At 42.2% G+C, this 576,716-nt stretch overlaps 2 protein-coding genes and 1 long non-coding RNA gene across 14 annotated transcripts; 2 read left to right on the forward strand and 1 right to left on the reverse strand.

Moving 5' to 3' along the window:
* Nucleotides 1-22,620: 22,620 nt before the first annotated feature.
* Nucleotides 22,621-277,854, reverse strand: BEGAIN (brain enriched guanylate kinase associated). 7 transcript variants are annotated; one of them, XM_043516804.1, is made up of 10 exons: nucleotides 277,652-277,854; nucleotides 269,716-269,963; nucleotides 212,925-212,953; nucleotides 148,647-148,736; nucleotides 124,650-124,811; nucleotides 121,418-121,471; nucleotides 113,315-113,381; nucleotides 32,478-32,585; nucleotides 27,578-27,661; nucleotides 22,672-24,719 (listed from the first exon to the last, which is right to left on the reverse strand). In XM_043516804.1, the coding sequence occupies exons 3-10, from the start codon at nucleotides 212,936-212,938 to the stop codon at nucleotides 23,349-23,351; spliced, it is 1,950 nt and encodes a 649-aa protein (XP_043372739.1). In that variant the 5' UTR covers nucleotides 212,939-212,953; nucleotides 269,716-269,963; nucleotides 277,652-277,854; the 3' UTR covers nucleotides 22,672-23,348. The 7 variants fall into 7 exon arrangements, with proteins under 7 accessions (XP_043372742.1, XP_043372739.1, XP_043372738.1 ...); XM_043516803.1 differs by having other exon boundaries at nucleotides 269,432-269,963; XM_038404268.2 differs by lacking the exon at nucleotides 269,716-269,963.
* Nucleotides 277,855-467,796: 189,942 nt separating this feature from the next.
* Nucleotides 467,797-490,479, forward strand: LOC122460664. 2 transcript variants are annotated; one of them, XR_006282116.1, is made up of 4 exons: nucleotides 467,797-467,922; nucleotides 484,549-484,649; nucleotides 485,055-485,177; nucleotides 490,144-490,479. It is a non-coding gene; the product is annotated as an uncharacterized LOC122460664 (long non-coding RNA). The 2 variants fall into 2 exon arrangements; XR_006282117.1 differs by having other exon boundaries at nucleotides 484,549-484,614.
* Nucleotides 490,480-524,385: 33,906 nt separating this feature from the next.
* Nucleotides 524,386-545,730, forward strand: DLK1 (delta like non-canonical Notch ligand 1). Of its 5 annotated transcripts, XM_043516748.1 has the most exons (6): nucleotides 526,463-526,994; nucleotides 527,329-527,392; nucleotides 527,877-528,007; nucleotides 532,584-532,691; nucleotides 533,616-533,757; nucleotides 544,787-545,730. In XM_043516748.1, exons 1-6 carry the CDS (start codon nucleotides 526,949-526,951, stop codon nucleotides 545,529-545,531), a joined length of 1,236 nt encoding a protein of 411 aa, XP_043372683.1. In that variant the 5' UTR covers nucleotides 526,463-526,948; the 3' UTR covers nucleotides 545,532-545,730. The 5 variants fall into 5 exon arrangements, with proteins under 5 accessions (XP_038260150.1, XP_043372686.1, XP_038260152.1 ...); XM_038404222.2 differs by lacking the exons at nucleotides 526,463-526,994; nucleotides 532,584-532,691 and adding an exon at nucleotides 524,386-525,279; XM_043516751.1 differs by lacking the exons at nucleotides 526,463-526,994; nucleotides 532,584-532,691; nucleotides 533,616-533,757; nucleotides 544,787-545,730 and adding exons at nucleotides 525,056-525,279; nucleotides 532,328-532,572.
* The last annotated feature ends 30,986 nt before the right edge of the window (nucleotides 545,731-576,716 follow it).

A 576,716-nucleotide genomic window follows, 5' to 3' on the forward strand; every position in this document is an offset into this window, starting at 1 on the left:
TATATAATAATATATTAATAAAATATATTAATTTCATTTAATAGGAAGCTGTAAGAAAAAACAGGCAGGAAGAAAATAAAGTGCCCATATACAGGACTGGCTTGAACCAGAGGGCCAAAGGCTGTGAGCACAAAAGAACAAAAAGCTGTGACAGTTTAAAAAATCTCTCTCCTCAAGAAAGTGGGTAGCTGTTCAGGGGCTGAGACACAGGTGTCTGCTGGGGTGTCTGAAGAAGGTAGGCCTGCCTAGGCTACCTCAGGGCATTGTAAGCCATTAGGTAAGATGGACATGTGTGTAGACTGTTCATTTTAAAATCCTTTTTCTCTAAATGCATTGTTCTTTGTGTTAAAATAAATGGTACTTTTGGTTTCAGAAGGCTGTCTGGTCACTAGTTACCACTGGTCACAGACTCCCAAAGGCGAGAACCCCAGGTCTCCAACTCAGTCAGACCTGCCAGCTGGAAAGCATGGTTGATACACAGGGTGCTTTAGCCCAGGGCCTGGTTTAAGACAGTGATTTTTAAACTTTTTTTCCGGGGACGCATTTCAAGAAATTGCTGATGCCCGCGACCCAAAAGAGTTGGGGCTGAGGGGTTTGGGGTATGGGAGGAGCTCAGGGCTGGGGCAGAGGGTTGGGGTGCGGGGGTGAGGGCTGTGGGGTGGGACTGGGAATGAGGGGTTCAGGGTGTGAGCGGGGCTGCTGGGCAGGGGTTTGGGGTGCAGGAGGGGGTCAGGGCTCTAGGATGGGGGTGCAGGCTCTGAGGTGGGGCCAGGGATGAGGGATTTGGGGTCCAGGAAGGGATTCCAGGTTTTGCAGGGCAGGGGGTTGGGGCAGGGGATTGGGGTATGGGGTTGGGGAACGGACTTATCTCTTGCCACTCCCAGTCAGTGGCGCAGCTGGGGTGTAGAGGGAAGCTTCCCACCTGTCTTGGCACTGCGGACCACACTGCACTCCAGAAGTGGCCAACAGCAGGTCTGGCTCCTAGGTGGAGGTACATAAGTGGCTCTGCACAACTCTCGCCTGCAGGCACCGTTCCCCGGAGGGGGCAGTGTGCGAACCCCTGTGGGCCCCCCCGCCTTGGAGCTGGACCCACTGCTGGCCACTTCCAGAGCGTAGCACGGTGTCGGAAAAGGTAGGCACTAGCCTGCCTTAGCTGGGCAGCACCACCGATGGGACTTTTAACATCCTGGTCAGCGGTGCTGACCAGAGCAGAGTGACTCAACGCCTTAAAGGCCATGACCTAGTAGTGGGTCATGACCCACGGTTTGAAAAATACTGGTCTAAGAGTGGAAGGCTCATGGAATTCCACCCAAGAGATCAGATTGATCAGGAAGAGGATAACAGTGACCCTATTCAAGATCAGGACCCTATTGTGTCAAGCACTGTATAATTGCATTGTATGAGACAATCCCTTCCTTGATGAGCTTACAACAATAAATAAACTAAAGATGCAAGAATTATCCCCCTTTTACAGAGAGGGAACTGAGAAGCAGAGAGATGTGACTTGTCCGAGGTCACAGAGGAAGTCTGTAGCAGACAGTGGGAATTAAACCCACATCTTCTGGGTCTCAAATCTCATTTCTTAATCACAAGATCATCCTTCCTCTTTGTAGAATAGGAGAAATTCAAACCTCAATGGAGAGTGCTCTTAGACATTATAAGTAAATATATTCTGAAACATGTATTTGTCAGGTTCAAAGTTCTGGTGTCCCTGGCAATAGCTGCCTGTATTAGTAATAGCTAAAGTAAAAGAAGCAATGCAGCTTCCTGCTGTCTGTTTACTGGCCCAGGGAGTGTTAACAAAGCTATCAACTGGCACAACAATAATACAAACCCCAAAACTCAAGGTCTGGGCAGGTGAATGTTTTTTTGAGGTCACCTTTAATAAGCAAACAGCAGTAAAGCAGATAGATGAGCTTACCAAGAGCGCAAACAAGAAATCAAGTTTATTTGGCACTATCTGCAATGCTAACAAATGCATTTCATCCGTAGCAGTCACTGAGTTAGGAAGCCAAAGTAGTTCAGGGTCTTTCTGAATGTGATTTCATGTAAGTTATTGTGTTTCCACACCATAGGCGATGGCTTTATGGACACTGAGATCACAGTAATGAGCTATCTACAGATAGATTCTTTCAGTTAGACTGTTCCTCCAGGAGTAACGATGGCTCTTCTCTCTTGCTATAAGGATTCAGTCTTTGGGATTTTTTTCCCTTCCAGTGACAAATGTCAGGTCATTGCAGGAGAGACTGACAGACTCTAACCTTAGCAAAAGCCACAATGTTGTTGCTTTTGTTACATTATTTTTTCCTCCCAATACAGAATTGTATTTTTAAGAAAAGGCAAACAAAGGAACACAGGTATTTGTGTTGCTAAAAGCTCTTTTCCAGAGACATTTCTTTAATGTGGTTTAAAGGGCAGGGTGACACAATAAATATTGTGACTAGAATGTCTTATTATAGTGATGTTGTGCTGGTGCAACTATAGTCCTGGGTCTGCTTCTATGCCATTATCAACTACTATAACTTGTCAGAAAAAATCAGGCTGGCTCAAAATAATAATCCACATGGTCTCAGGTTGGGAGCAATTATTTTTGTTCTCAAAGCAAACTTTGAAATAAAATCAGCTGTTTTATATTATGAGCACAAAGTTTGTAGAAATGTTAGTAATTTAGATGCTTTTATGCGTTGGTGCATTTTTGTGAATTCTTGTTCTTCTAGTTCCCAATCTAGTCCTCCTTAATCTAAGATGTCCATGGGGATGTAGAACTGGAAGGAGCCTCCTGGGTTATCGGTTCCAGTTCTCTGCTATTGAAATAACCTCATCGTATTATCCTATTCATGAATGTATCAAGTCCATCTTAAAATCAGTTAGGTGTAGTGGGGGCAAACAACCTGTCAGAAGGCTGTTCCAGAACTTCTTCCCATGATGGTTAGTAATACATATAGTACATTATCATAAAGGCTCTCTAAGAAAGACTTCTGTATGGCAGTGTAAGAGGAAGGATGGTCCAGTATTTATAGTACTAGCCTGGAGGACTTGGGTTTGATTCTCTGCTTCTCCAAATGCTTCCTGTTTGACCTTGGGTAAGTCACTTGGTCTGTTCCCCATCTGTAAAATAGTCATAGCAGCACTGCGCTATTTCACAGGATTGTTGAGAAGATAAATACGTTAGAGATTGTGAGGTGCTCAGATACTGTGATGGTGAGGGGCTATATTTAGGTAGAACAACCAAAGCACAGTCCAGTGAGTCATGTGCCCTGATTTGGCTCCCATCCATTAAAGATTGCTTCTGCATTAGTGGGTATATCACTAGTTCTCTATCAAGAATGCCCCTATCTCATTCACCATCAGGTCAGGGAGTCTCCTCCAGATATGAGATCTAGATGGTGGCTGGAACCTTTACAGATGGTGTCCCCATCTCAACCTATGGCAGAAAGCTTATTTACTGAATAGTATGAGCTAAAGTAGTACCATACCAGCCTCCCTGCCACAGCCACCAACCTGGCACAACTTAAATCTTCTTGCGCAACATTCCAGTCAGTTGGTGTGCATTCTGTGAGGCTCTCTTACACATTGCCTCTGAATTTAGCCCAGTGCCTGATCCAGAGGGCTCTTTGAGTATGTTTAGACTGCAATGTAAGCCTAGGGTTAGTAGAACTCAAGTTAGCAGACTCTGGGTTTGTTAACCTACGCTTGAGAGTCTACATTCATTGGTAACCCTGGGTCCAGCATCTAAAATGCATTATGCAGGCTTGAGTCCAACCACCTATATCCCAGACTTCCTAGTGTCTCCCCAAAATGTGGCCACTTGAGTCCTTTGTTCATGGTGCAGTGTGAGAAAATTTGACTGTCCAGAGGACAATGAAAAGTTGACCCCCATGGGATTCTTTTGGTAGATTCTCAGAGCACAAGTCCACTGGGGCTGTGTCCACATTACAAAGCAATAGGGCTTGAACCCTGGGTTCTGGCTTGACCCAGGCTCAGACCCTCCACCCCCATGGGATTCTGGGACCCTGGGTCTGAGCCCTAGATTAGTTCAATTTGTGCATAGTTCGAACCCTGGCCTTTGTGACTTCCCCTCTGGTGTTATCTGGACCAGTGATCTGCTAGGCCACTCCAATCCTTGACTCTGGGAGCCAACCTTACCCTGCTCTGCTGTGAGAACCCCCACTCCTGGGCTGTTCATGCACAGCCTCTGGCATGTAAGCTGCTCCCAGCTACTTGTAAGCAAATGACACTAGCCAATATCTCTGGTCCCAGATACAACCCTAGGAACTTCCATTTTGCAGTGTCCAGTTATGCCTGCTGGACGCTGCTAGCTTAAATGAGTTCGCCAATTTAACAAAGAAATTGATATGTACCAGGCTTGTTATCCCAAGAGAAGCCTCTGACATACTTCAAACCAAATACACTGCTTCAGGTAGAACAAACAAACAAATTTATTAACTATAAAGATAGATTAAGTAATTATAAGTCAAAGCATAACAAGTCAGATTTGGTCAAATGAAATAAAAGCAAAACACATTTTAAGCTGATCTTAACACTTTCAGTGCCCTTACATACTTAGATGCTTCTCACCACAGGCTGGCTGGTTGCCCTTCAGCCAGGCTCTCCCCTTTGATCGGTGCTTCAGTTGCTTGGCAGTGGGTTCTGCTGATGTAGGTGGAAGAGAGAGGAAGAACATGGCAAATGTCTCTTTCTTTTATTATGTCCTTTCCTCTCTCTTGGCTTTGCCCCCCCTGCTTCAGAGTCAGGTGAGCATTACTGAATCTCTACAAGCAAGGTTGAACAAATCCCCTGGTGTGGCCTCATGCAGGTGAGTCACTGCATTATAGCTCCCTTGCTGGACAATGGCTGTTAATGGGTTGTTTGACACCCTGCCTGGGTGTTGGTTACTTTCATAGAATATCAGTGTTGGAAGGGACCTCAGGAGGTCGTCTAGTCCAACCCCTTGCTCAAAGCAGGACCAATCCCCAACTAAATCATCCCAGCCAGGGCTTTGTCAAGCCTGACCTTAAAAACCTCAAAGGAAGGAGATTCCACCACCTTCCTAGGTAACGCATTCCAGTGCTTCACCACCCTCCTAGTGAAAAAGTTTTTCCTAATATCCAGCCTAAACCTCCCCCACTGCAACTTGAGACTATTACTCCTCGTTCTGTCATCTGCTACCACTAAGAACAGTCTAGATCCATCTTCTTTGGAACTCCCTTTCAAGTAGTTGAAAGCAGCTATCAAATCCCCCCTCATTCTTCTCTTCCGCAGACTAAATCCCAGTTCCCTCAGCCTCTCCTCAAAAGTCATGTGTTCCAGTCCCCTAATCATTTTTGTTGCCCTCCACTGGACGTTTTCCAATTTTTTCACATCCTTTTTGTAGTGTGGGGCCCAAAACTGGACACAGTACTCCAGATGAGGCCTTACCAATATCGAATAGAGGGGAATGATCACGTCCCTCGATCTGCTGGCAATGCCCCTACTTATACAGCCCAAAATGCCATTGGCCTTCTTGGCAACAAGGGCACACTGTTGACTCATATCCAGCCTCTCGTCCACTGTAACCCCAAGGTCTTTTTCTGCAGAACTGCTGCCTAGCCATTCGGTCCTTAGTCTGTAGTGGTGCATTGGATTCTTCCATCCTAAGTGCAGGACTCTGCACTTGTCCTTGTTGAACCTCATCAGATTTCTTTTGGCCCAATCCTCTAATTTGTCTAGGTCCCTCTGTATCCTATCCGTATCCTCCAGCGTATCTACCTCTCCTCCCTGGTTCGTGTCATCTGCAAATTTGCTGAGGGTGCAATCCACACCATCCTCCAGATCGTTAATGAAGATATTGAACAAAACCGGGCCCAGGATCGACCCTTGGGGCACTCCACTTGATACTGGCTGACAACTAGACATGGAGCCATTGATCACTACCCATTGAGCCCGACAATCTAGCCAGCTTTCTATCCACCTTATAGTCCATTCATCCAGCCCATACTTCTTTAACTTGCTGGCAAGGATACTGTGGGAGACCGTATCAAAAGCTTTCCTAAAGTCAAGGAATAACACATGCTTTCCCCTTATCCACAGAGCCAGTTATCTCGTCACAGAAGGCAATTAGATTAGTCAGGCATGACTTGCCCTTGGTGAATCCATGCTGACTGTTCCTGATCACTTTCCTCTCCTCTAAGTGCTTCAGAATTGATTCCTTGAGGACCTGCTCCATGATCTTTCCAGGGACTGAAGTGAGGCTGACTGGCCTGTAGTTCCCCGGATCCTCCTCCTTCCCTTTTTTTAAAGATGGGCACTACATTAGCCTTTTTCCAGTCATCTGGGACCTACCCCGATTGCCATGAGTTTTCAAAGATAATGGCCAATGGCTCTGCAGTCACATCCGCCAACTCCTTTAGCATTCTCGGATGCAGCACATCTGGCCCCATGGACTTGTACTCGTCCAGCTTTTCTAAATAGTCCCAAACCACTTCTTTCTCCACAGAGGGCTGGTCACCTCCTCCCCATGCTGTGCTGCCCAGTGAGTAGTCTGGGAGCTGACCTTGTTCGTGAAGGCAGAGGCAAAAAAAGCATTGAGTACATTAGCTTTTTCCACATCCTCTGTTACTAGGTTGCCTCCCTCATTCAGTAAGAGGCCCACACTTTCCTTTACTTTCTTCTTGTTGCTAACATACCTGAAGAAACCTTTCTTGTTACTCTTAACATCTCTTATTAGCTGCAATTCCAAGTGTGATTTGGCCTTCCTGATTTCACTCCTGCATGCCTGAGCAATATTTTTATACTCTTCCCTGGTCATTTGTCCAATCTTCTTCTTGTAATCTTCTTTTTTGTGTTTAAGATCAGCAAGGATTTCACTGTTAAGCCAAGCTGGTCATCTGCCATATTTACTGTTCTTTCTACACATCGGGATGGTTTGTCCCTGTAACCTCAATAAGGATTCTTTAAAATAAGCCAGCTCTCCTGGACTCCATTCCCCCTCATGTTGTTGTCCCAGGGGATCCTGCCCATCAGTTCCCTGAGGGAGTCAAAGTCTGCTTTTCTGAAGTCCAGGGTCCGTATTCTGCTGCTCTCCTTTCTTCCTTGTCTCAGGATCCTGAACTCGACCATCTCATGGTCACTGCCTCCCAGGTTCCCATCCACTTTTGCTTCCCCTACTAATTCTTCCCAGTTTGTGAGAAGCAGGTCAAGAAGAGCTCTTCCCCTAGTTGGTTCCTCCAACACTTGCACCAGGAAATTGTCCCCTACACTTTCCAAAAACTTCCTGGATTGTCTGTGCACCGCTGTATTGCTCTCCCAGAAAATATCAGAGTGATTGAAGTCTCCCATGAGAACCAGAGCCTATGATCTAGTAACTTCCGTTAGTTGCCGGAAGAAAGCCTCGTCCACCTCATCCCCCTGGTCCGGTGGTCTATAAAAGACTCCCACCATGACATCACCCTTGTTGCTTACACTTCTAAACTTAATCCAGAGACTCTCAGGTTTTTCTGCAGTTTCATACCGGAGCTCTGAGCAGTCATACTGCTCTCTTACTGCTTTCCTTGCTGTTGCTTCTGGGGAGCTAATATCTGGCTGATTCCCGCAACTTACAGTGTGTTTTTGTGACCATACTACACAATTCTCATAACTTCCTATGCATTAATGAATCACATATATGGATAGAGAAATGACTTTCAGCAGATCATAACCTTTCCCTTGATGCCTTACAAGGCATGCTTTAGATGTAAGATCACGATTATATGAAAATGAGGAATATGGGGGTTACAGCACACTCCCTCAAGGTATAGAATGTCAGCCTCCCACTGTATTGTAGACATACAAAATACGCCACAAGGGTGTGTTGGTGTGGCATAACAGGTAGCTGGGGGGTGGTGGGGGCTGATGACAACCATTGCTGAGGAGAGTAATTAGTCTAGGACCTACTGCTGTTTCTATTTTTAAATCCTAGAACTGTCATTGTTAAGCTGGGTTTAGTAGTTGGGAAAAATATCATTGCAGCTCTGTAGTTCAGATGCATCTGCTCAGATGTGTAAATTACAAGGAAAAAAGCTAGTTGAATGGATGAGATTAGATATGAATTCATTAATGTTAGTTTATTTTTTAAAACCAGAAGAACCATATGTATGATGATGAGTATAGTACGGTATTAACTATAGCTAATTAGGCCTAAAGCCACACACACTGAATAATGAGGATAAAACAAAATATTGAATAGCTGCTCATTTATTGAGCAGTGTCCATCCTGTGCGTTGAATGAGGTAGGGATCCTGTGGAAAATAATATTTGATTGTGTAATTAAAGACTGTATCATAAGGCTACTCACAAAGGAGCCAAGTTAAGGTTGCACAAGCAACCTTAATTCTTATAGATATAACTGGGTTTTTCCAAAAAAATAAGGGGAGAACAAAACCCCCCAAAGACTAAAAGAACAGAAAAATGAAGGGAGAGAAAAGAAGGTGGGGCAGGGTGGCTAAAGGAGAGTGATATCTCAGTTACCATCCGCTAAGAGTTAATCAAAGATTTCTAAAAAGTCAGTCCAAATCTGTTCAAATTTGTCTGAAGTCCCGCTTCTCTAAAACATGACTTGCTCTTCAGCTGCCAGGTCAGCCAAATTGCTGTGCCAAGCTTGCATCATGGAAAGCAGTCTGCTCTTCCATCTGCAATATGAGTCGTTTGGCTACAAATGCTGCTTTAGAGAACCAAGCTTTCCATGAGGTAGAGAGTTTCCAAGCTGATGGGATATATTCCAAAACAGTTCTGGGAAGTAATTTTTAAGGAGGTATCCATTATCATATTAACCCTCCCACCTGCTTCTACCCAGCCACCTGCAGTTTGAGACAGTGCAATGGTATGTCCAGCGATTCTCAGCTTTCTGCCTCTTACACAGCAATTTTTTTCCTAGATTTTCTTTCCTTTTGTTATTTTATTTTTTCTTTAGTCTCAGTTGTGTTTGGAAGAGGTGTTAACCCCCACCCCCCATAAAACCCCTATTTTGGGGGCATTACCATTCTGAATTATGCTGAAGACCCCAGGGTTTAAGCCCTGCCAGACCTGCTACAGGTCTATTCCCTGTAGTGACAGGCATTAGAGCTGCCTTCACTGCCTCAGAGACACCCATGTCTTGTCTAACTGTAAGGTGAGTACAGGGTTTAAAGGCTGGTCTCAGAAAGACAGAGGCTAGACTGAAGAACCTTCTAAAGGAGTGTTCATTAGCCCTAGTGGTGTCCGATTCCCTCTCCCCACCCACCCTCATACATCGGCCTCAACATCCCAGGCTGCCCCCCATGGCAGAACCTCTGGCGGCTAGGACTTCTAAAAAGAAGAAGCCTCTTTCTCCTTTTGGAGAGCCTAAGAAGAGGGGGCGGTCATCCCATAAATCCACTTTAAGGAGACCTCCTGTCCAACAAGGGGAACATTTGAGGCTCCATCTGTGCATGGTACTGAGCCAGTACTACTGCACACGAAGCACTGTGTTGACAAGTCTTCTGGCTAACAGCACAGGGAGGAGCCTGCCTCGGCACCAACTGACAATTCCAGGCACTGAGAGATGCACAGACCTCCTTTGCAAGCCCCGTACTGTCATCTCCCTTTCACCAGGGATTCAAGGTTAGAGAAGCTCTACAAGCCTCGCTGGTACCATATTCACCATGTTGGTACTGCCAAGCCTCGGTCCTGACTCAGTCTTCTGGATACCATAGCCCTCCAGATTTCTTTTCCTGGAGGACTTCTTAATATTGGAGTGTAATAGAGCTGGACTCACCTGACGGCACCTCCTGCTCGTTGTCCTTGGGAATTAGCTCGTCAACCTCTGGAGCGCTGTCTGGTGATTTGCCTTACCGCCGGCCCCAGTCCCTCCCAGGACCTGATGCCTTCTCCCACTGGGGTGCTGCCCCCTGGCAGTAAACCCCAACAATCCCTGAGGGTCTCCCCTCCCTGGGGAACCCCCACCCACTATCTCCACCTTGCCTCAGGCTTGGCTACTGCCAGTCATCGCTTAGCCCCGCTCTCCGGGGCAGACTGCAGTGTATCAGACACTCATCACTGGTAGGGGGGTTTGGACCTGCTGCCTCTATCTACCCGTGGGCTGTCCCCTTGCAACACCAGTACCTAATAGGCCCTAATCTAGGCCTCGCAGCCTGGGGGTTTCCAGGACACAGCTCCCTGGCCTTTCCCCCTCAGCCCTGCTCCAATCTAGGTATTCCCTTAGGTCCCTGCAGCCAGGCCTTTCCTCTCTGAATGCAGAGAGATACTCTGGCTAAGCTTCACCCTAACAGCCCCTTCATAGGCCAAGCTGCAGCCATTTCCCCAATCAGCCTAGCTTTTCTTACCCTTAGCCCTGGCTGTCTCCCAGGGCTGGCTTTTAAGCTCCACAGGGCAGGAGCGGGTAACCACCCTGCTACATGGAGGTACTAGAGTCTATCCTTCAACTGCCTTATGTGAGGGCCCATTCCCTGGTATGGCCTAAATGGATTGAGCCCCATTTGGACCTCCAGTCTTCAGTATTAGTGCCTATCTCTGAAGTTTCCCCTCTTCTACCCAAGGGAAGATTCTTCTTCAGACTGAGGTCTTGGTACAGGGCTCCTTTTTAGCACCTCCCCACCACACTCCACTGAGCTAGTACTCTGAAGAAGCTCTTTCAGACACCACCAGATGTCCTACAGTTAGATTCTATCACTATCCATGGGGACCCTTTCCCTGTCCATCCACCCTGCAAATGCTTCTTATGCAACTAGGCACTGAACACTACCAGTCCTTCCCTTTGGACTCTCCAGGGCCCCAAAGGTCTTTACAAAGCTGCTCTCAGCAGTGGCATCCCATTTATGTCAAAGGGGAATAGCAGTATTATCTGCCCTGGTTGATTGACTCCTCAGGGTTGATCAACTCCAGTCAGCAATCTCTAGGGCTCTAGTCCTATTTCAGTCTCTGGATCAATGCACCAACCAAATCTACATTGACCCCAATCCAAAGATAGGCTTCATCAGACCCTTTCTCCCCAAGGAGAGCTTCTCCACTCTGTCCAAGCTAATCTCGACAATACAACTCTGCCTGCAAACAACTGCAAGGACTTGCCTACAGCTCATGGGTCATGTGTTGGCCTCCATAATTGTCACACTTCACATGGGATTGCACCTAAGGTGTCTACAGACATGGCTATGGTCTGTGTACACCCCAAACAGACAGTCTTTCAAACAAGTCACGGTACCTCAGAAGGTTCTGGACTCTCTGAAGTGGTGAAAGGACCTCTGACGGTCTGTGTGGGAACCCTGTTCTCACATTCCCCACCCTCTCAGACCCTCACAACAGATGCTTCTTTTCTGGGATGTGAGGCGGCTCACCTCCAAGGGCCAAAATGGTCTGTACAAGAGATCATGCTCCACATCAGTATTCTGGATCTGAGAGCAGTTTGTTATGCTTGCCAACACTTCCTTCACACCATACAGAGCCACTCCATCAGGGTGATGCTGGACAGTAGGGCTGCAATGTATTACATCAACTGATAGGATGGAGCAAGATCCCAGTCCTTATGAGTAGAGTAGCTAAAGCTGTGAAACTGGTGCATTTCCCATCAGATGGACATCTCAACTGTGTATCTTCTAGGCCTCCAGAATACAATCACAGATTCCCTGAGCAGACACTTCCTTCAGGACCATGAAAGGGAGCTCAGTTATTCTGTCTTCCACAGCATCTGCCTGACCTGAGGTTTCCCAGAAACAGACCTCTTTGCCATCCTAAACAATGTGAAATGCCGTCCTTTCTGCTCCAAGGGAGGACATGACCGTAACTCATTGGGAGATGCCCTGATAATGCTGTGGCGCCATACCCTGCTGTATGCTCACCCACCTCTATCTCTGATCCTCAAGAACTTACTCAAACTACATTAGGAATGAGCAAGGGTTATCCTCATAGTGCTGCCCTGGCCCAGACAAGTGTTGAACATTATTCACCTCTCTGTGACAGCACCTCTCCGTGACAGCACCTCTCCAACTTCCTCTCAAGAAGCATCTCCTGTCACAGAACTCGGGGACTTTGATCCATCCCAACCTCTCCTCCTTGAACCTCAGAGCAAGGTTCCTAGATGGTTCTTAATCATGGAGCTAACCTGTTTGGATGGGGTCCAATCAGTTCTCCTATCTAGCAAGAAACATAGTATGTGCAAAACTTACCTTCAGAAGTGGAAATGCTTCCACTCCTGGTTTTCTCTTCACTCTTCCCATGCCTCGGAGGTTTATCTTTCAAAAATCCTGGACTACCTGTTGGATTTAAAAATGCAAGCTCTGTCTTTAAGCTCAAGCCAGACATTTGGCCACCATTGCAGCGTTCCACTCACCTACTGAAAGCTTCTCAGTCTTTGCCCACCTTACTACAGCTAGATTCCTCAAGAGCTTACATAGTTGTTTTCCACCTGTACAGAACCTGGCCCTTCCGTGGGACCTCAGTTTGATTCTCGATGCCCTGAGGAACTGATGGCTACCTGCTCTCTCCTGCACCTCTCCCTCAGGACTTCATTCCTCATAGCCATCACTTCAGTTAGATGAATGGGAGAGCTTGGTGCTATTATGGCTGACCTACCATATACCATCTTTTGTAAAGACAAAGTTACTTTGCATCCCCATCTTTGCTTCCTCCTGTAGGTCTCTTTGGAATATCACATTAATCAAGTGATTCACCTGCCCGTGTTCTACCCAAAACCTCATGCTTCCAGAGAGGAAACCAGCCTCCGTTCTCTAGTTGTCAGAACTAGCTCTCACCTTCTACCATGAGAGGACTAAGACCTCACAGACCTCTCCTAGGCTATTTATGTCATTTGCAGAGAGAACAAAGGGTTAGCCTATTTCCACTCAGACTGTCAAAGTGGGCTCCAGGTGGCATCGTAGCCAGCTATGTATCCACTGGGATGCAGCCCCCTCTCAGATTTTACACAACATTCCACTAGAGCTCAGTCCACATCCATGGCTCTGCTGAAGGACAGTCATAACAGAAATTTGTAGGACTGAACTTGTTCTTCCATGTGTACCTTTGCCAAGCATTACACCATCTTACCTGCTTGCAGAGATCATACTGCCCTGGTCTTGCCTCCTCAGCACCCACCTCCTCATGGAGTTACTGCTAGGGAGTCTCTTACAGTGCAGCACCCATAGGGGCATATACTCGAGAAGGAGAGGTTATTTACTTACAGTAACTTGCATTCTTCAAGCTGTTTTGTCCCTCTGGGTTCTTCACTTCCATCCTCCTTCCCCTTGGCTGTGGTGGCTCTGTTTTGTGACCAAGAAGAAACTTAGTGGCAGCAGGCCTGGGCCTCCCTATAGGCCCTTGATTGGAAGCACATGCAGGCCCAGGCCAATGGACACTGCTTTGCATGCTGTGGTTGAGAGTGCACGCACGTGCGCACCTGCTACCATGCAGCACCCACAGGGACAAAACATCTTGAAGTCAAGTTACTGTCAGGTATGTAATGTTTCCTCAAGCAGGTGACAGGAAGAAAGACAACAATAAAATATCCCTTTGAAGAAATTGGAAACTGATCTCTGTCCAAGCTTTTGTTATCAAGAATTTAAAACTCTGCAAGGGTGATCTTTGTAACCAGTGTCAGAGTCAAGAAGGCATCCCAAGTTCTGTACTGATGCTTAAATTTTTAATACTGTCTTTATTTTGTAGAGAGGAACAGTTTCTTTTTGTCAATCAGTGTTGCTAGCAAATCTGAAGCTGTTATCTGCTGAAATGCATTTCGAGTAGCAGATAAAAGGAAATGGAAGAACCCTAAAGGCATTCTAAACCAAATGAGGGGGCAAGCTGAAGTAAAAGAGCTGTAATGCTCCCCTCTCACCTCAGGTCCATTAGGACAGTGAAATGCAAATGGAAATCATGAGAAGACAGCCTTTTATTACATCTCTTTGGATGCCATTTATCTGCTGCAGCTTAAAAATAATGCAACTTCTACTGTTCCTGTCAGTGATAAAGATAACTTTGCAATCCAGGTTTTGAGGCTGAAGCTAAGTAATTTAATCACAGATTATGCTTGGAATAGAGTTTACTGAAATGCTGTACCCAGGTTATTCACTCATATCAACAGCTGGCATCAATAGTGACAACACTCTACTACACAAGCTGGAGCACTGACTCCCAGTGGGCCTAATTCTCTTCTTCACCCTGGACCCTCTATACCATGTAGAGAGCAAGAGAGGGAGTGGATCTGGTCTCAGGAAAATACTCCTCTGTGTAAGGTAGTTCTCCAGCCACTGTAAAGCTACCAGAATGTCTCTACACTGGCTGCAGTGCCAGATCCAGCATAAGTGGCAGGGACGTGATGAGAGAAGGGGTGAGTCTTTGCACTTTGTCTATTCTCAGCTGGCACAGAGGACTGTTATAGTCACAACATAAAGTAGTATCCCCCCAGGGGTGCTCTAACTCATGCTGGGGACCAGGCAGGCCCTTTCAATGATACAGTTTGGCAGTTGCAAAGATAGTTTGGTGAGTACAGGAATAAAGGAAGGAGAATTGGGGACATTATCTGTATGACCGTAGCTAGTGGGCATGGACTCCTGGACCCTGCTGCAAGCTGGCCCCAGTTGTGGAGAAGGCCTGGCTCAGTCAGACAACTGTCTTAGGTTTCAGGGATTAATTTATAGCCAGTATTTCAGGAAGGCACTACCAGCTGGGAAATTATTAGATGCAGCTGTTTCGGCTCAAGACCTTAAAAGAAGAGTGTGGTCCTCTTAGTGGAGGGAAGCTGAGGGTTGTGCTGACCAGAAGACAGGGCAGGGTGTGCTGGAGAAACATAGGACTATGGGTTATACTTTTTGGTTTTCTATTTCTGCATTTCCTGCATGTAAAGCTGCAGGGAGGCCCAGCTTACAAGTGATGCAGATCCTCTGTATGACTGCCCTGTCCTCTCATTACTTCTGGCTTTCTGGTAATTTTATGCTGGGACCCTGAGGGAAAAGGTAAGGTCTCAGAAATTGCTGAGGGAATGGGAGAGAGTCTCCTTGATTCTTCTGCAGCAGGGGGAAGCCACATGCTTCCAGGTGGGAGGGTGGTTGAGACCAATTCCTACACTGCAGCTGGAGGCAACACCACATCAGGAAGGGATGGGGGTGTGATGTCTGCCAGGGAGAGAATTGTCCAGGTTGTTAGCTGCCAACAGGTTGCAGCTGAACCAGAGACAAACCTGGCTCTAGGGAGCATAGAGAAATGTGTCCCAGAGGAGAGCTCAGGGAAGGGGCAGGGAATCTCAGAAACCACTGAGGTGGGTAAGGATTCCTGTGACTCTGTAACACAGGGAAGCAGGATGCTTCCAAGTATGGGAGGGACTGAGACTAGCTCCTTTCCAGCAGAAGGCAACATGGCAGGAGAGGTGTCAGTGATTAAGGAAACTGTCCCAGTTGTTAGCTGGCAGAGTTTTGCAGCTGAACAAGAGATAGAGCCCTTCCAAGGGAGCGCAGAGAAATGTGTCTTAGGAGGAGGCCCAGAGGAGGAAACTGGGGAAGGAATAGTGGGGGTACAAAAATGCCTCCTCACGAGTCATTTAGGGCTGAATGCCCAGGACACTAGGAGGATGGCTGGGTCAGCATCTGTGTACTCAGGCACTCAGCCTGTGACTCAGGTTTTGAGAAGGAACTGTGTAACTGACGTCCTGGAGGGGAGCAGTAACACAGCTGACTTCTCAGGGTCAGAGAAAGAGGTGATGGAGGGTATCCCAATCCAGGTCCAATTTTTTCAGGATGCTATTTCTGAAAAGTTTTTGGAAATTAACTGTGTCTCTTTACATCAAGATGCAGCTCCAGCGCCTTGGACAGTAGAAGAGTTGAGACCAGGAAATTGCCAGGTGGTAGTTTGTGAGAACATAAATGACCCAACTGACAGAGAAGGGGGTGTTCTCCCCCAGGCTGTGAGAGACAGGGAGCAGTTACGGAAAAGCTGCTGGGAAAAGGTGCATCTGATCAAAGGGTAAAGACACCTCACCCAGAGAGCACAGATCACAGCCCTCTAGGGGGCAGGAAAGGGCTCAGTGCTGGGATGGGAGAGAGGAAAACACAGGGTAACCCCAAAAGGGGAGCTGGATTTTTTGCATATGTACAGTCCTGGGGTTGGAGACTACCCTGCAAAGGGGAAGGCAATGTGCAGGATCCCCCTGAACACCTATCTTGCCAGACCCTGAGGCATCAAAATTCCAGAAACATGATTAAATTAAGAGCCCACAGAGAGGGGAACACTGGAGGAAAAGAAAAGCCAGTGACTGATTACATGGGAGAGAGTCAAAGGAAACCATGGGTAATGAACAAACTAACTTCAAACAAGAGAGGTATGATGTTCTGTACCTCATGGGAACACCCTACATCTCCATGTTCATCCTTATAAAATGATTGGATGTTATCCAATGCAAAGTTTGTCATGTTGGGTGTCTTCAGAAGGCTTATGATGCATTGAGCATTGTTGTTATAGTGATGTTATAGAATTGTTGTTATAGTAATGTTATAGGTTGGAATTTCATGTATATAGTTATGAGGCTGAAAATGTGTCCTCATGGCTTAAAACAGGCCCAGAGCAGAGGGGCAGTTCACACCTCATCAGGGCATCTGTGTGACAAACCCAGCCTAGCTTCATAGGAACAAAGGACACTGGCCTAGGTAGCAACAAAGGATCTGTTGGACACTTGAGTGAATCACCCCCCTTCCTTTGGTCAGTAGGGACTACAATGATGTAATGCTCACCTGACCCTGAACAAAGCCAAGAGGAAGGAAGGAACATGATAAAAGGGAGAGACTGTTTACCCTGCTCTTCCTCTCTCTTCCACCTACATCTACAGACATCACCACCAAGCGACTGGAGCGCTGATCAAAGGGGAGAGCCTGGCTGAAGGGCAACCAGCCAGCCTGTGGTGCATCTAAGCTTGTAAGGGCACTGAAAGTGTTAAGATGAGCTTAGAATGCATTTTGCTTTTTATTTCATTTGACCAAATCCAACTTGTTATGCTTTGACTTGTAATCTCTATCTTTGTAGTTAATAAATCTGTTTGTTTATTCTACCTAAAGCAGCGTGTTAGGTTTGAAGCGTGTCAGAGGCTCCCCTTGGGATAACAAGCCTGGTACATATCAATTTCTTTGTTAAATTGATGAACTCATATAAGCTTGCAGTGTCCAGCGGGCATAACTGGACACTGAAAGATGGAGGTTCCCAGGGTTGTGTGTGGGACCGGAGATATTGACAAGTATCATTTGCTTCCAAATAGCTGGGAGCAGCTTACATGCCAGTGGCTGTGCGTGAAGAGCCCAGGAGTGGGGGCTCTCACAGCAGAGCAGGGTAAGGCTGGCTCCCAGAGTCAAGGATTGGAGTGGCCTAGCAGATCACTGGTCCAGATAACACCAGAGGGGAACGTCACAGGGATGGAAAGTTTTTTTTTTTTTTGATGTCATCAAAATTTAGGCAGGATGAGAAAATCATTTCCCACCAAGCTCTTCTAGTCTTCCAGCATAAAGGGAAGAGACTGTCCCTATAGCTATGCTTTTACCTCATCCAGCACACCGAGGCCTGGTTCCTGTTTGTGGCCTTCAGGCCCTGCCATAATATAAATGTTTGTTAATGACAATAATGAGGTAATTGGTGCAAAGAAATTTGAGTAATTTAAATCTGCACATGGCAAAGTAGTGGGCAATATATTGTAGGGATCAATCCAGCAATGATCCTCAGGAGATGGACCGGATGAGTAAATAAGTGACAATTTGAGACTCTGCTGGGGAGACTATTAGAGCTTGATGGGAAATGATTTTCTCATCCTGCATAAATTTTCATGACATCAAATAACTCACAGCAGTCTCAGATATATGCTCCAGCATATATACTTACAGAGGGTGAAACAGGACTTTAGCCTCTTGAGGGCTAATCCAAAACCCAATTAAATCAATATGAATCTTTTCATTGACTTCAGTGGGCTTTGGGATTGGGTCTTTGGAATCTACTGCAGAGGACTTGAATGGCCTGAAACAACAGAACTGGATAAGAAGGCTCACAACCAGACTAGTTCTGCTCTGCTGGCTGAATTACAACAGGGCTGGTGTGGCTCAGTGCCTGAGGCACTCCAACAATGAGTTCCATTATTAGTTTGCAATTTAGTCCATAGTAAGGGGCAGTACATTGTTACACTGCCCCGGGAGCAGCCAGGGAGGAAGACTGTCACTTGGAGAATCACAGGCTCCCTTCTGGTCTTCCTGCTGCTCCAGGGAGGGAGTCAACTGTGATGGGTCTATTGTAGGGTATGCCACCTGATGTCTTGGTGTAGCAATGCTGCTGGGTGCAATATGGAAGGTGGAGTCAAGGCTCCACCTACTCCCTGCCTCCTCTTTTCCCTTCCCACCAGCTCTGCAGAACCTGCTTCCTCCATGCACGGGAAGAAGTGGTATGGTGCACCTTTCACCCTTTCTACTTCCTTTTGCCAGTGGACAGGATGGACCACTATCCAACCCAATGATAGCTATAAAAATATAAAGAAAAAGAGGGAGACCTCTCTGCAACTATACTCATGGAAGATTTTCAGGATACACATTTTTAAAGTCATTAACATACAAGATGCAGTGGTTGCCATTAAAAAGTCAACAATTCCCAAGAGTTACTTACCACACAATGTAATCTGAAATTATCACAGTTTCCCTCTAAATTTAGAACTGGTGATGTCTCAATAAGGTTCCTGTATGGTAAAGATTGGCATGAGGGTCTACCCACTCCCTGCTCCTCCAAACCACCGGTTAATTTTAACAGGTGAATGGATGAGCTAGGCAGCCACTGTACCATGTCTGAATTTCCATCTACCATATGTTAGTTAACTGAAATCTTCTCACTATCATTTGACACATTTAGCATACTGTGCTTAAGTCCTTTAAGAACATTTATTCTTTTTGACAATCTCATTTAGCTGCATGGATTTTTATTTTCCCTATAATTCATTTGACATCTATGCCTTCATATTTGTAGTTAACCTTTTGGATACCAGTATAAATCTATTTATCTTACTGGAGTGTTTCTTATTTCTCAGGTGGATTTCTGTTTTCTTAATTCCTTTGAGCACATATTTTCTTGTAACTCACTTTTGGTTCATTCCAGTCCTCTGTGAGTCTTGTACTTATTAGTGTCCTGCCCCATTAACTGCTCTGGCTTCAATTTCCATTTGCCATGATGGCTTTTTTGCACGTCCTCTCTACTAAACTGTTGAACGCTCCAATTTGTCTTTGTTTCTCCACCAGTATTGCCTGTGGTGATTTGAAAGAATTAATCAAAGTGAAAAGCCTGATCTACATACATACAAGCTTGAATTCCCTGAACCTTTGCCATAAAAGAGTCTGTGCTGTTTGATGGCTTCCCACATTAGCAATTCTATTTCTTGTGGTAGAAAATTAGGTTCACTCCTAGCCTGGAAGGAGCCACTTTGGAGCAAATCCTCTGCTATTGGACTTCAACAGAGCTATGTATGTACACAATGTACACCAGCTGAGGAGCTGCCCCTTTGTGTCTCTGGATTCACATGATCTTGCGGTTGTAGCAGGAACACCATACCCAACAAAAATACCAGTCAAAATCAGCTTTGCAATAATAAAAGGATGAAAATAAGATGCTTCAGGAGTTATTCTTTTTTTAGAGACCATCCTGACTTGTAAGTGTCCTTGAGAGAGCGAGCACTACATGTGTTGTGGACCATGTTTATAGCAAACTAGTTCAATATCCATTTAAGTTCAATATGAGGAGATACACCATGACCTCACAAAGTACTAAGCATGCACCTCTCATAGCCTACTCTATTTTAGCTAGTGTTAAAAATACTTAGCCTTCTAAACCCTTAGTAGTTCTTAGGTCTACACTTTAGTCATATTCTTTGTGTAATGAGAAAGCACAGCATTGCTAATATCATAGTGCATCTGATGAACTGAGTAATTAATCTGTAGCAAAACCTAAGAAGAAAGGCTTTTGAAAGCAGCCTAAAGAAAGTTGTTCAGTTACCTTTAGTGACCTCTAACTGCATACACCAATGATCTGTTCATTGATAAGGGGTTGTCAGGTGATTTGATTCCAAGCTAAAATAAATAAGAAGTGAAAATATGCAAAAAACAAACAAAAAAATGAACATAAAGAAAAACCACCAACCAGGCATTTACTGGCATCCCAACCTTCTTACATCTTAGACCTGTCATGGATCAATTGCTAGAGAAGGGAACCTCTTAGTCAAAACTAGAGTTGGTAGAAAAATGAAAAAATAGTTTCATGAAAAAATGCAATTTTTGACAAGTTTCAAATCGACCCATTTTATATTAAAAAAGATACTGAATTTTTAATTTTGTTCTCAATTTTTTTATTTAAAATTTGATCACAATGGTTATCAACATTTACTCTTTACTAAAAATCTGGTTTTCAAGAAATGAAAAATGGCAGGAAACTTTTTGACAAAATTTTTGATACACATTTGATAAATTCAGCTGAAAATACCAGAATTTTGTTTTTGCAAAAATAAGAAAAATGTTGATAGTACTGACAATTTTGCATGAAAACATTTGTTTTAAGAAAAAAGGTTATTTTATAATGAAAAAAATATTTTGTTCAAAATACATTGCCCAAATCTATTCTACAGTCTTGCATACTAGCATGTATAAACTGTGATCAAATATGCTGGAGGCTCCTATAACACATTTGAATGAGGTATGCAAGAAAGCATTGATACCGCATTAGAGTGAAAGAATAATAAAATCTTTTAAACAAGCAGGCACATAAAAGTGTGCATAGTATAAACCTAATTGTCCATAAATTGCTAAGGGTAGTAGTTACATAAGTATCAAATGATGAATGATAGTAATGAGGAATTAATAAACTCCTGGCTTCTGATTCAGTGAACATGAAGATTTATTGGCCTGAGAATTAAATATTGACTTGACAAAATGTAGAGGTCAGTTTTTACCTCTTGCACTAAATCTTCATATTCACTGAACCAAAAAATCAATATATTGTCTCATTCAAATATGTTATGACCATTTTTAAAGACTGGCTGCAATCCTATATCTCTGCATGAGCTTGCAGTAAGAATTTTTTTCAGTTTCCATTAGCCTTTTAAGGTTAGAGGGTTAGAAAACTTATTATTCACCTTGGGCCTAAGTCTGTCATACTTATTCTGGTCACAGGATACATTATGTCATGAGCAATTCGGTGGACTTCATAGGTCTATTCTCAGAATAAGGTGCTACTCAATATGAGTAAAGATGGCAAGATGTGACAGCCCCCAACAGCAATATTCTTGACCTTCAAAGCACAATGGGAATTTAGTGCCAGATTTTCTAAAGAGCTCAGCAAATACTTAGGCACATGAATAAGGGGCAGTTTTAAAGAGCTGAGAACACAGAGAACAATGGGGGCTGTTGGTGCTACGTGATTGAAAACCTGGCCTTGAGCAACTCATCAGTTTTCAGCCAGCTGAGACAATATTTTCTTCTAGTATGTAATATGAATTACATCATTAGTTAAGTTACCCGAGAAGTAATTTAGCTTTCCACTCTTAGCGCATTGGGTATTGGGTCTGTATTACACTAAATAAAGGTCCTCTATTCAGGGGCATCATAAACGTGTGTGGGATTATAAACCATATGAGATGAAGTCCGTGGATATGACTGGGTGACTAAGGACTTATAGCCATATTCTACCACCCTTACTACAGCATCGAGTCATATCTTATTCCATGAGTACTTCCATTAAAGATGAAGGTGAAGTCCATGGGACCCACTTTCATGAATCCTTTTCCTCTTCTTGTTTCTTCTATCTCCCTTCTGCTACTCTATGAACAGTACATTGTTAAGTGGAGAACAATTCTTAGGGACAAATGCAAAAATTACGAGTGAAATCCTGGCTCCATTGAAGTCAATGGCAAAACTCCCATTGACTTCAATGAGCCAGGATTTTACTGTATGTCTTTAAATGTTTCTATCTTTGAAAAATACTGAACCACACAAGAAAAAAATAGTACCTTTAGGTTGCATCCAGTCATGGAACATGCCATCCCCAAAGGAATTGGTTTGAGAAAGTCGTAATTACTGAAGTAGGTGTTTGAAGGGGGGGGTTGGTTTTCACCACTAACTACGGTGCTCATTATCAGTGCACACTGCATTATCCATCAAATCCTATTTGTACAATTCAAAAGAATATTAAATATCAATATAAATATCAATATAAATATCAAATTCTCCTCCTCAGCATGTACATCCTCTCCCACAGCTGTTTTGTCTTGTCTTCTTTCAGGCCGTTTTCTGCTGCTTATAATGAAATCACCCTTGCTGCAGTCATCCCTATTTTGTGGAATAACTCATCTGTGCCTGAGATTTTCATTCTGATAATTAAAAAAGGAAAACAAAGAGAGAGCATCACAAAAGGAACTGGTGAGGCATACATTTATTGGATTTTATATTATCTGGAGATTTTCCTTCTTTAGGGTTAAATAGGGCCTGATTCTCTGATACTTGAAGGTGTTGAGTAACCCCAGCAGGGTGCTGGGTGCCCTCAACTCCCACTGAATTTAATGGGAACCCCTTTCAGGATTGATCCCACAGAGAACAATTGTGAATAATTGCATCCCCCAGGATATATTTTAAAGAGGACAAAATCAAAATATTTCCACTGGTGTCTTTTATTAAGTAATGCAAAATACAGTACTAATTATGACACTTCATGCATTTTAGACAATATAAATGCAAGCCTACAGAAAATATGTGACCAAGAAACCCTCAATTACTTTGAGGTAGTATACAAGGGAAAGTAGGAAAGCAGAAACACAATGGAATAAAAGAACAAAATAATTGTATTATTTTGTGTGTACATTTTTCACTCAAATAAATTTGTATGAAAGAACTTAGGGTTCATTTCTGTTCTCATTTAAAAATATACTTTTTTAAATTCACCATTCTCATACATTTCAGCTTCACTTGACACAGAGTTGATGGTATCTTATCGAGTGGGTTTGATTTTTGTCATCACAATGATGATTTTTACCCTCTTCCTCCAAGAGTACAGGCACTGACGGCCTCATGCACAAAAATAAATAAGAAACCTGCTTGAAGGAAAAAGGTTGTTGCTCAAATAGCTTAGATTAAGGATAATCTAATAAATACCATTTTGTTTATAAAAATATTTCAGGTTTATAAAAGGGGGGAAAGGATGGTCTTCCAGATGGAAAGGATGTTGTGTGAAAAATGCTGTGTAATGTTTTTGTACAGATTGTTGTTTTAAACATACAGTACCATTTTGAATATATAATTTATAATAATCCTGTTTCTTAGAACCCTGTCATTCAAAAGAAATATCAAACGTTGTTTGTTTTTTCTTATTGCAGTTTTGGAAGCTATTTAATTTAGAAGGGTTCCATATAACTGTGCTTTTGTAAGACTGTCCTTTCGACTCAAACCAGTACTCCCAGTCCGTTGAAACTGCTGTTTGCTGTGAAGACTTGAATGGCTTCCTTGCTCCTTGGAAGACTGATGGATCTCTGAAGCCTCCATTGAACTCTGATTGAGGGATTCTGCTGAGCTGTTTGGGCTTACATCAACATATTCTCTTTTCAACACTGGGCTACTCTCGATATTTTTGCTACTGCACAATTGCATTGTGATCCTGTCATTTTTTTGGTCTCTTGGTTCTTTTGTTTTGTAAGAGGGCAACTTGTCCTTTTTACAGCTAGTGCTGATGTCAATGTTCAGGCCACTGTCTGTTCTGAGGAAGCAAGAATCCACAAGTCTATTTTGACAGATATCTTCTCCCTCTGAGAAGCTATCTCCTTTGTAACCAGCATAGATGGGGCTTGTTCGGCTCTCTGTTTTTTTTACAGGGCTGCTATAGTACTGCTCCGAAAAGCTACAGGGTGATAATCTGCCAGCGTTCCTGTAAGAATATGCACCAATGTCCTCTACGCTCAGCTGCCTCCACCGCCCGGGTAAGTCTTCTTCTGAAAGATGGGTGCTCATGCAGTCATTACGCATTTTCTGAGTTGCCAATGCCTGTTGTGTCGTTATGGCTGAGAAATGAAAAGGCTCATTGGCATAAGGTGGCAGAGTCCTAGTAAAAGTGGGAGAGTTCTCATTGTTATCAGCAAGTTCCATTTGCTGTACAGACTTCGACTTGGCAAACCTAGGACTTCCCTGATGTTCATAACTAGAACATGACTTTCTTTCAAACATTTCATCTCTGTTGCCCAGGTAGATTGCTTGCTGGGAGGCAGTCAGAGTGCTGGCCTGGGCGTTCTCTTTTTCCTCAGAGGTAACACTGAAACTGGAGTAGGAGCTTGAGGTTGGTAAAGAGGTAACATATTCCGGGAAGGCTTCATGAGAGAAGCTAGAATGGAAGCCATCTTCTTCTACAGTGCTGTCGGTAGAGTTCTGGGACCTCAAAAACCCCACATCTTTTACTTGCATATCAACACTTTGTCTTCTCTCCCTCCTCCTCTCCTCAGGGCAATAAAGGGCGGTGTCACTGCAGTAGATGTCAGACTTATATTGGGGCCTTTGGCCAAGCTTCCCAACAGAATCTTGAAAAGAGTGATCCCTTGCAGATGTACTTGACAAATGTGAAGACAAGCTGTTTGGCTCTGGTTTCTCCAGTACCTTAGCGATGACGCAAGTTGGTATGTTGTCAGCAAATGATGTGTGACACAAGGGTACAGAAAGGCTACATCCATGCTTTTCCAGATGGAGGCTGACTCTCTCCTGAAAGTCAGATGGCAGCTGTAACATAGAGAAGTGGTAGGGGGAAGGAAAATAGGAAGAAAGTCATTAATGGTGTCTAGCTACGCTTATGGAACACAGGTGAATGAGTGGACCAGACAGTATTTATTTCAGTATGTACAAGGTGTAAATCATTGTAGCTCCATTGATGTCAATGAGCGGTGCCAGTTTATACCAACTAAGAATCTAGCCCTTGGATTCTTACTTGACCCCCAAACACTGAACCTTTTGAGATTCACCCATCACTATTACTTTTTTACAACCACGATCAAATACCAGAAATAAAATTCTTCTGCTCCTTTATATCAATTATACAGTGGTCACTCTTAAAAGCTTACCAGTTGCATTATATCACTACATAAGGTCATTACTAAATAAATAGCTGTATTTCCTACAGTAGCATAAAGAGTACTGCAAATATTGAAGTAAGCATCCCTATTACTCTATGGCAAAAAGTTTTTAAGGGTGAGCACTGTGGAGAATGATTCCACATTGTATAATATATGGTTCCTCATTTTCCAGCTTCACTTGTGAGCTTTTATACTTGGTTTAACCCAGAGACCTTAAAGCATTTAAAATTTGATGTGATGTGAAATGGCAAGCCTGTTAGTTTGGCGTAAGATGATCGTCCTTTTTAATCTATACACATTCCATGATATTTTAAGTTAATTCTCATGTTGTTAATTTAATCCATGTATCCTCCATTTGAAATAAGGTATGTAATATTGCTGTTACTCTGGCAGATAGAAATATTAGTAATAGTAATTACAGATGCAACAAAGATTGAAAGAACAAGTTGTAAAATAAGATCATGTAAATCACCATAAAGGTGTGGTTACTATTGCAAAAGAAACAGATCATTTATCATGAAACTACTATGCTGCGTAGGTGCCATTTTTGTGAGAGCATACTGCAATAATTACACTACTGTTTGATCTATTTTATGCATTATTTATATATTTATATGCTGAAGTATTTTAAGGAAAAAAAGAACTATTGACCCCTTTTTGGCTATCATTCACTGAGGCCGGAATTAGTAAAACGGTATTGATATCATGTTAGTGGTACGGCATACCACAGCTCACATTCTTGTGTCATCTAAAATTGCTTGTTCATGGATTTGTCAAGGTATTCAATGCTTTGCAATGAATCCACTTATTTCATCTTTTTAAAGAAATAATTGTTCCCCACAATATACTCAGAGTTGCTGAGTAATAAATGCTTGCAGTGATAAATGCAATATTTGCCTCTACAGCTGAATAGATGACAGAGCTTTTGGAAATTAGGGGGGAAAACCAAACAAAAACCCAACTAACCAACCAACAAAGCCTCCACCACAACACACCATCCTGGATACTTTTCAGTAAGTGTTGGGTATATGTGGGGCCCAATCCTGGAAATGCTTGGGACCATGTACAGTGCTTACCGCATTGTTCTCAGCTGCAATCATTTGCAGGATCAGGACATTGGATAATTTGGAAGCTCTGCCTCTGTTCCAGTAAATCATTGTCCTTATTGACCAGACAGCCTCAGTTACCAGATGTATATAATATCTCTCAGCATTATACTGATATTGAAATAGTCAGTACATTTAGTATTTAGTTTTGCTCTAGTCTATCAAAGAACTGCATAAATGAGGCAATTTGAGAGCTCTGTGCTAATGAAACTGCTAAAAGAAGTTGGCGTGTTAGTAGCAATAATGTCTGCCATACAAACATACATCTTGGAGGTGCTGCCCAGTGTAAGACTGTTCCAAAAGTTGGTCTAGAAAAATACCAATCTCCTGCATTGAGATACCCATCCATAAGAATGAAGAATAGACCGGTAAGTTCCTGATCCAGTGCCTGTTAAATCCCATTGATCTCAGTGAGAGTAGGATCAGGCTGACAGTGTCTCAGAGGTCATGAGATAATTTAAAACCCTGGGGTGAAATCCTGTCACCACTGAAGTCAATGACAGTCTCAATTGACTTTAGTGAGTGGGGCCAGGATTTCACCTTAGGTTGTGGACATGTGGCTAAATGTTCATATTTTTTTCCTTATGTTTTGCTATGATTTGTACCATGCTATGACGCAAATACAGCCCTAATCATGATTTTTTTAAACCATTTGCCTCAACTTGAAAGGGTCAGTATCTCAAACTTCTGCTGTTTGGAAAGTTTAGGGATAAGTCTAATTTAGCCAAAGTTTACACTCTGAAAATCAAAGAGGGTTTTCTGTTTGCCTTAGAAAAAAATATCCTTTCCCATTAGTTTGTTTTAAAATTGATTTTTGGAATATAGTTGCATGTGCTGGGAAATAGCTTCATGGGGAAAATTGATCTTGGAAAGACACCTTGATAGAAAGACACCTTGATGCCAGCAGGATCTCATTGTTTCTTTTATCATTTTACATTATAGTGGCCTGAACATTCTTAGAGCTTTGATTATGCTAACATTTTTCTTTTTGCACAAGATCAATGCAGGCCCATTCCAATCCATACCAGCGCTTTTGGAAAAGAATACATCATCAATTTCATCTGAAGCTTGGATTTTGTTAACAATTCCCTCAGCTGAAGTGGTGTTGGAACAGTTTGTATAGTGGGGGTGCTGAGAGCCATTGAACAAAACTGTAAATCCTGTATATGATGGAAATCACTTCAAGCCAGGGGGTGCTGCCATGCTTCCAGCACCCTTAGTTCCAGCACCTCTGCTCAGCTGTACAGAAAACCAACAGATATATACATCCCTTTCTGTTTCTTAAAGGAGAAAAAAATCAGAGCTTTAAAGGCAAACAGGTTTTGGGATTGATCACGCATGAATATTCTGTTTTCCAAGAAACATTATTTCTTTGCATATTCATTAAGTTTAATCACATTACCTCAGAAAGCTTATGTGCCCTGTCGTAATTCTTGCTGCCCTGGAGCAGCTGAGCAGCTAAATTGCAGTCCTTTCTATAGAGCTCCTAAAAAACAAAAAAAGTCTGATTTTTATGGCTTGCAACTAGCCTAAGGCTTTGATTCTTGTTCCCATTTCTGGACAAACTTTGTATGTTTTACTCTGGGAAAATGCAGAGCACATTTTCTTTTTCTAATTCATTAGGTTTCTGTTTTTCTTACATGCTCCTGAAATTTCCTGGTTATCAAAGGAAATGTTGGAGGGAAAAATGGACCAGAAAGAGAAATTTTAAACAGTATTACTTAACAAGTCTGCAATTAGTGTATTGGGTGAATACTTACCATGGGGAACTCAGCATTACGTAGTAAGCATGCCTGAGAGACTGAGTTCACCTATAACAAAGGTAAACTCTACAATGAAAAGGAAATTTGACTTAAGCATAAATATTCTCTACTAAATATCCCCTCAAATCACTTACATACCATTTTAGAGATACTTAGAATAGTCTCATCAGGTTGTAGAGGGGAATTCATCATAGATATTGTTTTAATGTTTTTTTTTTAATTTTTGTTGTCTCTTTCTTCCCTGTGTGAATTCCCCTTGGTACTTCCTGGTTCACTAAAGATATCCCAAAATGCCTCATTTGGTGACATCAAATACTATGGCTTGCAATGAGACTTAAGATATTTGCAATTTTGTTACATTCTGCACTACATTTAACGAACCAGGAAGTAGCAAGAGGATTTCACACTGAGGAGAAATAAATGGGTTAGTTATGTTCTTTCTATGCTGATTGGCTCCTTCAGCCTGTTTAGTGGGGGAATCCAGAACAGAAATCTGTGCTCAACTACATATTCAGTCTTGCTTTGTACTATTTTAGCACACATGACTATCCTCTTTTCAGAGTAGCAGCCGTGTTAGTCTGTATTCGCAAAAAGAAAAGGAGTACTTGTGGCACCTTAGAGACTAACAAATTTATTAGAGCATAAGCTTTCGTGAGCTACAGCTCACTTCATCGGATGCATTTGGTAGAAAAACACGAGGAGAGATTTATATACACACACAGAGAACATGAAACAATGGGTTTATCATACACACTGTAAGGAGAGTGATCACTTAAGATAAGCCATCACCAGCAGCAGGGGGGGGAAGGAGGAAAACCTTTCATGGTGACAAGCAAGGTAGGCTAATTCCAGCAGTTAACAAGAATATCAGAGGAACAGTGGGAGGTGGGTTGGGGTGGGGGGAGAAATACCATGGAGAAATAGTTTTACTTTGTGTAATGACTCATCCATTCCCAGTCTCTATTCAAGCCTAAGTTAATTGTATCCAGTTTGCAAATTAATTCCAATTCACCAGTCTCTCGTTGGAGTCTGTTTTTGAAGCTTTTTTGTTGAAGGATAGCCACTCTTAGGTCTGTAATCGAGTGACCAGAGAGATTGAAGTGTTCTCCAACTGGTTTTTGAATGTTATAATTCTTGACGTCTGATTTGTGTCCATTTATTCTTTTACGTGGAGACTGTCCAGTTTGGCCAATGTACATGGCAGAGGGGCATTGCTGGCACATGATGGCATATATCACATTGGTAGATGCGCAGGTGAACGAGCCTCTGATAGTGTGGCTGATGTGATTAGGCCCTATGATGGGCCTATGACAAGCCTACCTTGCTTGTCACCATGAAAGGTTTTCCTCCTTTCCCCCCCTGCTGCTGGTGATGGCTTATCTTAAGTGATCACTCTCCTTACAGTGTGTATGATAAACCCATTGTTTCATGTTCTCTGTGTGTGTATATAAATCTCTCCTCTGTTTTTTCCACCAAATGCATCCGATGAAGCGAGCTGTAGCTCACGAAAGCTTATGCTCTAATAAATTTGTTAGTCTCTAAGGTGCCACAAGTACTCCTTTTCTTTTTATGACTATCCTCTGATGCAGCATCTATAGGGCCACTGATATACAACTTATGCAATGTTCCACTTTGTTAAGGTGTGATTACTGATGAAGCTTATTTTCAGAAGTAAGCCTTATGGTTGTGCAAAGATGTGTCACAGAAAGGATTAAGAACCCTACAGACACCAGGCCATGCAAAACTTGTAAACATTTTATAATGTTTAGAGAGAAAACGCATTTGTGATTAAAATAGCTTCATTTTTTTTTCTGGGTGCTAATTCTGTAATTTCATTGCATGCAGACTTCTCCTTTCTATTTATTCTCTTAAAAAAAGTCAATTTTCTCTAAAAGAACAAAGGGGAAAAGTCTCTTTTCTGAATACCTCTTTTGAGAAAATATAGCTAATATGCAGAATCAGTTCCACAAGAAGGTCCTGGGATCACCTTGCTATGAATGTGGGAAAAGCCAAAGTAGATTTTCTTTGGTCCTGTTGGATCTACATTGGCAGACTCAAATGCTCTTAAACAATATTTGCAAACTATGATGCTTTATTTTATTTTATTTTATTTTATTTTATTTTATTTGGCTTTCTATATACCTCTCTCTCTCTCTCTGCCTCAAATATAAAGACTATATATATAAGTAAACAACAGTTACCAGGTAATTCTGTTTTTCATTGGATGTTAGTGACTCAGACCCTGACTCTGGAAAACAGATGCAAACAGTAGGAATCCAAACATTTAATTTAAAAACAAAATCTCTGTTGCATGTGCATATGGTTCTGGCATATTTTACGTACGTATCATACTTCCAGCATATTGCTGCACAATATAAAACCAAAGACAGCTACTTTAGATTCCTAATGGCACAATTTGGCACTCAAGAATGAAATCGTTCCTATGTCTTATCCCTTATTTCAAGACTGGCTGCTTTACTGTCTGTGAAGATATGGCCATAGAAAGTGTAGAACACATTTTTTGAGACTTTTTTTATATTAAACGTCTTCCAAAAAATGTATGAAAAATGTATGTAGAAAATTGCATTAGTTGAATGTAGTGGATTTACCTTATCCCCAACATGATGGGATACACTATCTGACTGGGATCAATCATCTCTTTGAATACAATATTAATCTGGATTCGAACCAGACAAGAGTGCAGCAAGTAGAGCAATAATCAATAAGTGGCATCGGAGGGTGTCTTGTATTCCATCACATATTTTCTGAATTTAAGGTATTGTTCACTAGTGATCCCCATAGTGTGGGGGGAAATATCATCCACTTAAGAAATGTCAGCAGGGCAAGGATACGCTTTTTGTCTCATAAGGTGCTCAACAGCTTCTCTAGTTAACAATTATGTATAATATGGAAGATCTATGTGGTAGTTCTTGAGCACAGTACACTGGACCAATTTCATCCCTCAGGTTCACCAATGCAACTCCATTACCAGAGGGCAGGATTTTGCCCACCGTGACTCCTCAGGTATGAGGAGATGAGTACAGGCCTCAGTCTTGGCTGGGGCCTATAGGCTCTGATGTAATTCAAATACTGAATAATAATAGTGATAACAACAACAACAGCTTCTTGGAGGATGCTCCATATTCTAGTTCAATCCAATATGACTATTTTTAAATCACCTCAATTGAAAACTGCAATTGGTTCACATGTGGGATCAAATCCTGCTCTCATGCAATCCCATGGATGTCAGTGGAGTTGCAAGGGTATAACTGTGGGCAAATGTTTACCCAATTTCATTTATACCAGTGTAAATCTGGAAAAATTCCATTGACTTCAGTGGAATTACACCACATTTACATCAGTATATTTGTAACCAGAATTAAGCCTATTGCACTTACAGGGTTCTTTTAGTTACAGGTATTAGAATAGTGGGAATAACAAATGTATTCCATTTTTCTGACACCCTTATTGCGGTACAAACTAAGGGCCAAATTTTGAACTTCTTGCTCCCATTAGTAAGATGTTACTTGTATGAGTGGTCCTATTAAACTTAATGGGGCTATTTGTGGAATAAGATACTCTCGAATATGACTAAGGGTTCATATATATGGGACCCTACAAGAATGTCCTAAAAAGACTAGAATGTCTTCTCTAGTATAAGTATTTTTCTTAATATCTCCATTTGGGGAGTGGGATTATAATGAACTAAAAACATGCAATCTGCCCCTTTCTGCCACATCCTTTGAAGTTTGTACAGGAGAACGATTTCATGAGCTTGTTTGCCAGTTTCAAAATGCATGATAATTTTCAGCAATATTTGATGAGATGCATGACAGTTGCAAAGGACATTTCATGTTTCATTTCATACAGAGATAGATACAACACTACACCATGAGCTAGCAGGGGAAAACCTAAATTCTGGGGCTAAGATGGGTCAATCCTGCAACCATTCCTTGTGCGAATAGCGCTTACTAATGCTAGGAGTCCCATTCCAATGAGTAAGGATTGGCTAATCTGATCCCTTTTGTGAGATGAAAAGATCAAATGAAAGGTAGCAACATTTAGGGCCATATATCGGGATCATAAGCATCTGTAGAATTCTCTTTGACGCTTATGTGCAATGCAGGACCTTCACCATACAGTACCTAGGGACATATGCTTCCATCAGTCTGCCCAGTGACCTCCACTGAATCTTACATAAAACCCAATAGCAGAATAACACCTTTTAAAAGTATTTAGAAAGCTGCATTATAGCTTTGTTTAAAATTAGTGTCCCTAAATCCTTATAATTTTTTGCATAGAGAAAAAAACCTGAAGGAACAGTCACAGCAACATGGTAATTGAATTGTAAGAAAAGCTAAAATTATACAGTGAAAGAAATTCCAAACATAGTAATGTTTCTGATCCTAGAATTGACAAGTCACATTTACTGTAAACAATAGGTAATGATTCTATAATTACATATAATTACATATAAAATGTATTGCCTAATTCACTTTCACACATAATCTTGAGAAATATCCATAATTAAATACTTACATTATCTTCTGATAACTTATCTATTGTCACCTTGGCTTCTATTAAATGATTATTGAGCGCTATTATTTCATGGCTTAAAGCCCTTTTTTCCTCTTCGTAATGTTGACCCTGTGTATAAAAAATAGATTGGTCAGTATTTTTTCCCCCTGTGATATAATTCCTGAAAAATACTCATAGCATGATGCCATTTTCAAAGCCAGAGGGATGCACAACATAAACCAAGTATGTTCCCTACCGGCTGCCAGTTAAACTGCTACTTTCACTCAGCACACTAGGTGATCTGCTGTGTAAATGTGAAGACCAAATGTATTCAGAAAAAAAAAATTTAGACAATAGGAAATAAATTGCAAAGACTACCTGAATTGATCATCCTCTACTATCCATAGGTTGCACTTGGGTTTCCAACCTGGAGAGGTGGATCAACCCTGGCTTTCATGCTAACAAATTCTCCAAAAAAAAAGTTCCAATCACACCATTTTCTTCCATTTTCACCAAGCAGGAGGAGCAAATAGTCACAGAAAATAACAGGACCATTTACTTTTCTGGGAGGTCCCAGAGATAGACAAATCTCTTTTGTTTGTTTCTAAAGTTCATTTCCAAGATGAGTGGTTTGCCTGATGAGCGGAGAGTGGAACATCTGGAGTAAGAGAAAAAAATTTGAAATGATTGGAACTTTTTTCTCCCCACTTTCTTTTCTGCCCACTGTGCTGATCAGATTGCAAGGATACCCATGATGTTTATAGCAACATTTTGTGATTGAAAACAAATCAGCACAAAAGATGAGGTGTAACTGGCCCATAACCTATTGTGTCACCTCTTAATACTTCAGCATTTCTTCTACTATGTAGAATAAAAATACTATCTTAATTCTATAGATGGGGCACACAGATTAAGTGACTTGCCCAAAGCCACATAGATTCTGTGGCAGAGATGGTAACCATGAACCCAGATTTCTGAGTCCCAGTCCAGTGGGCCTTTCACCCTTCCTCACTAAAGCCCTAGTCAAAGCCCACTCAAGGCAATATAGGTATGTCTTCACTGCATCAGGAGTGAGCCTGCCAGCCCGGGCCCACAGACTTGTGCTAACAGGGCTTGCACTAGTGTGCAAAAATAACTGTATAGACAGTGCTTTGACATTGCAGCTTAGGCTCTGAAGCACATCCCCCCGCCTCCAGACTTCAGAGCCAAAACTCCAGCCCGAGCCACAACATCTACACAGCTATTTTTAGCTCACTAGACTGAGTCCTGTTAGCACAAGACTGTGGAGCTGAGCTGGGAGACTTTCCATTGACTTCAGTAGACTATGGATCAGACTCTAACTCAGACAAAACTGACTTCAAGTGAGCTTCGCCTGTGTAAGGACTGCTAGGTTAGGCTCTTGAAGCAGTGGGGTGAGAGATTCCAATCACAGGAAGTTAGCTCTTTCGTTGTGATCCCTTCAGCATAGCTGCCTGAGAGAAACATGCAAGACAAACCTGAGATGTTGGGTTGGGGACACTGCTTCTTCATCAAAATACTGTTCACAGCAATTATCTAGTAAGATCTTTTTTAAAAATCCACACAGCAAATCAGAATACCAAGCAAGTTAACCACTGGCCTACTTCTTTTCTGCTTTGACTCCTCACTCTAGCAATGGGTCCAGCACCTGACTTTTCACTGTAGATTTCTTTTAAAAAGTTGTGAAGGATTTTTTCCAACAGGCAAACTGTACTAGATAGTTAAATTTCCCAAGTGCCATGTGTGTCAGTGTGACAGAATCAAGGAAAAGGCTTCCATCACTACAGGCTCAGAGTTGTCTGATAATTGACAGCAGTGGGAGTTAGGTGTCCTGAGGGCACCAAACAAATATCAAGGTTAATTATCTGGCTGTGGAGCAGGTGGCTATAAAAAGAGATTATAAAAGCAGAGAGTGGCGAACTTTACATACTAAGCAGCTCTTCAAAGAAAAGCACATTCTAAAATTATCGAAGGGAACTTGGTGCTTGTTTTAAAAAGTGTCAGGCTGACTGAAGCTCCCTTCTTGTCAACAGAAAGGGACAGGACCGGCAACGAGAGTCCAAGATTCTCCAGATTGTGTCGTCTTCTTCGGACTGTCCCATCACCCTGACCTGGAATGATCATTTATGGGTAAAAGGGTATTCAGTCTCCATGACCATTCTGGCCTTGGCCTCGCCGAGCAGACCACCAGTCAGACTAGCAACTAGTGCCAGTGTTGGTGATGGCTTGTACATATGCAGTGGAAAAGCCAAAGGATAAAAAGCTCCAACATCTTATTTTTCAAAAGAGACTAAGGCCTGTAGGAGCCTGAGTCCCACTGCCTTTCCATTAGTCGTAGGCTCCTAAGGGACAGATTTTAAAAGATATTTAGGTGCCTAGCTCAACGGAAGCGTGGTGCCTAGGTGCTTTTGTAAATCCCACTAGGTACCTTTACAGATCTGGCCCTTAGTCACTTTAGGGTTCGATTTTCAAAGGCATTCAGGTGTCTAAAGATGCATTAGGCATCTGGTGGAACTTGCAGATCTGACCAGAAAATCAATGGAAGTGAAGTGCCTAACCTGCTTAGGCATTTTTTAAAATCACAGTAGGTGCCTATCTGCATTTTTAGGCATTTAAATACCTTTGAAAATCTGGCCTTCGGCTCCTAAGTCACTTAGATGCTTTTGAAAATTTTACCCAAGGTCTATTGTATGCAGATTTAATTTTTAAGATATCCCAGTATATGATAGACACATTGCACTAAATACCGCTTGCAGCTGATGAATTCTCAACCAGTTGGGTTTCCATTTGCTCTCAGTCTCCCTGAATTCAGTAGTTCTTACTTCTGTGCAATAGAACTGAATTGGGCCCCACTATATTTTCCAATGTTGGAAGGTTTTGGACAAACTAGGATTTATATCCTATATCGATGGCTGCATATGAAAAGGACTGGCAGCAATACCTTCCACTACATTGAATAATACTGAATATGGTTGAATAACGGTTTCCATTTTAATTTAGTTACTGATAGCTTGTCACTCTGACATTTTCCAGCCTTGGTGTCTGCCCAAATGTGACTGGTTTATTAAAAAAGTTTCATAGACTTCTCATAATTAGAAATTACATTATTAATGTCAGCCGTCCTGAGGCAGAAAGATAGGGACAAATTCTCTGCTGGTGTCAGTTGGTGCAGCTCTATTGAAGTCAATGGTGTTTACACTAAAAAGGGATTTGGTCCATAATATCAACACAACACAGTGTCAGGGTTAGCAAAGAGGTGTGGGGTACGGTGTTTTAAGTATGCTGATGACACCAAATCCTGCATGTCTGACGTGGACAATGCAGTTCAGTGCCTCAGCCAGCATCTAGCTGTGATTGGGGCATGAATAAAAACAAGCTGGTTGAAGCTCAATCCCGACAAGACTGAAGTGATGCTGGTACCACTGGAAGAGATGGCGGAGGTATTATCAAAGCCTTTGACTGAGGGAGTATGTCCACTATTTGTTACGGCAAGTTGCAACTTAGTGGTGATTTCAGACCCCCAGCTGCTGTTCGATGATCATAGTGCACCAGTAATGCAATCAACTTTTTACCACTGAATCTAGTTAAGAGATTGTGACTTTTCTTTTCAGACGTGGACCTTGCCACTGGTATCCAGGCCCTTCATAGAATCATAAAATATTAGGGTTGGAAGAGACCTCAGGAGGTCATCTAGTCCAACCCCCTGCTCAAAGCAGGACCCACCCCAACTAACTCATCCCAGCCAGGGCGTTGTCAAGCCGGGTGTTAAAAACCTCTAAAGATTCCATCACCTCCCTAGGTAACCCATTCCAGTGCCTCACCACCTTCCTAGTGAAATAGTTTTTCCTAACATCCAACCTAGATCTCCCCCACTGTAACTTGAGATCATTGCTCCTTGTTCTGTCATCTGCCACCACTGAGAACAGCTGAGCTTCATCCTCTCAGGAACCTCCCTTCAGGTAATTAAAGGCTGCTATCAAATCCCCCCTCACTCTTCTCTTCTGCAGACTAAATAAATCCAGTTCCCTCAGCCTATCCTCATAAGTCAAGTGCCCCAGCCCCCTAATCATTTTCTTTGCCCTCCGCTGGACTCTCCAATTTGTCCACGTCCTTTCTGGACGCAATACTCCAGATGTGGCCTCCCCAGTGCCAAATAGAGGGGAATAATCACTTCCATCGATCTGCCGGCAATGCTCCTACTAATGCAGCTCAATATGCCATTAGCCTTCTTGGCAACAAGGGTGCACTGCTGACTCATATCCAGCTTCTTGTCCACTGTACTCTTAGGTCCTTTTCTGCAGAACTGCTGCTTAGCCAGTTGATCCCCAGCCTGTAGCAGTGCATGGGATTCTTCCATTCTAAGTGCAGAACTCTGCACTTGTCCTTGTTGAAGTTCATCAGATTTCTTTTGGCCCAATCCTCTAATTTGTCTAGACCCTAATTACTCTGGACCCTAATCCCTACTCTCCAGGGTATCTACCTCTTCCCCCAGCTTAGTGTCATCTGCAAACTTGCTGAGGGTGCAATCCATCCCATCATCCAGATCATTAATGAAGATATTGATCAAAACCAGCCCCAAGACTGACCTCTGGGGCACTCCGCTTGATACCGGCTGCCAACTTGACATTGAGCCATTGATCATTACCCATTGAGCCTGATGATCAGCCAGCTTTCTATCCACCTTATAGTCCAGTCATCCAATCCATACTCTTTCAACTTGCTGGCAAGAATACTTTAGGACACCATATCAAAATCTTTGCTAAAATCAAGGTATATCATGTCCACTGCTTTCCCCATATCCACAGAGCCAGTTATCTCACCATAGAAGGCAATCAGGTTGGTCAGGCATGACTTTCCCATGATGAATCCATGTTGACTGTTCCTTATCACCTTCCAGTGCTTCAAAATGGATTCCTTGAGGAACTGCACCATGATTTTTCCAGGGACAGAGGTGAGGCTGACTGGTCTGTAGTTCCCTTTTTTAAAGATGGGCACTATATTTGCCTTTTCCCAATTGTCTGGGACCTCCCCCGTTTGTCACGAGTTTTCCGAGATAATGGCCAATGGCTCTGCAATCACATTATCCAACTCCCTCAGTGCCCTCGGATGCAGCGCATCCAGCCCCATGGACTTGTGCATGTTCAGCTTTTCTAAATAGTCCTTAACCTGTTCTTTCATCACTGAGGGCTGCTCACCTCCTCCCCCTGCTGTGCTGCCCAGTGCAGCAGTCTGGTTGCTGATCTTGTCTGTGAAGACCAAGGCAAAAAAAGCATTGAGTACTTTAGCTTTTTCCACATCATCTGTCACTAGGTTGCCTCCCCCATTCATTAAGGGTCCCACACTTTCCCTGACCTTTTTCTTGTTGCTAACATACCTGTAGAAACCCTTCTTGTTACCCTTCATATCCCTTGCTAGCTGCAACTCCAATTGTGCTTTGGCCTTCCTGATTACATCCCTGCATGTTCGAGCAATATTTTTATATTCCTCCCTAGTCATCTGTCCAAATTTCCACTTCTTGTAAGTTTCCTTTTTGTGTTTAAGCTCACTGAAGATTTTTCTGTTAAGCCAGGCTGGTCTCCTGCCGTATTTGCTACTCTTTCTGCACATCGGGATGGTTTGTTCCTGCACCCTCAATAAGGCTTCTTTAAAATACAGTCAGCTCTCCTGGACTCCTTTCCCCCTCATAATAGCCTCCCGGGACTCTGCCCATCAGTTCTCTGAGGGAGTCAAAGTCTGCTTTTTTGAAGTCCAGGGTCCGTATTCTGCCTCTCTCCTTTCTTCCTTTTGTCAGGATCCTGAACTCGACCATCTCATGATCACTGCTGCCCAGGTTTCCACCCACTTTTATTTCTCCTACCAATTCTTCCCTGTTTGTGAGCAGCAGGTCAAGAAGAGCTCTGCTCCAGTTGGTTCCTCCAGCACTTGCACTAGGAAGTTGTCCCCAACAATCTCCAAAAACTTCTTAGATTGTCTGTGCACTGCTGTATTGCTCTCCCAGCAGATGTCAGGGTGATTGAAATCCCCCATGAGAACCAGGGCCTGTGATCTGGAAACTTCTGTTAGTTGTCCGAAGAAAGCCTCGTTTACCTCATCCTCCTGGTCTGGTGATCTATAGAAGATGCCCACCACGACACCACTCTTGTTGCTCTCGCCTCTAAACTTTGGGTTATTTACTCTAATCCAAAGACTCTCAACAGGCTTTTCTCCAGTTTCATACTGGAGCTCTGAGCAATCATACAGCTCTCTTACATACAGTGCAGCTCCTCCACCTTTTCTCCTCTGCCTGTCCCTCCTGAACAGTTTATACCCATCCATGAGAGTGCTCCAGCCATGTGAGTTATCCCACCAAATCTCTGTTATTCCAATCACATCATAGTTATGTCAAGAGTATCCTACTGAACTGCACTCTCATGGGTCCATTCCTTTAAATCATTTGGAGGCTCAGGCTGGTGCAGAATTCAGTGGATTGTTTCATGAGCGGGACCCTTCACTGGGAACATGACACCAGTGTTCTGGGACCTGCACTGGCTGTCTAGTGGTGTCTGGGTAGAAGTTATGGTGTTGGTTATGACCTATAAAGTCCTAAAATGGCCTAGGAATGGCCTCCCTGTGTCATAATGCCACTGCTGCCATCAGCAGGGGTGTTCAAATTGCATCCCTTTTATTAAAAAAGAGAAGGGGTAGCTGGCAAATCATTCTTGGTGAGGGTGCCAAGACTCTGGAACTTGCTTCTTCTTGGTCCAAAATAGAGAGAATTTGGTACCCCTGTTGGCATACTGCAAAAGACACCAATTCCATAGGGTTTTTGAAAGGGCTTTCCCTAACAATAAAGGGTGGAAATGAGTTTCTGATGGTGTCTGACTGGCTGAGTTCATCACATTGTATAATTAGCAAAGGTGCTAAAGTGCCTAGAGCTGTGGATAGGCATCTTATTTTTAAATAAAAAATAGTTTAAAATCCAAATAAATAAAAATCATTCATCAAAGTATGGAGCTGGTCAGTCTCCTGTCATGGCCTGGAGGTTCCCATTCTCAGCTCTTAATTCTTCTGCTCCTGACCAGCAGTTTCAGTCTTCTGATTTGGAGAGCTGAGGAGATGCCCTAGATAAGAATTGCTCTAGACAGGATTTCTATGGTTACAGCCTGAGACCCCAACTGTGAGAGTTCTAACTCATAGTCTTCCAAATCACCCATGGCCATAGACTCAGAGCTATGCCAGGAGCAGCATAGGACAGTGTTCTGGCCATGGGAACCTATGACCAGTAACGATGGGTCAGCAACCAGAGACTCACCCCAGCAAAGGGATAGCAGGCAGGGGAGCCGGAGCCCTCGCCACCAGAAATCAAGGGGCAAGAAGCAGCCAGAATTTGACCCCCTTAGAATCTGGCAGCCCAGCCAGAGCATCCTCAGCAGATGACAGGATGCAGCTAGATCCCCCTTCCAACCCAGAGCAAGCAGCAGGCAGTACGAGGGCTAGCAATCTGACCACAGTCCTCCAACCAGTGCAGGACAAGTAACAATTAAGGGCAGAGTCTCAAAGAGCAGCCTGAGTTATCAGGGCACCAACCCGAAGAGATTGCAGAGTCAGCCAGGAACACCGCATTTCCTGTGTCTCTAAAGCTTGTTTCATGGTGCAGCCATGTCAGACTTAAATTCTGCTATCTAGGACATTTGCTGTCACTTACATAAATGAGGCAGTGCATAATAATAAAACATGCAAATTTTCAAATTAAGGCATTGAGTCATTTGCATATAATCTCCAGATTTCTGGACCTTGAGCCTTAACAGGTATGAAAACACACTTTGTGAGGCAGAAGTACAACATACCACATTCTTGTTATAGTTTGATAGATTGTTACAATATATGGTGGGAATTTCAAAAATACTCACCTTTAGCCTAATTATACAGTGGGAGCAAAGATAGATCAGTTCTGAGAGTTTTTGAAAATCTCATCCACATTATTCCTAGGATATGAAGTGGCCAATTATTTATGTAAATGGAAAGCAAACCTTAATAGACATATAACTGTCAGTCATTGTGCAGCAGAGACCTTAGAATACAAAGGGACTGGAACCACTTCAGGTTATAAATAAGCGGGAACCTTCAGGTCAAAGCCTAGCTCACAGTATGTGCAAGGCAACCTCACAACTACCAGTGAGCATTAAATCTGGCTTCTAGCATCACTGTGCAGTGCATAAATGTTTGTGGCAAATAAAAAACCCCAAAACAGTGTTTGGGTTTGTTTACAGATTAATGAACCATTTATGTTTGGTGGGTTAGAATAAGGACCACCATATTTAGACTATCTGCTTCTGTTTTTTCACGTGCATAACTGTGAACAGGCATAAAGAATTTAAGGGATTAAGAATATAAATGAGTATCAAAAGCAGAACAAAATGACCTACTTAATACTCTAATTGTTTGTCAGTGGATCTGTGAAGGCTCATACTATTGTCCTTCAAGTGAAGTCAGCCAAAAAGTTATCTCTTTGATACTAACTTTTAGACCCACTTCAGTGCTTTGAAGGACAACGATTTCAGCTGTTGGAGGAATTCCTCCAATAAAGTTCTGTCATCCTCAGAGTCAAGATCACTTGCTGATTTCTTTGCCATCCATAGAGAGCTTTGAGGTGTGCACAGACCCTTTAAAATCAGTCTCATTGATGCAAATGAAAGGGCGGGCTTGTGGAAATGTCACATTCAGTTTGGCAGGTATGAAAATCCTGTTCTTGAGGTTCCCTTCAGGGGAACATGTTGCAAACCTCATTTGTGCAGGCATTCTATCATCTCTCAAAACTGAGCAGTGATTGATGATGTCCAAAGCTTGCTAAAACTTTAACTGCATAAAATGAGATGAAGAACGGCAACCGGTCAACAGCCCGCTCTTTAGCCTAGTGCTTAGGTAAACTGGGTCAATCTTTGTTGATTTCTTCTGAAATAGTTGTACATTTTCTTAAAAACAGCTTGGGGTTTGGGCAGTAAGATGTTAGAATGAGCTGGCCATCACCACATAACAATCTATGATTGGCTTTTCCAGAGGGTGACAGGTTGAACCCTGATAAATCTTGTTGTGTGTTTTTAATATTCAGTTACTTTTATAGTGCACATAGAGATGGTATTGGGTAACCATTGATTTACTTACACAGAATGAATCTTTGTAGGAGGAAATTTGCAGAGGCACAGATGACAGATAAGCATCTTACCTCTAATTGACTTTCAAGGGGAATTAAGCACCTAACTGCCTTTTGTCTTGAAAATCTCCGGCATAATTATTAATGGGGTAAAACACTTTGTTCTGCAAATAATTTGTAGTAATGTTTAGAAAGTGAAAAAAACAGTCTCTAGCAAGTAAGTACCAATCAATTCGCTTAGGGCCAGTTTCTAATACATTTACTTATACTTTGAAGTTAACGAGTCTTGCACTCTTAAGACACTTAGGCACTTTTGAAAATCTCACACTTTGGTGCCTTCAGAGCCTAAGTACAAGCATGGACTTCAGAGCCTAAGTACAAGGCGCATATTTTGAAAAATTTGGCTGATGAATACATGGAATAAGTTTGTGGCTGAACATGAGTGAGGGTCTAAATTGTGATGACGTCTAGCAGGTTGCCTGTGTTAGATCAGTTCAAAGGGAATGTTAATGGCATTGTCTTCACTTATCTATAAACCTATTGATTGCTATCACATTACATTATGTATAAAGAAAAGGAGTACTTGTGGCATCTTAGAGACTAACAAATTTATTTGAGCATAAGCTTTCATGAGCTACAGCTCACTTCATCGGATGCATTCAGACATTACATTATGTATATCCCTGTACTTAAATAACCCTAGATCAAAGTGTGAGTATATTCAGGTGTTAGAACTTCATGAATACTAATGAATGATACTCGAATTGCTTCACTTATCTATCCCTCTTATAATGTATTGGCAGGCAATTGCATTATGTACATCACTGTAAATAAATTACTTGTGAATGCCAGAAAATAGGACACTAACTTCAAAGCAAGGGTCGTTGTGTTCAACAATGGAAATTCACAGACTCAATCTGCAATTGCTATTCATCAAAGCCCATGTGGGTAAAGACACTGTTCAGATTCTAGATTATAGAGCAGGATCTATAAATATTGGTTTAAGGGAATTATCCTGCGTCTCTGGACTGATGGATTCTGAGAGGGTGGAATACTGAGCAAGTGGACAGAGATCCCCAAGGTTATTTTGGGTAGCCCTGAGAGACTTATGGAAAACTAGCAGATTGCTACATTTCTGCTATCATATTGGATTTATAAACGTTGAGTCACCTGTTAAGGTATTTTATCTGCGGTAGCCTCTCAATAACTTTCATTTCTTTTTCTTAGTTATAAACCTTTAGTTAGTTTACTAGAGAAATTGACTATCAGTGTTTTCTTTGGTGTCAGATCCGGAGTATCTATTGACCTGGGGCAAGTGACTGACCCTTTGGGGTTGGAAATAACCTAATGTGAGGTGATTTTTGGTTTTAATAAGCTTTCATCACAAAGCCCAGTTTGTCTAGGTAGTAAAGAGGGGTTGGAGAGCTTAAGGGGATTGTTTGTGTCTCCATGGTAAGACTAATAAAGTAATCCAAAAAGAAAAGGAGTACTTGTGGCACCTTAGAAACTAACAAATTTATTTGAGCATAAGCTTTTGTGAGCTACAGCTCACTTCATTGGATGCATTCAGTGGAAAATACAGTGGAGAGATTTATATACATAGAGAACATGAAACAATGGGTGTTACCATACACACTGTAACAAGAGTGATCACTTAAGGTGAGCTATTACCAGCAGGAAAGCGGGGGGGGGGGAGACCTTTTGTAGTGATAATCAAGGTGAGCCATTTCCAGCAGTTGACAAGAACGTCTGAGGAACAGTGGGGAGTGAAGGGGGGGGGAATAAACATGGGGAAATAGTTTTACTTTGTGTAATGACCCATCCACTCCCAGCCTCTATTCAAGCCTAAGTTAATTGTATCCAGTTTGCAAATTAATTCCAATTCACCAGTCTCTCGTTGGAGTCTGGTTTTGAAATTTTTTTTGTTGAAGAATGGCCATCTTTCAAGTCTGTAATCGAGTGACCAAAGAGATTGAAGTGTTCTCTGACCAGACTTTGAATGTTATAATTCTTGATGCCTGATTTGTGTCCATTTATTCTTTTACGTAGAGACTGTCCAGTTTGGCCAATGTACATGACAGAGGGGCATTGCTGGCACATGATGGCATGTATCACATTGGTAGATGTGCAGGTGAACGAGCCTCTGATAGTGTGGCTGATGTGATTAGGCCCTATGATGGTGTCTCCTGAATAAATATGTGGACACAGTTGGCAAGGGGCTTTGTTGCAAGGATAGGTTCCTGGGTTAGTGTTTTTGTTGTGTGGTGTATGGTTGCTGGTGAGTATTTGCTTCAGGTTGGGGAGCTGTCTGTAAGCAAGGACTGGCCTGTCTCCCAAGATCTGTGAGAGTGATGGGTGGTCCTTCAGGATAGGTTGTAGATCCTTGATGATGCGTTGGAGAGGTTTTAGTTGGGGACTGAAGGTGATGGCTTGTGGCGTTCTGTTGTTTTCTTTGTTGGGCCTGTCGTGTAGTTGGTAACTTCTGGGTACTCTTCTGGCTCTGTCAATTTGTTTCTTCACTTCAGCAGGTGGGTATTGTAGTTGTAAGAATGCTTGATAGAGATCTTATAGTTGTTTGTCTCTGTCTGAGGGGTTGGAGTAAAAGCAGTTGTATCGTAGAGCTTGGCTGTAGACAATGGACCATGTGGTGTGGTCTGGACGAAAGCTGGAGGCATGTAGGTAGGCATAGCGGTAAGTAGGTTTCCAGTATAGGGTGGTGTTTATGTGACCATCGCTTATTAGCACCGTAGTGTCCAGGAAGTGGATCTCTTGTGTGGACTGGTCCAGGCTGAGGTTGATGGTGGGATGGAAATTGTTGAAATCATGGTGGAGTTCCTCAAGGGCTTCTTTTCCATGGGTCCAGATGATGAAGATGTCATCGATGTAGCGCAGGTAGAATAGGGCTGTTAGGGGACGAGAGCTGAGGAAGTGTTGTTCTAAGTCAGCCATAAAAATGTTGGCATACTGTGGGGCCATAGCAGTGCCGCTGATTTAAAGGTATACATTGTCCTCAAATGTGAAATAGTTTTGGGTGAGGACAAAGTCACAAAGTTCAGCCACCAGGTTTGCCATGACATTTTCAGGGATACTGTTCCTGACAGCTTGTAGTCCATCTTTGCGTGGAATGTTGGTGTAGAGGGCTTCTACATCCATAGTGGCCAGGATGGTATTTTCAGGAAGATCACCGATGGATTGTAGTTTCCTCAGGAAGTCAGTAGTGTCTCAAAGATAGCTGGGAGTGCTGGTAGCTAGGGCCTGAGGAGGGAGTCTACATAGCCAGACAATCCTGCTGTCAGGGTGCCAATGCCTGAGATGATGGGGCGTCCAGGATTTCCAGGTTTATGGATCTTGGGTAGCAGATAGAATACCCCAGGTCGGGATTCTAGGGGTGTGTCTGTGCGGATTTGTTCTTGTGCTTTTTCAGGGAGTTTCTTGAGCAAATGGTGTAGTTTCTTTTGGTAACCCTCAGTGGGATCAGAGAGTAATGGCTTGTAGAAAGTGGTGTTGGAGAGCTGCCTAGCAGCCTCTTGTTCATATTCCAACCTTTTCATGATGATGACAGCACCTCCTTTGTCAGCCTTTTTGATTATGATGTCAGAGTTGTTTCTGAGGCTGTGGATGGCATTGTTCAGCACGGCTGAGGTTACGGGGCAAGTGATGCTGCTTTTCCACAATTTCAGCCTGTGCACGTTGGCAGATGCACTCTATGTAGAAGTCCAGTCTGTTGTTTTGACCTTCAGGAGGAGTCCACCAGGAATCCTTCTTTTTGTATTCTTGGTAGGAAGGTCTCTGTGGGTTAGTATGTTGTTCAGAGGTGTGTTGGAAATATTCCTTGAGTCGGAGACATCGAAAATAGGATTCTAGGTCACCACAGAACTGTATCAAGTTCATGGGGGTGGAGGGGCAGAAGGAGAGGCCCCGAGATAGGACAGATTCTTCTGCTGGGCTAAGAGTATAGTTGGATAGATTAACAATATTGCTGGGTGGGTTAAGGGAACCACTGTTGTGGCCCCTTGTGGCATGTAGTAGTTTAGATAGCTTAGTGTCCTTTTTCTTTTGTAGAGAAGCAAAGTGTGTGTTGTAAATGGCTTGTCTAGTTTTTGTAAAGTCCAGCCAAAGTAATCCATGAGCACACATTTGTTACTGGCTTGGTGAAATCTAATTATAGAATATACCAGCAGTTTGGAGTGTCTGCCATGTTTTCTGACAGTCTGACCTGAGATTGGCACTCTCGGGTAAGCCATGCCAGCGTGATATAAGTATTGGGCCCTTTCTGAGCAATGCTTCTATTTAGTGCATGATATTTAGATGCACTTACTTACAAATGGCAGCATTACTTTAATTAAATAATAAATATGGATCAACAAATTTCCAATTATGTTTTTTTAACGTTAAGTAATTTTTAGGAAGCACAGTTAAACAACAATAGAATTGTTTTACTTTGCCTCCATGGCTATGAATCACTAATATTTTTAGTGTAGTTGTACATTTGTAGGCGATAACTAAATGCCCCATTCCCACCCTCCACTCCTAAATATTTTCAAACTTCAGCAGTTACTCCATAGCTTCAGATGTCAAATAGTCTGCAGAAGTATATGAAGTATATTAAATTAACCTACTGTTCTTTCACCTCTAGAGACCTGGATTTGACCTTAAGTCCAGATCTTGAATATATTTACCACCTGTCAATGGGACTATTTAAGAACTATGCCTGGTGGCAAATGTCTGTAGAATCAAGCACTTGGTTAACAAAGGTAAATGGTTTGCCAGCTGGCATTAATAACCGCTCCCTTTTATATGCACTATCGGTCTGATCCTGGTCTCATTGAAGTTGTTTGCAAAACTCTTACTCACTTCATGGAAGTAGGACTAAGCCATAAATATAACAATGTTACTTAGAACTTAGTGCTTTCATCCTAAGACTTCAGACAAAAGTGAGGAAGTACCATTATCCCCATTTTACTGAAGCAGAAACTGCGATGCAGAGAGGTTCAGTGAATTCCCTCAGACCACACAGCGAGACTACACAGTGGCAGAGCTGGGACACTTAGCTCCCATTCCCTTTCCCTTCCCAGTGAACCATTCAAAAGCAACAACAACAAAACATCCATATTTGTATGGAAATTATGATCAATTTTTCAAGGAGTCCTAATCTGGTGTCATCTGAACCAGCCATTCATTGCAGATTGGATTGCACAGGGTCACCCATAGTCAGTCACTACCTGGGCCATTCAAACTTTTTGCCACTCCCACAGGGCATGTCACAATATAATTTCTGTGGAAGGAGGAATCTGGGATATCAATTTGGGAAATCAGTGGGACTTCGTATGTGATATTCAAAGGATCTTTATAGTATTTCCACAGTTCACTCACCAGCCCTTTTGTTGAAATAATCCTCAATCCAGCCATCTGTTTTTGATTGAAAAATATGGGCTCTCCTTCTCACTCTGCTGTGTATTATATTTTAGTGCAGTGATTGTAGCAACTAAAATAGCCTCCTCTTTGAATAGTTACTATTTTTGTATTTTAATTCTATATAAGGAGTCCTTTAAGTGGGATATAAGGTGACAGAGCAATAGCTTCATTTCCTGAAATACAGACTGAGCAAGGAAATCTGTGAATTTGTTGTAATAAATATGCCAACCTCCTGGAAGCATTTGCCAACATCTCACTGAACTGGGGGATGGATTAGTAGAGAGCTGGGAGTACATATATTAGTCATAAGAAGATTATAAAAGCAACATTACCTCAGACGAAATATATTGTAGATGCACTGCGTGAAATCCTGGCATGACAGAAGTCAATGGATATTTTACCACTGATTTTAATAGGCAGAGATTTCAGTATGGATCTGTGCAAAGTCAGGTCACAGGAATTTGTGTGAACTTTTTTTTCCTTTTTTGTTTGCATGGTTTTGCAATCGTTGAGTTATGCTTAGACTTTAAGGGATTGACTACACTGGGAAATCATATTGTGTTAGACCACAGCCTTAAGCAGTCATGGTAACTAACCCTGTGTCAAATACTCAATGTAAACAAGGACTCAAATGGCTATGATTAACCTGAATTCTTAAGAGGACAATGTTAAGCATGAGAACACTTGGTGTTGACAGGGACTGAATCATGTTTAATATTGTGCTACGTATCATAATTCTCAGGTTTGTGTTCTAACATGATGCAAATTTTCCAGTGTAGACAAGTCCCTAGAGTCATATAAAATCCTGCTTCATTCAGACTTTCAAAAGAAAACAAATAGCCAGTATTTTGTCTGGGTGGAAACCAGACAAAACCATTGAGTTTTATGTAATTTCTACTTGGAAACATAAATCAATCGAGAATCCCCCTAATCAAATGCCAAACTCTCTGGGCTTGGTATCTTATTGGGGCTCTTTCTTTGAGACTATAGGTGCAGAAAAAGACTCTGTCAGGTGGTAACAATTGTTAAAGTGCACTGGGATGAAAAAGTTTCTGATCACCTTGTCTAATATAAAACTGGACCTAATATAATTCCTACTAATATAGATTTAAAAAAATTCTTGGCAAGATCCTTAGCTCATATAATTTGACATAGCTCAATTAAAAATAATGGAAATACATCAGTTTACAGTAGCTGAGAATCGGGCCCCCATATTTAAAGTATGAATGCAAAATAAAGCTGGAAACAGCTTGGTGACATCTATCAAGTCTGGACATCAAACACGGCAGACAAAGGGAACAGAAGGAGTTTTCAGCAGCTCTTTTTAGATAAGCTCTGTATTTTTTCTGTGGTTTAAAAAGATATCATTTTAATATGTATGTTCATCTTGTGAAAACCAGATGTCCAAGGGTAACCAAAAGAGCTGTAGAAAACTCCCGCTAATCTCCATGTGTCTGATTTTAGCTCTGATCTTCCTGCTCTGATATACACCATCAAAGTGTACTTTCTGTTGCTATTATCATAAAAATGGCAGCCATGGGGATTACATAGCTGCCCATCTCATATTAATAGAGCTTTTGAAACATTTTCAGGGAATTTTAAACACCGTTTTGAAGTTTCTTTGTTCAGTTTACATATCCTGAATAAGTACAATTTTCTGTAGCTACCTAGAAGAAAGAACTAAAAATCACTGTACCTACTCACTATCCTACTTCATTAGGACAATGGGAGAGTCACTCATAATGATTTTAAGGTTAGCCCTTCTATGGGGATCCTCTCTTGCTTAAATTCAATATAATTTGTAGCAATACAAGTATGTCTTTACTCATTTTCCTTGTGGTCATTGATGCCTCTGCATGCTACATAATACACATAATGACCACTGAGACAAATCAACAGCATTCCTGCTATAGCCATAAAAAGCACTAAGCAGATGTAGTTCTTTCCAGGGGACAGAGATACACAAGCTCTGACAAAAAGTATAGTCCATGTTGCCTTCGTGTAATATGTACCCTGCAAGCTGCAAATGCTGGCAGAACTAGTATCACTTGCTTGATGGGGAATGTAAGTGGGATTCTTTTTTTGGCCTTCACTATTGGCTTTTGTGTGTGTTAAGAAAGAACGAAGTTCTGACAGAAGAACTGTTCCCTAAAGGCGACATTTTCAAAACCGTGTGTACATTTTTAGCATGTTTCCCATTAAAATCACGAGGACTGTAAAGGACCTAGAGAGAACTGCTCTGTAATGTTTTATGAACTTGATACATGACTTTACAATTGGGATAGTAACTGTATGGCTATATGGGGTCATTGGGATGTTTACTGTATGCATTTTTTGGTTTAGTTTAATGCAGGCAGTTGGCAACTAATGGCTACAGATAAAATAGCTCCCAGTAACCACTTCAAGGGTTAAGAGAGAAAAGCCAGAGCTATTAACTGTGAAGACTCTACTTCTTTGGCTCCAGCCACCTTACCAAGCTTGTTTTGCTGAGACTGGGAACCAAAAGATAAGGACAATAAAGAGTTAAAGACTCCCTCTGACCAGAGGTCAAGCAGTTTTTTGGGAGATATTCATGGGAAACATGAGGCACAAAGACCATGCTAGAGAATCTGGAGCCAGCAGGCTTTCCTAAGGGGGGGATGGTAAGTCTTAGGTAAGTAAGACTTGCATATTGACTATTTATTGTTAAAATCTTTTTTCTCTTATGCTATGCTTTGTTCCTACTACTAAGATTAAACAATACTTTGGGCTAAGGGGCTGCTGCTTAGAAGCTTCTGAAGGGAAGAACTGCAGGTGCAAATACAGTTGATCCAAAGGGTACAGTAGCCCAGGACTGGGTCTAAGAGTGGGAGAATTGTGGAATGCCAACCTGAGAAAGGTACAGACATAGGCCTGAGGGGATGTGCTGAGAGAGACTCTAGAGGAATCAGAGCAGCTGCTAGCCCTGTAACACGATAGGGACTTTTGACACGAAGACAGAATGATTTACCTGTAGGAGAACTAGGTGCAGCTATAATTGTGCAAAATAAGTACTCAATGTGTAAGAAACAAACCTTACAGTCCCAATGAGGTGGATTTATTTTTGCACAGAGAATAAATGTGGGTATATATGGAATAAACATGAGTTGAATTTATCCCTGATATAATGCCCTGGACTTCAAACAGCTAATGAGTGCAAGGGGAGTGTAGCTCCTCTGGGTCAGCGGAATTGCACCTAATTACTGTTAACTATGAATTTGGCCCCAAGACTACAATACACTATTCACTGTAATCACAAAAGCGAGAGATAAGTGCAATACCTAGAAGGAAAGAAAGGATGGGCCTCCTAGCCAATGTGCATCCTCATCTGTTCTGTGTTGACTATTCAGTGACACATTTTCAGTGTTCTGTGGAGATTTAATTTTCTCTTTTTTTTATAGACGCTGTTAATACAGCTCTCTCTTATTAAGGTGAAATCTAAAGGAAAACAGTAATCACTCAGTGAATTGTCTGTTGGTAGAGCTCTCTCACAAGCTCCACCCACCAGATTTATATTCATATATACAAAAGGGGGGGGCAATAAAGTAGTTCAGTTCAAACTTGTGCACCCTCTAATTCCCATCCAGGTGCACCGTAATCTCAGTCTGAGCACAGCACAACTTTGAAATGCTCTATTTGAATCAAGGGACAACCTAGCTAACTGGCAAAGACTTAAAAACAAACAGAGAAGGGAAAAGAAAAGAAAAGAAAAGAAAAGAAACAGGCAGGCCAAGGGCATATCTTGGAATCTAAACAAAACAAGAACAAAATCTAGTGGCGGAAATAAAACCTCTTTTTATTGTAATTCTTTAAGTTAACAATGATTCTATTCACGATGCTTCCCTGAAGGCCACACGCCTAGTGTGTGTTACTATTTTACGCATAATCAAAATATTGTTTAGATTTGTATATTTTACTGAGTATTCACTGCAGTAAGTCAGTTTATACCAGTTGAGGATCTAGCGCTGAATATTCCCCCACCCCATACACACAGAAATTGTAATAAAAATATGGAGAACTGAGAGACTGAAACCAACAAATAATGACAAAAGTATTTTTAATGAACATTGGAGTTATGTCAATTTATAAAAGGTAGCAATCTGACTCTTGGAATGTGAGATTCAGTATTGGTCATTTATACACTGACATTCAAAAAGCATTTTTTTACTTCTTTGTCTAATATTTTTATATGGGGTTGCAGCAAAATTGGTATCCAGAAAATCTGTGTATTTACAAGCACATTCAACCAGCAGAGGTCTACTTAAAGAATACACATCTTCACTGGCAATTGAAAAAACATAGTTAAATTGGTCTATTCATTTACTGGGTATTTGTCAAGTTACAAACAGCAAAGCAAGAACTTGTAGAGACCGGTACACAGAACATGACAGCCTCCTGATTGCGCTTTTTGATGTATCACTGTGTCATCTTGGCTTCCCTCTGCAATAATTCCCAGGACATTGATCCTTATTTCAACACCTCTTCATAATGCTAATAAAGCCTGGCTTTCAGAAATACCATTACAATTACGGCAAAGAGTAATTAGTAATTCATTATATTTGTTCTGCGGCATATCAGATATTTGTTTGAAGTGGTTTACTATTTTCAGACTGCCAAAGCCACAAGCAAGGCTGTATTCTGTGGAGACAAATTTACAGCATTAAAGATGTTAAAATATTCACTTTCTGGGAGGGTCAGAGAAAATAAGTTGTTAATCTGTCTGGTGCCAGAGGGTCCTACCTATTGCAGAAATGGAGTGTTTCCACTTAAAGACGACAGGGGCAAGAACTGTGTTTCAAGATGCAAACGGTCTTTGTTGTGATGGGGAGATGCCAGGGCAAACAGGTGAAGGGAGAGATGGCAGCCATATCTAAACTGGATGGGCTGAGATGAGATGTACTTGCTGTTTGTTTTTCTTTGGATTTTCAACAGTGTACCCATCCAATGCTCAATAGCTAAATATACTTACATGGCTATAGTCAAATGAATATAGTTCTCTGTGTGTGGATCTTTGAACAGAACTAAATAAGTTATAACTATTATGCTTTTTTCCTACTTTATGTTTAATAAAGTAAAAAACTGTGCACAGTTTAGCTTCACTTTAATGGATGGCATGGCTGGAAGATTCAGGGAGCTAGGGCTGAAGCTGGTTCTTCCAAAATGCCAAGAAAATAGGTCTCCAGGTCCACTATAGCTGGGCAGGAAATAATTTTCCCATTCTGCAAAAGTTTTTGAGATTTCAAAGGTTTTCCCATTCCACATCAGAACCTTTAAAAAATTTTGATGACATGCTGAATCAAGGACTTGAACCTGGTCTACCACATCCTAGGAGAATACCCTGACCATTGAACTATCAGCTATTCTGGGGTGTGGCTTCTCCCCCTCCCTTGTTTTATTAGAAAATTCCCAACCATTTCTACTATGCACCCTGCCAGGTATCTTGGGCATCTGCCCTTAGTATTATCTTCAGGGGGAAGGTCTGGTGGCCTGACAACCACTAATAGTTGTCTGCTAGGGCTGGGGGCTTCTGAAGATGAAAGGTGGTTTCATGCCCATCTACCAGCCAGCTAATTAGAGTCTTGTTTGAATAGAGCCAATTTAACTGAGCCCTGCAACTCACAGTTCCTTGTGTAGTACATGTCCTCTTTCTTATTATAAAATATGTTGTCATGGCAATGAACAGAAAAAGAAGGAGAGAGTGAGTACTACATCGGGCTACTGCAGGGTCTGCACATCCACATTTGCAGCTTTAACTATCTTTATAATGGCAGAATTACCAAAATTGTGGGGTTCAGATGCAGAGTTCCATCTGACAAGTTTGGGAGTCCTTGCAGCTGAGGTTTTGGCTTAAGACTTTGCTTATGTGGGGATGCGGAGAGAGATTTGGCAGTTTCTCTGAATAAAGAAGTGAATGAATTCGGAAGGAACTGTGAAATACTGAACTTTGGAACTTGCACTTCATTAATATTTATCATAGATCACATTAATATGCAAATATATTTTAATTAGATTCAGCTACAACAACAAGGGTCAACCTCCAATTCTAACTAAACAAACCCAAAACCAGAATATTTACTACACTTTGTTCTGCTGTGCGGCTGTTTGGATTCTCATTTCCCAGCCCCCTTTTGACATATATTTTTACTAGGAAGGTGGGCAGCAGGCAAATGAAGCTCTCCCCTGATTTTTCCTCTAACTGCTGCCTCAAAATAGACTGTTTAGCTGAATGCTCTCTTTGATGAGCAGAGATATTTATTGTTCAACAAGCACTTTTCTCTTGTGCTATGGCTGATGTCCATCTGCAGTAGATCCCATGCTGAAATTTCCTTCCCATCCATGGACTCTCTCTACATCCAAACTCAAAGGGCCACTGTTAGAAGAAGAAGGATGATCTTGTGGGTAAGGCATTGCATGGTACCTGGGAGATCTAAGTTGATATTCTTGATTCTGCCACAGACTTCCTGTGTGATCTTGGGCAAGTTAATCACTCTCTGCCTCAGTTCCTTGCATATAAGATGAGAATAATAGTGCTTCCTTTCTTCCACCATCTAGATTGTAACCTCTTCAAGGCAGGGACTAGCTGTTACTATGTATATGTGTACAGCATGCTAGCATGAAACTGCTAGATGCTGTTGCAATATTATTATCAAGTTGTTTATTTCTGCCTTTAGACAACACATAAATACACCTTCAGAAACCATCCTTTCTTGAAACAGGCTCATATGCATATGGCCATGCATATGTATAAACCTTTGCATGTGCCAATATCACACATGTATTTAATATAAATTTGAATATCCAGTGGAAAGATTTCAAATCTAGTTTATATATTAGCAGTGTGAATGGATGTAGAATCTCCAGGCTGCTTAGTACAGGGAACATGCTAGATGCATTTATGAGTTTTTTCTGTGTGAATTAGCCCCTCAAGTTTTTTGTTTTTTCAAATCTCAGTTATCTATTTTGAACAGCCTCACTTCAGATAGTACAGTTTAAGATCTCCCCCCATCAACTTAAGCTCCTTAGAATACATAGGAGAAATCCCCATAACCAGTTGTTTTTCAGTGGAGAGCAAGGAAAGTTCATTAAGGTAAACTGTTCCATGGAAACCTCCAAGCTCCACCCTTCCGCCAGACCCTTCTAAACATAGCAGCTTTTTTTTTTTTTTAGCAGTGCTCCCATTCAAACCTCCCATTGCCAAGTGTAATAATATTAAATAACTAATGTGGAATGTAAAAGTGAAAAAAGGGAAAAGCCTCATGTAAATTGCTTGAGTGTAGAGAAAATTTTGCTCTGAAGTCTGTTAATACATTACCCATGTCTCATTTTCCTCCTAATTCAGCTTTCCCCAGAGCTGTTTCAGATTTAGCTGGCTGTAATATTTTTCTATGGCTTTAATGCTGGCACTTAGCTGCTGCTGGGTGGATGGATTGATTAAACCAATCTCGCAGAAGACTGATGACATAGATTAGGTTGTCACATGGGGCTTTGCTGGATACAGAAATTCAGTAACATTGCAGCCACATTTCAGGGTCACTACTTTTGCTGAATGCTATTCTTGTATAAATGTGTTCTTCTTATACTAAAGGAAAGTTGCAGAATTGGATACTCGGTAGGTTAAGTCTTGCTACAAAGGAAATAGAGCATGTTTTCTGGCCTGAATACTGGAGCCCAAGTCCAGAGAAAACAAAATGCTATTTATGCATAGGTTTGCATTGCATGTGGAAGCCAATTTTCATATCTGCTCCTAAAATTATACAGATCAACACCTAGTTCTGTCTACTCTTTGGGCAGTTGACTGAATTTCTTATAAAAGCTTTTTATTTTGACAGAGCTATGTTTTAGGAATATCTTCCTTTCTGTGTTTTTCCCCCTTTCTTTTGCCACAATGACTTGTAACTGTGTTGAAATGGGGTGGAATGCAGATTTACCTGCATTTATTTGTGCATCTGACCATAAGAACACAAGAATGGCCATATTGGATCAGACCAAAGATCTATCTAGCCCAGTATCCTGTCTTCTGACAGTGGCCAATGCCAGGTGCTTCCAGAGGGAATGAACAGAACAGGTAGTCATCAAGTGATCCATTCCCTGTCGCTCATTCCCAGCTTCTGGCAAACAGAGGCTAGGGACACCATCCCTGATCATCCTGGCTAATAGTCATTGATGGACCTATCCTCTATGAATTTATCCAGTTCTTTTTTGAACCCTGTTATAGTCTTGGACTTCACAACATCCTCCGGCAAAGAGTTCCACAGGTTGACTGTATGTTGTGTGAAGAAATACTTCCTTTTGTTTGTTTTGAACCTGCTGCCTATTAATTTCATTTGGAGATCCTGAGTTCTTTTGTTATGAGAAGGAGTAAATAATACTTTCTTATTTACTTTCTCCACACCAGTCATGATTTTATAGACCTCTATCATATCCCCCCTTAGTTGGTCTCTTTTCCAAGGTGAAAAGTCTTATTAATCTCTCCTCATATGGAAGCTGTTTCATACCCCTAATCATTTTTGTTGCCCTTTTCTGTACCTTTTCCAATTCCAATATATCTTTTTTGAGATGGGGCGACCACATCTGCATGTAGTATTCAAGATGTGGGCATACCATGGATTTATATAGAGGCAATATGATATTTTCTGTCTTATTATCTATCCGTTTCCTAATGATCCCAACATTCTGTTAGCTTTTTTGACTGCCTCTACACATTGAGTAGATGTTTTCAGAGAACTATCCACAATGACTCCAAGATCTCTTTCTTGAATGGTAACAGCTAATTTAGACCCCATCATTTTATATGTATAGTTGGGATTATGTTTTCCAATGTGCATTACTTTGCATTTATCAACATTGAATTTCATCTGCCATTTTGTTGCCCAGTCATCCAGTTTTGTAAGATCCCTTTGTAACTCTTTGCAGTCCTGCTTTGGACTTAACTATCTTGAGTAATTTTGTATCATCTGAAAATTTTCCTACCTCACTGTTTACCCCTTTTCCCAGATCATTTACGAATATATTCAACAGTACTAGTCCCAGTAGAGACCCCTGTGGGACACCACTATTAAACGCTCTCCATTCTGAAAACTGACCATTTATTCCTCCCCACCCCGCCATGTTAGATTTAATTATGTTATGATCACTATTACCAAGCAGTTCAGCTATATTCACCTCTTGGACCAGAACCTGTGCTCCATTTAGGACTAAATGTAGAATTGTATCTCCTCTTGGGGGTTCCATAAATAGCTGCTCCAAAAAGCAGTCATTTGAGGTGTCCAGAAACTTTATTTCTGTATCTTGTTGTGATGAGGTAGTTGCCCCTCACTGGCAGAAAAGGGGTTAAAAGCAGCCCTAGGGAGGCTGCGCAAGGGGCAGCCAATCAGGATCAAGCAGGCCCATATAAAAAGGGAGATGCAAGGCAGAGGAGTTCAGTTCTCTGTTGGGAGTCCAGGGGGGAAGGACTGTGTCTCTGGAGGGTTGAGAGAACTGCCAGCACCCTGGATAGAGCAGTGCTGCTAGCAGGAACCGGGGGAATGAGAGACAACTTCTGGCTGGCTGTTGGGGTTTGCAGGCGGAGGCCCTGAGGAAGGGCAAAGAGGATGTTGGGGCCACGAGGAAGTGGCCAGACAATTTGCTGCAGTAGCCACTAAGGGAAATGGTTGAACAATGGACTGCAGGTCCCTGGGAAGGGGGGAGCACATTGTGTGGCATGGCCGGAGTGCTGTGTTGCTGAAAAGGATGCCACGGTCCTTGGAGAGACATGGGTCCTAGAGCAGGAGTGATGGCAGCAAGGCACTACCCGAAGAGGGCACACTAACATGTAGAGCTAATTCCCAAGACAGCCAGCAGGAGGTGCCACAATGGTGAGTGAACCCTGTTACAGCTGTCCTGAGGTGACATGTATGCAGTCAATATGGGTATAGTTGAAATCCCCCATTATTATTGAGTTTTTTATTTTAGTAGCCTCTCTAATCTCTCTGAGCATTTCACACTCAGTATCACTATCCTGGTCAGGTGGTCGGTAATATATCCTTACTGTTATATTTTTATTATTAAAGCACAGAATTACTATCCATGGAGATTCTTTAGTACAGTTTGGTTCATTTAAGATTTTTACTTCATTTGACTCTATGCTTTCTTTCACATATAGTGCCACTCCCCCATCAGCATGACCTGTTCTGTCCTTCCAATATATTTTGTACCCTGGTATTACTGTGTCCCAGTGATTATCCTCATTCCACCAAGTTTCTGTGACACCTATTATGTCAATAGCCTCATTTAATATGAGGCACTCAAGTTCACACATCTTACTATTTAGGCTTCTAGCATTTGTATGTAAGCAGAGTCTGAATGAGCTCTCCCCTTACATCTAGTGATGAGCTGTGGAAGAAGACTTCAGGAGCTGATCTCATTTGCATGGGCACACCCACCCTGTCTAGATGCTCAGCATGATGGGATTGCTTGCCCAAATGATCACTGGTGTTGGATCCCCAGTCTCCTTTGTTGTTAATAAAGTAGTTATAAAGGGTTGTTATCCTTGTTGTGTGGATCAAGGGCAGTAGGATTGTACTTGGCACATCCTGATTAAGGGACTCATCCTCAACTAAATGACACTCGCTAGGTAGGGGACATGGGTTCCAAAGCCCAGTGAGCTGAGAGAGGATGGGCCTTGTCTAAGGGTTACAGACACCATTTGGCCTGTCCCCTCATCACTATATAATAACAGAGCTAATTTAGACTCTATTGAGAGTCTTGTTACGCACCGCAGAGCTGAAATCACTGAAATCAAATACCGGCAGTATAGGTGCAGGAACTAGGTGTGCAGGGGGGTGCTGCAGCACCCCCAGGCCTCCACTTCCCAGACCAGAGCTTGGGTCCTGCTCTCCGGCCACTGCTCCTGGGGGCCCAGCTGCTGGCCCTGCAGCTGGGGCTCTGCTACTGGCCTTGCATGTGGGGTCCTGGCTGTGGGCCTCGTGTCTGGGTCTCTGCTACTGGCCCTGTGCCCGCCCTCAGCCTTTGCCCCCTTACTCCTGTCTGTGTCCCCCCTCCTGGAGACACGGCACTGCTTCCAGGCCCAGCGGGGTGGGGACAGGGATAAGGGAGCTGGCTTTCAGTACCCCCACTATTAAAAGGGTTCCAGCACCACTGCCCAGCAGGGCAGCTGGTGAAGGGGAATGGCGAGCGAGTGTCTTGGCAGTGGAGCAAGTAAGGTGCCTTCTTACCTCCCCCCTCCAGCGAGGGTGGGAGGTGAACTCTGCAGATGCACCTCTGGGTCTGTGCTGACCAAAGACAACAACTGTGAGTGGGGTTCAGAGAAGGGATGGGCATCTTAAAAGGACTTTTGGTTGCTGGATTTAAGAACCTGAGCGAACAGGACACTGCCCAACTTACTTGGGGGTGAGTCTTTTGCTCATGGCTTTTGAACCCTGTTTGTGGTGTTTTCACAAATTAATGCTGGGTTACTTCCGTCCTTTTATTAAGTTTCTTTTCTACACTCAGACTCTGCTTGCGAGAGGGGAAGTATTGCCTCTTAGAGACGCCCAGGAACCAATCCCTGTAACAAACTCCATTGCCTACTCTGTCCCCATATCTACTCTAGTGACACCATCAGAGGACCCAGCCACATGAGCCACACCATCAGGGGCTCAATTCACCTTCACATTCACAATGTGACATATGTCATCATGTGCCAGCAATGCCTCTCTGCCATGTACTTTGGCCAAACTGAACAGTCTCTACCTAAAAGAATAAATGGACACAAATCAGACATCAGGAATGGTAATATACAAAAGCCAGTAGGAGAACAAACTTCAGTCTCCCTTGATATTCTATAACAGATTTAAAAGTAGTCATACTTCAACAAATAAACTTCAAAAACAGACTTCAAAGAGAAACTGCAGAGCTACAATTCATTTGCAAATTTAACACCATTAATTTGGGCTTAAATAAGGACTGGGAGTGGCTGGGTCACTGCAAAAGCAATTTTCCCTCTCTTGGTATTGATACCTCCTCATCAGTTAGTGGGAGTGGACCACATCCACCCTGATTGAATTGGCCTGTCAACATTGGTTCTCCACTTGTAAGGTAACTCCCTTCTCTTCAGTATATTTATACCTGTATCTGTAATTTTTACTCCATGCATCTGAAGAAGTGGGTTTTTTTACCCATGAAAGCCTATGCCCAAATAAATCTGTTAGTCTATAAAGTGCCATCGGACTCCTCACGGTTTTTCCAGGGTGGGTGTGTAATTGTCCCAGGTTACTGAGTGGGGGCTCAAGCTGCTTTTGTGTTCTACTGTTGAAGAGTAGATATTGAAACCGGCCCTTGTTGCTGTCTGTTCCAAGGGGCAGAAGGTTTTCATGAAAATAAGTACTTTAAAAAATTGTTACTTTTTAGCTGTTTGCCATGTGAGTTTGATTTGATTAATAGCTGTACTTGAAAGGGAGCTGTTTTAGAATCAAACAATAGTATTATTGACAGTTTAAATCCAGAATTAAGGAAATAAAATCTCCTAGATCTATTATTTAGTTGGCAGATGTGACAGTGTCTTTGTAAGCTGGTGGGCTCTACCACAAACCCAGGAAAGTACCAGTACTACTCTTGCATGCATTTCAAAGCCTTACAGCAGGGCTCAATTTATTGTTTAAGCACAGAAACTTATAAGTTGCACAAACCCAAAGAGATTCCCTTGCACAGAGGCTATTCCCCTTGCCTCTCTCCTCCATGGAACGAGGACCTGCCCCATCTTTAAATCCTCCGCTGATGCATGTGTGGGGAAGGTAGCCTTTAACGTTTTCCTGTATGCTTTACCCTGCCATTTTCTCTCAGTAAAAAAGCCACTTATCTGTTTTAGATCTAGAGCTGGTCATTACCATTCTATTCTCCTCATTGCAGTGAGATGAATGGAACATGTGCCTGAGCCAGTATTATTGAATGGCATTTGAAAAACATCCTTTTTACAGAAAACTAATGGGTTCCAATGCACTGGTATGGGTGTGTTCACCTTGGAACCATTGTTGGGTGGTTATCAGCAGGGGAAGCAAAGAAAGCAGAGTGGGCAATTCAGCAGTGTATCTTCTAGAATAGCAGGTTTTAGAGTAGCAGCCGTGTAGTCTGTATTCGCAAAAAGAAAAGGAGTACCATTTCCACCAAATGCATCCGATGAAGTGAGCTGTAGCTCACGAAAGCTTATGCTCAAATAAATTTGTTAGTCTCTAAGGTGCCACAAGTACTCCTTTTCTTTTTTCTAGAATAGCAGTTCTCAACCAGGGATCCACAGCCCCCTGCGGATCCATGAGCCCTTTCAAGGGGGCTGCAGCGCCCCACGGGGCTGAAGCCCTGATCCCCAGTGCCCCCGGTGGGCTGAAGCCCCAATCCCTGGTGTCTCCCTGCATGACTGAAGCCAGGAAGCATGGGGCTAAATCCCCGAACCCTGGTGCTCCCCCTCCCTGCACCCTGAGGTACTTCCCTGCCTGCACACAGCCCCTAATACCTCTCTTCCTACACGCTGAGCTACCCCCTGCCTCTACACAGCTCCTAGCCACTTCCCTCCCTGCACCCTGAGCTACCCCCAGCCCACACACAGCCCCCGCTACCCCATCCCTGTACCCTGAGCTACACCCATGCCTGCACACAGCTCCTAGCTCATCCTCCCCTCTTCTTTCAAAATGGGAGGATTTAAAAAAGGTCTCAGGCAGCCCTTAGTTGGAACCAGCTGATCCTAACTGACCCCAGGCAACTCCCTCTCAGCTGATCCTAATTGATTCTCGGGTAACCCCTTCTCAGCTGTACCTGATTGACCTGCAGTTACCCCTCCTCAGTTGATAGGGAGGAGGGCCTTTTAACCTTATGGGACTGTTTTCTATCTTCCCCTCCCTTGCAGCTGTCTGTCCTGAGTTTATCACAATACCCATATGTCAATCCCACAGCCTGGCTGGCTTCAGGTCTTGATGTTTTCTGTCTTGGTCAGTATAAATGCTTTAGTGACATGTTTTATTAATTGAGGAAAGTTCATAGGCCTCAGGTTCCTCTGTCTCCATCTCAGCTCCCATTCAAACAAGAGGGGAAAGCCTTAAAATTTTCCTCCAGGACACTGGATAGGAAGATTTCCATGTTTCAATTATTTAATTAATTAAATTATTATTAATTATTATTATTTCAATTATTCAATTAATTGCCCTGTGTCCGATAACTCCTGCTGACATCAATGGAAGTGAGCCTGCAGTGGGAGGATATCCCATCCCCTCTCACATATGTTTCCCAAAGTGTCCTGAAATTACTTCAGATCCTGGGCCAAGGGTTTTAGAACGCTCCAGGATATAAAACAATGTTCGCCTTATCTACATTTTTAACTTGGCCCCTCTCATTCTGGTTGGAAATATATTTAACCAGCACAAAAACAGTTGCAGCACCAGTATTCATAGTGGTTTGGGTTAGAATAAAAACATTCTGTTTGTGACATCTGATGTAGGCCTTTTGATTTTTATCTTCATTTCATGGTTCACTAAGTGTATTAGTCACGTCCCTGCCTCGCTAATAAATGTATGCAACTTGCATTGGTCACATCATTGTTTCTTTGTGCTTGTTACCCAGCTGTGATGATGGATGGAAGTTTCTTCCAAACAGTTAAAAAAAAATGAGTTCAAAGAAACTAAAAGGGGAACAAAGAGAGAGACAGTAAATGTTCCTAGTGAAGAGCTGCTGGCAATTAACTGTGCATTTTGTATAATGTGTAGGAATAACCCTCTAATTTCTGGATTGGCTTCTAGACCTTGAGCCTACAGAATGAACTTTTTAAGGATGACCAGTGCTATGGTAAGAAGTGGAGTTTATGAGCCCATCCCTTTGGGAGTGTGCTCATGTTTTGGAGCACACAAAGGCAACACTGCAAAATGTCAAGTCTTATCTATGAGGTCTGCAGCTAGAAGATTCGAGGTGCTCCATGGAGTCAGTCCAATGATGCCCTATAGGCCATACCTGAGACCCAAGGATGAGCTATGTGGGTGGACCTTGGATTAGGTTAACCAATGTGTATCTAAGAAGGTCTATCTGAGACAATGTAGTGAGCCTTAAATGGATTGATTGGCAGTAGCCCTGATGATTCTTGAGGCTGAGACTCTTTTATCTCTCACAACAGAAAACAGTCCCAGAAAGTTATTCTGAGACAACCTGGTCTGATAAATCTCTCTCTTGCCTGCCCTTTTATTGAACAGTGGGAGCCTGATGGATCCATACACCTTCCTGTGTTGGACCATAACTGACAGAAAAAGAGAAATCGGTCTCCAGAAGGGAGTGTCACAAGAACTCTGCCTTTTCATTGCAATGAGTAGACTATATCTGCCTGACTTATGTGAAAAGCGAGATTCTCCCCCACACTCCAGCCCATGTACACCAGATAAAGGGGATGGAGTGTTATAGAGGAGATCAAAAAGCCCCAGATCTGTCTGACAGAAAATATCCCTAGTATAGAAACTGAGCAAGTTAGTGGCAAGCAGTTTCTGAAGACCTCGCAAATTCTGGCATGGGATTGATACAAGTCAGTCAGGCAGGGGGTAGATCTGAGTGGGAGTTGTCAGGATCACAGCACATACAGCTGCAGAAATTTCAGGTGAAATTATTGGGGCTTCTCAGTGCTGGAGCAGTAGTGTGCTAGGTGTACTGTGACATAGAGGCAAATACTATAGGTGATTCAGCAGCTAGGCCTTGCATGCACTAGCGCTGGTGGGTCCCAGTAACCACTCAAATGCATGGCTAAGAGAGAGGGTATTTTACTAAGGTTGGCAGGAAAAGGATAGGTTGCAAATACCCTTGGATACAAAGGCTTAAAAAGTTATAGTTCAACATGAACTGTAGCTGTTAGACTTCTGTAGGACGTTTGATTTTTGTACTTCACAGCACCTTGATTAAAAAAACTAGAATGATATAAAATTAACATGGCACCCGTTAAATGGATTAAAAACCAGCTAACTGATAGGTCTCAAAATTAATTGCAAACAAGGAATCGTCACGGGGTGGGTGTAATTCCAGTGGAGTCCTGCAGGGGTCAGTTCTTGGCCTTTTGCTATTTAACATTTTTATCAATGACCTGCAAGAAAACATAAAATCATCACTGAAAGTTTGAAGATGATACAAAAATTGGGGGAGGGGTAAATAATGAAGAGGCCTGGTCACTGATTCAGAGTTATCTGGATCTCTTGGTAAACTGGGCACAAGCTAACAATATGTGTTTTAATATGGTTAAATATAAACTTACAACAAAGAATGTAGGCCTACTAATAGGATGGGCAGGGGGACTCTTGGGAAGCAGTATTTTGAAAAAGATTTGGAGGTTGTGGTGGATAATCAGCTGAACATGAACTCCTAGTGTGACCCCATGGCCAAAATGGCTAATGTGATCCTAGGACGCATAAAAAGGGGAATCTCAAGTAGGAATTGAGAGATTAATTTACCTTTATATTTGGCACTGGTATGATCACTACTAGTCTAGTTCTTATGTCCACAATTCAAGAAGGATTTTCATAAATTGGAGAGGATTCAGAGAAGAGCCATGAGAATAAGAAAACAAGCCTTATGGTGATAGACTCAAAGAGGTTAGTCTGTTTAACTTAATTGCGAGATTACAGTCTATAAGGATCTACATGGGGAACAAATATTTAATAATGGTCTCCTCAATCTAGCAGAAAAAAGTATAACATGATCCAATGACTGGAAGTTGAAGATAGACAAATTCAGACTGAAAATAAGGCGTAAACTTTTAATGGTGAGCGTAATTAACCACTGGAACAATTTACCAAGGGTGAATTCATGGTGAATTCTCTATCACTGACCATTTTTAAAATCAAGACTGGATGTTTTTCTAAAATCTGCTCTAGGAATTCTTTTGGGGAATTTCTATGGCTTGTGTTATGCAGGAGGAGAGACTAAATGATCACAAGGGTCCCTCTGGCTTTGGAATCTATTAATCAATTCTTGTTTGGGCCCCGGGATTCTACTCAAGTCAGGGGTCTTCAGGCCCAGTGCCTCAGGTGCCCTCTTCAGTCCATTCTCTATTGTGGCAAAAAGGAGCTTCAAGGTTTCTGAGTCAGGCTCAGATAGTGTCTCTCACTGGGGCTTTTTGCACTCTCTCCACTGCTGCACCCCCAAAGCCTCAGGCAGACCTGCACCCAGCTGTTATGTCCAGCAACCACAACCAGTTCCACAGGCAGCTCTGCATACAGTTTCTGGGAGATCCTCTGTGTAGTTTCTGCCTTACTATCTGATTGCTGCTTTCCAACAGAGCTCAGCCTCTTCCTGGTTCAGGACCTTTCCCTTGCCTGGCCAGAGAAAGGGGAAGTGCAGTGGGGTGGTGCTGTTGGGACCTCTAGCAAAGGATGTTCATAAGGGACCTCTGATTAGCAAAACCACCACATTGTTGTTGTTGCCAATAGCCAGCCAGGGACCCTAATACTACCAGGATCTTGTAAGTCACCACTGTGAAGTGTATAATGTACTTTCAATATATGTCTCTGTGCAGCATAGGAGAGAGTATAGAAACCATATTTATAATAAGCTTTTCACTATCATTACCTAGGGAGGTGGTGGAATCTCCTTCCTTAGAAGTTTTTAAGGTCAGGCTTGCCAAAGCCCTGGCTGGGATGATTTAGTTGGAGATTGGCCCTGCTTTGAGCAGGGGGTTGGACTAGATGACCTCCTGAGGTCCCTTCCAACCCTGATATTCTATGATTCTGTGATCATTTTTATATTCATGAATTCTTTTTTAACCACAGTATGTGTTTAGTGACATCACTCTAAGGGTTAATTACTACTTTCAGCTGATTCATTTATTTCCAGACAGCTCTTCGGGGGAGGGTGGGGGGGAAGAATGTAACTTGCCAGGTATACACACTGTGTTAATTGAATTGTTGTTCATTTGTTCTCAATGTAATCTGTTGTTTCCTTTTTGTACAGTACATGCACTTCAATTACAAATGCTAAAATCATTTAACAGATTTTCTCTCTTCCTACAGAGGCGAGACTGCGTGTAGGCTGTAGTATATCCTCTGGCTTCCGGAAAATGCTGGTTAGATACAATAATCACCCCAGAGGCAAGTCCAGGCTGTTGAAAATAAAACCTTTTTAGAAAATTGCTTATTGAAATATGTAAGTAATGTAAGAGCTACTGAGGCCCTCTGAATCAATCATGGAAATGGTAGGAAAGCTTTGTCAAATTGGCTTGACAGAAAATCTTGCAGTTAAGAAATGCTTTGGTAGCTGTCTATGGTTTTACACTCAGTACAAAAGTGCACATAAACGCTGCTTAGTGTGAGCTATTCTAATGATGATGTTTTGGAGAAAATGATTGAATATAAAAAAGGCAAGTTTTTGAGCCAGTCAGTTGGTGTAAATTGCCACAGCTTCATTGGAGTCAATGAGCTATCCTGATATATAATAACTGGGGTCTGCCCTGCAAATGAAAACTCTACATTTTTCATAAAAGGGGCTGCCCAGATATTGATCATATAGCAAATCCTGCACAGTTTGTCACAGGAAAGGAAGCCTTTAGGGGTAGTGCTCTTGCTTACTGTTTGAAGTCCACCTTTTACCCTATAAGTGTCTGCACTTCACTGAGATGTGAAGTGATCCCTGTATGTTGCTTGAAATCAACTTTGTGGACAAAAGACATTATTCTAGTATCAAATTATTATTAATAAGTGAAGTGCTGTGTGTTCGTGTTCATGTTAGATGCCAGCTACAGGCTCCTAACTTATTATCCTTTTTTGAGATCCCACCTAGGAGTGCCAAGAGCTGAAGGAGGAGTGTCATAGCAGACACTTTGGAGCTTCTATATGTGCTTTTGTTTGCAGTATCTCCCGATTCCCTTCCATGGTATGGGTTGGCTATGTGCAGCTCTTGAGAAACCTAGAGCCTTGGTCTTAACCTCAGCCATACCCTGGTATCTAATCCAATCTGTCTGGCTTCATGTACCTCACCCATTAGCAGTATGTCATAGGTAGACTGCAGCATCTGTTATCCATCCTTTATCCCTCTGTATTGTGGGCTGGCTATATGCATCTCTTTGGAAACACAGAGACATTGAGCTCAGGGAAACCTTATTTTATCTTATCTAATCTAATCAATCTGGCTTCTCCTATCATCTTGGCATCTGTCCGCCTGCTATGGCTTCTTTTCCTCTGCCTCTTTGTACTTTCAAAATGGTCAGTCTTGGCGTGGGATGTGCCAGCTTGTGCAGCCTGGAACACTGCATTCTATTTTCATACCCAGAGGTTGTACCCAGTTTGCTGGTCCTTTTTCTGCCTTCTTGTAACTTAATTTCCTGTCTAAAGTGCTGAGACACCATTTGCTTTTCAGCCTTTCAGATCTCTGTATTGAAGTAAATGTGCTAGTGTGGAGGGGTGTTTAAGCACTGTAATGATTGTGACTTGTCATAAATAATAATTTCAAGGGTTTAGACAGTCATCGATTGTCAAATCTATTATTTTATTCTTCTGTCAGCTACATCTGAGAATCCTATCTTGTGTCCTGTTCTAGTCTGTCACTCTAAATAAGAGAGTGAATACATTCTACATGTGTGGATATATTTATCAGGTGAATGACAGGCTAATCTCCAGATGACCTAACAGTGTAGGATCAACAATGCACGTTGCTGCACAGGTGCCAAGGTTCAGGAGCAGCCATAGGTCTCACTATCAGGGCTATTGGGTTGTCAAGTGTGGTCTGGATCAAAACAAGTTTAATTATCACTCATACACTTGAAGTCCTGCAGTGTCTGGCTGCCCTGAGTTACATTATGCGACATAATGCAGCAGAATTTGCATCAAGTGGTTTGGGGCAATCAACAACATGTTCCTCTTTCCTTCTTACCTCATCTGCTATTGCTTTAGGTAAAAATAAGCTAATATAGATTTTTTTTTTGGTCATTGTGGGGTGGGAGGGAGTGTCACCCTAGGTAATCCATAGCCGATAGTATCCATATGCCTTCAGGGGTCTTGTTTGAGCTGCTTGCTGCAGTGAGGCTAGGCAATGCAGTGAGATGCCATGGGCATTTTCTTCCAGAAACATTTTCTTCTTTTGTCTGGTTTCTTTCAATGTGGGCATTGATTTCAAAACCCATACTTTCCAGTTGGTTGAAAACACCAGGATGATTTTGAAATAATGGCCTAGTTGTCGTAGGAAACACAATAGGAATGCAACTTGTGAACAAATCATGGAAGTCTGGGTTAGATTTAGGACCTCTTGACCCCTCTGGCACAGAAATCCACCTTTCATAGATATTTTGGAATGAAACATCTCACTTTTTAGAGATCTAGTAACAACAAGACGTTGGGCTTGTTTTTCACAATTTTTTTTTAAGGGCAGAAGGGACTGTTGTAATCGTCCAGCCTGAGCTTCTGCATAACATAGGTCATTGAATGTTACCCAATTACTCCTGTAGTGGAGGCACTCATCTTCCCTGACAATGCTGAGGATCCTTGTAATTTAGGAACTGATCTGACATTTCATCAGGTGGGTGTTACCACCCTGAAGGCTGATCCTATATCTGCATATTCAGGATGCAAATGCAATAAGCTGTGTTTCTCTGTGTGAGTAGCTGAAGATGGTCATCTGAACACCTTGAGCTCCTTGGGCTGGGTATGCTGTGAAAGCTGTGCACATAGCCTCTCTGTAGAATAGAACCCTTTGGTTGCTTGAGGGACCCCTCTCTGATCATCCTTTGGAAAAGCTTTCAGAGGTGCCAGAAGACAGACAGGTTGTCATGAAATAGGTCAGTATAGGCCCTAAATGAGGTCAACAATGGAGTGGGGAATGGGAGTGGAAGAGAGGGAAAAGAGGGGAAATGGAGCTGAAACATGATAGTTATGTAGAAAGGTGTCTAAATACATGTTAATTTTCACTATTCATCACCACTGAATGATCAGACTTGCTTCAGATTCAGAATTGAGAGCCTGAAAGCCTTCTCTGTAGGAACAAAAGCAGTTGAATAGTGCCGCAGTCTAAATGGTTCCTTCCACAGTTGGCTCTCTTTTGCTATTCGTTACATAAAGGGACCTATGATATCAGCCTGCTAGTATACAATCATAATCTATACTGACCTATTTAATTTGAGTTTTTACAAATCCCTAATTAGAATGGTAACCTCTGGGAACAGCCATTCCTAAGGCACTTTAGCAGCAATGCTCATCTACATCAAAGCTTGTGGCCCTTGCCAGCAGCCCATTAAATGTACATCAGAAAAAATAGCAGCTGATTTTTAATTTTGGATAATGATTAGAATCGTATTTGCATTACTAATTTAAGTAATGACATTTCAAGAGCATCTGAGCTCTACATTACAGAATTGTCTCAAAGAGCTGGAGCAGAGTCAGACCTGCAGGTTAAGAAGCTGTTTCAAGTGTTCTGTGAGTAGGAAAGGATAGATCAGACCAGCACAATACAAAGACCTTGATCAACTGCTAAAAGAGACCAGGCTTCATCCCTGTCAACACTTTAAATAGAACTGTGTTTTTTATAACCAGCTTGTGGCACCCATGTAACCCAGTTACAAGAAATGTGGTTGAGTTGTGGCCACACAGCAGACTGTTTTCACACCACCACCATATAGCTAGTTTGCCTTCTGCAACACTGAGAGCTTTTTTTCAAGCTATGGAAGTTTTGTGCTGCTTTTTCCTGTAGCTAGCCAAGTTTAAAAAAATGTGGTCAGAACGTTTAACAGTGAGAAGGCTCTTACCCTCTTTGCACTCTACTTGTCCATAATGCAAAAACAGCTGAAGAGATTTTGCTTAAACTTCTAAAAGCTTCCTCTCAGGTACAGCATAAACATGAAAAACTGCAGGTCCAAGAGTGAATGTTTCAAAAAGTTATGAGCAGGCAAAACAGGGGATAACAGTAGGATCAGTTTTGCAAACTTAACTTTAGAGGGGACTAGTAAGTACCTGCTATACAAACTAGTTGCACAGCACTTCTTTGAAAGAGAATTACTTAAAAAAAAATCTCCATTGTAAGTATTAAAATGTCACTGCCGAGATAGTGAGTAAACTAACTTATCAAGCCTGTTCTTTTGAAAATGAACAGGATTTTTCAAACATGCAGTAGAAATAAAAATTATACAAGATGATATATAAACACACACACGCCTATATACAGAATATATGTATGTGACATTGTGTTTAATCCCCACACACTGATGTGCTGCATTCACACTTGTTCTTTCAGTGGCCCTAATTCAGGAAAGCACTCAATCATGTACTTAAGTCTATCTTTATTGAGCAAAGCCCTTAGGCACAGGATTGAGACCCTGTCAGACGTAAGCATATGCCTAAAGTGAAGCATGTGCTTAAGTGTGTTGCTGGATAGCAAGGGACTGCTAAATTGGGGGTAGTGTGCATATAGCCCTGTGATGCTAGCATTAGTCCTACAGATATTTTTTAGCATTGGAGGTAATGAGAGCAGAGAGGCAGAAAAGTATGAAGGTGGTAGTGCAGGGGCACAGTAATGGGAAGAGAGGCTCTTGACTGACATTTTAAAATTTCACTTTGGCCCTTCACATCTTTTATCCACGCAGATCCCAAATGGAAAAATATAGGCACCTTTTAACCAAAAAGCAGGTAAGCCTGCTCACAGCGGAGATGGAAATCCAAACTGATCTAGCTCACCTTTGTACCACATTGATATATATGAATCCTCTCTCAATTGTAGCTCTCATGGAGGGCCAGGAACCCCATGGTTCTAGAAGAAGCCATAGCATCAGGGGAAGATCCACTGTCCGCCCCTTACATGAACGTGTGTGTCACAGTGGACATGATAGGCACACAAACCTGCTCACCAAGATACCAATGTTCAGATACCTGCCTAAGACCTGTAATATGAACTGATACTAAATGGCGGGAACTAATGTCATCTGTTGAGGGTGAGAAACCCCAGTGGGCCACTCTAGTCCCTTGGTCCGCCAGGGCTATCAGCTGGTGGCTCCTCCATGGAGCTGTGAGCACAGGGATGTATTTTGTGCAGTTCACTCCTGTCCCTGAAACCTGCCCTTTCTGCAGCATAAGGGAGACCCTGGTGCATGTTTACCTTGAGTGCGCCAGGTTGCAGCCACTTTTCCAGCTCTTCCTCGACTTCCTTTTATGTTTTTGGCTGCACTTCTCCCCCCATCTCCTTATATATGCACATCCTAGCCATGGTCCCACGACTTTGTGGGGCCCTCCTCGTCAACTTCCTCCTAGTGATGGCCAAGGTGGGCGTCTATAACACCAGGGAGAGGAGGTTGGCTGAGGGGGTTCTCTGCAACTTTGGAGTCTATTTCCGATCCTCTCTCCATTCACACATCCAGGCAGAGTTCCTCTGCGCAGCATCCACTGGCTCCCTTGACACTTTTGAGGAGCGGTGGGCAATGTCCGGGGTTCTCTGCTTGGTGCCCCTTCAGGTTCCCTATTTTTGACCTTTTGACCTTCACACCCATCCTTGTTGGGTTTTTTTCATTGTCCCCCATAATTTCTTGAATTTTCAGGCTCTGTAGATTATCCCCATAGGCTGGGGGAGGGTCCTTTAGCTGGCGGCCACCCACCTCCATGGAACCCAATAAGGCCTGTAATATGAAATGATGTAGCTCAGTATGGGATGTTGCTTTCTCCCTTTATCTTCTGTTCTTTTGACATCACTTAAGCAAGGAAGGCTCCAACTGTAGCTGTGTATCAGGGACAATATTTGAGTTTTACACAGGAATAGTTGCCAGCAACAAAGACTCTTTTTTAGGATCAAAGACTTCCGTGAGATTACAAAAACCAGCCGTGTCCTTTGAAAACCAGGGAGCATGTGAGAGCTGTAATGGGGTATACCAACCCCAAACTGAGCCAGCAAGGGTTAACAAGCTGCTGTAGACCTACTCAGCTGTGCCCTGCTACACTGGGACTTGCTGTCAGGTAATGAAGGAGCAGTTAAAAAAGGGGAAGGGAGCAGCTCTCTAGTTGGTAGATGGTTGAGTAGGGAGGAGAACAAACCTTTTATTCCTCCTTTCCTGGGGAAAGGATCAGCTTAGAAGATCTGCAGAGACTGCTTGCTGCCTGAGCCCCTCTGGAGAAAAGTAGGCCTGGCACTGGACTGTTGTTTTCTGCATGGGACTTTTTCTGTATTTTATTATAAAAAGACTATAGGGCTTCCTGGGAGAGCTCTGAGGAGCCTAATCAGCCTGTTACAAGGAACCCCTGCCCAGGGTAGGTGTGGGGAACTCCTTCAATAAACTTTGTGGACTCTTGTACTCTACTCAAGTCTCCCCTTAGTTTGTCTGGACCCTGAAGAACGTGGTCACACATCCATGGGAACCTGTTTCCTCATCAACAAAATTACCACTGTCCCAAACAGTCTGCAGTGGTATGGCACAGACAATAAAATACAATAACCTGTGGAAATGAAACACTGTTCTAAATAAAAAGGCTTTTATGAAGCGCTCTTGCACTGAGACCTCAAATAGAAAAACACAATGTATGTGAATGAGCAGGAAGGCGACAGCAAGGACAAAAATAGGAGTCTACTCTACCAAATTCAAGATTCTATTCTACCTGGCACCCAGATCTGAACTCAATTTCCATCAATATCACTCATGGAGAGGGTGGCATTTCTCAGGTCATTGTCCAGATAACTGCTTATATCTAGAGGAGGTTGATAAGCAATTTTGCCAAAGGTTTACAAATTGTTTCCATTTCACAAGGTCCTAGATCCATTTCCCATTTTGACAATTTCCATGACTTTTTAACTGTAAAGTTAACTCATACTTTTATTGAAGTCACTTGAACTTTGTTTCACAAACTGCCTTTCACTGAGAAAACACTGTTTTTAGTAAATAAAAAATTTCAATTAAAATAAGGGTAAAATTTTTGATAAAAAATAAAGCAGAAAAATTCCCCAGAAGCTGAACCCTTTAATAATGTCAAGATTCTTTTTATAAAGTTTTTTTTGGAAAAAGGTCACTTTTTATGACATCCCTCAAACAAATACCCGCTGCCCCATTTTTCAAAAGAATAGTTGAATAGGTATTTCCTTTAGACTGTTATACAGGCTTCTGCTTGAACGTATGGGAACTTGAGTGACATAGCCTTGGATTGCTGTGGAGGAAAAGGTTAATGCTTCTTAAACCTCTTTTCCAAAAACTGGTGCTTATATGAAATCAAGACAATTAAAATTCTCACTCTGCCTTTTGGAAAGCTTAAAATAATGCCAATAATGATCAAAAATGCAAACTCAGAAAAAATATAGATATAGTAGAGTGTTCCAGCCCTCCAGGTGCAGTATGGGTCTGATCCAAAGCTCACTGAACTTAATAGGAAAACTCCCACTGACCTTTTCTTTTATTGTTTATTTGTATTGCAATAGTACCTAGAAGCCTCAGTCATGGTCTTAGGACCCCATTGTCCTAGGACCTGTAAAAACACAGCAAAAGAAATGGTCTCTGCCCTAAAGAGCTTGCCATTGGTTTTGGATCCGGTTCTAAATCACTCATAATATGTATGTTGGAGGGAAGGTTACATGTAAATTACTCTTTCACTAAAATTAAAAACCTTTCAAATCCTCTTTTGCTGTTTTTGTTTACTGAATCTATGTGTCACTCCCTACACTCGGAACAGCTTTTCTGACACAGTCTATCTTCTTCCCCTTCAAATTCCTCCTTAAAACACACTTCTGCCAAAAAAATCGGTAAGCTCTTGTCCTTTCCAAAAAAAGCGCAAGCATTAACAAATCACACAGAACTCAAAATTAAAACAACATATGAATAAAAGCCATGTAACTTTTCATGAGACATGCTAAATCTGACCACTCAATTGCTTTGCTTTTCATTGCATCCCTACCCCCATGTTTCCGCAGCATGCTGTTTAGATTGTAAGCTCTTTGGGGCAGGGACTGTATCTTTTTTCCTGATGCTCTGGGCCTGATTTTCAGCACACACAATCAGGGCTAGATTTTCAAAAAAGATCAGCCCGCATATAGACCCCAAAATGTACAGCCATATTTTCCAAAGAGCTTAGCACACTGGTAATAAAGGACAGGGAGGAAGCAGAGTTGGGGTGAGGACTTTGGGGAAGGGGTTGGAATGGAGGTGGGGAAGGGATGTGTAGGGGCGGGCGGGGCCAGGGTCAGGGTGGGGTGTGTGTGTCAATGATGTGGCCCTCAGGCCAATGTACTAGTCCTCATGTGGCCCTCATGGTGATTTGCATTTGAGATCCCTGCACCAGACAATAAACTGGGGATCTCTGGAGCTGAGAGCCTGAGATGGACAAGCAGGCCCTGTAGTTATACCTCCTCCAAGGACACACACCAACCAGTGATTGTTATACATAGTCAGTTGGGATTATTTAGATCAGAAGTGGGCAAACTACGGCCCGCAGGCCATATCCGGCCCATAGGACCATCCTGCCTGGCCCCTGAGCTCCTGGCTGGGGAGGCTACCCCCGGTCCCTCCCCCGCTGTCCCCCGTTCCCTGCAGTCTCAGTGCACCATGCTGCCAGTGCTCTGGCCTGCGGTTCCTGCTGCTCTGAGTGGCATGGTAAGAGAGTGGGGAGAGGGGGGTTGGATAAGGAGCAGGGAGTGCCAGGGGGCAGTCAGGGGACAGGGAGCAGGGGGTGGTGGGATGGGGTGGAGGTTTGGGGGGGAGTCAGGGGATGGGGAACAGGGAGCGTTGGATAGGTGTGGGAATCCTGGGGTGGGGGGCTGTCAGGGGCGGCGGTGTGGATAGGGGTTAGGGCAGTCAGGGGACAGGGAGCAGGGGGTTGGATAGGAGTGGGACTCCTGGGGGGCCTCTCGGGGGGCGGGGGTGTGGATAGGGGTCGGGGCAGTCAGGGGACAGGGAACGGGGGGTTGGATAGGGGGTGGGGTCCCGGGGACGGATGGGGTAGGGATCCCAGATGGCAGTGGTCAGGGGACAAGGAGTGGTGGGGGGGTTGGATTAGTTGGCAGTTCTGAAGGGGGCAGTCAGGAGGTGGGAAATAGGAGGGGGCGGGGGCCAGGCTGTTTGGGGAGGCACAGCCTTCCCTACCCAGCCCTCCATGGGTTGCACAACTGTAGATATGGCCCTCAGGCCAAAAAGTTTGCCCACTCCTGATTTAGATGTTTAAAACGAGGCGTGAGCCGGAGTACTTTGTTGATTGTAGAATCATAGGGTTAGAAGGGATTGCAAGGGTCATTTAGTTTCTAGTCTATTCCTCTGCCAAGATGCAGGGTTGTTGTGTCTAAACAACAGAAGACAGATAGCTATCCAGCCTCCTTTCGAAAACCTTCAGTGAAAGTGAGCTTTCACAACCTCCCTAGGCAGTTTGTTCCATTAAGAAGTTTTAACTACTGACAAGCTCACCATTCCTTCTTTCTTATCACAGATGGTAAAGCAGAACCTTGGAGGCTTCTCCTTCATAGTGTAGGATTAGCTAAACCTGAATGAGACCTTTTTTTCCTCTCACCATATTCTGAGCTGGTTTGCTGAAGGTAATTTTTAGCTGGTTGTACCATATTAAAACAGTACTGGCTTTATAGCTTTATAGGAACTAATTAACAGGCAGTGTTTCATAAACATGCCACTGAAAGCAAATATTTATCCTTAACTTTGTTTCTTTGACAAAATTTTCTTTTATCCTGATTGTGGGGGGAGGAGGGAGATTCAGTTACTAACTGATTCCCTGCATCTCTTAATTAGGCTTCTGAAGGTTTAGATCAAAAGCATTCTGTTCCATAGTACAGTCTATAGGGATTCATCAAGATGAGATTAAATCTTCTACGGATAACTAGCAGCACTAGCTTTGAGGCTTGTAATGAAGGATGATCTCTTAAACTACCTGGAAAATTCCCTTAAGAGATGCTTCACAATCTGAGGATTAATTTGGACCGCATATTTCAAGCCCACTTGAATTCTTTAACCCTTTGCTCACCAGACGAGAAAATAACTTTCTGTTCAATTAAGGGGCCACATAATAACACACTTTAAAATTAGGCACTTCCCTCATTTGGAGGGCCTTTACAGTTCTTTTACAGCCTCTGTGGGCTTCAAGCTCACAGGAACTTATGTACAGTACAATCTGGTAGTTTAAGTAGGGTTGTGGGAATAGTGGTGGGAAAGACTGAACAAATAAAATGGAACTAGTTTGTTCATCAGTTAAATAGCACTTATCTTGCCTCATAAAGAAAACTGCAGCTTTTATTGCTCAGCAGAGAGCTTATGCCATTGTTAATGATGGATGCTTCAGCTGCTTCCTCTATCTACTGCGGATTGCATGGAAAACTTCAGTGTACTGTATTCTATTTACTACCTTCCTGATACCATCTAAATACTCACTGAGAGAGCAAAGGGTAAGGGCAATGTTTGGAAACAGGAATTTTAATATTTAAAATATGCTGATAGAAAAGGGACTGTGCATAAATGGCACATTCTTGCTCAGCAAGTCTGGCTCCTGTATGTCTTTTGAGCCAAAGGTCCCACTTAGGATAAGGGTTTCATTGTACCTGGTTTTGTACAAACTAAGATATGAGCCCTACTGTGAAAAGCTTATCAACTAAATGGATAATGCAGACAAACAATAGTGGACAACATATTACCAAAATATCAATGAAGTATCTTGTTAGTTACATTCCTCCCCAATCCCTCTGCCTATGTATCTCAGCAAAAATGCTGCCCTGGTTTTTAACTTGCCCTCCGCACACAAATAGATTCAGGGTCAATGTTGTGGGGGTGGAGAGAAAAGAAATGAAACCAAGAACTTTGGGCTGAAAACTTTAAATTTAAAACTTCCACTTCAGACATGCCAATATGGTACCTTCTGGAAACTGCAGTTCAAATGCCACAAGCTGCCATTCTTTTCCATGAATAGGGCTCCAAGGCTGGAGTATATCTCCCATGGTGCACTGTGATATCCCCTGCTGAGCTACTGCATTGCATCATGGGTCACCCTGGTCATGGTGCATCATGGGAGATGTAGGTCAGCTGGGGAACCCAGCCAATTGAGGAGAATGGGGGCATGACACACCCAAAGAATTCCACTGAGGCACAGTGGTGGGATTTTTTGATTCAAAAGTTTTTTTGGTTTTCAGCTGAAAATAAAAATCTGGTTGGCTTTGGGGTGTTTGATTTTTTTTTCTTAAAATGTTGAAACTTTCCTGGAAAGTGGATACCTTTTGCAAAAATTTTCCTTTTGTCAAAAGTTTGAAAAACACTTTAGACAGAATTTTTTTCACCAGCCCTACTAAAGGTCTCATGGTCTCTTCTGCCCTTCTGCAGTTTTTAGTACGGGGAAGCACAGATGCAGTTGCTAGGGAGTGGCTGAGGATGGGGAAAAGCAGTTCCCTGGATTGCTTCCTGTCATAACCTCTCCTGACCCTCTGCAAACCTTACTGGCACTTGCACCTTTTCTCTATCTCTGAAGGAGCTAGCATGGTTCCAAATTCCATTGTGAGGGCTACCATGGTCCATAGTAGGGACTAGCATGACCTCTGCTGTCCTTGCCAGCAGTTCCAGCCTCTCTTCCTCCCCATCCCCACTCCTCCCCATGTAGGGGTGGAGACTCCCATCTCAGCCCTTCTTAGCTTGTGGATCTTTTTCAGGCTTGTGCATTAACAGAATTTGTGAAATTCCCCTGGTATATTTTCTTATAGCAAATTCTTTTTTTTGAATGTAAGGTACTTTGGGGGTAAGGAACCTGAGCCAAATGAAGGGGTGAATGTGGTGGATGTAGCTATAGGTATGACTTCATTTTCTCTGTACTGGTTCCTTGCATTTCTAAGGAGTGTCTGCATGGAAATTTATCATGATGTAAGGCAGAGTTGGTGGAGCACATTAGAGGAGAGACATGCATGGTGCTCTCTCATACAGGTTTAAATTTCCTGTTCTTATTTTCCCATAAGAATGGCCATACTGGGTCAGACCAATAGTCCATCTAGCCCCGTATCCCATTTTTCAACAGAGGCCAGTGCCGATGCTTCAGAGGGAATTAACAGAATGGGGCAATTTTGAGTGATCTATCCCATGTCATCCACTCGCACCTTCAGGCAGTTGGACGTTTAGGGACACCAAGAGCATCAGGTTGCATCCCTGACCCTGTTGCCTAATAGCCACTGATGGACCTATCCTCCATGAATTTATCTAAGGCACTGGCTACGCTACAGCTTCAATCGGCATAACTTATGTCACTCCGAGGTGTGAATCAACCACCCCTCTGAGCAACGTAAGTTACACTGACATAAGTGCTGGTGTGGACAGTGCTATGTCAGTGGGAGAGCTGTCTCCTGTTGGCTTAGAGCAGCTACATTAGAGAGCTTACAGCGGCAACGCTCTAGTATAGCATGCCCTAATTCTTTTTTGAACCCAGTTATACTTTTGGCCTTCAAAAACAACCCTTGGAATCAAGTTGCACAGATTGATTTTGTGTTGTGTGAAGTATTTCCTTATGTTAATTTTAAACCTTCTGCCTATTAATTGCATTTGGTGAACCCCAGTTCTTGTGTTATGTGAAGGGGTAAGTAACACTTCCCTGTTCCTTTTTTCCACATCAGATTTTTATAGACCTCTATCATATCGCTCCTTAGTCATCTCTTTTCTAAGTAGAACAATCCTAGTCGTCTTAGGGCATGTTTTAGTGTCTCCTTGTATGGAAGACCAGGCCTTAGTCTCTCCTTGTATGGAAACTATTCCATACCCATAATCACTTTCATTGCCTTTGTCTGTATCTTTTCCAGTTCTAATCCCTCTTTTTGAAATGGGGCAATGAGAACTGCATGCAGTATTCAAAGTGTAGGCATACCATGGATTTACTTATTGGCATGATGATATTTCATTATCTGTCCTTTTCTTAATGGTTCCTAAGATTCTGTTAGGTTTTTTGACTGCTGCTGAGTGGATGTTTTCAGAGAACTATCCATGATGACTCCAAGATCTTTCTTGAGTGGTAACAGCTAACTTAGACCCCATTGTTTTGTATGTATAGCTGGGATTGTTTTTTCTGGTATGCATTACTTTATATTTATCAACATTGAATTTTATCTGTCATTTTGTTGCCCAGTCACCCAGTTTAGGAAGATCCCTTTGTAACTGTTTACAGTCTGCTTTGGACTTAACTATCTTGAATAATTTTGTATCATCTGAAGTGTCAGGAGATTAAGGTTGTGTGAGGAAAAGCAACCAATGAGAAGGGAGCAAATAGTATCTTCTACAGCTCCTGTTGCTTAGTTTTCCTGATTAATCCCCTTTGGCATGCAAGTTATCCAGCTTGCGCTTACTGGGCTAAACCTTTGTCCCATTGAAGTTGGGGAATTTTGGCATTGGCTTAAATGGGAACAGGATTTGGCTCAGTGGCACCAATTTACTGATACAACATGTATAATCATTTATACCGCACTGTAGATTTAACCCCAAAACTTTAAGTTCCCTATAACATTGGACAAATTATTAGAGTTCAGCAAATGTATAATAATACCTAACTGCAGAATCTCTATTAGGGTGATGATGGGGTGAGCCAGAAAGGACACACCTTGGCCTTCAGATCACAGGTTGGGTTTGCAGGGCTGGCAGTTAGAAAAAATACACCTTAGACTGAGAAAATTAGTCTAGAAACCACTTAAAGTTAGTGAAGATTAAGCCCCAAGATGTTATTTTTAAATGTTTTCCCCTTAGTTGAAAAATTGCAAATTTCATTTTGTAGGGAAGGTGTGAGGCTACCTCTGGCTTCAGAGGTCAAGACCAACTTGTTTAAACTCCACCTGGAAGCCAGCTGGCTGCCAGTGCAGGTCCTGGGAGCAAGGAGGGGTTGGTCCCAGAGTCATGTGCTTCATTGAAGAGTACAAAGAAGATATGTGTACACCAACTTCCATTCCTTTTTGATGGTTTTAATTTCCATTTTCACTTAATATTGGGCAAATGAACAAATGGCAATAAGAAACTTATAACTCATCTTGCCCTTTAGGGACTGGTGTATAAATTCATAGGCTCACTTCCCATGGTTGATAGTGCAGGCTGATCTAGCCAAGCTGATTTTCAGTGGAAGCTTCTTTTTAGGTTAGAAATCTTGCTGTGAGAGGAAAAAATAATGAAGCCTAAGCAATTAGGATGATATTCACCCCAGGGCAAAGAGCATGCACAAGGTACTACTTAGCACTTAAGCCCCTGAATTAATGACTTATAGGGGTATTAATGGTGCACAGGGCTTTGTTTGGACTCTCTCTATATAGTGGTGAATTATCCCCATTAAGTGTGTGAGTGCTTGCACTGCACTATAGAGCTCTTGAACCATATAACAGACATTTCCTGTACCAGAATAGCTGATAGCATCATCTCAGTTCCTTATGATCTGAAACTTTTTAGCAACAAGGAATGGATTAGTTGTGGAGTCTTGAAGTTCAGAGGTTTATAAGACTGTGCAATAATTCCGTTTAAAAAAACAACAACTTCCTTCTTTAATTTTTTTCTTAAACATTGGGTAAGCACGGTAGCTGAGAGATGATGGAGAATCAAAGGCTTTTAAAAATTAGCTGCACATCAAAAAGTGAAAAACCCCATGGGAATCAATTTACTACTGGGACTTTCCTCTTAGTATTTTAATATCTTAAGTAATGGAAGCTTCTTCCATTAACTTCTACTACAAAAGCCCCTTCTCACACGCAGTCACTTAAGGGTCTTGTAAAGTTTCACAGAAAATTTTTGCATGTGTTACTAAAATTCACCATAATCACTTTTTTGTCTTTCTCACTGTGTGAGCTAAAAAGTCAGTGCACAAACTAAGCTAATTCTCTGTTTAGGTTTGTATTAGCGGTGGATTGAAGGGATTTCAGACAATGAGTCCTATAATATTCTGTAAAAAGAAAAGGAGTACTTGTGGCACCTTAGAGACTAACAAATTTATTTGATCATAAGCTTTCGTGAGCTAGAGCTCACTTCATCGGATGCATTCAGTGGAAAATACAGTAGGGGGATTTTATATATACAGAGAACATGAAACAATGGGTGTTACCATACACACTTTAAGGAGAGTGATCAGGTAAGGCGAGCTATTACCAGCAGGAGAGCGGGGTGGGGAGGGGGAACCTTTTGTAGTGGTAATCAAGGTGGGACATTTCCAGCAGTTGACAAGAACGTCTGAGGAACAGCGGCAGGGGGAGGGGGAGAACATTGGCACCCTGACAGCAGGATTGTCTGGCTATGTAGACTCCCTTCTCAGGCCCTATGCTACCAGCACTCCCAGCTATCTTCGAGACATCACTGACTTCCTGAGGAAACTACAGTCCATTGGTGATCTTCCTGAAAACACCATCCCGGCCACTATGGATGTAGAAGCCCTCTACACCAACATTCCACACAAAGATGGACTACAAGCTGTCAGGAACAGTATCCCCGATAATGTCACGGCAAACCTGGTGGCTGAACTTTGTGACTTTGTCCTCACCCACAACTACTTCACATTTGGGGACAATGTATACCTTCAAATCAGCGACACTGCTATGGGTACCCACATACCCCACAGTATGCCAACATTTTTATGGCTGACTTAGAACAACGCTTCCTCAGCTCTCGTCCCCTAATGCCCCTACTCTACTTGCGCTAGATTGATGACATCTTCATCATCTGGACCCATGGAAAAGAAGCCCTTGAGGAATTCCACCATGATTTCAACAATTTCCATCCCACCATCAACCTCAGCCTGGACCAGTCCACACAAGAGATCCACTTCCTGGACACTACAGTGCTAATAAGCGATGGTCACATAAACACCTCCCTATACCGGAAACCTACTGACCACTGTTCCTACCTACATGCCTCTAGCTTTCATCCAGATCATACCACATGATCCATTGTCTACAGCCAAGCTCTACGATACAACTGCTTTTACTCCAACCCCTCAGACAGAGACAAACAACTACAAGATCTCTATCAAGCGTTCTTACAACTACAATACCCACCTGCTGAAGTGAAGAAACAAATTGACAGAGCCAGAAGAGTACCCAGAAGTTACCAACTACAGGACAGGCCCAACAAAGAAAACAACAGAATGCCACAAGCCATCACCTTCAGCCCCCAATGCATCATCAAGGATCTACAACCTATCCTGATGGTGTGGATTGCACTCTCAGCAAATTTGCGGATGATACTAAACTGGGAGGAGTGGTAGATACGCTGGAGGGGAGGGATAGGATACAGAAGGACCTAGACAAATTGGAGGATTGGGCCAAAAGAAATCTAATGAGGTTCAATAAGGATAAATGCAGGGTCCTGCACTTAGGATGGAAGAATCCAATGCACCGCTACAGACTAGGGACCGAATGGCTCGGCAGCAGTTCTGCGGAAAAGGACCTAGGGGTGACAGTGGACGAGAAGCTGGATATGAGTCAGCAGTGTGCCCTTGTTGCCAAGAAGGCCAATGGCATTTTGGGTTGTATAAGTAGGGGCATAGCGAGCAGATCGAGGGACGTGATCGTTCCCCTCTATTCGACACTGGTGAGGCCTCATCTGGAGTACTGTGTCCAGTTTTGGGCCCCACACTACAGGAAGGATGTGGATAAATTGGAAAGAGTACAACGAAGGGCAACGAAAATGATTAGGGGTCTAGAGCACATGACTTATGAGGAGAGGCTGAGGGAGCTGGGATTGTTTAGTCTGCAGAAGAGAAGAATGAGGGGGGATTTGATAGCTGCTTTCAACTACCTGAAAGGGGGTTTCAAAGAGGATGGCTCTAGACTGTTCTCAATGGTAGCAGATGACAGAACGAGGAGTAATGGTCTCAAGTTGCAATGGGGGAGGTTTAGATTGGATATTAGGAAAAACTTTTTCACTAAGAGGGTGGTGAAACACTGGAATGCGTTACCTAGGGAGGTGGTAGAATCTCCTTCCTTAGAGGTTTTTAAGGTCAGGCTTGACAAAGCCCTAGCTGGGATGATTTAACTGGGACTTGGTCCTGCTTTGAGCAGGGGGTTGGACTAGATGACCTTCTGGGGTCCCTTCCAACCCTGATATTCTATGATTCTATGATTCTATGAAGGATAACCCATCACCCTCACAGATCTTGGGAGACAGGCCAGTCCTTGCTTACAGACAGCTCCCCAACCTGAAGCAAATACTCACCAGCAACCATACACCACACAACAAAAACACTAACCCAGGAACCTATCCTTGCAACAAAGCCCCTTGCCAACTGTGTCCACATATCTATTCAGGAGACACCATCATAGGGCCTAATCATATCAGCCACACTATCAGAGGCTCGTTCACCTGCACATCTACCAATGTGATACATGCCATCATGTGCCAGCAATGCCCCTCTGTCATGTACATTGGCCAAACTGGACAGTCTCTATGTAAAAGAATAAATGGACACAAATCAGGTGTCAAGAATTATAACATTCAAAGACTGGTCAGACAACACTTCAATTTCTTTGGTCACTCAATTACAGACTTAAAAGATGGCCATTCTTCAACAAAAAAAATTTCAAAACCAGACTCCAACGAGAGACTGGTGAATTGGAATTAATTTGCAAACTGGATATAATTAACTTAGGCTTGAATAGAGACTGGGAGTGGATGGGTCATTACACAAAGTAAAACTATTTCCCCGTGTTTATCCCCCCTTCCCATGCTGTTCCTCAGGCGTTCTTGTCAACTGCTGGAAATGGCCCACCTTGATTATCACGGCCAAAGGTTTTTTCGCCCCTGATCTCCTGCTGGTAATAGCTCACCTTACCTGATCACTCTCCCCCATTGTTTCATGTTATCTGTGTATATAAATCTCCCCATTGTATTTTCCACAGAATGCATCCGATGAAGTGAGCTGTAGCTCACGAAAGCTTATGCTCAAATAAATTTGTTAGTCTCTAAGGTGCCACAACTCCTCCTTTTCTTTTTGTGGATACAGACTAACACGGCTGCTACTCTGAAACCTGTCATAATATTCTGTGCAACCAACCTCTTTCTTTATGAGCAAGACTAAGCACAAGGTTATTCAACTGAAGGTTGTAATTTCTGGAGAACTCCAGCCACAGAGCATTTTGTCATCTATAAAGGAAGACTGAAATATAAGCAAATATTTGGGTTGTGTGCATTTATTTTTTATTTTAAAATATATAAAATTAAATCTAATGAGGTCTTCTGGCCTTAAAGTCTATAGTCTGATTTCCTGTAAAACATAGGCTATAACATTTCAACCCTGTATTGAGCCCAATAACTTGTGTCTGACTCAAGCATATCTAAATTATAGGCAAAATGTGTTATGCATCTGTCAAGATGTTAGAGTGGCTCTTCATGTCCCATAGTATGTTCCAGGCAATATGTCCCTTTCCCGTTGAAGTCAATGGTGACAATGCTATTTACTTCAACAGAGCAGGATCGGGCCCTATGAGAATAACAATTTTGCTGATTTAGGTTCAGGCACTTACCTCCTCCATACCCACTTTTGTTTGCAATTGAATGCGCACCTATTTCCCTGGACCATGGTTAGTCTATTTGGAAGCTTCAGTTTTAGCAAGACTTAAAGCTTATATTCACTTGCATTTCCTGGAGTTGCATTTCCAATTATGTCTGTCCTCTCTCTTTCACCTACCCCTCTATATCTTTTCATGGAGGAAAAAATAAATTATGCACCTTTACAGTGTGTGAATTCCAGTTAGCTATATTTTTAAATTCCTTTACATGGTGCCACTCTTCATATAGTCAACTAATGTTCTCTTTCTGAGACCGATACGTGGGAGGTTAGTGGCAGGGGTCAGGAATCAGAGCTGAGGGTCAGAGCCAGATTACTGGAGTGAGGCAAGGCAGGAGAAGGGCTGGAACAAGCAGACACAGGAGATATTGCAGCTGGTGAACAACTCCTGCTGCTTTTTATATTTTATGGCAAAGCAGACTCATCTACTACATTAATAACTGCCACCTACTATATTTTTCAAACATTCATGTCACTACACACTCACCCTGCTCTAGGCCCTTAAAAATACAATAGACCTTTTTTTAAATTTTACCACACTTTCCAGATACTCTCACTAAACTTCATATAGTATATTCTGTCACCTTAAAGTATCTAAATTGCATAACAAGGATATCTTTCCTGGGAATACTCCCTGCATTCTCATATCAGGTGATCAACATTTTTTTTAACCTTACATATGTCTCATAACTAAGGCTAAGATTTTGTCATGCATATTTTTAGTAAAAATCACAGACAGGTCACAGGCAATAAAGAAAAATTCACAGAAGCCCTGTGACCTATCCAAGACTTTTACTAAAAATATGCATGACTATCCCTGGGGGCCTGGCTCTGAGCTGCGAGGCATCCCCACCACCCGTGGCTCCGAGCTGCAGGACACCCCCGCTGCCTGCTGCAGCCCGGGAGCATGGGGGCACCCGCTGGGAACTGCGGAGCACTCCTAGGGCACTCTTTCTCCAGACTGCAGCAGCTATGAGCTCAGGGTCCCACAATTCCTGGCCACTAAAGGCAATGGGGGGACCCTGCAGCTCCCAGCCACTGCAGACTCAGGTCATGGAGGTCTCTGGAAGTCATGGATTCCGTGACCTCTGTCACAAAATCATAGCCCTATTCATAACCCATCTTTGTGTCTATTCAATTAATATAAATTATTATGCCAACACAATGACTTTAGTTAAGTCTAAATATGAGCACTTCTCTGATCCTTTTATAGCTTTGGAGTAGTGCATCTTCCTCTATTTTAGGGCATACTTTGTAGAATCTTCTTCCTCTTTTCTCCTTAGTCCACAATTCTTGCCATTCGTTTTAAAATCCTTTTAAAACTAAACTTCTAAGTTCCTGTGTACTCAAAGGAATCTTTATATCAACTTCATTTTTTTAAAAAGCATGTTTCACTTCCTTATCCACCATTTCATTGCCAGGTAGCCCCAGTATGTGCTGGAATCCAGGCTAGTACTTTGATCACAGCCGAGCATACTAACTCTGTTGTCAAAAACCGTATTTCATTGATTAGAGCACTCCTTCTTTCTGAGGCACCCCTTTTAATTGTCAGCAGAACTGATAACGAATCCAAAAAGATATTCACTGTGGTAGGCTGTACATCCCTCCTCTAGTTCAATTCTAACATTATTTCCACCAATTCAGCTGTCATAATGGCTACGCAATTAGATATTCTTCTAACTCCCATATCAGGGATGCAAAAGCCTGCTCCCTCTCTACCTGTTTTTTCATCTTTAGATCTGTCAGTATATATTTGGCAATGGTGACTCTATTTACCATATATAAATCTTTTCTGTCATATAGGATGACTTTTTTCCCTTCATTTTATTGTACAATTCTAAATCCATGTCCAGAGAGACTATTTTCCAGGTATAATTTACTGTCCCATAACTATAAATTTTAATCTCTTCTAGTTCTTCCTCTTCAGTTAAGACTTTTTGTTAAAACCCAACCACATTTTAACCCTAAGAGCATGAGGGAGTTTATTGTGCCTGGCTATGTTTTGCTTGCTTAATTCCCAACATTCCTCAGATACCTGTCCAATATTCTTGTCTCCACTATTTCCTTTGACTTTAGCCCAGAATGTCAGATCTAACATTTATGCTCTTAAATTGATAGGCATTTCTCTGGAAGCTACCTGCATTACACTCAATGGTGTCATCAGAAATGCACCACATGGCATCTGTAGCACTTGAGCATGAATTGATTAAGCTCCAATCTTGATTCAGAACTAAAGGCTTGAGACCCATAATCTATGGCTGATCTCTCTAACGCTGTACGTGCTTTACTGCTGGGCTTAAGAGCTGGTTTGCTGACTCTGGCTACACTACCTGATTAGTAGGAAATCAGGCAGCCTATAGGTTAGCTGTGCTCATTAGGTTGCCTAGAGACTGGTTTTGCTGCAGGCCCTAATTCCTGACATTATTCTGTCAATGCACTAGTTCTGCTATTTATGGGAGGGATACAGTCAAGGCTGAATGTATTGCTATAGGCTTTCTGCACAGGGGAATACACTGGTAGAGTAAACTATACATTTGTTGACATCACTGAATTCAACACGGTTCAGATACCAGAGAAGAGCTCTGTGAAAGCTCAAAAGCTTGTATCTCTCACCAACAGAAGTTGGTCCTATAAAAGATATTGCCTCACCAACCTTATCTCTATAGATATGTTCCTAGACCGGGGTGGCCAACCTGTGGCTCCAGAGCCACATGAGGCTCTTCAGAAGTTAATATGCGGCTCCTTGTATAGGCACTGACTCTGGGGCTGGAGCTACAGGGGCCAACTTTCCAATGTGCTGGAGGGTGCTCACTGCTCAACCCCTGGCTCTGCCACAGGCCCTGCCCCCACTCCACCCCTTTCCGCCCCCTCCCCTGAGCTTGCCATACCCTCACTTCTCCCCCCTTCCCCCCAGAGCCTCCTGCACGTCATGAAACAGCTGATCAGGAGGTGTAGGGAGGAAGGGGGAGGCGCTGACTGGCATGGCTGCTGGTGGGTGGGAGACACTGGGAGAGAGTAGTGGGAGCTGCTGGAGGGCTGCTCACATATTACTGTGGCTCTTTGGCAATGTACATTGGTAAATTCTGGCTCCTTCTCAGGCTCAGGTTGGCCACCCCGCCCTAGACTTTCTTCCTCCTCCTGCCTAAGTTGGGAGCTACAGTGATGATTCATGCTTTGATCACTTCAGGGCTTCATTATCATAATTACTAATTTTACAGGCTTCCTAAAAGAGGTCAGTCCAGACTGCATCCTGTATACAATGTTGCCTTGAATGTTTCCTACTGATTATTAGCATTTCCAAGATATTTCTCTAGTCCTGCAGTTCTTGAATTGACTCTACCAATCCCTATAATAACTGTGTATGTATTTAAAAATCTCAGCACCCCCAAATTCACTATCATTTAGAATTTCTTATGTACTCGAATGAGTCCTGCTTTAATGTCTAATTATATTGGCCTTTGGTGATCCTTAACACTAGTGATTAAGTCTTTTTGGTCAAGAGCTTTTATCCCAAGACTCAAAATTCCTTCTTGTGTAGCACAGTCCTCCTGAGAAGCTTATGATTTAAATCCTCTGTTTAATTTGACTCTTATGTAAATATTTGTGCTGTTGAATTTTAATTCTTTGTACAGTACATTGCCTGAAAGACATTGTAGAGTGGTAATCTGAATAATTCTTTTGGCTTCTATAAAATTGCCATACACAAATGTTTTATATAAAATTCTAAGAGAACCTGTTATGATCATATTAAATAGTCGTGGTTTTTTCAACAAAATCATGTCAAAATTGACAGTAATTAAACACATTAGAACTACAAGATAACAAAAATTAGCACGTTCTCTTCCCCTTGGCACCTTTCTTTGGGATAGGATTGGGTTCAGATTATGGCTGACGCCCATGTCAGAAATTTTAGCAAACTCATGCCAACAGACCCTGACCACATTCTTCAATTTCACCATCATAGAACTGTAGAGCATATACAGCAGTTTATAACTTCATTCTGTTCCTGCCTCATTCCTACTGGCAATTCCCTGCCTTTCCAACTTTCCTTCAAATTCCCAATCTGTTGTGCATTTCCCCCACTTGAGACCAGCCTTCCTACTAACAAACTTAGTGTGGACATCTTTTCATGGCAAAACTATTGACTATTTCCTTTGTGGTCATCATTCCTCCATGTTGGAGGGTAATATGTGTGACGCTGGCAAACCAGGGGACAGCTCATGCCAAGGACTTTAGGCCTCAATTGAACACTGATAAATGCATAGCTGGAAACCAGCCTGTCTGACTTGTGTGCTAGTATTCTTAAGATAGGTACTGGACTTATATCAATGTGTTTATGTAACTCACATGCCTCCTGGGTGTGGTGTTCTGTCCCATCTAGTGGTGGGGGGAGGGACAGAAAGGGGGAGGGAAGAGAGAGAAGAAAAAAAAATCTGCTCTACAGTCTTAGCTAACAGCCAGTTGGCTTTGAGCTCATGCGGTAGAGGCTCATGCACTAAGATCCAGAGGTCTCCGGTTCGATCCTGCCCACTGATGACCAGGGTCTGTTGGCATTACATTTAGACTTTATGAAATGCTTGTAAATTGCTGCATGTGTGAATGTCACTTAAAACCTCTCTATCCCATACTATAAAGTAATACTTAAATGTTTGTTCTATAACTGTAAAATGTTTGTTCTGAAACTAAGTATCTCACCAAACAGGAAAAAACAAACAAACTTCACCTAATGCAACATACTGGATTCCTATAGAAAGTGTGATCTCCTGCCCATCAGGAAGGATTATTGAATCCAAATGGGCCTTTGTGGAACTAACACTTTGTTGATTGCTTTCACCAGAACCCTGCAGAGGTTATGTACCCACGCCCTCTTCCCATCACAGCTTGAATGCTGGGGGAAGAGAATAAAAATGTCTGTTAAAGAGAATGTATCATTCCTATGCTGTTGAACCCTGAGGGGCAAGGATTTCTAAGCATAAGCAGGGAGTCCCCAAGTGTTTAGCTTGGGTTAGCCCTAAAAAATAGATAGTTTGCTTATTATAAAAATTTCTATTATTATTTGGAATATAAGACTGTAACTCATTTCTGTGTGTGTTGCCTGCTTTAATCTTGTAAATAACTCCTTATTTCCTAGGTTTCAGAGTAGCAGCCGTGTTAGTCTGTGTTCACAAAAAGGAAAAGAGTTCTTGTGCATCCGATGAAGTGAGCTGTAGCTCATGAAAGCTTATGCTCAAATAAATTTGTTAGTCTCTAAGGTGCCACAAGAACTCCTTTCCTTATTTCCTAGTTAATAAAGCTTTGTTAGCTTGTTACAGGATTGGCTACTATCCTTGTCTTTAAGCTGTCTAGGTACAAATTGACCTGGGGTAAGTGACTGGTCCTTTGGGGCTGGGAGCAACCTGAATATAGTTGTATGCAGTATTGTTGTATCCATATTGGTCCCAGGATATTAGAGAAACAAGGTGGGTGAGGTACTATCTTTTATTGGACCAATTTCTGTTGATGAGACAAGCTTCTGAGTAGTTCAGAGGCACAGAAACTCTCTAAGGAGATCTTTGCAGGGATTGTCTCCTTCTGAGCTCCCTCCTGAAGGTTTACCCATGGGAGAGGATGATCCAGACTCCAGACCACTTGCAAATCAGAGCTCATCAGATTTTGCTTTACAAACCACAGAGCCTGACTATTTTCAGTTTCATGCTACTGAGTCACCTTCCAAGTTCTGCAGAGCCTTTGTACAATTAGAGTTAAGTCTGATCTCTCCTTTAATAATGGAACAAAGATTTTTATACTCCCAGATCTAGCTACAGTAGCTTTTTTTACTTTAAAAGCCCTGCTGGAATTACATACAGGAGGCAAAGAATGGGATTTTCCACCCTGCTAAGTTGAAAGTGACTTTTAGTAATGATACTCATGTACTCACAGTTCTGGGGCCCTATACTCTTACCCAGAGGTGAAAGTAAGCCAGTACGCCCTGGTACGGCATACTGGCAAGAGTCAGTGAGCCGTACTGGGACCGGCTTTCCCAGATGGCAATTTAAAGCCCTGAGGTAGCGGTGGCAGAGTCTGGTGGGGATTTAAAGGGCCCAGGAGCTCCAGCTGCCGCTACTGCCCTGGCCCTTTAAATCCCCTCCGGAGCCCTGCTGCCGAAGCCCTGGGATAACGGCGGTGGGGCTCTGGCCGGGATTTAAAAGGCCGGGGCAGTAGCAGCTGCCAGAGCCCCGGGGCCCTTTAAATCCCTGCCTGAGACCTGCTGCCCGAGCCCTAGGGTAGAGGCGGCGTAGCTCCGGAGGGGATTTAAAGGGCTGGGGTGATAACGGCGGCTGGAGCCCTGGGGCCCTTTAAATTCCTGACAGACCCAGGTCACAGCTACCCCAGGGCTTGGGCAGCAAGGCTTAAGCGGGGATTTAAAGGGCTCGGGGCTCTAGCAGACGCTACCACAGTGGAGGCCCAGGCCCTTTAAAGCTCTGCCAGAGCCCCAGTGTAGCCATAGCAGCCAGGAGGCCCCAGGGCTCCTCAGTGATTTAAAGGGCCCGGGGCTCCACTGTGGTAGCAGCAGCTGAAGCCCTGAGCCCTTTAAATCACCTCCAAGCCCTGGGGCTTCCAGCCACCTCTGCAGCTGGTAGCTCGGGGGTGATTTAAAGGGCCCGAGGCTTCCAGCTGCCACTACCACAGCTGGAGTCCCAGGCCCTTTAAATCAAGATTTAAAAGGCCTGGGGATTTAAGGCCCTGCCTCTTCTGGTTGAGGCTATGCCTCCCTGCTCAGGACTTCAGTGTACTAGTAAGTCCTTTAACTTACTTTCACCCCTGCTCTTACCACAGGGTACTACCCTGTAGCAACTCTTATTGAGGTCAGTAGGAGCTACTCATATCTCCAGAGATGGATAATTGCCCATTGTACAACCACAAATGTTTAGACAACTGTATAAAGAAAAAACTACTCCCCCTCACCATGAGCAGTATTGGCTCACAGAAAGAACAGCTCGTTATCTTCATATAGCTTCTGATTTAATAGTGCTTGACTGTCCAGTAAATACAAAAAACATATAGGAAAAGGAGAGACAGTTCTGTCCTTTGACGAAAGTTGGCATCCTCTGCCTGCACATTTTGATAATGATTCTTAGATTGTTTTTAATAATTACTCTAAAATATTTCCCAATTTAATTACATTGTTTAGGAGTAAAGTTACAATCAGTAACTTTGTATGTGTCTCTTACACTGATTTGTCTGTCTTTTCTTCTCAAACTATCAATCAATAACTGTATTTTGAACACATCTTGGATCCCACTAGATATTTAACTGAGTAGTTTTTTTGAATCATCTTAATATCCTGAAACTTCAAAGTAGACATGTGGGGTGGGATATTTCCAAAGACCTCAGTCAATGGTAAAACTCCCAGTGATATGAGGTCAACATTAAGCACTTTTGATAATCCTAATCCAGCTCTTCATAATAATACCTGACTCTTATATAGCACTTTTCATCAGTAGCTCTCAAAGTGCTTTTCAAAGTAGGTTAGTATCATTATCTCTATATTACAGATGGGAAAACTGAGGCAGGGATAGTGATGTGAATTGCCCATGGTCACCTAGAAGGCCAGGGGCAGAGCCAGGAATAGAATGCAGTTCTCCTGAATCTTAGTCCAATGTGCTTTCCACTAGGCCAAAACGTCCTCAGATAACCAAAGACCATTTTCTTAAAAACATAGAGGCACACGATTGTGTGCCTAAAACAAAGTGTGTATTTCAGACCTCCTTTTGAGAAAAAGCCCTTGGTGTCCAGTCTTGTAGTTCCTCATGGTAGCCATCTCATTAAGGGTTTACGTAAGTTATAACTGGGCTGGAATCTCAGATGGTGTAAATCAGGAAGTCAGTGAAGTTTCTTTTTGCGAATACAGACTAAAACGGCTGCTACTCTGAAACCAGTGAAGCTATGAGAAAAGGAGTACTTGTGGCACCTAAGAGACTAACAAATTTATTTGAGCATAAGCTTTCGTGAGCTACAGCTCACTTCATCGGATGTATGCAGTGGAAAATACAGTAGGGGGATTTTATATACACAGAGAACATGAAACAATGAGTGTTTCCATACACACTGTAAGGACAGTGATCAGGTAAGGTGAGCTATTACCAGCAGGAGAAAAAAAAAAAACTTTTGTAGTGATAATCAAGGTTGGCCATTTCCAGCAGTTGACAAGAACGTGTGAGGAACAGCGGCGGGGGGAGGGGGAAATAAACATGGGGCAGCTGAGATTCTATTCCCTAGTGTCTGCTGCACAGAACACACATTAACTATCTGATGCTTGAACCTCATTTCTCTTGCTTTGCACATCATGTTAGACTCCTGTTTGACAGAACACAATGCTTTGAGTTAGGAAGAGAATATGTATTAAAAATTTATCAGCTAGATCATGCAAAAAAAAAAAGCCTTACTCTTCTATTCTATGGAGTTAAAAATGCATCTGCACACATATAAAGCCACTCTCTACGGCCTGCTCTTTGTCCTTGCCTGTCTTTTGTTCCAATTAGCTCTTGTGTTTAGAATTTTTCAAACGCTGCAAGTCTTTAGGTTTTTACACTTTTGCGTTGGCAGTGTGCAAGGAAATGGATCCAATTAATTTGTTAGAGTCAAAGCTTCCAAGCTTTCCTCCTCCAAAAATGTAAGCTCATTCTTCACTTCCTTAGCACATTAAGATTTTGCTTCCTGCAATATACTTCAGTGCTTCAAAATATTAGTGATTTTTTTTAAGAGGATGTTCATAATGCTATGGCATTTTGTAACTTGTGTAGCATTGGGTGTTCATTACAATGGGGCAAATCCCTCCCTGGCACCAAGCATGGGTAGCTAGGTTTAATATGAGGAAGGCCAATGAGGCTTAGGGTTGCCAATTTTGTTGGATTTATTCCTGGAGATTTCATCACATGACAAACTTTAATTAAAGACTAATCTTTAATTCCTGGACACTCCAGACCAATCCCAGAGAATTGGCAACCCTAATGAGATTTTAGAGATAAACCACTTTCCTCCCAGCTCCAGACAGAACCATTTTGGGATTTTAACTAAATTTCTAGGCTGCAGTGATACTTGCAGCACCAGTGCACCTTACATGGGGGAGAATGGCCAGCAGATCCCTGAGGTCAGACACTCCTCTAATTCCACTCTGTGGCTATGAACAGGAAGACTTAGTGGAGCTGAGTTCCTTGCTGTACATGTGACACCTTGTATACCTTGTACTACCACTCGTGTCGGTATAACTTATGTCGCTTAGAGGTGTGAATAGGCCACACCCCCTGAGCAACGTAAATTACACCAACCTAAGCACTGGTATGGACAGCACTATGTCTGCGGGAGAGTTTCTCCTGCTGACATGGCTACCATCTCTCATGGACAGGAGAGCTCTCTCCTGTTGGCGGAGTATCTTCACCAGACTGGCTGCACTTCTAGTGTAGACTAGCCCTAAAACAGACCTTCTTAATGGAAAAATCTAATCCTGTCCCCCAACCTTGTGCAGCAGAGGAGCACTGGTTCTAGTGCAGTCAGAGTCCTGCAAGAAAGCAGGATACTAATCTGTTTTCAGACAATTCAATGAAGAGGTAGGTAATGTATCAAATCCTCCTTATTTCTATTCTCTTCATCCTTATAATTGCACTAAATTAGCTCAAAGGAGAGTAAATATAGAAAGTCAATATGTACATGAACTGTCACTAGTGGAAATAGTTAGCAAATCTACATCCCTCTTGCAGTCTGACCAATATATGCTGAGCTAATATCTATCTGTCACATTATCAATATGTATTATTTGCACCTCATACAGTAATATGCATTAAGCACATAATATCAGTATAAATGTGGTGTGTGTGTGGGTGTACATATATATATATATTTCTAGCACTTATATGGCCTGAATTGGCCTATGTCTTTCTATAATCCTGTTCACTTATGCTAAGCATCCCATAACACATTGCAAAGCTGAAGTCAACTTTGGTATTAGAAAATAAGAAACTTGTCAAAGTTAAAATACATTTAATGTTCTGCCCCAGTACAAGATGGGGAGGTACCGTCACAGACCAGCAACTGGAATGCATGTGTTCAAAACAAAGAGATAAGGCATACACCGGGGTCCAATAAAAAGAAGGCAGAAAGATAATTGGTTAAGTCTAGCCCCAGATGATGCATTCAGTACTTTGTTACTTATAAACAGGTTGGGTGTAAAAAGGCTAGATTTATGGATGTATTTCTGGAAGCACAACTCATGCATAAGGTGAATTTAACAATGCTGCATGAGACTGCTTCCTGGAAATTGATTTTTCCTGTACCACACTGTGGTCAAGCATCTGACTACAGAATTTACCAACAAGTCTTTTCTCGAGGGCTCCTGGCTCCTCTTTTCTTTTCCATATGGAGCATTTTCTAGCTCTTGCTTTTTCAGCTTTGGCTATTTATTCAGAGGTATGAATTCCTAGAAGCTGAGAAAGAAGTCTGTAGTAAGGGTTTCATCAAAACCTTATTTGAAGAGAGAAAACCAATTGCTTTTTTCATCAGCAGGTAAAACAAGTCTCATTCAGAGGAATATCCTGTCTCATAATGTTCTTTTTAAAAAATGGTACTTTCCACTGCTAAAATGATGGTGAGAACTGGTAGTAGAACAAAATAGGCAGTGGGGAGGCCTCTGACAGGGGACACTTCTCCAATTGTGAATGAGCAAGGGGCAGTGTTTATCTTTGGCCTAAGTGCCTTTGAGGTAGGTCTGTTGGTGCCTTTCATTTGGCTCTTACCATTGCAGGCACCGGCAGCAGGATATTCCTCATGCCCACTCCTCTCACACATGTCCAAAGAGGACACATGCAGGCAGTAGGAGAGAAGTGGATGAGCTGAGACACTCGGCCTAAGAGTGGAGCAGGGGATGTGCTTTTATCCTTAGCCTGGCTAAGGATCAAAAGTTCCTCCCCTGCTCCACTCTCACTGTGGAGCCATGGGAGCTGCATGGATGTGGCCCTCACACCTTGCACCAGTGGTGCCAGAAGGAGGCTGCAGCCAATATTCCAGCCCTAGACTGGAGTAATGCCTGCATCTGGTCCTAGTTGGAGTAGATGGTTTTTACCTCTCTTGCACTTCATCTGCATAAAGCTAGATTACTTGAGCTTTATGTGGAGGAAACAAATGTTACCATAAAACATTCAAGTGGCAATCCTTTCCTATGTCATTGTTCTAAAGAGACTGTTGCCTGTATTCTGGATAAAGCAGAAATCCCCTCTTCCCGTGACAATGTGTGTGTCATAAAAATAAAGGGAAGTGTAAACACCTTTAAAATCCCTCCTGGCTAGAGGAAAAACTCTTTCACCTGTAAAGGGTTAAGAAGCTAGGATAACCTTGCTGGCACCTGACCACAATGACCAATGAGGAGACAAGATACTGAAAAAAAAAAGCTGGAAGGGGGGAGAAACAAAGGTTCTCTCTATCTGTGTGATGCTTTTGCCAGGAACAGAACAGGAATGGAGTCTTAGAACTTGGTAAGTAATCTAGTTAGATATGCATTAGATTCTGTTTTGTTTAAATGGCTGATAAAATAAGTTGTGCTGAATGGAATGTATATTCCTGTTTTTGTGTCTTTTTGTAACTTAAGGTTTTGCCTAGAGGGATTCTCTATGTTTTGAATCTGATTACCCTGTAAGGTATTTACCATCCTGATTTTGCAGAGGTGATTCTTTTATTTTTTTCTTCAATTCAAATTCTTCTTTAAAGAACCTGATTACTTTTTCATTGTTCTTAAGATCCAAGGGTTTGGGTCTGTGCTCACCTATGCAAATTGGTGAGGATTTTTATCAAGCCTTCCCCAGGAAAGGGGGTATAGGATTTGGGAGGATTTTTGGGGGAAAGATGTTTCCAAGCAGGCTCTTTCCCTGTTAGACGCTTGGTGGTGGCAGCAATAAAGTCCAAGGGCAAAAGGTAAAATAGTTTGTACCTTGGGGAGATTTTAACCTAAGCTGGTAAAAGTAAGCTTAGGAGGTTTTTATGCAGGTCCCCACATCTGTACCCTAGAGTTCAGAGTGGGGAAGGAACCTTGACAGTGTGACTCTCCAATCCCAGGAGATTAGTATATATGCAATGGTGTCCCCTCCACTTCTTACTGTCCAACAACTCAGATGTCTAGGCTGCCCTATAAACATTTCTGAAATTCAACCAGTTCTTTCCTTCTCACTTAATTTGCTGGGGGAAAATTCCATTATTCCAAAGCAGAAAAAATCTGCGAAGTATACAAATGGTGCATTTCAGTTTCAGTACTGCCAGTTGGTCTGTGTATCCAGTGGCGTTCCCAGGATATTACACACCCAAGGTGGGTGAGGTAATATCTTTTACTGGATCAGCTTCTGTTGGTGAGAGAGACAAGCTTTTGAGCATCACATAGCTTTTCTTCAGATCTGGGAAACTAACTCAGAGTGACACAGCTAAATATGAAGTAGAACACCTTGTTTAGCATAAGTAGTTAACACAATTCAAGGGACCATTCTAGGTAAAGTGGCCTTTTAGCACCCCTCCAGTCAGGGGGAGGAAACTGGGGGAGTTTGTAAGTGGTTACAGATTTTTGTAATAAGCCATAAATCCAGTTTCTCTGTTCAGTCCATAATTTTTAGTGTCTAGCAAAGTGATAGAGTGCTGCAGCCTGACAGGTGGGTTGGCATGCTGATCACTGAAGCCTCAATTAGCTTCTCCAGTGACTGCCAACTGAGCAATGAGCTAATCAGTAGGAGAGGCTGGGGAGGTAGGGAACTAATTAGCCCTCAGCTGGCTAACCTGATAAAAGCCAGGAAGGAAGCATAATAAGCAGGGAGGACAAGGCTAGCTGAGTCTACCAAAAAAGCCCAGGCTAGAGAGATCTTTAGGCTAGGGCACTAGTAAAGAGGGACTGAGTGATGTAGGGATTTAAAACTGTGAGGCACTGGTGGAAGGGTTTGGCATAAAATGCAGACTGAGTCCTAAAAGAAAGTAGGTCTGAGCAGTTTCTGGGGTATCAGAGGATGGGGACTAAGCACTGCCACATCCCTGTCTGACTGGGATACTTAATGGGACTTTTTTAGGGGAGGTGGCTCAAGGGCCGGATTCCCCCTGTAACGTTTCTGAGATGAATTTAGCCAAGGGTGGTGTTAGTCAGTAGCTTGGTAGAGCTGAAGATCCTCTAAATGTTAGTTTGTGTGAGACTTCAGTATCTCCAGGATAGATTACTGTAGTGTGTTGCCTCCTGCAGTGGGAGAGACTCAAACTAGAAGAAAACCTTAGTTTGCCCTATCCCATGAGGGTATTTCCAGCAGAAGTGTTTGGGCATGTTGGGACCAGGATGAGGGTTTGAGGGCAAAACCCCAAAATGGATAATTGGGGCTATTGGTGCCTAGAAGTTTAGGCCTGCATTTTCAAAAATGTTTAATGCTGACTACCTTGATTTTTTTGGATGCCCAGTTTGATATATTCAGTCTTCAACAATGTTAATCAGCATAATTCCAGCTGGAGTTCTTCAGGCCTGAGATAGCTGAAGCATCCCAAATCTGCAGCAACCAACATCGGTGGCAACTTTTGAAGACTTAGACACTTGCTTCCCCTTCATTCCCACAAAATATGAAATCATCTCTGCTTCTAATTACCTTTAAAAATAGATAGACCCAGCAAACCTTGACCAGTTTTTTTTTAAATTTTATTTTTTAAAATGTCTCAAGAGTTTGTGGCCCTGATCATTGAGTCCATCTGAAGTGTGGTTGGCGTACAACCCTGGTGTGTTGATGGGAGGCAGGAAGGAACACATAGTGTAAAATCAACTATCTTCCTCCTCTTTCAATTGCTGTGTTGCCAGGAGCAGAGAGCCCCCAGCATAATTCAGAGCACCCTGAGACACACAGGAGGCTGCAAGCTCTGGGGATTCCTAGCAGCTTCAGCCAGACCACAGAATGCTCATGACACAAACCAGGGACTATGGGGAAAGGTAGGGTGTGGCTCTACATCCCCAAGAGAGCTCCTGTGTCATGGGAATTTCAACGGAACTGTCTAAACTGGATTTTAGACTACTTTGCACTGCTGGAGCAGAGTTCATTTAGCTCCATCTCTTTATTTTTGGAGATCTAATAAAACTGAAATCATCCTTCTGTCTGCTCATTAGTGATCAGATTAGGGGATTGATTGCACCTTATTTAAAGAAATTTAATAGTAAATTCATTTGATAACTTGGACATCTTTGATAGCATTTGATCTGCTCTCCTTATGTCTTGTGTAGGAATGATATTTTTACTTCATTTGATGTCACTTATTTTTGCATGCACTCATGTTTCTGTATACTTGCTCTGTGAAATTGAAAGAAAATCATTAGAATAACTAAATAGAAAATTATGCAAACTTTTTAAAAAGTAGTGTTTAAATATCAGGGCAGAACAAGTGTCAGTTGCATCGTGCCATATTAAGTTCAGTTAGTTCTGCAAAACGTAACATTAACTTTCGTGGCAAAACAACCAATAACTGCTAGTTAGATCACCTAATATTAGAGTAAGAGTTATACAACCCGCTATTGCATAAGATTCATTCTGTAAATAAACTTCAGTTTACATCTTGTATTGAGAGACCTGAGCTAAATTTCTTAGGGATTTTCATTGATTTTTTTTGGCCAGTACTTGGATAGCTTCTTTATAGTTAATGTATTAATTTGATGCTTGCACAACTGACTGACACCCACTAATGTATTTTTGATTTTAATAATCACATCATCCTTAATTGAATTTTATTTAGTCAGACAGAACATATTAAATCATGTCTTTTCTGATCCCCATCCTGCCAGATGGTGCTGTGCTACATTTACAAAGATAGAGTCAAAAATATTAACCCCTCCAGTAAACTGGTTTAAATTAATTAATTTTTAAGTCCTGCATTATATTGTGAGTTCTTTTAGGATGAATTTGGAATCACTACCATACATTTGTTTGAACTTGGGTTTTCATTCTGAAAATGGCTGTTGAACTTTGGGATGTACTTATTTATTTATCAAAATAAAGAGAATATTTTCACTTGAGTATGTCCTGCAATGATTAGGAAGTGCAGCATTGCTGCAAATAGGAAGGCAAAGATTTTGAGATTGCCATTACACAGCTGCTTGTGAAATCCATATACTTCATGACCACAAAATAATTAGGCAAGTTATTTTAGAGGTGATTCAGAAAGGGATGTAATTCTAGGAGGAGTTGGGATGAGTGGGGATAGTATGGAGATATGTTAGGGGGATTTAACCATTGTAGTTTTGAGTTGTAGAGTGTCTAGGTCGGGGTAGGCAAACTCTTTGGCCCGAGGGCCACATCTAGGTAGGTAAATTGTATAGTGGGCCCAGAATGATCATGAAATTGGGGGTTGGGGTGTGGGAGAGGGTGAGGGCTCCGGCTGGGGGTGTAGGCTCTGGGGTGGGGCCAGAAATTAGGAGTTCAGGGTGCAGGTGAGGGCTCCGGGCTCGGGCAGGGTGTTGTGTGACGGAGGGGGCTCTGTGCTGGAACCAAGCAGTTTGGAGGGCGGGAGGGCGATTAAGGCTGGGGCAAGGGGTTGGGGCGTGGGAGAAAGCCAGGGGTGCAGGCTCCAGTTGGCGTTTTACCTCAAGCAGCTCCTGGAAACAGCAGCATGTCCCCACTCTGGCTCCTATATGAAGGTATGGCCAGGTGGCTCTGCATGCTGCCCTGTTCACAGGCGCCACCCCTGCAGCTCCCATTGGCTGTGGTTCCAGGTCAAAGGGAGGTGTGGAGGTGGTGCTTGGGGCAGGGGCAGCGTGTAGAGCTCTCTGGCTGCCCCTACGCATAGGAGCTGGAGAGGGGACGTGCCACTGCTTCTGGGAGCCACACAGAGCCACAGCACATGCGGAGTGGGGCAAGCTCCCGACCCCATTCCCTGGTTGAAGCTCGAGGGCCATATTAAAAGATCTGATGGGCTGGATATGTCCCATAGGCTGTAATTTGCCCACCCCGGTCTATATCCTTAACAAAGAGAAACAAACGGCTGTGTGCATGAGCTTTCAATAACCATTGTATTAGGGAACCATACTGTAGCTTGAAAATGTTACTTGGATGATCTCGCGTGTAAACATTGGTAACCTCTTATTCAAAAGAGAATGCTAGCAATTTCAACAGAATTGCTCTCTGAAGGCCACTTTTTTAAACCCTTGCACAAGGGGTCAGTGCATTTCCCATTGTATAGGAATAATCTGTATTTAAGCATGTAAGTACATAGTTTTCCATACATCAGATGAGCTGTGCAAATTGTATGTAGCTTTAAAATCTGCTTTCCTTAATGTTATACAGCAGCATGGAGTTATTGAACTACTTGTCCAAATCTGTGTTCACTAGAGATTCAAGCTACAAAGTTGGAATTCTGATCTAGAGTCAAAACCCTATGGAGTATGGGCATGTTCAGGTATACCATACTTGAAAATCTTTATTAATAATAGGAGGACCTGGATGGAGTAGATTTGCTACAAGTTCACTTTCTATATCCCTAACACATACTATTTTGCAACATAAGGACATGGAAACAAAGAAGGAAATAATGCCTCAAATCTGAGTTACTGACACAATCTAATTGTGGGACAGGGTGAGTGAGGCAGTCTCTTACTGGACCAGCATCTGTTCGTGAGAGAGGCAAGCTGCAAGCTCAAAATCTTGTCTCTCTAACCAACAGACTTTGGTTCAATAAAAGTGATTACCTCACCCACCTTGACTCTAATATCCTGGGACTGACATCAATCTAATTGTGTCCATCAGAGTTAAATTATAGAATTTAATCTTAATAATAACCAGTATGCCATTTGTTTAAAAATGACCTTGGGCACAGTCTGATTTATGTTCTCCATATCTAAACAGTACAGCATTATTTAAAGGTAACTTGGAAGGGTCTTAGTGATTTATCTAAGGCTTTGGATCTCATGTTCTGACACTTTAGTGGAAGAATTACTTGCTCTTCACTTCATATGTAACTACATACTAGAAAAGGCCTGTAAAGGTTTGTTTCCTTGACTACCAAATGTCACAGATTCAAAAGTTAATTTGCATGGTGTATGGTTAAAAAAATTGTGTATAATTAACAATATATCACAGAAAGAAATGGTGTTATGGAAGTGCTAAGATGTAGCTTGTTAAGCAAGGAGCTTGAATAATATTGGGTCACTATTTGTTTGTCTTTATTCTGTAGATTCTGGTGTTATGTTCAGTATTTTTCCCATAGGGTGCAAGCCTGCTTGTATTGAAGTCAAATAGAAGCTTTGCCATTCAGGAGTAGGATCTGGTCCACGTAGTTTAGTTCAGTTAGAGAAATAATCCTAATTTAATGTTGCACGCTCTCATCAGGAAAATAGAAATGAAACATTTCATGTTAGGTCAGGTCTGCTTGAATTGAAACACTTTTGTTTTGTCACCTCTTCTCAGGCCACCCAGAATTTGGGTGTGCAAGACAAAGTAGGCCCTGTACCCTGTTTTCTCTACTTCCTGTGGGCCAGTTGTCTCTACCTCCTGGAGAAGGATATGTGGAAAGGTGATGTAGAACAAGCAGCAATTAAATGGTGAAAATAAGGAAACAAATGTGTGCACCCACTGAAAGTCCACTGGTGGTTTGTTGTTTTTTCTACACTCTTCTGTTTTTCCCCAGTCCTAGATTAAGACTGTGGCATTCTGTTAAAAGTTCCTTTCCTGTTTATAACTGTTTTGGCCTGTTCTTACAGGGCTATTTCTCTGCAGAACTAGCTGTTTCCAGCTTTAGTTATGTTTATAACTGGATGTAATTCTATTTTCTATCCTACCTAATTTTTATACCACACGTATCGCTGTGGTATCTGGGTGCCTTCCAATACTGCATTAAGCAACTTGACTACACATCTGGAATGTCTTTTTCCTATCTTTTATTGGAACAACTTCTGTTTGGTGAAAGACAAGATTGCCTCTCTCACCAGCAGAAGCTGGTCTAATAAACGATATTACCTCACTCATCTTGACTCATCCTGAGACCAACCCAGTGACAAAAGTACTGCAAATATCTTTCTTGTCTCCTCTCCAGAAGAAGCATGCGTCTTATTTTGATTTTTCTTTTTTTTCTTTTGCATGCAAACTATACCTACTGCCATGTGCCTATAGTACAGAAAGAAAGATCAAATTGTCTAACCTTGCCTTTAGCCACACCATCCAGATAAAACCATACATATAGTCTTCATCTGACATCACCTTCCCACCATTCTTACTCTGCTTGAAGAAAGATATACCCTAACTTTCATCGTATTAAGAATTTTTTCTTGAACCAGCTGGTCTACCTCCTGGTCTATGCTGCCACTGCTTCTAATTACAAACAAATTTTCTTAATTTCATTTTAATCTCCCTGCATATCAGTGAATTTTAAATGAACAGCCTGGATTTCTAGGGTAGAGCTGTGCTGGGTAATAATGTACTAAATGCATTTTAGCTGGAGGGACGAGAGATGTTGCTGATTCATGATAATCCTCTTCTGAGACTGTTTCAATGACACTAGCTTGAAAGAAAATATTTTTTTCCTGTAAAAGAGGCAAGTAACTAAGTCTATAGTGAATAGAGAGGATGCTGCTGAAGACAGTCACTGTAATAATAAAACTGACATGTCATAACAATGATTCTATATATGATTCTGAGTATACAAGATTCAATTATTAGAGATCCAATATTCAAGCTAACCTTTCTCCCTCTTTTTATACATGCTCCCTCAAGTCATTATCTTCTTCCTATCTCGATTAATTTCATACTCCCTCCTGTGCAGTCAAAATTACATTGTTTTGAACTCTGTAGCTGCTGGGCTGTCTGTTTCTGTGAGATGTTTCTTCTTTCATTTGAAAAATAGATTTTTGGAAACAACTGGTAGAAACCACTTCTAGAGACAGGGAACCAGACTAGATAGATTCCATTCAGGTGTGTTCTTTGTTAGGTTATGACAAACACTGCCTGTCTATTTTTCATCTGTATTTAAAAAAAATAGGGATAAAACTGGTGGAAAGCTGTCTCATCTCCAACTATGCCTGTCATCTATCAATATCCTAGAGACTATGTGGCCCAGTAGATAGGGCACTGGACTGGGACTCAGGAGACATGATTTATATTCCCAGTTCTGCCACTGGACTGCTGACCTTGGTCAAGTCACTTCACCTTCCTGAATCTTAGTTTCCACATCTGTAAACTGGGTTGCTGATTCTTGTCTTCCTTTGTGAAGCATTTGAGATGACAAGTGCTACATTAGAAATAGGTATTATTCTTAGGTTTTATTCTGGGATGAGGTGCACAAACATTTGCTGGTCCTAGTCAAGAACAATGGGAAAACATGCATACTCAGGGATATTTCTGAGCTCTAGGAGGGGTCAGCAGTTGCCCATTCAGTTGGTTATGATCCTTCAGCAGAGGCTGACCCTGGATGGTCACAATGGGCAAAAACACCTTTGCCTCCAGAACTCTCACTCCTGGAATCCCAAAAGACTCCGTTCGCTCCCCCATATAATTCAATGTGTACATCAAACTACTGGACATGGTGACTGTAAGACATCAAAGTCTTTAACATCAGCTATATTCATGTGGCAGCCATCACTTTAAATGTAAGCAACAGGTCCATGAATGAGAACAGAACCTGGATGATGAGTACTGGCTGAAGATAAAGCTAGATAAGACACAGGTGATCCTAGCAGGAAGAGGAAACCTAATATCACTTTCACTAAAGAGTATTTGCCCTCTTTCCTTTATCAAAATGTTATGCAGCCTAGAGGTCTTCCTGGACTCCTCACTAATAATGGATTCACAAATAATGACAATGGACCCTTGTTGATGTTTTTAAAGGAGCCTAAGCATGTTAGATGCCTAACCCCTAACATCCCCTTCATGGGATTTGGGCACATAACTCTCTAATGCTGCTTTTGGAAATTCCAGCTGAAATTACCTTCCACCTGCTGGCCAGGAGACAGGCCCTGTATTCTGACACAGACAGATATGGCCATGGAAATTCAGGTACCAGGATGAAATGGATGACTTGGAAAAACTCAGTAAAGAGGAACATATCCCAGGATACTTAAAAACAACTGTTACTAGAATATTCCCTGAAAATTGGAACCACCTGGTCATTTTACCTGGAAGCAGAGACAGTACAAAACCCAGGCAGATGCTTAGTAAATATAGAGCAATCACGAACTGGAAAAAGAAACTAGGAGACATACAGCATGTTGGAAAGCAAGGAGGACCTGCTCTGTAATCAGTGTTACAAAAAGGAAATTGAAAGTGAGATGTCTTCTGAGGGTGATGGGAGAGGTTCTGTACGACCTCAGGCTGTCAGAATTAGTGAAAGATTTCCTACTGGGGATGGGGAGAGAGAGAAAAGTTCTGACTTTGGGAGAAAGGAAGGAGACTTTAGAAGCAGCCTTCCATTGTGTTGTTTTCAGCCACTGAGTCAGAACTAGCAAGTGCTGCAATATGAAATGGCCATGTGGGATCAATCCATCTACAGTGTCCAGTTTTGGGCCCCACACTACAACAAGGATGTGGAAAAATTGGAAAACGTCCAGTGGAGGGCAACAAAAATGATTAGGGGACTGGAACACATGACTTATCAGGAGAGGCTGAGGGAACTGGGATTGCTTTGTCTGTGGAAGAGAAGAATGAGGGGGGATTTGATAACTGCTTTCAACTACCTGAAAGGGGGTTCCAAAGAGGATGGATCTAGACTGTTCTCAGTGGTAGCAGATGACAGAATGAGGAGTAATGGTCTCGGGTTGCAGTGGGGGAGGTTTAGTTTGGATATTAGGAAAAACTTTTTCACTACGAGGGTGGTGAAACACTGCAATGCGTTACCTCGGGAGGTGGTGGAATCTCCTTCCATAGATGTTTTTATGGTCAGGCTTGACAAAGCCCTGGTTGGGATGATTTAGTTGGGGATTGGCCCTGCCTTGAGCAGGGTGTTGGACTAGATGACCTCCTGAGGTCCCTTTCAACCCTGATATTCTATGATTCATCTATTGCCATTACTAGTGGAAAACTAACTCCTGTACACACACACACACACACACAGAATAAAAAAATACGAGTCTGTGCCTGCTCAAGTCATGTGCACAGAACAGCTGATGTGTACGCAAGTCACAGATTTGTGCATGTATATGCATTTACATGTCCACAATGCTGACAAGTGCATGCAGCTTGGGCCTGGGTAATTCGTGTGTGCAAAAATGCAATTTTGGGCCTAGGCTTTTAAAAGTTTGGTCTTGTGTGTGTTCATCTTTGGCAACCAGGGCCAGCTCCAGGCACCAGCTAAGGAAGCGCGTGACTAGGGCGGCAGGCGGTGCTTCGGTGGCTCACTGCCCGTCCTTTTTTTCTTTTTGGCTTCGGCAGTCCGGGCTGCGCTTTTTTGCTGGGGGCGGCAAAAAAGCTTGAGCCGGCCCTGTTGGCAACAGCTGAACACTTTGTCATGCTGATGAGGTTACTGAAAAAGATTTGGCAGAGAAAAATTGAATGCAGAGTGAATTTGTGGGGGGGAAAGAAGGTGTGTGTGAGCAATAGATAGATATGGGTTTGGGAGTAAAGAAAAGTGGCTCTAAGATAAAAAGAAAAGGTCTTAAAAACATCTAGGAAATTAGATTTTTCAATAGCTATTTTTATAAATTCCTTGGCATTTAGAGTAATTTCATTCCAAAAAGAAGCTTTTTAGGATTTTTTTTTCTTGGTTCTAGGAAACACACATTTTCTCTGAATTCTGCCCTGACTAACTATCCCTCTAAATGTCTCTGAAAATTCACAGCTGTCCTCACTGAATGTGAGAAAATGAGCCTGTCAGGTAGAGCTGACTCTAAATTTTCTTCTCTTTGGAATGCAAATCCTTTTAAAGTATATTTAGGTCACCTCCATTTCACTTTCATCAGGCATTCAGCAAAAAGAAAAAATGCAAGTGCTTCTTAGTGAAGAAAAAAGAGGTGCTCTAAATCACTCCAACTGCTCAAAGTCATCTTCAAAGTAGTCATTCTTTATGCAGGAGCAAAATCACATGCTGGGTTTTCAGAGTCCTTAGGTATAAGTGAGAAATAGCCTGACATTTCCTAGTTGTATCCATCTTCCACTTTTTTTATTTAAATACTAATGGCTGATTGGTAGCTGTCATGGGAAAATCAGGCACAGATTTTTATTCTAAAGTCAATGCGTTGGCTCACCCAGAGAGACAAGGTGGGTGAAGTAATACCTTTTTATTGGTTTATTGCCTTGATTCAATTGGTTTGTTAGACGTTTATGCAAAACCTGAGGTTTCCAACCAAATTCACCAACCCTTCCCCTGACTCTTCAGTTCCATTGCCCTATCTCTAACAAGCTGTTTTGGGGATTCTCTGGCAATTCTCAAAAACTGGGGGGGGGGGAGGGAATCATTTCAGGTCAAATGAAATGTTGAATGCCTTATCTTTGACTATTTTAAAATATTTAATTTAGTTTTTAAAAACTAAAAGGAAATGTTGAAATGAATTGTTTTGAACTGAAAATTGAAATGCTTTATTTAAAAAAAGTCAACTTTTTTTTAAAATTTTTTCTAACTTTTTTTTCATTTTTTCTCCCAACTGTGAAACCAGAGCGGTAACTAGGCATTTTGGCATTCTGGGTGAACAAGCATATTTGCACCCACTACCGTTTTTTTGAGTTAGGATATTATAGAGTAATAACACATTTATTTTTGTGTATTGGTACAGCAGGTAGACAATAAAAGCTACTGTATGATTCTTTTAGGTGCTACATTCATTTTCACACAATCCTTTAACATGCTTATAGCATCCTATATATCCTGTAAGTAAACTCATTGTTAGGTACTGAAAAATAACATGGACTGAAAATAATCATAACATAAATATGGATACTGCAATGACTTAATAGCATAAAACATATTCAGAAAGACAAGAGGTTGCATTTCTGTTTATAAAAGAAGCAATACTGGTGGTTTTCCATCACCCCACAGTGAGACTGTGGCTAGAATAAACAGCCATTTCTCTCAGTGACACAGTGGAGAATAAAAGGGGCTCAAGAGTAAACAAAGAATGAATCTACCATGGAGGAGGATTATCTAGCAATTGAATTCCCACCATAGCAGAAGCCATCCTTTCTCTGGCCTTTATATGATGGAGTCAGCCATTTTAGGGTGGGGGAGGTTATAAGATTTGCTTTTTACCTTTTGCATTGTGATTTTATTTTTCTAAGAAGAGTATTGATTATTGTTTGCTTCCTAGTACAATATTATGATTGGTTTATACCAGATCATTTCTCCTGCTGAATCCTGCCAAGGAAATTGTGATTTATGTCCCTTTTAAAGGTAAAGGATTATAGCAGCATGGCTTGTTTGTATAAGGCCAGTGTGGGAAGTATCATTCAGTTGCAGAAGCTATGTTGTGATAACTGATAAGAGGCATCACACATCCTGCATCTTGGCAAGAGGTTAGATTAGATGACTGTTTGGGGTCCCTTCTAACTCTATGGTTCTATGGCATTTAACTTCTGGCCAGGCAAGGCCCCTCACACCTAAGTGTGGAGACAGAAGAGAGTATATGGCTGTGGTGATTGTGAAATCAGATTATGTGGTGCTTCAGTGTGAGACAATGCCAATGCCATGGTGTAGCGGGGTGGTCACCCGCTCCAGGCTTGAAAGGGTTACAGCCAGCCCTGGGAGAGAGCTGGGGCTGTGAGCCAAAGGCTAGGCTGATGGGGAAGGCAGCCACTGTTGGGACCACGCCCCAATCGGGCCACAGCTGGCCTTATAAAAGGCTGTGAGCCAGGAGCTCAGGCAGCCTCTTTCTAGCTGTGGAGAGAGGAGGGACTGGCTGCGTGGGAGCTCACCAGGGTTCCTAGAGTGAAGCAGGGCTGGGGAAAGGCCAGAGGCGCTGTGGAGCTCCAGGCTGGAAAACTCCCAGCCTGCAGGCCTTGCTGAAGGCCTAAAGCAGGTACTGGGGTTGCAGAGGGGCAGCCTAAGCATAGGCAAAGGCAGCAGGTCCAAACCCTCCTTGCCGATGATGAGTGGGTACAGACTGCGGTCTGCCCCAGTGTGTGGGGGCTAGATGAGGACTGGCAATAGCCACTGAGGCAAGGTGGGGATTCCCCAGGGTGGGGAGACCCAGAGACTGCCAGGAGACTGCAGAGGGCAGAACCCTGAGGGAAGGGGCACTGGGGTCTGGGAGGGACACTGGGGCCTGAAGCAAGTGGGACACCAGCCTGCAGAGGGCACTCTGGAGGCTGGAGAGCTAATTCCCAGGATGACCAGCGGGAAGCACTGTGCTGGTGAGTTGCGTCTTGCTACACATGGTTGTAGTGAGTAGATGGACACATCACCGGCCCTGGTCTCATAGAGAAGGGTGTCAGGAACAGACTGGCTGGATCACAGCCTAGAATGCTACAAGGACCAGTCACAGTGGACATGCTTCTTTGCTAGTGCATATCTCACCAGCTGCCCCAATCCAGATTTGCACCTAGTGCAGATTTCCCTATTGGCCTCTTCATCTGTGCAGTCAATGGCCTGTATTTTTATCTGTCTGGGCACAACTGAAAATTGTCCGTAGTCCAAAAGTAGAGACTTTCTAAAAGAAAAGCCAAGGTGTGTTCAGCATCCTGGGCCAGTCTGTCCTGAAAGTGTCAATTCCCTGATGTGTGAGTGCACCTTGCTGGCCAGGGAATGGAGCATTATAACAATGGGTCAGAGGGAGGCTTCTTATTCTGTTCTCTGTAATAACAATTGAATCAGGCTGGGGCAGCAACAGATAAGGGTAGGTCACAGTAACAGGAAAACACAGGTCAAGACGGGAGCAGGGCATGTTTTACCCCTTCTGAGGGCTGACTAAAAGGGCATGTTTTACTTGTGCAGTGTTTACTTTCTTTGTTTCTGCTGTTGCTTCCCCTAACTGCAAATCACAAGTGGCCCAGGAGGTCTTCGTTTTTCTTGGCTGAACACTTTCTCCTAAGCATGGGAGGTCCCTCTGTCCTCCCTCCCCATTTTTGCCAAGCAGAGCAGGTGGCTCATCCAACCGGGGTAACTGTTACCCACTCTGCCCAGTCCTGTGCTGGGGCTTTGTCCTCTGCCACCATGTGGCAGCGCCTCACCCCTGGATGAACCCTGGCTCCTAACCCCTGCTATTTTGCTCTTTGGCTCCTCCCCTGCCTCTACCTCCAGCTGTTTGCCCCCTACCCCCATGCAGTCAGTTTCCACCCCCTGCTCAGACCCTACCCTACCTCATTTGCTCCCTTTGCACCCCTTTAACTTTTTAAATCCCCAGCGAGGGCAGCAGCTTCAGCAGATGTTGCTGAGCATGCTCATTGCGCAGTAGGAGTCAAGCAGCACTCAGCGCCCTGCCTGCCTGCCACCCTGCCCAGGGTTCTAGTGCTTGGAAGCCTGATCCGGCTGGGATCACTGGGCCTGTAATCTTGTGGGCAGAGGAGGCCCTGAGCATCCTGGGCTCCTGCCAGATGCTGCGGGGCCCAATCCTATGGGGGGCCCTGACACTGCTGGGCCTGATCCTGTGGGCTGCCCCATTTCGTGTCCCTGGCGGCTCAGTGCCCTGGTCAGCTGCCCTACTCGCCTTGCCCTAATTATGGCCCTGTATGAAACTGACACTAATTTGCAAAATGTTGCAGTATCACGGAATCTACTTTTTTGACACGAAACGTCTTCCAAAAACTTTTGCCCAACGAGACCTCTTTCTTTTCAGTGATATCTCCATGACAGACTCCTTGAGTTCTGGACATTGCTAAACTGTAGTCATATTTCATTCATCTGGAGGTTTCCCCTGTTGGAGTTGTTGGAGAATGAATTATGGACATGAGACTAGATAAGCCCAAGAACGTACAAGATTTGAATAAAGCCGAGTCTGGAACCCCAGAGCTCTGCTCCTCACTTGTAGACAGGAATCGGAATAACAATCAGTGGAGTGCTCAAGTGTCTTAACACATTTTGTGGCCTGACACTCATTTATGCTGATCTTTCTTTACAATAGGTATAAATGTAACTTCTCTCTATTTTACACTGCAAGAGTGGCCATAATATAAATGAGAATCAGGTCCTCATGGCATACTAGTACCTGAAACCCTAACCCCGGCCCCTGAAAATGACTAAAAACTTAAAAATTGGATAGAAGCAGACTGCAGTTCCCAGTGATGATTGAATCTGGCGATATTCTAAACCAATGTTTCCCAAACTAGGGACACCGCTTGTTCAGGGAAAGCCCCTGGCGGGCCAGGCCGGTTTGTTTACCTGGCGCGTCCACAGGTTCGGCTGATCGCGACTCCCACTGGCCGCAGTTCGCTGTGCCTGGCCAATGGGGGCTGCGAGAAGCGGCGGCCAGTACATCCCTCTGCCTGCACCACTTCCCGCAGCCCCCATTGGCCTGGAGCAGCGAACTGCCAGGGGCTTTCCCTGAACAAGCGGCATCCCAAGTTTGGGAAACATTCTTCTAAACAAAAAGAGCTCTATTATGCTTGTAGCTGTCCTCAGTGCTTCACACAGGTTCAACAGATATTCTAGGCTTCAGGGTGATGTTTGGGATTATTGCATGTTCTGTGTGGGTATTTGTGTGGAGGATGTGTGTGTGCTGGGAGATTTGTGTTGATTTGTGCTGGTGAACCAAGTAATCCACCTGTGCAATCTCCTTCATACAACCAGTGAAATTGTTGCATGCAAATCTGCTGTAGATTAAGGGTGGTGTTGGTTGCGTTTCCTCTGATATCCCAATGTGTGGCATAGATAGATACATGCCTTGCTATAGCTGTAGACCACATGGGTGTAATTTCTGAAGTCAAAATGGTGAAGAACTTAAAAATTGGACAGTAAAGACTGAAAATCCAAATGATTTGAACCTTGTGATATTGTTTGTATTTTACTTCTCTACAAGTTGATGATGACAGGAGCATGCAAATCTTCTCCATATCCAGATCTTAACTATGCTATAAACAGACTTTGTAGCAGCAGAAGCTGAAGTTCTTAGTCTGTTAGCTTCTGGTGTAACATGAATTTGGTATGGCAATGCTTATTTAGATCATACTAACATTGATTTTTATCTGAATAAGGACCGCATGTTTCAACCTTTAGCCACGTTCAGCAGGGATACTATGGATTACATTTTTGTTTTTGGACTTTCAATTGGGTAACAATACTTGGCTAGAGTCACAAGGTTAACATTTTTTAAAAAAATGTTTTATAGGTCAGTATTTAAAAGCAGGAATAGGTTAAGAGAAAAACAACTGATACACAAAGAAAAATCTGTGTTTTTTCTATTTAATGGAACTAATTTTTACACCACTTTCAACAGTAGGCACAAGTGAATTTAAAATTCCAGATTCCTCCAAAATAGGGCAGTTACTAGATCTTTTTTTTGCCTTGTCCACCTAATATTTTTCTTTCTTTTTTTTGGGGGGGGGGAGGAGGGTAGAGGCAAAAACATAGCAAATTTAGGCCCCAATCCTGCACCAGCAGAGAAGCATTCAGAGCCCTTTGTCTGAGCAGCATTCCTTTAACTTCAATGGGACTTCACCTGCAGACATCCTGTTGTAGGACTAGGACTGTAAAAGTATTGCCTCTGTTCCCCAGCCTCCTCCCTGTTCATTCCATTTGGATATGTTAACTGTTCAGTACCCAAATATGAACCAAAATACATAGGCAAAGGTAAAGCAGGGCTTGCATGAGTTTTTTTGCCTATTTTTTAAGTTTATTGGGATTTCTATAAAATATAAAACAGCACCATCCATCTAGAGGCTTTAAATGCTTTTGAAATACAGTGAAACACAAACTGACCTAGACAACAAAAATCCATCCCACTGCTTCCCCAACATAGAAAGTGGGGAGAGAGAGACCTCTGTGATCCTAGCCCACAGTAATAGCCAGTTCAGCTTTTAATTCATCCCACTCTTCCCAAAAGCTTGAAAATCAAATGATTTGGGCCATTTGAATCAAGCATGGCACACTATCTGCTATACTCCTCCTTGTTTTTATTAGTTTCCATTTGATTTTGTCTGGTTTTGCCAACAGGTTCTCCTGTCTCAATGTTCCAGAAGACAAAGCAACTCTGAGATTAAGTGCTCCATAAAGCCTTGGAGATCCTCTTCAGTTCCTGTGAATCAGTCTTCACTTCCTCTCATGCTGGAAGGAATAAAGAAAGGTGAGGTTCTCCACTGGGACCATGTCCTGTTCCACTCACTGCGAGATTCTCTTCTCATGCTTTAAAGCACAGATTCTCTTGTGGGTCTGAGAGCTCATGTTCATTCCAAAGTATCTGGTATGACCTAGAAAACTGTTGCTTTCTATGAGTGCCTGGAGTTACCTCTCTTTTTGTTTAACAGTTGGAATTTTGAAGTGTCATTATTTAGTTGTATTGTGGTCGCAATGACAATGTGCTAGATGCTGTCCGAATACAGCTGGAGACACAATCCCTGTTCCAAGGATCTTGCAATAAAAGAAGAAATGAGCATATCCTGGGTGGAGGACAAGGATATAATCAAATATATATAACCTAAAAACAAATCTGCTCACTGTCTCCATCATTGCCCCTCACTTTATCAATTATTTTCCAGTCACTAATGTCCTGATGTTTTAACAACTATGGACCACATCTTGCATCCTTTATTTGCACAAAATTCCTGGGATACGAATGGGTCCAAGGATATTTGGAGCCTGAAGGAGGAATCTTCAGATTTAAGGTTCTGTTTCCAATTTTCTGTTTAGGGCTGGGGGGGCTTTAAATTGTGCATTCCTGGATTCCCTCCCTATTTCACCCTCCAGTGTCTAACAATCCATTTCCTGTCCTCTTCTTTTTCTAAATCTGAAATTCCCCCATCTTCATCAGGCACATTGTCAAGCCCAGTTTGTTTTGCATAGCTCCAGTCTGCCTCTCCATTCAACTGTTATATGCTATTCTGTGCAATATGCCCCAGGCGCGGCACTAGCATCCTTAAAGGGCTGTGTCAGCGTTAAGTATGTATGTGCACGCATGAGGGATTGTTAAAGGACCAGAAAGGAAGGTGAGTTGGGAATGGATGGTTACAGGGTCAAAGTGAGGATGTGAAGGGTACAGGAAGGGTAAAGACCTGAAGACCTTTTGAGATCCAGGCACTGCAATAGAATTCCTCACAATACAATGTTTACAATTGTTGTTCCATGCATATCCCTCCTCAACATCACACCCACATTTCTCTTTAAAATCTTCCTAGAAATGAATATTATGTTAAAAGTGCATTAACAAATAAGCATAACCACTAATGAAATTACAGAGTATTTTTACAGCTCCAAGCAGAGTGTGACTGTGTATTCATGTGGTTTATTCATAATGCTCATAAACGCAGAGGCCCATACCTGGTGCAATAATTTCTCCCCTCTTAGTTACTAACTGGCCTATGGCAGTAGGACCAGTGTTGACACAGAAATGAATATACTGAGACTGACTGATAGTTATGACAGGATATGAAAAGACTCTCCAAGCTCAATTAAATCACTTGATAAAGCTGAATGAATGTACCAAAGAGCCATGAAAAATTTTTCAGTTTGGTCATTTGGATTGCCTCATTTAAATCTTTTTTTCTTAATTAAAACCTAAATATTACAAACCTAAGGAAAAAGAAGATATTGACCAGAATTCTTTAAAGCCAAGATTGTCCAGCAAGATCATCAACTGATATAAATTGACACATCTTCATTTAAGTTAATAGAACTATGCAGATATACACCAGCTACAGGGCTGGCTCATTACATTGATAAAGTCAATGCTCCCTGGTTTAGTATCCCCTTGTGTACAGCACAAGCTTAATTATACCAGTTATGCAGCCATTTGTCCTGTAGCTTAAGAACTATAAAAATATATTTAATTTTTAAAAAAAACTTACCATCCTGTAAAGTTTGTCTTCCAAGTCCTGATTAATTCTTTGTAAGGCTAGGTAATTGTTTTGTATCCTAAAACAAAGATGATATAATATAATTAGAAGTGTTTGCATATTTCTTTTTACCTGTATTTTTGCACCTCAGTATGAACTTGGACTCCCATTAATATTAAAGTATATTTACTTCTGCTGCCTATCAATGGTTATGAGTTTAATGACTGGAAGATAGCTAATGTAACGCCAAAGGGCTCTAGAGGTGATCCCCGGCAATTACAGACCAGTAAGTCTAATATCCGTACTGGGAAAATTAGTTGAAACAATAGTAAATAATAAAATTGTCAGACACCTAGAAGAACATAAATTGTGGGGCAAAAGTCAAAATGGTTTCTGTAAAGGGAAATCATGTCTTACTAATTTATTAGAGTTCTCTGAAGGGGTCAACAAACATGTGGACAAGGGGGATCCAGTGGACATAGTGTACTTAGATTTCCAGAAAGCCTTTGACAAGGTTCCTCACCAAAGGCTCTTACATAAATGAAGTTGTCATGGGATAAGAGAGGAGATCCTTTCATGGATTGAGAACTGGTTAAAAGGGAACAAAGGGTAGGAATAAATGTTAAATTTTCAGAATGGAGAGGGGTAACTAGTGGTGTTCCCCAAGGGTCAGTCCTAGGACCAATCCTATTCAACTTATTCATAAATGATCTGGAGAAAGGGGTAAACAGTGAGGTGGCAAAGTTTGCAGATGATACTAAACTGCTCAAGATAGTTAAGACCAAAGCGGACTGTGAAGAACTTCAAAAAGATCTTACAAAACTAAGAGATTGGGCAACAAATGGCAAATGAAATTTAATGTAGATAAATGTAAAGTAATGCGCATTGGAAAAAATAACCCCAACTATACATACAATATGATGGGAGCTAGTTTAGCTACAACTAATCAGGAAAGAGATCTTGGAGTCATCATGGATAGTTCTCTGAAGATGTCCACACACTGTGCAGCAGCAGTCAAAAAAACAGGATGTTAGGAATCATTAAAAAACGGATGGAGAATATCTTATTGCCCTTATATAAATCCATGGTATGCCCGCATCTTGAATACTGCGTACAGATGTGGTCTCCTCATCTCAAAAAAGATGTACCAGCATTAGAATAGGTTCAGAGAAGGGCAACTAAAATGATTATGGGTTTGGAACAGTCCCATATGAGGAGAGATTAAAGAGGTTAGGACTTTTCATCTTGGAAAAGAGGAGACCAAGGGGGATATGACAGAGGTATTTGAAATCATGAGTGGTGTGGAGAAAGAGAATAAGGAAAAGTTATTTACTAGTTCCCATAATATAAGAACTAGGGGCCACCAAATTAAATTAATGGGCAGCAGGTTTAAAACAAATAAAAGGAAGTTCTTCACACAGTGCACAGTCAACCTGTGGAACTCCTTGCCTGGGGAGGTTGTGAAGGCTAGGACTATAACAGAGTTTAAAAGAGAACTAGATAACCTCCATGAATTTAAGTCCATTAATGGCTATTAGCCAGGATGGGTAAGGAATGGTGTCCCTAGCTTCTGTTTGTCAGAGGGTGGAGCTGGATGGCAGGAGAGAGATCACTTGATTGTTATCTGTTGGGTTCACTCCCTCTGGGGCACCTGGCATTGGCCACTGTCAGCAGACAGGATGCTGGGCTGGATGGACCTTTGGTCTGACCCAGTATGGCCATTCTTACGTTAAAGCCCAAGGCTTTAGCAATATATTTACCATCCACTTCTTGAGAGAACCACTGTCATATTTTCTTACTCTATTTAGAGGCAAATTGTGCCAGAAGCCCCGAAAGCACAAGAGCCAGTGCCATTCCCAGGCATAAGTATGCATGGAGCACCAGAATGTGAGAACCTGAACAGAGGGTGAATCTGTACACCATGCTAAGGAATTTTGGTGGTAGAGCAGGGGGGAGAGGCATGGTCTGCAGATTATCAACTGCATGGATTCACAAACTTTTCAAATCTGAGCATTAAGTTGCCAATGGTCCCTATCTGCTTACAGAAGAGGCCATTGGCAACTTAATGTTCAGGTTTGAAAAGTTAATCTAAATGCCTCTCAAATCTCTGCATTGGACATCTCATGGGAAAAGACCTAAGGCCTTCTTCACTATGATGTCCTAGGCAATGGACCCTGCTAATAGTGAACTTGGATATAATGAACAACTGGGCCTAGGATGAGAAGTTTGAATCTGAATTCAGCTTCCCCAAAGTAGAGTGGGCCTAGAACCAATGGTTTTGGTTTGACTGATTATAGAGATAGGGAAAAGCTTTGAAATGAGGACTAAACTATGGATTCAAACTGCCCTAGAGTTGGGTGAGGGGATGGTCAGGCCTATCTCTGATTTACAATGAAATAGAGTGGCATTTCAAACCTATTTCCACTGCTTTGTGCTGTAAAGATTTTTCCTTCCAATTATATGGCAAAATTCCCCATTTAGAGACTGCACCAGCAGATCATAATTCTGGGATTGTGCTTTCCCTATGTGCCCAGAATTCTTTTGGGGTTGCAGGGTAGGGAGAATGGAATCTAGGTGTTAAAATCTGTGAGGAAAAATTTTGCCCCTAGTAAAGCCGTGGGGAAAAAGGAGGACTTCCCTATGGAGGAAATTCCCACCGGGGGGAGGGGATCAACTCAACGCCCTTGAGCGCTATTTTGAGAGCCTAAAGAGGGCTAAGGTGCTGTACAGAACTTTTGCTGGCCCACTACACAGAGGTGAACTTCACCCTAGAAAAGGGCTCTGTGGTAATGTCTGCCAAGTGGATGACCAAATTGGTGAGAGAGCGTGTACAACGAGCCCTTGTACAGGACTAGAGGTCAGTTCATGAAATCACCAGCTGAACTGATTACATCTCTTGATGTCATTGTACAAATTTCTAGGTGATTAAATGGCTTGGCTGGAGTTCACAGATCTCTGTATCTTCTCTATTCCTATCACATGCAGCAATTCATATTAAGCCTCTATATAGATATCTGCTTCTGCAGCCACCATATATGCTGTCACTGCTAGCCAGATTAAACATGACAAAGAAAAGTCTGAGGCTGTATTGCACCCTACCCACCTTCCTCCAGCAAAAGCAATAGGAGAGAGAGAACAAATGCTACAGGTATGTCTACATAGCAAAGAGAAATCTGTGGTTGGCCTGTGCCAGCCGACTCAGGTTTGGACTGTGGGGCTGTTTCATTGCTGTGTAGATTTCCAGGTTCAGGCTGGAGCCCAAGCCCTAGACCCTCCCACCCTGCAGGGTCCTAGAGTCCGGGCTCCATCCCAAGCCCAGAAGTCTACACAGCAATGAAACAGCTCAGCAATCCGAGCTTGAGTCAGCTGACATGAGGGCTGATGCTTGACCTAATGCTTCTCTAGCTTGTTAACTATCTATGCTGTTCCGATGGGGGCATACGATGGAGAGTAGCTGATCCCTGTGGCTTTGCTCCTAATTGAGCACAGGCCTGATTTTGCACTGTTTTGCTATTGACTTCAAAGAGCACAGGAGCACATTAACACAACTCTTCCTGTGACACATAGTAGTCTCCTGAGGGCTGTAATATTTTGGTCTAATTTTAGTTGTTGGGTTTAGTGTGGATGCTGGGTGGTGTTGGTGGCCTGTGATATACAGGAGGTCAGCATAGGGCCTGGTCTACACTAGGAATTGACACTTCTGAGCAATGCACTTAAACCAACCTTAACCCCCGCCCCCCGGGTAGGCAGTGTTAGGCAGACAGGAGAATTCTCCCATCGACCGAGCTGCTGTCTCTTGGGGAGGTGGATTGCCTACACTGACTGGAGGGTTTCTCCTGTTGGTGCAGAGTCTTCACTGGAGCGCTATAGAGGCACTGCTGTGGTCGCACCACTGTGCTGCAGTCGCGGTTTCTGTGTAGACAAGCCCTAGGCGATCTGGTGGTCCCTTCTAATATTAAACTCTTCACTCCAACAGTGCCCCCACTCCATGGGGTTCAGTAGGAATATACCATGGGCTACTGCTCCCTGCTTCTCCTACTCTAACTCCCTACTCCATTTCCATCCAGTTTTACTCTATCCACATGAGTTAGTGGACTGTAGCATATAAACCCTAGTTCTCTGAAGTACTCCTTTTCAAATCAAATTTTTAGAAAATTAACAAAGCTCGCTAAACAAGAGCCAAACCTCAACAAAACAGTGACAGCTGAGGTGTTTAATGCCAATTTTGTTCAGTCTTCACTAAAAAGATAAACTGTGACTCGATAATTAACACAATTAATGTTAATAACAAGGGGGAAGGAACACAAGCCAAAACAGGGAAAGAACAGGTTAAAGGATACTTTAGATAAGTGAGATGTATTCAAGTCCTCAAGACCTGATGAAATTCACCCAAGGGTATTTAAAGGAACTAGCTGAAACAATTTTAGAATCTTTAGTGACGATCTTTGAAAGCTCATGGAGGGTGCGTGAAATCCCTGAGGACTGGAGAAAGGTACTTAAGGGAACCAAGAGCATCTGGAGAAGTATAGACCAGTAAGCCTAACTTCGATACCTGGAAAGATACTGGAACAAATTATTAAACAATCATTTTGTCAAATCCTAGAGGATCATAGGGCTATAAATAAAAGCCAACATGGATTTGTCAAGAAGAAATCATACCAAACCACTTTAATTTCCTGCTTTTGCAGGATTACTAGCGAGTGGATGGGGGAAAGCAAGAGATGTGATACACTTTGATTTTAGTAAGGCTTTTGACAGGGGACACATGAGCTTCTCATAAGCAAATTAGGGAAATGTGGTTTAGATAAAATTACTATAAGGAAGGTGCATAACTGGTTGAAAGACCAGAGTAATTATCAAGGGTTCACTAGCAAACTGTGGAGATGTGTCTGGGGGTGGGAAAGGGGCTTGCAGAGGTCTGTCCTTCGTCTGGTACAATTCAATGCTTCTACTCATGACTTGAATAATGGAGTGGAGATTATGTTTATGAAATCTGTAGAAGACATCAAGCTGGAAAGGGTTGCAAGCACTTTGGAGGACAGGATTAGAATTCAAAACAACCAATGAGAACTTAGAGAACTAGTCTGAAATCAACATTATGAAACTGAATAAGGTGCAGAATACTGTACTTAGGAAGGAAAAATCAAATGCACAACTACAAAGAGGGGAATAATTGGCTAGGCAGTAGTACTTCTAAAAAGGATCTGGGATTACAGTGGATCACAAATTGCATATGAGTGAATATTGTGATGCAATTGTGAAAAAGGCTAATATGGGGTATATTAACAGAGTGTTGTTTATAAGACATGGGAGGTAATTATCTTGCTCTATTTTACACTGGTGAAGTCTCAGCTGGAATACTGTGTCCAGTTCTGGGAACCACACTTTAGAAAAGATGTAGACAAATTGGAGAGTTCAGAGGAAGAGATACAAAAATGATAAAGGTTTAGAAAGCCTGACCAATAAAGAAATGATAAAAACACTGGACATGTTTAGTCTTGAGAAAAGAAGATGGACTGGGGGAGAGGAGGAACCTAATAACAGTCTTCACATATGTTCCCTATGTCCACAGAAGGTAGGACAAGACGTGATTTGGAATCTTAATCTAAGGAGATTTTCCTAATATCTAAGATAAAACTTTCTATCTCTAAGGATAGTTGAATACTGGAATAAGCTTCTAAGGGAGGTTGTGGCATCCCCATCACTGGAGATTTTTAAGAAGAGGTCAGACAAATATCTGTCAGGGTAGTGTAGGTATACTGGTCCTGCCTCAGTGAAGAGGGCTGGACTAGATGACCTCTCAAGGTCTCTTCCAGCCTTTCATTTTTATGAAAATCCCCACAATATAGAAGGAGCTGAGCTTCAGAAAGTGTTTCTATTGAGAACTGTATGCAAAGGTAGTCAAAATAAAGTAGATAAACGCACGCACGCACAAAACCCAAACTGGAAAAATAAAAGACCCACGGGGCCAAAAGAAGTGTCAGTACTGTGAATGGGGAGGGGGAAATGGACCCAGAAATATATATATGGAAAAAAGCATTAAAGGTATGAAAGGAAAATAATATAATATTAAATAAAATCTTTTGGCAATACATTTAAAAATAAAGCAGGAGTGGGGAAAATTAATCTGAGCTGCAATGAACAAATGGTAACATAGCCCTACTTGTAGAAAAAGCATTCACCCAGATTGTCTGAATTTTGCAGTGCCTAAGACTTTTAAATTGGAAAATCTGGCAGCTTTGTAAATTTCAGTGGTAATTGGGTTGACTGAGCTGTGAATTGCCTTTTACAAAGAATGAATTATTTGATGTGACCCTGTTCATTTATTACTTTTTTTGGTGCCTTCTCTGTGTCCTGTAGTAAATTCAATTGTACGGCACCCTTGTGCTCTGTATGTGTGAGTATGTGCACCCATGCAGTGCAACTGCTCATATGTTTGAGGGTCTAACAAAAAATTCTGATCATCACTACCATTAAATATCTGTGGTCTAATGTAGCAGAAAATTCCTTCCCCTTGCAAGATAAAATTCACCCCTGTGCAGAGAGCTCATACAAAGCCTGTGCACTGAGACCTCAAAATGTTGGTTAAATGGAGCATAGGCCTTGTTCTGCTGGCTCTCTGTGCAGGAGGAAATTTCACCTAGATAGCAATTCTGCTTTGAAGAGTGACTGTACAAATGGCACCTTCTTATTCAACAGGTTTGTTCCTTGTCTGTTCTCTAAAGTTTTATCTACTTTCTTACAAATATAAGATGCTTTTTTTTTTTTCTCCTACTAGCACTGCAGAGGAACCAACACAGCTGTGAGGCTCCTGTTCAGGAACCCACTTAAATACATGCTGAAGTCCATCCCTCTATAGTGAAGCACTTAAACACATATGTTGAAGTGGATTTTACTCCTGGTGCAGCAACAGAATTCTATTCTAAATTCCAACTGGAGATGATGGGTTTTGCACAGTTGTTACTGAAGACATCATCTGAGAGTTGTACAGGTGTGGGCGTGGGCCTAATTTGACCAGCAGAACCTTTATTACTGGTTGGGGTACAAAAGAAGGAATGATTCCAGCAGGGCTCTTTAAGCTCAGTTTGAGTTTTCAGGACTGGTAGTCAAAATGCATGGTATTTTTGGGGTTTTTTTTTTTAAACTCTTAAATTGAGCATGCTCTTAAACACAACACAGGTTAGATATTGGGAAAACCTTTCTAACTATAAGGGTAGTTGAGCTCTGGAATAGGCTTTCAAGGGAGGTAATGGAGTTCCCATCATTGGAAACTTTTAGAAACAAGTTGGACAAACACCTCTCAGAGATGGTCAAGGTTTACTTGGTCCTGCCATGGCACAAGGGGCTGGACTTGATGACGTCTCGAGGTCCTTTCCAGCCCTACATTTCTATGATTCTGATATGGAAATCATTGCAAGGCACATGGAACCTCACAATGCCATTTCAGCCATTTTCAAAGCAGAACTATGATTTAAGAGTAGGAATTTCAAAATTGCTCGGCATTGGCCAAACTCGGCTCCCTCTGATGTCAATGGAAGTTTTACCATTGAATTCACTGGGAGCACTTTAGGTCAACATGGTGTGCTTAGAAAATCCTACTCCTTTACAGAATGGTAGGCCACCAAATCATCTAAACATGCCCTCCCTAAACAGGAGATCATTGTGTTTAAAACAAACAAAAAAGACAGTTTGTTTTGGCATTACAGTAGATTAAATTAAGGGTGTGGGAGGCTTTTGAAGCAATGGCTAATGGAGCTTCCAGCCTTCAGGGAGAATGCTGCTCAGAGCAGCAGTACGAGTTTAATGACTGAAATGTTTTTTAGTGTACAAGTGGGACCATGTTACTCTGTGCTTATCTAGTACAGTTGTACTAGTACTTTCTCTTCCTTTAGAAATGAACAACATGGGACATAAATTCTTGGTATTATAATATTGCTCTTACTGTTCTTTATACACTGATCTTCATATAGTTATTTTTACATGTTGCTGACACTCTTTTTGGATCATACTTTTGCTTAAAATGTTTGTTTCCAGTTTGGGGATTTCTAGGTGTTTATCTTGCCTTATTTTTTTATGTTTTTGCTATTCTCAATAGAAACAATTTGTATAGCTCACCTTGTAAAGTATTTTGGGCTTCCCACATAAGTCTTCAGAGGAGAAAGCACCTGCCTGGAACATAATTTTTTTTTGCATAAATTTTCTTCATAATAAAAAAAAGTACCAAGTAGAGTATTAGAAAAGCTCTTAGTCCTTTGATTTTAATACTTTCCATTGATAATGTTCTTTACAATAAATGAAACACTTTAGGGGCCTGATTTTCAGAGGTTCTGAACATCCACAGCATCCACTGAACCTGATCCATTGTGCACTGATGCCAACAGCAGTCATTCTATTAATTTCAACAGGCACTGGATTTAGCTCATTGACCTGTACTGAAGTACTAGGGCTCAGTGTGACATTATTCCCCATATTCATAGAAATATTGTTATGGATACGAATATGGCATAACTAAGATGATGGGTCATGCAAGGTATCACTGGAAAGGTTATGACTTACTGAATGTGATTATCCAATTTGTATACATGCATCATTTCTGTATCTGAAGTTAAAAATATTGACTATGTAATAATTACAACTGTGTTTGCATATTTCTGGTGGGCATTCCCCAGGTGAAAACAGCCTGGATGGGCCATTAGAAAGGATAATAGGACTTTGAAGACACTAATCTCCCTCCTTCCTGAGAAGTTTCCTGGGATGCTGCTATGACACTGCTGGGTCATGTGATCATGTCACCTGGTACAGGATACCATTTTGACATGCTGGTACTTTTTCATGGGAAGGGGGTAAGGGTCAAACTAGGAAATAAAGGATTCCTGCCATACACAAATCCTATTTACGTTTCAGCAGTCAGTTAATCTAGACTCTTCTCCACTGCCTCCGCGCCCTCCCACCCCCAAGAAGGAAGACTGCTGAAAACACCTGAAGAAACAAAGGAATTAAGATGGGGGAGACAAGGGCTGAGCACAGGGAAGAAAGGTCCCCCAGCCTGTGAATGGTATACCTGGAGATTTAAACTGCAAGCAGTGCAGTTTACCTTAAAGAAACTCTACAACTTGCATAAAACAACATTTAGGTGAGAAATTACTATTTGTAGCCAATTTCTTTAATGGATTCTATCTAGTTTGCATGTTTTGTTCTATTTGCTCAGTAATGTGCTTTGTTCTCTTTGCTATACCTTATAATCACTTAAAATTTACCTTTTGTAGTTAACCTTTTGTTTGTTCTAAAACCCACTGTGTGCAATTCATAACTGGAGGGGCAAAAAACTGTGCATATCTTCCTCCACATTGAGGGAGGGGGTGAATTTCATGAGCTTATAATGTATAGATCTCTATACAATGCAAGACAATATAATTTTGGGTTTACACTCCAGAGCAGTAGTGGGCAACCTGCTATCCATGGGCCACATGCAATCCATCAGGGTAATCCACTGGCAGGCCCCCAGACCGTCTGTTTAAAGTTGCATGGCCAACTGCAGCTCCCAGGGGACCCAGTTTGCCATTCCCAGCCAATGGGAGCTGTGGGAAGAGGTGTGGGCCGAAGGGATGGGCTGGCTGCCACTTCCCGCAGCTCCCATTGGCCAGGAATGGTGAACCACGGCCACTGGGAACTGCAGGTGGCCATGCAAATATAAACAGTCTGTCTGGTGACCTGCCAATGAATTACCCTGACGGGCCGCAGGTTGCCCACTACTGCTCCGAAGGTTATGCGCATAGGAGTGCGGGGCAATTCTCCAAGCTGAGTCCTCCCACACAGAGCTAATTGTAGACTGTGATTCTACAGCTGGGTGTCTCCCTACCTGTATGCATGTGTGTGCTGGAGGGAGGCTTGAGAGCCTGTCACAGCAGCACAGAGTAAAGGGAACCCAGGCTGGTGGGACAGGCAGGCTCAGTGGGAACCCAGCTGGTGGCCCAGAAGGGGGGTCCAACCCATCACACTCAGAACTTCTGAAAATCAGACCCTACCTATATAAACAACCTGTCTACAGACCTAATATTGCAGTTTTTTCTCTGGCAAAACTCCCACTGACTGCATGATTCATCTTTTTATAATGTTCATCGTTCCTTCTGAGATCCAAATGTGTATTATAAATAAGCAACCTGCTATCCATGGGCCGCATGTAATCCATCAGGGTAATCCACTGGCAGGCCCCCAGACCGTCTGTTTAAATTTGCATGGCCAACCGCAGCTCCCAGGGGACTCAGTTTGCCATTCCCAGCCAGAAGAAAGTAGGGAAGAAATTATATAGTCCTGATGGAAGGTTTATTGCACATTTTCTAAAAGGCAAAGTTGAAGTGGGTTTTATGGCAGAAGATGGTTACTATTCTTAAATACAGAGGCATGTCCCTATAAGTGTTCCAAGCATAGTGAACGAGTTACCTGTATGCGCTTTTAAAAGTTGCATCAAAAGGGAGCATCTCCGATTAATTTCAAGTCTGAATACACATTTTGTGGGTTTTTTATAACATGACTGAAATATCTGACTTACACTTTAAGCAGGATATGCCTGAAATAAAATATTATTTCAAATCTAGAAAGTCCCAAATATTCCCTGTTCTGTACCTGAGCCTTTCACTTGTCCTGCAAAATGTACTTCTTCAGGAAAAGTAATTTAATGTACAGTCAGAAGGAGAAAGGAAAAAAAAGTACTTGTGGCACCTTAGAGACTAACAAATTTATTAGAGCATAAGCTTTCGTGAGCTACAGCTCACTTCATCGGATGCATTTAAATGCATTTGTTTCACGTCATACTTTTTGGAAGTAAATGTAACATTTTACCATGCCATGATATGAAACTTCATAACATTTCATACACTGAACATAAACTTTTCTCAGCTTTGAAAAACAGGGCGTAATTTTGCTCTCACCAGTGTAAATGCAGAATAACTCAACTAATGTCAATGCAGTTACACTGAACTTACTAAAGAGAATATGAATATCCTTTGTGTTTATAATAGGTAGGGGTGTGTGTGTGTGTGTGTGTGTGTGTGTGTGTGTGTGTAATAACACATGCACCCACACAATGTATGTCATTAATTATATAAAGATTATATAATATACAATACACACTGTATGCACATACAAATATACACACATATATGTCTGTGTTACACATATATATCTATCAATATATGTATGTGTGGTATGTAACAAGTGTGTGTGTGTGTGTGTGTGTGTGTGTGTAATGTGTACTATAAATACATTTATATAATGAATGGAGTGCATATCTATACATTAAGTACAGTAGTTTGTATATTCCCAATGCAGTTTATTTATTAAAAAATACCTTCTCAATTTTTCGGTTACTTTTTCAAGTTCTTCCTGAGCACGTCTCAGTTCAATTTCAAGATATTGGCGTGTAGAATCAAATTCTGTTTCAAGCATTTCCAGTTTGTGGGTAGTGTAGGATAGGCGCTTCCGTAATTCTCCCTTCTGTTCTTGCAAAGTACTGGAAGAACAAACACTGCAGTTATAGCATTTAGAAGTTCTGGAAAACTCTTTAATGATCCACTATTTTCAAGTGGCCTCATTATCCATATTTCCAAAAAAATATGGCTTTTGTAGTAAGAGAGAGACCAGTACTTATTCATTTGTTTACTAATTTTTGTTATAATTTTATTTAAAATCATGTTGACAATCTGTCTCCATCCATCCTTTCTAGGACACCCATCACTGGTATCCAAATGCTATCACAGGACATTTTGTGGAAGTATCCTCAATAAAAATATAATACATTTTAGAATACATTAAAAACCAAGTTTTATGTGATGTCCTTCATTCTGAAATGATCTAAAACTACTTTATGTAATGCTATGTACAAACAGCTTCAATTCCCTATCTGTAAAATAATAATAATAATCTGGCTTTGTCTATTTAGATTATAAACTCTTCATGTCAGGGATTGTCTCTTACTTTGTCTGTACAGCAAAATGAGGTCCCGATAAAAAGTTGTTATGCCTAGCTGCAACTGTAATGTAATACTAATACAGACTCTGCTAGTACTTCATTGCTATGTTGGCTTTGAGTATGAGCTCAGGTCCTGATATGGTACTTGAATCCACTATGACATAGTGGCATGAGTGTTACCAAGTGAATCACATTGTCACTGTAATAAGGCAGCTTGCCCCTTTAAGAGCCCTTGGGCCAGCCAGTTCAATGGGCCCTGCCCTGCTATACCTACACTGGGTGATGGACGTAAGAGGAAGGAAGCCCAGCAGCATGAAACAAACTGGAGAAGAGCGCAGAAGGCAGGCAGAGGCCTGTGGAGGAAGCCTAGGAATGGGTCCTCAAGAAAGAGCAGGGAGTAACATAAAGGAGCTAAGGGGAGAGAGGGTAAGCCGCCCACGCAGGACAAAAGCTGAGCACAGAGGGTGGACAGAAAAGTGAGCCCTAACAGTCACCTGGCTTACTTTTGATAGATGCTAAATATAACATTTGATAAAATAAGGGCCAAATCCTGATTCCTTTGATATCAATGGCAAAACTACCATGGATGTCAAAGGAGCAAGGTTTTGAACGTAAACACAGCTTATGCCTGTACCTAAACCTAGAGTGCTGGGGCCTGAAAGAATGTCAAGGGGCTACATACCACTGGTTAAAGGCCACATATAGTATTACCAGTCTCAAGAGAACAGAATCACCCAAAATCACGAGAGTGGGGCCCAAACTTTTGATTTTAAAAGCTATCAAATCATGTTTTTTAGGCTGTCTTTTTGACTTCCCTCCAGTCCTCTGCTAATGTGTCTAAGATGATTTTAGGTTGAAAAGTCAACCTTAAAGGTATACAAAAATGTGTCTCCTGGTTGGTCAGATGGAGACTCCACTCACCCTCTTCTCACCTCTGAGGTAGGGGACCCGCCATCTGCTATCAATCCCACTCCAAGCTTATTTTCTTTGGGGAAAAAAATGGGCTGGCTTGAGACAAACTGACCTAATGAACTTGGGTCACACTCACACAGAGAATTTGTTAATGTGTAGGGTTGATGAGTTACGGATACACAGATTAAAGAACTTTTTAATTTATATCAATCACACATAAGTGATAACGTCTCAATAGAGAGACAAGATGAGTGAGGTAATTTGACTGGACCAACTTCTGCTGGTGAGAGAGACGAGCTTTTGAGCTTACACAGAACTCTTCTTCAAGTCAGGTTAAAAAAAAAAAGAAGGACTTGTGGCACCTTAGAGACTAACACGTTTATATGAGCATAAGCTTTCGTGAGCTACAGCTTGTTTAGCATAAGTAGTTCAGTCATATTTCATGGGACCATTCAAGATGAAGTGGCCCATTAACATCCTTACAGTCATGGGCGGGGAAGGAAAGGAGGCACTGGAAAGGCAGCTGTGGGAGGACTTGGAAGGTTGTTACTGGGTTATAGAGTGTTGTAATAGGTGATAAATCCAGTCTCTGTTCAGTCCATGATTTTTAGTGTCTAGCAAAGTTATGAATTTAAGATCCCAGGCTTGTCTTTTGAAAGTGTTGTGCAGGTTTCCTTGAGGATGGGGACTGATAGGTCAGATATGGAATGATTGCTTTGTGAATAGTAAAGGAGTACCTGTGGCACCTTAGAGACTAACAAATTTATTTGAGCATAAGCATATGCTTATACTCAGATAAATTTGTTAGTCTCTAAGATGCCACAAGTACTCTTTTTCTTTTTGTGAATACATACTAACATGACTGCTACTCTGAAATTTATGAATAGTGTTCACCCACAGGTGATATGGTGTTCAAGCACACTATGGTTTTGTTATGGGATTGGGTCAGCTTTTGCAAGAAGCAACAATTCCCTGAATCTCCCCCCTACTACTTCTCTGCCATCCACCCACCCCCAATCTCCACCCCTCCCTACTGCCCCTGACATCCCATGCAACCCATTCCCCTGTAACTCCTAAATTGCCTCCTGTTCCCCTATGCCAACCCTCTCTCACTTGTCCCATCCACCTTTCATAGTATCCATACTGCTCCTCACAGTCTATGTCCCATCAAGCTCCCTGAACCAAGTGGCAGCCATTTTGCCTGTGGGTGTGTCTTCAATCTCATTGAAAATAGTGGGGGGTGGCAGCCATCTTTATTAGGTGCAGCCTCACTTCCACAAACAGGTAGACAGTAGGGAACAATGGCCCCATTGACAGTAATAGGAGATGGTGGCCAAACTAAATCAAGGAAAATTCATGAGTTGGTGCCTTTCATCATATTTTCATGAGACAGGTAAAATCTATTCCAGAATTGCTAGAGACCAGATTAAATTGTGAGAGTTGGCAATACGGTACTTATTTGACTTGTCTTTAATACACTGGCTCTCATTGGTATCTCTTCTTTTTGTTACAAAAAGAACCTAGGTATATTAAAGGAAAAAGCTTTAAAATTCCTGCTTACTGTAACAGAGTAACCTAGACCTTGGAAATAGCCTAATGTTTTCCCAACACTGTTTCTATTTTTATTACTTTTTTTTTTTTTGCATGATTGCAGTTGTACTTGGCTTACCTCTAGTAGTTACACTATTTTAAAAATAATATATCTTAATTCAGGGAACAAATGCTTCTCTGCTTAACACAGTGATCTGGATTTCTATTTTTTCCCTTCTTCCTAAAGGATCAGTACCTTGAAGGAACTATAAACCAAATATAAGGCTGGATCCAAAGTGTATAGTGAATCTTTCCATGGACTCCAGGAACAGGTCCATAGTGGTTGCTTATAGGAAAGTATCTTTAGAATTATGCATACTGTTATAGTCGGCCTTATAATTATTACTATGATACATTATTCTATGAGCACGTTAGGAAGAAGAAAGGAGAAGAAGCAGGAATACTGTGTTAAATGGAGACCCATTTGTTGCTTATGGCCTCAGTTCAGCAAAGCATTCAAACGTGCTTAAATTTTTTGGCAGATGCTTTAGTCTCCAAGAAGTCAGCTTGAAGGGTATAAGTACTTGCGTGCTTTGCCAAATAGGGTGGTTTATTCACTTGCTTAAAGTTAAGTATATGCTTGAGTGCTTGGCTGACTTAGTACCATAGGCAATAACTATGTAAAATTGAATAGACAGTGATGATAGAACATATTTAAACTACTTTCAAGACCAGGGTTATTCTGTTTCAGTAAGCAGTGATTCTGAAACGTGGGGCTGTCCATACATTGAGAAAAGGAGAGGACCATTTCTAGAAACATAACCTAGTGACCACCTTTTTGACTAGAAACACCAAATTGTCCAACATTTACCTTCTAGTATCAACATTTAAAATGAATTAAAAATTAACAGCTCTTATTTAACATCCATTTTAACTCATTCTGATAGATAAACTGGATTGTTTTTTAAGATTTTTTTTATAAGAGTTAAAAAGTATACAAGAGAGTTTGCTTTAGTAACATGCAGTATATAATATATTACATTCAAGTTAAAAACTGATAGGGTCAAATGTGTGTGTGTGTAAAATATATATATAATTTAAAATAAAATCTATTAATAAAAACTTACAAAAAGTTTGAAAGCTGAGAAACATAGAAATAAAATTTGGGGGTGGGTGGGCAGAAAGAGAGGGAAGGGAAGAGAGAGAAAGAGAAGGAATGCTGAAAACCAGGAAACTCTGCCAAATGTTCACAAACAAATACACAAATAAAGCCCCAATTCAGGAAAGCACTTGAGCACGTGATTAAGTCTATCCTGATTCAGGACAACGTAATGTACATAACTTTAAGTAAAAAGAAAAGGAGTACTTGTGGCACCTTAGAGACTAACAAATTTATTAGAGCATAAGCTTTCGTGAGCTACAGCTCACTTCATCGGATGCATTTAAATGCATTTGTTTCACGTCATACTTTTTGGAAGTAAATGTAACATTTTACCATGCCATGATATGAAACTTCATAACATTTGATACACTGAACATAAACTTTTCTCAGCTTTGAAAAACAGGGCGTAATTTTGCTCTCACCAGTGTAAATGCAGAATAACTCAAACTTCAAAAACAGACTCCAACGAGAGACTGCTGAACTGGAATTAATTTGCAAACTGGATACAATTAACTTAGGCTTGAATAGAGACTGGGAATGGATGAGTCATTACACAAAGTAAAACTATTTCCCCATGGTATTTCTCCCCCCCACCGCACCCCCCACTGTTCCTCTGATATTCTTGTTAACTGCTGGAATTAGCCTACCTTGCTTGTCACCATGAAAGGTTTTCCTCCTTTCCCCCCCCCTGCTGCTGGTGATGGCTTATCTTAAGTGATCACTCTCCTTACAGTGTGTATGATAAACCCATTGTTTCATGTTCTCTGTCTGTGTATATAAATCTCTCTCCTCTGTTTTTTCCACCAAATGCATCCGATGAAGTGAGCTGTAGCTCACGAAAGCTTATGCTCTAATAAATTTGTTAGTCTCTAAGGTGCCACAAGTACTCCTTTTCTTTTTGCGAATACAGACTAACACGGCTGCTACTCTGATAACTTTAAGTGTGTGCTTATGTCCTATTGATTTCAATGGGATTTAAACACATGCTTAATTCTCTTGAATAGGGGATTTTTTCCTGAATTGGGGCCTAATAAATCTCCAGTATTGGGATTAATAATGAAAGCAGTGATGGATCCTAATGTGTGGTAACATGGAGAAGGATTGTCTATGGCTGTATATTTCTGCATGAATGAATCACCATACACACACCTTACCAGTTTCAAGTAAAGGCCGTTGCTTTTTTTTTTTTTTTTTTTTGGCTGATTACACACAGGCTTTACTTTGCTTCCGGTTGTCCATGGAAAAACACAGGAAGCAACGGTAAAACAACAAGAGACAGAAACAACGCTAGATAAGGGAAGAATATTTTCTTTCAGAAAGAAAATGTAATAGGTCAAGTTCAAAGCTGGCATAACTCCAAGAGAGTCAGTGGAGTTCAGGGATGAATTTGGCACAAATTTTCTTTTTCACAATTTTAAGAATACTTGACATGCTTTCCTGCATTCTACATATGGGGTGCAGCTCTGAAACCATTTCCCCTCGCTACTGAGCACTGGTAATCCCACACAGTTTACTGCTATAATTCTTTTTCTTTCTCTTGGTAGTATAATATTTTTGCTCTACAAATCTGGTGTCTATAAAAATAAATGTATCACTCTGATTTTTTTTGAATGGTAACCCATACAATGTTGGAAAGGGTTCACTCTGTTTTGATATAGCACTGTCAAGAAGGTATATGAGAGAGATTAATCAAAGGTGGATTTTTCAAGCAGTTATCGCAATTATGTTGCATTTTTTCTTTCCTCCTAAACAATGACCTTCCAAAAGCTAGTTCCATTTAATACAAAAGTGCCTTTCTTTTCCAGTTGTCATACACCAGTTCTGCAGAGGCATGATGACCATACCCTCTTAACACTAGAGAATCACTACATTTTAATTCAGGATTTACCTACTATTGCCAACATGCATTCACAGTTCTTCATTGCATGGCATATATTCTTTATTATAATTTAAAAACACAGGAAAATGATTTAGTGGGGAAAATAATTGAATGGACTTATCTCTTTCTCTTCCCCCCCCCCCTTACATGAAAGCGTCAGGACAAAGATTTAAAAAAAGAAAAGGCAGGAAAGGCATATTTGCTAACAACTTCAAAGACCATGACCACGTTTACGCTACAAAATTATGTTGCCCTAAGTTACCTCAGTATACAGCTGCTGAACTTATTAAATCACTTGTGTGTGTGAGCGTGTGTGCGCGCGCACTTGGCTCCTTGAGTTGGCAGCATGCTTCCTTACCAGGAACACTTGTATCAATGCAGAATGCTCTGCAGTGTGGGTAGGTATCCCACTGTGCAATTTGCCATATTCCAGTGCAACTTTTGGGAAGTTCTTGCAATGCCTGATGGGGCCAAAATGAGTTGCACAGGGGTGACTGGGAGCATGGGGTCAATTTCCCATAATACACTGTTCTCCATCCCATAATTTCATCTGCAGCCCATAATATTTCATGCTTTCTTTTCAAAGTCCCACAAACCCGCACATCCGTTTTCACTGTCCACCATCTCTGACAGGAGTACTGTTGTCATGAGTGTTGCAAGCACAGGGCACCGGATCCTGCAGTATTTGCAGAGCTATAAGAGGAACTGCAGGAAATATAATGACTCCTTGGAGGCTAGATTGCTGTGGTACATAGGAAGAAACAATACAAGGTTGTTGGTGGCATTCATGAAGCAACTGGAGATGGTGGAGCACTGGTTTTGGGCTCAAGAAACAAGCACTGACTGGTGGGATTGCATTGTCATACAGGTTTGGGATGACAAGCAGCGGCTGCAGAACTTTTGGATGCACAGGCCATATTCCTGGATCTGTATGTCAAACTTGCCCCAGCCCTCCCGTGCAGGGACACCAAAATGAGAGCTGCACTGATAGCTGAGAAGCGAGTGCTGATTGCACTGTGGAAACTTGTAATGCTAGAGTTGGGAATCAATTTGGAGTCGGAAATCCACCCCATGGGCTGTTGTCATTCACGTGTGCAGGGCCATTATCACCTCCTGCTACACAGGACTCTGACTCTGGCTATGTGCAGGACATAGTGGATGGTTTTGAAGTAATGAGGTTCCCAAACTAGGGTGGGGAGGAGTGATAGATGGCACACACATCCCTATTTTAGCACCAGACCACCTTGCCACAGAGTACATTAACAGAAAGGCTGCTTTTCTATGGTTATGCACATGCTGGTGGATCACTGGGGATGTTTTTACCAACATCATTGTGGGCTGGTTAACAAAGGTGCATGACGTGTCTTTAAGAACACAGGACTGTTCAGAAAGCTGCAAGCAGGGACTTTCTTTCCCAACTGGCAGATTACCATTGGGAATGTTGAAATGTCAGTAGTGATCTTGGGGGACCCAGCCTACCCCTTGTTCCCCTGGTTTATGAAGCCATACACCAGCCATCTCGACAGCACCAAGGAGCTCTTCAACTGCAGGCTCAGCAGGTGCAGAATGACAATTGAATATACCTTTGGTCATTTGAAGGGTCATTCCCTCACCCCCTTATGGGCCATACTCACCATGGCCGGTGCTGTGACTGACACCATGCTCTATCAGTCCCAAGCAGAAGTGAAAATGTAGTGCTTACATTTTGAGGAACAAGGGGAGTGAGATCAGCATCTTAAGTTTTGATTTCCAGTGTGAATACACTGACAATGGTACATCTGTGTGTTGTATCTGCAGCTGCTGCCATTGCCATTGTTTATTTAAAAGATTGGACCTCAGTGAGAAAAATATCCCAGTGGTTATAGTTGCCTGCTGTGTCCTGCATAATATATGTGAACCAAAAGGAAAAGTTTCTGCTGGGGTGCAGGGCAGAGATGGAGCGGCTGTCTGCTGAATTTGAACAGCCAGATACAAGGGCTATACGAAGAGCTCAACATGGAGCTATATGGCTCAGGGAAGCTTTGAAAGACCATTTTTATAGTGAGCCAAAGTATTGTGTGTTGCTGTAGTGTGCTCTACCTGGCCTTGCTCTTTTGTGGCCCAGAATAAATTGTGTAGGGATTGTTATGTATGTAGGAATCTAACATTGTCAATACACCTATTAATATTGTTTCTGAATGATGTTATGAGTTCTGTGACACCGTGCAGTAACAGGAAATTGATCACTGTCAGACCTGCTCCTCACCAGCCAGCATATGTTTTGAACTAATAAAGATGAATTATGTTCCAAAAAAAGTCTTTTATTCTGTAACATGAACCAGGCAAATAAAAAAGACACTTAGCACTTAATAAATTAAGGGAACAGAACTTACGAAGGGGAAAGAACAGTCTTTTTCATTTCAGGTACAAAAAACAAGCTGTGTCTTTCACAGTAATGTTTGAAAAGCTGTTATTTTCTTTAGTGTCCCCCTGGATGGAGGCAAGGCAGCTTACGTCAACCTAGCTGTGGAAGTGTCTTCACATAAATTGCACAAACCCCTTATGCCACATGGAATGTTCAGGGGGTGTATAGGGAGGTCCCAATGCAGAGTTTTATATGGGCTGCAGAGGAAGGTGAGCATGGGATTTTTGAACCTGCAGGTCTAACAGAGTCTGAAGCATCTCTTTTTGCTGTCTGAGAAGCGCAAGCATCTCCTGCTGAATGTCCCTCTCCTTTTCCTGAACCTTTCTCCTCTCCACCCTCTTTGTCCAGGCTTTCCTGCAAAGATGATCCTCCAGGCCCTGTGCTTGTTCTCTGATGCAACACTGGTTTTCAGGATCTCCTGGAACATGTCATCCTGAGTCCTTTTCTTTCTCCTCCTTATCTGGCTCAAGTGTTCTGCAGGTGTAGAGAGGGAGATCCTGACTGCCGCAATGGCAGCAGCTGCAGATACAACACACAGATGTACCATTGTCAGTGTATTCACACTGGAAATCAAAACTTAAGATGCTGATCTCACTCCCCTTGTTCCTCAAAATGTAAGCACTACATTTTCACTTCCGCTTGGGACTGATAGAGCACGGTGTCAGTCACAGCACTGGCCATGGTGAGTATGGCCCATAAGGGGGTGAGGGAAATGAGGGGGGAATAGCTTGCTAGCACGATTATAGTTGTATAGGGCAATGGAACTGAATACTGGCACCATTTTCCACCGGTGGTGGTGATTTTAGCTGATATCTCACTCCTGAGGGTAACAGCGGCAGAGAGAGCACAGCTGCTGCTGGTGTCCCAGTGCCGCCTGTGCTCATATGCTGCTAGCCTGTGTATGGCAATGGTGCCTGCTGAAATTATTGCTGAGTGGCTTGGGAAAGTGTCCTACCATGGAGGAAGATATAAGGCAGCCCGCCCCAGAAACCTTTGGCAGAGGATTGCAGAGTCCTTCCACGGAAAATCAAAAGATGTGTCCTGCTATTTTGAGGGTGCCATCCCTGTAATTTCAAAATAAACAGCACGCTTACCAGAGGTTCCTTTCCCTGCATCAGTCTCGCCAGTGCTCGACTGTCAGGACAGGCTGGATTGTGGTGGTGTCAAGAACAGGTCCTGGTTTGCTGCACAGCTGGATTTCCCAGTCACCTGTCCTCCATACTCCTCCTCTTTCTCCTCCACCCCCTCCTCCTTGCTGTTCATGGCAGGGGCCTGGGACTTTGGCTCCTCAGAAGAATCTATGGTGCTCTTGGAGCTGGTGGTAGTGTCTCTGCCAAGGATGGCACGAAGGTTTTTGTAAAAGTGGCGGGTCTGCGGTTCTGTACCAGATCGATTGTTGGCCTTCTGGTATTCTGGCCACAGCACCTTGGCTTTCACTCAGCACTGGTCCCTGTGGTAGCCTTTTTTCCTACATCCCCTGAGCAATCTGCTTATAGATGTCATCATTTCTATGGCTGGTTCGAGCTCTGTCTGCAAAGCCTCTTCTCCCTACAGGTCCAGGAGATCCAACACCCCCTGTTACTCTAGGCAGGAGCGTCTCTGGAGCATGTAGCAGGCATGGTCAGTTGGGCAGTTCCACTCAACAATGGAGAACTATTAGGTGTGCTTGCCAAGCCAGGCAACCAGGAAAAGGAATTTCAAAAATTTGCAGGGCTTTAAAGGGGAGGGAGGCTTCCTATCTACCTGGCCAGTGAAGTACATAATGGTGACCGAAGCGGTCAGTATGGGACATTGTGGGAAAGCTCCTGAAGGCCAGTAACAGTTGATGTAAGTAATGCAGTGTCTACACTGACACTGTGTCGATCTAATTACATCGACCCGGACTCTCTGCCACTCAAGGAGGTGATGGTATTAAGTTGGCATAGCAGGGCACTTACGTTGGAGGGAGCCAAATTTATGTGAAGACACTTCCACAGCTAGGTTGATGTAAGCTGCCTTTCATTGACCTAACCATGTAGTGCAGACCAGGCCTAAGTGGAAATATGTAGCCCCTTGTGCAGTACAGCTCAGAAAGGGTCTAATCCTGCATTTCCTCACTTCCCAAAACTCACATCCTCTTCAGTAATAAGTTTCAAAGGAGCAAGGAATGGCAGGATAGGACCCAAAATCCAACAAAGAAATAACTTTTGCATCAGTGGTTATTCTTTTCTTTTAATGATCTCTAAAGCACTTCTGCTGTGATAACTAATGATTTTTAAGCTATTATCCATTTTGATTAACTAAAATATCTCTCTAAAAATATGGACATTCAATAAGATTCTAAATATTTATCCTATCTTCAGGGAACCTCTCACTGCAGGATGTTTTCACTTTGCCTCATTAAAAATGTTTTTGCAGACCTTTCATCATGTTGTTCTCTGCAAATTGATCTGTTCCAAAATGTAATACATATTTTATTGGTTTGCTTATATGAATGAAAAGCAGACATGAAAAACTACTTTAGCACCGTCATGTGTGTCTATAAACAGTGTGACTACCCATACTTGCCAGTATTGGACCAGGACTTTTGGGTACCCTAGAGGAGACAATGAATCATAGAATATCTGGGTTGGAAGGGACCTCAGGAGGTCATCTAGTCTAACCCCCTGCTCAAAGCAGGACCAATCCCCAATTTTTGCCCCAGACCCCTAAATGGCCCCCTTAAGGATTGAACTCACAACCCTGGATTTAGCAGGCCAATGCTCAAACCACTGAGCTCTGCCATTCTCCTCTCCAATATCTGCCAAGTCATACTATTGCCTGGGGTTTCAGAGGTTAATTCCTAGCCAAGATCCTGAGGCAACTCAGGGACGCAATAACGACTGGGAGCTGACTGTGTAGAAGGGTATTTTACTCTAGAGGAGAAAGACGAGGGTTGTACAGACCATGGCAGAAAGCTCTGAGGGAATGCAGGAGCTGCTGTACGGTCTCTACTTGTCTAGTGGTTACATTTTTAAATGTTTTGCTTGCAGAGCTGAAGGGAAGGAAAACATTTTTGCAAAGCTAATGCCAATCTGGTTTAAGCCCACTCGGGGACATAAACTGGTAGCTCCTTCATAGGGACATGAACACAGGCATGGTGTTGGTGTGGTTCATGGAGTCCCAACATTTGCCTCTTCTGTGGCATGGGAAAGCCATGGTGCACATCTGCCTAGAGTTGAAGCCCGTTTTCCTGCACCTCCAGAATCTCATATTCTGGCTGCACTTTCCCCCACATCTCTGTATTTACGCACAGCATACCTGTGGCCCCACAACATTGCAAAACCCCCTTGTCAACTCCTGCTAGTGCTGACTGAGATGACTATCCATCAATTGAGGAGGAAAAGGCTAAACAGGGTGGGGAGGAGTACTGTGTGACTGTGGGGCCTGCTTCTGTTCCCCTATTGTTTCATGCATCTGTGGGCTAAAATACCAACCAGTCACAGGGGAACTGGATAGTGAGACACAAACTACCAACCAGCACAGGAAGACTGCAGACCAGCAAGGGGAAACTGAGGTACAGGAAATCCTGACTAATGAGAGGGAAAAGCAAATGCCTATAGTGCCTATCCTAATACAAATATTAAACAGCCCAAATGGGGGCAGTATAGCCATTCAAGCCTGAGGTGGTGAGGAGAAGGCAGAAAATCTCAGACTGGGATCAGAGATGTGCCAGTGCATTCTGGTTGTATTGGGAAAGGGGCATTCTGGCTGGGTCAGCAACACAATATTGTTGAGAACTTTACTCTGAAAGAAAACGCTCAAGATTTTTCCTAATGTTCTTCAGGTTATTAAAAAGGTCCCAAATGAAACAGCAATTGTATTGCTGTGTTGGGCAGGTTTTTTGGGAATAGAATATCCTATCTCACCAAGTATCAAATGATCAAGATGTTATTTTGGAAAGTAAGGGGAACACTTGCAAAAGGGGAATGCAAAAACCAAGCTGCATATCTGCACTTTTGTGAACAAACTGATTTGTGCACATGTTAAGTGGAGAGATGGGCCCAAACTGCAAAGTTTGGATCCACATCTGAACTTTGCCACATTCAGGAGGATTTAGATATGGGATTCGTTTCAGCCTATTCTAGAAACAGAGGACTACCCTGTATTTTAGATCTGGAACCCAATCCATACATCCCCAAAGATTTGAGGTGTTCAGATTAGGTTGTTTGGGCCCAAGTATAATTAACTGCATGCTCAAATTGGTATTTGAACAGGTAAATATCCAGTATGCCCCCTACCCCCTCAGACCTGAATGTTGGTTGAGCTCCTTACAAATTCAGTCCTTGATGATGGAGGGCCTTTTCCTACATATGACTTGTGACAATCAGGGTCCAAAAAAGAAAAGGAGTACTTGTGGCACCTTAGAGACTAACAAATTTATTTGAGCGTAAGCTTTCGTGAGCTACAGCTCACTTCATCGGATGCACCGTATCCTTCATCTGTAGCTCACGAAAGCTTATGCTCCAATAAATTTGTTAGTCTCTAAGGTGCCACAAGTACTCCTCTTCTTTTTTGCGAATACAGACTAACACAGCTGCTACTCTGAAACCTGTTATAATCAGGGTCCAGACACCCTGAGTGGAGAACAGGGGGTCTGAACTTCAAAGAATAAGCAATTTTATACAACCAGTTGATTCAATGTTCGTGTATATAAAAATAGGTCAAGTAAGTTCTTTTATGAAAGCTTGTCATGCTCTGAACTTGATGGTCATTATGAGATGTATACAGTGTTTATGTATTTATGTAGATATAAAACTGTGCTTATAATTTGTGCTGCAACAGTCAGCTCCACCTCACAACAGGGAGCTGATCAGAGAGGCAGGGAGGGGTTGCCTCCCCAACCAGCTCCAAGCCCCTAGCATTGTAAATACTCAGGAAGAGACAAACCACGGGCTGTTGGTGGTAATAGGAAAACATTAAGATATCCTGGCTAGAATTTCCCCACCCTAAATAACCATGAGTTGCCATGCCAGACAAAAATAAAATAAAAGGGAAAAAAGCCCATAAGAAGGAGACTAGAACCTGACCTTATTTGACATATTTTACACACAATAATACTGTATACATCCAGTTGATTCAATTGCTTATTCTTTGGGGTTCAGACTCCCTATTCTTTTCCTAGGGTGTCTGGACCCTAATTGTCATAGGCCCTTCTTTGTCCAGTCTAATAGGCCTATGTTTTTCAAAGGGTTTGAGCATCAGAGACCGTATTGTACATTTGCTGAATTACGTGCTGATTTTTCCATTCATGTATGGAAAGCTGCTGACAAGTGAGTGTTTGTGTGGGGGGAGGAGATGTATATGCTTTAGAATAAATGCTTGAGTGAGCTAGATTTGGATGTCAAGTTGCTTTTATAGCTCCCAGTCCCCATCCATACACACACACAAATGGAAGGGGTCCCTGATTGTATTTCCCAACTATACCTAAAGAGCTCAAGCTGGCGAACCAACAGCCATCAAACACTAATGGGTCATATGAAAGGGGAGACAGAAAGGCTCTTTATTTATTTATATCTATACATACTATAGAATTTATGGTCCTAAACACTATGAGCCAGATGTAAATGGCCCCACTTATGTGAGTTGAAGATCTGGACCAATATCTTACAATAGGACTACTGCAGCATTGGGGTGATTACTTTACTTTTGTTCTTTGTCCCCCAGGGTACAGACAACTAATGCAGAATGTCTCTTTCTGGGTTACAATTGTGTTAATTCTGCTAAATATACCTGTCTGAACTCTGCTGAAATCATGGACTAGCTCATACGAGGGCAGAACTGTTGCATCCCCTAACTTAAAATAGCTTGGAATCACGTTTTGACTGCATCTGCCTAACACTCTCTGGATTAAATGGGAATTATTCCTATCCCAGGGTACAGAGGCAATACAGGGGAGGGAGGGAAGGTGTGGAAGGGTGAAGGTGACTTGTGGGCTCACATGCCTCCCCAGATTTCAGCCAGGATTTGCTGGCCATATTCAAACACTTGGTGGGGCCAGGCCCCCTCCCTGCATAGTAGCTGCTGGAGTCAGTAGCTACGAGCTGTGCCTAATGGGGAGAGGCAGGAGCAACAGCTGGGAGCTGCAGGGAGGGCTGTGCATTCCAGGAGGGCAAACTGAGGGTAAGTGGAGGGGCTGTCATGGGGAGGGGGGGACATGACAGAAGCTGTTCTGGGGGTGGCTGAACCTTTAAATTGTGCCCCCTGAACTATCAGCAGATATGGGTCATCTCTGCTGTGGCAAGTATGTGAGTAAATATTCACGTTAGTGGAGAGAACATAAATTCTGAAAGCCTATAACTTCCCAATACATTGAATTCAATACGAATATCATATGAAAAGATGATATGAAGATGAATAGCTAACCTTAGATGTGCAAAAAATCCTTAGAGGATCAACTGCCAGCTGTTATGTGCGGTGAATGACATTATTCTCAGTAGAAAATGGTGTGTTTCTTGGCATATGTTCATAATGGCTATACAACGTCTCCTCTATTCCAGTGGTACCCAACCTTTTCTCTGCTGCGGCACACCTCACGTTCCAGAGGCTCTTCCCCCTGCCCCCAGCTGGCGGCTGCAATAGGGAAGGGGAGGGGCAGAGGAGCTGACCCCTGGCTCACACAGGAGGGGCGGGGGAGAAGAAAGGGAGATTGAGCTCTGATCGGTCGCTGTGCCTCTGGAGGAGGTGGGGCAGTATGGCAGATGGCCAATCAGAAGGCGGCTTTCCTCCCCTTGTTCTCACACGTACTTTTCAAAAAATTCCATGGCACCCCTGGTTCAGGCCTGCCAGCACACCAATGGTTGGGAATCACTGCTCTATTCTATATGTACTATCAGTAACCAAAGGCTCTTTTCGGGTCAAATTGAAACATAATGAATAAAATTACAGCTTTCAGGAATAGATTAAAGCTCCCAAGTTATTAAATGAAGTCTCTTCACCAGGCAGTCAGGTTTCCCTGAGGTGCTGAAAACTGCAGAGGACATGACTTACCCAAATAACAGTAAACAGTGGGGAATCCAAACCTCTATTTTGGGGAATATTCTATTCTGCCGAACATTGAGGAATCCAGGATGCAGCATAGCTGATGGGGAGGAAATAACTTATTGCTATAAATCATGATACCCATACTGTAACATAAGCAGCACCGCTAGCTATGCCAACCTCTGCAGTTTATATAATTCTCCTGCATAGAAAATCTCAGTCAGATCTCTGAAGAGTAATTTAATATTTCTGTTAACTTGATTTGTATCCGGAGTCTTCAAAATGCATTTGCAGCTTTTACTAGCAAGATAGCCAGTTTTGCTGAAGAGACACTTTTAAGGGATAAATAGCTGAGCGAGATGAGGCTGTATGTATGAGAAAGAAAGATAAATGTGCCACACACAAAAATCAGAAGGCTAGTGGCTTAAATCAAAAGTGACTAAAGACATCTAATTAGAGAGACAAAGTGGGTGAGGTAATATTTTTATTGGACCAGCTTCTGTTGAGAAAGGGACAAGCTTTCAAGCTTTCTTCTGAAGAAGAGCTCTGTGTAGCAAAGCTGCTCTCTTTTCCCTGTGTGACAGGGTGTACAAACACCACAGTAGAGTAAAAGGGTTAAGGAACAACTCTAGGCCCAAACAACCCCACCCCACGGCCCCTGCAGAGCATGCTCCAGGTGGAGGTGGGGCTTAAAAGGCACCCAGATAGCTCAGAAGGGGGCTGACCAGGCAGGGAGAAGGACCTTCCCTGGGAGCTTCTGAGGAAGGACACAGAAGCTGCTCCTCTAAGCCCTGGTCTACACTGGGGGAATCGATCTAAGTTACGCAACTTCAGCTACGTGAATAACGTAGCTGAAGTCAACGCAATTAGATCGACTTACCATGGTGTCTTTACCACGGTGAGTCAACTGCTGCTGCTTCCACATTGACTCTGCCTGCACCTCTCATGGTGCTGGAGTACAGGAGTCGACGGGAGAGTGCTTGGGGGTCGATTTATCATATCTAGACTAGATGCGATAAATCGATCCCCACTGGATCGATCGTTGCCCGCCGATCTGGCAGGTAGTGAAGACATACCCAAGAAGAGAGGAACTGCTCCGCTAGAAGCCAGACTGACTAAAGGCACTATGTTTGTTCTACATTATTTTGGTTACAGACTGAAAAAGCTTGAATTATAGAGTGGAGGGGTAAGAAGTGATCCAGGGAGGACTGTCTTAAGGTGCTCGTGGGTGCCTCACCTTGGCTACCTCCACAGAGCTCTGGGCCAAATCCTGATGGAGCAGGAGAGCCTAAGCTCCCATACCACTCTCTAACCACTAGCTGCCACTCCTGCCAAGTGCCAGCCATTGCACCTCAATAGAAGTTGATCCAATAAAATATATTACGTCACTCAATTTGTTGCTAATCTCCTGGGATCAACACAGCTACAACAACACTGCAAACAATAAGGAAGTCTTAGTCAGTATAGAGGAAGTCTAAACTATCATAATCTATACTTTCTCCCCCCCCAAGTTATCCTAATTAGATTCTCTTTCGAGTCTAGACTGACTTACTTATCTAGACTCAGCAATTTTTAGAGCAACGGACATATTTAAATAGACATTAGCAAAGGGTTGTAAGTAGAGTGGGTCAAACTTTCTATCAAATGTGAAACTTGATGGAAACTTTTTTCCATCAAAAATACTATTTTGTCAAAACTGAAATGTTTTGTGGAAACATTTAGATTTCAGTGGAGACATTGCTGAGCTCCAGGATGGAATTTCTTTAGGGAAGGTGTGAAGACACTGTTCTACTGCAGAGTAGCTAATAGCCTAGTGTACCTGGCTGAGAACTGGAAGACCCACGTTCAAGTCCCTGTCCTCCCTGATTAGGAGCAGGGCCTTTAACTTGATTTCCCACATTGCAAGTGAGAACCGTAACCACCAGGCTATTTGCTATTCTGAGATCTCTCTCTCTCTTGGTTTTTCATGAAAAATGTCAAAAGGTCTTGTTTATGTTCCACATTGGAATAAAACCATACTGTGAAACCTAGAAATTTCTCATGAAATGGAATTGTTTCCTAGTTACACATAGGTCTAATGGAGTTTGAGTAAAGGCATTTAATTTATATCACTTTTGAATTTGACTGTGTGTTTGGGGAAAACATAAGGGTGAACAGCTAGAAAAGATTCAAGAGAAGAACAAAATGCAGAGCAAAGAGGTAAGCCTGCTTCCTATCTCTTACTAACTACAGTGAATGCTGGAGTGCATACACTCTGTGAACATGCATTCAGATTGTGAGTGGTTGTTTGTTTTGCCCATTTGCAAATATTTGTGTAACTGGAGAATGACTACACTTCGTTCATGTGTGATATTGGGTTTTGTACAAAGGTATTCTCTTCTTGTTGTTTACTCTTCTCTATTCTCCTGTCTTAAAAGTTCCAATCATCCAATCAGGGAGAAAAAAATATCCATGTGACTTAGACGACCAATCACACACTGAGCATCACAACTGTTCACTTCAGTTATTTGCTAATATACCAAAGGCTGATATATGTTTGCATAAACTATTTAGTAAAAACGTGTGAAAAACAAAAATACATTTGCAGTCATAAGCATGATTCAGAAAAAGGTCAGATCATTTATTTGTAACAAATAGCTCAACTTGCCTAACAAAGACTGTTGCGAAGTTGCCTGTCAGTGTAGCAAGTCAGTTTAAATTGTGGTGTGAACATTAACTATTTTTTATATCCTGCAATGTCAGAGAAAGACCCAATGATCTGCCCTCTATTTTTCTAGGGAATTCAAGCTAGTAAGTCATGAATAATAATAAAAAAATATCAAAGGAATAAGAAATGGGGATAGCAAAATTAGAGGTAGACCAGTTTGGAAGCAAAGTGGAAGCTCTCTAGGCAGTTCATAAAGCATCCCTAAATCACACCAATCACCTTAACACAACTTCTGGGATGGGGGAGAGGGGGTGTCAATGATTGCTTTGGCTTGCAGTTAAGAATAAGTACTTCCTCCACTCCCTCAGGTTATTACTAAGGAAGACCTGCCACATCAGCTCTCATACATATAACACTATATTCTAATAATGTTAATGGTTCCTGCTTCTTCATCGACTTTCTTTTCTTTTTTATTCTTGATCCATCTAGAATAGCTTGACAGCCATATTCAAACACTATTATGGCTTTGCTAAGAGGAAGCTTATTTGATCACCCACACACTGCCCCATTTTGTTTTGTGCCTGTCTTAAACGTTCATTTTCAGTATCAGAAAGGTGCATGGCTGTCAGAATACAGCACATAGTAAGGATCAGTGAAGCGCCATGTACAGAGGCACATTGAACCTTTTTTTATCACTTCCTTTAAAAGGACAAGGAAGATCTATGGAAAGATGATGTGGCATAAGGAAAGAGAATCAGCTCCTGTCCTACTTCAGATAAAGCAGTCAGATTCAAAGAACTTGATAGATAGAGGGGTACAATCTCTCTCTTCACATTTGACAACTTCTTTCCCCTCTGTTTTTTCTCCTTCTTGTTCCTGCTTTCTTTCTTTTGGTTTAAAGCTCACCTGTATCTGGCTGTTTCTCTAGGGGCTGTTGGTTTCATGACAAAATGAGTGAGGTCATATCTTTTATTGGACCAGCTTCTGTTGGTAAGAGACAAGCTGTGGAGCTTACACAGAGCTCTTCTTCAGATCTGGGAAACATTCTCAGTGTCCAGACTCGAAGAAGAGCTCCGTGTAAGCTCAAAAGCTTGTCTCTGGCACCAACAGAAGTTGGTCCAATAAGATATTACCTGACCCACCTTGTCTCTCTAATAGCCTGGGACCAACACAGCTACAATGACACTGCATACAACAATGGAAGATATCAAATTTTGTTTCATGCCAGGCATTTACAGAGGGTTTGTGTTAATTGAATGAAACAACTATGTATATATTCTTCTGGCTCTGGGAGAAGACATCTTAGGTTGGTTCTGAAAGGAGGAGTTGAGCAATGTTTCTCCCTCCCCATAATCTGTATGTAGAGTGTATCTATATATTAACAACTGATTGTTAACTGATTGTCCTTTTTTTATGCACACTTGCACTCTGGTCACCTTTCATGGCGAAAGTCACACAAGCAATTTGTGTTGTACCCAAAATGTGAATATACAGGGGCCAACCTTTAGAAAGTAAATATCTGCCAACAGTAATGGGATCAGAGACAATACAACTGTTGCCTATAATGGGAAATAGCAGTGGCATTTCAAATACCTTGAGTGGTAACTCTTGGTAACTGCTGAAATTCTACTGGCAGCTGCTATAGGACTGTTCTTTGTCATTCTATATACTGTCTATCACATAATGGCTGTATTCTATAGTCAGAGCAGCATGCCGTGAGAAAGAGGATGAATAAAAGGGAATTTTGTGCAAGGTTTTTGGCAACACAATATATCTCCAGTGTCTAGATGCCAGCTGGGGACGCATCAATTAGAAGTAACAGAAGAGGAGAAGGACCTTGGAGTATTGGTTGATCATAGGATGACTATGAGCTGCCAATGTGATATGGCTGTGAAAAAAGCTAATGCGGTTTTGGGATGCATCAGGAGAGGCATTTCCAGTAGGGATAAGGAGGTTTTAGTACCGTTATACAAGACACTGGTGAGACCTCACCTAGAATACTGTGTGCAGTTCTGGCCTCCCATGTTTAAAAAGGATGAATTCAAACTGGAGCAGGTACAGAGAAGGGCTACTAGGATGATCCGAGGAATGGAAAACTTGTCTTATGAAAGGAGACTTAAGGAGCTTGGCTTGTTTAGCCTAATTAAAAGAAGGTTGAGGGGAGATATGATTGCTCTCTATAAATATATCAGAGGGATAAATACAGGAGAGGGAGAGGAATTATTTCAGCTCAGCACCAATGTGGACACAAGAACAAATGGGTATAAACTGGCCACCAGGAAGTTTAGACTTGAAATTAGATGAAGGTTTCTAACCATCAGAGGAGTGAAATTTTGGAATAGCCTTCCAAGGGAAGCAGTGGGGGCAAAAGATCTATCTGGTTTTAAGATTCTACTTGATAAGTTTATGGAGGAGATGGTATGATGGGATAATGTGATTTTGGTAAGTAATTGATCTTTAAATATTCAGGGTAAATAGGATTAATCCCCTGAGATGGGATATTAGATGGATGGGATCTGAGTTACCCAGGAAAGAATTTTCTGTAGTATCTGGCTGGTGACCTTACCCATATGCTCAGGGTTTAGCTGATTGCCATATTTGGGGTTGGGAAGGAATTTTCCTCCAGGGCAGATTGGAGAGGCCCTGGAGGTTTTTCGCCTTCCTCTGTAGCATGGGGCATGGGTGACTTGAGGGAGGCTTCTCTGCTCCTTAAAGTCTTTAAACCACGATTTGAGGACTTCAATAGCTCAGACATAGGTGAGGTTTTTTGTAGGAGAAGGTGGGTGAGATTCTGTGGCCTCCGCTGTGCAGGAGGTCGGACTAGATGATCAGAATGGACCCTTCTGACCTTAGTATCTATGAATCTATGAATCTATGAACACCAACGCTTGATTGGGTGAGTTAAAGAACATCATTAACCCTGAACAATCTATGTCCTGTAAATGTAATTCAGATTCCTTGGGAACTAATGTTGCTCTCAGTTACATGAGCACAATACTTACTGAGTGGAATGGGAGTATTGAGAGCTTTACCTGAGGGCAGAAATGGGCCCTAATGTTACGTGAATGAAATTTGTGTAGCTGAATATTTAAAAATATAAGTTCAGTTTTCTGACATTTGCAAATGATTTTCAGCTGGGTGATCAACTTGCTATTATGGCAAATCAGATATGTGCTGTCGTCATTAGCTCATTATTTTGATCCTCACCTCTTTGTTTTAGATGCTGCACTACACTATTTTAGGACTTGCAAATTGACAAGTTTCCTATTCTGCAAGAATCTAAATAAGTACACCTCTAGCAAGTCTGCCATTGCTCAGCATGTTGTGAAATCAGTTCAAACAACTGTTCTCCCAGTTCCAGTGTCATGACTTATTAGTTGAGCAGTGGGTGGTTTTATTCTACACACTCAGCTCAGCTGGCTTTTCAGCATAGGGCTAAATTCTGTCTTCTCCTTTGTGGGTACACTAGGGAGAAGGAGGATTAGGAAACCTCAGCCCCTGCCCCAAAACTCCTACACAGGGACTAATCAATAGCTCTCCCTTAGCAGTGAAGAGAGCCAGGCTAGGAGTAGGGGATTGTTGTACAGCATCAGAAGGGCTAACATCTGGCAGCAGATGCTCAGGTAAGCACATGCAGCATTGTTCATCAGCAGGTGTGAAAAGCACTGTACAACAAACTCCTGCATAGGGATTCTGTCTGCATCAGCCCTGCACAGGCAGTGGCTGCAAGAACTCATTTATGGATTAAAGTGGCTTAATTTTTTAACAGATTTTTATTAGAGACTGACTGAAATGGCCTGAATTTGCCTTTTGCAAAGAGATACTTATTACTTAAATGCAGCCTACAGTACTGTACCTAGTTCAAGGGCCACTTTTATGGTCTCTGAAGTGAGAAAGAGATTTTTCTTTATGAAGTGACTGAAGTGGGTTTTTTTTTTAACCATGGATGAACCAGGTTGGATAAAATTCAATCTGCCCACATTTTACATTTTCTGACAACTTTTATAGGCAGTATCTTTCATTTTCATACACCTGTGCACTTCCTGGTCCCACCCAGAAGCAGAACACCTAAAATACAACCAGAAAGCCAATTCTGGTGAGATTTCCAGATATGTTTTGAAGAACTAAGAATTTTGAACAATTTGCATATGGTTTGGGTGTATTTACCTTGGAAATCATAATTATTTTTAGGTTTTATCATCACAAAATTATTTTTGCATGGTTGGTTCATTTTGCAGTTCTTTCAGCTGCTCATGCAATAATATTAGCATAATCTTTTAATCTTACTCTGCTCCATTTAAAAGTTGCTAAACATTTTTGCAGGAACTAGTAATGCCTGATCCAAAATTCAGGATCTGAATACACTAAAACTTTGGAGTGTTTGAAATCCAGCTGTGATATTTTTTCCCTAAATGAAAGCTCATTTTTATTAGAAACTAAGGACTACAAATGGACAATGAATGAATTTCAGGTGTGCTTAGCAGGCACTACAAGAATAAAACCATTTAGCTGGTCATAAACCAAGACTACTATATACTATACCTTATACCATAGTAAAGTCCTCCAAACTCCATGATAGTAATCCATTTAAAAAAAAACACATGTAAGATCACACTGAATGGTTACACTATGGGTGAGCAAACTAGTTCTGATTAAAATGAATTCCCAAACATCAAGCCAAATTGAACCGCAAACTCTTTTTGTAAGGGTGGAAATATGTTGCTTAATTTTGGTTTCATTGGTCACTTCCTGGTTTCAGCCAGGACAGGAAGCAGAGATGCCAGGAAGCAAAGTTATTCTCATATCTGGACCATGGTAAAAATAGAAGTCATTTACAGTTATTTTAAGGATTAGAAAATATGTACTCTAATTTAAACCACTTTCCCAGTACATAACATGTTCACTGCTCATGGAAATCTACTTCTCTCCAAATGTTGAATGGCTCTTCCCCTTCTCAGTACACTCTGTAATATACAGTGTGCCAAGAAGTATCTGAAGAATCCTATATATATATATTCTTTCTTGTACTAAGATCTCCTTAAGGGTGAGAAACCACAACACTTCTCGGAGGAAACTCTGCATATTGCAACAAGACACCCTAAGGGCAAACCTACCATTATTTTGTTGTCTTATGAATTTTCCACTTTGAATATTTGTCCCAGTGAAAATTTTATAGGATGAGTGAACAGTATCACTTCTAGGTACCTGCAACTTTTAATGATGTTGGGTGGATACCAGCAAAAGGAACAAAGGAGAAATCCATGGAGATAGTAAGAGAAAATGAAAGACAAGTATGGGGAAAAAATGGAAAAAGTCGTTAGTTTAGTTTACTTTACACTACGTGCTACACAGGAACATCAAGCTAAAATTAATCATGACTGTTCCATGTAAGCCTGTCTCCAGCATATCCTTTCATCATCTATGCACCTATTGCTTTGAGAGAACCTGATTCATGGAGCCCAAGGAGAAAAAGAACAAAAGAGATCTAGAAATATATAAACATTGACAATTAAGAAAGGTAACCTGGTCAAATTACTGTTACATCAATAATGGATGAAATGTGTATGTATTTTCATAACCACACTGACTGAAAATCTAACAACTAATAGTAGTAACCTGAAAATACTACAGCTTTTATACATACTGGTAATAATTACTACAAGCTGTCATAAGGCAATCATCCAGAATACTATCAAATAGATTTGCTGCTACTTCCCTGATTCAGAAATATTGTATTGTTGGGGTGTGAGTAACTAAAGACTGATGTGAAGAATAGAAACGAACTATTGACATGAGAAAGTTAGAAAGAAAGCATAACTTAACAAAACATCACTTTTTAATTACCTGTCCCAGAGGGTAGGTGAAGATTTTGCGAGCCTGCCCTGGAGAATTCTAGGTTGCCATAGGCAGGATGGCACCCAGGAATTTCGTACCCTGCAGCATGAATAGAGGATAAACCGTGGCTAGGTATGGCTCATAAGACATCTGAGTGGAAATCTAGCTAGACAACCTGCTTACAAGCAAGTTACGACATAATTTAGATATTCAAGTAATGTATTGAAATTCACACTATATTACTTAAAGCAATACTAAATCTTACACACAAGATGTTGTTTCAACCCACATCTTTGTAGGTTATCTTACATGAGACCTGTTGTAGGTCACAAAAAAGATTTGTAGGACCAAACTCACCCTGGGTCTAAATGGGTGCATCCTCATTGACTTCACTAGAGCAGCACCCGCTCAGTAATTAGGTCTTATAGTTGCACTGTACCACATCAAGTTAAACAGATTTATATTTCGTATCAATTGGGCCAACAAAGTAACTTTTGTGCACTGTGGCAGTAGTACGTTTAATTAAATCTGGGCTGAGATTCAAGTTCTGCATTCCATGTACTGTGCACATCCAACAACAGCAGAAAAATAGCTGTAAAATGTTTGCTGAAAATGAAAAACACAAAAGCAAATAAACCTGAACAAGCAACATAAACCATGATTAACACCCAGCAGAAGCGGATTCAGAGCCAACAAAAGGATAACAGGTAGGCATATCATCAACAGGAACTCCTGTACAATATTTAATCACTGCCCAACATTAACATCAAGCAGTACTGGGAAGACTGGATATTTCCCAGTATTCTATTAAGTCCTTGTTTAGGCAAATTCCTACTCAAGTCAATGGGAGGTTTTCCTGAGTAATATCTGAGTAAGAACTAGAAGCTTTGGCCCTACAAGCTGAATCCAGATTGTTTTCCTGCATGCCTTAAAAATGCAGCCTAATGCTTCTTGGCATGGAAACAAAGACCGTAATTTTGTTCACCTAATTACTGTTCATATTTAACAACCAAGAATGTTTATATAGCTTGTAATGTATCTGATGGCTAATGACAACGTGTACAGGATATCCTACTTTCCAGTGTTCATAATTAATGAGTACTTAGTATTATAAGGAACAACCCATCAGCATGTGTTTGTATAGGCTTCTCTATATGTAGTGGGATGCATATTCAGAACAGGGTAAAAAGAAAAGGAGTACTTGTGGCACCTTAGCCACAAGTACTCCTTTTCTTTTTGCGAATACAGACTAACACGGCTGCTACTCTGAAACCTGTCAGAACAGGGTCTAATTGTTGCACCTGCATAACCCTGCATTGAGAATATCTGAACAGAACTGGAACAATCATGTAAAGGACAACCTTACTGATTGTTGCAGTTACGGTAAAGTGAAGTTGGCAACAGCTACATCTCAAAAGCAAGGGATACCTAGATGATGCACTTTGAATACCCTGATGAACAGCACTGTGTAAGTAGCTTTGTGCCAAATCCTGAGGATCTAAACCCTTCCTCAGATAACTCCAATGAGGGCCACAGCAAAATTTTGCTCAGTCAAGTCAGTGAAATCATTCCAGATTAACGTAGATATATCTGAGAACAGAATTTGGCCCAATGGGATGTTGCCAAAGCAAATAATATAATTAAAGAAAATAATCCCTCTGGATTATAATACCCATTAAAGATACTACTATAAAATTTACCCACATTGACTAATACCCTATGATAATAATAGTAATAATTAATACCCATTGTTTGAGTGTGTGGGTAGCAGAATGATGCCTTTACTTGGGAAAATAAGGGCCACAACCTGCCATTTAATTTAGAATTTAAATGTAAATTCCCCTTTTGAAATTGAATAATTGTGCAAAACATCTGTTAACCCCTATACAAAAATGCCAACTATGCATCACCATTTACAAGAATCTGATCGGAGAGTACTTTAAAAGAACCTTGAAAAATCTATATGTTCCATAGATGAGGGAATAATCTTACTGATGTTCTAATGTAACCAATGTACAGGACAGGTTTATATGCACCTCACAATTAACAACTGATAGCAAAACTACAGCGGTTTCTTCAATCTTGTGATGAGGTCTGGTCTACTTCCAATACTCTAGCATCTTAATGAATAATAACTCAAATGACGCCTTCCTGGAGTGTTAAGAATTAAATACCCTAGTGTAAATAAGAGAAGAGCTTATTATCATCTAGATATCATCATGCTTCAGCTGTTGATTAATCATTGAGAAGTTTATCATTTTAGAAGATCAGCTGAGGTTTCTTGTTTGAGATAAGTGTTGGGGTGCTATGGCTTAGCTACCAGTAACTCATTTCAGGCAAACTTTCCTGTTTCTCTGAAATCTTGTTGTGATTAGTTAGGGATAGATGATGCTTTAGGCACAGCCCTGAGCAGATGGTGATACATAAGCTGCTTTACCCCAGGACTGACTAGCACAGGTCTTGTACCTCAGAGACATCCCTCTGAGGCACAATCGAACCCTGCTCCCCTCTTGTTCTGAAAGGGGGAGGGGACTGAGGAGCAAGAGAGGAAATGGGGTAAATTACAGCAGCCTTTGAAAGGGTGTAATTTACATTCCTTCCCTCTCCTCGCTGCACATGGCTGGACATCTACTCTGGCCAGCAAGGGGGAACCACAGGAATGTCCCCTCTCCACCTCTTTGCTCAAAAAAGGAAGTATTCAAGACTTATGCACTGGTTCTGCACCAGACCCAAGATCAAGGTATGTCTGTCTTGGCTGAGCAGGATTGTATGTATGCTGGAGAGGGGGTTTATATACCTTGTTTCCCTGCTCGACTGAGTAGGAGATGGGCACAGTCTACCACTTACTTGACAGTAACAGGGTTTCTAAAAAGAGCAAAGCTCACCACCTCTGAGAAGCTTGTTTTCTCTCAGTTTGGCATCTGACATGGATCATGTGTGGGCAGACATCCATGAGGATGTAAAAATAAGGGACAGGCTGAGATTCAGTGGATTTTTCTCCATCACACTAACTTACAGGTTAAATAAACCTGAAAATTAAAAAAGGAGGCAAGGAAAAATGTCTAATTTCTACTGTACATTTGTGCTGAGTGCTTTTTTAGTGAGCTGTCAATCTTATGTTTGATAGTTTCTGTCCTTGCCTTCCTGCTGTGATTATCCAGCCCACTCTGTGCCTCTTAATTAATTAACATATGTGTAATTAATTATTTGATATATACCAACACTTATGGTACTTCTTTCCGTGCTCACCTTCTTATCAAGTGGTGATTGGGAAAAAAAAACCTGTAGAAGTATAAATTAACTTCCTGAATTTCAAAGAGGTCTCAGTGCAACCTCCATTTTGTATCTGCAGATCTATAGGTACATAACTGGAGACTGCATTTAAATAACTAGCGCCGTAATGTCTTCCAAAGGCAACAAAGAGAATTCAGTCAAAGATTTTTCCAAAACTAGTGAAACTTGTTAAAACCAATGAGTTTAATAAAAAAACAACCACCCAACAAACCCAAGCAAAAACCCCCACAAACGTTTTTCTAATGAAAGAGCAAGGCTTGTAAGCTTCACAACGGATCACACAAAAGCAATGGGCTGGATTCTCCAGTTCACAAAGTGAACTTAAACTAGCCAGAGATTCGGATTGGAGAATTCTCCCGGGGTAGGGAATCCCCTTGCCTGCCTCAACAGGTGGCGGAACTCAGTGAGGCTGGCGGTGAAAGGGGGACAGCCTCAGCAGTGAGGGAAGGAGACACTTGCTGTGGGACATAAGACAGCTCCTCTACACTCCCTTGAAGTCTCTGGCACCCATAGGGCAGGGGAGGAGTGTGGAATGGCTAGCATTACATAGCTCCCAGCATTACCTAGCTCCCAGGGGCCACGTGGAACTTCTTCTGGCTGTCAGTAACCATGGGAAAGGCTCCTTCTCCAATTAAGAGATGGGTTCTGGAATTTGTTATTGAACCACCCCAACAAAAAAGATGAAACTTATTTATAAAATGGATTTTTTGTCTGGTTTTCAAATCCTATGTGGGAGTGAGGTGCCATTGCAGGTCAGAGAACTCGAAGTCCATTAAAGGCTTTGAGCATATCATAAGGGCAGAGAGAACCACAGAAGTGGCAGCAGGAAGAGTGGCAGGGCCCTTCCCAGGCTGGAATTGTGCTTATCTCCCCGAGCTGTGGTACTGAAGAAGGTGAAGGAGGAATACAGGTTTATTCACTACTCGTCCTACCCTTGGGGCTTATTAGTAAATCACTATATAGACTCCCAACTGTGTTGGATGAGCTACTTCTCATCTTATACAGCGGTAGCCACAGTCAAGGTATGTGGCCCTGGGGTGATGTTAGCTAAATGCGACATCAAGTCTGCATTCAGGTTGCTTCCAGTGCATCTCAGAGACTGTAATTTGCTTGGGTTTCAGTTTGAAGGTGATTACTATTTTGATAAAGTCATGCCCATGGGGTGCACAGTGTCATGCACCGCTTACAAAAGAGACATCTCCATGTTGGAGTGGGCGATTGTATACAAGATTGGCATGAATCACATAGTGCACTATCTCAATTACTTATTATTTGCAGGAAAACTTGGGACAGATAATGGTGAGTACATGATTCAGGCATTTCTGAACCTAGCTGAGTGCCTCAGGGTTCCCCCCTCACCACTGAAAAAACAGAAGTTGTAACATACCTGGGCATTGAACTGGGCATAGTTTGTTCTGTTTCTAGGTTCCCTGCAGAGAAGATGGAATTGGTCAGGGCACTGATAGAGGCTCTTAAAGAGACAAAAGAAATTACACTGATGGAACTTCAGGTGGTCATGAGGCCACCTGAACTTTGTGTTCTGGGTAGTGGCTACTGGTTATATGTCACAATTTAGGGCAACTGCATCTATATTTCCCTTTAGGAGTTCAGCAAGGGTACCCACACCTAGGCTTCCAGTTCCACAGTCATTGCCTCTCTTGGGTGGAGTGTCTCACTCCATTTGGGCTGGGATATAGTCTGGCTGATCAGTTCCCTGCCTTCACTGTGTTACTTCTGGCAGAGACAGGCTGCTGAAACAGACTTGCTTGAAGCAGACTCTTTTCCCTCAGTACTTTGTGGGAAATCCACTTCACACATATTGTTCCAAAGAGTCATTTGGGGTTCCTCACACTTACATTAGACAAGTCCATAAGGCTGGCTTGGATATAGCAAGATCACTGTCAGATTGATGCATCACCTCCCCTACAGCAGTGGATGTAATTAGGGTGCTGATCGACATCCTAGGGAAACACACTGACTTATTGTCTAGACAGGTTTATTTTCTGGATAGCCCTTCTGCCATTACCTTTCATAAATTCATATGTCAACTATGCACATGGTAAACATTTTGCTAGCAATCCAGCACACATCCTTCAAAAATCCACAGAAAGTCATTTTAACCTATGGAACTGAGCTTTTACATGCCCCCCTTCCCCCCCCCACAGCTACCTCATTACCCCAAAACATTTGGGTGTAAACTTGAGACTTGGTTCTCCCACTCCCATCTTCCTCCCAGTTTCTAGGGAGTGTGTTTGTGGTATCCCTGTGGCCCCAGGGGGTTAGCTGCCTCCATGATGAATTGAGCCCTGTTCCACCCTAGGATACTACAAGCAGCGATTCTTTGGCACAAAGGAAGAAATATGTCTGGGCTGCCTCCCTGTGGAACAGCTCTCAACCATGCATGGATCCATGGTCCATATTATAAATAGACAGTCGGCTAACTTGGGTAATGAGACTGTCAAGGGCCTGCATTTTGCACTGACTTTGTTTTAACGTCCTTTTTCATGCAAGTGCCAGTCCCAGGAGTGGATAATGGTGTCTGCCGATGCTTCATCTTGATTTCAGATTGACAGATTCTGGGGGCTCACCCAGTTGTCAATAGGGATCTGCTGGTGATGGCCCCAACAAGTCTGTAACCCTGGCTTGTGACAGCTGAAGGACTAACTGTGGGCTTGCTAGCTCCTTGTAGTAGGCCTTCCGAGTCTGATTTGCCTGGCGTGCATTTGTCAAATGGAAGTGCTGTCATGTGCGGATGGAATGTGTGGGAAAGGAATGGGCAGGAATTGTGATACCAGGTGGCTGGTTAGGGGTGTGTGTGACCAAGCTAGTTGCTGGTGCCCCCTTTTGGCCAGTTCACAATGTGGTTAAAAGGATAAAATAAATGGTTCCCAGAAATAAAAAAACTGGGATTTTGCTGAGGGGCCTTAGGCTCATGAGATTGGGTGAGACCTCATGGCCCTTGTGGGTTTGGGTGAGACCTTGGAGCCCTCATGGGCTGAGGTCACCATCTTTCTGGCTGCGGGGAGGGTGGCAGGACTCAGAACAAGGTGGGTTCTGGGGGGTAGGCTGAGAAAAGCCTACCCTGAGTTATGGGTTATATGGTAGGCGCCCTGTTTCCCTTGCATGAGTTACAGGTTATACGATAGGAACCCTGTAACCCCCAACCTAGTTACGGGTTATATGGTAGGACCCTGTAACTTCCAATCTAGTTACGGGTTATATGGTAGGACCCTGTAACTCCCAACCTAGTTACAGGTTATATGGTAGAAGCCCTGTAACTCACACACTAGTTACAGGTTATATGCTAGGAGCCCTGTAACCCTTGTACTGGAACCACCTAAATGCTTGGTATGGGAGATTACAGGTGATGGACAGGTATTGCCCCTCTCCTGTATTTAAATTTAATAAAAGTTGCAGCCTGCCGCTTAAATTCATCCATGTGTCTGCATGGAAGCTGCTATGCCCGGGTATGGAACATTCATGCTGGGAGTGTGCTTGGGTGGGATTGGGACGGGGCGTGGTGGAACAGAGCTCCACTGTGCCTGCTCCCCAGGTGACCCTGTGCCTGCCCTTGGAGTTTAAGCCGGCAGGGAAAGTTGGACTAACTTCCACTGTGGCTGGGTAACCGATGATCAGACAGCTATAACTGGCTTCCTGCATCCTCCTGTGCTTGGATGCAGTGGAGAACTGGGGTATGACACGGTGTACAAACCCCGCATTGACAGGGAAGGGGCTAGGGAGGCGCTATGTGCTGAGGTCACCCCACCCCTCCAGTCCTGCCAATCGTGCTTGGTAGGGAGGAGGGCTTTAGAAAGAGGAAGCTTCAGTACACAAAATATGGAAACCCTGAGCAGGGAGTGGCTCCTGACACAGCAGGAGGAACCCTCATGCCAGGAACCACCCCAGCTCTGCGAGGAGTCCAGCAACCACAGGGGCAAGCCCGATGGGATAGGGCTGACTTGATTAACCAGCCATAAGGATGCCACCAAAGCTGCTGCCGAGGCACCCCTGAAGTAAGGCAGTGTCTTGGACTTCTTCTGCCTTTCTATTGACCCCAGGAGGGGCTTGATTTGCGCTGATCTGAACTTTTGCTTCCCCCCGACCCAGAAGCAAAGTAAGCAGCCCCACAAAGGCGAGGACACTATTATGACTAAGAGGTTGTGGCCTGTACTAGGCCAACCCTGTGGTGGAAAGTGGGTGCAATGAGGAGTCCCAGCCCAGCTGGGGAGGTGCCCCAGAGCAACTCTTTTTACAACGTGATGGAGAATGCAGGCAGTTGGTTGGCCCTGCTGAAGGGGAAAAGGGGGAGGCCACCTGGTACAGCAGCAGCAACTGATGATGAAGGAATTAGCCGTGCACCAGCAGGCAAAACAACAGAACCTGGTGCAATAAATGCAATTGTGCTTCAGCCCCAAGGGACACTTAGGGTTCAGAGGCCGTGAACTCTGCCCCCCCCGCATGCCCATCACTGTGAAGCTGGCTAAGATGGGCACCCTGATTGACTCTAAGGCACTTCTCACTGCTTTTGAGCAGAAGGCTTCCTCTGCAGGAGCCCTGGGCCACACTATTCGCACCCCAGCTGTTGGGATCCATTCAAGCCACATACTGTGAACTTGACTCGGCAGTGGTGCAGGATTATATGAGGGTCAAAGAGCCATCCTCAGATACTTAGATATATCTCAGGAGACCCACCATAGGCATTCCCAGGAGGAGACGTACTCACTGGGCACATGCCCTCGGGTGATAGCCCAGAAGTTAAAGGACCACGGCTGGCAGTAGCTGAGGCTGGAGAACCGGATGGGAGAATAGGTGGTGGAATTCATTCTCACTGAGCAAGATCTTGCCTGCTTCAGGTTGGGTGTTAAGGCATAGGACTGAGACCTTGAAGGAGGCAGTGGGTCTTATGGAGAATTATCTAGTTGCTGATAATCCTACTGAGGCACCCAAAGGCTGATCATTGGCAGACAAAGGAACTCACTGTGAGACAGTGATGTGTGGCATAAGACCCGACTCACCCCCACTAAGACCCAGATTCCTGGAAAGGAGGCTGGGTCCCCACAGCAGGACAGCAAGGAAGGGAGACAATCTGAGAAAGAATCCCCCTCCCTTAGCCCGATTGTCTCTGCCTAGTAGGGATCATGTTGAGACCCAAGCGAAGTCAGGCTGACAGAAGAGCCTCCCGCAGTGCCCGCCTCCAACATCTACGCTGTCGGGTGGGAAGTGTCTGTCCTGTGGATAGGCAGGTCATTGCTGCAGAGACTGCCCCAGCATGTAGTGTGACTAGGGGGAAGCATGGACTGCAGAGGCTAGGGCATGCAAGAAAAGCCCCACTAAAGTAGTGTTCCCAGTGTGAGTAGATGGAAAAGAGATGATAGGACTGGTGTTCTTGGGATTTAGCCAATGTTGGTGAGCTCCCAGTCCAAGTTATTGGCCCAATGGCAAGGGGGTTTTGAGGTACTGTGTCAGGTAGGCCCCGTAAATTATGAGGTATGGCACCCAGGGAAAAGGAGAGAAACCCAAATCTATCATGTCAACTTACTCAAGGCCTGGCATGGTAGGGAGGCCCTTTTTATCACTCCCCTTGCCACAGACCCTGAGTTAGGCCCTGAGATCCCAACAATGGTAAAGACCAGCTCTGTTGAGATTGGGGAGACACTACGGACAAGCCAACTCAAGACGCTCAGCTGAACCAGCTGATAGAAGCAGTGTTACAAACTGTGAAACGTGATACACTCATTTGACATACCATTATACTGAGATACAACCTGGACAAACAGTAAGAGAGACTGCTCGACCCTTACGGGAGGATGTGGGACACTGTCAAGACTGAACTCCAAACTACGCTGGTCCTGGGTGTTGTGGAAGAGTCACTCAGTGAGTGTTGAAGCCCCACAGTTCTTATCCCAAAACCTGATGGCATAATGAGATTTCGCATGAATTTCCATAAGGTCAATGCAATTTCCAAGTTTGATGTGTATTACATGCCTACAATAGATAAGCTACTGGAATGTCTCGGGGCAGCAAGGGACATATCTACATTTGATTTTACAAAAGGGTACTGGTAGATTCCTTTAATTCCAGAGTCCAGAGAGAAGACTGCATTCACCACACCATTCAGGCTGTATCACTTTTGAATGATGTGTTCAGGTTTAGTGCAGGTTTAGGTTTAATTTAGTGCAGGACTGGAAACCATGAAGCTACATACTTGGGATATATGGTGGGAGGTGGGCAGACAAGGTGCAGACATTGGCCAACTAGTTGATGCCCATGAGAAAGAAGCAAGATAGACAGTTCCTGGGTTTGGCTAGGTAACACAGTGCTTAATGCCAAACTTCGCAACTATTGCAGCCCCTCTTACTGACCACATGAAGGATGGAAGACAATGGAAGGTACAGTGGTCTGATGCTTGTAATAAGACCTTGTGAACATTAAAAGAGAGCTTATGTTGTGAACCAGTGCTCTGCAACCCTCACTTTTGAAAGAAGTCCATACTCCCCCAGACAGGCACATCAGATGTGGGGCTTGGGGCTGTACTCACAGACCTTCAGAGGAGAGGAACACCACATCTTGTATCTGTGTTGAAAATGATTGCTGTGTGAAAAGGCATACTCAGTAATAGAAAAGGAAATGGATGCGAGGATCATGCACTGGTATCTACCTCTACAATCACACAGGTTCTAGGTGTCCCACAGAGTCAGCAAGACCCATAAAAACGCCTGTTTCTTTTCTCAGAGTGCAGGCACTACAGCTGCCAAGGACAGCATGCCCACCACAGAACACAACTCCCTGGGGTTGTTTTTGAGGGACAGGGTATGTGATGGGGTATTTAAACCCAGCACTGACAGGGAAGGGGCTTGGGAGATTCCGTGGGCTGATGTAGAACTGCAAATCATGCATGGTAAGAAGGAGGGCTTTAAAAGGAGGAAGCTGCAGTATGCAAGGCAGAGAAGCCCTGAGAAAGGAGTGACTAGAGTGGCTCCTGAAACAGCAGGAGGAATCCGTAGGCCAGAAACCACCCCACTTTGTGAGGAGTCCAGCGAACCCAAGGGGCAAGCCACATAGAGAGGGACTGACTTGGCTACCCAGCCACAAGGACTCCAGCAAAGCTGCTACCCAGGCATCCCTGAAGTAAGGTGGTGCCTTGCAGTTGTTGACCCCAGGAGGGGCTTGGTTTATGTTGACCTATACTTTTTCTTTTCCCCCACCCAGAAGCAAAGTAAGCAGACCCACAAAGGCGAGGTCACTACCATGAGTAGGAGGCTGTGGCCTGTACTAGGCTAACCCTATGGTGGAAACTGGGCATAGCGAGGGGCCCAGCCCAGCTAGGGAGGCGCCCCAGAGGGACACTCTTTACATGGTGCCTTTGAGTTTTGCAATTCATATGAACCCAAAACTCTGAAAAATCTGACTGCCAGAAATCTATCTATATAGCTAAAATGCACTGGTAAGTTTTGCCAAACCTGGTGCAAAATTAAAGTGATATAGCATTAGCATCCATGGGGGAAGATATCCTACCCTAGGAATGCTAGGTCCATGCATTCTGTACTGCACACAGCTAGCAGTTTTCGTGCAGATATGCTTGCCAAAGCATATTAAGGAAATAAGCAAATTAATGTTCTAGTACACAATGGAGAAATATTAATTTTACTCTCTCTCTATTGCTTCTCAGTGCCTGTTTCTTGCTTTGCTAGTAAGTCCTGCATAATTGCTCATACACAAGTTAATGCAGAGAAATGGTCTCTGCTCCAAATGTGACAGATCTCAGCTTACATAACTCCCCCAAAGCGATATAATAACATCCTGTCTCAGATAATCAGTGTCAGTTATAGTCACTCTAATCCAATTCGAAAGTGCAAGGTTGAGAGATAATGAGTGATTATACAATTTATTTATTTGCCTGGCATATAAATATGAAAATGAATTTAGCAGCATTCCTGATTTACGTGGGAAATTGTGTGCTTTTCTAGTCTGCCAGTGATAACATATACATATGTTATCTGTCATGCATAAGAAATTATAATTGGGGGGGAGGAACGGAAAATGTTATCAGTTCAGTGACCATTTTTTTCTCCATAAAGGACTAGCTGCTAAAACAATATAACCAGCATGGCCTGCTTAAAAGTAATATTTTTATAGTTATAGTATACAGCCAGTGATATTTCCTGCATGAAAAATGTCCTCCTCTATAAATAGCCTGATTAAATGCAGATAAAACCTCCTGATTGCTATTTTGGAATATCTGACTGAATATCTGAATAGCTGACAATATCATTCATCTTTCTGAGCCTTCTCTTTTTTCATATCTTTATTGATTCTTAATGTCTTCAGGCTCTTCATACAACAGTTCCCTTAGCATCCTGCTCTGTGGGTGATGGAATGGAAACAAATTCTGATGTCAAGTGAGGTCTTACTCCATGCATAATACTGTAATAACCTGTTTTCACTTATTCTACAAGGCAAACTCTTGGCCTGGTACATTCAATATGTTACTTTGAATTTAGTCTCCAACCAAGCTGCCAGGAACCACATGAGTTACTTTGAGACCAATATAATGACAGGTTTCAGAGTAGCAGCCGTGTTAGTCTGTATTCGCAAAAAGAAAAGGAGTACTTGTGGCACCTTAGAGACTAACAAATTTATTAGAGCATAAGCTTTTGAATGCATCTGATGAAGTGAGCTGTAGCTCCCGAAAGCTTATGCTCTAATAAATTTGTTAGTCTCTAAGGTGCCACAAGTACTCCTTTTCTTTTTGAGGCCAATAGTCACTTTGCAAACAAGTCCAAGATATTTGCTCATTAACTATGCAAAATATATCAATTCACTCTCCTGCAAGAACAAATAGCTGCTTTGCTGTTTATTGAGGGTGGCAGATGACAGATCCTTTTATGACTGGGACAGACGCAGAAGAGCTGCTTTGCAACTAGCATATTTAAGTAATAATGTTTTGGAAGAGGAAAACACAATGGAAAAGAAAAAGAAATCTCAGTTTTTGCAGATGGGTAAAAGCTGAAGCAAAAGTGGAGGCTTCTGCTAAGCATAAATTTGGCTCATACACTTTTCTTCCAAAAACACTATTCCTGATATACAAGAAGAGATGTAAAGATTTTTACAAGCCACAGTGAGGATGATAGTGTTTCTCCTGCCTCCTGAGGGTTGGACATTTCACAGCTGTTGCTTTCTCGGACTTTCCAAGGCTTAGGTGAATAACTGTTTGAGCAGATGTACCCAAAGTGAATAATACTTGGCCTGATTTTGCCACCCTTGCTCTTGCTCTTACAAGGAATAGGGCAGTAAGGTACTAGTTACAAGGAGGAAAGATGTCAAAATCAGGCCGTATATTAGGGCAGGGTTAAACTGACTACTTTTTGAAGGGTGCCTTGAAATGAAGGGGCTGTGAATGGACACATACATTATTGGGAGACATCTGCTACTAGGATTATCCAAGCTCTGACATTGTTATTTATATACTTTTTATACAGCACTATTTATGTCCCGTAAGACAAGTTAAAGCATAATTTCTGCCATTTTTGCTTTAACTAATACTGGTCTGCTACTTTAAGTGCATTTATTCAATTTGATAAAGCATGTTAGATCTGTTTCCAAATTTTAATTCAAACTTGAATCTTAAAATGACTTAAACAGTAGATATGCCAAGTTGTGGACACCTAGGCCCAGATCCACAAAGGTTTCAATGGAATTTAGGAGACCAACTACCTTTCTGGATCTGGGCCCTAGTTTCGAGTGTTAATGTTTGTTCTGTTTTCTGGAGCTTTCTAAAAGCTATGAAAGTAGAATAGTTTAAGTTAAGATCAAAGGTCTTCTGAGGTGTTATGGGGAAAGTTACTGTGATGAATCTGCTGAGCTGTAATGAGTTGAGTTTAGGAAGGGGTTTGAGCAGATGATGGAGCAAAGATATGAGGTATCTGAAGGGAAAAGCTCAGACTTACAGATGGAAGCAGGGCTGGGGAATTTTGAGGGGAGACTGGGTGATCAGTGGAAGCATGTGACTAAAAGAACCAGGCAGAGGAAAAGACAGGCTAGTGAAGGAGAAATAGAGCTCAGGAACAGGTTTGCAGAGTTGGAAAATGAAGAAGAGGCTCAGCAGGTAGTTGCTGAAGGTGGAAGGCTAAGGAAGAAGAGAAGAGAGGCTAGTCCTATAGGAAAAGTGGAAGAGTCAAGGGAGACTACACCCAATATGAGCCCCAGGAGGATACAGGATGGGTTGAAGAGGATTATAAGGGAAAATAGGAATGGAAAGAACTTGCAGCCAGAGGGAACGGGGAGAGACTGGAGAATAGCACTGTCACCAGGAAAAGGCAGGTCTATGTGATAAGGGACTCTTTATTGAGAAGAATAGACAGGCCTGTAACTAGAGCTGATCCAGAGAATAGAAGGGTGTGCTGTCTTCCGGGTGCTAAGATACGGGATGTAGACCTGAGGTTGAAAAGGATCCTAAAGGGAGCAGGAAAGAATCCCCTAATTATCCTTCATGTGGGAACAAATGATACAGCTAGATTCTCGCTGGAAAGTATTAAAGGAGACTATACTAGGCTGGGGAAGACGCTTAGGGAAATTGAGGCTCAGGTGATCTTTAGCGGGATCCTTCCTGTTCCTAGAGAAGGGCAACAAAGGTGTGACAAGATTATGACTGTCAACAGATGGCTTAGGCAGTGGTGCTATAAGGAGGGCTTTGGGATGTATGGCCACTGGGAGGCATTCATGGACAGAGGACAGTTCTCTCGGGATGGACTCCATCTGAATAGGGAAGGAAATAGACTTCTAGGATCAAGGCTGGCACAACTGACAAAGAGAGCTTTAAACTAGGAATTTGGGGGAGATGGTTGGGAGATGTCCAGGTAATCTCCATGCCAGATTTTAGCATTGAGAGGGAAGAAAACGAAGTAAGAAAGGATACAGCTGTGTGTAGGAGAATGTATATAAGGAGCGAGGTCGGTGTGGATACTAGTCTAATAGGTTATACTGGTTGTAGAATGACTAGGTCTAATAGGGTACAAAATGTGAGCGAGGCCAAACAGCAAAAATTAAGATGTTTGTACACCAATGCAAGGAGCCTAAGTAACAAAACTTACTAGAGGAACTAGAGCTCTGGTGCAGGAAGTGAAACCAGATATTATAGGGATAACAGAAACATGGTGGAATAGTAGTCATGACTGGACTACAGGTATTGAAGGGTATGTGCTGTTTAGGAAAGACAGAAATAAAGGTAAAGGTGGTGGAGTAGCATTGTATATCAATGATGAGGTAGAATGTAAAGAAATAAGAAGCGATGCAATGGATAAGACAGAGTCCGTCTGGGCAAAAATTACATTGGGGAAGATAACTAGTAAAGCCTCTCCTACGATAGTGCTTGGGGTGTGCTATAGAGCTCCGGGATCTAATTTGGATATGGATAGAGCCCTTTTTAATGTTTTTAATAAAGTAAATACTAATGGAAACTGTGTGATCATGGGAGACTTTAACTTCCCAGATATAGACTGGAGGACCAGTGCTAATAATAATAATAGAGATCAGATTTTCCTAGATGCGATAGCTGATGGATTCCTTCATCAAGTAGTTGCTGAACCAACTAGAGGGGATGCCATTTTAGATTTAATTTTGGTGAGTACGCGAGGACCTCATAGAAGAAATGGTTGTAGGGGATAATCTTGGCTCAAGTGATCATGAGCTAATTCAGTTCAAACTGAACGGAAGGATTAACAAAAATAAATCTGCAACTAGAGTTTTTGATTTCAAAAGGGCTGACTTTCAAAAATTAAGGAAATTAATTAAGGAAGTGGATTGGACAGAAGAACTTATGGATCTAAAGGTAGAGGAGGCCTGGGATTACTTTAAATCAAAGCTGCAGAAGCTATCGGAAGCCTGTATCCCAAGAAAGGGGAAAAAATTCATAGGAAGGAGTTGTAGACCAAGCTGGATGAGCAAGCATCTCAGAGAGGTGATTAAGAAGAAGCAGAAAGCATAGAGGGAGTGGAAGATGGGAGGGATCAGCAAGGAAAGCTACCTAATTGAGGTCAGAACATGTAGGGATAAAGTGAGACAGGCTAAAAGTCGAGTAGAGTTGGACCTTGCAAAGGGAATTAAAATCAATAATAAAAGGTTCTATAGCCATATAAATAAGAAGAAAACTAAGAAAGAAGAAGTGGGGCCGCTAAACACTGAGGATGGAGTGGAGGTTAAAGATAATCTAGGCATGGCCCAATATCTAAACAAATACTTTGTCTCAGTCTTTAATAAGGCTAAAGAGGATCTTGGGGATAATGGTAGCATGACAAATGGGAATGAGGATATGGAGGTAGATATTACCATATCTGAGGTAGAAGCGAAACTCAAACAGCTTAATGGGACTAAATCAGGGGGCCCAGATAATCTTCATCCAAGAATATTAAAGGAATTGGCACCTGAAATTGCAAGCCCATTAGCAAGAATTTTTAATGAATCTGTAAACTCAGGAGTAGTACTAAATGATTGGAGAATTGCTAATATAGTTCCTATTTTTAAGAAATGAAAAAATGTGATCCGGGTAACTACAGGCCAGTTAGTTTGACATCTGTAGTATGTAAGGTCCTGGAAAAAATTTTGAAGGAGAAATTAATTAAGGACATTGAAGTCAATGGTAAATGGGACAAAATACAACATGGTTTTACAAAAGGTAGATCGTGCCAAACCAACCTAATCTCCTTTTTTGAAAAAGTAACAGATTTTTTAGATAAAGGAAATGCAGTGGATCTAATTTACCTAGATTTCAGTAAGGCATTTGATACCGTGCCACATGGGGAATTATTAGTTAAATTGGAGAAGATGGGGATCAATATGAACATCAAAAGGTGGATAAGGAATTGGTTAAAGGGGAGACTGCAACGGGTCCTACTGAAAGGCGAACTGTCAGGTTGGAGGGAGGTTACCAGTGGAGTTCCTCAGGGATCGGTTTTGGGACCAATCTTATTTAATCTTTTTATTACTGACTTGGCACAAAAAGTGGGAGTGTTCTAATAAAGTTTGCAGATGATACAAAGCTGGGAGATATTGCCAATTCAGAGAAGGATCGGGATATTATACAGGAGGATCTGGATGACCTTGTAAACTGGAGTAATAGTAATAGGATGAAATTTAATAGTGAGAAGTGTAAGGTTATGCATTTAGGGATTAATAACAAGAATTTTAGCTATAAGTTGGGGATGCATCAATTAGAAGTAACGGAAGAGGAGAAGGACCTTGGAGTATTGGTTGATCATAGGATGACTATGAGCTGCCAATGTGATATGGCTGTGAAAAAAGCTAATGCGGTTTTGGGATGCATCAGGAGAGGCATTTCCAGTAGGGATAAGGAGGTTTTAGTACCGTTATACAAGGCACTGGTGAGACCTCACCTAGAATACTGTGTGCAGTTCTGGTCTCCCATGTTTAAAAAGGATGAATTCAAACTGGAGCAGGTTCAGAGACGGGCTACTAGGATGATCTGAGGAATGAAAAACTTGTCTTATGAAAGGAGACTTAAGGAGCTTGGCTTGTTTAGCCTAACTAAAAGAAGGTTGAGGGGAGATATGATTGCTCTCTATAAATATATCAGAGGGATAAATACAGGAGAGGGAGAGGAATTATTTCAGCTCAGCACCAATGTGGACACAAGAACAAATGGGTATAAACTGGCCACCAGGAAGTTTAGACTTGAAATTAGACGAAGGTTTCTTACCATCAGAGGAGTGAAGTTTTGGAATAGCCTTCCAAGGGAAGCAGTGGGGGCAAAAGATCTATCTGGTTTTAAGATTCTACTCGATAAGTTTATGGAGGAGATGGTATGATGGGATAATGTGATTTTGGTAAGTAATTGATCTTTAAATATTCAGGGTAAATAGGACTAATCCCCTGAGATGGGATATTAGATGGATGGGATTTGAGTTACCCAGGAAAGAATTTTCTGTAGTATCTGGCTGGTGATCTTACCCATATGCTCAGGGTTTAGCTGATTGCCATATTTGGGGTCGGGAAGGAATTTTCCTCCAGGGCAGATTGGAAGAGGCCCTGGAGGTTTTTCGCCTTCCTCTGTAGCACGGGTCACGGGTCACTTAAGGGAGGCTTCTCTGCTCCTTGAAGTCTTTAAACCACGATTTGAGGACTTTAATAGCTCAGACATAGGTGAGGTTTTTTGTAGGAGTGGATGGGTGAGATTCTGTGGCCTGCGCTGTGCAGGAGGCCGGACTAGATGATCAGAATGGTCCCTTCTGACCATATTATCTATGAATCTATGAGTCAACAGCAGGCAATGTGGTAAATTTGCTAATGCTGAATCTGCTTGTTTCCTCCTGCGAGGAGGGTTCTGAGTTGTGAGGTACAGAGGATTCCAGGGAAGTTGCGAGAAGTGGTACTTAGCATTTTTCTAGTACTGTATATTGTTCATAGCACAGCGCCAACTAACTTCGGTTGCAGTTGTGAGCGCTCAGCACTTCTGCAGATCTGGTCCTAGATGTCTCACATTTTGCACCCAGAAAACAAAGACCATTCAGTTTAGTGACCTGCTGTGGAAGATTTTGGTTTAAAGGCTCAGCTTAAGTGGTTATGCTCAGCATCTTATAGGAACTCTGTGGCAGGGATAGAATCCAATTCTCCAGCACGGCAGTCAACTGCCTTAACTATCCTTTCTCTTCCTGCAGTGCCTTGCTCATTCACTACATACCTTCCAAGTGTCACTGTGTCTATGGCCTATCAGCAAGAATTCCTGGGCAGCAAGTTCCCTTCTGCCTGGAGCTCAATTGGAGTGTGTCTCCAAGCCCCAGTCAGACAACTGCTTCGTGTGAAGTCAACCAGTCCACTTCCAACAAGATTGTTTGAATATAGATTGTAGTTATGGACAGGTTTGGGTAGCCAAATCCAGAGTCTGCAAGAGGGGATTGGAGAAACTGGTGGTTCTGGTATAGGTTAATGAGGTCAGTGTCCAAAACTTAATAGACATGGGCTGTAGTCAGACAATGGTCAGAGAGAGCTCGGGTGAGAAAGAACCTTTGGGCACTATACTCGTTCATTACATCCATGGGGATGTACATCCATACCCACAAGGTAAGTCCAGGTAACGATACAGAACCATACAGTTACCACTCACATACAGGTGGCCTCGAATTTAGTCTACCCTGTGATAACTGGGTGAGACTGGCAGTTCTTCTGGGAACTGATGGGAATAGGATGAGGGGAAAGATCCCAGAGGGGAAAGAGGGAGACACAATGAGAAGATACCCCCAGGGTTGGTCAGCTTTGGTGGACACACTGACACAGGGGAAGGAATATCAATGTCCTCAGGAAATGATCCCATGTCACCAGTCAATGACCCTGCTCACGTCCTGCAGGGGCTTGAGCTAAAGACCAGCATACTCCACTCCCTGACACAGACCTGCTTTTTAAGCCAACCTGACTTCATCGCTGAGTAACAAAGTGATTTGACATTGAGTCAGGCCTACGAACATCTCACCTAGGTCAGTGATGAAGTACAAGACCCATGATTATTGAAACAATGGCCACACTTTAAATTACAAAGGAAAAAAATCTACCAGGTGGTGAAAGACCCACAGACAGGGCAAGTCTGGATGCAACTCCTTATTCCCCAAAAGTTTTGAAGGGAGGTGTTAAAGCTGACCCATGTGATACTCTGTGAGTATCCCCACAATGGCTACAATACATGAAGGACCATAACCCCTACTACTACTAACATACTACTTTGAAGTACTGCATCAAGCCAATAAAGACCATACAAATGTGGACTTCTTTTCACGAGACCGGGGGGCACTGTCAACCCAAGTAGACCTGGTGATTCAGAAACTGAGTGGGAGGGTGTGAGACACGGCCTAGAGGCCTCACATTGAACCAGGACTAGGCTAAGGAGGCCCACCTTTCAACAGGTGCAGGGCATGCTCCTAGTGGAGGAACAGTTTAAAAGAACACTGGGAGGCCAGGAATGAGCTGCATATGGCACTGGGAAGCAAGGTTGATGCTGAGAGCTGTGCCAGGAGTGGCAACAGCTTTGTAAAGGCTGCTCTAGCAGGAAAGACTTGATAGCTTTGCTAGCTGGAAACTCTAAATGAGATTGTTTGAACAGGACACTAAAAGTATGTTTCCTTCCCCTTCCTCACCAAACACATACATCTACACGGGGATAAAAGACCTGTGGCACAGCCACAGCTGGCCCAGGTGAGATGACTTGGGTTTGTGGGGCTAAAAAATTGTTGTATTGATGTTCGGACTTGGGCTGGAGCCTGAGCTCTGGGACCCCGCACCATTGAGGGTCACAGACCTTGAGCTCCAGCCCAAGCCTGAACATCTACACAGTGATTTATCAGCCCCAAACCCTGAGCCTCATGAGCCCAAGTCAGCTGGCCCAGGCCATACGTGGATCTTTTTATCCCTGTGTAGACATATCATAAGAGACCCAGGAGAATTTACTAAGCCAGTGACCACACCCCAAACTGAGGCATTCCAGACTGGAAGGAAGTGTCCCAGGGGAAAACATAATTTGGAGTAGTTCAATAACTGAGTCAGATGGGTGGAATGGATGGGCTTGGATCACGCTGCCACGCCTCCACTGGTAGTGACTGAACCTCTGGAGGAGCAATCAGAGCACATGGGATTGATTCAGGGGTCCTCTCTGAGATGTCTAGACTGGCAGAAACTGTAAATCCATGACCTGACCACTTGGCCAGTTGGTCATTGGACCTTCTGACCAAAACATCCAATCTCGATTTTAAAATTTCCACTAGTGGAAAATCCACCACAACTCTTGGATAGTTGTTCCAATAGTTAATTACCTTCACTTTTAACAATTTGCACCTTATTTTCAGTCTGAATTGTCTTGCTTCAAATTCTAGTCATTGGATATATTATACATGTGTCTGCTAGACTGAAGAGCAAATTATCTAATTTCTGTGCCCCATGTAGGTACTTATAGACTGTGATCAAGTCACCCCTAACTTTCTCTTTGGTAGATTGAGGGTGTGATCCAGCAAGGTACTTAGGTACCTAGGTCATGTTTTTAGGCACCACTGCGATCCACAAAACTCCTGGCTGGCTGCCTCCTCACCATGTAGGTGCCTACATTAATTAAGCACCTGCTTTTTTTCCTCTGGGCATTTGCACTCCAGCCTTTCTCTAGGCACCCAGCCACCTATCTCCAGCCTGAGTATGTGCACTGCTGCCTTGTGATAGGTATCCAGATGGCTATCTGCTGCCTAAAGCCCAGAACAATTCACAAACCAGGAAAGACAGGCATTCATCCGCTCAGTTGTGTACAGGGGCCTGATCCACAATGTGGTATCTGAGAATGCCTATGGGATCAGGCACCTCAGGTGAGCCTACATGAAACAACCAGTGAGGGGAGAGAGAAAAGAGAAGGAGGACCCCACCCCAATACCCTAACCAGTAGGTGAAAGGTTATTCACCCAGGATGTGGGAGACCACAGTTCAAGTCTTCTCCTGAGATGGAGAAGGGAGTTGAACAGTTATCAGTCACCTTATAGGTAAGTGCCCTAAACAGTAAATGATGGAATAGTCTGATGTGAGGCTCTGACATTCTCTCCTACTGAAATTCTTTCACTTTAATTAGACAATTACATATTAATTGAGCCAGTGAAAGAGTTAGAAGGACTCCGTAGCTTAGTGGTTAGGGCACTTACCTAAGAGGTAGCATGTTGACTGTTCATACCCATTCTCTCCCTGAGACAGCAGGGGGACTTAATCTGGGGGCCTCCCACATCCTAAGTGAGTATCACAACCACTAGGCTAAAGGTCATAAGGGAATTGCTCCTTCCTGCCCCTTTTGTTTTGTGCCTCACATGAAACATAGGTGGCTGAGTATCTGCTTTCCTGCAGTTCATGGATCGCTAGCAGAGCTAGGTGCCTCCCTGCAGCATGGACTTAGGTGCCTATCTCCAAAAGAGGGGGAGGCTTAGGAAACTTCTCTGGTTAGCATCTCCCATTGGCTAGTTTAGGCAGGTCCCCACCTAAGGTGCTGGCTTTGTAAATTACAGTCTAAGGCATCTACTTCTCCCCATTCATTGTATAGGGATCCTAACAACCTAACTCAAGTTTTGTAGTGCAGAGTTCCTGTGACCTTTGTATATCCCACGCTGAGCTCCTTGAGTCTTTCATGATAAGGTATGTGTGGCAGGGTGTGTAAACCCCACACTGGATAATCAAGGTCTAACAGGTGCCTGAGTACAATTAGGCCACTGGGAGGCACATGGAAGGGGTGGTAGGCATAATTAGTGATGAAACACAGCTGGGGAGAAGTTGGGACTTCTTAAAGGAAGGAGCAGAGGGTAATGGGGAAAAAGAAGGCCAGGAAGGTGATCCTAGAAAGCAGGTTTTGGTCCTTAAGCTAAAGGTAGAGAGATGCCTGGGAGGCCTGGTATTGGAATTGGAGGGTTTTGCACCAGGAGGCCACCTCAGAACAGTGAAGCCTGTGGCTGGAGGAAGGTTGATGTGAGCTAGTAGGAAGCTGGAAGAGGTGATGCCTAATAGGGAGTGACAGTAAAGTTCTAAGGGGTGTTTGGGCTAGAGTTTTAGGGACTGCCAGGAGAGATGTGTATCTAGTCAATGTCTGGAGCCCTGTGTGTGTTCCAGTTGGGAGTAGAAATTGGTGGTAACTAAGCATATTTTTTTTATGTAGCTTTGCTTATTGACAAAAAATGTACCAGATCTTTTCTCTGAATGCAGAAAGACTCAAATAGCAGGAAACAACTTATTTTGCGTCCAACATCAAGAGCACACTCTTCAGCCTGCATCCCTGACACACAAACTTCCCCCTAGGTTTCTTCTAGGGTCAGCTGCTGTGCTTTTAACTACTCTTTTGGTGTGCCTGTGCTCTCTCCTGTCTCTCCTCAGTTTCTTTGTGTTATTCCTGCACAAACACTCCTACCCAAAACAATACTCGGCAAAAACTCCTGGGTGGGTTCACACAGCCCTTTTGTCTTAGAGGCGGTTTATGCTTACAGTTATGTTAGGTGTGAACTCACTCTTCAATTATTAGTCTTAATCCTATAACAAGGTTTCACCCAACTCATAAGAGAGGGAGGAACTCTGCTGTCCTTCTCTTGGCCCTAGAAAGTGGAGATACCTGGAAGGTGCAGGACTGGAGAAAGCTCCTGCCACAAGGAAAGGCTAATGGTAGGCAAGAGTCCAGGTGGGCTAGCAGCAAGGCATGTGACAAGCAGACCTTACCTGCTGCTTCGAGAGTCACTGGAGAGGAACACATTGTCAAAGGTGGGCCTGGGTTCCCCTACCAGCTAATGGGAAGGTGGTGTGAAGTCCCCTAATGAGAGGGGATAAGGGAAATTCAGAGCCCAGAGAGAAGGGTGTAAGGACTTCAGGGGCCAGAAACCTGATGCAAGGCCTGAGAAAGTCCAACAAATAATTCTGTCCCCCTGGAAGGAGAGAGTTTTAAAGTGACCTGAAGGGCTAAATCATGAGAACAGGCAGACCACCACGGACCAGAGTGACCTTGACATGAGGTGCTGGACAGAAAAGAGCTGCTATGCTATGACTGGTCATGAGGGGTGCACCAGTAGAGAGTCCACCATTCTATAGCATGTTTTACAATCCTTTAATATTACTTTTGGCTCTTCTCTGAACTCTCTCCAACTTTTCAATATCCTTGAATTGTGGACACAGGAATTAGACACAGAGAGAATGTAACCTCCTTCTTACTCAAGATTTCTCTGTTCACACATCTAACCCTTTTGGGCACAGTATCACAGTGAAAACTCATGTTCAGCTGATTAATCAACATTGGCCACAAATCTCCTTGTCACTGCTTTCCAGGATAATCTCCTGTCCTGTAAGTATAGCCTACACTCCTTAGATTTAGCTCTAGCAAAATGCACATTGTTTGCTTGTACCCAGTGTGCCAAATGATCCAGATTGCTCTGTATCAGTGACCTCTGTCATCTTCATTTACTACTCTCCCCATCTTTATGTTATCCATAAACTTTCTCATTAATGAATTTTTGTCCCAGGTCACTGATTTAAAAAAAAAATTTGAATACCGTAATAGCCCTGCTTTGAATCTTGCTAGAGGTTATCATTAGGGTAACCAGGAACACCAGGTCGAAAATGGATCCTGGTGGCTCCGGTCAGCACCGCTGACTGTACTATTGACTGTCTGGTTGGTGCAGCAGGGCTGGCAGACTCCCTGCTAGCCTTGGTGCCGTGGCACAGCTCCCAGGATGCAGCTGGCATGTCCCCCCCAGCTCGTTTGCATAGGGGCAACCAGGGAGCTCTGCACCCTGATCCTGCCCCAAGCTCCACCTCCGCAGCCCCCATTAGCCGAGAACCGTGGCCAATAGGAGCTGCGGAGGCGGCACCTACAGATGGGGGAGGGCATGGAGCTGCCTGGCTGTGCCTCCATGTAGGAGCCAGAGGGGGGCCATACCACTGCTTCTGGGAGCTACTTGAGGTAAGCGCCACCTGGAGCCTGCACCTCTGACCCCTCCTGGGGCCCCAACCCTCTGCTCCAGCCCTGATTCCCCACCCTCCGAACCCCTTGGTCCCAGCCCAGAGCACCCTCCTGCACCCCAAACCCCCCATCACTCCCCCCTCCACTCCAACAGCCTGTCTCAGCCCTGATCCCCATTCAAACCCCTCAGTCCCAGCCCGGAGCACCCTCCTGTATCCCAAACCACTTATCCCCAGCCCCACCCCAGAGTCTGCTTCTCCAGCCAGAGCCCTCACACTCCAATCCCCTGCCCCAGCCCAGAGTCCCCTCCTGCACCTCAAACCTCTCAGCACCAGCCTGGAGCCCCCTCCTGACCTCAAATTTGAAACACAACTTGAAAATTAACTTTTTCCCCACAGGAAAAAATGATAACTTTGACAATTTTTTTTGACTGTTCAGACTCTGCAACCCCCCACTTTCCCTATGTGAGTTCTTAGTCCCAGCCAGACTGCATGGGACAAGGGAGAAGGAGCAATCAGTGATGGCTCCCACATTGCAGTCCTGAGTTGCAGTGAAGATACGGTGGTGTTAGTCATGAAAAGACCCCTCCCTACTATCCAGCCTCCTTAGGAAGAAACGGCACATTTGCTAGGCTTTCCAAAGGTAATCAACTCTGGGGTGTGTCAGACCAAAGAAGGAAGTGAGAAGAGAGTTCAGGGCCCTCTGAGAACGCTTTCTACATTTGTGCCCTTGAGTCAGCAAAAGTCCTCAATTATGTAGTTGTTATAGAGTAGTTTTTGCCATGCATTAAACATTAGTTTTCCAATAATCCAGTAGATTGCATTTCTGTTCTGGAAAGAGTATCTGGAGGCCGTGGGTTACCCTCTTCCCCAGTTTCTCAGACTTTGGTGGTGTGCTATATATGATGGATACAAATAATTCATATTTTTTGGCTTACAATAACCTGTGACCTCTTACGTTTGTTTAAAAGTGCTCCTATAAGATTGAGTGACCTAACTTTCATTTGTCCTCTCACGTTATGCCTAAACTATATAGGAAGGATCAGAGTTTTCCACTCTGCCTGAACAGCAACATCCTACAACAATGAATTCTGGCACAGAGTAAAATGTTACAATAGCCATTTTAGGAACCTCATTGTTATGACAGATGCTGCTGTCAAGGGGACTTCTTTGTGAGAAGCCAAACACCCTCTCTTGCCACTGAAGTCAGTGGGAGATGAAGGTGCTAAGCACCTTGTGGGATCAAGCTCCAAGTGAAACATCCTTTTGATTTACTCACATCACATTAGGGTCTTGATAGCTCAAGCTGGGAAAATTCCTTTGACAGAAGGCAAACCACTGCGAAATGTGATTGAAATGAAGGTGAATTAAAACCAGCATTTCTGAGACCACTGCTGATAATTCCAATCTTGCTGAGAAGTGACATCCATGTGTGGTACAGGTCTGTGTCCACTTGTCCTGTTCCTATGCGATCCATTTTAACTGTCAGAATCAAATTCGCAGCAAGGCAGAGCCTAGCTCCGAATCCAGTGCATACGTGTCTTGGCTTTGTCTAATTGCACCCTTCTGCTTCGTGGGTGAGCAATTTGGGGGAGGGTGCAAGAAACCCCCTCTGTTCTGTACCTTCCTTTTCCAATTAAGCTCCCATGCAGCAGCCAGCTACAACTAATTCCTGTACTCCCTTGAACATAGAGACTGCTCCCTCCAGGTACACCCTGGTGTGCAAAATGCTCTGTGCAGTCAGGGAGAATACAGGGTGAGAGCCCTCCCTCTACTATCCAACACTGACCACCATTCTGGGGAACTCTGGGAAGAATTCTGCGTTTAGGATCTATAAACTGGCCTTACGTTGGCCTGTGACCTAAAGGTGTAATTGAAGCGATAGGGTAAAATCCTGGCTCTAGGGAGGTCAGTGACAAAACTCCCATTGACTTCAATCTATCAGGATTTCACCCTTGACTTTTATTTCTTTCAGTCCCTGTGTGACTTTGAAACAGAGTTATAACCACTCTCAAAAGGTTTCCTGGCTTATATTTTTTGATAATTGGACAAACTGTCCTCTCAACACTAAAAGGATCACTTTTTTCAACTCTTATTCCCAACTAGAAACTGCTTTTTCTTCTCCCCCCCCCCCCCCATTTCTTGCTCCATCAACCCAGCCAGCATCCGTGAGGCCAATTCTGCAGGTTCCCAGCACACTCACCTCCTTCCTTTGTGATGTATTGAAAACTGTTTAAAATTAAAGCTATCACTTTAAGAGTAAGGGGGTTCCTGGTCCTGCTTACAGTCAAAGGCTCTGCAGGGAAATGTATGATCAAAGTCAGTCTACAGAGAGCCAGCATACAGTAAGGTGGTGGGGAGTTGTAGCTTTCTGTTTCAAAGAGTAGCCTGCTTTGTCTCTTTCTGCTTTGAAGTTCTTGTGTGGTGGTCTGAATTCTAAGAAATAAAGTAGTTACATCCAGCCTTTCAGATGGAATATTCTACATTTTTATCTAACTTCTGTTTGTATGCTAAGAACACAACATCAACCAGGCCCCATATTGCTAAAAGAAACATCTGAATTGTCACTGAGGTTGATGTCGTGCGGAGCATTGATATTTTTAGACAGGGAAAATAAAATGGAAAGGTTTTCAGCCCAAGCTCTTGTCTCAGAATCAGGCTGAGAAGGATTAGAGATAAAAGTCAAGGAGATGGAGGGAGGGGGACTAATTGATGGGAGAGGAAAACTAAATAACATCTAATGAAGTGTTCAGCTGATCATTAGCTTCACACAGTTCTAGTTTAAAGTGAGTTTCAAAGTTGAAGATCAATGCCTTGTGTTGTTGTAGGCAGCAGGAATAGCTCACAATATACAAGCCTGTGTTCTGTAAATCTTCTAAAATGCTGTGCTGTCATTTCAAGCATCACTAAATATTTCATTAAATTTTATGTAAATACACATAGAAATGAAATGTTGAGAAAGTTTATCCTCCTTATACTAGAAGGCTTTTTATTTCAGTGTGGTCTGTCTTGTCAATTTTTATGGCTAGGGTGAAAGCACTGATATAATTCTTCCTTTTTGCCTCCAATGTTCAACTTCAGGTTCTTTTCAGTACTTTTTTTAAAAGAAGACAGTAATTTGCTGCAGGAGTTCTTACCAAGCTGATGTCAGTCAGTTAACAATTAACACATAATACAATTAACCATATGTATTTCTCTGGGGATTGAATGGAGACAGCATAAGTGAATACATGGGTTTAAAACAAGCTGAGGTCTCACTAAGATCCTGTAAATACAAGGTTTCAGAGTAGCAGCCGTGTTAGTCTGTATTCGCAAAAAGAAAAGGAGTACTTGTGGCACCTTAGAGACTAAGAAATTTATTAGAGCATAAGCTTTCGTGAGCTGTAGCTCACGAAAGCTTATGCTCTAATAAATTTCTTAGTCTCTAAGGTGCCACAAGTACTCCTTTTCTTTTTACTGTAAGGAGAGTGATCACTTAAGATAAGCCATCACCAGCAGCAGGGGGGGGAAAGGAGGGAAACCTTTCATGGTGACAAGCAAGGTAGGCTAATTCCAGCAGTTAACAAGAATATCAGAGGAACAGTGGGGGGTGGGGTGGGAGGGAGAAATACCATGGGGAAATAGTTTTACTTTGTGTAATGACTCATCCATTCCCAGTCTCTATTCAAGCCTAAGTTAATTGTATCCAGTTTGCAAATTAATTCCAATTCAGCAGTCTCTCGTTGGAGTCTGTTTTTGAAGCTTTTTTGTTGAAGGATAGCCACTCTTAGGTCTGTGATCGAGTGACCAGAGAGATTGAAGTGTTCTCCAACTGGTTTTTGAATGTTATAATTGTTGACGTCTGATTTGTGTCCATTCATTCTTTTACGTAGAGACTGTCCAGTTTGGCCAATGTACATGGCAGAGGGGCATTGCTGGCACATGATGGCATATATCACATTGGTAGATGCGCAGGTGAACGAGCCTCTGATAGTGTGGCTGATGTGATTAGGCCCTGTGATGGTATCCCCTGAATAGATATGTGGACAGAGTTGGCAACGGGCTTTATTGCAAGGATAGCTTCCTGGGTTAGTGGTTCTGTTGTGTGGTGTGTGGTTGCTGGTGAGTATTTGCTTCAGATTGGGGGGCTGTCTGTAAGCAAGGACTGGCCTGTCTCCCAAGATCTGTGAGAGTGATGGGTCGTCCTTCAGGATAGGTTGTAGATCCTTGATGATGCGTTGGAGAGGTTTTAGTTGGGGGCTGAAGGTGATGGCTAGTGGCGTTCTGTTATTTTCTTTGTTGGGCCTGTCGTGTAGTAGGTGACTTCTGGGTACTCTTCTGGCTCTGTCAATCTGTTTCTTCACTTCAGCAGGTGGGTATTGTAGTTGTAGGAATGCATGATAGAGATCTTGTAGGTGTTTGTCTCTGTCTGAGGGGTTGGAGCAAATGCGGTTATATCGTAGCGCTTGGCTGTAGACAATGGATCGAGTGGTATGATCTGGATGAAAGCTAGAGGCATGTAGGTAGGAATAGCGGTCAGTAGGTTTCCGATATAGGGTGGTGTTTATGTGACCATCACTTATTAGCACCGTAGTGTCCAGGAAGTGGATCTCTTGTGTGGACTGGTCCAGGCTGAGGTTGATTGTGGGATGGAAATTGTTGAAATCATGGTGGAATTCCTCAAGAGCTTCTTTTCCATGGGTCCAGATGATGAAGATGTCATCAATGTAGCGCAAGTAGAGTAGGGGCATTAGGGGACGAGAGCTGAGGAAGCGTTGTTCTAAGTCAGCCATAAAAATGTTGGCGTACTGTGGGGCCATGTGGGTACCCATCGCAGTGCCGCTGATTTGAAGGTATACATTGTCCCCAAATGTGAAATAGTTATGGGTGAGGACAAAGTCACAAAGTTCAGCCACCAGGTTAGCCGTGACAGTATCGGGGATACTGTTCCTGACAGCTTGTAGTCCATCTTTGTGTGGAATGTTGGTGTAGAGGGCTTCTACATCCATAGTGGCTAGGATGGTGTTTTTAGGAAGATCACCAATGGACTGTAGTTTCCTCAGGAAGTCAGTGGTGTCTCGAAGATAGCTGGGAGTGCTGGTAACGAAGGGCCTGAGGAGGGAGTCTACATAGCCAGACAATCCTGCTGTCAGGGTGCCAATGCCTGAGATGATGGGGCGTCCAGGATTTCCAGGTTAATGGATCTTGGGTAGCAGATAGAATACCCCAGGTCGGGGTTCTAGGGGTGTGTCTGTGCGGATTTGTTCTTGTGCCTTTTCAGGGAATTTCTTGAGCAAATGCTGTAGTTTCTTTTGGTAACTCTCAGTGGGATCAGAGGGTAATGGCTTGTAGAAAGTGGTGTTGGAGAGCTGCCTAGTAGTCTCTTGTTCATACTCCGACCTATTCATGATGACGACAGCACCTCCTTTGTCAGCCTTTTTGATTATGATGTCAGAGTTGTTTCTGAGGCTGTGGATGGCACTGTGTTCTGCATGGCTGAGGTTATGGGGTAAGCGATGCTGCTTTTCCACAATTTCAGCTCGTGCACGTCGGCGGAAGCAGTCTATGTAGAAATCCAGGCTGCTGTTTCGACCTTCAGGAGGAGTCCACCCAGAATCCTTCTTTTTGTAGTGTTGGCAGGAAGGTCTCTGTGGGTTAATATGTTGGTCAGAGGTGTGTTGGAAATATTCCTTGAGTCTGAGACATCGAAAATAGGATTCTAGGTCACCACAGAACTGTATCATGTTCGTGGGGGTGGAGGGGCAAAAGGAGAGGCCCCGAGATAGGACAGATTCTTCTGCTGGGCTAAGAGTATAGTTGGATAGATTAACAATATTGCTAGGTGGGTTACGGGAACCATTGTTGTGGCCCCTTGTGGCATATAGTAGTTTAGATAGCTTAGTGTCCTTTTTCTTTTGTAGAGAAGCAAAGTGTGTGTTGTAAATGGCTTGTCTCGTTTTTGTAAAGTCCAGCCACGAGGAAGTTTGTGTGGAAGGTTGGTTCTTTATGAGAGTATCCAGTTTTGAGAGCTCATTCTTAATCTTTCCCTGTTTGCTGTAGAGGATGTTGATCAGGTGGTTCCGCAGTTTCTTTGAGAGTGTGTGGCACAAGCTGTCAGCATAGTCTGTGTGGTATGTAGATTGTAATGGATTTTTTACCTTCAGTCCTTTCGGTATGATGTCCATCTGTTTGCATTTGGAGAGGAAGATGATGTCTGTCTGTATCTGTGCGAGTTTTTTCATGAAGTTGACAGATTTCCACTCTATACGGCTAAATTCAGTGCCTTGCATAATGACAGGTTTCAGAGTAGCAGCCGTGTTAGTCTGTATTCGCAAAAAGAAAAGGAGTACTTGTGGCACCTACCTACATGCCTCTAGCTTTCATCCAGATCATACCACTCGATCCATTGTCTACAGCCAAGCGCTACGATATAACCGCATTTGCTCCAACACCTCAGACAGAGACAAACACCTACAAGATCTCTATCATGCATTCCTACAACCCACCTGCTGAAGTGAAGAAACAGATTGACAGAGCCAGAAGAGTACCCAGAAGTCACCTACTACAGGACAGGCCCAACAAAGAAAATAACAGAATGCCACTAGCCATCACCTTCAGCCCCCAACTAAAACCTCTCCTACGCATCATCAAGGATCTACAACCTATCCTGAAGGACGACCCATCACTCTCACAGATCTTGGGAGACAGGCCAGTCCTTGCTTACAGACAGCCCCCCAATCTGAAGCAAATACTCACCAGCAACCACACAACAGAACCACTAACCCAGGAACCTATCCTTGCAACAAAGCCTGTTGCCAACTCAGTCCACATATCTATTCAGGGGATACCATCATAGGGCCTAATCACATCAGCCACACTATCAGAGGCTCGTTCACCTGCGCATCTACCAATGTGATATATGCCATCATGTGCCAGCAATGCCCCTCTGCCATGTACATTGGCCAAACTGGACAGTCTCTACGTAAAAGAATGAATGGACACAAATCAGACGTCAAGAATTATAACATTCAAAAACCAGTTGGAGAACACTTCAATCTCTCTGGTCACTCGATCACAGACCTAAGAGTGTCTATCCTTCAACAAAAAATCTCCAAAAACAGACTCCAACGAGAGACTGCTGATTTGGAATTAATTTGCAAACTGGATACAATTAACTTAGGCTTGAATAGAGACTGGGAATGGATGAGTCATTACACAAAGTAAAACTATTTCCCCATGGTATTTCTCCCCCCCACCCCACCCCCCACTGTTCCTCTGATATTCTTGTTAACTGCTGGAATTAGCCTACCTTGCTTGTCACCATGAAAGGTTTCCCTCCTTTCCCCCCCCCTGCTGCTGGTGATGGCTTATCTTAAGTGATCACTCTCCTTACAGTGTGTATGATAAACCCATTGTTTCATGTTCTCTGTGTGTGTATATAAATCTCTCCTCTGTTTTTTCCACCAAATGCATCCGATGAAGTGAGCTGTAGCTCACGAAAGCTTATGCTCTAATAAATTTGTTAGTCTCTAAGGTGCCACAAGTACTCCTTTTCTTTTTGCGAATAAAAGGTTCATTCTGGGAAGCTAGGTGGCAATTTTACCAAGTGTTCCACTACTTTTCTGGTCATTTTGACTTGGCAAGGTAAACAAGGATTAAAAATCAAACAGGAAATGTACAAGAACATTTGTAATTACCCAGCCTTATTGAGCACAGTTGATAGGGCTGGAATGATTTTTTTTGTTTTGTTAAAGTCCATTCTGTTCAGGTGTGCCATAATACATCTCCCAAGATCCATATAAATGAATAAAAGAGCAAGACCTTTCTTCACTGTGTATGGGAACAATGTATCCTCAAACTCGTTTGCCTGTTGCAATGCCAATGATCATGTACATTGAAGAGCTCACTCTCTCAAGTGAATTTAGATGCTAGTGAAAGGTGCCAGATATCAGCTAAAATTGACAGTCCTCTTAGTTCAGAGAACAGCAGTGCAAAGCTTTTCAAAGCTCTATCCTTACCTGGAGGGGTGACTGCTTTTAGGAATGGGAAGACAGGTCATCACACATGTTCTGCAGCCCTTGGCCTCCGCTTAATTATGTGTGGGCACCTCCTGGGGATTCTGTTGTGCATGCACAGTCCTACAGTTGTCATCCTCTGGTGACGGGAGTGGGGCTTATTATAACTGTTTGGTTTAGGAAGGTTCAAAGCTGGATACAGGGACAGGCATGCTATATGGGTCAGGGAGACACCTGATGTCTATGAGCACTATGGGGAGAGGGAGCTGGAGGTAGCCTGTAATGGATACAGTATCAACAGCTACTGGAGGGGAGAAGTAGCCTGGAAGAAGCCCCTGGCGAAGACCATGAAAGCCATGGGAAATAGGAAGGGCCTGGAGAGCTGAGCTGCTGCTGGGAAGAGGAGAGGGCTCAGAGAAGGCAGCTGAAATGGGTGATAGTAGCCTCAGCATCCTAGATGAGTCCCTTGTGTGTGGGCAGTTGGTGAGAGAAAGGGTAGGAGGGGAACCCCAGTGAGAAGATCCCTATGGGGGACACAAACATTAAGGGAGGGGAGCCATGATCTGAAAAGGAAAAGCGGGCACAGATACCCAACCCTTCAACATTTCACTAGGTACTTTATGCTCGTCATATGCTATGGTGGTGTGTTCGCAGCACAGGGCACTTTAGACAGCCAGCGAGCTCCAGATGACTCCACGTGTGATGTGGAGAGTGAGCAGCAGGTGCACAGAGCTCTCATTCTCTCTACCTCCCTGCAAGGGATTCTACCAAAGGAACGCCCCTGCAACTGTAGGGTATCAGAACTAGCATTGTTCAATTCCTCTCAGCATGAGGGGCTATGAGCCATATCCTCAGCTGGTGTAAATGGCTCCATTGGAGCCCATGGTATTGTGCACCATTTAGAAATACAAAGGGGCCAGGTAGCCCCACCTCTGCCACTGATTTTGTGCAGAAGAAATCAACACAAAACATGGGGAAACAATTCAACTATGTGAGGTTGCATAGAAGTTCTTGGGGAGGAGCGCACGACAGGAAGAATTCATGGGAGGAAGTGAGCTTTAAGGAGAAATTTGAAAAAAGAGGGTGCTTGGAAAACCTGAAGTTTGATTCCCCCCTCGCCTCTTGCTTACACTGGTGTAAATGAGGAATACATCCTTTGTAACTGGGATTACAGCAGTAGATGAGGTAATTCAGGCCCATGAAGCGAAAGCCTGCCTCAAGCATAGGGGACAGCATAAAGCCAGGAAAACAGGAGCAATTGAAGGAGTTAAGGGAGCAAGAACAGTGATTTGGTGGGGGGGTCAGTTCATGCAGGGCTTTGCCGGTGTGTGTGAGAGCTTGAATGTGAAGAGAGGAGAGGCAAGAAGCCAACAGAAGGATTCTAGAAGGGATGTGTGAGGCATAATCAGAGCGAAGGAGTTCTCTACTGAGAATACTGACCTTTTCTATTTGGGATCCAGGAATTAGCTGCTCACTGGAAGTTAGAATATGTAGGATATACATATATCTCTTTGCTGGAAAATCAGCAATTCTGGTAGCTCTTACTCAAGGTTTTTGTACAGCATTTTTCATCTTCAGAACACACTAGAGATATTAACTCATTCATTCTCCCAATACCAATATGATGTAAGTTTAAAAAAAATCTTCTCCATATACAGATGGGGGAACCAAGGCAAAAATATTCCCTGACTTGGCAAGGCCACTGTCAGAGCCAGGATAAGAATGAAAGCTCAGATCCTCAATGGGAATTAGGCACCTAGATACTTTTAATTTCAAATGGCGTTGGGTGCCTAGTACCTTTGAGGATCTGGACCTAAAACTTCCTGCCCCCTAGTCCTGTATTCAGCCCTGGGACACTCCTTTTCCTAAGCATTCTTCTTTGTAATGCTTTGCAAGTAGGCCCAGCGGCCAGGCACAGTGAAGTTCTGTCTGTTTTAAAAAAGCATCTCATAGAAATTATTCCCCTTAGCCTGTAACACATCCTCTGTACCACAAGCCCAAGTGCTCACCCAAAGGACAGATGGGGAAATGGGTTCAATTTTTAGTGTGTGTGTTTAGTTATGGTTATTTAAAGTTTTAGTTTAATGAAGGACGTAGCAGCACAGAACAAACTCATATTGCATCTCCTATGAGATTTTACGCTTTGCTCTTGATAAGTACACAATATATTTACAGCACAGTGTTCAACTTGTATAACTTGAAGGTAGATGGGTTGGGTGAAGACCTTAGAGGGGCCTCAGGCATGGCCCTGCAAAAAAGCTTTTGAAAGTAATTCCCACTTGATTATAAATCAGTCCAATCCAAGGTAAAACTCCGATCTCCTGAAGTATTTTTGGGAGCCCCACAGATTGATTAATCTCTGATAATGTTGCTGTAGCAGAATCAAGACAGGAGGATTCAAACACAGAGAGAAATCATCCCGATCCTTCTTTACATTTGCTGTTGGAATTCTAACAAAGGAGATTTCATGGAACCTCTCTAGCACAACACTGGCATGGCCACAGTTTCCTTGGTCAATGGGAATGCCTGGGGGTTGGTGGGGTGTGCTCTGGCAGTCAAGGAGTGTAGTTATTTGTTCCCAGCAGTTTCACTGATTGCTAGGGTTTATTGACAAGACGTTCTTTCCAGTCAATGCCTGTTATTTTTAGACTGATCTTTGAATCTCAGTGGGCTTGTTTTTGATGGTACATTTCGTAATGCATGTGCACAAAGCTTGTAGTAATGCTATTGCAGGGTAAAGCACTTATGTCTCCATTTCACCTATTGTAAAGTGAATTTAGAATCAGGTTTTTCTGGATTATGGAAACTCTTCTCATTCTTGGAAAAAGGCAGTTTTGTCTTAAGGCATAGAGCAGATTGGATCCACAGTAAACTAAATCCAAATTAAGACTTGATCAAAGGAAAAGATTCTACCATCCTAGGCTTTCCTTGAAGGGGAGCATTGATTGATGTCATGGAGGGAGTTGAAATGAATAGTTGGGGGATTTTTTTTCTGAGATCCTCTCATACATTGACTTAGTGTCTTGTTTGTGTGTATTTTCTAAAGCATATTAGATGCCTAGACTTCCAGATTGGGCACTCTTCATAAACTGAAGTGCATCTTAAAAAATACAAGAGACAAAATAGGAGGAGGGTAAGAAGACACAGCTATGGAAGTCGTTGTTTGTGTTGCAACGCTTATTGCCTAAATAATGCATTTAGTTCAGTGTTGTTAAATCTTTGCACTTTGTACAGGCTGTCTTGTAACCCTGACTTGGCAGGTTTTTGCCTGTACATCTGGGTAACAATTACTTGAAGTAACATTGCATGCTGCTGTTGATGATTTTACATGGACTTTATACACTGATTGGTGTGGGAGATGTATTTTACAATATAAACTCCTTGAAGATCATCCCTGTTCTATAATGGTACGGTGATGAATATCCCTTCCCTTGGTAATGGTGGTGGAATGTTAGTGTTAGCAGAAGTGACAGAAGAAAAGGAGGAACATCACATATGTAGGAGAACAAGGGAGGATAATGTCATTGAGTTCCAAACAATAAACTATTCCATGCAACTGCATGTCATAGCAACTTCTCTCTCACTCTCAGTTCTGTCTAACCTATTTATCTAACATATGCCAGTTGTAATGCAACTATTGCTGTAGTATTTAAACACTAATACTGCATAACAGAATGACTAGGTCATATTATGTTTCCTGCAATTTAAACGCTTCCGATTTTCAAATTGGTACGAACTGAGAAAGGTCTGTTTGTTTAGCTAATTGAATGAAAATACAAAAAGCTCAACAACTATAAACCAAAGAGGGTAAAAATGAATTAGTAGAAGAGTAGCACAAAGTGCTGGAATAACAAAGTTTGAAGTGAAGTTTCACACAATGATTGATGTACTGGGGTTCCCGTTGAATAATTATATTCAATAAAGGTAATTTCATACAATTTAGACAATATTTAGTACAATACAATGAATTCAAGGGCACACCATGATGTGCTGCCACTTTTTTTTTTAATACAAGAGACTCCCACAAAAATGTTAACTGTAGATTATGATAAGGTGCTTATGGAGGTGCAGAGGAGAGGTGGGAGTTGGGACTCCAGTTGCTCTTCAGTAACGTTTTTATGACTCAACAATAAGCCATCTCTGGCAGGAATGACTTGCAGTATCCAGAGAGGGGATGACTCCATCTGAGCTGGGAAATCCCTCTGCATTTTTGTCTAAGAACCTTAAGCAGTGGCTTCTAGAAGCTCTCAACTACTTTTACTCCTCCACCCCACATCCAAGCAGCTGATCATCCTGGGTTTGATCCAAAATCCAGTGAAGTCGGAGAGGCTCCCAAAATACCCATTTTGGGGAGAGATGACACTCTGCTTAATTCTCATATGACTGAACTTTACCGCTCTATTCAGAATAACATGGAGATAAGATTGAAAGCTGCATTTCGATTTAAGAGGAAACATCCTGGAGAAAAGGCTTGTGTTGCAGCATACATTTTTGTCTTGTTCAGCCCCTTTTTGCCTTTGTATCCCTGAAGAGGATCTTCCCCTGTTGGCACTGGGTATAGGAAGGGGAAGCTCGTAGGCCCCAAGAGGACTTTCTGCCTATGATGCAGGAAGCAGAGCAGATGCCCTGCAACGGTGGAGAAGAAGAGGGTATGTATCTAGAGTGCTGCATAGTAGAGGAGGTACCAATTAGCCACAGAGGCATGTGCCTACCCTGGAGCAGACTGGCCCCACTGTCTCCTTAATTACAATGCCACTTGTGTAAGAGATCAACCTATGGTTGTAAGAAAGCTCCCAAAGTGTGCCTAAATGTACTGAGTTCAACTGTACTCTCCCTTTATAGGATCACCTCTGCTAAGCAACCCACTTTTTGATCTCTTGAGAGAACAGTTAGACAGATTTAACTAATTGCTTTTGTGTTTAGTTATTGGGGCCATATTCTGGTCTTAGTTTCACCCATACAACTTTATTGACTTTGGTGTGGTTATGGATGTCATCAAAACCAGAATTTGGTTCTTCATATTTATAAGATGAAACTGGAATTTTATTAAATACACATCTCAAGAACAAAATCCTTATCATAAAGACTAACCTTTATTTAAAATGAGTGAATGCACCAGCATGATTGGGCACAGAAATCTGCCTATTACTATGCACCAAATGGGTAATGAGACACACAACTGGCCATGTGCACAAGCAAATATTTGTGCATGCGTTTGTATTTGTGTGTTCAAATTTAGCAGTACACTTGTATCTGACAGTCCTGCCCATAATGTCTCAAAAGGTTTCTAAATGAAACTAGAAAAGCCCATCACAGTTTTCTAGATGGAAACACTTTATCTCTTTCTCAAGACCAGTTTTAATAAAATGAAATACAATTATACTTTTTGGTAACACTTTTTTATTGAACTGGATGTTTATCAGAAATTACTCAGGATGGAAACTTTTAGCACAAAAAATCATAAATATTTGTGTCCTAAATAGAATTCTATAACATAAATTGGATCAAATCTTTGGTTCATCCAAGGCTCTATCCTGTAACCTCAGGACACCCACTGAAGTCATTCGGAGCTGCAGTGCATAAAAGGCTCATGGGATTGGGTCTCTAGTTCAGTATCTAGATTCTGACTGTGGCCAAGAACAGAATTAGAGCTGGTCAAATAAATATATAATTATTTTTTGCAGGAATTTTTACAGAGGCTACAAACTTTCTCATGCCAAATTTCTGATTAGTTCTATACCTAGTCAAAAACACCTGCAAACTTTTTAAATTTTTTTCTTACTCTCAGGTTTTTCAGTTGAAAATGGAACTTCCAATGAAAAAAAAAATTCAAACTCAAAATATGGAAATTGTTGACCTGCTCTCATTAGACCCTTTAGAAGATGAGGTAAAACTTCAGTGATGCATCCAGAATAAATGTGCAAAGCTATATCATGGGGGTGCATGTCTGAGCCCAGCTGATGATCGTGTGTCATAATAACTCTGATAGTAGCAGCCTATGTGCAACTTTTGGGCTAGTCAAGGAGAACACATTTACTACTGTCCTCCAATCTTGAGCTATTTGTTTAGTTCCTCACTCAGTGTGGCTGCAGGGTTTATTCATTCTCCTTCTTGGTTCCATCTCTTTCAACTTCTTAACTGGCTGCACTGTTGATTACATGTACTTGTTGCTGATGTGTCTCCTGCTAGAGCAAAACACCACATGCACACAAGGAGCCAGCCTATTAAAAAACAAGGGTTGATGATAGCAGATCTGAACTGTACTCACTCCAATCATTCCATATTGGACTGCCCCAGAAAGACACTTCTCCCATCCCACCATTTAAGAGGTGGTGGGGCAGAGCTCCCTGCTAGTGCTGCAGAGCTAGACACCGGAATGCCGGCTGTGGCTCTGCACTCTGCTTTTGAAGTGGGCTTGGGGGATCTCTTTCAAAAAATGTATTTTTAAAGGAGCCTGGAGGAAGTTAGAAATGGAGGGATGTGTGTGTGATACATCTCTACTTGTGACCTCATCTTGGTATCCAGTGAGAATCCAGGAAGGTCTACCTTGAAGTCAGAAATTTTAGGATACAAGTAGGTGTCTTTACAGAAAACAGCTGAAGGTTGGGAGGGGCTGGGTATGTACACACATGGGAAGGGAGGTTGCAGTGTCACTCATCAGTGGGTCCTTAGAGCAGCAACCTTGTTCTTACAGGCTGGTCCTCTATGTATGCAGGGTTCTGTCTACCAGCAGTGACAGCAACTTGCGTGGAACTACCATATATATACTATACAATCAGTCTAGTTTTTAGGCTAATCCATGCCAGTGCAACTGCAGATACTGCTCTAATTCATATAAATGTGCAACGATATTTTTGTTTTAAATGCTGTGCCTAAAATGCTCCATTTTGAATCTGTTCCAGGCAAACTTACCAAGACTAATTTCCTAAAATGGCAACTAATATCTTCTTATTTTAGAATTAGCACTCAAACAGTATTGCTCTCTGGCTGAAGAGTCCCTTGAACCATCAGTACTCTTATATATTGGAGTACCATATCAAGAATGGTTTTTGATTTTTCTGTATATCTCACTCCTGTTCTTGAACATTTCTTGGAATTTTTAAGAAGTTCTCTATTGTATGCAACAATCAGAGTAAAACTTATTGTTTCTCAACTAAGTATATGTAAGAAGAGAATTCATAGCTCAAACCTACTTTGTCAGTGTATGGAGTGCAGAGAGCATTGTGATATTTCTCAGATATAACATCAGTATATGTTACATCAGTATAATGTGCCTCACTTAATGATGCAATGTAATAGCCTAAATGTTAGGTCATTGTACCATGAGTATTTAGATTCTTATGCCACACTCATGTATCTAAGATATTTACATGACCGCTATGACTGTAGCATGTGAGTGACTCCCAAACTTGAATGTATTTTTTCTCACAACATCCCTGTGAAGTAGGGAAGTGCTATTATCTTCATTTTATAGATAAAAAGAAAAGGAGTACTTGTGGCACCTTAGAGACTAACAAATTTATTAGAGCATAAGCTTTCGTGAGCTACAGCTCACTTCATCGGATGCATTTGGTGGAAAAAACAGAGGGGAGATTGATATACACACACAGAGAACATGAAACAATGGGTTTATCATACACACTGTAAGGAGAGTGATCACTTAAGATAAGCCATCACCAGCAGCAGGGGGGGAAGGAGGAAAACCTTTCATGGTGACAAGCAAGGTAGGCTATTTCCAGCACTTAACAAGAACATCTGAGGAACAGTGCGGGGTGGGGTGGGAGGGAGAAATAACATGGGGAAATAGTTTTACTTTGTGTAATGACTCATCCATTCCCAGTCTCTATTCAAGCCTAAGTTAATTGTATCCAGTTTGCAAATTAATTCCAATTCAGCAGTCTCTCGAGTCTGTTTTTGAAGCTTTTTTGTTGAAGGATAGCCACTCTTAGGTCTGTAATCGAGTGACCAGAGAGATTGAAGTGTTCTCCAACTGGTTTTTGAATGTTATAATTCTTGACGTCTGATTTGTGTCCATTCATTCTTTTACGTAGAGACTGTCCAGTTTGGCCAATGTACATGGCACATGATGGCATATATCACATTGGTAGATGCGCAGGTGAACGAGCCTCTGAATAGAATAGTGTGGCTGATGTGATTAGGCCCTATGATGGTGTCCCCTAAATAGATATGTGGACAGAGTTGGCAATGGGCTTTGTTGCAAGGATAGGTTCCTGGGTTAGTGGTTCTGTTGTGTGGTGTGTGGTTGCTGGTGAGTATTTGCTTCAGATTGGGGGGCTGTCTGTAAGCAAGGACTGGCCTGTCTCCCAAGATCTGTGAGAGTGATGGGTCGTCCTTCAGGATAGGTTGTAGATCCTTGATGATGCGTTGGAGAGGTTTTAGTTGGGGGCTGAAGGTGATGGCTAGTGGCGTTCTGTTATTTTCTTTGTTGGGCCTGTCGTGTAGTAGGTGACTTCTGGGTACTCTTCTGGCTCTGTCAATCTGTTTCTTCACTTCAGCAGGTGGGTATTGTAGTTGTAGGAATGCATGATAGAGATCTTGTAGGTGTTTGTCTCTGTCTGAGGGGTTGGAGCAAATGCGGTTATATCGTAGAGCTTGGCTGTAGACAATGGATCGTGTGGTATGATCTGGATGAAAGCTAGAGGCATGTAGGTAGGAATAGCGGTCAGTAGGTTTCGGATATAGAGTGGTGTTTATGTGACCATCGCTTATTAGCACCGTAGTGTCCAGGAAGTGGATCTCTTGTGTGGACTGGTCCAGGCTGAGGTTGATGGTGGGATGGAAATTGTTGAAATCATGGTGGAATTCCTCAAGGGCTTCTTTTCCATGGGTCCAGATGATGAAGATGTCATCAATGTAGCGCAAGTAGAGTAGGGGCATTAGGAGACGAGAGCTGAGGAAGTGTTGTTCTAAGTCAGCCATAAAAATGATGGCATACTGTGGGGCCATGCGGGTACCCATCGCAGTGCCGCTGACTTGAAGGTATACATTGTCCCCAAATGTGAAATAGTTATGGGTGAGGACAAAGTCACAAAGTTCAGCCACCAGGTTAGCCATGACATTATCGGGGCTACAAGCCGTCAGGAACAGTATCCCATCTTGGTGTGGAATGTTGGTGTAGAGGGCTTCTACATCCATAGTGGCTAGGATGGTGTTTTTAGGAAGATCACCAATGGACTGTAGTTTCCTCAGGAAGTCAGTGGTGTCTCGAAGATAGCTGGGAGTGCTGGTAACGTAGGGCCGGAGGAGGGAGTCTACATAGCCAGATAATCCTGCTGTCAGGGTGCCAATGCCTGAGATTATGGGGCGTCCAGGATTTCCAGGTTTATGGATCTTGGGTAGCAGATAGAATACCCCAAGTTCGGGTTCTAGGGGTGTGTCTGTGCGGATTTGTTCTTGTGCTTTTTCAGGGAGTTTCTTGAGCAAATGCTGTAGTTTCTTTTGGTAACTCTCAGTACGATCAGAGGGTAATGGCTTGTAGAAAGTGGTGTTGGAGAGCTGCCTAGTAGCCTCTTGTTCATACTCTGACCTATTCATGATGACGACAGCACCTCCTTTGTCAGCCTTTTTGATTATGATGTCAGAGTTGTTTCTGAGGCTGTGGATGGCACTGTGTTCTGCATGGCTGAGGTTATGGGGCAAGCGATGCTGCATTTCCACAATTTCAGCTCGTGCACGTCGGCGGAAGCAGTCTATGTAGAAGTCCAGGCTGCTGTTTCGACCTTCAGGAGGAGTCCACCCAGAATCCTTCTTTTTGTAGTGTTGGTAGGAAGGTCTCTGTGGGTTAATATGTTGGTCAGAGGTGTGTTGGAAATATTCCTTGAGTCGGAGACGTCGAAAATAGGATTCCAGGTCACCACAGAACTGTATCCTGTTCGTGGGGGTGGAGGGGCAAAAGGAGAGGCCCCGAGATAGGACAGATTCTTCTGCTGGGCTAAGAGTATAGTTGGATAGATTAACAATATTGCTGGGTGGGTTACGGGAACCACTGTTGTGGCCCCTTGTGGCATGTAGTAGTTTAGATAGCTTAGTGTCCTTTTTCTTTTGTAGAGAAGCAAAGTGTGTGTTGTAAATGGCTTGTCTAGTTTTTGTAAAGTCCAGCCACGAGGAAGTTTGTGTGGAAGGTTGGTTCTTTATGAGAGTATCCAGTTTTGAGAGCTCATTCTTAATCTTTCCCTGTTTGCTGTAGAGGATGTTGATCAGGTGGTTCCGCACTGTGCCTCAGTTCCCCAAATGACTTGTCTAAGGTCACACAGGAAGAAGGGGGTAGAGCCAGGAATTGAATCCATGTCTCCCACCGCCCAGATTAACACCCTAAATACTAGGTCATCCTTCCTCTCTGCCACCCATTGACCACCATAACTGTCTTCTCTTCTTAGCTGGCTGGCATCAGACTTCAGGGGAATTGCTTAGGTCCCCAGGACTGAATTCAAATTCTGCACCACAGCAGTGCATGATACGTGTCCCATAGCTGTGGTGCTGCAGCTAAGAGATTGCCCTCAGGTAGAATATAGGAGGGGACACGGAATCACACAAGTCAGACCAAAGCCATTTGTTCAAGGTCCCCATTGTCCACATCCATTTAAGTCAGGGGAATCATAAGTAGATCAGAAGAAGTGTTAAGAATTTGACATGTGACTATTTTTTTCAAATGGGCTCCATGCAAACTTCCTGCTGGGACAGGATGTTTTTAGCCCATCTAATGTTCTTCCACCCTCTCAAGGCTGCTAGGTAGGTCTTCCTCCTGTAAGCTGAGACAATGGTTCCGAGTGAGGAATTCCTCAGGGCAGGGAGTAACTGACCCTTGGGGTTCTCCACATTGCCAGCATCTCCATGGGGAGATCTGCCTGATATGATGTCAATCTGCCATGTTCATGATATAATGCATAGGTTAACCACTATTGTAAGTTGTTGTTGTTGTTGTTGTTGTTCCTCTCTTGCCCCAAAGAGAATAAACACACATAGTATTAGTCCCGCACCCCCTTCCTGGGGTTTAGCTTTGTTGAGAAATGAAACACAAACCTCAGCCTAATCTTTCATCCCTAGCTTGGCTGTTTCTAGAGGTTTCCCTGAAGACCTCCTTACCAAGCCCTCATTCCCATTGACCAAATCGCTCCTCCCACCTGTCTTATATGCAGGGTGGAGTTAATGAGCTATATGTGTCACAGTGAGTCAGCATTTTCTGCAGAATTTCAATGCCTTTTTAAAGGGTAGCATACTCCAACTGTGCAACCCCAGTGCGGCTGTAGTGCCCTGCTAAGGTAGGGCAGGGTTCTCCTACAGTGTTACACAATCTAAATCCTACCTGTCACCCTTTATTGAAGAAGGCATGATGATGAAAGTTGCATTTTATTAATATCTTAGTCTGCCCAGCAGTCCTTTATCATTGGCTCCTCTTGGAGCAGCCCATTTCATCTAGCTCCTTTCACTAACAATTATCCACTTTCCTAGGAACCAATCAATAGACTAGATAAACTTCAAAACTTGTCTTTTGTCCAAATTTTTAATCAATAACCCTGGCCTTTCAGCACCCTAGTGGCTGAGAAGTTAAGGTTTTGTTTAATCTGCACTTGCAAATTAAACCTTTGGATAGTATGTGGCTCTAACATGTTGAAATATCTTAAACCCTAAACACACACAAATCTAGAGACAGTTCACACAGCTGTTGCTGCTACTTGAGTGTGGGGTCAGGATCATTGTAGAGACAAGCCATGCGCTGCCAGACACACCAGCGATTAGAGAGGTATAAATACATCAGGTAGAGAGGAGTGTGGAAAAGGGATAGCTTGAGCAGGGCAATTCTAATTTTTTGAAGTGATTTGAAAGGAAAGTGTAATGTTATGAGAGTAGTTACATACATCATCTTCATCACATGCTATTTCTTCTATTCCCTGAATGGTTGACTATAAATTTAGTACACAGGAAGAGGCCAGAATAAAGCCTTAGGGCTTCAGCTGTTTTAGAGAGGGGGGGGTGCCTAATTCAGCACTGAAACAAACAGAAGTAACTTTATTGGCATTAGTAGAATAGTGCCCATTTACATCAGCAACTTGGCCCTTTGAAAAACTATGGAATAGTTATGACCTTTCCCATTAAACAGTTTGAGCCTAGTCCTATATTCCTTACAGCTGTGAATAGCCCTTACTCTTACAAGGGTTCCCTTTGGGTTCACAGGGACTACTCGCCTCCAGGGATGGATTAAGGAAGGGTGTGTGCACCTGGGCCTTGGCTGAGGGGGTGCCAGTAACCCACAACATTTGGAAACAAAGATCAATAGGGGAGGAGCCTATTGCCATAAGAGAGTGTTGGAGTCTGTCATGAGGACTGGGGAAAGGAGCCAGGAATGCCAAGAGCATTATTATTTACTCTTAGGCGAAGCTTTGTTTTGTGTGGGTCTGAGCTCTATTTACCAGCGTAATGTGGCATTGCTCATTTCAGTAAGGATTACTCTCATTAGTAAGGTTGGATTTTTATTTCTCTCCTTCAGATACAGTGGTAGCGAAGTTAGAACCAGAAACTCCTGAATTCTAATCTTGGGTCTGACCCAAACTCCCTGTATGATCCTGAGCAAGTCATTTAAAGCTTCTCTGTCTCAGTTTCCCTATCTTTAAAATGGAGGAAAATAAGTGCATGAGTCAAAGAGGAGTCTTGAGGCATGGCTGACGGGTTTTTAAAGTGCCGTAAAGGTGAAAGGTTCTAGATAAGTGCTAAACATTGTGTCTACCAAACAATCCAACAACATGCTGAGTAGAGAGGAAAGTGAAAGGTACTTTTACAGAGAAAAATCATCGATCTATCTTTGTCTCTTCCCCACGCTCCCACCCAATGCTCCAGGAAAGATACTCTAAAGTCATGCTGCATATTTATTTAAAATTGCAACTGCAATACTTCATGTAACATCTACACTTAAATATCATCTTACTTCTTACTTATTCTGCTACTACTCTGCATGCTGATCTAGCATCTTTCATCTGATGACTGTCAAAGCACTTTACCAGCATTGATTAGGTAAGCTTCCCATCACCCTTGTATTGTATGTAAGTATTATCTACACAGTAGGGGTGGATAAACTGAACACAACAGCTGACTGGGCTTTGGAATCCTTAATAACTTGACCTCGCTGTCTTTTGTTCATACACCTGAATCTGATATGTTGAAAAGTCAATAAGGAAAAAATGTACCACTGTTCTGTTAGTGCCCCATTTCAACAGAATAAACTACAAGAAGTATTTCAGTAATTCACTGTGGTAAATGTTCTCAGCAGCTCCCATACTTGAGCTATTTTGTGCCCCAGAATGAATATAATTATCTCACTAATTAGTTTTATTTTTAATAGTCCAAAGACAATGTTATACAATCTTTGACTAGTCATGGAATGAACCTTCACAAAAAGTTCTGTCCAACATTTCCCAGAAACAAATTTTTTTTCCTGTTACTTTTTTCCCCCCAGAAACCCCTGAATGGGATCAGGTGGTGATGGAGTGGGAAAGCAAGGAGATTCTCTCAACTCTTTTATATCCCTCGGTAATAGGTGGCTGGAGTCCTCTCAGCAATAATAGTTCCCATTGCTTCCTAATATCTTTCTGGGTAGCCATGCAAAATCAGGCAGGGTGAGACATAGTCTGAGTTGTACAAATAGGAAGCTAATGAACCACTTCCTCGGAGCTGGACTCCTTCCTCCCTCTCCAACAAGCCTCAGGATGCTTGTAAAGGTGTATAAGGTAAGAAGATTAGGAACAGTGCTGAGGAGTAATGGGAAGTGATGAGGGTAGTGAACGTTCACCTTTGAAGTTTGATTACAATGAATCCTAGTTAGAGTTCCATGAACTATCAGTGCTAGGCTTGCAAATTTCAACTCTAGTTTGTTTCAATGGCATTACAGTGGCACAGAACAGAAGTAATAAAGCAGTGAATCCAGACCCATTGTTCAAAAATATACTTCCCGCTTTTATTCACAGTTAGAAATATCTGGCAGTTTTGAGCTTTCAGAGTGCTAGGCTGTGCATAATGGCTCTGCTCTTCCTTTCAAACAATTCCTGTATGCACTATAGTACTATCAGGCAAGGCTCGCTCTTCTTCTTTTTGACTGCAAACGAGTTTTACGTCCATTTACGTGATTTAAACTACAAGTAGGAGCTTTGCTACTTCTAGTTAGCAGATGACCCAAATCCCATTGTATTTCCAGGTTGTAAATACAAGTTTTGAAGACATGCTCATGGCAAAGACTTTTGTTGGTTAATATGGCAATATGTTAAAATGTCAGATGCAGAATTAACAATTTAGAAAAAACACAATTATAGATATTTGCACTTTGACAGAGCTTTCCATTCAAAGATCTGCATGTGCTCTAAAAGCACTGATGGATTTAAGGCTCTTCAGTGCCCCAGTGAAGTTGGTAAATGTTTTCACCTGGAGAAACGTACATAATTTTTGTGACTTGCCTGAGGTTGTACAATTTTTTTTTGCCAGAACTTGGGAGTGAATCCCAATCACCTGACTGCTAGTATTTTGCTTTAACCACAAGACCATCTTAGTCTTTACAGTATAGAGTAAACAGTATAAAATACAAAATACTGTATTTTACAGTAACATTTACTGTAAAAATACAGTATAAAACATTGGTTCACATTTTCCAGTGTCCAGCTGAAGTCATCCTGTGGATCTTTAGCACCTATGAAAATCAGGCCCTAAGTGATTAAAGTTGGGCAAACTCAGTGGACATTTTGCTTATACTAGCGTCCTTTACGCTTTTTTGCTATTACATGATTGGTCTTAATTTCAGTAATTAAAGCATGACTGCAAGCCAATGCCCTAATGTGCCAGTGCTGAAGAAAACTGGCAGAGTAAGAATGGAAAGTGCAACCAATTGCTTTATGAGAAAGAGCTTCCCCAAGTAAATGGATGGCATCTCCTCTGTTTGCTGATTCTGCCTGATGGCTATAAGGTCTTCTGTCTTAATTTAACTAACCTCTAGATAAATCTGGTGACCAATAACAAAGAAATTAGTTAACTATGGTCTTGAGAGTGCATAAATTATTTAGCAAAGACTTGCCATACAAAACTCGGATTGGTTTGGGCATACTTTAGTGCGAGTTCCAATTCATACACATACTTAACAGGCAAGACTTTAAACCAAACAACCATTATAGATACAGATGACCGGATTACTATATAGAAACGAATACTTTTATTTTTGCATTTTTAGACTGTGATATCACACTGAATCCTCAGATGTGTAGTAACTTTTCTTTTAGATTAGGAAATAACTTGGTTTCTGGAGTCCTTTTCACCTTATGTTCTGCACAACTGTAGTTTGCTGATCTCAAATTAACTTTGTGTGGTCTGCACAAGCCAATAATTTGTTTGGGTTTTTTTTAGCTAATTTGTACATAATGAGCTAGAGATCCCATGACAAGTAGCTGTCATTCTAGGAAATAATGCGGAAGGCATCTGAAGATGTGGGAATGATGAATCATGATTCTACTATTTTGAATACAGCACGGTCAGGATACCAATATATAATAAAAGATAAATAAGGAGCAGGGATGCTTTCAATCCATATTGGCATCTGAGTCAGAAATGCTAGCTCTGCCTGTCATCATCATTATTAGCTCACAGCTGCAGGAACTACAAACAGAAAAATATTGGCAAATCTCATTTTTATATTATAGCGAGATTTAGGGATTATTTCATGGGATGGAGATGGAAATGCAAAGACTCAATAAGGTAGGTCAGGTCCACCCAGCATTTCCAGAAGTGCATTCAATGGAATTTTAACTACAAAACTATTGCCTAAGTCTATTTACAGTCACAATATCTACAATCTTACTTGAGGGTTTCCTTCTAGTCCCACCAATCAGTGATAATTTATTGTTGTCTGCCACGTGTTTCTGGACTATAAAACAATTAAGAAAAAAGGTTAGCTAAAAAAATTATTAAACACCTGTATAACAGATTTCAGTTTCTGAAGTAAAATGCTTCCAGAATGGAAATCTACAGCAATATACATACAGTTCCACTAAAAATGGATAGGCATCTTTTTTCTGATGAAAGCTCCAACACCAACACAGAAGATATGCCAGAGTTAAGGAGACACCTGTCCTGAGGAAGGCTTTCATTTTTATATTTAGATGGATAACATGCAGCTTTATAGTCTATGAAGGAAAACCTTTAGAAACTCCTGGAATGTAAAAACAATCTGTGTTTTCCTAACTAATTGTCTTGAGACTTTGCCAAGTTTACAAGTAGGCTATGGTAAAAGGCTAGCAAATGAGTCTATGGTTACAGAAACAGGAATATCAAACTGTAAAAGGATACATTCCTTTTACCCAGAATTGCTTGCAATATATAGAGTATGCAAAACACACTACTTCTTATGTGGGGCTGATCTAGATGAATGGCACTTAAGGAGGATACTGCTAATAAGTGCTGTAGCCTCATATGTATTTGCTTTCCCTGGAAAGGATATTGAGCTACAGTTTCTCTTGTGGGCATAGTGCAGGAGAGGATGGAGGGAATAGGGGTTTGGGAGCCAGCTGTAGCTCTAATACCCTAGGCTAGTCTGTACTGGCCCTAGCTTGGAGTTAGGGGTTTTTCTAAGTTACTTCAACTGCATATAGTCCCTAAATGGCCATACACCAACTAACAATTGAGGAGCCCTGCCCTACCTGCTGTCTTCCCCAACACATTCTCTAAGTGTGGTGTAGGAGCCAGCTCCACCACCTCTGCACCAAATGAGAGCTGTGCTTACTAGGAAGTTCCAGATCTGGCTCCTCTGCACCACCGGAGCTGTGCAAAGGAGTGTGATCAAAAACGAGAATCTGGTCCAAAACATCAAACTAATTCATCTCCTCCTCCCTCACAGACTAGCCATGACATTTGAGTTTAGCTGTTCCCTCCCCATTACATGGGAGCTGTGATAAAATGCTAAACAATATTATACTGACAGGTTTCGGAATAGCAGCCGTGTTAGTCTGTATTCGCAAAAAGAAAAGGAGTAGTTGTGGCACCTTAGAGACTAACAAATTTATTTGAGCATAAGCTTTCGTGAGCTACAGCTCACTTTTCACTTGAAGTGAGCTGTAGCTCACAAAAGCTTATGCTCAAATTTGTTAGTCTCTATGGTGCCACAAGTACTCCTTTTCTTTTTGTGAATATTATATTGTTCATCCAGTAGGTGGCACCACGTGCAACATACTTTACCTAAGCTGGTAGTAGCTAGAGTAACCAGGTACATTGGTACCTACACTGAGGTATCTTAAAGAGAACACACATTCATATGTCTCTGGGATGGAAGCTCTGTAACCAGTTCATATCTGGTAGATGACATGATATCAGAAATAAAGGTAACTTAACTGCCAGAGGAGCACAGAAAGAGAAGGAAAGCTACAACAAAGGTTGCAAGAAGAAGGGGGGGGAAAAGGGAACAAAGGTCTGCCATGTACATTGGTCAAACTGGACAGTCTCTACGTAAAAGAATAAATGGACACAAATCAGACGTCAAGAATTATAACATTCAAAAACCAATTGGAGAACGCTTCAATCTCTCTGGTCACTCGATTACAGACCTTAGGGTGGCTATTCTTTAACAAAAAAACTTCAAAAACAGACTCCAACGAGAGACTGCGGAATTGGAATTAATTTGCAAACTGGATACAATTAACTTAGGCTTGAATAGAGACTGGGAATGGATGAGTCATTACACAAAGTAAAACTATTTCCCCATGTTATTTCTCCCCCCCACCCCACCCCACCCCGCACTGTTCCTCAGATGTTCTTATTAAGTGCTGGAAATAGCCTACCTTGTTTGTCACCATGAAAGATTTTCCTCCCTCCCCCCCTGCTGCTGGTGATGGCTCTTCTTAAGTGATCACTCTCCTTACAGTGTGTATGATAAAACCCATTGCTTCATGTTCTCTGTGTGTGTATATAAATCTCCCCACTGTATTTTCCACCAAATGCATCCAATGAAGTGATCTGTAGCTCACAAAAGCTTATGCTCAAATAAATTTGTTAGTCTCCAAGGTGCCACAAGTACTGCTTTTCTTTTTGCTAATACAGACTAACAAGGCTGCTACTCTGAAAGGTTGCAGGATAGCTCTCCTCAATATGCCACTCTTCAATGCCCCAGAGAAGTTCAGCTTTCACAGACTTTCAGAATGAACACCTTGAAAGCAACATTTTTTGCAAGATTTCTCATTGCAACCAAACTCCATAAGGAAACTGGAGACATCCAGGTATGCTCTTTAGTTTATGCTATGGGGAAGCAGCCGGAGCATATCTTTAAATCTTTTACTTTTTTTTACTGAAGACCTCCAAAGATGACTCTGAAAGGGTTCTGGCTAGGTTTGATGCATACTTCATATCGCTGAGAAATGTGATTTATGAAAGGGCTTGTTTTCACCAGAGAATTCAACAAGCAGGGGAATATGAATCTTTTATTAAAGCTTTATATGCATTGTCTGAAAACTGATTTTTGTGCCTGAAAAAATGAAAATACTAGCAATACATTAGCCATATGGCTTGCAGATGATACTCTAAAACAGACTTACCCCTGCACATAGCTATTTAAATAGCAAAAAGCAGTCTGAGCTGGTGAAAAAGGAAAATTAAGAGCAACTTGCCCAACTTGAAAAATCAGAAACTTAGACACTGTAAACAGAGTAAATGCTAAAAGTAATTATCATAAGATCCTTGAGGCTAAGAGGGACAAATTCCAGGCTAACTACAAAAACTTTCAGACTAAATGCACAAGATATGGGAAGATTCACAGCCCAAGTAATGCATGTCCAACCAAAGGTACAATATGGTAATAAATGCGCAAAATATGGATATTTTGCAGCTGTTTGGGAGTTGACTCATTACAAGCAATCAAAAGGCATTGTTTCTGGGATCTATCACATGTGGTGATGGAGCCTGCCTGGACAATGAAACTGAATATTCACAGACTAGTAATTTCAAAATTTACTCAGGAACAGTGACAGTCCTCTCACAAGGGACTTACAATCACCATCAACCCCTCTGAGCTGAAGTCACCTGACAGCCCTGACTAGCCCTTGAGGTATTCTGAACTGCATGAGCCAGTTCACCACAGAAACAACTTAAAGACAAATCTTTGCATTCAGAGTTCAGCAAAACTCCTGAAGGGAAGACGACTCAGATTCTTTTCTAATGTTGGAACAATAGTACTCATCTCTAAAGTGGCTAGGCATAGAGTGAGTAGCCAAACTGGATAAAAAACCCCCTACCTAAGCTTACAAACACTTTTTCAACAGACATCACTCGGAGAACTTCTGGCTCTAGAATCTGGTGACTGTTTGTGTCACACTGGATGGAGGAAAAAGGATAGAGAACTCCAGCTGTTTTAAAGAAAAATAATTAATCGTAGAGATCATATGAGATTTGAGACAGACAGTGGAAAGTTCAACAGAAACAGTTGACATCGACAGTTTGTTCCTCAGAACGAACAGTCAACAGAGAACTTTACAAGTGGCTGATGCAGAACAAAAAGATGACTCAAAGATTTCAAGTCAGCCACAGCCAGTTGTAATGAATGGGCAGCCAAATGACCAAGTTGTTAGGCGTTTGGTTTATATAATTAGAAAACTAATATGTTTCAGAGATGCGTAACAGACTGAATCATACTGAACTTTAAATATACTCGGATACTTAAGTTTTACATTCCTACTATTTATAAAATTTTAAAGGGTGAGATGTAATGCTAAACTGTTTTGTACTATTCCACCATTAGGTGGAACAGTGTGCAACATGCTTTACCTGATCTGGTAATAGCTGGAGTGATGAGTACATTGTCTTAAAGAGAATACACCTTCATGTATGTCTCTGGGGCAGGAGCTCTGTAATCAGTCCATATCCAGTACATGACAGGAACACTACATCTTTCACATCAGGACGGATTCTGGTACTTCCCTGTTATAAGTTTGTCTGGTAGGAAGATAAAAAGGTTCCAAGGTGAATGGGTCAACAAAAAGGGGAACAACAAATTTCTCAAGTTGCAGAGCAACTGTGAGCTGAGAAAAGCTACGATGGGGCTGGGACAGCATAGGGGTGTGCTGCAAGAGAATTGACAAGAAGGTGGGAATATCTGTCTAGCTCAGTGGTTTTCAGCCTGTGTCCACTTCCATCTGAAAATTTTTAGGGGTGCTCAAATGAAAAAAGGTTGAAAACCATTGGTCTAAGTACCTGTGGCCCCCATTTCCATAGCCCATAAGCACCTCACAAACTTTGATCAATTTTTCCTCACAACACCCATATGTGAGATAGCAAAGTAGTATGATTCCTATTTTACAAATGGGAAAGGAAGGGACACAGAGATGAAGGACCAGATTTTTAAAGCTATTTAGGCTTCTGAAGATGCAGATGGGTGCTTTTGAAAATCCCACTAGGCATCTAGGTGTCCACTCCCATTGGGAGTTTGAAATCCCACTAGGAGCCTATTGGCATCTTTAAAAATGCCTTTGAAAAATCTACCCCTCAGCACTTTGCTGAAGATCACACAGGAAAGAACAGAATCCTGGTCTCCCGAGATCCAGCACCTTAACCACAGAACCACCCTTCTCTCTCAATGGTATTCAACCTGTCACTGTTGAAAGCGCTTGTGTTAAGGGAGTCTGTCTTCATAGTGAAGAACCTGCAGGTGATAAAATCCTTCAGGGGACCAGGAGCACAGAATACAGTTGAACTGCTGTACGGGAGGAAGGACTGAGAACAGGAGAGCTCATGCACTGCTTATGGCAGGGATTTCAAACTCCAAATTACCAGGAAGGCTGCATGAAGACTAATACATTGGCCCGAGGGCAGCATCACTGACACTGCCCCGCTGCCCCTGGCCCTGCCCGCACTCCATCCCTTCCATGAGGCCCTGCCCCCATTCCAACCCCTTCCCCAAATCCCCGCCCCTGCCCCATCTCTTCTCCACCTCCTCCCCTGAGCACACAGCTCCTCACTCCTCCCTCCTGGAAACTAAGTGCCACCAAACAGCTGTTTGGTAGTGGGAAGTGCCTGGAGGTAGGTAGGTGGAGCAGGAATGAGGCGCGTGGGGGGGGGGGGAAGGGAGCTTGGCAGCCACAGGAAATAGCTCTGCCCGCGTCCCGCGTGTTTGAGACCCTTGGCTTATGGTCTGCTGAGGACTGTGTTGGAATTTCAATCTATCACTTTGAGTGGGAGGGTTTCCTTGTCTTGCTTGCAGGTTAGGAGGCTCTGGAGCAAGGTGTGCTAGCAGAATCAGTCTGCAAAGAGTCATCTTAAAGAAAGGTAGAGTGAATTATGCCTCAGAGAGCAACCTGCATTATCATTTTCAATTCTAAGAAATAAAGTAGAGTTAGGTTGCAACCTTCCAGGAAGAGTATTTGTGCTGTGAACATAACAGTGCTATCTATGTGCTGAGGAGCTAAACTCTGCAGTGGCTCTGTACAGGAGTGTGGATGGAAGACAGTGGGAACACTACAGGATGGTGAGATTGGGGCCAAGTACAGCACAGAGCTTCTGGCCTAAACCTTGTATAGAAAGGAAGTAGACTAGAAATTATCATCACTTATCCCAAGGTGGGGGGCAAGGGCTTGGTCCAGCAATGTAACTCACGTCGGTGAATCTCTACATCTGTGTAAAGGCCCCACTGATTTCAAAAGGACTGCAAAGAGGTGCACCTATACATTGCAGGTTCTGGGCCTTGGATTTCATACATAGCGTTCTTGTGGGAAAATGTGGTTGTCCCAGCTTTTAATCTGTGGTCTCATTTCCCCCGAGTAAATCAATGTGAGAGATTGCCTCCATGGCTTGGATTATGATACCAGTGTTTCTCATTTTTATTCTCCTGCTTTCAGTGTGTCTGGGTCTCGCTTGCTCTTTCATATTTAGATTTGCCCTCATGTCAATGTAAATCAAAATGATAAAGTGCCATTGCTGCTAGCAGTCTGAGACTGTGAATCAAAACTGAATATGTAACTTATTTAAAATCAATGAAAATCTCCCCACTTTAATAACACTCTGGATTATAGCATCATAGAAATGTAGGGCTGCAAGGGACCTCAAGAAGTCATCTAGTGCACTGAGGCAGGGCCAAGTGTACCTAGACCATCCCTGACAGCTGTTTGTCTAACCTGTTCGTAAAAACCTCCAATGATGGGGGATTACACAATCTCCCCTTGAATCCTCTTCCAGTGCTTAACTAGCCTTATAGTTAACTTTCCACCCCCTGATATCTAACCTAAATCTCATTTGCTGAAGATTCAGCCTATTACTTCTCCTCCACCTTCAGTGGACATGAAGGGTAATTGATCATCATCCTCATTGTAACAGTCCTTAACATATTTGAAGACTATTAAGTGTGATTAGATACAGCAACTTCCTGTAATATCCTTTGCAAGACCTTATTGGATTGTGGGCTGGGATTGTAGGTAACATCTCTAGGGGGCAGAGGTGATAGATGTGAGATCTGAGTTCAAAAGACTATATGGAAAATGTGCCAGACCATTATGTGTTAAGGGACAGTAAGTGTTAAGTGGACTTTCTGGGGAATCTCTATGGAGAGGTTAATGCAAATTCTCCAACTTTGATTATGCAATATCCCAGCCTTTTGAAGCTCTACCTTGAGGAGAGGGCCATTGTCTGCTGATTACCTGTTACAGGAGGCCAAGATTCAAGGCCCGAGCAGTATAAAGATAAGATATGGGTGATCTGCACAGTCTCTGGTCTGGTTCTGGATCTAAGACAGAAGAATTTGTAACCATGGAGGAAACAGAGTTGGGGGTTTTGAAGGACTAAAGTCTACCACAGCCCTAGGCTGGAGTTGGAAATGATCTTGGGTAAACTGTCTAGCTTGCATGTAGGTTCTTTTATTATTTAAATGTTTTCTTTGTAATGCTTCTACCTTAAGTGAAAATCTGCTTGCTTAGAAGAACCTGTGTGGTAACTTATAACTATGAGGCTACATTGGTCATGGCCCTCAGAGAGAAAGCAAAGTGAAGGCAGTGGCCTTTTTAGGCAGCCTGGCTTGCTGAGGATATCACAATGTAAGGCAGGGAGCTGTGTAGCCATAAGATTTCTGGTCAGGCAGGAGACACACACAGATCTCCACCCCAGAGAAGTGACAGGTGGGAGCTGGAAACGTAAAGAGGATAGTGGACCACGGTGGGGAATACAGCTGCAGTTGCCCTGAAACAGTGACAATCAGGTTTCCCCCCCTCAATCTTTTCTTAAGACTAAATATGCCCAGTTTTTTAAACTTTCCTCATAGGCCAGGTTTTTTAAAACCTTTCATTATTTATTTTTGTTGCTCTCTTCTGGACTTCCTCCAGTTTGTCCACATCTTTCCTAAAGTATGGTGCCTAGAACTGGACACAGTATTCCAGCTGAGGCCTCACCAGTACTGAATACAGAAATACACTGTGTCTTACATACAACATTTCTGTTAATATACCCCAGAATATTAACCTTTTTAACAACTGCATCACATTGTTGACTCATACTCAATTTGTGATCCACTATAATCCCCAGATCCTTTTCAGCTGCACTACCACCTAGCCAGTTATTCCCCATTTAGTAGCTGTGCATTTTATTTTCCCCCCTAACTTTGAACCTTTATTTAATTTCATCTTGATTTCAGACCAATTCTCAAATTTGTCAAGCTCACTCTGAATTCTAATCTTGTCCTTCAGCATGCTATCAACCCCACCAAGCTTAGTGTCACCCACAGATTTTATTAGCATACTATTCCCTCCATTATCCAAGTCATTAATGAATATATTAAATAGTACTATACCCAGGACAGACTCCTGCTGGACTCCATTAGATACATCCTCCCAGTTTGACAGCCAACTGTTGATAACTACTCTGATATAGGTTTCATAGTAGCAGCCGTGTTAGTCTGTATTCGCAAAAAGAAAAGGAGTACTTGTGGCACCTTAGAGACTAACAAATTTATTAGAGCATAAGCTTTCGTGAGCTACAGCTCTCTTCATCGGATGCATTTGGTGGAAAATGCATTTTTCAGTTTTTCCACCAAATGCATCCGATGAAGTGAGCTGTAGCTCACGAAAGCTTATGCTCTAATAAATTTGTTAGTTTCTAAGGTGCCACAAGTACTCCTTTTCTTTTTACTCTGATATAGTCTTTCAACCAGTTTATGCATTCCATTTATGTTTTATATCCATCCACTTTGAAATCTAGCTCTCATCATGCAAAACAGTCCTTGCCTAAGTCCTCCACTACTGTTGCTTGCTATTGGGTACTCACTGTGCCTGGGTTCATGAATAATTTTATTTTTTGCTACTCCCACTTCTGGTCACTAGAGAATAACCCAGTGGGGTTGTAAAGCATTTATACTTGGGTTTGTCCACGTACATCTGTATGAAATCTTGGAATATGCTTTGTGTGTATGTGTATGCACTTGTTTTTTATTAAATTCATTGTGGAAAAACCCATGTTCTACCACTTCATTGCTACAGAACGAGAACCATATTTATACCACGAGTAATGCATCCTGATGGGCAGGTGTCCTGGTGGTTAGAAATTCTGTTTAGAGATACATGTGTAATGTCCTTTCTAGTGCATCTGAGTGCCTCTGAAGTTATATTTAAATGCTACCGCTGATGTAGCACTTTTTCGTCTTCCTCCTTACTTATTATCTATGTTAAGTGGCCTAGCAAATTGTGTACTTTATTGTAACTGCTCAATGTTCTCTATCTTGTAGGCCACTCTGGAATCTAAGCTTGGAAGCCATGTTAGTGTTGGCTATAGCCTAGAAAATCTAGCATCTACATGTTAAATGCTACATTAAGCATAAAGGTGTGTGTGTGGGGAGGGGGGGTTTCCTGCAGATTTGTCACTAAAACCCCATAAATAACATTTAGCCCTTCAAATTTCCCATACCTAAAGCTAATTTTTGAGAAGGAAGAAAGGACCAGGATTGCCATTCAGTACTTCATGACACCTAGCTTTTACAACATCTCTAAGAAGAGATAATCTCCTTGAGATAGAGACATCTGTCAAAACGGTGATAAACTCCATCATGAAGTAAAACATGCTCACCAATTTGCCTGTTTGAATCTCCTAAGAATGCCCCTAAATTAAGCTACTTCCTGACTCAGTTACTGCAATATGGTGGTTCCAAATGGAGGACTGCCAAATGATCATTTTTGATACATGGTAGATACCTTTGTGACCTATTTTCAGAGCTATCAGCGAAAACTTGAAGATAGCATAGCATTTGGGGACTTAAATGGCAAAATTTAAATGTTTCAAAATAAATTCCAAATTTTAAAGGTATAGTCTTTTGAGATCAGAATAGCAAGCCCAACTTATAGTTGATGAACTTCACAAATTCCACTTGTGGAGTGTCTTGTTCAAACTTGACCTTTATGCCACTTCACGTGGCAGTCAAAAAGGGCTCTTCAGCTAAATTCAGATCAATCAGTTTTCATTTGAGCTTTTCTCTTTAGATCACCAGCACTCCTAAGTGGTTTCCTGTCTGTCTATATACTAGCTGCCCCCGATTCCAAGTATATATCAACAGAGTACAAGTCCCATTTTGCACAAATCTGATGTACGCTGATTCTTGCTCAGCTATAGAGCTGTCAGTGGATCCATCAGCAAGTACAGTAGGAAACCTAAGAACCTTTGAAAATGCTTCTATAAAGAATTTCACACCATGAGTGTGATCTGAGATGAAGTGAAGTTGTATTTAAATGCTACCGCTGATGTAGCGCTTTCTCGTCTTCCTCCTTACTTATTATCTATGTTAAGTGGCCTAGCAAATTGTCTGTGTACAGTGATCTGAGATGAAGGCCATTTTTAAGCTGGTTTGCAGTAAGATTCTGTAGAACTAAAATCATGAGTGGTGTTAAACAAGTTGGGAAAACTTTTTGGTATCCTTATTTTTAGAGTAATCTAGTAACAAGAGCTTTGTCTGGCCAAAGTGACACACTTCACCTGAGCAGCAGAATGGTCACATACTTGCAGGGAATCAACTTTAAAGGTCCTATAGCCACTTAAAAGAGTGCTGCCCTTAGTGAAAAAAACATTTCATGCTTTGTTCAGTTTTACACACACTATTTCATCTTTCAGACATGAATTCTGGAAAGTGCGTCTATATCTGTTTCTGATTCCTTAGAGTACTCTCCTGCACTGTATACTGTACCCTTATTTGGCCTTGGGCCTTCAATATAACCTTAAATAATTTCAGTCCTGTTGGATTTTATTTTAACCCTTCCCTCCTCTTCCCCCCCCCAAAAATGGGAGTGGGTGCTGGGTTGCTGTATTCTGGACTTAAAAAAAAAAAGTCAGTCCATGTGGACATATTCAACTGTATTTTAACAGTTGGTCTGTAAATCATAGCTCAATTTGCAAATTGAATTGCCTAACCCTTGCCAGTGACAACTAGAACCATGTCTACACTGCTCCTCCACAGTTCAGATTTTGGGAGTGTGAACAGCGATGCAAAGCCAAGTGCTGCGTTGTAACTCCCTCATGTGGACATTGCGAGTGCAAATGAAAAAGTTCCTAGCTCACATTAATGGAGTCCGGTTTGAAGAGGATTAGTAACCTTTTTAGTTTGTGCTGGCAGCATCTGCTCATGGGAATTACAGCACAATACTCTGGTGAGCGCTGCTATTCACATGCCAACAGAGCGAACTGTGGGGGTAGCGTAGAGGTGCCTTTTAAATTTGCAAATGTCAATGCCTGTAACAAAGTAGTAGAGCCTCTCCCTCTTCTAATCAAATTGTTTTGTAGCAGCATCAAGTAATTACATCATAGTTAATAGTATATCAGCCTACTTTGTCTTGGTTAGCAAACTGGACTGTTACTGCCTTTGAACTGACTATGGGCCAGAGTTTGCAGTCTTTTCCTTAATAATGTTCAGTTGTGTACCTTGTTTCTTCCCACTCCTCTATCCTTAGGCATTATCTGTAAGGCTGTATCAAGGAGGCACACCCCTTTCCTCTGTGACTCACTGTAGTGCTCCACTTGATAGGAAATCAGCAGTACAATGCTCACCCCTGAATCAGTTCAGTTCTTCGTTCTACTCCGTCATTTCCTGTGGCCAACCTCCCCTGTTCTACCTGGTATCATTCAACCTCGCCCCATCCTGTCCTGTTCTCTCTGTCAACGTTTCTGCAGGACGCTTTTAATTGCCTTTCATCACTTCTGCTTGTTCCATGTTTCCGGGCAATAGGATTTTTCCCAGCCATAGAGCAACAAACTGCAACTGCTACTTCAGGGAATTAGAAGGGAATTAACCATTTGAACAATTTGTCAGTCATGGAGAATCCACGATCCTTGATGATTTTTAAATCCAGATTGGATGTGGTGTGTGTTCTTGGGTTTTTTTTCCCCCCTAAAAGCTGTGCTATAGAAATCATTTTGGGGAAGCTCTATGGCCCATGTTCTACAGGAGGTTGGGCTTGGATGATCAAAATCAGCCTTTTTGGCCTTGGAGTCTATGGGGAAAAAAACTGTCTGCAGCAGTGACAATGTAACAGCTTAATAAATTCTGTTCCTTCATCCCTGTGAGGCTTTCCCTGAGCTCTCAGCCTGTTTTAATGTCTGTCATGTCTCCTTGAGGATTCGGTTATAAGGGGGATAGTTGTGTCAGGGATGAGACTGAGAGAACTGAGTAGTTCAGAACTCCTGTGAGCAGGATTAAATGACAGCATTAGGAACACCAGTGGCTTCAGAAGCTTGTCTTCACTACGTCTCTCACTGTTGCTATTGCTGCTGGTGCTGCCCAATGGGAAAATTCTTATTTTTTTTAAAAAAATGAGGGGGTGGTGGGAGAAGGAGCAAACCATAGAGGAGGGCAAGGAGTGGCAGGCAGGCGTGTGCATTAGCATGTGAAGAGAGCTGTAACAAGTGCTGGGAATGCAGCATGGTCTAGTGGGCATGCATGCATGTGTGGTCAGTTTTTTTTTTTTTTTTACTCAACTACAATAACAGCACTCCCCCAGTGATCTAGGTGTCTTTGCCTATCTTTTAAAATTGCACTAATCAATAAGCAGATCCATCAGTTATCCCAGATTAGCTCAAATATCCAACTATGAATCACAGTATGAGAATTCAAGAGAGAGGTTCTATCACTGGCTCTGTAAGTGTGAACTTTGGGCAAATCAGTTCATCTCATTTTTGTCATCTTTAACATGAGGATCAGACCTGCTTCCATCACAGGGTTGTCAAGACTTTAGGCGGTTTACAGAAATGATTGACTTGAGTTCCTTTGATGAATTGTCACAGAAGTCCTATTACTTTTATAATTATTACAACTAACACTAAAAAGAGCGTAAACACCTCAATAGGGAACCAACCACTGCTCCATGCACTATGATTAAACTAATTACTTGTCATGATCTTGCTATACCACTGATGTGAATAGGAGGTGCAAAAAAGGAATTAGCAGGGGGAGTCATCTATTTAAAATTCCATATAGGGAGATACAATAAATCCTGCTTCTGCATTGTGTGGGTCTAGAACTGATTCCTGGTATGTCTGGATTGCCATTTTAAATTTAGGGATATAGTTTGATATCTTTACTCGGGTTGAACAGTACCCCACTGAACAAATAGTCCTATTGACCTCACTAGGATTACCTGGAGAGAAAAATAGCTTTTCCCACACGGAATAGTATCAAAAACTAAGTTAGGGTTGAAAACAGATAAAATAACTTTGTATTCTGAGGTGGTCATCTTCTATCCAAGGATCTGAAAGGACTTTTTAGACTCAACTTCACAACCATTTCCTTACAAAGTAGGAAAATATTATTACCTTATAATTTGAAGGAGGATGAATCTGTAGCTTACTAGGCAGTAGAACCCCCGAGTCCTGGCTCCCTGTCTTGGTCATACTGTCTATCAGTTTTGACCTCTGGATCTGTGTGCACAATCTTTTGAGTGCCACATTTTGGTGCACCAAAAAACATGGATGTGCAAGGCTGGAAGCATGAAAAAACCAACTAAGTAATGCTAAATACAATTGTATTTAATTTATGCTAAATTTTCTAGATCACCCAGAAAATCTGGCACTCGGCTCCCATATCAGTAACCTAGATAGAACAGAACATAATATACATTTCAAAACTCTACTTTGTTACAAACCACAGGTCTGAAACTTTCAGCTGTTCTTGGTTGACACATTTGAGCAATGAATCCAAAAACTATGCTTAAAAGGTTGTACTCGGTAGTAATTAATATTTTAAAGTGTCTGGATAAACATGCACACCCAACTACATAAATGCTGATCCCCAAGAGGTTTGTGATTAGTAGTTAGCCTTAATTCCTGCCTAATATATTGGTACCTCTAGCTATTGTAAACACTACTCTATACTGCTAAGAATTAGTCACAGCATGAAGATTTCATTTAGCAATTATTTTTCTAGCTGAAATGTTACAGAAAAATAACATGCTTCTACTTCTGTAGGAAGTTCTCCACATGCCAGACTAAATTCTGAAAATCTCTCACTCTTCCCTCCTCCTACCTCTGTGCAAAAGGACTCTGGAGCACCACTGCTAGTCAAGTGCTCTGGGCCAATAGAACACCGCAATAATTCCAAAGTGTGGTAGATCCCTGGGTCAGCAGTTGTCTGTCTTATGGAACAGACTGTACTGTTCCATTCCTCAAGGCCACTTCAGATGCATCGGGTTTGCTCAAATACAGTAGGACTTCTATAAGAACAGGTTTTAAAATCTTCAGATATTTGGCCCTGTGGCCTCTCAAGGGCTGCCGTTTGAGTGGGCCATATGAAGTGTGGAGTCCCTGTGCTTATTTCTGATACTTAAAAGGCTCATTTTTTAAATGGAGAACAGAATACAAGAATCTTTTTAACCTTTAGCTCTCACACTGTGGAAGCTCAGACAGATGAGCTCCAGATGAATGTGATTCTCTCTCTGTGTCCTGGTGTAAGCCCTACCTCATTCCTCCTGCTTTCTCAAGTCTTAGCTCTGTTGCAGTCACCCTAGTTCCAAAAAAGCCCAAGTGGCCTGAGGCTCTTATTCTCTTCACTTGCCTTATCTCAGCTGCTGTTCACATGGCCACCAGCCCCTCCCAGCTGTTGATGTGTATGAGACCTCCCTCTGCAGCTTACCACACAGTGGATGTGGCAGGAGCTGGTAGCAGAAGAGACAGAGCACATCAAGAGTTCAGTGTGCGCATGCCAGGCAGGATAGGAATGGCTCCCACCATGATACTGTACTTTTCCGCACATGCCAGCCATCAGAAACCCTCCCAGCTACAAACAGTACTGCCTTGTAGTCCTGTTGAAACCAAGGGCACTGGCCTTAAGGTGCTGAGCACCCTCCACCTGTGTGTGTAGGTGTGAGACTTTTACAGCTCCTGAAGGCAAGATCTTACAGGGCTTTGAGTTCATCAAACCTTTAAAGTGATAGTACTGTAGTATTTTAACGTTTCATTTTTCAAAATGCCAAAGGTGGATTTAGTTTGTGTTCAGGTGTGAGACAACTATGATTCGCATGAGCCAAGCAAAGTTCAGGTTGCAGCAGTGCAACTTACCCCCAAGTAGCTCTGCCAATGACCACCTATCTTGGCCTACTGTCCTATTCCTGAGCCTCTCTTAGACACAGAGTGCTTATGATGAGATATGCAATGGGAACAAATGTCTGCTTTGTAAAATACTACGTAAAGTGTAAACAAGCTATAAATATCAAGATGCTAGCATACAGACTGACCCTGTTCCCACTGAAGTCAATAGCAAAACACCCATTTACTTCAGTGGGGTGACATTGGGCTGCTACGGTTTGACTTTGTACCAGATCCATGCACAGAGTAACTAACTTCAGTGGAGTTCTATGTGAATAGCAGCTGCAACATCCATTCCCCAAATGTTTATATCCTTGTGTTAATATTTTCTAATCAGCTGCTAAGTATTTCTTGTCAGAGCAAAATTTTGCCCTTGTTGCATATATTTCTGAATTCATTCTTCTCCTAGGCTCCATAGCCTATTATTGCAAATAAAGCCAGAGCTGTGTGTGTTAAAAGCAGATACCAAGACCACTGGGGGAGGGGAGGAGGGAGAGGGAGTATTTGTAGAGATCCCTGTATCTGTGCACACAAGTACATAAAAAAATTATTTGCTTGCACTATTAACCAAATTGTGCATGAAAATATGGGTGTGCATATGTCACAGATGTTTGTTTCAATACAAAGTTTTGTTTAATACTGGGCCAAATCCCAAGGTTCTTACTCAGTCTTTACTCAGGCCAAACTCGCACTGACTTGAGGATTTCTGCCATTTACTTATATTCTGTTGTATATAAATAACCCCACTATATCACACGAGTGTCTTATCAAGCTGATAAATTTTACCACTTTGATTCCCATGAGACAACACTGCATAGAAATGTAAAATCAGCACCAACTTAATTAATAAATTATGCCAGGAACTTCCAAAACATGCATCTTGATCAAGTGTACTGTAAGAGTTGATCCTTCCCACTCTTTTCCAACTAAAATTCCAGCAAGGAATTGGTTTGTGCTTCCTGCCCAGAAGTCTCCAAATGCTAACTTCAAACTTCTGGGTTCTCTTACAACTGCGCACTACTGCCTTTTCCTAGCTGTTCCCAGAGTACTGCAACTTCCCTTCATTTGCTTAACAAACTCAGTAGACTTTTTAAAGTTAATAAATCTAAGATTTGTGCTTTATCAGTTAGCCCTGCTGTTCAAACTGCCTCAGTAGGTCCTGAGAAGGAATTTGGGTTTGCTAACTGAAAACAAATTGAGAGTCTAGTAGATATAACTGGACGTGAAAATAAGCCTTGTAAGAATACTTTAAGGATAATCAATAATTAAGCATTTCCATATGTCGGTTGATAAGGTTTGTGGATTGTATTTAGCAGACTGTATTTGATTAAAAATGGCTACAATTCATGCTCTCTTTTTTCTTTGTAACATTGTAACAAAAGCAATATCCCCCCAAAGCAGGCTTACACTCAGACATGAGATGGGGCTACTTATGTATTTATAAAAACCATCTCCCTTTGCTGAAAGCAGAGAGCTGTGCTCAGAAACTGTACAGTATAGTAACATTTGAAACACAGAAGAGACCAGATTTATCTGGGTAGTCAAGAAATGAAATGAACACCACTATTAAAGCATTACACAGAAACAAACGACAGTAATTAGATGCTTTGAATTCAAGCCTATATTTTCTTTAGATTTTTCATAAATTATTGATCCACCTTTCTCATTAAAACAGAATGAAATACTCTTGCAGTAAATGGACAAGTGACTACAACATTTATATAATATACTCTGCATCTGGTAATGAAAACATGTTTGTGTGTAGAATACCCCTTCTGAATTAACATGTCTGCAAAACAAATTTACTAGCCAAACCACATTCACTTCCTATTGTCTCTAAACCACGGCTCTCCTCTGCCACATTATCATGCAATCCAATATTTCACACCCATCATATTAAGCAAAATATTTTTTCAAGACCCTATATCACCTATTGTGCAATAGAATATTTCTTGACTATAATGAGGTGTACATAAACTGTCTGACTTACCTTATCTTCTCCATTTCTGTCGCAGAGGCCTACAAGAAATCAAATAATAGGAGCAAATGAATGAAGGAAAACATTCACTCTGCAGATTTATGCATAGTTTAGGCTTTCCAAATGGCTTTCGACAAGTGTCTACAAAGCATCAGAAAGCGAACCCCGCAACTGCATTAGCAGAAAATAATGTGGACAGATTAACTCAGATATAATGCAGCACGCTGCAGAAACACTGTATACCCAGGAGCCATAGGCAACAGAATGATTCAGTTGTAGCGCTGAGGCAGAAAATGAAAAAGCAAGTAACAGGTTACTGTGCCTATTGGATTTCATAGGAAAAAGTTGAAATGCAGAGCTAGTCTGTGCATGGTAAACACTATGGAAGGATTCTACTGGCTGTTGAAATCGAGTGATTTAATCTTACGCTAATTTGAGTTCAATTAATCTGTTTCACAGATATCTTGCCAGATGGAATGGCCACAAGCATAGCATCCTTAGCAGGAGTTTGGGGTAATCAAATTAGTTTTTCCAAGTAATATTCTGTCTGTACAATTTAGCAGCTCAGTACATGTAGCTTGTACATTAACCCTTTCATAGCTGCTTAGCAAGTTCACTGCTTAGAACTCTTTTTTAGATCTTTGAATCCGATTTACCATATTTCTAGCATAGAATTCTATTAACCATTTGATTTCTCTTTACCATAGCTGAAGCATAGAACCTGTTTGTTAACTCTTTGATTCCTGCTTACCATATCTGTAGCCTTGAATCATATAAAAATGTGATTCATGCTTACTATATCAGTAGCCTATAATTTCATTAACCCTTTTGATTTCTGTTTACAATATATATGCTCTAGGACATTGTTAACCCTTTAACTCCTGCTTATTCATAGCATAGAATCTCATTAACCTCTGATTTCTTTTATTATCAATACAATAGAATGTTATTAGCCCTCTGGTTTTCTAGTCATCATTATCTAGTATTAGACCCTCAATAACTGCTTTGAATCCTACTTGCCATACCAATAGCACTGAACCTCATTAACCCTTTGAGCTCATATTTATTGTAACTAGGAAATGAAAACTCAGAGCAGTTCTGCAATCCCAAGGTTCTGAGATTAATTTTACTTAAATTTCAGCATCCCAAAATTTCACACTGAAAACATTACCTATTAATCATGAGTTCTTTAAACATTGATTAGCCATTGTATTAAATATAAAATAGATAAAAATTTAAAATAGGTAAATGCAAATGTAACTGTTAGATGGATTTACTTGTCAAATAACCAGGAAAACATTCAAAGTGGCAAACTGTTGTTTACTCTGTGTTACTTTTCCCCCACTTCTGCTCACATACTTTTGATTTACCCATTACATGAAGCCATTAGTCATGTGCATGGATACATAATAATCTCTGATGAAATGTATGAAGAATCATAGCGAATCCAGTGATTCATTCTTGACTATACCCTGATGTTCAAGATGCCAGCTGCAGGAAAAGCCCTTTCTAGCTACATTCTCATGGATATAATGCACATAATGCAATCACAGCATGTTTCCTGGAAGCCCGGGACAGTCAGTGGTAAATCCCAGATTGTGAGATTAAAAAATTACCTTGGGGTCCGGAATTGCTTTTTTGCAATCATATCTTATTAATAGCCCTATGTTTTTTTTTAGTTTGCATGAACTGGGTAGTTTAAGTGGCGCTGGTTTAAAGATTAACCTCTGGGGTTTTTCTTTGGGTGTGGAATGCTGGTGTATGGGGTGGTGTCATATGGGGTATCACTTGATTTCCCACACCACTACCTCAAAAAAAGACCCTGCAGACAACGGAGACTGGACACAGCTCCTTCCAGGGCTATTCAGTGCTGCTGTGAGTGTGAGCTGGAGGGGTCACTGCATGCCACAAGGGGCTGAGTTCATTGCTTCCATTATGCTGCTAGTTTTTGCCGGTATCGGGGGAAAATGACTGACCTTCAGACACTTGTCTGTTACTTTGTTTTCTAGTTTTATTCAAGAGGCTGGGGGGATGGTTTGTGTAGTTAAAATGAAGGACTGAGAATAAAGAGTTCTGGGCTCTTTTTCTGGCTGTGCTACTGAGCTAATTTGTGAATTTAGATGAGAGACTTACTTTGTTGTGTCCCAGTTTCCCTCATCTATAAAGTGGGAATAATTACATTTAGAACTGGGTCAGACCAAAGGTCCATCTAGCCCAGTATCCTGTCTTCCGACTGGCCAATCTCAGGTGCCGCAGAGGGAATGAACACAACAGGTAATGATCAAGTGATTCATCCCGGTTTCTGGCTAACAGAGGCTAGGGACACCATTCCTGCCCATCTTGGCTAATAGCCATTGATGGACGTATCCTCCATGATCTTTAGTTCTTTTTTGAACCCTGTTATAGTCTTGGACTTCACAACATCCTCTGGCAAAGAGTTCCACAGACTGACTGACTGCGTTGTGTGGAAAAAATATGTCCTTTTGTTTTCTAAACCTTCGGCCTATTAACTTCATTTGGTGACCCCTAGTTCTTGTGTTATAAGAAGGAGTAAATAACACTTCCTTATTTACTTCCTCCACACCAGTCGTCATGATTTTATAGACCTCAATCATATCCCCCCTCAGTTGTCTTTTTCCAAGCTGAAAAGTCTCAGTCTTATTAATCTCTCCTCATACGGAAGCCGTTCCATACACCTAATTGTTTTTGTTGCCCTTTTCAGAATCTTTTCCAATTCCAATATACCTTTTTTGAGATGAAGCAACCACATCTGCACACAGTATTCAAGATGTGGGCGTACCATGGATTTATATATTTTTCTGTCTTATTACCTATCCCTTTCTTAACGATTCCCAACATTCTGTTCGCTTTTTTGGCTGCTGCTGCACATTGAGTGGATGTTGTCAGAGAACTGTCCACAATGACTCCAAGATCTCTTTCTTGAGTGGTAACCGCTAATTTAGCCCCCATCATTTTATACATATAGTTGAGATTATGTTTTCCTCTGTGCATTGCTTTGCATTTATCAATGTTGAATTTCATCAGCCATTTTGTTGCCCTGTCACCCAGTTTTGAGAGATCCTTTTGTAGCTCTTCGCAGTCTGTCTGGGACTTAATTATCTTGAGAGGTTTTGTATCATCTGCAAATTTTGCCTCCTCACTATTTACCCCCTTTTCCAGATCATTTATGAATATGTTGAATAGGGTTGGGCCCAGTCCAGACCTCTGGGGGAACGCTCCTGTTTACCTCTCTGCTTTCTGAAAACTGACCATTTATTCCTACCCTTTGTTTCCTATCTTTTAACCAATTACCAATCCTTGAGAGGACCTTCCCTTTTCTGCCATGAGTTTACCTACTATCCCTCATCAGAAGTGCTATAAGGCTTAATCTGATACTTTTGTGAGCCAGTTTTGAGATGCTCAGATGGAAGGGAACAGAAAAAGCACCAAGTATTTATTTATTATTACAATGCATTTCAAATTACATAGTAAACTTTGTGAATTCATGTAGTCTCGTGTGTTTGTATAATGTCGACCACAACTGGGCCCTGATCCAGACTTCTGGAGTTCTGGTTGCTACCACATTACTACTGGTAGGAACAGTAGTCATCATTTAAATCCAAATTGTTGAAAAGCTTTTATGCATGGAAATTGGGGGTTGGGGGGGGGTCCTGCAAACCTTCCATGTTAGCAAGGAGGTTTGTATTAGAAGGTCAATAACAAAGATGACGTTTAGGTTAGACTATTGCAATGTCCTCTGCATGGAGCTAAAAATTAAATTGATTGGCAGGTTGGAACTGATGCAGAATATGGCTGCCCCCCCAAGGAACCTGATAGAGAACACACAACACTTATGTTTAGGGACCTGCACTGGCTACCTGTGAGGTAGGTTTTAAGATGTTGGTTTTCTATTAGAAGGCCTGGGTCCTCAGCATTGCAATGCCTAACTTCTAGGCACCTAGGAAATCACAGGAACAAAATTGCGATACAAAAAGCCTGATTTAGGTGCCTAAACTCCTACAATGAATGGCGACTAAGAATGGGATCTACAAAAGGCAGCACACTCAGTGTGGAAACTGCCCAACTAGCCAATGGGCAATGTGGACCACACAGCTGGGTGCTAAACCCCATCCCCTCACAGAGTTGGGTGCCTATCTCTGCTTGCAAATCCAGAGCTGGGAACCCCTTTATTGTAGTCAGGCAGCTTAGGGTGTATGTAGGTGTGTAAGTCCCGCATTGGGTGCCACTGCAATCTATAACAATACTGCTGGGCTGCCGCCTAACCCTGTAGGTGTCTAAACTCACTTGGCACCTACTTTTCACTGTAGAAGTTCCCTAGGTGCCTAAATTTCTGCCTCTGGGCATGCACGCCACAGCCTCATTCTAGGCATCTGGATACCTTATCTCCTGCCTAAGCCCCAGAGCAATCTAGATAGGTGAATGCCTATCTCACTCATGTTGCTCAGAAGGTGCCTAGCAGGGTCCCTGCCAGATTTTGAATGTAGGAGGAGGAGGTGCCCACCTTATTACTTCATGGTTAGATCACTCACCTGTGAGACCTATATTCAATTCCCTCCTAAGGCAGAGGGCCATTTTGGGCCACCTTTTCATCTGAATTTGGCATCTCACTGGAGGACTGGGAGAGGAGAAGTGGGGAGGAGGAGATATTCTCTTTTGGGTGGGAGAGAGGGATAATATAGGGCATTATTCAACACCCACTGAAGTCCATTTCCAAATTCCCTTTCCAATTTAAGGGACATAGGATCAGGGATATAGTCTGAGTTGTTGCCTGAGTGGCAAGAGCACAACACTGGGGGGAAGAGGGAGAGAAGCTCACTTAAATGGGCCAGTATTTGTTTGTTTGTTTTTTCTTTTGTTGTTGTTGTTGAGGAGGACAGTGGATTTTATTTCTGTGGTGGTGAGAGTAGTAAACAAGGTGCCACTGACAGACCTTCCTGGCACACCATCTGTTAGTATGTTAAACCTGTGGGCGACTATCAATTTAATTTCAGCATTTCCAGTGTGCCCATAGCTGGAATAAAGATTTAGAGAAGCCAGTGTATCCTTTTTTTTTAGTTTTGTTTCTATGGGGCATTAGTGTCACAAGATTTAACCCTATCTGATTATAGACAGTCTGTGTCTTGTATATATCAATTTCCAGAGAATTATCTATTCAACTACAAAGTACTATTCAGAATGTCCGCAGGACTAGACTGAACTTTAATCCATATTAATTTTAATAGAACCAGATGAAGTATACAGTTGCATTTGATTGGCCTCACCATACTGAAAGCAATGGATGAATCTGTACCACAGAAAAAGTATTCCCATAAGATTTTTCAAGGGAAAATATTAAGAAAATTCAGCTTTTAAGTGTGATATTTTGGGCACATCCAAGAAGAATTGATTTCTTCATCTCTTTGTGAGCTAGCAGATATCACATTGTATAAGAATTCTTTGCCACCAAAAGTTTATTTCTGTTGTGACTGAATAATTTAAGGATCGAATTCCTCTCCGAAGAGAAAACTGAGGATATCTGAAGCTTTTCTCTTGAAACTTGGGAAGGTCTAGGAATTCCCACAGCATCATAAGGTAAAAATGAATTTCCAGTATAATTCTCACTTTATAAACCTTTCTGTCTTCCAAACCAAGTACCTCAAATCTATATGAGTGTCAAAGAAATCCAAAGGGAGATCATAAATATTTTTCAAATGTAACCTACGGTTCTCCCCCTGAATACTTAAAAAAAAATGTAACATTTTCAGGTTGTTTTAGCACTCAGGATTTTTGTCTTGCTTTCTTAATGGAACATCTAGACGTGATAAATCGACCCTCAAGCGCTCTCCCGTCGACTCCTGAACTGAGAAGCACAGGCAGAGTCGACAGGGGAGTGGCAGCAGTCAACTCACCGCGGTGAAGACACCACGGTAAGTCGATCTAAGTATGTCCACTTCAGCTACGTTATTCACCTAGCTGAAGTTACGTAACTTAGATCGATTTCTCCCTCCCCTCCGGCCCCCTCAGTGTAGACCAGGGCTTTAAGTCTCAGTGCCAGATCATCAGCAGGTATATATCAATATAGCTCCTGTGAAGTTGAGCTTTGCTGATCTACACCAGCTGACGGTCTGCTCAGTGGTGACTCACTCACTTTTCCTCATAATTTTCAATCTGGGTTATTACTGAGCAGATCCTCTGTTCATGTAAATTGTGCTCCATTGACTTCAGTTAAATTATATGTCAATTTATGTCAGCTGAGGATCTGCCTCTGTGTTTCTGGTTTTACTTAGCAAACAATCCAGGGAAACCTGCACAAGAGGCAACCCATATTAGACAATCAGCAAATAGTGCCCTCCTGGAGGCCACTTTAGGGGCCCCAAAGGTTTTGAGTACAATTATGCTTCACCTTATAAGCAGACCATCTCAGTTAATCAGCTTTTATACATGCTGTACACTCTCTTCTCAAACTCAGACTTCATCTGTGCTGTATTTGCCTCCTCTGGCTTGTTAATTATTTATTATTTGGATTACACTAGCACCAAGAGGGCCCAGTTGAGACTGGTGCCCCACTGTGCTAGGAGGTGTACAAATATCGAGTAAGAGGTATTTCCTGCCCTGAAGAGCTTGTAATCTAAAACGTCACCACAAACAGATGTACACTTACACTGTTTTCACTTTCTCTACCGTGCTGGGAGACAACAGGGCTTGCATTTGGTTTGTTTACTGTCATTCAGTGTTGTACTATGCTCCAGGACTACAAAAGATGTATCCCAGTGTATCCCAGACATATCCCAGTCACCATTCTACAGTGCATTTGCAGCAAGCTTGATTTCAGATTGACCCCCCACAAGGTACAATGCATCTGAAAATATTCTGAGTAGATGCCAAGGAGCAAGAAGGAAATGAAATCAAATAGACCACTTGAAGTACTTATCTCTTAAGCTAGCACTTGACATTATTTACCTACATTGCTAATATACTTGCGTGGGTGTATATAATGTATACATTGTTAACCCAGAAGTGAAGTCTATAATTACATCAAGGTATTTCAGCACAGCAGTTTAAAACATTTTAAAAGTTTGCATTTGTCAGAAGGTATACAAAGAGGTGTCTGAGAAGTGACTAGGAAGTAACTATGGCATTGCAAGTACCACTGTGCAGTAACTCTTGGCAGATACTGACTTTATGGGTGGCCATTATAATATCCTCTGTGAGCAAAGTCTGGGTGAAGCATAGCAATATACGAGTCCTAAGATTGTTGAAATAAACTCATTTATGTACATGTACATATATATGATTACATACTGGAGATGAATATAGTGGAATAACTTATTTTCCCAATCTGTAGATAGCACTACAAAAATTCTGCACCCTGTATTCTTAAATTCTTGGCTAATACGAAGTATACATTTTCTTATCTCTCTCTATAACTAAGTGTACTCACATCATAGTATTGTTATGGCATGAGTCACTATGTGGTGCTGTTGAACATAGTCTTAAAAGTTATTTTTCTTAGCACATGAACACTGTTCAGTCTTTTGAAGAAATATTTGTATTGTTTTGTAATGGTCGTTTTGGGGGGAGCTGTGGCAAGCAGCAAGAGAATTTGTTTTTTGACTTAAATTCCCAATCAGAATCTGTTCTCAAGGCAAAGTAGCTTCCAGAGAACTGTGCAGCGGTGTTTTAGCTGAGATTCCTGGAAGAGGGGGATTGCCTGTGGGCTATTTGTGACACACCTGTTCAAGGACTAATGTTTATAGTGATAATAGAAACAAATTGCACTAATGATATATCTGGATGCTATGTCACTGATGTCTCCTCTAAAAGGAATCTGACTTGCAAGGACTCAACACCTACTGTCACACAGCAGAGAGGTAACAATATGCATTTGATTCACATTCTCTTTATCCCAGTCCCAACCAACATTTATCGTACTTCAAAGCCAAGCCAATGATGCTATGCTTATTTCTGGAGCAGTGGGTGCTCTATTTAATTAAAAAGCCATTGGCCTGTGATACACCATTTGGTTTTGTTCCTGCAATTGTTTTAAGAAAAAACCTTACTTAACAGATGAAAGAATGAGATCAAAGATTTAATATTAAGGAGATCTTTGATCATCTTCTTCCAATCAGTCTCTGGTGGTGGTGGTGGTGTGTTTTTGTTTGTTTAGATATGCTCTAGTTCAAAAGGAATCATTTTGGAGAAGTTCTATAGCCTGCATTTATATGGGAAATTAGACTAGACAATCATAATGGGCCCTTCTGCCCTGGAATCTACAAAGGGAACAGCATTATTGTCCAGACACTATGGAAGAGATTTAAAACAAAAAACCTCTCCAATTCTACAATTAACTGGGAGGCAGAAGTGCTAGGTTACCTTAATTAAGGGAAATGGTTCAAATTACCTCTCTGGTGAATATGTCGGTAACACGAGGTAGAAAACAGAGGATCAAATTCCTAGAAGTGCTGTCAATTGATGCCAGCACTGTTTTCACTTTTAGAAGTCAATCCTCTTTTATGTATATGGTTGCTTGCGATAGCCGGGGACTGGACTTAATAACCCAGAACATCCCTTCCAGTCCTGTGTCCCTCTGTTTTGTACATGTAATCCCCATTAACGTTAAAGAGAGTAGATGTGTGCAAAAAGGAGAGAACAGGCTGGTTGTTCATTAAGATGGTTAATATGATATTTGTAGTCTTAAAACTATGTGAGTAACATCCAGTGTTAAAACTTGAAACTTCAAAACTCATTTGGAGGCTTTATAGCAAGACTAGGTCTGCCTGGTTCTATTTTGGACTCTGCCACTGACTAACAATTTGAATGCGTGTAACCACACTGGCCCCAATTGAGCATACCACCCCTATTTAGAAAAACATTAAACCTATTCAAATCAATGGGACTTAAGCATGTGCTTAGTTCTGCAAGCATGAGGGCTTCTGTGCCTTGGTATACTCAGTTGTAAAATAGGTTTTAATAGTACCCATCTCAGTGAGTAGTTGATGCTCATAAGACCGATTAACTAAAGTTTGTAAAGTGTCTTTCCCTACCCACTTGAAGGTGTCTGGATTCCTAGGGAACATACAGTTACTTATAGGACTCCATTGCTGTAGTGTCTGAGTACCTCACAATCTTTACAGTATTGTTCCTCACAACACTCCTGTGAGGTAGGGAAGTGCTCTTATTCCCTTATTCTTATTACAGATGGGGAGCTGTGGCACAGAGAGGCTAAGTGACTTGCCCAGGGTCATACAGGAAGCCTGTAGCAGAGAAGGGACGTGAAGCTAGGTCTCCCAAACCTTAAACCCTAGTGTCTTGATCACTGGACCATCCTTTCTCTTCATCTCACTTTAGGTAGGCTGTGCAAGTGAGAGATGGTCTTCCTGCCCTCTTCCCCATGCACTCTCTCTCAAGGGTCAGCCACAATCTAGCCCTAATGTTCTAGTAAATAATGTACTATCTGTTTAGAATACACAAAAGTCTGAAACCCGCACACGTTAATTAGCAAGGATTTTTGGCCTTTTGCAAAGCTGCAAGGCTCGTCATTGAATCCTGTAGTGTCTTTGTGAAATGTTTGAGTAAGGTGAGCTCTGTGCTGGACTTAGATGGTATCTTAATTACTACAAGGTCATAAGAGGTCTTTTCTGCATCAATGTTCTTCAGTGGTGCTTTTTTCCTGTAAGTTTTTAAGGAGTCTGTTCTTACTCTTACACTACACTTGTTAAGTTTTATTGTGGATACATGAAATCAGACTCTGGAGATTCCTTTGTCAAAAAGGAAGCTGTATTGTTAAAATTACATCTTGTTTCTCACACATGTCACATTTCTTAGGCACATTTAGCCAGTATTATCTGGCAGTTTCACTTGCCTGTCTTTCTTCATGCAACGCTATTTTTGGATAGTTTGGATCCAGTTAGACTTAAATAGTCTAGTTTTCAAGGCAAGAAAAAGAAGATGGTTAAGGTTGAATTTGTCAATGATTCAGCCATGCTTGTTGTCAACTAATGCTATTCACAGTCCCCACAGTGGGGGACAGATTGCACATTCAGAATGGGGGACACAGCTGTAGTATAATAGTTGTATTGTACTATGGGATTTGAGAACTAAATATATATCCAGTATAATTATAAACCAGCCAGGATCATTAACTGTTTGAGAGGCATTGTCAAGTGAGTTTCTCTGAATACTGAGAGTAAAACCTTGCCTCCTTTGCAGGCAATGACAAAATTCCCATTGGACTTCAATGGGGTCAGGATTTTATCCCATATCACGTTTTTCATTCAGCTTCAGAGTTTTTTGCATCTAACAAGCATAAAACTACGTGAGTAGCTTAAGATAAGCACAGTATCCAGGGCCCAATCCAAAGCCTAAAGATGGGAAGTCAATGAAAAGACTGACCTCACTGGGTTTTGGACAGTGTGAGATCATAGAATATCAGGGTTGGAAGGGACCTCAGGAGGTCATCTAGTCCAACCCCCTGCTCAAAGCAGGGCCAATCCCCAACTGAATCATCCCAGCCAGGGCTTTGCCAAGCCTGACCTTAAAATTTTTTCCAAGGAAGGAGACTATGTTGAGAAATCAAAAAGTCTAATTCCTAGAGTAATATAAGCTCTTTTATGCCTTTCTAGTCCACGTGGAACAAAGAACCTTCACCACTGCCTTCCATCTTTTGGTGGTCTCCTGCTGCAGTCTTAGCTTCTTCCTGGGTCATTTTGATAGTTTTCAAATATTCTTTTATTGTGCATTTCCATGTCATTCTTGGTCTTATTGCCTCTTGCCCTCAGGGTTCCAGTCTAATCCTTGTCTTATTATGTTGTTCTGATCTTTCCTCCATACATGTCCAAGCCATCCCCATTTTAGTTCTGTAATTCTCTGTCCTATCAGTTTTTGTTTTGTCCTCCTCCAAAATTCTTCATTTGTGATTTTTTTTTTCTGGACATCTGATATTGAGGATTTGTCTAAGGCAGCTGTTTATGAGAACATTGAGTTTAGATAGTAAGGTCTTAATAAGACTCCAAGTTTCAGTGCCATATAGTAAGAATGACTTTACATTGGAGTTAAATATTCAAAACTTTGTTTGGAGGGCAAGATTTCTGTTTCTCCAGATTGGCTTTAGAGTTGCGAAGGCATGTCTGGCTTTCACTATTCTGGCTTTAATATCTTCATCCGTTCCCTCTGTTATACTTACAATGCTTCCAAGATAAGTGAACTATCAGACCTCTTTCATTCCAGTCCCAGATATGTTCTTGGTGAATCTTGTTGGTGTGTTGATTCTCACTGTTTTAGTTTTCTTGGTGTTGATTTTTTCCATCCTGGAGATCATTTGTTTTAGCTTGGATGTCTCTCTGGGTATGGGATAGCATGATGATGTCATCTGCAAAGTCAAGGTCCTCAGACTTCTCTGTGGAAGGCCATTGTATGCCCTTTGGTTGTTCTGTACTCTCTCTCATTATCCAATCTATTATCAGTAAACAGATCATGGGTGCCATAAGATGTTATCTGACACTGTAGTAACATCAAATGGCTTAGTCAGTTCACTGTTATGTATTACTTGGCATGCTTATATTTTTATAGAAGCACTGAATGATGTTCACAAATGTAGGAGTGATTTCATGCAGTGTAGCAACTTCCATAAAGCTGTTCTATCCCCTGTATCAGAGACTATTTGGAAATATATACAATTCATATAAAGCTATTAGTTTGACAGTCCTGTGATGATACGTAGGGTTAGTTTTTGATCTATGCATGATTTCTCATATCTGAACCCTGCCTGTTCTTGTCATAACCTTGAATCTATCACTTTCTTTTTGTCTAGAATAATATGTATAAATATGTTACTTGGGATAGACAGCAATTGAATGCCCCTCCAGTTTTTACACAAGGTCGTCTTTCTTTGGCAGCTTCACTATGACTCTCTTCCTTCTTTCCATATCTTTTGTAAGAGACCTATCAAATGTTTACTTAAGTTTGCCTTAAGAACCTCCATTGAAATGTTATCTGGATCTTTCCAGACTCCTAGAGAAATAAAAGTTATATGTCCCTTATTAGGTAAAGAACACATTATCTACTCCATTAACATATAGGTCTCCAAAGTAGTCCTAAAGTCACAGTACAGCACATAGGCACATGCATAACTTTTGAGCACATGAGTTATGCCACTGAAGTTAATGGTTCTCATGTTTAGCACAATTTGTCAGTCACAAAGAACACATAATCATCAGAAATCTAGCATCAAATCTTAAACATGAATTCTGAGGGAAAAAAATCTTTGTGATTTAAGGGAACCAGGTAATAGAAAGCTCTGATTTAGAAGGCATTTGACTCCACTACTTCAGTGAACCTAAAAAATAGGAAACGTGGTCAGTTAGAGCACAGAGCTCCATAATGGCAACTGAAAACATTTCAGTGGCATTAGTCTGCATATGCTAGGACCTGTATCTGCATGGAAAGAAATGCCTTTACTGCCTTGGTGGTAATAACTAGCGAGGCACATTGAATCTTACAATGAGCTGTGTGTGGGTGAACCCCCTGCAGGATCAGGGCCATGGTATGTAACATGGGGATTTGATATTGCAATTCTGATGCAGGTGAAACTCTCATTGAAGCCAGTTGCTTCTAGTTGACTTCAATGGGACTCTGTCTCAATGAGTACTGCAGAATCCAGCTCACTATGCTTAAACAAAGCTTGCTCCGCCTCGCTAAATCAAGTATCAGTGAACAAACAAATAATAGTCAAGTATGGACCATTTAAAGAATGTAAACAAATACGCACTTGATGAGTTTAATTTCACCTGGATTTGTAGAAATGTTTGTTAAAGTTACTCTTCTAGTTCTGCCAGACTTGAGTCTAATTTTTTTTCCAGGGTATTATATGCAACTTGGAAGATTTACAGGATTGAAGTAACAGTCTCCTAGCAACAACATATCCTCTGACTCTCCTCTTTGATAACCATTAAAATATATGTTAATGGCACTAGATATTAAAAAATGAAATGTTGAGTTCCATAACTAATGAAATGAAGAATTTTGATTTACATCTTCAGTTCAGAATAACAATGCATTGGGCTGGAACTACAACTTGGTTACTAAGATACCTCCATGTAGTTTATATTGCCAGCAATTTGCTTAGTTACTCATTACTGGGTCCCAATACTGCAAACACTTAGGCACCTAAGTACACATATGGTGTACCCCATTGAACTTGGCAAGACTACTCATGTGTTTAAGTGTTTGGAGAATTAGGCTCTTAATATCTGCACATTGGCTTGTATGCATTCTAAACCTCCCCCCCCCCATTGTGCCTCTCTCTTAATAGGAAATCCTTTTTTGATAACCTGAGAACAGGGAGTCAAAAAATTTAAATTCTAATGGCAAAATTCTGTGCTCAGATCCTCATGGGAAATTTTGACTGATATAATGCTCTCCCCTGGAATTCACAGGAGTGCCTCAACCCTATGAAGTGCAGTATATCACTCAAAATGCAGCTATTAGATCAGGAGTGCAGAAAAGAAGGAACAGACATGTTAACTGAAAAAAATCTGCAAACTAAGTCAGTCTATACAGGGAGCAGCTACAGTAGCTTGCCAGTAGACTTCAAAAGGGGTGCACAGATGTAAGCCAGCACAGAATGCAGGACTCTGCATTTAGGGTAGGATCAAAAGAGCATGATGCATTACTGTTTTTAATAGGGTGAAGCAAGAAGGGCCATGACTCCAGAGAGTGCTGGTCAAAATGTTTTGAAATCAAAGATTGACACCCCCTCCCAAAAAAAAGTGGGGGAGGGGAAAGGAGAGGGGAAGTTTTCTTCATGAAAACTTCAGCAAAGATTTTTCTCCTGTATTTTGACCATCTATTTCTAACTGAGGAGCCCAGACAAGGAAGTGCTGAAAGGAAGAAACAAAAGAAAATTGGTTTTCATAAGTGTAGATTTTAGAAAAATTGATTATTCCTGTGGAAAAGGGCTACAGAACTTAAAATAAAATGATATCTACTATAGAATTGTATAGGAGGTTTCCAAAAATTATTCAAAAGGTACCACAGAGAGGAAGGATGGGCCAGGTCTAGGCAACAGCTGATCGCCATATTTGGGGTCGGGAAGGAATTTTCCTCCAGTGCAGATTGGAAGAGGCCCTGGAGATTTTTCGCCTTCCTCCGTAGCATGTGGCACGGGTCACTTGATGGAGAATTCTCTGCTCCTTGAAGTCTTTAAACCATGATTTGAGGACTTCAATAGCTCAGACATATGTGAGGTTTTTCGCAGGAGTGGGTGGGTGAGATTCTGTGGCCTGCGTTGTGCAGGTCGTTGGACTAGATGATCATAATGGTCCCTTCTGACCTTAATATCTATGAATAGCCTAGGATCTAGAAGATTCATGTTCAAGCCCCTGCTCCATCACAGACTTTCTAAGTAACTTCGGGTAAGTCACATTAATCTATCTATGCCTCAGTTTCCCATCTGTAAAATGGGGGATAATAGGACTTCCCTACCTCAGAGGGGTGTTGGAAGGATAATTAAGAACATAAAAATGGCCATACAAGGACAGACTAATGGTCCATCAAGCCCGGTCTTCTGACAATGGCTGATGCCAAATGCTTGAGAGGGAATGAACAGAACTGGGCAATTTATCATGTGATCCATCACCTATCATGCAGTCTCACCTGCTAGCAATCAGAGGTTTAGGGACACCCGCAACATGTAGTTGCATTCCTGACCATCTTGGCTAACAGCCATTGATAGACCTATCCTCCAGGAACTTCTCTAATTCGTTTTTTAATCCAGTTATACTTTTGGCTTTCACAACATCCCCTGGCAATGAGCTCCACATGTTGGCTGTGTGTTGTATAAAGAAATACTTTCTTTGTTTTAAACCTGCTCCCTATTAATTTCACAGGGTGACCCCTGGTTTGTGTGTTCTATGAAGGAGTAAATAGCACTTCCTTGTTCACTTTCTCCACACCACTCATGATTTTATAGCTCTCGCTCATATTTCCCCTCAGTCATCTCTTCTCTAAGCTTAACAGTCCCCATCTTTTTAATTTCTCCTATGTGGAAGCTGTTTCATACCCCTAGTCATTTTTGTTGCCCCGTCTATACTTTTTCCAATTCTAATTATATTTTTTTGAGATGGGTCGACCAGAACTACATGCAATACTCAAGGTGTGGATTCATATAGCAGTATTATGATATTTTCTGTCTTATCTATTCCTTTCCTAATGGTCCCTAATATTCTGTTAGCTTTTTTGACCACTGCTGCATCTAAATACCTAAGATAGGTTCTATAGGTTTTATGCATCCAATGAAGTGAGCTGTAGCTCACGAAAGCTTATGCTCAAATAAATTTGTTAGTCTCTAAGGTGCCACAAGTACTCCTTTTCTTTATAGGTTTTAGAATAATTTTTACAGAACCCCATTAAGTATCTGCAGAGTCCCATTAGATTCATCCTTATTAAATTCTGTAGGACTTTTTTTCTGCGAGGAGCTGTCCTGCAAAGAAGATGAATCTGTTGTTTTTCTTACACAGAAAGAGTAATCATACATTTTTGGTCAGAAAAGACAGAGCAAATGTAAAGTCTCCATGAGAGAGCACAATTTGTTTGCCCCAGAGTGGGCTGCATCTGACCACAGAACGACAGCAGCAGGTATTTAAAGGTGCAGTATATAGAAAAGAGTCTGAACTGAGTTATACACACTGCAATGTACATAATTAGTAAGTATGGTTCAAGTAAAATGGACTGGTATTATCCAGGCAAACAAAGTCCAATAAAATGTCGAATAGAGATATGTCATTATTATTCTGCTATAGGTAGGTCCTAGAAAGATCACAAGCACATCTACGCTGCCAAAAAAACCCGCCACCAACCCTAAATAAATCACAGCAGGGAGTCTGAGGCCAGGTCAATTGATTCAGGCAGGCGCTAAGGGGCAAAAATAGCAGTGTAGACATTCCTGCTTGAGGTCTGAGACCTGCCCCCTCCTGGCAGTTTTCAGAGCCTAAACTCCAGCCCAAGCAGGAATGTTTCCAATGCTTAGCCCCATAGCATAAGCCTGAGTCAGTGGACACGTGCTCTGAGACCCACTGCCATGTGTGGGTGGTTGTTTTTTTTCTCTCACAGTGTAGACATGCCAGATCCTTACCACTGTAAAGAAGTAGAGTACCTATGTCTCATTATGTGCTGGCAGGGCATTTTGCCATTCAATATCGTGTTACAATAAAATTGTAAGTAAATTTTCCTTTCACCAGCTCTTTTGAGTATGCTGTCAATTGACTCAGCCTGCCGACCGATTACTGTAATAGTGTAAGAGGAAATTGGATTTGTAGGTATTAAAACAAGACCATAAACAGGCCTAAAATGTTCCTGACTCCATGTCCTACCGCTAAAATAGCTAAAATGATGGAATTCCTTGACTTTGAACAAGTTCTTTTCTTCCCCATTCAGAGATTCTTCCCTCCTTTAATGCCTATACCATTATTTGATATAAAAGTAAGATTTGTTTCTGCATCGTGGAAGCAGTGTGATTTCTTTAGATATATTGTTAGTCACATGCCAGACACTATGCACACACTCTCCTTTGGGTCTCTGGCTTACCTAGACTTTGAGTGACATCTGATCCACAGACCATATGTGAATCGATGCAGGTGAAAGAGATCATTCTTCCATTCACATCTCACAGGGCTGCAATAGAGAGAACTGGAACAGTAGGCTGAAATTTAAGTAGAGGCCATAAGGAGGCTATGGAGAGAAGAATGGCAAAAATTCATACAATGACATCCTATACCAGAAAATAACATTCTGTTGTGCTTATGAACTGTGTGTGTTAGTGTTACATTAGCCCCTTAGTGACGCATCTCCCAGCACTTTGTTGGGCTAATGGATTCTGATGTGTGCCAGCTTTGGCATGGAATGGGGGGTGAGAGGAACTGCACTTGCTGCAGGTATAGGAGCTGCAAAACCATTGGAAGGGAAGGATTCTGGGAGTTGCTCTGCATGAAGTCAATGACCCCCCATCCCCAAACGGGCCTTTATATCCTAACCCTCTTTCCCTCCTCCTGAAATTGCAGAAGGTTCTGCCATAATCCCATTATCGCTCCTTTTGTGGTGAGTGAGAGGGACTGGAGTGCACTCCCTGAAGTTGTTTGTTTGTAAGGAGGGGAGAGGGCATGATGTCACTGGAATTGATTTTCTCCCACAGCGACCTGCTCCGTGCTGCCTATTGAAGATGGGCTCCGGTTTGGCTCAATCTTGTGAGCTCTCTTATTGGAGTTGTCAGCAGGGGGTTTATCTCTGGGTGATGGCTTCATTGTGGCCCGTATGATCTCCTCAGTTGCTACTCTAATAGGAAGGAACCTGTCCCCTCTGCCAACACATTATAGAGTCACTTCCTCTCATGGCCGCATGGGATGGGGCCCTAAGTGCAATATAGCAGCTGGTAGGATGGAGTCACAGAGGAGATGAGGATGGGTGTCTGCACACTTCTGAGCACCTGATCAAGATCTGTGCAGGCATTCACATCTGCAGTGCCTATTTTACAGATGGGGAACTGAGGCAAAGAAAGGCTAAGTGACTGGCCCAAGGTCACACAGGAAGTCTGTGGCAGAACCGAGAATTGAACCCAGGTTTCCCAAAGGCAGATTTGACCGAGGAGAGACATTAAATTAGGTTAGATACGAGAAAATGGTTTTCTTTCTATTAAATATTGTTGGATAGCAATTCAATGTCTTCATAGAAACTACTCTCAATTACTATTGAATTTAGTAGAGGATGGGCTCTTGGCTTTTTGGACCATCCTGTACAATTTGACAACAAGGCAATCTCTCCTACATTCTGTAGGATACTTCTAAAAGAGACCTATAGAATGATTATTGCGTCCTATTAAATTCCTTAGGGCCTTTCCACAATGATATTGCACCTCTAGAAATTTAAGGGCATTAATGTGAAAATACCTGGATATTTTCAGAACAAGCCCTGACCTAGTGCCATTGACTTCAGTGGTGCAGGGTCAGACACTTGGCTTGGACAACACAGCTGCTTTTATTTGGAGGGATGGTGAATATCTTTAGAACTGTACTGTATTCAGCATCACCACGAGACTGGCTCTGGGCATCAAAACAATAGGTGCGCACAGAAGAACAGGGATAACTCGTTCTGTACGATGGGATACTCCCTCTCTCCTGCCCTTTCTGTTACGTTTACCTGCCCCAAATAGTTTGCAGTCTTTTACTATAAGCTTATAAAGCATCTTGCACAACGGTGCCCCAATTTCAAGATACATTTACTCCTTAGAGCAGTGTGTAGATTACATACACTGCATGCTCCCCTAGCATGGTTATAAACAGCAGCATAGGCCATGAGGCCGTGCTTGGGCAAGTAAAGATACACCTGAACACTGTGGAGGACATACCCTACATGGCTCTCCACACACCCAAATAGTGCCTCCCCTGTCTGCACTGTGTAGTGTCAGCTCCCTGCTGCCAGAGCCTTTCCCCGCTGCCTCCCAACCGCTAGAGTCTTTCACTGATGCATCTGGCTACAGACCATAGTATTGGCACAGATCACTTTTCGCTGTGGCATGTAGCTATATGTACCCAACAGTGGTGTGCAGTATAGACATACCTTCAGTTAAACTACTGTAATAATAATTTGAGGTCAGATTCCAAGAGGAATGATGGTCCAGTAGTTCATATCCCTGCTCCATCTGGTTTCAATTTCCTGCTCTGCCACAGATTTCCTATGTAACCTTGGGAAAGTCATCTAGTCTCTCTGTCTCAGTTCCCCATTTGTAAAATGGGGATAACAGTACTTACCTACCTTCCAGGGGAGTAATGAGGATAAATACTTTTAAAGATTGTGAGACAGGAATGTTGTATAAATATTTCAGAGAGATTCACTAAGCCTCCTTTTACACTACTCCAGCACGGTAAAGGGACCTTAATTTGGGTGTAAAGTACATTGAAGGCCCCTTTACAATACCAGAGGCATGTAAGGATCCTTAGTGTAAATAAGAATCAAGCCCTGAATCTCAAACAGTGAAATATAATTGGTTTGCTCCTGCACTAAAATAAACAAAGCGCATTAATTTGCTGAATAATTTGTATCAAAGCTACAAAGGATCAAACTGAAGTTCAATGCTGAAAAAACTCACTGACAAATGAATCAGACTTCTAAAGCAGGAAATGCAGGCTGCAGACAATAAATAAGTAAAACAGATACGCGACCATGTAATACATGACTATATTTACATTAAATTCTTTTGCTGGTGTCCAAACCCAGGAACATAGAGCTGAAGCCCAAAATGGAATTTAGTCATAAATAAGGATACCAAAAGCTGGTCCATGCTGTCTTTCGTATTATACTTCCCCCTTTTTTAATACAGCTGAATATCTTATTAGTTCCTTGTAACTGCCTTGTGAGAAGATGGTTTAGAGGAGACAAGAAAGGATGCCATAGAAGTATACAAATCAACGAACAGCATAAAGGTGATATGTTGGTGACAACTTGGTAACCCTGGTTCTGCAGCCTTCAGTGCTTCATGTGCCTATAGTTAAACAACAAATTTATAAGCAAGTTATAGAACAACAACCAAGTTAAGATCCATGCCACGCTGAATCACACCATCTAAACCAGTCTCCCAGAATGGCCTATACTAGATGTGTCAGGAAAGTACAAGAAATGCTGTAGTGAACTTTTCCATGAGGAACGTTTCTTCTTAACTTGTCAGTCCACAGTTGGCTTATGGTTTCGAGGGTATATATTCCTTCTAAACAAACATTTTAGTCTATCTACCATAACTGTGGATTTTTTCATCCTCCTAATAAATGCCCAATTGTGTTCTATATCCTACTAATCTCATTGGTCTCCGTGTTATCTTATGGCAGAGAGTTCCACGGGGAAGTTATACATTGAATAAAATGTTTCCTTTTATCAGTTTTAAATTTATTACCTTTCAGTTTTACTGAAGATTTCATTGCTCTTGTATTATAAGAGGCTAAAGTGGAGCACCTTATTTACCAGTTCTAAATCATTCATTGTTTTCTGTCTCACTCTGATGTTTCCTCTAAACTAAACAATCTCAACGCTATAAGTCTCTCCCCAAACAGAAGTCTTTCCAAACTTTTACAGGTTTCATTGCCCATATCTGAAATCTATTTCTGCACTGACATTTTTGAAATAAGGTGACCAAAACATACCCAGTGTCAAGACTGGGAGGTGGGCAATTTTACCTAATGGTTAGATCAGGGATAGTCAGAGCCAGAGTCCAAGTCAGGGGTCAGAGCCAGAATCAGGAAGCAAGGATCAAGCAAGTCTCAGGTCCAGTGCAGCTGCCAGTCAGGAAGTGTCTCGGGCGTTCAGACAACTTCCTGTGCCTCCTTTTAGCTTAGATAATATGGTTAGGCCAATCAGTAGAGCTGGTCATCATCCCAGTCAGGATCGTCATGGGCGATACTTCTGGGAGGGGGTCAGATTTCTGCTAGCTCATCACTTCCAGTAGTTCTGGATGAGTTGCCCAGTGGTGGCCAGGATGTGAGGGCTGCCTGGGGGCCCTTGATATACACCTGATATTCTAGGTGAGGGTGAACCACTGACTTATAGAAAATTGTCAGTATATTTTCCATCCTAATCTTTATATGTAGTAAGTAACAAGTTCTCTACTTTTCTGACTACCCCAACATGTTGAGTGGCGTGGTTTCCATTGAGCTGTCCACAAAGATATTCTGGTCTATTCCCTGCATTTTTTTTCCAGTTAATTTAGAGCACAGCTGAAATTATTCTTTCCAACATGCTACTTTGCATTTGTAAACAGTGAGTTTCATCTGCCGTTCTGCTATCCTTTCACCTAGCCTTGTTAGTTCCCTTTGAAGCTTCTCACTATCTTCTCTAGTCTTCACTAACCCAAACACCTTTGTGCCTTCTTCAAATATTGCCACTTCTTTCTTTACCCCCTTTTTCCACATCATCATTTGAAGCCCTTCTCTATGCCCAATCTTCTCACCTACACATTGATACCACAGAGTTTCCCTTGTCTAGCTGGCCGTATGCATGGTATTGGAGATATTTCAAAGAAAGGTACAACAGGTGCCCTAAAAAGACATCTTGGCTCTAGTAATCAAAACTCTGCTTCCAGGACCTCTCTTCTGTATATTCACCATGGCCACTGCTTCATCCACAGCAGGCTCTGGAAGTCTTGTGAGCTCTACCAGTTTACACCTCATAGGCAAGCTACTGAATAGGTTCTCATGAACGTTATATGCCCAGCTATTAGAATTTCTAATGTTCATATCCCCTGTCACCACAGCTTGTCTGCATCTAACAACTGTAGCCCCATCTCTTGGAGAGTCATCTTCTCAGAATGGGAGTAGCCTTCAGCTTCCTTAAGGCACTTATTCAGACATCATCAATATATATGCGTTGTTTAGAGTTAATTGCTCTTGTCTGCACTGAACTCCCTCAGCCAGCGTGGAATACAAAAAAACTTATTTAGTCAGAACTATTGATAGGCGACAGCATGTTTGCTTTTTAACACAAGGATCAGTATCAGTTACAGCATCTACTTCCCTCAGTTTTGTAACCATGTGCCTTTTATACTGTGGGATACCTGTAATAACAATACGCATTTGAATAGGCCAGGAGGAATCTTCACTTAAATAAGAAACAAAATATTTGAGTTCAGAGTGGAAAGTTATTCTAAGGATGGCAGGTTGTTTTAATCTAATAGAGATAGGTAGAGCAGAAAGGCTAAGGGATGGCTATTTCACAGCCATTGAGAAAGATTACACTACTAAATATTATTTGTGACAATAGAGAGGAATCTTAGAGTAGACAGCCATGGCATTTCCAGTGGGGCAGAATAAGGTTAAATCAATAGGCCATTACACCTAATGTTAAACCAATACTCTGTTATCAACTTCTCTTCTTATTTTTGGGCCAACTAGAATAAATCCTGCTAAAAACACATTAAGAACAGCAACAACTAAAACAGCTATTGATTGGATTGTTGAAAAGTTGAAGTTTGTTGCAATTATAAACACTGCAATATGTTTTCTAGGAACACAACTCGTGCCGAATGGGCAAACCCCCATAAAATAATATGGCCAAGATTTAAAAAAAGTATCTAGTGATTGTGGTTGCTTCAGTTTTTGGGTACTCAACTTGAGACACGTTAAAGGGGCCTTATTTTCACAAATTGCTGAGCATGCATCTATTCTCTGAAAATCACCCTTTAGTGTGTCTGAAGATGGGTACTCAAATATTGGGATATCTAAAATCACTCATCCCTTTTAAAAAATTTGGCCTGAATGGGACTGGGGAAAAGCAGAACTTTTTACATAAAAGTTGCTGAGCTTTGATACAGTAGAGAAAACAGACATTTGCTTTTCAATAATTTGTCCCTACCTCCCACGCCTTACAGCGATTCAAAGGGATTCCCATTTGGAATGAGTAATTGCAACCTGTAGGCAATGTACATCAAGGCACAATGTAACAATAAATAAATAATTTAAAAACTATCCAATTAAACATGTAGCCAATTCAGAAGGAAAAGAGGGCAGAAAATGTTGCTCCATTTGATCAACAGCCTGAAGATAACATCCTATAAAGGAGGAACTGCTGCACAGCTTCCATTCAGAATTCTTGAGGAAACAACTTACTTGAAATGATCGCAAATAGAGATCCCATAAAAGCAAAAGTGCATAAAGGAAAGAGGCATTTTCATGTGACTATAGAAAAGAAAATGGTAATATTACTGCTTGTTAAAAAACAAAGTGATTAACCATGGTTCTTTGAAATGTTAAAAAAAATCCTTTTATAGCAAGATATTACAAATCAGGTCAAATTAATAACTTACGCAGATGGAATTTTAAACAAGCTGTTGCTTTGAAGAAATTGCTACCTGTATACTAAGTAGTTGTGTTAAATAAATTATCATGTGTGAGGCTTTGAAGTTTTGAAAATTTATCAAACTATATTTAAAATCAAGCCTGGGCAAACTATTAATAAACCAGACATTCACAGAAACAAATTATTTATAACTAAAGACAATTGTTGGCATTTTTCATTATCAGAAATGTAGCAGTCTAGTTCTTGGTAAAATTATGCACTATATTTTGTCCATGTAAGTTGTCATCAAGCTATGATTTTTCCCAAAGCTTCAAAATAGGGAAGCTAAATAATTTCCTGTTAAGAAAATAAAGGGCCAAATCATCAGAAATTGGTACCACAAAATGTGTATGGGCAAATTCTATGTTTCCTGTGTACATTCCACATGTGTGCAAAAAGAATCCACAACAGCATATGCAACTATTTGCTAGTGCACACTGTTCCTACATAATGACAGGTTTCAGAGTAGTAGCCGTGCTGTTTTTTCCATCAAATGCATCCGATGAAGTGAGCTGTAGCTCATGAAAGCTTATGCTCTAATAAATTTGTTAGTCTCTAAGGTGCCACAAGTACTCCTTTTCTTTTTGTTCCTACATGTTTATTACTTTCAGTTTGGCTACTCACAATAATAAGCACTGTGCACCAGAGTAAGTGTTTCCAGGATTACATTCTAAGACCCACTACTCTGACCTTGACTTCAGGTTCTCAGTAAAAAGCAGCTCCAAAGTGTACATAATATTGTATTTTACTTAGTGACAAAAACAGCAAAAGAATATCCAGTCTAATTCCTGTTCATGGAAACCATCATCATCTTCAAATTGTGTTTCTTCCAAAAGTGAGGAAGTAGCTGTTTATTCAGACTCACCATACTTAAAACTCAGTGGTTACCTCAGTTGTACATTTTTGCTAACCGCATGCATTCAAAAATCAGGAGTTATCTCCCCCCCCCAAATAATGAGATTGTTTTAATAATCATGAGATTTTAAAAAAATAATACATTTCAGATTATGTTTGCCTTCTGCTTTCTGAGCCTTTTGGGCTCATTCACTTAATGTTTTCAAGCTTTTCTCCTCAATAATGATGGATAGAAATATACTTCTTTTTAATGAAAGCTAAGATTCTCATGTACTCTCTTGATCCAGGAGCTGAGGCTTTAAGAAAAACATCTAAATATTGCAAGTGTTGGTAACTCTGTTTGTAGTTATCGTGGAGCATTAAGAGAGGAAATAAATTAGTGTAGCAAGAAGACCACGACAATGATGAGCTACATTAAGAATGAAGTTGGCCAGCTGCTTAACGGTTCTTTAAACACTCAATTGATTGGAGCCCCTCTTCATTGCCACTTAAAATCCTCTTCCACAACAGAATCAATGAAGTCTGAGTTACAGCCTCCTTAATTAATTATGCATGTACTGCTGGGAGTCCAGGACTGGCAGAAGTCACAGCACGCAATATGTGCAGGGATCCCTATGTTCTGTTTCTGTGGTGCTAATCAGAATTAGCTGCAATGACGCCTATTATCTCTGCTCTGTGCTGACTGTCTATTTGGAGAACACCTTCAGCTTCTGCCCTTCTTGGAGTCCCTTGGCGGCAGAAGGGGTTCTGTACCTTGCACTGCATAAGCCTCTTAGAGATAATGCACAGCATCTCAATGTCGCTGTCTACTGGGGCATTATTAGCTCCATCACACCCAAATAACCAGTTACCCCAATGAATACTGCTGAATTTTTTTTAAATGTTCTAAACTTCCCTATACAATATTTCTGTGTACTTCTGTCACAGTTACCAGGATAACTACACCTCTGAACTGACCCACCTCCAACACACCCTGTCTCTCCAGTTCTCTCACTGTCAAACAGTGCCTGGGGCTGCAGTACTGTGGTACTACTTGTAATTTTCTTAGCAGGTTTGTCTTAGGCTCAGAAACTGCATTTCTGCTCCCCCTGGGAGAAATGACAGTGGTATCCAGACACCAGAGAGATTTCTTAAAACCAAGTATTTATTTAGAACAAAAGAATGTAAGAGAAAATATCTTAAAAACAATAAGCCAGTCTATACATATGCCAGCCTTTCCCTAAGGCTTACTGCTCCCTGGATTTAGGAAGGCCCAACTTCTTTAGACTCCCTCCGTGTCAGCCTGTCTTACTACACCAGTGGTTTTCAGCCTGTAGTCTGCAGACCACCGGGGGTCAACAGACTATGTTTTAGATCAGCATTTCTCAATCTGGGGTCTACAAGGGTACTCCAGGGGGTCCCTGGGCCCCACTGATTATCTCCTTCCCCTCCCTGCCAGCGCCTCCTGGGCGAACAGCTTACTGGGGAACAGCTGTTCAGTGGCATGCAGGAGGCACTGGGAAGGAGCGGGGAGGAGAAACGGGGATGGGGTGCGCTTGAGGGAGGGGGCGGAATCATGTCCAGGGCCACCGGCCCTGCTGATCAACTCCTCCCCTTCCCTCCCAGTGCCTCCTGCAGGCCAGGGAACAGCTGTTCAGCAGCGTGCAGGAGATGCTGGGAGGGAGGGGGAGCAGTAGGGATGGGGCAGAAAGAGGAGGGGAAGAGGGGGCAGGGGTGGAGCGAGGGTAGGAAGAGGTGGGATGGGGGTGGAGTGGGGTCAGGGCCTGGGGCTGAACAGGGCACTTGGGGGTCTGTGGAAATTTTAAAATCAAAATGGGGGTCCTCTGGTTGCTAAAGTTTGAGACCCACTGTCTTAGATTTCCAAAAGGGTCTATATCTCCACGGGAAATTTTTTAGGGGACTGCAAATGAAAAAAAGATTGAAAACCACTGCCCTAGGCAGTTTCTGACAAGTGACCACCACCTCCTTTGAAAGTTGTTTTTAACTGTTCAGTGTTCTTTTGATCCCTTCATTCCCAGCATTACAGAATAGCTAAGTCATTTCAGCCTGGGGCCTGGAAGCATGCTATTGTCCTGTAATTGCCTTCCCAATATTTGCTGGGAGGTTGCTTATCACTCATTATTGCATTGCTTCTCTGGCTGTTATTCCTGTAGCCCCTTATTAAGCTAGAACAATACAGGCACATAGGAAAGTCTTATAACACCATATACAATAACTTCATCTAACTGACCGGGTCACATACAACATTCATAAAGTTATTACATATCAGTGTTCTTAAATAATTACATTGCATCTCCACATCCATCACAACTTCCTTTTCTTAAGTTTAGAAGTGTTCTGGATTAAGTTTAGAAGTGTGTGCAACAAGAGTGATGTCATGGTGGGAGTCTGCTATAGACCACCGGACCAGGGGGATGAGGTGGATGAGGCTTTCTTCCGGCAACTCACGGAAGCTACTAGATCGCATGCCCTGATTCTCATGGGTGACTTTAATTTTCCTGATATCTGCTGGGAGAGCAATACAGCGGTGCATAGACAATCCAGGAAGTTTTTGGAAAGCGTAGGGGACAATTTCCTGGTGCAAGTGCTAGGGGAGCCAACTAGGGGGAGCGCTTTTCTTGACCTGCTGCTCACAAACCAGGTAGAATTAGTGGGGGAAGCAAAAGTGGATGGGAATCTGGGAGGCAGTGACCATGAGTTGGTTGAGTTCAGGATCCTGACGCAGGGAAGAAAGGTAAGCAGCAGGATACGGACCCTGGACTTCAGGAAAGCAGACTTTGACTCCCTCAGGGAACAGATGGCCAGGATCCCCTGGGGGACTAACATGAAAGGGAAGGGAGTCCAGGAGAGCTGGCTGTATTTCAAGGAATCCCTGTTGAGGTTACAGGGACAAACCATCCCGATGAGTCGAAAGAATAGTAAATATGGCAGGCGACCAGCTTGGCTTAATGGTGAAATCCTAGCGGATCTTAAACATAAAAAAGAAGCTTACAAGAAGTGGAAGCTTGGACATATGACCAGGGAAGAGTATAAAAATATTGCTCGGGCATGTAGGAAAGATATCAGGAGGGCCAAATCGCACCTGGAGCTGCAGCTAGCAAGAGATGTCAAGAGTAACAAGAAGGGTTTCTTCAGGTATGTTGGCAACAAGAAGAAAGCCAAGGAAAGTGTGGGCCCCTTACTGAATGAGGGAGGCAAGCTAGTGACAGAGGATGTGGAAAAAGCTAATGTACTCAATGCTTTTTTTGCCTCTGTTTTCACTAACAAGGTCAGCTCCCAGACTGCTGTGCTGGGCAACACAAAATGGGGAAGAGATGGCCAGCCCTCTGTAGAGATAGAGGTGGTTAGGGACTATTTAGAAAAGCTGGACGTGCACAAGTCCATGGGGCCGGACGAATTGCATCCGAGAGTGCTGAAGGAATTGGCGGCTGTGATTGCAGAGCCCTTAGCCATTATCTTTGAAAACTCGTGGCGAACGGGGGAAGTCCCGGATGACTGGAAAAAGGCTAATGTAGTGCCCATCTTTAAAAAAGGGAAGAAGGAGGATCCTGGGAACTACAGGCCGGTCAGCCTCACCTCAGTCCCTGGAAAAATCATGGAGCAGGTCCTCAAAGAATCAATCCTGAAGCACTTAGAGGAGAGGAAAGTGATCAGGAACAGTCAGCATGGATTCACCAAGGGAAGGTCATGCCTGACTAATCTAATCGCCTTTTATGATGAGATTACTGGTTCTGTGGATGAAGGGAAAGCAGTGGATGTATTGTTTCTTGACTTTAGCAAAGCTTTTGACACGGTCTCCCACAGCATTCTTGTCAGCAAGTTAAGGAAGTATGGGCTGGATGAATGCACTATAAGGTGGGTAGAAAGCTGGCTAGATTGTCGGGCTCAACGGGTAGTGATCAATGGCTCCATGTCTAGTTGGCAGCCGGTGTCAAGTGGAGTGCCCCAGGGGTCGGTCCTGGGGCCCGTTTTGTTCAATATCTTCATAAATGATCTGGAGGATGGTGTGGATTGCACTCTCAGCAAATTTGCGGATGATACTAAACTGGGAGGAGTGGTAGATACGCTGGAGGGGAGGGATAGGATACAGAAGGACCTAGACAAATTGGAGGATTGGGCCAAAAGAAATCTAATGAGGTTCAATAAGGATAAATGCAGGGTCCTGCACTTAGGATGGAAGAATCCAATGCACCGCTACAGACTAGGGACCGAATGGCTCGGCAGCAGTTCTGCGGAAAAGGACCTAGGGGTGACAGTGGACGAGAAGCTGGATATGAGTCAGCAGTGTGCCCTTGTTGCCAAGAAGGCCAATGGCATTTTGGGTTGTATAAGTAGGGGCATAGCGAGCAGATCGAGGGACGTGATCGTTCCCCTCTATTCGACACTGGTGAGGCCTCATCTGGAGTACTGTGTCCAGTTTTGGGCCCCACACTACAGGAAGGATGTGGATAAATTGGAAAGAGTACAACGAAGGGCAACGAAAATGATTAGGGGTCTAGAGCACATGACTTATGAGGAGAGGCTGAGGGAGCTGGGATTGTTTAGTCTGGAGAAGAGAAGAATGAGGGGGGATTTGATAGCTGCTTTCAACTACCTGAAAGGGGGTTTCAAAGAGGATGGCTCTAGACTGTTCTCAATGGTAGCAGATGACAGAACGAGGAGTAATGGTCTCAAGTTGCAATGGGGGAGGTTTAGATTGGATATTAGGAAAAACTTTTTCACTAAGAGGGTGGTGAAACACTGGAATGCGTTACCTAGGGAGGTGGTAGAATCTCCTTCCTTAGAGGTTTTTAAGGTCAGGCTTGACAAAGCCCTAGCTGGGATGATTTAACTGGGACTTGGTCCTGCTTTGAGCAGGGGGTTGGACTAGATGACCTTCTGGGGTCCCTTCCAACCCTGATATTCTATGATTCTATGATTCTATGATTCTACTATACAGTTAAAAACAAAGGTACAATATTAACAATTATAGGCTATATCGCAAATGTTTTGAACAGACCCCAAATAAGATAGAACCATTTAGTATGAAAGTCAGAATCAGGATACTCCTAGGAAACAATAAAGCCAAATATTTTGGTTTGCTTTTCAATAAGGCATCCATAATGGATTCAATAACAAATTACTTTGTGTGATAAAATAAGGGTAATCAAACTGTGATTTAGGGAATAGGCTGATCCCCACATGGGTCAGGAATTGCAGATTTATTGGGTATGTTATACATAGGCACTCACATTGCACTTTTTATGTGAAGATCTCCAAGCACTTTACAAAAAAATTTATCCCTATTTTATAAATGGAGAAATTGAGGCAGAGAGGTTAGGGCCCCGATTTTTAAATTTAATTCAGTTGAATCTAATTCCAGTTGAAATCAAAGTCACATGGCAAGTCAATGGAGGAAGCACAGAATAAAACCCAGTCTGATGTCCTGTTCCCTAACGCAGACCATCTGATTATAGGAAGGATTTGCCTTCCTCTGATGCTTCCTCCTATGCTTTCCACTGTAGGATACCAGAATTCATGGACTGACGTCTGATATAAAATGGAAAATTGTATATTTCTACAACCAGTCTGAGCTACATTTCACAACAAAGCTTTCCCATAAAGCAAGATTAAAAGAATAAGCAGCTAACAATTGCTTCTCAACAGAAAGAAAGGATTTAAAAGCTGACTGCTTGCTAGCTCTGTCTTCTTGTCACATTAAAGCAAAACACGTATACCTTTGTAAAATTCCATTACAGCTAAAAGGACACACAGTAACATTTATTACCACTATAATGGATTCATAGTTTTGAGAAATGCATAGAGCAAAGCACTGATCTATTGTACTGAAATAGCCAAGTCACCAGTAGAGTTGACCAATAGCTTTCCTTCTGCTACTAGAAGTCCAATTAGAGCGGAAAATACCTATTATCTAGTTGTCATGATGTCTAATTAATTATGTTATTAAATAATGACTCAGCTATAGGTGCTTTTTTTGTTTGATTCCCTTTCATGGGAGAGGAACATTAGCTGTTTTGCAAAGTAAGAACTAAAACTTTCTTCCCAGCATCACACCAGTTGTCTGTAACATTTCCTTTTCTTTTTTTATGGCAAAGCAGACTTGACTGAATAGTCTATAGCCTCCATCAACTATAATTCCTCAATACTTAGTAGTTTAGGTCCTCTCCTTCTGCCCTGTGTCGTTCAGGTAAAGTAACAGCATCTTTTTAATAATTCTCCATTTCCCCAATGTTTTTACTAAATCACATAATGTAATTTTTTTGCCTTGACATTTGAATTTCTCAAAAATCTTTTCCCTTTCTTTATCGAAGGTCTTGCATACCCATAAAAGGTGATAAATTATTTCTTCCACCTTACAGAGTGCAAATAGTCTGTTTTTGTGTCTTTTTATTGGAAAAATATTTTTGTTTAAGCCACAGTGGCCAGTTAGTACACCAAACAAAAGCACCTCATTAGTTTTATCCGGGCCCTGAAGTATGTCGTAATCCTCAACTCTAGGGCACAATTCAAAATGATCTTTTTGCATAAATCCATTTTTTTTGTTATTCCTCTTCTAAATTTTTGTGTACTAGGCTTCTGAATTCCTGTTTACTCAAGGGCATTTCTAAGTCAATCCTTGCATTTCTTACAGCATTTTTAGCTGCTTTGTCTGCCGTTTTGTTCCGTTATCCCAATATGTGCTGGAATCCAAGCTAATGCTACATGTATCCCCATCTGCACTAAGTCTGTTATTAGAAATATAACTTCTTTGATTAAATCACTTCTACATACTGAGGCACCCTTTTTGATCACCATAAGCCCTGAAATTGAATCAGAAAAAATAACTGCTGCTGCTGGGCGTACATCCCAGATCCAATTTAATGCTAGCAATATTGCTACTAGTTCGGCTGTCATGTCAGCTAGATATTCTTTCAGATATACTAATTCCCAATTTTGGTATACTAATATGCCTTCCCTGCTCTTCCTGGTTTTTTCTTTTTTAGACCCGTCTGTATATATTTGACAAAACTGGCTCAACTTTTTAGCTATATATGGTACACTTCATTTTTAATACCTACTGTCTCTTTTTTGCCCCAAAGTTTATAAAATAAATCTAAATCCATGTTTAGACATGAAACTTCCCATCCATAACTGTTTTCCCCATGATTAGAAGTGTTTTGACTTCATTCAGCTTTGCCTTGTCTTTCAACTCCTGCATCCACTTTAACTTGAATGGCATGTGGAATTCTAATGTTGTGTGCTAGTTCACCTATAAAATTCCCAACAGTCCTCATGAATTTGTTTGATACTTTCAGCATTGTAATTCCTATTAACTTTTTCTTAGAAAGTTACGTTCAGTAGTTTTTCATAGTATAACTGGCATTTCACTAGAAGTGATCAGTAGTGCACATATAGGTGTTGTAATAAATGCACCACACACAATTTGTAGTGCCTGGGCTTGTATTAAACATACTTTTTTATTTCTGATTTTGATGTGGACCCAAAAGCTTGGCAGCCATAGTTAATAACTGGTCTGATTAAAGCTGTGTATACCATCGGCAGTGTTTTCTTATTTGTCCCCAAGTCCCAACAAGACTTTTAAGCAGGTTAATCCTTCCTGTACATTTATCTTTAAAATAGTTGATATGATCCTTCCAAAGTAATTTAGTATCAAATATAACCCCTAAGAATTTGACCCTTTTAACTATATCTATTATTCTCCATACAGATAGTTTACATTCCTTTGTAGCTTTTTTTTTTTTTGTAAAGATCAGTCCTTTGATTTCAGTAATGGATTTCCCCATGCATTTCCCTAGTCAGGGGTCTTTTGTAATGCTTTGTTGATTCTCTTTTCTGCCACCTCAATATTCCTACTCCTAACCCACAGAGCACAAACAGCTGCGAACAATGTGACACTTATCCCAGCACTTATTTGATTTAGGAGATCATTTATTATAATTTTAAATAAGGTTGAGCTGATCGTTCCCTGTGGTGTACCATTTTAAATATATATAAAGACATAACTTTTCCAACCTGCATGGTGCTTTCACTCAGAAATTCTGTATTCCTTCCAGGCATTCTTCCCCTTAGCCCTTGTGCACCTACATTGTACAATAAGCCTTCCCTCCATAGCATGTCATATGCCTGTTCAGTATTTAGAAAGACAGCTGTCATGAAACCCTCGTGCTTCATAGTTCTTTGTATTTCAGTTTCTAATTTAGCAATGTGATCAATGATGCGTCTTCCTCTCCTAAAAACCACTCTGCACCTTATCTATAATGCCATTTTTTTCCAAATAGGCAGACGTCTTTCATTCACCATTCTCTCCATAATTTTACACAAGCAGGACATAAGGGCAATTGGTCTATAGGGATCCATTTTTGTGAATAGTTTGCCTGGCTTTTGCAATGGAATTACTACTGCATGTTTCCAGCCTACTGGTATCACTCCTTTCCCCCATATAGTGTTAAATATTTCCAAGATAACCCTCAAACTGCTGTCAGAGAGAGATTTAAACATTATGTTACATATATTATCTTTACGTGGGGATGTATTCTTGCTGTTATTGATAGCTTTCTCAAGTTCTTGCATACAAAACCATTAATTCGGTATAGTATCTTCATGTTTACCCAAGCTACGTAATAGATCATGATTCTCTTCAATGAATTGTCTTTTAATTTAATGGAAAACTTCGCTTTGGTTTTCATCATTACATGTTCCTCAGAAAGTTTTTGTCAAACTTCTGCTTTCAGATTATCAGAAGTTCCAACTATGTTGTCAATTCCAATAGGACTCAAGATGTGATTATTCTTAGTCTGAATTCCGTTCATTCTTCCAGTTTGCCTTTATATTTCGGATGTCTTGGTGTCTTTGTTTATGCACTCACAGTACTTCCTCCTACTCGCTTTCTTTGCTTTTTTCTTTTTTTTCTTTTATAATTCTTTGTGCTATTCCCTTATTTTGATTATACTTCATTAGGTCTTTACAATTCATTGTACTTTTCACTTTTTTATAGACTTTGTTCCATTCCTTAACAGCCATTTCCCACTCCTCATTACACATGGAAGTGAATTTTTAGTTTTGGGGTACTTCAATATCTAGCTACAGTAGCTGCTGCTATTAATTCCTTTGTTACATTGTCATTGGAATTATCTATGTGATCACTCACACAAAATTCAGTACATTTACTTGTAAATAGCTCCCAGTTAGCTTTCTTAAAATTCCAGGAAGGTAATTTTCCCATACCTTCAATCTTACCTTGCCCTTGAAAAGTAATGTATATTCCTTATATATTTCCCAGTTGCATTTACTTGTTATAATTCCCAGGACTAAGCACAAAAAGCTACCATCTGCTGCATTAAATCTAGTTGCGGTGCCATCATTTAAAATGAGTAGATTGTTTTCATCAATGAACTTGTCTAAGCATGCATCATTTTAATCAGTTGTCTGTCTTCCGCACAATTTATTATAACTGTTTAGGTCACTGCATATAATATATGGTCTTTTAGCATTTTTCACTATTTCTTGTAGCTCCGAACTTCCTGAATTCCCATGTGGGTTATAGATATTATAAATCCCTAAAGAAATATTACTCTTCTGCACTGGAATCTCAACAGCATTATATTCTAGGTGTACTTCTTCATTCTCTACGGCAGGGGTCTCAAATTCTATTTACCTTAGGGCCAGTGCCAGTCCTCAAATCCTCCCAGCGGGCCAATAATGTCACTGAAGATGGTGTTCAGAAAAGAAAATGTTTATATTGTATTTTTTATTTTGAATTTCTTAGAAATAATAAAACTGTTGTACAAGTTTATACCATTCTTCACCTGCCAGAGAGTTTTTTAGTGTTTGCCAGACACCTGGCAACGCTTCAGTTCTGTCAGTTTGTTGATGTTTGGCCTCGGTGACTGAGCTGTTGAAACCTTCAGGATTGCAGCCAGGTGTGCATCAGATAGCTGTGTTTGGTATTTTCACTTGTTTATAGTCATTGTGAGAAAAAGTGATGCCGCCTCCATGCCTGACTCTGCCTGGCAACTAATGATGCTGCCTCCATGGCTGACTCTGCCAGGTGACTAGTGATAGTATCTCTGTCCCTCTCCCCCAGTTAATGGGAGCTGCGGGGGTGGGGGGGGGGTACCTGCAGCCGACATTGGGCAGCGTATCTGCATGCGTCTCTCCTCTGCGGGCCAGAGTGGGGAGGTTCTTGGGCCGCAGATGGCCCATGGGCCGGGACTTTGAGACCCCTGCTCTACAGCTATGTAGTTTGTACTTTCATAAGGGAAAGATTAAATGCTGCCTCTTCATCCTGCTTTTTAGTCTTGCCTCAAGGCAATATACCCTGGAATTTTAAAAGTGAGCTTTTCAACCAACCTTATTTCCAGGATGTATGTACATCTGGTTTAGTTTTCATTGCCAGGATATTTTCTTTTAGTTTTTGACCACATGCTATCAGACTGTGTGAATTCCAACTCCAGATTGAGATCCCCATACCAGTCATATTTCATCATTAACGTCATTCAAAATTGCTTGAATACGGTCCATTGGCAAACTACTAATATACAAGTAATTTTCTGCTGCATTTGTTATAATTTCAATTTTTTTGCTTTTTACCCAGTTTATAATGTACAACTTAACACTTCTTTCAAAAATTCAATAAATCTTTCTTTTTTGTGACTGGTAGATCACCTATTCTTTCTTCAATGTTTATCATATTCTTTATAGAATGAGGCTATGCCTGCAGTTCCCCTTTTTTCCTTTGCTGATTGTATCTCCTTCTCCAACTGATGCTTTGAGAGTCGCTTTACAGCTTCCGCATAAGACAAATTAACAATTTTTTTCTTTTGTATCTCTTTAGCTTGCTTTGCCACAATACACCCTCTATATACCTGATTGTGGTTATCACTGCAGGTCTACATTTGACTTCATCCCTCCTATACAATTTTCATACGAATGCTCTCCCCCACATTTACCACATCTTATTTTCCCTCTACAAACAGCTGCTACATGCCCATACTGTTGGCACTTATAACACCTTAAGGGAGAAGGGGATATATGGCTTGGTTCTGAGTATGTGAAACTCTAATGCTATTTTCTCAGGTACAGTCCCTCTCTTAAATGACCTCAGTACAGCAGTTGATGGCTTGCTTTCTCTTCTTCTTACTACTAACACTTTATTTTCTCCTGTGCTTTTTAGTTCTCTCATCATTGGTAACTCCCTATAGTTCAGTCAAGCAGTTTGGTAGCTGGCAACTTATTTTAACTTTCGCTAGCATTTTACTTTTTATCAGTTTATCAGCTTGCTCTGCATTTTTACATTCAACTAAAACAGGGGTTCTCAAACTTCATTGCACTGCGACCCCCTTCTGACAACAAAAAATACTACATGACCCCAAGAGGGGGACCAAAGCTGAACCCACCTGAGCCTCATTGCCCCAAGTGTGGGGACCAAAGCCAAAGCCTAACACCACTACCCTGGGGGGGGGGCGCGGGCGGGGAAAGCAAAGCCCAAGAACTTCAGCCCCTGGCAGGGGACCTGTAACTTGAGCCCTGAAGCCCTCGGGCTTTGGCTTCAGCCCCCTGTGATGGGGCTCAGGCACCAGCAAGTCTAAGCCAACCCTGGTGACCCCATTAAATTGAGGTTCTGACCCACAGTTTGAGAAATGCTGAACTAAAAGATCACCATCTTGCAGCCTCCCAGCTCTTACAATAACCCACATGTTTTTTTTCAATCCAGGCAGCTACTTTCACAGGGTTAACATCACTTAATCTTATTTCTTTGGCTAGAGATCGTACAATTATAACATTTTGCTTTATTTCCTTCCACAGCTTTGCTTTTTTGCTGTTATCATCATCATCATCTGATTCTGCTTCTACTCTGCACTGGCTTACTGTCCATTTTACATTTGCCACTAAAAGACAGTGAAAGAGATCAGACCTCAACATAACAAAATGTGAATAAGAGTTGTGTATGCAATACAACTGAAGAGTCTAATCCCCATTAGAGCTCCACAGCTAAATACAGACACTTGGGGGGAGTTTCAGTACAGTCTCTCAGAGTAGCAGCCATGTTAGTCTGTATTCACAAAAAGAAAAGGAGTACTTGTGGCACCTTAGAGACTAACAAATTTATTTTCCACTGAATGCATCCGATGAAGTGAGCTGTAGCTCACGAAAGCTTATGCTCAAATAAATTTGTTAGTCTCTAAGGTGCCACAAGTACTCCTTTTCTTTTTGTGAGTACAGTTTCTGTTATCTCACCCTTTCATTTAAATCCCTAATGAGCAGGGACTTTTTGAGGCTTTTCATTTTTTTGTAGCATAATGATACTAAAATTCCTCTTTTTTAAAAAAAACACACTTCCAAGTACATATCCTGGCCTAGTTGTTTAGGGAGAGGGCTATAAGAATTTTGCTGCTAGAGTGGTAGAAAGAGGTGATCAACTGGGGAAGAAAGGGCCTTTATCCAGACTGCTTGCTTATGATCCCTTGTTTTTGATTTGTATTGATAAAGATTCTCTAATGCTGAGCATGTCTTGCTGCTTGTTGCTATGTTTTGTTTCTGCTCAGTCATCCCACCAGTTTCTTGTTGCCTGACTATGGTTCAGCTTTGGATCTCCAGAAATAGGCTGTGTCTAGTACGCTGTGTCAGTTTCTGCTGCAAAGAAAGTTGGTTGACTTCTGCAAAAGTAAAGGTTTGTAGGCACTAGTATGAATTCTGAAAGGGTATTCAGTTGGATCATGTTCACACTATCGGTTTTTGTGAGTACAAATATCAGGAATAGCTATTTTTGGGGTGAGTGTCTTTATTCTCAGGGGGAATAAAAGAGTATGTGTGTTTGAACAAGACTCTTATTTATTTGTTCAGTATTCTCATTTAAAAAGCTGCAGGTAGCCAGTCAGGGAGAGCCTACCATGAGACTTAAGGGACTAATCTCACACCTCCAGTGTTGAACATAAAAAAACACACAGTTCATGAACACTGAATAAGCTGACATTTGTTTAAATAAACTGTTTAGCAAATGCTTGCAAATAACTAATGCAGTCTCAGAAATCAAGAACCATTTGCCAAATACTTGCAAACAGAAATTTGTTAGCTAGCTCATTGGTGAAGACTAATTAAACTCTATTAGACACTATTTATCTGAGGCTTTGCCACTTTAAATTCCAACAAGTTCTGGAATTCTCTTTGTGGCAGAGAACAGAAAAGATTTGGTTATAATAATACAATAACTTTTTTCTTTTACTGTTTTTATTCAGGCTGCAGGTAACCCTGTACTTATTGGCTCTTAAACACAGCTTATTACCATAGAAAGTTCTTCCTTATGGCTTCCCTAGACTCCCCTTCTGTGACTGCTTCCTAAATCACACCTCCTTTATATTATTTAGACTCAGGGCTAGATGCATAAGGAGAAGTTAGGTGTATAAATTCAACATCTAGGTGCCACTGCTATTCACAGAGCTCCCACACATCTGCTACTTAGGCACCTACATTTCTGCCAGTGGGCAAGTGCAAAGCCACCTAAGTCCTGGCAGTTTCAAGCTGCTAGGCACCTAACTCACAGCTACAAGTTCCCCTGCCTATTTCACCTGTGGGGCCTGTTCCCATAGGCATGCTCAGAGCACACCCAAGTCACTTGAAAGACCGCCAGGAGGAATAGGTGGTAGTGGAGGTGCACCCCACAACCATTTTACTGTATACTGAATATCCCAGAGGTTAGAGCAGTCACCCAGGATGTGGGAGACCTCAGTTCCAATCCCCATCTTACCTGATTCACAGCAGAGACATGACCCCCAGGTTTCCCATCTCCCAGGTGAATGCCTTAACCACTGGGCTATTGAGGATAAGGGGGTACTCCACCATCTTATCATTGTTTTTCATGAAAAATGACTGACCTGGCTTAGACTCCTAAATTCACAAGAAGATTTGCAGACATTTCTCCAAATGGGAGATAAACAGGGGTGCTGGAACAATTTTTATAGCAAGAGTGCTGATGATGGAAACCATGTATTTGGTGTTTATTACGACTTCCAGCCAGCACCCCCATACCCCTAGTTCCAGCACCACTGGAGATGAATGCTAAGTACATTTGAATGACGGGGCTTAGGCCACTCCCTTCTCCTTGGCATCATCTATTGGTTACCATAGACAGCTCCCCATTCGGTGTGCTGGCTTCAGTGAATCCCTCCTTTAGGCATCTGAGACTCCCCATGCATTGTATAGGGAGCCTGGATTCCTAACTCAGGGCTGTGAATTCCACAGGGTGTCAGGATTAGATGTTGCAATGTTCACTATTATCCTAAGTCCTCCTTATGACTCTAGCCCTAAATTTTAAGCTGCTGTGTGTGTCCATCTTCACCTTGTGCATTCACTCGCTCCCCACAAGCTCCAGGAGGTTTCCTTTCCTTGTTTTGAGAAGGTTAAACAATTTCCTTCCAATCAAAATAACGAATGGGTTTTGTTTCTTTAATATGTGGTTCTGGGCAGCAGTTGCAGAAGAGCTAGTCTCTTAGACTTTTCTGCTTGCTACAGTAGAGAGACCTCTGACATTGGAGGCAAACTCCCCTCTGGATCTAGAAGCACAGGAGAAGCCAACAGTGCCTGCTTATTGCTGGGAGATGCTCTTTGGGAATTGTGTGTGTGTGTGTGGGGAGAGAGAATGTAGCTCTTCATAGCATTGCAAGGTGATAGAAATATAGTATTGTAGTTACCCATCAAGACAAAGAGGAAATGGTAAATTTAGGCTTGTGCATCTTTCCTCCTTTACTTGTGGAGACACCATTACCAGCTGTCCACAGAGACAATAACCAGATAGGTTATGGAGGTTTTTTTGCTTGATCGATTAAACTTGAGAAAATAAGAATGGAAAAATGAAAGGGGCTAATTGGCTGAAAACATATGCAAACAGCCAGGGGCCCTGTAGCGGGGCAGTTACCCCACTCGGGTGGAAAAAGGCTAGGCTGATTGGGGAAGCAGCCACAGCTGGGCCACGACCCAAATAGGCCACACCTGGCCCCGTCATAAGGGCTCAGGGAGGAGCTGGGTCAGTCTCTCTCCAACCTTGGAGGGAGAAGGACTTAGCTGCCTGGGAATAGGGTACCTGAAGCAGAGCAGGGCTGGGGAAAGGCAAGGGGAACTGGGGAGCTCCCGCCTGGCAATTTCCCAGGCTGTAGGCCTTGTTAAAGGCCCAAGGCAGGTACTGGGGCTAAAGAGGTGCAGCCTGGGGTTAGGCAGAGGCAGCTGGTCCTACCCCCTTGCCAATGATGAGTGGCCATTACAGACTGCAGTCTGCCCCAGTGGGAGGGGGCTAGATGACGACTGGCAGTAGCCACTGAGGCAAGGTTGGCATAGAAGGAGGGGATTCCCCTGGGAGGGGAGACCCAGAGTGGGGTACTGCTGCAGCAGAACCCCGAGGCAAAGGGCACCGGGGTGCGGGAGGGACTCGTGGGGCCTGAGGCAGGTGAGACTCCAGCCAGCAGAGGGTGCTCTGAGGCTGGAAAAGTGCTAATTCCCAGATGACCAGCAGGTGGTGCTGTGCCAGTGAGGCTTTGCTTTGCTACAGGCCTATAAACCTGGAATGTAAACCTAGCCCTGCAAAACTTCCCTTGACCTCAGTATTGTCAGGTTTTTATCTCTGAACGCTAAGTCTTAAGCAAGGTCCTTTAGAATTGAGATGGTGTCAATTCAGAGCTCCTAAGCAAAGGGTTGCTTGCTGAAACAAATACCTGAGCTTGGCTGTGGCTATTCCATCCCCTTCTGATAGAACTGAATTTAAAAAGCATCCTTTTAAAATACAAAATGGTCTCTCTCCTGCTCTCTCCCCCTCGTACCAAGCCATCCAAGGACTACATCCCCATGACTCCTATGCTGTAATAATAATGCAACAAGGTGTTGGGGAGTGCGGGAGGGAAGGTAGGGAGCATGGTTGGTGTCAGAATTATCCACACTTTATATAATCACTCCAGTCTCTAGCCTAACTCCTCAAGGCTTCTGCTCTTGAACTGTCAATGCTTCATTGAGCATTAGAATTTTAAGACTAAAGTTTCCTATACAGTTCTGAAATCTACACAGCACTGAGGCCTTGATGTGTCAGACTACAGAGAAGATGGATTACTTAAAATCCAACTGTTGCTGAAAGTACAGAAGTATCAATCTCTCTCTCTCCCCCTGATTCTCCACAAATACCTGTTGTGATGGATTCAGTTTTGGAAGTAAACCTTTATTTTGCTCATGGAGGAATGGTAAGAAGTTACTTCTATATTTCTGTTAATTGCATTCAGTAAGACAGTGATTGGAATTCTTAATATTCTAATAGCCAGAGAATGAGTTGGACAAAAAAGTCAATATCTCATACGAATGGCACAACAGAGCGAGCTTTCCCTCTGGGGATTTCCCTTGCACTCTAAACCAGAAGAGTGTCACCTCTGGCACCACTCGGAGGTTTTCACTATGCAGGCCAGGGTAAGTTATTGTGATAATGATTCCCTCTGGTCCTAAGAGATTCATCACACACTGCAGTCCATCTGCTTATGTGTACCAAATGGCCATGCCATAGTAGGACAAGATGTCAACTCAGTCACTGAATATGCACTGAAAATGGGTAGTGACATCTTCAAAAACTGTTCTCTCTCATAAGTTACACAGGAAGGTTTTTACACAAAAGAGGAAAATCTGAGCTGGAGAATACTGATCAGTGCTCCTTCTGTATTTGATCAGTATCAAAAATCAACGATTCATCATATTTGATTCTTTGGCTATCCCTCGATGCAAGAATGATGTCTGCCAATTGGGTTCATTGGTGGGTTTTTAAGTGGCTGAGCCCAATTCGTGCCCTGCAGATTTTCCCACAGAAGTGACAGGTGTAATCTTGGAGGAGACAAAGTTGTTGGCTGAACTGTTGTGCCCTTTCTTTCCTCCTTTGTCACTTCTCTGTCTCATGAGCACGTCTGTTCTCCTCAAAGCGAGCTGTGACTTGGTGTATGATATCGTGCCGCTGTGTTCTGTTCCATGCTGAGTCCTCCCAGTTTGTTGGGTTGATGCCTCCCTTTTTAGGTGTACTTTCAATATGTCTTTAAAGCGCTTCCACAGCCCTCTCAAGCCCCTCTTCCCTGACTGAACTGAGAGAAGAGCACTTGCTTCGGGAGGCAAGTGTCAGGCATACGTACACAGTGGCCAGCCCAGCTGAGTTGATGTTTCATGACCTGTGCTAACATGACTACCACTCTGAAACCTGATGTTAGTACCTCGGTCTTCCCGGCTGATCCTGAGAATCCTCCTGAGGCAGTGATGTTGGAACCACTCCAGCCACTTGAGGTATCGTCTATAGTTACTATCACACACAGAGAAGGGTGAGGATGACAACTGCCTTGTAAACCAAGATCTTGGTGCCTGTTTGCAGATCCCTTTAACTGAAGACTCATTTGAGTAGTCTTCCAAAGGATGTGCCAGCACAGCAGGTTCTGTATTCAATTTCTATGTCAATGCTGGCTGTTTGGGACAGGTGGCCGCCAAGATAAGGAAAATGGTCCACATTTTCCAGGGGTTCTCTGCTGATGGTGATTTGTGGAGTATGAAGAGTAGTTTGTGCAGGTGAGGACTGGTAGAGTATCTTGGTTTTCCCGATGTTGAGAGAGAGACCCAGGCTGTGATAGGGATCTGCAAAAAGATTTAGGGTGGTTTGCAGGTTGGCCTTTGTGTGTGCGAGAATTACACAGTCATCTGCATACTGAAAGTCAGTGATGCCAATTCTCGTGATCTTAGATTTTGTTTGGAGACATTGGAGGTGTATGGATGGTCAGCTCCTCAGATACTCAATCCTGATTCCATCAGGAAGACAGTCATGGATGAGAATCAGGATCACGGCAAGGTAAAGGGAGAAGAGTGTTGGAACAATGATGCAGCCCTGCTTGACATCAGTGTGAATGATGAATGGTTCGGTCTCCGCGCCGTTGCATAGAAAGGTGGGAGTAATCCCATCACGGACTAATCTGATGATGGAAATGAATTTCTGTGGACAGCCAAACCTACATAGCACCTTGTCAAAGGACTTGGTTAGATCAATGAATGCCATGAACAGTTCCTGGTGTCGCTCTCTGCACTTCTTCTGAATCTCTCATGCCACGAAGATCATGTCAGTTGTGCCTTGGGATGGCCTGAAGCCACACTGCTTCGAGGAGGAGTTCCTTGACAAGGGGGAGAAGGCGGTTTAGTAGGAGCTGGGCAAGGAACTTCACTGTGATGGAGAGGAGGGCAATACCTCTGTAGTTCCCGCACAAAGACTTGTCCCCTTCCTTGAATATTGTAAAAGTGTTGGTGTTCTTAAAGTCAGGTGGAAGAAAGTCAAGCAGCTCCAGATTTTGTTGAGGAGTTGGTAAAGTTTGTGCTGGAGCATTGTTCCACCAGCCTTAGAAGCCTCAGCTGGGATGCCATCTGGGCCTGGTGCCTTGTGATTTTTTTTTTAAATTTGTCTGGATGATGGCATGCCGGACTTTATTACAGTCTATAAGTATCTACTTGGGGAACAAATATTTTTGATAATGGGCTCTTTGGTCTAGCAGAGAAAGGTGTAAACACGATCCACTGGCTTGAAATTCAAGCTAGATCAATTCAGACTGGAAAGAAGGCTCAAATTTTGAACAAAGAGGGTAATTAACCGTTGGTACAATTCACCAAGGCACATGGTGGATTCTCTGTCACTGACCATTTTAAAATCAAGATTGGATGTTTTTTTTTCTAAAAGATTCTGCTCTAGGAATTTGTTTTGGAGAAGTGCTGTGGCCTATGTTCTACGGGAGGTCAGACTAGATGATCACAATGGTTCCTTCTGGCCTTAGAATCATATGAATCTCTAAACACAACTATAGAATTTAAATGTTGTCCATGTAAATGTCTCTTATTGGTTATAATTCTTTCAGTTTTTAAAACATTTTAATCTTTTTCAGGGGGAGTAGAAGGGGCATGATAGTCTAATTCATACTTCACTAATGTGTTCCCCCTTTGTTTGTTTGTTTATATATTTTTAAAGTTGCAGATACTGTTTCTTCACCTATCACAACAGAAAATGAATGTTCTATTGTATACACTAATTGAAGTCTTGGTCAAGACTGTATTTAAACATGCACTGCTCTTCCTACAAAGCGTGTGCTTTCTAACTAATTGGTTTTCTCACCAAGCTGAATTCTCTTTTCTTCCATAACTGAGGAGGTAATCACTGTACGGTACAGACTGAGGAGGAAGACAAGGCATTTTTTGGAGATGTCACTCTACAAAGCTGGGACTAAGCTCTTCTCTCTCCAGATTCTGTGTCATTATGTCACACAAAGCCCTAAGCCCCATCACTTCCTGAACTTCAGTTTGGTTGGTTGTGCCCCCTATTTCTGGGTCCTTTCTTCTTTCCCCAACTTCCAGTCATTTTCATTTTTGCAGCTGCACTCCCTTTCAAAATCTTACTATAAACGTGAATTGAGGGAGTTTTATTGCTCTTCATAGGAGAGGGCCCTCAACAGAATGGATTGGCAAGGGCCCAAGATGTGTTTTGAACCAACCTTGTCTATACTCATGTAATATTTCAGTTTTATAGGGATAGACTTTTCATCTCAGACACCACTTTCATGCATTTGCACTTGTAACCACAACTATTCCGGTGTACAAAAGTAGGTATGCTCCTATTGTGGCATGCACAACGTGCATTTTGGAAATCCACCACAGAATGTTGTGGAGCTCTCTTTCCCGTTTGTGGAGAGCAGCATGCCTGCTTCTTTCTTCTGAGAACTGTTCCTTTCCCTGCAGTAGAAACATGCTGCCAAGGGCTGTGATTTCTGGGATGGAGTTAAGAACATAAGAACGGCCATACTGGGTCAGACCAAAGGGCCATCTTGCCCAGTATCCTGTCTTCCAATAGTGGCCAATGCCATGTGTCCCAGAGGGAATGAACAGAAGAGGTAATCATTGTCCATACCCAGCTTCTGGCAAACAGAGGCTAGGGACACCATCCCTGTCTATCCTGGCTAATAGCCATTGATGGACCTATCCTCCATGAACTTATCTAGTTCTTTTTTGAACCCTGTTATAATCTTGCCCTTCACAATGTCCTCTGGCAAGGAGTTCCACAGGTTGACTGTGTGTTGTGTGGAAAAAATACTTCCTTTTCTTTGTTTTAAACCTGCTGCCTATTAATTTCATTTGGTGAGCCCTAGTTCTTGTGATATGGAGAAGGAGTAAATAAACACTTCCTTATTTACTTTCTCCACACCAGTCATGATTTCATAGACCTCTATCATATCCCCCCTTAGTCATCTCTTTTCCAAGCTGAAAAGTCCCTGTCTTTATTAATCTCTCCTCATATGGCAGCGGTTCCATACACCTAATCATTTTTCTTGCCCTTTTCTGAACTGTTTACAATTCCAAGATAGTTGGTTTCACTATCGCTTTCCTTTATTATTGGCTTCATCATTATATTATTGCTTGCAGCTACATCCTGAGGAATTCTGCCATATCCCCTGCAGCTGTGACATTATCAGATCTTACAAACTAAACAAGATTATGCTGGCTCAATGCATGGATGGGAGGACTTCTAAGGAAAACCCAAGTTGTTCCAGGGGGAAGAATGTCACCTACTGAGTTGGTACCAAACTGTTGCCCCACCTTGGTGTTTAGGATGCAGTGGTACCACAAATGTGTTTTAAAATAAGATATACAAGTGTGTGTGTGTGGGGGGGGGGGAGGAATTAAACATCCCATGACACTTTCTGCAAGAGTTGGGATGTTAACACTGTACCTGGATATCACAGTCACTGGGTGAACTGCATCTCTTACCCTTTCTGGTTTCTTCATGAGCATCCCCTCTCAGCCCTCTAGCTGTCACCTGTCTCAGGCTGGAATCATTCTATCTTTCAACTCTCAGACCAGGTCTTGGACTTCAGTCCCCTGTGATTGCAAACTGCTGAGGTAGTTAGTTCCTGCAGTTCTGATCCACCTGAGAGCAGTGATAGTGGTAACCATGTAACCAAACAGCCTTCTTAAAGCAAAGTATTTATTTAAAACAAAAGCACTTCAGAGAACACAGAGCACAAAAACAACAAATCAGTCTGTATGCCTGCCTGCCTCTCCCTAAGTCTTACCGTTTCCTGAATCTGGGAAAGGATCCAACTCTTTCAGACTCCTTCTCAGGTCCTCTCTCTGTGTCAACCTATGCCCCTCTTACATTCTGAGTTAGTTTCCCAGACTTTATTTAAGCTTGAAAGTTTGTCTCGCTCCAACGAAAGTTGGTCCAATAAAAGATGCTACCTCACCCACCTTGTCACTGTAATATCCTGGGACCAATTTGGCTACAACACTGCATGCAACCTATGCCCCTGACAGTTGTGCACCTCCTTCTCCTCTCCCGCACCCCCACTTCTGTCCAGAGAAGTGCTTTTTAATTGTTTGTAGCCTTCTGATCTGTTGTTTCCCAGCCTGGCAAAACAGCTACGTCACTTCGGCCTTGGAAGTATACTATTGTCTCACAAGATTTACTTATTGTGTTGCTTTCCTGCAAGTTCGTCTAATAGCCCTATATTAAATTCGAGCAATATATTCAGTTAGGAAATTCTAATAACCCACCATAGTTATACAATAACTTTTATCTCACATGAAAGCCCCAGTCCAGTAAATGGGGCTGTATGCAAGGTTTTTCCTCCCCCACCATTCCTTCCTTTTCACATGTGGAACTTTTCAGGCTGGAGCATGGCTTGCTGCTATAAGATGCACGTTAAACTTTAAATGACTAGATTTAGAACAGGCTGATGCTTAAATTGAATAATTAAAATTTAAAGTAGTCTGATGCATACATTAACTGATTGGAATTATAAAGCACTTAATGAACATTTAGTCAGTCATACCTCTCGGTTGGCTGAACGTTCCTAGCCTCTCAGGTCTATACAGAGCGTGGTTTTGTGCAATGGAAAAGATGATGTGACAAGTGGCTAATTGAACCTTCAAAGAAAACATGAGTCCTGCAATAGAACCGGAACTGAGGCCCAGGGAGGTTACCTCTTTGTATGAGAAAGCGCTTGCATTTTCTGTGAAGGGGTTGTGACCTGCGACTGAACATGAAGCTTCTCTTCGTTTCATTATCTCCCACCCCTTGGGCCCTCTTTAAGAGACAGTAGATAGATAATACCCAAGGGCATCCTATAAAATCCTTAGCCTGGGTTGCTGATACTTACGTTAAATGACCAGAGTTAGAACGAGTCCATAGGGAAATCCAGGGGGGTGTTGTCCGCTGCCTGGAATAGGCAGACCTACTGTATTCGTCAAATGCGAGTCTCTTATGAGCAACACTTGATCTGAAAGTGATCTTTTGAGAGCACATTGCTTTAATAGCTGTCTTCACGTAAGGTCACAGCTTGGAGATCAGTGTGTTTAAAAAGTACAGTCTCTGGGCTAATGTTTTTAGCAAGCCCACAATTAATAATCCTGGAGCATAACTACTTTATAGATCTGTTCAGAGTTCTGCAACATAGGATGCCTGACACCTCTATGCAATAATTATAATTAAAAGGCTACTGCAACCAAAATTTAAAAATAAGACATTACATCAATTTAATTTGTTGCCAGTCAGTGTCAAGAGCCTCAGCCCAGAGCAATTTCCCTCCCTGTTTCCCTTCCCTGTTCTTAATCTAGCTTTTAAAAATAGCCAGACAGGAATCTCTTCTGCTAGACCTGTTAATGCCAGATACTTAACCCTAGGGAGGTTTTCAGATGATAGGATCTGCCACAAAGGAATAAACATACTGAATTTTTTATCACCCAGTCCTGCTTTCAGAGAGTGGCTGAGGAAAGGGTTGGTAGGATGCATAGTGCCTTTACTGTCTTTTCCCCTACCCCCGCTCCGTATTTCCTGTAGATAGTGCCTTCAGCTTCTGAAAAGGAAACCTTTATTGGTATGTCTCCAATGCAGCAGGGAGTGACCCTCCCATCCTGGGTAGACAGACTTGTGCAAGCAGCCTTGGGTCAGTGCTGGAGTGGCTAGCCCGAGTTGCAACATCCACACCGCTGAGGTTTGCTCCCTGCTGCAGTGTAGACATACCCTATATTTTGCTCTACTTGGGCGATAAGGTTCTGCATACAATTAGGGCCCACCCAAGGGAGACTTTAACAGCAATTACCATAGTCATATCAATACTCAGTACTGCAAAATCTACATAGCCAAAAGAATTGGTTTGAGAGAGGCTCACCGTGCTTGTACTTCGAGGTAGAGAAGCAGACTTCCCGACCGGCATTTCACTGATTTGAGAAATCCTGGTTTCTGCAGGCAGGACAGGACGACTTCTACATGAGACACCATTGCCAAATGGTCCTGTATCCAGAGACACAGACTTCTCTAACTTGAGTATTCGTGCCCCAACCACAGGGTCATCGCTTCTTAAGCTTTCTAGGTCCGTCTTCTGAAGGCCTTTCCTGACTAATGTATTCTCTTTCCAGCTTTCAGGAGACTTCTTAATACACAAGTCTTCCAGGCTTCTCCCACCGGCCACACAGGTGTTTTTCAGCTTAGCAGCTCTAAATGCCCTCATGCTCATAGGATCGAGCACTCTGAGAGTAACTTCATTAAGAAACTGAGAGAACTTGAGCTTCGCTTCAATTTTTTCTTCCACGATAGAGACAGAGCTCAATGATCCTTGACTCACAACACTCAAGTCAGACGCAGATGAGCTGCTTTTGGTTTGCACCTTCCTCTGCCTATGGCACTTTTGGCTGGTGTTTCCCACTGGATATAGAGAAGAGTGCTCCCAACGAGGGTTTTTTTCACCCCCCTTCTGACAGTGCTTTAATCGATGGGATCGACAGCCTTCAGCATTATTTTTGCTGTTGACCAAGTTTTCAGTTTCTGTCCTGGTGCTGCTCTGTAACTCAAAGCTTTCCTCGCTGGAGCTGCGGGGTTTAGCGTAACCGTCTGTTGTTAAAACTCCCGAGCATCTACTCTCAAGGTTGCTCCCTGCTCCAGGTGCATGTGCAAAGGCAGCATGCTCTTTCTTCGGCTGTCGCTCCAGGCCCCTCCTGCTTAGTGGGTCTGCCATGCGCAAAGCTTTCGGAACCCTTTGACAATGCCTCCATTTCTCTTTATGCATTGGTGTGTAAGCTGTCACCAGTAAAGTGACAGTCCCCTACATCCTTGCCAAGCCACACAAAACACAAGTCTCTCTGTGACCCACCCAGCCTCCACATTTTATCACACATCCTTCAGAACTGGATCAATAGCACATTTGCATTGTTTTAATTAGTCCTACTGATCAACTAAATCTATAGCACATGTAAATTTTCCAGGGTATTGAGTGCATGGGCTCTCATTGATCCAGAGTAGCACATGATATATTCCTGTTTGTTGAACTGTGAACCAATCTACAATGATGTAAATCAATTCTTACCCAAGTAAGATATGGAGTGATTCTGTTGGAGGGCTTTTTAAAATCAGATAACAGAAGGTCATGGTATAGTTCCCCCTGTCCTAATACTATTAAAGTGCTCTGTTCCATTAGAAAGCCAGTTGCAGATCTGTAAGGGTCCCTAACAGCAAAGAGAGAAAGATATTCTTAATTTTCTGCCTGCTTTCTCTCTAGATTAAAATTTAATGGCCCTTTATTTTTAAATAAAAATATTAAAGGCAAGGTTCCATGTTGTGAACAGGAGAGGAGATAATAGAGAATTGGCACTTTTAGAGCACCTTTCATTTGAGGCTTTAAGTTCTTTTACAGATGTTCACAATTTACGGAAGTCTGAATAGCCCCGTGAAGAAGGAAAGCGTGATGCTGATTTTTACATATGTGCAAACTGAGGTTAAGGGCTATGTTCTAACTTTATAATCTGCCCTAAGTATGTCAGTTCAGAAGCACTTCTTCTCCCTACCATTTCAAGATGAAATGTGCTGGTTTGGTGGAAAGGCTAGAGAACTTCTTACTGTTGACAGTAGTACAATCATTTTCATAAAAAGAAAAGGAGTACTTGTGGCACCTTAGAGACTAACAAATTTATTAGAGCATAAGCTTTTGTGAGCTACAGCTCACTTCATCGGATGCATTTGGTGGAAAAAACAGAGGGGAGATTTATATACACACACAGAGAACATGAAACAATGGGTTTATCATACACACTGTAAGGAGAGTGATCACTTAAGATAAGCCATCACCAGCAGCAGGGGGGGGGAAGGAGGAAAACCTTTCATGGTGACAAGCAAGGTAGGCTAATTCCAGCAGTTAACAAGAATATCTGAGGAACAGTGGGGGGTGGGGTGGGGGGAGAAATACCATGGGGAAATAGTTTTACTTTGTGTAATGACTCATCCATTCACAGTCTCTATTCAAGTCTAAGTTAATTGTATCCAGTTTGCAAATTAATTCCAATTCAGCAGTCTCTCGTTGGAGTCTGTTTTTGAAGCTTTTTTGTTGAAGGATAGCCACTCTTAGGTCTGTAATCGAGTGACCAGAGAGATTGAAGTGTTCTCCAACTGGTTTTTGAATGTTATAATTCTTGACATCTGATTTGTGTCCATTCATTCTTTTACGTAGAGATCAGAGTAGCAGCCGTGTTAGTCTGTATTCGCAAAAAGAAAAGGAGTACCGGTGGCACCTTAGAGACTAACAAATTTATTAGAGCATAAGCTTTCGTGAGCTACAGCTCACTTCATCGGATGCATTTGGTGGAAAAAACAGAGGAGAGATTTATATACACACACACAGAGAACATGAAACAATGGGTTTATCATACACATGATATGATATGATATGATATGGTATGATAAACCCATTGTTTCATGTTCTCTGTGTGTGTGTATATAAATCTCTCCTCTGTTTTTTCCACCAAATGCATCCGATGAAGTGAGCTGTAGCTCACGAAAGCTTATGCTCTAATAAATTTGTTAGTCTCTAAGGTGCCACCGGTACTCCTTTTCTTTTTACGTAGAGACTGTCCAGTTTGACCAATGTACATGGCAGAAGGGCATTGCTGGCACATGATGGCATATATCACATTGGTAGATGTGCAATTGAATGAGCCTCTGATAGTGTGGCTGATGTGATTAGGCCCTATGATGGTATCCCCTGAATAGATAATGTGGACAGAGTTGGCAACGAGCTTTGTTGCAAGGATAGGTTCCTGGGTTAGTGGTTCTGTTGTGTGGTGTGTGGTTGCTGGTGAGTATTTGCTTCAGATTGGGGGGCTGTCTGTAAGCAAGGACTGGCCTGTCTCCCAAGATCTGTGAGAGTGATGGGTCGTCCTTCAGGATAGGTTGTAGATCCTTGATGATGCGTTGGAGAGGTTTTAGTTGAGGGCTGAAGGTGATGGCTAGTGGCGTTCTGTTATTTTCTTTGTTGGGCCTGTCCTGTAGTAGGTGACTTCTGGGTACTCTTCTGGCTCTGTCAATCTGTTTCTTCACTTCAGCAGGTGGGTATTGTAGTTGTAGGAATGCATGATAGAGATCTTGTAGGTGTTTGTCTCTGTCTGAGGGGTTGGAGCAAATGCGGTTATATCGTAGAGCTTGGCTGTAGACAATGGATCGAGTGGTATGATCTGGATGAACGCTAGAGGCATGTAGGTAGGAAAAGCGGTCAGAAGGTTTCCGATATAGGGTGGTGTTTATGTGACCATCACTTATTAGCACCGTAGTGTCCAGGAAGTGGATCTCTTGTGTGGACTGGTCCAGGCTGAGGTTGATGGTGGGATGGAAATTGTTGAAATCATGGTGGAATTCCTCAAGAGCTTCTTTTCCATGGGTCCAGATGATGAAGATGTCATCAATGTAGCGCAAGTAGAGTAGGGGCATTAGGGGACGAGAGCTGAGGAAGCGTTGTTCTAAGTCAGCCATAAAAATGTTGGCATACTGTGGCACTATGCGGGTACCCATCGCAGTGCCGCTGATTTGAAGGTATACATTGTCCCCAAATGTGAAATAGTTATGGGTGAGGACAAAGTCACAAAGTTCAGCCACCAGGTTAGCCGTGACAGTATCGGGGATACTGTTCCTGACGGCTTGTAGTCCATCTTTGTGTGGAATGTTGGTGTAGAGGGCTTCTACATCCATAGTGGCATCTCTCTGGTCACTCGATTACAGACCTAAGAGTAGCTATCCTTCAACAAAAAAGCTTCAAAAACAGACTCCAAGGAGAGACTGCTGAATTGGAATTAATTTGCAAACTGGATTCAATTAACTTAGGCTTGAATAGAGACTGGGAATGGATGAGTCATTACACAAAGTAAAACTATTTCCCCATGGTATTTCTCCCCCCCCCACCCCACCCCCCCACTGTTCCTCTGATATTCTTGTTAACTGCTGGAATTAGCCTACCTTGCTTGTCACCATGAAAGGTTTTCCTCCTTTCCCCCCCTCGCTACTGGTGATCGCTTATCTTAAGTGATCACTCTCCTTACAGTGTGTATGATAAACCCATTGTTTCATGTTCTCTGTGTGTGTATATAAATCTCCCCTCTGTTTTTTCCACCAAATGCATCCGATGAAGTGAGCTGTAGCTCACAAAAGCTTATGCTCTAATAAATTTGTTAGTCTCTAAGGTGCCAGAAGTACTCCTTTTCTTTTTGCGAATACAGACTAACACGACTGCTACTCTGAAACCAATCATTTTCATGACACTTTCAGCAGCATTTCCTATTAGAGATGAGAGAACTCACTGTGCAACCTAAATTTAGGCCCAAATTCAATTATCTACTAACACAGATCTCTGCAAATTTATTGTGGTCCAGTAGAGGAAGTGGGAGTGTCCAAAACTTCGGAGGTCTGGCCTAATGCATCCCAGCACTTCTGAGTCTCAAGTTCCATTAGTGTCTGACAAAATGGAAGTTCTGGTCTGCTGCAATTTAAAACATTTATTTACCTATTAGTTCCAGAAATGGAGCAAAACTCTCACTCATGATGGACTCTTTAACAGCAGCTCACGTGTTTGGAGAGGAGCTGTTATTCATGTGGGATTGAGACCCTTGCTCATGCATGACAGTGATCTGCATGAGAAGCACTAATTCAGCTATCCAATACATAGTATGAATGTGGAAAAAGCTGTTACAACCAACAAACTTAAGTGATCTTTCTCCCTTCCTTAGTCACAAAGGAGCCCATTTGCTTTGCAATCTGTGGTCCATGTATGAAGTCAGATATAATGTTCTTTGTGTGTGCAAAAGAGAACAGGAAAAGATGTTGGGGTTCCTAAAGGTTTGTAGTCCTGCTTAACACCTGACTTATTTCCCTAAACTGCTCCTCATCTTGTCTCTGAGAAATTCAACATCCCAATGACTTCTTCAGGCACTGCTTCTTTGATAAAAGTTACCTTGTCCAGTCAGGAAAGGGTCCCCACATCATGTGTCCTGGTGGCCAACTGCACAGAATAAATGCTCAGTTTTGAATATTCTGTAGACTACTAGCTACAAGCTGTTCTTTAAAATCCAACAGATTCAAATATGTTGTTAGTAGTATTTTACAATTACAAATAACATATTCGTGCTTGATTGATGGACAGCCCTAGACAGGGAAAAGGGACAAATACAAAGAATAAAATGTTTGCTACTTTTCCTCTGACAATTTGGCCTGATCTGCATTGGGTTGAATAGGTCTTTAGCATTTCATACCAGGACAGAGGTCCTTTGAAATGACAGACAACTTTTACTTGAGTGGCACTGGAATGGCTTGGGAATTCATAAGACAGATCTTTTCACATCCACCCACCTAAAATTCTGGCTTTTACCATTTAAGTCAGCTTTTACCCAAAGGTGATACCATACAACAACTTTCCATGTGAAATCAGTTTCTCAGTCAAGTCCTTCCTAAGCAAGTATCTGCATGACAAAAACAATTGCAACCAGTGACACTCCACATAGAGAAGCCCAATATTAAATTAGCATGTGCATAAGTGTCTGCAGGATTGAACCCTTATACTGTTTCACACTATCATAATGGAATAACTTTAGTTACTTAATTTCCATATGGTACTTGATCTTCTCTCTAAAGCGTTCTGCTCTTAATGCCATATAGAGTTAAATCTTCATAAGCATTTGAATGCCTTTCAAGACTTTGCTCATAAAGAGGATTTCTTTCTCCTGTGCAAGTGGATACATCTGTGAATAGTAATGTGTTGTTGTAGCAATCCAGGCAATATTTTCAAAAGGAATAACATCAGAGAGCTCTATTAACAGTTTAAATGTTGTACTATTTCTTGTTCTAATATTCCTTTGCTAGAGGGATGATTGCCTGGTTTCTAATAGCTTTAGAATAGCTCGTAAGAGCTCTTAATAAGTTCAGACATTATTTTAAGGGAGAACAGAAGGTATCATTCTTAAAACATTTTCAGATGCTGGAGCCAAATTCTCAAGTTAGTAAGTTAGTGTAGCCCTGTTGACATCAGTTGGCTGGGATGATTTAGTTGGGGATTGGTCCTGCTTTGAGCAGGGGGTTGGATTAGATGACCTCCTGAGGTCCCTTCCAACCCTGATATTCTATGATTCTATGAATCACTGAGTAAGTTGAAAGCTATGTGGGCTAAGTGGAACAGGAATGCACTGGGAATAAAAAGACATGTTTTCTACTCCAAGCTCTGCTGTGTGACCTTGGGCATGTCACTTCACCTCTTTCTCCTGCCACCCATTGTTTGTCTTAATGATTTAGATGATAGTATATCTGGGGCAGATACTCTTGTTATGTGTTGGTACAGAGCCCTGTGCAATGGTGGCCGAATCTCAATGGTGGCCTCTGGGCACTATTGGAATGCAAATAGTACCGATAACTGAAATACTGAACTGGGCTCAGGTGTGTCCAATTTGTATCTTACCTATGGAGTTGTTTAAACTTTCCTCTTTTCCCTTTTATATTAACAAAATGAATGTAAATAAGGCAAGGGTGGCCAACCTGTGGCTTTGGAGCCACATGCGGCTCTTCAGAAGTTTAATATGCGGCTCCTTGTATAGGCACCGACTCCAGGGCTGGAGCTACAGGTGCCAACTTTCTAATGTGCTGGGAGGGTGCTCACTGCTCAACCCCTGGCTCTGCCCCCACTCCACCCCTTCCCGCCCTCTCCCCTTAACCTGCTATACCCTCACTCCTCCCACTCCCCCTCTTAGCCTCCTGCACGCCAGGGAACAGCTGATCAGGAGGTGTGGGGAGGGATGGGGAGGCACTGATCTGCAGGGCTGCCGGTGGGAGGGAGACGCTGGGACAGGAGGGAGGGGGAGCTGATTGGGGACTGCTGACATATTACTCTGGCTCTTTGGCAATGTACATTGTAAATTCTGGCTCCTTCTCAGGCTCAGGTTGGCTACCCCTGAAATAAGGCAACTATTTTAGCTATCTTTCTTTCATACCTGTTTCTAATGCACCATTCACTGTAGTATCTCAGTTTTGGGATTTTTTTTAAATGAGCCTCTCAAAATCAGATATTCTATTGGACTAGTCTGATATCTCAGATGCCCCAGAATGATGACTTCTGGAGCACATCTATTGAACCTGTTATGAGCAGAAGGGCTTAGCAAGGCATATTAAATTTTTTTTGATAAAGGTTAATTTACGCTTATTTATGTGGTGAATGCCATTTTACCCAGACACTTAGCACACCTGCAGGTTTTGGATGAAGGTGGAGCAGGACGGAGAAGCTATCTCAAAGATTAATTGATTCAGAGTAAATCTCTACAGACTACCGTTCAAAGAGCTGGAAATGGAAATCTCATTTTTATTTGAGAATTTTTTTCTACGTCTGTATGTGTGTGTGTGTGTGTAAATATAATTTTTAAACAACAGTAATGGTTTTTTAACCTTCGGGAGGCTTTATTTTCCTGCTAATGGTATCAAAAGCAAATGGAAGTTCTCCTTTGTAGCAGTACTAAAAGAACTGCAGCAGGTTGTTATGAAAACTGGAAGTTTCACAGAGTAGCGCTCAGGAAAATGTTTTCATTTTGGGGTCTTGGCTGTTAAATGTTGTTTCCATTAACTCTTGTGAGATTCTTATCTTATCTTTAGCACCACAAAGGCTGTGCATGCTTGAAACTATGCATTTTCAGTGCCTGATTAAAAATATTCTCTATCAAACAACTTTTTTTTTTGTTTAAACAAATCTAAAAGTTTCACTGGTAACAAGTTGCTAATAAATACTGCATTGATTCATGTGACTAAGTTTTTAAAACTAATTATAAACAATAACTGATTTTTTTTCATTCAAATAAAGTAACTCAATGCACTATACCAAATGCTGGTGATTTCATCTCTGTAGAGTACTAATGTCCCTGCTAATAGAATCCAGGGAAAAAGGACAGGGACTTAAATAAAACTATTAGGAGTTCCTTCCAGTTATTGCAACCTGAGCCTGTAGCCTTCAGAATTTTAGTATGTCCAGTGCCATCAGCATCACTTTTCTCCTTTTTTTTATTTCATCTGTGGCATCAGTACAATATTTCTTGCCTCTCACCAAACTCTCTGCTCTTTCTCCAGTACCACCAACTACCCTTTACTCTCCTTCAATTGTCTGTCTGTTTTCCTTTTCTCCCCATCTCTGCTCTTATGATCTGTACATCTTTCTATTCCTATCCTTTCGCATCCTTGTCCTTTTTTCCTGCTCACCCATGTTTTCCCCCCTTTTTTCCCGGTCTGCTCTTCCAACCTGCTATGTTCAATGTAATGAACTGAAATTTACACTGAACAAATATCTTCATATTTACTCTACTGCACACTACACCCCACTAAGGCTGCTTGAAGGCTGGATCCCCTGAAATTCCATAGACTTCAGGGCTCTGGATCAGTTCCTAAACACACCATTCTTTGAGGCAACTGTCAGTAGAACTATGCAGTTCTTCCCATCGCACAATTAAGCATGCCCCTCCAAGTAATACAGATGTTCCTCTTCTATTGCCCTGGGTTTGCGGATGGTTTCTTGCTCTAATGGCTTCCAAAATACTGATGTGCATTTAGACAAGAAAGCTTTGTATTAATTTCTTAAACTATGCAGGATTGGTATAAAAACTCATCAGCCTGGTTTCCTTTTAACATTTTTTTGGAAAGTATTCCCATTTGCTTGTTAATGAGAGACAACTCCTGTTTCTAGGCCGGCTAGATATTACATGGCATAAATTCCACACCACTAAAATCTAATTTCACCATCTTTTATAGAGCAGGTATTCATAATGGACAGGATATGCAATGTTTCAGAGTAGCAGCCGTGTTAGTCTGTATTCGCAAAAAGAAAAGGAGTACTTGTGGCACCTTAGAGACTAACAAATTTATTAGAGCATAAGCTTTCATGAGCTACAGCTCACTTCATCGGATGCATCCGATGAAGTGAGCTGTAGCTTACGAAAGCTTATGCTCTATCCGATGAAGTGAGCTGTAGCTCATGAAAGCTTATGCTCTAATAAATTTGTTAGTCTCTAAGGTGCCACAAGTACTCCTTTTCTTTTTGAGGATATGCAATGAACTTCACCTACCATAGTGGTCATCTACCATAAGGCATCATAATTCACTACCCTCTCACGGAAAGTCTTTCATCCCTAGTGAAAACTCCAATATACCTTGGTCACTTTCTCATTATTTTACCGGGTCCCGTAGACTTCTGAACCAATATAATGGTAGACTTGTTGATCTCTTCCAAAGCTGGGCTGCCAAATAGAACCAGTTAACATGTTAAACTGGAATTTCCTTTAGGGACATCAATTGTTGATAGTTAGTATTTGCTAGAATGAAAAAAAAAATTGTCACTGATAGTGAATGAAACCATCCTGGATTCTGAAAATTATTGATATGCAAATTAAATGACTCCATATATAGAAGACACTCAACCATGGGTTATAATATACTTCTTCCATACTTGCATCGAGGCTTGGCAGGATTCAATTTAAATCGATACACATTGGTAATAGCTGGCAGGAGTGCAGCTTTTCCTCCTCTCCGCCCCGTCTTGCCCGTGTGGGGACTGAGTGTTACTGGCTCTGCAGCAGTGCAGGTCTTAGTCCTGGCTGGGATTTCTGCGCTGCCCCACCAGGACTGCAGTCTTCCCTGCACCTTGCATCTACAAGGCTCAGGTCATCAGCTCTACAGCCACGCAGGGAGCCCTTTGTAGCTGTTCTGTCATAGCCCTGCTTCCTCACTCACCAGCCAGGGATGTGGGAACCGTGCCTGGGCAAGAACTGTTCAGCAGCACCCTGTTGTCAGGGGCTCATCCTCCTCCTTGCATTCCTGGTAGGGGATCTCTGCTCCATGGGGCCGGGATCACAGCCTCCCTTGCTCCTTGTGCCCTGGTGTCTTAGGGCCCCGCTGTCAGTGCTAGGAGACCCTCTGCAGCTCTGGTGTCTGTGCTGTCCAAATGCTAATCCTACCTCCTCACCCTTAATTTCCAGAAACTGTAAAAATCATAACAGATAGATAAAAATAAAAAATTCTTAAATAAAAATTGAAATCAAAATTAGGAAAAAAAATGAAAATCAAATTCTGCCAAGCCTGCTTACATCCTAGTAGATGAAAATGGACTGGGAGTGGGGGCTCTCAACAGCCGTCCATCATAAGAATGTAGAATCTTAATTGTTTGGTCAATAATTGATCTATTTCGCTATTTTCTCCATTCATATTAGTCATTCTGCATTTGACAGAGGTTAAACTGACCTAAATGTACCTGCCATGGTCTCTGAAAGCACAGAATACCAAAAATGTTGTGAGGCGAACATTATATAAAATTCTGTACAGTCCTAGATAAATGACAAACTTGCAATTCAATTAGAAAAGGCTTTGCGTAGCCCCAACTTTTCAACTTGTTCATTGGTGCATGAATAGCATGCCATCAAACAAACAAATCATAGCAGGGGAAAGCAATCTAAGTCTGACTTTTCCACGCTGCTTTTATTATAGTAATGATGGAACAAATTGCAGGTCTTGAAGAAGGGAGCCTGACTTACTTGCCTGTTCACTCAGTCTCAAGCAGACACTGATGTGCAAGTCATGGACCATTTCATCTGACTACCCCAGTCAGCATCTGTATAAACTGATAGCCAGTTGTGTTGTTTAAAGTATATTATAATTTTGCTTAGAAAGAAAATTTCAGGGATGAGTTACTCTTTTGTCTGCCTCCTGAATGTACTGTGAGTATTTTTAGTACTGAACACTAAAACTAGCTTCAGTATCTTCTGAACTTAAATGCTTTTGGTAAAGATGTAGCCCATTTCCCAACCACAATAATGAAAATGTTACAGAGGAATGAGGTAGGAGCCTAAAAAAGTTACAGTACTGCATAGCTGAGCAGAGTAATTTTAGAAATGTTTGCTTCAGAGTTAGGAATCTGCAAAATGAATATTATCTCTGCTCTGCCTTAAAACTCAACCTTCATGTTCTGCATAGAATCAGGCCCACTGTACGTTATTCTGTCTTTGGTAGAGCCAGCCATGGGGACAGTGGCTCCTTAAAGGCAGTATAAAGATTTTCCCAGTGCTACAAGGATTCTTGTGCAGATTATACTGGAGTAAAGAAGCCAGTTTCTCTCTGCAGGGGACAGGCCTATCTACTCCCCAGATGCACCTTATGCTGCAGCACTCCACTCCTTGGTGCAGACTTCGCAGTCAATCAAGTACTACTTTCTGTAGCTGCTGCTGGCCCCTCCTAGTTTCCCTCCATTCCAATGGGTACAGAACACACTCAGGCAAATATTTCTGTGCCTCACCACAACTCCATGGAGACCAAATCCAGTGTCATCTTGTGTGTGCAAGCAAAACCATCTCCCTCATTTCATTTATTATCTATATCTTTACACAACACTTATACACATGCAGTATGCTCATTCCCAGAAGTCAGGTTGGGATGATGCGGTGACTGCTTTCTGGCAAATATTAGAGCTGCAGCAGGGCTACTGTGAATTACATGGAAACCTATTGAAAGCCACTTGTTTGTTGCAGGGCTTGGCTTTAGAGTTGGTCAAAAAAGTTGAATGAAAAAATGTTTGAAAAATTTCCTTTTTTTTTTAAATTGTATGCTTATATATATAAAATAGCCATAAACATACAGCTAAGAGTAGCATAAAATCCCTCCTTTACCTGTAAAGGGTTAAGAAACTCAGATAATCAGATTTGCACCTGACCAAAAGAACCAATAAGGGGAGAAGATACTTTTCAAGTGTTTGGTTTGTTTTGTGTTTCTTTGTGTTCTCTCCTGGACAGCGAGGAACCAGGGCAGGGAAAATGCATCTCCTAAAGCCATACCTAAACTAAGCATCTAAGATTACAAATTGTAAGTAATAGGAAGGAAATGCATTAGAGTATCTTTTGTTTTAGCTTGTGAATTTTCCCTAGGCTAAGAGGAAGGTTTATTCCTGTTTTTTTTTGTTTTGTTTTTTGTAACTTTAAAGTTTTGCCAAGAGAGGAATCCTCTGTGTTTTGAATCTGATTACCCTGTCAAATTACCTTCCATCCTGATTTTACAGAGGTTCTCCTTTTACTTTTTCTTTATAATAAAGTTCTGCTTTTAAGAACCTGATTGGTTTTTAGTGTCCTAAAAACCCAAGGGGCTGGTCTGTGCTTGTTTACTCTCAAGCCTCCCCAGGAAAGGCGGTGAAGGAGTTTGAGAGGGATATTTTGGGGAAACAGGAACTCCAAGTGGTCCTTTTCCTAAATCTTTGTCTAACTCACTTGGTGGTGGCAGCGATACCGTTCCAAGGACAAGGAAGAATTTGTGCCTTGGGGAAGTTTTTAACCTAAGCTGGTAGAGATAAGCTTAGGGGGTCTTTCTTTCATGCAGGTCCCCACATCTGTACCCTAGAGTTCAGAGTGGGGAGGGAACCCTGACATTTTATATATATATATATATATATATATATATATATATATATATATATATAGTTTAAATTTGGTATATCATTCATTTTTTCTTATCTTTCCAACACCTTTGTCTCCATCTTCTCTTCTTTTCCCCCTACTGCCCAACACTCATTTTCATTAATGAAATGAGGGGAAAAAAAGAGGATGGAAGTGGCTGGCTGAGGGTCTGGGAGGGAAAAAAGGAGGAGGATGGGTGGGTGAGAGGGACAAAAAACACTTAAAACACTATTCAAAAATGAAAATTTGAAATCAAAACTTCTTGATGGATTTTTGTGTACCTTTTTGCATAAATTATTTTCTCCAGTGCCTGTGGGGTGTTAAATCTTTGTAACTGTTGTCCATTGTTTGAGCTCTACATAATACCATGAATTACTCCTTCTTTCCTATCCACACCCACTTTTTCTCTGTGCTGAGGGTCTCCCCTGGTAACTCTACAACTGTCCAGTCTAGATGACCTCCAGAATTAGCACCACAGACCACTTAATGTACAGACCTGCGAAAGGAACCTATTTTTTTATGTGAATCTGTCTTACCAATGAACTTAACATGACCTGGAATCTAGTCCAGTGACTTTTGGAAAGTCTTCCTGGTACTATTATAGACATTCAGTATATCCTCTTTATTTTTTAATGGTTCCATGCTTCTTTACAACTGCAGAAATCAGTAAGTCCAACAAATAAATGTTGCAGGACAGGGATATCTGTCAAAGGCAGAAGCCACAAAAGAATAAGATGTCGCTACAATACTCATATTTTGACTGGGTCCATTCAAATGAATACAAGCATGTGTTCTAAAGCCTGTTATCCATAGTCGCCCATGAATGTCATGCAATGACTCAAAACCATTTGTGCCGTATCAAGTCACTGTGGGACTTTAACCGTTAATTCTACAAAATACAATTGACCTGTGGGGCCTCTCTGTAATGTAGCCTATAGGATGGGGACAGAAAATTCTGTAAGACAAAGCTTGTAGAGTTTAATTTACTTGTTTCAACCAGAGGAGATGGCTTTTGGGGGCTGCAAAGGAAGCAGAAGGCTTGGGCCTTAAAATATAGGGAACTCTTCTCCCCACCCCTTGATCCTGGAGCCTCCATGCGCATTGGGGTGGAGGGAGTCCTTCCACTGCAGCAACCTTGTTCTCAAATGCCCTCACCCCTCAAAAAATTACCCCAAACATTTAGCAGTTACTTCAGAGGCCAAGCTACCATGTGGTGCTTTCCCTTGTGGCTAAATGGCAAAGGCAATGGAGAAGACCATGTGGGGGGGCATGCTGCTTTAAATGTGTTTAATTCCTGTTTGTATATCTATTTGGGTGTAGTGGGGAACATGCCACAAGTTTCCATTGCTTCCTGGACCCATTGATCCTACCCAGAATTTTCATAAGTCCTTGACTCCAGAGAGCATCTGTTGAGGTTCTGTGATGAGCCAAGCAGCAGCTGACCATGTTCAGAACTGGTGTGTGTGTGTGTGTGTGTGTGTGAGAGAGAGAGAGAGAGAGAGAGATTGAGAACTGGTATGTCACTTCTAATTTACCTGTCCTGAAGAAAATGGAGGACAGGAGGCTGTGTACAATAACTGCTAATACCCCAGAATTAATTTTATGCCAACAAAAGGAATAACATCAGTTCCAAGCTGGGGATGGAAACTGCAACACACTTGAGCCTGTCTCCTACAGTGAGGTGATTAAAATATATTATAATTGGCACTGTGGATAAATTTTAATAATGAATACAAATAGAATGTGTCTTCTGGCACCGTCCAATGCAGCTGCCTTATAGTGAAACCACACAGCTAACATCTCTCATAAAACAATAAAGAGCTAGAAAGGCTGACACCCATCTCAAGGCTCTACCAAAGGTTTTTTCAAAATCTTGAGCCCTAATTAACAGACACACAATTCTCAAGCCCATATGAGGTCAGAAGGCTGGGTGTTCTTCTGAAGCAAAACTCTGTGTTGCCAAGTAAAACCTCATGATAATTCATGCTTTCCTTTAAGCTCCAGCTCCTGCAGTCATGCTGACTATGTGAGAATCTCTACTTTCTACTTTTTTAAATGTAGCCCTCTTAATTGCAGAGAAAAGCATGGAAATGTGTCCTACATGCATCTGAAAGACACAGAAATCATGAGGCAAATAAAAATGCTAGTGTTTTTCTTATTTTTAAAAGTCTCAAGATGTTTTGGAAGAATGATCATTTTTGAACAACCTGGGTTCGTGATACCATGTTATTTGCCTACAAGACTCCCAGGTGTAGAAAGGCAGTTTCTTCTGACTGAAAAGGAATGGCAATATGAATAACAGAAATGCAATGCCTATATGCCACCTGAGATGGTAATACCGTCTCTTGGCTGTCATATCACACTGAAATTGCATGTCCTGAGTCTAATTTATGTTGAACTATCAGCAGCTCAGAGAACCCCTGTGGCACAGCTGTCAGAGTTCAGCCCATTTGTGTGCTATCATAGGGTTAACTCAAACTCTGCCAAAATTTCTCTTATCCCAAGAATTCACTACAGACCCTAATTTTCTGATCCCAGGATGTTTGTTCTTGTTTCCAGAGGAAATAGGTATTGTTCACCATAGTCCTATGACGGTGGTTTTGTTCCTCCTCTTCACATGTATTCGTTATCTCTCTGTGCATAATTATCCAAAGATTTTCCATCTCTATTATACAATAAATAAGGGAATGGCTGCTCTAGTTCCATTCTTCAGCATATTCTGAAAAAAGGTTCTCAAAAGCATGTCTGCATATAACTGAGTTGGCCTGATGTTGTGTGTCTCTTAAAAGGTATTGTTATGAACAATCTGAAAATAACCCGGAGAAATAAATTTACCTCTTTCCTATTGGTCTTGCAGTAGGCTAGGAGGCTGGCTGGAATCAGAGGAAAGTATTTGGATATCTTCCCTATGACAAACGAGTTATTTGAATAGTTGACTTATACAGGTAATATATTTTCTCATACATAAAATGTTGTGTTGCTGAAGGATGGTGGAAGAAAATGTTGTGTTAAAAATTTAATTGGACATTACTAGCAGAGACACAGCATGTTGTATGCTTATGTAGTTACAGTGAATTTCTACACTACACATATTGCTCATTCACTGTTGGTAGATCACGTGCTATGTTAATGTAACCTAAGCAGCTAGTAAAGCAGCTACCAAGTGAAGAAGTATATGTATGTTACAGCAATCGTATGTAGAGACCCTTGGGCTATCCGCTGCAATGACCTCCTTTCTTAACTTTCCACTACAACGGTTGTGACTTAAACAGTAAAAACTGCTCCTTTTCCCTTTTTTCTTTCCTGACCCCCCCTCACTTCATCAGGTTCTGATGAACATGTCTAGTGAGCTGTACAAATGCTCTTGAGAAAGGCAGGCTACCATACGAGCCATTTGTTTTGGCAAGTGGAATTGGATTTATTCTGTCTCGCATACAAATAAGTTCTTTGATACATGAAAGCTAATGTTAAGATTTAGCAACAATTGTAAACTGGAGTAATAGTAATAGGATGCAATTTAATAGTGAGAAGTGTAAGGTTATACATTTAGGGATTAATAACAAGAATTTTAGTTATAAGTTGGGGACGCATCAATTAGAAGTAACAGAAGAGGAGAAGGACCTTGGAGTATTGGTTGATCATAGGATGACTATGAGCTGCCAATGTGATATGGCTGTGAAAAAAGCTAATGCGGTTTTGGGATGCATCAGGAGAGGCATTTCCAGTAGGGATAAGGAGGTTTTAGTACCGTTATACAAGGCACTGGTGAGACCTCACCTAGAATACTGTGTGCAGTTCTGGTCTCCCATGTTTAAAAAGGATGAATTCAAACTGGAGCAGGTACAGAGAAGGGCTACTAGGATGATCCGAGGAATGGAAAACTTGTCTTATGAAAGGAGACTTAAGGAGCTTGGCTTGTTTAGCCTAACTAGAAGAAGGTTGAGGGGAGATATGATTGCTCTCTATAAATATATCAGAGGGATAAATACAGGAGAGGGAGAGGAATTATTTCAGCTCAGCACCACTGTGGACACAAGAACAAATGGGTATAAACTGGCCACCAGGAAGTTTAGACTTGAAATCAGACGAAGGTTTCTAACCATCGGAGGAGTGAAGTTTTGGAATAGCCTTCCAAGGGAAGCAGTGGGGGCAAAAGATCTATCTGGTTTTAAGATTCTACTTGATAAGTTTATGGAGGAGATGGTATGATGGATAATGGGATTTTGGTAAGTAATTGATCTTTAAATATTCAGGGTAAATAGGCCAAATCCCCTGAGATGGGATATTAGATGGATGGGATCTGAGTTACCCAGGAAAGAATTTTCTGTAGTATCTGGCTGGTGAATCTTGCCCATATGCTCAGGGTTTAGCTGATTGCCATATTTGGGGTCGGGAAGGAATTTTCCTCCAGGGCAGATTGGAGAGGCCCTAGAGGTTTTTCGCCTTCCTCTGTAGCATGGGGCATGGTTGACTTGAGGGAGGCTTCTCTGCTCCTTGAAGTCTTTAAACCATGATTTAAGGACTTCAATAGCTCAGACATGGGTGAGGTTTTTCATAGGAGTGGGTGGGTGAGATTCTGTGCCCTGCGCTGTGCAGGAGGTCAGACTAGATGATCAGAATTGTCCCTTCTGACCTTAGTATCTATGAATCTATGACTAATATCTTGTAGAATTCAACAATCATCCACTATAAACATTCTCCTTCAATATTTAGTACAAATCACTAAGTATTGCTTAATATGTATGCATCAGCTTTATTATTATTTGGGTAGAATGCCAGAATGACTTTTTTCCCTTTTGCAGATAAAAAATCACTTTCCTAATTTCATACTTGATGGCCAATAGCATATTCTTGATGCACATTCCATTTATCATGAGAGCAAATATGCTTGTTCCATGATGTGCTTTATGCAAATGAAAGGTGAATTCTTTTTTCCCCAAAAAACCTATTATGACAGTCAAGTATAAATCATTCAATTAGCTTTCTAGCATTGCAGCTCTGGGCAGCTGTACCCATGTAATTTGCCATCTTGCACCATAATATATTAAATGTTTCCTTTTTTAAAGGCTGTAATGTCTGCCAAATTAAACAACAGGATACGTTAAATCACATTAAAACAGGCAATTCAGATATCAGATTGAAACACGATGGATCTTGTGCTGAAGAGTTTGGCTGCCTGTTATACATTTTAAATGAAGAAATATGCATGCTGTACATTAAAGGAAAAGACTTACTTGAGAAGGATTCTGCAGTTTCTGGTCTGCTAGTCCACAGACTGAAATAATGAAGCCAGATTTAGAAGTAGCTTATTAAGTGCATGCTGCTTCAACAGTTGCAGCTTTTTTCTTAAACTGAAAGACAGGATCACTTTCTTTTAAGGAAACCAGCTGAGAATGAATTCCTGTGAGTGCTGCAGAGCCAAATCAGCAATCTCCAAAGAACTTAAGTCATTCACAATTTACTGGTTGGGGCTTTCCTATGTTGTCACAAACTTTAATGGCATCAAGCAGGGTCACAGCATACCACCCATGAAAGAAATCACTAGTTAATCACATACAAGTGAGACTGACACTGCGTCAATGCTATATATGACTTTAATTGGATAATTGTATAAAGTTTAATCTTTCAGTCCTTACATAGTCAAAATACCCATTGACTAAGTGTTGAGATCTTGGTTCTTAGTGGAAGTGGTTCTGGCTAGGCACTTGGATACTTATCCAGATCAGACCTTGAGCAAACAATACAGGAACTGCCCTATCAAGATTATATTGCTGTATACAGCATGTGGAACACAATTAAGAAACATAGCATCCTGCTGCATCTTTGATCTTCAGGGGTGACATTTTTCAATGGCCTCAATCCAGCCTCTGTTTGTACATGCATAAATCATTGGTACACACAACTTTGCAGTTCATATGCAAACCCAACTGTGCTTTAATTGTGTCTACAACATAACATTTGCCTGTGTAATTAGTTACCCACATATAAGTGCACAAAAATGGACACCACACTCCAGTGACTTGGGCTTCAGAGGGAGTGAAAGAACAGTGTGATTTATTGAGTGATTCATCCCCTATCATCCAGTTCCAGCTTCTAGCAGTCAGAGGTTTAGGGATACCTAGAGCATGGGGTTGTGTCCCTGACCATCTTGGCTAATAGCCATCGATGGACCTATCCTCTCTAAATTTATTTAATTCTTTTGTTTGTTTGAACCCAATTATAATTTTGGCCTTCACATCATCCCTTGACAATGAGTTCCACAGGTTGACTCTGCGATGTGTAAAGGAGTACTTCCTTATGTTTGTTTTAAACTCTCTGCCTATTAATTTCATTGGGTGACCCATGATTCTTGTGTTACATGAATGGCTAAATAACACTTCTCTACACCATTCATGATTTTATAGACTTCTATCATATCCCCACTCAGTCATCTCTTTTCTAATCTGAATAGTCCTGTTTTTTTAAATGTCTCCTTATATGGAAGCTGTTCCATGCCCCTAATCATTTGGTTGTCTTTCTCTCTAACTTTTCCAATTCTAGTATATCTTTTCTGAAACAAGCAGTACTCAGGGTGTGGGCATACTGTAGATTTATATAGTGGCATAATAATGTTTTCTGTCTGATTAGCTATCCCTTTTCTAACAGTTCCTAACATTCTGTTAGCTTTTGTTGATTGGTGCTGCACATTGAGCAGATGTTTTCAGAGAACTATCCGCAATGTCTCCAAGATCTCTTCCTTGAGTGGTAACAGCTAATTTAGGCCCCATCATTTTGTATATTTTACAATGCGCATTACTTTGAACTTATCAATAACTGAATTTCTTCTGCCATTTTCTTGCCCAGTCACCAGTTTAGTGAGATCTCTTTGAAACTAAGTCAGCTTTGGACTTAACTATCTTGAGTAATTTTGTATCATCTGCAAACCTTGCTAACTCATTGTTTATCCCTTTTTCTCCATCATTTATGAACATGTTGAACAGCACAGGTCCCAATACAGATCCTTGGGCGACTGCTATTTACCACTGTCCATTGTGAGAGCTGACCATTTATTCCTACTCTTTGTTTTCTATCTTTTAATCAGTCAGTGATCCATAAAAGGACCTTCACTCTTTCTCATGACTGCTTACCTTGCTTAAGAACTTTTGGTGTGGGACCTTATCAAAGGCTTTCTGAAAGTCCAAGTACACAATATCCACTGGATCACCCTGGTCCACATGTTTGTTGTCCCCCTCAAAGAATTCTAATAGATCACTGAGGCATGATTTCCCTTTCAAATGCTGTATTGATTTTTCCCCATCATATTATGTTATTCTATGTGCCTGGTCATTCTGTTCTTTACTATAGTTTCAACCAATTTACCTGAAGTTAGGCTTACCAACCTGTAGTTGCCAGGATTGCCTCTGGAGACTTTTAAAAAAATTGGTGTGAACATTAGCTACCCTCCAGTCATCTGGCCCAGAAACTGATTTAAGTGATAGGTTACATACCACAGTTAAATAAATAAATAAATGTGTTAGTCTCCAAGGTGCCACAAGTATTCCTTTTCTTTTTGCGAATACAGACTAACACGGCTGCTACTCTGAAACATACCAGTTAGTAGCTCTGCAATTTGCTACATGAGTTCCTTCAGAACGCTTGGGTGAATACCATCTGTGTCTGGTGACTTATTACTGTTCAATTTATCAATTTGTTCCAAAACCACCTCTATTGACACCTCACTCAGGGACAGTTCCTCAGATCTGTCACCTTAAAAACTGATCAGGTGTGGGGATCTCCAATATCCTCTGCAGTGAATATCAATGCAAAGAATTCATTTAACTTCTCTGCAATGGTCTTGTCTTCCTTGAGTGGTCTTTTAGCGTCTTGACCCCACAGATTTGTTTGCCAAGCTTCCTGCTTCTGATGTACTTTAAAAATTGCTATTAGGTTTTGTGTGTTTTGCTAGCTGCTTTTTGGCCTGCCTAATTATACTCTCATACTTGACTTGCTAGACTTTATTCTTTCTATTTTCCTCACTAGAATTTGACTTCCAATATTTAAAGAGTGCCTTTTTGCCTCTTACACCTCTTTTACTCTTTTTAGCCATGGTAACACTTCCCCTCCCCCCTTCACATTTGGAGTACACATTTAGTTTCAGCCTCTATTATGGTGTTTTAAAATAGTTTCCATGCAGCTTGCAGGCATTCACTCGTGTGACTGTTCCTTTTAATTTCCATTTAACTCCACAGTAGCTCTGATTAAAGAAGCATCTCATGTAGACCCCACTTGGACCTGGGCTGGGGAGATCCCTCCTGTAAAATGGCCTCAGTCAGTGGGCAGTGCCTCTCCATGCACAAACTCAGGAGCTGAGGCCAGAACAAAGAATTTGTTTCTGAGGGCATCCGATGAGAGTAAAGGGCACTTTCTCAAACTCAAGGACAGATCTTCCAAACTGCTCAGAGATTAAAAGATCCCTCCCTGATTCCACTCAAGTCGGATGAGTCCTTATGTGTTGTCCCTAAGGGCTTAGGTCCTCTCAAACCTCCTGAACATGAAGGTATGGTGCAACTAAGTAAGGATCTGTCAGTACTGAATTCAGTTCCAACTCATAAGCCCAAGGATCAGCACCTGCTGATACCATCTAGAGTTCCAGGCTAGACTCTGCTCTGGACCAGTCTTCTCCCACAACGATTCACCACCCATGATAACCAGGGATGCACCAGATCTGTTAGTCGCAACTACCTGGACACACTGAAATCTACACCTCTGGAGACTCTTTGCCCTACCTTACCCACAATCTCCTTTTCTTTTGGATCCAACCTTACTTGGGGACATTGCGACACCAGAAGAAGAAACCAACTTGAGGAGATGGGAATGTTCCCCTGTCCCATCCTGCTGGATCATTCATTGACTGAGACTGACAGTTCCAAAAGGGGTATCCTCCTCCTTGCTAGGTGAGGCAATTGCCCTTCTTTGCTATCCCCATCTGATGACCGCAGGCAATACCAAGAGCTCCTGCAGAGGCTGAAGACTGAGTTCCAGATCCAACTTAAGGAGGTCCTGGATACTTGGCATAGACTACTGTATATTCTACAACCTTCTGGTACTAGAAGAGTGGTCCTTCCAGTGAACAAGGCCATTATGCAACCAGCCAGGGTAATTTAGCATACTCCTGCATCCCCACCCCCAGAAAGGTCTTAGAGATGTTATTTTGTACCAACCAAGGGAATGGAGTCCCTGTTTATACAACCATCACCCAACTTCCTGGTGGTGCAAGCAGTCACGGAGAAGTCTAGCTACAACATGCCAAGGTAACACCCATAGATGACAGTGCTAAAAGCCTTGACCTCTTAGCGAGAAAGGTATTTTCTTCCACCAGCTTTCAGTTTTGAATTGCTAACTACCAGGTCCTGTTAACAAAGTACAGTTTTACCAACTACTCCAAATTCTTAGACTCTAAGAACAAAGTCCCTCAGAACGTCTGGGCCCAATTCCAAGTCCTGATTGATGAGTGAAGTCTGGTAGATAAAACATCTCTTCAAGCTGTAGTGGATGTTGCTGATACTGCCTCGAGAGGGACAGCTATAGCAATTATAAGGAGGTGCTGGTTCTGGTCCTTGGGGATCCCAGAGAAGTACAAAATACCATTAAGGCTGCACCTTTTGACGAGGCTAAATTATTCAGAGGAAAAACTGTTGCATTCCTTTACTCAGTCAAAGACACCAGGACAACCCCCCTGTTCCTTGGTTATTTTTACCCTAGCTCCATAGAAGAAACACCACAAACAGGTGTAGTGGCCAAGACTATCCCCATAACCATTGTATCACAAGTGCTATTATGAACTGCCGTACAAATTGTAGAGGATAAAAAGACTCAGGTACTTGGCCTCCACCACCTCTACTGTCACTGCTCAACTCCATCCACTACCTGGGGGTTACTATTGATGAGGATGTTTGAGAACCATGTTCCTATGTTGATGTCATCATACACTCCCCCCAGATTTTGGTGCCCACCTCACCCACTTCACTCACAACTGGAGGGCAGTAACAATGGACAAGAGGGTGCTAGAGATTATTCACTCTACACAGTCACGTTTTTCTCACCTCCACATTACAAACCTCCTTTCTGCCCCTCTTCAGGGACTACTCTCATAAGGACATCCTCTGTCAGGAGGTAGATTCTTTCTTTGAGCAAGGGGCTATAGAGCAAATGCCATCTCAGCAACAAAGGGGAAAGACTTTTACTCCCCATATTTCTTAGTCCTAAGAAAAATGGAGGATGGAAGCCAATTTTCAATCTATGCCCACTGAATGTCTTTATTCAAAAATTGGCATCAATCCACTTTCTGCAGGAGAGTGGCTATACTGTCTTTCTGTATCTGGAGCACTGGCTCCTGATTGGATCTCCTTGCTGGTTCTGCCTGTCAGTGACCCTGTTCCCGCTCTGTCTTCTAACTTCCTTGTGAATCTGTGTCAACAAAGAAAAATCCACTTTGACTCCCCAGAGACCATATAGGAGTGACCCTAGACTCGACTGCAGCATGACCTACATTCCTAGGGAAAGATTCCAAACCATGAACTTGATAAGACAGGTTACCCTCAGACCACAGTCAAGATCTGTCTTTCCCTATTGGGCTACATGTACTTACATAACACCATTTGCCAAGCTTCATTTCTATTGCCTACAGGCCTAGCTCTGGTCTGTTTGCTTACCCTGATATTCTTCTCGTCTGTCTGGTAACAATTCTCACCGAAGTCATGGCTTCTTTTGTTTGGCAGATGAACCTGGAACAAATGCATGTGGGAGTCCCTTTTACATCCATGCCCGACATGACCATTATCATGGACACATCCCCCATAGGATGGGGAGCCCACCTGGACGGTCACACTGCACAGGGCACTTGAATTCTTTGGGAGGCCAGGATGCATATTAGCCTACTAGAACTCGGAGCAGTCTGTCTAGCCTGCAGTGCATTCCTCCCACTCATTCGGTCCTGCCATACCCAGATAATGTCAGACTACATGACTGTTTTCTGCACAAATGGGATGGAGCAAAATACCTTCCTTTCTGTGTAAAGGCAATCAGCTTATAGAACTGGTGCATCAGGAACAACCTAACACTCTTGGTGACATACCTACCAGGTGTGCAGAACTGTCTGGTGGACAATCTCAGCAGGCACTTTTCCACAGATCACAAATGGGAGATGCACAATTCAGCTCTGAACAAGATATTCACCCAGTGGGGAACGCTATCCTGGGACCTGTTCACTTCCCACACAAGAAATTTCCCATGTAGTGCTCCAGAGCAACTCTAGGCCAGGGATCCAAGGGTGATGCTCTTTTGCTACATTGGACAGACCACCTCAGGTATGTCTTCGCTCCCACTTCACTGCTACCACACGTTCTGTGAAAGATATGTCATGACAAAGCTCAGATCATTCCCATACAATTCTGCTTTCCAGACGTTCTATGAATGTGTGAGGTGACACAGCTGCAATTCTTAACGGTCTTGAGTGCATGCTGCCCTCTCCAGTCAGCTGATGGGGGAAGAAGTGTGAGCATGGGCCATTTTGGAGCTCTTGCTCTAGCCAGGAGCCATACTCAAACTCAGGGGGAATGTTGACTGAAACTGTAGCCAGTCCCCTGTACGCATACCCTTCCTTCCTTGTGCTCCTGTGCAGGGGGCAGCCAGACTCTGGGTACTTAGTGAACAATTCTGTTAACATGTAATGAAGTAAAGCAAAACAAATAAAACTTCTCTGGGACTAACAAATCAAAAGCACTGCAATTAACTAACAATAAACCATCCCTCCCTCTGCCACCTTTATACTTCCACATTCTCTTCTCACCTTGTTTTCCCATTTGCAGGGAGCCAAGGCTTTTCAGCTGGGACCCAGACAAGGATTCTTTCACTTTGTGCCCCTCCCTGCACACAATCATTCCATTGCAAATGCCTGTGCAGGAAACATGAAACAATTCAAAGGGTGTAAAGTGAATAGTTTGCACAGCCAGTGAGCTGGGGAAAGCTATACAATTTATGATCACTTGCCTGGCTGAACAAACTGCAGTATGATTGATTCTAAATATATCTTGCAGAGCACAGCCGTCTAACCATTCATTGCTTCTCATTTCCCTCTGCATATGTTCCTCTTCTCTCAACCAAATAATCACTAACAATAGTCCCAAGTAGCAGTAGGAAGTGAAAATGTAGGTGAGTCCTTCTTTATTTTCAATAATAATGCAACTAGAATCGTTACTCTTGTCCACTCAAAAAAAAAATAGTATTTAGGGTGTGAGTTAAAATGTCCCCTTTAAAGAGAGGTGGGTGGGACTGGATGATTCAGAGGACTGATCTCATGGAGCATTTAATCTGTAATGGCCCCAGCTTGCTCTCACTGAGGTCAATAGCTAAACCTTAAGCCCAGACTGATATTCTTATTCACACTGAGTAGTTGTGAAGTTCCATTGAAGTTAATGGGATGATTAGTGGAGTAATTTACTACCAAATATGAATAAGGGTATTGCAATATGATGTTTACTGACCCCAATGGGAGAAGGATCTAACGTTGGATCATGTGCTGAAGTTCAGCATGCTGTTGCTAATAAACAAAACTTATCATTTAAAGACTGTGAGCAGGAAATTAGTTAGAGATCTTAGTTCAATTCCTCGTGAAGAAATGAGCACATCACTTACTACTGGTGACTGGTCAGGTCTTGTGATGCTCCTGTTAAATCTTCCAGTCATACTGTTTAGAAAAATAATAGAAGTTTTGGAATCTTTAATGTTTATTAATAGAGTTTGCTTTGGTGTTTGGTATTGCAAGTCTGTACTATAGTAACACTGGCTTCAAACCCAAATGTAGACATATAAAGATCCAATGGCTAGAAGCTAACGTTAGGAAAACATTCAACTCCACACGAGCTGCAACTTTTTAACAGTAAATGGATTAACCATGGAAGAATTGACTAAAGGATGTGGTAAATTCTCCATCACCTGGAGTCTTCAAGTTAAGACTAGATATTTTTCTAAATAATATCATCTAGTTCAGCCACAAGATTACTAGGCCTTGTGCAGGAAGTACTCGGTTGTGTTGCGCTGAACATCAGACTATGTGATCATAATGGTGCCATCTGGTCTTAGAAATCTATTAATTAGTTTTAAGAAACGTTGTGAAGTGATGAGTAGCTCCTGTGCAAGGCTCCCACCAATTCACAAGCCAGGAACTGGTCTGGTGACACGCAGGGCAGGTATATAAGCCTCATGAGAGGAACAGCAGCTCAGTCTGCTCAATTACACTCCAGGGCTTGGACCTCTCTCCTGCCTGACAGTGGTTGCAAACTCCTCAAGCCTTGCTCTTGTTCCTGTCTTGCTCCAACCCTGCTATGGACTCCTGATTCTGGCTCTGACCCCCTGGCTCCAACCACTAGGCCTGACTGCCATGGCTCCAACCACTAGCCCTGACCAGCCCCATGATGGCTTCTGACAACTGATATAAAGTTATTAGCTTGTCTGCAGAAGTGCCTTTGTTTATATTGCATGTAAATGGAGTGAAAAACTCCTCCCCTGCCTCTGACCTGTGCTTACTTTTGAGACTAGGTGCTCGTTTTCACTGCAGTGTTAGCTTGAGATGTTGCTTAACTGTTGCCAGGGGTGCTGGAACAATTTATATAGTGGAGCTGCTGAGAGCCATTGAACCAACCTGTAAACCCTGTATATGATGGAAACCACTTCAAGCCAGGGGGTGCGGCAGCACCTTTAGTTCCAGCACCTATGACTGTTACTCCCAACCTGATTCCTGTCCACACGCACAAATGGCTAGCTTGAGTTAGGTGATGCTTTAAATCAAGCTAGCTGGCCCATTGGGATGGGAAGCTGAAGCTCAAGTGCTGCTGGCACTGATGGAGCTTGCAATGCAGTGGGCGTGCAGCAGCTTGAGTTGCAATACGTTAATTGCAAATCCAATCACTCTGCGCTTCTGAGCAAATCACTTGGTAGCTTGAGCGGTGGTTCCCTGTGTAGCAGCTCTCACTCAAGAAGCTAGCTTAACGGCAGTAATTTTCCTTACCAAGCCCTATTCATGAAAATAGGGAGAAGATTCAGTGGTTAGACATTAGGGGGGAGGGATAGCTCAGTGGTTTGAGCACTGGCCTGCTAAACCGAAGGTTGTGAGTTCAATCCTTGAGGGGGCCATTTAGCAATCTGGGGCAAAAATTGGGGATTGGTTCTGCTTTTGAGCAGGGGGTTGGACTAGATGACCTCCTGAGGTCCCTTCCAACCCTGATATTCTATGATCAAGGGGATTAGGCACCTTTTTACAACCAAAGTTACCATGACCATCTCCAGTCACTGCTGACCATTGTGTCAGGGCTTGTCTTCAAGGCAGCAGTTAGCTCAGTTTAGTACACTTGAGTTTTCTTGCCATTTATTCCTATGCCATGTGAAGCATGTTTTAAATGAAAATGAGGTGTTATTTATATTTATATCCCCAACTTTAGGACTAGTCACCAAATCTTAAGGTGAAACTCACTTCAGTGCATGAGGCTGTCTGCACACTGAAGCGCTGCTCATGCCCTTGATGCAAAGGTAGAGCCTTGTGCTAGATGTATGCACTGGGTGAATTTCATCCATTACTGATGCAGGAGACTAAGATTTGACTTCTGCACATGGTTTCACTTATTCTCTCCACATGGGATGGCAGAAGCTGGGAGTGTGGAGGAGGAAGATGACTCAACCGGTGGGTCTGGAAGGGTTTTCTATTGCTAAACATGTTTATGCAAGACTTAAATAAGGTGGCAGTAAAGTAGGGAAATAGGAGTGGGAGGCACTGAAGCACCTTCAGAAATTGTAGATTATTCTGAGGAGAAACTTGAAAAAACCCTCAGTGTTTGGAGAGCTATACTGCAAGCAGCGTTTTTTTCCCCATTGGTTCTCAGCTGTTTTACACTTAGTTTTTATGTTACCTTTATATCACAAAAATTCATTAAAAAAATCCCTTTTTGGCATCGACGGAATGAATGGGTTCCACTGTGTGACACTTGGCATTACATCAACACAAGAGCTGCGTGAAATTCACTGACCCTTTTACCAAGCACTCAGCTGTAGGTTTTGTCCAAACCTGAAAACTTAATTTCTAAGGATTCACCTGTGTAACCCCATCCAAGGTGGCAGAGTGTCTTGTTCTTGCCTCCTCAGGGACTCTCTGAACCATAGGACCAATGGGCTTGGGTCAGTTTCAGGCCTTTTTACCGGGAAAGTACCAAATGGCCGCCTCTCTTTCTGCTGAGGAGAGCTATCCTCCACCTCCTCCTCCTCCCAAGGGGCTTTGCAGGGGACAGCCCAGCATACCAATCAAGTTCCTGGGTGTGGTAGTTACTGCATACTGCAGACAATGTATAACAAGCTACCATTCACATATGGACTAATCCTTTCCTCCCCTGTATTTATCATTCTCCACACATAGCCTGCTATCTCCACATCAGTCACACTCAACTTTTAGCAGCTTGGCTGTTGTACACCTACACACAACTTCCCACAGTTTTCATTCATTTCACATATGTACCAGAATCTAAACAACTCTGTGAACATTACAGGGTACACAAGAAACGAGTTATTAATGAAAGCAGTTGTTAGGAGGCATTTGGTTTTTTGGGGTAGCATCATTCTTTACCCCAGAAGTTTAGGGCCTGGCTTTTGATATTTATTGGTTAATGTCCTGGGTGGTTTTGCTGCTGTTGCCTCCACCACCACCACCTCCAGCTTTGAAGATATACATATTTTATTAAAAGCAATACAAAGTGAGCTCATTGGTGTCCAACTAAATCTACAGAAATTTGTGAAAAATGGGAGATGTGGAAAAAAACCACACTAAAGCAATTGATTTGGAAAAACTTGGACCCAAAAGGACTTGACTTGTGTTGAGTTCTGCCAGCCATGGGCCCTCTTACTTATCTCCACCTTGCATTTTAAATAGAGTAGGCTAATGCTGGAAATAAACCTGCTAAGGAAACTGGTATGATTATATAATCTATGAACTATTTATCATATACAGTCTTTTATTTGTTGTTTTAAGACTTTATGGCTATTCAACCAGATTGTATTCCTTCCACCATCTGTAACAAACTCTCTACTCAATATGTTGTGAGCTTTTCTGGCGCTCTCTCCAGAAATGTAACGGTATCTCTTTTAATTTTACACCCCGTATAAAAAGTTTCAAATTCTAAGTAGGCTAGGCATGTCTAAGACTACTTCCCCAGAATGTTAGCTGGTATTTGGTAAGAAGAGCAACTGAATAATTGACTCTACCAATGTCAACTCTATTTGCACAAAGGGATATGCCTTCCTGCTTCTACCCAGCCAGTCTCTTCTGAAGCCAAGTTGTCATGATGTTATAAAAGCTTGACTCAAGGAAAAGCAAGCTCTCCCTTTTTCTAGACATCTTGAGATTGGATAGGTGCATGTGTGGCTATGCACCATGTCAGATGAAGTGAGAGAACAAGCTGTCAAAGCCGTACATGTGTATTTTGGTTATAACGGGAGGAAGCATATGCAGTAAATATGATATTTCATGGTATATTGCCATTCTAATTACATTAATCCTACTCAGAGAGAGAAGGGAGAACCACCTGAAGAGGCCATCTTTGATTTTGTTAAACAATAAAATTTATAATAGAGTGCAGACCAGAATGTTAACTTGGGCTGTAGACCCAAAGATGATAGAACAACTCTCTAGAATCATGAGAAGAAGAAAATGACTCACTGGATCAGGGGATCCCTGGAGATTGGCCAGCTAATGCTTAGGTATCCAAGCTAATTTTGAAACCTGAAAGTTGATCAATTTGGTTGATTTTGAGAAAATTAAATTTGAGATGGAAGTTTCGGGAGAAGCATAAAGACTAGCATCACACTAACATTTTAAAGACATCTTCTGAGCAACCTCATGTCTTTCAGTGCCTAGAATGGAATATGAAGAGCAAACTACTTCCACTAGGAGTGTTAACTCCCTGAACCTTTGACAACCTCAACCTTGTTAATCTCTTCCCTCCAGTCCAGGATCAGAATGCAGATACAGTTCACAAATCCATGCACTGGGATAGAAGTTTGAATAATCTGCACTGAACAGAATTTTTTATAAAGATCCAAAGGAAGCATTGTTGGTTTTTAATTATTATTTTTAGATCTCTGATCTTTTTAGCTATCTGCAGGGATTAATGTAGGCGCAGTACAGCCCTGAGCCTACTTTGCTAACAATCTCCCTGGAGTATTACTTTCTTGGAATAAAATCTGTGTCTAGCTGGAACTAATCTATTTAGCGCTCCCTCTGTCAATCAGAGCATTAAATCTCAGCCTGGTGGCATCTAGATTGTCTTTGATGTGTAAATTGAGCCAAGATCTTTTTATTCTCAAGTTCTAAAAGACTTGTTTAGTTCATGTTTTGGAGAGGGATGCAAAATTATAGATCCTTTTTGAAATATCTTGTCTTCCAAATAAAGGAGGTTGCTGTCTCTAACAGGGTTTGTCCCTGGAAGCACTTTGTTTCTTTTTCTAAATAGGCTTTGGAATGAGAAACTTCAATTTTCCCTCCAGAGTGGGTTTTTCCCCCTGAGTTTTTATTTTAGATAAAGTAACTGAAAATGCAGCCTGGTCTGAAATGCCCATTATGCGCATCAACCACTTGGTGAACTAAAGCCCTTGACGTAAAATTATAGTATATTAACTAAAAAGAATACAAGGCCATGGGGGTGGTGGACAAAAGGGTTATTGGTAGTGCTGCCGATTAATTGCAGTTAACTCATGCAATCAACTCAAAAAAAGTAATCACAATTAAAAAAATCATGATTAATTGCACGATTAATTGATAGAATACCAATTGAAATTATTAAATATTTTGGATGTTTTTCTACATTTTCAAGTACACTGATTTCTATTATAACACAGAATACAAAGTATACAGTGTTCACTTTAGATTATTTTTATTACAAATATTTTCACTGTAAAAATAATAAAAGAAATAGTATTTTTCAATTCACCTCATACAAGTACTGTAGTACTTTATTGTGAAAGTGTAACTTACAAATGTAGATTTTTTTTTGTTACATAACTGCACTCAAAAACAAAACAATGTAAAACTTTAGAGACTACAGGTCCACTCGGTCCTACTTCTTATTCAGCCAATCGCTAAGAGAAACAAGTTTGTTTACATTTACAGGAGATACTGCTGCCTGCTTCTTATTTATAATATGAGAAAGTGAGAACAGGCGTTCGCATGGCACTTTTGTAGCTGGTGTGGCAAGGTATTTACATGCCAGATATGCTAAACATTTGTTTGCCCCTTCATGCTTCAGCCACAATTCCAGAGGACGTGCCTCTATGCAGATGATACTCATTAAAAAAATAATGAATTAATTAAATTTGTGACTGAACTCCTTGGGAGAGAATTGTATGTCCCCTGCTCTGTTTTACCCGCATTCTGTCATATATTTCATGTTGTAGCAAGCTCAGATGATGACCTAGCAAATGTTCATTTTAAGAACGCTTTCACAGCAGATTTGACGAAACGCAAAGAAGGTACCAATGTGAGATTTCTAAAAATAGCTACAGCACTTGACCCAAGGTTTAAGAATCTGAAGTGCCCTCCAAAATCTGAGATGGATGAGGAGCAACAAAAGAGCAACACTCTGAGGTGAAACTACAGAACCTGAGCCACCAAAAAAGAAAATCAGCCTTCTGCTGGTGGCATCTGACTCAGATGACGAAAATGAACATGCATCGATCCACTCTGCTTTGGATCAGTATCCAGCAGAACCCATCATCAGTATGGACGCATGTCCTCTGGAATGGCGATTGAAGCATGAAGGGACATATGAGTCTTTTGTAGCCAGCGTCACAAGAAATTTACGTGCCAGATGCACTAAAGTGCCATGCAAACACCTGTTCTCACTTTCAAGTGACGTTGTAAACAAGAAGCGGGCAGCATTATCTCCTGCAAATTGCAACCAAACTTGTTTTGTCTGAGAGATTGGCTGAAGTAGGACTGAGTGGACTTGTAGGCTCTAAAGTTTTACATTGTTTTATTTTTGAATGCAGTTATTTTTTGTACATAATTCTACATTTGTAAGTTCAACTTTCTTGATAAAGAGATTGCACTACAGTACTTATAATGGGGGAATTGAAAAATACTATTTATTTTGTTTTTTTTACAGAGCAAATATTTGAAATAAAAATAATGTGAGCACTGTAGACTTTGTATTCTGTGTTGTAATTGCAATCAATATAATTGAAAATGTAGAAAACATCCACAAATATTTAAAGAAATTATATTCTATTCTTGTTTAACAGCGCGATTAAAAGATTAAAAATATTAATCATGCGCTTGATAGCTCTAGTTATTGGTAATCCTTTTAAATGTCAGAGAGTCCACTAGTTATAAGTCTTGATTAAGCTCATTAGGGGCTTTCCTGAGTACTCTTAAGGCTGGAGGACCTATGCATGAAGGTGACTTTACATTGTTAAAGTCATCCTCTAGGACAATATGCACAGTGACTGATGTACCAACTGGGTCATTCTCTTCTGCAAACTCTCCTGTGAGCTGCACTGCATCACTAGCTTTGGACTGTTTCTCAATCTTTTTCTTTAGCTGCCAACCAGATTTCACCAATCTTGGAAGCTGGTATCAGTCCAAGTATATACTTTGCTTGATAATTATTTCTGATTATCACCAGATGTGATTAAAAATCCTTTTTTAAACACACAGGATTTGAGGTGGAATTTGGGCTGTGAAGTCCTGCATTCTATGTTAGGTGCCCCTATTAATTTGATGCTATTGCAACTGAGGTTCCACAGAGAAAATAGGACAAAAGCAAAACAACCTCAGACATAAATGATGAAAGCTCTTGCAATCTCTTGTTCTGTGGTTCTGAGGCTATTCTGCTGCTGGTGGTGGTTGGGGGCAAGGGAGGGAATGTTATGGCTTTTGCTGTGGTAGGAGGCTGGGTGCACTGAGAACCTCTGCTTCCAAATGCTGACACTGGTTCTGAGGCGCCTCTGCTAACAGATATAGGGTCTATATTTTCATCTTTTGTCTATAAAAGGCAACTAAGTCATTTTTAGTAGAATCCATCATGAGTGGATCCTCCAGGGTGAATTGGCTGACATCCAACATTGATTCTCTTCTTGTTGAGGGTAATCATATGCAATACTATTTATCATGTCCACAGTCATTTCATACCACCTGAGTGGTATCTGTCTGCTGACAGATCTAAAATATTGAACTTGGATCTTCTGTAAAGGAATTGACAGGATGATCTCCTTTGTCCATCCATAGGAGGAAGTATCTTTATTATCCAGCAATAGCACTGCATGTGTATCTACACCCTTCAGGATGCAAACATGCTTAACAAAGATTAAGGAAATCTAAAGAAACCTGGTGCTTGCCTTGCTACCACCTCAGTGACTTTATCTTGGAAACAGGGCAACATAAGCATAGTCATCAGCTTCAAAAGTATGGGTTGAAATGTTGTTTCAGGGGTTCTTTACCTGTGGGTTGCAACCTTCAGGGGATCACAAACTTTTGTCAGAGGGTCATACTGCCTCAAACATATTACTGTGTAGGAAGGGTTGTCTGCTAGATCCTGGCTAGATGGGAGGCGAGATGCAGGATGGTTCTGGTGTGCAGAAAAGCTGAGTCAATGGGCTATTTATTTGAAGAAAACTGGCATCCTGCTTTCCTTTAGGAAGTGTTAAATTATCTCAGTCAGCAGTGGACACAGTCATCATCCTTTGATAAATTTTTCATGATAAAATCATGAGTTGCTTAATACTGGTAATTCCTCTTTGGGCTAGGAATTGTTTGTCATATGTATGTATAAAGCCTAGCACAATGGGGCCCAATCTGTGGCCCATAAATACTACCACACTATAAATGTTTAATAATGTATGTGTTTTTCTTAAAGCCCTCCTCCCTCCTGCTCTAAAGACTCAAAATATAGATGGTCTGACTCCAAATATAGATATGGTCCTTTGGAAGCAGCTAATCAGGGCTGCTTCCAATCAACCTTAGTCATGATTGATCTAGTTATTAACTAGTTTTACTGAAGAAAAAAATTGGGTCTGTGGCAATAAATCATTCAAATAATCCTCCAAAGCACAAGTTCTGTGTCATCCATAATGGAGATGGGTCTGAGCAAAACAAACTAATTTTCAAAGGGGCCTAAGGCAATTAGGTGTCCTGAAAATCCCACCCAAAGTTTGGATCCAGATGTGAACCTTGGCAGAAAAAGCAGGCTGTGATGATCAGATTTGGATTTGAACCTTCCCCAATGTTGGAGGGTGTTCATATTTGGGGGCATTCCATCCTCAATCTGTACCTAGGATTTATTGTCAAATATCCCATAAATACGACTTGAACATTCTATTTTTCTCAAGACATTTTAGAATATTACAGGATAGGCTCTTCCTCCACACAGGCTGCCATTTCAGACTTCCATATGGGTCTTAGTAAAGCTGCACTTCACAGTATATTTCCACAGCTATATTTTTCAGATATTAGCTACTGGAGACTGAGTATTACTTCTCTCATCCTAGCTGAATTTCCCATTAGAAATCTATTATTTGGAGAAGATTTTTTCTTAAGGAATAAATATCTTTTTATGTAGGCTAATAAAACCACCTAATTCTCTATCAGCAAGGGGATTATAATGCGGTTAACTGCACTAAAAGATGCAGAACAGAAATTCAGAATCAGGGTGGCAAAAGCAAGGGCATATGTTGATGTTGATGACGTAGGAAGGGTAGATGAGTAGTTACTGTTCTATTGGTCCAGCCATGACCATGCCATGAAAATTATTCATGCTACATAAATATGGTATGGCTGTTGAGGTGCTTTACATGTTGAGGTGCTTTACTGAACTTCTCCAGTTTAGAATAATACCACCTTCAGAGAGGTCATTTTGTTACTGCTCATTTAACAATAGCAAACAAGGAATCCTAAAAAGGTAGGGAATTGGAAGCATATGAAAAGCCAACAGGAAATATAACTAGGTGAATGATGATGATTTTGTGGTAGATGACAGGTCAAATAATGGTTTTATTTGTTTTGCTATTTTTTTAAAAGCAGCTTTAAAAATTCATATTCTATGTAGTGAGTTAGCCTTTTTAAAATTAAGCTTTACTGTGCAATAACAAAGGGGATTTGGGAAATTATAGACGATTCAGCCTAATTTTGATATCTGGATGATACCTGAACAAATTCTCAATCAGTTTGTAAGCACCTACAGCATAATATGGTTTAAGGAGCAGCCAGCATGGATTTGTCAAAAACAAATTATGCTAAACCAACATAATTTCCTTCTTTGTCAGGGTTACTCAGCTAATGGATATGGGAGATGCAGTAGATGTGATTATATCTTGATTTTAGTATGGTTTTTGACATAATCCTACATGACATTCTCATAAACAAACTCGAGAAATCTGGCCTAGTAGAATAAATCACTGTAAAGTTGGGTGTACGTCTGATTAAAAGACAGCACACAGACTCGTTATCAATGGTTTGCTGTCAAACTGGAAGGGTGTGTCTAGTGGAGTCCTGCAAGGATTAGTTCTGGGTCTGGTACCATTCAATATTGTCATTAATGGATAATGGAGTGGAGAGTATGCTCATAAAATTTACAGATGACACCAATGGGAGATGTTGCAAGCACTTTGGAGGACAGGATTAGAATTCAAAATGACCTTGATAAATTGGAGACTTGGTCTGAATTCAACAAGATGAAATTCAGTAAAGACAAGAGCAAAGTGCTTCACTTAGGAAGCAAAAGTCAAATGCACAACTATAAAATGTGAATAACTGGCTAGATGGTGGTATTGCTGAACAGGATCTGGGGGTTCTAGTGAATCACAAATTGAATATGAATTAACAATGTGATGCAGTTGCAAAAAAGGCTAATGTCATTCTGGGTGTATTAACAGGAGTGTTTTATGTAAAACATGGGAGGTAATTGTCCACTCCACTCAGCCTTCGTGAGGACTCCCCATTTATACTGCCTGCTCATCCAAATCATGAGGCTATCAGAAAACTTCAGAGAGAAAAGAGATCTTATATTCATAGTAGACAATTAGATCTATGCTCTAATATAATGTATTGCTCTAGAAAGGATTAATGATCTCTGAATTCATTGCTAGTGTGATAATTAAAACACCTACTTCTATCTTGATTGACTAAAGGTGCCAGAACACAGACCAAGCAGTATATAGTTGCAAATAATATTCTGTCTAGGACCTGTGTTTAATTATATTAATCTGTTTTATTTTTTGAGAACAGACAAAGATCTACCCAGCAATGAATTGAAGACAGGATACAGGAGATATTTTGATCTCTCCTACGGTAGAATTTCCTTTCTATGTTTTTGTTAAAAAATCCCAGTGGGCGCTTTGATTCTTCAGTACACAATGCTATATCTATTTAAAAGAGAGAGAGGGAGGGAGGGAGCGAGCAAGCTTAGGGATGATGGTATGACCACGATCTTAAAAGTAGTCCTTTCAACTCATGAAGGGAACGTTAAGCATTTTATATGAGAGGACAAGAGTTACCAGATCATGTAGCTGCTATGGTGACAGGCACCTAGAGAACAGAATAAGAAATATATTGACAAGTCTATATATTTCAGATTAACTGTCTTCAAAATTTCATTTGCTTTAAATCACCCATTGAGCCAAAGCCATGATGTAATGAGAAGAGAGGAGAACTTACTGCAACCTATCTCTAGTCAGTGTGGGTTTTTTGTCCCCGACTAGTGGCTAGGCCATGTATTGAGTCAGCTTCTGCCTCTAAGCCGATTTATCTATTTAGCTCAAGCAGTGGAGACATGGGCATTTAAATCCAGAGTTGACCATTACAGTCCTTACAAATCACCCAGCCAGAGGCATTGTCATGTTCACACAGTGTCTCTGGTTTTGATTTAAATCTATTTCCCCCGGTAATATACTGTTATAAAAACATGTTTAATTATGACAAGACACAACCTACGCACAGTACTGTACATTTCCTATATTGGTTGATGTTATTATTATTACTGTTATGTATTGGGTTACATAATTTGCAGCTCTATTAAAGAGGCATATATTGTATATGGATTTTGGGAGAGTGGGGAATGAACACTCAGAATGCTAATAAAGTAAACTACTCATTCAAAAATCAATTATTTCAGTTACTCCATAAAGGATGTAGTTAGCAGTTAACATTTTCTCTCTTTCTCCCTAGTATCTGTTACAAGATAAATTTAAGAAATTGATGGTTAAAAGGAAGGGTGAGAAAGCTGGAGGCAAATTGGAACTTCAAAGAAGAATTAATATAGGTGGGTTGTAATTTTGTGTTAAAAGACAACAAAGGCCAAGGACAGTTGATTTGTGGAGCTAATGAATGACATGATGCATAAATGTTGGTCAAATCTAATGTACTTATGTGGTTTTTTTTGAATTTCTTAAATTTTTTGCATGAGATCTATTGCTGGGATATGAAAGTAAGTATCTTGTACAGGTATATGAAAATATCAAATGGTGTTTTTTCAGGTGGGCTCAGTACTGGCTTAAATCTGCTCCCATTGAAGCCCAATGAGAATTTAATATTCTTGTGGTAATGCCCAGGAGTCCCAGTCATAGACCAAGTCCCCGTTGTGCTAGGTGCGGTACAAATACAGAACAAAATGACTGTCCTGTTGACCAGCAGGCACAGAGTTAGGCCAATACAGGCCTACTGAAAATCCTACAGTTGGGACCCTAAATTGTATGATATAAACTGATGTCAATCTGCATTCTGTAACTAAATTAGGGCTGTCAATTAATTGTAGTTAACACCCGCAATTAATGCAAAACAAATTAATGCTTTTTTAATTAGCATTAATCACACACCAGTGTGCTGTACTTGGGGGGGCACCACTGCATGGCTCCAAGACAGGGATTTCACTGCTGCTCCTGCCTCCACCTATGGAGCCACCCCTGGCCAGGCTGTTTTGGACTGGAAGCCTCCTGTCTGCTGCACAGAGCAGAGGCGGGGCTAGGGAGGGCTGATATTGGGGTGAACCCTTTCCACCACCCATGTAGCCAGTCATTGCTGAGCCCCACCCCTTCCATCCAAGGTCCTGCCCCCCAAACGCTGGAGCCCCAAAATCCCCCTCCCACCCTGTAAAAGGAGAAGCCCTGACTCTGAGGAGCCCTGCAACTGGCGGAGCCCTGGCCTGCCCACCCCAGCCACAACGGGCTGAGCCGCCACCGCTGGCCCCCCTGACCCTCTCCCCCCCAAGTGCCAGGCCAAGCTGCTGGCCCCCCACTCCTGATGGCCTCCTTTCCAAGCACAGACGTGGCTCTACCAATTTTGCCACCCCAAGCAGTCGCCACTGAATTGCTTGGGCGGAGCTGCCGCCTGAAAGCCACGGTGGCGGGGAAGAGCAGCGGAGCTGCCGCCAAATTGCTGCCACGGAACACGGGCCACTGCCCCATTCTACATGCCGCCCCAAGCACCTGCTTGGAAAGCTGGTGCCTGGAGCCGGCCCTGCCCAAGTCCCAGGCCAAGCAGCCGCCCTCCCCATCCCTAACGTGACCACCTCCTCCCCTCGCCAGCATGGGGCCAGCCCTGGGCACCAGGCCAAGCTGCTGGCCTCCCCCAGCACAAGCTCCTCCTGCCCCTGAATGCCCCACCTCCCTGGCCAAGCTGCCGGCCCCAGCACCCGGCTGAGCCTCCTCAGTCCACCAGCTGCTGGCCCTCTGCATCCCTCCTCACTCCCCTGTCCCGAGAAGGAGGGACGGAGCAAGCAGTGGGGACCTGGGGGTGGAGTGGAGGAGGCGTAGGGGTCTCAGGGAAGGGTTGGGGCCACCGCAGCTAGGTCCTATTATACCCACCACCCATGGTGGGATCCCTGGCCAAGCTGCTCAGGACCTGGAGCCTCTGGTCACTCTCACACACTCCCCCAACACACACAGACTCTCTCTCTTTCTCACACATATGCACTCTCTGTCTGTCTGTCTGTCTCTCTCTCGCACACATTCCCCCAACACACTCTCACACACTTCCTACCCAACATCCACAAATATTTAAATAAATGGTATTCTATTATTGTTTAACAGTGTGATTAAAACTGTGATTAGTCACAACTTTTTTTAATCTCATGATTTAATTTTTGTAATCGTTTGACAGCCCTAAACTAAATCAAGGGTTTTTAATCCGTCACACTAGAGGGCAATGTCTTTAAATGTAATCCAGAAAAATGCTAGTACACTGTTATTTTGAATGTGTTGGTAATGCAGAAAGAGCTCACTAAGCATGATACTCTACTGAAAGTGAGGCTATTAAATTCAGCTCGGCACAACTGTATTATTTCTGCTCAGAACACAAACTGAATATTATACAATGATAAATTAGCTATCAGAATATTAACCTGCACTTTCATATTTACAGACTAGTAGCCCCAAAAAGCATAGTGTTATATTTGTAGAAAAACTACACAATATGTTACCATTGTGTGCAGAAATAATGTCAATGTTAAAAAGACCAAATCCTCATGCTTCAGGCAAGTAGAGCTCTGCACACGCATCTACTCTAACTGTCTGCTCCAAAATCTCGTGGTGTTTTGATTAACCTAGCATAAGGTTGTTTGCAGAGTTAATAATAATAATAATAATAACAATAATAATAATAATAAGTCGACAGACTACCAGTGGCAATTTAAATAAACTGGAGTGTGTGATTTGATACTGCCAAGTCTAAAAACCATAGTTTCTGACCCCCTAAGCCTTATATGCCAGATTTACCCCAAAACTGTGCTGATTGGCACATTCCCATGGCATCCTAGGTTCACAGATTAAAGCTGCCCCTCCTTTGGAGGAACAGATATGGAGGTCAGTGGTGAGAGTACAACTTGCCCTTGTGGAGAGGCAAATGTTCATATTGGGGCAGCTGTCCCATTTTGTACAGAGGGTAAAAACTCCTTTTGGAGGAAGGATGATCCAGTGTGGGGGTTAGGGGCCTTGGGAAACTCCTTTTCAATTCTTGCTCTGTGTGACTCTGGGCAAATCACTTAGCCTCTCAGTGCCTCATTTGTAAATTGGGGATAACAGAACTTATCCCTCACAACACCCCCTTTGAGGTAGATAAATGTATTCAAGATTACGATGTGCTTGGATGCTACACTGAAGGGTCCATAGAGATAATATAGATAAGAACATACTCCCATGGGACCATGCAGGATTAACTGTGTCCAATAAGTCTGGGTCAGAATTTATTTAAAAAAAAACCTGCCAAAGAAGGGATATAAGAATTGATATTAATAACTGTTTTGTTACCAATTATGCCATGTCACATTGCTGTACTCAGATACACTATGGGTGAGGTTCTGAGCCCTGCTCTGGCCACTTAACAGCAGGTAGAATTCTCTCAGAGCAGGAACGGAGGTAGACAGACACAGGCTCTTTTCTAAGGACTCCCTGAGAAGCCTTTGCATAAGAGAGTCTCAGGGAAGAATAAACATGGAGAAATAGTTTTACTTTGTGTAATGACAACAAAGTAAAACTAATTTCCCCATGTTTATTCTTCCCCCCACTGTTCCTCACACGTTCTTGTCAACTGCTGGAAATGGCCCACCTTGATTATCATTACAAAAGGTTTTTTTTTCCTCTCCTGCTGGTAATAGCTCACCTTAACTGATCAAAAAGAAAAGGAGTACTTGTGGCACCTTAGAGACTAACAAATTTATTAGAGCATAAGCTTTCGTGAGCTACAGCTCACTTCATCGGATGCATTTGGTGGAAAAAACAGAGGAGAGATTTATATACACACACACAGAGAACATGAAACAATGGGTTTATCAAAAAGAAAAGGAGTACTTGTGGCACCTTAGAGACTAACAAATTTATTAGAGCATAAGCTTTCGTGAGCTACAGCTCACTTCATCGGATGCATTTGGTGGAAAAAACAGAGGAGAGATTTATATACACACACACAGAGAACATGAAACAATGGGTTTATCATACACACTGTAAGGAGAGTGATCACTTAAGATAAGCCATCACCAACAGCAGGGGGGGGAAAGGAGGAAAACCTTTCATGGTGACAAGCAGGTAGGCTAATTCCAACAGTTAACAAGAATATCAGATTTCAGAGTAGCAGCCGTGTTAGTCTGTATTCGCAAAAAGAAAAGGAGTACTTGTGGCACCTTAGAGACTAACAAATTTATTAGAGCATAAGCTTTCGTGAGCTACAGCTCACTTCATCGGAGGAACAGTGGGGGGTGGGGTGGGAGGGAGAAATACCATGGGGAAATAGTTTTACTTTGTGTAATGACTCATCCATTCCCAGTCTCTATTCAAGCCTAAGTTAATTGTATCCAGTTTGCAAATTAATTCCAATTCAGCAGTCTCTCGTTGGAGTCTGTTTTTGAAGCTTTTTTGTTGAAGGATAGCCACTCTTAGGTCTGTGATCGAGTGACCAGAGAGATTGAAGTGTTCTCCAACTGGTTTTTGAATGTTATAATTCTTGACGTCTGATTTGTGTCCATTCATTCTTTTACGTAGAGAGTGTCCAGTTTGGCCAATGTACATGGCAGAGGGGCATTGCTGGCACATGATGGCATATATCACATTGGTAGATGCGCAGGTGAACGAGCCTCTGATAGTGTGGCTGATGTGATTAGGCCCTATGATGGTATCCCCTGAATAGATATGTGGACAGAGTTGGCAACAGGCTTTGTTGCAAGGATAGGTTCCTGGGTTAGTGGTTCTGTTGTGTGGTGTGTGGTTGCTGGTGAGTATTTGCTTCAGATTGGGGGGCTGTCTGTAAGCAAGGACTGGTCTGTCTCCCAAGATCTGAGAGAGTGATGGCTCGTCCTTCAGGATAGGTTGTAGATCCTTGATGATGCGTTGGAGAGGTTTTAGTTGGGGGCTGAAGGTGATGGCTAGTGGCGTTCTGTTGTTTTCTTTGTTGGGCCTGTCCTGTAGTAGGTGACTTCTGGGTACTCTTCTGGCTCTGTCAATCTGTTTCTTCACTTCAGCAGGTGGGTATTGTAGTTGTAGGAATGCATGATAGAGATCTTGTAGGTGTTTGTCTCTGTCTGAGGGGTTGGAGCAAATGCGGTTATATTGTAGCGCTTGGCTGTAGACAATGGATCGAGTGGTATGATCTGGATGAAAGCTAGAGGCATGTAGGTAGGAATAGCGGTCAGTAGGTTTCCGATATAGGGTGATGTTTATGTGACCATCGCTTATTAGCACCGTAGTGTCCAGGAAGTGGATCTCTTGTGTGGACTGGTCTAGGCTGAGGTTGATGGTGGGATGGAAATTGTTGAAATCATGATGGAATTCCTCAAGAGCTTCTTTTCCATGGGTCCAGATGATGAAGATGTCATCAATGTAGCGCAAGTAGAGTAGGGGCATTAGGGGACGAGAGCTGAGGAAGCGTTGTTCTAAGTCAGCCATAAAAATGTTGGCATACTGTGGGGCCATGCGGGTACCCATCGCAGTGCCGCTGATTTGAAGGTATACATTGTCACCAAATGTGAAATAGTTATGGGTCAGGACAAAGTCACAAAGTTCTGCCACCAGGTTAGCTGTGACAGTATCGGGGATACTGTTCCTGACGGCTTGTAGTCCATCTTTGTGTGGAATGTTGGTGTAGAGGGCTTCTACATCCATAGTGGCTAGGATGGTGTTTTTAGGAAGATCACCAATGGACTGTAGTTTCCTCAGGAAATCGGTGGTGTCTCGAAGATAGCTGGGAGTGCTGGTAACGAAGGGCCTGAGGAGGGAGTCTACATAGCCAGACAATCCTGCTGTCAGGGTGCCAATGCCTGAGATGATGGGGCGTCCAGGATTTCCAGGTTTATGGATCTTGGGTAGCAGATAGAATACCCCAGGTCGGGGCTCCAGGGGTGTGTCTGTGCGGATTTGTTCTTGTGCTTTTTCAGGGAGTTTCTTGAGCAAATGCTGTAGTTTCTTTTGGTAACTCTCAGTGGGATCAGAGGGTAATGGCTTGTAGAAAGTGGTGTTGGAGAGCTGCCTAGTAGCCTCTTGTTCATACTCCGACCTATTCATGATGATGACAGCACCTCCTTTGTCAGCCTTTTTGATTATGATGTCAGAGTTGTTTCTGAGGCTGTGGATGGCACTGTGTTCTGCATGGCTGAGGTTATGGGGTAAGCGATGCTGCTTTTCCACAATTTCAGCTCGTGCACGTCGACGGAAGCAGTCTATGTAGAAATCCAGACTGCTGTTTCGACCTTCAGGAGGAGTCCACCCAGAATCCTTCTTTTTGTAGTGTTGGCAGGAAGGTCTCTGTGGGTTAATATGTTGGTCAGAGGTGTGTTGGAAATAATCCTTGAGTCTGAGACGTCGAAAATAGGATTCTAGGTCACCACAGAACTGTATCATGTTCGTGGGGGTGGAGGGGCAAAAGGAGAGGCCCCGAGATAGGACAGATTCTTCTGCTGGGCTAAGAGTATAGTTGGATAGATTAACAATATTGCTGGGTGGGTTACGGGAACCATTGTTGTGGCCCCTTGTGGCATATAGTAGTTTAGATAGCTTAGTGTCCTTTTTCTTTTGTAGAGAATCAAAGTGTGTTTTGTAAATGGCTTGTCTAGTTTTTGTAAAGTCCAGCCACGAGGAAGTTTGTGTGGAAGGTTGGTTCTTTATGAGAGTATCCAGTTTTGAGAGCTCATTCTTAATCTTTCCCTGTTTGCTGTAGAGGTTGTTGATCAGGTGGTTCCGCAGTTTCCTTGAGAGTGTGTGGCACAAGCTGTCAGCATAGTCTGTGTGGTATGTAGATTGTAATGGATTTTTTACCTTCAGTCCTTTCGGTATGATGTCCATCTGTTTGCATTTGGAGAGGAAGATGATGTCTGTCTGTATCTGTGCGAGTTTTTTCATGAAGTTGACAGATTTCCACTCTATACGGCTAAATTCAGTGCCTTGCATAATGACAGGTTTCAGAGTAGCAGCCGTGTTAGTCTGTATTCGCAAAAAGAAAAGGAGTACTTGTGGCACCTTAGAGACTAACAAATTTATTAGAGCATAAGCTTTCGTGAGCTACAGCTCACTTCATCGGATGCATTTGGTGGAAAAAACAGAGGAGAGATTTATATACACACACACAGAGAACATGAAACAATGGGTTTATCATACACACTGTAAGGAGAGTGATCACTTAAGATAAGCCATCACCAACAGCAGGGGGGGGAAAGGAGGAAAACCTTTCATGGTGACAAGCAGGTAGGCTAATTCCAGCAGTTAACAAGAATATCAGAGGAACAGTGGGGGGTAGGGTGGGAGGGAGAAATACCATGGGGAAATAGTTTTACTTTGTGTAATGACTCATCCATTCCCAGTCTCTATTCAAGCCTAAGTTAATTGTATCCAGTTTGCAAATTAATTCCAATTCAGCAGTCTCTCCTTGGAGTCTGTTTTTGGAGCTTTTTTGTTGAAGGATAGCCACTCTTAGGTCTGTGATCGAGTGACCAGAGAGATTGAAGTGTTCTCCAACTGGTTTTTGAATGTTATAATTCTTGATGTCTGATTTGTGTCCATTCATTCTTTAACTGATCATTCTCCTTATAGTGTGCATGGTAACACCCATTGTTTCATGTTCTCTGTGTATATACAATTGTCCTACTGTATTTTCCACTGCATGCATCTGATGAAGTGGGCTGTAGCCCATGAAAGCTTATGCTCAAATAAATTTGTTAGTCTCTTAGGTGCCATAAGTACTCCTGTTCTTTTTTCTCTAGATCCAGGCACCATTCACTTATTTTCTTATGTGTAGGGCTGGTTGGAAAATGCTGAGTATTTTCCAATAAAATGTTGAAGGAAATGAAGAGAAAATTGTATTTTTAAAAATTTCCATACACTGAAATGTATTGAAATGAAAACTTTTCAGTATTTGTTGTTTTTAATAATAATTCTATGTCCATTTTGATCCAAATTGAAATGAGAAATTTTTGAACAATATGGAAATCAATTGTGAAAACTTCTGTACTGTTCCAATAAGCTGTCTATTCACTGATAAAGCTTTTTATTGAAAAACATTTTGAGCAGCTCTACTCTTAGGAATTTTTGATTTTTATCTTTTTCTAAAATCAGAAAATGCCACAGAGTTCCAGAATGATCCCCAGGGGACATGTGAGCTATAGGCAAGTCCTTTAAAACTGGCAAGGATCTGCATTTCAAAGCTTATATTGTTCTTTTTCTAAGCTTTGTGCTCAACTATGCCAAATTCTCATAGCCAAAGTAAAGGTCATAGAAGGTCCCAAATGCAGTGGAACCAGTATAATTCTGCTGCATTATGTGGGTGGATAGGGTATGTAGATCCTCCAGAAGAGGTCTGTACTCCCTGAATACTGTTTATGTCTGTGTGTCATTTGTTCATGCATAGAATACTCCTGAGAGACTTCTGTGCCAAAAAATAAAAAAATGTTGTAAACAATATTTTAAAATTTTGCATATTTTTTGTCAAAATAACACAATGTAATCACATCAGCCACATGGTGGCTGGGGCTCCTACCTGTGGCTGCCAGCAGGAGCCTACATGGCTGGGCTGTCGTTTTTTCATGCAGAAATCACAAATTCTGTGTGGGAGAAAAAATAGGTGGAGAACATTAATTCTGCACAAATTCTGCATTGCACAGTGGTGCAGAATTCCAGCAGAAGTAGTAGAAGGCTGAGGGACAGAACAATGGAACTATACTATGGTATATCTTAGTTGCAGAGTTAACTTGGGTAATTGGCAGTCAGGTCTAAGTTGGTCTAGCTCAGGTATGAGCAGCCACACTGCAAAGTCATACCCGAGTTACTATGTCCTCACTGGTGCTGCACTCCCCTCTGTTTGTCGCTGTGATGTCTGGGGGCATATTCCACAGTTCTTTGTGCTGAAGTAAGCTGGTTGGTTCTGCTCCTTTCCCAATGACTTGTGGGAGAACCAGTCTGTCCTTTTGGGCACATGGGAGGGAATTGTGGGATGGCATTGGAGGACTATCAGCATCTTCATTGCAAAGTAGGCAGATTACCAGCCTGAATGAAAACAGCATCTGGGTATTAGCCTATGGCTCCACACAAGTCAGTTAGCCCAGATGGAAAGCACCACCAAAGTCGGGTGAGACTGTCTTGTGAGTGGATTGGAGGAGGGTTAGTGGTAACATCCAAGTAAGAGACTGGATTAACAATCTGTGAAGACATTCCATATGGATGTATGTTCACAGCAAAAGCTGGGTGTGGGTCAGCTTACATGAGCTATCTTGAATCCAGCTAGGGTGGGTAACCACAATCATGAAGACCGTGTAGCATGGGCTTTTCAGAGCAGGTAGTAAAACTCGGCATGGGCCTTGGGTATATACATGGCTTGCTAGCCCACTCAGCCAGTGTTGCACTGTCTTTACTAATAACAGGTTTCAGAGTAGCAGCCGTGTTAGTCTGTATTCGCAAAAAAGAATAGGAGTACTTGTGGCACCTTAGGGACTAACAAATTTATTTGAACATAAGCTTTTCATGAGCTACAACTGAATGCATCTGATGAAGTGAGCTGTAGCTCACGAAAGCTTATGCTCAAATAAATTTGTTAATCTCTAAGGTGCCACAAGTACTCCTTTTCTTTTTTACTGTCTTTACTGCTACTGTTACCCACACTGGCTGGATTCTAGCTAGCTCAGGTCATCTAATCTGTGCACTGCATGGGTAGGCTAGCCCATGCACTGCTTTTGCTGTGCAGACACACCCTGTGACTCTCTGCATCCATTGGTGGAAGACCACTGCATGTATAGGAGAGAGGCATAACAGCCATGGAGACTACTGCACCACTGAGGATGATGCTGGTCATGGAGTCACTCCACCACCATTCCACAACCTGGGCGGAGGAGGAAAGATTGCATCCCTCTTGGTTTGGAATTGTGAGCCCTCTCACCATGCTTACTGAGCATACTTCAGAGTGAGGAAGAGGATATTGTCCCTCATGCAATGTGTTTCTCTAGTCTGTCTGAGCCCATGAAGTCTGTCTTATCATACACCAGAGCCTGTTTTTAATTTATGGGGAGCGGTTACATAAGGCTGTACCAGGTCAGCACCTAATCTTATGATTTTTATAAATCCAGATATGAATTATTCTGTTGACTATTACATAACATTCTGCTGTGCTAGAAGAATTCTGGTCATGGTTCTGTTTGTAATGGGTACCAAATAAGTACAACGTGAGGGGTAGGGAGGTGGGGAAGGAGGGAAGAGCCTGAGGTTTTTCAAGAACGCACAATATTCCATGTATCCACTTACCAGCAGGAGAAAAGCCCTCAGTCGTAGCATGACAGACAGAACAAGAGTACTAATTATTGGAGCCACATACTACATTCAGAACACGAAGAGTATGATTGCAAGAAGACTGGTTCATCAAGTAGTCTCACCAGGAATCATTTAGGTTAATCCTGATGCCATGATCAAATTCCAACGAGGGTCAGTTCATTATGCCTGTGTAAAACTTTTCCTTTCTAATTTCAGTTTAATAAGGAATTGCTTGGATAGTGCTGTGCTGTTTAACAGTTGCTGCATTCTATCCCCCAGGTGCCTGCATTGTAGTGATGGATGAAATGATCTCTATGTAAAAAAAAAGGTGTATTTTAGTGTGTAAACTGGCTTGGGATCCTTATTAATTGAGTGCCATCACTGGCTCAATACAATATAAACATACATTTTGTTCCAAAGTAATGAAAGCCATTAATATAAAAGCAAGATGCTGTTGTTACTGCCTTGAGCTAATAAGTGGCTCTAACCACACCTTTTGCTGTTCTTTCACCAGTCCCTCTCTGGCCTCCATTATCATTCAGCAGCACACCCTGTCTCCCTATAGGGAACAGTCTTTGGCCAATAATTAATATTGCACTCTCCTGCATATCTTTATTTATCATATTTTGTGACATGGGCTCTGCTGTCACCATTCTGGGTGTTTGGAGCTCCTCTATGTGGACTCTGTTTACAGTTTCTTCTTGCCTTGCGTGGATACACTTCAGCAATCCTGTCGATGGTGCCCCAAACAAATTCCTTCTTCCCCTCAGCATATGCACAAAATCAAGACAGGTCAGATCAAAGCAAAGGATGAATTGTTGTTATACTAACTAGCTGCCTCTTGATTAAGCTACTGTAAGTAAGTTTATTACAAAACATGGCCTTCCCTTTTCTGGGTGTTTGCACCTCTTGAAATGTTATACCATATGGAGAAATCTATCTATCTATCTATCTATCTATCTATCTATCTATCTATCTATCTATCTATCTATCTCCCACAGCCTTGAGTTATTAAAATTCCTAGGAAATCAGGATTCCTCTCAAAAACCTACTTCACTGAAATCCTGATTCAGGCTTCTTTTAATGATGCAGTTATGGCACATTACTCAACTCCATCTAGGTAAACCCTTGACATACAACCACAGAAAATGGCTCCTTCACAAATCTCTTTTATATCACGCTCTACAAGACTATCCCCAAGTTTCAGACATACACAGGTCCAGATCCTACTTTCATTGAAGTAATGAGCAAAGCAAGACAGATAAACCTTCTTAGAAGGTCATTTGTTATGACTACATCTTGATGTATATCAAAAGCCACAGTAGTCCTACTCAGTCACATTTCAGTCTCCTCTCTGAGGCAGTACAGCTATCAAAACCTGACTGGAGTAATAGCTTTGTAGTTATCATTAAATGTTTTTTTTTCCCAGTAAACATCCCATCGCAACCTGTTTTCATTATTCTTGAGTCTTGAGTCATAATCAATGGGCTTTTGTACAGAATCAAAATAAAAAATCGGTTTTCATTTTTCTCTTTTTTGCTGACCTAATTTAGCTTAGATACAATCCCATGCTCCAATAAATTAGGCCCTGTGAGTGTTGTTTTCCTGAGCTCCAAGAAGGAAAAAAGATTATTTGAGTATTTCTTCCCTGAGTGGCCTTTTACAGCTCATAAGAACAGCCATACTGGGTCAGACCAAAGGGCCATCTAGCCCTGTATCCTGTCTTTGACAGTGGCCAATGCCAGGTGCCCCAGAGGGAATGAACAGAACAGGTAATCATCAAGTGATCCATCCCCTGTCACCCATTCCCAGCTTCTGGCAAACAGGCTAGGGACACCATCCCTGCCCTTCCTGGCTAATAGCCATTGATGGACCTATCCTCCATGAATGGATCTATCCTATTATGTAATATTCCCCCACCCCACCCCACCCCACCCCAGTAAATACCATTACCTCAAATATCTTAAGTGCTTTTGAAGGAATAACTTAATCCACTCCCCCACACACATTTTGTGTTCTGTTCTGTTTTTCATTTGGGCTTATATTTAAAATCAGACCTCTTTTATTTAAGATCCTTAGTATGGATTAGGAATATGGATTGGATATTTTGGCTTTCTAGGTAGTATAAACCATGCCTAGATACATAGAATAGTGTTCAACAGCAGTGATAAGTGGAGCTTGACAAATCACTCCACAGTTTGGATGTTTATAGGAACCTCAAGGGACTGAAAAAGTAGGCTGGATCTCTCAAGACTACTGGCCTCCTTATGAAATGTTCAGGATTTCTTGCTTCCATTCTCAGCCAGAAAAATGTGGTGTGTTATATTCACACTGCAATTTAAGGGTGAATGAATTCTAGGATGTATGCATGTAGGCTAAACTGTAGTTCATTACCCTTATTTTGCAAATACTTGTGTCATTGCTTAATTTTAAGCATGCAAGTGATCGCGGAGGTGTTTGCAGGATTGGTGCCTACGAAAGCTGCTCTGCTTATATTTGCTAGAGGTTGATGAGGTCATTGAAAAGTGAAAGTTGTTGGTATCTTTTTTACTCCTCTCTCCATTATACTAGTCTGAATCAATTTCAGCTGGAAATCTGTTTCTGTTACAGCATGTGTATGGTAGAGAGCTTTGTAGTTCAGGTTACAAAAACAGTTTCAAATATAATCCTGTTTTCAGTCACTCATAACTATATGAAAAATTCTCCCTTGGGGCTGAAATTTGATGAATAGCCATCAACCTAATTTAAAGTTATATAAAATGGGAAATAATCTTTTCTACAGGAAAAAATATTGCCACACCTATAGTAATTTCACACAGTTAACTCAACGGTGTCAGAAATTTGAAACTCTGCCCCAATCCATCAGCTGACTATGGAGATGATTAATTGATTTCAGTGGGAACAGGGGTCCAGCTGCATGGAGCCCTGGTACAGGACTGGTGCCTTGGTTTGTAAATGGTGCTCATTTTGGATTATATCCATGGGCAAGGTTGTAAAATATTAGTAGATAATACAATATTACCATCCCTAAGCATTGAAAAATCATGAGATTGTCTTAATAACCATGAGATTTTCCAACTTTTAGGCTCTTCTTAGTTGCCTTCTGGTTTTTGAGCCTTCAGCCTTCACATTTCCAAGCTTTCCTCTGCAACCATTTGGGCTAAACACTTACTTTTCATTTTCAAATGAAAGCTGAGTTTTTCACATAATCACAAGACTCCTGAGGACAGAGCTTTAAGAAAATACCAGAGTTTGCAAGGCTTTCCATAAAACAGTGAAAGTTGGTAGTACTGATTAATAAGGAAAGCAATTTAAAAATGTGTTTCAACCTGGCCAATGAGTACCAGCCAAGATTATTAGCAGAACCAATTCAGCATTTTCTGACTGAAAACTGTTTTGTCAGAAAATTTTGATTGATCAATCTAAATGTTCTTCAGGAACATGTTGATCCTGTTAGATGCTGGCTGGCTGGTAGCCTGCTTGGTTTCATGCCAGCTTGGCCACCCATCTCCCCAGGAGGCCCCAACTCCTCTGCAGTCTGGATTTTTGGCAGCACACCTGAAGGTCTGCTTTGACTCTCAGCCTCCACAGGCTACTTGTCTGGTAGGCAACCAGGGGGTGCCACAACCGGGCAGCCCTCTTGCTTGTCAGGTGGGCTGTCATGGAGCCAAAATACTCCATTTAGATTCTTGCCAAATGAAATTTTTCTAGCCTTTCCTTCCTGTCTCCTCATCTCCCAATTAATAATAATCAAGATTATGAAAACTGGAAACAAACCATTTTTTTTTCTGTGCCAATTTGGAATTTTTTTCTTCTAAAAGCCCAATTCTTTTGTGGACTGGCAAATCCTGTTCCCACACAGCTCCGATGTAAAGAGATTTTAAATGTCTATTTGAAGCAGGGTTTGTCTACATACAGTTTTTGTGCAACTTTAACTGGGTTTTAAACCGCTGAAGTTGAAACAGTACAATGCCTCTAGTGTGGACGCAGTTTTACCAGTATAAAAGTGCTATATATACTGGTGTAACTGGGGATTGTGCTGTTTGAACTGTATTAGTAAAAATTCATGCCCCAATCAAAATAGTTAAATTGGTACAAAAAGCATGTCTGTGATCTGAGCTACACACAGCACAATCTTCCAAAAAATCAGGAACAAGATAAAATTGTAGGTGGGGTAGGAGTGGGGGAGAAAAATCTGTGGATCCCAGGAATGCAGGGTCTCTCCACAACCTCTGCTTCATTCTTTATTATGCAAATTTGATGCTTTCATTTACTAATCATTAAGTTTCTTCTTTTTTGGTTGCCAAGATAGTGTTTGCCTAATGTCCTGTTAACCCAGATTTGTAGAAAAATATTTCCAACTATATAATAGCAATGGCAAAAGTGTAAACACACCCTTACCCTATTCCATTTTCCTCCCATGAGGAAGGAACTTCAGCTCAGTGCATGCTAACGTGAATAGTAATGGGAAATTTAACTCCCCCCCCTTTTTTTTAAAAAAGAGGGAAGATGTGGGGGAGGGGGAGCGGGAGAGGGAGAGGTATCATGCTTATTATGTCTGTGGATCTACTCCCTTCTTTCATGAGAAGGTGACTCAGATATCTCAGTGGCATCTCCCCCATTCCCCCTCCTGTTGACCCTCTGGAATCCCTTCCAAGGAATTAGATATCGATATGGGGGAAGGGGACAGGGAAATGGCTGGGGCAGGGAAAGGCAGGAATGCACATTTTCTCCCTTTGGAGATGAGGCAGGAAAAGTTACACAGCTTACAGCATTAGGATCCAAAGTTTTGGATCCACTTTCTATAGAAATAGGAACATAGGAGTTGCCATAATGAATCAAAACAATGGTCCGAGACCAGCAGCCTGATTTGACAGTAACCAATACACCTGGAGTTTCAGAGAAAGGTGCAGGAAGCTTGATAATGGATGAGTATGGAATAATGTGCCAATAGGAAAAGTTTTATCCTAGCCCACCTTCCTGTCACTTAGTGTTTGGCTTAGTAGAAAATGGCCATCAAGTTCATATCCAGATCTGAACATCCTGAAGGTTTGGGGGTGTCTGAGTCCAAGGTTTTGATTTGGGTCCATCTCTAGTAATTAATTTGGACCCCTCTTGCTAATTAATATAGTTATTGCATGTGTTGCACTGTGTTTAGTACAGCAATTTGTGCATCATAGTTACATATTTCTCCAAGGAGGAATGGGGTTGTTATTGACCAGCCAAAGTTAAAGGTGCTTATTTGTCATTTGATAAAATGCAAAAATGAATGGCTTCTCACTGTAGCTCCTGAACTTTTCAGAAAGGTCTCTTATTGCAAGGGAAATATTTTCCCTTTAGTCAAACCATCTCCCTGTCTTGCCTTGATTTTATAACTGATGATTGTAAGCGTCATCTGGAAATGAAAAATAATACAATGCCATAAAGCTTTTACTAGAAGTGTACAGAATAAAATGACGCCCATTACTGCTGACAGGAAGACAGACTGATCTGTGAATAAAAGCATCGTAACTGATCAAGAGCTCTCGTTTTACAGCCAGTACCAAAGAGGCTTCTCAAAATACTGTATCTCTTTGTGGTTACTTACTTTATTCCACTATTTACCTGCAAAAAGTCTTCAATGGTTCAGGGGGAAAAGCTAAGGTCAGTAACATAACCAAACCCAATTTCTCAGCTCTGGCAAGAAAATAAACATTGGAGAGATTTGGAAAAAGACAATGTGAGGCATGGGAAGTAATAAGCCCTTCCAAGCTTCCAGGGAGCATGAAGGAGGAAGAGAAGGTGAGATCAAGAGAAGTGAAAGAAGCAGTTAGCAATGGAGATGAAGGGTGGTCTATTGGTTAAGCTGGCATTAGCCTAGGACTCGAGACTGCCACAGACTTCCTTTGTGACCCTAAGGCAAGTCACTTAGACATAGATTTTTAGGTAATTGGGTGTTGCTGCACTCTGCATTGCAATGCCTAACTGATTTAGGAGCCAAAATCTCATTTTCAAAAGGGATTTAGGCAGTTAAGAGCGACTTAGGCTCTTAAATCTATTATGCATTGCAATGATGAGCACAGCAACACCTAAATACCTTTTAAAAACCTGGGCCTTAGCCTCTCTGTGCCTCAGTTCCCCATCTGGGGGTAATTGCACTTCCCTACCTCACAGAGGATCGATGAGGATAAATACATTAAAGATTGTGAGGGGCTCTGATACCAGGGTGATGAGTATCATGTAACTACCTAGGATCTATAAATATAGTAGAGTAAAGCATGGAATGGAAGAGTGTGTGGCAGACTGAGATTAGAGATGTAGGAAGGAGCAGAAGATTATTATTTATGATTATTTTATTATAGGTTCTCTTGATTTATTATTCAATGTAAGAGGTAAGAAACCTAATGAGCAAGTATGTATGCTGTCTGCATATTGTCCATGTATATTTCTAGTGTGTCAACTAGTTGTAACTGTGCCTGAATATAGATGTTAACATTATAAAAGGGAAAATCCGGGAAAAATCAGTGTAAATCATTAATTTTCAGAGCAGTGTGGGATTTTAGCTGCTAGGCACTCATTGACTTTAGTTGAATTCATGTTGGTAAAAACACTGCACAACATTTTGAAAATGTACCCCTGACTGGAAATACTCTGAACACTTGGCTGCCCACACAATCCTGTATCTCTACAGCACTGTATCCAACCCAATAAAACATCCTGGATCCAGAGTGTGAGTGTATTCACAGCCCATTTGGAATGGACAAAACCACCATACAAGTGTCAAAACTCACTCAGGTCTCACTCCCAAAAAACACTCCATCAATCAGTGGTGATTTCCACTCAAGGCTACATTTTCCAAATGTTGTCGGAGTATTTTAACAATTTCATTACCATTCATTTCATTCTCAGTAAGATTCTGATACTATACTCTAGGGATTGGCAACCTTTGGCACGCGGCCTGTCAGGGAAATCCACTGGCAGGCTGGGATGGTTTGTTTACCTGCAGCTTTCGCAGGTTCGGCTGATCGCGGCTCCCACTGGCTGTGGTTCGCCGCTCCAGGCCAATGGAGGCTGCAGGAAGCAGCGTGGGCTTAGGGATGTGCTGGCCGCTGCTTCCCGCAGCCCCCATTGGCCTGGAATCATGAACTGCAGCCAGTGGGAGCTGCAATAGGCCGAATCTGCGGATGCTGCAGGTAAACAAACTGTCCCGGCCCGCCAGCAGATTTCCCTGACGGGCCACATGCCAAAGGTTGCCGATCCCTGCATAATACATGTAGTCACACATGACTGGGGCTATTGGTGGAGTAAGGCAGTACTGTGAAACATGAGTTAGGGTATCCAAATCCATCTCCCAGGAACAAGTTAAAGCTCTGGATTCTAAAATGAGCTGAGGTCAATGGGAGCTGAAGATGTTCAGAATCTTTGAATCTTTGGCCCAATTCTGCTTCCATTAATTTCAATGAGATCAAGACAGGGTCCCAAGTAGATGTGTAGTTTGCTTTTGATCTGATACTGCTGCCACAGACTGGAATTCTGGCCTGGATCTGTATCCTATATAGTTTCTCCCCTCCCCACAAACTTTGGCGGTGTTTGGGTCTGGGCTTCTCATTCATACCAAATTATATTATAAACATTGGCAGAGAGCCCTGGTCCTTTTTCTGACTCTGTCACTCACTAGCTGTGTGACCCAGGGCTAATGAATTATCCCATTTGTAAAATGGAGATGAGGGCTCTTACTCACCTCTGCAAAGTGCTTTGAGATCTATGGATCAGATTTGCCATATAAATGTGCATTGTTTTTAGTGTCTGATTCCCAAGCAAGCAACTGCAAGAGGACAAACTCTAGCATCCTCCTTTATAGCATGATTCTGTCATGTTCTCCAGCACAGAACAAAGGGTCAGCAGGCTTTTTACATGACAACAAAATACCAGCAGTATGGGAAGGTCTCCTTGCTCCCTGGCTTTGGAAGAGAAAAAGGGACCTGCATGATTAAAATCAATGTCAGGTATACAAGCTGTCTTCCTTCCAATGTTTATTCAGGATGCATTTTCAGTGCAGCTGGGAAAGCAGTTACTCACTGATGAGAAAGGCTGGCTGTACGTTGAAAAAATAGATGATTTGACAGACTTAGCTTCAAATACGGATAATTTTTATCCAGAAGGTGCTGTTGATGATACAAATGCTGATAGAAAATCTGACATCGTGATGATGGCTTGGTAATGACAGCTCATGATGAGGGGCTGCAATGTGGTGAAATTCAGTCTTCTGAACATGAATTCCTTGGAACAAAAGCAGCACTTAAAACTCCACCTTCTTTGATTTGAAGAAGACAACTAAAAGGCCAGGCAACAATGATACTGCTATAGAGTAAAAATGGTTATCTAGCTTTATTTTAAGCTATTACTTTAAAACTTTCTTTTTGGGTTGAGGAAATGCTTCCCATTATGGCTAGAAAGAAGAAAGTGGCTAGACAGAGCTTTGCAAATGTAGGGGAAGATATTATAACTGAATTTCTGTGTGCTGCACTTACAAACTTTGTTTCCCTGCTTGTCAGTTCAGACACAGTGCTATGACTCAGTTCAAAATGAAGGGTTTTGTACATTTGTGCTCCATTTAATTTAAAGATCTGTGTAACCTAGACTGAAAATGCATGTTTGATTTCTCGGGTAAGGGTGTCCAGGTGTCCAGTTTTCGACCGGAAAGTCCAGTCGAAAAAAGGACCTGATGGTGTCTGGTCATATCTACTGACCGGATACCCAAAATCTTACTGCAGGTGCGGGAGGTGGGGAGGTACCGAGTCATCACCAGTGCCAATCCCTATTCAGCTGGGGCCGCCCCCTACCTGCATTGGGTGGCGTCAGCTCCGGCTGTGCAGGCAAGTCCCTCCCGACCCACACAGGGACGGGGCGAGAGGGGAAGAGCAGCAAGCGACGGGGGGAGAGGGAAAGAGGACCGAGAGGGATGGTGGGGTCTCAGGGGGAACAAGGTGGGACAGGGACGGGGCAGGGCAGGAGAGGTTCTGGCATTCCTGATGAAGTGTCCGTTTTTTATATATTACAACGTTGGCAACCCTAGTGTTTGAAAACAAACAGGAGGGGGAGAATTTTATCCTAGGACACTTAGAAGGGGATTATGTTTGGTATTCTTGCTGTAAACTTTACCAAAAGTGTCTGTACATGCTCTCACCTTGCATTTACAAATGATCATACTTTATTTATACAATACAAGATGCACAGCGGGACACTAATCCTTCTGATTCTTGACCATCCTACAATGACACTGAAACACATGAGCTATTTACGGGACTGGAAAAGTGCTACATGAAAGTGGAGTTATCAACACCCTGACTTTCTTGGGATTGAAAATCTCAGTGACATGACTTTAATGTGAGTGATGCAGTGATGTCTGCCTGAGTCTGTGGACAGCCTCAAACGACACCTCTTCTATAAACTCTCATCCATCTCAATGGGATGTTAACTTTAGATTGCATTGTTCAGGGCAGCTCCCCTCCCTCCCCCCATGAGAGGAGAAGAGGGCAGTAGGCTGGTCCGTCCGTCTATCCATCCATCCACCCACCCAAGCAGGTACACCCTGGCTTATTGAGTGAGTGCTGGGACCTCTCACCCACGATGCTGACTAACATTACTTGTCCCTCAAGGGGAGGAGGGCCCTGCTGCTACTCCTGGGAGGGAAAAGAAAGCTCATGCCACTTATCCTGCTACTCTGGGGTGAGAGGGCCCCTGAGTCACCATCACTCAAAAGTTCAGGGTGGAGCTGCAACGGGAGGGGCCTGTGCTGCTGTGTGCCTCAAGCCTCAGTTTGGCTTAGTACATTGCAGGAAAAGTGGGCTAGCTGTTATGGCGGAGGATTACTGCATGTAAAACTCTTACTGTGGGGTGTTTGAGGAAGAGTATTGTTAGCTCCCCTTCTAGGTTGGCTGGTGGTACTGAAAAGTGATGGGATTAGGCCAACCAATTGCCCTGGGAGGTCTTGGAAGCTCCTTCATTGGAGGTTTTCAAAAGGAGGCTGGAGAGCCATCTGTTCTGGATGGCTTAGACACAACAAATCCTGCATCTTGGCAGGATTAGTTAGACTAGATGACCCTTGCAGTCCCTGCTAACCCATGGTTCTATGATGTTTTTGCCATTTGTTGCTGGTATTCATCATGCTGGCAGGGCCAAATGGCATTAGTTTTGCTTGGCTGACTGCTCCACCTCAATCCAGAGTTGGCAGAGAAAGCTTGTGCTACGACCACAAGAAAGCTCAGAGGGTGAAAACATCTGGAAAATACGAAATTATATTTTTTTCTGTAATCTATTATAGAACATGTAGGTATGATGTATTATTTACATGGTAGCAAAATACAGGATTCCCTGGAGCCTGAATTCTGATGCTGTCATTATAGCATCTCTTGAACTACTACATTACGTTTCATTGGTATGCAGACAAGGTCCTGAGCAGCTACTTAAAGGTTCCAGTTATTCCTCATTGGCTCTGTAACATGGGCTGTCATTAAAAGCTCAATACTCTAGTGTCCAATTAGAGATCCTGTGTTTCGTTATTCATTTATGACTGTCTTTTTTTTTTTAAATGGTAATTGCTATGTTGTGGCAATTGATGGTAATTGCTATGTTGTGGCAATTGCACTATGTAGAAAAAGAGGCATATATTTGTTTTCAGGCAGTTGGTTTGAAGAAACATTTTGATGTTACTTTATATATAATATTTAAGGTAGAAAAACTGCAATTCCCAGTATTATTCTCTAATTATCAGCAGCAAAAATAGAATTCTCACCTAAAACTTTATATTAAAATTGACATACAGTAGCCTAGTAATCTCTGCTTTAGCAACAATAATTCCTTGGTTCTCAGATATATAGTGCTATAGGCAGAGCTGGTAGTACCACTGATTTAATATTAAGGTTGATCGACACTTCCCATTAGAAGACTCTGGTTTCTATTGCTTATAGCTCTGCCACACTTTAGTTGTCTGTGTCATGTTGAACTTTTTTAGAAAAAGTAATCTAAAATGGTTCTGAGCACAAAACTAGGGGGAAATATGTTCTTGTTTGAGTGATGGTCCCCATGTGGGTATGCATGCCCCTGCGTCTGGAGATTTTTAGTAAGCAGTATACTCGGTTGTTCTGCCCATGCTCTGAACTGAGGGTATAATGGGCAGTGTAGAACAGAGCCTCTCCAATTCCTTTTTACCACTGCATGGTCTGAGTCGGAATCTTCTGTCTCCACAACTTTGTCCTTCATCTGGTTTAATCTGTAAATCTATTGTACACAGTCTTAATATTTTATTCTCCTAGTCTTAAATGCTAGTGTAGTTAGTCAATTAGTTGTTGTTTTTTTCCCCTCCACCCTGGTGACATCTTCCCAGGAAGGTAGGATTGTGCCCAGAATCCTGAGGTTCAAGGATAGCTTTTCCTGCCCCCGCTCCTTTTCAGTGAGTGACAAACCCCAGTGCTGCCTTTATGGCCTAGGTGAGGCTCACATCTTGGCCAAGTGAAGCATTTGCGCCCCCTTCCCTCGCAGAGCACTTGAGGGTCAAGAGCTGAGACTTAAAAAACATCTAATGGAGAAGGTCATGAAGCCCTGATCAAATCTGGGTTGGGGAGACCACCTGTACATCAGCATCAATCAACAGACAGGATCCTCCGATCAGGAGGCAAGTCTAAGGGGAAAACTTCTCATGAGTGTAAGGAGCACGCTCACAAGCATAGAGACAAATCATCTTCTTCCAAAGCTGCCCTGAATAAAACAGATCCCTCCCTGACTCCTACAAAGTTGGGGCAGTCCTCATGCATGAGTCCTAAAGAACTAGGCCTGAGTAAGCCTACTCTGTAAGTTGCATAAAGGATCATGGATCAGTCGGTTCTGATAAACAAACTGAAAGATAGACATCCACCTCCTCTCCCTTTGACATCCAGATCAGACTTTCTGCCAACATTGTCACAGCACTATAGGGATCAGACTTCCACTGTAACCAGGGAGTTTCTGGATCCAACAGTTCCACCAACTGACTCATTCAGTACCCTGGGGCAGTCCAAAACCTATGTCTCTTTGGAGGACATTTTTGCTCTCCCCTGTTCTCACTCCCCTCAGGTCTGTCTTTATTCTGAGACTTAGTTACTCCGGAGAAGAAAGCTATTCAGAGCACATGGAGCTGCTTTCCTCTCTCACCTGTGTGTCTGGGTACCCAACCGCGGGTACCATCAGTTCTGCTATTAGTTTGGGTTTCAGCTTTCGCATCCAATGAGTCAGAGATTCCAGAGGAGCCCCTGAACTATTGTACAGAAACGGGTCTGGACAGAAGCCCTAAGAGATTGAGGTTCTGTCCTCTGACCAGATATGACTTTTCAAGAGGCAGGTGATATCCAATTCCATGAGGTCCTAGTCAGCCTGTTGATCTCCCATACTTGAGTTATTGGGGCCCTTGGTATCCCTACCAGGATCAGTACATGACCCTTACTTACCATCTCCTGGTAAACACCAACCAGCTTCATCGGAGTATGCAGAAGCCAAAGTTGAGCCAGATCTGACAGTTTGGGGAGCAATTTTTTCGACTTTCCCGGATGAGGCAGTAATCCCATCTTCATTAGCTCTACCTGATGACTACAGTCACTATCAGGAGTGGTGTCTGAGCTCCAGATTCAGTTGGAAGAGGTTCAGGAGTCCCAAAATAGATTGCTGCACATCTTGCAACCTTTGGGTCCTAGTCAAGTGGCACTTCCAATCAACAAGGTCATCTGGTTCTAGCTAGAAATGTGTGGCATACTCGTGATTTTTGTGCTCCCACCCCAAAGAGGGCTCAGAAGTGCTCTTTTGTTCCATCTAAGGGGTCAGAGTTTTTATTCCTTTCTCTGGGCTGGAGTAGATGCTGCAGACTCTGCATCCAAAGGGATGGCTGTAGCCATTGTCATGAGGAGAAATTTTTGGTTACAATCCTGAGGTTTCCCTAGAGAGGTGCAGAATACCATTCAAGACCTGCTCTTTGATTAAGTTAACCTGTTCAATGAAATGACTGGATGAATCTCTCCCCTTTCTTAAGGACTCAAGGATAATGCTTTGTTCTCTTGGTATCTATCCCAGCTTGTGATGATTCCTCTTAGGAAAAGGGGTATAAAGAGCAAGACCACCTCCTCAACCATTTTACAGCCAAAACTCCCAAGAACTACCACACAAACAGAGGGTACAAAGGCCCAGGTATACAGCTCTTATGCCATCCACTGCCCCACCTCACTCCAACCCACAGCCAAGAATTTATTTTGATAGGACTGTCAAAACCTGCATCCCTTTATTGCTCCTCAGTTTTTTTGGAGGTCACCATACTCAATTTGCCCACAACTGAAGTGCTTTAACAAGAGACAGATGGGTGCTGAAAATTATTCACTATTGTCATTCTGTCAACCCCTACCAAGAAACCGCTTCCTGGTTCCTTTTCAGAATCTCTGGAAATCCTGCATCAAGAAGTCAACTCCTTTCTCCACCAGGAGCCATAGAAAGAGTTCTACCTCACCATTTTTCTGCTATGAGCAAAGATCTGTGAAACTCACTGGCAAAGTGTCCCATCACCTTCTAGTGCAGGTCACAAAGAGGATGACAACCTATTATTACTATCAGTTACTCCATTTGCTTAAATGGCACAGGTTTGTGTGGTGGGATCTCAAGGTTCCAATACTGCTGATGAACCATGTGGTTGTCAATATGTGCCACATGGTGGAATTTCTGTTTTTGTTTTTGTCTTCATTTTTGTGTGTAACTTCCTGGTTTTTGTTGTTGTTGTTGTTTTGTTTAATACTTTGTTTAAAAAAATATTCAGGTTGCTGGGTCAAAGACTCAAAAGTTAGGAAATGCCAGAATTAATTTGGCCCCCTTATGTGTATGCATTATGATATGGTCTTTAATTACATGATCACATGCCATGTTTTTCCATAGGGACCCGGCCTCATTCAGTGCACAAGATGGATGGTGCTCACTTAATGAACAGCTATTCAATATTTTGTTTTATCCCCATTGTTGAATGCATGGTCCCAGGCCTTATTCAAACTCTCTCTGAAGACCGAATTAATTTCCTCAGAGGCTTTTCTATTGCACTCATCACTATGGTATGTGTAAAATGCGAACTGAGACACAGAGACTGAGACTAGAAGTATTCACTCATTTTGAGTGCCCAACTTGAGATGCCTAGGATTTGATTTTTCAGAGTACTTAGTGTTTTATAGCACTTTATGTGGTCCAGGCACACCTCCCATTGACTTCATTTGCAGCTAGGAGTACTTAGCACTTCTGCAAATCAGACCCCAGGGTATCATGTTGGGCACTCAGAAAATGAGGAACACCTCATAGAATCATAGAATCATAGAATATCAGGGTTGGAAGGGACCCCAGAAGGTCATCTAGTCCAACCCCCTGCTCAAAGCAGGACCAAGTCCCAGTTAAATCATCCCAGCCAGGGCTTTGTCAAGCCTGACCTTAAAAACCTCTAAGGAAGGAGATTCTACCACCTCCCTAGGTAACGCATTCCAGTGTTTCACCACCCTCTTAGTGAAAAAGTTTTTCCTAATATCCAATCTAAACCTCCCCCATTGCAACTTGAGACCATTACTCCTCGTTCTGTCATCTGCTACCATTGAGAACAGTCTAGAGCCATCCTCTTTGAAACCCCCTTTCAGGTAGTTGAAAGCAGCTATCAAATCCCCCCTCATTCTTCTCTTCTGCAGACTAAACAATCCCAGCTCCCTCAGCCTCTCCTCATAAGTCATGTGCTCTAGACCCCTAATCATTTTTGTTGCCCTTCGTTGTACTCTTTCCAATTTATCCACATCCTTCCTGTAGTGTGGGGCCCAAAACTGGACACAGTACTCCAGATGAGGCCTCACCAGTGTCGAATAGAGGGGAACGATCACGTCCCTCGATCTGCTCGCTATGCCCCTACTTATACAACCCAAAATGCCATTGGCCTTCTTGGCAACAAGGGCACACTGCTGACTCATATCCAGCTTCTCGTCCACTGTCACCCCTAGGTCCTTTTCCGCAGAACTGCTGCCGAGCCATTCGGTCCCTAGTCTGTAGCGGTGCATTGGATTCTTCCATCCTAAGTGCAGGACCCTGCATTTATCCTTATTGAACCTCATTAGATTTCTTTTGGCCCAATCCTCCAATTTGTCTAGGTCCTTCTGTATCCTATCCCTCCCCTCCAGCGTATCTACCACTCCTCCCAGTTTAGTATCATCCGCAAATTTGCTGAGAGTGCAATCCACACCATCCTCCAGATCATTTATGAAGATATTGAACAAAACGGGCCCCAGGACCGACCCCTGGGGCACTCCACTTGACACCGGCTGCCAACTAGACATGGAGCCATTGATCACTACCCGTTGAGCCCGACAATCTAGCCAGCTTTCTACCCACCTTATAGTGCATTCATCCAGCCCATACTTCCTTAACTTGCTGACAAGAATGCTGTGGGAGACCGTGTCAAAAGCTTTGCTAAAGTCAAGAAACAATACATCCACTGCTTTCCCTTCATCCACAGAACCAGTAATCTCATCATAAAAGGCGATTAGATTAGTCAGGCATGACCTTCCCTTGGTGAATCCATGCTGACTGTTCCTGATCACTTTCCTCTCCTCTAAGTGCTTCAGGATTGATTCTTTGAGGACCTGCTCCATGATTTTTCCAGGGACTGAGGTGAGGCTGACCGGCCTGTAGTTCCCAGGATCCTCCTTCTTCCCTTTTTTAAAGATGGGCACTACATTAGCCTTTTTCCAGTCATCCGGGACTTCCCCCGTTCGCCACGAGTTTTCAAAGATAATGGCCAAGGGCTCTGCAATCACAGCCGCCAATTCCTTCAGCACTCTCGGATGCAATTCGTCCGGCCCCATGGACTTGTGCACGTCCAGCTTTTCTAAATAGTCCCTAACCACCTCTATCTCTACAGAGGGCTGGCCATCTCTTCCCCATTTTGTGTTGCCCAGCACAGCAGTCTGGGAGCTGACCTTGTTAGTGAAAACAGAGGCAAAAAAAGCATTGAGTACATTAGCTTTTTCCACATCCTCTGTCACTAGCTTGCCTCCCTCATTCAGTAAGGGGCCCACACTTTCCTTGGCTTTCTTCTTGTTGCCAACATACCTGAAGAAACCCTTCTTGTTACTCTTGACATCTCTTGCTAGCTGCAGCTCCAGGTGCGATTTGGCCCTCCCGATATCTTTCCTACATGCCCGAGCAATATTTTTATACTCTTCCCTGGTCATATGTCCAACCTTCCACTTCTTGTAAGCTTCTTTTTTATGTTTAAGATCCGCTAGGATTTCACCATTAAGCCAAGCTGGTCGCCTGCCATATTTACTATTCTTTCGACTCATCGGGATGGTTTGTCCCTGTAACCTCAACAGGGATTCCTTGAAATACAGCCAGCTCTCCTGGACTCCCTTCCCTTTCATGTTAGTCCCCCAGGGGATCCTGGCCATCTGTTCCCTGAGGGAGTCAAAGTCTGCTTTCCTGAAGTCCAGGGTCCGTATCCTGCTGCTTACCTTTCTTCCCTGCGTCAGGATCCTGAACTCAACCAACTCATGGTCACTGCCTCCCAGATTCCCATCCACTTTTGCTTCCCCCACTAATTCTACCCGGTTTGTGAGCAGCAGGTCAAGAAAAGCGCTCCCCTAGTTGGCTCCCCTAGCACTTGCACCAGGAAATTGTCCCCTACGCTTTCCAAAAACTTCCTGGATTGTCTATGCACCGCTGTATTGCTCTCCCAGCAGATATCAGGAAAATTAAAGTCACCCATGAGAATCAGGGCATGCGATCTAGTAGCTTCCGTGAGTTGCCGGAAGAAAGCCTCATCCACCTCATCCCCCTGGTCCGGTGGTCTATAGCAGACTCCCACCATGACATCACTCTTGTTGCACACACTTCTAAACTTAATCCAGAGACACTCAGGTTTTTCCACAGTTTCGTACCGGAGCTCTGAGCAGTCATACTGCTCCCTTACATACAGTGCTACTCCCCCACCTTTTCTGCCCTGCCTGTCCTTCCTGAACAGTTTATAACCATCCATGACTGTACTCCAGTCATGTGAGTTATCCCACCAAGTCTCTGTTATTCCAATCACGTCATAATTCCTTGACATCACCAGGACCTCCAGTTCTCCCTGCTTGTTTCCAAGGCTTTGTGCATTTGTATATAAGCACTTGAGATAACCTGTTGATCGCCCCTCATTCCCAGTATGAGGCAGGAGCCCTCCCCTCACAGACCTTCCTGCCTGTGCTTCCTCCCGGTATCCCGCTTTCCCACTTACCTCAGGGCTTTGGTCTCCTTCCCCCGGTGAACCTAGTTTAAAGCCCTCCTCACTAGGTTAGCCAGCCTGCTGGCAAAGATGTTCTTCCCTCTCTTCGTAAGATGGAGCCCGTCTCTGCCCAGCACTCCTCCTTCATGGAACACCATCCCATGGTCAAAGAATCCAAAGCCTTCTCTCCGACACCACCTGCGTAGCCATTCGTTGACCTCCACGATTCGACGGTCCCTACCCAGGCCTTTTCCTTCCACGGGGAGGATGGATGAGAACACCACTTGCGCCTCCAACTCCTTTATCCTTCTTCCCAGAGCCACGTAGTCCGCAGTGATCCGCTCAAGGTCATTCTTGGCAGTATCATTGGTGCCCACGTGGAGAAGCAGGAAGGGGTAGCGATCCGAGGGCTTGATGAGTCTCGGCAGTCTCTCCGTCACATCACGAATCTTAGCCCCTGGCAAGCAGCAGACTTCTCGGTTTTCCCGGTCAGGGCGGCAGATAGATGACTCAGTCCCCCGGAGGAGAGAGTCCCCGACCACCACCACCCGCCTTCTCCTCTTGGGAGTGGTGGTCGTGGAACCCCCAACCTCAGGACATCGCATCTCATGCCTCCCAACCAGCGGAGTCTCCTTCTGCTTTCTCCCCCCAGACATATCATCTGGTCCACTCTCCGCATTGGTACCTGTGGAGAGAACATGAAAGCGGTTAGTTACCTGTGTCTGTGTTACTGGAACCCGGACATTCTGCTTACCTCTTCTGGAGGTCACATGTTGCCAAGCTTCTTCACTGGCCTCTTGGCTCCTCTGTGCAACCTGCTCTACATCTTTAGAGCTTTGTGCCCCTAGAAGGCTATCCTGAGTTTGGTCCAGAAAATCCTCAGTCTCTCGTATACAACGCAGGGTCGTTACCTGTTGCTCCAGACCTTCAATCTTCTCTTCCAATATGGAGACCAGCTTGCACTTTGTACAGACAAAGTCGCTTCTGTCCTGTGGAAGAAAGACAAACATGGCACATCCAGTGCAGGTCACAACAGCTGAATCCCCCCCTTCCATATCACCTACCTACTACGGAGCTTCCTCAGAGACGTTGGCAAAATGTAAGCCTCACTGGGCTCACTCCAGGCGAACTCCCAGGCAAACTCCTGCTGTGAGCTGCTCTGCTCTCCCCGCTGCTCCGCTGCCGCTCAGCTGGTTCGCGAGGCTCTGGCTATTTTTAAACAGCCAGGCTTCCCTGACGCAAACACACAGACACCCTAATGCCCGCCCCCTGCAGGCTAGCAGCCAATCAGACACTCACTCAGGCTCCCTCCCAGCAAACACACGCTCGGATACTTCCTCAGCAAGCAAACACACACACTCGGATACTTACCAGTCCCAGGCAAACTCCTGCTGTGAGCTGCTCTGCTGTCCCCGCTGCTCCGCTGGTTCGCTGCCGCTCAGCTGGTTCGCGAGGCTCTGGCTATTTTTGAAAACCTGTGAAAAGCTTGGTTTAAGTGACTTATCCAGGCTCATATTGCAACTCTCTGTCAGAGGTAGGAATAGAAGACAGTTGTTCAGGGAAGCATTCATCTGCTTTAAATCTGAGGCCATCCTTCTTGCAATCCTCTGCCCTCATTCAGTGCACACCATCCAACTCCTGCAACAAATGCTGCAGGGGTCCTACAAACAACAGCCTCCTTTACTACGAAACCCTGGTTCCTCTGCACTGCTTCCCTTTGCAGGGGATTTGCCTGGTGCAGGGGGACCAAAGAGGCCCGTGCACTGAATGAAGCAGGATTCTGTGGGGAAATAATACTATGTGATCATGCAATTAAAGTCTGTATTGTACTGCATACACACTTGGAGGATGAATTAAGGTTGCACAGGCCACTTTAATTGTAGCACTGTGAGTACCAGTTCCTCAACTGGGATAAACTACTACAGTTTCACTGAAGTCCAGTGGAGCTTGGCAAGGTTATACCAGTTGAGGATCTGGCCATATGCAATTACCACTCCATGGGAATTGCACTACCATGGTGTCTCCTATTTTAAGAATAGAAAGGTACCATAATTACTACAGGCATCTGGAGAGGTAAATATTGGGTTCTTCAAATGATGGTCCCTATGTATATGCATGGATGCTGCTCTGATAACACTGGTTCCCAACACCACAGTACATCAGTGTTGTTTGTCAGGGAACCTGGCTGGCTTGGTTTATTTTTTAGCTGCTCTCAGTTCTTATTTGAAACTTTGAGAGTATTAAGACCTAAATGTTTCCTCTGTTACCTGTAGGACTGAGGTCAGTCTATTATTCACTTGTTTTAATCTTGAAGCTCTTCCAACCCTATTAGTTGCTTGGATCTATATGCTGCTGTAACTTCTGTCAGTATTCTTCAACTATTTCTTTTCTATACTTTCCCATGGTTTTCTGAAAATTATCTTCTGTTATATGATGTTTATATATAGATAATTCATGATGTCTGGAAACTTTTCTTTTCATTTCTTTGGTTTACGTTTGGTTATCTTCAGCAATGATAAAGATGGTATACTGTAACATCTTCATATCTGCTGGTCTCAAGTGCTTGACAACATTTAATGAGCTTCATCTCATAGCACCTCTGTGATGCAGACAAGAATATTATTATACCCACTGCTTATGTTAGGAAACCACAGCACAGAGATACTAAGTGACTTTCTCTAAGTCACACATGAATCAGTGGCAGAGATAGAAATTAATACTTGGAGCATACCTAAGGGATAAACCTGACTGGTAAAAAAACAAACAAACAAACAAACAAACCAGGACTGTTCTGATCCCTCCATGAAGATGCAGTCTATTTGTGATTAAGACACAGGACTGGTTAAGTTCTATTTCTAAGTGACATATGATGAAAGATACTCTCCTTTTCCCCATCTCAGCTATCACATACTTTGCGATATTCTCTGTTCTCACCTATCTGAAAATCAGGCATCTTTAAATGTGTCACAGGTTGGGGAATTCAAAATCATTAGCCATTTTTTGAAAATCTTGGACCCAAACTTTATTTCCTGGCCACATTCTCATGGCCTAGGACAGGGTGCCAAATGTACTTACCCCGATTAAATGACTTGGTCAGTGTCTACTGACCTCAGAAGTGATCACTGAAGTTTTATTTTTAAAATTGAATTTGGTCTTCAAAGTATTAACCAATGTTATGGTCTATCTCTATAGCTATGTCCATGGGCAGTGGGTATCATAAGCCAGGGGAGGCTAATCCTCCCCTAACCCAGGCCTGACCCCGTACACACTCTGTCCTGAGTACCCGCCCTTACGCTCCCTCTCCCCAGAAGTCGGTGGGGGCTCAGCTTGGGCTAGCGGACTGGAGCTTGAGGCTCAGGCCATTGGCGGGCTTGGGCCAGGGGGTGGCATAAGCCGACCAGCAGCCCAGGGGAAGCCATGGGTGGCTTAGGGGTTGGGCCAGTGCTTGGGGCTGGCTGGCAGCCCAGGGCTCAGGGCATTTTGCCTGGGGCTTCTCTGGTCATGGTGTGGGAGATATGGGGGCAGAAAGGGTGAGGCAGGGCCTCGGACTGAAAGGGCAGGGCCAGGAGGTTAATGCACCGCCCATGTCCATATCTCGCTCAGATTTGTATAGTATCTTGAATCCTCTGAAAGCAATATTTTGGCTTTATGCAAACTTTTTAATGGGAAAGAGCTGTTCAGTTCCAATAATGGACAAATTATATTGTTCTTCCATTAATATTCATGATGCTCCAAAGAACAAACAGCTAAATTGTTTTCTTTACAATATCTAGCAGAGTATGATTAGCTAAGGAATGATTCATAAACACTTGAAGGTTTTCTTTTGCCATGAAATACTGACATGACTCTGCCCCCCCCTTTTTAATCTGCCTACTCTGTTTTTTTTTATAATAAATGAGGTTGCATATTGAACACATTTTACAAAATGACAGAGTCACTGAATAGGAAAATTAACTCCAATACCTAGTGCAAAATGACATCCAAATGTTGATATCTTTACAGATTGCTATGGGCTTGCAGGTTGGTGTGCAGAAGGATAGACCGTGAGGTGCCTTGGCTCATCCACACAGTTGTGAGTCAGAAGCCCCATTACCCCTCTTCCTTACTTTCAGCAGGACATTGACATTTTATTATACAAGTCCCTGCCCTCACTGAAGGAAGCAAGCTGGTAAAAATGCGGGATCAGTGGGAAGGGGAATCAAGGCCTTCTTGAACTGGCCTGTGGAGAAGGAGTGGTATGCTGGTGGCAGTGGGAAGCAGTCAGTTCCATTCTAATGGATGGAATGGATTGATTATCCTGGTGAGAATTGTTATAACGGTCATGCATATGTTTGGACACATCGAGACAATGTTTGGCCTAATTTGCAGGTTGCTTGACATGAGCAAAATGTTATCTTAAGTGATCTTGTTATTTGGTAAACTTGTTTGTAACAGCTGTATAAGACAGAGATGTCTTTAAATTGAAGATCTCCAAATGTGCTGCCAAGAGCCAATTAGAGAAAAACAGGCAAAACGTCCCTGTGCAGAAAAACATGTCAAAGTGACCTGGCCATATGTGCACAATTAGTGCATAATCAGTGGTAATAAACTAATCAGAAAAGACGAATAATGACATGAAAATAGCTTGGACAGCAAAAGATTATACCAATTACATTTCACATGTAGGTATTATGAGTTACATAAGATACCTAATATTCATGATACTGAATGGTGATTGGAAGAGAACTAATGAATATATAATTTGGACGTGTAATAAAATGTGGTAGAGTGTAAGGGGTAGTCTGAGTTTTATAGGAGAAATCTATCATGACCTTCCTATGCTCCTGCTCTTTACTGTTTTCTGCATGTCTGTTGTTCTTATTTTCATAGTAATTATATTGGAAAGGAATGCTTTTGGTTAAAATAAAGGTTTGAATTAATAACCTGGGTGTCTTGGACCCAAGTATGTCCATTCTCACCCAACAACCCACACCACCACCATTACCCAGGAGCAGCAGTGGAGAGGCTGTAGCTAGCTGAGGTACACTCTTTCTGGTGTTGCTCCTGGGCTATTATAACTTGACACTGCCCCCTACTCAGGGTCTGGGTTAATAGGCACAATCAAGCCCTAAGAAAGAATCATAAGGGCAGAATCTCTGCTTTACAGCCTATTGGTGCTGCTCAGGTCGTAAATAAACAAGCAGGAAGCTCTCCTGTGACCGAAACAAATGCTGCTAGGCAAGTGGGCTGCCTCTGGGCCCTGTGCATCTTCACTTACAGCCCAGCATAGAGGCTATATGAGTGGGTTGGGGGTCATGCGGCAGACCAGAGTTCCGCTGTGCCTATACCAATGATGCAATTTAGAGCAGCCTGTAGGTATCTCTAAGTGGAACCAAGGTTGGAGCTGGACTGAGAATCAAACAGCTATAACCAGCTTCCGTCTCACCTCCACCTCCTGCAGAGAGTGGAGCTTAGGCACAGGAGAGAATCTTGCCCAGAAGTTATAAATCAACATCTGGCTCTGATTACACCCATGCTACACCTATCTGTTCATTCCCTGTGGGGCACCTGCCATTGGCCACTGTCAGAAGACAGGATACTGGGCTTGATGGAGCTTTGGTCTGACCCATTATGGCTGTTCTTATGTACCCCATGTTGCCAATGCCCATTCAAACAGGTTGGCTTTACAGTATGCCCCAGAAGGTCAGCAAATTTGGGTTATTTCAGCCCTTGGAGATGCAGAGCATTACAAAGGAAGGGGCCTGTACAGACAGCACTCTGCCAGCAGCCCCTTCATTTTTATCATGAGAGGGATACAGTTCAAGAGCTTCTGTTGATCTCTTCCACATGCCATTCTATCACAGTTGCAATCAGATTAAGCAGCTTTGAGACTGAGGTCCCCATATATCAAATACTGTCAAATAGAAATGTACTAAGGATTCATAATAGTAGGCCTTAGAGAGATTGTCTTTACATTGACTCCTGCTGAGAGAGACAAATGGACAGATGGCAGTTGGAACTTTGCCTGAATGAGGATAGAGGGCTTGTGTGTGTGTGGTGGTGGGGGGATCAGATACTTAGGGGCACAGGGCATGTTTGAAGCTGTGTCCCCCCTGAGTCAGCAGGAGGCTCATGACTGTCAGGCATTGAAATAAGAGTTGCTTGGAGCCAATGGATGCTTTATTTGTGATGTAAAACTTAATTGATGGATGGGCACAAAGAGGTGAAGCAATTCTGAGTACTAGCTTAGAAATGTAGAAAGAATGATTTTTATAGCAGCAGATGAAATATTTGGGGTGGAGGACGTATGGAAGAACACTGAGATGGAGGCTGAAAGATGCTTTTTATGTTGCATGAAAACATTTGGCAATGAACCAAACCTACGTTTGGGGTGGGGGGGTTTCTTTTTAAGAGGTAGGTGGGGATCTATAGAAACAGAAATGATGAACAGGTGGCTTGTATGGGAATGAGGTCAAAAACAGTGATTTGAGTATGCTAATTAAGCAGCTCTAGCAGCACATCTGTAAGCTAGGATGGACAAGCAGGCCATAATTTCTCATCAATAGGGCAAGAAACTGTGTTGGGAGGTGAATGGTGGAAATGTGAAGACGTTATAGCAGTGGCCCATTGAAAGGTATCCTTGTGAGCTAAACCAGCTCTGAAGATTGCATTGTAAGTAGCTGGATAAATCTATGCAAGCATTGATGTGATGGGTGCTATTCAGGGCAGGGACCATCTTCAGTCGGTGCTTGTAATCATCATGGCACATCCCAAAGAGACATAGCCTCTTTGCAAGTCAAGCACACCCCCTGCAATGGTCTTCAGGTCAGTCCTTAAGACGATTAGGCTGGATAGTCAGTCTACGTCCATCATTGGAAATCATATCATGCCACCGAAGCTTTCGGTGCTTGTAGTGATACCATCCATGTAGCGGCACTCCTTGATGAATGCACACTATTGTTGCATGCTGCTACAATTGAAATACTTAATCTAAACATGGGGATGCTGATTTGTTAAGCATCTTCTCCATGGTGCTCTCCTTTATTCCTCCCCACATGCTTATTAAGACGACCAAAGCATCTGTAAAGAGGCAGTTGCTCTGCCTCTGCCCCATCCCCCAGGGGCTCCTGCACACTGCAGTGTGGGGAGCCGCTTGAGAATAGGGACTCCGACTCCACTGCCACAGACATGGGGGCCCATTTGTCCTTTGAACTGTTGCTAAAAATAAGATAAAATTAGTGAAATTGCCCTAGCTCTCTCCATGCTCTTTGACAGATCAAATTAGCAGGATAAGCATCTTGCCTCATTAGTCATTCTTTCCCTGTTTGTTTTTCTCCCCTAGTTAGTAACATGAACTGAACTTATTTTGAGTGAAGCTAGAAGAATATGCATCTCAGAATTGGCAAAAAACATGGCAAACAATACTTGTTTTAAAGTATCTTTGGAACAGGTATCCCAGAATTAGCACTGGGATCACCATTTCTCAGTCTGTTCAGCTACAGTTTGGCAATTTTTTTTTACAGCCAATTAGAGGTGATACGTGTGTGGGGAGGGCATATGGGGGCATGCCCATGATTTCTACCAGGATGGGAGTCAGACTGAGTGTGGCTGAGGGGGATGTGCCTGGGAAAGGCACCAGCACCTAGTGCTCCCACTGAGCACCACTAGGAGGCGCACGGAGCAGGGAAGAGAGACTGGGCTGGCAGCGCAGCTTCACCAGAGTGGGAACAGGGTAGCCCACTGAATCCCGTCCCTTCCTTGCTCGCATCCGCACTTACCAATACTCGGCAGTAGGTGGCTGGAGCCTGCTCTGGCCTGCACCACCCCCACAGTGGGGAGGTGATGGGAGAAGTGGGAAAGGAGCTGTGAGAGGAGTGGGGGCAAGATGGTGCTGGCTTGGAGCAGGTCTGAGAAGCATGGGAGGAATGGGAAAGGGACCAGAGGTGATTCGTGGGGTAGTTACATGCCCCCCCCGAACCTTTAAGTGGTGCCCCTCCCCCACTACCAAGAGTCATGTGTTGCTTCTGCAGACAGTAAAGAATATTAAAATCTTCCAGGGCAAATGGTCAGCCCCAACCTCCAATTCGATGCTCTTGCATTTCCCTGCATTTTGCTGATGCAGAGAGTCATTTCTGCCCGTCAGTCAAGCCCAGCTGCTCGTTTTTGGCCTTATCCTGAAAGGTGCAGAGCAGCAGCTGAGCACTGAAAACTGGGAAAGGGCCCAATTCCGGGCCCAATTCAAGGCAACTGGAGTTTGGCCATTGGCTGCAATTGGTAAAAGAGACATTGGTGTGTTGGCTTCAGTGGGAGGTGCATTTACTCAGTTCTGTGCAGGATTAGTCCACTTCTGTGTACAAATAGCATTATATGTCTACAAAATGGGTGCAAGTCCAGTTTAGTAAGGGGCAAAACTGGGTCCGCAAAACGGGAGGTCAGTTCACCCTCCCTATATTTGCCATGACTTTTACAAAATATTAAGGGGTGTTTTTAATCTTTAGATCATGATTTTAAAAAAGAACTCTACATGGGTTCTGTGGCATAGGAAAATTTGAGAAATTCTGAAATTAGACTACTTCTGAAGTCAACTGGAAATACATTCTTGCATTTTGCCCATTTTTGTTACTCAAAAATAGGTTTATATATGAGTGTAGCTTGTAGCTCTTTGAAAAGCATCAGTAATATGACCTGCTATCCATTTCTCTTGCTGATTTTTTTCTCTAAACCCCCTGTTTAAAACTCCATGACTGAAGTGCTGTATAAGAACATTTAGTTTCAATATTCAGTGTGAACCACTTATTTTAACTGCATTTTTTAAATGTTCCTATCTGTATAGTCTACTTATTTTATTTAAAATGATCAACATGCTTAAAAGGGTGCCTATTCAAGTGCTGTAGGTGTCCTTAATGGAACATAGCTTAAAAGTGCATACTAAACACAGCATTCCAAGCTGACCTATCACAAATTCCCCACCTACCCTCTCAAACAATTCCACATCCTTACAATTAAAGTTATAATTCTCCATTTTCAAATGCCCGGGGGGTGGGGGGAATGAGCCTTGCATGTCCTGAAGGTCATCTGATTTGAGGCTATTCAGACCAAGGCTCTAGATGAATGTAGGTGAAAAGCCAGATTTCCAAAAGAGCTCAAGATCTGTTTTCTTTTGTTTTTGTTTTCATTCGCAGCTGGGGCTAGATTTTCAAAAGTACCCAATAGCAATCATTATGACATTCGTGACTTACGTTTTCAAAAGAGCATGCTGAGTTCTTTTGAAAATCTAACTCTAAACAATATTGTTATAAGCTGGTTAAATCACATGCGATGAGTTGAAACTGTGTTGAGATTGATAAGTGTGAATACACCCATCAATTAAACAGCTGGGAGGATAGCCTCGCCCAGGAGTTTTGGAATGAGTGCATGCATGGGCTTTGTTGTGTATTGTTTGGGTAAGGGTGGACCAGTTTACACTTAAAAAGCTGCATCGGCGCAGTTGCAGCCCTTCAGTGAAGACTCTACACCGCCAGGATAGCTTCTCCCATTGGCTTAGTTAATCCACCTCACTGGGAGGTGGTAGAAACTCTCCAGTCGACATAGGTGTCTACATGGGGAGGGAAGCCTAGGTCGGTATAATTATGTTGCTTAGGGGTGTGGAACTTTCACACACCTGAGTGACATTGATATACAAATATAAGTCTGTAGCGTAGACCAGGCCAGTGTGCAAGTGAGGGAAGGCAGAATAGAGAGAAACTAAGAGACACAGGTAGCTTGAAGGAGGAACAAACTGAAAGCATGATGTTTGACCCTGCAAGAAACCTGAGGAGAGGTTTTTTGGGTCGCGGGGCAGACTGAAAAGTGTGTTCTGGGGGCTGTGAACAAATAACCTGTTTTCTGCTATTTGATTCCTTCTGTGTTTGGAGGTACAGGACTTCATAAATTCTTGGTAAATAAACAAAACTGCATTTAAGAACCCCGCACTCCCCCCCCAAAAAAAACAACAAAAAACAGACTCACCACTTCTAACTGGGAAAAAAAACCTCTACTAGACCATGAATTTTTGGCTAGCAGCTCAGGAGAAAACGAATAACAATACCATATTTTACCAAAATTGATCTTCCTGTATCTCTTGCCAGTTAAAGGAATTATTGATTTGAAAACTGACATACCAAAGCAAATTCTGGATCTTTAAATCACAGGAAAATTAGGCTAGCAACCTCCACTACGAAGTGGGTAAAGAGCCTTTTCCAGGTGTCTCGTTGTGACTTCCATTTTTGCATATCACACTTGTTTTTGGGTCCCCCCCATTTTGGTATAGATATATTGCTTCCTTATTAAATGAGCAAATACAAGACTATTCCTACATGCAATCAGTGAGTGTCTAATCACCACCATCACTGATCATTCTATTCTGGTCCTATTCTAAAGCAGTCAATTACAATCATTACAAAGAAGCCAAAATCAGCTTGGAAGAAGCCTGGGGAGAAAAGTGTGTGTGTGCTGTTTTTTTTAATAATGACATTTTTGTGTGAATTAAGGACATAAATAGATTCTAGTCCAAGTCGGCATTCAGACAGAGAGCAAGTATGTAATCCCCACTGAGACAGTGGTTCATTAGATCAAATTAAGATGTACACCATAGGTTTCACATGGAATGCTGCATTTGGGCACCACTCATAGGTCTTCAGGATGAAAGCCCTGATGGGCACTGGGACACAGCTGGAAAAGGGAGAATTAGAAGGGAGAATGATGTTCATTATCAATCTATTTCCTACATCCTATCTTTAAAACATGACACTCATAAACCAAGCCTTGGGTAATATCCTGAGATCCTTACATAATTTGTGCCTTATACTTATGCAGGAAAGCACTCCATGAAGTCAATGAAACCTCAGAATTCAGCCCAGATTGTGCAGTCTAGTGACCATGTGCAGCAGCTATGAAAGAAATGCCACTGCAAATCCACTGATTTTGATTTGGAGGGTGCCATGAAAACTTACACGTTATGCAAGTAATTTTAAAATAACAATAAATGACATGAGAGCCAACGATAATCAGAAAGATGAACTGTATCAGATCCCTGGCTGTGTAGTGCAGAAGCTGACTGCAATGGTAAAAAAGAATTAACTGGTATTGTATCAGGGAATGTGCGTATACCTATTCGAATAACAAAATATATTTTACACCTGGTGTATGGTAACAGCCTTCTGAGCGCAGCCAGAGGCACTGTCGGTATGTAATAATTAACCGCACAGTTGTTCCTGCCAAGGGCAGCCCTGAATGAGGGGCAATGCTGAGCTGCACTGATCCAGTGGAAGCAAAAGAGAAGTCATGCCTCCAGTGGGAATCTGGAAAAAAAACAGTTTGGTATCAACTGAAAAATATTTTTTGCTTGTTTTGATTTTAATCCTTAACAAAATGACCCCCCTCCCACCCACCAATTTTTGTTTCTGGTCAAACAAAATATTTTCTTCAACTCCCACCCCCAAATTATATCGGGGCAGATTTTATTTTATTTCAGGAGTTTCACCTTCCATTTTTTGTTAAAAATTAGCTACATTGAATCTGGATTAGACCATTAATAAATAAATAAAGTTTTGCCACGCCGGATGATGTTTCCCAAGCAATATTTCTTTGGCTCATAGCTATAAAAATGTTGGAATCAACATGGGGAAGAGGCAGATGGGTGCTGACAGCATATAGGCTGCAAAAAAATCTCACAGAGTGAAGAAACAAGATCTTGGTCTGCTTTTTGTAAAAGAAAGTGTCGGTGGGCTCAGATGGGGGTAAGGAAGAAAATATATTTTTTATTAATCAGTTTGTGAAGAATCTGTATTTGATACACAAACCAGAATAGCTAGTAGGCACAAACCAGCAAAATGTGTCAAAAATAAAACTCTGTGTGTGTGTGTGTGTGTGTGTGTGTGTGAGAGAGAGAGATTCCTTCCCCCCCTCCCCAAACGTGGTAAGATTGTGATATGAAGCTTGAATGGTTTTGATAATCAGAATCAGACTGGTTAGATCTCAGAGTGTGAATTTTGGATCATCACAAAGGTTGTTTATTGTCCTGAGGGTGAAGATGGAATCTGTCAGTGTGACTAGATTCAGCCCATCAACTTAATGATGCATCAAGGGAGCTACAGGGTCCTTCTTGCCAGTGTTTTAGGTTCTCAAGGCTTGCTGGGGGGCAACACATGCTGCTTGGCCTCCAGGCTTGGGGTGGAAAATTCTGCCTGGGACTACACAATGTTATTACCAGATATTCACGTGTTTGCTGTTAAGCATCGGGGGAGGCTGAATTTTTATTAAGTAGGGCGAAAGGAAAATGAAATCTGTATTATTAGTTTTATTTATCAGAGACTGATTAACATCTCCTCCCTGAGGAAGAATGAACAGAAAATTTGTAAGCCCAGAACACACACAGGGCATTTAATTGCCTTAAGTTAATTTCTTTGAGATTTCTCAATCCAGCAGCACTTCTGAACTGGCAAATTTACAGCCAGCAAATGACTAACCAAAGCCCAGAAAAGTCAGTACACCAAAAACAACTTTCCCAACTTCTTATAGCTCTGGGGCCAGAGCTCCAGGGACACACCTACTATCGGTTAAAGTGCCTTTATTTAATTAAATGTTTAAAGCAGGAATATTCAAAGGAGTCAGCAAGTGCCCAGCTCCTACTGAATCTTAATGGGATTTGGGCAACTAACTCCTTTAGGCTTCTTTGAAAATCCTAGCCAAAATAAAAAATTAGATTACTGTGCCCCTCAATTATGCCCTGGGTTTCCTACAATATTCTTAGCATTCTGGAACCTCACATGCCATCAAGACCTTAATAGTACAGGCCAAGACATAAAGTATACGTGTGCATGTACATAGATGGACAGGGCCTCCCTTCCTATGTATTTAGTTAGATACATTGTTCCTGTAGCACCCATTGCAGCAGAATCTAAGCAAAGCAATGTAATCTAAAGCAGTTTTCAATCCTCTTGAAAGCCTGAGTCTATCAAAGTAACGTCAACAATATTTTTCAAACCAGTAATTCTGAAAAGGGACTTGACTTCTGTGCCCTTCTGGTGTGGTCAAGAATATGGGATTTGCATGAATTAAATACCAAGGCGTGTATCTAATTTTTGGATTAAATGATTGAGTTAATTTGTCTTTAATTTGAAGCAGAGATGCTAGATGCATGTGTTAGAGAAGCCGCTCCATTGCCGTTTTCCCCTTCTATAATGCTCCTTTCAGTTGTTCTTTAAAATTGCCATGCATGCTTGAATATTTCCAGGTAAACCCCAGTATTTAGCTCAATTACTAGATTAGACAGTTAAGGATTTTCCTTGTTTTCATTATGACTTTCCCTACAGTAGCACAGTTCTCCACCTGAGTCACCAGGACTGAGGGTAGGGAATGATCCCAATGGGACCATAAAAACATTTTTGTTTGTATGGTTCTAAAGGTCACTTGGCACAGAGAAACTGCTACAGAACCTGTGAGAGGACAGCTGGGAGTCATGTCAATACCAAGGACAGTAGATCTCACTGAGGTGATTTCAGGATCAGTTCGTTCTATTCTCCCTACACTCAGGCCCACAGTGTACAATGCTTGATACCTACTGACGTATGACTAGATGTTTTTGATGCTAACCAATGAGGTCTACTTTTCTTTGAAACTGACATATTTTCTAGGACAAGCCATCCCTCTGTGCCAGCACTGCTCCACAACTACCACCACAAACCTCTTGACAGAGGAGTACACCTGTTTGTATGCACAGGAGGTGCCAGAATAGGTCAAGCAATGACAACAATACATGCTATTTCCCTTGTTCTAATATTCTCCTCAGCGTGGCATTCTTTTCATGAAAATATGCCTTGATAAAATGAGAATTGCTTTACCCTTCAGTCATTTGCCCTTTCCGCTTCTCATAGGAATGAAGAAGTACAGTGAATTCCCAAGAATATCAAATGCATTCCTGGAGGACTATAGAAACACTTTTAAAGTGTACTTTAAACAAGAACATTATACATGTATTTTCCAGATGCTACCCTGACCCCATTAAAGCCTACATTTTCAGGAATGCCCAAGTTTTTGTGTCCAACTTGAGATGTCTCAAAAGGGTTTTGGGGGGGGGAGGGAGGGGAATGCTCACCACTTTTTGGAAACCAGATCGATACTTTAAATTGTCTCAGTCAGGGATCCCCAAAACCCAGGCATCCCAAATCACCAGTCACTTATGAAAATGTAGGCCTCTGTTTGGAGATGGTCTCCTTTTAGAGGGTCCCTACCATTAATATGCAAATTGTCTCCCTGCTAATACTTTGGAAGTCTGCTGCTTTGGATTACTCATAGGGTTAAGATCACTTTGTTAGGAGAGACTTAGATATTTGCTTTAGCTGGTGCTGCACAATATCTTAACTTGTATGTTTCAAAAGTTATTGTGCCCCACTGGGGAATGGCCCTATTTTAGATATTGGCTTGCCCTCCTGGACCTCCAACCTGGGAGCCTTAGAAGATTCATAGAACTGGCCAAAACAAATCCACAGATGACTGAGTTTTCTACTCTCTGCCGCTTGCATTCTATTTAAAAAAAAAAAAAGACTAACATTTACTCATAGCATTTTACTTCTCATGTCAATGAACTTTATATGTCATTCACTGGAAAAACTCCAGAATCCTCTCATGCTTCTAGGCAAATGCTTCCTTTCTCTAGCCCTTTCTTGGCTATTTTATCCCCAAATGGAAGACTTATTCAGCACAAAACAGTGACCTTGTGTATCTACTGACCAGACTCAAAGAGAGCCCTTTGATTTTCCAATTAGACAATGAGCCAACATTACAGTTCAGATGCAGATTAAGATACAAACTTTCTCCAAACCTATGTATTCAGATCTAGAATGTATTTAGAGCTAACTTGGTTCCTTTTGTCTATTTACACGATATCGCCCCTTGAATTTGCCTCACTCCATTGATTTTAGAACAAATACAGGCGGCATAGTAGTGGGTCCTAATAAGGAGGCTGCTTCCATATTGAGGCTGCTAAGGACAGACGAGAAGTGAGACCATCTTAATGTTCTCAATCTTTCAGTGGTCTGTCAATGGGCACAAAGCAATGTCTGTATAATACATTCATATTGTTGTCCATTGATTCAATGGCACTAGGCTTGATTTATCCTGACTGGGGATCAGCCCAAGGTTCATAAATGAACATTGTAGCAGTTGTATGTAATAACTTCTGAATTGCTTTTCCATTCACTTTTTCTGTGTTCACAGATTTCACACTAGACTTGTCGAAGGATCATTATGACTGCAAGGAATTTAAAATAAAGGATAAGTATTATCACTCTGCCAATGTTCCAGCAGCAGCTGGGAAGAAACAGAATTCAGAACAAAGAACCATGCTGTAGTGTTCCATTGTACTTTCCTGAGAAATCATAATCCTAGGCTGCTAATACAGAGATACTGATATGAATTTAAGCAAAGTAGGCCAAATTCAGCCCAGGTGTCAAGAGGTGCAACCCTACTGAATTCAGTGTCGCTATACCTGTTTATACCAGAGCTAAATTTGGCTAGTATATCTTGCTTAAAACTGAATACATAGTGGAATTTATAAAACTGCAATCCTCACCTTTGCCGAAAGCCAAAACAAGTGAAATTCTATTATTTATAAGTCTCAACTCCCACAAGCATAAAACAAGAAGTTTTATGTCAAGTAAAATGAATCCTGAATAGAAAAGGGAATTTAAAAAATAAGTTGCACCTAACTGTGCATGAACTGCAAAGTATATTTAAAAATTAATTTTTTATGTCCCTTTAGTATTTCTGATCCTTATGGTGCTTGCAAACCTAATTTATGACATTGTCAGGATTGGAGGTCAGTCCTACAGACTGTAAACTGGTTCAGATAGGCTTTTTACAAACAAGTATGGAGAAAATCATTTGAGTGAGAAAATCACTTTCTTTCAACAGAACAATGAGTCCAGGAGAGCTGGTTGTATTTAAAGAATCCTTATTGAGGTTACAGGAACAAACCATCCCGATGTGTAGAAAGAATAGTAAATATGGCAGGTGACCAGCTTGGCTTAACAGTGAAATCCTTGCTGATCTTAGACACAAAAAGGAAGCTTACAAGATGTGGAAGTAGGACAAATGACAGGGACGAGTATAAAAATATTGCTCAGGCATGCAGGAATGAAATCAGGAAGGCCAAATCACACTTGGAGTAGCAGCTAGCAAGAGATGTTAAGAGTAACAAGAAGGTTTTCTTCAGGTATGTTCACAACAAGAGGAAAGTCAAGGAAAGTGTGGGCCCCTTACTGAATGAGGGAGGCAACCTAGTGACAGAGGATGTGGGAAAAGCTAATGTACTCAATGCTTTTTTTGCCTCTGTCTTCACGAACAAGACTCCCAGACTACTGCACTGGGAAGCACAGCATGGGGAGGAGGTGACCAGCCCTCTGTGGAAAAAGAAGTGGTTCTGGACTATTTAGAAAAGCTGGACGAGCACCAGATGAGCTGCATCCAAGAGTGCTAAAGGAATTGGCAGATATGATTGCAGAGCCATTGGGCATTATCTTTGAAAACTCATGGCAATCGGGGGAGGTCCCGGATGACTGGAAAAAGGCCAATGTAGTACTCATCTTTAAAAAAAGGGAAGAAGGAGGATCCGGGGAACTACAGGCAAGTCAGCCTCACCTCAGTCCCTGGAAAAATCATGGAGCAGGTCCTCAAGGAATCAATTCTGAAGCGCTTAGAGGAGAGGAAAGTGATCAGGAACAGTCAGCATGGATTCACCAAGGGCAAGTCATGCCTGACTAATCTAATTGCCTTCTATGATGAGATAACTGGTTCTGCAGATGAGGGGAAAGCAGTGGACATGTTATTCCTTGACTTTAGCAAAGCTTTTGTTATGGTCTCCCACAGTATCCTTGCCAGGAAGTTAAAGAAGTATGGGCTGGATGAATGGACTATAAGGTGGATAGAAAGCTGGCTAGATCGTTGGGCTCAACGGGTAGTGATCAATGGGTCTATGTCTAGTTGGCAGCCGGTATGAAGCAGAGTGTCCCAAGGATCGGTCCTGGGGCCGGTTTTGTTCATTAATGATCTGGAGGATGGTGTGGACTGCACCCTCAGCAAGTTTGCAGATGACACTAAACTTGGAGGAGTGGTAGATATGCTGGAGGGTAGGGATAGGATACAGAGTGACCTAGACAAATTAGAGGATTGGGCCAAAAGAAATCTGATGAGGTTCAACAAAGACAAGTGCAGAGTCCTGTACTTAGGACTCAATAATCCCATGCACTGCTACAGACCGAATGGCTAGGCAGCAGTTATGCAGAAAAGGACCTAGGGGTTACAGTGGAAGAGAAGCTGGATATGAGTCAACAGTGTGCCCTTGTTGCCAAGAAGGGTAATGGCATTTTCGACTATATAAATAGGAGCATTGCCAGCAGATCGAGGGATGTGATCATTCTCCTCTATTGGACATTGATGAGGTCTCATCTGGAGTACTGTGTCCAGTTTTGGACCTCACACTACAAGAAGGATGTGGAAAAATTGGAAAGCATCCAGCGGAGGGCAACAAAAATGGTTAGGGGACTGGAACACACGACTTATGAGGAGAGGCTGAGGGAACTGGGGTTGTTTAGTCTGCAGAAGAGAAGAATGAGGGGGGATTTGGTAGCTGCTTTCAACTGCCTGAAAGGGGGTTCCAAAGAGGATGGATCTAGACTGTTCTCAATGGTAGCAGATGACAGAACGAGGAGTAATGGTCTCAAGTTGCAGTGGGGGAGGTTTAGTTTGGATATTAGGAAAAACTTTTTCACTAGGAGAGTGGTGAAACACTGGAATGCATTACCTAGGGAGGTGGTGGCCTCTCCTTCCTTTGAGGTTTTTAAGATCAGGCTTGACAAAGCCCTGGCTGGGATGATTTAGTTGGGGATTGGTCCTGCTTGGAGCAGGGGATTGGACTAGATGACCTCCTGAGGTCCCTTCCAACCCTGATATTCTATGATATTGACCGGAATTTGTGTCACTGTTCTAACTTGATGGCTGCATGTGCACTCACACATGCATTTTTGGGCACTTTGAGCCTAGGAAAATATGACATCATCTAGGTGCATCCCTTCATCTCGTGCAAACTTACAACTTACCCCAGTTGAGGATCTGCCTCCCTTGTGCTTTTATGACAAGTTATCAAAGTGTTACGTGAACCCTTTCCCCATTGGTTTCCCACTGTTAATAGCGGGCTGATCTCTAATGTGTAGCCCATAGGGCTAGCATGTGTGCTTGGTAATATACCTTTTCTTATGGGTTTGATTGTTTGTTTTATTATGATAGATTTACAGATTGCCATAATGCAAGGAACCTACAGGCCACATCCTATATGTTGAGCTATAGCAAGTTAGAGCACATATGTTCTGAACCTTTACCCTAGATAGTGATGATGAGTTAAAGCGAATTAGGCCTTTGGCATAGATAAATGGCTACCTAAGTTCATGCCTTCTTTAAACTTAATAGGTACACAACAAAGAACATGGAAAAAGCTGGTTAGGCCAGAAATGACAGATGTGAGACTGAGCCAATGGACATTGATATGTCTGAACATGCCAGTCTATAGAGTAAGCATGCCCTGATATTTTGTGGGTGAGGAAATTGTTTGGACAAGGAAGGTGGGCACATAGTGCTCAGGCTCTATAAGAGCGGCAACCCACCATGTTAGTTAGTTTTAGTCAGGCTTTAAGTTAGCCTCTATCATCTTTCTATAGCTTTTAGCTCTTTCACTTCTCCTAAATTCTGCACCTCCCACTCGAGAATTGAGGAACCTGGATCATCAGACTTTTAGCGTGCCAGAGGACAGGCTGGTCCTTTGTCTCTTACCACCAAGTTATCAAGGAAGGGTGTGACATGTACTTCTAGAACAATACTATTTCCTTTGTAATTCTTATTAATTACTTTTCCATTTGATTATTATTTCATTGCTCTATAAAAGTCTTTAAGACTGTATTTGTTATCGGTGTGAATGTCCTCATCATACATCCCAAGGGTCCTTGCAAAACTCTATGTAGCCTGATTCTGGGAAAAGAACCTTTATTCTCTTCTGATCAGATTAATTGACGAGCCTATAACCCATATTATATAACAATAATATGAATGTCCTGAAATCAGGCAACATTCTCCTTTCTATCTATATTAACATAGATTGTCAAATAGTCTTCTTTGTAGATACAATGCTTGTTGGGCCTAAATCACAAAATTTGGATCTGGAATAGGATTGAAATCCAAATGTCCCCAGTGTTTTGAGGCAGAGGGTTACTTGGCTCTGGTGCTTAAGTTCAGGCCCATCTCTTGTTTGAAAATTGACCCTTAAAAGTCCAATTATTTTTAAATGAATCTCAGCTGAGCTCTGTGTGGTTGCAGATGATCAGATTTAGGTATCAACCTGCCTGAATTACAGATGTAATGAAAAAGTTAGAGTCAGCGAGTGGAATTAAAGCCTTGGCAGAGGGTCTGGGTAACGACCAGTGCAACATATAAAACTTAAGGTCCATATATCTGTACTATGATGAGTTTTATTTTCTATAAACAAAATTTCTGGGCCAAATTCATCCCTGGTATAAAAAGATAAACTCCACTGATTTCCGTGGCGTTAAACCAGTGATGAAATTGACCCCATTATTTTAAATCAGAACTATAAGGCTGCTATGAAATTTTTAAGTGAAACTAAGGTTAGAAATTATACTTGCTACTAACAGAATTTTCACTTCTGGGATAACCACTTATTAGTTGACTCAATTCTACCTCTTTTATTTGGCTAACTTTCTCTCCTGATTTTGTGTGTGTGTGTATGTCTCAATTCTCACTCGCCTAGGATAAAGAAAAGCAGTTTTTCATTGTGTGACTATAAAGAGCCCAGTCCTACTGTCCTTATCCAGGCAAAACTCCTATTGGCTTCAAAATACATTTCATTCAGCTCTAAATACTAGTAACCTATTTATAATGTACTGAAAAGAAAATGGAATGAAGAGTAGGCCATGTGAGTGAGTCCACGTTCCTTATATTTGGGCCCAAATTTCACTGTTTGTTTAATTGTTTAAACATCTGTTAGAGTGATAATAGCACTGAGATTATCAATAGAGAGATTTTCAGCACCTTTTTAGAGAGAAATCTAGTCCCCAACCTAAAACATACACTAGCAGAAACTAGTCTCCAATACCACCTGAGTCTGTATTCCAGGCCCCTTTCCGGTATTCTCTTCACTAGTGGGAAAGGAGAAAAGGTCTGTTCTTTACTAACATTAGGTTTCAGAGTAGCAGCCGTGTTAATCTGTACTCGCAAAAAGAAAAGGAGTACTTGTGGCATCTTAGAGACTAACTAATTTATTTGAGCATAAACTTTCGTGAGCTACAGCTCACTTCATCGGATGCATTCAGTGGAAAATACAGTGGGGAGATTAATATACACACGCAGAGAACATGAAACAATGGGTTTTATCATACACACTGTAAGGAAAGTGATCACTTAAGATGAGCTATTACCAGCAGGAAGCGGGGTGGGGGGAGGAAGAAAACCTTTTGTGGTGATAATCAAGGTGGGCCATTTCCAGCAGTTAACAAGAATGTCTGAGGAACAGTGGGGGGTGGAGTGGGGGGGAGAAATAACATGGGAAAATAGTTCTACTTTGTGTAATGACCTATCCACTTCCAGTCTCTATTCAAACCTAAATTAATTGTATCCAGTTTGCAAATTAATTCCAATTCAGCAATCTCTCATTGGAGTCTGTTTTTGAAGTTTTTTTGTTAAAGGATAGCCACTCTTAGGTCTGTAATCGAGTGACTGGAGAGACCGAAGTGTTCTCTGACTGGTTTTTGAATGTTATAATTCTTAACGTCTGATTTGTGTCCATTTATTCTTTTACATAGAGACTGTCCAGTTTGACATGGCAGAGGGGCATTGCTGGTACATGATGGCATATATCACATTGGTAGATGCGCAGGTGAATGAGCCTCTGATAGTGTGGCTGATGTGATTAAGCCCTATGATGGTGTCCCCTGAATAGACATGTGGACAGAGTTGGTAACGGGCTTTGTTACAAGGATAGATTCCTGGGTTAGTGGTTCTGTTGTGTGGTTGCTGGTGAGTATTTGCTTCAGGTTGGGGGGTTGTCTGTAAGCAAGGACTGGCCTGTCTCCCAAGATCTGTGAGAGTGATGGGTCGTCCTTCAGGATAGGTTGTAGATCCTTGATGATGCGTTGGAGAGGAATTAATTTGCAAACTGGATACAATTAACTTAGGCTTGAATAGAGACTGGGAGTGGATGGGTCATTACACAAAGTAGAACTATTTTCCCATGTTATTTCTCCCCCCCACCCCACCCCCCACTGTTCCTCAGACGTTCTTGTTAACTGCTGGAAATGGCCCACCTTGATTATCACCGCAAAAGGTTTTCTTCCTCCCCCCACCCCCCTTCCTGCTGGTAATAGCTCATCTTAAGTGATTACTCTCCTTACAGTGTGTATGATAAAACCCATTGTTTCATGTTCTCTGCGTGTGTATATAAATCTCCCCACTGTATTTTCCACTGAATGCATCTGATGAAGTGCGCTGTAGCTCACGAAAGCTTATGCTCAAATAAATTTGTTAGTCTCTAAGGTGCCACAAGTACTCCTTTTCTTTTAACTAACATTAGGTAACACTAGTGAGGAAGAGGACGTCTGCAGGTTTCATTTGAGTCAGCAGATCAAAGTAACTTCCCACTAACAACCTCCTAACTTTTGTGAAACTGCAAACTATCTTGTCTTCAAGATATCTAATTTGAACACCCTTCCTCCCCACCCCCCGGTATAGTCACTGCCTCAGTCAGGTTTCAGACCTGGGTATAGCACAGATACTTGTTGCTCTGATGGAGAACCTCTTCCTATCTATAGGTTTCAGAGTAGCAGCCGTGTTAGTCTGTATTCGCAAAAAGAAAAGGAGTACTTGTGGCACCTTAGAGACTAACAAATTTATTTGAGCAGTGAGCTGTAGCTCACGAAAGCTTATGCTCAAATAAATTTGTTAGTCTCTAAGGTGCCACAAGTACTCTAAGGTGCCACAAGTACTCTTTTTCTTTTTTCTTATCTGTAGACAAGGAAAACACAACCACATTCATCTTGCTGAGCCTCATTGTGACAGCTGATGCCATTGATTGCCAAATACTCCTCTCACACCTCCAAGAAACATGAGCCCTGAATGGAAACATTCAACATTGGGTCTTTCCTTTTGCTGAATACACTGTACCATTGTGGTAGATGTTCCTTCACCTCTGGGGCCCTTTCCTGAAGAGTTCCTCGGGCTCAGTCTTCACCTCCATATCATTCAACATCTATATGAAGATTTTGGCTGAAGTGGAAGACAACATGGGATGAAGTGCAAGCAGTGTACAGATGATGTGCATCTCTGAATCTCTTTTACATCAAATGTAAACTGCACCATGCCCCGGCTTTCTCAATGCTTTGCCAAAATCAATAGATGGATGATGAGCGGATCCCATATTATTGGATGCTCAGGTAACCATAGCAGCAAAACATTCCTACTTCCATCAGTGCCTGGCTAGAAGATTGTGTCCCATTATTTTGTACTCAAACTAGGGACCCACGCATTCATGATCTCCAGTCTTCATTGATGCAACTTATTATTTCTGTGAATGAAGCTACACACCCTGAAAAAAGCTCTACCTGACACAAAATGCAGCAACTCATCTGCTTAGCAACAAAGGGCATATAACCCTGCTGCTCCACCCTCTGCCTTTGGCCCCATTTTGAATGAATACAAAGTCCAATCTAAGGTCTCCGTCCTGCTATTCAAAACTATAGATAGATAGAATTTATTTTGCCACTTGCTGAAACTCAGTGTGCAAACTGCAGATGGAAGACAGTAGTATCCATGGAAACGTCACCTAAACATATGGGTTTGCAGTTTCTTTTCTAGTCCTCTGATTAGAATTTTAGCCATTCTATAGCACAGGTGTTTCTATAATTGTGATACATATGGAAAATTCACCATATGTGAATTCACCATTATGATCATCTAGTCTGACCTCCTGTACAATTCAGGCCACAGAATCTCACCCACCCACTCCTGCAATAAGCCTCTCACCTATGTCCTCAAATCATGGTTTAAAGACTTCAAGGTGCAGAGAATCCTCCAGCAAGTGACCCATGCCCCATGCTGCAGAGGAAGGCAAAAAAACCCCAGGGCCTTTTCCAATCTGCCCTGGAGGAAAATTCTTTCCTGACCCCAAATATGGCGATCAGCTGAACCCTGAGCATGTGGGCAAGATTCACCAGCCAGACACCCAGGAAAGAATTCTCTGTAGTAACTCAGATCCCACCCCATCTAACATCCCATTACAGGCCATTGGGCCTATGTCATAAATATAAAGGGAAGGGTAAACAACTTTAAATCCCTCCTGGCCAGAGGAACAACCCTTTCACCTGTAAAGGGTTAAGAAGTGAAGACAAACTCACTGGCACCTGACCAAAATGACCAATGAGGAGACAAGATACTTTCAAAACTGGAAGGGGGGGGGAACAAAGGGCTCTCTGTCTGTCTGTGTGTTGGTTTTTGCCAGGACCAGAGCAGGAATGCAGGTCAGAGCTACTGTAAAGCATTAGTAAGCAATCTAGTTAGATATGCGTTAGATTCTATTTTGTTTAAATGGCTGATAAAATTTCTGTTTTTGTGTCTTTTTGTAACTTAAGGTTTTGCGTAGAGGGATTCAATATGTTTTGAATCTGATTACCCTGTAAGGTATTTACCATCCTGATTTTACAGAGGTGATTCTTTTACTTTTTCTTCAATTAAAATTCTTCTTTTAAGAACCTGATTGCTTTTTCATTGTTCTTAAGATCCAAGGGTTTGGGTTTGTGTTCACCTATGCAAATTGGTGAGGATTTTTATCAAGCCTTCCCCAGGAAAGGGGGTGTAGGGTTTGGGGGGGGGAAGACGTTTCCAAGTGGGCTTTTTTCCTGTTATATTTGTTAGATGCTTGGTGGTGGCAGCAATAAAGTCCAGGGACAAAAGGAAAAATAGTTTGTACCTTGGGGAAGTTTTAACTTAAGCTGGTAAAAATAAGCTTAGGAGGTTTTTCATGCAGGTCCCCACATCTGTACCCTAGAGTTCAGAATGGGGAAGGAACCTTGACAGCCTATTTACCATGAATAGTTAAAGATCAATTAATTGCCAAAATCATGTTATCCCATCATACCATCTCCTCCATAAACTTATCGAGTTTAATCTTGAAGCCAGATAGGTCTTTTACCCCAACTGCTTCCCTTGGAAGGCTGTTCCAGAACTTCACTCCTCTGATGGTTAGAAACCTTCGTCTAATTTCAAATCTAAACTTCCTGATGGCCAGTTTATATCCATTTGTTCTTGTGTACACATTGGTACTGAGTTTAAATAATTCCCTCCCTCTCTGGTATTTATCCCTCTGATATATTTATGGAGAGCAATCATATCTCCCCTCAGCCTTCTTTTGGTTAGGCTAAACAAGCCAAGCTCCTTGAGTCTCCTTTCATAAGACAGGTTTTCCATTCCTCGGATCATCCTAGTAGCCCTTCTCTGTACCTGTTCCAGTTTGAATTCATCTTTCTTAAACATGGGAGACCAGAACTGCACACAGTATTCCACATGAGGTCTCACCAGTGCCTTGTATAATGGTACTAATACCTCCTTATCTTTACTGGAAATACCTCGCCTGATGCATCCCAAGACCGCATTAGCTTTTTTCACAGCCATATCACATTGGCGGCTCATAGTCATCCTGTGGTCAACCAGTACTCCAAGGTCCTTCTCCTCCTCCGTTACTTCTAATTGATGCGTCCCCAGCTTAACTAAAATTCTTGTTATTAATCCCTGACCTTACACTTCTCACTATTAAATTTCATCCTATTACTATTATTCCAGTTTACAAGGTCATCCAGATCCTCCTGTATGATATCCTGGTCCTTCTCTAAATTGGCAATACCTCCCAGCTATGTATCATCTGCAAACTTTATGAGCACACTCCCACTTTTTGTGCCGAGGTCAGTAATAAAAAGATTAAATAAGATTGGTCCCAAAACCAATCCCTGAGGAACTCCACTGGTAACCTCCCTCCAGCCTGACAGTTCACCTTTCAGTATGTCCCGCTGTAGTCTCCCCTTTTAACCAATTCCTTATCCACCTTTCAATTTTCCCATGTGGCATCGTATCACCTAATAATTCCCCATGTGGCACCGGTATCAAATGCCTTACTGAAATCTAGGTAAATTAGATCCACTGTGTTTCCTTTGTCTAAAAAATCTGTTACTTTCTCAAAGAAGGAGATCAGGTTGGTTTGGCACGATGTACCTTTTGTAAAACTATTTGTATTTTGTCCCATTTACCATTGACCTCAGTGTCCTTAACTACTTCCTCCTTCAAATTTTTTTCTAAGACCTTACAAACTACAGATGTCAAACTAACAGGCCTGTAGTTACCTGGATCAGTTTCTCTTCCTTTCTTAAAAATAGGAACTATGTTAGCAATTCTCCAGTCATACGGTACAACCCCTGAGTTTACAGATTAATTAAAAATTCTTGCTAATGGGCTTGCAATTTCATATGCCAATTCCTTTAATATTCTTGGATGAAGATTATCTGGGCCCCCTTATTTAGTCCCATTAAGCTGTTCGAGTTTTGCTTCTACCTCAGATACGGTAATATCTACCTCCATATCCTCATTCCCATTTGTCATGCTACCATTATCCCTAAGATCCTCTTTAGCCTCATTAAAGACTGAGGCAAAGTATTTATTTAGATATTGGGCCATGCCTAGATTATTTTTAACCTCCAATCTGTCCTCAGTGTTTAGCGGTCCCACTTCTTTCTTTGCTTTCTTCATATTTATATGGCTATAGAACCTTTTATTATTTATTTTAATTCCCTTTGCAAGGTCCAACTCTACTTGACTTTTAGCCTTTCTCACTTTATTCCTACATGTTCTGACCTCAATAAGGTAGCTTTCCTTGCTGATCCCTCCCATCTTCCACTCCCTCTATGCTTTCTGCTTTTTCTTAATCACCTCTCTGAGATGCTTGCTCATCCAGCTTGGTCTACAACTCTTGCCTATGAATTTTTTCCCCTTTCTTGGGATGCAGGCTTCTGATAGCTTCTGCAGCTTTCACTTGAAGTAATCCCAGGCCTCTTCCTCCTTTAGATCCATAAATTCTTCAGTCCAATCCACTTCCCTAAATAATTTTCTTAATTTTTGAAAGTCAGTCCTTTTGAAATCAAAAACCCTAGTCGCAGATTTATTTTTGTTTATCCTTCCGTTCAGTTTGAACTGAATTAGCTCATTATCACTTGAACCAAGGTTGTCCCCTATAACCATTTCTTCTATGAGTTCCTAACTACTCACCAAAACCAAATCTAAAATGGCATTCCCCTCTTGTCGGTTCAGCAACTACTTGATGAAGGAATCCATCAGCTATCGCATCTAAGAAAATCTGAGCCCTATTATTATTACTCAAAAAGAAAAGGAGTACTTGTGGCACCTTAGAGACTAACAAATTTATTAGAGCATAAGCTTTCGTGAGCTACAGCTCACTTCATCGGATGCATTTGGTGGAAAAAACAGAGTAGAGATTTATATACACACACACAGAGAACATGAAACAATGGGTTTATCATACACACTGTAAGGAGAGTGATCACTTAAGATAAGCCATCACCAACAGCAGGGGGGGGAAGGAGGAAAACCTTTCATGGTGACAAGCAGGTAGGCTAATTCCAGCAGTTAACAAGAATATCAGAGGAACAGTGGGGGGTGGGGTGGGAGGGAGAAATACCATGGGGAAATAGTTTTACTTTGTGTAATGACTCATCCATTCCCAGTCTCTATTCAAGCCTAAGTTAATTGTATCCAGCCATCCACAGCCTCAGAAACAACTCTGACATAATCAAAAAGGCTGACAAAGGAGGTGCTGTCGTCATCATGAATAGGTCAGAGTATGAACAAGAGGCTACTAGGCAGCTCTCCAACACCACTTTCTACAAGCCATTACCCTCTGATCCCACTGAGAGTTACCAAAAGAAACTACAGCATTTGCTCAAGAAACTCCCTGAAAAAGCACAAGAACAAATCCGCACAGACACACCCCTGGAGCCAGGACCTGGGGTATTCTATCTGCTACCCAAGATCCATAAACCTGGAAATCCTGGACGCCCCATCATCTCAGGCATTGGCACCCTGACAGCAGGATTGTCTGGCTATGTAGACTCCCTCCTCAGGCCCTTCGTTACCAGCACTCCCAGCTATCTTCGAGACACCACCGATTTCCTGAGGAAACTACAGTCCATTGGTGATCTTCCTAAAAACACCATCCTAGCCACTATGGATGTAGAAGCCCTCTACACCAACATTCCACACAAAGATGGACTACAAGCCGTCAGGAACAGTATCCCCGATACTGTCACGGCTAACCTGGTGGCAGAACTTTGTGACTTTGTCCTGACCCATAACTATTTCACATTTGGTGACAATGTATACCTTCAAATCAGCGGCACTGCGATGGGTACCCGCATGGCCCCACAGTATGCCAACATTTTTATGGCTGACTTAGAACAACGCTTCCTCAGCTCTCGTTCCCTAATGCCCCTACTCTACTTGCGCTACATTGATGACATCTTCATCATCTGGACCCATGGAAAAGAAGCTCTTGAGGAATTCCACCATGATTTCAACAATTTCCATCCCACCATCAACCTCAGCCTGGACCAGTCCACACAAGAGATCCACTTCCTGGACACTACGGTGCTAATAAGCGATGGTCACATAAACACCACCCTATATCGGAAACCTACTGACCGCTATTCCTACCTACATGCCTCTAGCTTTCATCCAGATCATACCACTCGATCCATTGTCTACAGCCAAGCGCTACGATATAACCGCATTTGCTCCAACCCCTCAGACAGAGACAAACACCTACAAGATCTCTATCATGCATTCCTACAACTACAGTACCCACCTGCTGAAGTGAAGAAACAGATTGACAGAGCCAGAAGAGTACCCAGAAGTCACCTACTACAGGACAGGCCCAACAAAGAAAACAACAGAACGCCACTAGCCATCACCTTCAGCCCCCAACTAAAACCCCTCCAACGCATCATCAAGGATCTACAACCTATCCTGAAGGACGAGCCATCGCTCTCTCAGATCTTGGGAGACAGACCAGTCCTTGCTTACAGACAGCCCCCCAATCTGAAGCAAATACTCACCAGCAACCACACACCACACAACAGAACCACTAACCCAGGAACCTATCCTTGCAACAAAGCCCGTTGCCAACTCTGTCCACATATCTATTCAGGGGATACCATCATAGGGCCTAATCACATCAGCCACACTATCAGAGGCTCCTTCACCTGCGCATCTACCAATGTGATATATGCCATCATGTGCCAGCAATGCCCCTCTGCCATGTACATTGGCCAAACTGGACAGTCTCTACGTAAAAGAATGAATGGACACAAATCAGACGTCAAGAATTATAACATTCAAAAACCAGTTGGAGAACACTTCAATCTCTCTGGTCACTCGATCACAGACCTAAGAGTGGCTATACTTCAACAAAAAAGCTTCAAAAACAGACTCCAACGAGAGACTGCTGAATTGGAATTAATTTGCAAACTGGATACAATTAACTTAGGCTTGAATAGAGACTGGGAATGGATGAGTCATTACACAAAGTAAAACTATTTCCCCATGGTATTTCTCCCTCCCACCCCACCCCCCACTGTTCCTCTGATATTCTTGTTAACTGCTGGAATTAGCCTACCTGCTTGTCACCATGAAAGGTTTTCCTCCTTCCCCCCCCTGCTGTTGGTGATGGCTTATCTTAAGTGATCACTCTCCTTACAGTGTGTATGATAAACCCATTGTTTCATGTTCTCTGTGTGTGTGTATATAAATCTCTACTCTGTTTTTTCCACCAAATGCATCCGATGAAGTGAGCTGTAGCTCACGAAAGCTTATGCTCTAATAAATTTGTTAGTCTCTAAGGTGCCACAAGTACTCCTTTTCTTTTTGAGAATACAGACTAACACGGCTGCTACTCTGAAACCTATTATTATTACTAGCACTTGTCCTCCAGTCTATATCTGGGAAGTTAAAGTCTCCCATGATCACGCAGTTTCCATTAGTATTTACTTCATTAAAAACATTAAAGAGGGCTCTATCCATATCCAAATTAGATCCCGGCGGTCTATAGCACACCCCAAGCACTATTACAGGGGAGGCTCTAGTAGTTTTCTTCCCCAGTGTGATTTTTGCCCAGACGGACTCTTTCTTATCCATTCCATTGCTTCTTATTTTTTTACATTCTACCTCATCATTGATATACAATGCTACTCCACCACCTTTACCTTTATTTCTGTCTTTCCTAAACAGCACATACCCTTCAATACCTGTAGTCCAGTCATGACTACTATTCCACCATGTTTCTGTTATCTCTATAATATCTGCTTTCACTTCCTGCACCAGTAGCTCTAGTTCCTCCATTTTGTTACCTAGACTTCTCTCATTGGTGTACAAACATCTTAATTTTTGCTGTTTGGCCTTGGTCACATTCTTTACCCAATTAGGCATGGACATTCTATAGCCAGTATGACCTATTAGACTGGTATCCACACTGCCCTTCCTCCTTATGTCCATTCTCCTACCCACGGCTGTATCCTTTCTTACTTTGTTTTCTTCCCTCTCAGTGTTAAAATCTGGTGTGGAGATTACCTGGACATCTCCCAACCATCTCCCCCAAATTCCTAGTTTAAAGCTCTGTTAATCAGTTGTTCCTGAAAATTTTCACAAAAATTAGATCCCCCTCACGCATGGCTAGGCTGTGGCTCCGAGACTCCATGCCTCGGCTAGAGCCGGGTTGGATCGGAGTAAGAGCCACACAGGCAGCTGTGGGAAGCTGGAGTGGACTCTGCACCTCCACCTGCCCTGGGCTGGGTGGGCAGGCAGCCCAGAGGCTGGGGACACAGGCAGGGGGCTGCTTTTGGCCCCCTGCCACTCCGGGCATGGGGGGGTCCGTGCAACTCCCACAAATGCACAGCTCGCTGGCCAGGTTCCACTAGCTGCTGGCCTGGTGAGGGGTGAGGCCTCAGGGGGAAGAAGAGGGGAAGGGGGCAAGGTCTGCCATGGCGAAAAGTAGACAGGCCAGGCCCGATCACTTTCAAAAGGAAGGAGAGCCTGCCTCCCCTCCCCGTTCCAGCACCACTGACTGAATGAGAGCTAACATAAGTATACCTGCTCAAACTGGGAGTCACACCCCTTACTCCAAGTGTACACAGACTTATCCTGAATCTGTATGATACAGGAGTGTGGACACTAGCTCCCTCTACTCCAGTAGCAACCTGGTGTTCCCAATGCAGTACGTAGTAATGATGCTGCTGGTTTGGATTTGCATTGCATTGCCTTGGAACATATAGTGATCTTCAACAGGCTGCTATCATTTTCCTGAGGAATTCAAGTGAGAGATGGGAAATACTTTATATCTTGGCTAAAGCTGAATGGCACTTCATGGGTCAAAGAGGGATTCTCTATGCTGAATATCAGAGGCCTGCTGCAAACAATGGAGGTATGAAGGCATGTCAGAAAAAAGGTCCCAAGAATCTTCTTGTTATGGAAAGAGTGAGGCAATCTAAAAACAGGTTTGTTACCAGATGCACCTATAATTAAGGTCCTTCCATGGATTCCAATGACTTCAATGGGGCTCTGTGAGGGTGCAAGGAGTTCATTGCTGGGGTAGGGCATGTATTTGCATTATTAAACATGGTCCAGTTGGTAGAGACATGTCTAACATAAATTGTTATAAACTTGCGTCTTTCCCTGTAAAATATAAAATTAATTTGAATTTTAATAACACAAAACCCACAGTGTTCACAAGGATGAAATTATAGAAGATTTCTTTTTCTTCTATTTTTGTCTCCAAGGCTTTTTCAGTAGACTGGTATCATTCTAACTTAAACTGCCTACTGTACTTCCAGTGAATATTATGATTAAGATTTACAGCTAAAATCAACTTATTTGATACATAATCTCTCATAGTTCAATGTGTTGATTCAGATCTAAAATTAGAGCTAAAATAAAAACAGGCTAAAATTGTAAAATTTTGAATTAATAAACACGATACATATTGTAACTATAACAACTGTGGACAAATGCTGTCATTAAATTTAACTGCACGAATAACCCATTGGGTGTATTCCTGGCTTGGTTTTCTTTATCTCTTTATTATTATACAACACATAAGAAAATAACATTTCATTAAAATATGCAGTCAAAATTAAAGTATGGCATTTTTACAGTGAGAAGTCATGCAATTATGATTCCCTCTAACATAAAGTATAACTCTGTTAGGACTGAATTGTGAAATTTGATGAATAGGAAAGAAGACTGTGTAGGACGCTTATTTGTAGATTTTGTACAGCGCTTTATTATCCTCGGGAACTCTTGGCCAACCCAAAATTTTAGAACTCCTTTTGCCATAGCCTGAAAAGATGGTAAAGGAATCACTAGAAACAGCAGAAAGAATAAGACGTAAAGGGTTGCTGCTATATAACCCTTCTTATTAGTAAGAAATTGAATGGGTCATTTTGGCTGCAGGGGTTCATCTACATCCTGATTCTGAATTAGATGCTGAAAATGCTCAGCAGTGCCATTATAGAACTCAACCTTTTGGTAATTCTGCCTTGACTATTACAGATCAAGAATTCACTTCTCTTCAGGGATGTAATTTAGATCCTATTGCAATCAATAGGAGTTTTGTCACATACTTCAATGGGCCAAAATTTCACCCCTGGTAATCATCGAGGTAGAAACGGAGGTGTTTTTTAAACTCATACTAGGCACCTAAATACATTAAAAAATCTGGCCTTGGGTGCCCAGTTGTGCTATTTTAAGGACATTTTTGTGTTGGGGTAGCCCTAACATCAGGTTGGCTGCTCCCAGGAGAATTGCCCTAGTGTAGGGGGGATTCAATGTCTCCCACTCAGGAAAGGAGGAACTGTGTTACTGGTTGCTTTTTACAGCAGCAACTACACTGTCTGAATTCAATATATGTAATAACAATAATGATAGCAATGGTAAAGCCATGTGATACTGCTTTCCTGTATCTCACAGTTAGCATTGCGAGACCCATAAAGGGATACAATAAATGGAGAACACAGTTTAACTAAAGTTTAAATGAAGAAAAAACATTCTTAGAAGAGAACACATATCTAAGGTGGTAACCTGCATTGAGTCTTCCCCAGTATAGTCCCGTTGTATGCGTGTGATCCTGCTCCACCTTTACTAAAAGGCCTAGTTTTTGTCAGACCCTGAATAGCCATTGAAAATGGGTTTCATTTGTGATTTTTTTTTTCTATAAAGGTTTTTGAACAAGTAAATTGAAAGCACTAATATAGAATAAACCTTAATGTAAGATGTGCTGTAGCCAAAAGCTTTTTGGGAGCCAGTTTTGTATGTTGCATACAGGACCCTGTGAATTCCACAGCTAAAGATTTGCCTCCAGCCCCACTAAAGTCAGTTTTTATGCTTGCTTAGTGGTGTGAGAGCCCCGCAGGAGGATAGAACGCCAAACTCTGAAACATTTCATGTTCAGTCAAGAACACCAAGGAGTGCTGAGTTAATGGTGTGATACCCAGAATCCCGTATGTCTTCATTTCTCCTCAGTAGAGCTGGTCAAATAACAAAAGTACTGTTGACAAATCATTCACCAGATGACAGAAAATTCCTCATAATTTCCTTGGAAGGTTATTTCTTTGATTTAAATTATTTGACCACCTATGGAGCATCTGTAGTTGCATAAATGACAAATATTTTGTAAATTAAACTATTCTGGAATATTAGCAAGTCAGTTCTATCCCTCATCCTCAAAGAATTTCCTGACAGTAATTCTTCCTCCTGAGGAAATGGGCTGGCTACTACATCTGGGCAAGAACTGGATTCTCCATTAGGCAGGAAAATCCACTATTTTGAAACTTGTTCCATTCTGAATGTCTTTCAAAAATTAATTTTGAAATAAAAATCAAATGTTCTGAAAATATCAAAATTTTGACACAGTCAAAATGCTTTTTTTTTAACCAAAATTTAATTGAAATCCACACATCTTCTGAAAGATTTAGATTTAAATGAAAAATATATTTTTTGAGTAAAAAAACCAAACAAACCATTTTGGTAAAAAAAATCCTAACCAGCTCTGCTGACTACCTCACCTTCCAGAGTCCATTAATGCTGCTAGAGGGGTCACTACAGAAGGGAAATATAATGTCTCTGAGCTCCCAGTGCAGTGTTGTACCCACCCTCTTTTAACTCAGCATAAATCTGGTAAGAGGACTGAAATATGGTATAATACAGGTTAGCATTCTGTTAAAACTCCCCCTTTAAGTTATACATTCCTACCATTTACTTTATACAAAAACGCTGTTTTTGAAATTCAGTATGTATCAGTGTAAGTGTCGTTGAAACATGGGGAAATAGTTTTACTTTGTGTAATTTCCCCATGTTATTTCTCCCCCCCCACCCTACCCCCACTGTTCCTCAGATGTTCTTGTTAACTGCTGGAAATGGCCTACCTTGCTTGTCACCATGAAAGGTTTTCCTCCTTTCCCCGCCCTGCTGCTGGTGATGGCTCATCTTAAGTGATCACTCTCCTTACAGTGTGTATGATAAAACCCATTGTTTCATGTTCTCTGTGTGTGTATGTAAATCTGCCCACTGTATTTTCCACCAAATGCATCCGATGAAGTGAGCTGTAGCTCACGAAAGTTTATGCTCAAATAAATTTGTTAGTCTCTAAGGTGCCACAAGTACTCCTTTCCTTTTTGTGGTTGGTTTGTAACTCTTGTCTGTCATCTTGTTCTGCATCTGGCATCTGTAGAGTTTGCTGTGTTGATTGTTCTTTCTGAGGAACAAATGGTAGATGGTGACAATTTCTGTTGAACTCTCCACTGTCAGTCTTCTGGATCACATTGCTGAGTTCTTTTCTTTACAACAGCTAGAGTTATTCATTCTTTTACTCCATCCAATTTGACATGAACATGGTCACCCGGTTCTAGTCCTGATAGTTCTCTGAGTGTCATTTTATGAACACTTTTACAACAGCTCTTTTTGTCTTTTTATCCAGTTTGACTATTCTCATCATGTCTGGCCACTTTGGTGTAGATTCTTTTCCAAAATTTCAGTTCTGACTTGCCTTCCCATCAGGAGCTGTGCTGGACTATATCCAGTAGCTGCTATTGATGTTGTAAATCAGAAAAGAAAGGAAAGGAAAGGGGTTTCCTGCTATAGGATTTTCTTGGCTGTCTGTACAGCTCTCTCCACCTCTCCATTCGCTTGTGGGTATTGTGGGCTGCTAGTAATATGATCAAAATCATATTTTGTTTGGAATGACTTAAATTCTGCTGTAGTGAATTGAGGTCTGTTGTCTGTCTGACACACTGGATTGAGCAAAAACGCACTTTAATTTCTTGATAACATTGAAACTTTGTCTTTCAAGTATGTTATTTCTTTATACCTGAAAAAAATAGTCCTCAAGGACCAGGAAATGATGTCAACTGAATATGCATACATCTGAAGCTAGTCTCTTCCAAGGTCTTTCTGGTAGAGGTGTTTGTACACTGTATGGTTCAGCATTGTCTCTTAAGCTGATGTGTACTGGATCTCCTTTCAAAAGTCCAATGTCACCAAATATTCCTATGAGTTCTTCCACCTTTCTCTCTAGGCCCATCATGGCTGTTAAACTGAGGCTGAAAAGCCTGTTGGTCTGTGGTTCTCTGAATGCAGAGTTTTTATCTTTGTAAGTTGTTTCTGTAATGAATTGGCCCATAAAGTTCAGAAGACCTCCAAGGGTGGTCGGAGCTGTGTCAAGTTTGGGAGGGGCTGAAGGTGATTACAAGTCCCTTCTGAGATGACTGTGATGTCAGATCCTGAGTCAATTTTAAAGGTAAGAGTCTTGCCATAAATACTCAGTTTCACTTTCCAGGCAGACTCTATATCATCACAAGTGATAAATCCCAGAAACAATGGCTCTTGATTGTCTGCAATATGAGTCAACTCCCTGATCACTTTGATGTGACAAACAGCTGCAAAATGTCCATATTTTGTGCAATTGTCACACTGTGTGCCTCTGGCTGGACATGCACCATCTCTTGGAGTATGACTTTTTCTACACCTTGTGCATGTAGGCTGAAATTTGTCTCGCTTAGCCTGGGAGTCCTATCTCCTTATCTCAGGGGTTTTATGATAACTTTTAATACTCAAGTGTCTATTTACAGTTTCTAAGATAGTTTCAGATTTTTCAAGTTTGTCAAGTTATTTCCCCCTGGGAACCCAGACAGCATGGAGGATGCATTTTGAAAAGAAAAATTGTGTCCTCCACACAGCATGACCTTGCATGCATCATATGTCTGTGATGGGTTCCCTGGCGTACAACCTGAAACTGAGGTACCGCTGAGCCCTCTGTCTTACCAACTTTGGCTCCCTCTCATACTGTGATGTTGTGGCAAGTTGCAAACCCCTCCAGGTTCTGCACTTAGACAGACATCCACAGGCAGGGACACACCCAGCTGAGTTACATGAATGCTTCTCCTAGCCCCTCATGAACCAAAAATAGAGAGGCTTCAGCCAATTCCCCCAGCTCCCCAGCTTAGGTCCCCAGGCCTGTACCATCTTGCCCTTATCAGAAGCCTGACCAGTGTAAGTTTATTATCCAATCCACCACTTCTATAAAGGAAAGTGGATGTGCACCAGTTTTTGTACACTGAGCAAATTCCCCAAGCACTTCAAGCAAAACACACTATTTTAGGTAAAATATAAAACAGATTTAGTAACTACAGAAAGATAGATTGTAAGTGATTTTAAGTAGTAAGTGTACAGATCAAAGTTGGTTACCCAAGAAATAAAAAGTAAAATTGCAATCTGAGTTCTAAGAACTAGACAGGATTTGAATCAAGCAGTGTCTTACCTTGATAGACAATACAAGCAGGTCACAGATTTTCCATACCCAGGCTGAAAATCCCCTTCGGCCTGGGACCACCTCAGTCTTTATTCTCCAGACATGTCTCCAGGTGTTGAGTTGTGAGGGGAAGTGAAGCCAAATGATGATGTCACTTGCCCTTCTTTATAGGTTCCTCCAGCTTGCTGAAAAGAGCTTTCGCTATGACATGAATCAAACAGTGTCCATTGTCTACATGCTACCTCTGAGAAGTCTTCATTGTACACAGATCCTGTGACAATCTTTGGTAGTATGGATTCCCCTTAATGGACCATCCACACTGTCTGGCTTCTCCATTGTTGCACCTGAAAGGCTGGTTGTGGGTGTCCCAGCCTCACAACATATTTCAGTAACACACACATAGCAAAACTTCGTAACTTCCCATAAAATGATAGCACATACAATCCAACAAGATATTAATATTCAACAGATCAAGATTTTAAAAAATGATACCTCATAAGGCATACTTTGTACAAAACATATCATAATTATATGACAGTGGTGAAAATGGGGGTTCTAGGATGCTGCTATCAGGCACAGAATGCCACAACTTCACACTATGCAGAACAAAATGACATCTTCTGCATACTATGGATCGCTAAAACCCCATCTGCTGCTGATGTGACCCCACTTGGGATCGCAAACCACAGCTTGGGAATAGCTGGAATAGGGTTAAATCTCTCTTCAATTGTAGCTTCTGTGAAAGGTTTTTATCCATTAGCCCAATAGCCAACCTGTCTCTGATATCTTTATATTTTGCATTCCAGCATCACAGTTTTCAGCCAAAGTGTACAGAGCTTCCATAAAACATTCAACATTTTCTCCTGGTACTTGAATTCTCTTGTGAAAACATGCTCTTTTATAAATCTCATTTCTCTGAGGTATAAAGTATGCATGAAACATAGTCTGAAGCCTTTCAGAATCATCTTTGTGACATTAGTAAGAGTAAAAGGATTAAAAACATGCTCTGCTTGCTTCCCTATGGCATAAATTAAAGAATATACCTGTATATAATCAGTTTCCTTATGGAGCTTGGTAGCAATGCAAAATATTGCAAAATCTTGTTTCTAGTCTGTCCAGTCTGAATGTTTGTCAAAGCTGAAGTTTTCTAGGGCATTGAAGAGTAGTATGTTGATGAGATCCTGCAATCTTTGTTGCTTTGTTCCTTCTGTTTGCAGCCTTTGTTGCTATAGTACTTTCCTTCTGTCTCTGTTCTTAATCCCACTGATGCCACCATGTCATGTTCTTTCTGTACCCGATATGGACTGGTCACAGCTTGCTTATACACACCAGAGGCATTCATCATAAGATCTTTTAGTAAGTTTAATGCTCTGCCAGCTATGGCTGAGGTTAGTTTAAATAAGGTATTTTACATATAGTGCCACCTAGTGCCTGAACAATATAATACAATTTAACATTCCACTACAGATAGCACACAGGAACATGCAGGCTTCCATTAAAGACTTGGCATGAGGCTTGGCCCTTTTTTTGATCAAGTTTTCATGGCTGTCTTCCTTAAAGTGTTTACAATCTTTATTGATAGCCGCTTTCTATTCAGGTCTGTCTATGGCTGTGTGTTCAAAGTTATCAATATTGCAGCATGAGGTGAAATTCTGCTTAAGGATGTCAAGCATTTTGTTTTCTGCTCCTCCTGCGCTTTCCGAGTTCTAGCTTGTCATAGAAACCTTTTTTTCAGGAGTCTATCATCACATTCTGATAACATGATCTGTTCAGCTAAGCTAAGCTTTGATGATCATTGCCTTGATGCTAGTTGGTTTTGGTCTTTCAAGGATGTTAACATTTGAGATTTTGTCTTGCACGTGGACCTTCAGCATAGAGCAGAGACAGCACATGTGAGATTTTTCATGTTGCTTAATGTCTCTGTGGTAAACTGTCCATGTTTCAGGATGAATTATATGTATGTTAGATACTCATCAAATAATGTTCTTCTGTGGAATTAATGTGATTACTGACTTCCACCCTCTGCTTACTAATAAAAAAAAAGGAAATGTTTGTTGTAAATGTCATTCTGACAGCAGGTAGGTGTTCTCTGAAACTGTCAAGGACTACACGTACATTTGTTTTTAGTCTAGAGTGGTAACAATGGATATATCAGGACAAATTCTGTTATTAGTTACACTGATTGAATCCAAAGTATCTTCACTGAAGTCAGCTGAGTTACTCCAAATTTACACCTGGGTAACTGAGAGCAGAATTTCTTCATCACTGTTTGTGTTGGATCCTTATAGATTAGACATTTTTTATATTTCCAGTGTTGGTGTTTGATACTGCTATTAACTGTATTGATTTGATCTAGAATTTGGAATTTCTGTATTAAGCTCTTTGGTCACAATCTTAGCTTCACACAATATCTTTGCTAGCTATTGTCAGAGAGAGAGAGAGAGAGAAAATTCACTTTAGATTTATGGCATCAACTGTAGGTGGCCTGTCATCATTCAAAACCTGCAATGTGCTCATCAAACCTTTGACAGTCTATAGCCCAAGAGGACACCTAAAAAACCTGGCAGTATTTGTGGACTTTTCATTAATGGTTTGCAGTGAAACTATTTTTTTACACGTTCTGTCCCCCTAATTAATTCAGAACATACCGATGGCAAAATATGCAGCTCCAATAAGAATATTCAGTATATGAATACAACAGTGGACACTAATCGTTTGTTTAACTCTGCCTCTACTCTTGTAACAATCCTGTCACAACACTACTCAGTAATACACTTGAGATCAAGTTTCCAGTGCAGGAGTTCATGAACAATGAAGTTGTAAATTGATTAATCTTTTAGTTTTTTGGAAATGGAAACCATCTAGGTAATTTTGCTAAATTGCATGTGACTGCACAAGAGGGTATCATTGTTTTTTTTCTAGATGTCTTTCAAGTCAGCCATATCATAAGAAAAAAATAAACCATAAGTTCACATTAGAAAACTTCCAGTGCTTTCTTCTGAGGACTCATTAAAAGCTGGGATTCCCAAGGAGAGAGGTGCACAACTGCTATTAAAAGTCAATGGAAGTTGGATGGCTAACTCCCTTGATTCCCTTTAGAAAATCTCAGACTTAAAATTCTGAAGTGAATGTGATGCTCGTATGAGCTGTAATGTATGTGCCCTGTAGCTTTTGATAAGTTTAGATTGCACAAGTTACTAATAACTTTTTTTAACTGAGGTGGCTATGTAAAATTATTATTCTGTAAGATTGGTGTTTCACACAAATGGAAACATGAAGACTTTACTTAAAATCCATATAAATCCAAGCATAAGCGTAAAAATACAAAAACAGATACCTATAACAAAACATCCCCCAGGGCTGATATACAACATTATTTAGACCATTAGAAATAAAGATGAAGAGAAGAATAAGTTGAGAGCAGCATAAATGCCAACAATGCCCCTCTGCTATGTACATTGGCCAAACCGGACAATCTCTACGCAAAAGAATAAATGGACACAAATCAGACATCAAGAATTATAACATTCAAAAACCAGTTGGAGAATACTGGTCACTCAATTTCAGACCTAAAAGTCGCAATTCTCTTAAAAAAAACTTCAGAAACAGACTGCAATGAGAAAACGCAGAATTGGAATTAATTTGCAAACTGGACACCATTAAATTAGGCTTGAATAAAGACTGGGAGTGGATGGGTCATTACACAATGTAAAAACTATTTCCCCATGCTAATTTTTTCCCCCTACTGTTACTCACATCTTCTTGTCAACTATTTGAAATGGGCCATCCTGATTATCATTACAAACATTTTTTTTCTTTCTCCTGCTGATAATAGCCACCTTAATTGATTGATCTCATTAGAGTTGGTATGGCAACATCCATTTTTTCATGTTCTCTGTGTATGTATATTGTCCTACTGTATTTTCCACTGCATGCATCCGATGAAGTGGGTTATAGGCCACGAAAGCTTATGCCCAAATAAATTTGTTAGTCTCTAAGGTGCCACAAGTACTCCTCGTTTTTTTTGCTGATACAGACTAACACGGCTACCACTCTGAAATAAGTAGATTTGATGGTAAAGAGGCTTCCTCTTTTCTGTCATCCCTCATGTCCCAGCTAAGGGTTGATCTGACAATCTTTTATAACTTTTTTCCCTTACATCCCTACACACCTCCAGGACAATATTTGATTTAGATCCCATGTGTGGTATTCCGGGGAACCATAATTAGGTTTCCAGCTTACTAGCATATAGCTATTTGTGTCACTTCATTTCCCAGTAGTTTCTATATGTACATGTGGTTTCTCCATGGTTACATGTACCAAAAAACCCCGAGAAATCCATTAGTTTAAACTCAGACTGTTCTTTTGTGGTCATGTGTTTATCACAAGATATGTATTGCTGAAGCTCCTATAAACCTTGCAACCCTACATCAAATAATTATGCTACTTGCCAGGCCTAGATAGGCCTCATGCTAATCACTATATCTTACTAGACCTTAATTAAGGTTATGGCAAACCTATTTTATTTAATGACAGGTTTCAGAGTAGCAGCCGTGTTAGTCTGTATTCGCAAAAAGCAAAGGAGTACTTGTGGCACCTTAGAGACTAACAAATTTACTAGAGCATAAGCTTTTGTGAGCTACAGCTCACTTCATCGGATGCATTTGGTGGAAAAAACAGAGGAGAGATTTATATACACACACACAGAGAACATGAAACAATGGGTTTATCATACACACTGTAAGGAGAGTGATCACTTAAGATAAGCCATCACCAGCAGCAGGGGGGGAAAGGAGGAAAACCTTTCATGGTGACAAGCAAGGTAGGCTAATTCCAGCAGTTAACAAGAATATCAGAGGAACAGTGGGGGGTGGGGTGGGAGGGAGAAATATCATGGGGAAATAGCTTTACTTTGTGTAATGACTCATCCATTCCCAGTCTCTATTCAAGCCTAAGTTAATTGTATCCAGTTTGCAAATTAATTCCAATTCAGCAGTCTCTTGTTGGAGTCTGTTTTTGAAGCTTTTTTGTTGAAGGATAGCCACTCTTAGGTCTGTGATCGAGTGACCAGAGAGATTGAAGTGTTCTCTGACTGGTTTTTGAATGTTATAATTCTTGGACTGACTCTTATTTTATCCAAACATTTACTCATCTCACATAAGAAAGCAATTTTCTGGTGTCTGTGAAAGCTGGCAGAGAGCGTGATTACAGCACCCTGTGGCACGCTCAGACCCATTAAGTCTCTCTTATTTCAAGCAGGCAACTCACAAGTTTTAGACTGATATAAATAGAGGTTCTCAGACCATTCCAGTGCTAGGGGCTACACAAGCAATAAGACAGATAGGAGTTAGAAAGATAGTAGATCCCTGAATTCAATGCCTGAAGTAGGATATTTCATTAGGCCTTGTCAACAGAGGAATATTGGCAACCACCTGCACAGGTGTAAAATTAACTAAAAAGTAAAAATGATATTTTGACATGTGCATGCAATTGTGTCTAACTGGCCTTTTGTATTTGAAAATGCCTGATTCATACATACAATCATGGTGCTTGTACACTCAAATTAGGGGTGCACAGCTGATTACTACCATCTTTGAAAATCAGAATTTTGGCTTAAAATCAACATAATGAAGTACTTCTTCACACAATGCACAGTCTATGTGTGGAACTCGTTTTCAGGGTTTGTTATGAAGGCCAACAGTGTAACTGGATTCAGGAAAGAACTAGATAAATTCATGGAGGATAGGTCCATCAATGACTATTAGCAAGATGGGCAGGGACACAACCCCATGTCTTGGGTGTCCCTAAATCTCCAACTGCCAGAAGATGGAACTGGACAACAGGATAGATCACTCAATAATTGTCATGTTCATTCCCTCTGAAGCACCTGCCACTGGCCACTGTCAGAGGACAGGATGCTGGGTTGAATGGACCATTGTTCTGACCCAGTATGGCCATTCTTATATGCTTTTATTATATTAATGCTTGTGCAGTAGGCATTCCAAACATGCCACCTGTGACCTAATGGCTTCAGATATGGAATAAATCAAGTTTTTAAAAAAAGAACAAAAAAAGTGCCCCACTACCCCCTGGCAGATAATTATATAAGGTGCACCTATAAGTGTTTCCTAGCCTTGGATCCAAAGGAAATGAATTTGTTAAAGCATGGTGATGTGAAACAGAGGGAATTGTGTTCTATTCTGATTAATTATATTTCCCTGTGACCAGTGGTGCTACTTTCAGCCTCATTCTTCTTTGCTTAGTTTTTTATCAGTATTTTGTATGAATCTGTATTACCCACCATGACTGATAATCAATATTAGTCAAGGCCAAACGGAGTTTAATTAAATTTGTATTTCCTATTATTTCATTGAGTTTCAGGTGGCATTCTACCTGAAAGAAACATATACCCAGTCCTTGAAATCACTCCAAGATGGTTGAAAAAAGATATTCTTTTATTCCAAGCGTTTTCTGACCTCAGAGGCAATGGTAGGAGTAAATCTGCCTCTGTGGATTAGATTATTCAATAATTGGGAACGCTGGAAAAAAGTAAGCAATTTTTCATAGATTCATAAATTGCTATGGCCAGAAGGGACCGTTAGATTGTGTAATCTGATCTCTTGTATAACAGACTATTACATTTACCCAGTTAAAGTGAGTATTGAGTCCAGTGACAGTGTTTGGCAAAGGCATTCCATCTTGGTTCAAAGACATCAACAGATGGAAAATTCACCACTTCCCTGACAGGTTCTTGCAATGGTTAATCTTCCTCACTGTTAAAAATTGTGCCTTATTTCCAGTTTTAATTTGTCTCGCTTCAGCTTCCAGCCATTTGTTCTTGTCTTTCTCTGCTGGATTAAAGAGCCCTTTAGTACCCAGAATTTTCTCCTTGTAACGTTTCTTATGCACTGTAAAGAAGCCACCTCTCAATCTTCTTTTTGATAACCTAAACAGATTGAGCTCCTTCTAATCAATTGTGCATAATTCTCCTCCGTTTTGGCAATTAGTCCTTTGGAAGCACTGTTTGGGAATGACCTATGTTTGCACTATTGAATGTAATCAGGTCATGATCCCAGGACAACCACCAACTTCCAGTTCAGTGATTAATTCATCTTTATCTGTCACAATGAGGTCCAAAATAATTACCTCATGTTGGGTGCGATACCATTTGTGTTAGAAGTTTATCCTCTAGAGTTTCTAAAAATTATAAACATATTTTACTACTTGGATGCACAGGACACCAGTATATGTCTCCCAAATTGAAGCCCCCAGTAACACAATCTTTCTTAAAAAGAAAAGGAGTACCCGTGGCACCTTAGAGACTAACAAATTTATTAGAGCATAAGCTTTCGTGAGCTACAGCTCACTTCATCGGATTGAGCTGTAGCTCACGAAAGCTTATGCTCTAATAAATTTGTTAGTCTCTAAGGTGCCACGGGTACTCCTTTTCTTTTTGCGAATACAGACTAACACGGCTGCTACTCTGAAAACAATCTTTCTTCCCACTCATTACAGATAGGTGCTTAAGGAGTAACTCGTGTTGTCTGGTTTGATTTGCTGGTCTGTAACAGATACCTTTTGGAATTTCTTATTTAGCACATTAATCCCTATGCATTCAAGATCCTGTGGTTAGCAATAACTCTAAAACAAGGTTGCCCCCCATGCCTGTTTTACCCAGTCAATATTTCCAATCATGTAAATCATCTCACCAGGTTTCAGTAATGCCAATTCTACCAGATTATTTTTGCATTAATGAGAATTTCTAATTCCTTCTACTTCTTACCCAGTCTCCTAATACCTTTCCCTTGTGTTTTTAGTGTAACCCCCTCTGGAGACTCCAACTAGTCTCCCACTGAGAAGATTAGCCCCACTAACTTTGAGAATCAGGCTGTCCCATTTGTGTTACCCACCTCTCTCCTGGGAATGTGTCCCAATGTTCCATAAAGCCCAAACCTACCAGTCGTAGAGCCAATGATTCACTACCAGTATTTTCTGCCCTTTGCCTTCTCTCGCTCATAGGACCAGAAGGATCTCCAAAAACATCACTTGGACTTTCCTCTTCTTTAGCTCCCTTCCAAGATCCCTGAAGTCTTCTATAATCTGTATTGTTCCTCATGATGCTGTGTCATTGGTTCCAATGTGTATCATCACCACTGGAGATTTGCATACAACATCACAATCCCAGCCAATCTTGTAGAAACCTCTGATATTTTTGCCCCGGGAGACAGCACACTGTTCTGTTGTCTTTGTGTCCCTGCTGAATTCTCTGACCACTTTTCTTAATATGGAGTCACAGATGATGATTACTTCCCTTCTTAGGTGGTTGGTAGCTACTTGCTTCATACTGAAAAGATGACCATCATGTATGTTCCCTATAGCTCTCTGTTCAATTCCTCCAGAGACCAGTACTTGATGAGTATCTGATAATGATTCGCAAAAAGAAAAGGAGTACTTGTGGCACCTTAGAGACTAACAAATTTATTTGAGCATGCATCCGATGAAGTGAGCTGTAGCTCACGAAAGCTTATGCTCTAATAAATTTGTTAGTCTCTAAGGTGCCACGGGTACTCCTTTTCTTTTTGCGAATACAGACTAACACGGCTGCTACTCTGAAACCTGATAATGATTCAAAATGCCTAGCCAGGTTGAATGCCTGCTGGTTTTATTTTTCTAGTATTAAAAAAAGAACTGGTTGTTTATAATTTTGTGAGAGGGCTTCGTTAAGTTTTGAGGGTCCGGTTTTTACGTGACAAACTGAGGTAAATCAGGAGTGCCTTCCTTGAAGGCAATGGACCTGATTCTCCTTTCACTTTAGAAAGTTTTCTGTTGTTGTAACTCCACTGACCTCAAAAGAGTTTCTGTTTGTTTACACCAGAGTCAGCAAGAGGAAAATCAAGCCCCATGTATGTTGTCAGAGATACTACAAAGCAGAATAAGACTGCCACTCTCCTCCTTGCCACCCGCCTGCCTCCCCACCCCACGTCTGCCTGCCACTCCTCTCCCCTTTCGCCTCCTCACCCTGCTCGCCCTCCCATCTCACCTCCCTGCCCACCTCCTCACCTGAATATCGGGACAAATGGTGCCCCGATCGTACATTGGTCAGGACTTGGGACAAAGGGCTAAATATTAGGACATTCCCAATTTTATCAAAGCGCAGGGCCCCCCACAGTGCGAGGCCTGGGGTTGTTGCCTGGATTCGACCTACCCAAGGGATGACTCTGTCCATAAGTGCACAGTCTTGGAACAGATGACTAGTTGGAAGCTTGTGGTTGCATTTCCTGATGCTTTCACACACACTCATTGGTTCCTTGTTTGTGCAAATCCATTTAGCAAAGAGAGCACTATACACAGACACATTGCATTAGAAGAGAAGCCTGCAGCAAACAATAGAAACGGGGATAAGTTCATCCACAGATTTATTCAGGAGGATGAACTCAAAGCTTAAGTTGAGTCACCTTGAGAAATAGCAACCTGCCACAGGCATATACACTTGTCTATGACAACAACATTAAAAACAGGGAAGAGGTAACAGAAAGGCTGTGCAAATGTTAATAGGATAGAATATGAGGGTTGGAAGGGACTTCAGGAGGTCATCTATTCCAACCCCATGCTCAAAGCAGGACCAATCCCCAATTTTTGCCCCAGATCCCTAAATGGCCCCCGCAAGGGGTGAACTCACAACCCTGGGTTTAAGCAGGCTAATGCTCAAACCACTGAGCTATCCCTCCCACCACCACTGAGCTATTCTTCATGTTAAACACTTGATGGGTCAAACCATATAGTGGACAAAGATCAAAGGATAACAAATTCATATGATCCCAGGTTTCTTAGACCTCATTTATGCTAGCATTTTCCTTCAAATTTCCCACCAAAGCGTTATCATGCTGCAGCGGTACCACTAATAGCAATAGTGGAAGTGTTGATGTAGACAGGCTGCTGATGGTTGTCAGCAATTTAACTGCCTTGTCATCTGTTTTGGGCAGAGTTATCTCACTGGGTGGATAACACATCCATATTGCTGTGTAAGGCATGGAATATTCTTGAACTGGAATCACTACAATGTTTGTATTACCGTTAGCAAATTTTAGTAAGAAATAGCTTTCTTGAAAAGTCAAATCTATTTTGATAGGTATGAAACTGACAGGGTTATATAAAATTACTCTTTAAAACATTTGAGGCATTAAATAAAGAATGAGCTAGCTTTTGCCCATGACCATAGTATCTGAGCTCCTTACATGAAAAGTCCATAGTAGTGCATGAAGTCTCTAGTTCTTCTCTCTTTTTGGGGTGAAAACTCTGCTTGGGATGTTTTGGTTTTTATGTTTATTCAGGGTTTCATTAATTTTTGGGGGTAGCTGTTTGGGCAGATGAAGCTATCATTGTGAATGTCATCCTTGTTATGGTGGAAAAGGATTTTATGAAAAAGAAGACTTTGCAGAATCTCCTTAAAAATAATGGAGGGATAATTGCTATGAATAGTCATTTTAATTCAAAGATAAACATTGGTTCAGCTACATTCATGACAACATCTATGTGATTGCTTTCCACCAGTGTTTGAAGTCGTGAGCTTTTCTATCTGGAAGCCTCACAAAAAGTACAATGAATGTTCACTGAATGAGAATTTTGAATCGACACTTGACTGTAATATTCACAATTTCAACTGAGTGTCATAATTGCTTCAGTGCCAAGGGCAATGGGAGCTGACTGCCCGAAGCTGAGAGAAGCTGCCATCAGGGTAGGCGGGGGGAGGTGATGATGGACTTAGAGAACAGCATCATTTCAGCCACATCCAGGGCTGCCAACCGCCAGCAGTATCCTGGGACAGGGTGACGCTCTCTTGGACTCTCTCATCCAAACCAGGACTGTTGTCAGCTCTGATCTTTAGATTCCAAGGTCACCAGTCCAGCACCTTTCATCAACATTTAAATTTAAAGTGGATAAAGAAGAGAAACGTATGATTCAACTTAGGTGTGACATGGCTAGAATGATATTTGACTCTATTACCCTTATTTATAAATGTGTGTTGGATGTACAGATGCTGTGCTGATGAGCCTGGTATAAGGATTTGTACTGAATAGATTATCATGGAATATATTTTCTCCTGGTTAGTGTACCTTATACACTCTGTTTAATCCTTTGGGCTAAATACACCTGCCATGGTTCCATATGCAGAGCTGCAACTTAATTCTGCTGGTATTTTGTTCAAAACTCCATGTCAGAATATGGCACTTCGAACTGCAAAAGGGCAGGGACAGGGAGGGAGGGGAACACATCGGTGAAGGAGGACTTCACCTGAAGAGTGATCTTTAAATATTCAGGGTAAATAGGACTAATCCCCTGAGATGGGATATTAGATGGATAGGATCTGAGTTACCCAGGAAAGAATTTTCTGTAGTATCTGGCTGGTGAATCTTGCCCATATGCTCAAGGTTTAGCTGATCGCCATATTTGGGGTCGGGAAGGAATTTTCCTCCAGGGCAGATTGGAGAGGCCCTGGAGGTTTTTTTGCCTTCCCCTGTAGCATGGGGTACGGGTCACTTGAGGGAGGCCTCTCTGCTCCTTGAAGTCTTTAAACCATGATTTGAGGACTTCAATAGCTCAGACATAGGTGAGGTTTTTCGTAGGAGTGGGTGGGTGAGATTCTGTGGCCTGCGCTGTGCAGAAGGTTGGACTAGATGATCAGAATGGTCCCTTCTGACCTTAGTATCTATGAATCTATGAATCTATGCATAGGGGGCTGGTTTGGGATATAATACAGGCACTCATTCATGCTGCCTTTGTAGCATGTAATTTAACCCTTTTGGAGCTCTGTTATGTGGCAGCTAAAACATTGCCCTCGAAATGGAAAGTGCAGTATTTTTATGGTTGTTTCTCTAAGCATGGCAAATAATCATGTTCGCAGAGAAAGAAATAGAAAAGAGTGGTACTACTGAGATAAATGCATCTGGCAAGATGAGAGAACAACTTCACTGCCATCTACATTTAAAGTGTGCCACCCATCAGGTGGCTGTTACAGAAAGCATGCTGAAGAGCAGTTCAAGGGCTGTAAAACACCGGGAAAGCTTGAGTAAAGGTTCAGGAGTCCTACCCTATCCATGGCTGTCTCATGACCTAAAATCACCAGGTTCTGTGGGAATGCTATCCTTCTCTGCACAATGAATAAATGATCAAATAACACTCCATTTAAAATATAATGTAGGAAGAACTGATTAAATCTGCTGGACAAAATACAGGGAGCAAATTCTAAGCAGGGAAGTAAGTTTCTGATGTTTCTCAAGTGTCTTTTCAGAAGATGAAAAGTTGTGACCGGGGAGTAATGAGCATTCTACCCTTTTCCAGTGTCATGTGCTGCAGGACATGAAACATTTATTTTTCCCAATCTTCTAGGAATTTGTAATAAAATTCTAAATCCAGCCATTCATATGTGGTGGCTTTTTAAATAAAGTACTAGCTCTTTAATATTTCATTAAATAAAACATTAGCTTATCAATGTTTCATTATCGCCCAGCATTTCTATGCCAGCTAGACTAGCAGGAGGTAGTGTGTTGTACTGCCATGATACTGTATAGAAGAGTCCGTATGTAACTGGAGCAGTTTGTTCAGCGGCAAAGAGATCTGCCTGAACAATTTCTCTGTGATGTTTATTGGTTTCCTCTCTCTGAATGTGTGGGTGTGATGGGGAGAGAGAAAACATGCACTGTCTTGAGCTGATGGCTTAATTTAGGGACACTCTGTAGGACTGGTGCACACCCCTAGATTTTTGTTGACCCTCAGCAGGGTTCTGACTGCCTGAGCCAAACTGCAAAGGACAGTTGGACAGAGACCAATCCTGCTTATGCACAGCCTGCACCCTGCACTTTCTTATGTTGTGCGTTCATGGCTAAAATCTGAAAGACTCGGTTAATACATCTAATCTGCTGGGCCCCCTCCATGGCTGATGTGGAGGCAGGATTGGACCCTGAGGGAGTTCTGAGGCAGTGGTCCCCATGCTCCTTCAGCACAGGGACAGGAGAAGGCTTTTTGCACTCTCACACCCCCAAACATGCTAAGTTCACGCTACGAGAACTGGACTCAGAGAAGCGAACACAATTTATGCATAATGAAAATACTTCTGGAAAGCAGGATGTTGTTTTTCAAAGGCCGTGTGCCCTCAGAAAAACCCTTCTAGGGCATGGGACCAGGGGAATCTTCCCAGCGGAAGTGCTGTGTCCTGTCAGCTGGCAGTCTATGTAGGTTTTGATTTGGGCACGTGTTACTGGTTCTGTTCTACAGCGGGGTGCTCTAGTGATGATTGTGGCACCTGCAGGGCGTATCACGTGGCAGTAGAAATGGAAACTGACAGTGAACTGTGGAATATTTCATAAGCCAACACTTCTGTTGTAGCTGTGGGTGGCTGGGTAGACAACAAAGCTATCAGAACCAGGATAGGGTCTGTAGCCAGCCCATTCCCAGACATCAGTATTGGGAGTGTGATTCTGCTCAAGGAAAATGTACCTTTCAGATCATCAGGTGGAAAATCCAGCTTCTAGTCTGCCATTGTGAAATAATGTATTTTTGCTCAAGCCATCAGTTCAGGGGTTAAGTTTATGGATGTGATTAGAAAGGCACGGATTGCAAGAAATGTCTCATCCAAGCTGGATGTGTTTCTGGGATACTAGTTTATGCAGCAGATTAAATCTTATGCAATGCAAAGAGTTGCACGGATATTATTTTCTACTCGCCTATAAGATGCTGTGATGGATGGTACTGCATGCCCAGCTAACTCCACAATAAGAAGCAGCATACTCGTATGTGTAGTGATGGGCTCTAATGGATTTAACTCTTCTTTGTGCTAACATGCCTTCAATATAGTGGCAATTCAAGGGTGAAGTCACTGTAATTAGGCATGTGGTGGAGATGGCCACCCCTCCCTCAGTTCCTGCGTGGGAGCTGTTCAGCTTATTCTTATTCTCCCCCCCACAGAGTCCCAGTGGTATATTCCCTTCAGTGTTCCCTGGAATTTCAGTTGGCTGAGAGGAAAGTTCAGTCAGAGAAGGAGAGCTAGGGTTAGCACCTCTGAAACTGAGGGAAAGTGCGGGGAAATTGGAATTTGGATACTGTAGGGGTGCTCGGATAGTTCAGGCAGAGGGCAATGGGTGGTGCTCATAACTTGCCTTACCATAGGGCACAGAGGCTCCAGTCATGACTGAGATCTTATTTCACTAGGCACAATAAGTACAGGCAGTGCCTGCCCTAAAGAACTCTATCTGGAGCTGGCTTAATGGGTCCCGAGAGAGTGCAGGAAGAGAAGGAGTGAACTATCTGTCATAACTTGATGAAACCATCAGCAAATCCAAAATATAACTTTCTCTAAACTCAAAAAGCAAAGCACAGAGAGCTTCTTAACTGTTCACTTGGGGCCTAGCTCCAGGCAGGGAAACTGCAGAATCCCGCTGAAGCTCAGAGACCAAAAACGTGGCTAAGAGAGTTTTTGCTCTATTGAATTTTGCAGGGTGGTGGCTCTGTTAGAGAGTCATTAACTGTTTCGTTAATGTCAGCTACTAAGGTAACTCAACAACAGGTGATGTCAATATAAACAAAAGACTGGAATACGTCTTGGACAGATGCACCCATGAGAAGGAGTAAGAATTCTCCCTTTAGTTGCCTCCATGGGCTATCTCCAACTTTGGTCCAGCCACAAAAGAATAAAAGGGAGCTTCATGCCCATTTAGTCTTCTTGGAACAGATAGGCAGGGAATGGGTAGATTTAAGGCCTTATGTAATGGTGGAAATAAACTTTAATACTTCTCTCCCCTCCCCTTCTACCAGGTCAGCATACTGAAGAAAGCGCCCAAAGTGACCTTATTTGCTGCTGATACAAGCTACCAGCAAACAAATCTCCCTGGAAGCAAGGGGAAAGCAGGGTAGTAATAGTGCATCCAGGGGTGCCTCTGAGTCACAGTGCTTCCTGAGGTGCTACAGTTAACACACCTAAAGTCACAATCTAGACTAAAATAAATTAGAGTTGAAATTTAGAAGTCTACAAAGAATCCATAGTAGTAGGTGAGTTTTTAATTTGCTAATCTTCTCTACTCTTTTTATGGAAGCTGATCTATTCTTACCAATAACTACAATGGAGTCATTGTGTATGTGCTAAAATTACTTCAAAGAGATGTTCAAAGTATAGCACAGGAGAGCAGCACACATTAAACACCTGCTAACATCTCATGGAAAGTTTATGAAAATCTTTCTCAGTCGAAATAATACTGCTTATGTACCATATTTTCTCTATTTCCTTTCCTTGTTCTTTAAGACTAGGGACAGTTGCGAGGTAGCAGGAGATTTTTTACTTAAAGTTGATCTGTTCTCATTGCATATACCTCAGCTGAAGTCAATCCACCTTTAGTGATGATTAGTTGCTGCAGGGATGATTGATGTTGCAGACAGAGCTTTGTATCTTCAAAAGAAAATATGTAGTAGAAGATCAAGACTCCTTCAGACTCCTCCTCAAGACTCACTTCTTTCAGTTAATGCTCGAACACTGACCTTCTCTCCAATGCTCCTGCCCTCCAAAAAGTTATTTCTCCTACCAATTATAAATACAACATACTAATATATAATTATCCATATGCAGAGAGCAAATGGGTATTTCAGCTGAATGATTTTAACTTGAGATCAACAAGATAGAACAAAAGTAAAGTCTTTATGAAAGAGCATGATATGTGCATCTCTACTATGACTGTCTGCTCTGATATGAACACAAAATGGCTGCCTTTCTAGACAGTAGACTCCTTAGAGATTTCAAGATGCAGCACATAGAAAGCAAAGTCAGAACATTTTTCATCATTAAACACACTATGATGTATGGAAAAGGAAATGAATAAATAGTTAAATAACAAATCACATTTTAAAAAAATGTTTCCAAGCAATAAAAGTCATACCAGAACAACACTATCTAGTAATGAAAAAGAAAGAAAGAGACCTCATATAATTCATAAGCAGAGCTATCTCTAAAATGATGATTTTCCCCAAAAGTTTTCCATCCAGCACTAGCAGCAATTTAAACACTGGTGGCTAATAAGGTTTAGTATGTTTCTGTCACATAATATAATACTTTGAAAATTTAACCTTTAGAGTAGAAATAATAAGCCTTTTATGTCTTCCTGTCAAATGAAAAGTAAGGAAAAGAGAGCGACATTACATTTGATTTAGTTGAACAGTTCAAATAAATACATCCAAGCCCACTGAAGGAGTTTGAAATGGAAATTTTAAGGCTAATAGACAGCTACTGTTTATTTACCCCCCCCCCCTTATATCTACGTTGCTGGCGGTGTGGGTAGGCAGTTGAAATTATACCCATAAGAAAGTCAATAATTATGAGATTTATCTTTTAAAAACAAGAGATGCAGATAGTTGCAGGAGCAAGTACTTTGTGTGAAATAAGCATAGGGAATACAGGCGCTCATGGTAAAGAAGAGTGCAGGGCTTTTAATTTATCACACTGACAAACAGCTGTGCAAGCAAACTGCATCACAATGCTTTATCTAATCGAAAAAGATGCTTTTTTCTTTTTTTGCATCTGTTCTTAAATGGTCCATTTGTATTCATTTAAAAAGCCACTATCATGCTACTTGCTTGGTGTAGTTGTTTAGAGGAATTTACAGGTTTCCATAGAGGTCAGTACATTAGACTGAGAACTAAGTGGTTATATTGATGATTATAGTGGGAGCTGCATTTTTTCATTTCAACCATGCTCTGGCATATTTTAGCAATGTGAAAGAATATTGACTTCAGATAAAAACTTTTAGGCATAAATGAGCATTAATTATACAGTGGAAGGTGCGTGGAGGTATAGTGAGTTCTTTTGAGGTTTTTTTTTAGGTCAGTGCTATTGGCTGATGCAAAATTGCTTATGATGCTAACTAGATATTTAGGGAAATTATTTGGCTCTTTTAAAATTATTAGCAATAATGTCAGTGTTTATGTGGTATGGGGCATATGGCTCTGGTGTATATTAGAGTTACATCAGCTAAATTCATATAACTTTTTAAATTGAAAGTATAATCAAGTATTAAAAATAATAGGAATTTTAGGGGAAAAACCACTTCAATAAGTTTTTCTATAAATATTTCTGTTCTGTATATGCAAAATAATATGGCTAAATGTAAATGTATATGTCTAGGAACAAAGAATTTAGGCCATTCTTACAGAATGGGGGATTCTATCCTGGAAAGCAGTTACTATGAAAAAGATTTGGGGGCTGTGGTCGATATTCAGCTGAACATGAGCTCCCAATGTGATGCCATGGCCAAAAGAGCTAATGTTATCCTGGTATACATAAACAGGGGAATCTCGCGTAGTAGTAGTGAGGTTATTTTATCTCTGTACTTGTGACTGGTGCAACCACTTCTGGAATATTGTGTCCAGTTTGGGTGCCCACAGTTCAAGAAAGATGTTGATGAATTGGAGATGGTTCAGAGAAGAGCCGTAAGAATGATTAAGGGATTAGAAAACAAGCCTTACAGTGATAGACTGAAAGAGGTCAATTTAAGCTTCCTTTTACAATGAGAAGCTTAAGGGGTGACTCGATTAGTCTGAAAGTATCTAAATGGGGAGCAAATATTTAATAATGGGCTCTTCCATCTAGCAGAGAAAAGTATGGCATGATCCAACGGCTGGAATTTGAAGCTACACAAATTCAGATTGGAAATAAGGCATACATTTTTAGCAGTGATTGTAATTAACCATTTGAACAACTTACTAAGGGTCATGGTGGATTCTCCACCACTGACTATTTTTAACTCAAGATTGGATGTTTTTCTAAAAGCTATACTCTAGGGATTAGTTTGGGGAAGTTCTAGGATCTGTGTTATACAGGAGGTCAGACTACATGATCACATTAGTCATTTCTAGCCTTGGAATCTATTAAATGATTGTGCATTGTCCCTGAAATTTTGTTCCAGCACAATTTTTGGCATAATAGAGGCATGGAATGATTTCCATATAGAGAAGATTATGATAATTTATTTCATAGAGGAGACAAGTAAGAATTGACATGACCGAGGTACACAAAATAAAGAATAGTAAAGAATCACTCCAATTTACCTTTTTGCAAATGCAAGAGCAGGGGACAGATCACAAAACTGAATGGCAATAGATTTAAAAGGCTAAAAGGAAATACTACTTTCCATGATTTATAATTAACCTGTGAAACTCACTGCCACATGGTATCAAAATATTCTACTAATACATTAGAAGCAAGAGGAAGACCAAGGACAGTGTAGGCCTGTTACTTAATGGCGTGGGCAGGAGGAAGAGAAACAATAACAGAAAATGTGGAAATGGCAGAAATGCTAAATGACTTTTTGTTTCAGTTTTCACCAAAAGGTTTAGTAGTGATTGGATGTCTAATATAGTGAATGCCAGTGAAAATGAGGCTAAAATAGTGAAAGAACAAGTTAAAAATTACTTAGATAAGTTAGCAAAAAGAAAAGGAGTACTTGTGGCACCTTAGAAACTAACAAATTTATTAGAGCATAAGCTTTCGTGAGCTACAGCTCACTTCATCGGATGCATCCGATGAAGTGAGCTGTAGCTCACGAAAGCTTATGCTCAAATAAATTTGTTAGTCTCTAAGGTGCCACAAGTACTCCTTTTCTTTTTGCGAATACAGACTAACACGGCTGCTACTCTGAAACCTGTCGTTATGTTAGATAAGTTAGATGTCTTCAAGTCACTTGGGCCTGATGAAATATATCCTAGAATACACAAGGAGATGACTGAGGAGATATCTGAGACATTAGCGATTATCTTTAAAAAATCATGGAAGACTGGAGAGATTCCAGAGGCCTGGAAAAGGGCAAATAGAGTGCCAATCTATAAAAAGGGAAATAAGGACAACCTGAGGAATTACAGACCAGTCACTTAACTTCAATACCTGGAAAGATAATGGAGATAATAATTAAGCAATCAATTTGCAGATATCTATAGGAGAATAAGATAATAAGTAACAGTCAGCATGGATTTGTCAAGAACAAATTGTGTCAAATCAACCTAATAGCTTTCTTTGACAGGGTAACAAGCCTTGTGAATAGGGGAGAGGCGGTAGGTGTTGTATCTTGAGTTCAGTAAGGCTTTTGACATTGTCTCTCATGACCTCATAAACAAACTTGGGAAATATAATCTAGATGGAGCTACAATTAGGTGGATGCATAACTGGTTGGAAAACCGTTCCCAGAGAGTGGTTATCAGTAGTTCACAGTCATGCTGGAAGGGTATATCAAGTGGGGTCCCACAAGGATCTGTTCTGAGTCTGGTTCTGTTCGATATCTTCATCAATGATTTAGATAATGGCATAGAGAGTACACTTGTAAAGTTTGTGCATGATACCAGGCTGGGAGGGGTTGCAAGTGCTGTGGAGGATAGGATTAAAATTCAAAATGATCTGGAGAAACTGAAGAAATGGTCTGAAGTAAATAGAATTAAATTATATAAGGACAAATGCAAAGTACTCCACTTAAGAAAGAACAATCAATTGCACACATACAAAATGGGAAATGACTGCCTAGAAATGAGTACTGCAGAAAAGGATCTGTAGTGCACAGTGGATCACAAGCTAAATATGAGTCAACAGTGTAACACTGTTGCAAAAAAAGCAAATATTCTGGGATGTATTAGAAGGAGTGTAGTAAGGAAGACACAAGAAGTAATTCTTCTGCTGTACTCCAGTTGAGGTCTAATCAGCATGAGTATTGTGTCCAGTTCTGGGTGCCACATTTCAAGAAAGATGTGGACAAATTGGAGAAAGTCCTGAGAAGAGCAACAAAAATGATTAAAGGTCTAGAAAACATGACCTATGAGGGAAGATTGAAAAAACTGGGTTTGTTTAGTCTGGAGAAGAGAAGACTGAGGGGGGACATGATAACAATTTCCAAGTACATAAAAGGTTGTTACAAGGAGGAAGGAGAGAAATTGTTCTCCTTAACCTCTGAGGATAGGACAAGAAGCAATGGCCTTAAATTGAAGCAAGGGAGGTTTAGGTTGGACATTAGGAAAAACTTCCTAACTGTCAGGGTGGTTAAGCACTGGAATAATTGCCTTGCTTTTTCCTAAGGACATAAAACAACCATCAATTCACTGTGTTTAAAGAGAAACTTCCTTTATGAACAGGCTATTCCAAACTTGTCTATTCTGGGATTTCTCAAACCTTTCTTTGAAGTATCTGAACCTGGCCAGAGTTTGAGAGAGAATACCAGGTTAGAAGAACAACTGGAGTGATCCAGTATGGCAATTTAAGGCATTACGAAGCTGGTGTAATACTTGGTGACACATATTGTCGAGTTACTAAACATGAATATAAATGGTACATTAGGATCAGTGTGTCGTTAGAAGCTGCATTGTTGGTTATACCGGGCCAGTGTAGTGTCTCCATCTTGGATTTCTTCTGTTTAATAATGTTCTGTCCCTTTATCCTTTGCCCATGTCTGTTTCCTATCTACTCTAATGTAATGCTCCCAGCACAGTTGTGTCTGGGCTCTTCCTAGATACTCGCAGCACCCACTGGGCGTACTGGAGATTGGGCCTGGATGCTATGTCATATCTCCATAATCCCTTTCATCTGCTTGATACTGTCCTCCTGATGTTCTTTCCACTTCAAAATTTGGAGAGGACACTTTACACTGCACACGCTCCATAAATGTAGGGGACCACCGTTCCCTCAGAATTTAATTATTGGACATAGGGACAAATTCACCGCAAGCTCATGCGGATGAAAACAGTGGAAAAAAGCACCAATGACATTCCGTGCAGGTTGAGGCAGGCAAAGCAGCCACAACTTCAGTTATATAGTAAGATGGAGTCTCCAGGGTCCAGTACAGCCTGAAAAATGGCTAATCTAACAGGGAAGGGGATAGCCTGGAAATCAGCAATTGCAGCCACTTCCCTTTAGAGGTTCCTTAGGATTCCTATGGAACCACCATGAAAGTTAAAGCTGTCACCTGTACCCAGCAGAGGCAAAAATATATTTCCTCTCCCTCAGCCTCAGAGCACAGCCACTTCTCGGCATAGCAGGATTCACTTTATACCTTTCTGCATCAGTTTTGCCGAGTTTGCGCCCCCCAGCCCCCGATATTGAAATGGGAAAGGAAGGGAAAGGCTCCTCCAATAGCACAGGAAGAGTATAAATTCCTCCTTGAGATTTTCTGAAGTGACACACTGAGAATGGCATCAAATCTGTGGCTATTGATATGCAGATGTTAGTTTTCATCCTGATACAGTGAAGAATGGCTGCATTTCCATGTCTATTTGTTTTGCACATAAATATGTATATTACTTATCCCAGTACCCCTGCTCTCCCTCCCAAAATGATAGCAATTGATGTTCAAATAAGGCATGCGGTATGAGACAAAAACCCAGATGAATCGTGCTTGTGCAGTATTCTCTTCCTCTTTCTTCCCTTTCTCTGTTTCTGACTTCCTTCTTTTTTTATTTATTTATTTTTTTCTGCATACAAAGCTCAGTCCAAGCAGAATCTCTCTTGCTATATGTGTGGGCGGCCAATCTGCGTTTTTTCCCCAAGGTGACAGCTGCTTGCTTTTCATTAAGGAATATGACTGCCCTCACCTGGTGAGAACAACACTTGAAAAATTGCCATTACAGTATATACGAATACGAATATAAGTGTTATACGAATACAAGTGTTACTGTCAAACATGACACTTGAATGATGGCTTCAGAATAGAGGGTCACCCATTGCACATGAGCACAGTTGCTAAAAGCAGCACCTTAAAATAGCTCCTGCTGTGTAAGACTTTTTTTTTTAAAAAAAGTCTCTGTGTTTGATTTTACTTGGTTCAATTAAAAAAAACAAAACCCTGCTCCAGACTGTTTGTTTGTGACTAATCTAAATGCATTTACTATCTACATTTTATTTTTTCATATTTCAATGTGTGTTTACAATTATTGATAAACAGTCATGACTCTGAGTAGAGCTAGTTGGAGAAATTTTGATGGAACCATATTCTGTCAGAAAATTGAATTACCTGTGTATATGTTCCTGTTCTAGAATAGCCAATAGGCTGGTGGCTAGGCAGAGTAGGGACTTGAAGCTGGGTCGCTAAAATTCCAGGTGAGTGCCCTAATGCTTGGACAATTGGCTATTGTGGGCTAGGTTGGCTCTCTTTCTCTTCTTTTGTGGGGAAAAAAAAGAAAATTCTTGGGTTCATTCCAATGTAAAATGAAAACAAATATCAAAACCTCAACATTTTTGGTGAAAAAGGGTTCTTGTTTTTCTGGTCAGCCCTAGTTATAATAAAATACAACATTTTTAAAAGGTCAAAATCACAATAAAACATTTTGATTTTGTCAAAACAAAATGTTATGATTGACCCCATATCAGTTTTTCCCTCTCAGAATTTTACATCTCAGGGAATTTTCAACTTTTTGGTTTCCATTCTGATTTGGAACAAAGCCAGATTTTGAAATCTCAAAATTCTTTGCGAACTGGCACTTTCATTCTCTGCTTAGCTCTGGTCCTGAGTTCTGTATGATGTCAAAGATTTGAACCGTTCATTGGATGACACTTTAATTTCCCAAACACATACAGTGAATTAAAATGATTCAGTATTATGTGAGAGATCCTCTGCTTTGGCATAGTATGGCTTTTGAATTACCTTGTCGATACAGCTGTGCAGAATGGAATACTGAAGGAATCCCATTCTTCTTTGAACATTGGAATTGCTGAAATTGCACTCCTGAGAATGTTAGAGAGCAGAGGTTGGCAAACTACAGCCCACGGGCTGGATCTGACAAGTCAGGACTTTCAATCTGGCCCGCAGGATTGGCAGCCCTGTGGCGCAGCAGGGATAAGGCAGGCTCCCTGCCTGCCCTGGCCCCATGCCGCTCCCAGAAGGGGCTGGCACCATGTCCCTGCGGCCCCTGGTGGGGGGAAAGGAGGAGAGGCAGAGGGCTCCATGTGCTGCCCTGGCCTGCAGACACCACGCCCCACAGCTCCCATTGGCCAGGAACAGGGAACCACGGCCAATGGGAGCTTCAGGGGGGTACCCACAGGCAAGGGCAGCGCACAGTGGAGCCGCCTGCTCCACCCCATCCCCAGGAGCCACTGCCGGACATGCTGGCCACTTCCGGGAGCCGTGCAGGGCCAGGGCAGGCAGGGAATCATAGAATCATAGAATATCAGGGTTGGAAGGGACCTCAGGAGGTCATCTAGTCCAACACCCTGCTCAAAGCAGGACCAATCCCCCAACTAAATCATTCCAGCCAGGGCTTTGTCAAGCCTGACCGTAAAAACCTCAAAGGAACGTCACATCTAATGAAGTGAGCTGTAGCTCACGAAAGCTTATGCTCACATAAATTTGTTAGTCTCTAAGGTGCCACAAGTACTCCTTTTCTTTTTGAGGATACAGACTAACACAACTGCTACTCTGAAAGGAAGGAGATTCCACCACCTCCCTAGGTAACGCATTCCAGTGCTTCACCACCCTCCTAGTGAAAAAGTTTTTCCTAATATCCAACCTAAACCTCCCCCACTGCAACTTGAGACCATTACTCCTTGTTCTGTCATCTGCTACCACTGAGAACTGTCTAGATCCATCCTCTTTGGAACCCCCTTTCAAATAATTGAAAGAAGCTATCAAATCTCCCCTCATTCTTCTCTTCTGCAGACTAAAAAAAATCCCAGTTCCCTCAGCCTCTCCTCATAAGTTGTGTATTCCAGTCCCCTAATCATTTTTGTTGCCCTCCGCTGGATGCTTTCCAATTTTTCCACATCCTTCTTGTAGTGTGGAGCTCAAAACTGGACACAGTACTCCAGATGAGGCCTCACCAATGTCGAATAGAGGGGAACGGTCACGTCCATCACTCTGCTGGCAATGCCCCTATTTATACAGCCCCAAATGCCATTAGCCTTCTTGGCAACAAGAGCATGGTGTTGACTCATATCCAGCTTCATGTCCACTATAACCCTAGGTCCTTTTCTGCAGAACTGCTGCCTAGCTATTCAGTCCCTAGTCTGTAGTGGTGCATGGGATTCTTCCGTCCTAAGTTCAGGACTCTGCACTTATCCTTGTTGAGCCTCATCAGATTTCATTTGGCCAGTCCTCTAATTTGTCTAGATCCCTCTGTATCCTATTCCTACCCTCCAGCGTATCTACCACTGCTTCCAGTTTAGTGTCATCTGCAAACTTGCTGAGGGTGCAATCCACGCCATCCTACAGATCATTAATGAAGATATTGAACAAAACCAGCCCCAGGACCAACCCTTGGGGTACTCCGCTTGATACCGGTTGCCAACTAGATATGAAGCCATTGATCATTATCCATTGAGCCCAATGATCTAGCCACCTTATAGTCCATTCATCCAGCCCATACTACTGTAACTTGCTGGCAAGAATACTGTGGGAGACCGTATCAAAAGCTTTCCTAAAGTCAGGGAATAATACGTCCACTGCTTTTCCCCTCATCCACAGAACCAGGTATCTCATTATAGAAGGCAATTAGATTAGTCAGGCATGACTTGCCCTTGGTGAATCCATGCTGACTGTTCCTGATCACTTTCCTCTCCTCTAAGCGCTTCAGAATTGATTCCTTGAGGACCTGCTCCATGATTTTTTCAGGGACGGAGGTGAAGCTAACTGGCCTGTAGTTCTCCGGATCCTCCTTCTTCCCTTTTTTAAAGATAGGCACTACATTAGCCTTTTTCCAGTCATCTGGAAAGGGAGCCTGCCTTAGCCCTGGTGCACACCGCTGCCACCCCGGAGCCACTTGAAGTAAATGGTGCCAGACCGGAGCCCGCACCCCAAGCCCTTCTGCCACACTGCACCCCAACTCCCTGCCCTGAGCCCCCTAACCCCCCTTCTGCACCCCAACCCCCCGCCCAGAGCCCCCCCACTCTGCACCCCCTTCTGTACCCCTAACCCTTGCCCTGAGCCCCTTCCTGTATCCCACACCCCCTCCCACACCCCGCACTCCTATCTGCACCTCAACCCCCTGCCCCAGTCATATGTTCATGGACTTGCATACAATTTCCCCACCCAGATATGGCCCTCAGGCCAAAAAGTTTGCCCACTCCTGTTATAGAGCAATCAATCCACTGAAAGAAAAGAATGATCACAGTCATTCCGGCCACAATTCAGCATAATATTGTAAGCATGAATTTAAGTTTATCCCTATTCAGCAAAACAATCAGCCATGTGCTTAACTTTAATCATGTTCTTACATCACATTAAAGCCACTGGGTATTAAGCATGTGCTTAAATGCTTTGCGGAGTAGGGATGGTTTGTTGAATTGGAGCCTCCTGGATAATGTGGCTTCACATGATTTTGGGACAGAGTACAACCTATCATGAATAGCTAGAGTATGTAAATAATTTCTGAGGACACTTTTCCCTGACCCTAATTAATAGATTATTGAGGGGCCTCTCAATCTAATAATGATTGGTTTAGGGCCAAATCTGCATCAATCTTTGGCACCAGCAAATCACCCATTTAATACACTGTACTATAAAATTCAATTTCCCTTTAATCTGGGTCTCTTGCCTTACTGCATAGTCCTGAGTTGTTGATACCCATCAGAGAGAAATGAGTTTATCTTTAGTTACGCACAGGTAACGCACCGTAATGCACTATTCAGCATAGTGAAATTGTCTTCAACCCCTTCAGTGCAAAATCGTCATTTTTTTTCCAGGAAGAATAGTTTGAAAGATTATAAAGTGGTTAATAGTGGGATTGTTTGTCTAAATGTTAATGTACACAACACTAAAACAGAATAAGTACAACTCCTTTTATCTTAGTCACCAAGAAATCATACATAAGACCATATAAATTACTATTTTTTTTAGGGGTTCCTAGGCAAAATTCTTTGCCGACTCCATCCCTGAGGAAAGAAGATGACTGTAAGGGATCTTTATTCAAACTACACAAGGGGGAAATAGAAAATATATGTTTGAATTATAGGTATTTTTATCCCTTTTTGACCTGAGCAGTTGGCCAAAATTTGGGGCCCTACAGGTTTTTTCCAGGAACAGAAGAAATTTATGATGGAACCAGGTGTGTGTTTGATGCAATCCTGTTTTATTTGCAAAGAATGGACAAAGTCCTGTTTCCCTGAACACAGTAGGAATCAGACAAAAGACAGCTTCTTTGCTTACAGTTCCAAGCCTCCTTCATCCAGCACTCAGCCCAAAAGCACTCTGTCTAAACTTTTCTCAAAGCCACAATCCCAGTGCTTGTTTAGGTTTTGTCCTTGGCTTTCTGATCCTTCTCTGTGTCTTTCTGTGATGTTCTCTCTCTCTCTCTCTCTCTCTCATGTACCTTTGCTAAAACAATATCCATCAAAACTCCTCGACCCACATGTGTCCTGCATGTGCCTTTTGTTGTGGATGGTGTGATATGTGCCTATGTTTTGGGTGGAGGCTGCTATGGTTTTAGCATTCTGGTTCCAGAAAGGAGCTGAATTGTTTCTGACATGTTTCCCAAATGAAGGATGGCAGTTACATCCATTTCAGAGTAGCAGCCGTGTTAGTCCGTATTCGCAAAAAGAAAAGGAGTACTTGTGGCACCTTAGAGACTAACAAATTTGTGGCACCTTAGAGATTAACAAGTACTCCTTTTCTTTTTATCCACCTCATTGAAACTGATCGTTTTAACTCAACTGATAACAATATGTATAAAATGTACTAATGCACTGTATGTGTATTTGTAATATATCTGACAGGCCTCAAGGGCCAGTGGTATGCTGGTTTCATCTACTGGCCCTGTGCTGTATGCCTGCACCACCTGTTACAAGTACTGCCGCTCGAAAATTGGACTTTCTAGCCATTCATGATGCTGCAGCATGACACAGAGGGGCGAAACTTCTTTGTCACTTACACCATCATCTTTCAAGATGGATGACTGCCGCCTAGAATGTATGCTTAAAATACTGAAACCTCTGTTGAGACCGTGGTCTTGGGGGAATCTTAGCGGCTATAGTCTGCGTGAAGCTGAAGCAGGCACAGATTCCTGCTCATGTGCTGAATGTTTATCAGTGGGAGTTAACTTCACAGGTGCTTTTGAAAATCCCAGTAGGTGCCTATCTGTGTCTTTAGGCACCTAAATGGCTTTAAAAATCTTGTCCTATGACAACAACATTAGTCCAGTGTCAACGAATTTACAAAGCCCAAAGCAACTTCCCGGTAAAATAAAGGTTCCCCTGTTCTTGTCATAATGTGAAGGCCGCTCAAAAGCTGGTTATTTTTTCTTGGGGAACACTCATTTTCCCATCTTTAATAAGTAAAAGACAGGAGATGAGGATATTTAAAACTATAAAAAAATCCTGTAAGTTTAACTGGAAAAAAAGATTAACAATGCACACGTTCTTACTTATATATTCCCCTTAGTCATAAGCTACAAAGTTACAGAAACTACTTTTAGCTAAAGCTGCACAGACCAAAAGACCTTAGCTTTTACAAAGCTGACATTGCAGAGCACAGCATACCAGCATCGTGTTCCATGGGCAGAGTCATACAGTTAACTATTCATATCAAGAAAAAGAAACAACATGGTCCCTTAGGCCTTTCACCGTTTGATTGTACCCCCTTCAAAACATCAGGCCCTCTTTTCTTGGGAATAGAAATGCTCTCTCTGGGAATTTGAAAACCTTGCTTTCACTACTAGAAGTTGAGAAAAAAGCTAATCAATTACCCTCCAATTTCCCCCCTATTTTCAAAATGAAATTAGTTCTTGTGAATGGAAGTGTACCTTGTGAATGGACATGTACATCTGCAGGTGCCATCCTAACAGCCATGGATACTCATGTCTTCTATTTACTCATAAAACAGATTTAGCTAAGGCAACAGTAATAAAGCTACCCCACTCTATTACACCAATGTACCTCCAGGTGGGTCTGGAGGAGCCACCTCTATGGACAAGAGGTGTTATATGTCCCTTCCGTCCTTGAGACAGTCAACAAAGGTATGTTGGTTTTTATATGAGCCCATGTTCACTTCAAATAGGTAAAATACAGCTATCAAGGGTTAAGTATATTTGGTTCCTCCTATCACTGGATGGAAATGTTTGCTGAAAAAATATATATTTTGACCAAAACAATCCAAATTATTTAAAATGGAAACAGAATTTTTTTGGCTTTCTGTTTAAACATAAATAAATAATGGTATGTTTTTGGAAAACAGAATATGTTTAGGATTCAGGTTTTTCATTTAAAAATTAAAAATGTTTGCAAGTAAGTAAAAAAAAATGACAGAAAGCAAGAAACCCATGAAACATAATTGGCATTTTAAAGTCAACTCTAGTCAGTACATAGTGAAGCTATATTCACACCAATGCCCTAGAGGAAAGAGGCTCCACTAACCCGGTACCTGGAGCTTTATCTAGTCTCACTCCTTAAACAGGACTTAATGCACAAAAGTCTGATGAGAGGAGGCGGCGGCTATGAACCAGATTCTGATCTCAGTTCCTCTAGTGTAAATCCTGAGTAACTCCACTGATGCAAATGGATCTACTCAACATTTATATCCAGGGACAGATTTTTGATGACAGGTTCCAGAGAAGCAGCTGTGTTAGTCTATATTCGCAAAAAGAAAAGGAGTACTTGTGGCACCTTAGAGACCTTGATGAGGTCTCTATAATTTCTTTCAGAGTATTGGGAAACTCATTTCTGAAAACATAAAGTTGCCTCTTGATTTTTAACTTCCTTTTGAAGTTAAAACACAAGGCTATGTCTCCTACAGATCTCAAATATATCTTCATTCAACATGGTACACTCTTATAGTGCTTTTGAACGGTGCCAAACTGATAGCTGTGGAGACAAAGCTTTATCCTCTTTATCTACAGAACAAGTACAGAATAAGCAGGATCAGTGCAAACTTCCCCACCAACATGCCTCAGGCCTGACTTGGAAGGATCACCCATATGTATATGGGCCTTAGTATATCTAGAGAAAATGTCAATTATTGATTATTCCAATAGTTCATTTAAGATATCACAGACCGCATCACAGCCAACAGAGGGTGACAACGTTTTGTCACCACCAATCAGAGTTAGATTTTCACCAATGACAATGAGCTACAAATTCCAGTATTCTGTTAACATTCTCCCAAGATGGCTACTTCCTGTGTGTTGCATTTTCCTGGTGTTTTCTGCCTCTAGCTTTTAGAGTACTGGGAAACCTATTTCTGAAAACATAACAGGTACCCCCTTATTTTTAACATCCTTCTGGGAGAGAGTTATCTAGAGTTCTGGGAGAGTTCCCACCAGGCTTGTTTTCTAGATTCTTGCACATCTTCTAAATTTTTAAGGCTCAGTTAAGATGTGTTCCCTTTGGGCCTGATCTAACACCCATTTAAATCAAGAGCAGTCTGTTCACTTATTTCAGTTAGCAATAGATCAAGCCCCTTTCGCAGTGTTTCCATTTCCTTTCCTGTTATAGGAGTTTCATTTTCTGTGCATCATTAACTGTCATCTATTTTCAAACCTCCTCTAAAACCATCTCTTTTTCCCCCACCACTGCCTTTTACCTCTTAACATTTTCCCCACAGACACTGGTTTTATTTTTAACTTCATAATTGCAGCTGTGGTGTTTAAATCTGTAAAGTGTTCAGGAAACCAGCTTTTATAAGAGGTATTTTGGCAAATAAAATTATATAGGACACTAGTTCATACTTGGTTGTGTATCAGACCTTTCTAAACACATTTTGTTGTTGGCCAGATTTTGTAAATGTCACGCAAGTTTGCATGTGCAATCAACTGTGCGCACAAAATGTACAGGCCATTCTCTTGTAACCTGAGAACTCCCAAACTGCTGGAAGGTAGTTCAGTGAGCAAGCTATGAGCATGTGGATCAGGTTGCTAGAGATCTGCAAATAAAAAGCAATAACCGTGTGTGTGTGTGTGTGTATTTACTTTGTTAGCCTATTCTGTCTGTATGTAGCCATAACTCCATTGCTATCATAGGTACTGGAACTACGGGTGCAGGGGGCGTTGCAGTACCCCCTGTCTTGAAGTGGTTTCCCTTATATACAGGGTTTACAGTTTGGTTCAATGGATCACAGCACCCCCACTATAAAAATTGTTCCAGCACCCCTGATTGCTATCCTCCTTTCAACCTTCCCCCTGGCAAATTTCTGGACAAAATTTCAAACCCCAGTCATATTTGGGATGAATGATTTTGTCACCTGTGGGCTGCATGCACTACATTTAACAGAAATTGACTAGATTTGTAAATGGAGCACATTTCCCCCTTCCCCCATACAGTTCACCATTTCCAGGCGGCTCATCAGACTTTTGAGTGGTTACAGGGTGATGTACTTACAAGCCTGGCAATCAAGTTTGTTATTTTTAAGAAACAGGAATGGCCCTAGCAAAAATCTGTGTAAATCCAGTAAAATTCACTTTTCAGGCGTTTTTACTGTTTGTATTTCCTGGTCCCTATCTTGAACCCCACATGGTGGGGAAGGGGAGAAGGGAGCAGGGGGATGCCAAGGCATTGGCATACAGTCTGCCATTAGTGGATACATGCTGCTAGTTGGGGCCTCTCATAACTTTTGCATTGGTTCATAGAACAGAAATCAGTCCCATTCCTATATTAATAAACTTTGAAGTGGAGCTGAAACTTAGCAGGCTCCGGGGCATCTTCTGTCCCTGGCATGTCTGCTGCCAGTTCTGCAGCAGGCCATTCCTCAAGGCATCAAAAGCTCCTCTGAGTACGGCCCCAGGATGTGCTGCTGCTGCTGCTCCTGTGGCAAAGCCTCCTCTGGGACCGATTTCAGCAATGGAGTCACTTCACTGACATCACTCAGAGCCTGCTGCTGGCTCCCAGCAGTCCCCATGCTGGATTGTGGGGCCAGCAGGCAGCCATCCTAGCTGACTTGGTCATTGTGTACCACCACTGGCTCCCTGCTTGGAACATTACTCAGCACCTGGTCAAACTCCTCAGACGGTGGGCATGATGTTGGCGAGTTACATGTGGTGCAGTTCTGGTTCCTGGTTTTCTGATACTTGGTCTTGAGATGCTTAATCTGTTCATTATGCTGGTAACCAGTCCAGTAAATTTCCATCTCTGCCATCTTCTCTGCTATTTGCTGGCATTGCGTGGCCATTCCTGGTACTCTTACTAAAGTCCACTGTCTTCCTGGCCTCATGCCGGAGATTAACCAAAATCTGGTTGTGCTCCTGTGACCATGAAGCAGCACACTTTGCAAAGGACTTCTTACCGCCGGTCTCTGTTGCAAACACAGAAGGTTTTCTGAAGGTGTGTTTGCAGCTCAGAGGTCAGAAAACAATGGAAAGGTTAAACGCTGACTTGCCGAGCTGCTGCACTACTACAAGGAGGGTTGCTTCCAGTTCTCTGAAGTTGATTGTCGACTCTTGTGAAACAGACGACAAAGGAAGTTGGCCCATGGGATTGTGGGATACATTCGGCAGACTCCCAGGACCCCAGCTGGGGGTGGGGGCTGCATCTACATTGCAAAACAATAGGGCTTAAACCCTGGGCCCCGACTTGACTTGGGCTTGAACTATCCACCCCCGCAGGATCCTAGGACTCTGGGTCTGAGCCCAAATCTGAGAGATTTGAGTGTAAATGGAGATGGGGTGGGGGATTGGCCCCGAGTCGGAGCCAAGGCTTACATTGCAATGTAGACAAACCCTAAGATCCTTGAATATAAAGGGTGTGGTTTCATGATGGATATGGAACTAGATGGGGGAGCTCAGGAAAGGAGGAGTGATGTGCTCGTATTTGAAAGTCTGAGTGAGAAGACATGTCTGTGTCCTAAGCAGACTGGTGTTTGGGCATGGCTGGCTCTGGGGATGTACAGAGGAGGGAGTTGCAATGATCAAAGCAATAAATGACAAGTCTAGGGATAAGTGAGTCAGCACATATGCTGAAGTAACAGCAGAAGTGGGCTATCCTGTGGAGATGACAGTAGGCTGACTTGTACAGAATAGCAGTGTGAGTCACTAATGTGAGGTAAAGGGTCAAGGATGACTCCAAGATATTGGAACTCAGAGGAGATCAGAGTTGAAGCAGTTAGAGACTTAACTGGATGTATTTCTTTTGCCAACTAGGTATCAATGACAATCAGATGAGGAGATGGAGCCAGGTGTTGATGTGTATGAGACAGGTGGAGTAGGAGTCAAAGGAGGGGGGATGTAATGAGAGATTTAAAGGTAACTGGGTACCATCAATACAGAAAAAGCAGTTGAAGGTCCCTGGGTTAACTGAAAAATAGAGTTGGGATGAGAAATAACCACGGAGGTATAAATACAGAAGCAAATAACTATCTGGCCTCAAGCCATGTTCTTTCTTTGAGCAAAATTACAGTAGGTTGACAATTATATGAAAATACCATGAGGCATAGCCAAGAATGCTGATCTGTAGATCACAGGTATGCACCATCCAGACCTATATGTGACTCCCTGTAAGACTGACAATTTGTAGGGTGTTTGTCTGACTAAGATCCCACCTTATATTTCACCATGACTGTTCTTTGAATGGACGTCATCCAGCAGTAGTCGGATGTCTCCATGGGCTACCTTCCAGACATGGCCAGAGAGAAAAGGTATAATTTCATGCTACTCAAGGGATGCAGCTAAAGCCCAAAGTTCAGAAATATATTATTAGAAAATGGGTGGAGACAAACACTCAAGCTCTGGAGGAGTGGCTTAACAAAGCTTATCAGTGCTACTCTTTGGAGGAGAGAGTTTCTGCAACTTGGAAGGAAAGAAACACTCAGTTTACTATTTGGCTTCTATTCACAGCTCCCTGGGAATCACTAACACATACATTCAAATATTTAGATGCTGATGACCTGGATGATTAAACTTTGAAAACATTAGGATTAATTAACTCCTGTATACATCTCCTCATACAAGCTGTAGCTGTTGTACAGTCTGCTGCTGCAGACTATTTTGGAACCGAATCCATTTCAGCAGTAGGGTGAAGTGACCTGTCTGTAACTCACCCTTGAGAGACCTCTGAATCAAAACTGTTTACATCAATGCACAGAATTATGTAGTTATTGTGGGCCAGATTGTGGAGTTTGACCTCTCAGTTATTCATAGTAGTCCCACTGAGTTGCAGATTTCCACAGCACTGCTCACAAGAGCAAATATTCACCAGTACGAGTAAGAGCACCTCAATCTGTCTCTGTATTTTCCTGTTCATCTAATCATAATTTTTACTATTAAAGTAAGCACAAGCTTACCATAGAATTTTGACTTTTTTTATTTTTAACATGGGCACCTCACTGAACAGTCAGGCATGGCCTGAAGAATTTACAGTCTAGAGTTTGTCCAGGATATAACAAGTGAGGGTGAGAACAAACGAGGAGGGGAATGAGAACAGGATGGCCAGGGTTAGATCATGCAGTGACTTAGGTCACGTGCACTCGTTTTTGATAAACAGGTGAGAATTTTTTACTCTATTTGATTTAGTTCACTTCTGATATATTCTCCTATGAAGCCTCTACACATTTAGGGCCACATTGTGATACCTCTTACTCACACTGAGTAGTACTTGACTCCAAGCATAGTTCATGGAAATCAAAACTGATCCATTTCCTTCAATGGGCAATATATACATTTTTTACATTCCTTCTTCTGTATTTTTATAATTTATAATACTTGGCGTTAGCTCACTTCCTAGTCTAAGCAAGTATAGTGAATTGTCCAAAATGAATCGATTAAGGTCTTGAACCTGGAAAAATTTAGATACTTTTTAACTTTATATACCATGAGTTGTTCCATGGATTTGCATGGGATTACTAATAGTGCATAAAGTTAAGCAGGTGTCTAAGCGTTTGCAGAATTTAACTGAAATATTGTTAACATAGCAAATCATAAGTTTTGTACTGTTTTCAATTTTGCTCATAAAACATGACATTTCTCATTTTAATAATATGATGGAATTGGGTTATACCAGTCTTTAACAGGTAATTAACATCCTCTGAATATGTCAAAGCCAAAACCAAAGAAAGAAGAAATCCTGGTGAGGTATAACTGAGAATTTTAGATACTCTTCCATTTACGTAATACATTATAAAGGTACAAATCTGTCCTCTTGGTGTAAAATAAAATAATTTTTGCGAGGAGACATATTTTTCCACTTGATTTTTCCATCAGAAGTAAAGTGAGCTGTAGCTCACGAAAGCTTATGCTCAAATAAATTTGTTAGTCTCTAAGGTGCCACAGGTACTCCTTTTCTTTTTGTCTTTTCAAAGAAAGAAAACCCATATTTTTCTTATTATGACAGAGCTCAAGATTTGTTTGACAAGTTTAACCATGATTGTGAATGATTTATCATTTTCTGTAGTTATTTTGGCATAGTTATCTTGTTTCACTACAATTTTGTTTTTGCACACACGTTATAGAGCACTTTTGGAAAGAATGCAAACTTAAGAGTTTGGAGTACAGATGTACTAAAACAACTAAGGAGAAAAGGTTCGTTTTTCATGGTACATATATTTTGGAACCTGAACTGATAAGCAGTATCTCTTAAATAATTTATCAAAGGACAAAGATTTTCTCTGCACAAATACCATGTCAATAAAACCAGTTTTTTTGTTCACATAGTCATTTCACTGGTCAACCAGTTATTTCATACACCATGTGCTAAGTGTTCAAAAACAATTGCTGTCCTAGACCATATGGTACATGTCATTAATTTTTGCAGTCAATCAAACCACATTTTGGAATGCAGAAACTATTCCCTTGAATGCACACGTGTTACATTTTATCCCACCTTTTTGGCACTTCTGTTGAATCTACCATTTGACATTTTCCAGGTGAAAGAGCAGATCTACAATATTTGTGATCTATATTGGCTTCGTATCAAAATTTGATCATGTTTGCAGTGCAGCAAAAATAAATACAAAATAAATTATATAACTGATGTTCCAAGAGGCCTATTTTATCTGTGCAAGTTCTGCAATTTTAAAATCTCCTAACACCACTGAAATACAGAGTCAGATCCTTATCAGTGTAAGTTGATGTAGCTTTGTTCGTGTCAAAACAAAGCTACATCAACATTGAGTTAGCTGAGGATTTGATTTATCCAAGTATTTGGCCTGTAATTTTTTATATATAATTAACCATGTAGTTGTGACATTATAATCTATATTGCAACATCTGAACCTGAAAGGCCTATGCAGAATGTAAATGCACCCCACCTTAAGCACTGTGTAATCCTGAGCCAGACCATATTGTATACAGTCTATAATTTATGTAGTAGGTAATGATAATTTATTATATAGTTGCTCATTTTAGAAAACCCTCCACCAGGATCTGTCAGCACTTACACATTACCACATAGCTGAAGCTGTTAATTATTTCCACTTATATCAGACTGAAAAAACTTCCTATCAGTACTTCTTAAAGGGGACTAAAGACTGTTTTTTTCCTCTCATGAACTAAAAATGGAAACATCACCCATTTAAAATTGAAATGCTGCTACTTGTACAGGTTCAATATGCAATTTTCATGACTGATTACCCTTTCATTTACACCAGTGTAAGCAAAGAGTAATTCCTGTCATAGCCATGGAATTACACTAGTGCAAAACTAGTGTGAGGGGAGATTCAGGCCCATTGTTTTTATTTCAAGTATATATGTATATATTATAACCAAAATCTAAATTTGGGTATGAACCAAAACCACACACCTAAGCATGCCTGAAACTCATGGTAGAGGGGCAGAGGAAATTGGAGGGACATGATTTGGACTGGACTCTTGACCCACGTGTCCATAATAAGCCAAACCAGAACCCCAACTCAGAAGTCCCCCAAATTTGTCTGTACGTGAACTCAGATCTGACCTTTACAGGCCTATTTCTAGCTAAATGAATTGATTTCACTAGCATTGTGCTGTACTGAGGATTAACTTGCAGTGATCTAAATAACAATTTTACACATTGACTTGATATTCCATCGTGGGTATTTTGCACATTTTCAGCAGGTCTATGACAAGACAGCCAACTTTCATTGGATTATTTTCTACTTGTTATTAAGTTTGGGACCATTGTTGGTCCCTTTCTCACAAAAATGTGCAGTTACTACCCAAGTACTCCCATTGGAATCACTCGTGTAAGTCCTGGTCTACATTAGAAAATTAGGTCTATTTAATGACATTGGCAAGGGGTGTGAATAATACACACCTCTGGGCAGCATTGTTAAGATGACCTAAATCCTCATGTAGACAGTGCTAATTCAGTGGAAAAATTCTTCTGACGATCCAGCTACCACCACTCAGGAAGGTGGATTATCTATGCCAATGGGAGAAGCCCTCCCACCCATGTAGGTAGTATCTACACTGCAGCATTTTAAGTGTAGACATGCCTTAAGTAAAGTGTTTACAGTTTGACCCACATCCTTTATATAACATATCTGTGCATACATTTAGGTCTGATGTAAGCTTGAATCTATTAGAAACAGGATGACACATCCCATCCTGGGAAAAAAAATGGAGAAAATTCCCAGGGTGGAAAAATAATTAAAATGCTAATAGACCTCACTAGAACAAAGGATGTTGGCTTAAACACTATCCAGAGGTAGATATACCTTTTGGACATAATAACAGAAGGTAATAAAAGCATCTGTTCAAAATAACTCTTTGAAATGCTTGGCACATACTTGAAGGAACAGATCAACTTGTGAATTAAAAGCTTGTAGAAAGGTGGTCTAATATAAAGATACCTCTGTAATGGTCAGTTACATGTACATTGCAATCTGAAGGTATGTCTGCACTGCAATTAGACACCCCTGGCTGGCCCATGCCACCTGACTTGGGCTAAGGGGCTGTTTAATTGTGGTGTAGATGTTCGGATTCGGACTTCAGCCTGAACTCTGGGACCCACCCATGTCTCAGGGTCCTAGAGCCTGGGCTCCAGCCTGGGCTCGAATGTCTATACTGCAATTAAGCAGCTCCTTAGCCCGAGTCCTGCAAGCCTGAATCAGCTAGCACAGGCTGGCTGCAAGTTTTTAATTGCAGTGTAGAGACACTCTTGGTGAAACAGCTGGCATAAATCTAAACTTGCTACCATCATTGTGGTTTCCCTCAAAAAAAGAGCTGGATATTAAAAACAAGGCTGAGAAAAATCTAAGTTTCTTCTCTCATGTAACAGTTGTAGCTACCGATCTTGAACATTTTTTAGTGAGTCTCAGAGCTTGTGCTAGTGAAGGTTTTTGCAACCTGTGCAAAAATAGACAAAAGTGTGTTATAGGTCCTGATCCAAAGCTCATTGAATACAGTGGAAAGACTTACATTACCTTTAACAGGCTTTGGATCAGACCCATAATGTTTTCCTGCATTTTTATGTTTCTTCCCTATATTTTTGTTTAACCTAAATTATGATTGCATTTAGTCTGTCAACACTAGAGAATATGTGCTGTCTGATCATTCTGCGTTTGAGACAGATACTCCATTTAAGGGAGGAAGAGAAAATAAGTGGTGTTCATTGGTCCACAGTTACTGGCATAAGAAGGAAACTTGGAGGGGCTGCACCACAGAGATGTCATAGAGGATGAAATGGAGTTTTTGAATGCATAAAGGGAGCCCTTAGAACTTAAGGATGCCAGGGTACAGTGATGCACTGCTGCAAAAACGAATTGACTCAATGTGATGTCAGCATTTATTGATGTATTTGATTATTTTTAAAGAATGGGTTTCCTCTATTCCGCTCTTGCTTTTTTGCTGTTTTATTTTAAAATTAACACGCTGTACTACATTCAGTTACATTGATGTTATGATTATTAACAAGAGGTCTGAGTTAAAGTGGATAATTAATGATAGTCATTTTATTTCACCAGGCCAGGAGAGATTCTTTTATGCATTAGTCAGATTAACTTACCCACATAAAGACTGTTACAGCAAATGTGAATAATACTTACCAGATTCTTTTGTGTCATTTTTGTAGCTGCTCTTTTAGCTCAGCTGGCAGAGCATCAAATTTTAGTCTCCCACGCCCAATTTCTCTCAAATGTTTATGCATTTATCATTCATAATTACCTGCTATAGAGCATATTTAATGTAGCATATTCCAGGCCTTTACTGGTGTGCAAGCTGTCAAGGTTCCTTCCCCACTCTGAACTCTAGTGTACAGATGTGGGCACCTGCATGAAAGACCCCCTAAGCTTATTCTTACCAGCTTAGGTTAAAAACTTCCCCAAGGTACAAACTTTGCCTTGTCCTTGAACTGTGTGCTGCCACCACCAAGCGTTTTAAACAAAGAACAGGGAAAGAGCCCACTTGGAGATGTCTTCCCCCAAAATATCCCCCAAGCCCTACACCCCCTTTCCTGGGGAAGGCTTGATAATAATCCTCACCAATGGTACAGGTGAACACAGACCCAAACCTTTGGATCTTAAGAACAATGAAAAATCAATCAGGTTCTTAAAAGAAGAATTTTAATTAAAGAAAAGGTAAAAGAATCACCTCTGTAAAATCAGGATGGTAAATACCTTACAGGGTAATCACATTCAAAACACAGAGAATCCCTCTAGGCAAAACCTTAAGTTACAAAAAGACACAAAAACAGGAATATACTTTCCATCCAGCACAGCTTATTTTACCAGCCATTAAATAAAAGGAAATCTAATGCATGTTCTAGCTAGATTACTTACTAACTTAATAGGAGTTGTAAGGCTGCATTCCTGATCTGTTCCTGGCAAAAGCATCACACAGACAGACAGAACCCTTTGTTCCCACCCTCCCCCTCCAGATTTGAAAGTATCTTGTCCCCTCATTGGTCATTTTGGGTCAGGTGCCAGCGAGGTTGCCTTAGTTCCTTAACCCTTTACAGGTGAAAGGGTTTTGCCTCTGACCAGGAGGGATTTTATAGCACTGTATACAGACAGGTGGTTAACCTTCCCTTTATATTTATGACACAAGCATACACAAAAAAGTATCACAAGGAGAAGGTTGAAGAGCAAAACAGGAGCTACAGAAATCTTTATTCATATATCTGTTGTACTACTGGTGAGAGCAAGATGAGCAGCATTTCCTCAATATTTATCATATTGAATATGATTGCATTATGATAGTAGCTTTGGGTAAAATTAATTCCTGTGCCCACATTCTATACACTACTTCAGTTCTATTTAAGCTGTATTTTAAGATCTTAAGTGGGCCCAAAGTAGTCCATAGACATTCTTTGAGCTCTCTGCACCGGAGTAAATATCATTCTATGGTAGCAGATGCTGAAGTAAAGGTTGCATAACAGAATTTTAAGTCTTTGCTTTTACTCACTCCATGTTTGGTCTCAAACAGAAGGTGAATTTTATTTAGAAAATTAAAAGAAAAATCATTCAGTTGTTTGAGTTGTATGAAATTGGGGAGGGGGTAAATATTTTTCTAAATCTTTAAAATATTACTACACTTATTTTTCATTCAGATCTCTTGAACACATCTGAACTCTGAAATTTAAAACCTTGCTCTGTAAATAGTGCTCATTTTGGTGTAGGTCCACATTTTTACTATCTTCTAACTGGAAGGAAAACTTGGAAAACAGCAGAAGCGTGAAAAGCAAGGTTTCCCCCTCCTCCACTTCCTTATCTTTTCTAAACTTTTTCAGTGGGGGAAAAAGGAAGGAAATGTCCATAAATAACTTTTGAAAGAATGGGGAGGGTTGCTCAACAATTAAAACTGGAACACTTGAATTTTTCCAGTTTTCAAAAACTGAAACAAAATTACATTTTAAGTCGAAACAAAAAAACACTTTTTGTCCTGAAATGTCAATTACAAGCAAAACTTTTCATTTTGAATTTTCTGATAAGAGAAAAGTTTAATTGACATTAATATTTTCCCATGTAGTATTTTGATATAAATGACACCACGTTTTTTTTGACAGGAAACAACTTTCATTCAAAAAATGTCAACAACCTCTAGTTACCAGGACTCTGCCAACAAAATGTAATCCAGTGTATGCTGTGCCATTAACTCAAACCTGCAGAAAACTCTGTCAAGCAGCCAGTCAAATATGGACTCCCTCTCCTAACTCAGTTCATTTCATTACAATTACGGTGGGGCTGGTAGCACCCTCTCTTATTAAGGTAGCCAGACACTTCCCATTATGAAACCCTGTTTTCAGTTGCTTATAACTTTGCTAGAATTAAACCATTTGGGCTGAAATGTGTCTACCTCAATGTGTCTGCCTCAGACTGACTTTTTGTGTGTGTGTCGGGTGTGGGGGGAGAGGGTGGGTTGAGAATTTCAGCCAAACCTGTTCAGCCATTTCCAGAAATTAGTCTAGGGAAAAACACATATTGCCCATGTTAAAAAAAAATTCAGAAGACCTTTTCTTTGGGAAGATTTAGTGCCCCAGTGCTTTGAAATAGGAACTTGAAATTTGGGAGTAGGGAAGACTTTGTGTCAGGCTTGTGCTTTTTTCCACCCCCATGACATTTTCCTGAATTTGGCCAAGTTATTAGCCTTTGAAAAAAGCACATGGTCAGTAAAGAGTTGTTAGATCTTAGCAGTTAATATCTCCAAAGATTCCATCCCCACCGCGAGAGTGCTCTTACCCTAGTGCTAACCAGACTGCATGTGCACTCTCCCCATAGAATGATAACATGTTCTAGCCAAGGACTACAGTCGATCAGAAGGACTTTTCCTGTCAGTGCTGCTCAGGGAAGATGGGGCCGGGTACCAGAAATAAGAACAAGGATCCTGTCTCTCCTTTTGGCACTCAGGGAGCATGGAAGAGCCACCTGATTTGAATGCAAGGGGACAAAAGCTGAACCAGAGGGATGGGGAAAGGAGTAGATTGGGACAAAGAGTCTGCTGAGACAGGCTGCAGGGGAGGAAGAGAAACTGTGACTTGGAGTTGGAGGAGGGAAACTGGGACTGGTTGGGCAAGGAGGATGGAACTGGGAGCTGTGTGTATAGGGGCAGTGGGAGAGATGGACTAGGAGCTGGTGAGGAAAGGGAAAAATATCATATGATCATTTAATTAAGAACTGTATCAATGTATACCTACAAGGAGCAAAATTAAGGTTACACAGGCAACCTTAATTCTGGCATTTCCAAACTTTTGAATGCTTGGCTTTGCAACCTTAATAAAGTTTTTAACATAGTTTGTTGTGTGTAATATATTTATATAGTGCCAGTACTCTATCTTAGTAAAAGAGGCAGGAACTTTGTCACCCCTATGCTCTTAGTCACATTTTAAAATAAACCCTTTCTGGGAAATATTGTCCAAATGAAGGCAGTTTCCAGTAGTTAAGTTTGAGGTTTATATTTGGAATCACTTGATGCCCTCATGCAGAATGATTTAGCTGCTTATGAGCTGACTGGAATATCAATTTGGTCTTGAATAGCAAATGCACATAAAAGGACAATACCCTCAAATTACTCCGTGTTCTTATTTCATTCTCTTAGCTGTAGAAATATTGGCTTTTTTTGTGCCACATATAAAGAATAGACTCTTGGCTCCTCCATCTGGTTACTAACCACGCATCATAAAGGGATAGTCTCCACAAAGGTTGATCTTTAGACAGAATATATGTGCCATGTAAAGCATGCCTCACTGCTTTTTCCTTGGCTCATCTTTATTTTTGAGCAGGTGCTGAGCTATTCTGCACTGTGATAGTCTAATGCATTTCACAGAGCTTTTGTAGCGAAAAGCTAGTGAAACAATAACACTGTCTGACTACATGTTTCTGTTTGCTAGTCTGCTCTAGCAGTTAAACAGCACACGGCTTTACCAGGGCTGTGTTGGCTGAAGGGACATCAATCCTCGAGGGGGTCCATTAGTCCACTGTGTAAATGGAACAGTTGCCCTCTTGACTGACACAGTGAGGAATGAGTGGGGGACCTTCAGTGCTAAAAGCATGAGCTGCTAAAGCTTGAGCTAAAGAGCCAGTGCTCTGTAAATGGGCTGTAACAATTTATATCTTCTGGGGATCAGCACAGAGGGGAAACCTCTAACACACTCACCAGTGTGTTACAGAAAGTTGGCACGGTGTTCATTACCTTAAAAGGATTGTGGGACAAGTGGTGCTGAAACAATTTTTATAGTGAGGGTGCTGAAAGCCGGAAACCATGTATTTGGGTTGTTATTAGCACCCCCCAGCACCCCTAGTTCCAGCACCTCTGCCTGGAACAGCGGTGTGATGTACTGGGTATGGTAAATATGCTTTCTCAATTTTCTTTTCTGAAAGATTTCTCCTTTACAAGAATCATATCTGGGAAATGGAATAAAACAAACCCGTATGTTTGAATAGTGCAGAGAATGGGATGATGCTGCAAACTGAAAGATGCCAAGAAGATTCAAATGTAGACTGCCACTCCTTGATTAAACTCATGTCATTGGCCCCTTTAGTTTCATGCCACTATGAATTAGCCAGTAGCGTCAGGCTTAACTGAATTTTCTTTCAGCATGTGCCACAATGTGACTTTATTTAATCACATTAGAGAAGCTATTGTATTTTATGTGGGAAAATGTGGTGATTTGGGGTTTCTTTTGTCTGAGTTAGATACTGTTCATAAGATTTTGCTGGGTGACTGGTACCATACATTCCAGCTGTTCAGACATGTGATGCTGAAGCTGTTTGATAAATAAATTTGTTAGTCTCTAAGGTGCCTCAAGTCCTCCTTTTCTGTTTGATAATGAATTCCTTTTTCACTATGAAAAGATGGAGAAAGGGTAGGCAGCATGTGAAACATGCTCTTGTGCTTGTGTAACCCATACACCTCCTGGATGTGGTGTTTTGTCCCATCTAGTGGCACCGAGACCACTTAGAGAAAGAGATAAAATGAGTCTGCTCTACAGCCTTAGCTGACAGCCAGTTGGCCACTGGCTGTCAGCTCATACAGTCGAGGCTCATGCACTAAGTTCCAGAGGTCCCCAGTTCGATTGCGCCCACTGCTGACTGGGATCTGTTGGCATTACACTTGCAAAGGAATACAGGCCCATCTCCTCTGGAACCAACTGATCTGGCTGGGTTCTGTGCAAGTTCAGAGCAGAATGGCAAAGGTGTCTTTATATCATCATCTTTGTGTTTCCCTGGTCTAAGGACTTTCAGTCCCCTCGGTTGATCTCTAGTGTAAACTGGAGCTAATCTATATGAGCTGCCCATAGCCAAAAGGGACCATTCCAGCAGCCAGGGATCATAAGAATGCTTTAGTCACACCACTGGAACTTTGGGCTAGGGGAGAGGGCACTGGCTTAGAAGCTGCAGGGGAATCCTCCACTAGCTCATTAAAGTGGCTCTCAGGCCCCTTTGAATAGCAAATATGCCTCATCAGAGGGCAGAATCTGGCCCATAGAATATAGCCATAAAAAAGCAGGTATTGTCTAGTTATAGATAGAGCACTTCTCTAATGCACTGAGCTTTTCTTTGCTATGTCTGCATTTTGAAAACTTTATTTGAATTTTGGACCTGATTTGCAGGCCAGTCTCAACCCCGCCTTTTATTCCTGCATGTAATTTTGTGGGTGTAACTAGTGACATTTTGGAGGTTTTACTAGCTGATCTGCAGGCACAAACATGTCGTAAGAATTTCAGCTGACATGAATGATGCCAAAAACATTTGCATGAGCCAAAGTGGCACCATCATTTATTGTGCCAGCCAAGTGCTGTGCAAAATGGGAGAGAGGCTTTATAAACTTGTCCCTCCACCCAGAACTCTTGGCATTGATTTAGGGGGATTTGAGGGGTGTGGACGGGACAAATAGTATTTCCACATTGTTCCTTTTAGTCATTTTATCAACAGTGAGGTGTTGATATTGTTAATTGAAATTTTAGTTTTTAAAAATACCTCTGAATGTATTTTAAGTTATAAATGTGACAGAGTCCAGTTAAAGACTGTTGCCTGCAAAAGGCACCACCAACAACACATAAACAAAGTATGCCACAACAGTAGTTATAGTCACACAAACTAGAACTATTATTCTAGGAATAAAATGAGTGAATAATTTCTTCTGTGTTGAAGGTCCTACTGTAGGATGGAGTAATAGAATAGTAAGGGTCTTCTGCTACTACAAATGCCTAAGCAGGACATATTGTTCCTGGGTCAATGTCCTATGACAAAAACTTTATTTCTGTAATACTATAATAATACTGTGACTCCTTAGAACTCCATGTTTGTCATCCTGCTTTTCACCATGACCACTAAGAAAATGGGAAATCAGCAAAATAGGAAGTCAGATCATTCTGCTTCCAGTGCAAATGCAATGCACTCTGCTACGCGAGTTAAAAGCCAATTCCCATCAGCTTTCATCAGTTTGAGATCTTTGCCACAGTTTAGCAGTGAATACATTTGGTAGAAGGTAGTGGTACACATAGAGGACATTAGTACTCACCAAGGGAAGCTTTCCATTGACTTCAATGATAGCTTGGTTGGGTCCCAAATTCATTCCTTACAATATCAGAGATGATTAATATACATTTAGCCAGTCCAATCTGATTGAAATTGGTGCATTAGAATGAGAGTAGCATGCTGTACCATTACTGACCTGCTACATTCTGACTGAGTTCAAATAGGACCTCATGGCTATTGCTAATTAGTTTATCTGTAATAGTTCAAACCTCCATGATTTTTAATAGGTTGAATAATGTGGTTTCTGATTTTTTTCTTCCACTTTTTATTAATGCATTACTTATTATTGATGAATAAACTAGGGATCTTGTTGGCTGACATGCTGTGATTTCAGTTTTGTCTGATAATTTGTAATTGTTTTGCATGACATATTTAGAACTCAGTCCTGCTCTCAGCTATCCAGGAACACAAGTGAATTGACTTATAGCAGTAAGTGTTCCACATGAATAGACTTATAGCAGCAGCAGGAGATGCTGGAATCCATTGTAGGTGACATTCACCCCTATGCAGAGGGCCTGTATGAGCCCTAGGCACCACTGAAGTCCCTCTTAAGTCCTGTTGTGGGGATTTGTGTGGTTCAATGACTGCGTACCAGCTCTGTGTGTGGTATTAATTGAATCATGCATCACATGAAATAAATGTCCTTTACTCATGTTGTATTTCAATTTTTTCAAACTTTTCTAAGAAAGGGTCATAATATAACCAACCTGAACCCAAATCCTGCAACTAAACACCCACAAACTTTGGGAAAGTTCAGAACTAGATCTAAATCCAAATACTGCAGTTGCTGTCTTCTCTATAATCTGCCAAATCAAAATGCTAGGGCTGAACATCTGGAATGTTGGAAGAATTTGGACCCTGCTTCTGAACTTTGCAGCTAAATGGAATAGAATTGTTCAGAAAAGTTCTCTAATGAGCTCAGCTGCAGTCCTTGCTCAGGCCCCAATTCAGCAAAGCCCTTAAGCATGTGAATAGTACCATTAGCTTCAGTGGACATTTTGCCTGAGTAACGATTGAGTAAGGGTCTGGGACATGACCCATGTCAGTTACCTGTAGCAATATTTTTTCAGGTAAATGTCTATGATCTAAAACTGCATTCTGATCTTACTAGCACTGGTCTAAGTGAGAAGTATGTCCATTGAATTCAGTCGAGTTACCCGACTGTAACTTGTTTAACTTGGTTGCTACTATGCTTTACCCTATGTTTTTATGGATGCTTATAATACATGCAAATACCTGTTCACCACCTTTCACTTACCTTACATCTGTTTATTTTAGTTTCAAAAAGATATTATATAATTTTTTTCTGTAATGTAAGACAGTGAACTGTTTTTGGAGATTTGTGTTCTTATATGAAAATGATTGTTCAGTACTATGTGGAGAAATGGTTATTTAAAAATTACATATCCCAGTTGTTTCTATGGAAACACTTTGTCACCTTATGCAAATGAAACAGGAGCTATGGAAAAAAAATAAAGATTTTTTTCTTTTAGCATGGAAAACCATAGTATTGCAACAGACTCCAACGAGAGACTGCTGAATTGGAATTAATTTGCAAACTGGATACAATTAACTTAGGCTTGAATAGAGACTGGGAATGGATGAGTCATTACACAAAGTAAAACTATTTCCCCATGTTATTTCTCCCCCCCCACCTCACCCCCCACCGTTCCTCAGATATTCTTGTTAACTGCTGGAAATAGTCTACCTTGCTTGTCACCTTGAAAGGTTTCCTCCTTCCCCCCCTCCCCCCCGCTGCTGGTGATGGCTCATCTTAAGTGATCACTCTCCTTACAGAGTGTATGATAAACCCATTGTTTCATGTTCTCTGTGTGTGTATATAAATCTCCCCTCTGTATTTTCCACCAAATGCATCCGATGAAGTGAGCTGTAGCTCACAAAAGCTTATGCTCAAATAAATTTATTATTCTCTAAGGTGCTACAAGTACTCCTTTTCTTTTTGCAGTATTGGAAGAGTAATTCTCTGCAGATTTCTGCAAAAAGTTCAGAAGTAATATTTGGCCAAATTCATTCTTGGCACAACTTCAGAGCTGGGATGTATTTGTCCCATTGTGCAGTGAAGTTCCAGAAGCTAGATGGTGTACTGTGATTATAAAACAGGCATACTGTTAACTAGCAACAACATGATAAATAAATAGCTTTTCTAACCCAGGCACAGGCCAACATGATGAGTTTCCTGTTTAATTTCTTTATGGTTTTTGTTCTCACCTTGTCTAATATAGTGTGGTTAAAATAATTTATAATGGATTCTTCTTTCTCCACCCTCACCTTACCCAAAAACACTGGAGGGCTGGGAGGTAAGGGCTGACATATCAGTAGGGTATTGCAGACTGATTCAGATTTGCATGCTTCCCTAGAAAGGTCCCTAGCCTGCAAGCAAGATCAGGAAACCCCTTAAAATTACAAGCTATTCACTGAATACATCCGATGAAGTGAGCTGTAGCTCATGAAAGCTTATGCTCAAATAAATTTGTTAGTCTCTAAGGTGCCACAAGTCCTCCTTTTCAAGTGTAACAGTTTTCCATACACCACAGTTCTATTTCCAAGTTCTGCCACCAATTTAAGGCTTCACTCTGCTCCTCTTCCTTTGACTTCAGGTGTGCAGAATCAGGCCTTTGTTGCATACGCTGGATCTGTGCAGTCCTCTGAGGTGGGTGCAGTGAAGAAGTGACAGGGAGAAGCACTGAAGCTGTGCATCAGGTAGCTGCTCAGAGGATGGTCAATTAGTTTTCATCCAGACTCATTTTATCCACCACAGAATTTACTGCAGCCCTGTGGTAGTAGTAACCCAGTCAGTGTGCCCAGTGTGGAGATGGACTCAGTGCAGGGGTCCCTGAACTGCCCTACTTCACTATACTGTTGTGTCTTTTGTAGGGGATGGCTAGGGGTCCGTAAGGGGAAGTATGTTTTTTTTTCTCTTTTCCTACCACCCACCCTCATGGGGTATGTAGAGGGGAGGAGAGATGGAGCAACCATGATCTCATGCAGTGTAGAGGGGTAGTAGACTGGGACTCAGGACACCTGGGATCTATTCTTGGCTCTGCCCCTGGCCTGAGAGGTGACACTGGTCAAGTCATTTTACCTCTCCTAGCCTCTGTTTCCCCTCCCATCTTTTGTCTATCTTGTCTATTTTGACTGCATGTTTTGGGGGGAGGGGCTGCCTCTTATGTGTATGTACAGCACCTTGCACCTGTTCTTGGTTGAGTCCTTTAGGCATTACTGCAATATAAACAGTAAGTATTGCTAATAAATAGCCGGACAGATCTCCTGCTGGAGCTGGTTGAAAAATGCCAATTTTTTTAGTGGGAAATCTTTTAAAAATTTCTCATGATTTTTTTTGGTCAAAAAGTTCAACCTAAAATAAAAATCAGTTTTCACGAGCAAATGGGGGGGGGGGGATTTCAGTTATCAAAAATACTTTTATCCTGCTTCAGTTTTTTGTTAAATTTCCAGAAAAGTTTGACCAGAATAATTTTCAATGTTTTGATCAGATCTAGTTCTGACTCACACGTCCTCTTCAGAGCTCCCAATGGGCGATATAACTTATTATAGTGAGGAATGTGTTCCCTCACTTGAATCAGCAAGGCACTATGTGTAATCAGTGCTTCTCTATCATCCTTCAAGTGCCTGCCACAATACACTAAATATATTAATCAGCTTTCATATGCACACACTTATGCTGTACCAGTGCTTTTTGGAAAAATCAATGTAATGCTTACTTTGAACAACATGTGGGGCTAATGGAAACTGTGAGCTACTTTTTTCTATCAGGGGCACAATAGGTGCAACCAAGAGAGCCCTGCATTTGCGCAAACAGCTCTAGCAATTGAAGTGCTTATTTGAAAGTGGCATTATACATTTTGTGTGTGTGAATGCATGGAAATACATATCCAAGTATGTGCCTCTCACTGCTATTTGTGGAATTTAACTAAAACCAAGCAAACTATTCCGACATGAGATTCATTGTGAATATGCTATATAATAGGAAATTAAATTAGTTTAATCTATCACTTTCCTGCAGGTACACTGGTTCATAACATTGATATAAGAGAAAAATATACAGATACAATGCAGTTAAACTATATATCCTTCTATGCAAGTACAATATAGTGTATATGTAGCTAACTATTACATGTATTTGGAAAATACAGTTTAAACTATTGTGAAAATTACATTCTCCTGCTATTTACATAAAAATAACTTCAGGAGAGTGCAATGCCATATGTGTGCATGGGTATCCTATTTTTATTTAAGAGCAAACCAGGTAATAGAAAAAAGAATATATCCAGTTCTCACTAAGAATGGGCTGACTCATTAGAGAGGTTTGAATCTCTGCTGAGCTGTGGATATTTAAGGTATAGAGTAGTAGCTCCTGAAGTAGTAACCATGAGATGGTCACATAAGAAATTTAAAATAGTAAGTTACTGCTGGATGCCACTACAGGTTTAACTTACACCCTGCAGTAACTGTTAATCATAAAAACCCCAAGCCGGTATGTTGAAAACATCAATACACAGAAAAAGGCTGATACTGAAGTTAAAATGGCTATACAGCGAATTCTATCCACAGAAAACAATTTACTGAGTGCTTTACATCCTGTAATATTATTTTAGGGTAAAAGAAAAGGAGTACTTGTGGCACCTTAGAGACTAACGAATTTGAGCATAAACTTTCATGAGCTACAGCTCACTTCATTGGGTGCATTCAGTGGAAAATAAATCTCCCCACTGTATTTTCCTCTGAATACATCTGATGAAGTGAGCTGTAGCTCATAAAAGCTTATGCTCAAATAAATTTGTTAGTCTATAAGGTGCCACAAGTGCTCCTTTTCTTTTGCAAATACAGACTAACACAGCTGCTACTCTGAAACCTGTTATTTTAGGGTAAGTAATTCTTGTAGTATTACTAGCATGGTTATTTGTGTAATTGATTTTAACAGATCCAAGCTATCCTTTACTGTTGATAAGGTGAACAGCCAATGTGATCAATAGCTTATTTGAGTACTATTGTACCACAGAATTCTTTTCAATCATCAAATACGGAAGGAAAGTCACCCTGAAATTGTGAAATGGACCCACAACAGGAGTTTCAGAAATCTGTCTTTAATTGCTTTTAATCTCACTCAGCCTGATCATTTGTTATTTCAGCCTCCTGCGACCACCCACTGCCAGCTGTGCCTATATGGGTTCTTAAATTGGCAATGGGTTAGAAAGGTAAAGATGTCTGGGAGAAAATTTAATGCGATAATGGACTTCTCATTTAAAAAAAAGTAACCAAGTATTGACTTACAGCGTATGGCTTTTCTAGGCTTGGAGTGTTAGTAGCAGCTGTTACTTTTGTCTCTGAGTTCTCTTTCCATATCCTGTGTTTATGTTATGAGTATGTATACTTCGAGAAATTTGCACTTGGGTTCAAAAAAATTGTGAAATATGATTTGATGGCCTGAGGCCCTGGCTGCAGCAGTTCCCAAACGTAAAGCTCCTTGCAAGAGTTTGTTGTTGTTCATCTAAGTCTACAAGTGATCACGTCCTTCAGTCCCATATTAATCTAGATAATAATTATGTGGAATGCTAAGAAATCAAGGGACAGGCTGAAGTCAGTGAAATTGCTCCAGATTTCCATGCAACTGAGTTTCAGAATTTGGATCTAAAGGTAGGGAGCTTAAAAAGATAATAAATAGTACAGAACAGTGCATGATTTATAACAGAGGTCCATGCTGGTGGCTTTCCAGAAATTTGAGGATTGCACCTATTCATATATATATATGAATAATTTTTTTTTTTTTAAAACAGTAACTGCACACAACCCCAGCATTTTCCTTGCCCTTTTCCTGTATTTGCTTTCACAACATAAGAGAAATTGCTTGTTGTTTTGAGTTCACCAGAAATAAAAGCCTGCTGTTAGTTGGTCTGGTTTACCCTCACCCTGCAGTTGCATAGAGAGGCTCTCATTTTAGGACTATGGAGGGCAGGGCTGACACTTTGGCCACAATTTGGTTACCATCAGGTATTATTTCACCTTTCTGTGAAACAGTATTTTTGGTAAGACTTATTTGCTTTAGGAAGACAGAACTTAAGCACAGACACATACCTACATGCATTTAAAAAAAAAATGCAGGACCTGGAATGAAAATGGAAAAAAAAAGGGCTGATTACAAAATATCACAGGGTTTGTAACCAATAGTCCTCTTTAGCTAGTGTCGCTGGGAAGCCTGTTAATATTTCTACAGCACATTTCCTCTTTAAAGCCCTTTACAGACATTTGGTTTAATCTTTACTATACTCCTGTGAGATGGGGAAAATAATCTTCCTGCTTCCATTTTAAGTGATTTGTCCAAGGCCTCAGAGGGCATTTGTGTTAGAGCTATCTGTGTTTAGAATCCATGTCTTCCTGACTTTCAGTCCTGTGCTCTGGTCAGGAAACTGCCTTCCTTTTACACTACTCACCCTCACCTTCATTGCTGTAAGTGTTGCTCCTCCTTTCTCTTCCTACATCATTGTACTTATTTTCTTCTTTTAAATGATTCATTTGAACAAGACACAATTCTGCATGGGAAGCCCAGGTAATTTAACCATTCCAAACAATGGGCCCAGTAGATTTCAATGTGAGCTACACCAGGGATATGCTTGGCCTGGGGTGACTGTACAGTTTCAGCAGGAACATGTCCCCTTTAATTTTAATGCCTTATATTCAGGGAACTATGGTAGTTTGATATTCTGCTTTGACCTTTAGATTTCACTATACAGAATGTTAATTGGTTGGCCATCTGGTTCTCTGTTCATATACTCTCAAACCTGTGGCCTAAGAAGTGGGATTATAAACTTGCATGAAAAAGGTCAGTATGGTGCATGCTTAGCATGTGCACTGGGGCATTGTGACAAGATGGCCGATGTTAGTCTGGTGGGTCCTGTACTTTTCTTGGCAGGGAGCTAAGATGCCACCCTTTGCCCCTGTTCTTGGGGTATCAATGACCCCACTAGTGGCCCAGGAAGGTGGTAAAGGAAGGAAGCAGTCTGGGTTTGTTCTTCACTCTGAGCCCCAGCCCCTCTCAACTCCTGCAGGTTCTTACCCTCTTCCCCCTTGGGTGGGGTACCTGTAGTCCTTAGATGCTGGGGAAGGGAGTCTCCCTCCCCTACTGGGTAGGGTCCTTCTTACTTCAGTTCTCTGATTTTTTCCAAGTCTCACAGCACACCTCCAAGCTCCAGTCTTCTCCTTCTCTTCCTTTGTCTGCCTGAAGCAGGGGGTTTTATTAGGTTCCTAACAGGGCCTTAATTGACTGCAGGTGCTCCAATTAACCTGCAACCACCTTCCCTACTCTACAGGGAACCACACCTTAATTAGCCTTGAGCTTATATATTTCCCCTCTAGCAGTCTCCCTGGCCCTCCTGTATCACAGGCATATATAAATGAATATAATTATAAGCATTTAAGAGTTGATATGTCAGGCTGTTCAGGTATAGCTTGGTGTAAAAGCAGCACAACTTCTGTAGAACTACATGCAGAAGTGTAACATTACACGAGGCATATGATTTGTTCTCTGACTTTGGCAGAAAAAAGCAAGAAGCAGAAATCTTCTGTCTCTTTAAGTAATAAGTATCCATTCTGGGGGTATTACCAGTTAAATAGTGACTTTACAAAAGAGGTAATGGCCTAAAGGAAAGTTTTCCATTATTCTGATTTCAGCTCTGCTTTGAATTTTTAATTCAAAATAATCCAGATAAAGATAGGACAAGGATGGAACCTCCAATCCATATTGTTTCAGCTTTTAGGTTGAGAGGGAAAAGTATTGGATTCATTTCCCCAGATCTGAACAAGCCCTTTCAATTTTAAGTCCCGCCTTCTAAAACTAGAAGAGTCCTGTTCTCCTGCTCCACTTTAGACATGGCCAAAATCTCAGAAGAGCCATTCCTGTGAGATTCTTGGTCCAAAATGATGGAAATCTGTTGAGTTTATGAAATCGTGTGAGATTTCCACCATTCTGGATCAAAAGTCTCTTGAAGATGTAAGTATCATCTAATCAGAATATGAGCCCTGGATCTGATTTGGTCATGAATCCTAAATCCAAATCCTAATCTAAATTTTGGATATGAACATCCTCTAAGGGTTTATCTACATGGGGAAGGTTTAGCTGTATAAGGTAGGGTGTGAATTTAAAGTGCTGTAGCTATCTGGGTATAACTCCCCATGTAGACACTTTTATTATAGTATACCTGTGTCTTTTTCTGGTTTTAGCTTTGTCACAGAGCCCAAAAAGGGGCTGGGAACAGGACCAAGAGGGTGGGTTGAACAGAAGTCTCTAAAGGCAGAGGAACCTTTTTGTTTGTTAAGGACTTTTTAATTTGGACTCTTGGTACATGGGAAGGGGTTATGTATGTTTGTGATAGGGCTGGAGTGCTAAGTGGTGTGTAAAGAGCCATGGAGACCCACCTCAGGGAGGGAAACTGAAGCAAGAAGTGTTGGCAGAACCATGCTCGGTCACAGGGGGTACTACCGAGCAACCGTATCCCTATGATAAATTGGTACACAGGGTGGGATCATGAAACCCCATCCCATCAAGGGGGGATTATGGGGCAGAGGGGTACAGATGCTTTCTTTGACTGGGTAACATTCACTTTCCTTGATTGGTATATGGAAGGGAAGGATGTATCTGGTGAACCCCTTCTAGAAAAAAAACTAAAGGAATGGAAGATATTCTTTGCCTGCTGGTGTCACAACAAAGACAGACACAGGCTATCCTCCTGCAGCTCTTACAGGACCAACCAAACCAGCAATATCAGGGAGACCCCAGCTCCTGGTCTGCTTTAGGTACAGAAAGATGGGGCACATAAAGAGGGACTTCCCCTTGAAGAGGAGAGTGGACAAGTCCCTTCGGCTGGAATGCTTCTCATGTGTGAAGACAAGCCATATTAAAAGGGTCTGTCCCACTAAGAGCTTCAATTTTTGTGAAAAACGACTGTAGCAAGCAGATATCTGAGGGCCTAGGAATAAGGTGCAGAAGCTGAACCTTGAAACCTAGTTAAGGTAGATGGAGGCAGAGAGGAGCCACTTTAAGGAGGTACTGACTCAAGAACAGGAGGCAAAGAAGGATCTGGAAAACCAGATTTCTGCCCTTCCCCAGAAGATAGTGGCTCTGGAGAAAAAGTTCAGGTTTTGACTTTTAAGTTTGTTGTGACATGTGCAGAGTGCTAAGCCACATCTCCAGGACAGACCAATGTGTGGAGAACCAAGGAGACCACCTTACGGAGAAAAATGGAGGCAGGGAGTGCTGGCAGCACTACACGTCAGCCAACAGGTAGCGCTATGGGGCAGCCACACCCCTATGACAAGCTTATGTTGCTTTGGAAACAATTTAACAAAACCTAAAAAGCCATTTTTATTCTGAAATAAGTGTGCCCATACAAGGGAACTAAGTGAGTACAGCTAGAGTGATTTAATTACACCAGTATAACTGGAAAAATCACCCATGTAGACAAGCTCCAATTCTAAGATCCTTTCTAGCATTGTTCTCTCCTTAGAAGTACAGTACCATACCATAACAGAAAGAAGTTGAGTGAACAAGTCAGTGATGACACTGTATGTCCCTAACAGATATTGATTAGAAGTAGGCAAATACAACAAAAGCACATTCAATGGGTATGCACTCAAACCAAAGGTGTATTTGTCCTGAATTGGCACTCTCAGTTGGGTCCCACCAGAACCAGCATTGTTACACAGCCATACACAGCCTTTCATTTTGTAAGATCCCAGAAGGCTTTACAAACTTAAACTGGATATGAAGGATATGATCTGTGATGGTATGAGAGGAATAGTCCCATTAGAAGTCCAAAGTATCATTTGGAAAAATTCCACCCGAACTGAAAGAGAATTACAATCTTGGGAGGATTTTCCCAATGGTGCCCTTAACTTTCACCCCAGACTTGCCTCATTATTGGCCAGGCTTATAGTCTTCCTCAGGAAAGGCCCATCATCTATAAAAGTGCAAGTTTTGCAGATGATTGATTTTCTTTACTACCTAGCACATCCCAGATCCTGGGACTTTCCTTTTAAAGAATATTCCCCTCTCCTTGCATAACTGTTCAAGACTTTTGTTTTAAGAGCATCGTATGACTGCAGTCTACTCATTTTGTCTATTCTTTAACCCTTAAAATTTTTCAATATCATGATTAAACTTTTAACAGTGCTGGGTTATGATCGGTACATCCAATTGACTTTTGGCATATGAATCCTGCCGACTACGCCAAATGTCACACTGGAGTGGCTCATGAGCAAGAGTACCAAGCTCAGGGCAGACTGTTAAGAAGCAGGGTACAAACCTTAAACTGTTTGTGAGTTCTATACTTAGATTTCGCCAATCAAGTAACAAGTGTAAACTCCTCAGGCACTATAACAGCCTTAACATGGAGTCATTACAGTTCCTTTGGGCATTGCTATCTATCTTGCCACCCAGGCAACCTTGACTCTGTGATAGATGGTCACTTTATACCAAAGATCACAAAATATTCAGAAAAACAACAAGGAGTCCAGTAGCACCTTAAAGACTAACGGATTTATTTGAGCATAAGCTTTGGTAGGTAAAAACCCCACTTCTTCAGATGCATGGAGTGAAAATTACAGATGCAGACATAAATATACTAACACATGAAGAGAAAGGAGTTACCTCACAAGTGGATAACCAGTGTTGACCGGGCCAATTTGATCAGGGTGGATGTAGTCCACTTCCAATAATAGATGAGGAAGTGTCAATTCCAGGAGAGGCAACGGTGCTTTTGTAATGAGTCAGCCACTTCCAGTCCCTATTCAAGCCCAAATTAATGGTGTTAAATTTGCAAATGAATTTTAGTTCTGCTGTTTCTCTTCAAAGTCTGTTTCTGAAGGTTTTTTGTTCCGGTTACTCCAATAGTAAATGAACTGACGATTTATTAACTAAGAAAAAGAAATGAGAGTTATTTACAAGGTTAAAACAGGTAAACACACACACAAATGAGTTGCAGACTTAGGTTTCAGATGGCTGATGGAGCTGCTAAAATATGACAGTTCCTTTGGGGCTAACCCAGTTAATCCTGGGGATCTTTTGCTTATGTTTAGGAATGTTTGTCCTTAGAATCCAAACAGCATAAAAAGACCTTAATTCCTTCTGATCATAGATTTTTATCCCCATCTCCCTAGAATGCAAGCTGATGAGATGCACTCCCCCCTCTTCATAAATCCTTGTTCTTTGATGGGTTACAGAGGCCTATTTGGACTCAATAGGCCTTCCTGATGGGCTGGAGATAATCCCTCCTCCTGGGCACATATCAGTATTTCATGCTCAGCGATATTTCTTTCCTGACTGGATTTACAGTTTCATAGCAAACATTTTTAGAGTTACAGAACAAACACTTAAGTGTTACCTTATAGCATGGGTTACAGATATTATAAGTGAGATTAATGCACGTAGTAACTTACAAGCATGTCATAAAATCTAGACACATTGTTACAAGTCTAATACCTATTTTAGCAATACTAACACATAGGTGAGTCAAATGGATTTCCAGCGCTGCATTTGATAGTGTTCACTTGAGGCCTAGGGACCTTGGCATGAGCTGGCACCTGTTCTGCCAGCATTACAAGAGGGTTTGGGTGGAAGAGAGGAAAAGGCTTAGGTAAGTGGAGGAGATCACTTTGTTGAGGTCAAGGCTCTAAACTTTCTGATAAACATCCAAGCTTCTTGGTGCTTACTGGAACCAAACCTGAATGCTGATTTTGCTGAGGTTTGAAACAAAATACCAGTAGCAATGCACTGTGAGATAGGGCTAGAGGGGAAGTCTGGATGGGTGAAATTATATGTCTTCAAAAATAGGAGAGCCACACACATAGATCATCCCAGCTTTGATACCAAAGAAATATTTTCTGTCATTATTTAATGTTAGGGGAGGGTGATATAAATTCAAATTCACTTACGTTTTATTTGCTCATCAGTATGAGTATTAGTATATGTAACATTTTTGTTTATGCATTTCATTCAGCATCCCAGCTCTCACCTGCCTGAAATGAAGAATTAATGTGGCACAAACACAGAAGACAATTGTTCATGAAAATACATTAACATCCCTCAAGCACTAATTTATTTATTGGAGTTATGTAATTTCTAGTCAGGTACTGAGATTGAGATAATTTATTCTACTTGCTTACTTTATATCTGCCGTGTCATGACAAACATGCACTTATTGCCAGCATCCTAATAGGAGAATTAATGAATATGCAAAACATACTGGTATTGTTTATAGCCATGAGCAATGAACATCTTGTAAATCACACTGTGATGGCTGGTCTTGTTTATCTGACTTCAGTTGCTGGGTTACTGAGATTATTTTGTATTATCCTCACACTGTAATTTATGTTTGTCTTGTTCTGAAGGTCTCTCATATAACTGCTATGTATATCTGTTGATATTAAATTACAAGTCATGATGCATCAAATGTGGTCATTACTTTAGCACAGATGTTCAGTAATAAAAGAGAATATGCTTCTCACAATTCAATGGGAAAGACAAAGTTTAGAAATTGCATAGTGTGTTCAAAGTTGGACAGCAAAATGTGAATAGATATAAGATGTGATAATTGATTTTTAGCACTTTTGTAACCTAAAAGAGTTTTGTTTATTTGTTTTATTTCTGGGGTGTTTATTTCAAATTGCTTGTAATCCAGTAAGAAAGTCTCTGTCCTTTTCTTGTAACTTGATCTTCTTCTTATAAAATGTGATAAAGGATTGTTTACACATAATGGTCAAGATTTTCAAGCATGATTTTTAATGTCTGTCTTCACGCATTTTAAATAGGCCTGTTTTACAGAGTTAAATTCTCTTAATGAATAATCTTTGGTTTTGCCTTGACTATCAAATTTGGCCCCCACTCTGATGCTATCCTCGTCTGCAAATTCTTCCTGAATCTCCCAAATGTTGTACAGCCGTATCTAATACTTTGGTACCCAATCTGTCTGTTGACTTTCTACCCCAGCTCTAGATAAGATGATTTCTTTTTCATGGAAGTCAAACTTTTAAATTCATGCAATCCTGCTCTTCCCATATAATTTGTCTTATTTGGGGATTGACTTTGGACCAGAAATCTTCAGATTCAATTTCATTCTTAACTATGGCATCTACTTTAGTCTCCCAGTCATCTTACAGAAGTTGCTTGGTCCTCTTCACTCCTCACCTGTGGGAAATGCTGAGTATCAGATGTTTTAGAAATGTGTGCCAAGTAATGGAAAATAACAGTACAAGAGATAAAGGACAAGGCCAGAAGATTTTGTCTGGACTGAGGACTAAACTTTGGCTGAACTAAGGACTAATGATATAAGCAGCACCTGAGAGTCTTTACTACCACAAGATAATGGAACCCAAAGATAAGAATGATGAGAACATTGGGTGATAAACAACAGAAAAGGAATAAACAAGTGCTGTATATATATTGCTGTGGGAAGGGAAATAAAGTGCTTTTTACCAGCAACTGTGTCAGTTGTCCTGTAAGCCAGCCTGCTAGCAGCAACAAATGGTGACCCCGACATGATAGAATTCTGTGAATTTGATACCACGGACAGAGGAAGAAATAGCAGGGACCGCCGCTGCCGGTGTCCTCCGTTCAGGTGAGGAAACGGGACGCCCAAGAGGCGGGGAAGCTCCCACTGAAAGGTGAGCGGCGGGAAATATCTCTCATAATGGGAGCGGCAGCATCAGCAGATGAGCAGGCCGTGTTTAAGGTCTTAAGCAATCTGCTTAATAACCAGAGAGAAAAATTTTCCCCAGAACCTCTGCAAAAATTGCTTCGGTGGGGAAAGCGACGGGGTTTCCTGGTTAATGCAAAGAATGTGTTTGACTCCTCGGTGTGGAAAACAGTGGGGAAGACCTGTGGGACTTTGTGGGGGTCGGAAATAAAGAAGCTGCTGCCTTGAGCTCTATCTGGCGGACTGTTCATCGAGCCGTTACCACCGCAGCGGCTCAGGCAGGGGCGCATATTGCATTACGCGAGGCATTAGAATCATCAGCGAAAGGGGCCTTCACGGTAGGAGCGAAAGACTTTTTTGGTAAAACAACGCCTATGATTCCTTTGGCGCCGTTGGACCCCAGTGAGGTACCGTTGCCCTTGAAGGATGACGACTCAGATCGGGGCGAACCGATGACCGTGGATCAGCCTGTGTCGGGGGAATTGTCATCGGGCAATCCAGAGAACCCGTTACAAGGGGGGTCAGGATTGCTGCCCGCGGTTGTGCCATCAGCCCCTCCCGACACGTTCAGATTATTGACTTGCCTAAAACTGGAGAGTTTGATAACTTGACGCAGGATCAGATAATTCGGTGGTTATATAAGGAAGGTATTGCAGCTCAACAGATGATGGATGAGCTGGATAGAAAGGAAAACAGACCGCAAGGATCGTCACGATCGCATTTGCTGCAACAGCTTCAAGAGCACGGCATACCTGACCCCTCACGTTTGCCCCATATTTGTAGGTTGGGTGGGTATTATGGTTGTACGGAGCACCTCACTCCCGAGGGAGAGTTGCGACCGACAGCAGAGGAAGAATATCGCAAAATTTATGCCCCCACTACGCAACCGGTTCAACCAAAAGTGAAACCTCCGCCACCTACGTGTTCTTCAATTGGACGAGGGCAAGAAGAACGGGGGACAGGGGTGATTTGGAGGGATGGGGGGGGAGGAGTGAGATCTCCTGACCCAATTAAGCGCTGGCATGGATTGATAAAGGATGCTATAATTGAAGGGGAATTTTTGGATGCCATGCCGGCTACTTTCCCGGTATTGGTATCAAGGGAGGGGGTTAAATCTTGGGTGCCGTTAGACTGGAAATTGATGAGGGAGGCTCAGAAAGCTATTGTGGCGTATGGCTTGAAAAATCCGTATGTACAAGCGTTATTAGAACAAATATTCTCGGGGCAAGCGATGTGTCCCTTTGACGCCCAGAAATTTGCAGACATGTTGTTAACACCCACACAGAGATTATTATGGAAGGATTCATGGAGAAAAAAGGCTGAGCACGCGGCAGTGCTTAATTTAGATAGACCCCGGGACGACCCTCTCCAGGTAGCATCAATAGACATGTTGTTGGGACAGGGGAGATTTGAAGAGCCTCAGCTACAGGCGCGATTGGTACTCCAAATATTACAACAGTCTCAGCTTCTAGCATTGGAGGCATTCAAAGAGCTCCCTGATTTGGGCACCCCTTCACCTCCCTATTTAAAAGTTACGCAGGGAGTGGGCGAATCTTTTGCCCTCTTTTTGGACCGCCTAAGGACGGCATTGGATAAGGCCCCTAATTTAACACCAGACGCCAGATCAGCATTGGGGGTAGATTTAGCCCTTCAAAATGCTACCCCACGTGTAAGAAGATTTTGGTGACCTTACCAAAATTGGCCTCCCTAGTCGACATGATTGAAGCCTGCACTCGTGCCCCCTTAGTGGAGGAGGAGGATAAGGCAAAGATTCATGCACGCGCCTTGGCGGTAGCCTTGAATACCTCCAAGTCGAATAGACGTAGAGGAAGGGGGGGGGCGTGTTATTAGTGTGGAAAGATGGGTCATTTAAAACGGGATTGCCCCAAGAAAAGAGGTCAGACTAAAGCCCCTTTTTTGTATTTGGGACTTCGGATCACTGACTGCACCGTACGCCCCCAGCAGTTGAAAATCTCTCCTCATGTGCGCACCTGTATGATGCACAGAAACTGCTAGGTGAACTGCAATGGCTTCGCCCCCTTTGTGGCATCACAAATCAGGACATAACTCCTCTTCTTCCTTTATTAGAAGGGGGGAGAGCCCCTGGAGATAAACGACAACTGTCGGTACTACAGAAGCAAGCATTACAACGAATAGGACAGAAGGTGGGAGAAGGTTATTCTGGGAGATATCGGGAAAACTTACCCTTCGTGGTAGTGGTCTTTAGCCTAGATGCAGTATTGGAAGCGCTATTATTTCAGTGGGATACAAGGGATAAAGACCCCCTAGTCAGTTTGGAATGGATATTCCCACCGTGTAAAAATGTGCGTACGGTAACTTCCAGAATTGAAGCAATAGCCATGCTAATAGTGCAAGCTCGGAAAAGAGTAACTGTAATGACAGGAATTGATCCGCATCAGAGGAGGTTGTGCTTGTGGCTATATCCTGTTTATTTCCAGAATGAGGATGTGGGTTATCGATATTGTTATAGTGGTATTGCTTGGGTTACAGGGAGGACTCCTTGTACCCCTACGCGTGCGAATGACGTATAACCTATGGGAACGTCTAGCATTGATAGCCAATGTCACATACTTTTGTTTGTCTGATTCTGTGGCAGCCGGGGAACTACAGGGCACTTGTCTTGTGCCCATATGTCATCATCCCGAAGAAATTGGCAGTCACACCATGCTTGCAGCTTATGCCAATTTGTCTTCACAGTATTCGAATATGGCAAATTGGGGCCCCGCCAATTACTCCTTGCCCCCTGGGGCCCTATCTTTACATACCCCGTACCCAGCCGGGGCAGATAATGTAACGTGTGCGCGAGTGGTTAATTGCACACGCGCAAAGGTACCCATGGGCTGCCAAACCGTAAGTGCCCCCCTTTTGAATTGTACTAATGCGGTTAATGTTTCTTTTAATTATGGACATATTATTTTGCCGTCTGGTTGGTTTTTTACCTGCGGCGAACGAACCTTTAGTTATATTCCTGCCAATCTAAGTCATAATACTTTGTGTTGTCTTAGCCGAATGACCCTTTTGTTGCCCGGAAAGAATCAGCAGCGAAATCGGCGAAGCACGGCCCTGCAAAATACGTGTTCCGCCGATGTTACCTTATATAGTCACTCAGAATATTTGGCTTTGCTGAATGCTGTTGCAGGCATTCCTGGCTTTGCAACTTAATATACGGTGCAAACTTTGAATGCATTAGCTTGTTTTGCTGTTAAAGCGCTTAATGCTACATCACAGGCAATTGCTCTTTTAAGTATGGAACAACAGGAATTAAGAGATGCCATTTTAGATAATCGAGCTGCGATTGATTTTCTATTGCTTAAGCATCCCTGGTGTTGCTATTATGGAAAATGCTTTTAATTTAGAGAAATTAGTGTGTTGGAGTATTAAACAGTTTAATCTAATTTTTTAAATATTAACTGAGTTATTAATCGATGTAGATAGCATTTGCCATGCAGTTTTATATAATAGTGCTGCGAGTGAATTTTTGTTATTAGCACATGGACACGGATGTGAAGATTTTGAGGGTATGTGTTGTGTTAATTTGTCAGATCATTCTCACTCTGTTCATGAATTATTTGCAAAATTAGAACATAATATGGATAACATCATTACAGCACACTCTTTTATTAATTGGTATCTGTATTGGTATAATTTGTTTGTGTGGTCCATATATAGTTCAATGTATGCGTTGGGGAATGTCACGGATGATTCAAGCTGCTTTTTAACAAAAAGGGGGAGATGTGGGAAATGCTGAGTATCAGATGTTTTAGAAATGTGTGCCAAGTAATGGAAAATAACAGTACAAGAGATAAAGGACAAGGCCAGAAGATTTTGTCTGGACTGAGGACTAAACATTGGCTGAACTAAGGACTAATGATATAAGCAGCACCTGAGAGTCTTTACTACCACAAGATAATGGAACCCAAAGATAAGAATGATGAGAACATTGGGTGATAAACAACAGAAAAGGAATAAACAAGTGCTGTATATATATTGCTGTGGGAAGGGAAATAAAGTGCTTTTTACCAGCAACTGTGTCAGTTGTCCTATAAGCCAGCCTGCTAGCAGCAACACTCACCCTGAAGGTGTCTACAAGCAGTCTAATGCTATAATTGTTCTTTATATTTTTAGTCAAGGATCATACACCCTGTGACATTATTGACATAATCTGGGACCATATAGATCATTGTTGCAACCAAGGTCCTGTAGTGGCACCAAATTGTGTATAAAGAGGGTCAAATAATGTGTCTAAAACAAGTTTATGGTTTGCTGGTTATGTTTATGCTGTCTATATGAAAGTATCATTTTTGTGGTTAAAGTTATGAATATTGGCGCTAAACTGTCTGCATTTCAAATTTATTCTGTGCTTCTGGGTGACACCAGACAAGTTGGTGTCAGCTCTGCCTAGCCTGCTCGATGGCCCATTAAGGACCATCAGCTATACAGCTGACCCATTGAGAGAAGGCAGATATGCCTTGTGACTCAGGAAAGTATGCCGGGACTTGCCCATGTGACTCCAAACTCCATTTTGCTGTAATTTTCCACAGTAAGAAATAAGAAGTGATCTTACATCTGGAAAAAACTATAAAAGCCTGATGCCTCATCTCCATCTGTATTAAGTCCTGCTTCATACCTCTGGAGGAACTTTGCTACACTGAAGCTTTGAATCAAGGACTGAAAGACCCATCCCAGCTGTGGATGTACTCCAGAGACTTGATTTGAACCTGCAGTTTATTTCATCACTGCTACAAGCCTGAACTAAGAACTTTGCCATTACTGTATGTAATTGATTCCGTTTAACCAATTCTAGCTCTCATCTATATCTTTTTCCTTTCATGAATACACCTTTAGATTTTAGATTCTAAAGGATTGGCAACAGCGTGATTTGTGAGTAAGATCTGATTTGTATTTTGACTGGGTCCGGGGCTTGGTCCTTTGGGATTGAGAGAACCTTTTTTCTTTTACTGGGGTATTGGTTTTTATAACCATTCATCCCCATAATATGTGGCACTGGTGCAGATAATGGGAAACTGGAGTGTCTAAGGAAATTGCTTGTGACTTGTGGTTAGACAGTGGAGTAAAACCAAAGACCTATCTGTCTGGCTGGTTTGGTTTGCCTTAGAGGTGGAAAAACCCCAGTCTTGGGCTGTAACTGCCCTGCTTTAAGCAATTTGTCCTGAATTGGCACTCTCAGTTGGGTCCCACCAGAACCAGCATTGTTACACACCCATATACAGCCTTTCATTTTGTAAGATCCCAGAAGGCTTTACAAACTTAAACTGGATATGATGGATATGAAGGATATGATCTGTGATGATATGAGTGGAATAGTCCCATTAGAAGTCCAAAGTATCATTTGGAAAAATTCCACCTGAATTGAAAGAGAATTACAATCCTGGGGGGAAATGGTGAATTTCACCTATAACAGGGAGCCAGAGAGATCACGGTTTTTGTTCTGCTAATGTCAGAAGCAGAAATAAAATGGGGTTTCTCCATTGCAGCTTTAGGCTTTACTGTCAATCAGACTGTGATGGAGCCTATGGATCAGAGAGTGTGGGTTGTGAAAGATGCCCAGGAATGGTAAACAGTGGCACTGGGAGCCTGTTTAGAGGAACTTGGAATTGGATATGAGTGCAAGAATGCTCTGCAGTCATAGAATGTGTGTTTGAAAACAGTCGAAGGGAAATGTTATGTTATTAACCCATTTGCAAATGGTTGTAGATATAGGTAAGAATTGTTTATGTCTTAGAAGTTGGTGTCCGATGCTCATAATTATGTGTATCATGTACCTCATAATCCACATGGAAACAACTGTTTTTGCCACATTATAGCTATTGAAGGATGTTATTTTAAATTTTAAGTGTTTGAGTTAAAATATAGCCAATTAAGAGTGAAATACACATTGTTCTCAAATGTAATACCTGCACCCATTGGAATTAATTTGATTGTTTTAAAGATATTCGCTTGGGTACTCCCATTTAAAGAATTATTTATATGATGCTAAATAGGAGGCATGAAGTGTCATGGACACTGTCCATTACTTCACCCACAAGATTAAAGAAGTCATTGAGAGGGTTAGTAAGGATTTGGAACACAAATGGTGGGAGACATTGTTGGGATGGTCCACCATAGCAACAGGGATTTTTAATTTGGCCTTATATTCAACTGTGGTGATCCTGATGTTTCAGGTTGTGGTGGTGGTTTTATTCTTGGCACTGATGTGCTAGGTAGTAAAGAAAATCAATCATCTGCAAAAATTGCACTTTTATAGACGATGGGCCTTTCCTGAGGAAGACTATATAAAGCCTGGCCAATAATGAGGCAAGACTGGGGTGAAAGTTAAGGGCACCAGTGGGAAAATCTTTGTTCAGTCTCAATTGAGAGCCCTGAGCCTAGGGTGGGCCGCCTCACTAGTAACCTACTAAACTCATTATAAGTGAAGGTCTTCACGTTATGCAACCTCCAAGGAGGGGATTATTAAGGGAAACATTGTGACTGTAGCAAAATGCCCAGGCCACTGCCAGTAACGGGAAGGTATATTTATTTCCAAAAGCAGCTAAGCTGTAAGGCCTTTGAAGCAGCCCTAGCACAACTAGGCAAGCCAGGTGGGGAGGGGGAATAACCATGATAATTGAGCATGACCCTGCACCATCCTGTTGGGCTTTCTTTTAAACTGCTGAAGCATGCGGTTTTGAAAGACAGGAAGTCTATCTATATTTGACTTCTGCTGTGTTTTTGTTGGGGCCCATGAGACTGTAGACTCTGCAAAAACACATGTGTATAACCAACAGCTTGAAAGTTCTTGCTCAACAAATTGCTTGCTCAGCAGTTATTACTGATTGGCAAGCTATGTGACACTTTGAGCATAAAAAGGAGAAAGAGGTATGGGTCAAGCGGACTCTACTGTGAACCCACCTTAAGGTCCCCAGCAGCAGACAGAACACTGGCCACCGGAAGGCTATTGTTGATCACTTGAGACCACTCCAGACCTTTGGGGTGCTCTGTAACCTATTGTGTTTGATGGGCTTGAGACTAAATAAAGTAGAAACTTTAAGTGAAAGCACTCTTGTGGGGGGTGATAAAGACTAATAAAGGAAAGGCTTTAAGTGAAAGCACTCTTGTGTTTTACTGCTTGTGCCAACAATGTATCAGACGGATGTGCTGTGCCCCCATTGATTTATTTCCTAACACTGCCTCGCAAAGACTAAAGTTACCAAGAGCTTTGGTACAATCCAGTCCCACCTACTCCCCACTCACTTTCTTGCACAGGAGAAATACTGAACACACAATGCCTGCTTTTCTTCCTGCATCTGGAACTTCGATCCTATACAGCAAGCAAGGGGAAGGAGGCAGGACTTCACTCCTCATTCCCACACATTGTTTCATGTACCACATGCTGAGTAATAACAGGAAAAGACTCCATGCTTCTAAAACTAAACAGGCTCTTTATTAATAGAACTACCCATAGAGGTGTCGCAACTCAGCTAGCATTCCAGCCATGTGCACTCAAATAGTTTTCCTGCTGCCTTTTTCAAAGTCTTCCCTCCTGCAACATGTGCTCCTCCAACTAAGTTCCATGCAGGTTGCTACACACATGGCCATAGTCTAATCCTTAATGTTTATCCACCTTTATAAATCCCCTGTGGCAATTACTTGCCCAACCTTTGTGATAACACCATTGTTCTGGTAGGCTGAAGTTTAATAAACAATTATGGTGAGAGGCATGAAATTGATCTCAAAGTATAAGACAGAGGTTGAGCAGGGCAGTGGAGGAGGGAATGAAATAGTCAGAAGTGACAGGCAGAAGATTAAACTTCTTTAACTTCTTTTATTATATCCAGGAACTGTAAGAATGGAGACAGGAGGAACAAACAAAGACAGATAAGTGGGAAATAGAAGTGTGTAATTAATTCATCAAGGAAAATTTAGAACCAATATATGACACAGTTGAGAGACTTCATATATAATACTTATAAATAATACAGATGGAAATCCTTATAAGTTCGTGATTAAACTGAATAAGGAAAAAAATCATGTATTGGAACTAAGGGGCAGAGTTAATTAACACCCGATTTGAATCACTGATTGAATAAGAGTATTTTAATTCTCTCTCTCAGGGGTTTGGCTGGCTGGTTCTTGCTTGCATGCTAAAGGTCAAACTTTATGGCTATATGTGGGGTCAGGAAGGAATTTTCCCCCAGGTCAGATTGGCACTGACCTTGAGGGTAGTTTGCCTTCCTCTGCAGCATGTGGGTTCACTTTCCAGGATTATCTGGCTATATCTCATTTAATCATTTTGTTGCTTTGGGCACTGGTGCACCTCAGTCCCTCCTACTCTCTGCTTGTCGCACATATCTAGTCTCCTGTGGGCTATAACAGTTTCATTTAATTTTGGTTGTTTGGGTTTCATGTTTTCTCTCTGTTTTCTGCCACCTGATGCTAGTGGGAAGATGAATGTTTACATGCTGCAGCAGCAAATCTGGTGAAGATGCTCTATGCTGATGAGAGAGAGTTCTCCCGTTGGCATAATAAAACCACCTCTGTGAGTGGCGGTAGCTATGTTAGCAGGAGAAGCTCTTCAATCGACATAGCACTGTGCACATGAGCGCTTATGTCTGCATCAGTTATGTTGCTCAGTGGGGTTGTTTATTCACACCCCTGAGTAACATAAATTATGCTGACATAAACTGTACTGTAGACATAGCCTTAGGCTTTGTTTTAGGTGTGGCTCCTTAACTGACTCTTACAACCGTCTTAAATTGGGCAGTCATTCACACATCCATTTGAATGAGGTTTCAATGCAATCATACCAAGGTTTCACTCAGCTTGTAACAGTATTTAATGGTTTCAAAGGGTATTAACATTGTATTTGTGGCTTTTTCCTCTGTGTATATTAGTTTAGATTACAGTTACTGACACACACTTCCTAACGTTAGGTCATTTTGATTAAACAAACAAGATGAACCAAGGAAATGTAATAAGCATGTGTCTAAGTTGGCATCTAAGTATTAAAAATGATGAATTATTCACAAATCAAGATGAAATGGGGAATCTTCTAACTTGTGGTTTTGAAGTGTCATCGCATTAATTTAGGCAATACTATGCACTGCTATAGTCTTTTCATCTCTGGAAATCTACTGTAAGCATGGTGAGTTCATGTCACTTAATTCTTATTGGCAAAGCCAGAATGTCAAGAAATAAGTACTTTAAAATTTGCAGTTTATTACTATTGTGCTTCAATTAAAATGTAATATTCCTAAGGGGATTTTACGAGGTTGTGAATTTTATGCTCATTTTTATTTTTTGAGACTTTGTGGCTTCCATCATTTGTTCAGTCATTTCATTGCACATTTTCTAGCTTAATGTTCAGTTTATGTTTCCATAATACTCAGTGTTACCCATTTAAAACTTCGAATTTTTCCTCACCCAGGCAACTTGAAAATAATTTTATCTTATTTAGAAAATTAAGAACTCAGTGATGGGGCTAAACCAAGATCTGAACACTTCCAAATACTGGAAAAGTTCAGCTCCAGATGTACATTTTGTAGCCACGCACTATTTTGGTGATGGGCTGAACAAAAATCTTGGATCAAAATATTAGATATTTAGATTGGGATTCAAACATTGAAGCTCCTCTATTAGAGAATGAGTTATGTTGTTGGTCTCAAAGATCCAAATAATGAGCTTCTGTTTGATTGGTGTCCCCAGGATAGGATCAAAAATTCTTCATCTTAATGATACAGTGATTACATGTATAAAAGAGCATTTTGTTTATAAGATTAGTGACAAAATTGGAGAGTTGAATTAATATGTGAGAGTATTTTGTCTTTTACATAAAAAAACAACAAAAAATAAATATGTGAATGAGATTGCTAGGGAGAAATGAGAGGAGGGAGTTATATAGCTGTCTAGGATTTTGTTTTGGGGAAGAATTTTTGATCTGTATGGAAGAGTTTTTGGTTATCTAGGGTGGGATTTTCAAAGGCACTCAGGATTGGCCCAACTCTTCTCTGAGTGAAATCAATGGCAGTTTTACCTATGACTTCAACAGAAGCAGAGTTAGGTCAGTGCCTAGAACTTTTGAAAATCACTTCCTCAGTATATAGTTTTGTATCTTTGCAGTAAAATCAATAAAAGGCATAATTTACAGCATGAAACAAAAGGTCCAATAAATACAAATGTTGCAATACAGAATCTACAGTGTTGCCACATTTCATGATTTTTATTATGAGGATCATGATATTTGATGTTTTTCTAAAGCCTCAGATCTTGTAGTTTTGTTATTTTGTGAGAATCTCACCATTTTTTTTAAAGTAAATGACCTCATGATTGCTTACAAAATATTGAAAATGTGATCCAATTGCAGCCTAAAGTTTCAAAAATAAGAGGCAAATGAAAAGTAATCAAAGTATATATTTATTTTTAAAGAAATCATTATTATTATTAAGCAATTCTCAATTTTTTTTGGATCCTGATTCATGATTTTTTTTAATGCTTGGGATTGGTAATAATTGAATCAGAGGTGGAGTCTGAGTAGAAATGGAAAACAAATCTAAATTGTATTGATGACAGTAAAGTCTTAACTAGGAGTCAAGTTTATGAAGTTCATTTTAGGGCTCCCCCATGGCCCATTTACAACAGGTCAACTTAAGCTAAAGGAGTAACTCCTTTAGGTGGCAGCTGTAGTAGGCTCTTTCTCTCTCATGTTCGGGACTGTTTCAGGGGACAGACACCCACGGTCTCCTAAGGGATTTACACAAGCATCTTGATACCCTTGGGTAGTTAATGGATTGTTTTGGGACTTTTTAAAATTCTTTGTAAATTGATGACTTTAGTAAGTATCTATTACCTTAATTTTATGGCCTATGGCAGAGAAAAATCACACCCTCACCAAGTGTGTAGCCACGTAAAATAATTTGGAGAGAGGAGGTTAGGGCGAGGACCAGGGATGAAAATGCATTAAATATAGCCATGTTGACAGGAAATGTGGTTTGAAAGCATTGAGGTGGGCATGGTCCCTCTTTATGATCCGCAAGATCTGTGTCGATTTATCTCCAATGCCTTTCCCTGAGTAGCTAATACAGGTTAAAATAGCAGTGCAGACAAGGCAACGTAAATTGGCAGCTCGAGGGGCAGCCTAGGGTTGAATTCAAGCTGCTAACCTGAATTAAAAGCAGAGTTGCTGTGACTTCACTGCTATTTTAACCCAAGCTAGCTAATGCAGGTTAGCTAATCTGAATTAAGGACACCTTTTTTGCAGTATAGACATACCCAAAGTGGCAGAGGCAGAAGTGTCTCACAGTAATATTCAATGCCAAACAAATGCATCAGAGAAGCTCAACATACAGTTGCAAACTCCTTACTGATGTATAGGGCATTTAGGCATATTTCGGGCATTGATAATTTTTAGTATTTTATATTGCAGCAGTGCTCAAAATGTCCTAAGCATGTTGCAAAGAGAGGAAGACAGTCTTCACCCCAGAGAGAAACACAGCAATATAAAATTAGATAGGAATCCATGGGCCAGATTCTTCTCTCAGATGCCTGGGTTTAACACTACAGTGACCCAATAGAATCCAGTTGGATTACCCCTAAAATACACTGATGAGAGAGGAGAATCAGGCCCCTTACATTTTATTAGCATGCAAGAGACAGATTTTACCCTGCTTGGACTGTATGAATCCTGCTGTCTGGAATGTGTGTGTGAGTAAGCAATCACGATGATCCATTTGCTGTAGTGGGCAATGAGCCAGCCTATGACAGAATACTTGGAGGTTCAATTTAGGGTAACGTTTATTTCTTGCAGCCATAGAACATGTGTATTCCTGTCAATGCAAGTAAAGTTCAGTGTTACCTAAATTTGTGGGTTGGGAGCAACTCAGGCTAACTTGCTCGTCTATGCCAAAATTCCATTGTACGTCTTCGTTACCACTTTGCACCAGATGATTCAGGTTTTATGGATTTATTAAGATATAACTGCAAGTCTGTTTTGACTACAAGTCAGTAGACAAAATAATACAAATGATGCAAAACAAATACAGACTACGAGTTCTATTCATTAGAAATGATCTATCGAATTTTATACGCTAATGATGAAAATCTTTTCTCTATACCTGGCAGGCCTATTCACCTTAAATGTTGACATGGAATAGAGGATTTTTTTGCTGTGTTCATCACTAGCAGACAGTTAATATAACATATATTGTACATGGCTGAGCGACTGAGAAGAACAGTTAATAAAACAGTATTTTTGTAAGACAACAGGGACTGAATCTTCTCACTAAGCCCTTCTTATTTGTTTGGAGATTACCTTCTATGAAGATTTCTGAGGGCAAGTGACAAGGTGTGGTTATTCACATTCATAGTCAGAATTTTGTCCATTAAAAGAGGATAACCAGGTTTTCAATCTGAATATCTTCCCTGCTTCTGCTTGACACCAAATTAAAATAAATAACTTCTACTCACTTTGAATTTAGGATATCATGCTCCCTTAAAGGTCTTTATAATAATGTATTTACCAGTTTGTAAATTGAGAATGCTCATTTTTTCCATAATTTTAAATATACCATTTTTAATGCTAAACAGAGGAAAGGGTCAGTGTGCCTTACCTGTACAAAATGTAAGATGGATTTGACCACAGCCAGGTTTTTTTGAGTCTCTGTTTATCAGCAGATGGTTAAGCATAGCTTAAAGTGATTCTTTAAACTGTGAAAAAATATTTTGAATTTCTATAGCTCCTTCCCTCCAAAGATTGCTAAATACTTTACAAATGCAAATGAATTAAGCCTCACAGCTTTCATTTTAAATAATAGGTAAGTATTGTTCAATATTTTACATATGGAAAACCTGAGTCATAGCTAGAATGGTTAAATGACTGGCCCGAGTCATGCAGGAAATCTGTGACTGAGCTGGGAATGGAGTCCAGAACTCTTGACTGTCCATAGCTGTGGAAAGAAAAGGAGTACTTGTGGCATCTTAGAGACTAACAAATTTATTTGGGCATAAGCTTGCATCCGATGAGGTGAGTTGTAGCTCACAAAAGCTTATGCTCAAATAAATTTGTTAGTCTCTAAGGTGCCAGAAGTACTCCTTTTCTTTTTACGGATACAGACTAACACAGCTCCTACTCTGAAACCTGTCATAGCTGTGGAGTGTCTCCAAAATGCCTTTCATGCTCTTCCATTTTTCTTGGTTACTATGTATATGACATTCCATTTCTAGCCCAGTAATTGAGCATTTTGTGTTACCTTTAGTTGTGTTTAGTTTCGTTGATTCAGGCTGATTGGAGAGAAGAGAGAATGATTCCATTTTAAATTAATCTAAGATGTTGTTTTTATATTTTAGTCTAAAAAACTAGTAAATGGAGGGAAAATGTGTCTGTGATAGGGTGCATACCCCACACAGGTCCTCAAAGGGTTAATGTGGGCCTGGAAGGCCAATTAGGGAACCTGGCTGCACCTGGAGACAGACCCAGGCTTATTTGAACAAGAGGCTCAGCTGGGCCAGTGTTGTCTAGACTATAAAGCCAGGAAGTTTCCGGCAGAAGGAGGCTTCAGCATAGAATTCAGCATGGAACTAGGGGTGCTGGTAGGATGACCAGATAGCAACTGTGAAAAAACTGGACAAGGGGTGGGATGTAATAGGTGCCTATACAAGAAAAAGCCCCTAAAATGGGACTGTCCCTATAAAAACGGGACATCTGGTCATCCTTGGTGCTGGGGATGTTGCCACATCCCCTGAATTGAAATAAAAAGAAAAGGAGTAGTTGTGGCACCTTAGAGACTAACAAATTTATTTGAGCATAAGCTTTCGTGAGCTACAGCTCACTTCATCGGATGTATCCACCAAATGCATCCGATGAAGTGAGCTGTAGCTCACGAAAGATTATGCTCAAATAAATTTGTTAGTTTCTAAGGTGCCACAAGTACTCCTTTTCTTTTTGTGAGTACAGACTAACATGGCTGCTCCTCTGAATTGAAGTAGTAGTAACAACCCAAATACATGGGTTCTGCCTTTAGCATCCCCACTATAAAAATTGTTCCAGCACCATTAAGCTTCAGGGAGAGAGTCTGCAGTCATTCTCTAGGACCAGAGATGAGGGGAGGTGAAAACCCAGGAGGAAAAATAAGCCCTAGAAGAAGGATCAATACCAGAGGAGTTGTGGGAAAAAGAGGCCAGGGTGGGGAGGGGTAGGAAGAAGCCCAGGAACAGCAGCAAGAGCCAGGACTGTACAGACCTTGGCTGCTTGTTGTAAGGTCCCTGGGTTGTAAACCAGTGTAGAAGGTGGGCCTGCACCCCTGAAGGAGCATTGGAGACACCAACTAGACAGCTGGTCTGGAGAGACTTTGTTACCCGGAATGATAGGGTTATAGTGACGTGGCCAGAGGGGCTGAGTCACAAAGAAGGAGCGCCTCAAGTCCTGGATAGAGAGGGGCCACAGTGCGAGGAAGGGGGTGTCAAACCTGAGTGGAGCTAATCCCCAGATGTGGCCACATGGAATTGTCCCTCGTGGTGAGTGAACCCCATTACAGTGTTTGTAAAAGTAAAATGGATATAGCTTATGTAATAAGTACAGATTGTATGACTTTTTATTCAACAATGTAACCTTTAGAGCTCTCATTTAAATTGTGCGAACGTGTTGTCTCAGAGACTAAATCCTTTTTAGGACCTGGTACCACTAAGTACTCTGCTTAAATAGTGTTAACACAAACAAACAAACAAACAAACAGTGAAATCATGGTTACCTAGAACTGGGCATGTTATATAAAGAATATAAATACTCGTTAAATATAATTAGCAGAGTGCTCTGGTGATCTGGATTTGGGATTGGCTTCCATTCCACATTTCTGTGGCAGAAGAGGCCGGGAATAATGTTAACAACAACATTGTGCACTTCAATAACAATGTTAAAAAGCTTTACAAAAGTACGTAAATAATATTTTCTGCATTTGCAATAAATGGCATAGAAAAGCCAAGTGGCCTACGACCACACTGAAAGTCAGTCACAATCAGAATAAGATCCTAGGCTTGAGTACCATTCCTCTTCTTTAACCATTTGACCTTGGTGCATAGTGCTGTGGCCACACAGTGAAGACCCAATGGGACATGAGTGCTTTGCATTACTTTTGAGTGAATATTCAAGCGACCCCAGGAGCATTGGTGTTAGCTCCACTGGTCCTTTAAGGCAGCTTGGCACTAATCTTCTGGAGCAAAGCAGCCCTAAAGATGGGCTATCTTTATAAAATGAATCCCCCTTGAGTAGCTGAATTTTCAGGTGGCATCAGGGGTGCTGGAACAATTTGTATAGTGGGGGTGCTGAGAGCCATTGAACAAAACTGTAAACCTTGTATATGATGGAAATCACTTCAAGCCATGGGTGTGACTCGCACCCTCAGTTCCAGCACCTAAGGATGGCATAAAGCGACCATAGAGATTCCTATACCATGCTGGCTAAAGATTCGATGTGGAGGAGCAGGAAGGTGGCATAATAGAATCTTTGTTCACACCCTTTTCCGGTTATTTGCCAAGCAAGATTATTTCTGGACTGGACAATCTGGCCCTATGTGTAGCACCTTTGTTTGAAAAGATTCTATGGTCCCATATAAGGCAAATGAAGAGAGGAATTAAGTGCAAACACTGGAAAATCCAAGGGATCTTCCCTTTTCCCACATAATAAAGTCTACAGCACAGTTTTTTATATACAGTAGCAAGTACTAAATAATAAAATGAAATAACTTATGCTGAGATTTTATAAGTGAAAAAACTCACAGTTCCAAATGTACATCCTAGCATGATCAGACCTTAAGATTCAGGAAATCACCAACATACTAAGGGCTAGATTTTGACCCTCTTGCTCATGTTGCTAAGAGAGGGAAAACAGATAGGTGAAATGCTACTGAAGCTAGTGGAAGTTTTGGTGGGGTCAGGATTTCATCCAGGGCAAAAAAAAAAAAAAAACACTTCTTGAGAATGAGATCTACTAGAATGTGAAATAGGTATTTTGCTTCTTTATCTTATGATATGGCAGGGGGGTGAAGTTTTTCAAAAAATTAGCAAAGATATATAGAAACAGTAATGTAGCAGATTATTTTGAGCCCAAAACATCCCCATGCAGCTTTGCATCAGCTCTAAAATAGAACTGAGAAGAGTGAGGCTGTCAAGAGTGAAATATGAGACGAGGAGCTTCATCTGGCTGCCGACCAGGGTGAATTATGAGGTCTGCCATTGTGAAATATATATGTAATATATTACACACACACACACACACACATACACAAAAATATGTTAAAAGAAGGTTAGCAAGGTTGTGAATCAAACACTCAAAAAGTTAGGAAATGCCAGAATGAAGGTTGCCTGTGCAATCATAATTGGTCCCCTTGTGCATTTGCATTATGATACAGTCTTTAACTACACAATCACATACATTTTCCCACAGTAACCCCATCTCATTCTTGGTGCAGGACGGATGGTACTCATTTACTGAGCAGCTTTTCAATATTTTGTTTTTTCCATATTGTTCAGCGTGTGACTGCAGGCCTTATTCACTGAACGCTATTCAAAACTTGTACTGAAGACAAAATTATTAATTTTCTCATAGGCTTTTCTATGGTGCTTGTCTCTATAGTATCTAAGTGCTTTCCAAACAGTTAATCTTCACAACACCCCTGTGAAGTGACAAGGTGGTATTATCCTCATTTTACAGATGGGCACAGAGATTAAAGTCAGAAGTGTCCACTAGGGTTTCTAGGCGTCCGGTTTTCAATCGGAACACCCAGTCAAAAAGGGAACCTAGCAGCTCCGGTCGGCACTGCTGACCGGGCCATTAAAAGTCCGGTCGGTGGCGCAGCAGGGGGGCTTCCTACCTGCCCTGACTCCACGTGGCTCCTGGAAGTGGCCACCAGGTCCCTTCGGCCCCTAGGTGCATGGGTGGCCAGGGAGGCTCCATGCGCTGCCCCCACCCGAGTGCTGGCGCCACAGCTTCCATTGGCCTGGAACCACGACCAGTGGGAGCTGCAGGGGTGGTGCCTGCAGGCATGAGGGCAGAGCATGGAGCCTTCCTGGCTGCCCATGGAACTAGGGGCCACAAGGATCTGGGGGCTGTTTTCTGGGGGCTGTGGTAAGTGCTGCCAGGACCCTGCACCCTGAACCCCCTCCAGCACCCCAAGCCTCTGCCCCAGCATGGAGTCCCCTCCTGCACCCAAATTCCCTCCCAGCACCCACACCCCACCCTCCTGCCCCAGGCCTGAACCCCCTCCTGCACCCCAAACCCCTCATCCCCAGCCCCACCCCAGCGTCTACATCCCCAGCCAGAGCCCTCACCCCACCCACACTGCAACCCCCTGCCCCAGCCCAGAGCTCCCTCCTGCACCCCAAACTCCTCATCTCCGGCCTCACCCGAGAGCCCACACTTTTAGCTGGAGCCCTCACTCCCCAACCCCCACCCCAGCCCGGTGAAAGTGAGTGAGGGTCGGGGAGAGTGAGCAACAGACGGAGGGGGGCTAAAGCAAGCAGGGGGCAAGGCCTGAGATAACAGGTGGTGCAGAGGTGTTCAGTTTTGTTTGATTAGAAAGTTGGCAATCCTAGTGTGCACTAATTTGGGGGCCCAGTTTGAGATACCTAGGATCTGATTTTTCAGAGTACTTAGCATTATATAGCACTCGATATATTCAAAGCACAGCTCTCATTGACTTCAGTTGCAGCTGAGAATGCTCAGCACTTCTGCAGGGTACAACCCCCCAGGTTCTCAAGCCAGGGATACAGAAAATGAGGAACACACAACTAGTGACGGTAACGATCTTGGGGTTCATTAAATAACAAACCAGTGAATGAGAAAGGACTAAAATTGTAATAAAACAACCTGGAGAGCTTCTGTAGTGAGCTGCTGTACACAGCCATGCAGTGTTCCCAACCCCCACCTCCAGGGCACATCTCCAAATTCCTGTGTTCATAATACTGTCCCTTATAAGGGAGCATCTCTGAATTATAATCTTCTGCAAACATCTGTACCTCTTTTCTCTTAAAGAAACACAAATTAGCTGTTATATTTTATATATATGAGTTAACTATCTAATAACACATGCATTACATTCTCAATCTATGCAGTGCACTTCATAAACCCAATGTGTCAACTACCTAGAGAGGAGAGGTTACCAGCACATCACTCTGAAGTGAGTATTTACCACTTATTTTCCTCAAATACCCCTTCTTCAGGCAGGTTAGCAAGTCTCTGAATCTTCTCCGTATCATACTTTCATTAGAGTCTGAGTTGTTCTCTTGTTCCTTGACAGTTTCTCCTTTATGAGTTGGTGATAAAGTATCAGTCAGATGGGAAATGCCAGAGTCCACATCAGCTGTCAATGTATTGGAACTTTCTGGGATTACTCGTAGATCCCTTTGATTATGTCAAAATGTGTCCCTCAGTCTGTTTGGATTACAGAAGACCTTTGATGCAGCTGTTCTTTAATGGTACCCCTTTGGCACCAAGTACTAGTGTGTCTCAGGAATCACACCTCTATCATCTGTTTAAGAGATGGGAGCTCACATGCCCTTTTGTCAAAATAATATTTCTGTTTCCACTTCTGATTTTCTTTCATCTTCTGCATGGTTTCATTGTTATGAGATTTCAACAAGTTCTCAGTAAATGGTAAATTAGATCTGATCCTTCTTCCCATTAACAGGTGAGGTGGTGAAAGCCATTCTCCAGAGATGTACTTTGGTAAATCAATAAATCTTTTATACACATTACTCCCACTGTCAAAAGTCCTCCATAAGGTTCTTTACAGTCCATTTAGACCTTCCCACAAGTCCATTTGATTGGCAAATTGCCTAAAATGTGCACTGGAAAATTCCAGTTCTTTATCATGAAAGACTTCATCTGGAATTCCATGTCTGGAGAAGATTCCCTACATGTCAGCTATCACTGACTTACTATTAGTACTGTGTAGTGTGCAAATTTCTGGATACAGACAATAATAATCTGTAACTATTAAATAATGCTTTGATTGCCAGGTAAATATGTCAGTGCTGACCTTCGCATAAGGCCTTTGTGGAACTGGATGAGGTCTCAGTGACTCTGTTTGTTGGCATGGCTTTTATTTCAAGCATGAAAAGCAGTTTCCTACTATGTTAATGATGTTGTGATTGATCCATGGTATTAAATATGTATAGGGTTGAGCTTTCTTCTGGTAATTTTAGCTTCCAAAAACCTGAGAATGCATCCAGTTTACTGAAATATTGAGCTATAATCTCTTCTTTGGTTGGTAGTTTGAAAAGTTCTCTTTTTACAGCCTTATTGAGGTCCCAGGGATCTAAGCATATGTGTAGTTGACTGTTACTTTTCTCCATGATGACTAGGGAGCTCACCCATTCTGTTGGCTCCCCAATTTTTTGAATTACTTGTATTGCTTCCATCCTTGCAAGCTCAGCCTTGAGTTTATCACAGAGTGCAAATACACCTTTCTACATGGATGGATAACTGGAGAGACCTGCTTGTTTATCTGGATTATATTTTCACCCTTCAAGCAACCCAACCTTTGAAACCAATTATGATATTCCCGAAGGATTGCCTCATAGCCAGTTCAGTATGGTCTTGTAATGAGAGCATCCATTTTACCAGATAGTTTCTCATGCAGCCAGGCCTAAAATTGGTATCACCTCTTTTGGCACTATAATGAAGAGGAGCCTTTACATGGTGTTTTATGGTTGATACCAACAATGCACCTCCCCTTCACTGGTATATTTGTTTCAGAATAACCAGTTACTTTTATTTTGTAGGTCCCAGGTTTGGTTTATTTTTAATCTTTCATAATCTTGTTTAGACAAAATATAAACCTGAGCTCCTGTGTCTAGTTTCAGTGGAATAATTCTTCCATTCACTGTCAGAAGCAGTATCCAATCCTTCTCAAATGGCGTGGTGACATCCCAGTATGTCTATGAAAAACTCCTCTCTCAGATTTTCTTTAACTGAATTCATTTGACTTTTCTGCATTTGGGATCTGCAGCATTTTACAAATGATTATTTTCCCCATATCTATGTCAGTTTCCCCAAAGGCAAGCATTGTTTGTTTGGGGCCATGCTGTGATCCACACCTTCCATATAACCATCTGTACCCAGTCTTCTCCCTAGCAGTGGTTTTCATAATAAGTGGTTCTACTTTCTGATTTGACCTATTCTGGCTATATTTTTCAGTAGTTAGTATATGGATAACCCCTGCTGGTGAATTCATCTCTGGCTTGTGCTTTCATAGTTTCTGCTGCCCTGCATTTGGAGAGCTTTTTCTAAAGTTGTATCTCCTTCACAGAGCAGTCTCTCTTTTAACACATGGTCTTTAATGCCACAAATGATTCTATCTCTGACCAGAGACTTGGTCAACAAATGATGGTCACCAGTTTTACTGAGTTTCCTTAATTCTGTGATGTATTGTTCTATGGTGCCACCAATTTTTTTGGAAGCATGTAAAAATGTGTCTCTCTCAAAGGTCTCATTTCTTTTTGGCAGGTAATGTTCCTCAAATTTAGTCAGTATTTTTATTTAACTTCATGTTTTCATCTTATTCAAACTTAAAGTTGTTATAAATATCTAATGCTTCCTCCCCAACACCATGCCAAAAGATTGATGATTTCACTTTATCATTTTTCCCCTCTGCCCAAAACTGCTAAATACAGTTCAAATCTGTCTAAGTTCTTTCCAGTTCTCTGCAACATTTCCTGACAATTGCAGACTGGAAGGTGGTTGCAACACATCCATTTTTGGCTCACCCCACCCCCTCCCCTTTTCTTAAGTTAGTCAAGCTACTATTGTGCTCACCAAATACATGCAAAAGCTTCTGTGCCTGGTGCTCCCCATGCTTCTCTGGAGTTTCCCTTTGTCTCTGCTTTCAGTTGCAAACACAGGAGTTAACTTCACTGCAGCTTCTTCTCATTCAGCACTTCTGACACCATGTAATGATCTTGGGGTTCATTAAATAACCAGTGAATGAGAAAGGTCTACAACTTTAATAAAACAAAGTGGAGATCTTCTGTAGTGAGCTGCTGCAGGCCATCATATGGTGTTCCCAGCCCTTGCCTCTAGGGCACATCTCCAAATTCCAGTGTTCCTAATATGGTCCCTTATGAGGGAGCATCTCTAAATTATAACCTACAAACATATCTCTACAGTGGCCACCTGTGAAAAGTGATTTGCTCAGCATCACCTAGGATCTCTGTGGCAGAGACAGAGATCGAAGACAGTTCTACAGGGCAATATTCAACTGCCTTAATCATGAGACTATTCTTTCTCTTCTGGCAATCCCCTGCCTCCTTCATTACATTAAGTAAATCATTTGTTTTCAACCATTTGCTTATCTTAAGCGTTGCTTATTCTATTTTATCCATTTTTGTTACATGAGTATCTTCACATAACTTTGGAGTAGGATAGGACAGACAAGATTAGATTCTCTGAACCCAACTTTTTGTATCCAAAAAGTCCAATTGAGGAAATTACTTTTATTTTGTAGGGCAGTCTTCCCTCTCCCCCTTCAACCGATGCACACAATTTTTATATAATGACCAGGAACAGTAACTTAGATCCATGATTATTCTGGATATTCTAAGAACTGTTTGTATTGTAAAGTAGCAAGCACTTTTGTGAAGCCAAGGTGGTTTCTTCCTTTTGGGGGGGTAGGGGGGGAGAGGAGGGGTGAACAGTTGCAGTGTTGTAACATTTGGCCCAGTCCTGCAATCTGATCCACATGGGCAAACCCTTATGACCACGCAGAGTCCTACTGAAGTCAGTGTGGTTCTATACAGATATGGGGATCCACACTTGTGAATCAGATGTCAGGATCAGGGTCTTGGTTCTCTTTTGTAAAACTCTCTATAATGCCTTAGTTAAGCTTCTCCTACCAGATCCACGTATCATATGTGCAGTTTGGTTCCAAAAGGTGAATCTGCTGCATTCTGTTTTCTGCACTTTTTTGTTTAGCTGAGCTAATCAGCAGAATTATGAATGCTGCCCTGAACCTGCAAAGTGTTGAGTATCATCATTTCCTATTGGCTTCATAGCAGTAGAGGTAGCTCAGCATTTCATAGGAGGTATTCCGTAGTACCTTGCAAGATAAGGGCCTTAAGCATAATGCTCTAATACTAGAGTAATACTAGAATTGTTAAGATCTGGCCAATGGATTGTTAACTTTAAAGTAACTAGAAATGAAGAAAATTTATTTTTATGCCAACCCCACCTCCAGGACATAACAGATTTGAATCTTTTATTTTGATTTCACATGCCCTGGAATCCTGCCATTCAGTTCCTTCAAAACAGCATAATCTTTTCAGTGGGATTACTCACCTGCTTAGAGCCAAGCATATGCTTAAGTGCTTTCCTGTCTGAGTTCTTCTGAGTCTTCTTGGGACATTGCTGTGCTCCAGCAGAACTCCCCAATAGCGGTGTGTCGAGTGGAGCAGAATTTGGCACTGAAATCAGGCCTGAAATTATATAAGAAAAGTATGCAATGAATTGTACTATTTACTTCTTTAAAAAAAAATTCCAAGTAGGGATGGTCAGAACCCAGAATTCATGTTCTGCAGACAATTCAATTTAAAAAAAAAGTCCACTTCAGAATTTCCCATGGAATGAAGGAAATCCAAAATTTTCATTTAAGAAAAATTGAAATGACATTGTTTTAACTCTTTTGAAACAAAATGAATAAGGGTCCCCAACAGGGTGACCAGATAGCAAGTGTGAAAAATCAAGGCAGGGAAGGACAGTTTATAGGAGCCTATATATGACAAAGTCTTGAATATTGGGCCTGTCCCTATAAAATTGGGACATCTGGTCACCCTAGTCCCAAAGCTGCCCAGCACTGTGACTGCCCATCTGATGGGCTTCCAGGAAACCAAGAGCCTGGAAGTCCCTGACAGTCCTGGCTTGACGTGGGGCTGCGAGGCTCTGGTTTCGTGGCAAGGCACCTTGAGTACTTGGTTTGAGTCAGAGCTTTCTGGGTCCCAGGAATTCATTCATTCCCACAGAACGTTTAGATTTTGACAAATCGCCATTTTTTGACAGAAAAGTGTTCCTTCGGGAAATATTCAACTAGCTCCAATAGCAAGACATTGGATTTATAAAAGCAAAACCACATGCTTGGTCATGAGCTGTGAATTTCCTCTTTTTTTGTGAAAAAAGAAAGACCTGAACGCTATTTGTTACTGTATTGTAGCATTTATTTTGTATAATGGTATGCATCATGTTGTGTTCCCAGGAACAGGGCTAAACATAGTGCAGTATCTTTTTCCTAAAATGTGATGAGAAAAACTATGAAGAATGGCTTTGATATATTCTTCTTCAGAATCTTGCTTTAACTCCAGCATAACAGTACTGCTTCTCACTGTCAAAGAGCCACCTAGGTATCAGGTAAAGGATATTTCTATACTCAAATCTCCAGGTGTGATAGCAGCTTGAGTACATCTCCATGAGTTAGCTTTAATCCAGCTCGCTCAGGTACTGGAGCAGTGAAGCCATGGCAACGAGGGCTTCAACAGTGTGGGCTGTGCAAGCCTACCTGGAGCCCTGTGCAATTACTCTCAGAGCTAGCCTGTGCTGAAGCAAGTTCTGCGTTGGATCAAAGCTAGATTGGGTACCTGTACATGAGCTGAAATCACACTCCAGTGACTGCAGTGTAAACATACCCAAAGGCAGAAATACAAAATCATGTATTTATTATTGATTGAAAGATAATGAGTTTGATTAGGTTAACATATATGATTCCTAGGAGCCCATCCCTGGTGGTCTGCAACAGAACCATGGGTCAGTGACATGCCAGTAGTCTCTGGAAAGGGACTCCTAACCTCATCACATTAATAACTGTAAATGTGTGTGTGTGGGGGGGTTGTTTGTTTTTACTTTAAGCCCCCTCCATCACCCACACACAGTTTTTGCACTAGTTAAGTTTTGACTTCTGTGTGCAGGGGAGGAAATGAGTGCTGATACTTCTAGTTTAATGTCTGGGAGATAAGATAGTACAGTAACAGGGCATATGCATGAAGGTAGATGACTAGGGAAACTAGAAAGTTTGGAAAGATCAGGGTGCCTGATTCTTCCTTGAGCTGCACTGCTAAGCAGACAAATAGGATAGACAAGTAGAGGAGGGGGAAAAAAAACCCAGGATACCTGTTCCTCCCTGAGTTATACTAGCTTTAAAATGATATGACACTGACTTTAATAGACTTATATATAACACCAAAAGCTGAGGGATACCTGATTTTGAAAAGGAAAATGGGACAATGTTATCTTGCATCTGGTCCCAATTCTTCTTAACCCTGAAACAAATGTTTGTAATCTAACAATTCATACACTGATGAAACCAGCCATGTTTCCTGGGGCAACTGCCATATTGAAGTCATGATGTTGCATGTCTCCTCATGCAAACCCAGGAAAAGCACAACATGTAGGGCCTCTGGTTGAATATCACTGAACTAAGCTGTAAATAAATTCATATTATAACACACACAAACTCCCTCTTGAGCCATGAGCTCGCTTGATGTGAATGGCCACAGGTTCCATGAAGCCAATACAGTGATAACAGGGGTAAATTTGATCCACAGAGTGATATAAATTATGGAATGTAACAGTTTAACTCTGCAGATATTGCCACCAGTATGCAGAACCCAGTGTCTGTCATGCACCTGCTAGGAGCCCAAGATATTACCTTGTCTGCTATGTCAGAGGAATCTGCAAAGTTAAAACCTGTAACTCAGGGACTCATTATTAAAGCAATGAATTGTGATCCATTTTTATCAATAATACATTTCTGCATCAAGGTTAACTTGATTTATGAGCTCTCTAGGGTCTCTACTGGAATAGAAATAAACCTATTACAGTGCATATTATTGCCTTATACTTTTTACATTTTTATTGACTCATGCTAGTATGCTTAAGCTTCTGTATATTTGATAGCATTTAATACTTATCTCGGAGAAAAGTAATCCAGAACACAGATATTCAATGAGAGGAAAAGATACATTGAAAAGGGAAATGTCAAAGCAAGTCCCTCTCCATGCAACACTGGTGAGAGCACATCTATAACAGTTCTGAACAGCTCAACTGGAGATGGCTATTGAAAAGCTGGAGAGAATTCAAAGTAGTAGTAAAATAATTAATGATCAACCATTTCCAGAACATCTGCCTTTTTGGGAGATATCACTAATGAAGGTGAAGGCTGAATGATTCCCAGGGACATCTGAAGGGTTGGGGACTCATATTTTCTAGTCTTGTTTCATGCCCTGGAACAATGTGGAGATGATGTTAATTTGTGCAATAAGGTGGTCTCTGAATGAGGAATTTGTGATAGCTTTCCACAATAGTTTATTTCATCAGCTGGTTTTTAATACTATAAATTGCAGGATGTTATTGACATTATTTCAGGGTCTAACTGAATGTATGGAGTTGTTTTAGAGTGGTTCTACTAATTTATTTTGCGTACAGATGCCCCAAATGCTCTCTTGTATTCAGCCTTGCAGGAACTGATCTTGTCACCACTTTATGCATTAAACCACTGTGTTTATGTAGACAATAAAGTACTGAATGTCAGCACAGATAAATACTATATGTGTGAAGCCACTTAGAGCAGCATAGTTTTGAGTACTCTGAAAGCTAGATGTTATATTACCATCTCATCCAGCCAAGGCAATCCCATCTCAGCCCTGTCCTGTTAACTGATGATCACATTCCCCATGTAATGTTACTGGTAACAGCTCTACCAACATAGGATAGACCTACTGAGGAAGTGTCTGGATTTTTCTGATAGCTCTATCTATTAATGAGAAGATCCACCTTTGGTTGAAGATGTTTGTAACTGGCAGACAGTCATAGGACAGCCCTGACTGGGGTACCCTCTGCAGTATGACAAGCATACCTGCCCCAGTTTTTCCTTTCTGAATCCTCACTAAATCCACTTCAAGTTTTCTTACTTCAATAATGCCCTTCCTCGGCCAGTTTATTTTCAAAAGCATACATAAATAGTCCAAAACATAATCCATTTCCCACAACAAGTGGATATAATCCTTAAAACCCCACTCTTCCCAGTCGGCACACCCACCAGTGTCTCTGCTGGGACTCCTTCCATACCATACTCCAGCACCCTTCAACCACAACTGGACTCAGTCCGTAATTTTCTGTCCCTGGACTACCACCCTAGCCCTTCCAACTGGAGTGCAACCCTGCTCTCCCCAGCAAGATCCCCCACAGCCTGTCTGCTGGGAGGCCATCCTTTGTAGGGGAGCATCCCTCACACCCCTGGCCCTCTCACTGTTCCCCTGGATCCAGCCCTCCAGTGTGAACATCTCATTGGGGAAGCATCTCTATTTTTCCCCCTTCAGCCCTCTACAGCCCATAGCTCCAGCTTAGGGCCAGCAGGCAACTCACTCTTCTGCTGTTGCTCCTCCTGCCTTCAGCCCTCTGGTCCTGACTCAGCTATGCCAGCCAGCAAACCCTTCTTGCCACTCTGCTGCCTTCAGCCTTCTCCCCGGAATGACCTTCTGCTTCCTTCCCAGACTCCTCCAGTTTCTTGTTCTCTGGCAGCTCTCATCTGCCCTTCCTCACAGAACCAGCCTACTCTAAGGCATATTAAAACAACAGCTCCTCCCCCTGATATTTTATAGCCCCTAGGTGCTGCCCCACTGACCTAATTGGCCAAATGGGAGCACCAGCTCTGACGCAGGCAAGCTGGAACTCCTTCACTTATTGGGGCCAGCCATCCTATGACAGGAACCATTAACAAATAACTGATTATGCAATCCCATGTTTTCAGCAAACTGGCTTTTCTCTATCACCAAAATGTTTGAAAGTTGTGATGATTTGATACAGATGCGGAGCTTACTAGAGCCATCTATGCCTTTGTAACCTCTAGGATGGCTTGTTGTAAGCGGTTGTGTTTGGGGCTACTCTTAAAACCCACTTGCAGCAAATCATAACTGCTGTTGCAGCGTGATTGCTCAAGGTCCTTCACCTCCATGCATTGGTGATGTCCATGCTCTGTCTAGGTTGTTATATCATGCCCATTGTGATTGTATTTCAGCACTCAAAGTTGCAATAGCTGCGTGCTATTCTGCAAGTGTGCTTCAATTATCATTAGTATTTAATATCATTAGTATTTAGATAGTCCTTTGAGTAGGTGGATCCTGTCTCCTCCACGATGTCAAATCAAAGAATAAAGACCAGTAGGGTCTTTCAAAGAAAATGAGAGGCAGACCTTTTTTGTATCAATTATTATTGTAATTTGCATGCATATATGCAAAACTAGTCACAACAACCAGAAATGATGGTTGGCATTGAGATGTTATAAATATACAATATGGACAGTACAAATTTCATTCCCATGTATTTCTGCTGCATGGAGAAGGGCAAGCAGTGCATTCACCACCATCTTCACCAGTTTTAGTGGAGGAAGGTAGCTTTATAATCTATTCAGAGCCCTGCTAGCAAAGGCTGGGAAAGTAAGGTAAGGCAAAAGGCAAAAATTCAACACATCACCTGCATCACACTGGGATGAGTTTTGGGATTGCATGCACAGATTCCAGGCCCCCCAGCTTATATCTCTGTGCATGGCAGACTTTCCACTCTTGTGCATTTTATGGATGGTAGCTGGAGGAAAATCAGGTAGTGAAATGAGCACTTTCCATGTGTTTAGTTCAAAAGTATTGTTTGGTTTGTTTTAAACTATTGTTTTAAGAACAAGTAATCATTGTCATTAAAGACAGTAATAATTTGGTCTGGCTTTTTTTGGACCACAAAGCTTGGTTGTGGATGAATGAAAGTCACAGCAAAATAGCTACTGCACCTCATAGTGAAGTCCTTCTTAAGGGTTATCTAAGAAATTATATGGAGGTTATAAAACTACCCATTTGTTTGTGCCTATCACAGGACATGTTTATTAGGCAAAATCTCTCCTTGCTCAAGCTGCAGCCAGAGACAGAGAGGCTGTATCAATAAGCTTTTATTTCACAAATCATAAAAATAACAGACTTTGCCTGTTTCCCTGTCTGCACTGGATTTTCAAGTCTGAAAGTCTGTCTGTTTGTGGTGTCCCGTGTGAATTAGTCATTAAAGTGAGACTGAGATCTTGACGGGTGGAGACATTTCAGACAGTTTGTCAGACCGTTTTCAAACAATGCTCAGGATAATAAATGGCCTCAAGGAAGGTATCAGTGATCTACTTTAGTGCTCCACACAGACTGGAATCAATCCTGAAATCTGTATTCAACCATCATACCCATTGCCTGTTCATCATCAACTAGTTATTGTTTAAAACAGAACTTGGTTACCCTCAAAACTTGTGCCCCAAATCACAAACTGTAACATTCACAAGGCCAAATTCAGCCTTGAGGTAAAATTTCTCTGAAGTCAGTGAAGTTTCTTCATAGTTGAAGTGGGTTAAAAGGCCTGCTTTGAGGCTGATACTGATCTGTATCAGCTTGTAAATGGGCAAGCATAGGTGCTGGAACTAGGGGTGCTTCTACACTCCCTGGCTTGAAGTGGTTTCCATCTTATATAGGGTTTACAGTTTGGTTCAATGGCTCTCAGCACCCCTGTAAGTATACTAATGCTTTCAGATGTAGGCAAATTTCCAGAAGCCCCAATAAGCATGAAGAAAATTGTAGGAAAGATTTAGCCTGTGGATCCCTATGTCTCTTCCTAACAGGCAGTGAATACAAATGAAAATTAATCATATTTCCACCAAGTCAGTTTCCCGAGAATGAAAGGGTGGCAACGACAGATCAGTTAGCCTTGAAAGACTAGATAAAACTGGATTTACACCAGGTAGGGGGTAAAAGTGCTGTAACACCACACTGAGTGAAATCCTGGCAAAACTTCCACTGATTTCAATAGAGGCAGAATTTTACCCATTTACTCTAACCTAAAGCAGACCCATGTTTGCAGTGTTGTTGTAGCTGTGTTGGTCTCCTTAGAGTACGAAGCACACATCAAAAATAGCAATAGTCTAGAGCACACCAGATATAGTTACCCAAGGTCTGAGAAGGTGTTGCATGTTCAGCATCTGAGCTGTGGTGTCCAGCCTTCCTCCTAATGGCTGGGGAGGTAGTTGTCAGATTCCAAACTCGTAGAAATCTTCTCAAAAGAACTTCTCCAAAGCGTCTTCAAAATGCACACACTAATACTCATAATACTGATACTTTTTTTATAGGTAACTCAAAACAAAGCATAACTCAAAGTAACCCCTAATGGGCTGACCATTTCCCTAGCAAGAGCAAAGAAACTCAGTTTCTACTTACCAGTAAAACAACTTCTAACAAGAAATTTACAATTGCAGATACCTAGACTCAAGGTCAGTTATCCACACTCCCTTTCTATTCTCATGAATCTGTCACTTTACTTCATCTATCCTTGTTAGAAACACTGCAGCTGTGCAGTTGTTTTTGTGTGCCTAAGCAAGGCTGCATTCCTTCTGACTACGTGGGGTCCTCGCTTTCCACATATGGTGGCTAAGTGCACAAGATGGTTGACGGTTATGTCAAATCCAGGTTATGTTAAGTCCAGTTCTCTCAGAACAAAAGAACCTACAGAAACATGATCTTTTGACTCTCCTCATCAGTCACTAAATAGACAAAAGAATATATTTTAGTACTTATTTTCTTTTTCAGGCTGCTAGGCAGAGATTTCAGATGCTTCAATGAGCCTTAAAAAAAAACAGTGATTGGAAAGAGCAGTTTAATATGTGCATTTTTTTTTTACATTTTATCACCAAAGGTATTGTAATACTTGTAGACCAAAAAGTACAAATAAGACAGCCTAATGATCGATGATCAAACATACATCCCACAGCATTTTTGACAGCTGTCACTTCCATTTGTTCAAGAGAAGTTATTTCATTTAATGACTTTCCAAAGCTCTTCACATTTCCAAACATTCTTGCAGGATTTGTACAGGATTTCAGTCCACAGATATGCAACATTTGTATATACTGTGTTAAATGCCTTAATCAGTGTGTTTAAATGCCTTAATAAATGGGAAGTACCCAACAAATAAGAGTGCATATAAAACCTACATGGGGATCAGTACAACAAAAATGAGGCTAAGAGACATGGGGCCAAATTCTAGGTCCAGGTTAAGTCCCTTAATACTAATCCAGCGCACTACGCTGGCCTAGCTAACCACAATATTTAAAAAGTGGTAAATGGGATGACCAAGTAACTATAGGCTTGTCAGTCTGACATCAATTCCATCAAGACAATGGAGAGGCCGATATAAGACTCAATTAATAAAGAATTAAAGGAGGGTAACCAACAGAGATATATGGAAAATAGATCCTGTCAAACTAATTTGATATATTTTTTATGAGATTACAAGTTTAGTTGTTGAGGTAATATACTTAGACTTCTGTAAGACATTTGATTTGATATTGCATGACATCTTGATTTAAAAAAATAGAAAGACATAAAAGTAACATGGTGTGAGTGGACCAGATCACAGGCAGTCATGTCTAGTGGTCAGAGTCCGAATGCACGAGCCAATGGTTGAGACAATCGGAATCATGAGTCAGAGCCAAGGGTCAGACTCAGATTACCAGGAGTCAGGGAAGGCAGGAGCAGGGCTGGTTCTGAGGCAGGAGCAAGGCTGGAATAGGATGGGAACAAGGCTGGGAGCAGGGCAGGATCAGGGCTGGAGTTATGGAGAAGCAGAGCAGGAGCAGGGCTGGAGAGACAAGTCCATGGGCGTGTGAATTGAGCAGCCAATGAGGAGCTGCTGCTGCTAGGTTTAAGAACTGGCCTGCTGGCTTCCTCAGCCAATCAGGCAGGTCAGTCTGTCATGCAGAGTATCTGGCTTGTTAGGACATCAGAAATACTGAGTAGGCACAGCTGAGGACCTTACTCCTGACAGTACCCATCCTCCCACCATTTGAGGGAGCACTCTAGGTGCCCTTGGGATTACTTTCTATGGGTTTGGGAGGTGCATTCTGACATGTCAGGAGTTGAGGATTTGCCAAACTATATACTCATGTCATTGGACAGTTACATGGGGGTGAAGGTGGAGGAGGGCTGAAGCGATGTGGGAAGGGGTCCTCTTGTATAGCTTCAGAAGGAAGACATCAAATACGGGGTGGATCTTCAGGGATTTGGGTAATTGGTTGGGTAATCTGAATGTTACTGTGTTGACTTGTATTTCAATCTTGAAAGGGCCCAGATATTGGTGTCCCAGTTTGGCCGAGGGTTGAGTAGACATTTTAAGACATTTTAAGATGGCAAGTGGACAGCTGGACATTGTCTCCTGTGGCAAGGTTGGGGGTGGCCTGGTGGTCCCGGTCAGAATGACATTTATATGCTTCTTTGGCTGCTTATAAGTGCACTTTTAGATCCTCATATAACTGGTGGAGATGGGTAGCTAGTTCTGTGACAGCTGGTTCTGGAGAGTTTGTGGGGATGTCCAGAAGAAAGCAGGGTAAAAACCATAGCTGGGGGAAATGGACTTTGCTGGGCAGAGATGTGTGTGGCATTATTGTAAGTAAACTCAGCACATGGGAGCACAGACAACCAGTTGTCCTGGTGATAGTTCAGGAAGCAGCACAGGAACTGGTCAAAAACCTGGTTGACCTGCTCCATTTGTCCACTAGTGTGTGGATGGTAGACAGCTGAGAGAAGGGGCTCAATCTCCAGAAGTTTTAGAAATTCCTGCAAAAACTGGGAAATGAACTGAGAACCATGGTCTGACATGATGCTTGATGGCAATCCATGGAGTTGAAAAATCTTTTCCAGGAAGAGGCAAGCAGGAGAGTGAAGTGACATTTTGGGAAAGAGGTCGACCACACCCAGAATCATTGTATGTCCCTGGGAAGGTGGCAGCTCCACAGTAAAGTCAACAGAAATGGTAGCTCATGGTTGAGTTGGAATGGGCTTGGGCTGGAGAAGGCAGAGTGGTTTTAGAGCAGGGACACTTGGTCCGGGCACACAGTTCACAGGATCTTATGTAGCTTTTGATTGAGGGGGTGCAAGTGTGGCCACCAGAAACTCCTTGTGATTAGGCTTCAGGCAGCTGAAGTGCCCTGCAAGGAGTGCATCGTGACATAACTTAAGAACCTAAAGCCTTGGTTGCCCCTTCAGGACATAGATACAATCCTTATAGGAGATGTCCTCATCTTGGAACCTGAAACTGGGGCTGGTGGGGCCTCAGTATTCTCCAGAGTCTGGTGGATCTAAGCAGTGAAAGGGGTCATTCGGTAACAAGGTACAAATTGACTCCATTAGGCTGTTGTCTACTCTGCCTTGAAGTTAGATGCCTTGAGAATCATAGAGGGAGTTCTTACCCAGTTCCAGATACTCGACCTTATGAGACAGGGCATCAGCCTTCCCATTTTTTTGCTCCTCGGCAGTAGGTAACTATGAAGCCAAATCCGGTGAAGAAAAAGGACCAACAGATCTGTCATTGGTTGAGGTGTCTGGCTGTTTGAAGATGTTCTGGGTTCTTATGAAATGTAAGCTCTTGGACAGGGTACCTGCCCTCCCCTCCCCCAATAGATGCCACCATTCCTCAATGCTGTCTTGATAGCTAAGAGTTCCTTATCTCATACATCATAATTCTTCTCTGCAAGGGTTAGCTTGCGAGAGTAATAGGCACATGGGTGAAGTCGACTGACTGGACCCACCAGTTGGGACAGTACTGCACCCAGGGTGAAATTGGATGTGTTTGCCTCTACTGTGAATGGTTTAGCTGGGTCTGGGTGAACCAAGATGGATGCTGTGGTGAATTTCTGTTTTAGTTGATTGAAGGCAGTTAGGTCTTCCAAGGACCAAGTGAACCAGACTCCTTTTCACAGAAGGGTGGTCAGAGAAGCAACTGGGCTGGAAAAGCCCTCAATGAATTGCCAGTTGAAGTTAGTGAAATTTAGGAACCATTGGATCCTGTGGAAGTCCTTTGGTGTAGCCCAGTCAGACATGGCCATCATATTGTGTGGATCCATAGTTAATCCCTGGGATGAGATAATGTAACCAAAGAATTCTATTGTACTGTATCCTGGTCAAACTCACATTTTTTGGGCTTCACGTATAGATGATGTTGGCAAAGTCTTTCTAGGATGCTGCAGACATGCTGATCACGAGAAGCCTGTTGGAAAAGATGAGGATGTCATCTAGATAAAAGACTACATAGCAGTATAACACATCCCTGAAGATATCATTCATGAAGTGCTGGAATGTTGCTGGGGTATTGCACAATCCAAATGGTATGATCTGGTCAAAGTGTCCTTACTGTGTATAAGCGGTCTTCCACTCATCTCCCTCTCTAATCCAGACCAAGGTATAGGTCCCATGAAGGTCCAACTTAATAAAAACCTTTGCAAAGCAGAGTCTTTCAAAAAGCTCATTAATGAGAAAGAGAGGGTACTGATTTCAAATTGTGACTGTTTAATGCCTAATAGTCAATACAGGGCTTTAGCAATCCGTCTTTTTTTCTTTACAGAGAAAATTGGAGCCCCAGCTGAAGAGGTGGAAGGACAAATAAACCCTTTTTGTAGATTTTTCTGGAGGTAGTCATGGAAAGCCTGAAATTCTGTCTCCAAAAGGGAGTAGATGTGACCAAAAGGGACTTCTTCTCTCCGCTGTAGGTTGATGGGACAGACATAGCTGTGATGGAATGGAAGAGTGTCCACATTCTTTTTGTCAAACACATTGGAAAAATCCTTATATTTAAGTGGTAACATGAGGGGAATAGACTGGACTGCAGAGGGTAACAAGACTTCCTTCTAAGCTGTGAAGACTCAGAATCTTGAGGAAGGCAGGTTGAACCATGAAGGGTTCCCAGTCTTTGGTCCCCACAATCAGGTTTCAGGAGACAGAATTGTTGGTAGTGTGGGGATCAGAACTGTATCCTGCTACCCTCTAATGAATGCATAGGTCATGGATAGTGAGCCAGGTCATGCCGAGAACTACTGGAAAGTGTGGTACTTGGATAATAAGCCCTAACTGAAGGGTCTCTTGGTAACTCTGGAGAGTCACAGTTTCCAGGGATTCAGTCTGCTGGGTAACCAGGCCTCGTGAGAGAAGCAAGCCATTGATAGACTCCACCAAGTCGGGAGTGTCCTTGCGTTGAGTGGGGATGTGATGTACTCATGCAAAGTCCTGATCTATGAAGTTTCATAAGGCACCTGAATCCACGAATGCCCCAAGGTGGACCTCTGAGATGGAGGGATGTTGGATTTGCAGAGGGAGTTTGAATTCAAGAACTAGGGGTCACCAAATAAAATTAATGGGCTGCAGGTTTAAAACAAACAAAAGTAAGTACTTCTTCATACAACACACAGTCAACCTGTGGAACTCTTTGCCAGAGGATGTTGCGAAGACCAAGATTATAACAGGGGTCAAAAAAGAACTAGATAAATTCATGGAGGATAGGTCCATCAATGGCTATTAGCCAGGTTGAGCAAGGATGGTGTCCCTATCCTCTGCTTGCCAGAAGCTGGGAATGGGAGACAAGGAATGGATCACTTGATGTTTACATGTTCTGTTCATTCCCTCTGGGACACTTGGCATTGGCCACTGTTGGAAGACAGGATACTGGGGTAGATGGAACTTTGGTCTGACCCGGTATGGCCGTTCTTATGTTCTTATGATGTGTCAGGACCCACCCGTTCATGCCCAGGGTATCTGCAGAGAGGTACCGAGGCTGGGTACCGATGAGAGGCAGGGATGCCACCCAAGCCCAGACTCTCCTATCAGGCCCTGGGGTTTGGCCTTCCCTGACCAGGGTGCAAATTGGGGCTTAGAAGGGCAGCCTGACACAAAGTGTTCTGGTCTTCCACAATATTGGCATAGCCCCGATGCCTGACACCACCTTCTCTCTGCATTGATGAGGTGGGGCTGGACTTGGTCAAGCTTCCTGAGTTTGGGTGGTGGGGAAGGCACCCAGGGTTGGTGGGCTGGAGATGCCACTACTGGCAGGAGTCAGGAAGGTCTTGGTGGAGTTGATAGCCCGACCCTGTATTGGTCCATGGGGAATGACTACAGGTGCTGACATTGATTAAGAAACCCCCCACATGTGCCCCAATCACCATTAAACTTATCAGGCAGGGGAATCTTTGGCTCATGCAGAGTGGGGAGTGGAGTTAAGGGTGGTGCTGCCTGCCTGTGCAGTGCTGGATTCTGTGCTTGTAGGGCAGCAACCTGGCATGCAGCATAGTGACCTGGGCCTGCAGGTTCTGCAAAGTACCCCATATTTCTAGCAGGGGAATACTGGCTAGGGAGGGATCCATAGAAGCTGCTGGTCTGGATCCTTTGTCAGCTTAGTTCCCCTCTATTTACCTGAGCTGCTCAAACCACCAGGAGACTGGGTCGTAGGCAGTCAGGTCTAGTGGTCAAAGTCCAAATGCCAGAGCCAAGCATTTAAAAACATGCTTAATCTCATTGATTTTAATGGGATTTAAGCACATAGTTAAAGTTGAACATGTGCTTTGCTGAATTGGGATGGTGTGTTGAATTGGGGCCTTATCCAGTGCTCAAAACCACAGCAGTTGTTATTCTTTGCCAGCATTAGAAGTCAGATTTCCTGTCCCCCAGCAAGTGTTCAGAGCACTAGAACATACCTTTTGTTAAAGTGAAAATTGTTTTAGTTATTACAAAAAATACTTTTATTGGGCTAACAAATTAGAATAAGGATGACTGGGCATGAAAGAAAAAGGTTTCATGGTTGAGTTTAATTCCTCAGTTGCTTTAGTTCCATCAGTAATTTACCTTTATTATGAAATCAAAGGGATATCTTGTTTTATAGAATGATTATTTTTCTTCTTCTGGTTTTATTGCTACAAGGGTTATATTTAATTATTTTTATTGCTGAACTCTAGTAACCATATCTGTGTTATGCTTACCGTTTTTTAAATCAATAAAGCCAACATAGGAGTATTGCTTAATGCCCCAGGTATGCATAAGTACCTCCTGGTTTTATAGAACTTGAATATGGTAGGTAGAAAAAATTCATGTCCCAGATCATATACAGAGAGTAACTTCCATCTCTGTTTTAGGTAGGATTCAATTAATCTTAATTCAGTTTGAATAAGATCGCCAAAATGATGGTTATTTTTGTCCAACAATTACTGTGTATCACACTTAGCCCTTATGGCTAAAACCCAGGAAGTAATAGTGATACTATGAGTCTGCACTGCTATAGTACCTACTATCCGAGAGGTCCAAGTGCTTTACATACACTAAATGAATCAAGACTTGCAAAACCCTGAGGGAAGAGGGTAGGTGGAAGTGGGGGTACTGAAGTACAGACCAGTGCCAGCAAAAGCACAAGTATTGCTCATGGATAATGCATGCAAAGATGAATTATTCAAGATTTAGGGATGTCTAATTAAGGACATTTGCATATCCCATGTGTCCTTACATCATGCACATGGAATTCTTACACTTTTGCCAATGTGGAGGGAGATTAGAGCCATAATTCAGCAAAGCATTTAAGCACATTCGTAAATCGATTCCTATTCAGCAAAGCACTTAAGGACATGTTTAAGTATTGGGTCTTAAGTGACTTGCCCAAGGTCACAAAATAAGTCTGCGTCACCACCAAGAATGGATTTGAGTTGTCCTGATGGCCCCTCCTTTCACCACAAAACCACCCTTCTCCGTAGGAGAGTAATCTTTCTATTTTTCCTGTATGATTTCTGTTTCATAAGGAACCCTGCACATTATATTGGATTATGATTAAAGGGATTATTGTACTTTTTGCATTAATATCCAGGAAATGCATCTCTTACCTTGACTATTTGCCTAATTTTTGTGTCACGGCATACTGTACCACAAAGTAATAGACATAATGTGGCATAGTGTGGCATAGAAGTGATTTGTGATTTTCAGAATTGTTACTAAGGGTAATATGATGGTCATAGTCACCGAGAGCATGCAATGAACCTAAAAGAATTAATAGTATTTTCCTGTGCTATTTCAATTTCTAATATACTGAGTTACTTCGGAAAAGAGACAACAAATACATTCCTTAGCACAATTTTTTGCAGTATGCTTTGTTGAGTGAATGAAGTTATTACACATCATGTTCCACAGGTAGCAAAATGACCATCCAGTTAGAAAGGCAGTCTGCTCCATTTTTGTTCAACTTTAGCTAAATCAGTTTGTGGGCCAGCTGACAAGCTTCTAACTAGAGCATTGGTAAAGAGGGACATGAAGGAAATGTATAAGAATAGATTATGTTCTTATGCAGGTGAATCAAACAGAAGAATACTGGTAATATATTGCTGACCCATGTTTTTCAGTTCACATTGTTTTAACAAATGAAAGTGGGGAAAAGAACTTCTAATTTTTAAAAGTTCAGAAGAAAGTACATCTTTTGTATCAGATAGGCTCTGCTTTGGCAAAGCACTTAAGCACATGTTTAGCTTTAAACATGTGAGTATTCAGTGGAAATTCTCAGGTCAAGCACATGGCAAAGTGCTTTGCTGAATAAGGACCACAGTCTTCTGGGTATGTGCAGGGCTGGATTTACACCTTACATGCCCCTAGGCACAGCATCTTCAGTGCCTCCCCTGCCTACTGCTGACCTTCATTTTGCACACCATTTTAGTGAGATAATGCACCCCTAGAGTGCCGGTGCCCCTAGGCACATACCTATTGTGCCTAATTGGAAATCCGATCATGGGTATGTGTTTTAATTTTGCTTTGGTAACGTTCATCACATTGCATATACTAAGGAATGGGGTAATGGGTTTCTTTTATGTGAGTGCAGAATTCCTTGTAATAGTTGCCAGCCAAAACAGGTGCACCATATTAATGAGAACACATGGAAGTAGTGGTGTTTGAATCTTTTAAATGCCTGTCACAGATTGAATTGATTGAATAAAACTCAAAAAAGAAACCAGAACTGCTCCCTCCCCCGAAATTTCATTGCTGTCTTATGGTATAGTAGCTTGTTTTTCCCCAGTTTTTTTTATAGAAATGGTCCATATTTAGTCACTAAATGTGCTGTTAGACAAATATTTTCACTATTCATCAAATAATTTAGATGATGATTTGTTTTCTCAGTGTTTAGCCAGATGAGCAAATACTACAAGTCAAATAAAACATTTGATGACTAATGTTAATATTTGCTGAGTAACTCACTTGAATTTTTTTCAACTAGATATAATTATTTATACTAATGCTAATATTAATGTTCATACTGGATCATGTAAACAGTGACTTCTTATGTAGTTAAATAGTACATGATGCACACTGCCATGTACATCTAACTAAGTAATGCCTACCATGTTGTTGATCTATTGCTTAATTCAGAAGAAGAATGGGAAGAAAAGAATTTATAAGAGCCTTGGAACCCATTTGTTTCAAATAATTCTTCATTTTCTAATCCAACTTCCTCATGGAAAAACTTTCATTAACTTCATGGGGAGCTGGTTTGGGCCTTCTATTATTTACCATTTTAAAGAACTAATGACTGTAGAGCTAAAACATATGGAGGTTAATCAAGATGGAAGATGACTGAAGCAATTGATATCAAAAGACACTTGGATTTGCTTCTGGAGAAAGTGCTGATGAAAAAGTAGGAAGGTGGGATTAGGATAGGCAAAAGGACAGGCATGTTGGGTTGGATGGCCTTTCTCCTTTCTCAGTCCAATTTTTCAGCCAGCCTGAACACAGATGCCAATTTTGTGTACACAACTGATTGCTCCTGCAAAACACAGCAGGCTGACTTTCAGATGCAAGTGGATGTACGTGCAAAACAGGATTCAAGCCCATTTTGGATCTCTCAGCTGTTTATGCCGGCCAAAGTGGGTGCACTAAATCAGAAGTGAGGGCTGAAGATCAGACAAAGCAAAACAGTATGAAAGAGTTAGAGGAGAACTCTTCAATTTAGAGAGATCATGGGGTCTCTAATGAGAGTTTTGCCATTGACTTCACTGGGGCCATTATTTCACTCCATAAATGTATCAATATAGTCTTCAGGTAGTAAATTCTGGTGTGCGTGCACGGAGAGAGAGAGAGAGAGAGGGAGATTAGAAATGAATTAGTAGCCCAAAGTAATATTATGATCTGGGCAGCAACGCCAGAAGAGAAATCTCTTATTATCAGTCTTCTGTGCTATAAACTATCTGAGTGATTGAAAAATACTGCTATGGCAGGGGTGCCATGTGGTTTGCCTTGTGTATTCAGAGTTTAGATTGGCAACAGAGTGGGCAATCTGAGGTTTGTTTAAGAATTGCTGACACAGAAGTCACAATTCGTAATTTCCCAACCTATTGCTTTGCATGAAATGTTTTTGGAATGTAAAACGTATGGTAGATAAGCAAATCCAAACTAATATTCAGATGGGAAAGTCAGGATAAAGGTCAATGATCCTTCTAAATTATTAATACTGCAAAGCATTTTCTGGTATTACATGAATTTCTAATGAGCATTTGTTGGATGTGTTGTACTCTCACTGGGCTTGACTCTGCAAGGTCCTGAGCTCTCAGGCCCTCATCCAGCAAGACATTTAAGCACATGCTTTTCTTTAAAGAAGAAGAAAGAAGGCCTTATTGAAGTCAGTGGAACAACTCACATGCTTAAGTGCTGTAGCAGGGCCAGAACCTGGCAGGATAGGACCCACTTTTTTTTTTACTTTACATCTGATATAGGAAAAATAAGTGACTTTTCAGTCATTTTTGAAAAACAACAACAACTCAGAGCAGCTCTTTTTATATAATACTGTGGTCAACTATTCCACAGCAATGATTTATATTTCAGGAAACATATGGGAAAGTTTGTCTATGATGGAAAGTGAGTTATTTTATCAAGCAATATAAATACCTCAGCAATAAATAGGAAGCTAACCTTCCTGTTATGTGAACATGTGAATGTTTGATATTAGTGGTGGGTGAAACGCAAAATGAGGAGGCTATGCAAATTTTTTTTTTTAACTAAGATGAGGTGCTTCCTAACTTTTGAGTGATGAATCATGTAAACCTCCATGTTCCCTTAATGCCACTTTTCACGTTTATATTTACAATATTTTGCCATCATTGAAAGGGTTAAACAGTACACAAGGCCCTGGAAAGAGCTGATGGAAGCTAGAGTGAGACCTTGTGCTTGTGGGCAGGCTATTGATGTCTGGGAATTCGATCACAGCTGCACAACATAAAGGACCCCAAGGTTAGATGGCAGGTGTTGACAGAACCCCACACTGGTGTGGGTGATCCCCAAAACATCACAAACACATTGTGCAAGTTCTGTTGTTTTTGCTACCTCTGTCACAACTTTTCATCTTTTGATAATTGAGTCACAATGGTGAGTGAGCCCTTGTTGCTCAATCTCTTTTCTCATATTGGTTACAAGCACAATATTTCATCAGTTTTATGCTTGCAGCTGGTGTCAGAACAAAACTGTGTCCACCAGGCGTGTGATTGTTTGCTGTTTTGTTATATCCAAGGTTATTTAGAGCAGTGGGTCTCAAAGCCGGTTTGCCGCTTGTTCAGGGAAAGCCCCTGGCATGCTGCACCAGTTTGTTTACCTGCTGCGTCCACAGGTTCAGCCGATCGCGGCTCCCACTGGCCACAGTTCGCCACTCCAGGCCAATGGGGACTGCGGGAAGGGCGGCCAGGACCACTGATGTAGAGAGTTTGTGACTGTTGTACGAAGAAAGGAAAAGTTCTCAGCCTCACATGTTGATATCGATGTTGTGTCCTGGGTTACCCCCAGAGACAGAGAGGCTTTTAATGGATAACCAGCACACATTCCCTTTCTTTTTCATTTAGTATTTTCTCCTTTGAATTTTTCTTCCCAATGGGATAAACCAAGAACAATATGTTTTGTCTTCTCCTCTGCCACTGCTGCAGTCTTGGATTCAGATAGCTCAGACTCAGAGTCTTGGATATACTGTGTGAAAAAGTCTTGTACCATTTGCAAAAAGGAATGATAAAAAGTAAAAAATGTGCCATTTTTGCAACCCCACCATATTATTGAAGGGCAGTCTTTCAGAAGTCACACTGTCTTTTCAGCTGGCTTAAAACTTCTACTAAGGCCTATGATGGGGTGGACTAGGCCGTGAGGCCCACTGCTGGAGGCTTTGTGGCCTAGCCACACCCCGCCCCAGAAAAGGGCAGTGGAGAGGATCTTCCAAGTTGCCTAAAGAGGCACATGGGACACAGTCAATCAGGAAATAGGATGCAGGGAGCTGCCAATCATGGTCCAGCAGGCTTGTATAAAAGTAGCTGCAGGACCAGAGTGAGATCAGTCTGCTTGCAGGGACCAGGGGAGAAAGAGGTGCTCCCAACTAGCTGCAGGGGCTGAAATGATTGGACAGATCAGTTTCTGGCAGGGATTGGGGGTGAGGAAGGTGTGATATTGTATTATAAATGGTCAATTTTATATTATTATTGATACAAATATTACAAAACTGCAATGAATCTTACAAGATATGCTATGTTAGGTATCAGTGGAAAGGTTATGATTTGATAAGTATGATAATCATGTTTATATGTATGTATCATCTTTGTACTGGGAGTTATAAATATGAGTGATATATTTATATATCAAACTTGTGCTGTGTTTCTGGGTGAAACCCCCAGACAGATTGGCATCAGCACTAGCCAGTCTGCTTAATGGCCTATCCAGGGCAATTAGCTATACAACGTACCCATTGAGAGAATGCAGGTCCACACCTCTGAGTCAGCAAGACATGTAGGGACAGTCCTGTGGACAGGGGACTCCAAGTGCTTTTCCATGCCCATGTGCTGTGAGCTTGTGTTTGGGACAAAGGATGTACAAGCCACATGGCAAAGGATATAAAGGGCTGCTGCAGCTTCTCCATTTTGTCTTCAGCCCTGCTTCTCACCTCTGGAGTAACTTTTCTACCAACTGAAGCTCTGAACAAAGGACTGAATGACTCATCCAATTGGATGTGTTCCAGAGGAACTCTACAAGCCAGCAAACTCACCAATGCTGCTAAGAACCTAATATATGGACTCTATAGTCTTATGTATATATCTGATTGCTATAACCATTTAACAACTCTCTTCTCTTTCTAATCTTTTATAATAAAACCTTTAGTTTTACATACGAAGGGATTGGCTGGCAGCGTGGTATTTTGGTAATGATCCAAACTAGCATTGATCTGGCAATGTGGCTGGCTCTTTGGGGATCAGAATAACATTTTGTATAATGAGCAGAGTTTTAAATAACTCCTCACCTTCCTGGATCTATTTGCATTTTGGGAGCCAGAGAACTGGATTTCAATAAAAGGGGCTCTGTGATTTCTTTTCTTTTCTTTAGCTTCTTGATAACTAGTTTGTGGGATCAGGAGCACTGTTTGTGGCTGGTTGGTGAATCATCTAACAACAGCGTTAAGCAGTTTTGGGAATCTGCTCTCCTTTTGCAGCCTGCCCTGACCTTAGCATTTTTAGTGTGGGCTACCCTAGGCACCTCAGGTCTCAGAAGGAGCTTCTGGCTGGCTGCTGGGACTCAACTAAGTCAGGCTACAGGGAAGTTGTCCAGGGAAATGTAGAGCAGCAATTAGTAAAGGGGCACAGCATGAGGTTGCTATCCTTGTTGGGACCAGGAGATGTGGGTGGGACCATCTTCTCCACAAGCCTGTGGGGAAAGTAAGGAAGGGAATTAGAACTGTGGTTCCCCAGGGAAGGGGGGGGCGCACTACTGGGACTGACTCAGCGGGGAGCTATAGTCAGTGAACTGAGTCCAAGAGGGGTGGCTCAGCAGGAAGGCTGGGGTCACTGAGGACTCAAGAAGAGGCAAGGGGTCCTCAGGGCATTGCTCAATACCAGAATAGGAATCATGCAACCTAGCTGGACCAACCAAGGCTACCATGATAAGTAAAGACTGAGCCTTGGGAGGGCTGCAGAACATTTTGGCTTGTCTACCCCAAAGGGGTTTGTTTGTTTTGCACACACACTCTGTGTGACTCGCCCAGAGGGGTGAGTCACTGAAGACCTGCCTGATGAGCACAGCAGCTGATGGGGCATCATGAACAGGGGAAAAAAACCTGCAGACATGCACACACTCGACCAGGGGGTGCTTGTGTGAGGTGAGATGCACCCCATTACAGGGCCCTTTGTGAGAAGGCTACATAATAGGGACTACTTAGTTTCAATTTAATAGGATAAAAAAATCAAACCTTTGTAGCTAAATTAAGAAATGTCAAATAGTCAACAAACCCCCCTCTGCTCACAACTCTCATAGTAAAATATACATCAAAATGCATCCTCATTGACACTAAATAGGTGTAAATGAGAACAACATTTGGCCTTAAGCTTTTAAGGATCTTGTTATTTTTAATTGTTTTTTCTCCTACCTCTCTGTCAGCTCCTGTGCTAATCTTCAGGTTGTCTTTAGGCTCTGCAATCTTTGTCCCCCTGATCAGCATGAATGCGGGGACAAGAAAACTCTGCTGCCCTCCAGCCCCTCTCTGTATTGTAACTCCCAGATTATCTTCTAATCCCCTGCCTTGTTAAACTACCACCTCATATAAACTCCATAGCTCAATATTTTCATAATAAAATGTCCAGGGAAAGATTCTTCTATAGCTCTTTGATGTTCTTCACCTCTGCATTGTATTGAGCTACCCCATTTTACCCAGGAGGATGTGGGACCCATACTTGCCCTTCATTGCAGCATTTGCAGTTCCATTGAAATTTGAGCCTTATTCTGTAGAAGTTTAATGTAAAATCTGCTTCAGTACAGAGTGCTCTTGTAAGGCTTTATGTCTGGCTTAAGCCCCGTTTAACATGGTGTGAAGGGACTAAATGGGGCATAAATAATGCACAGAGGACATGTGCAAGACAGACTGCGAATTGTGAGAAATGAAAATGATTTATTCCTTTATCTGTAAAACTCAGAAAATATCATGAAATGGTTTTGGGGTTTTGATTGAATGGGGCCGTAAACACCTAACATCTGTGCTGCTTTCTTTGCTGTCTGCCATTCAAACATGAAAATAGAGAAGCCTTGACCATATAATATTCAGACTGCATTAACTTCTTTGCAGATTCCACAAAAGGAAGGAATCAACATGCATTTCTCCCCTGGCCTTGCTCAGCCTCACTATCTCTCCAGCTATGAATCCTCAAGTCTGCGTAGGACCTGGGTCAGAGAAGACTGTGTTGCATAGACAATTGACAGGTTTCAGAGTAGCAGCCGTGTTAGTCTGTATTCGCAAAAAGAAAAGGAGTACTTGTGGCACCTTAGAGACTAACAAATTTATTAGAGCATAAGCTTTCGTGAGCTACAGCTCACTAATGCATCCGATGAAGTGAGCTGTAGCTCACGAAAGCTTATGCTCTAATAAATTTGTTAGTCTCTAAGGTGCCACAAGAACTCCTTTTCTTTTTATAGACAATTGACTCTCCGCTTCTTCTGTGCAGAATGACTTTCACCCTCTATGAATCTGCATAGGCTTTTTGGGAGTCTGATGGCATTTTTATAGAATTGGGACTATCAGATTCCCAAAAAGCCTATGCAGATTCATAGAGGGTGAAAGTCATTCTGCACAGAATGTACCTTTCAAAAGAAAAATTGTGAAGAAGCAGAAAGGCAAATACTGTATTCTGGGAAGATGAGAGAGTTTTAAACTTGCAGACATCTGAATTTGTCTGGGTTAGTTAATCCCCCTTTGCCAAATGGCTGGCCAAGAGTAAACAACTTCATTGACTAATTAAATTTTTTTCTTTAGTTCCCTGGGTAAAGTCCAGTATGAAAGCAAAGAACACTCCACTGAGTTTGATTTATTAGGCAAACATTTGGCACATTCCATCTTGGCCTCTGTGTATGTGCATGTTCAATCAAATTAAAAGTGCTGAAGTTCAGAAGACAAGGTTAAAGTATAAATGACCCAAGTCTTGTTTTCAGCAAGGCATCTCCTTCTCAGAGTAAAATCCAAGCGTAAGCGACACTTCTTAGCCATATTAGGGGATCAATCCAGCAGATTCTCATTGATTTCTCCAGGCATTGCATCAGGCCCAATCTCTACCAAAATTACTTTAAAAAATTGCCATACAAAACTGTCTGAAGAGTTAAGATGCTGTAAATAGAGAAAAGCAACAAGAGAAATGTCTTCATAGGTTTCCACTTTCATTGTCACACAATGATTCTGCTTCTGTATCAGATTTCCTCAGTTCACATATACAAAGATTGTCTGTTTGTTTTCTAACTGCCAGCTCTGCAAACTGCACCTGGGATTAGAGAATCCAAACTGGATTATTTCTGGTTGGTGTATTAACATGGGAGGAAAACATTCAGCAGTTAGAACTTGCTTAACAATTCTGAAACTGATGCTTGTGTCAGAAGAGCATCAAGCTCACTGTCCCATAGTTTTATTGGCTCTGCAGTTCTTAACGTCAGTAAAATAAGCAACATGACTCTGAATGCACATTATCCATGGATCCGATCTTTTGATCATGAATTTAGGATTTATACTTAACCATTATTCTGATCATGAGTGCACTTCAAAACACCATTGGTTGCAGGTTGCAGTTATAATAATGCAAATGTTTTAAAGGCAGAAATTAGAACTCTACGTCAACAGTAAAGAATGTAAGTAAGAAAGTCTGGAAAGACTCAGTGAATGATGGACACCAACCTTGACTCAGCCCCCAATTCTTAACCCATTTTATTTCCCATTCACTAGTAAGAGAACTGTAGTAGAACTGGCAGATGTGGAAAAAAGTTGACCTTTGGTCTGTATCTGGAATTTGGGTTCTCTGACCAATATTAGGACAATTAATGGGATACCATAAGGTATCAATGCGTAATGGAGTAGTTGCAGCGATTCTCAAACTGTGGGTCAGGACCCCAACGTGAGTCACAACCCCATTTTAATGGGGTCATAAGGGCTGGTGTTAAATTTGCTGGGGGGTCCAGGGCCAAAGCCAAAGCCCGAGCCCTGGGACTGAGCCACAGTGCCTAGGGCCGAAGCCTGAGCCCCACCATCTTGGGTGGTGGGTCTCAGGCTTCAACTACAGCCCTGAGCAGCAGGGCTCAGATTACAGGCCCCCAACCTGAGGCTGAAGCCCTTGGGCTTTTGCCCCTCTGCTCAGGGCAGCAGGCCTCGAGCGGGCTCAGACTTTGGTCCCCCCTCCTGGAGTTATGTAGTCATTTTTGTTTTCAGAAGGGGATTGCGCTGCAATGAAGTTTGAGAACCTCTGGAGCAGTGGATGGAGGCAGGATATCATTTTAACTATCTGTGGAGAATAATATGTCAATGCTGTGTCTGTTTTTTCAGATGGTATAGGCAAGGGAGGGTTTCGTCTTCAGCTTCTGTTTATTAGGTAGGTTTGCATTTTACAGACCAGCATACAGAGAGTGTCTGTGTGTAGAAATTGAAAGTTAGCTGGAGGAAGATGATCAGGGCTAGCAATTATTAAGGTGCCCCAAGAAGATAATTCCAGTTTAATTTATGACACTGTTCATACACTTACCCAGAACTTTGCAAAAATATACAATAACACATGTAAACACAGTTCCTCCTTGCCAACTCTTGGGCATGAAAGTGCAGCATTACTATCATTAAAACCTGTAACTGTTAGGAATGTCATTTATGCAATTATATATATTGTCTAATACGTATGGGCCAAATCTGATAACCTAAACTCAGACAAAAGTCCCAATGCATCCAGCAGGAGTCTGTCACAGTAAGACTGGCATATTTGATCCTGGACAAATTTTAGTATAAAATATTTATACAATTTTTACTTCTACGTTAAAAATAAAAGCTATTGAACACCTCTAATGCCTCCATGGCTCTGAAACTTCTAAAACTGTTTATATAATGAAATACAATTTATGAAACTTGCACAAAAAATCCTATCTGCCATGACTCTGATTTATTGCAGTTATATAATCATAGAATCATAGAATATCAGGGTTGGAAGGGACCTCAGGAGGTCATCTAGTCCAACCCCCTGCTCAAAGCAGGACCAATCTCCAACTAAATCATCCCAGCCAGGGCTTTGTCAAGCCTGACCTTAAAAACTTCTAAGGAAAGAGATTCCACCACCTCCCTAGGTAACGCATTCCAGTGTTTCACCACCCTCCTTTAGAAAAGCTTTTCCTAATATCCAACCTAAACCTCCCCCACTGCAACTTGAGACCATTACTCCTTGTTCTGTCATCTGCTACCACTGAGAACAATCTAGAACAGTCTAGAACAATCCTCTTTGGAACCCCCTTTCAGGTAGTAATCAGACTATTACATTTAATCATGTGGTAAATTATTTAAATTGAAAATTTATAGAATTATAACTTTTTTTGTCAAAGATTGGCTCTTTAGGAAGAAAGAGAGTAACTAAAAGAATCTGTGCTTAGTGGAGGAGTTTCAAAGGACAGAAAAGGAGGGTGAATGTTTAAACGCAAGTCCGAAGTGTTGATTAATTATGGTTTCTATCTGTAGATTTCCTGTTGCTTTTTTTCCCCACTGTGAAAATGTTTTTATTTTTTCAGTCACATATCATAAAGTTTCATTTAATTGTTCTGGAATGTACAGTAAATACCCAAACTTGTTCCCATTAAAGGCCTTGACAAAACTATTGATTTCAGCAGGGTTGAGCACAGGATCAGTATTTACTGTATAGAAGAAATAAGTTGATGATAAAATACCTTCCCTTTAAATCCCCTTGAGACACACTACTAAGTAGTTTGCTGCACATCAAGTGTGGTATCTGAGCTGCATTTAAGCAGGCAAATCTTCCAGGGGTATGTAGCTCAGGCTAAATGAGACTCACACAATGAGACAAATTAAACTCTGGTGTAACTTCAATGAAAATGTACCAATTAACTCTAAAGCTGAAACTGGTTCTTTAACATGAATTCCATTTTTGATATTAAACAAAAAAAAGGAAAAAATGATCCAATAAGTAAATTAGAAAGAGAGAGAGATGAGCCCTGATCTTTCCACACCACATAAGATGCTGCAAGTCTGAAAATCTTGTCTTATCTGACTCAGCCCAATCAAAGGGACAGTTCACATCACTAAGTAAGGATGCTTATGCATTATGGAAACAAACATGGAAAGAACAAATTTTAAGTAAATGTTTAGGAATATTCATAGAAAGTGAATGCTGAACTTGTAAACACAAGTATTCCCACTAGAAACTGAATTCTAAAATCCCATCTTTACTGTAAGCATTTAGCTGAACCAGTGACCTTAAGTTACAAGTAAATTGTTCAGTGTGTGTCCACAAAGCAGCTTTTCTGCCATCCCAACCATTTTCTGTGCAGCTGCACCTACCATGCTGCCTAACATTGTTGGTGTCAGTGCATTCTGGGAAAATCTGGTTTCGGAGTAGCAGCCGTGTTAGTCTGTATACGCAAAAAGAAAAGGAGGACTTGTGGCACCTTAGAGACTAACAAATTTATTTGAGCATAAGCTTTCGTGACCTACAGCTCACTTCATCGGAGCTCATGAAAGCTTATGCTCAAATAAATTTGTTAGTCTCTAAGGTGCCACAAGTACTCCTTTTCTTTTTGGAAAAATCTGGGCAACTATCCCACAGTGCATCGGCAGAGGACAGCGAGCATATAGACAGAGTGATGTGAGCGGCAGATGAGGGAATGCACTCGGGGAGTCCTAATGCACTGAGCTGGGAGGAAGGAGGGGCCGCCAAACCATTAACACAAGCCTGGTAAGGGGGTCCTGTCCACCCTGAACAAAGTAAACAGTCTGCTGAACCAGTTACAGCAAGGCACTTTGTTCTCACTGACGTTCATCTTCTACATTTTGCCTCCAGTAGTTGCTTCTGTGAGAGGGAGAACCAATAAATGCCAATAGGGTTTGTGACACCGGCATGGATTTATTGCGGAACTGGCTGGGAAAGACTTTGTTTTGTTGTTTTCATAGTTAGGTTAAATTGTTTTTTGGGAGTGGCAGTAATTTTAATTATGTCTGCTTGTGGGATGACTGATGATCTAGTTGGCTGGGGCGGAGGATCCATATTTCTGTTTTAGTTGAAGGAGTCAACCAAAAGCTTACTGTCAATATATTCACTCTGCTGTTAGAAGGTGGGCACTCTGCCACTATCCCCACTGCCCCAGCCACGAGCTGGCTCATTGCATTGCCCATATTCTACTACCTTCCATCAAAAATAAGAGGCTTCCAGTGAGCTGGGAGATGTGTGTCTGTGCTCAGCAGTTCTGCTCAGTGCTGAGGGGCTCTAACGGGAAGCTGAATGGCTTCATTATTACAGCTAAACAGCTTCTTTGTGGGGGGGTGCTAAATATTTTTACTGAGATTTGGTGTCTTGCCAACTTCAGCTACTGTTTATATGTTGATTAATTTGTCTTTGGGCTATTGCGTGTTATACTCTGTCATGTTTGATTTTGAAAGTCTAGTGATCAGCTATAACTACTATCAAAGTGTCTCAAAAAAATTCTTTGACTATTTTCTACAGATCTGACCCAGTGTACTAGGAGGCACCATAGGTGACCAAATGCATTGGTATTGCGTCATCTCTTGCGAACTCTTTGGCTTTGTATTAATTGTCAAAAAGGATGCATTTTTCAATTGTGTTAGGTCAATCCGAGTTAGTTGAGCACAACTGAAGAATCCCACTAAAATGCAGGCCGGCACGTTTGAAGCTGTGGTAGCCGTGTGTGTTATAACTTAAAGGGCAGCTTTATCTGCACAGCTTTTGGAATCAGAACTTGCTCAGATTCTAAATCAAAATGGAGCAAATTTTGTGAATGTTCCCAGCTGTATTTAAAATCTCACTGTGATGCAGCTGGTCCAGCAAATGAAGTAGATCCAGCCCCATTTATGCCAGAACAGGTGCTCCCACTTGGCCAATGAAGAGGGCAGGGCAACACCTGGGGTTCTAAAGGAAGAGACATGAGGGGATCTGGTGACTCAGACCTGCTTGAGTGAGGGTGAGGAAGGGCAGATGAGAGGTGTTAGAGGTAGAAGGTGTTTACTTAGGGAAGGCTGAAGGCAAGAAGAGCAGCAGCAGCGGTTTTCTGGATGACATTCCCAAGCCAGAAGGTAGGGTTGAAGGCAGGAGGACTAGAGAATAAGCTTTCATAGAATTACTGGGGACTCTGAAAGGGGAAACTGAGGCAAGCATGCCTTTCATGCTGTGGTCTGCCTCATGAGGATGCCCCAGGTGGGGCTACAATACATCCAATTACATCCATCAAAGAAGGTAAGTGATCAGTTGAGAAGAATAAGGTAGCTGCTCTGTCCTAATAAAAACACTGAGTAGGATCATGAATAGCATGGGCATGTTGTTGTGTAAAATTTTCTCACTTTCTGCACTCCAGTTCTGGCCTGTGTCATCCTTAAGTGTAGACGATTACTAAATTGTGTGGACAAATGGCTGCAGGGGGCTGTAGCTCCATTTCTGAAAAACCCTTTCTGCATGGAGTCCCAACAGGATGGTGCACAGATGAAGGGATCAATGCAGGCAGAGCCCTTTGGTGCCTAACCTGTGACCATCAGACTCCCTTCCAACTGTGCCTTAGTCAGGAGTTGGAGCTGGCTCTCCATGAGTGAGAGACTAGTGCAACAACCCACTGTTCCATCTGGGCTGAGAACTCCATGTAACTAAAATCAATCCTACACCAGTGCCCTCTTGACCACAGGTGTTGGTGACATAGCGAGAGAAAAAGGGGGCATGGCTGGGGCACCTCTGTCCTCAGCTATCAGCCTCATGGAGAAATAACTGCACAATTTCTCTGAGGTTAGAAATTTTCTTCCTTAGTATCTGGAAGATTCCAGGCACAGTCTTCTCTCTAGGGGCTTGACTTTCTCTCTGTTTGGCTTGGCAGCTAGCACATTAACTTCATGCTTCAAGCAGATCCAGGTGATGAAATAACCTAATTACTTTTCTGTTTTAAATAATAAAATTAAAAAGTTCACCTATTTTAATTGCCACCTATCACTAGGCCTCAGTGAGATGGCTTCCCCCACTCATGCAAGCACAACCCCTCTTTCTCATATCTTAACTCCAGCTTTGTGGCAGACCCATAAACTATTTTGAAATCCAATCCATTACAGCAGCACCTAAGTGAATATAAATATCCCAGATCTCAGATACCTTTTACTTGCTATTATTTGCAATTAAAGTCAGTTGCCCTTCTCCCTTCTTTGTCTGGCAAGTGTAGTCTTGTGTGGATAATTAAGTGAGAAGAGATCTGCTAATCACACACCCCATAGTACAATATTTATTGTCAGTGACACATACAGTGGTTTAAAAGTAAAAATACCAAAAGAGAAGGGGGGGAAAGCTTGGGTTTTTTTAACTGTTGCTTCAGAAACACACAGGACCCAATTTTCTGAAGTTTTCATCCATTTACCTCAGCAGAAAAGTGAATAGAACTGCACCCATTTGCACAGTAGAGAATTTGGCCCAGAAAAACTTCCTGTAGTATAGTATATTTTGTTTGTCACCTAATGTGACAAGGTGCAATGTAACACAATACCAATTAATACTTTGCAAGACAAATTATTCTTATTGGAATTGAAATTCTTTCCCCAATAAGTATATACATTTTCCCTCACCCACACAAACACATTCTCCCTAATATATATGTATTGTGACAAAGCTCTGTCCTTGCCTCCGTGGGTCCCGTGGCAGATTTTGCTAGCCTCAGAGGCTCACTGTGACCCTCCACGTAACCCTTCTTTCTCTAGAGACAAGGGTCACAGTCTACTGAGCCATTTTCATCCTAAGCCAGTGACGGAGGTGAGGAGAAGTTATCCTTCCTTGCACAGTCTCTGTTGTCTCCCAGTCTCAGTGATTAATCAGGGGCAAAGGTTGTGGGGGGGAGCCCAGGCCCACCCTCTACTCCAGGCTCCAGCCCAGGGACCCTAATAGTATCAGCTATGGTAGCTGACCTTTTAGAAACATGACATGTACAATTCCCTGGGCTACTTCCCCCACAGCAGCCCTCACTTCCTCAAGCTCCATTTCACCCTTACCTCAGGGCCTCCTTCCTTGTGCCTGATATGGTGTGTACTACTCAGCCTCTCCAACCGCACAACTTCTTCCCACAGCTCCTGACATGCACAGACACCTGATTGACTGGGAGGCTTTTAACTAGTTTCAGCCAGCCCCTGATTGGCTTCAGGTGTCCCAATCAACCCTGCCTTCTGGAAAGTTCTTAATTGGCCCCAGGTGTCTTAATTGACCTGGAGCAGCTGCCATTTCACTTATTCTGGTACCCGGGATTTGTTTAGCCTGGAGCGAATCTCTCTCTCTCTCTCTCCTACTGCTCTCCCATAGCCTTCTAGCTTGGAGGGAGGTGGGAAGCTGCTACTCCTGCTGCTGCTGGGCCCTGAGCTCTCCCTGCTGCTCCAGCTGCTCCCCTGGCTGGGCCAGACACCCCCCGTTCTCTGCTACCTGGCTGCTGGACCCCCCACTCTTGGGTGCTGCTACTGCTCCAACTGCAGCCCTGGGGTGGGGAGGGGGCTGCTAGCCCACTCCCCAGAGAGGAGGAGTGAGGGACCCCAGCCACTGATGTTGTGGATACCACCACCACCACCTGAGAAGGGTCCTTTCTGCCTGCCTGGACCACCACCTGGAGTTCCTGGAGCTGCTGCTGCTCTGGAGTCTGCTGCCTGGAGCTGCTGAAGCCCAAGGAGGAGAAGAAGAGGACCATCTACCAGTGGGGGAGCACCTAGAGCCTTTGCAGACCACCATGGAGGGGGCCTAAGACAGTAATTTTCAAACTGTGCTCTTGTGGTGGGGGTCTTGACTGTGTTACCAGGGACACAGGGGGTGTGGCGTGGAGCTGCCCCCCAATCCATCTGTGTGTCCCCCAAACCCCAATCACTACTACCACCACTGCCCCCTCCACCACCCCCACTGGCTGTATACCATCTGCCTCAGCTCTTGCCTCTGGACTCAGCTGCTTGCTTGGCTTGCCACGCCCTATTTCCACCCTTTGGGCCAGAAGCAGCAGCCAGCTTAAAAAGACTTGTGCAAGTGCACGTGGGCGCATGTGCCCCCCCCCGGACTGCCTACCCCCCAGCTTTGCCCTTTACAACCTGCCCCATTTGCCACTTGTAGCTTTGCCCCCCCTTTTGTCACAGCCCCCCGTACTAGCTTCAGTTTGTTTGCCTGCCCCGCCCATTTCCTTCTGCAGCCTTTGTTTGTTTGCCCCGCCCTAGCCTCTGAAGCTAGCCCCTTGGTTTCCCTGCCCTAACTCCAGACCGCTTAGCCCCTCGCTCCGTGTGCCCATGCCCCCTTCCCATGTGCTTGTGCAATTCCCCATTTCAGTTACAACCCTCTTCACTGCACCCCCAATGTTGCTGTATCCCCCCCTCCCCTAGTGCACCAAGAGGAGCCGGAATTCCACCTTGTGTCGGTGACTGACCCCTAACACCTGATTGCCCCCCGTCCAGTCCACCCCTTTTGGCACCCTTCTCCCCTGCCTGCAGCCTAGCGGGGAGGAGTGGTCGACCTGCTTCCCCTATCCCCTCCTCCTTTTGGTGTCCCCCCTTTCCTCCTTGCTCATGATGGCGGGGGATGAGACGGGTGGGACCCCTCCAGCAGCCCGAGCTCCCCCTCCCCCGCCTAACCCTCCGTCACCCCCCCAAGCTTCTACCTCCGCTGCCAAACCATCTGCCACCGCCCCCGCTGGGACACCAGCAGCGACGGGCACCAGGGTGACCTCCACTGCTGCCACGTCTCTCACCCCCTCAGATTCGGGGGGAGTCTCCCCAGCCGGCGGGAAGGGCCAGGGGAAGAAGAAGGGGAAGGGCCCCGCTAAAAAGACCAGGCCCTCCATGGCAGGGGTTGCCCCCAATGCCCCGGCCCCATCTCCAGCTGGGGCGCCCCTCCCCGCTGTTCCCTCCATCAGCTCTGCAGGTGTCCCTCCCCCGGCCCCCAGAGCATACGCCCAGATGGCGGCAGCCCCCGCACCTGCCGCTACATCGTTTCTCCAGCCCACCGCCTCTGCTACCATCTATAGTGGCCGGGGCCCCTTTCCCACCATGACCAGGAAGCACGGCGTCCGTTGCCTCCTGGTGCCCGCCTCACCCCACGTGTAGACCTATGTGCGGGCATTGGCGAGGGTGGTGGGGCCCACGGCCATTGTGGCGGCCTCCAAAATGTATGGCAAGGTCGTCTTCTTCTTAGCATCGGAGGCCACCGCCCAGGAGGCGGTGGAGAAGGGCCTGGCGGTGGGGGGCGTGTTCGTCCCCTTAGAGCCGCAAGAGGACCTGGGCGTCCGCCTGGTCCTGACCTCCGTCCCTCCCTTTCTCCCCAATGCCGTCCTGTTACCCGCCCTTTCTACCTTGGGGAAGCCCATCTCTGTCATCAGCCCTCTCCCGTTGGGCTGCAAAGACCCCGCCCTCCGTCACGTCCTCTCGTTCCGCCGGCAAGTGCAGCTTCAACTTCCGCCAGCGGCGTGCGACGGAGAGGCACTGGAGGGGTCCTTCCTAGTCCCCTACCAGGGGGCCCATTACCGGGTGCATTATTCCATGGGGGAGGCCCGGTGCTACCTCTGCCGGGCGATGGGGCACGTCTGGAGGGACTGCCCCCTGGCCCGGGAAGGAGGGGCATCCAGGACCCCCGAGCCCCGGCAGGGCACCGGCCCCGTCATCGCCGACGCCCCTGGCTGCCCGGCACCCAAAACCGCCCCTCCTCCTTCCCAGTCCACCATTGCTCCCGCTCAGGCCCAAGGGGCACCTCCCCAACTATGCCCAGACGAGCGGGAGAACCCCGTCCCCGCTGTTTGCAATCTGGCGGGGCCTGTGGAAGAGGGTGCGGCAGGGACACCGCCAAGCATGGGAGAGGGCCCGCCCCAAGGGGAATCTTCCCTCCCTTGTGCCGCCCCACCGTTACTCCCTCGAGTCCCTGAGCCATCGCCTCTGCCCCCTGACACAACCCCTGCTAGCCAGCCCCTGGATGATGCCATGGAGGGCTGGGCCCTAGTCCAGGGGAAGCGGGGCAAGCGGAAGGCTCGAGCTCCGCTCCTCCCATCTGACGCGGAGGCCCCCTGGAAGACCAGGAAGGGGGGCACTGATGTTGAGCCTTCCGCTCTACCCACGGGTGTGTTCCATCCACCAGAGCCGGCTGGGGAAGATGTGGCAGCACTGGAAGGCAGTATCTCCCCTCCACGGGAGTCCCTCCCCTCCAAGACCCCCGAGGCACCATCTGAAACCCCAGTGTGCCCCGAAGCAACCGTCGCGTCAGGTGCCGGTGGGGAGAATCCCGGGGTAGCGGAAAACAACTTCCCATCTATATATGAAGAGATCAAGGCCCTGGGTCTGACCCCGGTCACCCAGGGGGAGGACGACCCTATGCCAGCGGGCCTCAATCTGGGCGACTTCACTCCAGCCCCCCTTTCCCCATGTTCCCTCCCCCTAACCGTTGCTTCTGCTCCCACCTCCGAGGAGCCCCTGGACTCCTCCATCAACCCGGCTGCAGAGGGCACCCCGCTGAGAGCCGCCGAGCCAGTTGAGGCGACGGCCAGTGCCACGCGGCTGAAACCTGAGCCACCAGGGGCATCCCTCGCTGGTGAGGAGCATTCGACCTCTTTCCCGGGAGAGGACCCTACAAAAGAAAGTCCACCTCCTGATGCCGTGGCTGCCAAATCCACCAGAGAGCTTGCGCCCGGCATCAGTGAAAGCCCTCTCCCGACCCAGACTCTCACCTCTACCCCTGCCCCTGCCCTTATCCCGCCCACCTCCCGAGATATTATTGCCACCCCTGGGACTGTCTCCTTCCCCTTTCCAACAGATGACTCCCAGGGAGTGGCCTTTGTGTTTACCCGTCCCGACCCACCAGGGGCTGCTATCCACCCTCCGCCGCCCCCTATACCCTATGCCCCCTGTACCAAGGGCCCCGTCGGGGAGTAACCAGACCATAACCCCAGCCCCCCATGCGCTGCGAGAGGAGTTGCGGGAGTTTCTAGAAGACGTCCGTGGCTCCCGCAACAAAGTCCAGCTTGCCCTCCAGCGATGGGGGGACTTTAATCAAATCCTCCGGGCCGCAAGGGCCCTCATGGGGGAGGGGAAAAGGACCGGAAGGCAGGGCGCCGCGGCCTACCAGCGGGTCCGCCACTTCCGTGACTCCTTACTCACCTACGGGGTGGGTCACGGACTGCTGCGCGGCCCGCCGGGAGCCACGAGCGTCCCTGCCGGTGAGGATCCCCCCCAGCCCTCCTCATGGCACCCTTTACCATCGCAACATTGAACACCCGTGGCTGTAGGATGTGTCTCCGCAGGTCCCAGGTGCTCCCATTCCTTCGAGAGGGGAGGTACTTTGTGGTTTTCCTGCAGGAGACCCATACGGATCCGACCGCCGAAGACAGCTGGCGGCTGGATTGGGGGGACAGGGTCTACTTTAGCCACCTCACAGTTCGTACAGCTGGAGTGGCGACCCTGTTCTCCCCCGACCTACGGCCCGAGGTGCTGGGGGTCGCCGAGATTGTGCCGGGTCGCCTGCTGCACCTCCGGGTCCGCATGGAGGGGCTGGTAGTCAACCTCGTCAACATCTGTGCCCCAGCAGCGAGCCCAGAGCGGCTGCAATTCTATCAGCAAGCGTCCGCCTTCCTCGGCACCTTGGATCCTCAGGAATGCCTGGTCCTGGGAGGGCACTTTAACATCACCCTTGAGGAGCGGGACCGCTCGGGGACCGAGCAGAGCCCGGCTGCCGTTGCCATCCTCCAGGAGATAGTCGAACACCACTCCCTGGTGGACGTCTGGTGCGACCACCACCCGGATGACACTTCCACGTTCACCTTTGTCCGGGTGGAGGCCCATCGGTCGCGCCACTCCCGGTTGGACCGCATTTATTTATCACGCTTTCATCTTTCACGAGTCCACTCCTCCAGCATCTGGCCGGCCCCATTTTCTTACCATCATATAGCCACCGTGACAGCCTCCCTCTGCGCGGAGAGGCCGGGGCCGACCTATTGGCATTTTAACAACAGCTTGCTGGAGGATGCAGGGTTCATGGCATCCTTCCGGGAGTTCTGGCTGGCCTGGCGAGGGCAGCGGCATGCCTTTCCCTCGGCGCGGCAGTGGTGGGACCTACGGAAGGTGTGCACCAAGCTCTTCTGCCGCGACTACACCCGGGATGCCAGCTGACGGAGGGATGCGGCGATAGAGCAGTTGGAACGGGATGTCTTAGAGCTGGAGAGGCGTCTGGCCGCCAGCCCCGAGGATCCACCCCTCTGCGGAGCGTGCCGGGAGAAGCGGGAGGAGCTCCGGACCCTCGAGGACCATCGGGCCCGGGGTGCCTTTGTTCGATCCCGCATCCGGTCTCCTTCGGGAGATGGATCGCGGCTCCCGCTTCTTCTACACCCTGGAGAAAAAGAGCGGGGCTAAAAAACATGTCATCTGCCTACTGGCAGAAGATGGCACCCCCCTCACAGATCCGGTGGAGATGTGCGGGAGGGCGAGAGCCTTCTACGCAAGCCTTTTCTCCCTGGATCCGACCGATCCTAACGCTTGCAGAGTGCTGTGGGTGGAGCTCCCGACAGTCAGCGCGGGCGACCGAGACCAGCTAGAGTTGCCTCTCACTCTGGCCGAGTTCTCGGAAGCCCTCCGTCGCATGCCCACCAATAAATCTCCGGGCATGGAGGGGCTGACCATGGAGTTCTACCGCGTGTTCTGGGATGGCCTGGGCCGAGACCTAGTCACCGTCTGGGCTGAGTCTTTGCAGAGCGGGGTCCTTCCTCTTTCATGCAGGCGAGCCGTGCTGGCCTTATTGCCAAAGAAGGGGGATCCCCGCGATTTACGAAATTGGCATCCCGTCTCGCTCCTCAGCACAGACTACAAAGTTGTGGCAAAAGCCATCTCGCTGTGACTAGGGTCCGTGCTGGCGGACGTGGTCCACCCAGACCAGACTTACACCCGTCCCAGGCCGCAGCATCTTCAACAACCTATATCTGGTCTGGGACCTATTGGAACTTGGGTGTAGGGATGGTCTGTCGTTCCCCCTCCTGTCCTTAGATCAGGAGAAGGCATTCGACAGGGTGGATCACGGGTATCTTCCGAGCACTCTGCAGGCGTTTGGCTTCGGACCCAGGTTTGTGCATTTTCTCCAGGTACTGTACGATTCCGCAGAGTGTCTGGTCAGGCTCAACTGGACCCTGACCGAACCGGTCAGCTTCGGGCGAGTACGGCAGGTGTGCCCCCTCTCAGGCCAGCTGTACGCTCTGGCGATCGAGCCCTTCCTCTGTCTCCTCTGAAGGAGGTTGACAGGGTTGGTGCTGCGGGAGCCGGAGCTGCGGCTGGTCCTGTCGGCGTACGCTGATGATGTGCTCCTCATGGTCCAGGACCCGGGTGACTTGGCGCGGGTGGAGGCTTGCCAGGCCATCTATTCGGCAGCCTCCTCCGCGCGGGTCAACTGGGTGAAGAGCTCTGGCTTGGTGGTAGGGGACTGGTGGCAGGCGAGCTCCCTCCCACCCATGCTTCAGGCCATCCGGTGGAGCACGGGTCCGCTGCTCTATCTGGGCGTTTACCTTTCTGCCACGCATCCCTCTCCACCGGAGAACTGGCAAAATTTAGAGGGCGGGGTGATAGAGCGGCTCCGGAAATGGACAGGACTACTCCGGTGCCTCTCCCTTCGAGGGAGAGCACTGGTAATTAATCAACTAGTCCTGTCCATGCTCTGGTACCGGCTCAACACCCTGGTCCCTGCCCTGGGTTTCCTGGCCAACCTCCGGACATTGATTCTGGAGTTCTTTTGGTCAGGACTGCACTGGGTCCCTGCAGGGGTTCTTCATCTACCCCTGGAGGAGGGAGGGCAGGGCCTGAAATGTCCGCTTACTCAGGTCCATGTCTTCCACTTCCAGGCCTGCAGAGGCTCCTTTATGGTGCAGGTAGTCCGGTGTGGAGCATATTGGCGCACGCCTTCCTGCGCCGCTTCCGAGGGCTCCGATACGACCGGCAGCTCCTTTATCTCCAGCCGAGAGGCCTTCCGCGAGGCCTCTCTGGGCTGCCGCTCTTCTACCAGGACCTCCTCCAGACCTGGAAACTCTTTACAACGACCAGGTCCGTGGCGGCCACCGAGGGGACAGATCTCCTTGCAGAGCCCCTGCTACACAACCCCCAGCTCCGTGTGCAGGTGGCGGAGTCCCGCTCGGTGTACCAGAGGTTGGTCCTGGCAGAGGTCACAAGAGTCGGAGACCTCCTGGACTGTGACTGGGGAAACTGGCTGGATCCCCTGACGCTCGCTCAGCGCATGGGGCTTTCCAGACCTTTTACTTCCCGGCGCATACTTCAGGAGGTGAAGGCCACTTAGCCGTCCGCTGCTCGGGTTCATCTCGACCGGATCCTGCACGAGGGCATGCCCCACCCACCCGTTACCCCAGGCCCGCCGGACCTTTTAATTGGACCCCTGCCCCGTGGACCCAACCGACCCCTTCACCCCTTCACTAGAAGCCGGCTGCACGAGATGCAGCCGGTCTGCTTCCAAACTGCGCCAAGAAAACATCTCTACACGCTCGTGCTCCACACCCTTCACGCCCGCACCCTCGTGTCCCGCCCCGATACAAAATGGCGGGACCTCCTGCCACCTTTGGAGGGTGAGGAGCCCCGGTGGGCCAGCCTATACTCCCCTTAGTCCCGAGACCCACCAGGGATGTCAGTTGGCGGCTCCTTCACGGAGCCGTGAGCACAGGCGTGTACTTGGCGCATGTTCACCTCAATCCCAGACACCTGCCCCTTTTGCGGCATGAGGGAAACCCTGGCATATATATACCTGGAGTGTGCCAGGCTGCAGCCCCTATTCCAGCTCCTCACCAATATTTTATTACGCTTTTGGTTGCACTTTTCCCCTCACCTTCTTATTTATGCACTCCCTATCCGTGGCCCCACAAAGTCACGGGATCTCCTGGTCAACCTCCTCCTGGCCCTAGCTAAAATGGCCATCTATAAAACCAGAGTGAGGAGGTTGGCCGATGGAGTCCCCTGTGACTGTGGGGCCTATTTCCGATCCTCGGTCTGTTCACGTATCTGGGCAGAGTTCCTCTGGGCAGTGTCCTCTGACTCCCTTGACGCCTTTGAGGAGCAGTGGGCGCTGTCCAGGCTTCTCTGCTCATTGTCCCCGTCCGGTTCCCTTCGTTTGACCCTTAAACCACACCCCGTCCCTGTTATTTCATTAGTTGTCCCCCAAAATTAATTGGAATCTAGGTCCTGTGGATCCCCTTTCTAGGCTGGGGGGGATCCTTTATCACTTCCCGGATCCCAATAATACTACTCTTCCATAGCCATCTGGCCTTGCCGTGCCACAGTATTTTATATTATATATATTATATGACTTAGCATATGATAGCCCATCCATCAAGCACCAAAAGAGACTACTGGTAGAGAACTTCTCAGTAACATTTCTATGTTATGGAAAGAAATTGATTCTCTACCAGTAGTCTCTTTTTGGTGCTTGATGGATGGGCTGTCATATGCTAAGTCTTTATACAGTATTTGCAGTATCAAACATCTTGCTCTTATCTTCAGTTCAGTTTTTTATCAAATTAACAAGGGAATATCAAATTAACATGGGAAAGATGCACAAATCTGTAAGACACAGTTGATACTAAAATCCCAGTACACTTCTCTTCTTGGCCCTGTGTTTTTATTGATTTTTTAAACAATCCCATTGTTTGCAGGTTGCCAGTGTTTCATATTTCATCTGGTCTTGCTTTCAGTGCTTAGGAGAGTTTCCAGGTTTTCACAAAACTCTCCTTGCAATCAAATTAGATGTTAAAACAGGGGTGGGAGAACTTTTTGGCCGGAGGGCAACATCAGGGTATGGAAATTGTGTGGCGGGCCATGAATGCTCATGAAATTGAGGGAAGGGGTGTGGGATAGGATGAGGGCTCCAGATGGGGGTTCAGGCTGTGGGGTGGGGCCAGAAATGAGAAGTTCAGGTACAGGAGGGGGCTCGGGGTGGAGCTGGAGAGGTTGGGGTGCAGGAGGGTGCTCGGGGTGGGGCCGAGGGGTTCGGAGGGTGGGAGGGGGATCAGGGATGGGGCAGGCTGTTGAGGCATAGGGGAGGGAGGGGAGGGCTCTGGCTGGGGGTGTGGGCTCTGGGGTGGGGCTGGGGATGAGGGGCTTGGGGTACAAGAGGGGGCTCTGGGCTGGGAGTCTGGGACCGAGGCGTTTGCAGGGTGGGAGGGGATCGGGGCAGGAGATTGGGGCGTGGGGGGGAGGTGGTCTCAGGGGTGCAGGCTCCAGATGGCGTGGCCAGGTGGCTCTCTGCACTGCCACATCTGTAGGCGCCACTCCTGCAGCTCCCATTGACCGGGAACTGTGGCCAATGGGAGCTGCGGGGACGGCGCTAGTGGACAGGGCAGCATGCAGAGACACCTGGCCATGCCACCGCATACTACATAGGAGCTGGAGGGGGGGTCATGCTGGCTGCTTCCTGGGAGCCGCGTGGAGTGGGGCAAGCCCCTGACCCTGCTCCCCAGCTGGAGCTGAGGGCCGGATTAAATGGTCTGATGGGCTGGATGTGGCCTGCGGGCCATAGTTTGCCCACCCCTGTGTTAAAAGGTGGTGCTTTTAGGGGGGAGAGATGGGAGTTGTTTTGGGGCTAAGGGAGGCAAATTGGGCTCATGGGGTCTGAGGGAATTTAGAGTAAAATTTTCACCTCCTACACTCACTCCCATGGGCTTTTTGTGGGAATTTACATATATGTATTTGTCCTCCATGCAACCTGACTGCTGGCCTACATGAAAGTTTTAGCCATTGTATCCATGTATTTTGAAGACTCAATTTTTTTCCAAAACAAAATTTTGTCAAAATTGACATATTCCTGAAGTTTTGATAGTATGTTTTCCCAACAGAATGTTTTTGACCGATCTATTTGATCCTGTTCTGTCTGGCTCCAGACTTGGGCATGATGCAGCGACTCGTCTAGACTTGCAGGTTGGTGATCTCCTCCTTGGAAAGGACAAAGTTCAGGTGTCCATGCTGTTTCTTTGAGATCTGTCTGCAGCCTAGGAACTATACCATTGTCCTTGAGGATTTGTTGACTTGTCTGAAGACTCTAGCTGGTGTAGAAAGTTTTGTGTGGGCCTATTCTTTCCTTTCTGAGGGTACATCTACACTGTGAAATTAGGTCGAATTTATAGAAGTTGGTTTTGTAGAAAGCGTTTTTATACAGTTGAGTGTGTGTGTCCCCACACAAATGCTCTAAGTGCATGTAGTCGGCAGACTGTGTCCACAGTACCGAGGCAACCATCGACTTCCGGAGCTTTGCACTGTGCATAACTATCCCACAGTTCCCGCAGTCTCCACCGCACATTTGAATTCTGGGTAGACATCCCAGTCTGATGGGGATAAAACATTGTCATGGGTAGTTCTGGGTACATATCATCAGGCCCCTGTTCCCTCCCTCCCTCCGTAAAAGCAAGGGCAGACAATCGTTTTGCGCCTTTTTTCTTGAGTTACCCGTGCAGATGCCATACCACGGCAAGCGTGGAGCCCACTCAGCTAACCATCACCGTATGTCTCCTGGGTGCTGGCAGACGTGGTACTACATTGCTTCACAGCAGCAGTTTATTGCCTTTTGGCAGCAGACAGTGCAGTATGACTGGTAGCCGTCGTCGACGTAGTCCTGGGTGCTCTTTTAACCAGGTGCCTGGGCAAACATGGGAGTGAATCAGTCAGGTCATTTTCCTTATTTCGTCTCATGGCGATTGAGTCCTACCGGCAGTGCACTGTCTTTTAATCTGCAGCCAGGGGAAGATGATGGCCAGCAGTCATACTGCACCGTCTTCTGCCGAGCACCCAGGAGGTGACAATGGCTAGCGGTCGTACTGCACAGTCTGCTGCCAGCAAGATGTATAAAGATAGATGAAGTGGCTCAAAACAAAAAATAGACCTGATTTGTTTTGTATTCATTTTCTCCTCCCTCCCTCCCTCTGTGAAATCAATGGCCTGCTAAACCCAGTTTTGAGTTCTATCCTTGAGGTTTTGAGTTCTATCCTTGAGGCGGCCATTCAGTTTCTTGCAAAGCCACCCTCTTTGTTGATTTTAATTCCCTGTAAGCCAACCCTGTAAGCCATGTCATCAATCGCCCCTCCCTCCATCAGGGCAACAGTAGACAATCATTCCGCGCCTTTTTTCTGTGCAGACACCATACCACGGCAAGCATGGAGCCCGCTCAGATCACTTTGGCAATTAGGAGCACATTAAACACCACACGCATTATCCAGCAGTATATGCAGCACCAGAACCTGGCAAAGCAAAACCGGGCGAGTAGGCAACGTCAGCGCAGTTACGAGAGTGATGAGGACAAGGACACAGACTTCTCTCAAACCACGTGCCCTGGCAATGTGGGCATCATGGTGCTAATGGGGCAGGCTCATGCGGTGGAACACCAATTCTGGGCCCAGGAAACAAGCACAGACTGGTGGGATCGCATAGTGTTGCAGGTCTGGGATGATTCCCAGTGGCTGCGAAACTTTCGCATGCGTAAGGGCACTTTCATGGAACTTTGTGAATTGCTTTCCCCTGCCCTGAGGCGCAAGAATACCAAGATGAGAGCATCCCTCACAGTTGAGAAGCGAGTGGCAATAGCCCTGTGGAAGCTTGCAATGCCAGACAGCTACCAGTCAGTCAGGAATCAATTTGGACTGGGCAAATCTACTGTGGGGGCTGCTGTGATGCAAATAGCCAATGCAATCAAAGATCTGCTGATATCAAGGGTAGTGCCCTGGGAAATGTGCAGGTCATAGTGGATGGCTTTGCTGCAATGGGATTCCCTAACTGTGGTGGGGCCATAGATGGAATCCATATCCCTATCTTGGCACCAGAGCACCAAGGCAGCGAGTACATAAACTGCAAGGGGTACTTTTCGATAGTGCTGCAAGCACTGGTGGATCGCAAGGGACGTTTCAACCACATCAATGTGGGATGGCCGGGAAACGTACATGACGCTCGCATCTTCAGGAACTCTGGTCTGTTTCAAAAGCTGCAGGAAGGGACTTTCTTCCCAGACCAGAAAATAACCATTGGGGATGTTGAAATGCCTATAGTTATCCTTGGGGACCAAGCCTACCCCTTAATGCCATGGCTCATGAAGACATACATAGGCAGCCTGCAGAGTAGTCAGGAACTGTTCAACTGCAGGCTGAGCAAGTGCAGAATGGTGGTAGAATGTGCATTTGAACATTTAAAAGTGTGCTGGCGCAGTTTACTGACTCAGTTAGACCTCAGTGAAACCAATATTCCCACTGTTATTATTGCTTGCTGTGCGCTCCACAATATCTGTGAGAGTAAGGGGGAGACATTTATGGTGGGGTGGGAGGTTGAGGCAAATCGCTTGGCTGCTGGTTACGCACAGCCAGACACCAGGGCGGTTAGAAGAGCATAGGAGGGTGCGGTGCACATCAGAGAAGCTTTGAAAACCAGTTTCGTGACTGGCCAGGCTAAGGTGGGAAAGTTCTGTTTGTTTCTCCTTGATGAAACCCCCCGCCCCTTGGTTCTACTTCCCTGTCAGCTAACCACCCTCCCCACCTCCCTTTGATCACTGCTTGCAGGGGCAATAAAGTCATTGTTGCTTCACATTCATGCATTCTTTATTAATTCATCACACAAATAGGGGGATAATTACCAAGGTAGCCCAGGAGGGGTGGTGGAGGAGGGAAGGACAAGGCCACACAGCACTTTAAAAGTTTAAAACTTTAAAACTTATTGAATGCCAGCCTTCTGTTACTTGGGCAATCCTCTGGGGTGGAGAGGCTGGGTGGCCGGAGGGCCCCCCACCGCGTTCTTGGGCGTCTGGGTGAGGAGGCTATGGAACTTGGGGAGGAGGGCGGTTGGTTACACAGGGGCTGTAGCGGCGGTCTGTGCTCCTGCTGCCTTTCCTGCAGCTCAACCAAAGGCTGGAGCATATCAGTTTGATCCTCCAGCAGCCTCAGCATTGAATCTTGCCTCCTCTCATCATGCTGCCACCACCTTTCAGCTTCAGCCCTCTCTTCATCCTGCCACTTACTCTCTTCAGCCTGCCGCCTCTCCTCCCGGTCATTTTGTGCTTTCCTGCACTCTGACATTGTCTGCCTCCATGCGTTTGTCTGTGCTCTGTCAGTGTGAGAGGACAGCATGAGCTCAGAGAACATTTCATTGTGAGTGCGGTTTTTTTGCCTTCTAATCTTCGCTAGTCTCTGGGAAGGAGAAGATCCTGTGATCCTTGAAACACGTGCAGCTGGTGGAGAAAAAAAAAGGGACAGTGGTATTTAAAAAGACACATTTTATAGAACAATGGGTACATTCTTTCACGGTAAACCTTGCGACCTTGTAACGAAAGCACATGTGCTATGTATGTAAAGTTAACAGCATTTTACCTCCCCCAACCACGTGGCTAACAGCGGGGAACATTTCTGTTCAGCCAAATGCAAACAGCCCAGCAAGAACGGGCACCTCTGAATGTCCCCTTAAGAAAAGCACCCTATTTCAACTAGGTGACCATGAATGATATCACTCTCCTGAGGATAACACAGAGAGATAAAGAACGGATGTTGTTTGAACGCCAGCAAATATACACTGCAATGCTTTGTTCTACAATGATTCCCGAGTACGTGCTACTGGCCTGGAGTGGTAAAGTGTCCTACCATGGTGGATGGAATAATGCTGTCCTCCCCAGAAACCTTTTGCAAAGGCTTTGGGAATATATCCAGGAGAGCCATGAATGCCAGGGCAAATTAATCATTAAACATGCTGGCTTTTAAACCTTGTATAGTATTTTAAAAGGTACACTCACCAGAGGATCCGGGAGACAGCCTTGGGTGGGTTCGGGGTGGGGGGTACTGGCTCCAGGTCCACGGTGAGAAACAGTTCCTGGCTGTCGGGAAAACCGGTTTCTCCATTTGTTTGCTGTGAGCTATCTACAACCTCATCATCATCATCTTCCTCGTCCCCAAAACCTGCTTCCATGTTGCCTCCATCTCCGTTGAAGGAGTCAAACAAGGCTGGGGTAGTGGTGGCTGAACCCCCTAAAATGGCATGCAGCTCATCATAGAAGCGGCATGTTTGGGGCTCTGACCTGGAGCGGCCATTCGCCTCTCTGGTTTTCTGGTAGGCTTGCCTCAGCTCCTTAAGTTTCATGCGGCACTGCTTCAGGTCTCTGTTATGGCCTCTGTCCTTCATGCCCTGGGAGATATGGACAAATGTTTTGGCATTTTGAAAACTGTAACGTAGTTCTGATATCACAGATTCCTGTCCCCATACAGCAATCAGATCCCATACCTCCCGTTTGGTCCATGCTGGAGCTCTTTTGAGATTCTGGGACTCCATCATGGTCACCTCTGCTGATGAGCTCTGCATGGTCACCTGCAGCTTGCCACACTGGCCAAACAGGAAATTGAAATTCAAAAGTTTGCGGGCCTTTTCATGTCTACCTGGTCAGTGCATCTGAGTTGAGAGTGCTGTCCAGAGCGGTCACAATGGAATACCGTCTAATTGCATCCACAGTACCCCAAATTCAACCCAGCAAAACCGATTTCAGCACTAATCCCCTTGTCGGGGGTGGAGTAAGGAAATCGATTTTAAGAGCCCTTTAAGTCGAAAAAAAGGGCTTTGTCATGTGGACGGGTGCAGGGTTAAATCGATTTAATGCTGCTAAATTCGACCTCAACATCTAGTGTACATGTACTGAAAGCGTTGTTTTCTGTTATCTGTTCCAAAAGAGATTGTCCCTGTTTTTTATAGGAATCTGCAAGGTTCTATTCTATCATCACTCCTGTTCATCTTGTATGTGACTCAACAATGGAGATGGTATAATGCTTTGAGCTGATTTATTTCATCAGTTTGTGAGTGACCTACACACCTCTGTGTCTCATTTGCATCCAATTCAGATGGTTCAGTGTCCTTGCTTTCCCAATATGTAGCTGAGATTGGCTGTAGGAGTGAGGCAGAGGCAGGCATAACGGTCTGGATTCTCTCTTCTGTTAAAGCTGCTATGTCTTAACTATTTAAGATCACGGACTGGACAGGCACCTGGCGGCCTCAGGACTGGGGAAATGCAAAGGTGGTTTAAAGCCATTTTTACCCCTCAACACAGATGTGTATTGTACCCTTCCTCCCACTGCCTAGTGCTACCTTCTAGGTACAAGTTGCGTGGCTCCCTGGCCATATTTTCAAAATGCCCTTAAAACAAGACTCAGCTTTTCAAGGGGACCTTTATTTATTCTAGGAATTCAAATCCTTTTCTTTAGGAGCTCCTTGTAGACCGCGGCCACAGCAGTGCCCAGCTACAAGCCAGCCTCGTCTTTCAAAAGCAATAGCAGCAGCAGTGCACACTCTGAACACTCCAGCCCCTGAAAGGGCTCACTCACCATGTACCTGTCCTATTCTTAATGGAGCAGATTCCATTTCTCTTATTACATAATGTATATCACCATTAACCAAAGCAACAGTAAACAAATATTCAAGAGTATTATTAAATATAAACCATATGAACATACTTCTAAAACATCTATTCTAGGTCCTTCACACTGATAGTGCTGGTGAACCTATGTGAAGAGGGAGTACAGCTCCATTATCAATACTTTCTTGCACAGGTGTAATTACCTATTAGGGTTTTACGATGGCCATTGTGGTATCTGAACACTTAGAGCTAAGGGGCTTCCTCTGTCTCCTCGTTCATCTAGTTCACGTACACTGGGGCAGCCGCAATTTGGCCTTTAATTCTATTCCTATGATTGCAACCCTTACATCACAATACGACAGACGGATAGAGACCATGGACAAGCAAGGCAAGGTCACCCTGGACAAAATAATGTGTTTTTTATTACCCCTAAATACTGCTGCTCCCATATTGAAACAGACTGTACTATTAGCAATAATTATCTACAGTCCTATTTTTTCTATTGAATTCTGAATTTTGGGGGACAACTTCTGCTTAATTACAACCACATAACTTGGACTGCGCAACTGTAACTGAGAGCAGAATTTGGCCCTTCTAACTTTCCATGTATCTTTGAATAACTCACTATAATTATTATGATCACCTTGCTAGTTGCAGGCCATGTCTTTCTGCAACTACAGTTTATAGTTGAGAAGGATTAGTTAGAACTATGTCTACAAGGCAGTCTGGTAACATGCGATTTCTTTTGAAGGTTTCTGTATTTGGACGGCCAAATTCTCTGAGATCTGTGAACAGAGTGTTTGGTCACTCGTTGAATCAGGTGAGAAGCATCAACAAATGGAAGTGAGCTGTGTTATGTACCCTCAGTCCTCATTAAAACAGACTTATTGGTAGAGATGTGGGGACCCGAGCCAGCCTAATGCCCTACCGAAAGCACACCGATCAGAGCTGGGTAACTCAGACACAGAAAAATATCAAGCAAATTCATACAACTTAAATCTGGAAAAGGCAAACAAGAATACTCTTGCAGTGGCTATTGTAGCCTTAACTATAGTTCTTGGTTACTTTAACCAATTATCAACCCCAAGGTGAGGGGTTTTCATCTACTGTAATCTTTGAGAGTTTAGCCCCTAAGGTCAACTACAGTGGAGAGGTTATCAAAAGAAGAGGGACCCCATGCTGCACAACAGAGACTACATACTGCTCTTTCTATAAAAATTACTTTTATTAACCATCAAAACAATACACTCACTGCAATCTGGTAAAGGAGAGAGAGACCAATACAGAATGCATAATATTTGCATTACTCACACCCTGCTCTGTGGAAAAACTGGATGTGTTAGTCCTCATCCTCACCATCATCAGTGGTTGTCATCCTGGCATCTTCCCCACCACCACACAAAGGCCAGGATACAACTTTTATAATGTGTTAGTGATGCCTACTGGGGTTCAAACATTCATGAAGATTTTAACACTTTTTTTCTTCCTTGAACTTTCACACCTGACTACTTTGGGGTGCCCTGTTTTTGATAGGTTAACTTGTTAGTTTCCCTTACATTCATTAGCATTTGTCACCTTATAACCATAATAACAGGTAGTTAAGGATGTCTCTACCATTTCACCTCTGCTACCAATGGTCATTTTGTGGTGTCTATTGTCTACTCAGACATTATTCAAACCGAGCAACTTTCAAAACATCAGCATATCACAACACAAACACAAGTTCAGAAGATTTATTACTTATGCTAACTTATCCTAAGGCCTAATTTGGCTAAACTAAATATCTTACAGGCCTGGGGTCTGTAGGTCCTATGTTGCAACATTAATTAATACTTATAGTTCACCTCTATATCCTAAATATACCTGATACTTTTTATCCTTAGCTACACTGTACACTGGCTGCTCTTCAGCAAAATGCTTAGACATGCTTAACTTTAAGCATGTACTTTCAGTCCATCCCCCTTCAGAAAAACACTTAAGCACGTGCTCAAATATAAGTATGTGCTTAAGTGTTTTTCTGAAGAGGGATGGACTGACAGTACTTGCTTAAAGTTAAGCATGTCTAAGCATTTTGCTGAAGTTCCATGGACTTCAATTGAACTTCAGCATGTGCTTAAATATTTGCTAATTGATGCCAAAATGATGATGATTATCAAGGCCAAATGACCTTAGGCGCTGTTCCATCATTATTAGTGTTACTTGTGTTGTGGTAGCACCTAGAGGCCCTATCAAGGTTCAGAGTTCGATGTTGTTTAAACATAACATTATAGTAGTTCCTGCCCAAGAGATGTTAGTCTTATATTTGTTTCTTAATATGTGTTATGTAAACATTATAAAAATGACTGAAATGAAAATAATATCCCATTTATTTAGGGTTCTTTAGCTAGTTGAACTCTAAGTTATCTTACAAACACTGGGGCCATGTTCATGCCTCATCCTGGGCCATATATACTTCATCTTGCCCATGGAGCACCCATGTAGGGTAATTAGAATGTAGGGTAGGGTAGAATTAGAATGTAGGATAATTAAGGTAATTAGGGCATGAAGATGGGTAGAGCATGGTTTGGATTTTCAAAAGCCCATGTGATTTAAGTCCTAATGGAAGAGTATTTCATGAAGAAAGCTAGGTGTTCCTCAACTATTTAGATAATAAATTAGCCACCTTTATAGGACCAGGTTTCAGTACAGCCACACCTCTGATTATGACTCATGTTCTGAGACAATGGAATTTAACCCCAAGCAAGAGTTTGTGCACAAAGAATTTGTAAGGGAAATTCTGCAGCAAAGCACTCTCTCAGATACTCAGCTGTTAGAGGTCTCCGTACCTCTATTGATGGCAATAACTGATGTCAGACAGGGAAATAATAAAGGACTATCAAACAATGAGGCAGTGCTGAGGGAACTAGTCTGGCTATGGTTTGCTAAGAGGAAGTCATTGTGGCAACCAGGTAAAATTTAGTCTTAATTTAAACCTATCTATTTCTATGGCTTGTTTTTAACTTGATCAGTCTTTTTTTATTGTTTTGTGATCTAGTGAATGGCTGCTTTTAGTCAACAAGACTGGTTCTTGCAAGCCTCTTCTATTCCCAATGCAATTGAAACAGCAGGGGGCTTGTTAGGTAGCCAGAATGTAGTTACCCAGGAACTGGCCAGGACAGTGATGCTCATCCCATTCGTTCTGTGGAAAATGATCAGCTTTTGTGTGACCCTGAGTAGTCAGAATTTTTGTTCCTTATAAGTAGCTTACTCATGAGACAAATGAAAGGGTGTATGGAACAGGGTGGCCTGCCCCTTTAAGGGCCGGAAGCCATTGGGCCACTTCGTGCTGTTCATTTAGCCCTGCCCTGCTACATCTGTGCTGGGGTGTGGGATTTAAGAGGAAGAAAGCCCAGTGGTTAGTCTGGCTGGGGAGGAGAGTGGATGGGCTGACTGAGAAGGAAAGCCTTACCATTGAGTACTGGCTGGGGAAGGAGAACGGTAGCCTGCTTTGGTGTGAGATGAGAAGCTGGGCTCAAAATAGGAACTAGCTGAGGGTTGCCCTGACATAGATGATTGGAATCCAGGAGCTGGCAGTGAGACAGGTTGCTGAGAGCCTGCCCTTAGGGAAGGGGGCTGAAAGCTGAGTCTAGTGGGACTGAAAACTTTTGTGTTGATGTTGTTTCGAACTTGGGCTAGGAGACTCCAGAAAGTATTGAACTCTCTGAAGTGCCTTGGCTCAAGGGCCAAGTCACCCCCATGGCTAAAATAGGCCAAATATTGTTGTATGCAAACTCAGATTGGGTACCACATGCTGGGTGTTATTGCGAGGGGGTGCTCTGAAACATCCCCATCCTCTTCCAAAACAAAAGTCTTCCTGGCAGGGAGCAGGTAGCGCTCATCTATTGTTTCTGCTTTTACATTTAACTCACTGTTTACTTTGTAAGAGGGCCTGAGGTGCAAAATTCTCATCCAGACTTTAAACACACCAGTGTTTGGATGTGAGTTTTTGGGCTAGGCCCATCTTTCTTCCATATGTTACACACACCTAAGCATTTCCAGATGTAGCATCAATTCTAGACTATGGTAAAGAATGTAAATGGCTGTACAAAGAACATACAATAAATATGGTCCTACCAGCTGAAATGTTTACTTGATTCAGATGTGGCAAGTTGATATGGACCTATTTTATTCACTACTTAATGTTACTGTTATTTATATAGTGTTATGGGTATGCATGGTGCACTGGTGCCTTATAAATTTAAAAAAGACAATATCCCTGCTCCTTTAAGTTTACAATCCTGTAACAATTTCCTGTATTCCTGGGAACTGAAGACTCAATTAAACATCAAGCTGTCCAAAGGAATACAGGAAATTGTTAACTCTTTATAAAATATGTCTTCCTGGTAGTCTTTTAATCAAGGCAGAGCTCCATCCCAGTTATAACAGGGCTTTTAGCTTAACTTGTTGGGTTTTTCCTCTTGCTCCTCTTATTGTAACCAATGTACCTTCAACTTCAAAAACAAAGCCTCAAGAAGAAAAATGTCTGATAGTCTGTGATTTTGTTGCTGGAACAGCTGATTGCTGTGCAAAATACTATTATCCTGCAATGAATGACAAAGAATAGGTTAAAAACTGCTAAGCATTTAGAGAGTTTTAAGGTAATCTTTTACAAAAGAGATGAATTACAAAGCTCTTTGAAATCATAGTACAATAGCCCTTCTATCAGCATACTGTAACTGAGTCCTATAATGAAGGTGTAATTAGGTTATATGTATTCATATGTTTAACAGCATTAAGACAAGTATAATTATAGCATGTGTTTAACCTCAATTTGAAAAGAGTTTGAAATATATTTGGTGAAGGCAGTAACTGGCAGACAGCTTTTGTTACTGGTTGGCCTCTTTCTCTTGTTTATGCAACAGAGTAAGAATACAAATTCCAAAAACTTTATCTTGCAGGAAAAATTGCTAACTTCATTTCAAAAGAAGTAGTACCATTCAACATATGGGGCGGGGGGGGAAGCGCTATGGAAATCACAAGCTAAAGAATTCTGCCACCAACCAGTTCATATATGCAAATGATTAAACTTCAGCATACAAACAGCCTTCACTCTGTCCCTAGGTTTGTTACTATTTTAGAGCCTTATTCTAACTTCCACTGAAGTAATAGTAATTTTTCCTTTTACTCTACTGGGATTTGAATCAAGCCATTTTATGCCCCTTTTAACATTTTCTGAATGGGGATAATTGAATGCATATTATTTGTTCTGCAGTAACAGATTAATGGTTCAATACAACCTGAACAATTCCTGATTTTAATTTAATGGACCTGCTGTAAATTATGTTTAATCTGTATTCATAGCATAGTCTCTAATTATATTACTCAATTAGATGTACAGTATATGGAACTATTTTGCCCAGTAGGAAAAGATTGCCATTTTGATGTGCTTGTATTGTTTCAGGATGGGTGCTAAAGACAATCTTAGACTACATAATAATTGTTAAGGTACTTAGGATTATGTGGATTGTTTGATTTATTCATAAAGATATTGAAGTTTTTGTGTAGAGCTCTGAGAGATAGCTGCTGATATGTCATGGACAAATAAGGTCCATTTCCATTTTGTAATTATTGAGAGTGTTTTTACCACTCAGAGTTAAGGTTATTTCCTTGCTGTTCATGGACAGTGTTTCTGTTTAGGGGGCGGTGTGTTTGGAAGTACCCTTGTTTATAATTATGATGTCTAGCTCCTGCTGCTTTTATGTGAAAAGCTCTGCACTCTGTCTGGTGAAAGCAGGGCATACAATATTTTATACTGATTTTGATATAATTTAACTAGTTATCTTGTCCTGCAACCAACCAGCCCAGCGCTCCAACCCCTCAGAGTATGTCTTCATTGTAGAAGTAACTTGGGTGATTGGCACCTGGATATGAGCACCCAAGTTAGCCTAGCTTGGGTGTGAGCAGCCACACTGCAAAGCCAAACCTGAGTTACTGTGTTCTCACGGGGCTGCGCTTCCCTCTGTGTCTTGCCATGATGTCTGGGGGCATATTCCATGGTTTTCTGTGCGATAGTAAACTGAGTGGCCGTATGATTCTTTCTCAGTGGGAGAACATGTCTGTCCTTCTGAGCCCCAGGGGGATTGTGGAAAGAGACTGGAGGACTAGCACCACTATAGTAGCCTAACCTCCATCCTCTCTGCAAAGTGGGCAGATTACCAGATTGACTGAAAGCAGTACCCAGGCTTTAGCCCAAGGGCCACATCTGGGTGGGGAAATTGTATGCAGGGCCATGAATGTAGGGCAGGGGTTGGGGTGCGGGTGGGAATGCAGGGTGTGGGAGGGGGTGTGGTGTGCAGGAAGGGGCTCAGGGCAAGGGATTGGGGTGCAGGATGTAGGAGGGGGCTCAGGGCAGGGGGTTAGGGTGCAGAAGGGAGTTCAAGGCAGGGGGTTAGGGGGATCAGGGCAGGGGGCTGGTGCAGGAGCACCGCTCACCTCAAGTGGCTTCAGGGTGGCAGCGCACGCAGCAGGGCTCAGGCAGGCTGCCTGCCCTGGCCCCGCGCCACTCCCAGAAGTGGCCAGCACGCCTGGCAGTGACTTCTGGGGATGGGGTCGGGCAGGCAGCTCTGCCATGCGCTGCCCTTGCCTGCAGGTACCACCTCCGAAGCTCCCATTGGCCATGGTTCCCCATTCCTGGCCAGTGGGAGCTGTGGGAGACAGTGTCTGCACGCGAGGGCAGTGCACGGAGCCCTCTGCCCCCTCTTCCCCCAGGGGCTGCAGGGATGTGGTGCTGGCTGCTTCTGGGAGCAGCACAGGTCCAGGGCAGGCAGGGAGCCTGCCTTAGCCCCACTGTGCCATGGGCTAGTAATCCCGCAGGCTGGATTGAAAGCCCTGATGGGCCAGATCCGGCCCATGGGCTATAGTTTGCCCACCCCTGCTTTACCCTATAACTCCAGCTCAGCCAACTCACTTGAGTTGAAAGCATCCCTAAACTTAGTTCAGAGTTGTTTTGTGTGTGCATGGAGATAGGTGGTTGGAGACAACACCTACTAGAGTAAGAGCCTGAGTTAATTTTGAAGTGAAGACAAGCCCCAGTCTTGGTTCTTCAGCCAGCCCTTACTGCCAGGCCTTGTTCCCTGTTTGCAGCCCCACCCTTTGGTTCCAAATCCCAGCCATGGCCCAATCCCATCCCTGACTCCAAAGACTGCCCTACTTTGTCACCAGTGTGCCCATTGCCCTGGCTGCCTCCATGCCATGACACCAGACCACTCTCCTGTCCTTTACTAAAGTCTACAAAACTCTGCTCCATTGCACCTTAGCAAGTTTGTCAGTTATCAAAGATGTCTGCATATGAGAGTTGGAGCCTCCTTCCTTCTCTGGCTGTTTCCTCCTCTCTGGCCCCAGGGTTCAGTGCTCCCTCATGACCCATCTACCTCTGCACACACAAGTGCTAATTGTTTTGTAATGAAAGCTTTAATCATCAGGTTATTAAAATTTTACTCAATAAGCAACTTGTCAGAGAAGTACACCACAATTCTGAAGATTTGTTAATTTTTATAACTGCTTTTCTGTGGGAACTAACTTCTCTTCAAGGGGGGAGAGGCCAATATCCATGTGTCTTGGCATTCTTAAGTACTTTCTATGCTGCGAAAAAAGATATGTGAAGAACTGAGATACGGTTAAATTTGATATCACCTATTTGTGATTTAATCCCTTGTGATTAACCCTTGGTAAATATTGTCCAGTAGTTGCTTTTCTGACTTTTTGTGGTGCATGTACCTACATAACAATTGTGACTCTCTGTGTACTGCAGAATTCTAAATTCTGTGCTGTCATTTTGTGTTGTGTTCATTGTGCAGATTGTTAGATGGGAGATGCACACAAACACTGTTCTCTCATGGGAACTTTACTTTTTATCCTTTTGCGTTTTGATCTCTTAATCTAACATAAAAGTCACAGACTGAAAGGCTATTCGCAAAAAGAAAAGGAGGACTTGTGGCACCTTAGAGACTAACAAATTTATTAGAGCATAAGCTTTCGTGAGCTACAGCTCACTTCATCGGATGCATCCGATGAAGTGAGCTGTAGCTCATGAAAGCTTATGCTCTAATAAATTTGTTAGTCTCTAAGGTGCCACAAGTCCTCCTTTTCTTTTTGCGAATACAGACTAACACGGCTGCTACTCTGAAACCTGAAAGGCTATTGTTGGTCTCTGTATGGGTTGGGGGTGGGGAAACCAATTTCTGAAATGGGAGCCATAGGAGAGGCATTACATGGTGTGGACCGAGGGGAGAAGGAGAGGGCAGAGGACATGGTCTGCATGTTCACATGAACAATTGTCTCAGTACATTGTCTCTCTCACCTTGCCAATTGGAATAGTCTACACAGGGACTGTCTTTTACTGGACAAACTTCTATTGGTGAGAGAGACAAGCTTTCAAACTAACACAGCTTTTCAAACTGCATATAGATTTGGACTGACAAGTGACATGAGTGGAGAAGAATGGATGGATTTTAAAGATGTTTTAATGTTTGTCAGCATTAGGGGTCAAATCCTGAGGCTGGCTTGTGCAGCCATAAGGTGAGACAAAGCTTTAAATAGCTACACTAAGGACTTGTCTTCACTATGGGGAGATCAACGCTGCTGCAATCGATGCAGCGGGAGGTTGATTTTGCTGGTCTAGTGAAGACCTGCTAAATCAACAGCAGAGCACTCTCTGGTCTACGCTGGTACTCCAATTCCCCAAGAAGAGTAAAGGAAGTCGACCAGAGAGCATCTCTGTGACTCAGTGCAGTGAAGACACTGGGGTAAGCAGATCTAAGCTACATTGACTCCAGCTAAGTTATTCATGTAGCTGGAGTAGCGTAACTTAGGTCGACTTACCCTTGCAGTGAAGGTAAGCCCTAAGTACTCTACATAACCAAACCATCGACTCCTAAGCACAAGGAGCCTGGAATGTAAAAGGGTGCAGAGGGGGTTACATGCCCATCTAAGAATGCTGTAGACCATACCACTTGCAAATAGAGAGAGGAAAAGGCTCATACCCATAGGAAAAACTCCCAATTTTAATTATCTAAATGTAAAACATTTGCTGGCCATAAGCATCAACATTATTTGAACGTGGCCTTCAGGATCTGGAGATTTTACTGTTGAAGAATAACAGCTGTTTGTTCACTGTGAATATATTGTTCCTATCCAGAGGATGCATGAAATGTAAATGAGCAAGTTTCAGTAGACTAAGCAGGGGTTTAGGCAGCTAATTTATGATCACTTATTCCAGTATGCAAATGCATAAAGAAAAATACTTGCTAGAAGAGAGGTGCATCAGAATGAGAAATGAGAGAAGTCACTTGTATTATCACTTTGATTCTCTGCCATTAGGCCTCTTATTTTAAAGGGATTATGTCTCCTATATTTGGAATCATGACTATTGATCAGGGGAGGAGCTTCTTCCCCACTCTTCACTGGTCTCTCTACTCATAGTGGCCCAAAGCAGCAATAACCAAATTCCAGTGCTGGCATGGCCAGTTGGCACCAAAAGCATTGCTCCCATGTAGTGCTCAGCAGCCTCTTGCTGTATGAGTCTGCTGTGTTCAGACTCTCAGCTGTGTCTGAGCAGTGAAATATAGTCTCCTCTGCTACCTAGCCAGCAGCACAAATGTCAGCATGCCACAAGGATTTGGGAATCAGCCAGCCACGTGGGGTTTTAGAGCCAGCCAATACAGAGAAGGACAAAGAGGCCATGGGAATCAGCTGGAGGTGAGGAGAGCGAGAGAGCAGAAGAAAATAGTGTGAGCATTTGAGCAAGGGGAACGAACATAAGATAGTGGAAGAAATACAGTAATAGTTCAACCCAGCATGACAGAACAGGGTTCCTAACGCTAAGAGTCCTCTGAGGAAAGGTGATTGACTACCATAGCCCCAAGTGAGTGTGACTGCCAGTGGGGAACTGGGGCCTGGAGTTAACCAAATTGAAAAGAGGAGGCTACAGGGAGGAAAATTATCTGTGTGGGATGTGAAGGTCTGTCCCTGGGGAACTTTGCTCCTGGCTGTTCAATCTCCTTCAGTTCAAAGGACCTTAAAATATTTTAGAAAATGAAGTTGAGGCCACAGAATTAAGCCCCTGAGGCATTTAATATGGAGTTCTCTACTAGTACAGCTCAGCACGAGAATGAACTGCCAATATAGGAACACTGTGTTAAAATGCTAATAAGTGAGCACCAAACTCAACAAAACCATAGGGCCTCCCTAGCACTTTTCCATATTATCTTTGGAACTTGCTGCCTTCTTTGGTGCATATCAGCCCTAGTTTAACCCTCAGGACATGCTGTAAGTCCATTCTCTTCTGCATGGTCATTAGTGAGTTGGGTGGAGGGGGATACCAGTATTGATGGATTGCTGCAGAGCTGTAACAGGGCTCAAGATTACTTTGGACTCATCTGATCTATAACACTGAATCGTGTTTATCTTCTCACCTTCAAACATCCTCACCCCCACCTGCTACTGTCCCATTCTGGTCAGTACTGAGAACCAGGACAGAAAGTAGCCAGCAGGGGAAGAGGCAGAGAGGAACCAGCTTCGGGATAGGGAAACCCTTTTCAGTGCTGGGAGCTGATTCTGGGGAAACTGAGAATAGTGAGAAAGTGACACCCCCCCACTTGCCTCTTTGTGATGATATTTATGGCCCTGTAAGGGCTCAATCAGGCCTCCATTTGGCTGCACTGTGGCACACGCTTCTCCTTTTTCACAGCCCAGTCTAACGCCCATTCCAGTTAAGGAAGATCCTCATTGACTTAAGTGAGAATTGGATTAAGGCCTAGAGGAAGAATAAGGTTCATGTTGTTGTGCATTTCTCCATCCATAAGCCAAGCTGTCCCACGCTAGAATCTATGCAACAGCTGGAACACTTCCCTTCCCCCTCCCTTAACTCTTGCACACCCTCAGAGCAGCTCCAGCTCATAAGGCAGGACCATGGACCTTGGTGTGAAATACTGAAATCACATCCCCACAAGTAGACCTCTGCATCTATGTCTAGTTTCAGGACCCACATGCATGGATATGATTTCAGGAATGGGGCCTAACCAGACCCACTTTATGGATTTGGTTTAGCATATCTCTTATGATAGAGACACGTATACATGGCATGTAGACTTTTCTGCAGAACCAATTAAATGATGTATGTTAAAAAATCAATTTTTGCAGCTCCAGTAAGGATGTATAGAATTAATATTTCCATAATTAGTTATCAAATCTATTTGCAAATGTTGCTAGGTGGGAGATATTCAGAAAATTCAGTACAGATTGTGAGCGCTATATAATGAATTACAAAATACTCAGGTTTTTTCTGCTTTTCAAAACTCTCCTGTAAGATAAATTAATCATTGTTGAAGGTGTCATTTATTTATCATGGGATTGTCTCATAGTTACACTTCACCTAAGGTTTCCCCCTCCTATTTGTATAATTGTTCTAGGGAGCAATGGTGAATAAATCCTATCAGGATATTTTAAAAAGCCATTGTCACAGGTCAGTGAGGTAGAATTCTGAAACACCAAATAATTATGTGTAAATTTGAGAATTTTTAATTCACATGCAGCAAGAATGATCAGATATTGACAACTTCCCTACTATTAAGAGTTTATATCTGTCCCATACCTCAATGGAAATGATGTTAGTTTTAAATAATGCCTATGCCTTGAATACCACAAGTTATTATTTTATCTCAATGCAGGTAGCATTGATTTTGTAGATTAAATGACTGGAATTTTGTCACTTTTACAAAAATTAACTCTGTAATAAGACACAAGAACTGATTGGAGAGTGGATGTGTTTTTCCTGCAGAAAATTTAGACTTTGTATCAAAAAACCAAATACATGAAAACTAGGGAGAAAAATCATTTTTGACAACTGTTTGTTTTTTTCAGTTTTCTGATTGGGGAAAAAGTATAAAAGCTTTTGAGGAAAGCAGACACTTTTGGTGGGAGTTTTGATTTAGTCTAAAACCAAATTTTCCATCAAATGGTTTTGATGGAAATTTTTCAGCCCACCCTACAAGATACTGATTTCTAGAATCTTATTTATTTACAATAATTATACCTGTTCCTTAGACCAGCACATCTAATGGTAGGCGTTAGCCCTTGAGATCAACTGATATGTACACATATATATGCATCCATACATACAGCATGAGGGGTATTAAAAGATGAGGTGTGGAGTTGCAGTATTTACTCATCAGCAGACAAGCTTTGTGAATAACATTCTGGATTTCCTTCAGAAACAGAGCCAGTGTTCTCCTTGGATTTGTATAGTTATTAAGAGCTCCAACAAAGTAATATGTTTCTGCATCAATAGAGCTTTGAGTCTTCTGTGTTTTTGCTCTATATTTCTTTGCAATTTGTGAGTAGGGTAATCTCGTTTATGTTACTGCTCTCCAAATTGTTTCTGCCACTGCTTTACAGGATACAATTTCAACTCTTTTAGACCAGATTACATACCAAGTAACAACGGTATTTACTTCAGTTCAGATCATCTAGATTCACAGGTATAAATAAATATAGGACTATCTTGGTTAAGGAAACTGCAAAAGGAGCTGACACCTATCTAAATCAAGCATTCTGAAGATACCCATGTTGTAGGTGAATTCTTGGCTGGCATCCAGTATTGCAGGGTTTAAATCTCACTCACTTTGACCCTACTTAATGTAGGGGGCATTCCAGCACAGTGAGGGGGCCGGCCAGAATCGAAGGGCCTGGGTCTGGAACATGATGCACATAGGTACCATTTTACCAATCCAGGATCACCAAAAAGACACTTCCAGCTCATGCAAATTAGAGCAGCCACTTGCACCAGGAGCCATATTGGTCATCACATACATCCTGAGTAGTGGAGAAGGCAGATGAGTGGTTTAGAGCTCTCTTTATCTGCCCCCCTTCCCAAACCCACACTAAGTCAAGACTGAGCTTGATGCAGACCAGAAATCAGCCCATAGTGACTTATATCTATTGCTTTCCCCATCCTAAACTGGGTCAGTGATAGACTTTGTCTGCACAAAAGATTTTTTTCTGTGCAAGCCTCGGAAGAGCTGGCTGACATCAAAAAGTTCACTATTTCTCTTTCCCTGACCACAGTGAGTCAGTTGCTCACATTAAAGGCAACACCTGCTGTGAAACAGAGAATGTTGAACAACTTCAGGAATTTCTCAAAGATACCGTACCAATCAATTTGATACCTGTGGCTTCCCACTGAAAGCAAATGACATTTCACAGTGGCTTATTTAGAGCACAGGGATGTATAAATTAAACAAAATGCTCTTTATTCATCTCTCACTGTTAAGTGACCATATTGTGTGCATAAAAATGAAAGGGAAATTTTTTTTAAAGCGAAACTGTTGAAAGCAACATGGGAATCTTCTATGGAATAAAACGGGATTATTTTTCTATTTAAAAAATAATTCTGTTGCTTTAGTAATTCTTAAGATATTGTATTTGGACTGAATTTTTGTTGTGAAAAATAACTGTTTCCTGGGTGACTGGATTTGAAACGTGGTCGTTTGGGTAGCTAAAGCTTTAATGCCATCTGGACATGGTCACTGAACAAATTAACACCTCTTAAATCAGAGTTGTCTTCATCATTAGGAAGAAGGACAGTTGATGAGTAATTTCTAGTGTAGGGACTCCAGTTTTTGAAGCATGTGAATTCAGGGACTCTGAATGCACAATCTATTTGAGAAGTGCTAATTTAATAGTAGTTATAGGTGATAACCACTATTTGTGTGTGTGTGGTTAAAGTATCCTGAGACTAGATAGAGGTGGGGGTTGATCCAATACTGTGGAATGAGTTCCCCCAGGAACAATCAGAAACATCACTACCTTCTGCTCCAAGTACAAGAGGCATTTCTTTGATTTTTGCCTTCTCTAAAATTAATACATAACACTGTGTGTGTGTGTGTGTGTGTGTGTGTGTGTGTGTGTGTATAATTTTTTACAACATCCAAAGCACTCCATTGAACTCTCTTCTGTCCTTGGACAGAGGACGGGAAAACAATATTACAGTTGAGTCATGTGGCTTAATGCATTACTGGAAGATTCTCTGGTACTATGGAGATGAACTGAGTTTGAGCATCTATATAGAATGGGTAACTGTATGTTTCATAACACTCACCTATCAAATGCCGTTTCTGCAAAGGAGAGTGGTGTCTCTCTAGTGTTCTGAGACAGTGGGGATGGAAGACCACATAGAGGTTCTGTAGATCTTTTCACTGGGTGCATGCAAACTCTCCACTTATGATATCCCTGTATAACCCTTCTGCCAGGTGGAGTCGGCAGCAACAAGGGCTGAGTCCAATATCTAGGAGTTCCTTTTGACAATACACCATGGAACCAATTTGATCCCCCATCTTGTAATCTGGAAAAATTACACACCACCCCTGGGTGCCTCTAAGAGGCAATACTTCCCCACTCGCAAGCACTAAGTCTGTGTATGGAAAAGAGAACTTTTATAAAAGTGGAAAGGAACCCAACATTAATTTGGGAAAACACTACAAGCATGATTCAAAAACATATGACCCTGAATTAAACACCTAACCCACAATATGCTAGGCAGTATCCTTCTCCTCAGTCTCTCACCTTGTGGTGTGAAAGTCCAACAGCCACATGTCCCTTTAATCACCAATCCCCTCTCCCTCCAGCACACCCCACTTACAGTTGCCCTTGGTCAGCAAAGGCCCAGAGTTCGCATGAGTTCATCTTCCACCCCGGGGTGGGGGAAGGAAAGGCACCGAGCAATGCCTCAGCTGCCACTTAGCTGTCCCTCACTCCACCATTTGCCCTCTCTACTGCAACCTCTGGAATGTCTTGAAGTCCCATCACTTAACACAGCTCTCAGTGATTTCAGCAGTTAAAAGCGGGGGAACCTCAGCAAGTACAGTGGGCAGTCTTTCACCAGTGACCTGGTGATCCGTAGCAGATCTAATGCTTATAACTGATTATCAGCGATTTCAGCTCTGTCTATAACAAAAGACTCTCATTTGAGTTTTATCAGCTCTGTCATTGAATAGTGGAGAGAAGAAGGGTCAACGAATGTCTAGGACTCTTTAGTCAGGGATCATACCACCAGGCACAAATACTTATATCCCCCCATCCTCTTTTCTCCCCACTGGGCTTTGGCACCCCAGCTTAGTGAGTGCAGTTCAGTTGAGGGTGAACCCCTCAATCAGTACATGCCAAGCATAGCTCTGCTCAGTTATAGCAGATTCTGATTCTGATCCTTGATTCACACAACAAGGAGAATGGCACTTTATTACCCCTGAACCCAATAACAAGGTGACTTGCAACCCAACGCCAACCAGAAGTGGTCATTTGGGCAAAGCAGCTCCATCACGCTGTGCACCTAAGCAGAGTGGGTGTGTCTATGCAAACAAGGTTGGTTCCTGAAATCTTCTAGACAGCTCATTATTAGATGTCAGGGAAGAGCTTATTCAGACCCTCCACACAACTGTTTCCATCACAAAGTGAACCATAACATTCTTTTTATGTTTTTGCTATATCCCTTGTATATTTATCATTTTCATTGTCCTTCTTACATGCAATTTAGACACCATTTACTTTTATTGGCAGAATGTTATGCTGAGTTTGGGAATGACCGTTTACTCTTCCATATGTTAACCACGATTACACTCTCAAATAGAGCCCCTTCTTACTCATCAAAATTAATTTTCTTCAATATTTTTTGTATTGAAAATCACTGACCTATTTTTTTCAGTGATTTTCAATGATGTCTTTATTTTTCAAAGGCCTTTCTGATTAAGTGTCAGATTAATTAGCTCTGGAGCTGCCAATCACCTGTTTTCACAGACTGTGGGGACACGTTGGCCTAGTTCCATTTATTCAAAGGAGTTAGGCTGATTTACACCAGGTTAAGATCTAGTCTCTTTTCATATTTCAGGGAAAAAAGTAGAGAAGTTATGTGCACATTGACATGTTTCTAAAACTGTACTTCACAGCAAACACTTGTGAGTACATGGGCCTTGATCCTCAGACATAGCTGAGATCACCCATCTCAGCCTCACTGGGGTGTGACAAAGATGGCATCACTAAGCCACATCTGTTGCTCCCTAGTCCTGCTAGGGACTGGCTGGGAGCCATTTCAGATCCCCCATAACTTGGAGCAATCTCAAGGCTGCTCTAACCTATGCCCAGCTGCCCATAGCTCCAAGAGATGTTTCCTATCTCCAGGGATAGATGGCATAAAAGATGTTTTACTCATATCCTCTTCCCTCCAACCCCTCTCCACAGGGGGCTGTTACTTGTCATAGGCTGAAATGCTTTGATGGATCAGGGGCTTGACCAGCATCAGGATGAGAAACATGCCTCTTTTTAAAATGTCATTCAATACCTGTGTAATATCAGCAATGCTTTCTGGACAAAAACTCACAAGATGAAACTTGCTATACAGCAAAGCAATAAAAGATGTAAGAGAAAAATGGATAACAGATGAAAATCCATGATGTATGACACCTCGAGGACTGATGAAACTAAAAAATAAATGAGCTGAAGAAGTAGAATGATAAAAATTAGTGCATCTTAATGATGAAATGAAACCCAATGAATAGTAAGAAATAGCCTTTAGCAGCTGAAACAGAGAGATGAATTGGTAGACTTAATAGTAGTGATGCGATTCATAAATTCCAAGGCCAGAAGGGACCATTGTGATCATCTAATCTAGCCTCCTCTATAACTGTCAGTGTACAGCACCTTTAGTAAATCAGTCCCCTAACTCTGTCTTTGCTTCCCTTAGTAAATCAGTCCCCTAACTCTGTTTTTGAAAAGTGAGGATGATGATACTGATTTACATGCCTTGTAAGACTGCTATGAAGATTAAATAGTTAGTATGAAGCAGAAAAGTGATATTACAGTACATATTAGTAGCCTCCTGTTTGTGTATATATTGAACAATATACTACATAGAGGATTTGCCCTTTTACTCTAATTTTCAAAACTTTGATATTTTATTGGAAGTTACCACTGAAGGAATTGAAGCAATTTATAGTATAGGAGTTCAGATTTTAGTTGATTTTAACTAAGGGATGCATAGCCACAATGGAACATCACTTGTGTTCTTTAAGTGGTAAATGACTATAGATGTTCAAAACAAATAATTTCTAGTGCCCTAAAAGCCATTTTAGAACTTTAATCATGAGAACAAACATGCTCATTACCTAAGTTTCCTTTAGAAGGTTTTAATGAATGGGTGAATACATATTCATTTTATGGTCCAAAGTTTGCCCTCTGCTTCCAATTTTCCACATAAGATCAAGCTCTCAAAAGTTCACTCACAAAATCAGAGGATGCCTGAAAAGGGCTCTATAAAAATAGTTTCTATTGTACTACACTTCTGCACCCATCATCTTTTGGGAATTGAACAGAGGTTGCTCCCAGGATTAGCTCTTGTACGTCTGGTGAGAGCAGGGAGAGATGAAATACTGCTCTGACAATAATGAGTATGGTGGGTAGTCCAAGGAACTGCAAATGACTGGGTGAAAGGTGAAGATTCCCAATTGCATTAACAGCTAAGGTAAATCAGTAGGAATTCTCTCTGACTCATTGAGGCACCCAGCAACAAAAGCTAGGGGTGAGTTCATATATTCATAGTTTCCAAGATCAGAAGAGACTGTTGTGATCATCTAAACTGACCTCCTGTATAACACAGGTCATGCAAATTCCCCCAAAATAATTAACAGAGCATACCTTTTTGGATGTTTTTCTCTCTTGATTTAAAAATTGTCAGTGTTGGAGAATCCACGACAACCCTTGGTAAATTGTTCCAATGGTTAATTATTTGCACTATTAAAAATCTACACCTTATTTCTGGTCTGAATTTGTCTAGCTTCAAATTCCAACCATTGGATCATATTGATTGAAGAGCCTATTAATATTTATTATCCACGTAAATACATATAAACTAATCAAGTGACTCCTTAACTTTCTATTTGTCAAGCTAAATAGATTGAGCTCGAGTCTATGACTATAAGGCAGGTTTTCTAAGCCTTGTAATCATTCTCATGGCTCTTCACTGAACCCTCCCCAGTGTTTCAACATCCTTCTTGAATTGTGACTACCATAGCTGGACACAATATTCCAGCAGGAGTCATGCCAGTGCCACATACAGAGATAAAATAATCTCTCCATTCCTTCTCAAGATTTCCCTGTTTATGCATGCAAGGATTGTATTAGCTTTTTTGGCCACAGCATCACATTGGAAGATCCTATTCAGCAGATTGTCCACCTTGACCCCCCAAATCTTTTTCAGAATCACTACTTCCCAGGCTAGAGTTTCTGATCATGTAATTATGGCCTACATTTTTTGTTCTTAGACGTATACGTTTACATTTAGCCATACTAAAACACATGTTGTTTGCTTGTACCCAGTTTACCAACCGATCCATATTGCTCTATATCAGCAACCTGTCCTCTTCATTATTTACAATTTTTGTATCATCTGCACACTTTATCAATGATTTTGTTTTCTTCCAAGTCATTGATAAAAATATTAAATAGCACAGGGCCAAATCTCTGCAGGATTCCATTAGAAACATGCCCACTAGATGATGATGATGATTCCCTGTTTAGAATTACATTTTAAGACTTATCAATTAACCATCTATTAATCCATTTAATGTATGCCAGGTTAATTTTATGTCATTCTAGTGGAACCAAGTCAAATGCCTTACAGAAGTCTAAGTATATTACGTCAACATTCTTACCTTTATCCACCAAACTGGAAATCTCATAAAAAAAGTATCAAGTTAGTTTGACAGGATCTATTTTACATAAGTCCATGTTGATTGTAACTAATGATATTACCTTCCTTTAATTATTTGAGTCCCATATCAGCCACTCCATTATCTTGCCTGGGATTGATATCATACTGACAGGCCTATAATTACCTGGGTCATCCTATTTAATCTTTTTAAATATTGGAACAACATTAACTTTCTTCCAGTCTTTCAGAACGTCCCGTGTTCCAGGACTTATTGAAAATTAACATTAATGATCAAGTGAGCTCCTCAGCCAGCATTTTTTTTAAATATTGGATATAAATTATTTGGGCCTGCTGATTTTAAGTGTCTAATTTTAGTCATTGCTGTTTAACATCCCTCTGAGATACTAGTGGAATGGAAAGAGTGTTAGTTTCATTATATGGCGATATCATCTGTTTTTTCCATATGAAGGGAGATTAATAAAACTGGGACTTTTCAGCTTGGAAAAGAGATTACTAAGGGAGAATACGATTGAAGACTATAAAATCGTGATTAATGTGGAGAAGGTAAATAAAGAAGTGTTATTTACTCCTTCTCATAACACAAGAACTAAGGGTCATTAAATGAAATTTATAGGCAACAGGTTTAAAGCAAATGAAAGGAAGTATTTCTTCACACAACACAGTAAACCTTTGGAACTCTTTGCCAAAGGATGTTGTGAAGGCCAAGACTATAACAGGATTCAAAAAAAGAACTAGATAAATTCATGGAGGATTGGTCCACCAATGGCTATTAGCCAGGATGGCAGGAATGGTGTCCCTACCCTCTGTTTGCCACAAGCTGGGAATGGGCGACACAGGATGGATCACTTGGTTTACCTGTTCTATTCATTCCCTCTGGGGCATCTGGCATTGGCCACTGTTCGAAGACAGGATACTGGGCTAGATCTTTGGTCTGACCCAGTATGGCCGTTCTTATGCTGAACCTAGATTGTGCAACTCACTCCTTCAATAATTTCTTTACATATATACACATCACATCCACTCATTCACATACACAAACAAACCCCTATAAACTAATTAAGCTATTTCTCCAACAGGCCGAGAAGGCAGAGAGTGAGAAAAAGATTAGTTCTATTTTTAAATACTTTGGAGCTGCACAAATACTGTGGTGATGGGGACTATGTAATAATTTAGATGAAAGAAAATAAGAAAGTTCAACAGGGGAATGGAGGGACAAATTCCCTGCATTGGGGGACACATTCCCATAGAAGGAGAAGAGGTTATCATTCATCACATAACAAGGAGATTACTCCTGGAGGTGGGGTTACATTTATGAGATATAGACTGTGGTGATAGGAGATTTGAGCATTAGAAATGTCAATAACTGGGTAGTTGACTATTTGGCAACTTTTCTACTAGGTGTGAAGGTGGCAGATCTGCCCAGACCACTAGATAGTCCACCAGACCACTAGATACCACTTCTGTTGAGTGCTGGGATGGAGCCAGTGGACATGGTATATAGTGGAACTAATAACATTAGGGAAATGTAGAGAAGAGGTCCCAGAAACTAAATTTAGATTACTAGGAAAAAGTCTTAGGTTGAGAGTTCCTGTGGTAACTTTCTATGAAACGCTTCAAGTTCCAGCCACAAGGGCAGTTAGACAAGGAGAATGTTAGTTTCTCAAGGTGTAGATGTGACAATGGTGTAAAGAGAGGCAAGGGTTATGTTTATTCGATATTGGGCAACTTTATAAGGAAAGGAGAGCATATATGGTAGGGATGGGCTCCAATTTAACCAAAGTAGAACCAGACTACTGGGACAGAAAATAGACAAGACTTGAGGGGGTTGTTTGTACTAAGAACTGGGGAAAGCAAATGTGCTGAGGAACCCAAGGGTCAGACATGATAGGAATGTGGTGGATAGGACAGCTGATAGGAATGTGGTGGAGAATGAGGGAGTTCTGTATTATTTTTTATAAATATCATAAGCACCACAGTTTACCTGTCTGATATTATCTTGCTTGGCTGCATGGAGTTGAATCACAGGAAGTGGATGGGTGGGAAGGAAACAAAAAATGAAATAATGACAAAGAGCTCTTTAATGGGGGATATTAATCTAATGGGGGGTGTTAATATTAATTGAAGAATGGCCCTGCCTAGCGCCAACTAGTCAAGGTTTACTTTTCCCAGGCCTAAACCTAGGACCAAAGGGAAAACTAAAACTTTAAAGAGGCCAGTGTAGTCAGGAAGGGTGAGGAGTAAAATTGTTTTGGAAGAGTGTTGTCAACTGACTGAGGCTGACACCCAAGGTGACCTGAGGCACACCAGGGGAGAGAGTCACAGAGAGCATGCTGCACAGGGTGACACTCTCTCCCAGCCCCAGAGATGGAGGTAGCTGGGATGAATGGAATTTACCAAAACTTACAAGGAAAGATTAAGTTGTAGGTAAGGAGAAACGTGCACATAGGCCTTTATTTCTAACCCTTTGCTCTGTGTGCCATGTACCTTTGGGTGAATGAATAAATAATTCTTTTTTTTTTTGAAGAAGCTGTTTTTGAGTCACTTTAATCAGCTCCTTGGCCAAAGGTCCCTGGAGGAAAAGCACTTGCAAGGTACCAAACCCAGTTGCGCCTGTCAAGGTAATAGAGGAGGGGGCTGTAGCCCAGAGTTCCTGCATGCTTCCACCCCAGGTGAAGTGCAATAAACCAGGCCTATCACCTGAGGGGTGCATTCATGAGGGACTGAATGGGATCTAAAGCACAGCTTGCCCTAATTGTGACAAGTGTCATTTAATAAAAGGCAGCTCAATGTCTTGTAAAGGTTAGACCAGAAATTACAGCTAGGCTAAAGGGACAGGTTTAAAGGGACTCACCAAGGTAAATTCCAGAAAAGCTACAGGGTATCAGACAAAGGATTTAAATAAAAAAGTAGGCAAATAGGTATAATACCTAGCAGGTTGTGGCCTGATCCTTGACTGGGGTTCCTACGAGCTACTATCATACAAACAAATAATAATGAATGTCTGTATAGTAATGTGATAAAGTAAAAGTCTCAAACTAATCCTCTCGCTCTTGTGACAACCTGAAAGATTTGGGGAGTGCATAAAATTCCCCCAAGAGTCTGAAAAGCCCTCCAGGATACATACACAGGGTGATCTAAATCTCTGTGAGAGGCAAAGATTTTCTAAAGAAATGAGGCAAAGAGATCTTTTTGTAAAGTATTTTCCCGTATGTAGAAATAAATAGAAGCGTCTCATGCTAGACAAAGCATGTATTGCTTCCCCTCTTCTGTGTCAGATACAGAACAATCTTTACCCACTGCTTTAAATCAGATGTGGGGCATATCTACATGTTTCTTAATGCCTAACCACTTTCAGATGTCAGCAGCTACCACTGTATTCTAAGTATTTTTCCTCCTGCTACAATGTTCATGAAGTTCAGCTTTTGTTTCTGTAATCCCCTGTTACTTTTCTGCATATATTTTGATTTCAGTGTTATGTTAATTTTAAGGGTAATTTTAAAAACCCACCTAGTTCAGCCAATCTCTGCTCAAATAAACACTTACTGCATTTTGAGCCTAAACGTGTCAGACACCTACATTACCGTAAGGGATGTCAATGCAACTGCTGGTACAATGACAATGGAAGATTCATTTAAATTATTGTTTTGTTTAAGATATCCCCAGCCCACAACTGCTTAGTATCAAGGCTGCTCTGAACCAATGTTCCCTGCATGGTAACACATTGTCATAGCAACCAAACAAATGGGTCATCCTACTCTGGCTCCATTTCACTGTTACACAGAGTACAAGAGAAACTGCAGCAAAAGTGTGAATGTGTGTTTGTTACTGTAGGAGAATGGGCCAGATTCCACTCTGGGGGTACCACATACCCTCTGCAGTTGTTGGGTTCCTACTCACATGCACACCCTTAGCTATGTTGGCTTGGAGGAGGAAAAACAGTGATCCTCCTAGACCACAAAAAAGCATCAGAAACTGCACATACCATAACAACTGGCTAAAAAAAAAACAGACTACAAAGACTGGCTTGCAAAATGTGCTGATAAAACTAATGCACATTTGTTATCAATTATCTCAACACATATAGTTAAGATTATCTCTTTAGATACTAAAAGTGGCTGTTGGGAGAGGGAGTTATGGAGTTGCCTTGTGATTGTGGGTTGAGGTTGATGCAGTCTTGCCCTGTGGGGGCAAGGGGTGCCAGATTTTTTGCATTTCAAAGGTGGAAACCCTAGGTGTCATGCCACTTGGGCTTGTGTCTTTTTGTTTTTTGTTTCCCTCATCCACACCAGGAGGCACCAAACACATCTTGCACACTGGCTGGCAAAATGCCTAGGGCTGTTCCTTGGCAGCAGCATGGCTGTGGGGCAGGAGGAAGCTGTGGGGCAGGGGTGGGTAGAGGCCCAGCTAGGACAGTAGAGTAGCAGCAGGACAGGGGTGTGGATGATGCCCTGCCAGGAATAGTGAGGTCTAGTGGGGAGGCCTCTCTGCTGAGTGGCTATTTCTTCTGACCTTCTATCCCTCTAAGCCCACCCCTCAACTGTGGGGCAGGAACAACTGAGCTCAGGCCACAAGTGATTGCTTGGGACAATGAAGGAGAAAACAGGAATGGGAGTGAGGTCAAAGACTGAAAATGAGGGAACCAGAAGGGGACACTGAGCAGGGAACCCCTGACAGTGTCCACTGCTACTCAAAAGTATATAGCAAGTCAGTGGACAATGCCCAGAGGAACTCTGCCTGAAGGCGTGATTGGACAAGGGGCCAGAAATAGGCCCCCCAGTCACAGTATATCCTCTTGCAAGGTGTGTAGTGAATGAGGCAGCAGACTGGAGGAATAGAAAGGCTGATATGGTTATGGGACTTGAATGCAGCCCTGGCAAACTGGATTCTATCCCTGCCTGAGACGCAGAGTTCCTGTGTGATGCTTGGCAGGTCACTTCCACCAAACTTTTCATAGGTGGTCACTAATTGTGTTTCTCATTTTCTGGGGGCCTCATTTGCAATGTTTCCTCTAATTTTTTACATCCAGGTGCAGAATGAATTTTGTTATGTGCACCAATATGGAGGTGATGTGTAGCGGAGGGTGGGGCTGAGGGGTTTGGAGTGTGGGAGGGGGCTCAAGGCTGGGGCAGAGGGTTGGAGTGCAGAGGGGTGCGGACTCTGGGGTGGGGCTGGGAGATTGAGGGTGTGGGAGGGGGCTCATGGCTAGGGCAGAGGATTGGGGTTTGGGGGTGTGTGAGCTCTGGGGTGGGGCCAGGGATGAGGGGTTGGGGGTACAGGAAGGGGCTCAGGGCTGGGGAAGATGGTTGAGGTGCGGGGGCGGGGGGTGAGGACTCCAGCTGGGGATGCAGATTCTGGGGTGGAGCTGGGGATGATGGGTTTGGAGTGCAGGCAGCGCCAGGGCTGTGGTGGGGAGAGAGGACTCTCCACAGCCCTCTCTTGCTGCAGCAGCTCCAGGGCTGGGGCTGGGTGATAGGTGCCTCTCCCCACCATGGTTCTGCATGCCCCCTACCTCTCTAGTCCAGGCCCCTGTGGCTGCATGCCTGCATGGCCCTTGATAGCTTGCTGTGTGGCCGCAAGGCCATACAGCTTAGAGGGCACTTGGCTTGAGACCCTGGCCTTTGATTTGTAGAAGTGCTGAGCACTCACACTGATGTCAAGGGGAGCTGTGCTATGAACATATATAGTGCTTTATATTGCTACGAATTCTGAAAAATCAATTATAGATGTCTCAAATCGGGCACCCCAAATTTCTGGAAAATTTTGATCTGAACCTCTTTGTGCCTCATAAAAAATTGTTTGTGAAGCACTTAGATACTAATATGATGAGTGCCATAAAAAGTCCATGAGGAAATAGTTCTGTCTTCAGAGCAGGGTATGAATACAGAACAGTAAATAAGACATGCGACCACACACATTAGAATAGCTGCTCGTTAAGTATGCACTGAATTGGGCTAGGGTCCTGCGGAAAAAAGAGTACCTGATCATGTAATCAAAGACTGCATCATACTGTATATGCACAAGAGGGTTAAATTAAGGTTCCATAGGTAATCTTAACTTATTTTCTAACTTTTGAGTTCTTAACTTAACAACTTTAATAAAGTTCTTCTAACAGTGTTGTGTGTATATGAGTTTTTTATTATATATCGCTCCACCATAAAAAACAAACCAAACTCCAAAGAGCTATCTTACTTCTTGCCAGCCATCACCATAATTGCTTTACTATGATTTTGTTGTATCCTTTCCCATCACCCATCTGATTTTTTTGTCTGCTTCTTGTAGATTGAAAGCTCTTTGGGCCAAGGTTGGTGTCTTTATATATGTTTGCAGAGTACTTAGAACAAACCTGGTTGGGGGCCTCTGGATTACTACAATACAAATATTAAATTATTTATTTGTAGTGTAGTAGTGCATAGGCACCTTAGTCATGAACCAGGACCCCACTGTGCTAGGTGCCGTAAAAACACAGAACAAAGACTATCTTCTCCCAAAAGATTACATTCAAAGCATAAGACAGGAGAAAACAGAAGGATACAGTAGTTAGATGTATTGTATATTACATCAGTGATTTAGATAATGGCATAGAGAGTACACTTTTATAAAGTTTGCAAACGATACCAAGCTGGGAGGGGTTGCAATTGCTTTGGAGGATAGGATTATAATTCAAAATGGTCTGAAGTAAATAGGATGAAATTCAATAAGGACAAATGCAAAGTACTCCACTTAGGAAGGAACAACCAGTTGCACACATACAAAATAGAAAATGATTGTCTAGGAAGGAGCACTGTGGAAAGGGATCTGGGGGTCATAGCGGGGACCACAAGCTAAATATGAGTCAACAGTGTAACACTGTTGCAAAAAAGTGAACATCATTCTCGGATGTATTAGCTGGAGTGTTATAAGCAAGACACGAGAAGTAATTTTTCCGCTCTACTCCATGCTGATTAGGTCTCAGCTGGAGTATTGTGTCCAGTTCTGGGTGCCATATTTCAGGAAAGATGGGGACCAACTGGAGAAAGTGCAGAGAAGAGTAACAAAAATGATTAAAGGTTTAGAAAACATGATTTATGAGGGAAGATTGAAAAAAGTGGGTTTGCTTAGTCTGGAAAAGAGAAGACTAAGAGGGAACATGATAAGTTTTCAAGTACATAAAAGGTTGTTATAAGGAGGAGGGAGAAAAATTGTTCTTCTTAACCTCTGAGGATAGGACAAGAAGGAATGGGCTTAATTTGCAACAAGGGAGGTTTAGGTTGGACATTAGGAAAAACTTTTTAACTGTCAGCGTGCTTAAGCACTGGAATAAATTGTCTAGGGAGGTTGTGGAATCTCCATCATTGGAGATTTTTCAGAGCAGGTTAGACAAACACCTGTTAGGGATGGTCTAGATAATACTTAGTCTTGTCGTGAATGCAGGGGACTGGACTAGATTACCTCTCGAGGTCCCTTTTATGCTATCTAAAAATAAAATATAAGAATAGTTAAACCACTGTAAATCAGGAATTTGTCTCTGGATTTGTACCAGTGTAATTGGTAGGATATTTTTATGTCCTGTCAGTGATGGGAAATATTTTTATTCATATCCAGGTCATTAAATTGCTTTTGGTTGTTACGAACAGGAAGCAACATTTGAACCAGTGATCTAGTGTGTGACAGATTCTCTGTTCCATTTCCAGTCTCTGGAGCACTGCACTCCTCCATTGAATTTCTCCCACCAAGGTTTCCTTTAGAAATTACCTCTCTGAAAACTGGAGAACTGATCAAAATACATATGTCTGCAACAGAGAAAAGCACCATATCAGAAAACCTGAACTGCTCACTGTTACTGCATTATGCATGAGAACATGCCCAGGAGCTTTATAACACATTTCTATTTGAAGATGGGAGAGGGAAAATCAGTTTTGATCAAAATGCCTGAGGATTATTACACTCAGAGAAATATCACCTTTGAGCATGTGTTCAACATTTGCAAACAACATGTAGATGAAACATTTAATTAGTTTAAATGCAAGTACTCTCGAAACTGTGAATATGAATAGCTTATAGATGGTATGATTCCTGATAGCAGGGAAGAGGAAATTATAAAAGATGAAACTCCAAAATGATTATTAAAAGAGTATATGGAGATGGGCCTTTCAGTAGAGGATCAATGGCTTAACCTCAGGAAGCTGAGAATAGGTCAACTTGTAATATGAACAGGCAAGGTCTTCCCTGCCAGAACCAGCCCAGGCTGGGTATAGGTGATGCAACTAAGCTTTGTATTCTATTCCAATTGTATACTGACATGAAATGAATAGTTCTTCTTTGAGTATATGTCCCTATAGGTGCTCCACCATTGGATGTGTGTGTGTGCGCCTGTGTGCTCTCGACTGGAGAGTGCAAAGCAATGTCCATGAGCAGGGCTGGCAGATGAGACTGAAACGCCTCCTAAATGAATGTTCCCTGGCTCAAGAAGGTCCACTTCCCATGCACTGCCCCCCACCGTTGGTCTTGACATTTCAGGTGTCTGCTGGAACTTTGTCAGTGGCCCATAGACCAAGACCTCCAGGAAAAGGAAGGATACTTCCCTGAAAAGGGAAATGAAGAAGAGGGGTAGGTCACCCCATACAACTCACTCTCAGGAGGACTTGCATCCCTGAGAAGGTACCACTGAGTCTTTATCTGTAACCAGTATGAAAGTGGTGGTGCCAAATAATAAGTACTGCATGCACAAGCCCACTGCTCCCAGGACACCAACTTTGTTGGTACTCTGTGACACCTCTTGGCACCTCAACATATGCAAACCTACCCCACATGCTCTAGTAGCATCATCTTACCACAGCTCTGGGGGTCAGAGAAGATTCAGAAACCTCTTCAGTCCTGCATTCACCATCTTCTTGCTGATTCATATTCCCAGGTCTGGTACCAACCTTGGCTTGGCCATTGGCGAACATAGCCCTCCACTGCCTTCCAGATTCCCTTCCTACTCCCCCTTCCCAGTGGGCTTACTTGAACCCACTGGGTCATTTCAGAGAACAATTCCACAGGATGCCATTCAAAAAGAAACACTGATATCCAACGGTACCATATAACCCTCCGGTACCACATACTTCCATGATATTGGATGACTCACAAGAGGAGCAAGAACCACAGACTAAAGAGGTCTCACTTCCTTCAGCCAAGTCCTCTTCCTTCAGCTGAGGCAGTAATGCCACCACTGCATCCTATTCCAATGACTTCAGGGCCTTTCAAGACCTCGTGAAACACCTGGCAGATTCGCTACAAATCCAGCTAGAAGAAGAGGTCGAGGAGTCCCAGTACTCTTTGGTATATATTTTGAATACCAGCCCCCAGGGAAAGATAGTGGTGCCTCATTAATTGGAAGGGTTATCTCCTGTTTACACTTGGTGGTAAATACCCACCACAAATCTGGCCATCTATAAGTGAGCAGATACAAAATTATTATATTCCATCAAAAGAAATGGAGCACTTCTTCTCCCATCCCACCTCTAATTATCTAGTGGTAGATGCAGCCAATGAAAGGAACCATCAAGCTCACTCTAAACCATCTCACCTGCACAAGGAGTCCAAACAGTTGGACTTACTGAGCAGGAAGAGCTACTCATCAAGTTCTCTTCAATTTAGAATGGCCAACTAGGAGGCCCTAATGACAAAATATGATTTCAACAACTATTTGAAATTCATACACTTATTGAACTCCTGCTATAAGACCAGAGACCAGTTTTAGTCCCTCATCTCAGAAGGCCAGTTAGCTGATAAAGTCTCCCTGCAGGCCACTCTAGATGCTGCTGACAGCCTCCAGATCCATGGCTAGGGCCATGGTTATGAGAAAAGCATCTTGGCTTCAACCGTCTGGCATCCTGAAAGATGTGCAGAACACTGTCAAAGACCTTGCTTTTGAAGGGCCAATGCTCTTCAGTGAGCACACTGACGACTCTCTCCACACCCTTAAAGACTACAGGGCAAATCTGTAATCTTTGGGAATTTATGTCCCTGCAATAGAAGGTCTCAAACCGCACAACAATTCAGGCCATTTCAATACCATCCTGCCTTCCCCAAACCCTCCAAGTCCTTCAGAAGGAGACCTAAACCTCAAAAGAGAGGTCCACCCTCCTCTACAAACACCCAGTCTAATCTACAAACACCCAGTCTGCACCTCCCTATAAGAGGCAGTTTTGATTCCTTGGTCAAGGGCATCAAGCAAACTCCTCCACCAGATTCTATGCAGTGCAATTGTTCCATCCAACCCACCTTTGGAAACTGCCTGTTGCAACTCCTACCTGCCTGGGACACATCACCTCAGACAAATGGATTTTGAGGTTGTCACTGGATTACTCCATACAACACTCTACCCCCCATCTCATCTCAACTCCCTGTACCTCTTCAGAAACCATCTTACAAGGAGCTCCTACAACAGGAGATAGTCTCTTTCAATATTGGGGGTGACTGAACCGGTTCCACCCGCATTTGTTGGAAGAGGATTCTATTCCATCTATATTTCCTACTCCCCAAGAGGGCCAGAGGGTGAAGACCAATCCTTAACCTCAGGAATTTGAACAACTTTGTCCTTGCACAGCATTTCAGAATGAAGACTCTAGGAACAATAATTCTAGATCCAGAAGACAGATTTGTTGCCCTCAACCTACAAGATGCCTACTCTCATGTAGCCATTCACCCTTCCTACAAGCATTTCCTACACTTTGTAATAGGATCAACTCACTACCAACATTGAGTCTTCCCCTTCGGGCTCTTTATGGCCCCAGGGGTCTTTACAAAGATCCTCAGTGGTAGTAGCCTGCCTTCATCAGTGGGCATTACAGTCTTCCTGTATTTGGACAACTAGCTGAACAGAGGCTTGCCTAAACTCACAAAGTGTTTGGTTCACTGGCATGTTGCAAAGGAGTCAATGCACTCAGAGTAGGAAACTGGGAGCCAGGAGACCAGGATTCAGTCCCTCTCTACCACAAGCACATTGGGAGACCTTGGGCAAGTTACATCACCTGTCTGTGCCTCAATTTATCCCTCTGTGAAAAAGGGTATGAACATATACTTTTTGCAAAGCACTTTGAGATCCTCAAATGAAAAATGTTATTTGCATGTAAAGTTATTTGTTTGTCTTTGCTTTGCAAAACTCTGCTGGTGGGGATTGATTTTGTAAAACCAAAATCAGGGGTAATTCAGATCTGGCTGCAGCCTGTACCCAAAACTTGAAGTTCAGATGATGGAGATATATCTATATCTTAATTCCATATGAACCATCTCTACTTAAGACTTTTTTCCCTACCTCCTCTGTAAAAACTCCTTTTATATAATTTTTAATTGTATATCAATATACATCCTTTTCAATGGAATACTAGTTCTGTCTGAAGCTTGACAAATTCAGGCAGAAAATAAGGAGCACCTTTTTAATCGTGAGGTTATTTAACCCTTGAAACAACTTAACGAAGCATGTGGTGGATTCACTATTACTTGAAGTATTTTTAAATCATGATTGCCTTCCTAAAAGATATGCTTGAGCTTGACATGACATTTTGGGCTTGATGCAGGTGAAATGTTATGGCCTGTGTTATGCCAGAGCCCAACTAGATGATCACAATTCATAGTTTCATAGATACTAAGGTCAGAAGGGACCATTCTGATCATCTAGTCTGACCTCCTGCACAGCGCAGGCCACAGAATCTCACCCACCCACTCCTACAAAAAACCTCACCTATATCTGAGCTATTGAAGTCCTTAAATCATGGTTTAAAGACTTCAAGGAGCAGAGAAACCTCCCTCAAGTCACTCATGCCCCATGCTACAGAGGAAAGTGAAAAACCTCCAGGGCCTCTCCAATCTGCCCTGGAGGAAAATTCCTTCCCGACCCCAAATATGGCGATCAGCTAAACCCTGAGCATATGGGCAAGATTCACCAGCCAGATACCCAGGAAAGAATTTTCTGTAGTAACTCAGATCCCATCCATCTAATATCCCATCTCAGGGGATTAGTCCTATTTACCCTGAATATTTAAAGATCAATTACTTACCAAAATCCCATTATCCCATCATACCATCTCCTCCATAAACTTATCGAGTAGAATCTTAAAACCAGATAGATCTTTTGCCTCCACTGCTTCCCTTGGGAGGCTATTCCAAAACTTCACTCCTCTGATGGTTAGAAACCTTCATCTAATTTCAAGTCTAAACTTCCTGGTGGCCAGTTTATACCCATTTGTTCTTGTGTCCACATTGGTGCTGAGCTGAAATAATTCCTCTCCCTCTCCTGTATTTATCCCTCTGATATATTTATAGAGAGCAATCATATCTCCCCTCAACCTTCTTTTAGTTAGGCTAAACAAGCCAAGCTCCTTAAGTCTCCTTCCATAAGACAAGTTTTCCATTCCTCAGATCATCCTAGTAGCCCTTCTCTGTACCTGCTCCAGTTTGAATTCATCCTTTTTAAACGTGGGAGACCAGAACTGCACACAGTATTCTAGGTGAGGTCTCACCAGTGCCTTGTATAATGGTACTAAAACCTCCTTATCCCTACTGGAAATGCCTCTCCTGATGCATCCCAAAACCGCATTAGCTTTTTTCACAGCCATATCACATTGGCAGCTCATAGTCATCCTGTGATCAACCAATACTCCAAGGTCCTTCTCCTCTTCCATTACTTCTAATTGATGCGTCCCCAACTTATAACTAAAATTCTTGTTATTAATCCCTAAATGCATAACCTTACACTTCTCACTATTAAATTTCATCCTATTACTATTACTCCAGTTTACAAGGTCATCCAGATCCTCCTGTATAATATCCCGATCCTTCTCTGAATTGGCAATACCTCCCAGCTTTGTATCATCTGCAAACTTTATTAGCACACTCCCACTTTTTGTGCCAAGGTCAGTAATAAAAAGATTAAATAAGATTGGTCCCAAAACCGATCCCTGAGGAATTCCACTGGTAACCTCCCTCCAACCTGACAGTTCTCCTTTCAGTAGGACCCGTTGCAGTCTCCCCTTTAACCAATTCCTTATCCACCTTTTGATGTTCATATTGATCCCCATCTTCTCCAATTTAACTAATAATTCCCCATGTGGCACGGTATCAAACGCCTTACTGAAATCTAGGTAAATTAGATCCACTGCATTTCCTTTATCTAAAAAAATCTGTTACTTTTTCAAAAAAGGAGATTAGGTTGGTTTGGCACGATCTACCTTTTGTAAAACCATGTTGTATTTTGTCCCATTTACCATTGACTTCAATGTCCTTAACTAATTTCTCCTTCAAAATTTTTTCCATCAAAATTGACAATGGTCCCTTCTAGCCTTGAAATTAATGAATCTATGAATACAGTAACTTTTTAGTTGGTTTATTTGGAAGTTTATCCTTTATTGGCAGTTTTAGTATCTAGGGAGGCTTAAATGAAATGTAGAAAATGGGTTGGAAATAGGAATTTCCATCAAAAATAGGTAATATGGTTTTGTGAGAAGGAATTCTGGGACATTATCATATGAAGGAGTGGAATTTTGCGAGACTCCTTTATTCCTGGCTTGGATGCTGGAAAGAGAAGATAGTTCCACAGTTAGGAGAGGTCGTATGTAAATGTTTGTGTTTTATTACCACACTTCATTTTCTGTTTTTTTCCCGTTTTTCATGCAGTGAATTCTTATGACACTTCTTGTTATAAAATATTAACGTTGAATTTACACATTCAGGTAATTTTAAGTGACTGGAAAAATGTTTAGGTGTTTAGGCAGAAATAACTGAGGAAACGTTCTTGTTGTGGCTGGAACCAGATCTCCATAAGCAAGTACCCATATATGGATGTATATATTACAAAAAATGCATCAAGTGAATAAAATAAACTTAGTTTTTTAGTCCATAAACTCTATATCCAGAGCTACAAACACCCATGGTGAACACTGAGAATGAAAATATAGTCTTGCTTCTGTAGTTAGAGTAGTAAGTAAACAAAATCCAGTTGAAACAAAGATGAAATACCAGAATGCCAGAGTCTGACAACTGTGACTGGACAAAAACGTTTTTTGGGTTGTGTTTTTTGTTTTTGTATTTTGCCCAACCACTGCTTTCTCCCCTGAGTTACTGCAAGCATCTCCAGCCTCAGACATGGCTACCTTAAAGATTTAAAAATACAAAAGGTTGAAAGATTTCAGTACGACTACAGCACAGAGAGCAGGCTGAAACTGCCAGTGTCAGAAGATACTGGAGATTTTAGGGTCTTAAGGTTTTAACTGAATTTTTCATCTTGATATGTTTGTTTCAAAGCAAACTGCATGCATGTTTATTTTTCCTTATTAATACCCCTTTTAGTAAATAGAATAATTTACTCTAAATTCAGGTAAACGTGAACATGGTGCTTTATTAAATATATTAAAATTATCTCTTTCTCTATCTCTCTCCATTGAAATGAAGGCTCAAACCTAGTTAGAAGAAACACAGAAAGTAAACTGACTTGATTGGTCTCGGGAATGCACTTAAAATACATTTTAAAATGTAATAATAGTAAAGTGGTAACAAAATATCACACATACTGATTGACTATTCAGAGTCTAGCTATATACACTGTACCCAATTCATAACCCTGAAAAAGAAGAGGTAAGGAGGTGGTTTACTTTACAAACAGAGCATCGGCTTCTGCTGAAAATGGCTAAAACATTTGGGACTTGATGGGATTTTTTATTATATGAATTTCCTAGTTATCACTGGTACTTCTCAGAATGCTCAGTACATTTTTTAGTCTGTAAAACTCATGCTTTGTAAAGTAGTAATTTGAAGGAAACATTTTCTAGCACTGAAAGATATTATAAATGATGGCTTTGAAAGGGAGATCCTGGATAAACTAATCCAAACACCTGCTTCAAGCAGTGAGTGTCTTATATTACTCTTTCCATAAATGTTCTTAACCTTTCCTTAAAGACATCCAATTATTTTGCCTTCTCTTCATTTGGCAAACAGTCCCACTGTTTGATTGACCTTACTGGTAAAGAGGGTTTATATATATCTAAGCTAAATTTAATCTTTTTTTCAACTTTATTTCTGACTATTACATCAGTCCACCATGAACACTTCTTTTCCCACTTCTGTCTTTTTCCCTTTATATATTCACAGAGACAATATGCTCCCACCTTTGTGTTTCTCTTTTTTTAAGCTAAACAAATGTTGTTCCTTCATTCTCATAAGACCTGGAAATACATATTACCTTTTGTTGAACCTCTCTGCATCATTAGACCACTCTTGAACAAAAGAGCCCAGAAATGTTTTCAGTATTCTTATGTATAGATTTACCAGTACAGCATAAATGATGATAAAATCTTCCTAACTCTCCAAAAGATGCCTTTCTACATACATCCTAGAAAAGAGTTAGCCTTTCTGTAACATCAACTAATAAGGTCTTGTTTTTTGTTTTGTAGCAGACTATTTCTTTCTGGAGTATGTTTATTAGTTTCCTAATTTATATTGTAGGAGTGTATTATTCTCTCAATGGATTTTCCTTCCATTTCTTGACAGTTTCTTCAGTTGGTAAACTACTATGTGAGAAATCATATGGGGTTTTTTTGTGTGTGTTAATTCCTTGATCACATTTGTTGGTTGAGCCTTTCTGTCAGTGAAAGAGACTGGGTGAAATCCTGGCCCCACTGAAGTCAATGGTAGCTTTCCCACTGGGGCCAGGATTTCATCGGATGAGTTTACTGAAATGGCCAACAGTATTTTCTGGCCTGTATTAGTTGACTGATGAGTGGCACTGCTGTTTGTCATTGGCTAGTGCGTGAGATTAAAGTTTGTGGTGGGAGTTGAGGGGCAGCATTTTGTTTCAGCTACAGTTTCTTCAGTTGTTTCAGTTCTAATGGGAAAACAATTATCCTGTCCAAAATACTTTGGCAGTTTGGAGGTAATAAATAAGGGCTGCCATTTCCATGTCTTTTTGTAGGTTTTCTTTGTTTTGCAGAGAGGCACATTCTGTTTGTATCTAATCGTGGCCTGATGCTGCACCATTGAAGTCAGTGGGAGTCCTGCTATTGACTTGAGCGAGAACAGAACCAAGCCCTAGGAGAGGGGAGCGAAGAGGTACTGTTGCCTGATGGGAGAAGGAGTAAGGTGGGAGCTCGAGTGTAGAATGGTTCTGGTAGGTTCAAATTGGCCTCAATCTTTATTGGAACAACTTTTTCTTTATTGACAACACTGGTCACAGGTTATAGAGTATAATATTAAATACCATCTTTTACTGTAGTTTAAACCAGCAAGTTATCGGTCAATATATCTCCCAGAGAAGCTGTGTGTCCGTGTGTGCTTGTATTAATATCATCTCTGGCTGAGGAGCTCCTAGTGGTGGATAAAGGTAAGGTGTACACACTGATATTATTAGAGCTGTCAGCTGTCTTTGATGCCATTGTTCACAAGGCACTGCTGACTTGTCAGTGAGATGGGACTGTTTAGAATTGATTTTTCCTTTCCTTTAGAGAGCTGCTGAGTGAATTTTCATTTTCTCCTCTCCCAGGGCTCCCATATGTGATGCCCCATATGGCTACTTCTTGTTACCTCTCAATTTAATATATGTAAACAGAGACTATAATGAGGTCTTTGGGAGCTGTAGTATCATTGACATGCTGATGATGATCTGCTGGCTCCTTTTCACTGAACCCAGATTCTGTAATCTCTAGAGTCTTACAGTATCTGAATGAAATTGGGAGCTGACCAAAAACAAATTGGCTGAATCTCCCTCCAGACAAGACATAAGTGATATGTGACAGGATCCAAGGACACTCCTGAGACCAGACTCCAAAGGGTTAATGCAGCAGCCATTTAACCCTAACCTATTAGAGGGAGCAAGGAAAATACAAAGAGGGTGCCTCAGAGGCCCAGGTTGTGGAGACAGCTGGAGCCCTGCCTAGGGGTTTGTCTGTGGAAACTGTTGGTTGTATTTCCTGTCTTTGTTTTACTGCTGCTGATGTTGTACAGTTTGGACTCATTATAAATTCTCATAAAGGTGGCGCTGGGAAGAAAGGACCACAATGGACTGAAGGCTGCCTGTTCTATTTTGTGGGCTGAGAAATCAGTGCTCCAACCCCCAGGATATTACTTGGCAGAGGAGGCACCTGGAGGAGTGGATGGATACATCCACAATGGCAGTTCACAGCTTCAAGGCTTTACTGGATCCTTTGTTGCTTTTGGAGTCTCAGTTTCTGAAAGTGAGCCTTAGCACCCATTTATGCATGTTACTGGTGAAGAGGTTGAGGAATTTCCTGTCCTATCTTGACTCAGCTCCTGTAATCTTTGCCTTTGACCCCTCTGTGCTGGATTGCCATAGTTTAAGGAAACTTCTGAAGGCCAGACAGAAGTTTCTGCTAGTTCTCAGAGCAACTATCCATCTCCTAAAACTGGTGGGATGTTGGGACTTTCAAAAAGGTTATTCATTCATTTCTAGGTGCTGGTTCAGGGTGTTGGGTACAATCGTTAAAACCTTGAATGGTCTGAGATCTAGATACCTGAAAAACAACCATTTAGTTCATTTCTTGTTATGTTGGCAAAGATTAGATGAGGTGCTTTGGCTTCCAGGTCTTAGAGTAAACCTTTCTAGGATCAACAATGGGGTATTCTTAGGGAACTCACTAAGATTTGCCAGAACCCAAGCCTGACAGTTTTCAGTGAATGTGGAAAAGACTACAGAGGGCTGGATGAGAGTGTTTCTGACAGGTGGATGTAATTATTGAGCTGCGTGGCAATGATTTGCTGTTTGGTTGCTCAGGTGGCATAATATAGAGAGGAGAACTATTTTGGATTCATAGAACATTGGAACTTTTGTGTTGAAAGTTTGTTTGGATTTAACAGTCTCCACTTAAGCAGGAGGGATTCTGATCTCCTAGATTTAAAACTGGCAGGATTATTTCAGGAGGTCTTTAAACTAAAGACAGAGAAAGGGACTTATTTCCTAATTCAACTAATCAGAGAGGCACATCTGACATAGAATGTAATAAAAAGATGGAGTTGCTGTGAAAAATAGAGAGCATTTGTGCACTAAAGCATCTGTATACACACGTAAAAACACGGGATGTAAGCAAGATTAAAAACATATTAAGTGTAATACAGTATGAGTAACCAAAACCTGGTGACAAAATTCTCATAAGTGTCAAATATCGGTATGGATAAATGCAGTCTATATTCAATAGATAGAAAGAGATAGAAAGAGAGGGGGAGGAATGTCATGTCAAAAGTGTTTTCAGTACCAATGAGATCATATACATTGACAGTTATCAGTGTGGTGGTGAAATCTATGAATTATCATACAGGTAATGACAAATAACAGCTACTATAGGTGTCCTTTGCAGACTATCAGGACTGGAGGAGAGAGAGAATAAAATCTTCCTGGACCAACTACCAGAGTATTTGAAACCACAGGATATCATACTTATGGGGGTTTTAACTACCCAGATTATCTGTTGTGTAAGAAATACAGCCAAACAGCAGCATAAAAGATGTTTCTAAATTACACAGACAATTTTTGATCCATAATATCTAAACTCAAGGATAAGCCACCCTGCATAGACTTCTGACCAGTAGTAGCGTATAAATGGTTGAATGTGTGAGGAAAAAACAGAAAGCTTGGCCTGAGTTACTGATCTTCATTTTAGGAATGAGTGGGTTCAAAGAATAAGAGTATATGGGTACTGCCCTATATCTTCCCTTCTGTCAGGAGAGAATTCTGCAATTCCTCTATTCTTAGAGCAGGTACCTGATCTTATAGCATCCCCTGTGCCATCTGTGATTCCTGACTGGGTATGGTGTCTGCAAGTTTTCCCTTCAGGAGCTGGGACCAAAGTCTTTTCCAAACAAAGTATTGTTTAATCTCAATAGTATAAACAAAGCATGACAAGGGTTCTTAACTCAAGGGTTCTGCACACACTTCTCTCTTACCTATAGGTTACGTAGGTCCAGTTTACCCAAGACACCCAAACCGCTGGGGACAGAGACTGCTTCGGAGCAGATTGAACCCCTGTCTCCCTCTTCCTTGTTCTTCAGGGGTTGTAGTTATGCACCCCAAAGTTATTTGTTACAGCTTTTCCCACTTGGCTCCCTACTGATGAACTCAGCATGGTTGGGAATAAAACATGATATCTGATTTGTCTTTAAGAACTAATAAACAATCTGCCTAAAGCTATTGTCCCCTTTCCTGCATATGTGCAAGTAACCCCTGGTTGAATTAATCCCTGGTGAGCCTATAACAAACAACACCATAACAATCAAACAGTTAATAAACTATTACTGGCAGCTCCCCTGTTCTTCACATAAATGTTGACAAATTAGCAAATAAGGTCTGAGGGAAAGAAGCATTAAATCAACAAGTGAGGGAAAAGTGGGCTGGGGAATCCTAAAAGACACTAATTAAAACATAACCAACAATAATTTCTTTAAAGGAGGACTGCAAGCAACAAGAATGAGCCAATCTGGCTCTAATTCGGGTAGCTGAAATCACAGGCACTCCTGTGCTATAACTGGAAAAGTATAGGGAGGGACAATCGCAGAAAAATACACAATTAGTTGAAGGTGACCCTTCAAGGGGAAAGGAGGTTTGTCTTTTTTTTTTGTTTTTGTTGTTTTTGTTGTTCTTTATTGATGTGTAATGAAGGACTGAAAAGTTTTTAACCTTAGAAATATCACATATTAAATGTTGTCTTCCCTGTTTTTGTTGGAGCCTTCCTTGGAAGACTAGAAACCTAGCATTGGAGCTTTCTCTGCCCTTACCTGAAGGAATAGAGGTTACAGCTTCCCCAAAGAAAACATCTAGCCAAGCATGGATTAAACACCCGGTAACAAACACAATAGTTTAAACCACTCTAACTAAACCTCCCTGCTACTAGAGTTGCCCAGATTTCATTTTCTTGTCCCTTGTAATGCCATAATCCCACTCGTTCTTCAGGTTTTAGAGTAGCAGTTTGTCTGTATCTGCCAAAAGAAAAGGAGGACTTGTGGCACCTTAGAGACTAACAAATTTATTTGAGTATAAGCTTTCCTGAGCTACAGCTCACTTCTTCCCTCATCCACAGAGTTCACCAGCAAAAACAGGCCAGAGAAAACCTGCTAGTTGTAGTGGAAAAGTAAATAGAGGCTGGGAAAAAGTGGTTTTTCTTCTCAACCTCTCTCCCATCTGCGGAATTATTGAAAGCTGCCTTGGAGCATAATAAATAATCCAGAAAGGGTGTGGAGGTATATTATTTTCCCTTTGCAGGGTCCTTTTCAAGTTTGCAGGGGAAAGACCAAGTAATCTAGACAACAGGGCCAACCTTTTCAAAAGCAGCCAGGGATTCAGGGTGCTACAATTTTGCACCCCAAAATTGGCAGCCCCTCTGGAAAATGTGCATCTAACCATCTAGGGGGACTCCTGGTCGGGTTATTTTGTAAGTGGCCTGCCTGGGTGCCAAGAGGCCGTTAGTCAGTGGAGAAGGTGATGAGGGACTGGACGTTGCCTGGCCGCAGGTTGGACAATAAACGCATCCACATAAGGGAAACCCACCTACGCCCTTTGAAATCCACGGACGGGTGGCCACCCTGGGGCGCGGATCTCGCTCCACCGGTGCGTGGGGCTCAGAGCCCTCGCCGGCCGGGAGAGGCGCTGGGCGAGGGACCGGACACTAGCCGGGGGAGCCCGGCTGCAGCCAGCCGCCCTGCCCCGTCTGTGCCGGGAAGCAAGAGGGGAAGGGCGCAGGAGAGGATCCCCCTGCTCCGCTCCGACCTCTGGCTCCCCAGTGCCGGGGCAGCCCCCGCTAGCTCCGCGGAGCGGCACAACCCCCCCCACCCCCCGGCGGACGAGCCACCCCCGATGCCGATGCGATCCCCCCTCCCCCCCCCACGCCGGGGAGGGGGGCGGGGAGGCTGGAGGAACTGGGGAAGGGGAGCGGCCTCTTCTCTTCCTCCCCCCCCCCCACTTCCCGTCACCTTTCACGGAGGAGTTTAATTATACGCCGGATCCTGACTGTGCCCGCGGATCCGCTGCGAGCCTCTGCCGAGGGGAGGGGAGGGGGGAGCTTTCGCTCGCTCTGCCGCAAAGACGGAGTCTCCGCGCCCGCCGCTGCCCACCCCCGGAGGTGCCAAGGGAGCTCGCGGAGCAGACCCCCCCCCCCCGGAGCGGGCGGGAGGGGGGAGGGGGGGAAGGTCGGGTGCCAGGTCCCCCTTTCCGGGCTGGAGGGGGAGCAGCCCGGCGCCCAGCTGCCAGGGGCATGTGCCTGTGCTCGTAGGTGGGGATATGCGCGGGAGGAGGGGGGGGGGATGGATTTCCAGGCGGTCACTTTCCTCTGCTGCTGCTTCCCCCTCATCCTGCCCCTTACCTCAGGTAAGAGCGCGCGACGGAGCCGGAGCCGCCCGGCGGGCCGCTGCGGCTGGCCCCAGCCGGGACAAGTTCGTGGCACTTGTGTCACCCGCGGAAAGATCAGCAGGCTCCGGGGCGGGGGGCGGGCTTCGGTGTCCCTGCGCGCTCGGAGGCACTTTTGTTCAGCTTCTCTTCGGTGTCGCCGGAGAAGGGGGTACGGGGGCGTGCGGTCCTGCGGCCGGGCGAGGGACGCTGGAGACGATGCGCGCGGGCGCACGACGGGCGAGAGCCTGGGGGAAGCGCTGCTAGATCCCCCGAACACAGCCGCCCCCGCCCTGCCCCAGTAACTTCCCCGTGCCCTGGAAAGCCGCAGCTGCCCGAGCAGACTACAATGCGGAAGAGCCCGTGTTCCCTCTTAAAGAGAAAAGGAGGACTTGGGGCACCTTACAGACTAACGCATTTATTGGAGCCTAAGCTTTCGTCAGCTACAGCTCACTGCATCGGATGCATTCGGTGGAAAAAACAGAGGGGAGATTGATAGACACACACGGAGAACATGACACAATGGGTTTATCACACACACTGTAAGGAGAGGTTTCAGAGTAGCAGCCGTGTTCGTCTGTATTCGCAAAAAGAAAAGGAGGACTTGTGGCACCTTAGCGAGCTGTAGCTCACGAAAGCTTATGCGCTAATAAATTTGTTAGTCTCTAAGGTGCCACAAGTCCTCCTTTTCTTTTTGCGAATACAGACGAACACGGCTGCTACTCTGAAACCTGTGTAAATACGGTAGCACTATCGCTAATACAATTCAATTGCTCTCTGTTTAGAAGGGTTTCAGAGTCGCAGCCGTGTTCGTCTGTATTCGCAAAAAGAAAAGGAGTACTTGTGGCACCTTAGAGACTAACAAATTTATTAGCGCATAAGCTTTCGTGAGCTACAGCTCACTTCATCGGATGCATTTGGTGGAAAAAACAGAGGAGAGAGATTTATATACACACACAGAGAACATGAAACAATGGGTTTATCATACACACTGTAAGGAGAGTGATCACTTAAAATAAGCCATCACCAGCAGCGGAGGGGGGGGGAAGAAGGAGGAAAACCTTTCATGGTGACAAGCAAGTTTCCTCTTGTCATCTTGGTGGGCAGTGGCTGGCGTGAACGGGAAGGACTTGTAACCTTAACGCAAGTAACGGGTTTAAAAACTTTCCAGAGGCCGCGGGGGTGTTTTCTTGTTGTTTGTTTGTTTGTTTGTTTGTTTGTTTTTAATGCCACCGTTGAAGAACCGAGTATTTCTTTACCCTGCGCATGTTTTTCTAGTTCAAGTTCCTTCCCAAAGTTCTCATTTTCTCTTGCAAGCTTATGCTCTAATAAATTTGTTCGTCTCTAAGGTGCCACAAGTCCTCCTTTTCTTTCTGCGGATACAGACTAACACGGCTGCTACTCTGAAACCTGTGATTTTAGAGAGACGCTTTTCTTCTCACTGAGTGCGAGCAGGGCTTTCTCTTGCCGTGTAATTATTTCAGACGTTAATGATTGCACGTGAGATGACGGTTATTTAGCAGATTAAAATATTTACATTCAATTGTCGGCAAAGGCAACGTGATTGTTTCTCTTTAACTTTTGCTATTCTCGTACACTTTAATCAAAATTAGTGTTTCTTCATAACATAGCCCTGTCGAATGGATGCAACATGCGTACTGTCACATTTTTAGAATGCAAATTATGTGCGACTAAAGGTACTCTTGTATAAATAAAAACATAATAGTATCTGTGATGTGCAAAACGACTTAGACCCTTTTATGTCATTTTCAGTTTTATGTAAATTGATATTAATATTGCAAAAAATGTCCATATGCTAAAGTGGTTTAACTTGTACAATTCTGAGGAACTTCCATTCCAGGTGTCTAATAGCTGAATAGCTAGGAGATATGTTTATTTAAAGTTACATTTTGTTTTTAGAATGAGAACAAATCTAAATTTGATACATTTTTGGTTGGTTTTAAAGCATCTATAATCTATAGAGGATGTGAGTTCTTTTTAGTACTGACACTTTACAAATCTCTCTCCCAGGTGTTGTTTGTAAACCTGGCTGCCACCCAGTAAATGGATTTTGTGAAAGTCCCAATGAATGCAGGTAAAGAGATCTACCAGCTGAGGTTATTAGTGAAGGGATGGGTTGTTTCAATAATACATTATTCCTGTAAAAAAAAAAGACAGAAATTAGAATGATTTGCCTGCTGAAAATGTGATGCTTTAAGGACACAGCTCTCCACTAACAGACTGTAACTAGAATTGTATAACATATTAAAGAAACCTGGATGCCTCTGAGAATTAGAGTATTTCTTTTAAAATATCCTAGGAGCACCTATAGAAAGATATTTAAGAGGGCTAAGTTATTTTAGGTTTAAAATATTTGTTTTTCTTCCACCTAAAGTGAATCGTTTTTCTTTAATTCTTTCCCCAGTATTTTATAAACATTGAAAGTCTTTTTTTTCCCCCAAATGCATTACACTTAGCAGTGTTATCTTTGCAAATTCAGTTTTTTGTGCCTTTTAAAAGGAGAACAGCCTGGTAATTATTTAAAAAAACCTCTGTATCTTGTCTGGTATCTATTTCAGGTGTCAACCAGGGTGGCAAGGAGCTCTCTGTTATCAGTGTGTTCCTTTTCCTGGTTGTGTGCATGGCAGCTGTGCCAAACCATGGCAATGTGTCTGTGAAGAAGGATGGGTTGGCAGCCTTTGTGACATAGGTTTGCAAATACTTTCCTTTAATAGAGCAACATAGTTTCCCAGAGATTAAATGAAGTGATTACAGCTCCATCTGGTGTTAGAAATATGCAAAAGCTTTTCCCTAGATGTTTTCTTTCTAAAATGAATATTTGACCGAAAACACGAAGAGACATGAATTTTTGGGGTGGGGGGGAGTGAAGGGGGAGAGAAAAAAAGCCCTATGCATTCACATTTTAGGTGAAAACACAATATCTTGTATAGTATAGTTCTGTGTATTGTTAGAATTATGCATAAAACCCTAATTCCATTTTTAACTATGATTGTCCCATGCAGATGGTAAATAACAAATTCTACACTGGTTCCGTAAATGTAAGAAGTCCCCGCGGGTGTGTTCAATCAGTTGAAGTAATTCATTATCCAACATCATGTGCATATGATAGTATAAGTTGAAATAAACACATCAGTTTGGTGCTTGACTAAATATTTTCTAGCAAAGGATTTGAATGGAACTATTAGAAGGTATAGCACTTAATTCTTCCCTCATTCAAACCACTGTAGATCAAAAGAAATTCCAGTGATTCAATGGAGTTACATTGGTGTTAAACCAGTAGAAAAGGAGAAGTGGGCTCATATTTTTGCCGTCTTCTGGGTTTCATCATTTTCTAGTTTATCAAAAATTAGTTTGTTGCTGTGTTCTGTAACTTGATGTTCAAGAAATCATTCTTATTCATTAAGCAATTCTCATTGAGTAACATTTTCAAAGTCTCCTATGTGACTTAGAGCCTAAATCCCATCATCTTTCAATTAAATTTGGGCTTTTATGGTCCAGATTTTCAAAGGTATTTAGACACCAAAGATGCAGATAGGTATCTAGAGAGATTTCAGAAATACTTAAGTAGATTAGATACTTTTTGTTTTTAAATTCCACTAGGCACCTATCTGCATCTTTAGGAATCTAAATACCATTGAAAATCTGTCACTTTTAAAAATGGAACTTAGTCACTTGAAATCAATGGGCATTAGAAACTTGATCTGGTTTGGCATTTCTGAAAATAACACTAGTTTCCGATCCAGATCTCCGGGCACCTAAATACTTTGAAAATCTGGTCCTAAGTCACTAAGTCCCTTTTGAAAATAACTTGGGTGGATTTGAAAATATTACCTATTATCTCTATATTTAGTAAAACCAAGCGTGCTCTACAGACATCCAAAAATTATTTCACTCAGCACTAGGATTCAGTTTTTGCAAACTTGAATCCAGGGCCAGCTAAGGACATGTCAAGAGTAATCAGAATGATAGAATTAGCTGTTTGTCTGACGTCTGGGTATATCAGGTATATTGAAAATCACGCCAGTCCAATGGATTTAGCTAGTCTGGACATGTTCTCTAATTCATATTGGGTCAGCAGAGAGAACTTCCTCCCTGTTATTGGATGGCCTTTACCCGTGATTGTCATGATCCAATAAAGGAATATAACATGACATGGAGCAACTGCTCAGTCATTGGATTGGACCCTCTTCTGCTAGGAAGATGGTGTCAGTTGCCTGGTTGTATAAAGTTGTGATGAATTGCTATAACTCATTAACACATACCACTAATCCAGATTTGATCAGGTTAGGAAGAAAGAGGAAATTCCACAGGACAAATAGGAGGCTTCTGCCCAATTTGGGATGGTTAGCATGTATGAATAACTGACTTTCATATGGAAACGCTAAATCCAATCCAGTACCTCAGTATAAAATACTAGACTCCTACTTATAAAGGAATCCCCCTTAACATTTTATCTTTGCATGTGAGAAGTGGAGACAACCACTATTACATTTTCACAGGCAAATGGACCTAAACTGGCATTTTTAGCTGCTCAGGCAGTCTATAGCTATGAGTGTACACCAGATCAAAACATACATTTACTATGTTGCTCTAAAGAATCAAGAAAGTTCATAAGTAATGCACCTTTTTATGGGAAGTTGTTGCACTTCCTCAATGTCCTCCATTTTTGCAACTTTTAAAGACTGTATATGTTTGCCAAGGTATTTCTGTATGCAGCCACTGCTTTGACATTGTCAAGGGAGAATGAATGCCAGCTAGAAAAGATGCAAAACTGACTGTGGGAAAGCTGATGAGGTCTGTAGTTTGTTTGATAGATATATACTTTAAAAACGTGAGCATATTCTGAGCAGCTACTTTGCTAATTAAACAAGGAGGAAACTGGAGGAGATTTTGAACTGCCTTGGTATATTTTGCTCAAATTTCATTGTGCATCACTTAAATTTCCAGTTTGTATAGTTTTCGGACATGCACCTGTATAGTTGTTCTAAATCTTCTCATTGCCTAGCCACTGTTTTTAATAGAGTTGGGCCCTGCTCCACAGTTCAGATCCAGGTTGAACTTCCCCAAAGTTTGGAGGTATTCAGATTTGGGGGTTGGTGCAGCCCGTTCTGAGGAAATGGGCCAGCAGTGGTGGTATTGTTTATTGTTGGTAAGGGACTCCAGCCCACGCTTGAATGTCTACACACCAATTTTTAAGCTCCAGGGCCCAAGCCTCTTGAATCTGAGTCAGCTGACCTGGGAAAGTTGCAAGTTTTTTAATCCCCTTGTAGACATACCCTGAGTTATTTAATCACATGCTTGAAGATGAGTACATGCTTGAGCACTTTACCGGATCAAGGCAAGAGGGTAGAGCACTTTGCAGTATCCAACCCCATATTTAAAACCTGTACACATGTGTCAGGGTGTAACCAGGTTGGCCACTTCTCATGCACCCCCTTTTGGCCTAGGGTGACTACCTCAGTTTCCCCACTTGGACTGTTCAAATAAAACTTCCCTTCAAGCTTTTTCTTGGTCAAAATATAAAATAAACTGCAAATAAAACTCAAAATCCCCAAATAAAGTCCATTCCTAAATCCACACAACATAAGATTTCTCTTCCTTCTCCCAGGCCTTCCTGCCTGGGGCAACTCCCCTGGTCTCTGGGTCATCACTGCAGGAGCCTTTCCTCACTTTCTCCAAAAGCTGCCACAGCTTCCTAGGTTGTCCCCTTTATTGCACCCTCCTGTTCCTTTTACACCAAAATCACTTGATTCCTCTCAGGTGAGACTCATGCTACAATCAGGGTTGGCTTAGCCCCAGCCTGTGGTGAAAGCCACCCTGTTAGAGAGGGTTTCTCTTTCTTTCTTTCTTTCTTTCTTTCTTTCTTTCTTTCTTTCTTTCTTTCTTTCTAGCTTTAACTTTCAAAACAGAGGGGAAAACCAGTGTGGCTAGTTTATTCTATGGAAACCAGGGCAAAAAGCCCACAAAATTAGTGCCATTATAGTAACTATGGTGTTCAGAATATGTGCCAGGTATCTTAATGACAGCTCGTTTGGAACATAGGAGTCCCCACAGCAGATCAAATCAATGGTCCATCTAATGGTCTCTGATACTGAGTGGTGCCAGATGTTTAAGAGGAAGGTGCAAGAAACCCTCCAGTGAACTGCTACTGGGGAAGTTTCTTCCTAATGCAAACAATTAGTGATTGCTGAAACATGAGGGTTTAACTCTTTGTACCTCCTATTTTAATTCTATGTAAAGCAACTGTAGATATTCTCATCCATGTAAACGGCTAATCCTTTTCTGAGTTCTCTTAAGCTCTGGGCCTCAGTTATCTCTTGTGGAAAGAAATTCCACTGCTCATCCATCATTTGAGAGAAGAGTAGGGGGAAATTCAAGCATAATGGTGCTTTTTTTTTTAAAGTAGAGAATTTATTCCTATAAGCTCAAGGATTGTGTCATTTTCCTAGCTAGTGAGCTGTTATATGCTTTATTTTCTTTCCTTCCTTATTTTCTTCTTATATATTTCTTATTTAATGTTATTAAATGTGTGTCTATTGCAGGGTATCTCCTTTCTCCTGTATAAGGGTTGTGTTTGGTTAGCTGCCCTTAAGGGCACAGCAATATGGGCACACAACACTGCTGCAAAATGCAGCCGAGGCTATTTTGGTCCTTGTGGAAACCACAGTTTACTCACAAAAGTTCACATAAAGTGGTAGTGTGGCAATCGGGACAGACTAAGATAGTGGAAAATAGGCCCCTATACAGGGGGAAGAGCATTTTACTGTAATTGTAACTGGACAACGTTTAAATCCTGTGGTTTATCCTGTGGGTTTAGGTGGGAAGTAGAATTTAATATTCATCACATCCTTATTTATCACTTTAGAAAAAAGTATACGCACAGTGCTGTCACTCAAAATGCGTGTGTGAGCTTGCAAGATCTCACAGCAAGTTGCAAGACTTCACAGCAGCTACCATGTTATCTTGGTTCATTTATTTATTTATTTATTTCATTTTAAATCTTCAATAGTTGCTCTGGAGGAGACTCAGTCTAAGAGGGTAATTGTGAAAGATTATGTGCGTGACTTATAAGGTAAAAATATAACAGGGTCCACTCTTCTGGCACCATCATGTAAGAGGTAAATGCCAACCAGCAAAGACTATACCACAGAGAGAGGAACAAGTTGAAGTTCAAAGGTGTTTTGTAGAGCTAGGCTGGAAACAGTTTTCCCATCCCACAAAAATTTTCCCATTCTGCATCGGGATGAAACTGAGACCTTTCAAAGTTTTTCATGTAAACAAGAAGCCCTCCACAGTAGCCAATAGTCCAGTAAGGGCATCTATCTGCAATTTGAAGGACACAAGTTCAAGTCCTTGCATCACCCACATCTCAGGTGAGCCACCGAGCTACACAGTCACTCTCTCTCTCTCTGGCCCAATGAATATTTAATTGAGATAGACACCATGATGCCAGAATAGCAAAGATGGTGATTAGGGATGTTGGAAGATCCAGGCTCAAGTCCCTGCTCAACAACAGGCAGAACAAGGACTTGACCCTGGGTTCTCAGATGAGTGCCATAACCATTGACAGGTTACTTATTGTGGGGACAACGTGTTTCTCTCTCTCTGTCTGGTTTTGCCCAGAATTTTCAACCAGGACCCAAGTAACCTTTCCAATGAATTTTCATTGAAACCAGCCCTCTCCTAAGAAAAATTTCAGTTTCAACCAAATTGGCATTTGCTGGCACCCTCCCCCCCCGCTCAAGAAAATCTAAATTCCTAAACAGCTCCTGTGTTTTGTTACTTACAAATATCAGTTGTCTCTTTAAAAATGTAAAATGCTTTTGTGTAGGACTTCAAACATCAGGCAATCTGGAGAAATTTGTAAATATACCATTTTTAGATTGCCCATTGCTTTATCTGATTTACATATATGAAGTAGTTGGGAATATGAGGTGGTGTTTATAGTAATCAGTAGCTCTCCCCCCACCACTAACTTTTTATTGTTAATATTACTTATTCATAGAGAGAAGCAATCCAAGTGTATTTCACAAAGAGAGAGCTAATGGTGGGGGAACAAGCTGACAGTGACTGTGAAGTAACTGAACAATCTGTCCTCCATTAGAGAGAAGAATAAATCAAAATATATGCAATGCAGGATGAAGGACCTTTAAAAATGCACTTAGTCTTTTTGCATTGTTTACTATTTAATGGCTTTTATATGATAAAGTAGACCCTGATTTCTCATGTGCTAAATATTTAACATTTACGACTAATGGTTTTTGATGTAACAAAACTGTCTGTTTTTGTTAACACAGATATTCACCCATGTTCTTCAAAACCCTGCACCAATAACTCAACATGCATAGAGACGGGAGATGGAGGATATATTTGTTTGTGTGCCAAGGGATTTACAGGAAAAAACTGCCATCTGAAAAAAGGGCCCTGCATTATTAATGGGTAAATATTGATTTCTGATATAAATATACAGTCCTACTAAATTTTTCTCTGGTTTTCTTTCTTTGTTCATAAAATGTTTGATATGTAGCACATAACTTTTCAGCCTACATGATAGTTTAGTTTCTAGCCTATTTGTTTCTAGACTCAAATTGACTAATTCTGATCTATTCCTATTATATAAATATGATCAGATTTTTAGCATGAGTCTGTGTGAATAATTTGAACCTCAAATATTCAAAATTGCACATATTGTAGTAATATTATGTTTGGGGTTTTTTACAGTTTCAATAGATAAACTTCAAAAGTATGTTCTAGGTGCTCTTAACAAATAATTAAAAATACAATCCAATTATGATCAAAACAGCAGTAGCCAACCAGCAACCTCCCTCAGCGCAAAAGAACCCAGTCTGCAACACCAAGGTATTTGAACTCCCATAAAACTCTACACCCAGTGTAGTAGTTAAATAAGTGGAGATATTCGGTTGGAGGGATAGCTCAGTGGTTTGAGCATTGGCCTTACTAAATCCAGGGATCCGATGAAGTGAGCTGTAGCTCACGAAAGCTTATGCTCTAATAAATTTGTTAGTCTCTAAGGTGCCACAAGTACTGCTTTTCTTTTTGCGAATACAGACTAACACGGCTGCTACTCTGAAATAAATCCAGGGTTGTGAGTTCAATCGTTGAGGGGGCCATTTAGGGATCTGGGGCAAAAATTGGGGATTGGTCCTGCTTTGAGCAGGGAGTTAGACTAGATGACCTCATGATATTCTATGATTCTCATTAAATCAGCAGAGAAGGGGTGGGGGTATGTGCTGCTTCCTCGGGCCACAGAGCGGAGATGGAGTTTCTTTCTTCTAGCCACCCACATTCCCAGTAGCCCCTGCCTTTATGGTCAGCTAAACCCACCAAACCTCAGGCTTCCTGAAATGCCTGTCCAAATTGATGAGCTTGGCAGCATGCTGTAAGGGTATGTTGACACTGCAGCTGGGCGTGTGCTTCCCAGATTGAGTAGACAGATATGTGCTAGTTTTGCTTGAACTAATGTGCTCAAAATAGTAGTGTTGCTGGGGATAGCACAGGCAGCAGCTTGGCTCGCTGCTTGAGTACAAACCATCTGGTCTCCCTGAGTATGAACTCAGGTGGCTAGCCCGAGACACTGCCTGTGCTACCCCTGGCTTCATGGCTATTTTTAGCACATTCGCTCAAGCAGACCTAGCAGTGTTGAAAGACCTAAAAATCAACAAATTGGATTAGTGGGATGGGACTGGAGAGAGGAGAGGGTTGTATTTGATAGTGAAGGGCTCTGGCGCAGAACAGCCTTCCAGCAGCTCCTTCTCCTCTGTACAAAGGCATCCCCAGCTCAAGCACCTCCATTAACCTCTGTAGCTGGCATCCAAGTGGCCATTTATTTATTCACATTTGTAACACTGCCTTTCTGATATGTATTGGGCCTGATCCAAAGCCCAACAAAACCCAGGGAAAGAATTCCCTTGACTTAAATGGATTCCCTTTCTGTAGTACTTCACTAACTGGCTGTTGGGAAGATTTTCTCATGCACAGTAAGCATGCATAAAACTGTCCAGTCATATGTCGAATTAGTCATTTGTATGCTCATAACTGAATATGCAGTCACAATATCTGCATGTACAAGTTCGGCACATATGCATGTGCATATGTCTGACAGCATGGCACATAAAGTAGGTAAGTAGACAATTGGCGGGTGTTTATGTGCAAAATATTAACTATTCCTTAGACCTGTACTGTAAGGTAAATCATCTATAATGTACAAATTACAGGAAATTAGTACCAGTAAATGAAATCAATTAAGAAATATAATGTCTGAAATATGGATATTGTTTTAATTAAGCATGTAACAAAAGATTTGGACAGATAAATATTAAGAGGCTGAAACAGCAGCAAGGGATTAGAAGGAATATAATTTAGTGAAATTCAAGCTTTTATTCATTGGTGAAGGCTGGCAGTATTCTGATACAATAAACTCTACATGCAGTATTGTATTAATGGCTGAACTCAAATTACTGTGTGGAAAATAGACTTTAAGGTATGAACCTATTAATTAAGAAACCTATTCCCTGTGAGTCTTGTCTTATTATGGCTTTTGGCTGCACATTTTGTCCATGACTCAGTTGTCACTAGGTTTTAATAATATAGCTGGGAACAGAACTGTCTGAAAAATGATGAAAAAACGGTAAATAATTTTTTAACGAAATATGAAAAAATCCAGCCAGCTCTAGATTCTTAGGAGGAATTTAATCTGTTCTATCAAGGGTCTTCTCACATTCTCCTAGTATCTGAAGCCCTTTAATCCTCTTGTATTTTATTATGGAGAAGCAGGAGCTTCACTACGGTTAAGGCTGCTACCAGCTTACATTATAAAATGCTGTTTTAGCTTCCCTAGAGCTTTAGTTTGGAAAATTGTCTTAGCCTGAAAATTGGCAGATTTCCCCTGAGGTTGAAGCAGAATATTTCTGCAAAGCTTGAAGAAAATTAATCAATTTCTGTGTTATAAATCACTTTAAAAATAATTATCCTGATTTGAAACATTGACTTTTGTCTAAGATTTCCTTGTCTCCCTTTAGCTCAACAGTGGTTTGTTACAACCCTTTTAGCCTTTCCATGTAGTTAAATCTCCTTGGAAACTTCTGCACTCATTATATTTGATGAAAATGGGTTGTAATTGAGCAAACAAATATTTATTTTGTATAAGGCTGTTGCCCAAACATGCCCCCACTGACTTCAAGCTGGAGACTCTTGCTGAAATACTCGGGGTTCAACTGATCAACATATTTGGGGTTGGGAAGGAATTTTCCCCTGGGTCAGATTGGCAGAGACCCTGGGAGTTTTTTGCCTTTCTCTGCAGCAGGGGGCACTCTCAGGTTTAAACTATTGTAAATGGTGGATTCTCTGTAACTTGAAGTCTTTAAATAATGATTTGAGGACTTCAGTAACTCAGCCAGGGATTATGGGTCTATTATATGATTGGGTGGGTGAAGTTCTGTGGCTTGTAATGTGCAGAAGGCCAAAGTAGATGACAATGAAGGTCCCTTTTGACCTTAAAGTCTATGAGTCTATGACTTTGTTCCAAACCTGTGCTCTGTAATGTCAGTGGAAGATTTTTGCCATTGACTTTATTGGGGCCAGGTTGGATAATTTGTGTACGTGTGAGTTATTTTACCCTCATTGGTTGGTTGCAGTTTACAATGTAAGGATGGCTGATGTTCAGTGCTCGGTAAGGGAATTGGTGGCATAACAAAGGCCTAACAGAAATCTTCCTTTAACTCAGATGGTAGAGGTTTGGCTTTTAGGAACTGGAGGGACACAATTCCAATCACTGCTCTGCAGGTATGTGTTTTGTTATGGAGGGGCGATAGCCTGTCTCCTGTTTATGTGTTTTGTATAGCACCTAGTACACTGGGGCTCTGATCTGATTGGAGTCTCTGTCATGGTTCAGAGCTAGTTGCACCTTTGAGTGTACCCTAACACCTTTGAGTGTACCCCCACAGGTGTTAGGCCTCATGCCCTTACCTTTTTCTGGGTGAAACCCACATTTCTCCCACTCTTGAACTTCAGCACCATGTGGCCTGACTGGGTTTTGCACCTGCAAGTCTTCCTTTTGAGGGCTTGTGATCAGTGCTAACTAGAAGAACTAGACAGCTTTCTTAAACAAAGTCTTGTTTAATCTTAACAGTAAGAATAAAGAAAGCATAAGAGAAAATGGATTTTAAACCAAGAAAAGGGCTACACACATCTTTCTTACTTAATGCATAGGAAGGCCTAACTTCTTGGAACCCCAAGTAGGTGTCAGTGTTTTTGTCAGCCTGTACCCCGTGAACAGCTCCCTGACCATTGCCTGATCTCCGGAGAAGGAGACTTTTTACCTTGTCTGTGCTCCTTTTGATTTCTTCAATCCCAACCCTGGCAAAACAAGACTTCTGACTTGGCTCTGGCCTGAAAGTAGCATCTTCACAGCTAATAGTTCAGGCATTCTGTCTTACTGACCCCCAATATGCTTACTTGGAGCCATCATGTAGCCTTCCTGTTTGTTAACAATCCTGCTATTAAAGTAAACCAACATATGCATGCAGTTAGGGTGACCAGATATCAAGTGTGAAAAACTGGGACAGGGGGTCGGGGGGTAATAGGTGCCTATATAAGAAAAAGCCTCAAATATTGGGACTGTCCCTATAAAATTGGAACATCTGATCACCCTACATGCAATAAATATTTCAGTAACTATCCCAATAACTAGGTCATATACAGTGTTCATGAATTATTACAGATGAGCTCCTGACCTTCACAAAAATATTCCTGAATGCTACCTACTGGATCTGGCCCTGTATCCTGGGGAAATTATTGTATTCATATGCTGGCTTGAAAGTAATGTGCCCTGTTTCCTAACATTCCTTAAAGCAGTGTTTTCCAAATGTTAGAATGCTGAGACTTCTTCAGGAATATTAAACAAATTGCAACTCTCCTTCAACTCTGTGTTGTTACAGATCTACCCAGTTTAATTTATACATCTTCTGCACCCACTGCCTTCTAGCCCTTTGTATCTCCTTTGGGTGTGGGCGCACCCCACATTTTGGGAATTACTGATGTAGATCTTTATGATTTTTTATTCTTTCTTACATGACTGGATGGAACAGTTATCAGTGTTGATGTTGTAAAGTGTCATCACTGGCATCTGAGTTAACACTTGATGTGAATAGAACAGTTCGCACATCAGAGCTATTATTTCAGCTTATTTGCAAACTCAGGCAGATATCACTGTATCAGTTACACTTGGATCAAGTGCTGAAAATTTTCTTCACAATCATAACAGCTAGAGCCAACTTTTTTTTTAAATGAGAGCAGAGTCCCTGGAGAACAATAAAGTGGTCTATCCATATCCACTTGGCTAGTAGTTCATGCACCACTTTTTGTGAAACATTGTCTTAAAAGATGAGTGTTTAATACAGTAGAATTGCTGCTGTGTTCTTAGAGAATTAACTTTAATATATTACTTATTTTAATCATATACATAACCTTATGTGAATAATAATAAAGGTGTTCTTAAAATTTCCCATGATTTCTCTAAATTTTGTTCTGCTTTGTTTTACACATATGCAATATTCAGATTCAGATTTCTTTTGGCTCAATCCTCCAATTTGTCTAGGTCACTCTGGACCCTATCCCTCCCCTCCAGTGTATCTACCTCTCCCCCCAGCTTAGTGTCATCTGTGAACTTGCTGAGGGTGCAATCCATCCCATCATCCAGATCATTACTGAAGATATTGAACAAAACCTGCCCCAGGACCAACCCCTGGGGCACTCTGCTTGATACCGGCTGCCAACTAGACATCAAGCCATCGATCACTACCCGTTAAGCCTGATGATCTAGCCAGTTTTCTATCCACCTTATTGTCCATTCATCCAATCCTTATTTTTTTAACTTCCTGACAAGAATACTATGGGAGACTGTATCAAAAGCTTTGCTAAAGTCAAGGTATATCACATCCACTGCTTTCCCCATATCCACAGAGCCATTATCTCATCATAGAAGGCAATCAGGTTGGTCAGGTATGACTTGCCCTTGGTGAATCCATGCTGACTATTCCTGATCACCTTCCTGTCTTCCAAGTGTTTCAGAATGGTTTCCTCGAGGACCTGCTCCATGGTTTTTCCGGGACTGAGGTGAGGCTGACTGGCCTGTAGTTCCCCAAATCCTCCTCCTTCCCTTTTTTAAAGATGGGCATTATATTTGCCTTTTCCCAATCGTCCAGGACCTCCCCTGATCACCACAATTTTTCGAAGATAAAGGCCAATGGCTCTACAATCACATCAGCCAGCTCCCTCAGCACTCTCCAATGCATTTGATCCAGCCCCATAGACTTGTACAAGTTCAGCTTTTCTAAATAGTCCTTAACCTGTTCTTTCACCACTGAGAACCTCACCTTCTTACCTCCTCCTCATACTGTGCTGCCCAGTGCAGCAGTCCAGGAGCTGATCTTGTCTGTTAAGACTAAGGCAAAAAGAGTATTGAGTACTTCAGCTTTTTCCACATCATCTGTCATTAGGTTGCCTCCCCCATTTGGTAAGGGTCCCACACTTTCCCTGAGCTTCTTCTTGTTGCTCACATACCAGTAGAAACCCTTCTTGTTACCCTTCACATCCCTTGCTAGCTGCAACTCCAATTGTGCTTTAGCCTTCCTAATTACACCCCTGCATGCTCGAGCAATATTTTCATACTCCTCCCTAGTCATCTGTCCAAGTTTCCACTTCTTGTAAAGTTCCTTTTTGTGTTTAAGCTCACCAAAGATTTCTCTATTAAGCCAAGCTGGTCTGAATCTTTTGGGTCTGTATGCTCTCAGTCTGGAACCAGCAATATGAAGGAGTTACCATTTGAAGACCTTCACTTGCTTGCGCTTTCACTTCTGTTTCAGTAAACGGGCAGTGCATCTGTGATATGCTGGTGGACATTCCAGTGGCAGTTTCTGACCTTCTGAAGGTGGCTGACAGAGGAAGAGGATATAGATGTGGAAGAATGGAACTTGCAAATGCTGCTTGCAACTCTCAGTGTAGCCACTGATTCCGTATATAGATCAGTGCTTCTGGAGCTGGGCCTGAAGCACAAACTGGTGGGATCACATCATCACAGGGACCTGAAATGACCAGCAGCAGATCCAGAACCTTTGCATGAAGAAAGCTGTATTTTTGTGAACAGCTTGCCCCAAGACTCCAGCACCATGACATGCATGAGGGTAGCAGTGCCAGTCCAGAAGCAGGCCATTGATGGGACTCATGTGCCCATGATTTGGTCTCCGCAAGGAGGACATGAGTACATAAACTGCAAAGAGTACTGCTCCATTACTAGGCAGACCCGTGTGGACCTCTGAGGATGATTTATGGATGCCAGGATGGGCTGCACTGGAAAAGTTCATAATGCCAGGGTTTCTCAATGATTGGGAGTCTACATTCAAGGACAGGCTGGGACAATATTCCCACCAAATGATTGTCATAAATGGAGTTACTGTCTCCACTGTTATCCTGGTGGATCCTATGTATCTCCTTTTGCCTTGGCTTATGAAACCATATTCTGATCTCAGAGGGCCTGGCAAAAGACAATTCAATTACACTCTCAACAGGCACAGAACAGTAGTTGAATGTTCATTTGGCAGACTGAAATCTCACTAGTGCTGTTTACAGACACATTTGGATGCCTGTGTCATCAGTGTTATCTGTATTATTGTGGCTTGCTGTGTTCTTCATAATCTGGGTGAAGCCAAAGTTGTGCCATTTGCCCCTGAATGGACCTTCACAGTAATGGATTGCTGTACCAGTACACTCAAACAGAAAGTGCACTTATTACAGTTGGGACAGAATGTAACCTGGCAACACAAATCAGGGAATCTATGTTCCCACATTATGGATTTGCATGATCCAATGGAAAAGGGACAATAGTAGGTTTATGAATGTTCTTGTACAGTCTTTACAGTAAATGAGGTACTGTCACATCACAAATGAAATACGCGTGTGTGCGGGGCGTGGGATTTCCATGCATTGTAGTTATGAATGACAGGACTGCTTATGAACTGGCAAGAACTGTGGATTTAGTGTATGGCTCAATGTAGACAAATGTATTGAGAAATAGTGTTTGCATGCAGCTTCCCAGCTGTCCCTTAGCATTTGTACACAGTGAGTTCGCAGAGATGTGGTTCTTATCCCTGGCTTTTCAGTAGTCAGGCTTGAGTCAATTAATCTGCTCCCTGCACCAGTCCCTGGTCTGGTGAACAGTGCTGCCAGCTTCTTTGCTATTAGCTGGAATATGTGGCTAATTCTGGAACTCTTGCTGAAGTTGAACTGTTTGCTCGCTTTGCCTCAGAGATTAACCAAAATCTGGCTGTGCTCCCATGACTAGCTAGTGGTATGTTTAGCAGATGATTCCTTTGTTTTGGTGGCCATTATAAATGCAGGAGAAGGTTCACTCTGCTTGCAGCTCAATGGTCAGAACAAAATGGAAAGGTTAAATGTCAAGCAGCTGTACTTGAACCAGGTGCGTTGCTTCCATTTCCTGGGAGTCGATTAGCCAGTCTTGGGATAGAAAGGTCAAAGGATGCTGTCCCAGAGGATTGTGGGATACCATTTGTGGACTCTCAGGACCTTAATCTGGAAGTCTTGGATCTGAGCTGTGCCCACACTGCACTATAATGGATTTTGGGCCTGAGCCCATTTGGGACTCAGGCTCAAACCCTCTACTTCTGCAGGGTCCTGGGACCTGGGTCTATGTTAGATAGAATTGTGTGTAGATAGAAGAGTTTGAGTCTGAGCCTAGACTTACATTGCAATGTAGATATACCTTGAGAGTCTGGGAAGTTGGGCCATTCCACCTCCAGAGATATGGGGTACTAGGGGAACATCCACCACCTGCTCATTCCTCTGAAGCTTATCTCATCTTCTGATGCAGTCCAAACCACAGTTATCAGTAGATCTCCTAAGGCACCCAAGTCCCAGTGTGGGAATCCATAATGGGCAGGTCATTTAGCCAGTTGCAAATATTAACTATGTATGTGCATATAGCTGGAGCATGAGAACAGTGATGTTCCATTCTCTACTAGTCTTTGGATCTCCCACTATAAGTGCAATATTTTTAAATAATTATTTGAGTAATCTTTTCATGTACTGGCAGGTACTATGCTATATGCCTTCAGGAATATGGAATGATTGAGTCCTGTAAAGGTTAACGTTCTTTCAGTGTATGACGTTTTGCTGCTGCATGTAAAATTATCATGAAAGTGAGATGGAAATTCATTTGCTACCTCTTCCATGAGATTCCTGTTCTGCCACAGTGCAAGTAATGGACCGAATTATGCTGTAAATAACAACCCCATTGATTTTGCAAAATGTGGCCCACTGTCATGTATGGCCCTATCTCTTGGCAGCTCTCTCTGGAATACTAATGTAGTCCAAATTAGGAAAGACATGTTTCTGTAATAAATGTAGTGGGTTCTGTTCAATATGTAAGTCAGTGACGCATCAAATAGTAATCTCAAACGGGTTTATTAAGTCAGATTTCTCTAACTACAAATAGAACAGCATGTAACAGAAAGGTGGTACTCACCAACCAGTTGGGGAGGGGGGTGGTCAGTCTGCATCTCACCCTGTCCCAGAATGATTTACATTTCCATAGGTTTTTATAGATTCATTATCAAATGAGTTATGCCCTATATTTCTATCATAATAACTTTAACCTCCTTAGCAATAAAGCATAACATGAGTTAAAATTACTCTTAACCGGTCATTTCACTGTGTCCTTTGTGGTTTGGAATGTTTTAATAAATTGGCCAATCATATGGTAATGTCATATTGTGGTTATACACAAGGTAAATAATATTCTTCTTAAATGCTTCCATCCTACATGCCCTTTCTTGTGGTTTCGGTTACAACTTCATAACTTGTTGTTCACACAGCATAGCCAACTACAAGGCACAAAACAACCTTAAGCAGACCTAAAAATAGGTCATACTCTTAAGCTTACTTCTACTCTATAAGCAATTTAACTTGTAGCTGTTAGTAATATCTATTGTTTCTCTGATATAACTTTTGCAAGGCCTCATGGTACTCTTGCCTACATATTAACAATCTCTTACCATAACTAGGAGAGATGTTTGGAGCTTGTAGGTTAAATGCTAACATTTCTAAATTAACTTATTTAACTTTAAATGGTTTGTGATAATATTTAAATTCTGATGGGATATTCAGGATTACATTAGGGATCAGCAAATAAAAATACTTCTGGAAGAAAAATTCATGAAACAAGTAATTGTGAATGTTTTCAGTGTTGACTATATTGATTTAATCTGAGTAGCTGATAGCGCTCTGTTTTTGCACAACTTCTCCATTACTTTCCTTTATCTGGCTGCCACCCTATCTTGCTGAGTCCTCTGAGATTGCACTTAGTACAATCTTCCTTTAATAGTTATTGAGTGAATTTAATACTAATGAAATATGCTGACTTGACATCCCTGGAGGATGAAGTCCTCTTCTCTTCCACAGAAAGGGTGTAGCAAAACAACCTGTGTTTTCTAGCCCTGATGTGTATGAACCACCTCTAGAACTGAGAGAATTATCTTGTTTCCATGTTGTTGGCTTTTCTGTGAAGACTATTAAGGAGGATGTTGACTGGGCTGGATTTTGCGCTGTGAACACTTATCTAGTAGTAATTGGAATAAGATAATTTCACACAGGCAACCAAGCAGCCATGAGGTGGATCCAACCTTTGAACACTACTGACTTGGGTCCTTTCAAATTTGGGACCTAGATGTGAAAAGTTTGGTATCCTTGTTACCAGTCTCCTGAGCTACCGCCTTGTCAATCCTTTTGAAATAACAATTTTGATTGTATATGATTTCTTTTGACAAGATTATTCTCACTTAATGTATTTATGCAAATAACAATGAAAATGTTTGTATTGTTTTCAATGCTTTGAGGTTTCAAAGTGTCCCGAATTCTTCCAGCCTCTCAAATGTACAGGATATGACTATGTTATAGACATACAATAAAAATAAATGTCTCCACATCAGCTATTATGCCTGTTGATATTTTATATTGAATATACCTAGATTGTGTTTTGACTAATTACTGAGGAAAAACTAAGCCATGCTGGCAATATCTTTGCTCACTCTGGTCTGAATACCTACTCAACCATTCCTCAGATCACTAGATCTAACCAGACAAGCACATTGGGTTGCTTAATTTCAAAAACAGTTTTAAATCTCTTCAGATAGGATTTGTAAATTAGGATGTGCAGAAGAGATTCCAGACTTTAGAGGGACAGCGTATATTGATAAAGATGTTGGACAATTCATTCTTGATGCAACTCCATGGACGTCAATGACATTCCACCAAGAACTGATGTGGTTCATGATCTAGTAAAGAAAATTACCCCTTTTTAATTATCTGAAATGTTGCATATCTGCTTATTTCATTTACATTTTCTTTAAATTCCCATCTGTTTTGTCTTGCGTTCCAGCTCTCCTTGTCAGAATGGGGGAACATGTGTTGATGACAAGGGATTTGCGCCTCATGCCTCCTGTTCGTGCCTTCCGGGTTTTGCTGGCAATTTTTGCGAAATAGATGTAGATGACTGTGAACCCAACCCATGTGAAAATGGAGGAACGTGCACGGATATTGGTGGAGGTTTCAACTGTCATTGCCCTATTGGCTATATGGGCAAATCCTGCAGCAGCCGTGTCATATTCTGTGCTAGCAGCCTATGTGAAAATGGAGGAACATGTCATGAGCATCCTGAAGGAGGATTTGAATGCGTATGTAAGCCGGAATTTGTTGGTGTAACCTGCACATATCTCAGCAGAAACACAAGTCTCCATGGTGTGAATACAGAGGCCAAACACGGGCACAGTTATAATCTACCCCCAAATGCTCATCTGAAGTCAGTACCTCACCAAGAACATAAAGTCTTGAAAATAACAATGAAAGAAACAATCCAAAACACAGACCCCTTGCTTAATAAAAGTCAGGTCATATGTTTCATTGTTCTGGGCTTGCTTACATGTCTTGTTGTGTTGGGTACAACTGCGATTGTATTTTTTTCCAAATGTGAAATGTGGCTTGCTAATGCCAAATATCGCTATCTACTACGCAAGAAAAAGAATTGTTTTCTTCAGTCTAACAATGGGGAAAACCTTTCAGTTAACATAATTTTCCCAGAGAAGATCAAACTCACTAACTACACCAAGAACTACACTGCCATCTAGACTCCTTGAAAGCCTTGCAGCAACTTCCAGAGTTTTGTAGCAATATGTAAAGTTTTTTGAATTTGTTACCTGTGCCTGGCTTTGATGTTTTGTGCATACATTTGCTGTAATATGTTCTGGGAAGTACAGAAGAAATATGTTGTATCTGTGTTGCCAAATGAATTTCTCATTCCCAAAATAAAACTTTAACATAATCAGATTACAGAGCAAGGAATGTTCATTTGAATTTTTTTAATACAGCTATATTTTGTAAAATAAAAGAAATTTATCACAAGAGCAGTTTTCAACTTTATTGGATTGTGTAAGCTTGTTTGGCAAATATGGTACTCATAAATTACTTGCCAAGGCTTATTTTTTAAAAACAGTAATTGAGGGCTATACAGGCTTATTTACTAGTTTTGTGAATTCTAGCATGCTATGGTAAATGTGCCACAGGCATTAATATGTAGTGCTTCCTCTCATTGTGAGAGTCTTTAGAAACTGATCACAATCTGGCTCATTATCTTGAAACTTTCATCTATTGTACAAATGGTGCCAGTGTATTAAATAAATGGGGGGGGAACCCTCAAATTGTTATGTTTCAGAGTAGCAGCCATGTTAGCCTGGATCTGCAAAAAAGAAAAGGAGGACTTGTGGCACCTTAGAGACTAACAAATTTATTTGAGCATAAGCTTTCGTGAGCTACAGCTCACTTCATCGGATGCATTCAGTGGAAAATACAGTGGGGAGATTTATATACACAGAGAACATGAAAAAAATGGATGTTACCATACACACTGTAACAAGAGTGATCAGGTAAGGTGAGCTATTACCAGCAGGAGAGCTGGGGGGAAAAAAACCTTAAGAACGTCTGAGGAACAGCAGGGAGGTGAGGGGGGAGAATAAACATAGGGAAATAGTTTTACTTTGTGTAATGACCCATCCACTCCCAGTCTTTATTCAAGCCTAAGTTAATTGTATCCAGTTTGCAAATTAATTCCAATTCAGCAGTCTCTCATTGGAGTCTGTTTTTGAAGTTTTTTGGTTGAAGAATTGCCACTTTTTGTCCGTAATCAAGTGACCAAAGAGATTGAAGGTTCTCCGACTGGTTTTTGAATGTTATAATTCTTGATATCTGATTTGTGTCCATTTATTCTTTTACGTAGAGACTGTCTGGTTTGGCCAATGTACATGGCAGAGGGGCATTATTGGCACATGATGGCATATATCACATTGGTAGATGCGCAGGTGAACGAGCCTCTGATAGTGTGGCTGATGTGATTAGGTCCTATGATGGTGTCCCCTGAATAGATATATGGACACAGTTGGCAATGGGCTTTGTTGCAAGGATAGGTTCCTGGGTTAGTGGTTCTGCTGTGTGGTGTGTGGTTGCTGGTGAGTATTTGCTTCAGGTTGGGGGGCTGTCTGTAAGCAAGTACTGGCCTATCTCCCAAGATCTGTGAGAGTGATGGGTCATCCTTCAGGATAGGTTGTAGAACCTTGATGATGCTTTGGAGAGGTTTTAGTTGGGGGTTGAAGGTGATGGCTAGTGGCGTTCTGTTATTTTCTTTGTTGGGCCTGTCCTGTAGTAGGTAACTTCTGGGTACTCTTCTGGCTCTGTCAATCTGTTTCTTCACTTCAGCAGGTGGGTATTGTAGGTTCTTGTCAACTGCTGGAAATGGACCACCTTGATTACCACTACAAAAGGTCTCCCCCTCCCCCCACTGCTGGTAATAGCTCACCTTACCTGATCACTCTCTTACAGTGTCTATGGTAACACCCATTGTTTCATGTTCTCTGTGTATATAAATGTCCCCACTGTATTTTCCACTGAATGCATCCGATGACGTGAGCTGTAGCTCACGACAGCTTATGCTCAAATAAATTTGTTAGTCTCTAAGGTGCCACAAGTCCTCCTTTTCAAATTGTTATGTGCAGATGAGAATTTTGCTTTTGTGCTTAAGACCACCATTTGACCATTTATGGACAGACAACCTTCACACAGTGCTTTGTCCCCCACTGTAGTGCCACCCTATATAAAAAGGACAAACTTTGACTGGTGCCATACCTGCCAACAGCAAATTACTTCATCTGTCCACAGCCCAGAGTTCTCTGGAGGCAAAGCAATGTAGCCAGTGGGACAAGCTGCTCTCAATAGCTTTATAAGCCATACTCTGCCTGTAGAGACTACTGCTATGCTGCCACCCACTGGTTTAATGCATGGGAGACATGATTGGATCTATAAGGTGCTGGCAAGCTTTAGAATGAAAGGCGGAGTGTACTCAGGGATAGGTCCCTCTTCCCCCTGGCTGTGCTACTGTCCATTGACCAGCCAGATATATGTGAGCTGATTGGCTCTTGCTTCTCACAATTATTACTTTAAATTTCTCTAGCCTCCGGCCCCACTTTATTGGAACTCACCTTTCTTCCCCTATTTATATATGATGGTTACCATTTTTTTAGGTGGTTGTGCGTCTGCCTGATCACCTGCTTATTGTGTCAGGAAAGAATTTTTCCTATCAGGCCAAATTGGCTGATGCCAGATAGGTTTTCTTCCCCTTTACCCACTGCATCATGGAGACACAGTTAGGTTAAACAGGAATAGGAGTTAGAAATTTAGTATTAGAAACTGTATGAATGTTTACTTGGTCTCAACTTGTGGCCAGTGTCCTGTGCAGATCAAAAGGTGGGAAAATGGGAGAGCTGAAGTCTTTGAAGACCAAGGTCCCTCACTGGTATCTTTTGTCTCCTTCATGTGGGGGTGGGGAGAGTGTGTGTGTGAGAGGATTCAACAGAGCAATCTTAAGTTTAAGTTAGTTGTGGCCTGTGGCTTAAACTTTATCCCTGTGTCTGTCCTTGTTCATTTGCATGTCCTGAACAAGGAGCCTCTGCTACACTAGTTTCAGGCTAAAGGTCTCCCTAGTTTAATGCCTGTGGTTATCCCCCTTGTTTTGGGTATACAGCCTCCACTGGATGCTCAATCCAATGACAGTAACATATGGCTTTCATCAGCCAAATGCATGAGAACTTGCTCAGCATCTTTGTCAGCCCTTCTCTCTATAGACATCAACCAGACCTCAGTGAATATTTTACTGGTTTCTCTTTAAATACTCCACTCAGTGCTTGAACGAAGCCTACAGGAGCTAAACTTTCTGTGTTCAGCCATAGTGTTTACCATACATTCAAATATGCCTTTAAATCTGTATTTCAATAAGCCACAGAGATTGAAAAGATGGCCTTATGTGACCTGGAGGACAGCAGCTTTGCATCAAGCATTTTTTATTCCCTATACAGGCTTCTTTGCTCTTTTTCTTCATCCAGTCAGGAGACCAGATTTTCCAGGATCAAAGGCAACATGGTAAATGTGTACAGGGTTGTGAAAGATGAGAGATTACATTTTAACTGATTTCCTAAGGATGTCTTTAGGAGCCATTACCTAACAATTTATTTCCCTTCCGCCCCCAGATAACAATTGTTTAACTTCTTCCAAGCTGTCTAATAATTACCCTGTTCACAAATCTACTAACTCTACTAGGCTCAGAACACCTGTTTAAACATACAGTTCCTTATTCATATATTTAAATAAAAAGTTTGCTTGCTACCACAGGATTTTTCTGTTGGGATCATGTCTGTTAATTGCTGTGAAGTGCATAACAGACATTCAACTATTCCCAATATTTACATATACTCTGGCATTACTCTAGTGCAAAGATTAGAATGGATAGGAAAATCAGGGAGTACTTCTGCAGAAAATTTTGATTTTGTCAATAGATTGAAAATGTCAAGGCCAGCAACTTTCCTCAAATAGTTTTGTTTGGTCAAAAACCCTATTTTTAGTTGGAAAAAAGTTGCTGTGGAAATTTTTTGACAAACCTTAGCAAAGATGGCTAGAAGCAGATGACATTAGAAGTGCAAACAAAGCACCAAAGCTTGGTTAGAGTGATAAAAGAGCAAGTGGTTGACAATTTATGTTTAAACATTATACAATATAGTTTGTTCCAATATGTGATCAGTTTGTGACATTAAATGGAGATGGGCCTAAGCAAAGGTGTTTGGATTTGGAACTAAATCTCCACCCAGCTGAGAAGGTTTGGATCCAGTATTATGGTTTAGATCCATCTTACAAAGCTTGGTATAAACTGAGAATTTCTGGTTGGAATCTAGAGTCAAGCCATGTTTGAGGGACTTCAGCTTTGGTATTCAAGTTCCAATTCTAGCATTAAACCTAGCAGACTGCTTAATGAGCCAGAAGCAAAGAAGAGATTTATATCTGTTCTTGCGTTCTTGGCAATAGAATTAACAGGTAGTGGTGCGGTTTGGTATGTGAAGCATGTTTTCTGATTAGAGCTGCTGTCTCCATGTGGCAGTGCATCTGTTTCCCATCGTATCTTTCTTTCTCATTACATTTGTTGCCAGAATTTCCTCTTAATGAATCTAACTGCTGTCAAAAGTCATTTTTTCACTGTTTGAAAGTTCTTTTCTTTCCACTCCAAATAACAAAAGGGGGTAGGGTTTTCTCTGTGATAGATTTCACAAGGAAATTTAGTTCTGTCTTTGAATTTCAAGTTCCTTAGTTGTTAAGTAGGCTGAGCTCTCCTGTCCAGGAGCACTTGGTATATTAGCTCTAAGTGTGATGCCAGCGTGAAGGGGGTTTGTGACACTAGTGAGCTTGATCAGTTAGGCATATACCACAGTCATTTGCAAAAAGAAAACAGAACCAGAAAACCTATCTCACACTGCTTTTATGCTAGTGAATGTCCATTCGCCTCAATAGAATCATGTTTCATTAATACCTGTGTAAAAGATCAGGCCCTCCATTTAATCACACATGGACTGAGTTTTTATATTTCCTTTCTGCTCCTGAGATATTTAGAAATACTTATTCTCCAAGTGGAAATGGAAAAGTGTGGGGAGGGGTGGAGGTGGACTTTCTTTCAGCAAATGTCCTTCCAAGATACATGTGGAAGGAAAGTATATAGGCAATACAGCATATCAGACCAATTGGGTACATTCTTCTTGTTGAAGCATGGGGCTGATTATAGAGGCATTTCTCTTATATTTCAACACTTCTTGTCCTTTGAATTCACTCTCCTTTTGTATATTTTCAATAAAGTACTAGCAGGTACAGTGCAAGTGACAAATTCAGGTGTATAATTGCTTTCCCAAGCATTCACTAGAAAGAAGAGCAAATAAGGTACAGTATATATATATTTGGCTAGACCGTTACTTTAAGCATAGTCCTGAGCAATGCGGGGTGGGGATGTGTGTGTTTAAATTTCTCCACTCCAGGAATAGTTCTGGGAGGCATTGTGCTTCGAACACACCCTTTGGGGTACAGGTCACCCTTCCTGTTTCCCTCTTGTTCTTAGGACAGAGTTTCCTGTTGGCCTGGCTATACCAGCTGCAAATTGTGACACCAACCTTTCCTACCTCTGCTGTGCTGGCTGGTATGTGGGTTGAGAGGGAAGAGCCAAGCCTCCCTCCCCCCAGTACCTGTCAGCCTCCATGACTCTGCTCTGTAGTGGTGGCTGCAGGAAGTAAGTGAGTATGATTCTGAACACACAAAAGGAAGAGATCTGCGGTGTAAAAAGGTCCCATTTTCACTGGAGCTGGTCAGGAACAGCCTGTGGTTCCTACAGGAAAATGTCAATTTTTACCCAAAGTTTAGCTGCTGGAAAATTAAAAATAAATCTCATTTTTTTTATTTCAGGCTGGAGAGAGTAATCATGAATGTTTGCATCCACCTAAACCACTGTGGTGCTTCTTGAGAGGCATGGTTTTGGGTGCCGCAGGCCCCCATTCTCCTCTACAGACCAGGCTCTCTGGCCAGACTATATCTCCCATTATGCACTACAATGAATCTGCCAAAGGAGAGGCTGCAGTGCATCACAGGAGAGAGATTCTGGCTGGGGTTCTGGCCCACAGGGGGAGAATAAGAGCATGAAGTACTCAAACTTCAACTCCCATGAGGTATCGCACTGGCTCCAATATTTCTAAATCAGTGTTTTTTCTGCAAAAAGCTTTGATATTCCACTTTCTTCCCAATTTGGGAGGCAAACCAATGTCAAAATGTTGGAATTTCCTATGCAATGGAAAATCTGTTTTTTGATCAGTTCTCATTTTTGTTTGATCACTTTTCAGAGCAGACTACCATCGAAGTGCTGTCTGTGAAACTTGCCATCTTTCTCCATCAAGAATGTTAAGTTCTTAATGGGGTGGGGGAAAGAAAAACAATTTAGTAATTGAAGAGGACTCTGAACTTGGAACCCCTTAGGGAGAGCAGTGCCCAGTGAGGTGTGGGGCTTTGCAGGACCTTGAGAACATATTGAATATATCTACAAGCTTGAATTCTATAGTACATGAGTTTATCTTTCACCGGAAGAGTTTAAATAGTGGATTATGGCTTCTTCAATAATGAGAACACATGCTGTGATATCTACTCTGGGAAGGAATAGAGTGGAGGGTGCAGAACAAAATACCCAATATTAAACACTAACAGATGTTTGTATTTTAAAAAATGGAATGACAAGACTTAAACTGTTAGTTAATTCCTTAACTTCCATTAATGTTTTCTCAATAACAAGTAAATTCACTAATGTTAAAATTTAGATGTTTATTATTATTATTTAATATTTGTATCATCGTAGCACCAAGAAGCCCCAATCACAATCAAGGCCCCATTGTGTTAGGGGTGGTACAACTACATGCAAAGGTCAATTCCTTCCTTGAAGAGTTTACCGGTGCAGAGTTTGCTGAAATCAATGGGTTGCTGAAAAGGCATATAGGTCTACTCATACAGATAAAACTGCAAGAACAGGGACTAAAAAGCCTGAAGGAGAGAGGGATAAAAATCAAGTATACACAATTGTATAGAGATTAATACATTTTTGGGGATTTTGCTATTCTTAAAAAATAAAGTGCTAACTAGTCCAATCTGCTTCTCAACCTAGTAATCAATTGGCAATTCACTTATAGATATTGCAGTGGGGACTGCAGGTGTTCCAGAGTTGTTGTTCCAGGCATAAGGGACAGCACTGAAAAAGGCATGGAAACTTTTGTGTTGCATGCGGCCAAATGGATAAACAAGGCTAGCATCATTGGCAACGTGTGTAGTAACTACATTTCTTTATGCTGTCTATCTCATTAGCGATGAAGAAAGGATAATAGCAACAATATAAAGGGTATAAATGCTTTGTTTATGTTTTGTCATTTCATCAGAGTTTCTGTATAGATACATCTGGCAGAAGTAGATTATTTTATCATTTCAATGGATAATATAAAAGTTTATTTTTCAGCACTTTTTTCTATTTTAATCGATTGATTTTTCAAAGCTGCAGAAAATGTGGCTGGGATGCCAGCCAATAATTATTTAATGACAATAGATGTTGAGAGTCAAAAAGTTAAAAGCTTTATAATCATTAATACACCAATTGTCAACATCACATGCAAAATGTACCAAGTAAATATCCTTAAACCAAACTAAAATTCTCAAGCAGCATTTTTCTTACTTTGCCTACCTGTGAATTTCCATTATCATCAAAATAAATATTTTTCCAGTAGTCTGTGTATGTTTACTGATTTTTATCAATAAAAATCTAATCCTTACAAGCCTAAGCATAAACCTTATTGTAGAAAAATTACATTTTAGAGACCTACCCCTTGAGATCTTTCAAAATACTGAAGTTTTCATGACTTTACATCCTTTTCATCATGCCAGTTCTCCATGATTTATTTATGGTCAGGTTTCAGAGCTGTTCACCATAGCGACACTTGAAATGTTACAGGGGGAAAAAAAATTCTGTCTTCTCTGTTCCAAAAAGAATTGAACATGAAGGCCTGGCAGACATAGTTTTTGCCAGTCCTGCATGTTTGAGGGTAAAGTTTGCTCTTTGAGGGAATAGAAGAAATAGACTCTGTGACAATCCCCTAATACTCTGTGCTGTCTATCCATGACTAGAGGGATGCTGGCAGGTACGATCTTTGTTCCTTGAATGCTGCGCCATCATTGACCTTCTCTCTAGAGAGACTATTGTTTCTAACTATGAGGAACTACAATCTGTAGGAGGGGAGACTTGCCAACTAGTCCACAGTGTTCTAATGTATGGATGATGATTTCATGATGTGGACTATAATCCCTGATGTTCTTTATTTTAAACACACACATTATTACTTAAAACCTCATCATGAGTTCTTCTACAAGCTACATTGACTAAATGAAGAGAAGTAAGGCTAGCATCTTCTCAATGCATTGAACTATACCTAAGAACTCTTGAAGCATGTGAAAGTGCAGTTAATATGCCGCTTTTCAAGCCAATATTATATTGCTTGTAAAAATAGCTAGCTGGGTAGCTCTGGAGATTTAAGTCATCTGTTTATCTACAGAACAGGTACATCATAAAGAGGGGAAGAGTAGTTTGCCTTAGGCTACTTCACCAATCTTCGTCAACCCTAAGAGAACAGACCACATCCTAAGGGTCCAAGATTACCTAAAATGGTAATTCAGTTTCCATCCCTATTCAGTCCTTGGGAACTCTAATGAGGCTGCCAGTTCAAGTTACAGATGTGAGACTGAGTTTTGTAATGCAGACGTAGATTCATATTTATAAATTTTAAGGCCAGAAGGGACCAAGACATCATCTAGTCTGACTTTGTGTGTAACACAGGCCATAACTTGTGCTTGATTAAAGCATATCTTCTAAAACATCTGGCCTGACCTTAACTGCTCATTTCACATAGTCCACTGAGGAGCCATCAGATGACAACAGTTAGTCTCTGCAATGTGATATGTTCTGGACTGATGGGCACTGATGACGGATTAAAAAGATGCCACATGGCCTCTTCTCTTTATTTTAATTGTTGATCATTCTAACCAGTAGCAATAACATATGTCCCTGCTCATAATATAGTCATAGATACGCTTCTCTGAGCAATTAGTGTACTGTTTGCAAATGTGTAACAGAGTTCACTCCCCCCTAGGTGCCCCTTGGTGACCAGGCATAGTACCACAGCTCTCACAGGGCCCTGCTGATGGTCACTCCAAAACTATAGTGGTTTCTCTTCCAGTTACTCATCCAGTGACTCAGCTCTCTGGGCAGGTCACAGTTGTCTAAACTAAAAATCCCCTGAATGTCTTCAACACAAAACAAACCCTTCCACCCACTGTCGGTCTCTCCTTCAGTCAGTCCTTGGTTCAGTCTGCTGCCCCCTTGCTGGCCTTGACAGCCATTGTGGAGGGCTTGTACACTCTCTCCTTTGGGCTGTAATGGGGCCAGCTCCCACACTGGCCCTAAAAAGGTTGAATTAGGCCAGGCAGGCCCAATCAACCAATTAAACAGCAAATGAGAGCGATTTAGACGAGGAGGAGGCTGCTAATTGGAAGCAAGTTCACCTATGGGGGAACAGGCAGGGCTTACATAAAGCGAAGAGACTGGAAACAGAGAAAGGCTTTAGGGTGAAGAATAACAGCTGCCCTCTCTGAGGTAAGGTCTGTGTTGTTTCTATGCACTAGTAATCTTCATTTGTCGGAATAGCCACTTAAGGGCTGGGGGCTGATGGCATAAGGCTGCTCTAATTTGTATTGGGGCCTCATGATTGTGCAAATTGAATCCAGCTTTGGGGGCCTACAAAAGTAGCATCAAGCCATCTTTATCCCTCCTGCCCAGTCTTGTACCGAGGGGCATAGTTGGCTCACCGCATCTGGCCCAATATCTCTGCCGCTCATTAAATATTTTCCGCTTGTCTGCAACAACTAAAATCTTTTCTATGGTGTAGTGTCCCTTTCTGGAAGTAAATAAGTATACATGCTACTTTTAAAACTTTACAAGAGATGGAAACATGATCCCATTTAAGAAGCTTATGGAAAAAGTGGAAATACTACAGTATCAAATATACAGTACATATGTATAGTCACTGCTCTGGGATCTGAGCAGAATATTAAAACCATATTGTACAATGTCAGATATCATAAAGCGATATCCCTCACTGCTCCGCATATATGCTCTTCCCTGAAAGAAAATATTCTCCCTGGGAGAGTGAAGGGCCACACAGCTTGGGCTCCAGCCTGAGCCTCAATGTCTACACTTGGGAGACAGGCCAGTCCTTGCTTACAGACAGCCCCCCAACCTGAAGCAAATATTCACCAGCAACCACACAACAAAAACAAAAGGAGTACTTGTGGCACCTTAGAGACTAACCTAACCCTAACCTAAAGGTGCCACAAGTACTCCTTTTCTTTTTGTGAATACAGACTAACACGGCTGCTACTCTGAAACAACAAAAACACTTACCCAGGAACCTATCCTTGCAACAAAGCCTGTTGCCAACTCTGTCCACATATCTATTCAGGGGACACCATCATAGGACCTAATCACATCAACCACACTATCAGAGGCTCGTTCACCTGCACATCTACCAATGTGATATACGCCATCATGTGCCAGCAATGCCCCTCTGCCATGTACATTGGTCAAACTGGACAGTCTCTACATAAAAGAATAAATGGACACAAATCAGATGTCAAGAATTATAACATTCAAAAACCAGTCGGAGAACATTTCAATCTCCCTAGTCACTCGATTACAGACCTAAAAGTCGCAATATTACAAAAACAAAACTTCAAAAACAGACTCCAATGAGAGACTGCTGAATTGGAATTAATTTGCAAACTGGACACCATTGAATTAGGCTTGAATAAAGACTGGGAGTAGATGGATCATTACACAAAGTAAAACTATTTCCCCATACTTATCCCCCCCACACACACACCGTTACTCTCACCTTCTTGTCAACTGTTGGAAATGGGCCATCCTCATTATCACTACAAAAGGTTTTTTTTCTCCTGCTGATAATAGCTCACCTTAATTGATCACTCTCATTATAGTGTGTATGGCAACACCCATTTTTTCATGTTCTCTGTGTATATCTTCCTACTGTATGTTCCACTGCATACATCTGATGAAGTGAGTTTTAGCCCACAAAAGCTTATGCTCAAATAAATTTGTTAGTCTCTTAGGTGCCCCAAGTACTCGTCGTTCTTTTTGCTGATACAGACTAACACGGCTACCACTCTGAAATGTCTGCACAGCAATATTTAGCCCTGCTGCCAGAGTCAGCTAGCCTAGACCAGCTGTGGCCATGCTGTGGGTCTTTTATCGCTGTGCAGACATATTGTAAGCCTTACTCCTGTTAGGAAAGGGTAACTAGGCAACCACTAGAGCTGAGAAAATAATGTTTGTTTTTGTTTTGTTTGGGAGGCCAAACTGAAAAGCTAGGGGGGAGAGGGGTGTTGAACTGAAACACACTTTTATTGAAAATGATTTTTTAAATTTTTTTTATAATGTTGACCAAACATGTCAGTCAACTAAAAATGCATTTTTTCCTCAAGTCTTTTGTTTTGATACAGTAGTTTCATCAAGCCACCTCTTATTTTATGCATTTATCTTTAAATTGTCCAAATTTGAAACCGAAATGCTGTCTTGAATCAAAGGCTCAACAAAATGGTTCCTCTTTTTTTCAAAACGTTTTCTTTTAACCAAAATCATATTTTCAATTCTCCCCAAATTCAGCAAAGACGTTTGGGCCCTAAAAAGTGTGTTTTTCAATGAAGAAGCAATTAGCCAAAACAGTTTGCCCAGCTCTAGCAGCTACACAATAATGTTCTCACATTAATTTATAATTGCATTCCTTTTCATTTCCCTGTCTTGATCATCCCTTTACCTTACACTTGTATGCACCTACACACACTATGTAGAATCAGAGTCTGCTGAGAAAGTGTAACATTTCTTAACTATCTGAACAGTCTCACTGATTACCATATAGCCTTCTGTTTATTTAAAACACTTCATTAAAAAAAATATAATGGCCCTAAAATATAAAGTCAACATGCTACAGGGAAGACAGCCTGAAGCAGTATGGTTAGAATTATATTTTTGTACACCAGGGTTTTGGCTAGGGCAAGTATTATATTCTCATTATCACTGAACAAGTATATTGCCCTCAACTGCAGACACATCGGTTTATATTACCTTACAATGAAAACACTGGTTTACTCTCTCTCTCTAAAAATCAAATACATACAGACAATTCATGTCCACTAGATGGCGGTATTTGAACATGAAACTATTTGCAATCCCATGTCCTCTGCTGCACTTTTTCTCTAGGTAGGAAGATTTAAACCTACCTAAGCAAACCGTTGTGTAGCCCAGCTGTGGTGGAAGGGACAATCAGAGTCTGATTTTAAATATCTTAGTTTTCATTTACATATAATTCCCATTCATCTTGGGAAGCGATATCAAAGCCGAAATTGGCCCCACCTTGACACAAGTAGCCAGCACACTTTCCCCTCTGCATCATTGTAGTTCTGATGGAAATACCTCTGAACAGGGGCTTGCTTAATCAGGTATAAATGGAGATATAAAACAGTGGAATTCATAACAGCGCTAAAAACTTACCAGAATAAGAGTTCATAATATGAGCCTCCTGTCATCCTATTTTAATGTATATATTTACACTAAGAATAATGCAAGATTTTGTTATGCATTCTTTAATATTCTTTATATTCTAAATAATTTATATTATTTATATTTAATATTCTTTATTGCTATTCTTTAATAGCAATAGATAATAACCCTAGTCATTCCACCAGCAGAAGTTTTCAGCATGTAAACAGATTCTGACATCTCAAACCCCAAATTATGCATCTTAAAAATGAAATGGTATGAACAAAGATAGCTCAAATGTACACCCAGGGAAGGAAAATGGAGGAACAATAAAGTGGGAATAGAAGAGAGGCCACCTCCATTTACACTGCTTCTAGAACAGGCAAAAGTTTTTCCTACATGTTTCTTTCTCACCCACAGTCTCTCAGCATTGGGGACTTTATCATGGGGGTGATCTTGGACCTTTAAGGGATTCAAGTCCAGCTCTCAGGTAGCCTTCTAAATAATGGGACTTTGAGAATTAAGATTGTGACTGGGAGCCAGGCCTGCTGGGAGATGTAACAGACAACCAGTTCCCTGTGGGAATATGCTAGAGTGGCTCTTGTAAACTGAGGTCTGGGAAAGAAATAGTGATGATTCCTTGTTGAGGGAGGCAAAAGCCCAGGACTATATGGGAGCCTCTCCATTAGGAAGCATGAGGGGAAAGGATAAGGCTTTGTGAATGGGCTGACTTGACGGGAGGAAGTCCAAGCCTTGGTGGGAGGGAGCTCAGTGTGTACAAAAACTGGACTATAGATACAAATTAATTTATGACCTCGCAGGAGAGAACTTATTTTGATCTTTAAAATATGGGGTGCATGCTTCACACAGCACTCATCTTTGGAGATAATGCATACCCATGATTCCCATTGTTCTTAAATAAAAAAAAACAGTTGAAGATCCCAGCAACTCTGAGTAGACCTTCACCATTTCCCAGGGTCAGGCTCTTCTTTCAGAATGTGCAACACTATTGTCTTTATTCTGCCTCATATTTTTCTCAGTAGAGTTCTGATTCTGTATTAAGTAGTTTTCAGAGTAGCAGCCATGTTAGTCTGTATTCGCAAAAAGAAAAGGAGTACGTGTGGCACCTTAGAGACTAACAAATTTATTTGAGCATAAGCTTTCGTGAGCTACAGCTCACTTCATCGGATGCATTAAGTAGTATCATACTTGGCCAGTAATATTTTTCCCCTTCCTAATCAATGTAAATGAGAGTGGGAAAATCAGACTTATGAGGCTAAATCCTAAACCAGTGAGTCTTAAGTGCAGCTTTTCCCCAAAAGCCTAAGGGAAAAGTTGACTAGCATACCTGTAAAGGTAACAAAACCACACACCAATGGGCAAGAGTATTACAAAGATAAAGACCCCTCTATGAGAATGTTCTGCCAGCACTCATATTCATAGTGTGTAAGGTCCAGTTCTAGCATCCCTACAGATCTCAGTTGCAACCATGTGATATCAAGAAGAAGTGATCTTTCAGCTAACCAGGTCCCAAATGATTTCATGCTTTATAGGTCAACACCTTGAACCCACCCATCAGTTGGGCTAATTGCATACTAATGTACTAGGGAGCATGAATAAGAGTGGCAGAATTAAGCCATCAGTGTGCTAGTGGATACCTATGTATGTGTTTACACATAGGTGAGAGGAACAGTCCATTGTATTGTATGTACCCAGAGCATAGTGTGGCACCTATAAAGAATCGTATCAATCTACATAAATGAAATAATGGACCAAAATCAACCTGGTGTCATGCCACTGAAGTCTTCAACAAAGTCCCACATAGGATGAATTTGGCCCAATCTGTACACTCAGGTTATTTTCCTCTCATCCTCTCCCTCTTTACCAATTTTAACAGGGCAGTGGGACTACAAGTCCAAGCATTTTCTCAAAGATCTAAAGAAAGCTATCTTAACATAATGCAATTCACCACTGTTGTCACTGAGTGTCTCTTCCCCCAGTCTTCATCCTCATCCAAAGATCGGCAAAGCTTTTCAACTTTTGTGATGTAGAAACGTGAGGCCATTGAGCAGTCAGTCTAACCAGATCTTCTGACCAAGTCATGTAACACTGATATTTATATTTGCTCAGACCTTCTATGACAGAAATAAGTTTACAATTAGGGTGGTTAAAAACGTCACAGCTAAGCTCATGTGAAAGCCCTACCCAATGACATTTAAGTCCTTCTTAAAAGAGTCACCTATGTGAGGTGGGTTACAGTGAATCAAGCTGATTTTTGTGTATGAATTGCCTTTTGTTGTTCCCATTCCTCTAAATTAGTGGTGGACAACCTGCAGCCCATCAGGGTAATCTGCTGGCGGGCCGCGAGACAGTTTGTTTACACTGACTGTCTGCAGGCATTGCCATCCACAGCTCCCAGTGGCCACGGTTTGCCACTTCCAGCCAATGGGAGCTGTGGGAAGTGGCGGCTAGCACGTCCTTGTGGCCCAGCCATTTCCCGCAGCTCCCATTGGCTGGGAATGGTGAACCGCGGCCACTGGGAGATATGGGTGGTCAGTGTAAACAAACTCTCGTGGCCCACCAGCGGATTACACTGACGGGCCACAGATTGCCCACCACTGCTCTAAATTCTTTCTCCTTTTCCATTTGTCACTAGATCATGAGCAACTTGGAGCATACACCATCCCTTCTTGATGTTTGGAAAGTGCCTAGCACATTATGGGTGCTACTGTAAGTAAATGACTTCTAGCCCTGTGTCATTGGTCAGATGGTAAATTATACCTCCTAACACCCACCAATGCCAACTGTAGCCCCAGTAAACTTTCTTTAAACACCAATAATTCCTTCTGTTTGTAGGCAGCATTGTTAGACTCCCATACAGTAACTGAGGCTACATGTACACTTGGAGAGTGGGGTCTGAGTCCCAACTTGTGAAGACTCGTGCAAGCTCTCATTGAGCTAGTGAGTTAAATATAGTATGGTAGTTGTGGTAGCACAGGCAGATGGAGCAGCAGCCCGTACTAGCCAGCCCACATACAAATCTGCCTGGACTCCAGGTGTGTCCCCTCAGTTCTCCAGGCTGGGATGCTTTTTACACTGCCTTGCTGTGAGAGCTACCACTCCTGGTCTGCTTTCACACAGTCTCCAGCATGTAAGTTACTCCCAGTTATATTGTATAAGTGCTACAACCAGCCACCCTTGAATTACACTGCAGAGGAACACCAGCAAATTCCCAGTGCCAGACTTTCCCCAGAAATATACATCTTGTACGGTCTTGCTCTCTCCTGGACAGTACAAGCTCATATAAAGTCTGTCATTTTATTAATAGAAAATTATATGTACATGCCTTGTTATCCCAAATGGAGTTTCCCAAACACTTTAATCCAAACATACTGTCTTAGATAAAACAATAAAACAAATTTATTAACTAGAGAAGGATAGACTTTAAATGACTACAAATAATGGGACATAAAAGTCAGAATTGATTACAAGAAAATAACAAATCATGCCAAACCAACCTAATTTCCTTTCTTGATAGGTGATAGATTTATTGGCCTAGTGGATAGAGGGAAGCTGTAGATGTGATATATCCTGATGTTATAAAGCTTTTGACACAATCTCACATTATTTTCTCATAAACCAACTAGGGAAATGGGGTTAGATGAGAATACTATAAGGTGGGTGCCCAACTCGTTGAAAAACCATACTCAGAGTAGTTATCAATGGCTTGCCATCAAACTGAGAGGATGTATCCTGCAGGCATCAGTCCTGAATTAAGTATTTGTCAATATTTCCATGAATGACTTGGCTAATGGGATGGAGAGTGTGCTTTTAAAATGTATATGACTCCAAGCTGGGAGGGGGTGCAAGCACTTTGGAAGACAAGATTAGAATTCAAAATGACCTTGATAAATTGGAAAATTGGTCTGAAATCAACATGATGAAATTCAATAAAGACAAGTGCAAAGTACTGTGCTTAAGAAGGAAAAATCAAATGCACAATGGGGAATAACTGGCTAGGTAATAGTTCTGCAGGAAAGGCTCTGGAGAGTATAGTGGATTGTAAATTGAACATGAGTCAACAACGTGATGAGGTTGAGAAAAAGGCTAATATCATTCTGGGGTTATTAACAGGAGTGTCCTAAGTAAGCCACGGAAGTAATTGTGCTGCTCTACTCAACACTGGTGAGGCCTCAGCTGGAGTAGTGTGTCCAGTTCTGGGTATCAAACTTTAGGAATGATGTGGATAAATTGGAGTGATGTGGATAAACTGGAGTGAGCTCAAAGGAGAGCTAAAAAAATGATAAAAGATTTATAAAACCTTACCTATAAGAAAGTTGTTGGTGTCTTTTTTTTTAAATGGGCATGTTGAATCTTGAGAGAGATTAAACTATGTTAAGTGTTGTTATAAAGAGGATGGTAATCAATTGTTCTCAATATCCACTGAAGGTAGGACAAGAAGTAATGGATTTAATCTGCACAAGGGAGATTTAGATTAGATATTAGGGAAAACTTTCTAATGATAAGGATCATTAAGATCTGGAATAAGCTTCCAAGGGAGATTGTGGAATCCCCATTATTGGAGGTGTTTAAGAACAGATGAGATGAACATGGTCTAGGGTACACTAGGTCCTGCCTCAGTGCAGGAGGGTGAACTAAATGACCTCTCAAGGTCCTTTCCATCCCTGCATTTATATGATTCTAGGTTTCCTTTGTTCTGATCCCTTGACATGCATGTTGAATTCTTATGTACAGTTCCACCCAGTGGGCCTGATTCACACCTGATATGTAAAGGTAAATCTGAAAATCTGTGAAGAAATCAGTTCATAGGTACTGGAATCAAGAAAAAAATGCAAAGTAAGACATATCTGTTTTGTCTGCCAATGGACTGCCTTCACCTACATGATAAGACTTCTTGATTCAGCAAACTGGGAGGAAAGTATATTTTAGCAAGTGTTGGTGGAACGGACCACTGTCTGAGAGGACTCCATTGGTTAATAATCACAAAAGTGAACAGGAGAGCTTTGTTGAACATAAAGGTGGAGGTGAATCAGTATACACTGATTGTATAAAATATTTTGTCAGTGAATAGTAAAGAGATATAAGATAAGAGCAATGAAATAAACTGACGAATATTGGTTCATTCACATGACACCTGCCCAGTGAGAACTCAGTTCTACACTCTTCATCTAAACTCAACTTCTGTTGGTTTTAGTTCATAGTAAAAAATACAGTATTGTTAGTAGAGTTCAGTGAATAATTGATTTTGCAGTTCGGTGGCTAAAGTGAAAAATTCAGGAAAAAAGTAATTTTTGTTTGATCTGAAAACACAATTTTTTTTTTCACTAAACCAAAAAAAAAATTTCTGGTCAAACAAAATGTTTTATTTTGGTTTGGGGTGTGTTTGACCCTGTTTTTTTTTTTGTTTTTTTAGCTAAATTTCAAAATGAAAGAATGTTTCAAAATGAAAACTTGAAATATTTTGAATTTTTCAGCAATTGTTTTCTATATTTATTAATGGGATTTTTTTTTGACCAAATTCATGAATAGTTTTGGTCAAACCAGAACTGCATTTTTCAGCTAATAGACTTGGCTGAAAAAAATTCATGCAGCTCGAATTGTTTGTTCTCCCCTGTGACCAATCAGAAAAATGATCTAATCATAAAAATATAAAATACTAGTGACAAGAAAGAAAGACAGAGAATGTAAATAAATGTCTGTAGCTTTTGTTCTGTCTCATAATTCATCAGAGAGCTCAATGTACAAAGGGTTTACAGGATTAGGTCCAAGATGTAATGATGGGAAGGCTGTTCATAGGTGTGTTTGTTTGTTTTTTTTAAGGCCAGAAGGGACCATTGTGATCATCTAATCCAGGAATTGGCAACCTTTGGCACGCGGCCCACCAGGAAAATCCGCTGGCCGACCAGGATGGTTTGTTTACCTGCAGCGTCCACAGGTTCACCATGCCAGGCCAATAGGGGCTGTGATTGGGCAAACCTACGGATGCTGCAGATAAACAAACCGTCCCGGCCCGCCAGCGAATTTCCCTGGTGGGCCATGTGCCAAAGGTTGCCGATCCCTGATCTAATCTGATCTCGCGGAGAACACAGGACATAGAACTTCCCCAAAACAATTTCTAGGACAGATTTTTCAGAAAAACATCCCATCCTAATTAAAAATTGTCAAAAAGAAAAGGAGTACTTGTGGCACCTTAGAGACTAACAAATTTATTAGAGCATAAGCTTTCGTGAGCTACAGCTCACTTCATCGGATGCATTTGGTGGAAAAAACAGAGGAGAGATTTATATACACACACAGAGAACATGAAACAATGGGTTTATCATACACACTGTAAGGAGAGTGATCACTTAAGATAAGCCATCACCAGCAGCGGGGGGGGGGGAAGGAGGAAAACCTTTCATGGTGACAAGCAAGGTACGCTAATTCCAGCAGTTAACAAGAATATCAGAGGAACAGTGGAGGGTGGGGTGGGGGGGAGAAATACCATGGGGAAATAGTTTTACTTTGTGTAATGACTCATCCATTCCCAGTCTCTATTCAAGCCTAAGTTAATTGTATCCAGTTTGCAAATTAATTCCAATTCAGCAGTCTCTCGTTGGAGTCTGTTTTTGAAGCTTTTTTGTTGAAGGATAGCCACTCTTAGGTCTGTGATCGAGTGACCAGAGAGATTGAAGTGTTCTCCAACTGGTTTTTGAATGTTATAATTCTTGACGTCTGATTTGTGTCCATTCATTGTTTTACGTAGAGACTGTCCAGTTTGGCCAATGTACATGGCAGAGGGGCATTGCTGGCACATGATGGCATATATCACATTGGTAGATGCGCAGGTGAACGAGCCTCTGATAGTGTGGCTGATGTGATTAGGCCCTATGATGGTATCCCCTGAATAGATATGTGGACAGAGTTGGCAACGGGCTTTGTTGCAAGGATAGGTTCCTGGGTTAGTGGTTCTGTTGTGTGGTGTGTGGTTGCTGGTGAGTATTTGCTTCAGATTGGGGGGCTGTCTGTAAGCAAGACTGGCCTGTCTCCCAAGATCTGTGAGAGTGATGGGTCATCCTTCAGGATAGGTTGTAGATCCTTGATGATGCGTTGGAGAGGTTTCAGTTGGGGGCTGAAGGTGATGGCTAGTGGCGTTCTGTTATTTTCTTTGTTGGGCCTGTCCTGTAGTAGGTGACTTCTGGGTACTCTTCTGGCTCTGTCAATCTGTTTCTTCACTTCAGCAGGTGGGTATTGTAGTTGTAGGAATGCATGATAGAGATCTTGTAGGTGTTTGTCTCTGTCTGAGGGGTTGGAACAAATGCGGTTATATCGTAGAGCTTGGCTGTAGACAATGGATCGAGTGGTATGATCTGGATGAAAGCTAGAGGCATGTAGGTAGGAATAGCGGTCAGTAGGTTTCCGATATAGGGTGGTGTTTATGTGACCATCGCTTATTAGCACCGTAGTGTCCAGGAAGTGGATCTCTTGTGTGGACTGGTCCAGGCTGAGGTTGATGGTGGGATGGAAATTGTTGAAATCATGGTGGAATTCCTCAAGAGCTTCTTTTCCATGGGTCCAGATGATGAAGATATCATCAGTGTAGCGCAAGTAGAGTAGGGGCATTAGGGGACGAGAGCTGAGGAAGCGTTGTTCTAAGTCAGCCATAAAAATGTTGGCATACTGTGGGGCCATGCGGGTACCCATCGCAGTGCCGCTGATTTGAAGGTATACATTGTCACCAAATGTGAAATAGTTATGGGTGAGGACAAAGTCACAAAGTTCAGCCACCAGGTTAGCCGTGACAGTATTGGGGATACTGTTCCTGACATCTTGTAGTCCATCTTTGTGTGGAATGTTGGTGTAGAGGTCTTCTACATCCATAGTGGCTAGGATGGTGTTTTTAGGAAGATCACCAATGGACCGTAGTTTCCTCAGGAAGTCAGTGGTGTCTCGAAGATAGCTGGGAGTGCTGGTAACGAACCAATGTGATATATGCCATCATGTGCCAGCAATGCCCCTCTGCCATGTACATTGGCCAAACTGGACAGTCTCTACGTAAAAGAATGAATGGACACAAATCAGACGTCAAGAATTATAACATTCAAAAACCAGTTGGAGAACACTTCAATCTCTCTGGTCACTCGATCACAGACCTAAGACCTTTTGTCCTTCAACAAAAAAGCTTCAAAAACAGACTCCAACGAGAGACTGCTGAATTGGAATTAATTTGCAAACTGGATACAATTAACTTAGGCTTGAATAGAGACTGGGAATGGATGAGTCATTACACAAAGTAAAACTATTTCCCCATGGTATTTCTCCCCCCCACCCCACCCTCCACTGTTCCTCTGATATTCTTGTTAACTACTGGAATTAGCCTACCTTGCTTGTCACCATGAAAGGTTTTCCTCCTTTCCCCCCCTGCTGCTGGTGATGGCTTATCTTAAGTGATCACTCTCCTTACAGTGTGTATGATAAACCCATTGTTTCATGTTCTCTGTGTGTGTATATAAATCTCTCCTCTGATTTTTTCCACCAAATGCATCCGATGAAGTGAGCTGTAGCTCACGAAAGCTTATGCTCTAATAAATTTGTTAGTCTCTAAGGTGCCACAAGTACTCCTTTTCTTTTTGCGAATACAGACTAACACGGCTGCTACTCTGAAACCTAAAAATTGTCAGTAATAGAAAATCCACTAGGACCCTTGGTAAATTGCTCCAATGGTTAATTCCCATTAAAAATTTTCACCCCTTTTTCAAGTCTGAATTTGTCCAGCATCAACTTCCAGCCATTGGATCATGTTATACCTTTCTCTGCTAGACTGAAAATCTCGTTATTAAATACTTGTTCTCCATGACAATACTTACAGACAGTAAACAAATCCCCCTTAGCTTCTCTTTGTTAAGCTAAATAGATTGCGCTCCTCTAGTCTATCACTATAAGGTATGTTTTTTAATCCTTTAATCACTGTCATGACTTTTCTCTGATCCCTCTATAATTTAACAACATCCTTCTTGAGTTGAGGGTACCAGAACGGACACAGTATTCCCGCAGTGGTTGCATGAGTGCCAAATACAGAAGTAAAATAACCTCTCTACTCCTATTTGTGATTTTCCTATTTATGCATTCCAAGATCTCATTAGTTCTTTCAGCCACAGTATCACTGGGAGCTCATGTTCAGCTGATTATTCACCACGACCTCCAAATCTTTTTTTCACTGTCACTGCTTCCCAGGATAGAGTCCCCCATTCTGTCAGTATGGTCTACATTCTTTGTTCCTAGATGTAGACATTTACATTTAGCTATATTAAAACACATTGTTTGCTTGCACCAATTACCAAGCAATCTGGAGTGCTCTGAATCAATGAGCTGTCGTCTTCATTCTTTACCACTCCCCCAATTTTTGTGTCATCTGCAGACTTTCAGTGATTTTGTTTTCTTCCAGGTCATGGATCAAGGTGTTAAATAGCATAGGGCCAAGAACAGATTCTGGTATGACCGTACTGGAAACATACCCGCTCAATGATAATTCCCCTTTTTTGAGACCAATCAATTAACCAGTGTTTAATCCATTTAATATGTGCAATGTTAATTTTATAGCAATCTAGATTTTTTTTAAATCAAAATGTCGTGTTACTAAGTCAAACCACTTACAGAAATCTCAGTATATTATGTCAACACTCTTATCTTTATCTACCAAACTTGCATTCTCACCAAAAACAAGCTATCAGGTCAAGATATTAGTCTGGCAGGATCTATTTTCCATAAATCCATGTTGATCTGTATTAGTGATATTACCCTCCTTTAGTTTTCTATTAATGAAGTCCCATATCAGCTGCTCCATTACCTGGAGAATAGAAACAGTGTTTTCGACTTTGTGAAATTGACCCTAGTAAAGCAATTTGTGTATGTATATTATTATTGGTCTTTTTGTTATTCTGCTTGAACATTTATAATGTGCAATCAAGTTATGATTACTTGTACGTAAGCTACCATTAACTTTTAGTTCTATGATCAGTTCCTCTTTATCTGTTAGGACAAGGCCTAATACAGAATTCCCCTGTATTGGCGGCTGACTTGGTCACCCCTTGCTGACTTTTGAGTTAGGAAATTGTCATTATAATGTTTAGAACTATTCCAAGGATATTTTTAGTAGTGGAAGCATGAGACCTCAAAGATATGTTCCTCAGATTGAAGCCCCCCAGGATCACACAGGTTTTGTTCCCTATAGAGTACATATGCACTTGTAGGGATGGGAATATCAGTTAAGACAAAATTCACCCAGAGCTTGACCTGAACCTTTTTTGAGTTCTCTTTACTCACTTTTCTCATTGTTTCATTTTGGAGACAACTGGAAGTGGAAATCCCAAACTGCAGCCAGAAAACCTGTTTTAGGGAGATCTTCATTTTGCTTTAGTAGACCAAAGTTTTCAATACAAATCCAAACTGGGTGCTTTTTAAAAGTGGCCTTCTGAGGTTCTCCAGCCACTTATATGTAAGATGATTTATGATGGCTGAAGCACCTAAGCACACTTTTGGATGTAGTATAAATTATAATAGCAGCACTAAATTGTAAATTGACTGTATTTATTCTATCAATAAATGTCGTTAATCTGAACAATTGTCTTTGCAGTCTTCATGTCATTTTGTATAAAGTCTCATTAAATTGGATGTGCTCCACCAGAATAAATTATGTGTTTCTAATGAGTCAAAATTTTGCTTTTGCTTAAACTTTAACCTTGCTTAGCTGCCTTTTTTTTTTTTTTGGCAAGGGCTAACATAGTATTGTTGATAAGGTTTAGTAACTGTACACATGCAATGAGCAAAAATCTGCAATGAAAAGAATCTTTGCTAATGATTACTCTTATCAGGTAGATTGTGAAGTTTGTGTGTCTGTTTCAGCATTCTGCATTTCTTATTATATTCAGAACTCCATGGCAACATGCTTCTCCTGTGGATCCCTGTGGGAAAAAAACAGAATAGTTAACTGATTTCCACAGCACACAGTTTAATCATGATAAAATATGGTCAGATGTAGAAATGTGTTGGTTGGCCTACTTGAGGTTCGGCACATCTATATTTTTATTTTTAGTGTATAGTTATGCCAAAGACATGCTTCACTAAGCAAAGGCAATGCCTAATGTATTTTGCTGGGCAAAGTTTTGCTGTATTAGTACCACCATGAAAACCTTTTCTGTTAGGATGAATTAAAGGCTACAAATCACTTTTCTATCTGCTTGGGAAAAGATTAATGGACTAGAAATCTAAGCCAGAAAAACATAAAACCTCATTGCTTGGTGGAAGAAACCTAACTGTACATATAAGTAGTGTAGGATGTACGACCAGTGTATACGTAAGACGCCTGCTCTGATTTCACATAGATCTGACCAAAGCACACTTTTCATTTTTTTTCTCATTCATATTCTAGAAACCTCAAACCACTATGAGAACAATCTACAAATGTTTGTACATACCTGAGAGCAACTAGGACAAACTTAGCCAGATAACTAATTAAATATTAATATGGGAATTACACGCTGCTGGCCTACTCATCAGGAAATTAGTTGGCCTACAGAAAGCAATTTTTATCCTCTAATTGGCCCAGACTAATAGAAATACATGAAGCAGCCCAGAAAGTGAAGATTTATGCAACTGTGCTATCCCTTCTCCCTCAAACCACCACTCTCCGTATTTATAGTTATAGATCCTTCCCCATGTCTGTTGCTGAATTTTTCATCCCAGGGCTGGAGTATTTCCTATTTTTCCTTACATTGTGGCTGATCCTGAGAATGCAAGAGGTCCAGGGGCCCATCTCACTGATGTTTCTGTTTTAAAAGCCCCTGTTTGTCTAGACAGAGTTGGGCATTTAATTCTAACTTCTATTTGAGGGTTTAATAGTCCTTGAGTTGGTTTCTATCTTGCTGACAGCTTAGGTGCCACTTGTCACTATAAATCCTGCTCCTGACAGGTCCCTTCTTTACATTAATCAGATGAAGCTATAGCTCCCTGTAATAGAAGAACAGCTAGAGGAGTAACTGCAGTACAGAATGTTCCCTTGGGTGACTTCAGGAATGCACATGTCATCTAAGGACAATTCAAGACAGAACACCCAGGTTAAGACCCTAGGGAAGCTTCCTGTACAGTCACTGTGGGACCTATTTAATGTCAAGAGATCATCTAATTCCTCCCCACCAATTAGGCAAGGGGGAGTCATACAGCTTCACACTGTGAGAAGGAAACACAGGATCCCTGATGCAGCATTGATGGTGATTGATGTTTGGGGTTCATTTTATCTTTGGAGCTGTGACTGCAAAGCTAAGAAAAGTTGCAGAAGCAGCCACAGGAGCTATGTGTTGGTTTTTGTTTTTGTTTTTTTTTAAATTAAACAGGCCCCCAGGATTTTTTAAGCTAAGCACCAGAGGCAAACCACATTCAGATTTCCTTTAAATGCTAGTTCACTCACCTCCCTGTATTTCAGTAAGAAAACCTAGGTACAATTTTCAAAGACTGAACTTTTGTAAACCGCAAATCTTCTGTCATAAATTTAGACAGACCAGAAATGTGCTTGAGAATTTGTAGCTGTTCATGCCATCTGGCATCTGTTGGCTTTCTCTATTCCCTTCCCCCTTGCTAATGCAACACACAGAAACTGGACCTTTCGTATTTTATTACGGGAAACGTTTAAAAGTTGGTGTCTGGAGTTTCTTATAAAACTGTTAAAAAGCCAAAACATTGCACTATTACAGTGTCTGCATCTCAGGATCTCAAAGCACTTAGCGAACATTAATGATGATGATTGCACCCTGTGTGGTCCAGATTATCCTCCCTCCCTAAAGTCTTCCATGAGACAGTGCAACTCTGTGTGGCCTCTAAGACCAGTGGCTAAATGTCAGAAATTGGCCCTGTACATTTCTTAAAAGGGAATTTAAATATAATCAGTGCTTTTCTAACATGGAGGCACTTATGAAATACAACTTAGTGAAATCACCTTTTTATTGTCTGACTGGAATTTGGGGATATCATTTTCTCTGAGGGGGACAATAACTATTTTTGTCTGGAAGCATTTATGACCATTCTAGAATCTTGCTACTTTTTTTTCCTTTGAAATTTTGCTGCTTAGTTAGCCTAGCAATGTAAGCCACATGTGCAACAAAATGCAATAGAAACAAAAGAAGAGATTCCACTCCCGGTGTTGATCAGTACAAGCATAGAAACATGGCCAAATATTGGTTAGTTCTTAGCTGAAGGATTGTGTAGGATGTACTGAGAACATGTAGAACAATGTAAACCTGATGTTAGTATAAAGAAATGTGTGCGAGCAACTGCATAGAATGTTTCCCCCATATGTTTGTGAACATCACTGCTTGCCACAGGGGCCTAATTCTTCTCTCTGGGAGACCAGTGTAAAACTAGAACAATGCCATTCAATTCAATGGAGTAAATTCAGATTTCCACCTATTTCACTTAGTGGTGTAGAGTCTTCAGTTCCTATTAATATCAACAACCTTCCCAGGAGGTGTGCAGGAACTTGGAAGAATACATTGTTAGAGCAAAACTTGGCTTTGTATAATATCTGAGGCAGAAAAGTGAAACTTAACAGACCGTTTCCCTGTGCATATTCCAAACACCAGGTCAGAAAAAGGATCCTAGTAACTTTCAGTATAAGCAGGTCAAGAAATACCTAGCTGGGTGGCTTTTCAAGTCCTGGTGCTGGTTAGTGGACAGGGTAATGTAATGTATCAGCCTTATGATGGGGCTTTTGTGCCTCCCAGATTTTAACTAGCTCTCATGAAGTCCTCCTGAGTGATGAGAGGTTTTCTGACACAATCTATCTTAGTTCTGTAAGTATTCACAGCAGGGGATTCAGTTGCCACTTCAACATTGTCAGCTTCAGATGAAAAAATGCTCGTGGGGGGTGCTGCAAATCACACTTTTTACAGTCCAAAAGAATAGCAAATCAACTGGAAAAGTTAAGTGCTGAAGCTCTGAAACTTTTACATACTCAAAAGGCAAAAGCAACAACCCGCATGCAAAAGTTACATCTTCAGGATTCAAAGAGATTTTCCTCTGCAGCAGTTGCCAAACGTCTACATGGTTCTGGCTTTTCAAGTTCCTCCTCTACCCTTCGCCTTGGTTCCATGGTACCAGTACCCCCTTTCCTCTGCTACTACTCCACCTCGTGTTTAGGTGTTTCACTATTTTCCTTTGCTACCTGCTTTCTGGATGGCTAAAGGGGTTTTTATTTATTTATTTAATAGCTATGTATGGCCGCAAGAGTCAACAGGTCATCTTATCCATCCACCTCTTCCCCTTTCCCCATAATATGTAGCATCTAGAGACAGTCCCTGCCCTACTGAACTTACAATCTAAATAGACAAGACTGTAGAGGGTGGGAAAGAGGAAGCATTATGTCCTTTCTACAGATGGGGTTCTGGGGAACATAGAGAAAAGTGACTTACCCAAGCTCACATGAGGCTTCTGTGGCTGTGCTGGAAATTGAATTCAGACATTTGTTGCCTTTACCCAAAGACCATCCCTCATCTTCCAAAGTGATCTCATCTAAACGTTTTCTTAGTGTGATTATACAGGTTTCCTCATAGAGCAAGCAAAAGAATAATATGATCAGAATCTTCTTTTCAGCAATCAATCATGGCAGCTCTGTGTGAATTGTGCCAACACTGTCCCAGCACTGATTCTAAACCCCAGGCTCCCACATGACAGACATCATTGCACTGAGCCTCTTATTAAACTTTGTTTTTTTTTTCAAAAGTAGAAATCAAAAGTACCTATGTCTGGAGATAAGATTCTGCCTGATAAAAACAGTTTTATTCTGTTTTATATGTTCATAACTTTTAGCTCCAAGAATCTGTTCAATGTGTTAAAAATGAAACCACTACAGATGGATATTTCTTTCAATTACTGTAAAAACATGTAACAAATTCTCTGGCATGCCAAGAACCAGGCATCAAAATGCTTACATATTCTATTAAGTGGTTTAATATTGTAGAGAGAAGAAGAAGAAAAATACAATGGTTTGTCCCCCATGGATGCCTTTAGGAGACCTTAGGGGGTTGATAGGTTGTATTTTTCCTGGTCTCCCCTCTTCAGTACTAAACCACTGAATAAAATATGTAAGAGTTTGAGCTCTGATGCCTTGGCATGCAAAGTTCTTGGCATGCAAAGGATTTCTTACATGTTTTGATGATTTGGAGTGGGCTATTACACTCCCCTCCTATTGAAAAGGCACATGTGGTACAAACTTAGAATCACAGAAGATTAGTGTTGGAAGAGACCATCTAGTCCAACCCTCTGCTCAAAGCAGGACCAGCACCAACTAAATCGTATAAACTTGGTATATAAACTTTTCTCTTCATTCTGGTATACAGAAGTTGATACTTCTTTCCGTTGCTTTGTTTCTTCCTGTTATCTCCAAAACTTTGAGTGAAGCTAAACACAGTGTTACTGAAGAGGATGCCGGTGTCAGGTCTTTTATAGTGCCAAAAGGACTCTGTCATTTACATGTTCTGGGCTTCATCCTCAGTTTCAGCTGATCCTCACTCAGCATAAGTTGAGGGTTCAAAGAGGGCTTTACACTGCCTCAGTCCTTGGGGCTAGCTGGGGCCAGTGCAAGTTAGAACAATCTCAGATGCTCTTATGCTGAGCCAGGGAGCCATTTACCAGCCACAGATAAATGGAGCACAGCAGCTCTCCTCCTATTACAGTTACACCTGCCCTGTACCACATGACAATTCCCTTATGTTGAAGCAATGCAAAGGCACCCAGGATCTAGCCCTTTGATTCTCAGTTCTTCACTTTCAGATGAATCAACACATAAGCTCTAGATCAGGGGTGGCCAACCTGTGGCTCCGGAGCCACAGGCGGCTCTTCAGAAGTTAATATGCGGCTCCTTGTATAGGCACCGACTCTAGGGCTGGAGCTACAGGTGCCAACTTTCTAATGTGCCGGGGGGTGCTCACTGCTCAGCCCCTGGTTCTGCCACAGACCCTGCCCCCACTTTCACCCCTTCTTGCTCCCTCTCTTGAGCCTGCTGTGTCCTTGCTTCCTCCCCCCCCACACACCCCACAGAGCTTCCTGCATGCCACGAAACAGGTGATCGGGAGGGAGGGGGAGGCAGTGACCAGCAGAGCTGCCGGTGGGCTGGAGGCATGGGCAGGGCTGGCTCTAGGCACCAGCAAAACAAGCAGGTGCTTGGGGTGGCACATTTCTAGGTTCAGCATTCTGCCACTGGCCATGCCGCCCCTAGAAATGTGCCCCCGCCGCCCCAGCTTGCCTTCGCTCCACCTCCCCCTGCTCCCCTGAGTACGCCGCTGCCGCTCCACTTCTCCCCCCTCTGTCCCAGGCTTGCCGCGCGCAAAAGCCTGGGAGGGAGGGAGAAGAAGCCGTGCGGCAGCACGCTTAGGGGAGGCGGTGGTGGAGCGGAGGTGAGCTGGGGCAGGGAGCGGTTCCCCTACCCCCCCCACCCTCGCTCACCTCCGCTCCGCCTGCTCCCCTGAATGCGCTGCCTCTCCCTCGCCTGAGAAGAAGGGGGGAGAAGCAGCACGGCAGTGTGTTCAGGGGAGCAGGAGGAGTGGAGGTGAGCTAGGGTGGGGGGCTGCAGGGGTGGTGCCGCAGGAAGCAATGGAGGGGGGGAATGTGGCACACCTGGGGTAGGAGGCAGGGACAGGGATTTGTGAAGGGGTTGGGAAGGGGCAGAGTTGGGGTGGAGCTGGGGGCGGGAGGGGCACGAAAAAAAGCGGGGGCAGCCAAAAATGTTTTTGCTTGGGGTGGCAAAAATCCTAGAGCTGGCCCTGGGCGTGGGGTGGGGGGGGAGCTGATGGGGGGGCTGCTGACGTATTACTGTGGCTCTTTAGCAATGTACATTGGCAAATTCTGGCTCCTTCTCAGGCTCAGATTGGCCACCCCTGCTCTAGATGCTGCCTCCCTGAACTTTGAAAATGTTTGAAACTGAAGTCCAAATGTTGTGGCTCTAGCCGCTCTCTTCTTTCAGGGTCTGACACGTCTCTCACTTACACCAGTTTTGTACCAGTGTAATTTCAGTGGAGTTTCTTCACCTGATTTGATCCTGGGTAACGGGCAAAACATACTCTGCTGTCTCTTATTTCTAAAGAAAACTGCCAGTCACTGGTACTTCAAATGGAAGAAACTGCAGACATATTGTTGAAAGCTTCTGTTTTTCAATATTTGTCTCAGATGAGGGTCTCTTTTCAAATATGCACTGGGCATAATAATGAGACGTTGCTGGCTTAGGTACTGGATGGGAAACATGTTCTTAAGCCCTAGTTCTAATTTTAGAGTAGAGATTTATTGTCTGCTCATTTAAAACTTTACTCTCAATAGCATTATAAAAGGTTCTTGAAAGAGGTCACTGAACGTTCAGCCCAGCTTTGATAAAACCTGTGTTTGCCTCATTAACATGTATGCACTCACTGTTTGCTAAGTTTCTTTTCTTCATACTCCCAAGTACAGTTTTGGCCAGTGCTCAGCCTGCGAGTGTGTTGATTTGGAAGAGCTTTTAACTACACCATTGATTATACACAACAACAGCAACCATTCAGACCCTCACCCTCCATCTCTACAGGAGCTGTTTTCTCTTCTAAATATTTGCAGTCAAAATTTGGTGCATGCCAGAAAATCTACAGACCAAAGGGGGGAACAAGGAGTTTAGTCTCCTGTGGGCTGTAACACTTTGGTCTAATTTTGATTGTTGGGTTACTTTGTGGGTTCTGGACGGTGTTGGTGGCCTGTGATATACAGGAGGTCAGCTAGATGATCTGCTGGTCCTTTCTGGCCCTAAACCCTATAACTCTGTTCCTGCAATGATTCTGGCTCCTGCTAAAACCTACAAATACAAACTCTCCATGACCCTGATCCAAAGTGAGAGACTAACATTCAATTTGTTTAGTTTATTCAAGAGAAGGGTAAGAAGTGGCTTGATCACAGTCTACAAGTACCTACACAGGGAAGAAGTTTTTGATAGTAGATGGTTCTTTAATCTAGCAGAAAAAAATCATAATGAGATCCAATGATTGGAAACTGAAGTTAGACAAATTATGGCTAGAAATAAGGCACAGTTTTTTAACAGTGAAGGTAATTAGCCATTGGATCAGCTTACCAAGGGAGTCTCCATCATTTGAAGTCTTTATGTTAAGAGAGGACAGATTTTTATAAGAGATGCAATAGCCCCATCAAAAGTTATGGGTTTGATGCAGAAATTATTGGATGAAGCACTATGCCCGGTGTTATGAAGGAGGTCAGACTAGACCAAAATGGTCCCTTCTGGTCTTAACATCTATGCACATATGAAAAAGCCCATTTAAATCTTATGAATGTTAGATCAGGCCCTATGAGATGGGTCTCCGTGGGCTGCTCTCTGCTAGCCTATTGGTGTTTGTGGTCTATATACATTCTTTGGTCTGACACCGGGAGCTACACACATACACTCCAAGCACATTCTTCATGCTCCAACAGCCTTATCTGTTGCCCGCTAAAGTCAAGGAGTGTATTCCTTTGACACAGGCATGGGATCAGGTTCCAAACTGGAATAACTGTTATGAAGGAATTGGCTGTGCTCTTTGCCATTGCTGATCTACATCAGGATGTGCAGTGACACTATCTGGGCAGTATCTAGATGTCCCTACATTGGTGGTAGTTCCATAGCTGAGGCAGAAGTGGGCACCCATTAGTGTCTAGTAATAGAGTTTCAGAGTAGCAGCCGTGTTAGTCTGTATTCGCAAAAAGAAAAGGAGTA

This window comes from Dermochelys coriacea, chromosome 6 (assembly GCF_009764565.3).
Source record: "Dermochelys coriacea isolate rDerCor1 chromosome 6, rDerCor1.pri.v4, whole genome shotgun sequence".
NCBI classification, from domain to species: Eukaryota; Metazoa; Chordata; order Testudines; family Dermochelyidae; genus Dermochelys; species Dermochelys coriacea.

Coding starts and splice junctions, on each gene's coding strand:
- BEGAIN (XM_043516803.1), bottom strand. Junction 113,382..121,417: donor AGCCCAAAATACTTTACAAG/GTGAGCTATACA, acceptor TCTTTGTTTTAG/GATACAAAACAATTACCTAG. Junction 32,586..113,314: donor AAGACAAACTTTACAGGATG/GTAAGTTTTTTT, acceptor TTTTATACACAG/GGTCAACATTACGAAGAGGA.
- DLK1 (XM_043516748.1), top strand. CDS start 526,949: ATGCGTACTGTCACATTTTTAGAATGCAAATTATGTGCGACTAAAG. Junction 528,008..532,583: donor TGGCAGCCTTTGTGACATAG/GTTTGCAAATAC, acceptor GACCTTTCAAAG/TTTTTCATGTAAACAAGAAG. Junction 533,758..544,786: donor GGGCCCTGCATTATTAATGG/GTAAATATTGAT, acceptor CTTGCGTTCCAG/CTCTCCTTGTCAGAATGGGG.